Genomic DNA, 492,132 nt, shown 5'->3' with positions numbered 1-492,132 from the left:
CCTAACCCCTAACCCTAACCCTAACCCTAACCCCTAACCCTAACTCCTAACCCTAACCCTAACCCTAACTCCCTAACCCTAACCCTAACCCTAACCTAACCCTAACCCCTAACTTAACCCTAACCCTAACCCTAACTCCTAACCCTAACCCTAACCCTAACTCCCTAACTCCTAACCTAACCCTAACCTAACCCTCAACTCCTAACCCTAACCCCTAACCCCTAACCCCTAACCCTAACCCTAACCCTAACCCTAACCCTAACCCCTAACCTAACCCTAACCCTAACCCTACCCCTAACCCTAACCTCCCTAACCCTAACCCTAACCCTAACCCTACCCCTACTACCCTAACTCCTAACCCTAACCTCAACCCCAACCCTACTCCCTAACCCTAACCCTACCCTAACCCTAACTCCTAACCCTAACCCTAACCCTAACTCCTAACCCCTAACTCCTAACCCTAACCCTAACCCTAACCCCTAACCTCAACCCTAACCCTAACCCTAACCTAACCCTAACCCTAACCCTAACCCCTAACCCCTAACCCTAACTCCACCTAACCCTAACTCCTAATTCCTAACCCTAACCCTAACCCTAAACTCCTAAACCCTAACCCTAACCCTAACCCTAACCTAACTCCTAACCCCTAACCCCTAACCCCTAACCCTAACCCCTAACCCCTAACCCCAACCCTAACTCCTAACCCCTAACCCTAACCCTAACCCCTAACCCTAACCCTAACCTAACTCCTAACCTAACTCCTAACTCCTAACCCTAACTCCTAACCTCTAACCCTAACTCCTAACTCCTAACCCTAACCCTAACCCTCCTAACTCCTAACCCTAACCCCTAACTCCTAACCCCAACCCTAACCCTAACCCTAACCTTTAACTCCCTAACCCTAACCCTAACCTCCTAACTCCTAACCCTCTAACCCTAACCCTAACCCTAACCTAACCCTAACCCCTAACTCCTAACCTCAACCTCTAACCCTAACCCTAACCCCAACCCTAACCCTAACCTCCTAACCCTAACCCTAACCCCTAACCCCTAACCCCTAACCCTAACCCCTAACCCCTAACCCCTAACCCTAACCCTAACCCCTAACCTAACCTTACCCTTACCCTAACCCCTAACCCTAACCCCTAACCCTAACCCTAACCCCTAAACCCTAATTTTAACCCTAACCCCTAACCCTAATCCCTAATTTAATTTAATTTAATTTAATTTTCCTAATTTACCTTAATTTAATTTAATTTAATTTAACCCTAATTTTAATTTTAATTTTAACCTTAACCCTAATAACTAATTTAACCTAACCCCTAACCCTAACCCCTAACCCTAACCCTAACCCTAACCCTAACCCCTAAACCCTAACCCTAACTCCTAACCCTAACCCTAACCCTAACTCCTAACCCTAACTCCTAACCCTAAACCCTAACCCTAACCTCCCTAACCCTAACTCCTAACTCCTAACCTCAACCCTAACTCCTAACTCCTAACCCCTAACCCCTAACCCCTAACCCCTAAACCCTAACCCCTAACTCAACTCCTCCTAACCTCTAACTCCCTAACCCTAACTCCTAACCCCTAACTCCTAACCCTAACCCTAACTCCTAACCCTAACCCCCAACCCTAACCCTAACTCCACCCTAACCCTAACTCCTAACCCCTAACCCTAACCCTAACCCTAACCCCTAACCCTAACCCTAACCCTAACCCCTAACCCCTAACCCCTAACCCCAACTCCTAACCCCTAACCCTAACCTTCTAACCCTAACTCCTAACCCTAACCCTAACTCCTAACCCCTAACCCTAACCCTAACCCTAACCCTAACTCCTAACTCCTAACCCCTAACCCTAACTCCTAACCCTAACCCTAACCCTAACCCTAACCCTAACCCTAACCCCTACCCTAACCCCTAACCTAACCCTAACCCTAACTCCTAACCCTAACTCCTAACCCCTAACCCCTAACCCTAACTCCTAACCCTAACCCTAACCCTAACTCCTAACTCCTAACCCCTAACCTAACCCTAACTCAACTCCTAACTCCCTAACCCTAACTCAACCCTAACCCTAACCCTAACCTCTAACCCTAACTCCTAACCCCACCCAACCCAACCCTACCCTAATTCCCTAACCCTCAAATTCCCAACCCTTGACTCCTAACTTGATCCTGACTTAACTTCCTAACTCCTAATACTCCTAACCCTGACCCCTAACCCTGACCCTGACCCTGACTCCTAACTCCCTAACTCCTAACCCTAATCCCCAACTCCTAACCCTGACCTCTAAACCCTAACCCTAACCTCAACTCCTGACCCTAACCCTAACTCCTAACCCTAACCCTCTAACCCTCTAACCCCTAACCCTAACCCTAACCCCTAACCCCTAACCCCTAACCCTAACCCTAACCCTATCCCTAACCCTAACCCTAACCCTAACCCCTAACCCTAACCCCTAACGCTAACCCTAACTCTAACCCCTAATCCCTACCCTAACCCTAACCCCTAACCCTAACCCCTAACGCTAACCCTAACCCTAACCCTAACCCCTAACCCTAACCCTAACCCTATCCCTAGCCCTAGCCCTAGCCCTAAACCTAACCCTAACCCTAACCCTAAGCCTAACCCCTAACCCTAACCCTAAGCCTAACCCCTAACCCTAATCCTAACCCTAAGAGTCACCTTTTTCACTTGCCTCTTTTACTTTGATCAGGAGGTGTTTTTAGTTCCTCTTTACTTTCTGCGGTAAGGGTGGTGTCCTCTGCGTATCTGAGGTTATTGATATTTCTCCCAGCAATCTTGATTCAGCTTGTGCTTCTTCCAGTCCAGCGTTTCTCATAATGTACTCTGCATAGAAGTTAAATATGCCTGATGACAATATACAGCCCACGCGTTAGGTACCTGGACCTTGGGAGGCGGGCGAGGGGCACCGCCTCTGTGTCAACCACCACTGCGTTCCCGCCCGCGGGCCTTGGTGGCCTGTGACGCTTGGGGGCCCCGCCGAGCGCTGGTCGACCGCCCCCCGGAGGTCCCCGCTGACGCCCGACGACCACCCCCACGTCCCCCGAAGCGAGGCAGAGCCCTCCCCCACCACCTCGCACACCCGTACGGCCGCCCCCCCGACCCCGTCCTCCCCCTTCAACTACCGGGGCCCCCCACCCGCGCCCCAGGCTCCCTTCTCCCCCCACCACCAAGGGCCGAGGGAAGGGGCTCCGACAGGAAGCGTGGCGCCAAGCGGGCAAGGGACACGGCAGAGCTAAGGGGGGCGGGAGAACAGGACAAGACCGCCGCGGGCCGCGTGGGGAAGCGGGCTCGGGAGCAAGCCCCAGGCTCGCGGGGCGTGGGGAGGCGGCTGGCCACCGCGCGGCAGGCCCAGAGCAGCGGACGACCGACGACCGGCCGAGGCCGACCGGTCCAGGGCCAGCGGCGGGAGGCGACGGGCAGGCAAGCGGCCCCGCGGCGGGGAGCCGCCACCCGCCAGCCGCGCAGCCCGCGAGGCGCGCCCGGAGATCTGGCGCCGGCCTCCGCGGCCGGGGGAAGGCAGTCGCGGCCGGCGCCGCGGGCAAAGGCGCGTGGGGTGGGGTGGCGGCGCGCTGAGCACCCCCTCCCCCGCCCCGAACCCTCGGCCCAGCCTCGAAGGAACGTGGCGGGGACGTCGGGCGGAAGAGGGGCACCGGGGAAGACGCCACCAGGTGCGGGGCAAGGGTGGCGCCTGGTCAGATGGAGGTTGAGGCGGGCGGGAAGGCGGAGGCGAGCCGCCTTTCCCCCCGACCCCACTCTGCACGCCGCCCCCCACCTTCTCGCGCGGCCCCTCATCCCCTACCACCCGACAGGCCCCCGGGCCCGGCCGCCCGCTCTGGGAACCGACCACGTTAATGATCCTTCCGCAGGTTCACCTCCGGAAACCTTGTCAGCTGATCTGTCTATAATTCAGAGATAAAACTATGACTACAGAAAAGAAAGATGACCTGACCTAGGATGGACATGATATTCTATAGAACCAGAGAAAATTGGTTAAAATAAAAAACTTTTTTCTTGGAAACTGTACAGCTGGTTCTTTTGCCTATACAATTAAAAACGATTAGCTCGTTTAAAAGGCCTGCCTAGGGCAAAGCTTGAAGTTAACCCTTTCCTTGAAAAACACTGCCCACTTTGCCTGAGACCTTAGCCTTCGGGAAGTGAGAACTTCAAGCACCACCCCTCCCCCAGAAAAAAGGAGGTCAAAGAGATGTTTTAAATCTTAGGCAGAAAACTAGAAGATCTCTATCTGTCTGCCAGTGTGGATTTATGTATGTCTCAGTGTGAGTCTTCTGCTTTTTGATATTGCTGAAGTTGTGTTCTTATTTAAATAATCTAAAGAAAAGGAAACCCTTACAAAACAAACAATTCTAAATACAAGAAAAAATTGACCTAAATGAACTTTAGATTCATGTAAACTGGGAAATAATATTAAATATATACTATTTTTTTTGTAATATAGTCATGTCTAACAGTCATTAACATTAAGCATAAAATTTTCATAGTGCCTAGGTTTACTATAAGTTAAATATTGCTATATTGTTATATCTGTCACAAGCTTTGTTGCAGGAAGAGGGACCCCTTCCAGGGCCCGAAACTAGGCTCTTGTCTAACACTCGGAAATGAACTGTCCGAGGAGACACATGTGCTGACAAAGCAAGAGATTTTATTGGGAAAGGGCACCCGGGTGGGGAGCAGCAGGGTAAGGGAACTCAGGAGAACTACTCTGCCACGTGGCTCGCAGTCTCGGGTTTTATGGTGATGGGATTAGTTTCCGGGTGGCCTTTGGCCAATCATTCTAATTCAGAGTCTTTCCTGGTGGCACACGCATCGCTCAGCCAAGATGGATGCTAGCGAGAGGGATTCTGGGAAGTGGACGGACACGTGGTGTCTCCTTTAGACCTTTCCTGAACTCTTCCGGTTGGTGGTGGCTTATTAGTTCCATATTCCTTATCAGGATCTCCTGTCATAAAACAACTCATGCAAATGGTTACTATGGTGCCTGGCCAGAGTGAGTGGTTTCAATCAGTGTGCTTCCCCTAACAACTCCCCCCTGAGAGACTTCATACTCAAGATACTTCTTGGGAATTGGGGCGGAGGTCTCTTCTGTAACTTCTTGCTGTGCATGGGCGTAAGCCTGCCTAGCAGAACAGAAGTCTCTCTCTACCAGATCTAAGTCAAGGTTTTTGTTTTGTTTGTTTTGTTTTGTTTTTGCCTGAAACCAGCATTCACCCTTGTAATAACAGCAATTTAGTTTGAAACTGTTGGCCCTTTTCAGAGATGAAATAGACAGGGGCCAAACAGGAGACCTAACAGGATGGTCATCTCTGGTCCCTGAAAACAGAAGGCAACATTTGGGGTGAGGGTTGCAGGGTTTGTGACCCTTTTTGATTGGCTGGTGGTGAGGCAACAGAGCTGTGCTCCAGGAATCTTGTGTTCTGTCTGAAGTCACCATCCTCCACCTGGGTGGGGGCTCAAAGACATAGCTATGCATATTTCTTTGAGTAGGAACCAGGACTCTGTCTGGAGGCTGTACCAACCTTTGATTGTTTCTCCTGTTTCTGTTTCCCCTCCCTTCCCTGATTAGCAATTGTTTGAATCCACGCTTTGGAACTCAGAGAAGGTCACGGAGGCTGAAGGAAGCCTATATCCCACATACAGGAAATGGAGAACACAAAACTGATCTCTACTCCAGAGCCCCACAGAGTTCTATTCAGTTTTAATTTAGGGAACTAGGCAACTATGACTGTGATAACTTCCTGTCAAAATGGATCATAGGACTGCCTCAGCTTGGAGTATAGACACTGAATTGGAAGTATTTCTGAGTTTCAAGTTCTAGATCTGAGTCTCGTATGATTAAAATCTCAGTCCCTTGGTCTGCCATTTTGGTGTAACAGACCCAATCAGAAGTAGTTGGAGGAGTGATAACTGGAATTTAGTAGACAAAATAAATCTCATTTCTTTTTTAGAAGAATAGGCCTGAAACCCAGTCTGGACCTGGCACTTCAGGGAGACTTGTAGCCAGGTAGCCAGTTGCCTAGTTTTATAAAAAGTAAGGTTGCAGTTACTAGCTTCCAGCAGATACTGTTTTGAGAATGGTGGCATCCAAGCCTGACACGACTCAGAAAACTCAAGTGTTTAGCAATACAAGGTCTAATCTGAAAGTACACCCATAGCATCACCTAGTTATTTCCCAGGATATCTGAACCATAGCTACTTTATTTTGACTTTTAATTGTAAACTTTTCCTTAATAGCCAAAGCAGATTTCACCGTTAATGACGTCAGTGTTTCTCTAGGTATGAGAAGATGCAAGAATTGGGATTCATAAAATGTTCTCCTGAAAAGATCTAACTATCTGAAGGCCTGTTCTGCCAGTTTTTCTCAGAGCACAGAGTGCCTCATCCTGATTTTCACCCTGAACTCCTTTCAGGGGCGTTGAAAGTCAGCAGTTGCAGCGGCCATGATTCAGTCTTCGTAGATGTAGATGGCAAGTGTCAGTCTTCAGTTGGCAGAGCCCCTTTTTGCTCATAAACTTGACCATGATTTTGAGGGGGGGCATTTCATGACCATTTTATCCCATGGTGCTGAGAGTGTCCATTCTCAGGTTTGGCAAAGATTTTGTTGACAGGCCATTCAATGTGGACTAGGCCGTAAAACAGTATCCAAAATTCTCTGGACCACCTGTCTTACTAGCCTCTTGGTCCAAGAATATATTCCCTCTTGTTGCTTCTTCCCATGTCTAGAGTTACACTGTTACCATCAGTGTTACACTGTTACCAGTGTAACATCAGTGTAACAGTTACACTGTTACATCAGTTACACTGTTACCATCGATCTCATATGGGACTACATATTATTCTATTAGAGGCCTCAGACACACATTTGACAGTGTAAGAAACAGCAATTTTGTAAAGCAGGTGAAATACAAATAACATAGCCAGCAGTATTAGTAAAGTCACAAATACAGTTGTGTTCAACTCTGTAACCCAGACGGCAGCCCACTAGGCTCCTCTGTCTCTGGGATTCTCCAGGCAAGAATACTGGAGGTTGCCATTTCCTCCTCCAATGCATGAAACTAAAGTGAAAGTGAAGTCGCTTAGTCATGCCCAACTCTTACCAACCCCATGGACTGCAGCCTACCAGGCTCTTCTGTCCACGGGATTTTACAGGCAAGAGTACTGGAGTAGGGTGCCATTGCCTTCTCCGAACTTCCATTAGATGTAGCCCAGTATATCTCAGGTCATCTGACTTAGTCTGCTCTGTAGAATCTTTACCTTCCAGGGAAATTATATATTGGCACCATCTATAAGGCACATTGGAGAAGGCAATGGCACCCCACTCCAGTACTCTTGCCTGAAAATCCCATGGACAGAGGAGCCTGGTGGGCTGCAGTCCATGGGGTCTCTAAGAGTCGGACTCGACTGAGCAACTTCACTTTCACTTTTCACTTTCATGCATTGGAGAAGGAAATGGCAACCCACTCCAGTGTTCTTGCCTGGAGAATCCCAGGATGGGGAGCCTGGTGGGCTGCCGTCTATGGGGTTACACAGAGTCGGACACGACCGAAGCGACTTAGCAGCAGCAGCATAAGGCACATAGCCCAGTTTTCTAGTGTTACTAGACTGATTATCTGTAGTATGATTTAATTGTTTACAACACAGAGGAGACTTTAAACCTAAATTACTATAGCCTGGTGTTATCTATATAAATTCATCCCATAATTGTGGGAGATTTTTTCCCTCCTTTGAGAAACTTTTCTTGTTCTGATTGAGCTTGGGTTATTAAAAAAAAAAAAAAAAAAAAAGCTCAAATTTATGGCCAGAGTCAGAGCAGGCATTATTAACTGGCCTGGTGAGGGGATCCTATCTAGTAATATCACAGTGACCTGAATATGACTATAATTTTTTTAAGTAAATTTTTTCAGGGCCAACCAGTTAGAGTCTGGTAGTAGAGAAATTTACCAAGGTAACCCAGAACTAGACACAGGTAATTGGCTACAAACCCAACAATTGGATTGATTTTTAAAACTAGCATAGGATCAGGCCTACGACAGAAAAAGCATTTGATTTATATGCAAAGGTCTAAGAAGTCAAGAAAACATAAATGATCATGCAAATCAGGTCCAGCATCTCGGGGAAGCCGTCTCCCTCTGATGTCATCATCTTCTCCTCATCATTCTTTCTCCTTTATTTATTCCCTTTCAGATTTATTATTTTCTTCCTTTTAGGTTCCCCCCACCATAGAGTTGTTTTTCTAAATATTTTAGGTAAGAGTGTATGTTGCTTTTGAGAGGTTTTTGAATTCTTCAGGTATCTTTCTTCTTTGGATTTCTTTTGCTGCAGTCATTACAAGGATTTTGGAATGATGTGCTTTCATTCTCATCTGCTTTAATATTTTTTTATTTCTTCTTTATTTCCTCATTGATACATTTCTTTTTTAGTAACATCTTCATTATCCAGGTATTTATTTTCTCCCTACTTTTCTTTCTGTATTTGATGTCTGGTTTCATACCATTGCATTTGGAAAACAATCCTTGATATAATTTCTATCTTATTAAATATGTTGAGGCTTGTTTTGTGAACTAGAATAACATCTTGGAGAATATTTCATGTGCAGTTGAAAAGAAAGTGCATTCTATGATTTTGGAGGTAATGTCCTGTAGTTACTGATAAGTTCAAATGATCTAATACATCAGTTAAGATCACCATTGCCTTATTGATTTTCTGCCTGGAGGATCTGTCCATTAATTTTAGATGGGTATTAAAATTCATCTTTATTATTCTATTATTATTAATTTCTTCCCTCATGATCACTAGTATTTGCTTTATATATTTCAGTGCTCCTTATTGGATGCATGTATATTAATAAGGGTTATATCCTATTTTTTACTTATCTTTTTATCATTATATAATGGTTATTTTTGTCTTTTGAGGTAGGCATTTTTTAGTCTGTTTTTTCATATCCCTGTTTTTTCCATTTTCCTTTGCATTTGCTTGTAGCCAGGTAGTGGAAGGAAGGACACAGAGTCCATGTCTCTCCACAGCTGTGACTTTTGCCAGATGCTGGTGGAGGACCACAGCACTCGAGCAGATGGAGGGAAGCCTGAGAAACTGCACAGGGTGAAGAGGGGAGCAAGGGAGGAGGAGTGGAGTTGTGATAAGTCAGCAGCCCTGAGGGGTGGTTAAGGGGGGGTTCTTACCTCAAAAGGACCACTGGTGACAGGAGGAACCTTTGAGGCTTTGGAGGGCAAGAGAGGAACGTGGCTAGCATTTCCCCTGTCCACTCAGCCCCAGGGAGCTTACTGGTGTTCCAAGTCTGACTCTCTCCCTCCAAGGCCCCCTTCACCAATGTGCCTTGGAAGCATGAGGTGGATGAAGGGAGGAAGAGGGGAGTTAATCAAGACGTCAGACAACTCAGCCTCCAAAACAGAAACGACCCCCAAAGAGCGAAGTGGGTGGCGTGTCAGTCAGTAGAGACTGGGAAGGTATGCCCCGAGTGGCGAACACCGTTGCTTTTAGTTGTGGCCGGTTTGCTTGTCTGCACCAAGGGACAGAAGGAAGGCTTCCACCTGCCACAGAGAAAGGTATACCTAGCGTACAGAGAATGTTTGACCACCCCTCACCGCCCCAGGTTGCAGGCGTAACAGGTCAGACTGCAGAAATCTTCCTGTCAAGGGTGTATTGACAACAGGCAGACTCATCTGAAAGGCGCCCTGTCCTGGGAAGGGGGAGGGAGGGGAGGGAGGGGCAGAGGGTCGACGAGAAAGGGAAGGAGAGAGGGGCAGGGGCGCACACAGTTTAGGGGGGAGGTGTGTGGTGCGTCTGTGGCAGGCACCGGTGCTCCGTGGGTAGTGTGTGGGGGCGGGGTGCGTGTGGGTATGCATGTGGTGTGTGGGCAGAGACACAGGCAGAGTCACAGCCAGGCAAAGGCCAACGCAGTGTGTGTGTGTGTGTGTGTGTGTGTGTGTGTGTGGTGTGGGCAGAGTGTGTGGTGTGTAGGGGCGGGGTGCGTGTGGGCTGTGTGTGTGTGTGTGTGTGGTGTGCGCGGGGTGTGTGGTGTGTGGGGGCGGGGTGCGTGTGGGCTGGGTGTGTGTGTGTGTGGGTGGGTGTGTATGTGTGTGGTGTGCGTGAGGTGTGTGGTGTGTGGGGGCGGGGTGCGTGTGGGCTGGGTGTGTGTGTGGGGGGGTGGGTGTGTGTGTGTGTGGTGTGCGCGAGGTGTGTGGTGTGTGGGGGCGGGGTGTGTATGGGCTGGGTGTGTGTGTGTGTGTGTGGTGTGCGTGGGGTGTGTGGTGTGTGGGGGCGGGGTGCGTGTGGGCTGGGTGTGTGTGTGTGTGGTGGGGCGGTGTGGTGGAAGGGTGTGGGTGCGGTGTGTGGGGGCGGGGTGCGGTGGGCTGGGTGTGTGTGTGTGTGGTGTGTAGGGGCGGGGTGTGTGGTGTGTAGGGGCGGGGTGCGTGTGGGCTGGGTGTGTGTGTGTGTGTGTGGTGTGGGCGGGGTGTGTGGTGTGTGGGGGCGGGGTGTGTATGGGCTGGGTGTGTGTGTGGTGTGTGGGGGCGGGGTGTGTATGGGCTGGGGGTGTGTGTGTGTGTGTGTGTATGGTGTGGGCGGGGTGTGTGGTGTGTAGGGGCGGGGTGCGTGTGGGCTGGGTGTGTGTGTATGGTGTGGGCGGGGTGTGTGGTGTGGGCGGGGTGTGTGGTGTGTGGGGGCGGGGTGTGTATGGGCTGGGTGTGTGTGTGTGTGGTGTGCGCGGGGTGTGTGGTGTGTGGGGGCGGGGTGTGTATGGGCTGGGTGTGTGTGTGTGTGTGGTGTGCGCGGGGTGTGTGGTGTGTGGGGGCGGGGTGTGTATGGGCTGGGTGTGTGTGTGTGTGTGTGTGTGTGGTGTGCGCGGGGTGTGTGGTGTGTGGGGGTGGGGTGTGTATGGGCTGGGTGTGTGTGTGTGTGTGTGGTGTGGGCGGGGTGTGTGGTGTGTGGGGGCGGGGTGTGGGCTGTGTGTGTGTGTGTGGTGTGTGTAGGGGCGGGGTGAAGGTGTGTGTGTGTGTGTGTGTGAAGGTGGTGTGTAGGGGGGTGCGTGTGTGTGTGTGGGGGGGGCGGGGTAAAGGGCTGTGTGTGTGTGTGTGTGTGGTGTGCGCGGGGTGTGTGGTGTGTGGGGGCGGGGTGCGTGTGGGCTGGGGGTGTGTGTGTGGAGTCGGGTCGGGATGTGTGTGTGTGCGCTGCGTGCAGGTATGCGTGTGGTGTGTAGGGTGTGCCTGTGGGTGGTGCGGGAAGAGACAGAGGCAGAGAGACACAGCCAGGCAAAGGCCAACGCTGTGTGTGTGTGGTCTGCGCGTGGTGTGTGGGGTGTGCAGGGGAGGTGGGGGGCGGGCAGAGACAGATCCAGTCAGGCAAAGGATCACGCGCCTGGCTGGATATCCCGCAGCATTTGCTTGTGTTTTCTGAGCTCATTCAGCACCTCCGCGATCAAGTCCACTCCCACGAAATGTGAGTCTGCCACCTCACCTCAGCCACCAGCCAGCACTATCTTGGGCAGGCAGACAGGGCAGTGTTCCGAGCTGGCGGGGGCGGGGGGCGCGACTTGCCGTCACCAGGCCAGCTCGGGTCCTCGCGTCCTGCCCCTGAACCTGACTGCAGCAAGTGGATCCGCGTGATCTGTCGTCGCTTTGTTTGACATCCTTTGCAGCGGCATGCCGAGGGACAAGGCCAAAAAGAAGGAAGTCAGCTCCCTTGGGTTCAGATAGCTGTTCCAAATCAATCAAGCTTCCAAAAGGAGATTTCCAATCCAAGCCAAAAAGCCCAGGTGGCTACCCACCCCGCCCCGGTGACCTCTGGCCCAAGGCGGCCCTCCCGCACAGCCTCCTTCCACAGCCCCCGGGCATTCAAGAGATCGCCGGCCCGGCCCGCTCCATCCGTGGTCCCCCGCGCCCCCGCAGGACCGTCTGAAAAAGCGACCGACAGGCAGGTGGCGCCCGACAGCCAACCCGCTGTCCAGAGAGCCGGCCGCAGCACAGACGCTCCGAGGGAGACCGGCAGGGACTCGCTGCCAGACGGGGCCCGGCGCAGTTTCTCCGCTCAGTCACCGACGCGGACAGAACAGCACACACCAACACTTCTCGAGAACGTCCCTGGGCGAGGTACGACGGACGGACGGCTCTTTCATCAAGAACAACGTTCAACAGTGGGACAAATAAACAGACCTTCGTGTTAGAAATAAGCACTCATACTGTGGCAATGAAACAAAAAGCAAAAGCGCACACTCGTCACACACATAACCTCAGCCAACAAGCTCCGCGCATCTGAGAAGAAAACGCAAACGTCAGAGAGCGTTGGAACCTGACCCTAAACCTAACCCTAAACCCTAAACCCTAACCCTGACCCTGATCCTGACGCTGACCCAGACCCCGACCCGGACCCTGACCCTAAACCCTGACCCTGACCCTGAGTGTATCCCTAACCCTAACCCTACCAATCACCAACTCCCAGAACTTACTCAAACTCATGTCCTTTGAGTCAGTGATGCCATCCAACCATCTCATCCTCTGTCGTCCCCTTCTCCTCCTGCCTTCAATCTTTCCCAGCATCAAGGTCTTTCCAAATGAGTCAGCTCTTGACATCAGGTGGCCAAAGTATTGGAATTTCAGCTTCAGCATCAGTCCAATGAATATTCAGGACTGATTTCCTTTAGGATGGACTGGTTGGATCTTCTTGCAGTCCAAGGGACCCTCAAGAGTCTTCTCCAACACCACCCTAACCCTGATCCTGACCTTGACCCTAAACATTGAGTAAGTTCTGGGAGTTGGTGATTGGTAGGTTAGGGTTAGGGTCAGGGTTTAGGGTCAGGGTCAGGGTCAGGGTCAGGGTCATGGTCAAGATCAGGGTTAGGGTGGTGCTGGAGAAGACTCTTGAGAGTCCCTTGGACTGCAAGGAGAATTGATGTTCAAAAGCATCAATTATTCGATGTTCAGCTTTCTTTATACTCCAACTCTCACATCCATACATGACTACTGGAAAAACCGAACCTTTGACTAGGACCTTTGTTGGCAAAGTAATGTCTCTGTTTTTTAATATGCTGTCTAGGTTGGTCATAGCTTTTATTCCAAGGATCAAGCATCTTTTAATTTCATGGCTGCAGTCACCATTGGCAGTGATTTTGGAGCCCAATAAAATAAAGTCTGACACTGTTTCCACTGTTTCCACATCTATTTGCCATGAAGTAATGAGACTGAATGCCATGATCTTAGTTTTTTTAATATTGAGTTTTAAGCCAGCTTTTTCACTCTCCTCTTTCACTTTCATCAAGAGGCTGTTTAGTTCTTCTTTGCTTTCTGCCATGAGGGTGGTGTCATCTGAATATTTGAGGTTATTGATTTTTCTCCCAGCAATTTTGATTCCAGCTTGTGCTTCATCCAGCCCGGCATTTTGCATGATGTATCTACATATAAATTAAATAAGCAGAGTGACATTATATAGCCTTGATGTACTCCATTCCCAGTTTGGAACCAGTCCGTTGTTCCATGTCCAGTTCTACCTGTTGCTTCTTGACCTGCATACAGATTTCTCAGGAGGCAGGTCAGGTGGTCTGGTATTTCAATCTCTTGAAGAATTGTCCACAGTTTGTGTGATCCACACAGTCAAAGGCTTTGGGGTAATCAATAAAGCAAAAGTAGATGTTTTTCTGCCACTCTTGCTTTTTCGATGATCCAACTGATGCTGGCAAATTAGAAAGCATTTATTAATGTTTTATATTAGGCTAAACTAAGGTATTATTCTTTCCCTCTCTGGACTCAAAAGGAGCCAAGTGATCATGTTGGATCACATGAATAGTGGGCCAGAGGGATTTCCCTGGTGGTCCAGTAGTTAAGACTCCAAGCTCTCAGTGCAGGGGGCCCAAGTTCTATCCCTGGCCAAGGAATTAAGAGCCCACATGCCAGGCCTAGAGTTTGCATGTAGCAGCTAAGATCTGGTACAGCCAAATAAATAAAAAGAGATATTTTAAAAAATAAAAAGAAGGTGGGCAAGATCCCCACAATGGATACAGAATGTCAACTGAAGAAAAGATCTGCTCTAGCCTAACATCGACATTACGTGCACAGAAAGCATGCCTTGAGCTTCCTTTAGAAGGGGTAGGGTTAAAGAATATATGTTGGAAGCTGGAGTCAGGAGCACGTATAGTAAAACTGGAACAATATACAGAAGGTTAGCAAAGCCTCTGAGCAAGGTTGACAGGCGCATGTGTGAGGTGCCCCACGTTCGTACAATCTGCAGAAGAACATATACATATATGTGGTGGCTCAGTCCAGTGCAGTCGCTCAGCCGTGTCCGACTCTCTGCAACCCCATGGACTGCAGCACGCCAGGCCTCCCTGTCCACCGCTAACTCCTGGAACCTACTCAAACTCACGTCCATTGAGTCAGTGATGCCATCCAATCATCTCATCTCCTGTCGTCCCCTTCTCTTCCCACCTTCAATCTTTCCTGGCATCAGGGTCTTTTCCAGTGAGTCAGTTCTTGGCAACAGGTGGCCAAAGTATTGGAGTTTCAGCTTCAGCATCAGTCCTTCCAATGAATATTCAGGACTGATTTCCTTCAGGGTTGACTGTTTTGAACTCTTTGCAGTCCAAGGGACTCTCAAGAGTCTTCTCCAGAACCACAGTTCAAAAGCATCAATTCTTCAGTGCTCAGCTTTCTTTATAGTCCAACTCTCACATCCATACATGACTACTGCAGAAAACCATAGCTTTGACTAGACAGACCTTTGTTGGCAAAGTAATGTCTCTGCTTTTTAATATGCTGTCTAGGTTGGTCATAGCTTTTCTTCCAAGGAGCAAACGTCTTTTAATTTCATGGCTGCAGTCACCATCTGCATGGTTGCAGTGATTCTGGAGCCCAAGAAAATAAAGTCTGACACTGTGTGGCTCACCTGGTAAAGAATCCGCCTGCAATGTGGGAGACCTGGGTTTGATCCCTGGGTTGGGAAGATTCCCCTGGAGGAGGGCATGTTAATCCACTCCAGTATTCTTGCCTGGAGAATCCCCATGGACAGAGGTGCCTAGCAGGTTACAGGCCATGGCGTCACAAAGAGTCGGTCACAACTGAGCCACTAAGCACACAAGCGCGCACACACACGCACACATATACATATGAAGTAAAGTGTTAGTCGTCTAGTTCTGTCTGACCCTGCGACCTCATGGACTGTAGCCTGCCAGGCTCCTCCGTCCGTGAAATTCTCCAGGCAAGAATACTGGAGTGAGTTGCCATCCTTCTCCAGTGCTCAGGTAGGGGAAATTAGAATCAGACACCTCTAGTCCAAGTGAGCCCCCCTCCCCAACCCTGGGATGTTCATTATCAGAGTGTTCCTCTCCTTTGTAAAGCACTTCTCTGGCCAGGTTGTTTGTGAGCCGTTCAGGTGCCATTGCTCTTCTGATCTTAACATATCTAACGTGCACCCCAAAGATACTGAGCAAGATAGAGGAAATATTTCCTATTTTTGTAAGCTGTATAACAACAAAACACGAAATACACAGACAAATTCTAACAGAAATGGCACAAACAGATTCCAGCATCGATGCGTCCAAGACAAACCGATTCTCCGATAGGGTAAAAAAGATTAAATAATTCCACCTAGGCTACCGACCCCCACGAGAGCTGGCTCCCTGACCTGAGTCCAGGTCTACCTGTATTCCAGGGAACCGGAACAAAACAAAACAAAGCCCAGATCCTCACTTCACCATGCATTACCACACAGCGCCATTAGATGGCAGCAGTGGAAAAGTAACCATGCAATCCAGGCTGCGTTTTGCTCACAGCGGCACCCCACTCCAGTCCTCCTGCCTGGAAAATCCCGTGGGCCGAGGGGCCTGGGGGCCGCAGTCCCTGGGGTCGCAAAGAGCCGGACACGACTGAGCGGCTTCCTTTTCCCTTTTCACTTTCATGCATTGGAGAAGGAAATGGCACCCAACTCCAGTGTTCTTGTCTGGAGAATCCCAGGGACGGGGGAGCCTGGTGGGCTGCCGTCTACGAGGTGGCACAGAGGCGGACACGACTGAAGCGACTTAGCAGCAGCAGCAGCAGCAGCAAGGCAGAGCAGGGCTGCGCTAGGGAAAGGAAGGCGGTTTACACAGTGGAAGGACGAGTAAGTACCGTGAAAGAGCCTTCCAATAGCTTGAAGGTTCGCTCGCCTCCGTTGTTCCCTATCTGATGGCCACTTGGAGAAACTGCCTTTGCTTGTTCAGCAAGTGGGAACGAAGAGCGACAGAACAATGTCCCCTGAAGGACAGGACACCCTCCTTGCTGTATCGCAAGCCTGTTAAAGTAAGGTTCTGAGTTTACTCACTCAGTCGCGTCCGACGCTTTTCGAACCCCTGGACTGTAGCCTGCCAGGCTCTTTAGTGCATGGGGTTCTCCAGGCAAGAGTACTGGAATGGGTCGCCACTGCCTCTTCCAAGGGGTCTTCTCCACCCAGGGATGGAACCCACGCCTCCTGTGTCTCCTGTATTGGCAGGCAGATTCTTTACCACTGCACCACCTGGGAAGCCCGCAGGTTAAGTGATATCGGAGGCATAAAAACATACTTTAACAACTCTGGTCTTGCAGGTCATCATGACTCTGATTTAAGATGAGGCAAGTATTTTAGGCAAATCAAGGGTACATTTGGTGAACGTTTCACCTGAGTAACACTGAACAGGACTTAAATGCGCTCCCTTTGCGTGGAGCCAAGGGCGATGCCCGAGAGAAGAGAGACATTTTCAGAAGTATAGCACTGAAACTAATGAAGCTCAGGCCCCTTTAGAGAAGTAAAACAGCCAGTGTAAGAAAAGAAAAACGGATTTACCTAAGAGCAAAGCTGGTAACTGCGACTTCACTGAGCCGAGTCTTGGTCGGCGTTCAGCTCTAATCACAATCTTCCTGAGCAAGAAAGGAGCGTGCAGACTGAGCCTCCTCAGGAGCAAGGCCGCATCCCTGGTGCAGAGACCCACGGCATCTGTGGCCTTGGGCTGAGCTCTCGGGCACTGGCTGTGCCGGCCGCTTGAATTACCACCTCACCTGATTCTGCCAAGGACACCATCTTATCACCCTCCTTCCACAGTAGAGGAAGCCAAGGCTCACAGACCCAGGGCACCACAGCTAGTAAGCGGGGAGGTGGAGAAATGCCAGGGCCGAGACCAAGACTCTCTCCCCGGCCAGAGCAGGGTGTGGCCGAGCAGGAGAGACAGCGCCACCTTCTGAGGGCTCTGCACTCAGCCCAGGCACCTGTCCCTCTCCACCAGCGCAGGCCCAGGCAGTTCTCACGTGGGCCCGTGCTGTTCAGTGGCGGGGAGAATCAAAAGAGTGGGAGCTGGGGAGACGTGCATCCTACCTGCCGCCAAACCCCCAAGTCTGCCGCTGTGCTCTGCCTCTGTCCGCAGTCGTGAGCAGCTCACGTCTGTGTTTGCTGGGGAGGCAGCCTCTTCTGTGCTACAGCCTCGCCACTTGCAAAACGCTCCCTGCTGTCTGTTCGTTTGTTTGTTTGGGGGAGTGCGTAGTCGTTTGACAATGTCGTGTTAGTTTCTGCCGTGCAGCAACGTGAATCAGCTGTCGGTGCCCATGTCCTCTCTCGGCCCTCCCTCTCACCCACCCCGCGTCTCACCCATCTAAGGCACCGCGGAGCACCAAGCTGAGTCAGGAGAAAAATGCAAATATTAACGCAGATGTGCGGAATCTGCCGTTTGCTTTGTTTTGAGCATCACACCTACTCCCTTCATAAAATCCCTCAAAGGCCTTCAGTTAATGGTTTTGTCAGATATTGATGACTGGAATAGAGTCACCAGAATGGAGGGAATTTTTTTTATCCAGCTTTATTGAGATTTCATTGACATACAACATTGTGTAAATTTAAGGTGTATCCCTGTTGACTTAACACATTTATATGAACCCCCACCCCCTTGGCAACCACAAGCCTGTTCTCTGTGTCTGTGAGTCTATACGTTTTGTAAAAACATTTATTTGGGTAAGAGATCTTATACTTCTTTTTGTCCTTAGAATATATCTCTCTAGGGATGTACAGTCTAAATATGTGTTTCAAAATCATTTGCTATAGTTCTTGAGACTGATATGCCAGAGAACTGATATAAAGTTAGGTTCACTTTTTCCAGTTTATTTTAAAGTTTTCGGACTTGTGTTTTGGTGTGCTTTTCTCTTTGCTTTTAATTAGGTGAACTATTTACATGATTCCAAAGTCAAAGAACAGATTGTTTCATAAAGAAATCTATATCCCTTTCATATCCTCTACTTCCTTGTTCCCTCCATCCCATCTTTAAATTAAGTTTTGGTTTATCCAGCTACAGAAATTATGCATAAGTGTGCATTTACTGTGTCTTCCCCTTTCTTATCTAAACTACAACATTGTGCGAGTCCCATGATGCGTTTTGTTTCTGCTGCTTCAAAATATGCCCCAGCCCCCTGTGCACTGGGGTGTAGAGGGCTTCCTGGTTCCCTGTCACAGGTGCATAATGCGGCGCTGCGTGGCTGCGCCAAGCTTCGTTTGCCTCCCTTTGACAGACATCCGGGTCATGCCTAGCCTTTTGCTGGCCGGTTCTCTCCGTCTCTCTCATTTCGCCCTTCCAAGGATCCCGCTGCTTTGCCTTCTGAGTGTGCTCAGTCTGTCAGTTTGTGTCCAACTCTTTGTGACCCCATGAACTGAATCCCACCAGGTTCCTCTGCCCATGGGATTTCCCAGGCAAGAATCCTCCTCCAGGGGATCTTCCCAACCCAGGGATCAAACCTGTGTCTCTGGTGCCTCCTGCACTGGCAGGTGGATTCTTTACCACTGTGCCACCTGAGAAGCCCCGTGCTTTGGCTTAGTCTTATTTTATAGAAGAGCAAACGATTGCTTAAGCAGTTAAGGATTTGACCAAAGTCACAAGAGTTACGTGGGGAAGAGCAGACCAAGGATTCTCCTGCTTCGTGATTTCTGCTCTTTGCTCAAATCTGTATAATTCATACTGTGGTGTAAATAGCTATTAACACCTTTATTTTAGAGTTGAGGAGGGTGGAGAGGGGAACACGTGCTTTGCGGTAGATTGTGGAGGAAAATTTAGCCTTAAGTTCAAGGCTGGAATGTCAGGTCTCAGCCAGCCCGTGGGAGGAGTATCTGAGCTAACAGCTGGCCTTTCTGGCATTGTCCCCAGTCAAAGGAATGCCAGACATTCACAAGCAGGTGGGTCTATTTTTGGCAGAAGGACCTTCTCAGTGTGCCTGCTGGAATCACATCATGTCCCCTTCTATCACAGCGCACTTTGCTCTCCGGGTAAATCCACTCAAGACGCCCTTTAAAGGATATAAAACAATCCCTTCTCGACTCTTCCCTCACCCAGTACTGCTCCCTGCCTTTGTCTTCTTTCTTACTCTGCAGACCAGTAGGGGGGAAGCTGCGTGTGCTAAACCACACAGAGCAAGCACAGCTCTGATACGTAAACATCATTTTCCAGTCTTCTTATGGGAGAGATTAAGCTGATATTTACAGGAAGCCTTAAGACTTTGACCAGAATCCTTCACTAATTTTCCCTTTTTCCGTCACTCTTTTTTTTAGGGGCGGTGTCAGTTCTGAAGTAACATGAGTCCCTATCACTATGTGATTTTAAAATGAGCATCTCAAGGTAGCACCTCATCTCAGAGTATGTTTAGCGCAATCTCCTCCACACGCTCCCTCCAAAGTAACCATGTTTAGAGTAAAGCATGGACCCCACTGTAAGATCAGAGGCTCAGCAGCGTTTCAGCTTCAAGACACAAATCGTGTTCGTTGCACAGTCCTGACCAGGGCACAGCAGCCACTGCATTTTACAGAGCTTTTGAAAGGGGTTAATCAAAGGCGCTGCCAGTTCTCCTGGGTAGTCAGAACGCACCATCCCCCGCGTCATCTTGTTGATAAAGGCTGCACTGTGCCACAGCCGCACTTCTGAAACCAAATACGCTGGACGCGCCTCACCACTGCCTTGCAGTGGGCTCGGCAGCCAGGGCTGACCCGTGCGGATCTGATCTCCCTGTGGGTCTCACCAGCCTTCCGAGCTAGTCCGGCTCAGGACTCTCCCAGCTCAACTGGGTGGGCCTACTCCAGTAAAAACAGTGCCCCAGAACTCTGACTTCTGTCTTGTCAAGACCCAGACTTTGAGACGTGACTCAATGCCTGAAAGTTCACCCACACAGTGTACGTGAAATTGCTTTCTGCAATGTGCCAGGGACAGGGAAGAGAGTTCTGAGCAAGACACACATACTCCCTGCTGTCTGAGAAAACCGGGGAGAAAGAGGGACACAGAAGCACAATCTATGCCGGTGCTGCAGTGTGGCCTTGAGTAGGTTTTCAGGCTCTTTGTGCCTGTGTGTGTGTGCCTGCCTAGTGTCTCATGTCCCACTCTTGGAGACCACCGTGGACTGAAGCCTGCCAGGCTCCTCTGTCCCTGGGATTCTCTAGGCAAGAACACGAGAGTGGGTTGCCATGTCCTCCCCCAGGGGATCTTCCTGACCCAGGGATTGAACTTGCGTCTCCTGCATCTCGTGAATTTGCAGGTGGATTCTTTACCACTGAACCACCTGGGAAGCCCTTGCCTGTGTGTATTTACTTGTAAAGGAGGATGATGCAAATAGCTACATCACACAGTTGTTATAACACCCAGTATCAGGCACATGGTGGTGCTCCATAGATGTTAGAATTAACTATTACAGGAATTTAAAGCTAAAGGAAGTCTCAGTCTTCTCCCTAAACTTCCTCATGTATATCTTTCTCTTCGAGGGTTTCATTTAATGAACCCCACAAGCCTGTAACATAGATGCTACCCACCTTTGGAGAAGCTGAGGCCACAGAGACAAATGGGCTTCTCCAACTCTTACGCCTCATATGAGCAGAGGTGGAACCCAAACTAACCCACATCAGTTCAGCCCTCAAAATTCCTTATGTTTTAACCCATACCTGGTGTTGCCTCCCCTATAAGAGCCAAAACCAGGATTGAATACACAGAGGAGAGAGAGACTAACCCATGAGGAGGCATCTGGAGAAGCCTGAGAAGGAAACAGAGCACGCCCTGCCTTGCTGACCCTCCCACGGCCCCCACTGCCTTGTTCAAACCTCTTACCAAAGCCAGAAACCCTCTTTCCCCTTCAGCTCCCGCATCCAAGTCACCAACAAGTCCTGTATGTTAGAATCACAAACTTTATGCCGAAACGTCCTTTTTCTCTGTCTGTCTGCTGCTACTACCCTAAACCAAGGCACCACCATCTCATGTCTGTTTAGGTTTCCCTACTGACCCCTGCACCCCTTCCAGCTGACCTAAAACCCATTCTCTGCATAGCAGCAAGAGTAAGCTTAAAGTCCAAAGCAGGTGCTGGCACTCTCCCACTTCACAGTCTCTCAGTACTTATCTTTGTATTTAGAGCTGGGCTTCCCAGGTAGAGCTAGAGGTGAAGAACCCGCCTGCCAATGCAGGAGACGTGAGACATGGGTTTGCTCCCTGGGTTGGGAAGATCCACTGGAGGAGAAAATGGCAACTACTCCAGCGTTCGTGCCTGGAGAATCCCGTGGACGGAGGAGCTGGTAGACTACAGTCCATAGGATCGCAAAGAATTGGATATGACTGAGTCAACTTAGCATATGTATTTAGAATTAAATCTAAATTCCTTTCCCTGATGCTAAGCATAAATATCTGGTGCCTGCTTAGCTTTCCCACCTCTTTTAGTCAGTGTCTTCTCTCCAGTCATTAGGCAGAAGCCATAAATACCACCTTTATTTTATCCAACAGGAAACATTCTTTATCCCAGCTCATGGCTTTGCACTTACTGTTTTCTCTGCCCAGACTGCCGTGGTCTTTCCTTCTGGACTTCTTTCCTCTTATTGTTCTGATCTCAAATATCTCCTCCCTGAGCCTTCCATCTAAAATAGGGCCTCGTTCCTGCCCCTCCCACCCCCACCATCATTTTCTGTTGCTGCACACTATCTAACTCCTTTAAGACATGAATCGCATGCTATGATTTTTGATTACATATTTATTTATTGACTGGATCCCCCATTGAAATGTAAAGCTCCAAGGGGACGGGGATTCGGTCCATATTGCTCCATATCCTGGGTTTCGAGAAGACATTCATGACATATTTATTAAAAGGATGGAGGAGAGGGAATATAAAAAGGAATATCCAACTGAATTTTTTTCAGAAGTGTAATACTTGAGCAGGTAAATGTAGCAGGAAAGGAGGGAGGCAATTCACAGCAGAAGGAATAGCTTGAACACAAATCCCAAGTCAGATGAGTTCAAGATCTGTTTAAAGAAGAACAAGTGTATTAATGTGCCCAGAAAGCAGCTGTATAAGGAAACTAGAATCATCGGCCAGTTTACAAATACTTGTCAAATGCCTGCGATTTCACAGATACCCTGCGCTGGATGTTCCCATTACATACTGCTGCCTGGCAGATCACCCTAAAACCTAGCGGCTTAAGCAATCACAATCATTTATCTTCTTCACAGAACTGCAGTTTGAGCCAGGCTCAGCAGGGGTGGCTCATCTCTGATCCAGGGGAGGCTGGCTTGGGAAACTCAACTAGGGGCTGGGAGATCGATTTCCAGGATGGTCCGCTCACACGGCTAGTGAGCACTGGCTGTCATCTGGGAGCTGAGCTCCCGCTGTGGGCTGGGGCCCTCGCTTCCTCTCCCCGTGCCGTTTCTGCAGATAGCTTGAGTTTCCCCACAGCACAGTGCCTGGACTCCAAGAACAAGTGTCTGAAGGAAAGAAGCAAACGTGCGTGGTATCAGGATGACCTACCTTTGGAAGTAACAGGGCATCCTTTCAGCTCTATTGTTTGAGAGTCACAAAGTTCCATCCAGGCCCAAAGGGACGAGACAGGGAATCCAGCTCTGGAAGGGGTAAGGTTCTGGAAGAGTGCCTGAAACAGGAGCTATCATTGCAGCCATCTTTGTGAAATACAATCTACTGCTCAGGGATACAGCGGTGTGCTTGGAGTTACAATGCCTGCTCTCAGGAAGCTCAAATTATAATGAGGAAGACAAACCCGTGTGGTGTTGTGATGTGTAACTTCAGTGGTGGAGAAAAAACAAAGTGTTAGGCTGAGAACAAGCACTCTATTGTTACACTCAGAATTTAACAGTTCGGGAAGGAGAGGGTGGGGTGAGCTGAGAGGGTAGTATGGACGTGTGCGCACTGCGTGTGTGCACGCGCGCACTGCGTCACTTCGGTCGCGTCCGACTCTTTGTGACCCCACGGAATGTAGCCTGACAGTCTCCTCTGTCCATGGGGGTCTCCAGGACAGAATACTGGAGTGGCTTGCCATGCCCTCCTCCAGGGGCTCTTCCCAACCCAGGGGTTGAACCCACGTGTCTTATGTCTCCTGCATTGGCAAGAGGGCTCTCTACCACTAGTGCCACGTGAGAAGCCCTTATGTGCCCTGCCGAGTGTGAAACAGATAGCTATTGGGGAGCGGCTATGAAACACGGGGAATCCAGCCTGTCCATGGTTCTGTGACGGCCCAGAAGGGTTAGAGGGTGTGGAGGGGGAGGGACAAGAGGGAGGAGACCCAGCACCCTCACGGCTGGTCTGTGTTATTCTTGGCAGAGACCAACACAGCACTGCCAAGCAATGTCCTCCAATTTAAACAGCAACAACAAAAAAGAATTTAACAAATTAAAATGAAAATCAGTTGCTTTCTCAGAGTTTCAACAGGTTAGGAACTCAGGAGTGACGCGGGTGGTTCTGGTTCAGAATCTCACCTGAGGTTTCAGTCACGACATCAGCCTGGACTCTAGTCACTGAAACTCTCCACTGAGGCTGGAGAATCTGCTTCCAAGACTGTTGCTGGCAGGAGGCTTCAGCTTTTTGCTGCGTGGACCCCACCTTACTGCTACATGAGTGGCCTCACAGGATGAGGGCTGGCTTCTCCTAGAGCGAGGCAGCCAAGACAGAGGGCAAGGAGGAAGCCACAGCTCCTTCCGCGACCTAGCCATAGGCCACACCATCACTTCTCTTACACTCTCTTCTTTGAGCCCATGCTCCAGGCCAGAGAATTAGGCTCTACCTCTTCAAGGAGGAAGAATTTGTGAACGTGTTTAAAGCCATCACAGACCTTATCTATCATGGAATGGAAAGAAATTTAGGAAGAAGCGACAACTGGGTCAGACTTATTTAGATAGATCAGTCTGCTGGCGACATACTGGACGGATCAAGAAAGGTAAGACTGAAGGCAGGCAGACGAGAAGAGCCCTGAAATAGCCCAGAGAGGTCAAAGCAACTCTAGCTGAGAGTAACTGGCAGAAGCAATTGAGGGGGAGATGGGTTTTTTAGACTAAGGAAGCAAAATTCTGTTAAGTGAGAAATACAAGCATTCAAAAATTAAATGTCATGTTTTAATTAGTTAATATGAGTGTCCGATTGGAATGATGGTTACCAGTCAAGATGGAAAATCCATGACACAAAGCAGACTGAGGAACAAGAGTCAATTCAACACTCTATTTCGAGTTTAAGCCTCCAGTTTTAGTGAGTGAAGAGTTGTCCTCCAGTTTTAGTGAGTGAAGAGTTGTTTTTTTCCTTTGCCCCTGCAGTGTTCCTTTTTGCCTTACTTTGATAACAGCCTCCTTTTGGCAAGGTGATGCTACCCTTACCTCCACTGCTTGGGCTGAGCTATCCCTCGTGATGCTGGTAAACGTGCTCTCCAAAATAAACAAACACAGCCCCAATCTGTGCTGTGACTACTCCCATCTTTTCCAATTTTATGGTCACACAGTTTAACAACCAACTCGGAAAACTACTAGACTGTTATAGCCAACTGGCTCCAGCATACTGGGACTATGTTTCTGGCTTAGCAATCACATGACCCAGATCTGAGCCATTTATCACTCTGGATGCCTTCTCATCAGGTGACTGCTTCAGAACTAGACATTTCAGCCAATTGGAGTCGATGAGGTGCAGTGAGGCTTTTGCCATGCACCTGAGAAAACCCTTCTATCTTCCCTTGACAACTGTAACTAAGAGATAGCACAACTGCACTATCGCACCATGTGAAGCTGCAGAACGGAGCCAACTCTGTGCAGAACGGAGCTAGAGATGGAAAGCAAATCCAGATGACATTATTTAAGTCGTGAGTCTAGCTATAGCTGAAACTAATTCTATTCATAGACTTTCCAAGTGAGTGAGCCAAGAAATTCTATTTTCTTTTCTCTTCTTTTCTTTCTTTTTTTCTTCTGTAAGCAAGTTTTATTTTGCCTTTCCTTTACGTTCAGATTTTCTCAGCTGATCTACTGTTGACATCCAGACCTTTGGTTTTACAAATCTGAGTCTCAGTAGACAAGCTCAGGATCAACAGAATTTAGTGAGTTTAATCCACAAGAAGGAACAAATTTAACAAGGGCAAGAACCATCTAGGTAATCATAATTTTCTTCAAATTCTATAGAAGAAGAGATATGGGAGTGACTTTAGAGATTATCCAGTCAAACTCCTTCACTTAACAACTACAAAAACTGTGTCCATAAAACGTTCAATACTTTGTCCACGGTTACTTGGCTCTTCAGTCTTTAGAGCCAAGGCTAAAACCCTGATTTCCTATCTCAGATGCAGCCCTTTTCCAAATCATGGCAAATTCTGAATTAGTAAGATCTAACTTAGTTCAGCAAGTATATGTTGTGTTTATATTACGAATCATGAAATGCGTCATATACCACTTTTCATTTTAATGGATAGCACTTTACTGTTTCAAAGCACTGAAATAATCTAACCTTCTTGCCAACACTGTAAAGTAGGTAGGACAATTATTTTAAACATAAGAAAACCTAGGCCAGGACTACTGGAATGACTTTTCCAAGGTCAAATAGCCAGTGAATACTAAAGCCAGTGATATTAATAGAATCCAGGACACTTGATTCCTTCCTCCAGTGACTTCCTTCTGCCTCTCATTCAACTTAAGGACATTCCATTGCAGCTGGGTAAGGTGTAAATTAGACAACACGGCTTTCTTGGATTGGGGATGGCTTCTCAAGATCTCCATAAACATACGTTTGCGATGTTCATGCTGCGCTGGCTCTATAATTCTCCAGGCTGCTGGGACTCAGTCTGCTCGGCAATCAAGGCGTCAGCACAGATGGTTACAGAGCAAATGCATCCGTTTCCAGGGCCACTGCAACAAATAGTACATAACAAATATGCAACAAATAAGCAAACGGAAATTCATTCTGTCACAATGCTGGAGGCCTGAAGTCCACAGTCAGGATGGTACTCCCTACAAGGACACCAGGGGAGAGTCCAGCCCACGCCTCCTCCAGCGTCCAGTGGCTGCTGGCATTCTTGGCTATGGCCACACCGCCCCAGTCTCCTCCCCCGTCTTCGTATAGACTTCTCTTCATTGTGTCTCTCCTCTGTATGTCTCTTATAAGGATTCTTGGCATTGGATTTAGGGTCCACTCAGACAATCCAGAATGATCTTCTCATCTCAGTGTCTTTTACCTTAGTTACATCTACAAAGACCCTTTTTCCAAATAAGGCAACATGCCCAGGTTCTGAGGATTAAGACACGGATGTATTTGGTGGGGGGGAGGGGGACTACTATTCAGCCCACTATGGTAGGCAAAGGAAAAGGATTTTTATTGATTTATTTTAGGAGAGAGTTATGTATCCAAAGGCCAGACACTTTACAAGTGGAATGAATCAAATATTTGCTTGTACCTCCAGTGATGACAAAACACTCTTTTCTAAAGAACAGTGGCCTTCAACTCATTTTGAAGTAGATCCAAGTAGCCCGTAACACAGTCTCTGAAATGATTCTCTGCCAACAGCTTTGTCGGCTCGCTGTGGGCCGTGGGCTAGAGGGTGAAGACGTGTCCAGCAAGTAGCGACTGGCCTACATGCTTGAGCATGTGGCCTGTTTATGTGATACCCTCTGCCAGAGTTAGCTTCATGCCAACAGGCAAACTTGAAAAGCCACTGTTGAAACAAGAGCTCCTGTTTATATCCGACCAGCGTAACAAGCTCTCTGTATCGTTCACTCTGTTGGAGAATCAGCCGCTAGCCATTTGTGCCCCTCCCATCGCCCTTTAATAAAGATTGACGTGTTTGTTTCCAACTGCAGAGCTGTATCTGTGAAGTGTCATAAACTACAGAACTCACATACAAGGTACAGTCTTTCAGAGACTAGTAATAGCTCTCTGTGTCCTCTTTCTTCCATGGGAAAGATACCTTCTTGTCCGCACTCTCAGAAAGAGGAAAAGAAGTGAAACAACACTTAGGAAGCCTGGTGGGTATATTCAGTTCACCCCCAGATCCTCGCTCCATCCTTCTCACTCTGTTCCCTGGATCGCATCCTGTGACCTTAACAGACTCTCTTACCCGTGGCGTCATTGCCAGCGGTCACCAAGAACTGGCCCATCTCTGTGAAGGTCTCAGCACCCCTCCGGTAGCTCCCTTGACACAACATTCTGTCTCCAGGCCCCAGGAAACTTGCCTTTAACCAAACCTTCAGGCCTGAAGCTGGTTTCCCCAGAGTATTGCACTCTTTTTTTTTTTTGAAGCATAATTGATTTGTGATGTTGTATTAGTTTCAAGCGTGCAGCTATGTGATAGAATTGTATATACATATATAAAACTGAATATATATATATATATTTGTTGTTTTACAGATTCTTTTCCATTATAGATTATTACAAGATATTGAATATAGTCCCCCATGCTATACAGTAGTCCACGTTGTTTATCTGTTTTGTATATGGAAGTGTAGCTATTAATGCCAAACTCCTAATTTATATCCCACCTTTTCCCCTTTGGCAACCAAAAGTTTGCAGTTTGTTTTCTAAATGTGTGTCTTTCTCTGCTTTGTAAATACTTTGGTTTGTATCATGTTTTAAATTCCACATATGAATGATGTCATAAGATATTTGTTCTCCTTAGTATGACAATCTCTAGGTTCATCCATGTCGCTGCAAATGGCATCATTATATTCTTTTTAAAGCTGAGTAATAGTCCTTTGTGTGTGTACACACACACACACACACACACACACACACATGCATATACACACCATGTCTTCTCTACCCATTCATCGGCTGATGGACATCTAGTTTGCTTTCATGTCTTGGCTATTGTAAATAGGGTATTGCGCTGTCTTTTGTGATTTTCCTACACCTTGCCTATACATTTTTAAAACGGTCCTGCTGCTGCACTTTCCTCAAATGTTCATACTTTGAATGGGCCATCTGTTTCCTACAGGAACTCAGGCTGAGGAAACCCAACCCTTTCAAGGTTTTCTTCTAAACATCCCTATATTTCAGTGATTACAACAGTCCTACGGGGTAGGCACTCTTAATCCCATGTTATTGATGAGGAAACTGAAGCTTGTTGAGACAACATAACTTGTCCTTGGAGACAAGCTAGCAAGTAAGGATTCACACCCAGATGAGTCTAACTGTAAAGCCCATGGGTTTTTAGCCATTTCTCCTCAACACTGAAGAAATCTTTTTTATTATTGAATCATACTTGACACATGACATCATATTAGTTTCAGGTGTGCAATGCAGTGATCTGATCGTTCTACACATTACAAAATGGTCATCACGGTGACTGGTTGCCATCTGTCACCATACAGCGTCATGAGAATATTACTGAGTGTATTCTCTACAGTATACAATACATCCCATGACTTATTTATTTTATAGCTGGAAGAAATGTCTTTAAAGGGTGCCTGGAGAAACAAGGAGTTTCAAGGCACAAAAATGCCAGAATGGCCTCAATGTTTCATTCACAATTAAACTTTATAAAGTCATTCTGAGGCCCCATTTCTTCTTAATATTGTATAAGGAAAAAAAAACCTACTTAGCAGTCACAATAATTGGAATATAATTTACATTTCACTGTATTATCCTAAAAGAAGGCCAGGAGTAAATTACATTTATAATGTAGAGCCAAGCTTCTTAAAAGTCTCTTTCCTTCCTGCATTTTTCTTTCTATGTATTTCAGATGCAGCTATCCACAAAATCTTTTTCCAACCCACCCCCAAGCCCCCAAGATCTCTCCCAACAGGCTATCTGCCTCCATCCTTTCTGTATTCTTTTACCCTTTCTGTATTTTCCCCTTTCTGCCAATAACTCTGCCTTTTCCAATAAAAATCCCTCTTGTCTCTTCCAGGCTTTTCCAGATTTCCCTTTGGCTGCTTGTTCCAGTTAACACAACTAAAGGGCTAGATTGATTCACCAGAGCAGTACAAGCATCTTCTGGGGAGAGGGAGAGTTATGTAAATATTTCAACAATATTTTGTTTTCTCTACAACAATATTTTTTCTCTACAAATTATAGATTTACTCAGTTTACAAGGCAAAAAGATTTTGGTATCACATATAAAATCTACACTAAGTATAAACTATAAGTACCTGGAGCAAGAGAAATGAGAGAGGGTAAAGGGAATATTTAATTCACATCTTATTCATTCCATCAGCTTCCCAGTGGGCTGCACAAAGTCCAGATATTTATCTCAATTCAATTGTGTGAAACTCCAGACATATTTTATTTGAGAAACAGCAGTCTGACTACATTTTTTAACCCATCATCAGTTGTGTTTGCACCTAAAATTATAATGACATTTATTTTTTGACAATGATATTTATTTCCCTATCAGTCGATTACCATCTGTTTGTCTAAGTCTCATCTCTAACCAGGTAACCACATAGTCATCCTAACAGCACCCCTAAAACAACCTCTGAGCCTCCTAGAGAGTGATTATAAAATCCACTGCTTTTCAGTTTTCCTTAATCACCTCAATTGACAAAAATTCAGGAAAAGATAAAGTCGAGATGATCTATTTGCAGTAGGCATTTTATTGCTTGTTTTGTTTTTTAAATAGCATTAATTGGTTGAAAGTAGTTCATCTGGAAGTATTTTCTTTGGCAAGACAAAATGAAAAATATGTTGATTAGCTCTGGGACATAAAAGACAGACCCTTACAGGAACATTGGACAATAAACCAACTCATCCTGAATCTACCCTCAGTTCGTAGGATGACAAGGATCTTCATTTTTCTGGCCCCAAGAAAGGCATCAACCAAAGCTGGAAAGCAGTCAGTTTGTCCTTTCTCTGGGGTCCTGTAGTGTAGAGGGTAGAGAAGACTAGAATATTATCACTTGCTGAGCCCTGAGCCTCTTAAATAAGTTAATAACTTACCCTTTGTCTTTGCTGTTTAGTCGTTAAGTCCTGTCCAACTCTTTGCAACCCTGTGGACTGTAGCCCACCAGGCTCCTCTGTCCATGGAATTCTCCAGGCAAAAATAATGGTGAGGGTTGCCATTTCCTTCCCCAGGGATCTTCCCCACCCAGGGGTAGAACCCACGTATCCTGCATTGACAGGCGGATTCTTTACCACTGAGCTACCTGGAAAGCCCCTAATAACTTACCCTGTCCTGTGCTGAGTCGCTTCAGTCATGTCCGACTTGTTGACACTCTATGGACTGTAGACCTCCAGGCTCCTCTGTCCATGGGATTCTCTAGGCAAGAATACTTGAGCGGGTTGCTGTGCCCTTCTCCAAGGGACCTTCCCAACCCAGGGGTTGAATCTGCGTCTCTTACATCTCCTGCAATTGGGAGGTGGGTTCTTTACCACTAGCATCACCTGGGAAGCCCAATAACTTACACTGCTGCTGCTGCTACTGCCGCTACCAAGTCACTTCAGTCGTGTCCAACTCTGTGTGACCCCATAGATGGCAGCCCACCAGGCTTCCCTGTCCCTGGGATTCTCCAGGCAAGAACACTGGAGTGGGTTGCCATTTCCTTCTCCAATGCGTGAAAGTGAAAACTGAAAGGGAAGTCGCTCAGTTGTATCTGACTCTTAGTGACCCCATGGACTGCAACCCACCAGGCTCCTTGGTCCATGGGATTTTCCAGGCAAGAGTACTGGAGTGGGTTGCCATTGCCTTCTCCATAACTTACCCTCAGTTCAGTTCCATTCAGTTCAGTCCCTCAGTCATGTCTGACTCCTTGAGACCCCATGAATTGCAGTACGCCAGGCCTCCTTGTCCATCACCAACTCCCGGAGTTCACTCAGACTCATGTCCATTGAGTCGGTGATGCCATTCAGCCATCTCATCCTCTGTCATCCCCTTCTCCTGCCCCCAATCCCTCCCAGCATCAGAGCCTTTTCCAATAAGTCAACTCTTCACATGAGGTGGCCAAAGTACTGGAGTTTCAGCTTTAGCATCATTCCTTCCAATAAACACCCAGGACTGATCTCCTTCAGAATGGACTGAGTGGATCTCCTTGCAGTCCAAGGGAGTCTCAAAAATCTTGTCCAACACCACAGTTCAAAAGCATCAATTCTTCGGTGCTCAGCCTTCTTCACAGTCCAACTCTCACATCCATACATGACCACAGGAAAACCATAGCCTTGACTAGACGGACCTTTGTTGGCAAAGTAATGTCTCTGCTCTTGAATATGCTGTCTAGATTAGTCCGGAGAAGGCAATGGCACTCCACTCCACTTTCCAGTACTCTTGCCTGGAAAATCCCATGGATGGAGGAGCCTGGGAGGCTGCAGTCCATGGTGTCGCTAAGAGTCGGACACGACTGAGTGGCTTCCCTTTCACTTTTCACTTTCATGCATTGGAGAAGGAAATGGAAACCCACTCCAGTGTTCTTGCCTGGAGAATCCCAGGGATGGGGGAGCCTGATGGGCCACCGGCTATGGCGTCGCACAGAGTCAAACACGACTGAAGTGACTTAGCAGCAGCAGCAGGTTGGTCATAACTTTCCTTCCAAAGAGTAAGTGTCTTTTAATATCATGGCTGCAGTCACCATCTGCAGTGATTTGGGGGCCCCCCAAAATAAAGTCTGACACTGTTTCCACTGTTTCCGTATCTATTTCCCATGAAGTGATGGGACCAGATGCCATGATCTTCATTTTCTGAATGCTGAGCTTTAAGCCAACTTTTTCGCTCTCCTCTTTCATTTTCATCAAGAGGTTTTTCAGGTCCTCTTCACTTTCTGCCTTAAGGGTGGTGTCATCTGCATATCTGAGGTTATTGATATTTCTCCCAGCAATCTTGATTCCAGCTTGTGCTTCTTCTAGCCCAGCGTTTCTCAGGATGTACTCTGCATATAAGTTAAATAATCAGGGTGACAATATACAGCCTTGACATACTCCTTTTCCTATTTGGAACCAGTCTGTTGTTGTTCCATGTCCAGTTCTAACTGTTGCTTCCTGACCTGCATATAGATTTCTCAAGAGGCAGGTCAGGTGGTCTGGTATTCCCATCTCTTGAAGAATTTTCCACAGTTTATTGTGATCCACACAGTTCAAAGGCTTTGGCATAGTCAATAAAGCAGAAATAGATGCTTTTCTGGAACTCTTTTGCTTTTTTGATGACCCAGCGGATGTTGGCAATTTGATCTCTGATTCCTCTGCCTTTTCTAAACCCAGCTTGAACATCTGGAAGTTCACGGTTCACATATTGCTGAAGCCTGTCTTGGAGAATTTTGAGCATTACTTTACTAGCATGTGAGATGAGTGCAATTGTGCGGTAGTTTGAGCATTTTTTGGCATTGCCTTTCTTTGGGATTGGAATGAAAACTGACCTTTTCCAGTCCTGTGGCCACTGCTGAGTTTTCAAATTTGCTGGCATATTGAGTGTAGCACTTTCACAGCATCCTCTTTCAGGATTTGAAAAAGCTCAACTGGAATCCATCACCTCCACTAGCTTTGTTTGTAGTGATGCTTTCTAAGGCCCACTTGACTTCACACTCCAGGATGTCTGGCTCTAGGTGAGTGATCACACCATCGTGATTATCTTGGTCATGAAGATCTTTTTTGTACAGTTCTTCTGTGTATTCTTGCCACCCCTTCTTAATATCTTCTGCTTCTGTTAGGTCCCTACCATTTCTGTCCTTTATCGAGCCCATCTTTGCATGAAATGTTCCCCTGGTATCTCTAATTTTCTTGAAGAGATCTCTAGTCTTTCCCATTCTGTTGTTTTCCTCTACTTACCCTGTGAAGTGAAAAGTAAAGTGAAGTCACTCAGTCGTGTCCGACTCTTTGTGATCCCATGGACTGTAGTCTACCAGGCTTCTCTATCCCTGGGATTTTCCAGGCAAGAGTACTGGAATGGGTTGCCATTTCCTTCTCCAGGGGATCTTCCTGACCCAGGGGTCAAACCCAGGTCTCCTGCATTGCAGGCAGACACTTTACCCTCTGAGCCACCAGGGTAATCATACCAAAAAAAAGAAAATACAGAGGCTCAGCGGTGAGGAATACTGGTATGTTTATCGTTCAGCCCCTCCACCTCCACTGCCCTAGTTGTCATGTCTATGGAACAAGAAGCTTGTCAGCCTGCTGCTGAATCCCCAGACCCACGCTGGGTCAATGAACAAATAAATTAGTTCTCTTTACTTCAAAGACCAGGGTTATTCTACTCCACCTTACTTGTGGCTAGACAGGCAAAACTCAAATGGCAGTTGCTCTTAGATTCTGAGATGTCTCCTCTGTGGTGTCATGATACCAGGATTGAGTTTCTTTCTTTACAAACCCAACGTCTCCATCCATATAAATTATCATTGAAAACTGCACAGTGTCTTCAGATCGGAAGTGAAAACCACAATTCTTATCTGCAAACCCAAAACATCCTTAATGGTGAGGGCCCCCTAACTTCCACTTCATAGTTAATGGTGAGGGCCCCCCTAACTTCCACCTCATAGTTAATAGCGAGGGCCCCCAACTTCCACCCTCACAGTTCATGGTGAGGGGCCCCCTGACTTCCACTTCATAGTTAATGGTGAGGTCCCCCCTAACTTCCACCTCATAGTTAATAGTGAGGGCCCCCAACTTCCACCCTCACAGTTTATGGTGAGGGGCCCCCTAACTTCCACTCTCACAGTTAATACTGAGGACCCCCTAACTTCTACCTCATAGTTAATACTAAGGGCCCCCCTAACTTCCACCCTCACAGTTAACTTGGGAACAAATCAGAAACCAGAAGGAAGGCTAAGCACAAACAATTTTGGTGTAACGGAAATTCACATGAACTCCTATGCTGCCTCAGGGTTGCTTGGCTGTATTTGCAGCCAACCCCTGCCAATCAACCAACTGCTCAGCCTACACTACATCAAGAGTGGTTTGTCTGATATTGGGGTTTTTCTGTGTCATTGAATTGATGAATTGCTTTGGCATCAGGTAGCTGGCTTTTATCTTGGGAAATAATCATCTTCTACTGGGAGAGCTATTCAGCTGTGTGTTAGTACTTTATCACCAGCTGCGCTTAAGTGGTGCTGTTTGCAATTTGATAAACGTGCACAGAGGCTCAGAGGTCCCCAAACACAAGTCTGATATGTAAACATAATCAAATTGCACTATTAACCAGGGAACTGAATTGTGATTGCTCATCCTTCTCTATCTTTTTCAACTTCTCAGTAAATCCCCTCATACCTCATTCTGCACAGGCAAAGGGAGGGACATTTCTCAGCCTTAGGTGCCACTAGAATAAGTGTTAAATATTTTCCACCTGTTCTAAACTGAATCTGTGATTGGAGAAAAACCACATCAAAACAATTTCATAAGAAACGGGAGCCCTTCCAAAGTGTTTTAAGCTCATTTCAAAATACTGAGCAGTACCTAAGGAATGCGTAGAATAGCTTATTCTTTCAGCTTTTCTCTACCAAATACTTTGGAATTATAGAGCTTCAGATTAAGAGGAAACAAAAGTGCCAAACACACACACACACACACTCTCTTTCTCTCTCTCTCTCTCACACACACACACACACACACACACACACACACACTAACACACACTAATTCCCTCTCTAGACAACGAAGTTAATTATTTAAAGCCTTGCCAACAATTATGCCCTTTCTCATTTGAATCATTATGAAACTGAAACAGAAGAATGAAGCAACTTGCTCCATGCCCTGTATTTAGAAAGGGCCAAAGCTGGAGCCCAGTCCCGTCTCTAGGGCCCAACTAACACCCTGCACTGCTTTGCTTCTATGATATTGCTGCCAGCCTATGCTCGGCGTCCTTTTTTGGTCATGAACTCAGTCCATCCAATCCTCAGACGTCGCTATTTGAGTTGCCTGCTCTGTGTCAAAAGTTGCCTTTCTATAACTCCTAACTGCTGAACCCAGATGTGGCCTGGGGCCATACAGAATAAGTGTGATCTCTCTTCCAAGTGACAGGCTTTTGAATATTTGAAGGTGGCAATCGTGACACGTGGAGCTCTCTTTCTTATGGGTAAATATTCCCAGACTTTTCAGCCAACCTTCATATAACATGGTTCACTCTCTTAATTGCTTTTTATTTTAGACATGTTCCTCTTCATCTGTCACCAAGAAGAGCAGAAATCTCACCATCCTCAATTTATTAATGCAGCAAAAATAAAATTAAGATTTCTCCATTCTGTACCAATCCTGTGTTTTGAAACCTCCGCTTTATGGGCACACATCTTTGCCTCAAAGTCACCCAACCCTCATACAGAGTGCCAAATCTCTAAGAATGCTCTCCTAAAAATACAAAGAAAAGCCAATATGAAGTTAATCAGAGTACCCAATGGGACTCTGTATTATGACTCCTCCATTCAGTCCAGTTCATTTCAGTCACTTAGTCGTGTCCGACTGTTTGTGACCCCATGGACTGCAGAACACCAGGCCTCGCCGTCCATCACCAACTCCTGGAGCTTGCTCAAACTCATATCCATCAAATCGATGATGCCATCCAACCATCTCATCCTCTGCCATCCCCTTCTCCTCCTGCCTTCAGTCTTTCCCAGCATCAGGGTCTTTTCCAATGAGTCAGTTCTTCCCATCAGGTGGCCAAAATATTGGAGCTTCAGCATCAGTCCTTCCAATGAATATTCAGGACTGATTTCCTTTAGGATGGACTGGTTAGATCTCCTTGCAGTCCAAGGGACTCTCAAGAGTCTTTTCCAACACCACAGTTCAAATGTATCAGTTCTTTGGCACTCAGCTTTCTTTATAGTCCAACTCTCACATCCATACATGACTACTGGAAAAACCATAGTTTTGGCTAGACAGATCTTTCTCAGAAAAGTAATGTCTCTGCTTTTTAATATGCTGTCTAGGTTGATCATAGCTTTTCTTCTAAGGAGCAAGCATCTTTTAATTTCATGGCTGCAGTCACCATCTGCAGTGATTTGGGAGTGCAAGAAAATAAAGTCTGAAATAAAGTCTGTCACTGTTTCCATTGTTTCCCCTTCTATCTGCCATGAAGAGATGGGATTGGATGCCATGATCTTAGTTTTCTGAATGTTGAGATTTAAGCCAACTTTTTCACTCTCCTCTTTCACTTTTATCAAGAGATTCTTTACTTCTTCTTTACTTTCTGCCATAAGTGTGGTGTCATCTGCATATCTGAGGTTATTGATATTTCTCCTGGCAATCTTGATTTCAGCTTGTGCTTCATCCAGTCCAGCGTTTCTCATGATGTACTCTGCATAGAAGTTAAATAAGCAGGGTGACAGTATACAGCCTTGACATATTCCTTTCTCAACTTGACTCCTAGTCCACTTAAATGTCCTGTCTGTCTCCTCAAAGCCTCATAGCCCAAGGATACCCTGTCTCCAAGTAGTTCATAAATTCTTACGTGTCTGCCACAAACCCAGTTACCCTTCCAGCAAACTGGTCCCAAGCGACCTTCCTTGCCAGAGTTGTCATTAACGTTAATAAGATAGGGCCGCTCATCAACCTTGCCATTGCTGATAAGACTGTCCAGGGACTGATGCTTGAACTCAAGGGGCTGTACAAGGTCTCGCTTCCCTTAGCAACTATCATGAACTATAGAGGAAAAGGTGAGATTATTATCAAATGGTGCCAAAATAGCCTCACTATATGCTCTCCTTAGAAAACATGTCAGAAATGTATTCTCCAACCTGAAATGTATGAGAAATACATATGTTTTAATTTTTGATCTTTATTAGTATTGCAAGTTTCAGTTCAGTTCAGTTTAGTCGCTCAGTCATGTCCGACTCTTTGTGACCCCATGAATCACAGCACGCCAGAGCTCCCTGTCCATCACCACCTCCTGGAGTTCACTCAAACTCACGTCCATTGAGTCTGTGATGCCATCCAGCCATCTTATCCTTGGTCGTCCCCTTCTCCTCCTGCCCCCAATCCTTCCCAGCATCAGAGTCTTTTCCAATGAGTCAACTCTTTGCATGAGGTAACCAAAGTACTGGAGTTTCAGCTTTAGCATCATTCCTTCCAAAGAAATCCCAGGGCTGATCTCCTTCAGAATGGACTGGGTGGATCTCCTTGCAGTCCAAGGGACTCTCAAGAATTTTGTCCAACACCACAATTCAAAAGCATCAATTCTTTGGCTCTCAGCTTTCTTCACAGTCTAGCCCTCACATCCATACATGACCACTGGAAAAACCATAGCCTTGACTAAATGGACCTTTGTTAGCAAAGTAATGTCTCTGCTTTTGGATACGCTATCTAGGTTGCTCATAACTTTTCTTCCAAGGACTAAGCATCTTTTCATTTCATGGCTGCAGTCACCATCTGCAGTGATTTGGGAGCCCCCAAAAATAAAGTCTGACACTGTTTCCACTGTTTCCCTATTTCCCATGAAGTGATGGGACCAGATGCCATGATCTTTGTTTTCTGAATGTTGAGTTTAAGCCAACTTTTTCGCTTTCCTCTTTCACTTTCAAGAGGCTTTTTAGGTCCTCTTCACTTTCTGCCTTAAGGGTGGTGTCATCTGCATATCTGAGGTTATTGATATTTCTCCCAGCAATCTTGATTCCAGCTTGTGCTTCTTCTAGCCCAGCGTATCTCATGACGTACTTTGCATAGAAGTTAAATAATCAGGGTGACAATATACAGCCTTGACGTATTCCTTTTCCTATTTGGAACCAGTCTGTTGTTCCATATCCAGTTCTGACTGTTGCTTCTTGACCTGCATACAGGTTTCTCAAGAGGCAGGTCAGGTGGTCTGGTATTCCCATCTCTTTCAGAATTTTCCAGTTTGTTGTGATCCACACAGTCAAAGGCTTTGGCCTAGTCAATAAAGCAGAAATAGATGTTTTTCCGGAACTCTCTTGCTTTTTCGATGATCCACTGGGTGTTGGCAATTTGATCTCTGGTTCCTCTGCATTTTCTAAACCCAGCTTGAATATCTGGAAGTTCACAGTTCACATATTGCTGAAGCCTGTCTTGGAGAATTTTGAGCATTACTTTACTAGCATGTGAGTTGAGTGCAATTGTGCAGTAGTTTGAGCATTTTTTGGCATTGCCTTTCTTTGGGATTGGAATGAAAACTGACCTTTTCCAGTCCTGTGGCCACTGCTGAGTTTTCAAATTTGCTGGCATATTGAGTCTTGCAATTACTAGATTTATTCCAGATTATTAGAGTATTATTTAATCTTAAGAAACTGAAGAGTCTCCTTCAGAGGGGGCCAACTCTAATTTGAAAGAACTTTATGGGCCCTACTGCCTCCTGCCTCATTGGGGTGAGGGCAGCTTATTTGGTTTGTTGTTTAACCTCACAGATGTCAGCTGAGCTGACTCCCTTTTGAGGTTTTCTTCCCTGTCTTCAATCACTGATTCATTCACGTTTGGAATATGTCATCCCCATTCATTTTAATTTTTTTTTAAATTTGGGTACAGTTGCTTTACAATATTATGTTGTTTCTGCTGTAGAAAGAGGTGAATCAGCTATAAGTATACATATGCTCATAGCTACTTTTGTGACAAGCAAAAGATGCAGGCAGAAAAACCAAAATGGAAGACCATACTAAACTGTTTTTATGAAGAAACAGAAAATGTATACTTCCACAAAAGGGTGTTGTGAGGAATGAAGAGAATAAGGGGAGGTCTAATCTAATCTAATCTAATGGGGGGGGAGTCAAAGCTTAAGAATAGATCTCTGGAAAAGTTCCTTTGGTCTGAGATCTGAAAGGTTGCATAAGAGCTAACTAGTCACCAGGAAGAAAGACTAGCTTGTGCAAAAGCCCTGAGGCAGTATAATCACAACTTTGCACAGACCTGAAAGAAGGCCAGGAGGCCTGGTGCAGAAAGCGTATCAGGGACGCGGGTGAGCGACGCTAGAAAGGGCAGCAGAAGTCACTGCTGGCTGGGCCTTTTAAACTACATGAACGAATTTCACCAGCAATGGCCATCCCATCAGAAGAACCTCAAGTCCTGCATTTATATTGTCTCAAGCATTAATCATGAGTGAACTAACCAGACTTCAACTCACAAGGTATAAAGTCTGATTGTTTCAACTTGGCTGAAGTAGTCCCTGCTTACCCAGTCGGTAGGAGTGGATGGTCATGGAGACCACATGGTCATCAGAACCAATCGTCGTGAGGAGGAATGAGTGTTCTGATACAAATAAATCCATGCAACAGCCCACAGAGAGCTGCACTGACCAGCATCTCTGAAGTTACAAGACCCCCAGACATGCTCAGGTTTACCCTGGGCAGTCAGTTTTACTGTAAAGATAAAACGGAACATTAAGAAAAACCTGATGTTCATTCAGAAAACACCCGTTAGCTCTAGAAGTCCACCAAACATAGGGAAAGCCCCAGTCATTCCATCACATGATCAGACTCTCAGCAGCAAGCCTCCAGCTTGAATGCTCTGCCATCAAGCTTCCTTGGCAAGTCTTGGGCTCTGCTGCTGCTTCTGCTGTTGTGATGTAACTGTCTTCAGGTCCACTTTCCCAAGAGAGAGGATCTAACTGAGCCGATCAGCCGCCTTTACTATTAGGCTTCCCCACTGAGGGGTATGCTTCCCACAGGTCCCTTCTGGGGGGAAGGCTGACGAGAACTCCCCTTGCCCTGTGCCCATCTCTCTGCAGGAAGCCCCCGATGGCACAGGGGCACTGCAGGTGCAGCACAAACCCTTCATGAGGGCGCTGCCTGCAGCAACGAGGCTGGAACCTGCCACAGACAGGTTTGGTTTGATTTGCAGTTTTGGCTCACACAGTATTATTTTTCATTTAATGCTGAACCAACATTGTTTAAAGATTTACTTGTTTATTTAGGGCTCAGAGGCTTCAGTAGTCATGGCTCATGGGCTCCAGAGCACAGGCTCAGAAGTTACAGCTCAGGGGCTTCCTGACCTGCAGATCGAACCTATGTCTCCTGCACTGGCACGCAAGCTCTTTACCACTGAGCCACAAGAGAAGCCCACCTTATCACCTTAAGAAGTTTCTTTTTATCTCTTTCAGGTTACCACTCCTCTCAGGGTTTGCCCTAGTTCAGATATTTAGCCCAGGCTTTGCAGAGAGAAAAGCCGCTCAGTCCGACAGGTGGCTGCATGCTTTCAACGCGACTGCAGCTGCCACTGTTGCAGAGTAAAGCCGTCTGGCCTCCTTGGCTAATTCACCACTGAAGCATCCCACTGTGCTGCCACACGGCCCCAGCCTCTAAGCCTACGAGGCCAAGAAGGAGCCGGGCTCACTGCAGCTGCTGTGATCTGCAGGCTCGCAGCATGGGAGCAGACAGAACCTCTGTGAGCTCAGGAGGGGCCTCTCTCCCCGGGGGTGTATGTTGCTATGGGGAGCTCCGCCCGCCGGTCCCACCTCTTGGGTCGGTTTCCATGTTACTGATGTTTGGGTGCCTGGTTCATGTTTAGGTTGTGCGTGCATGCTTAGTCACTCAGTCATGCCCAGCTCTTTGCAACCCATGGACTGTAGCTCACCAGGCTCCTCTGCCCATGGGATTCTCCAGGCAAGAATCCTGGCCCGGGTTGCCATTCTCTTCTCTAGAGATCTTCCTGATCCAGAGATTGAAGCTGGGTCTCTTAGATCTTCTGCAATGGAGGCTGATTCTTTACCATCTGAGCCACCAGGGAAGCCCATGTTTAGGTTGTAACTAATCTTTTGTCTCTCTTATCCTTGCTTCAATCAAGACTTGATTCACTCAACACTGATTCTCCTTTGTTCTCCCCTAACATAGAGAAGCATCATCTTTCAGGGTTTGAAATAGCTCAACTGGAATCCATCACCTCCACTAGCTTTGTTCGTAGTGATGCTTTCTAAGGCCCACTTGACTTCACATCCCAGGATGTCTGGCTCTAGGTAAGTGATTACACCATCGCAATTATCTGGGTCATGAAGATATTTTTTGTACAGTTCTTCTGTGTATTCTTGCCACCTCTTATTAATATCTTCTGCTTCTGTTAGGTCCAAACCATTTCTGTCCGGTCCATACCATTTCTGTTCTTTCTCGAGCCCATCTTTGCATGAAATGTTCCCTTGGTATCTCTAATTTTCTTGAAGAGATCTCTAGTCTTTCCCATTCTGTTGTTTTCCTCTATTTCTTTGCACTTATCGCTGAGGAAGGCTTTCTTATCTCTTCTTGCTATTCTTTGGAACTCTGCATCCAGATGCTTATATCTTTCCTTATCGCCTTTGCTTTTGGCTTCTTTTCATTTCACAGCTATTTGTAAGGCCTCCCCAGACAGCCATTTTGCTTTTTTGCATTTCTTTTCCATGGGGATGGTCTTGATCCCTATCTCCTGTACAGGGGAAAACTCAGCAGTGGCCGCAGGACTGGAAAAGGTCAGTTTTCATTCCAATCCCAAAGAAAGGCAATGCCAAAAAATGCTCAAACTACTGCACAATTGCACTCATCTCACATGCTAGTAAAGTAATGCTCAAAATTCTCCAAGACAGGCTTCAGCAATATGTGAACCGTGAACTTCCAGATGTTCAAGCTGGGTTTAGAAAATGCAGAGGAACCAGAGATCAAATTGCCAACACCCAGTGGATCATCGAAAAAGCAAGAGAGTTCCGGAAAAACATCTATTTCTGCTTTATTGACTAGGCCAAAGCCTTTGACTGTGTGGATCACAATAAACCATGGAAAATTCTGAAAGAGATGGGAATACCAGACCACCTGACCTGCCTCTTGAGAAACCTGTATGCAGGTCAGGAAGCAATAGTTAGAACTGGATATGGAACAACAGACTGGTTCCAAATAGGAAAAGGAGTACGTCAAGGCCGTATATTGTCACCCTGCTTATTTAACTTATATGCAGAGTACATCCTGAGAAACGCTGGGCTAGAAGAAGCACAAGCTGGAATCAAGATTGCTGGGAGAAATATCAATAACCTCAGATATGCAGATGACACCACTCTTAAGGCAGAAAGTGAAGAGGACCTAAAAAGCCTCTTGATGAAAGTGAAAGAGGAAAGTGAAAAAGTTGGCTTAAAGCTCAACATTCAGAAAACAAAGATCATGGCATCTGGTCCCATCACTTCATGGGAAATAGATAGGGAAACAGTGGAAACACTGTCAGACTTTATTTTGGGGGGCCCCCAAATCATTGCAGATGGTGACTGCAGCCATGAAATTAAAAGATGCTTACTCCTTGGAAGAAAGGTTATGACCAACCTAGATAGCATATTCAAAAGCAGAGACATTACTTTGCCAACTAAGGTCCGTCTAGTCAAGGCTATGGTTTTTCCAGTGGTCATATATGGATGTGAGAGTTGGACTGTGAAGAAAGCTGAGCGCTGAAGAATTGATGCTTTTGAACTGTGGTGTTGGAGAAGACTCTTGAGAGTCCCTTGGACTGCAAGGAGATCCAACCAGTCCATTCTGAAGGAGATCAGCCCTGGGATTTCTTTGGAAGGAATGATGCTAAAGCTGAAGCTCCAGTACTTTGGCCACCTCATGAGAAGAGCTGACTCATTGGAAAAGACTCTGATGCTGGGAGGTATTGGGGGCAGGAGGAGAAGGGGATGACCGAGGATGAGATGGCTGGATGGCATCACCAATTCTATGGACGTGAGTCTGAGTGAACTCCGGGAGGTGGTGATGGACAAGGAGGCCTGGCGTGCTGTGATTCATGGGGTGGCAAAGAGTCGGACACGACAGAGCGACTGAACTGAACTGAACTGAACATAGAGAAGGGAAAGCTAAGTACTCCATTTTCCTAGCTGCATTCTAGCTAGCGATGGGAATGCAACGCAGCTCTGGCCAGTGACAGGTAAGCTCAGTGACACACACTCTCAGCCATGTTCCCAAGGCAGCCCTCCCGCTAAGCGTGGCCGAGGTGGAAAGTGCTTCCAACTCTGCAGCGGTCTGTAACAGAACCATTCTCTCTGCTTCCTTAGTCCCCCAGGTCCCTGGAGGTAGAGAAAAACCCTCTCTCTCTCCTCTCAAGCCTGTCTCCTTCCATTGAATGAGCTTGTTTCATCCATGGGAATGCCACACAAGTGAGTAAAGGGGACCGGACACAGGGTGAATCCTCCTTTTCATCTTTTGACACTCTTTGAAATTTTAGCATGTATCTATATTATTTTCCTGTTTTAAAAAACTACCATCAATGAGACTCCCTGGTGGCCCAATGGTGAAGGGACCATTCCAATGCAAGGGAGGCGAGTTCAGCCCCTGGCTGGATCACACACGCCACACAGCCCAGCAAAACAAACAAAGCAGGTTCTATGGTTAGTGTCTGAGGGTTTCTTCACTAAGTTATTAGACACAAGCAGCAGAGCATGTAAAGGGACACGTATAGCTGCCCTGAGCACTCTGTGTCTGAAACAAGCACTGCAGGGTTAGAGAAGCAGGCGGAAATCTAGATTCTGTGTTCAGTGAGCACAGCGTTTTACTGAGCCACAGACTTGAGGCTGTGAGCTGCCTGGGTTTAGCCCACTCTAACCCCACTTCGGACACATTGCCTGGTGTGTTTTGGGCCTTCAACCTGGGCAAAAGGCAATATCTGTGACCCATTTTTGAGTCACTACAGCTTATTGGCTGATGCTGAAGAGCATCTCTTCTGTTCTTAAAAAGTGGATTAACATGGAATTTGCTGACTCTGCTATGATCCCTTAAAAGGGCCACGATGGCAGAGCCAGGCAAGGCCGCCTGAGGCGGAGGGGGGTTCCTGCTGTGTGTGCAGCTGGCAGTCCTCCCGCGTGGTTCCCCCGTCCCCTCTCCTATGGCCACGAGTGTGTCACCCTGGGGTCCAGCCAGAGAACTCTGGGACATGCCTTCCATCTGTGCAGCCAAGGCCAGCGCCGTGCAGAATCTATCTCAGCTGTCTCCCAGCTCAGTGCTCACTTCTTCAGAGAGAAGATCCCACTAACGGAGACCTTTGGTTTCAATGTCAGTATGAGATTGTGCTGATATAGGAGACTTTTTTAAAGTAGGAATAGAAAGAAACTGTAATTCATCAATCAGCAACTTTTATTTTCTTTAAACGTTTGCTGACTGTGGCATTGGGGCAATACATAAGTGCAGCGATGAAGAACAGGTCCCAGAGTCAGAAAGATCTGGGTCTGAGCACTGCCAGCTATTCAAGGTTGGACCACACAATATTCCTACAAATCCTTTTTCACACATTTCCTTTACTTGCTTACATTTTCTGTCCATTTTACCCTGTCCATTGGCTATAGCTTCATTTACAGCTTACATTTTTTCTCCTTCCATTTCAGAATGTGGTTCTTCTCAAGCGTCTGATACAGCTCTTTCAGTTTCTCACTCCTGTTCTGACTTCTTTCTGTCTTTAAAGTCACTGAAAATGTTGGTGTATTTCTTGTGACACATGCTTGACACGCTCCATCACTGATAGTCTGGATGTTCTGAGGCAGCGTTCTTGGTAAAGGGGCACTTATCTTCTTGGTCTGAGTTGATATGGGAATTTTTGACTGGCTGAGGCATTGTGGAGCTTTCCTGCTGGAGTTTACTGCCTCTGTTTCAGGCTCTGGTTGCTATTTTTGGGGTTCCACACTTGATTACATCGTCCTTTCTTTGCTCTCAGTCCTTGAGTAACCTTTAGCTGCTCATTACTGGTGGAGAAGATGCTGGATTCTGCCTCTTCCTCCATGCAGTCCATCATTCTGAAATGTAACTCAAGGCAAGGAGTAGGCGCATCTCTCAGCACAGCAAAATCAAACAAAATGGGTCTATTTTATTCTAATAGGAAGAAAGGACTTCCCCAGGGGCTCAATGGTTAAGAATCCTGCCAATGCAGGAGACACGGGTTCAATCCCTGGGTTGGGAAGACACCTTGGAGGAAGAAATGGCAACCTACTCCAGAATTCTTGCCTGGAAAATTCCATGGACAAGGGAGCCTGGCGGGCTATAGTCCATGGGGTTGCGGGAGAGTTGGATGCAACTTATGACGAAAAGAACAACAGTAAGAAGAAAACTAATCTCTCAAGAAGGATGATAAAAGCTGTTTTGGTGAATGAAGCTTTTCACTTGCCCAGTAATCTGAACATCCACTCTATGATGTTGTTGGGGACTAGGGCTTCCTACCCCCTGGCCCCACTGTCCTTGTGATGTGACTCTAGTTCTCAGGGTGGAGGGAGACCTGGCACCTCCAGCCATCACACCTGCTCCCCAATCAGGAAGAAGGTGGGAGGGCCCCTGGTCTTCTGCCTAACTGAAGCCCTTTCCATCGAATTAAGCTGGTGCTTCTTTGGTCAGAACTGTGTTGCATCACAGTTCTAGTCGCAAGCTAGATGGCAGCTAGGAAAACTGAATGCTTAGCTTTTCTGTCTCTGTGTTAGAGCAAAGCAAAGGAGAATCAGTGTTGAGTGAACCAAGTCTTGATTAAGGCAAGGATAGGAAACAGAAGACATGAGTTATTCAATGAGTTATTCATTTCTGTTATTTTTATTTCCACAATAGGATGAGAAACTAAGGTTCAGGGAAGTTGCAACAATTACCCCAAATATAGTGGTAAGGAGTCAAGCCCCAGTCAATCCAACCCCAGTGTTTTGCTCTTAAAGGACTCTCCTTGCTTTAGACAAAAATCTAGAGTCTCTTGTTAGGCACCTTAGGCCAGGGCAATGTTCTCTGTTACAACGTGAAGAAGTAGCAGTTGCGTCTGCAGGTGGCAAGATGCCTCTTTCACGGCTCTAGGACACAGTGGGATTGACCATTGACCATCGTTGACCAAGAATTAGCTGATTACTCAAGGTAGGGGCTTGCAAACCCTACTAGGCATCGAAGGTCCTGATCTCTTAGTATAATAGGCAGAAATATATCTATTTTGTGGTCAAAGATTAGGTTGCCAACTTGATTTAAGTACCAGTGATTCTCTCCAATGGGCTCACCTGGTGGCTCAGTGGTGAAGTGTCTGCCTGCCAACACAGGAGACCTGGATTCAATCCCTGGGTCAGAAATCCAGCTCTTGTAATGGTTTAAATAGACGATCTAATATACCTTCTACAGTCATTATCTTTTAAGCCGTAAGCAGAAGGATGTTTAAACCATTTCCTCAAAAAGTGAAAAGCAAAAAGCTATTGTTCTTGAGGCTTCTGCCAAAAGCTGATTGACAAGGCATGTGAACTATGATTGCTGAGAGATTAGTGATAGGCAGGGTGAGAAGGATTTGAGTGGGCTTCTTGATACTGTAAACTGTGAATAAACTGGGCCCAAAGAGTATGTGGAACAGAATTTTAGATTAAAAATAAACCACAAGTGAGACTTCCACAGTGGTCCAGAGGTTCAGAATCCGCCTGCCAACACAGGGACACAGGTTCAATCCCTGATCTGGGAAGTGAGATTCCCACAGGCCATCAGGCAACTAAGCCCACGGGTCCCAGTTACTGAAACCCATGCCACAGAGCCTGTGCTTCACAGGAGAAAGCCCACAAGCTGCAAAAAAGATCCAGCACAGCCCAAAATTTTTAAAAATAAAATAAATAAACCACAAGGGCAAGAGTTTTCATGTCATTCAGGGGACAGGGCCTTCTGCTTACTCCAAGGCCTGGTTATTTAGATGGAAGATTTATCTTCACTCTGTGTTGCCTAATGGTGAGGACTGGGCTTCTTAAAATATAGAGAGGTATCATTTCAAGATAACATTTACCTTCAGAAGGCTCTGCATCACCACACAAAGGTGAGCTATGAACACAAGCATAGTACTCACATCTTTGAAAACAGAAACTAAACCACGGTCCACAGAATAAGATGTGCCTCTGTGATGCTCATCATGTAAGTGACAGAGTCGGAGAACCAGCTTTGGAAATTGGTCCATGAGAAATGACTCACTCGTTCTACAAACCCTCACTGATCACCTACTGAGCTAATTGCTGTGGCCCTATCTGGAATAATCTGATCACAGGCAAAGGGAGACAGAGGCTGCTTTAGCATGTGTCCAGTTAAACCAGGCAGCATCTCACTATCTACAGCTACTTTGTAAGCAAACCTGTCTTATCACCCTTTTCAAGAACAAGGAGGAAATGAGCCCACAACGACTACGAGCATGAAAAACTAAGTCTTACTAGGACTTTGGAAGGTTTTTGAAGTCTTAAGAGGCAAGATTTTTTTGTTAAATAATCAAACAATTAAGAGATTTCTGAGAACCACACAGGGCTTATCCCAAAGTAAGCAAAAAGCTATTAGCCACCTGCTGGGTAGGTCAATTGTTTATTCAATGTGGTCCTTAAAGTAACCAAACACATACAAATTGAACTTTTGGAGATATTCATGGTCATGGGGCATGAGCTGATGACCAACTCCACTCAGCACTTCCCTGAACTGAGCTGTTGAAATAAGCACCAAATTCATGACTTCGTGTACCCCAGCCCTCATCAAAATAGCAAATTTTGTATTACATTTAATCTCCTGCACTATAATGTTCTCTAAAGGCTGGGAAGGTTCCTTATTCATCTCTGTACACTCAGCAGCTAACACAAATCTTGGCATATAGAGATTCTCAATTCATTATTTAATATATGAATATATAAGCTCATTTTTTTTCTTTCAAAGGTAAAATTCACAATTGGGTGGGATATGACTTGTCAGAAGTATAAAAATAACTAGACTTAAATCATTTTAATTAAAAGAAAAGAGGTGGATGAATAATTTTATTTGAGACTGTTACATTCTTCTTTGAGCAAAAACAGCAACAAAATCTCTCCACGTATTTACATGAAAATGAGAAGCCATGTCTCATTCTCAGTTCATGCTGCCAAAACAGAGCACCATTGCTACAGAGCACCGTCACTACAGAGTACCTTTACTACAGAGCACTGTTACTACAGGGCACCATTACTACAGAGCACCGTTACTGAGTGGCTTATTCTCAGCTCATGCTGCCAAAGCAGAGTACCATTACCACAGAGCACAGTTACTATAGAGCACCATTACTACAGAGCACCGTTACTACAGAGCACCATTACTACAGAGCACTGTTACTGAGTGGCTTATTAGCTCATGCTGCCAAAGCAGAGTACCATTACTGCAGCGTACCATTAGTACAGAGTACCGTTACTGAGCAGCTTATTCTCAGTTCATGCTGTCAAAGCAGAGTACCATTATTGACCAGCTTAAATAGCGAATGTTTGCTTCTCACAGTTCAGGAAGCTGGAAAGACCAAGATCAAGGTACCAGCAGATAAGATGTCAGGTGAAGACACTCTTCTTGGTTTGCAGACAGATGTCTTCTCCTTTTATCCTCACGTGGCAGAAAACTGAGAGTATATGCAAGCTCTCTCGTGTCTCTTCTTAAGAGGGCGCTACTCCCACTCATGAGGCTCCGCCCTCATGGCCCAATTACCTTCCAAAGTTCCCATTTCCTAATAACATCGCTTTGGGGGTTAAGATTTCAACACGTGAATTTTGTGGACACAAACACAGTTCATAACAAAGTTTTCTAAGGTGACGTCTTAAGTGGTGTCTTTGTTCCCAAGAACCCTAGGCATAATTTGCAACTCACACAATGCATGGGAACAAGTCCACACAACCTCGTTCCATCATTTCACTGCTTACTTCTTAGATTTTTCTGCAGGTTTCCATGCAGGCAATCTCAGTAGCTAATAATTTGGTATTTCAAACAAATGTTCAATAGCTACTTATTTGGGTAGGAAGAAACAGATTTTTCTCTAAATAAGATTTATACTGAAGTAGATTCACTTACTAATTCAAATTCACTAACCGAAGCAGTGAAATAATTTGGCATAACCTTGTATTCCCTCTGCAGTTCTTGTTTCTCCTGCATTTTCTTGTGGTATTTCAGAAACAAGTCACCTTCTTGGGAGGCATGTTAATGTGTCAAAATTTAGATAATAAAACAAGTTCTGGGACACAGCACTGTATCATGCATTATTTATTTTTAGAATTTCAGCAGACTTTTAGCTATGCCTTGACATGTGAGTCACAACACTCAACACAGATCGGTGGGAGATAACACGGCAGACCTTTCTCTTTTTGACTCGAGAATGCTCTCCATTTTGGCAGGAGCTAAACTAATTAAGCCTCCCAAGTTATATGTGGTAAAAACTAAAGATACCATAATTCTGATTCACCTTAGGGATACTTTACCCTCCCTGACCCTCGGCCTCTGACTGGGCACTAGGGTGCTGCATGTGAGGCTGTATAGTCAAGAGAACTGAGACGTTCAAGTAACTAGAAAGAGAGGGAAACTGTATCGGCCTAATAAAGTGCATCTATGAGAAATCTTCACCAACCATACTCAATGTTAAAGCTTTATGCCTTAGATCAGTAACAAGATAAGTAATTAATATTTTACTGGAAGTTTGAGCCAGGACAATTGTTCAGGGATGGAGAGAAGAAGGAAGAAAGCAAGGAAGGAGAGAGGGAAGAAGGAAATAAAGAGATATACAAATAGAAGAAGTAGTAAAACTATCTCTAGAGGACGTGATATTATATAGAGAAAAACCTAAAGAATTCACAAAGAAAATATTAGGACTAGTAAACTGGTTCAGGAAAGTTTCAGGACACAATATCAACATACAAAAATCAGTTTTATTTCTACACAGTTGAAAGTGAAAAACTCAAAACTGAATTTAAGAAAACAACTATAGGGACTTTCCTGGTGGTCTAGTAGTTAAGAATTTATCTGCTAATGCAGGGGACATGGGTTCAGTCCCTTGTCTGGGAAGATCCCTTACGCCCTGGGGCAAAGGAGCCCAAGCATCACAATTACTAAGCCCTCATCCTCTAGGGCTGTGTGCCACAACTGCTGCGCCCACACGCTGCAGCTACTGATGCCCTCACACCTAAAGCCTGTGCCCCACAACAAGAGTGGCCACTTCAGTGAGCAGCCCCTACGCCACAACAAAGAGCAGCCCCCTGCTCACTGCAGCTCGAGAAAGCCCCATACAGTAATGAAGACTCAGCACAGCTGTAAATAAATAAACAAAAACTGTCAAAAGAACTCTTACAACTCAACAACAAAAAGACAAATAACTTAATTAAAACTTGGACAAAGAAACTAAATGGACATTTCTTCAAGCAGTTCTGCAACTGGCCAAGAAGCACATGGGAAGAAGCCCAGTACCATTATCATTAGGGAAATACAAATCAAAACAGGAATAATACGCACTCCACACCCACGAGCATTCAAAACCAAAATAGGAGACAAAAAGGATTGGTGAGAAATTGTAACTCTGACACATTTTCAAAGGGTTGGAAAATATTGAAGTCACTGTGAAAAACAGTTTGGCAGTTCCTCAGAAAGTAAAGCAGGATGACTATACAATGTAGCAATTTCATTCCTAGGTATACACTCAAGAGAATTGAGAGCATACATTCAAACAAAAACTTGAATATGAATTTTCATAGCATCATCTTTCATAACAGCCAAAAAACTGAATCAGCCCAAATGTTAATCAACTGATGTATAAGCAAAATGTGGTATATCCAATCAGAGGAGTATTATTCATCCATATAAAGAATGAAGTACTAATATATGCTACAACACAGAACCTTGAAAATATTATGCCAAGAGAAGGAAACCAGAAATAAAAGTCTACCTACTAAATGATTCCACTTATTTGGAATGTCCAGAATAGGCAAATCCATGGAGACTGAAAGCAGGTTAGTGTTGCCAGGAGCTGAGGGTCAGAGGGGATGGAGAGTTACTGCTGAGTGGATACAGGGTTTCTGTGCGGTTGATGAAAAATGTTCTACAGTTGAAAGTGATGATGATTATACAACATTGTGAAAGTTCTAAAAGTCACTGGATGGTAAAAGTGGTAAATTTTATGTTATGCGAATTTTAACTCTGTTATTTTTTAAAAAGTTGACAATTACCACAAATGTGACAAAATCTGAAAAATTACACACTATACCTCTATGATGCTCTTTTCCTATACTTTTGTCTGTATACTTTTTATATCATTATCTCTTCACATGATGATAATTTTATACTATTATTTTCTATGGAGAGAAGCAATGCAAATACAATTTAAATAAAATTACATTGCTTTGAGCTGCATAATTATTTAATCAAATTATCGTTATCCTATGCACTAATCTAGAGCCAGACATCTTGGAATGTGAAGTCAAGTGGGCCTTAGAAAGCATCACTATGAACAAAGCTAGTGGAGGTGATGGAATTCCAGTTGAGCTGTTTCAAATCCTGAAAGATGATGCTGTGAAAGTGCTGCACTCAATAAGACAGCAAATTTGGAAGACTCAGCAGTGGCCACAGGACTGGAAAAGGTCAGTTTTCATTCCAATCCCAAAGAAGGGCAATGCCAAAGAATGCTCAAACTACAATTGCACTCATCTCACATGCTAGTAAAGTAATGCCCAAAATTCTCCAAGCCAGGCTTCAGCAATTCGTGAACTGTGAACTCCCTGATGTTCAAGCTGGTTTTAGAAAAGGCAGAGGAACCAGAGATCAAATTGCCAACATCTGCTGGATTATGGACAAAGCAAGAGAGTTCCAGAAAAACATCTATTTCTGCTTTATTGACTAGGACAAAGCCTTTGAACTGTGTGGATCACAATAAACTATGGAAAATTCTGAAAGAGATGGGAATACCAGACCACCTAACCTGCCTCTTGAGAAACCTATATGCAGGTCAGGAAGCAACAGTTAGAACTGGATATGGAACAACAGACTGGTTCCAAATGGGAAAAGGAATACGTCAAGGCTGTATATTGTCACACTGCTTATTTAACTTCTATGCAGAGTACATCATGAGAAACGCTGGACTGAAAGAAACACAAGCTGGAATCAAGATTGCCGGGAGAAATATCAATAACCTCAGATATGCAGACGACACCACCCTTATGGCAGAAAGTGAAGAGGAGCTAAAACGCCTCTTGATGAAAGTGAAAGAGGAGAGTGAAAAAGTTGGCTTAAAGCTCAACATTCAGAAAACAAAGATCATGGTATCTGGTCCCATCACTTCATGGGAAATAGATGGGAAACAGTAGAAACACTGTCAGACTTTATTTTTGGGGGCTCCAAAATCACTGCAGATGGTGACTGCAGCCATGAAATGAAAAGACGCTTACTCCTTGGAAGAAAAGTTATGACCAACCTAGATAGCACATTCAAAAGCAGAGACATTACTTTGCCAACTAAGGTCCGTCTAGTCAAGGCTATGGTTTTTCCTGTGGTCATGTATGGATGTGAGAGTTGGACTGTGAGGAAAGCTGAGTGCTGAAGAATTGATGCTTTTGAACTGTGGTGTTGGAGAAGATTCTTGAGAGTCCCTTGGACTGCAAGGAGATCCAACCAGTCCATTCTGAAGATCAGCCCTGGGATTTCTTTGGAAGGAATGATGCTAAAGCTGAAGCTCCAGTACTTTGGCCACCTGATGCAAAGAGTTGACTCATTGGAAAAGACCCTGATGCTGGGAGGGATTGAGGGCAGGAGGAGAAGGGGACAACAGAGGATGAGATGGCTGGATGGCATCACGGACTCGATGAACATGAGTCTGAGTGAACTCCAGGAGACGGTGATGGACAAGGAGGCCTGGCATGCTGTGATTCATGGGGTCGCAAAGAGTTGGACAGAACTGAGCGAATGAACTGAACTGATGCATGAATACAATAATTTAGAGACATGTGCAGTGCCTATGAGTAACGATACTGTGTTGGGTACTGAAAATAAGGTGGTACAGAAAAACTCGAACAAATTTTTTGGCCAACCAATAAAAAGATGTTGAATAGCTCACAGACTTGATTGAAAAGTAGATAACCAGGTTTGCATCTTGAAAGCAAAGAACAATGCCCAAATTTATGCCACAGAAGTTTCCAAGAGAGGAAATCACTGTTGCTGCCAGTGAGCTCTGCCCACTGTGCTGTGCAGACACCGCTGACCTTGGCGTCAGAACACCCTGCAGTCCCGCTCCCTCTGCTGCTCAGGGTCAGTCTTGCTTTTACCACCACTGCCCCCAAAAGTCTTCCTCGTGGTGCCCATTCCTTCCAGTCACTGCAAGTCTGCAGAACATCCGTATGATGAGAGGAGAGTGAATTTGCGCCCACCCCCATCACAGTTGCATTAGAGGCCAGGGAAACAGTCACCCAGCACCTTTCTGCGTCTCCTGAATGAAAAGCTCTTCACACACAGGATAGACTTCTCAAGCTGGGCAGACCAAAAGGGTGACAACACCCATCAGACATATCAAGCCAATTGATCTGTGATAATACATGTGAAGGGCTTAGCAAGTAGCTGGCTATCATTATAGAGCACCTGCTGTTTGCCTCTCAGAAGGCTAAGGACTGTGTTGGACCCAAAGAAGTCAGGGTTCCTGAGCTCCAAGAAATGACAATACACCCCTAAAGTGGTCCCAGATTTCGGACCTTCCCACAGGGTCTTCCCATGAGGTCAACCCGTTTAGCCTTGTCCTGGGTCCAGGAAGAGCAAACTCTGCCTTTCGGCTTCAGAAGATCTCATTACTGTTATGGGAAAGAACATTTTGGTCAGAGATAAATAATGTTTTCAATTTCCTGTTTGGAAAGCTATTTAGAGAAGGGAGAAGAGAGGGAGCAAGGGTTTCTGGAGATGTGATGGATGACAAAAGGCATTGCTCCAAGGCGCAACGGCCCAGAAAGGGCTGCAGTCACACACGTAAAGCTCGTTACTGCTGATGGGCGTTGGGTCTGGCATCCAGGGAAGAACGTGCCCTTGGAGCTGCGCTTCCCTCTGTGGACAAATTGACATTGAGGGAACCTTTGTCGTAAATAATGCCTGCCACTCAAGAGAACATTTAGCCCATTGCTGCAGAGGGAAGACAAAAGAGACACTGAACTTCACAAATTCTGGGAACTCTCTTTAGAAAGACAAACAAAGACACAGAAGGCCCCAGCACCACAGTGACGGATCAAAGATTGCAGAGGGAGCTCTGAGCTGCCGGACTTAGTGTGCCTCCTATGTACGTATATGTCAAATGCCCAGGTACAAAATGAAAAACTCAGCTCCTGTTCCCAAAAGCTACAGTCCCTGGAAGACTGTTGAAAAGTATTTTGGTGAAGGGCTCATGTTATGTGAGTTAACAAATAAGTGAATGAGTGAAGGATTCTTGTTGTTCAGTTGTTAATTCATGCCTGACACTTTGCAACCCCACGGACCGCAGCATGCCAGGCCTCCCTGTCCTTTGCTATCTCCCGGAGCTTGCTCAAACTCATGTCCATTGAGTCAGTGATGCCATCCAATCATCTCATCCTCTGTCACCCCCTTCTCCTCTAGCTCTTAATCTTTCCAAATTTGCATTTATAAACAAATTTTCCATTAGTAAAGGCATCTGTATTAGGAGAAAAGCTACACCCAGAGACAACTCTTTTTTTGTTTTTACCCCAGAGACTCTTAAGTGCACAGCAAGGCAGCCTTTAACTTACCAGATGTCTCCTTTGCTCCCCTGATTCACTCCCTCAACCAACTGTCAAAACCCTATTCCTTTCCGCAATTCCAGAGAGTATACACGTCTCAGCTGGACCCCTCTTGACTCTCATATTTTTATGGAACTCTCCTGTGTATGTATGGAATTAAAATTAATTTTTTTCTCCTGTTAATCTGTCTTATGCCAATTTAATTCTTAGACCAGCTGTAGAACATAGAAGCAGAGAAGGAAACTTTTTTCTCCTTTATGGCATCCTTATTTGTATATGTTCTTTCTTTTTCTTTTTCCTCACTATAATTCAAGCACCATGACGGCTGACATCAGGTCCACCTGACTCCTTATCTCATATCCTTAGAGCTAGCAGAGTAGTTATCATGTGGCATGAGATAAACAAATGTTAAATAAACAAATGAATGTATTCCCCATTCCTCTCATTGCAAGTTTAGGAAAATGAGAAAACCAAAGAAAACAAGTTCATATTAAGAGATACATTCAAAACAAAAATTTCCAGCATATGCCTTGTGGGCAGCAAACATCCAACCTAAGTATCACTTCTTTCACATTTATAACCAAACACTAAATGGAACTAAATCATTCAGTAAAAAATATCTTGAAAGGCCATAAGGGAACTAGCATTTATTTATCTCTCCCTGTAATAGGATCCATGTCAATTCTTGCAGTTCTCCCAGCAACTCGGGGATAGATAGAATAGGAAACAAACCACAGCGCTGACCGCCTTTCCTCACGCAGATGCCAGACCTGAAAGTAGCAGCGTGAAGGAGCATGTGCAGACCTCACGCTCCAGGGAAACTGGGGTTCACACAGGTTGCAACAGTCAGAAGCAGCGTCACAGAAGATGTGGGGCTCACATTGGGTCTTGAAGAGTGGGGAATCGTCCATGGGGTCCCTGAGAGTCGGACACGACTGAGCGACTTCACTTTCACTTTTCACTTTCATGCACTGGAGAAGGAAATGGCAACCCACTCCAGTGTTCTTGCCTGGAGAGCCCCAGGGACGGGGGAGCCTGATGGGCTGCCGTCTATGGGGTCGCACAGAGTCGGACAGGACTGAAGTGACTTAGCAGCAGCAGCAGCAGAGAAGAAATGGATGCTCAGTCCATGAAGACAGCATAGCTGGAACAAAGTGTAAGTAAATGGTACAGGAGTCAGCTCTGGATGAGGGCACAGCAACCCACTCCCGTGTTCTTGGCTGGAGACTCCCAGGGACAGAGGGGCCTGGCGGCCTGCAGTCCATAGTTGATTGGACAGAGGCAAACACGATTGGAGCAACTTAGCATGCAGCACTCACAGGAGGCACCTCAAGGCACTGAGAAAAGACGAACCGTAGAGAAATCAAGAAGGCAGGTGGACCACGACAGGGAGAAGTTAGAAAGATTAACTTTGTCTGCATTCAAGAGTTCTTCAATTCAGGGCTGAGGAAACTGGCTTTATGCTCCACACAAAAACAAACCACAAGAAGTCTGGTTATGATGAAAATTGCATTAAAAACATGTCACTTGTTTGTGAACAGGTGCTGAGAACACAGCAAGTCTCCCCACCCAGCACGTCCCACGGTTAGCTGCTTAAAAATCTTGACCTTTCCCATTTGACAGAAGCGTGCTTTCCTTTTCATCTCAGGTGCTAGTCCTCACTGTTGTGAATGCAAATAAATCTGTTTGCATTATTTCAAAAAAGAGAAGCTTGGAAAACTTGGGACACAAATAAGTACCAGGAATGCAATATACAACATGGTGATTATAGTTGCTGTGTGGGATAACTGAAAGTTGTTGAGAAAATAAACCCTTAAGTTTCTTATCACAAGGATAAGTTCTTGTGATAGGTTTTGCCTTTTTTTGTAACTGAATGAGAGATGAACATTAACTAAACTTTACGTGAGGGTCAGTTTGCAGTATATGTATCAGGCATCATGAGGTACTCCTTACACTGAGATCTCTATGCCAATTATATCTCAGTAACATGGATAGAAATACTAAGCTTCCAACTCAGAAAAAAGAGAAGCTGGAAAAGGGGAGGCTTCTTTATAACCTAAGTCATGTCCAACTCTTGCAACCCCATGGACTGTAGCCCTCCAGGCTCCTCTGTCCATGGGATTTCCCAGGTGTTTCCTGCACTACAGGCAAATTTTTTACTGCTGAGCCACCAGGGAAGCCCAATAATGTTCATATCTACGTATTTGGCAAAAGTGAAACAAAAATGTTTATCTGTATCAGTCAGGGTCCATTCAGAAAAACTGCAAGTATTTTAAATAGGAGGAATTTAATACAGAGAATTGGCTACATGGATGATATAAGAACTGAGACGTAAAAGAGGGGACAGTGAGGCAAACCAGGAATGCATAGCATCAGGAAGCTGTCCCAACCTCCAGTTCAGTTCAGTTCAGTCGCTCAGTCGTGTCCGACTCTTTGCGACCCCATGAATCGCAGCACGCCAGGCCTCCCTGTCCATCACCATCTCCTGGAGTTCACTCAGACTCACATCCATCGAGTCAGTGATGCCATCCAGCCATCTCATCCTTGGTCGTCCCCTTCTCCTCTTGCCCCCAATCCCTCCCAGCATCAGGGTCTTTTCCAATGAGTCAACTCTTCACATGAGGTGGCCAAAGTACTGGAGTTTCAGCTTTAGCATCATTCCTTCCAAAGAAATCCCAGGGCTGATCTCCTTCAGAATGGACTGGTTGGATCTCCTTGCAGTCCAAGGGACTCTCAAGAGTCTTCTCCAACACCACAGTTCAAAAGTATCAATTCTTCGGTGCTCAGCTTTCTTCACAGTCCAACTCTCACATCCATACATGACCACAGGAAAAACCATAGCCTTGACTAGACAGACTTTAGTCGGCAAAGTAATATCTCTGCTTTTGAATGTGCTATCTAGGTTGGTCATAACCTTTCTTCCAAGGAGTAAGTGTCTTTTAATTTCATGGCTGCAATCACCATCTGCAGTGATTTTTGGAGCCCCCCAAAAAATAAAGTCTGACACTGTTTCCACTGTTTCCCCATCTATTTCCCATGAAGTGATGGGACCAGATGCCATGATCTTTGTTTTCTGAATGTTGAGCTTTAAGCCAACTTTTTCACTCTCTACTTTCACCTTCATCAAGAGGCTTTTTAGTTCCTCTTCACTTTCTGCCATAAGGGTGGTGTCATCTGCCTATCTGAGGTTATTGATACCACCTCCAAGGCTGATGCAAAAATGAGAAGAAGGGTCTTACTGGAGTCAAGGTCTGGGGGCCTCTTAGAAGCTGGAGACAAAGACAGCCTTCCAGGACGTAGAGGCTGTTTGTCAGAACCTGAAGTCATGCAGCAGCCTTGGCCCAAACTGGAGAGGCTGCCAATGAGAGGGGACACAGAGAATATCAGGGCCTCTCCTTCCTTCAGGAGCTCACTAGTGGTCTCTTTGGTGGAACCTAGACAGAAGGCAACTGACAAGGTATTTTGAAAGATATAGTTTCCTGCACATCAAAGTTGAAAAGGAGGTAGGGAATGCATCAGCGAGTTGAAACTGGGACTCTAGGACTAGCAAGCTATTGATATAGAGGCATCCAGTCATACGCTTCAATCATACTCTGAACAGAAGAGAAAGAAACTAGGAGAAAAGGTTTACAAAGAAGATCATCATTTTGCAGATGATGGAGTTAAAGATCAGAAATGTGAAATTATCTGGCTAATGTGATGCAGCTTTTTATTGAATGAATTCTAGGTTGAAATTGAAGTTTTCTTTCAGGTAGTTTGGGGCTTCCCTAGTAGTTCAGCCGACAAAGAATCAGCCTGCAATGCAGGAGACCCGGGTTCCATTCCTAGGTTGGGAAGATCCGCTGGAGAAGGGATAGGTTACCTGCTCCAGTATTCCTGGGCTTCCCCTGGTGGCTCAGCTGGTGAAGAATCTGCCCGCAATGCAAGAGACCCGGGTTAGACCCCTGGGAAGATCCCCTGGAGAAGGGATAGGCTACCCACTCCAGTATTCTTGCCTGGAGAATTCCATGGACTGTATAGTCCGTGAGGTTGCAAAGAGTCAGACACAACAGCGACTTTCACTTCAGGTAGTACAGTGCTTTTTCCATTACACACAACTGTTCAAATTTTGTACGCATTCCTCACACTGTAAGATTTAAAAGAAAAACAAACTGTAGGAACAAATAGACAGTCTTCAACTGAAAAGAGAATGTATCAGACTTGTCGTTCCAGAAAAGGTTTTAACTTTTTATTTTATATTGGAGCAAGTTGATTAACAATACTGTGACAATTTCAAGCAGCAAAGTGATTCAGTTACACATATACATGTGTCCACTCTCTTTCAAATTCTCTTCCCATTTAGGCTGGCGCGAAATGCTGAGCTGAGTTCCCTGTGTCATTGTGGGATTTTTATTTTTAAATTCATTTATTTTTAATTGGAGAATTGCTTTACATTACTGTGGTGATTTCTGCCACATACCAACGTGAGTCAGGCTTAGGTTTACACACGTCCCCTTCCTCTCGAACCTCCCTCCCACATCCCAGCCCAGCCCATCCCTCTGGGTTGTCACAGAGCACCAGATTCGAGCTCCCTGCGGCATGCAGCAGGCTTCTGCTGGCTGTCTAACGTCGCGTGTGGCAGCGCACGTGTTTCAACGCTGCGCAGTCCCTCCCGCCCACCCCTTCCCGCACTGTGTCCAGGAGTCTCTGCTCTGCTCTGCGTCCCCACTGCGCCCTGAACATAGACTCACAGAGCCGTCCTTCTATGTTCCATTAATTGTGTTAATAGACGGTATCTGGCTTTCTGACTTCACTCTGTATAACTGGCTCCAGGTTCATTTACTTTATTAGAACGGAGTCAATTTTTTATGCAACAAGTCTTAATAGAAATTTTCCTTTATCCATATTTTTGAATGCATAATTCTGTCATATGCAGAGAAAATGGTGGCTTCTGTGAACACCAAGGTTCAAACTGTGCACTAAATGCTTGCAAAAACAATTACCACCTGAGTGGCATGCATCGTGACGGATGTCTTTCCAACTTGGCTTCAGATATTTCTTCAAAAAAAATTTATTTCCTGCTGTGTCTTTATGTAATTATACACAGCATGATTAGATGGGAAAAAAAGATTCCCTAAATACCATGTACAACTAGAATGAAGTTCTAATCAACTCACTGATTTCAAATTGTTTCAAAATATTTCCTGGGTACTAAAATGACCATGCTTAACTTCTCTTATTTTAGTAGAAATTAAATTCTATTTTTCTTGACCAATACATTTCTGCTCAAGATACAATACTAAGATGCTTAAAATCTTAATCAGAAAATACAAATTACAGTGAGATATTACATTTTGCCTATCAGGTTGGTAATGACTAAGAATGAAAGTATCTAGTTTAGCTAACATGTGGGGAAGGCAGAAATCTTATATTTTTCCGGGGGAAATCTAATCACTACACTTTTTTAAGGGGGAGGGGGTGTAGAATTTGTATTTCATATCTTTCTCGCAGAAACTTTACAACAGCTTTACGAACAGATCGCACTTGAGTCTATCTTGAGTTTGCACATCAGCATCATTCACTTTTTCTAAAAAATTAATATATTTATTTTAACTGGAGTCTAATTACCTTATAACACTGTAGTGGTTTTTGCCATACATTGACATGAATCAGCCATGGGTGTACCTGAACCCGCCTCCAACCTCCCTCCCCATCCCATCCTTCAGGGTCATCCCAGTGCGCCAGCTTTGAGTGCCTGGTTTCATGCATCGAACCTGGACTAGTGATCTGTTTCACATATGGTGATATACATGTTTAAATGCTATTCTCTCAAATCATCCCACCCCTCACCTTCTCCCACAGAGTCCAAAAGTCTGTTCTTTATATCTGTGTCTCTTTTACTGTCTCGCATATAGGGTCATCATTACCATCTTTTTAAATTCCATATATATGCATTAATATACTATTCTTTCTGACTTATTTTGTTCTGTATAATAGGCTCCAGTTTCATCCACCTCATTAGAATAGATTCAAATGTGTTCTTTTTAATAGCTGAGTAACACTTTAGGGCAAGTGTAGACGCTATAATCTTTTTGCAGACCAGTTTAGCCATATGTATTTAAAGCCATGGGCTTCCCTTGTGGCTCAGCTGGTAAAGAATCTGCCTGCAATGCAGCAGTCTTGCGTTCAATCCCTGGGTTGGGAAGATCCCCTGGAGAAGGGAAAGGCTACCCACTCCAGTATTCTGGCCTGGAGAACTCCATAGACTGTATAGTCCATGGAGTCGCAAAGAGTTGGACATGACTGAGCAATTTTCAATTCACTATTTAGCACCATGAAGAAATATTTATTCCCTGTGACTTCCCTGGTGGCCCAGGGGTTAAGACTTCACCTTCCAATTCAGGGGGTATGAGTACAGTCCCTGGTCAGGAGGATGTCTGATTTTCCCTTTCTGACTTCACTCTGTAATAAACTCTAGGTTCATTCGCCTTTTATATAGATCCCACACGGCTTGAGGCCAAAAAACAGAACATAAAACAGGCAATACTGTAACAATTTCAATAAAGACTTTAAAAAATACTCCACATAAAGAAAATTCTTAGAGAATTTCTCCATCTCTCTTTTTTTTTTGATGTTCTTTCTCAAGCCTTTATCAAGCATAGTAGAAAAGTTTTTGTATATATACATAAATAATATTTGCCTAATTTTTAGTTAGGCAAGCCTAACTAAAACATTTATGACATTTTGAAAAAAATTATGAAGAAGTATTTATGCCCTTTAATCCAGAAATTCCAATTCTAGTAATTTGCCCTAACAAAAATATCGAGCAAATGCAGGAATGTTCATCACAATATTATGTATGGTGGGGGAAAAAGGGGCATAACTAAATATCAAAAAAGGAACAGTGTAGTTAAATAAATCAGTGATGGCATATATGATACAATATTTTCTGACCTCAATGACCAAAAATAAAACACTGGCAAATAAACTTAGGTGTGTTGGTATGGTAAAATACTTAGGGTGCCGTTTTATAAGAGGTAGAAAGATGCTACAGCAGCATATTCTAATCCTCGCAAGCTCTGGATAATACATGTAGCTGTGTGCACACATGCGCACCCACTAACAGAGAACGCACGACCTTTGGAAGCATAGGCACCAGAAATGTTTTTGGAGCCTGGCTCTTCCTGGAGATGATTCGACTTCAAAATGTTGCCGTCAAGGTTCAGTTACAAGTACTTGACCAGTTTCCCAGGTGGTTCACATGGTAAAGAATCTGCCTGTCATGCAGGAGAAGTGAGTTCGAACTCTGGGTTGGGAAGATCCCCTGGAGGAGGGAAAGGCTACCGCCTGCAGTGTCCTTGCCAGAGGAGCCTGCAGGCTCCAGTCCATGGGGTGGCAAAGAATCAGACATGACTGAGCAGCTTTCACTTTCATAAATATATATCTATATTTTAACATGTATATAATTGACATATATAAAAGGTATATTTACTTTATTTTTATATTTTATTATATATTATAGGGCCTCCCTGGTGGTTTAGTGGTAGAGAGTCTGCCTGCCAAGGCAGGGCACATGGGTTCGATGCTTGGGTTGGGAAGATCCCCTGGAGAAGACAATGGCAGCCCACTCCAGTATTCTTGCATAGGAAATCTCATGGACAGAGGAGCTGGCAGGCTACAGTCCATGGGGTCTCAAAGAGTTGGAAAACAATGTTGCCCTCAAGAATGAATTACAAACATAAAAATACATATATATATATATAATTGACATGCAAAATAAAAGATATATTTGTTTATTTTTATATTTATTATATATTCATATGTTGTATATAAACATAATACTATACAATTTTTGTACTACCTATATATATGCATATACTTACGTATATAAAATATATACACACAATCTCCCTATCAGAGGGCCTGGGAAATAGTAGGATTCAAAGAACGCCAGTTACCTTCTTGCCTTTATAATGTTTTCCATATGAAGCACCACCCCACACTATTCCATGTCTAACATGATTTGGCTCCAAGAACGCAATCAGAGATAGAAAAGTACCTTTGGAAGGGAAATAAATCTGACAGAAAACGAATACACTTCTAGAACTCTTTACAGGGTCTGCACATGTCCTGTAAAGCCAAAGCTTGACACTTATTCCAGTTTTCAAATGAGAGCAGGATGCCAGAGCTTCGTCACCCACTCATATTAAGGGCTGCCTTACTGATGAGCATAGACTGGGGATACCCTCTTCTTCAGAAAGGGTTCTCTCACTGCCTTTTAAAAGCATGAATCAGACCCGGGATAAGCTCTGGTTCATTACTTTAAAATAACCACATAAAGGAGCTCATAGCCACATGCCCAGGCCTAATGGATTCTGCCCCGTAAAGAGGCATAATTTTGAATGCTCCTTCTAAATGCCTGTTGAGTTTCCATGGGAACAAATGTCTGGAAGTCAACTCTATTCATCTTGAGGTTGGGGAGCTATATGAATGGGTGAGAGACAAAAATCTGTCCCCTTTGGGAGCTGATTGGGGCTAATGATGGGCATATATTTAGCCATAACAGAGAAATGAAAGGGCTTGATGTGATATGGGATTTTTAAGGCCAGAGCCATGAACACGTCACAGAAATGTGACATGAATTTTAGCTTCTCCAAAGGGCCCCCTGGCAAGCTGTTCCCTGACCACCTTTAGTCTGCTTTCCCTTTTGTTCAAAGAAAGGGTAGATGGTATCTCTTTAGGCTACTGAAAATAAAGGGAAAACGTGCTCTCAGACCCCATCATGCGAGCTGATTTAATGGAAATGAAAGCCGAATGGAACAACACCTGACATATGTCACAGTAAGTGTCTATGCAAATAAACACTTACAGTGCATTATTAAACAAAAATAAAGCTCTTCCCCAGTATGTGTATACACTATTCTAAGATAAATACATATTAACTAAAGTGTAAGTTCTAATTCTTTTGCTTCCTCAGTAACTTAGATCAAATCACTTAATTTCTCTGTAGCTAAATATCTTCATCTTAAAACAGTGGGAAAAATATAGTAACCACACAGGGCATTTTCATGAGAATGAAAGGCGAAAATTCACATAAAGCATTTAGCGTAACCTTTGATATTCAGTAAATACCAGTACAGGTGAGCTTTAAAAATATGCATATAACTGCTATATATTTTTATCTTGCAAACATGGACAAAAAATACATTAAGGATGTATATCAGATTTTAAAAAAGAATTATTTGGTGGATAAGAAAGTAAAGAGAAAAAGGTAACCAAGAAGTCAAAAGCTATACCAGGAAAACAATAGGTACAATATGACATTTATGAATTTTAAAATTATGTCTATATATTTTTTAAAGCATACTTTCAATAAAAATGTCTTATTTTTAAGTTTATCTTCTTTATATGTGCATATTTTAAAATATTTTCTGCAATGAAAATGTTGCCTAAAATAAGAAAAAATAATTTGAAACTATATATTATATTTCACCTCCACAAATATAAAGAGCCCTGACATATCCATTTTGTATTCAGTGATTCTGAAATTTTATTCTCTCAAAACCTATTCTAGCCATTGATTCCATCTTGTTGTTGTAGGTGATTTCCTTTGATCTGAGGGCACTAAAATGCTCCCATAATTTGGCCCTTATTTCTCCTTCAAACATTCAAGAGCTTAAATTCAAAAAGAACCTCAAATGCATCTATGTGTCCAACCATAGTGAAAGAGGTATGGTGGTGGTAGTTTAGTCTCTAAGTCATGTCCGACTCTTAGGACCCCATGGACTGTAGCCCACCAGGCTCCTCTGCCCATGGGATTCTCCAGCAAGAATATAGGAGTGGGTTGCCATTTCCTTCTCCAGAGGCTCTGGAGGAGGAGTCAAAGCGAAGTCTTCTACATTGCAGGCAGATTCTTTACCAGCTGAGCTATGAGGGAAGACCTAAGAGGTATGATGTTATTAAAAACAGTAGCCAAGAAAATTAACAAATAAAGAAGAGCTTTGTATTTAAGCAGTGTAGACTCAGACGCAATGGTAGATATCCCCCAAAGCTAATTTATGTAATTAAATAAGAAAAACCAATCTGTTATAATCCACACAATTGCACTCATCTCACAAACTAGCAATGTTCAAAACTCTTCAAGCCAGGCTTCAACAATATGTGAACCGTGAACTTCCAGATGTTCAAGCTGGATTCAGAAAACGCAGAGGAACCAGAGATCAAATTGCTAACATCCGTTGGATCATTGAAAAAGCAAGACAGTTCCAGAAAAACATCTACTTCTGCTTTATTGATTATTCCAAAGCCTTCGTGTGGATCACAACAAACTGTGGAAAATTCTTAAAGAGATGGAAATACCACACCACCTTACCTGCCTCCTGAGAAATCAGTTTGCAGGTCAAGAAGCAACAGTTAGAGCTGGACATGAACAACAGACTGTTTCCATATTGGGAAAGGAGTACATCGAGGCTGTATATTGTCACCCTGCTTATTTAACTTATATGCAGAGTACATCATGCGAAATGCCGGGCTGGAGGAAGCGCACATTGGAATCAAGATTGCCAGGAGAAATATCAATAACCTCAGAAACACAGATGACACCACCCTTATGGCAGAAAGTGAAGAACTAAAGAGCTTCTTGATGAAGTGAAAGAGAAGAGTGAAAAAGCTGGCTTAAAATTCAACATTCGGAAAACTAAGATCATGGCATCCAGTCCCATCACTTCATGGCAATAGATGGGGAAACAATGGAAACAGTGACAGACTTTATTTCAGAATTTATTTTCTTGGGCTCCAAAATCACTGCAGATGGTGACTGCAGCCATGAAATTAAAAGATGCTTGCTCCTTGGAAGAAAAGCTATGACCAACCTAGACAGCGTATTAAAAAGCAGAGACATTACTTTGCCAACTAAGGTCCGTCTAGTCAAGGCTATGGTTTTTCCTGTGGTCATGTATGGATGTGAGAGTTGGACTGTGAGGAAAGCTGAGTGCTGAAGAACTGATGCTTTTGATCTGTGGTGTTGGAGAAGACTCTTGAGAGTCCCTTGGACTGCAAGGAGATCCAACCAGTCAATCCTAAAGGAAATCAGTCCTGAATACTTCTCAGAAGGACTGAGGCTGAAGCTGAAGCTCCAATACTTTGGCCATTTGATGGGAAGAACTGACTCATTGGAAAAGACCCTGATGCTGGGAAAGATTGAAGGCGGGAGAAGGGGAAGACAGAGGATGAGAGGGTTGGATGGCATTACTGACTCAATGAACATGAGTTTGAGCAAGCTGCATGGTTTGGTGACGGACAGAGAAGCCTGGCGTGCTCCAGTCCCTGCGGTCACAAAGAGTCAGACACAACCAAGGGACTGAACTGAACTGAACTGATGTATGATTTTAAGAGAAATCCCCACTGGTTCCCATGTGTATTCTCACTAATGACGTAAGAGAGCTCTGAGTACTCCATATATTGACAGTGGTATTGTCAATCTTTTTGACTTTAGATTAACAGATATGTGATGGCATCTCATGGTGATTTTAGATTGCATGATGACAAATGATAAGCATATTTTCATGAATTTATTTGGCATCTGCATACCTTGTTTTATGAAGTATAGTTTTTACATATATATTTTTTAATCAAGTTATTTTCCAATTATTGTGTTATCAGAATTCCTTGTGTATTCTGGATGAAAGTACTTTGTCAGATATACATGTGTTGTAAGGATGCTGTTCCAATCTGTGATTGCCTTTAAAAATTCTTAACAGAGTCTTTTGAAGAACAAAAGTTTAAATTTCAATGCAGTGAAATTTGCCAAGTTTTTTTGCATGTGTGATATTTACTTATTTTGGAAGTTTTTATTTACTTACTGGCATTGAATTATAGTTGATTCAAATGATTTAGGTGTATAGCAAAATGATTCAGTCATGAACATATAACTGAATGTTTTTCAGGTTCTTTTTCACAAGACACTGAATACCGTTCCCTGTACTATATGGTAGGTCCTTGTTTGAATAATTTTTCTTTATATTCCATACTTTTGGTGTCATATTATTAAATCTATTTAATGTTTGCTGAATTCAGATGTGCTAAGATTTTTTTCTAACTTTCTTTTTCTCTTTTAGCTAAGCTTTTTATGTAGGTTTTTCAGTAGACATGTTTAATGTGGGCCCAGTAGACATGGTTAATGTGGGCCCAGTAGACATGGTTAATGTGGGCCCAGTAGACATGTTTAATGTGGGCCCAGAAGACATGGTTAATGTGGGTCCAGTAGACATGTTTTTATTAGTTGAGGACAAGTTTGCCTTTACTCTTAGTTAGCTGAGCATTTATTTTAATTTTTAAAAATTATTAATGAGCACTGAATTTTTTCAAATGCTTTCTCTGCATATGTTGTGCATTCTCTGACTGATGTAATCAATATGCTCAAATACCATGAGGGTTCAAGCTTTATTATGCTAACATTATTATCTAAACCTCTTCCTTTAAAAAAAAAAATCCCTCAAAAGTCATCTGGTCTTCAGGGATGGCTGGATACTTCTACATACCACTTTATAATTCTGTCTTTACACCCAAGCATAGATTTTTCTTAGGCAAAACCTGAAATTTTATTCCTCTTCTCCAACTTGCCTACCATGGGAACCATGAGAAAGTTCAAGGAATTGAATTAATTTAACCTTTTTGTCTCTGAATTTCTCTATAATAAAATAGAAAGGGCTGTTTGTGAGAAAACTGAGTAAGATAACATTTGTAATAGACTTAGTACAGTACCTAGAATATAGCTGTTATTTTAAAAATCCTTTTTAGTTCAAAAGCCTGATTTTGTTCTCGTCTACCTTGGCCTTCAGTTAGTTTGGGATGTGGCCTCAACTTTTCTCCTTCCTAATAGTTTCTATACTCAGATTGCTTGCCTGCATTCACAATCTTTAGATACGCCTTCATGACCCTAAGACTTCTCTGCTTTGAGTAACAACTTGAAGAGCTCAATACTGCATGTTTCCTAATTTTCTCTTCCCTCTACTTGTCCCTGTCAGTACATAATGCAGTATTAGAGCAAGCTTCCACTGTGTTTTGCTAGGTATTTTTTGAGCACTTTTGATTTTAAAAAGGGAGTAATTATAACAGATTCAGTTCAGTTCAGTCACTTAGCCGTGTCCAAATCTTCGTGATCCCATAGACTGCAGGACACCAGGCCTCCCTGTCCAACACCAACTCCCAGAGCTTGCTCAAACTCATGTCCATTGAGTCAGCAATGCCATTCAACCATCTCATCCTCTGTCGTCCCCTTTTCCTCCTGCCCTCAATCTTTCCAAGCATCAGGGTCTTTTCCAATCAGTCAGCTCTTCACATCAGGTGGCCAAAGTATTGGAGATTCACCATCAGTCCTTCCAATGAACACCCAGGACTGATCTCCTTTAGGGTCTCCTAAGTTGGACTGGTTGGATCTCCTTGCAGTCCAAGGGACTCTCAAGAGTCTTCTCCAACACCACAGATCAAAAGCATCAATTCTTCGGCGCTCAGCTTTCTTTATAGTCCAACTCTCACATCCATACTGGAAAAACCATAGCTTTGGCTAAACGGACCTTTGCTGGCAAAGCAATGTCTCTGCTTTTAATACGCTGTCTAGGTTGGTCATAGCTTTTCTTCCAAGGAGCAAGCATCTTTTAATTTCATGGCTGCAGTCACCATCTGCAGTGATTTTGGAGCCCAAGAAAATAAATTCTGAAATAAAGTCTGTCACTGTTTCCATTGTTTCCCCATCTATTGCCATGAAGTGATGGGACTGGATGCCATGATCTTAGTTTTCCGAATGTTGAATTTTAAGCCAGCTTTTTCACTCTTCTCTTTCACTTCATCAAGAAGCTCTTTAGTTCTTCACTTTCTGCCATAAGGGTGGTGTCATCTGTGTTTCTGAGGTTATTGATATTTCTCCTGGCAATCTTGATTCCAATGTGCGCTTCCTCCAGCCCGGCATTTCGCATGATGTACTCTGCATATAAGTTAAATAAGCAGGGTGACAATATACAGCCTCGATGTACTCCTTTCCCAATATGGAAACAGTCTGTTGTTCATGTCCAGCTCTAACTGTTGCTTCTTGACCTGCAAACTGATTTCTCAGGAGGCAGGTAAGGTGGTGTGGTATTTCCATCTCTTTAAGAATTTTCCACAGTTTGTTGTGATCCACACGAAGGCTTTGGAATAATCAATAAAGCAGAAGTAGATGTTTTTCTGGAACTGTCTTGCTTTTTCAATGATCCAACGGATGTTAGCAATTTGATCTCTGGTTCCTCTGCGTTTTCTGAATCCAGCTTGAACATCTGGAAGTTCACGGTTCACATACTGCTGAAGCCTGGCTGGAGAGTCTGAGCATGACTCTGCCAGCCTGTGAGATGAGTGCAGGCGTGCAGTAGCCTGAACATATCATGCGTCAGCTTGAAAATGATATGCAGCCTAACAGGTGCACAGAAATTCCAAGAGATGCGGAAACGTTAGTCTACACTCAAAAGGAGATGTGTTCACAATAGCCCCCAAATTGTAAAGAATTCAAATTTCCATTAACACCTATTTAACCTGTATAGATTGTGGTATATGTATATAGAAACAATGAAATGTTAATATCAATATGATTCAGCAGTACAAAGAAATGACCTACAGATAAAAGCAGTAACATAAATAAATGTCCAGAACAGATTTGCTAAGTAAAAGCATCCAGATAGAAAAAATTACACACGTTATGATTTAATTCAAGTAAAATCCTAGAAAAGCCAAAACTATAGTAAAAGAAAGATGACCGATAGTTGCCGAGAACCAGGCATCAGGAAGAGAAAGCTGACTGTACAGGAACATAACGGAACTGCACACAGCAGGATCCCTACCTGACGCACGTGGTGTCCAGGTCTTTTCCTTTAAACGCCTTTTATTCAAGACGTAAATGATAGTAGTATGTGTCCGAGGTGCGCCTGCCGTGTATTAGGCTCTGTTCCAACCACAGGGCACACTGCCATGAACCAGATTATGTCCTTTCTGGTAACAGCTCACAGTTTAGAGACAGAAAATAAGTATGAAGTATATTGTCTTCAGTTGACAATAAATCCTGTTGACCCACGAACAATGCTGAAGTTAGGGATGCTGGGCCTCCGTGCATTTCAAAATCTGAGTGTAACTTTATAGTCAGCCCTCTGTATCTAGCTCTGAATCCTGAGATCAACCAACTGCTGATCCTGCTGTATGGATTTGTTGAAAAAACTCACAAGTGGACTCAAGAAGTTTAAACTCGGTTGTTCAAGGGTCAGCTGTAAATGAGGAAACGAACCAGGCTGATGTGCCAGCGCTGGGCTGCCCACTATAGTACCCGCTCACCACATGTGGCCGTTGAGTACTTAACATGAAGTTAGTCCAAGGCGAAATGTGATGGACTGCAAACACTTAGTGCTAAAGAAAAGAGTGTCGAAATCTCACTAATAATTTTATGCATTTAATACATGTTGGTAAGGAAAAGTCTTTCGTGTGTAAATGAACATATTTACCATTTCCAGTGTTACTTATTTTTTCAAGTTCTGAGTTTTCATCTGGTATTTGCCTTCCATATTAAAACACAAACAAACAAAAACAGTAAAAACTGTAACAATATTTTTATGGTGCAGGTATGCACCCAGGTCTGAACTCTTTCAGATTTCGGCCTCCGAAGAAGTTTTTCTTTCTTTTTTATTTTTAAAGCTAACTGCATTGAATAACGGATTCTAGGGTGATAGCTTTTGTTTTATTTTAAGATTTATTCTTTACCATAGATTTTCAAAAATGCTATTCAATATGACGTTTTCTTTCCTTATCCTTGTTGGGAGTCTGTTGAGTATCTTGAATATGTGTATCAACAGTTTTCATCATGTTTGAAAAACATTTGCTAGTGTTTCTTCAAATAACTGTCTGGGTTTTTCCCTCTACATTGTCTGAAATTCTGGTTACACATCTGCTGACATTCGATCATATCCCCTGGCCAGTAGGTTCTGTTCATGCTGACTTTTTCCCTCTGTGCTTCAGTTTGCATAGTTTCCGTTGTTACACTTCCAAATTCAGTGATTTCTTTTCCTTTTTAGTGTCTAACAGTTACTAATCCATTTCAATGAATCTTTCCATTTCAGATATTGTTTCATTTCTAGAAATTCCACTTTTTAAAGTCCCTCATTCCTCTTCTAATTTGGCTAATTTTCCCTTTAAATTCTCGAAGGTTATTAGCTATTTCAAGATTCTCGTCTGCTAATTCTATTGCCTTTGTCATTTTTGTTTTGTTTACAATCATCGTTGCTTCTTCTTGTAGCAGGTTGTACTTTTTCTGCTTCTTCGCACACCTAGTATTTTGCTTCTGTTAAATCCTGGGCACTGTGCATTTTATAATGTTGAATGCTGGATTTTCTTTTAATATACATTTCTTTAAAAGGCATCAGACTTCATTCACTTAAATTACTTGTTATTCAGTCTGAGATTTGCAAAGTTTTCTTAAAAGCTTTTTAGGGCAAGTTTTGAGTGTCCTTTGCTCTAGAGCTGGTTTGCTCTGTCTCACTAGGCGTGATCCTCCAGCGTCCTCAGGGCCCCAGCACGAACTCTTCACTACAGTTGACCAGAACTCAGACGTCTCCCAGCCCTACACGTGTTCTAGGAACGCTTCAGCTTACAGTTCCTTGGTTGTTTTTCTGCCCAGCCTCATGGAGGCTCACCCTTCACAACTGTAGGTTACTCTTCAACACAATACTCAAGGGGACCTTTATGTAGATTTTGGAGTTTTTTCTCCAGGCAGCTTCCTCCTCCCTGATACTCTGACCCTTAAATTCCAGACACCTCACTTTTCCAAAATCCCACTCTCTCTCTGCTCCTGTGCATCGCTTGAGTTTCGCCTCCCTTCTCTGCAATCTGGGAAGTGCCTCCAGACACACAGCCCAGGTGAACACTAGGCTCACACTGTTTATTTCTTCCTCATGAATCACAGTCCTGCCTATTGTCCAATGTCCAGATACAGCTGTCTCATATATTTTATGCAGTTTCCTCTGTTTACCGTGAAGGGGTATGTCCTATCAAAGTTACTCCATCACAGCAAGAAGCAGAAGTTAACCAGTATGAAATCTGGCCATATATAAAAATTTAAATGTCTCATTTTATCAAAGTGAATGCATTCCAAGGGCATTTCATCATAGGAAGCTTTTAATCTGGTACACTGATATTCAAACTTGGTTGCATTTTGCCATAACCTGGAATATCACTCCAAAAGTTTCTGATTTAAATATTCTGGGATGCCACTTGGGCATTAAAAAAATTTTAAACCCTCTTGGTGATTCTACTACTATGCAGCCAAGCTTGAGGACCACCGATGTGATGCACTGAAGTGTTTAGTTATCAGTTCAGTTCAGTTCAGTTCAGTCGCTCAGTCGTGTCTGACTCTTTGCGACCCCATGAATCGCAGCACACCAGGCCTCCCTGTCCATCACCAACACCTGGAGTTCACTCAGACTCACGTCCATCGAGTCAGTGATGCCATCCAGCCATCTCATCCTCGGTCGTCCCCTTCTCTTCCTGCCCCCAATCCCTCCCAGCGTCAGAGTCTTTTCCAATGAGTCAACTCTTCGCATGAGGTGGCAAAAGTACTGGAGTTTCAGCTTTAGCATCATTCCTTCCAAAGAAATCCCAGGGCTGATCTCCTTCAGAATGGACTGGTTGGATCTCCTTGCAGTCCAAGGGACTCTCAAGAATCTTCTCCAACACCACAGTTCAAAAGCATCAATTCTTTGGCGCTCAGCCTTCTTCACAGTCCAACTCTCACATCCATACATGACCACAGGAAAAACCATAGCCTTGACTAGATGGACCTTAGTCGGCAAAGTAATGTCTCTGCTTTTGAATGTGCCATCTAGGTTGGTCATAACTTTTCTTCCAAGGAGTAAGCATCTTTTAATTTCATGGCTGCAGTCACCATCTGCAGTGATTTGGGAGCCCAAAAAAATAAAGTCTGACACTGTTTCCACTGTTTCCCCATCTATTTCCCATGAAGTGATGTTTAGTTATACTTCATTATATATCATGCTTTGCAGAAGGAAATGGCAACCCACTCCAGTGTTCTTGCCTGGAAAATCCCAGGGACAGAGGAGCCTAGTAGGAGGCCGTCTATGGGGTCGCACAGAGTCAGACACAACTGAAGTGACTTAGCAGCAGCAGCATAATGACTTCACACCACAAAGGAATGGATGCAGTGTGTTAGTGTGTGTTTAGATGTGTGTGTGCTCACACAACTGAGTATACATATATACATGGACTATACCTTCCACCTAACTCTCTAGATCAGCAGTTATAAAACACTGTTGTGGGAAAAACATAGCTCAAGGTAAATGCCTAGCAAATGGTACTTTTCCAGCTCAGATTACCTAGCGAGCCCTAGGAGTAAGCATGATGCTGCTGCTCAGGCAGGTGAAGGCCTCGGGGGCAGCTGTTTGCAGCTGGGTGCGAGCCTGTGTCTCATGGATCAGCCCTTGGGTCATCTGCTCATCAGCATGTGTCAGAGGGACCACACAGCTCTGTCCTAGCAGAGAAGGCATGTTTGGCTCGTCAGAGCTCAGAGAGCACTCATGTCCCTCTCCTCAGCTTTCTAGTTGCTTCAATTTTTCAGACTGTTACCAAACTTCAGTTCAGGTACTTGATGCACAGTGAGACCAAACAAGCAAACAAACAAACAAAAAAATATGTCAAAATTGGGAGCAGGGAAAGTTTCATTGTAGAAGTATTCAAGGAATAGGGTGGCTCATGTTCCCCCAAAAACCCAAACTCCCTGAAGGGTTTCAGCACAGCATTTTTAAAAGCCAAGTGAAGGAGCGAGGTTGCAGGGCATGTGATCAGCTTATGCCCCATTTTCTGATTGGTTGATGGTGAGGTAACAGGACTGTGTCACAGGGGTTAGTTAACATTCTCAATCTTTAGCTACCAGCAGGTCCAGGGGCTACGTGCTTATGGTCACCAAGTAGTTAATTTCTTCCATCTGGTGAGGTTTTTAGCATCTGTAAAACAACTCAGGGAGTGTGCACCATCGATACTGTTATCTAGGCCCTCCAGAGAGGAGCTGCTGCAGAGGGCATGGGGGCAGGTCTGTCCTGGGAAGGCTCCAGAGGGTCCTGCTCAGTTACAAGCCCACAGCCACGCTTAGAGAGCTGCTGATGGTGAGAGATGTAACTGGAAAAAATCAGGGCCTAAACTGAGTTTTATTCTCTGGATATACTCAAGAAGAATGAAAATAAGAAGAAAATATACATGCATTGAGAACCAGGTATTCTATATGTGAGATCTCAATAATAGCACCAACCATCTTAAGGGACAGGACAGTCTCATTTTAAAGAAGAAACCAAGGGAAGCTTTAGAGACTTCTCTCTCATAATTTTATTTGGTTAGTACAGAGAAAAATAATAATGAAGCTGATTAAAGTGTATCTGTCCTCAAGGAAACAGCTGAGAGTGTCTAAGCCTGGCCGGAACCGCTGTGCTCCTCGTGGAGACCCAGATGTTTCTGTGTGGAGCCCCTGGGGCTCCGCTGAACACGGCATGAAGCTCGTTCCAGGCCTGATGCCCTACGGCCCTCCAGTGTCAGCGTCTTGCCCAGATTAGACAGTCAGTTAGCATACATAAATCATAATTTTTTCTTTCTTCATCTCATAGTGGGATCCTTCCCAGCTAAGGATACTGGTCCCCTAGCTTCTCCCATAAATACTCATCCAGCCTGGCATAATGCAAATGACATAGGCATTGGACAGACCTGGCTACAAATCCCAGAGCCAACTATTTCTAGATGTGTGAAATGTGGGCATGTTACATAAAAATCTCTAAAATTCACTCATACCATTTATAACAGAAGAATAAAAGCAGTGCCTGGGTCAATCAAGGTAACAGCAGGATAACAATGACACCATAAAACTGGTAATTGATGAGAATTTAATACAAGGTCTATTGGAAAGACGTGGGCAGGGTCTAAAGGAGCCCCCAGCCTGGACCAGCTATGGCACTAGGCCTAAAGGGGCAGGGAGGCGCTGGGACCACAGTGTTGACGGACGCAGACTTGCAGTGACCCAGAGAAATAAATACCCCGACCTTGTCTCTTTTCACCTTCCATTCCATATCACAGTCTCCCATGGACCAAACCCAATAGGAAGTTAATAGATAAAGGAGAAGGAAAGGGAAGGGTAAAGAGGAAATCTTTTTCAGGGGAGGGGGGGCATATAAATGTGATACACCTACACAACGTGCTCAGAGGATTAAACAAACAGCCAGGCTGTGTAGGAGGCGTGGCATCCATGTGACAGCTCCTTTCCTTTCCCCCTTTTGGCACTTACTCTCATTCCTCTCCAGCTTCATCTCCTGTCTGTCTCCTCTTCTGCGGCTCCCTGACTCCCAGTCCAGTTCTTCCTGGAGAACTGGCTCCAGCTCTGTCTGCCCAACCTTTGCTGGTCTCCATCTGTTCTTGCCACACTTGACTTTCCTGAAGCACTGTCACTACAGTTCTTCACGTTCACGTACCTGGAGGCCAGTGTGCCTCTCACTAAGCCCCCCTTCCCTGGCTTCCCTAAAAACACCCACAACTGAAATAAATGAGAAAACAGAATAAATAGCATCCTTATTAAAACTTGCACTTTGCTCAGTGGACTCGAGACCTTGGCTAGTTTTAACTTGTTCAATCATCTGATTTTTAGGCCAGAAAAACTAGCACCAGCAAACAGAAGAAACCAAGGAAAGGGAAAGAGACCAAAGGGTAAACCAAAGGAAAAGAGAAAGAAAAGATGCGTAAACATGGCAGAAGCGATGGTCAAGATCCCGACTAAGAGGAGAGAGAGGGACGGAGAAACAAACCCCAGATCCCAAGGACATTCACGAGCAAAAGAAGGGGCTGTCCCAGTCCTTGATAAAAGGTAGAATTACATTCAGTGTCGTCTGGTTAAAGATGCAGAAAATGATATATAGCCCTAGCATATGATTTCTCACTGTGAAAGTGATGAAAATCAAAATTGTATTGAACCTTGCAGAAGCATTACCTCAATCACCTGGAAAATTCTCTCATGTGGCCTGCCTTATTCTGATGAGAGGAGATAATTAAAAAGTTAGTGTACTTTCTTAGTACACTGAGTCACTGTCAATATACTGGCTATATATTTATTCTATAAATTCTATAAAAAATATAGAATAAGCAATCTTGAGTTCAAATCCCAGGACTAAATAATATCAGTTAAATCAGAATATGATTGTCTGAAAGTGAAGTTGCTCAGTCGTGTCCACCTCTTTGCAACCCCGTGGACTGTAGCCTACCAGGCTCCTCCGTCCATAGGATTCTCCATTCAAGAGTACTGGAGTGGATTGCCATTTCCTCCTAAGACTGGTCCAAACTGAAGAGCAGGATGAGGAAGTAAAGAAGATAAAATTTATTTTAAAAGGTCCCTTTGAGGCTCCCGGGTGGTACCGAGGTGGAGAAGCCACCTGCTAATGCAGGGAGCACGGGCTCAGTCCCTGGTCTGGGACGATCCTGCGTGCCATGAGCAGCTGAAGCCCACGAGCCACAACCTCAGAGCCTGTGCTGCAGAGCCCATGAGGCTCGATTCCTGGAGCCTGCATGCCTGGAGCCCATGCCCCACCACGACTAGGGAAAGCCCGCATATAGCATCGAAGACCTGGCACAGCCAAAAAAGGTAATGGATTAAAAAAATAAAATAAAGCATCCCTTTTCAACATGCCTAAGTCACCCCCACCATACACTAATTCATTTGAAAACCGATTATTGAAAGTCCCTAGCATCTAGAAGGTTTTCTGGCACATACACTCACTTACTTAGAACTGGGGCACTGGAGGTTCGAAGACAAGAATGGTTGGTCACTGTTATCAAAAGTTCTTTGGAAAACAATGAGAAAGACTTTGAAATACTTCCATCCTTTTTCCCACCCAGAGTCCTGCATATTGTCCCATCTCTGCAAGCCTTGGATGCAAGGCTAACTGCAGGGCCCTTTGTTCCACAATCCCTAGTCTTTAGAAGGCTTAGCTATTTATCAGCATCACCTAAGGGGTTATATCTGATTGTTGCTGACCTGATTTATCCTTCTAATATGTGGTGAGTGCTTTTTATCAGTCACTTCTAAGTTGTATGATCACATTCAAAATTCATGAGATAGTATTATGCTCTAGGAGATAATATTATTCCCATTTTACTGATCAGAAAGCTAAAGTTCAGATACATAACTAGAAATAAATTTTCAAATCACACAAGTAGAAAAAATGCAACAAAGATTCCAATCAAAATACCTGCCTTTCATATATTCTAGTGTTCATATCATGGGCACAACAGAACAAACTAACTTTTGGAATTGGGAGTCAGGCATGGCTCTTGGTGTTTATACCAGACTTCTTAGATCTTTTCAGCTTATTCAAGTTCAGATGCCAAAAAAAATAACTAAGACAATTGTGACCTAAGAAGAGCTTACGAAAGTATTTGCATCCAATCAGATCCCAAAGGTGGGAGCCTGATGCAATGGAAAGAACACTGTGGAGGTCAGACACCTGGTTCTTAGATCTGACTGTATCAGAACATGTTAATGGTGGTACAGCTAGTACTTCTTTTTGAAGTTTTTCTTTTGACATGGATTATTTTAAAAGTATTTCTTTTGTTACAATATAGCTTCTGTTTTATATTTCGGCTTTTTGGCCACAAGGCACATGGGATCTTAGTTCCCCAACCAAGGGTCCAAGCCACCCTACCTGCATGGGAAGGCGACGCCTTGATCGCTGAGCCACCGGGGCCGTCCCATGACTGCCGCGGACTGTGCTCCTTAAGGAGCTCCCAGGAGGTGGTGGTGGGCGAGTCGCCACAACCACAAAATTAGCTACTTTATTTAGAAAAAGAAGAAAAGAAAAGGTGCTCTTTAACATTAAAAAAAAAAAAAAGATTTGATGGAAGAGGAAGTTTAGACCATTGGCTACAGTGAGTTTTCTTCTATTTTCAGTTTTCATTTATCCTGGCCTTTTTTTTCTATTACTCACTAACAAGAATTGATAGAATCTAGTTCAACATTCTGCACCAACATGTATGTTTGGTATGATCACAGTATGTTAAAAACTAAATGATTCATTTAAAAAAAAAAAAACTGGAAGGGAAACACGTGCAAATGTGAACATTGACTCTCACTAAGTGATGAGAACACAGATCACTTTTTTCTTTTCACCGAGCAGTTTTTCATATGAGCACATATTATTTTCTTAGTGAAAAAATAACACGTGCTCATTTTAAATCCTTTTAGTACTCACTCAAACATGTACCTTGAAGCAAACAGCAATGATGTAATTAAACAAGAAAATAGTATTTCAGAAAGTTCTTATCGTTAAATATATGATCCTTTTTTATGTACTTACAGATAAATCAAAAATGAGAGGGAAAATTATGCTGCTAAATGCAGCCATAATTTGTATAGCCACGACTATCATTCTGCAAGCACTATAATGTGGGAGTGACACCAGTCCTTAGCTGTGAAAGCAGAGGCTCCATAGAATACCTCAGCATCATAAAATACCACAAACTCTTCCACCCAGAACTGTGACCGCAGAGCAGAACAATCAGCGTGAGCTATGAGCCACCCAGTGGACACATCTGAACACCTGCTCTAGCCCGGGCTTCCTTCTGCATTTGCTGAGCTGGGCAGCATCAAGTTGGAAGAGCTCATGTTTGAAAGCACCATGTATATTTTTCACTTTCTTGGAATATAGGAAGGTATTCACAATGCAATCATGGGGACCAAGTTCACAGTGTACCCCCACCAAACACACGCACACACACGCACACCATTGCTTTAATACTCAATACTAATTGGTGCCCGTCTTGTCAAAGTATCTGAAGTTCTTCATCACTCACCACTCCTTCACCAACTTCAAATATTTGCTTAGTTTCCAGCTTAAGTCACTTTTCTAGGGGGAAAAAAAGAGTGTTTGGATTTAAACCCAATTGTCAAGTATTCTGGACACTTATAGTGGCCTAAATAAACTCAAAAGATAGGTAGCCACAGGTGACTGTGAGACTTCAGGGAGACTGCTACGTTTGTAGACAATTTACCTTTCTGAAAATTAGTGACGATGCATTAGTAATTCAGTGTTGATTCATCACTGCATCACGAGACATTAGGGGGCTTCATAATCACTTGTCAATTTTCTGTTTGACAATTAGTTTAGTATTTTCCTTCTAACCCTTGTCTTCTTCCTGATTGAGAATATTTTCTCAACAACTGTTTTGAACAAAGCACTGTCATCTGTTGTAATAAAGAGAATTAAGGCTAATCCGCTGGCACTTTTATCTTTGCTCCAGCCTCCTAAGGGAACGTGAGGCATGTGAGGATCCTCTTTCAGAAGGTCTGTTTTCCTTGTTATTGCTACTGTCCACTCCTGTCATTTCCTAATAGAGACAATTAATATTAAAAGACTTTTAAAAATGCATCTTATAATTTTCTCGTGTAATACCCATAAGATTACTACTAGGTATGTTTTATGATATAAAGATATTATAGATGCCTATATTTTTCTTCATTCTACAAACATGTGAAATGGTAGTAAGTTAAAACCCTAGAGGGTAAGGCTTGATCAATGAAAGATGGGAAACAAAAAGGAACCTTGTCTAAATGAATTCCAACTGATACTATGTATAAATATACATGGTCTATACAGGTATATATATATAAATATATGTGGACTATACTGTCCATGGAATTCTCCAGGCCAGAATACTGGAGAGGGTAGCCTTTCCCTTCTCCAAGGGATCTTCCCAAGCCAGGGATCGAACCAGGGTCTCCAGCACTGCAGGTGGATTCTTTACCAGCTGAGCCACAGGGAAGCCTGTATGTGTAAAATGGATAACTAATAAGACCATTTGCCTTTTCATAGGCTGAGTGCCGAAGAATTGATGCTTTTGAACTGTGGTGTTGGAGAAGACTTTTGAGAGTCCCTTGGACTGCAAGGAGATCCAACCAGTCCATTCTGAAGGAGATCAGCCCTGGGATTTCTTTGGAAGGAATGATGCTAAAGCTGAAGCTCCAGTACTTTGGCCACCTCATGCGAAGAGTTGAGTCATTGGAAAAGACTCTGATGCTGGGAGGGATTGAGGGCAGGAGGAGAAGGGGACGACCGAGGATGAGATGGCTGGATGGCATCACTGACTCGATGGACGTAAGTCTGAGTGAACTCTGGGAGCTGGTGAATGGGCAGGGAGGCCTGGCATGCTGCGATTCATGGGGTCGCAGAGAGTCAGACACGACTGAGCGACTGAACTGAACTGAATAAGACCATAGTACAGGGAACTCTCTTCAGTGCCCTGTGGTGACCTCAACGGGAAGGGAGTCCAAAAGGCCTACAGATAGCTGGTTTACTTGCTGTACAGTAGAAACTGGCACAGCATTGTAAAGCAACTAAACTCCATTAAAAATAGTCTTCAAAGTGGAAAATAAATGTATTTCACAAATATGAAGTGAGCACCTAATACACTTCAGGCTTCATACCAGCTTAATGATAATTACATGAACATTTGAAGTAGACCACACCATCTTGTTTCTTTTTATGGCAAAAGGAAAAATTTTCTCCTTCATTCTAAAAGCTACTTAAAAGCTGACATTAGTGGGAATAAAAGAGTTTGCAGGCACTGTGCCTTTCAAAACAGCCATTTCTCTTAATAATAGTAAGTCTTGGACACCTTGCTGGAAGCTACATGACGTGTTTAAAGTAAACCAGATCTCATCTTCCCATGATGATCATTTCAAGTGAGGATGAAATCTTAGAGATCAAGTGAGTTACAAGGGCCAGAGACATTTCTAAAAACAATGAACCAGCGCAGAGATGCAGATTTCCAATGTTTTATTTTCAAGGACAACATTCAAAAGTAAACTCAAAGTACTATTACCATAATTTCATATATAAAAATCTAACACTGGTATAAATTTAATACTGGTAAAAAGGAAATTATCTCAGAATTCTAAAATCTGCTATAAACCTAATATTTTAAAAACCTCATTAAATATTCGTTTTCTCAAAAGTTGGAAGAACTCAGGGTCCCTTCTGTCCTCCTTTAGTACCTCACGTTCTAGTTTATTCTTCACCCATTTATTCAAAAAAACTACGCTGAGTGCCCAGCATAGGCTTGCTCTAGGCATTAATAGCAAAAGATGGAGATCTCTAAATACTGTCAAAGTATGATTTTCAAAAGTTGAAAACATGACTCGAATGATCAATTTATGTTACTAATTTATATAGAAGGATCAACTTATTTGACCAGTTTAAGAGGGAATCAGCAGAATCATAAAATAGTATCAAATACCAACTGAGAATTTACAGGGATTAAAGAACACTGAAGTAAAATTGCTAGGTTAGGTAGAAAGCAAACTGTCCTCTGCAGTGAAATTTTCTATTGGATAGAAATTTGCATTTCTACCAAACAAAAATCTGCTGAAAGGTACTATGACAGAGTTACGGCCCTCACCCATAGAAAATAGAATATCGAGTACAGGCATTTTCTCTTAGAATACCAAGCAGTCGTTGGGGAGGCCTATTACTCCATGTGCCTGGACGACACTGAGAGGACACACAGTCCTCTTTGCCGTATTTCTAAGTATCGGGTAACGTTGACTACTAAAAGCAGATTATATGGGCTGATCCATTACAGCTATCCTTTCCCAGCTTCTGGAAAAGAGAAAGTTTAAAGAGATTACGTCCTCAGAATAAACACACACCTAGAACTCACATATGCCACTTTAATTCTCACACAACTGAGCAAAGCTGTTATCATCAAGCAAATTTTAAAGAACAAGTGTATGGACACCCGGGGGGAGAGGTGGGGCGTGGGGGATGAACTGTGAGGCTGAGGCTGGCGTGTGCACACTGGTGACACCGTGCATAAAATAGGTGAGCAGTGAGGGTTTCCTGTGCGCACAGAACTCTGCTCAGTGCTCCGTGGCGACCGAAAGGGGAAGGGTCCAAAAAAGCGGAGAGCTGTGTGCATGTGCAGCTGAGTCATTGTGCGGCACAGCGGGAACTAACACAGCGCTGCAAAGCAGTACGCTTCCGTGAAAATCAGGAAGATCAAAACCATGAAAACAAAATCAAAAAATCAGGAAGATCAAAACCATGAAAACAAAATCAAAAAATCAGAAAGATCAAAACCATGAAAACAAAATCAAAAAATCAGGAAGATCAAAACCATAAAAACAAAATCAAAAAATCAGGAAGATCAAAACCATGAAAACAAAATCAAAAAATCAGAAAGATCAAAACCATAAAAACAAAATAAAAAATCAGGAAAATCAAAAAAATCAAAATCAAAAAAATAAAACAAATAACCAACAAGGACCGACTATATAGCACAAGAAACTCGACTGAATACTCTGTAAAAATCTAAACAAGTAAGGAATCTGAAAAAAGAATGAAAATATGTATGCGTTAACCATTCAGTCGTGTCTGACTCATTGCAAGTCCACGGACTGTAGCCTGCCAAGCTCCTCTGTCCATGGAATTCTCCAGGCAAGAATACTGGAGTGGGCTGCTATCTCCTTCTCCAGGAGTATGTGTATACGTTTAACTGAATCACTTTGCTGTACACCTGAGACTAATGTAACATTGAAATGAACTATAATCCAGAATTTTAAAGAGATTTATAAAAAAAAAAAAGAAGGAAAAATTGAGCCTGGACGCATTGAGCTCACATAGAAGGAGCCATTATTCCAAATCCATACACGTCTGGTGGAGCCGTCAAGCATTTTCCAGTAGGGCCACAAGGGCACTCAAGAAATTCACAAATGCGCTGAGCCATTCGCTCACTGGTTAATTCCTAGTCATTTATTGATCACCGCCTCCACACTCAGCATCTCAGGCCTGACCCTGAAGCAGGGAACCAACAGGCTCTATCTTCATGCAGTTTCTGCCTCATCATTCAGGGGCTTCCCAGGTGGCGCTAGAGGTCAAGAACCCGCTTGCCAACGCAGGAGACTTAAGAGACACGTATGAAGACCCCTTAGAGGAGGACATGGCAGCCCACTCCAGTATTCTTGCCTGGAAAATCCCAAGGACAGAGGAGCCTGGTGGGCTGCAGTCCATGGGGTTGCAAAGAGCTGGACACGACTGAAGCTACTGAGCAGGCACACACTCATCAGCTCACTTTCTAAGGGGCCCCACGCCTTCATTTCAGCCAGCTGTCACTCAAGCATCCCCCCCCCACCCACACACACACACACACACGCACACACATATGTAAATTAACTGGCAGTCGTCCCTTCTGGAAGTGCGCCCCTCTTTCTGCCACCCCAGCCCACAGACGCCGCCCCTTTCATCCTGCCGCCTGCCCTTTCCTGCTCCAGCTCATCTTTCCCTTCCAAAAGCGACCTCTTTCCCTGAGGTCAGAGCTGCCAGCTTTCCTTGCAAGTCAGACACTTTACACATTCTAGGCAAAGGTTTCAGACGCCTGAACGGCCAGCAGCTGCTCTTCTGAAACCTGAGCCCAGAGCCCTTTCCAGCAGCGGCTCCAGGAATGGCCCTCCCCTCTGGGCTAGGCTGGGGGGCACTTTCACGGAGAGCAGACCTCTGAGGAAGCCTGTCTTCACTATGGTGTGTCACAGCTGCCTGGCCAGTGGGGGCATAATGCAGGCCACTCTCTTGGTGGTTATCCACAACAGATTAGGTCCCTGGTAAAAAAAGAACCAAAAGTCCCCATTGTTGAAGGGCTTCAACAAACTTCCACAAGAATGCAAACAGAAAGAGCATGTAGCTTTACAACTCATGGAGACTGTTCTCTGCTTCCAGGGAAACTGGGGTAAAACTCACTCCCCACCTCTGAGCTGCAGTGATGTGACTGCGCAGCGTTTAAATAGCAGGCTTGTCTGTGTCTGCACTTGCACGCTTAGTCACGTTTGACGCTTTGCGACCCCGTGGACCATAAGCCCGCCAGGCTCCTCTCGCCACAGGATTTCCCAGGCAAGATTGCTGGAGTGGGTTGCCATTTCCTTCTCCAGGGGGTCATCCCGATACAGGGATTGAACTGAGGTCTTACAGTACCTGCATTGGCATGCGGATTCTTTACTACTTGAGCCTCTCGGAAAGCCAAAGCAGCAAGCCACAAAGTCCTAATCTTTTAGACCCGCAAACACTCTACCAAAACGAAGAAAGAAAACAGTAGCTGTTGAGGTGATGGATATGCTAATTAGCTCCATTGCATTGATCTTTTCACAATGTGTATGTATACAAAACATTAAATTGTCCACCTTAAATATTTACATGTTGTCAACTATAATTTAATAAAACTGGAAATAATTCCTATGTCTGCTTTTAGACGTAACTCCTCCAGGTCTGCAACATTCAAGGCAGAGAAATCCAGCCAGAGCCAAGGGAAGGGGGCTTCCTAGCTTCCGTTCAGTCAACCCGTCCATAGTTTGAGGCAGCTCTGCTACCAAACACACTTTTCCTGGGGCACAAGTGAAATCCCTCAAACCAGAACCTATTCGTTTCTTTTTCCTGTTGCTCTGTTTCTGCAGAGGTGGCATAAGACGGTTTGCTATCCACTGAAGTATGCACGCTCAGTTGCTCAGTCATGTCAGACTCTGTGACCCCGTGGACTGTAGCCCACCAGGCCCCTCCGTCCGTGGGATTCTCCAGGCAAGAATACTGGAGCGGGTGGCCATGCCCTCCTCCAGGGGATCTTTACAACCCAGCAATCAAACCCGTGTTTCCTGCGGCTTCTGCACTGCAGGCAGATTCTCTACCGCTGAGCCAACGGGGAAGCCCCCACTGAAGTATGCTGCTGCTGCTAAGTCGCTTCAGTCGTGTCCGACTCTGTGCGACCCCAGAGACAGCAGCCCACCAGGCTCCCCTGTCCCTGGGGTTCTCCAGGCAAGAACACTGGAGTGGGTTGCCATTTCCTTCTCCAATGCATGAAAGTGAAAAGTGGAAGTCAAGTCACTCAGGCGTGTCCAACTCTTCGTGACCACATGGACTGCAGCCTACCAGGCTCCTCCACCCATGGGATTTTCCAGGCAAGAGTACTGGAGTGGGGTGCCATTGCCTTCTCCCCACTGAAGTATAACCCACTGCAAATGTGTAAGCACAATCTTCTCTAAATATTCTCAACCCTCGAGTGTTTGAAATGACGTGACAGTTACAGGTGAACTGTGAAGCTGAACTAGAATCCTGTACTTGTCTCTGTAGGTTCTCTCAGGCTCTGAAACAGGAAGTTCTAACCTGTGGGAAAAGGTATTTTTTACTTCCTCCAGAAGGACTAACGAACAGAGCCAGGCCACTCTTATTATTCCCAGACCAAAGGCCAGGGGACAAATAGAGGCCCACACGCCATATAACAATGTATTTTAAAGGTGCACACCACGCTGACAGACGTTGGTTAAACTCTGTCATATGGGACTTCCCTGGCCATCCCTGGGTAAGACTCTGCACTTTCATTGCAGGGGTTCGGGTTCGATCCTGGTCGAGGAACTAAGATCCCACATGCTGTGCGGCACAGCCAATAAATAAATAAAAATTTTAGACATATGTGTTCTATCCTCCTTCCTTGAAAAGTAAACCTTCATAATGACAAAACTGAAAAATATTTTTAATATCATTAGTTTTAAATGATCAAAAGTAAGTATAATGTCAAAGATAACTGAATTTAATTCAAGTGACAGTTCTGTTGGTACACTGCTCATGTTAAAATGAGTTCTAAAGACACGCCATTCACAAATTATTATATTTTTCATAAAAATATGGCTTGCCTTTATTTCAGCACACTAATTACATTGTTAAAGATTTTTTGTATAATTCGGGTAAATTGACAGCAAAGCCAAATTAGACAAAACATTCTTGAGTCATTGTAGTTCTTAGAATTAAATTCAATGTAGAGAAATTTCCCTCTTCTGAGGAAATAGCAATTAACATTGTCAATGAATTCTTGAAGCAAAAGTTAGCTTCAGAAATTAACTATAATTTTACATATAATTTAAAACATTTTAATGTAATAACATCTAATAAATTATTAACACAAAAGATAGCTCAGTTGGTAAAGAATCCGCCTGCAATGCAGGAGACCCCAGTTCAATTCCTGGGCCAGGAAGACCCACCAGAGAAAGGATAGGCTACCCACTCCAGTATTCTCAGGCTCTCCTGGTGGCTCAGCTGGTGAAGAATCTGCCTGCAATGTGGGAGACCTGGGTTCAATCCCTGGGTTGAGAAGATACCCTGGAGAAGGGAAAGGCTACCCACTCCAGCATTCTGGCCTGGAGAATTCCATGGACTGTATAGTCCATGGGGTCACAAAGAGTTGGACATGACTAAGTGATTTTCACTTCACTTTCAATACAAAGATGTCATAAAATATCCTGATTTTATCACATAAACCACAGTGTGCTGTAAATTTAGCATTTCTGTATGAAACGTTCAAGTTCATAAACCCATGTCTCATTTCTCTCTTCTGGTGAATCTCACATGTTAAACAACATGTAATTTTGTGCTTTAAGAGCATTTAGTCATTATTCTTAGCATGTATCTGAGAATAGTTATGACATCAGATTTGATACGTGTTTCATCAAGATGTCCCTCCACTCACTAGACCCAGAGAACAGTCTCTGAATTGTTCCCAACGTCATTTCTATGAGCATCACTGAGACCATTCTCCTAGTAACAAGTTCAGATGCTGCACCTTACATGGCACACAAAACGCTTCTGTATTTCAGCCAATATTCTCCTTTGCACACCTTTTTACCTTACCTACCATTTGGCACCTTTATTTTAGGCCTTTCTGACTGATCTTTTAATTACTTAAATTACCTGAATGCTTTTTGAGGATTTATTAAATTATATTAGATATTTGTGTAAAAATAAAACTTTCCCAATCCCAGCTTCTGTATCAACCTATCTGCCAATGTAAAAAAATCAATGTCATGCTCCATATTTATCACATCTAGACTGATGCTGTCAAATAGGGCTTTATGCAACGATGAAAGTGTTCTGCATTTGAACTGTGCAATATGGCAACCATGGTCCATACAAGGCTGCCAAACACTTGAATTGTGGTGAATGGGACAGAGAACCTGGATTTTTCATTTTGTTTAATTTCAATTTATTTAAATCTAAATAGCCACCATATTGGATAGCATAGATCTTGGCCAATGTATAAACAAACTAAAAAACAATATGAATTTAGCACATTGCAAAATATTTCTCAGTTGGCACATTGAGCCAATTAATGAATGCCTTCTTGTCCCTTCCTGGAAATTATATCTCCTTAAATCTATTGACTTTATGCTGTCTGAGAAAAGCAATTTGTTATTTAGTTTGTCTTTCTTCTATTTATGAGTTCTGCCACTCAAATTATTTCCATGCCCTGATAGAGTATCTGTCTCCATGATCTTGTCCCACCCAGGACATGGAAGTGGAAAAGGTTTTTTTGCTTTTTTGTTTGTTTGTTTGTTTGTTTGTTTGTTTTGTTAAAGCCTTAGCTGTGTGGGTGTTGCAGAAAAAAAAAATTCTATTTTCTGCAACTTGCCCCCATTGGGTGTGTACTGTTGCTAAGAAATACATGAAACCTGCCTATGAACAAGTGGACCTGATTGGTAAAAAGACGCAGAAAACGGCAGAAACTGTAGAGCATCCGGCCATCAGGTGCCACTGGGCTCAGAGCAACAGTTACTGGAGACATGATGCGAGTGTACAGTGGTTTCCAGGGAGCACTGTCAATTCTGTGAAACGAAGAAAGAAGCCCGGAGTTGTCGCAAAATGTGGCTGTAAGACAGGATGCCCAGTCGTTACACGGAGACATTCCACAGAAGCAAAGGGAAGTCACCCTGAAAGGCTTTAGAAATGGAGATGTTGGGATTTTGCTTGCAACCAATGTTGCTGCACGTGGGTTAGATATCCCCGAGGCTGAGCTTGTTCAACGTTCTCCACGAAAGAATGTGGAACCCTACATTCATCATTCTGGGCAAACAGGTAGAGCGGGGAGGACCGGGGTTAGCATCTGCTTTTCCCAGCACAAAGAATACCAGTTAGCCCAAGTGGAGCAAAAAGTGGGAATCAGATTTAAATGAATAGATGTTCCTTCTGCAACAGAGATAATAAAAGCTTCCAGCAAAATGCCATCAGGCTCTGGGACTCTGTGCCTCCCACTGCACTGGGTCACTTCAAGCAGTCAGCCGAGAAGCTGACTGGGGAGAAGGGCGCCCCGGAGCCCTGGCAGCCCCCCGGCCCCCTCTCCAGGGCCACGTCGGTGGGCCAGCGCTCCTCGAGCAACTCAGAAGCGGGCTTCATGGCCGCGATCTTGCAGTGCTCGATTGAAATGGCAAACAGTGGTCACGCTAGTGGAGGGAATGGTCATTCTCAAAGGAAAGCAGGGTGCTTGCTTCGACATCCTTACTGCATCAGTAACAGAAGTACAGGACAAGCGACGTGATTCTCAGCACTGGCAGCTTTCTGAGGCCACAGAGCAACCAGAGCTAGAAGGTCTACGGGAAGGATATCGCAGCTTCCGAGGACAGCGGGAAGGCAGCCGAGGCTTCAGGGAACGGTGCGAGGGCCACCGAGGTGTCAGGGGACAGCACGAAAGAAGCAGGAGCTTCAGAGGACAGCGATCCGGAGGGGCAGTAAAAGTAACAGATTCCAAAACAAAGGCAGAAGCGGAGTTTCAATAAAGCATTTGAAGTAGACAATTTATTTGGCAAAAACAGAACTATGTTCAGCAATGTGGAACTGAACATTATTTTTCATGCAAAGTTCAAAGCACGTTGTATTTCCTTCCTGCCCACTGGCCCAGCTCCCATCTCTTCGAGAGAGAAAAGCTTCATCTAAATTATTTCATCTGGTTGATGACTGTCATTTATAACTTTATTGCTACTTCTGTCTTGGGTATTCCTTTTGAAAAGGTGTAAGGATTTATTACACCTTTATTGTAATCCAATATTCTAAAGTACCATCTATAGATTATAAGATACAGTCAAGCATGTATCTGCTGATACTTTTTAAGCTGACCTGTCTTAATACTTAGAAATATCTCTTAATAGGAGGCTTCCCTGGTGGCTCAGTTGATAAAGACTCTTCTGCAATGCAGGATCCCTGGGTCGGGGAGATCCCCTGGAGAAGGAAATAGCAACCCACTCCAGTATTCTCACCTGGAGAATTCTAAGGACAGAGGAGCCTGGCAGGCTACAGTCCGTGGGGCTGCAAAGAGTCAGGCATGACTCCCACTGACTCGTGAGGGTGTAGCACATAAGAACTTCTAAATCAGAGTCTTAGGCCAAATGTGGGTAGAAAGGAAAGTCTTGAGCTGGAAAAAGAGGTGGGGAGAAGAGAAAAGAAAGTAGGGCATATAGATTGGTTTCCCTACTCAGGATGCCCAGATGTGGAGAAACATGGTAGCTGGCATCACGGTAGTTAGCTAAATAAAGTTAGCACAACTTTCTTTCCACGAAAATGTTCTGAGGGAGGAGATTAGAACTTGGCACAATCAACATTAAATAAGTAGTAGTTGATTAAATGAATCAATAAAGTCCACGTCCATCTATGACACCCACTATGGTGAAACAAGGAGGGACTTTGAGCCACTCTTTGGGGCCCAATAACTTGGCACATGAAGTTCCAGTCCCGAGAACATCTTGGCAGAACATACCACCTCCCTGGGATTCACTTTCACCTGTAAATCAAGAAGGTTTATCTATACGTCAGAAAACAGACCCCATCTTCTTGGTCTTCACGATGGCATCATGTTCACCGTCTGGACTTCTAATGGAATTGTTGGATCTGTTACATGAGGTGACATTAGGAAGTGGCCCATTCGGATAGCCCCCACTATAGGAACACCATTTCAGGGACACCATAATCGTTTGCTAAGGCTGCGTTAACAAAGCACCACAACCTGAGTGGTTCAAACAGCAGAAATGTTTTGTCTCACGTCTCTGGAGACTGGAGTGCAAGAGCGCCCGTGAGTAGGACATGCCCCCTCTGCAGGCGCTCAGGCAGGATCGGCTGCAGCCTCGCGTAGCTTCTGCGGCTGGCTGGGTCGTGGTGGCACAGCTGTAGTCTCCACGTGGTGCTCTCCCTGCGTGAGTGTGCCTGTCCATGCTTCCCCTTTTTAAAAGGACACCAGTCGTGTCAGCTCAGAGCCCACTCCACCCCAGACGACTGCACCTTAGCTGAGTACAACGGCCACAGCTCCATTGCCAAATAGAGTCCTACTGTGACGCTCTAGGGTTGGGGCTTCCACATATAAACGGGGAGGGACATGAATGAGCCCGCAGCACACACATTCCAGATCCATCTACTCTCAGCTGTTCTCAAACACATTGCTCTGTTGCGTTCACATAGTACTTTTTTTTCTGTCTTCTAAAAACTTTGCATATTTTCCAGGTAGATTTTAGATTACCTCCACTTTATAGGCATGGAGTGCAAGGAGCATAAAGAAGATGACTGGCATTCCTAAATTTACACATTGTTGTCCACACTCGTTCCCAAGCGTCCTGATTTTTGACCAGTGACCCTACTGCACAGTGAGCTTGCGTTCCCTCTCTTCCACACAGGGTTTATCTCTCTAACACCACCTTTATTGCTGTTGCTTTCATTCCTATCCAAACTAAATGCTTAAAAGCCACTTAATCTTGCCTGTTTGCTGTGCCTATAAAAATTTCAGCTTGGGTCTTCGTTATTGTATTTGGTCTCAAGAACAAGATAAATTATTCACAGAGACTGACGTTGGGTTCTGAGTCTTCCTGCAGGCAAACAAAATGATTGAACCACAAGCCTTGGTTCCTTGGAGTAATAGGAGTATACCTGAGCATCTAGCTGATGGATTCTCTATAATTCTCCAGGGGCAAACCATATGGACAGCAGAAAAAGCTAAAAGATTGGAAGTGAGGCAAGATCTGTCTAAAGTCCCACCATGGGCACACAGGAGTTGTAAGTGACGTCTCAGACTTCATAATACAATCTTAGTAGCATGGGAGTCGTCAAAATACATATAAAAGACCCAACAAATTAGAAAGGCTTGCCAATGCAGCAGACGCAGGAGACTCAGGTTTGATCCCTGGGTTGGGAAGATCCCCTAGACGAGGAAAGGGCAACCTACTGCATATCCTTGCTGGGAGAATCCTATGAACAGAGGAGCCTGGCGAGCTACAGTCCATGGGGTTGCAAAGAGTCGGACACGACTGAGCACACACACAAGCATGTCTTGCTTTCTGCTGCAAGCAAGAGGCAGGCAGAGGCACAGTCTATTTAATGCAGGCACCCTTCAGGAATCTCACAAGCCAATAGCACACAGAGGTATTTCTGTTGTTCAGTCACCCAGTCATGTCCGACTCCACGTGACTCCATGGACTGCAGCATGCCAGATCTCTCTGTCCGTCTTCATCTCCCGAAGTTTGCCCAAGTTCATGTCCATTGCACTGGGGATGCCATCCAGCCATCTCATCCATCCTCTGATGTCCTCTTCTCTTTCTGCCCTCAGTCTTTCCCAGCATCAGGGACTTTTCCAGTGAGTTGGCTGCCCACATCAGATGACCAAAATATTGGAGCATCAGCTTCAGCATCAGTCCTTCCAATGAATATTCAGGGCTAATTTCCTTTCAGATTGACTGGTTGGATCTCCCTGCAGGCCAAGGGACTCAGGAGTCTTCTCCACACCACAGCTCAAAAGCACCAACTCTCTGGCACTGCTCCTTCTTTATGGTCCAGCTCTCACAACCGTACATGACCAACAGGAAGACTCTAGCCTTGACTATATGGACCTTTGTTGGTGAGTAATGTCTTCGTTTTTTAATATGCTGTCTAGCTTTGTCAAAAGTTCCCCACTCCCTCCCACAGTGGGCCACGTTTTCTCAGAACTCTGCACCACGACCCGTCCATCTAGGGTGGTCCTGCAAAGCATGGCTCACAGCTTCATTGAGTTACACAAGCCCCTTTGTCTCGACAAGGCTGTGATGCATGAAACGGTTATAAGAGACGGGCAGGGAGTTTCAGACACACAGAGTGGAAGGTAGTGTAAAGGTGAAGCAGAGAGAGGCAGACCTGAAGATGCTATTCTGCTGGCTAGACCAGAGGCGTCCCAGAAACCAAAGACGAGGAAAGCAATTCTCCCCCTGAGCTTCCAGGGAGAACACAGCTCTACCAACATGTTTGGTTTCGGCTTAGTGATACTGACCTTGGGCTTCTGGCCCCAGGGCTCTAAAAGAATATGTCTACGGTTTAAGCCATGAAGTTCATAGTGATTTGTTACAGCAGCCATGGGAAGCTAACACATCTGAGTTCAAGTTCTCACCTGTGGATTTGGGAGTAGAGGCAGGAAGATCATTAGTTCTCGATTCTCGCTCCACAGTAGCATCAGCAGGAGAGCTTTAAAGCTATCCTGCTGTGGATCTGGCTCCAGAGAGTCTAGCTGAGTAGTCTGAGGTGGGCTGTGAGTACCCGTACTTAGAAAAGCTCTCCGAAGAGTTACAGGATGCAAAGAAGCTTAGGAGTCACTAGACTAAATGGCTCTTCCTGAATCTAACATGCTCCCAGTCTGTGTTTTTGTACTTTACCACCATGAATTGTTTGAATGTGGGATAAGAAATCTCCAGAGAGGACAGGAGGAAAGAAAGCCTCCAGGAGAAACCAAAACAAAACTGAGCCATGCGACAGAGACCCAGAAGGATATCACAGTGAATTCCAACGTGTCCCTTTTGTGTTCAACAGCCTTCCCTTCCTGGGTAGGATGAGATCACCCCTAGCAGCAAAGAAACGCTGAAGAAGTAGGTGACTTTCAGAAAAGCTACATCAAATGTCAAGTCAGTTTACTTCCGTGCTCCACCAGAATGAAAATCAAAAGACCAGCGGGAGTTCAAAGGACTCCCTTTCTGAATGATACATTTATCCCTTTAGGAAATATTTATTACAGTACTTTCTCAAATGCCACCCAAGGTTCAAGCATTCAACAGATACATACAGGGCGCATGCTAGCGCTGTTCTAGGCATCGTGTGTGCGTGCTTGCATGCTCAGTTTGGTCCCACTCTTTGCAACCCCATGGACTTCAGCCCACCAGGCTCCTCTGTCCATGGAATTCTTCAGGCAAGAATACTGGAGTGGATTGCCATTTCCTACTCCAGGAGATTTTCGCCCACCCAGGGATTGAACCTGTGTCTCTTACACCTCCAACATTAGCAGGTGGATTCTTCACCATGCGCCACTACGTATTGAGATCCAGAGAATAATCAGAAAGATGCTATCCTTAATGAGACGGTGGGAGGAAAAAATGGTATGAAGAAAAAAATCAGGAATGGGGAACAGGAAATGGGATCAGAAGTAGTGCACGTGTTTGGACAGGGAAAGGCTCGCAGACGGTACGTTTGAGCAAAGCTCTGAAGTGGGTGAGGTAAGAGCCTTGGGCGTTCACTTAAAGAGCTTCCCCCACAAAGGAAGTAGCAAGAACTCATGGCTCTTTGAATAAATCTAGAGAATCATCACTCCTCAGAACTTGAATACTTGATGCAAGAATCACATTTAGTCTCTTCTGCTTTGCCCTATTTCAAAATTATTTGGAAATGGAAAATAGAGGGGCCTCCCTGGTGGTCCAGTGGTTAAGAATTCGCCTTCCAATGCAGAAGACCAGGGTTTGAATCCTGGTCAGGGAACTAAATCCAACATGCCATGGGGCAACGAAGCCCTAGGGCTGCAGTTAGAGAAAGCCCATGAGCAGCGACAAGAGAGAAACCCCAAGCGCTGCAACTAGGGGGAGCCAAGAGCCGTGATGAAGACCCAGTGTGGCCAAAATGTAAAAAATAATAACTAAGAAATAAAAAATAGGGGAAACTGTTTCAGCAAAGCTCAAGTACAAGGGAAGCTGCATTGAAGAACTGGTTCCATGAATAAAACCCTTTTATGCTATTTTTGGGCTTCCCAGTGGCACTAGTGGTAAAGAACCCATCTGCCCGTGCAGGAGATGTAGAGAGATGTGGGTTCAGTCCCTGAGTTGGGATGATCCCCTGGAGGAGAGCATAGCAACCCACTGCAGCATTCTTGTCTGGAGAATCCCCATGAACAGAGGAGCCTCCTGGCAGGCTACAGTCCACAGGATCACAAAGAGTTGGATATGACTGAAGCAACTAGCGTGCATGCATACTATTTTTAGCAATAAAGAGAGCAAAAGGAACTTTTTCGGGCAAATATCCCAACAGCAAAAGTTGAGCCACCATGGGGCTTCAGTCTCCAGAGGGCAAATTCCTTGACAAGAAGCTCAAGGGCTGAACAGTGACTGAAGCGGCGGAAGCCCCTGAGTGCCATGCTCCTTTTCAGCGCTGGGACGCAATTTCCCTTTATCATTTTTGGACCAGTCCCCTTTCCAATTAGGGACCACAGCTGCTAAGAATAAAGTGGTGTCTGTTCTACTGGCAGAAGGCACAATGGCCCACTCATGTCATCAATGAAGTCATTGTTTGGGAAATATTGCCATTGAGATATTTTCAAATGCTAATGAATTAATTTCTGTTTCAATGCTGATTGTCGCTCAGTTCGTTTTGTTTTTAAAGACAGGAGGTCTTCTTTTTTTTAATTGTGTGGATCCAAAACATTTCTCATGAATATATAAATTTAGAATTTCAGGAACCTTTAACATTATTTATGTAACCAACTCACTTATAGAAGCGAATGCAGCCCAGAAAGGCTGAGTAGCTTGGTCACAGCCCTGCTGCTGCTTAATGGCAGACTTGAAATTAGGGACCAGTCTTCACTCTCCATCCAGCATTCTTTCCGTGGTAGCAGCCTCTGTCATCAGAAATATTTTTATTAGAGGGGTCTGCATTTCACCATTAAATCTTCTTGCCAAATAAGTATATTCTCCCAGCAATTTTTTTCTTAGTACTCAAATATGAAGTCCAGTCGGATTTCTCAAGGCCTTCTCATCGAATCAGCGCTCTCCTTTTCACTCAAGGGAAAAAATCCCTTGTACACGGGACAGTCTCGGGGAATTGAAGGAATGTGCATCTTTCAGATGCAGGCGTGTTTCCCAATGCAGCCTGTTCTGCGGCTTGTGTGGATATCAGTTACCAAGAGCCTCTCTCCTTCAGCTGACCTGGTTGATGGTTTGTTGTAAATCATTGGATTACTCTTTCCAGAAGCTGAGGGTACCTCAACCATCTTAATTCAATGCCCTGAAGACCAGATACTCAATGAGACTCACTGGGAAAAAGGGGGATCTCGCCAGCATTCTGGAACTTACAAATGTGACTCAGTTCACACTTTTATTAAACAAGCTGTACTTTATCTGTGTGCATGCCTGCTCAGCCATTAAGTCATGCCTGACTCATTCTGACCCTGTGGACTGAGACCCGCCGAGCTCCACGGGGTTTCCCAGGCAAGAATGCTGGGGTGGGTTGCCATTTCCTTCTCCAGGGCGTCTTCCCAACCAGAGATGAAACTCACGTCCCCTGCATTGGGCGGCAGGTTCTTCACCTCTGAGCCACCAGGGAAGCTCGCACTCCGTCTGCTCACCCATTCTTCTGCTGTCTGTAGAAGACACGACCCTGGCTTAGCTGTGCAGCTTGAGCGCAGTGAAAATAGCGGTGACCCTGGAGGTCAGAGAATTTTTGCCTCCAGTACTTCATTCATTTATCCAACAAAAATGTTCTCAAGGCCTATGAGAAGCCAAGGCCTATTCTAGATGTCGTTAGAAAGAAAAATTATTCATGACATTTGTTAAAGATGAAAGACAGATTTCACCCAAAGTGAGACTGTTGGGATTGGCTGGGGGCCCACTATAATAGGGTCTTGTAGTGGAGAAGAGAAAGGATCTCAGCTTTGAACACAGCCTGGGCTGTGGGAATTTATAGCCAAGAAGCGAGATGGGGGTCAGTAGATAGAAAATTACTAAGAGAAAATATGTGGGGTAAGGGGAGATTCTTGCTTAGCCCAACAAACGAGTCTTGTGGAAGGTAGTCCAGTGTGATCAGACATCACTTGAGGGATGGTGGAAAGTGAGGAACCCAATTAGATGTCAAGAGTGATCAGATATTGAGCCTGGGAAATTCTAGCTAAACTGACATTGCTAAAACTGGAAAATACAGAAACAAATACGGAAATCCAAGAATTGAAGCCTAGTTGAGAAATAGTTCAAGAGAGCTTAGGATTTAATCAAGAAGAGAATCTTTGTTATAGGAAATAAGGGACGATGCTGACCTAAGGCAGTTTTCTTGATTTGCGATGTCATGAACCTTAGAAAATCCATTTTATGTATCTTGTCCTTGGTTTTCCCGTCTTTAAAATGGGAAGTTTGGGGACTTCCCTGGCTGTCCAGCAGTTAAGACTCCACACTTCCAATGCATGGGATGTGGGTCCAAAGCCTGGTTGGGGAACTAACATCCCACATGCTTCAGATTGTATAGTCAGAAGGCAAATAAATAAATAAGGGTGGAAGTATGAGAATTAAAAAATGGGAATTTTTTATACTTGCCTTACTATTTTCACACATCAACAGACCACACAACAGACCAAGAAAAAGCCATAGATGGCTGTAAAACTCTTGGCGTAAACAAACCAGACTGGTTTATAAAGTTTCGTGCACTTACTGTGACCTACCTCTCTTGCCCCCAGCAGTAGAAAATGTCTCCCAGAGCCGAATGTCTTATCTCTAGATACGAAGTCCCGAACCATCAAAAGCAGTAATTGAAATCCTATCTCTGGGTCAATCAGTCGACAAATTTGACAGTTTAATCAAGAGATACGTGGTCACCACTGGCAAAAAAAAATTTTTTTTGTATCTAGGCCCAGGCAATTTTAGTAAGATACACTCAGATAAAGTTTACCTGGAGCTCATACAAAGTTCAGGAATTGACCTTTGCAGGCCTAGACATTTCTTTTCTTTTTTAATCACAAGTGGGGAAAAAAAAAACAGCAAAATCAAAACAAATATAACTGAAAAAATAAGCCTGAAATACTGACAACAAAAATTTCCAATTCAGTAACTATTCTTTAGAAATTTAAACATCTAGGAAGAATTATCTAGAAACAAAATTTTCTGTGGATTTGCTTTCATCTTAAGGCAGTGTCATCACTGATTCTATCTACAAAAGCAGATTGCAACTGTTAGGTAGTGAGAGTAGAAAAAGGGGAGTCCAAAATGGTGGTTAAAAATTGGCAGCTAAAAGGCAAACAAAGAAAGGAAAAAGCCTGAGAAAAAGAGAACAAAGGAAAAATCCAAGGACTGGAGTGGGAAACTCCAGTGGGAAAAAAAAAACACACCACCTTCCTGACGGATGGCCTGTGCAAGCCCCACTTTGCATAGGGCAAAACCAATCAGGCTCTGGGGGAAGGAGACAAAAAAGTATCAACAGGAGGAGCTAAGACAGGTTGAGACCACTTCTTCAGGGTCCGCCTCCCCTCACCTCTCACGGGTGTATGTATGATCTGCTGTCTGCGTAACAAAAGGTTGAGCTGTAACCGAGCTATAACACCGGTCCATTGTTTCATATCTTTGCTGCAGTGAGACAAACCAAGAGAAAGAAATGCACGCACCTGAAAACATCAATTACGTAAGGAACCTTGACTTAGGTCAAGGAAACAGTCCCATCACCGCCTGGCAAATTTGCAGCCACGTTCCTGTCCCACATAATAATCCAAACCCTAACCTGTGGCAGACTTGAAATGTTAGTTACATCTGTTTTAGGCGGACTTTGTTAGGGGAGGAAAACCAGCTCTTCTGCCAAATGGCTTCCTCTAAGTGCCTGAAACCGACATTCTGGCACCTGGCTTCTGGGAGACTGAAATGTCCATCGAGTTAGTGGAAAGTGGAAGTGGAAGTCACTCAGTCACGTCCCGGTCTTTGGGACCCCATGGACTGTAGCCTGTTAGGCGTCTCTGTCTATGGGATTCTCCAGGGAAGAACACTGGTGTGGGTTGCCATTTCCTTCTCCAAGGAACACACCAAGTACAAAGAAAAGAAAAAAGCAAGCGAAGACTAAAGCTGAGGCCAAGGCACCAGAGCAACAGTTAAATTCAATTCCAAATAACTGTCCAGAACCAACGTTAATGTGTAGCTCTTTCTAAACTCTAAAATTGGCTTTTAATTAATTCATTAAAACAATTAAATTACACCATTTTAAAATTCTCATTCTTCAGTTTTTCGTTTTTCTGTTTTGTGTAGTCCATCCGCCAGCCACAGAGAGTGCTCACTTGAGCACAAATCTTCACTTGGCCCACACGTATGTTGCACGCGTGTCATGTTTATGCCTGAAGTTGGAAATGAATGTGTTCATTACCGTGCTGTGAGATGAATAAAGACATCCGTGCTACTTTTCACACACAGCCAGCCCCTTGCATGTCCCTTCTCTCTTTCTGCTTAGCCTTAAAACCATCCTGCAAAGTAACTAAAAAGGTATTACCACTCCCACTGTATAGATTAAGGTAATGAAGACTCCAAGAGGTTAGGCAAGTAGCCTTGTAAAGGCTAATAGACTCAACGCTGTGCTGAGAGTGCCTGGACCCTGGAGCAGAGCAGACCAGTCACTAGTGCTTACCACCTGCTTTCCCTCTCTTCTCCCTCTGTCCGTCCGTTTCTCCTTTATTCCAGAGGCCAGTGACTGTTGGACTCTGAAGTCTGCCAGGCAGACATCTTATTCAGTCACTGACTGGCACATTCATAGCCATGTTCCCATTCCAGTCATCTAAAAGTAATAACCCCAAATCTGACCCAGGACTTGAAATTGTAGCTCCATCATGTCTTCCAAAACCTGACCTTTCCTTCCATCATACCTATCATAGATATTTTTGTTGGCTAGTTTGGATAAATATGTATATTGTTTAACAGTCCTCATAATTTGCACAACTGTGTCCATTGTGATGAACACTCTTTTGTCTCCAAGTATCCTTGGAAACAATGATTTAGGGCAACAAAGACTGAGGTAATGAAACGCTGAGCAGAATTCCATATGTGAGAATGACTCGCCGGAAGCTTAAGGAAGAGAGAGAAGCTTCGCCACCCATCGCCAGCACGATGACGTTTCTTTCAAACACCCTCACAATGCAGCTACTGTTTCTGTTTCCAGCAATAATGCAGGGTCATTACTGCTGTCCTTAATCACGTGACCTCAGCTCCTGACCCCTCATCTTTCATTTATGAAGTGAAGAAACATAGCAATTGCTTCATTGTAAAGTCATGAATGAGATGCCCTGAAGGCAATCAGCAATTTATGATTAATATCATTCGCAGAAGTCAGGGAGCTATGGAAATGGGGACTGACGAGGGAAAGAAAAAAGAGAAAGGAGAAGCAGTCGTATGGGAAACTTCGAAAACTCCTTATAAGTCAATTACCGATTTCCACATTTAGTTCCTCCTTGAAGGGAGAAAAATTAGTCTTTCCGAGAGTATGTGTGAAGGCTTTCCCACACACACAGAAAGGAGGGGTAGGGTAGGACAGGTCTTACAGTCAGTAAGACTAAATAAAACTTGAAATTTTCTGTGTTAGTAGACTTTAATATGTGAATGGTAAGACACCATGAGTGCAGAAAATGTTGGTCTTACCAGATTTATGTGATTATGAAAACACTTTCTCACAGTCTATGTCACAGAATGTTCTATTCTGGGGAACACACTTTGCCCAGTTATGTTTGTTAAAAAACAGAAGAAGAGAGAGAAGAACCCCAGACATGACAGAGCTGAATTTCTCACACTCACATAGTAACTTCCACTTTGGCAAATACTTAACTGACATAATCTCAGCACGGGATGTTTTTTATCTTACTCTGTCTGTTAGTCACTCAGTCGAGTCCGACTCTGCGACCCCATGGACTGCAGCCTGCCAGGCTCCTCCACCCATGGGATTCTCCAGGCAAGAACACTGGAGTAAGGTAGCCATTCGCTTCTCCAGAGGATCTTCCTGACCCGGGGATCAAACCTGGGTCTCCTGCATTGCAGACAGATTGTTCACCCTCTGAGCCACGAGACAAGCCTGCTGCCCCCTTGAATTTTACCTAATTCCATATACCCTCGATGAAAACAGCTTGCGGCCCTTGTAAACACAGAATTCTTTCTCCACCTCCCTCCAATTTCTCCTGTTCTTTTCATCCTGTGTTCTCTCCTTTTTCTCTAGAGACTGGATGCAAGGCTGAGAGAAAATCACTTCCTTCCCCTGAACCCTCAGTTCCACAAGCTCCTGGTGCTCGGAAATACTAGAGGAAAACAGCAACAATCACGGCAGTATATGTATAAAGGCAAATTCCAATTGGATTAACATTCCAGCTTCACTGCTGCTTCTGAACAAGAGAAGGAGACCTAAAAAAAAAAAAAATCTGTCACTTTATCCCATAGACATCAATGGTGACTGCACAAAGCATGTAAAAGTGAGTATCTGGTAGGCTCTGTGTCATTTTACTAACACGGTGTCTACAGGAGACAGCTGGAAGCTATTTGAACATGGCTTCTCTCAACTCTTGGTCTACATGGAAAGAATGAATTTGATCCAGGGGCTGATACATGGCCAGACAACTCCCTCCGTTGGTCAAAGGAATCAACTGAAGGATGTGCTCATGACAGCAGGGGTCAATCAGTGTTGACCCGTGGGACTTTGGCTGAAACTCTCAGGAAAGAGTTCTTTGTTCTCTAGGATCGTTAGCTGTGAGAATGATGTAAGCCTAGAAATTTTGGTGACCACGTTAATGACCACATTAGCTTCATGAGAGTCAGTCCAAAACTGGGTAAGGCAGGGCTAAGACAGAGAACGGGCAATTTCCTGATTACATACTTTAGCTGCTGGACCCAGCCCTTCTGCAGCTACAAACACTTCTAAAGCTCTAGTTTTATGAGCCAATAAATCCTTTCTTGCCTAGAAAAGTTTGATTTGCGATGGTAACTACACAGATTTTGATTAAAGCACTTTCGAATTTTTAACTTCTATAAACAAACTGAAACATATACTTTTGCTCATTTTGCCAAAGATGATCAGAAAGATTTCAAAAACCAAATGCTTGCCTTCTTTAGAAACTTAATATACAGGACATCTTAAAATTTTAATAAAATTGTTAACTTGGAAAAATAATGTGACTGTCATTTTTAGAATGGTCTGTTTTCTCTTATTTTAAAATTGTATTGGCATAAAAATATTTATTGTATCTCTGTCATGTACACTTCAGTTCAGTTCAGTCGCAGCACGCCAGGCCTCCCTGCCCATCACCAGCTCCCGGAGTTCACTCCAACTCATGTCTATCGAGTCAGTGATGCCATCCAGCCATCTCATCCTCTGTCGTCCCCTTCTCCTCCTGCCCCCAGTCCCTCCCAGCATCAGGGTCTTTTCCAATGAGTCAACTCTTCGCATGAGGTGGCCAAAGTACTGGAGCTTCAGCTTTAGCATCATTCCCTCCAAAGAAATCCCAGGGCTGATCTCCTTCAGAATGGACTGGTTGGATCTCCTTGCAGTCCAAGGGACTCTCAAGAGTCTTCTCCAACACCACAGTTCAAAAGCATCAATTCTTCGGCGCTCAGCTTTCTCCACAGTCCAACTCTCACATCCATACATGACCACAGGAAAAACCATAGCCTTGACTAGACGGACCTTACCCCTTTTTGCCAGTCATGTACATTCAGGATTCTCTCTTTTTTTAATCAATTGACTCACGGTTTTGCACACGTTATTATCACTTTTCACACTGAATCAATTTTGGTGTTTTTGATCCTCTCAAGTTTTTGTTTTTTACTTTACTTACTTCTGCTTTTAAATTTATTATTTCTTTTTCCTCTATTTGTTTTATGTTTAAACTGCTGGGTTTTTTCCAAGGGATATAAACTTCCACATAATACTGCTTTTTGATTTTTGATGTGTAAAAAGCTCATGTATTGCAGTTCTAAGTATTTTCTGAGCTACGTAATGACTACTATGTAACCAATGAGTAAGAAGGAAGCTTATTTATTTATCTATCTTTCACTCATTTTGCTTTCCAGTCACATCTGGCAATTGCTTAGTTTATTTTTGTTGCAGTCTTCTAATTGCATTGTGGTTATAGAAGACAGTCGATGTATTACTGCTGCAACCTCGGTTCTGAGACGTGCTTCAGAGGTAGATGCATAATTGATTCTGGCAAGTGATCAATATGTATTCACAGTGTAATTAGCAAGTGTATAGTCGCTAATCGTTAAATCTGGAGTTCAGTGTAAATCCATTAGATAAAGCTCCTTAGTTGAATTTTTTAATTTTTCTAGGGTTCTCCTTGTTTTCGTTTTGGCTTGATTCATACTTTCACTCATCCACTTACTCGACAAAGGTTTGAGTGACTACTGCCTGCCAGGCCACTTCTTTACACCCGTGAGGTACCGTGAAAGCAACAATGAAAACCAGAGCTCCTGTCATCAGAAAGCTTCCTATGGGGGAGAATCTCATCATTTCAGAGGGAGGGAAGGAAGCGGGAAAGAAAGAAAGACAGGAGAGGGATACAGTATTCGAAGCTTCCACTCACCCAGCCACTGACACGGAATCAGCAGATGCAGAGAGGCAACTGTACTGCATTTTTATAAGACTCTTGAGCCCTGGAATGCTCCCCTGTGGCTCAGAGAGTAAAGATCCGCCTGCAGTGAAGGGTTCAAGCTCTGGGTCAGGAAGATCCCCTGGGGAAGGGAAAGGCTGCCCACGCCAGTGTTCTTACCTGGACAATTCAATGTACAGAGCAGCCTGACGGGCTACAGTCCATGGGGTCGCAAAGAGTCAGACACAAATGAGTGGCTCTCACTGTTTTCATTCTCTTTATAAGAAAGCAGTAACACTAACGCTTCCACTTTCGCTTTTCTTTGAGCATTGGCGGATTTCGGTGTTCCAGATGTCCCAAAGCCAGTCCCTCTCAGATGATGAGGATGGCTGCTGAGAATTTCAGATGGTAGTAGGTACAACAGAAAAAATAAAGAAAAAAGATAAAGAGTGCAAGGGTGGGAAAAGGAAGCAGGCTGGACTATAAGTAGGAGTCACAAGAAAGAGCTCGCTGAAAAAGCTGCACTTAGTAAACACCCTAGAAAGTGAGGGTCGGAAAGTGAACGTCGTGACAGTGTTAGTCGTCACTCAGCCGTGTCCGGCTCTTTCAGTCCCACGGACGGCAGCCCACCAGGCCCCTCCATCCATGGGATTCTCCAGGCCAGAATACCGGGGTGGGTTGCCATTCCCCTCTCCAGGGGATCTTCCCGACCCAGGGATCGAACCCTGGTCTCCCGCACTGCAGGCAGATTCTTTACCGTCTGAGCCGCCAGGGAAGCCATTTTCAGAAGAGCCCTACAGTCGGAACATTCCTGATAGAATCAGAGCACAGGGACCCAGGGAGCAAGGACGGAATAGGAGGGAGGGAGGAGGGCACGACGAGCTGGGGAGGAAGAGCGCTGGGTTACAACGGGGAGGAAAGCCATGCGGAGTCTTCTAGCTGTGAATATTTTCAGGGCTTTCACTCTGTTTTTTAATTGGAATATAATTGCTTTACAATGTTATGTTAGTTTCTGTCATAGAACAAAGTGAATTAGGTAGTTCAGTTCAGTTCAGTCGCTCAGTCATGTCCGACTCTCTGCCACCCCATGAGTCGCAGCAGCCAGGCCTCCCTGTCCATCACCAACTCCCGGAGTTCACTCAGACTCACCTCTGTCGAGTCGGTGATGCCATCCAGCTATCTCATCTTCTGTCGTCCCCTTCTCCTCCTGCCCCCAATCCCTCCCAGCATCAGAGTCTTTTCCAATGACTCAACTCTTCGCATGAGGTGGCCAAAGTACTGGAGTTTCAGCTTTAGCATCATTCCTTCCAAAAGAAATCCCAGGGCTGATCTTCAGAATGGACTGGTTGGATCTCCTTGCAGTCCAAGGGACTCTCAGGAGTCTTCTCCAACACCACAGTTCAAAAGCATTTTTGAATTAGGTAATTCAGACTTAGATTGAAGAAAGTAGGGAAAACTACTAGACATTAAAGTATGACCTAAATCAAATCCCTTACAATTATACAGTGGAAGTGAGAAATAGATTCAAGGGACTAGATCTGACAAGAGTGCCTGAAGAACTATGGACAGAAGGTTCATGACATTGTACAGGAGGCAGGGATCAAGGCCATCCCCAAGAAAAAGAAATGCAGAAAAGGCAAAATGGTTGTCTCAGGAGGCCTTACAATTAGCTGAGGAAAGAGGAGATGCTAAAGGCAAAGACGACAAAGAAATATATACCCATCTGAATGCAGGATTCCAAAGAAAGGTAAGGAGAGATAAGAAAGCCTTCCTCAGTGATCAATGCAAATAAATAGAGGAAAAGAACAGAATGGGACAGACTACAGATCTCTTCAAGAAAATCAGAGATACCAAGGGAACATTTCATGCAAAGATGGGCTCGATAAAGGACAGAAATGGTACAGACCTCACAGAAGCAGAAGATATTAAGAAGAGGGGGCAAGAATACACAGAAGAACTGTACAAAAAAGAGCTTCATGACCCAGATAATCACGATGGTGTGATCACTCACCTAGAGCCAGATATCCTGGAGTCAAGTGGGCCTTAGGAAGCATCACTACAAACAAAGCTGGCGGAGGTGATGAAATTTCAGCTGAGCTATTTCAAATCCTGAAAGATGATGCTGTGAAAGTGCTGCACTCAATATGCCAGCAAATTTGGAAAACTCAGCAGTGGCCACAGGACTGGAAAAGGTCAGTTTTCATTCCAATCCCAAAGAAAGGCAATGCGAAAGAATGTTCAGACTACTGCACAATTGTACTCATCTCACATGCTAGCAAAGTAATGCTCAAAATTCTCCAAGCCAGGCTTCAACAGTGTGTGAACTATGAACTTCCAGATGTTTGAGTTGGATTTAGAAAAGGCAGAGGAACCAGAGATGAAATTGCCAACATCAGTTGGATCACAGAAAAAGCAAGAGTTCCAGAAAACCATTGACTTTTGTTTTATTGACTATGCCAAAGCCATTGATTGTGTGGATCACAACAAACTGTGGAAAATTGTGCAAGAAATGGGAATACCAGACCACTTTACCTGCCTCCTGAGGAATCTGTATGCAGGTCAAGAAGCAACAATTAGAACTGGACATGTAACAATAGACTGTTTCCAAATTGGGAAAGGAGTACATCAAGGCTGTATATTGTCACCCTGCTTATTTAACTTTTATGCAGAATACATCATATGAAATGCCAGGCTGGATGAAGCACAAGCTGGAATTGATATTTCCAGGAGAAATATCAATAACCTCAGATACACAGATGATACCACCCTTATGGCAGAAAGTGAAGAAGAACTGAAGAGCCTCTTGATGAAAGTGAAAGAGGAGAGTGAAAAAGCTGGCTTAAAACTAAATATTCAAGAAATGAAGATCATGGCATCTGGTCCCATCCACTTCATGGCAAATAAATGGAGAAACAATGGAAACAGTGAGAGACTTTATTTTCTTGGGCTCCAAAATCACTGCAGATGGTGACTACAGCCATGAAATTAAAAGACACTTGTTCCTTGGAAGGAAAGTTATGACCAACCTAGACAGCATATTAAAAAGCATTACTTTGTCAACAAAGGTCCATCTAGTTAAAGCTATGGTTTTTCCAGTGGTCACGTATGGATGTGAGAGTTGGACTGTGAAGAAAGCTCAGTGCCGAAGAATTGATGCTTTTGGACTGTGGTATTGGAGAAGACTCTTGAGAGTCCCTTGGACTGCAAGGAGACCCAACCAGTCCATCCTTAAGGAGATCAGTCCTGAATATTCATTGGAAGGACTGATGCTGAAACTGAAACTCCAATACTTTGGCCACCTGATGCGAAGAGTTGACTCATTTGAAAAGACCATGATGCTGGGGAAGATTGAGGGCAGGAGGAGAAGGGGACGACAGAGGATGAGTTGGTTGGATGGCATCACCAGCTGGATGGACATGGGTTTGAGTAATCTCTGGGAGTTGGTGATGGACAGGGAGGCCTGGCGTGCTGCGTTTCATGGGGTCGCAAAGAGTCGGACGCGGCTGAGCGCCTGAGCTGACAGATGCTCACATCCCCTCCCTCTTGGCCTCCCTCCCACGCCCCCTCCGGGCCCACCCCTGGGTCGTCACAAAGGTGTGAGGCCCCTGTGGTGCTCAGTGGCTCCCACTCGCTCTCTCACAGGGCGGTGCATATGCGGCAGCCCTGTCTCCCAGCGGCACCCTGCTCTTTCCCCGCAGTGCCCACGTGTCTCTCTGCTCCTGTGTCTCTATCCTTGCCCTGCAGATAGGTTCATCTGTACAAAAGTGAGATGGAAAGCTAGTGGAGATGTGTGAAGTGATCAATAGGAATAGTACGATAAACAGGCTGTTCAGATGCATTTTGGGGAAAGGAGGCAGGAGGAAGGGTGGCCAACGCTAGGAGACAGAGGGCAGAGTCAGGGCGGACGGTTGAAAGGCGACTGAAATGAACGTGTGAAGCACGAGTGCAGCCCAGGCCAGGATGGCGTCAGCGGCGGCAGTAAGATGCATGTATTCAAATGCGGCTTGAAGACATAGCTGCAGGATTTGCTAGCAGATTAGTGAACTCGGAGCATGAAAAAGAGAAAACAGTGAAAAACGACTCCTAGGAAAGTTAATCTCTTCCTTCTTTCTGTAACACTAGAGAGATTTTGAAAACTTTTACTCTTATCATGCCTGTCCTTTTTATTTCTATCAGTTTTCCAGCATTTTACTTCCAGCTTGCTTTATGCCCTCCAACTGTTATCTTTATTGTTTTATATACAGCCGTTGCCATTTAGATTTCCCCACAGTATTATCTGCTGTTTTCTTTGAACACACCTACCTTCTTGGGTCACACTCCTTTGTTCTGTAGTCAACTCCCTTTTATCTAAAGCTTATTATGTCCCCTATCAATTTATTACTTCTCATTTTGAAGTTCACCCTTCACTATGTGCTCTGCAATGGTGGGAGAAATTCCTTTCAACCCTTCTTCTCCACAGTGATTGAGGTTTCTGGACAGAGGGCATGGATGGGGCGTTGAGTAAGGAGGCACTCTCCTGCGATTCCTGGACGCACTGCCAGGAGGGGTACAGCTGTTACAACATCCAACGGCGCTTGGCCTCAGCCGCACGCCCAGCACACTCCTGTTCCTCTGATCTGGTCTGGACTCTGCGAGTTCTGCCCACACTGGCCCCAGCTCCCTCTGCAGCTCTCCCTCTCCCTGGAGGTTTGTCTCCGATGACCCTGCGGCCTGTGCACCAGGCTTCCCACGTGCTCGGGCATCCTGACGCGCACTGCTCGTCTCCACTCTGAGAAGTTTGTCTCTTGCAGATGCTACAAGCCCTCCAAACGCCCACCCTGCAGACCTGTTTGCCGGGCAACTACCTGAAGCAAGCCTGCGGCTGGCCTCTGTACCCTGGAGAGTTTAGAGGACACTTTCTATTTTCACTCCAGCTGCTTTTACAGTCACCTCCTGTCTGGGCCCTTCTGCAGGTTGAGAGTGATGTGTTTAGCCCCTGTGGGGCCTGCCTGGAGACAGACCCCTGTGTCTCCCCCTTCTTGTTTGTAGCATCTTTCCCTGAGTTCCAAAGAGCAAATTTAGGCAGAGAAGTGAGAAAATGCAAAAACAAAAGAAAACAACCAAACAAAACAAGATAACAATAGCTGGCCATCAAACAAATCGAGGACCTTGAGTTCCTCCTCAAGAGCTATAGATAATACCCTGAGTCATATCCTTCAGTTGCAGATACTAAAACCCTCACCAGTGAAAGAAGTTAACTCCCTGCTGATCACCAGCACACAGACCCCAGTCAGTCAGTTCAGTCGCTCGGTCGTGTCTGACTCTTTGTGACCCCATGAATCGCAGCACGCCAGGCCTCCCTATCCATCACCAACTCCTGGAGTTTACTCAAACTCATGTCCATCGAGTCAGTGATGCCATCCAGCCATCTCATCCTCTGTTGTCCCCTTTTCCTCGTGCCCCCAATCCCTCCCAGCATCAGAGTCTTTTCCAATGAGTCAAGTCTTCACATGAGGTGGCGAAAGTACTGGAGGTTCAGCTTTAGCATCATTCCTTCCAAAGAAATCCCAGGGCTGATCTCCTTCAGAATGGACTGGTTGGATCTCCTTGCAGTCCAAGGGACTCTCAAGAATCTTCTCCAACACCACAGTTCAAAAGCATCCATTCTTCTGCACTCAGCTTTCTTCACAGTCCAACTCTCACATCCATACATGACCACTGGAAAAACCGTAGCCTCGACTAGACAGACCTTAGTCAGCAAAGTAATGTCTCTGCTTTTCAATATGCTTATCTAGGTTGGTCATAACTTTCCTTCCAAGGAGTAAATGTCTTTTAATTTCATGGCTGCAGTCACCATCTGCAGTGATTTTGGAGCCCACAAAAATAAAGTCTGACACTGTTTCCACTGTTTCCTCATCTATTTCCCGTGAAGTGATGGGACCAGATGCCATGATCTTCATCTTCTGAATGTTGAGCTTTAAGCCAACTTTTTCACTCTCCTCTTGCACTTTCATCAAGAGGCTTTTAGCTCCTCTTCACTTTCTGCCATAAGGGTGGTATCATCTGCATATCTGAGGTGGTTGATATTTCTCCCGGCAATCTTGATTCCAGCTTGTGTTTCCAGCCCAATGTTTCTCATGATGTACTCTGTATAGAAGTTAAATAAGCAGGGTGACAATATACAGCCTTGACGTACTCCTTTTCCTATTTGGAACCAGTCTGTTGCTCCATGTTCAGTTCTAACTGTTGCTTCCTGGCCTACATGCAGATTTCTCAAGAGGCAGGGAAGGTGGTCTGGTATTCCCATCTCTTCCAGAATTTTCCACAGTTTATTGTGATCCACACAGTTCAAAGGCTTTGGCATAGTCAATAAAGCAGAAATAGATGTTTTTTTTTGGAACTCTCTTGATTTTTCGATGATCCAGCGAATGTTGGCAATTTGATCTCTGGTTCCTCTGCCTTTTCTAAACCCAGTTTGAACATCAGGAAGTTCATGGTTCACGTATTGCTGAAGCCTGGCTTGGAGAATTTTGAGCATTACTTTACTAGCATGTGAGATGAGTGCAATTGTGTGGTAGTTAGAGCATTCTTTGGCATTGCCTTTCTTTGGGATTGGAATGAAAACTGACCTTTTCCAGTCCTATGGCCACTGCTGAGTTTTCCCAATTTGCTGGCATATTGAGTGCAGCACTTTCACAGCATCATCTTTCAGGATTTGAAATAGCTCAACTGGAATTCCATCACTTTTACTAGCTTTGTTCATAGTGATGCTTTCTAAGGCATCCAGGAAGTTGATGGTTGAGATTCTTGAAGCATCAGTCTGTTACCTCACCAACAGCCAATCAGAGAACCAGGCATGAGCTGATCATCCACCCTGAGACCCTCTCCCTCACATTGTCTAAAAAACATCTCTTGGGCCGATTAATACTGATGTATGGCAAAAACCATCACTATATTGTAAAGTAATTATCTCCCAATTAAAATATATAAATAAGTAAATTAAAAACAAAACACTATTTCCCTGAAAGCCATTAAAGGGTTTGCATCTTTTGGACACAAGCTGGGCACTCTGCCATAAATGCTGTATTTCCTTGACTACAACCCAGTGTCAGTAGATCAGCTTTGCTGCATTTGGGGCGAGAGGACCTAAGTCTGGTTCAGTAACACTGTTATGCTCTTCTTGCACTTCCAAGTATGAGAATCCAAGTCTCCCATCAATTCTGGAATATCCTCACCCATTTCCTCTTCCAACATTGCTTCTTTTCCTATTCTCCCCCATCTTTTCCTTCTGTGCTCCTATTCAACATGCGTCAGGCCTCTTTCTCTCTAACTTGCATCTCTTTAATCTCTCTTCATATTATCTGTTTATCCCTCTGTTCTGATAATTTCCTCAGCTGTACCTTCTACTTTTCCCCATTCTCTCTTCCAGTGTATCTAATCTACAATCTAACTTATCCATTGAGTTTCTAATATAAATGACTCCATTTTACATTTATAGAAGTTCTATTTGATTAATTTCCAAATTGGTCTTTTTAAATAGTTTCTTATTCTTTGTTTGCTTTTCTCAAGTTCTTTTTGTAGTTCTTTAATCATCTTACATGCCCTTATTTCATCATTTGAAGCCTTGTTATTTGTTGTATGTGCTGATTCTAAAGGATAATCATTTTAACCAATTTATGATTTATCACTGTTGAGTTTTTCTTCAAAACGAGAATTTCTCAGTAAAAGTTCTATGTATCATAGTTGAGAGTACATCCTTCAGGAGAAAAATTCGACCTTCTGAAAAGTGCTAGAACCATTTTTGTGTTAATTAATCATCATGGAATTTCCAAAAATGCACAGTAAAAAGTAGATCTCTTATCCAAATGGGAACGTGTCAGTGGTTACATTTATCAGAAGAAACTTTGTTCCCACTCAGAATCCAGGATGGCAGTAAGGTTCCTTGTCACCTTGCTGTGACAGTGGCTAATTTGTGTCTAATCTATCCCTTCACTAAAATGGTGGCCCTTGAAGGGTCGGGCTTGATACAGTGGCCTCAGGTATAAACATTTGTCTCCTGTTGGCCCATTGTGTGCTGCCCCAGTGTGTGCACCTAATACCATAGGTTATTAGCACTGGCAACCACCGACTTCAGCACTTCCACAGTTCCATACCAACTCCTTGTAGTTCCATTGCCACCTCATGTCTACCTTACTCACTGATAACTCAAAGGATGAACTCAAAAGGGTACTGTCTGTATTTTAACCGCCGTTTTGAAATGTTTTTGTTAGGAAAGGTTCAGGCTGTTTATTCCACCATGTTCCAAGGTATAAACATACAACAATTATTTTAAAATATGTTTCCCATAGTAAAATGCAGGTTGTCCTCATTCTGACACAAACAACTGCAAAAAAAATTTTTTAAGTTATATTGCAACTGGCAAAGGAGAAATGTAAGTTTCCTATTGATCATTCTTTGCTTCCCAAAGTGCTTTTGCTGAACTAAAAGTCTAAGAGCACAGAATATATTTTTATTTGAGCCTTCTGAGTCTTATTAATTAGGCAATGTTTTCAAAGTGCTTTTTGAGATGAAATCATTATTCATCAGCAAACCCAAGTTTTTGTTAACATAATGATGGCTTCTTTTAAAGATGCTAATTGGCCCACCTGCCATGAAAGAATAATTACACCTTTGCATTAATGATTGGAAACATATGTAGGTATCCTATTTATGAACTCATAAATAAAGGCTGCATAGGCAAATATATATATATATATACTTTTACTGTTAAAATAGCAATGAACAGTCACCGAAATGAAAGTGAACTCTTCGGCAATGCTGTGCACCTCCTGAAAGGAGAAAGTTGCTGGTGTGGGAACCACAGAAGAAAACCCATTATTCTCATTGTTTCCATATCATTGTTTCTATTTACATGAAAAATACTTCCATATTCTCAGCATACTAGAGCTTATTGAAGTGGTCTATTCCCAACACCTGCCCTATGAACACTGTTTTATGCTAGTTCTATTCTATTTCTACAGAGAGGAAATAATTGTTAAATGATTTTTTCAGCATATAAATGAAAATAACAGTAATGGGTAACTAAGCAGTAACAAGAAGCTTTCTCTCATGTTCTTTTCTAAATTGCAAAGAGAATATTATGCTCTCTAAAATGGTATCCAAAATTTCCTTGGCATTTTTTTCAAAATTATACTTTTATCCACATTGTATTTCTTTGGGTATCAAATGTTTGATATGGCATCTGAACTGAGTTAACTTTTTCCCACGGGCTAAGATGATTTTTTTAATAAATCTTCCCTACAGAATCAAAACTATTTGGAAGGCGACATTAATAGCCTTCTCTTCTGAGAAATGTGAGAGGGTTATAAAAATCTAGCATAGAGAGCCGAGTACACTACAGCTCCTATAACCCTTAAACCTAAAAATAAACCTTTTCATGACACTTGTTTGCAAAGAAGAGTCGTTCTAAGAGAATATTCTAGAAATAAATTTAATCCAAATGTCTCTTTTCAGAAAAGTTAGTTTGAAGTCTTTGTTCTGTAGTAAAACAGCCTAGTATATGAGCAGTTAGCTAGTTGTAAAATAAGCAATCGAGGGTGTTGGGTTAACTCTTTTGTGGATCCAGAGGCCTGAGTACCCACTTATTAAATGGAGCTCCAGAGTCAGAAAAGCTAAGAAAGCAATTTAAAAAATACCTAAATTGTCAGCAATTAGATTCTATCCCAGGATAATCCATCTGGTTCAAATATAAGACAAATCTAAATGAAATTTTTAAAAATCATGATATATAATATTAAGAATCTGGTTTCTAAACAGAAGTCTTAGCTGTTCATTCCAAAGGACTTCCCTTGTGGTCCAGTGTTTAAGAATATGCCTGCTAATGCAGGGGACACGGGTTTGATTGCTGGTCCAGGAAGAGTCCACGTGCTGCCAAGCAATCAGGCTTGTGAGCCTCAGCTCCTCAGCCCGAGTACCTGGAGCCCTGCTCCGCAACTGGAGAAGCTGCCACAGTGAGGAGATCGCAGGAAGAGGAGCCCCTGCTGGCTGCAACTGTTGGAAAGCTCGCCTGCAGCAACGGAGACCCAGAGCAGCCAACAATAAGTAGAGACCAGGTCTTAAAGATTGATCAGGTTGGTTTTTGAGTTTTCATACTATAATAAGCTCCATGGTACCTAAATAAGGAATTTTAAATAACTGGGCAAAGAAAATCTCTACCAAGGGAGTTATTTAAATGCATGTTAGGGGGCTGCAGATGGGTCTGTAATTTAAAATGTGGATGTTTACCTTTACGTATTATACTAAGTGTTGGGTACATAAGAGGTGAATCTAATACAATGGCCCCAGCTCCAGACAGGAGGCAGACATATAGAGCTGCTGTTGTGACGGAGGGAAAAAAGGAGCGACCGACTCTACTTGAGAAACTCAGGGAAGACCCCTAAAGGAGGGTCTGCAGCGAGATGGAAGGCCGAGCAGGAGTAGTGTAGGTGGCCAAGCGGAAGAAGGGACATCCCAGCAGAGCCACGGAACAGGATCGCAGATTTGGAGAACTGCGCCAGTTCAGTATGATCGGGGCATTAAATAGACTCAGGGGAACAGTAGGAATTAGAATTCCAGCAATACATACATACATATATTTACACTTTAATATTTCAACCTTTTAAAAAATGTGTCCAAGGATCAAATTATAGGAAGGAGGTTATGAGCCGCGATGGCTGAGAGTAACACGCATTCGCCATCTCACAGTTTAGATGGGTCAGGAGCCCTGCGCAGGCTCGACTGGGGCCTCTGCCCGAGGTCTGACAAGCACACGGGTAAGACCCCCATTGCATGTGTGCACCCGAACTCCCATCTGGGAAGAGCGCACTCCCAAGCGCATTCAGGTAGCCGGCAGAACTGACTCTCCTGTGTCACGTGAGGAAGGCTGGCAGCTGGCTGGCGGGGCCCACAATACGACAAGCTGCTTCTCAGTCAGAAGAGAGTCCCGCTCGCCAGTCTGCTGGCAGCCTCAGCAAAGGACGATACCCCAGCACCTTATCACATTCCACTGATCGTAAGAGATCCACTTGCCCTTCCTGCACTCACGAGGGGGGAATCACGTGTGTGGCTCTGAGTGGTCACCATGGGGTGTGTCCACCTCAGAGGGCTTGACGGAATCTTCAGGTGGAATCAAAGAGAAATGGAATATTTGAAAAGCTTTGGTTATCAAAATTCCTAACTTTTCTATAACTCACATTTGAAAATCAGAGGCGCATTCCTTTGGAAAATGATCGGCCCTAAGATACAACAGCAACACACATAGAAACATAGCAAGCATCCTCAAGATAAAGTAACAGGAAACAAAGCCTTGATGCTTTATTTAGTGCATAAAAATAGCTTACATATAGTGCTCCAATAGCTTAAAAAGTTCAGACACTACAAATAATATTAATCACATGTTTGATGGAATATCAAACTAAATATCTAAAGGAAGGCAAAAATGTGCCCTTAGATTCACAACCCTCCTTCCATGGTCCGCAGTGAAGGGTGCTGAGAGCCATCCAGAGCTCCGCGGAAACTATTTGGCCTCTGGGAACAATCGTGACTGAGTGAGGTGTGAAATAAGACAAGGGAAGTGGCAATGCCAGAGGCAGCAAGTGACTCCATGAAGCGGCTTATTTATTAATACTAAAACCAGACAGAAGAGAAACGTGAAAACTCCACTTATTTATTCAACAAGTATTGACACCTCCTGTGTGCCAGGCATTGTAACAGGCCCTGCAGACGTGATGGCAATCAAGGAAGGCTCAGTTCACGTCCTCAAGGAGTCTTGTGACCTTGTGATGTACAGGTATAAAGGGGCTCCTGCAGTCTTGCCCTGCCTGGCAGGGGACCCACGGACCATACTGAATGCTTACAAGGATTGAGATCATTATAATCCATACTGCGTATTACCATGGGCTGTCCCGGGTGGCTTAGTGGGTAAAGAATTCGCCTGCAACGCAGGAGACACGGGTTCCACCCCCAGGTTGGGAAGATCCCCTGGAGGAGGGCTGGCAACCTACTCCAGTATTCTCGCCTGGGAAATCCTACGGACAGAGGAGTCTGGTGGGCTACAGTCCATGGGGTCACAAACAGTGAGACACGGCTGAAGTAACTGGGCACACAGGCAAACGTGTATAAGGGTGAGACGAGCCCTGGATTTCACAGACTTACTAAGTATATACATATATGAGCTCTCTTACCGGTAATTCTTTCAGTCCCAAGTTGAAATGATAGTTTGTGCATTGAGTTAAAAGTTTACACAAATGAAATACAGCATTAAAGTTAGTTTCATCCGTTTCTTTTCATGTGGCTCATATTTGTGGCTTGCACTGTATTTATATTTATTTATTTTTAATGAATCAATTTTATTTATTTTTGGATGCTCTTTGCTGGGTCTTTGTTGCTGTGAGGGAGCTTTTTATCCAGCTGTGGTGCACCGGCTTCTCAGTGCCGTGGGCTCCCTTGTTGCAGGGCATTTAGGGCAGGGCTCAGGAGCTGAGGCAGGGGTGCTTAGCTGCCCTGCTGCGTGTGCAGTCTTAGCACCCAGACCAGAGATCGAATCTATGACCTCTGCATCGGAAGGCAGATTCCTAACTGCTGGACCACCATGGAAGTCCCTGCTTGTGTTTTTATTGGACAGAGCTCTTGACAAGGGACTTCTCATTTCTGTGTCTTTTGCACCTAACATGGTGCCTGCCACACTCGTCAGGAAGCAATAAGGGCAGACAGAAGGGACCACCTGGGACTGTGCAACAAAGTAAATGAGAGAGTTATCAGGATTTCTCTTTAAACACTGATATTCTTGGAACTAGACAGCAGTGCTCTGCCAATAATGAATCCGCCTGCCAGTTCAGGAGGCTCAAGAGACCAGGTTTGATCCGTGGGTCAGGAAGATCCCCTGGAGTAGGAAATGTCAACTCACTTCGGTACTCTTGCCTGGAAAAGTCCATGGACAGAGGACCTGGTGGGCTATAATCCATGGGCTCACAACGAGTCAGATGGACCGAGCGACTGAGCATGCGTGAGCACATCTGTCTCTTCTCAGTTCTCAGATGGGGAAAGTCAAATAAAAGTATTTTCCGTAACTAGTATTTTTGTTCATGAATTATTCTGAAATCTTCATTGCCAGTTGCTGCTTTTGTGCTGTAAAATAAATAAGCTGTGTAACTGGTGGAAAAACTGAAAAATAGCCTCCATCCAGCAAATACTGAGAGCTTCCCAGGAAAAGTGTTCCAGATTCCTCTGCAGTTTATTTTCAAACCTCTTCCATTTCACGTCCTCTTTGCTTTTGCCTTCTGACCTTTAGCATCATGTCTTGTTTGGGATTCTCTTCTGCCCTTTGGACAGGAGGCAATATTTGTCTTTGCAAGCTTTGTTGTTTGATGCTACTAAAGATATTGGTTCTGTCCTTTTCTGGCCTTGAGCAGGAGGTATAATAGCTCAGGTTTAGCCTCTGAGCCTTGCCACCTAGTTATACATTGTACCCACAGAAAGAAGGTGTTTGACTGAAGAAACATTACTGTCTTGGGCATGATGAACCATTCCTAAGGAAAAGAGCGTCAGCTCCCACAGTCCACTGGGTGCCACAGGTGACACGGCAAGTATGGCAGACTTCTGGAGCACAGTGAGATGACTCAGAGCCCCGCTCCTTGGGAATCGATTTCACGTGACGAGCAGCCACAGGCTAAAGGGAAGCATTTCCCTCCACTACTCCGTGTTTCCAGAAAGGTCGTCCCACCCTAGTACACCCTCGGCCTTCTTCTCTACCCTTTCACGCACTCTTCTCAGCAAAGAAATGATTCTTTAGGAGATTATTTGAGAACCTTGGGAGAAGAGACAGGACAACTCCATCCCTTAAGAACTATTGAGTCAGGGGCTTACCTGGCATTACAGTGGTTAAGATTTCCCGCTTCTAATGCAGGAGACATGGGCTCAGTCCTTGGTCAGGGAATGAAGATGCCACATGCCACCTGGCTTGGCCCAAAAAAAAAAAAATTAAATTAATAAATTTCCTGTCCAAAATTTTGGTTAAAAAAAAAAAACCACAACTGGGTCAGCCCTACTTCTGTGATGAGTGGGGAGGCTGTCTTCGCTCAAAGGCCCTCTGGTTGTGTGAGCAGGCCTCTCTAACCCTAGAGTTCAGTATTATGGAGCAACATCTTCCAGCCTGGTGGCGGGAACCCTTAGAACTCCAGCACTACTGTGTTCCATCACAGTGACAGCCGTTGGGAAGACAGATGCCAAAAGGCCATGATCCCTTCACTCAAGAGGCGTGGGTTCACAAGAGAGACCAAGCGTGCAAGTAGATAATTACAACATAAAGTGGAAAGTTCAGTTCAGTTCAGTCGCTCAGTCGTGTCCGACTCTTTGTGACCCCATGAATCGCAGCACGCCAGGCCTCCCTGTCCATCACCAACTCCGGGAGTTCACCCAAACCCATGTCCATCGAGTCGGTGATGCCATCCAACCATCTCATCCTGTGTCGTCCCCTTCTCCTCCTGCCCCCAATCTTTCCCAGCATCAGGGTCTTTTCCAATGAGTCAGCTCTTCACATCAGGTGGCCAAAGTACTGGAGTTTCAGCTTCAACATCAGTCCTTCCAATGAACACCCAGGGCTGATCTCCTTTAGAATGGACTGGTTGGATCTCCTTGCAGTCCAGGGGACTCACAAGAGTCTTCTCCAACACCACAGTTCAAAAGCATCAATAACACATGGAGAAAAGCACTAGGTTCTGAGTGGGGGGGGACATGAAAGAAAGAGTGCTTTTCTCCATCACTACTCACCACTTGCCAACAAAGGTCTGTGTAATCAAGGCTATGGTTTTTCCAGTAGTCATGTATGGATGTGAGAGTTGGACTATAAAGAAAGCTGAGAGCAGAATTTGGCCCATGAGCAAAGTCCTTCCATTTGCCTCTTGAGCTTTCCTTGAATTCTTTGTGTTGCTCAAGAGGCAAATGGAAGGACTTTGCTCATGGGCCAGTGGCTAGGACTCCTCACTCTCAGTGCAGGGTGCCTGAGTCCAATCCCTGGCTGGGGAACTAAATCCCACTTGCCACGACTAAGAGTTTGCATGCCACAACCAAAAAGGTGCCAAGTACTGTGACCGGGACGCAGCACAGCCAAATCAATAAACAAATATTCAAAAACCAAGAAGCAGTCTGAGCTTCAGTGAAAATTACAATTTAGCTATCAAAGCAATCAGTTCAGCTCAGTTCAGTTCAGTTCAGTCACTCAGTCGTGTCCAACTCTCTGCGACCCCATGAATCACAGCACGCCAGCCCTCCCTGTCCATCACCAACTCCCGGAGTTCACTCAGACTCACGTCCATTGAGTCAGTGATGCCATCCAGCCATCTCATCCTCTGTCGTCCCCTTCTCCTCCTGCCCCCAATCCCTCCCAGCATCAGAGTCTTTTCCAGTGAGTCAACTCTTTGCATGAGGTGGCCAAAGTACTGGAGTTTCAGCTTTAGCATCATTCCTTCCAAAGAAATCCCAGGGCTGATCTCCTTCAGAATGGACTGGTTGGATCAAAGCAATAAATAACAACAAATCCCCTACCATTTATTGACAATGTGCTATATTCCAGGCACATGCTTTATGTCAATTATCTCATTTAATCCTTGTAATAGTCTATAAAGCAGATTATTATTCCCATCTGAACAATGAGGGCGCTGAGATCAAACAGCAGCATTTTTCAGCTCATGCAGCTTGTCAGTGATGAGGCATGCTTTTTGGGGGAGGAGGGGTACTCTAAATAAGGATTTAGCAAACTTTCTTCTGTAAAGGGAACAGTAGGGAATATTTTGGACTTTGCAACTACTCTTGACTCCACTGTTAGGGAGTGAGAACAGCCAGGGAGCCCACATAAGTCAGCAGGCACAGCTGTGCTTCAACTGAACTGTTTATGGACATGGAAATTTGAACTGTATGCAACTTTTCTGTGTCACAAAACATTCTTCTTCTTCTGAATTTTTTCAAGTATTTAAAAATGTAAAACCCATTCGTAGCCATATAAATACAGGCCACGTTTAAACCAGTGTCGGGCCTAAATCAGCCTATGGACCAGTCACTGCTGTTCCCTCTTTAAATGATTTCTTACCCGAATTTCTCTCTGATTATTTCTGCAGGTTTTCTTCTCCTTGGTGTTGGCAGGGACCTTTGTTGGTTTTAGTTTGTTGCTATTAAAGCGCGAGTTACTGGATTTTCTTTGATGTTTTCTAAAGTAGAAAATAACTTCTCACCTTCCCTGCATGCCACTTAGGGGAAGGTAAGAATGCCGAGGCTGCTGCTGGCGCCAATTAGAGCCCATCGCAGTCTCTGCCCTGGTGTGACTCTGGAGCGCTTGGCAGAATCCTCCTTCTTGCTCTTCCAGCCCATTTTGTTTTTACCTCACTAGTCCCAGGCACATTCCTCTGCGTTAATAAGTTCATTCCTTTATAAGTCCAGGTAGGGAGACTGATAATAAGTGGAGCGATGTCCTCATGGAGGTGTTGGGTGACCCCTAAATCATTCCTCCCACTTTCCAAAGAAGGGAGTTGAAAGGTGCTAGGAGACACGGCAGTGTGGATGCCTTCTGTAGGAAAGGCCCAGATGAAGTTGAATTGTCAGAGTTCAAGTCTGACGCTTGTAATAATGGCGAAGGGGTAGAACTCACTTTCTGAGCACTTCTGTTCTCTCTTAAAGTCTATCACACCTGCTCAGCACCCCTTGCCAACCTGCCCCTCTAGCCCCGTGTCCTCAAAACGCCCCTTGTTCAATGGCTCAAAGTCACAGGCAGAATGACGTTTGGTATATTGATGCTATAATGATGAGACTCCAACCTTAACACTCAGAAATGGATTGTTTTGGACAGAACTGCTAGTAACTTATTCTAAAATCCATTCTCTCCTTCTGCCTTACTAATAGAACCCAAAACCGTCCCCCAGGCAGATGACTGTCTAGAAAAAAGATGAATTTTCCTAGCTTTCTTACAGCCAGCTGTGAATAAAAGACTGCATTCTGGACAACCATCTACAAGGAGAACTGTTATTTAGCAGGTTTCAAGAAGCACCCTCAGGTATCCGGCGCCCACCCCCCGCCCCCTTGTCGTCGCCTCCTCCTTGAGATGGAGACACTGCGGCTGGCACTCCAGCAGCCACTGCGATCAGGTCTATGAAGGGATGGTGGGTGGAGAGCTGGGAGGAGTGTCGGTCCCTAACTTCATTTGGCCAACAAATTTTCTCTGGACTGCCTCTGGATTTTTCATACGTGGGGAAAGGGTGAATATTTATCTTGCTTAAGCAACCACATTATTTTGTTACCATCGTACACAACCCCACTCCCCAAATCTGAGACTGTTGTCAAGTTAGCCAAACTCATAGGGGCAGAAATATTGAATCTCTGACTTTCTGAGGCAATTCAACTCATGTACCGCCAAGTACCCAGAGGCTGGTAATGGTGATCAGGGGCGCCTCCGAGACTGTACAGTGACTTCCTGGCTCCCTCTTGTCAGGGCCCCGATCAGCTCTCAGCTCAGCCTTGAACTCTGTGGCCTTCCATCGCACCTAGAGATACAGATTAGAATGGAGGTCAAAGCAGACACTCAGGACTCACCCATTTCTGCTCAGCCTGTTACTCACTGTGCGCCCTAGAGGGGGTTAGCCTCTTTATGCCGCACTTCCTCCTCACTCAAGTGGTGATCTAAATGGGAACTACTTCATCATTCTAGGGCTTAAATGAGTTGCTCAGTGCTAAACAGTGTCTGGAACAAAGAAGAGCTACCTAAGTGTGTGCTGTTAATTTTATTGTAATATTATTATCACTAGCATTTTCCATGCGTTGGGCTTTATGCTGATAGCACTTGATCTTCCTACTATAGAGCTATTGTCTATTTTATCCTTTATACATTTGTTTAGAAATGTTGTTTAATTTTGAGAGAAATAAGCATTCATTAAAAACACTCAAACCATATATAAGTCAGTAAATCAAAATTCAAAATGTCCCTTCACACGTTGGTCTCCCTGTCATTACCAATGGCAGTCGTTAACCATCACACATGCATCTTTCCAGGTATGTTCCATGCATGGAGAAACATACGTAGACATACGTAAAGATATAGACAGACATATGGATACATATGCTCTGCCGCTGTTTCATACAAAAAGGCTCATACTACACTTATTATTCTATTATTTGATTTTTTGATTTAATATTATTATTTTTATTGAGATATAATTTACATATAACATTGTATTCACTTAGGGTATGCAACATACTGATTTGATATGTGAAATGTGTATTATCACAAATTTAGTGAATATTTATCACTACATATAGTTACAGATTTGTTTTTTTATGAGGATAACTTTTAAGGTCTACTCTCTTGGCAACTTTCAAACAAACAACACACTATACTGTATATCCTTAGGATTTATTTATCTTATAACTGGAAGTGTGTCTCTTTTGACTTAATATTATTTTGACAGCCTTAAAAATGTTTGCATGGTATTCCCTATTCATGGCTTTTTAAACTGTCTCCAGCTTTTTACTATTATAAAATATACAGTACCTTTGTACATTTGTGTGAGTATATCTGTCAAAGAAAATCCCAAAAACAAAAGAGCTGGGTCAAAGTCATAGAAAGTGCTGACAAGTTCTGCAAAAAGTTTGTTTCAAGTTATAAACCATGGATAGAGAAAGTGAGTTCTATCCTACGTCTTCTTCAAGATGTACTGTTATCAAATGTCTTAAATCTTTGCCAACCTAAGAGGTAAAAAGACAATGATCTATTGTTCTAATTTTTATTGTGAGTGGAACTGAGAAGATTTGGGAAATATATACTGTGCCTGTTTTGCTTATTTTTCATGTGAAGGCTTCGGTTTATGTCCTGCCAGTATCCGAAACTTATGTCCTTCCAGTATTGGAAACTTCCAGTATCCCAGAACCCCAAGGGGCTTCCCTGGGGGCTCGGTCAGCAGAGAATCTGCCTGCAGTGCAGGAGAGCTGGATTCAGTCCCTGGGTTGGGAAGGGCAACCCACTCCAGTATTCCAGCCTGGAAAACCCATGAACAGAGGAGCCGCGTGAGCCGCAGTCCATGGGGCTGCAAGAGTCGGACACGACTTAGCAACAAAACCACCATTTCCTCAAAGATTCTAGCTCTCCATGCCCTGGGCCACCACACATATGGACTCCTGTTCAACACAATCTCCATCTGATTTCTGACACCAGCCATTCATTCAGTCGCATCTGATTCTGAGAGTCCTGGTTCCAAGTGCCCCTGTAAGTAGATGGGAAGGGGCTCTGGTGGCAGATTTGGACATACTCTTTCTAAAGAGTTAAGCAACAGAATGAAAACTATCACTCTCCTCTCCCTAAGTCCCGTCTCTTCTGTGAGTTGGAGGAACAGGCTGTATTAATATAACCCTGAGCCTCCCCAAGCTGGTGTGAACCCTCAGGCCGAGTCCAGCATCTCCAGCAGCACCGTGTTTCCTCGTGAGAAGCCATGACTCTTAAGGGCAGACTTTGCTAAAAGCCCAGCAAGCTCCACCACCCTACAGTCACCCCATGTCTTAGAGGAATCCTTTGGGAATGGTTGAGGCAGACAGGGTCCTCCAGGCAAATAGGTCCCACACCTTAGGGACATCCATAGCTCACAAGGCTGACTCAGACTAAGTTTTCCCAGAGCTCCTGACAGCACCTCCCAGCAATAACTGAAGCTTCAGAATACAAAGAATAACAGAGAAATTGGAGTCTACCATATGGAGCTCTAGCTTTGCAAAGTACATCTGTGGGCTGTAATTTTGGTAGGTAAACAATTTGAAGAACCTGTTTGTGAGAACCTATGCAAAGCCTGGTTTTGTATGCATGCAAAGCATGCCTAAGACCTTCCAGAGGCTTCTTACATGCTCCTTCACTGTCCCCCAAGCAACGGCATGGCTCAACCCACTCTTCACTCTTCTTTCACAGATATTGCAAAATCTAGCTTTTCATCCACTTCAGGGAGTACCTGAACTCAGGAAGCCAAAGCACTTGGCAAAAGCCACAAATTCCCCTTTAGAACAAAGAGGCACAGTTGTAAATCCAGCTCTGAGAACAGGCTGTGCTAAGCCACAGCTCTCCAGCAGGGTAGGCCATCTGACCTCTGAGGGAGACGGTGCCATGGTTCTGACCGATCGCCCACCCGCTGCGCACGCTTTCCCAACCCACCTGGGCCCTCCTCACTGCCGCTGGGTCTGCACCAACCTGCCCTCCACTTTCAAGTTCCAACTCAGCACTCACTTCCCTGGCCTTGCCCTTCTCTTCTGGTTGCTCATCTTTCACATTTTCCTGGACAATGAAGTGTTCAGTCCTCATGAAGATGGGCTCCTGTGTGTTTGGGAAGTCAGGATGGCACAGGACTTTGGCATCTGGCAGGAATACAGCTAACACCAGCTCTGACATCTGCCAGCTGTGACCTTGGGCAAGTTACGTAATAGCTTCCTCGGTTGTCGGGTGGATAATCACAGTCGCCTTGGAAAGTTGTTCCGATGAGTAAATCAGATAATACATGTAAAGTGCTTAGCTCCGGGTCGATTCGTGCTATGAGACCTATTCTTAGCTTGGCCTCTCTTTTTGGGTAGCTTCACGTAATCCTTTTCCTTCAAATCCAAATCACCCATTCCTTGAAATTGGAAACCAGGTCCTATGAAATTTTTTCAATTCCATAAAAGTGTCTAACACAGGTTATTTATGGATTAGTCAATAGTTGTTCCTGAAATTATTGGAATATTGACATAATATTATGGTGAAAGGTGAGAGAGTCATGTGAATCAGGTTTAAAAGCTGATGGCCTCAACAGACTGTTGACAGAGTTTTGTATAGAGTATGATTCTCCAGAGACTCAAGAAAAATGCTGAAATTTGACTCAGAAAACCTGAGTTATAATAACCTTGAAAGTGAAAGTGAAGTCGTGAAGATGAGACTGACTCTTTTGCCACCCCATGGACTATAGCCTGCCAGGCTCCTCTGTCCATGGATTCTCCAGGCAAGAGTACTAGAGTGGGTTGCCATTCCCTTCTCCAGGGGATCTTCCCAACCAAGGGATCGAACCCGGGTCTCCTGCATTGCAGGCGGATTCTTTACCTTCTGAGCCACCAGGAAAGCCCATAATAACCCTGGAAACCTTGATAAAGTCAGACAACCTTGTGTTCTTATCAATAAATAATGCTTAGCAATATCTGACCTGCCTGCCTTTCTGGGATATTTTGAGGATCAGTTGCCACCATCTGTATGAAAACATTTTCAAACCATAATGCAGTCTAAAAATGAAAGATCTGAGAATGGCTGGGTCCATTAGACTTCTTATGCTGACCTAGGGAGGGAAGAATAGGCACACTGTTTCTCCGGGACACCATCCCGTGGCTGAACTGCGTCAGGATCCGTAGCCTTGAACTGTGTGCGTAATGCGACCCTCTCCTGGATGACCGAGCGTCAGGCTGTACTTCCCAAGACTGCTCAGAACCAAATCTGCTAGCTCCCGCGCCCCACCTAAGCCTGCAGCGGTCAGAGTGAATTTCTAAAATATTAGGAGCCTTTATGGGGATCAAAGTGCAGGCACTTACCCAGAAATGTTCTCTAAATTGCCTACATTACCAGAAAAGGTAAAGTGCAGAGAATCCTGGGATGGCCTATAGATTCAAATGAACCCAAATTTATCTCTATTCAAGTTCCATTGTTAGCACTTTTTGGATCAAGTAGGATTTTTTTTTTTCATTTGTTTTTGCTGCAAGCTTGTGGAAGTGTTTGGCTTGACAATTAGGAGTTGGGAAAGAGGTGGAAAATTACAATCTGAGAGCTGCCCTGTGCCTTTTTTTCAAGAACCTAACAGGAAAACATTGAGTCTGGTGTTGAAGCATTATAGCAGGAAACAGACGAAGTAGAAAGCATTCTACTTCTGCCGCGAGTCCGGACAGCGGTGCAGGCTGAAGGTGCTCCGTGCAGCAGAAGGAAGGCCAGCTGGGCTGCGGCCACGAGACCTACCTGTGGCGCCACATTCACTGTACGGACAGGGGTGGGGACTTCTCGGGGCTCAGAGTTTTCCTTCAACGCTATAAGAGCGTGAGATCGTATCAGATTATGTACTGAAGACAGACCAACCATATGCAGACTTCCCAGAGACTGAGATAGAAACCCAGACCTCCAGTTCAGTTACTTACAGTGGGAGACACAAGGTCATGACCGGAAGGCCGAACTCCACCTGTGTGAGTCTCTGTTTCGCTTGTCATTTATTTTATTTCTGGAGCTAAATAATATTTTATGCAAATCTGAGTCTAAAATTTTTTCCGCTTTTATTATGATGCCACTGACTTATAACATGAGGCAAGTTTAAGATGTCCAACAGGGTGATCGGATAAACGTACTGTGAAGCGTCTACCACAGCTAGGCCAGTTAGCATATCCGTCACTTCGCAGCTAACTCTGTTTTAATCATAAGGGCTTTAGAGACCGTCTCTCTCAGCAGCTCTCAAGCAAACAGTGCCTGCACGTGTGCTCGATCTTGCCTGACTCTTTCCGACCCCAGGGACTGTAGCCCACCAGGCCCCTCTGTCCATGGGACTCTCTAGGCAAAAATATCGGGGTGGGTTGCCGTGCCCTCCTCCAGGGGCTCCTCCCCACCCAGGAGTTGAATCTGGGCCTCGAGTATCTCCTACGTTGGCAAGTACGTTTTTTACCACCAGCACCACCTGGGAAGCCTGGTTTCCATAGTGACTGCACCAACTTCTATTTCCACCAACAGTGTGCAAGGTTCCCTTTTATCCACATCCTCACCAGCCCTTGTTAGTTCTTGACTTTTTAGTAATAGGCTGAGCCACATTTTAAAATCAGCTAGAAGTGTATCTCTTGATTATCTTAGAAAGTCAGAGGACTTGGTCCCTGCGCTTTTCCCACCTGGCCAGAGTCACTGCCTGCTGCTGAGCGGGGCTGGCCCTTTCAGCAAGCTCGCGCTCCCCAGGTGTGTGCACCTCTCGCCTCTGATTATCACCCAACGCTGGACTCATTTACTGTGCTCTTTGTGGAGAAATAGCTAATCTATACTCGTGTCTCTATCAAAACCTGGAAAACTTAATAGAAAACTGGAGGGCAGAGCATTTTAAGAAAAGAAAAAGGACATATTTCCTCTAGAGGGTGAAAAATAAACATTCTCATTTTATATGTATATATAAAATCATCAAAATCGTAAGCTCCTTTGTTCCCCAAAGCAAAATCACAATAACCTTAGCCATGAAAAAATTTCAAAAGGCACTGATTATAATGGATGTTTTGTGACAGCATCTAAGTTCATTCTAAACAGATTTTATTGGGGAAAAACAAAATTCTGTCTCAAAAAAAAAAAAAAAAAAGAACAAAGAAAGAAGTCTCCAAACAGCCCCAAACAAAATTTGCAGTTGCTTGACTTTCTGGAAAGAAAATAAATGGCAATAAAGTATCTTTGCATCCATGAAAAATGTAAGACTCCCTTGCTCTGAATGTAACCTAAAGCTGCTTTTTGTTGGGGGCATTGGTGCTGGGACATTGAGAGAGAGAGCCACAGGTTTTTTTCACCTTTCAGAAAGCCTGTGAGACAGAGCTTAAAACACAGCAGTGGTAGGGCCGCCAAAGACCCAGTCTTTGGAAGAGAGGTTGGTCCCCTTGCGGGTTTCCCTTTCAAAATGACTGTAAAAGCCCTCACTCAGACACCTTCAGACGTAAAGGCTGAGTTTCAATCAAGTGAAGCTTAAAATGTAGTGAAGGTGGCAGTGACTCAGTGGTGAAGGGATATTTGGTGGAGTTTGTCACACCGAAGTCTGAATTTCAGCTCTTCCCCCTAGATTTATGTGACCTTGAGTGGGCTTCTGTCTTTGTACTCCATGTACTGTTTTATGAAACTTAGATGATTTCTACGTCACAGAGCCGATGCGACTACTGCATGAGAACAGGTAAACTGGCCCACAGTGGGCGTGCTCAGCTGTCGATCGCGATTCTTTGCTGTTTGTTTCCTTCATATAGAATCATGTTAGCTACCATGGACTCGAATGCTTGCGATTTGCCTGACCAGTGCCCCTTCACCCAAATCCCAGGTTCCCCTGCTTTTAAAGTTGCTCTAGACCTTTTCTTATATTTGACTACACTAGAGCAGGGGTCATTCTTTTATTTTTTAAGTCTTTATTGAATTTGTTACAGTTTTGCTCCTGTTTTATGCTTTGGTTTTTTAGTCATGTGGGATCTCAGCTCCCTGACCAGGGATCACACCGAAGCGCGGCGCAGGAGGCGGCGTCTGGACCCCTGGATGGCTGGGAGGCCCAAGGTGGCCCGGGGACAGGGGAAGGGGGGGATCCTTTTTCTGTAAAGGGCTGGGTTGGAATATTTTCATATTTCTGACCATCTCTACTGTCACAGGGTTCAAAGGTCAGCGGGCTCTATTATGTGTCAGACTATTCAACCCTGCGTGCCACTGCAGTACAATAACAGTCACAGATAATTTATAGACTAATGTCTGTGTTCCAGTAAAACTTCATTTACAAAACAAAAGCTGGACCAGAGACCATAGTCCCTGCTTCAGAATCTCCTTGATAAAATGTATATTTCCAGACCCTACCCAAGATCAGAATCATCAGAATCTTTTGGAGCGGGGCTTTAAGTTTCTGCACTATTACTCCCAACTCTATTTTTTTTTTTTAAGTATGAAGCCTACCAATTATTTGAAACAATCGTACAATGAATCCCCATTTACCTCTCACTGGATTCACTCACCACAAATTCTGCCACGTTTGCATCACGGATCTCCTTCCCTTTCTCCTCTCTGTCTGTCTCTGTATTTGACAGTTGGGTGACACTCTGCCGCATTTTCTCGGTAACTCCTCTCTTACTCTATTTGAGACTCAGTTACAGACATCATTACAGTGAGAGACTTATATTCTTTTGGGGGCTCCAAAAATCACTGCAGATGGTGACTGCAGCCATGAAATTAAAAGATGCTTGCCCCTTGGAAGAAAAGCTATGACCAACCTAGACAGCATATTAAAAAGCAGAGACAACACTTAACCGACAAAATCTGTATAGTCAAAGCTATGGTTTTTCCAGTGGTTATGTACTGATGTTAGAATTGGACCATAAAGAAGGCTGAGCACCTAAGAACCGATGCTTTTGAACTGTAGTGTTGGAGAAGACTCTTGAGAGTCCCTTGGACTGCAAGGAGATCCAACCAGTCCATCCTAAAGGAGATCAGTCCTGGGTGTTCATTGGAAGGACTGATGTTGAAGCTGAAACTCCAATACTTTGGCCATCTGATACGAAGAACTGATTCACTGGAAAAGACCCTGATGCCGGGAAAGATCAAAGGCGGGAGGAGAAGGGGATGACAGAGGATGACATGGCTGGATGGCATCACCGACTCGATGGACATGGGTTTGAACTCTGGGAGTTGGTGAGGGACAGGGAGGCCTGGCGTGCTGCATTTCATGGGGTCACAAAGAGTCGGACACTGAACTGAACTACAGACACCATTTCACCCATAAACAAATCAGCACATACCTTCTAAGAAGAAAAACTTTCTATGATTATTGCCCCCAAGAAACTTAACTACCGTGGATGCAATTACCTGATCAAATATGCAGTCTGTATTTAAATGTCTTTAACTGCCACACACACAAAGTCCCTGCAGTTTTCCTCTGATGACTGGATCTACGGCCCTATAATTTATCTGGGTTTCACGCCCCTTTAGCTTCCTTTTAAAAAATTCCACCCTGTGTTTTGTCTTCCAAGGCTTAACACTTTTGAGACAACCAGGCCACTTGTGTTATAGAGCCCGGGCCACCTGGGTCTGCTATTGGCCATGTTCATGTCCTTAGGGGGCGGGCTGGATCTAGCGTCTGTGCAGGGCTGTGTGTGCCTTTCCTGGGGCGTGTTCTAGGAATGGAGGAGCTGTGGAGATTCTGAACCCACCATGTAGGTTTGCTCCTGGGGCTGCTATCAGAATACTAATCGTGCTTTCTGAATAATTTCTTTCTGTATCGTAGGGCACACCAAAATGAATAACTCTATTGACGTGTGTGAAAATCAGATTTCTCACATATCGGGAGACACAAATATGGAATAAAGAAAAGTAAGAAAGCAGCTTATGGCGTAGGGCTTGAAATGAGAATATGAATGTACACTGTCTGCATGCTGTCATAATATAAATAAGTACACCTAGTCTCCAGATCTTGGTTTTTAAATAATTTTCCCACTAAAAGGGACCAGGGCTCCTTAAAGAATGACTGATCCCAGGGCTAGGCATATAAAATACAAATTAATCCTGAAAGAGCATGTAATGCCAGAAAGCAAAAAGCAGAAACTTGTGAAAAGTGCTTAAAGACAATGAAGACCCATCAAAAGAACATAAAAGCGTCGGCTTAAAGAGGCTCATACTGGCCAAATTTGATATATTTAAGCAGAAAACAGGATAATGATAATAATGAATTAGAGCACGTTAGATAAGAATCTAGATCATAGTGAAATTAAGAATCAACAACAGAAACAGCTGTATCTAGGGGAATCCCCTCGGGGTCCAGAGGTTAGGGCTCTGTGCTTCCACCACAGGGGCACAGGCTCGATCCCTGGTCGGGAAACTGAGATCCCACACGCTGTGAGGCACGCCAAGCAAACAAACAGCCTAGAAACTGTGCAGAAGAAAGCGCCTCCTTGCAGAGGTGTGTCTGCCAATGGGTGTGGAAGGGATTGCTGGACCCAATACCTGCCTCTCTCACATGGCCCCCAGGGGGTTCTATTTCCCTCCCACCACTGAGAACAGCTGCCAGGTGTTTCCTTGAAACTGCAGTTTTATAAAAGCCATGGAATCCCCAGTGCTGGAGCAACGAACACAGAACAGAAACATGGAAAACAGAAATTCTAGTCAGTCTAGGACAATTTGTTTCCCCCTTTAAGATCCCTCTGGAAGTATGTTTCCACGCTGTTTGGCCGAGCCGTCATTCGGGCTGCTCCTGAGACCTGCCTTTCTGTTCTCGCGTGGTCCTGAGAACTTCTCGGCTCGCTTCGCCACAGCCCCCTCCCCTGCAGTGCAGTCTTATCACCCACGGAGACGATAAACGGAGGCCGCTGCCTGGGACTGCCTCCAGGCTCAGCCTCTTGCTTGCTCTAGTTGTTTTTTTTTGTTTTTGTTTTTTTGTCCCTTCACCAAGCAGAGATTTCAAGCATCGACTGCCAACTTGGAGTTTAGTCCAGTGGCTACTTCAAGTAAATACAGTATCTTATGACGCCTCAGATGGCTTGAATTTTCATTTCAGAAGTAGGGCAGTAGCCCTTTGCCTTTAAATATGTCTTCTGTCTCTGGGTGTCCAAGTTTTCCAGTTAATTGGAGCTATTTTCGTGTGGCTCTGGTTCAGTTATGAAGAGGAGCAATTCAAAAGTTGGCATAATAATTATGAATTTCTCTCCCCATAAACACTTTCCCTTTGCTCCCATATTCAAATACATTGCCAGACCAAATCAATTCTGCTTTCAGCATTTTCCTTTGACTTTCATTTTCTTTTCAACATTCATCCTTTGACTTTTCACTTCCTTGCTATTTAAAGATGTGTATGAAAGAAACCTTTGATTTCTTATTCCTCTTCACCTGTTTACTGGGACATCTTCAATGCCTCCTCAGGCCAACTTGCTAAGGCTCCTAGTATTTGGTGGGAATGCATCTTGCCTACCAGAGTTTTAGAGTCATTTTATTCAATGTCTTTAATGTGACATCTCACCTATCCTTCTACAGTTTTCAAAAAGAATCAAATTTAAGATCCTTTAGGAAAAGTGACTTAAATCTAGAGCACAGATATTAAAAGACTGGATATGGTTTGTCTCAGCAGAAGTAGTTACGGAAGAGAACCAGAGAGAATGGAACGCAATGAGAGGAGAGAGAGGATAAGCATCTAACTACATTACAATTCTGCCCTGGGCCAGCTCTGCTCCCAAAAAAGTCACCACTACAACACTCTCAACACAACGAGCAATCAAATAATTCACCTGACCAACCGGCTGGCTGGGAGTCTGGGTGGTGGTCTATCCACCCAGCTGAATACCAGCCTCTGCAACAGAGGGTGTCGGCCAGCCCGCTTACAGCGGGTGATGCGCCTGCAGGCCTCCTGGGGCGCGCCCGTGCTCTGCACAGGTCTCACCCCTCAGTCCCAGTACTGCATCTTGAAAGTAAGTCACTCCTCACGTGCTTTGAGGAAGGTTAGAGAGCCAGGGTGGAGTCTTCGACGGGAATCTTCTTCTTACAGAAAGTAACTAGCTTTGTGGGTCCTCTTGGGCCAAGAACGGCACCAGAGCAACGTCTGGCTTCTCAAAGAGGTCTCTGTTAGCTGTTAAGACTCCAGAATAGGTCTCCGTGAGGCTTCAGCGGCCTCGCAGCAGAGGGTCAGATCAGGGCATGACTGGGCCCCTTGCCGTCAGCTTCAGCCTTGTTCTGGCTCAGCCAGTGATGACGAGCAGCTTTGCTTCCTCACAGTGCCAGCACACGAATCTTGTGAAAGACGCCCTGTTGTTACTCGTGAAAAACCTTGTCCCGAGTCACTCTAGACCCTCTGCCCTGCTGTAGTTTCTTCCCGGCACTCACTTCTCCGTGAAAGCTTCTTACCTCTCAGCCTTTCTCCACCTCCACCCTGTGGCCTGCTACGATGGGTGCCTCCGAGGGCACGTCCTACCATCTGTCTGCTCCCCTAGAACAGCGCCTGGGACAGGGCAGAGGACAAACCCCTTTGGGAAAGAGAGCGGACATGGCCCCTTGCCCATGGGCTGCTCCCGCTGTCCCAGGCATCCTCGCCCCGCGGCCGAGGACTTCTGCAGGCCGAGGTCCACCCCTCTCGCAGGAAAATGCAACCCCACAGCAAAGACGCACCCGCAGAAGATCCCACTTTGGGCTGGGTGGAGATGGAAGTCAAAAGCGGAGGACCAAAGAAGGAAATAGAACCAGGGACAGAGCTGAGTAAAAGAAATTTGGTTAAAAAGGAGGAGGGGACTTGAGGTGTCACTTTTGGAATGCTCAAGATGGACGGGCAGTCACACCAACCCAGCTGTGGCTTGTCACAAACCGATCACCGGGCCTTAACACCGTCACTGCTCTGGTCAGCTTCAAACGCCGCACTCGTAAAGTCAGGACGCCGGGAGTCTTTTCAACCTGTTCAGGGGCCATTCTTCACAAGGAGAGATCGAGGAGAGCGTAATCTGTCCTGATTAAATGCACTACAGGGCTACTGCGTGGCAGTCCTGCCTAGCACCAAGAGATTAATTCAAGCTTACTTTTGAGAGCCAGCAGCTTTCCTAATCGGGCCAGGTGTGCAGAGGTGTCTGAGGGATCAGACAGGGCTTCTAAGCCAGCAAGACCACAGCCATCATCAGCTCTAACCTATTAACACGTCTGAAGAAAAGAATGTGCTAACTCTAGGGGAGTGGGTGTCCTCTGAGCCTGGGGAGCGGGAGAGTCCAGAGACAAAGCTGGCTGCACCTCACTAGTTGTTGAGATGCCACGTCCGGTCTGGCCCATTCTACCCTCTGGGCTATAGCCCACCAGGCTCCTCTATCCGCGAGGTGAGGATACTGGAGTGGGTTGCCACTTCCTTCTCCAGGGGGATCTTTCCCACCCAGGAATCGAACCTGTGTCTCCTGCATCGGCAGGCGGACCCTTTACCACTGAGCCGTCTGGGCAGTCCGCACCTTTCCAGGAGAAGGGGCCTGACCCTCAGGGCCTCCCTCCCAGTGGACATGCTGTCCTCAGTGCAAGCTGAGCACTGGGGCCGACAGGGTCTGAGCATTTTTCAGGAGAGCGGAGGACGATGGTGAGGAGTCCAAGCTCTTCACACCTGGGTTCGTACCCTGACTCTGCCATCTATCAGCTACAGGACCAGGGCTAGTTTCAAAACTCTGCACCTCCACTCTCCCACCTGTGACATAGGAGTCATGATGATAGGAAGCGGTGTCAACCCAAGAATTCCCAGGAGGACTAAGCTGACATGTGTAAAGCGTTTAGAATAGGGCTGTTATTCCAATTCCACTGGCAAAGCCGTCTCTGGCTGACAACGCACGCCTTAGGCCTAATGATAATGAATATTTGCTCTGCTTCTGATGCCACTTTCAACAAGCAACCTACTCCTTCCCACGTAGGTTTGCTTACCCGGAAAAAATGTGCTTATTGCGGGGATTCTGAGAAATTGCCATCCCAGAGCTCGCAATTTCTGATGACAAATCAATACATTACTTCTAGTTATGCCTGGGCCTCTGACATCGCTCGACCACGGAGGCAAGATCCAGGTGCAACGTGAATGGAGATGTCAGTCTCAGGGCAGAGCTGGTTTGATTGCTAAATCATCACACTGGCCTTCTGGCCCCGACCTCCATCTCAGCGCACCTGGCAGACGCTCCGGACCTGCATCCTCAGCCTCTAAACAGAGGGCGGGACCATGGGGCTTCCCACCCAGCAGGGCGCTGCCCGTGCTGTCGGGCCTGAGGGCCGCTAATGAGAGGATAAACAGCCTCTAGAGCACTGGTGGGTTGGCAGTACTGGAAATGAGGGCGCTGCAGACCGAAGTATAAATCTGAGCCTTCCCCTTGACCCACCTGCAGTGACTGCAAAAAAAGAGAAGAAATCCAGTGAAGTACAAATCTGAGCCTTCCTCTTGACCTGCAGTGACTTCAAAAAAAAAAAAAAAAAGAGAGAGAGAGAGAAAAAAAAATCCAGTGAAGTATAAATCTGAGCCTTCCCCTTGACCCACCTGCAGTGACCGCAAGAAAAAGAAGAAGAAATCCAGTGTTTCCATTTTATTCTGGGTCCCATCCTGGAATACCAACCACCCAATCTTTGGGGATTGGTCTGGGTTTTTAAACATTCTTACTTAAAACCGTGAGTCATGCTGGAAGGGTTAGAAGTTTCAGTGATGATATGCACCAGTGGAAATGTGTTCCTGAGACTTCTTTCCTGACGCTTTGCTGGGTCGGGTGTACTTTTAGGAATTCTGGGATTGGTGAGCTTTTTGTTTGGCTTTGGAGAGAGGGCACAGGGAAGTGGGAAAAGGAGGTATTAATAACTGGGAAAGGCGAAGCGCTTCCAGAGCTCCCTGAGGCCTGCTGTGGGTGGAGGAGAACTGGAGGAGGACTAGGCTGGTTCCGGAAGATTCATCTAAGGGTTAGGTCGGCATTTCCAGTGCTTACCTTACCACTGGGGAGGTGACCAGGGACTATAATGTCTCATCCCAGGAAAACCGCAGCTTAAGCTGCAAATAAGTCACCCATAAAGAAAGTTTGGAGACACAATCCATTACAACTGTGTTCTTTAAGATGGACTTTCTCTGCTGGATCTTCGGAATAAAGAGAGTCACAGGAAGCAGTTGGGGTGGCCTGGCGCGTAGGGAGATAGGTCAGAAGCAGAGAGCATATATTCTGCTAGGGCTGGAAGAGCATCTGTCCCTGGGGCCTGGGGCAGGTGGAGACACGTCTCCCAAGACCCGGCACAAAGATGTCCTGCCTTTAAAGACGGTGTCCCGCAATCGGGTTATGCTGACGTTTCACTTGGGATTCATAGGCCAGCCTTTCCCTCGTGACTCTAGGGGAACCTGGGGGCTCTGAGTCCACCTGGGCGTCCCGGCAGAGAGGAGAGACAGGTAAGACCTGGGCAAGACGAGGAAGCGAGGAGGCTTGAATCTAGATTCGGCTGGAGTTCGGACGGAGGGGCGATCCGGCAGAGGGTGTGAGGGGGGCGGGGGCTTGGGAACGTCCGGGGGGAAGTCGCCAGACACCCAGACCGCGTGAGGCGGCGAGCGCCCGGGGTAGGGCGGTCCTCCGGGCGGCGTGGGGTCCACGGGGCAGGGCGGGGAGAGGAGAGGGCCGGGGCTGCGTGGGGTCCCGGGGTCGGCGTGGGGGCCCCCGGGGCGGCTCGCGCGCGCGGGGGGCGGCGGCGGGACAGGTGAGCGGCCGCGGCCCCGCCCGGCCCCGCCCGGCGCGCAGCCGTCCCGCCCCCTCGGTCGCGGTTTCGCCGCTGGCTCTTTCCTCCCCTCCCGCTCCTCTCTCCTTTTAGGTCGCTCCACCCCGCCCAGAGCAGGCCGGGGGCCGGCCCGAGCGTCAGCTCGCGCGGGGCGGCTCGGCGAGTCCGGAGCGGAGCCGCGTCCTCCCCGCAGGCGCGCTCGTCGCTCCCCGCGCGGCCCTCGCGGCTTTCCCCCCGCGCGCTCGTCGCTCCCCGCGCGGCCCCCCGCACTTTGCCCCGCGGGCGCGCGTTGGAGAATGCCGGAAAGATGGCGGTAGCGGCGGGGCCGGCCGGCGGGGGCGGCCGCGCGCCGCGCAGCGGGCTGCTGGAAGTTCTGGTGCGGGACCGCTGGCACAAAGTTCTGGTGAACTTGGGCGAGGACGCCCTGCTGCTGAGCTGCGAGGACGGCGCGGCCAACGGCCTCGGGGCGGCCGCCGGAGCCTCGTCCCGCCGGGGCGCGGGGCCCGCGGAGGCGGCCGCCGGGGTGCGCACCGCCTTCACCGACCCGCCCGAGCGGGTGCCCGAGGCCGTGTGCAGCCAGAAGCGCGGCGTGAAGGTGCTGAAGCAGGAGCTGGGCGGGCTGGGCATCAGCATCAAGGGCGGCAAGGAGAACAAGATGCCCATTCTCATCAGCAAGATCTTCAAGGGGCTGGCGGCCGACCAGACCCAGGCGCTCTACGTGGGCGACGCCATCCTCTCGGTGAACGGCGCCGACCTGCGCGACGCCACCCACGACGAGGCGGTGCAGGCGCTGAAGCGCGCGGGCCGCGAGGTGCTGCTGGAAGGTGAGGGCCCATCGCGGGGCGCGCGGCTCGGGGCGCGCGCCTCCACCTGCCTCCCCCCACCCCCGCCCGGTGCGCGCGCCCCCCCACCCGCGCCCCCCCACCCCCGCCCCCGCCTGCAGCCCCTCTCCCGAGGCCGCAGCGCGCGGAGTTGTGACAACTTCTACCCTCCTGGGGGCAACTCGCCTCCACCCCAGGGTCGTGCCAGGTGTCGACCTGGCAGGGCTGGAGGGAAGGGCCGGGCGAGCGAGCTTTCGTGAGCCCCTACCCATTGCCCGGCAGAGGACGGGGGGCGGCCTGCACTTTGCCTCGATTTTATCCGCGCGAAATCCCGGTGTCGTGTAGGGGCTGCAGGTGAAGCTGGCGGTGAGGGGTTCACGGCCACGTTACGGAGCCGGCTCACCGGATCAGAGCCGGATCGCGACTCTGCTCGGGCACGATTTTCTCTCAGAAGCCTGGGCAGCCCGGCGTAAAAAAGGCGGTGGGGGTTGGAGTCTCACAGGGGCCCGAGAGAGGCGGCCACGTGTGAATGCCGACACTCGCGCCACCCTTCCCGGCTTCCCTCCTTCCAAATCGGAAGCGGGGCTCTGGCGAGTCGCGCCGAGGGCCGGGAGGGGTGCTGCAGCTTTCCGCACAGGTTTGCTTCTGCCGCCAGGAGCCTGGCCGGTCGGTCTGGATTCCAGGTCGCTCTGGGTGGAGGGCTGCTGGAGTGTTTTTCCTGCCTGAGTTTTCCCCGTGTTTTCCCTGCACCCCCTCGCAGTGCTGTGGAATCAACTTTACGTTTGTAAACAGTTTCCCCTGCTCCGTGAAGTGTCTTAGCACCTCCTCTCTTGAGACCTGAAGGCCCCGTTCCCGCTGTTACAGAGTGTGAGTAGGATGGTCTGCGGCGTGTGTCCTGGTGTGGCTGTGTGTCCGTCTGTGCACAGAGGGGCGGTGGGGGCGCTGAGGGGGTGGACGTCTTTCCTGCCACAGCTGTGCTCCCGTCTCTCCCTCTGTGTCCCTGTCTGCCGCTCAGCTGCGGAGTACACACCTCGCGTGGCATGTAAGTGTCTGTTTAGCCAGCTGCCCCCACACTGTAGACGGAGCTGTCTGGGGGCTTTTATTTGATTATGGGTCCTCTCCCTTGAGCTCCATGTCATGCCCGCTGAGTAAATGAATAAATGAAACCATGGCCATTGAAACGGAGTGTTTCAGCTGAGACCTTGTAAACTGGTGGTTGATTTAAGTCCTAATTTAAGACCTTGAGTCGATTTCCTGCTCAGTTGCAGTGCGGCCTGTGAAACCGAGAAAGTTTGAAGTTTGGAAACCAACTGCTCTTCCCTGTAACAGCTGATGCAGCTCTGGTCCACGGTGGCCCACTTCCTGGCCTAGAATACAGAAGGTTCCCCGCAACCCTTGTTTGTCTAGAGTATTTGTGATGTCTTCATATCCAATTGCTGCCGGGGATCCAGAAAGTAGAAGGCTATTTGCCTTGGCTTGATGATTAACATAAGTAAACAGAAAAAAGTTTCTTGATTCAAGTGTGTGTTGGCTTGTGTGACAAGGGGCAGGTGGAATCTGGAGCAAGTGTAGTTTGGACTATAAACGGCTGGACACCTGCTCGGCTTGCAGTATTACCGCAGAATATCAGGGGGCACAAAGGCAGGTCGTTTCTGTTTCAGGCACTGCCCTTGATTATGTCTTTTGTTTTATTCCCCCTCTGTTTCGATTTAGTGAATAGTGACTTAGCAAAGAAATAAATTAAAAAATCTACCTCTCCCCTGAAGAAGAAGAAAATATGATTCCGGGAGTTAAAAATAAATTTAGTCAAGAAAATAATTCAAGCAGTTGTCTGAATTTTTTTGGTGCTGCAACTGAAAAGTGAGTTTTGTAAAAACCTCTAAATATAACAGTCTTACAACAGATCGTTGTGTGTTCCAGGCAGGAGCTTTAGGGGAAGACTTGTGGGCTTCCTGGACAAGACCCACGTGGGCTTTGTTTGGGCAGCAGTCTTATTCTAAGCCTGAGTGTTCAGAAATCAACTGCTATTAAGATAAACCAGAAACCCCCTCCCCACCAAAACAGTATCTGTTCTTCTGAGAGTATTGATCCTAAATGAGGTGGGCGTGGCCGTATATCATCAGATCAAACAGCACACCACTTCTCTGGTAGCTTGCCTAGTACTAGCACAGGCTCCCAGCTGAAGGGGCTTACCAGAACCACCAGAAGGGCTTTTAAAGCTCGCCTGTCCACTGCTCCTGCACGGAAATGCCATCTTGATTCCAGAATTTCTACACAGGAAAAACTGTGCCGATGGAATCTAGTTGGATGAGAGGGCTAAGGGGCTGCATTAAATATATATTTATATGGCAAAGACTTTTTTTTTAAACTTAGATTGCTTTTTCTGGCTTTTTCAGGGAGCAGATGGAGACTAGTTGAGTTCTTCAACCAATGCTGATGCCGAGCTCATTTCATGACATGTGCCCCCTGGTGGAGACTCACTGCCTGTACTAATGGTGTGCGTGTGCCTCTATCAGTCACGTTGACTCTTTGCAACCCTGTGGACTGTAGCCCCCCAGCTCCTCTGTCCATCTACTGATGGTACGGAGGGCTGTACCATTAGTAATGTAATCAAGGGCTACATTTCTTCTGAAATGAAGCCCAGAAAATTTCAGTGCCTGCATTCTAGTCTTAGACTCTGTCGTAGAAGGATCTTAACATCCCCGAGCCTCAGTGTCTTCTGAAAAATGAGAGTAAGTAAATGTTTATTTACTGGGCTGCTATAGGAAGAGCTCTCTGAGCATTTTCTTAAAGGAAGCAGGGGTTGTATATCAGGTGCCTGATGTGCTTAATTATTTTTATGGTTCAAATGAAGACGAACTTGTTCCTTCTAAGGAGCAGGCTTTCCCTATTCCCCTACTGGAGTTTATAGCTTAAAATTTTTATTTTATGTTTCATTTTTCTTGTGCTATAGAACTGTGACCTTAGGAGACCATTGCTCTGGGCGCAAGGAATCACAGCAACACCTCGCAGCTCTTGAGGACTTAATATATTCCGGCTGCATTTGTTACATTTGTTGCTGTTACACTTGGAGTAACTCTTAGAGGCTAGTGCTACTGTTGCTAATTTTACTGAATGGAAACTGAAGTTGATAGACAGCAGGTTATTTGCTTCAACTAACAAGATATCCAGGTCTGTCAGGCTTAAAAGCTCAAGGTGAGACTGATACTGACTTCTGCCTCAGCTGTCTGCTTGAGTCAGTGGAAGCGCCATCAGTTACTGGACTCAAGATGCTCTTCGCGCTCCTCGTGTGCTGACATCAGGCGGCAGCCACGAACTGGAAACGGTCACTGTGCGGCCCCCCAGAGGGGAGGCAGGAATGGACAGTGAGCCCCAACCTAATCCCCAAGTGTCTGGCTGTCCAGAGGGCCCTGCCGCGATATGGCCCACACCTGCAGTGTGATGGAGCCTCCGTTGTTGGACACACGGCGAGCAAAGAGACTAAACTGCAATTCAGCCTTTAAATAGTGGATAAACTATGCCGGTTATGTCAGTGTCAAACCAGATGTGCATCAAAGTTAAGATCAGAAATCTTCACACTACAGACTCATTTCCCATCTTAGGGAGTGGAGAACATGGACTCTGCGTCCAGCCGTGCAGACGTTGTGCCCCATGACCCCAGGGGCGCACCCTCTGGTGTAGGGCAGGGCCCACCATTGCCTTTGGAAGCTTTGGGTGGAGGAGGGGGAGTGGGGGAGGGTTTTCGCCCTTATATTAATAGTAAAATCATAATTCAAACTGTATCAACCTTTTTGTAGCTGAAGCAACAATAAAGTCAGTTTCTTCAGAATTTGTTGAGATCAGGGAGTGTAGGATGTTCTGAGAGTGGAGGTGAGGGGTGAGCAGAATCATCCTTGCATACGAAAGTCTCCTGTGGAGCCGGACTCGGGAAATGGGGACTCAGGTGTGACGGTTGTTGACATTCGCCCTGTCGCTCAAAGCTGCTTCCTCAGCGCCTCCCCGGGGCGCTTGGTGTGGGGAGTCGCTGAAGTGTCTCTTCCACCACTTTCTGCAGTGCTGGAGGCGGGGGGCAGGGAGGGGGGGTGCAGGCGAAGGGTAGTGAGTTTGCTGGCATATGGCCTCAGAGCTGGACCCAAATTTGAACTTCAGAGGGCTTTATGGGCTGCAGTGCTTGCCCGTGGGAAGGGAAGCTGAGCCCCTCTTGGGCTAGCGGAAGGCCAGGGCCTCAGCCCAAAAGAGAGCTTGGCCATCAGCTGTAGCTGAGTGTGAGTGGGAAGAATGTACCCTTTAGACCTTGCTGAGGGGCAGGAGTGAGAGAAGACGAGAGGATCGAGCCGGGTCGAGGCTGGTAGGGCTTCTTAGAGTCGGATTTCATTCTGAGGGTGAGGTGTTCGAGGCAGGAAAATGTCATGCTTGGTTTCATATTTCCAGAAGCTCACTCCCTCAAGCATGCTTCTGGCATGGAGTTGGCAAGACTAGTGAGGTGGGTGGCCCCCTGCGCCCGCCCAGCCGCCTGGGGTGTGGGCACCTGATCCCGAACTATACCTGGGGGCGCCTCCCTGAGCAGGACTTAGGTTTGTGGAGGGGCTTCACTGCATTACGATTCTGTCTCCAGGTCACCCCTTTGCGGATGAGTGGACAGCTGTTATAATTCCCCTTTTGTACAGGAGGAAGTGGAAATGCCAGGGTTGTGTGACTGGTCCCAGGTACCTTGTCAGTGATGGAGATGGAAATCAGGTTATCTAACACTCCGTCCGCTTTTCTGCTGCACACTGACACCGGCCCAAGGCTTCATGCAGGGGCTAGGAGAAGCCTCAAAGGAATGAGACGCGGCTTCTCCTTGCAGTAAGCAGGGAGGCAGGGCATTTAAGACTGATCGTGCAGTACTTGGAGGGCTTCCAAGGTGGAGCTAGTGGTAAAGATTCCCCCTGTCAGTGCAAGAGACACAAGAGACCCAAGTTTGATCTCTGAGTCGGGAGGATTCCCTGGAGGAGGGCATGGCAGCCCACTCCAGCATTCTTGCCTTGAGAAGCGCATGGACAGGGAAGCCTGGTGGGCTACCATCCATAGGGTTGCAGAGTCAGACACAACTGAAGCAACGCAACATACATGCATGTGGAGTAGTGGAGATTAGTAAGACAAAGGGTGGTTTTTACTCCAGCATATAAAGCAATAGTACCTGGCATACATTGGGCTTCCCAGGTGGCACAGTAGTAAAGAATTCGCCTGCCAGTGCAGAAGGTGGAAGAGACTCAGGTTCAGCCTCTGGGCCAGGAAGATGCCCTGGAGGAGGAGCCAGCAACCCACTCCAGTATTCTTGCCTGGAGAATCCCATGGACAGAGGAGCCTGGCGGGCAAAGAATTGGACATGACTGAGTGACTGAGTGACTTCCCTGGTGGCTCAGACGGTAAAGCGTCTGTCTACACTGCAGACCTGGGTTCGATCCCTGGGTCGGGAAGTTCCCTGGAGCAGGAAAAGGCGACCCACTCCAGTGCTCTTGCCTGGAGGAGCCCATGGACGGAGGAGAGTGGCTGAGCATTCATGCATGCACCTGGTGCACGTTCAGCTGTTAAAATGTGTCAGGGAGGGGAAATTGGCAGGACAGGCAGAAGGAAGGAGGGAGAGAGAGAAAGAATTTGGGGACGTCACAATGACCCTTTTTCACGACTCCCATCCTCCAGCACTCATGCTGTTAGACTATGGCAGTAAACATTTGGCGTCTGATAAGGAAACCGTACCTTTCCCTGTAGAGAAGAGAAGTGAAGAAAGGGCTTTATAAACCCAGGAAGCACTCGCTTAACATAGGCCAGTCTTGGAAGACAGTTAACAAAGAGTAGCCAGACGTGATTTTACAAGTGATGGGAAAGGGTAGTTATCCTTTTCATGCTATATTTAGAACCGTTTTGCCTTTGCCCCACTGTGGCTCAGGGACCTCCATGTCCAAATAAGTAAGAACACTTTCTACTGGAGGAGATGAAAACTGTCTGCTTAGATATTTTAATTGTTTCTTTTTTCAGCTTCTGTATCAGTCTGAGAATTCAGACCATATTCCGTAAGTGAAGCTGATCTTTTGGTTCCTTCTCTCTGCGGGGCGAGGGGTTGCTCCTCTCGTTCAGTGGTGCATTTTAACACATGCCGTGGAGCATGTGTTAGAAATAGCTCATTGCACAGGGTCTGCATTTGTGAAACACATCTAACCAAGGCTCCCGGTGGTCTGTGTGGAGGGGAAGTTCCTCTCTGGCAGCCTGTGGCCTACTGAGAATTCTACTTCAGATGATGCATTTCAAAGCAGTTAATGGTAAAGAAAAGCCAGAATTTTCCCCCACGTTTATGACGTGTTTTACATACTAACCCTCATTACACACTTCACTGGCTTTGATCTGTAATAGCACTTGCCTTTAGCTCTGGCCTGCAGAGTGAGGCCTCTGAGAAAATATGTGATGTGCACCAGGAAAGAAATGTCCTAACAGACCCACGCAAGTGAGCCCCATCCCCAGCGTGAAGTAGACAAGACAGAAAAGTTCATGGTTAATAGTGGTTATCATGGAAATTAAAAGGATGACCCAGACTTCAGCTCAGTACTTTTCGAAACTGCTTCTCCTCGCTGTGGACTGAAGGGTCAGCATGTGCATAAATGCAAGCAGCTGTGACTGAAATTTAGCAGTTGCTGAGGATGCCTGCAGTTGGCATGTCCAGTTTGCACTGCTGTTCAGACTGCCCTTGTTTCTTCCTGTTGCAATTTTTTTTTTTTTCTCAAAGAGGTAAAAAGCAGTGGTTTAGAGAGTTGGCTTAAATTTGCATGCGGCCACTTTCTAGCTTGTGGTCTTGTGCGAGGTATTTAACGACAAGCCTCAGTTTCTTAACCAGCAGGTTCATCGTGAGGAGGAGAGTGACTGCGTGTGTGAAGTGGTCAGCTCAGTGCCGAGAACGCGGTCTGCACTAAGTGATGACTGGCCGTGCAGCGTGTCAGACCTCATGCTTAGCCAAGTCTCATTTCTGGATAGAGGGCTCAATCGCAGGTTCTGTAATGCAGGCACACGGCACAGTTTGGGGTTCACCGTGCCAGGAGACTGGCTGATGTAAGAGGTGGCCTAGCGGAGCTCATTTGCCACGTGGGGTTATGATTTTTAGTCGCATCAGATACTTTCCTTCAACCGAATGGCAGCGTACGCTGCTGTGGTTTTTAGAGGGAAAATGTGAACTGTGTCTTAAAATGCTGATATGCAGGAACATGGAGAAAAGTGTTTTGTGAAGGGATAGTGGGCAAATAAGGATTTAACCAACAAAGCAAAATTCAAAACTCTTTGAAAATTTTTCTAGTAATTATAGGAATGCCAAGATCTTATTAGCCCAAAGAAACCCAAGTGTTTTTATTTAAAAATGTAAAGTATATAACTGTTACTAAATAAAAATATACTTTAGTGTTTTTTTTGTTTGTTTTTTTTTTTACTTCTGTTATTTAGTACTGTATTTTGTGGAATCCAAGAGACCATCCAGTGGAAGATAAATTTATGTATCCTTAGGAAAGAAAAAACTAAGATGGGGAGTCTTACAGGACACCTGTTTAAAATTGGGACACCAGAGTGTTATGCCTTCAGTTCAGGGTTAGATGGAAATTAAGCATCACAGATAGGGGCGACAGAGGGGCTCATCAAACTTGGTGCTGGAGGAAAGGGAAAACACATCCCCTGTGATGCTGATTGCAAGGTCACTAAGTCACGTCCAGTTCTTTGTGGCTCCATGGACTGTAGCCCACCAGGCTCCTCTGTCCATGGAATTTCCCAGGCAAGAACTGCAGTGAGCTGCCAAGCCCTCCTCCGGGGGGTCTTCCCAACCCCAGAACTGAGCCTGCCTCTCTGGCATTGGCAGGTGGATTGTCTGCTGCTGAACCACGAGGGAAGCCCTGAGTTGCAAGCTGGTTCTAATAAATATTTAGATCTAAATTTAGAATGTCAGTGTGAATGTTAACAAGTACTTAGGCAGTGTCCTCAGATTGGGATGGCCCTCGGTGAATGAGAGGAAAAATTATAAACACGCTATGCAAGAACTTGGTTTCCATCCGGGCCTTCAGAAACTTTAAGGCCATTCCCCAATTCAGAGATGATAAAATATGAAGAAGAAGGAAAAAAAGAGGGCGGGGCAGTTTGAATTATGAGTTATGGTGTTAAACTGTTATACAACTAGTTATTAACAGAACTTTTCGGTACTTTCCTGGTGGCCCAGTGGCTAAGAATCCACTTTCTGGCGCACGGGGCGTGGGCCTGTTTGATCCCTGGTCGGGAACCAAGCCCCTCCGCGCAGCCAGCGCTGCAGCTAAAGAGACCCCGTGGAGCCCCGGCCACCGGAGGGGCCCAGTGCTGCCCCCAGAGAGAGCTTGCGTGCTGCCGCAGAGACCCGGTGTAACCAAAGCAAAAACAGGGAGAAAACCGTTTGTCTTAGGGTGGTTAGTAAGGTGGGACCTTGTTGGTAGATTGAAGCAAAAATCTATAGAGGAATGAAACGAAATTCCTGCTCTTCTAAAATGGAGCAGCCTGGAGGGGGAGACAGGTGCAGAGTAATAAACTGCGTTTATATAAATTACAGGTAAGTTCTAGAATCATATAAATCATAAAGGAGGAAATCTTGTAACAGAGCTTATGGAATATCTGAAGGTACTAAGTCTACGTGGAGTGGAAAGGAGTGCTTCCCAGAAGAGGTGGCTGGCCCGGTAGGACCGCACAAGGAGAGAGGAACGTAAAATACAGGGTCACGGGGTTCTCTGGGGCCCTGCACCGCGTGCACTTCCGTCTGAAACGCCCTTTCGTCTGCACGGAAGATCTCGCTAGTGGCTTTCCTTTTCTGCTTGTGATATCCACATGTCATCCTCTGTTCTCGACTTCATTTTTAGAATTTTTCTAAATCAAAACAATCCATGTTTATAGCATCCCTTCACCTACCCTCCCTCATATCTTCTCTCCTGTTCCCCAGAATATTAGAATATATCGCAGTATAGGCATATTATTTAGAATATTCTAACAGCAGTATGGGCAGATTATTTAAAATACTGGAATACATATTTTTACATACTAGAATATGTGCTCTAATATTCTGAATAATATGCCTATACTGCTGTTTCTTGATATATCAAATTTAGCCATTACTGACTAAATTGCTTTATGTATATAAAATTAGAATGATGTCAGTATTGCTCCATTTTCCAGCTAAGTAGTATTCTATGATGAGGATTCTTGCAGTTATTAATACTAACAGTTTTTCTCTTTTTCTTTTTCTATTTGCTTTGTTTTCTTATGCCTAGCTCAATTTTTTTTCCAAATGCAGCACTAACGTGTCAAATTTCTAGCAATAATTTTTTCAGATGTTCACACATATCAAATAATCCATCCGTTCTGCTTGTTTTTCTCCTGGAGCCCTGCCGCTCTGGACCGGCTCTGTCTCGGCCTGGTGTGTGGCCATCCTGCTCGGGCTGTCCTCGGCTTTCTCCTGTGTCTGCTGTCCTGATCAGGCACCTTCACTGTTTGTTTACTCCCCAGCTTTGCTGGAGCGCATTCTTCAGTGGCTCTCTGAGAAAGAGCGTCTGGGAAGCAGATATGTGATAATGTCTTTGATCTCTGTTCTCACTGGTCTTATGCCACTCTCGTGCTCTTTTTTTCATGTGTGAACTATTTCTTTTCTCTGTTAAGTCTTAATGCTTCTTTTTTTATCTCTGATAGTCTCAGTCGTGTAGAGTGACTTGACATGTGCGAGGCTTTTGGTAATCATTCTTCTAAGCACTTAATGGGCACCAGCGACCGGAGTGGTAGTTCCCAAACTGCACCAAGGTTCCATAGGTGCCCCGGTGAACTCACCAGGACACCGTGCGCTGCTGCTGCTGCTGCTGCTGCTGCTGCTCAGCCGCTTCTGTCGCGTCCGACTGTGCGACCCCATAGACGGCAGCCCACCGGGCTCCCCCATCCCTGGGATCGTCCAGGCAAGAACACTGGAGTGGGTTGCCATTTCCTTCTCCAATGCATGAAAGTGAAAAGTGAAAGTGAAGTCACTCAGTCCTGTCCGACTCTTAGTGACCCCATGGACTGCAGCCCACCAGTCTCCTCTGGACGCCATGTGGAACATTTTAAAGTCTCAAGGAAAGCAGCAGCGTCTGTTGTACACCAGGCAGACCACTAAAGGGAGCTTCAACGTTGAATTGCTACATTCCTTCAGTGATGTCAATATCTTTGCAAAGATGGATTTTCTGCAATTACTATGATAAGAAATTAAATTTAAATTAAAATAAGTGCTAAGTGAGAAGTAGTGTGGAACAGAAAATGGAGGCAGCAGTATGCAATACGATTTCAAGGCTTAAGAAGTTTTATGGTGCCCAACAAACGCTAATTTTTAAGGACATAAAGATGCACTAGGGGCTTCCCTGATGGTTCAGATGGTAAAGAATCTACCTGCAATGCAGGAGATCTGGGTTCAATCCCTGGGTCGGGAAGATCTCTTGGAGAAGGAAATGAATGACTCCAGTGTTCTTGCCTGGAGTATCCCATGGACAGAGGAGCCTGGCGGGCCTATAGTCCATGGGGTCACAAACAGTCAGACATGACTAGACGACTCACCCTTTCATTTTTCTCAAAGATGTACTATGTTGTTAGGACTTAGCTACTTAATAAATCGAATTGTTAGGTATTTCTTTGTGCCTGGGAATGTCATGAAGGAAAAATAACTAAGACATTTAGGGGGCCGTTTACTGAGTAGGTTGGGACCTGCGGTCTGAAGGCTCCCTTGCTCCGGCTCTGGAACGCGCTCTCGTGTTGTGTCTGGAGTTCCTCTCCTCTGTTGTCCCTGCCCTCAGGGTGCAAATCCTGGCGGCTGGATACAGGGCCCTCCGTACGGACCCAGTAAGAAGCTAACCTTTGCTGTCACCTTTCCCTCTGATGGCCGTTCTCTGCTGTGCTGGTTCATTTTCAGGGTCAGTCACTAGGCTGGTACCGGCAGCGCTTGTATTGAATCTTCAGGAAGTTTATCTGTTCTGTTGCTAAGTCCAGCACGTTTTCTTGGTCTCATTGTTCATTCTTATATATATAGCATCCTCTTGTTTTGTGGCTGCAGTGACTTGGCTGCTCTCTATGAATCTGTGAATAGTGGCTCTTTGAAGATACATTTTTGCACCATTGTTGACTCTGATCTATGTACCTTTCTGTCCACTTCATTTTCCAGCGTGTCTTCCGTATCTGACAGTGTCACGTATTTCAAGATTTGTTTCATTTCTGTGTTCCCTAGAAGCAGAACCTCAGATGAGCATCTCAGTATAAGAGTCTTATTTGGGATGGAACCCCAGGAGACACTGGTGGTAGGGCAGGAGTGTAAGACGGTGATGGACATGAACCCAGAAAGACCCCGCTGTGAGCACTTAGCCACTCTGGAATGTACCAGGTCCCATGAGAGGTGAGGAAGAGAGTAAAACTTATTTCACCAACTCATCTTTTCATCAAGGTTGACTGCTAGGGGTATCACCTCTCGGATACTCTTGCTGCTGCCTCTGTGAGGGTCACCAGCACACGCATGCTAAGCTGCTTCAGTTCTGTCCGACTCCTTGAGACCCATGGACTGCAGCCTGCCAGGCTCCTCTGTCCACACGGTTCTCCAGGCAAGAATGCTGGAGAGGATAGCCATTCCCTATTCCAGGGGGAGGGTCACCAGTACCCACTGCCCAAAAGATGCCCTCCAGGCAGAGAAATGCAAATATTCACTCAGGTGCCATTCACTGCATGGTATATCAACTTGGGCTTCATTGGAGTCTCATTTCCTGACTTGAAGTGTTCAGAAGAAAGCATGATGGAAGATTTCCATCCCAGATCTCTCGGAAGGGCTGTTCAGACACAGTCAAGTTGAGCACATCACCCCCGGGAACCCCTGTGAGGCAGCCTGGGCCACCTTCACCTGGCCCTTCATTTCTGCATGTGTGAGGTTAGCGGAGAGATGTGCGGTTCTATGTAGCTGACTGCACAGCCCCTTTGGGCACAATTCAGAGCAAGTGAACCAAAGGGGAGTGTTGCGTTTCTCACCCTCATGCCACGGACGTCGTGGATGGGGTCAGTCCTTCGTAACGTAGGATGCTTGGCAGCATCTCTGGCCTCTACCCACTGGCTGCAAGTGGCATCCTCCGTCCCTGCTTGTAATGACAAACTGCCCCCATACATCGCCTGGTGTCCCCTGGAGGGCAAAATCACCACTGGTATATAGCCTAACGCTGGTTCTCAAACTTTTCCATGTGCAGCAGACGTCTGCTTGCAGACTGAGTCGGTCATTCCGGCTCTTTGTGCAGGGAGTGTAGCTCCCCCAGGCTCCTCTGTTCGTGGGATTTTTTTTCCCAGGCAAGAATTCTGGAGCAGGGTGCCATGTCCCCCTCCAGGGGGTCTTCCCAACCCAGGGATTGAACTCATGTCCCCTGCGTCTCTTGCATTGGCAGGGTTTTTTTGTTTTTGTTTTTTTAATGTGGAGCCACATGGGAAGCCCAGTGTTAGAGACACTTGCTGCTACTGCTAAGTTGCTCCAGTTGTGTCTGACTCTGTGCGACCCCATAGACGGCAGCCCGCCAGGCTCCTCCGTCCCTGGGATTCTCCAGGCAAGAACATTGGAGTGGGTTGCCATCACCTTCTCCTAAGTGTAGAGACACTTCAGTTCAGTTCAGTTCAGTTGCTCAGTCGTGTCCGACTCTTTACGACCCCATGAATCACAGCACACCAGGCCTCCCTGTCCATCACCAACTCCCAGAGTCCACCCAGATTCATGTGCATCGAGTCAGTGATGCCATCCAGCCATCTCATCCTCTGTCATCCCCTTCTCCTGCCCGCAATCCCTCCCAGCATCAGTCTTTTCCAGTGAGTCAGCTCTTCACATGAGGGGCCCAAAGTATTGGAGTTTCAGCCTCAGCATCAATCCTTCCAATGAACACCAGGACTTGTTTCCTTTAGGTTGGACTGGTTGGATCTCCTTGCAGTCCAAGGAACTCTCAAGAGTCTTCTCCAACACCACAGTTCAAAAGCATCAATTCTTCGGTGCTCAGCTTTCTTCACAGTCCAACTCTCACATCTATACATGACCACTGGAAAAACCATAGCCTTGACTAGACGGACCTTTGTTGGCAAAGTAATGTCTCTGCTTTTCAATATGCTATCTAGGTTGGTAATAACTTTTCTTCCAAGGAGTAAATGTCTTTTAATTTCATGGCTGCAGTCACCATCTGCAGTGATTTTGGAGCCCCCCAAAATAAAGTCTGACACTGTTTCCCCATCTATTTGCCATGAAGTGATGGGACCAGATGCCATGATCTTCGTTTTCTGAATGTTGAGCTTTAAGCCAACTTTTTCACTCTCCTCTTTCACTTTCATCAAGAGGCTTTTGAGTTCCTCTTCACTTTCTGCCATAAGGGTGGTGTCATCTGCATATCTGAGGTTATTGATATTTCTCCCAGCAATCTTGATTCCAGCTTGTGCTTCTTCTAGCCCAGCATTTCTCAGGATGTACTCTGCATATAAGTTAAATAAGCAGGGTGACAATATACAGCCTTGATGTATTCCTTTTCCTATTTGGAACCAGTCTGTTGTTTCATATCCAGTTCTAACTGTTGCTTCCTGACCTGCATATAGGTTTCTCAAGAGGCAAGTCAGGTGGTCTGGTATTCCCATCTCTTTCAGAATTTTCCATGGTTTATTGTGATCCACACAGTCAAAGGCTTTGGCATAGTCAGTAAAGCAGAAATAGATGTTTTCTGGAACTCTCTTGCTTTTTCCATGATCTAGTGGATGTTGGCAATTTGATCTCTGGTTCCTCTGCCTTTTCTAAACCCAGCTTGAACATCTGGAAGTTCACGGTTCACTTCTGACTTGGAGAATTTTGAGCATTACTAGTGTGTGAGATGAGTGCAATTGTGCAGTAGTCTGAGCATTCTTTGGCATTGCCTTTCTTTGGGATTGGAATGAAAACTGACCCTTTTGAGTCCTGTGGCCCCTGCTGAGTTTTCCAAATTTGCTGGCATATTGAGTGCAGCACTTTCACAGCATCATCTTTCAGGATTTGAAATAGCTCAACTGGAATTCCATCACCTCCACTAGCTTTGTTCATAATAATGCTTTCTAAGGCCCACTTGACTTCACATTCCAGGATGTCTGGCTCTAGGTGAGTGATCACACCATCGTGATTGTCTGGGTTGTGAAGCTCTTTTTTGTACAGTTCTTCTGTGTATTCTTGCCACCTCTTCTTAATATCTTCTGCTTCTGTTAGGTCCATACCATTTCTGTCCTTTATTGAGCTCATCTTTGCATGAAATGTTCCCTTGGTATCTCTGATTTTCTTGACAAGATCTCTAGTCTTTCCCATTCTGTTGTTTTCCTCTATTTCTTTCCATTGATCACTGAGGAAGGCTTTCTTATCTCTCCTTGCTATTCTCTGGAACTCTGCATTCAGATGCTTATATCTTTCCTTTTCTCCTGTGCTTTTTGCTTCTCTTCTTTTCACAGCTATTTGTAAGGCCTCCCCAGACAGCCATTTCTTTTCTATGGGGATGGTCTTGATCCCTGTCTTCTGTACAATGTCACCAACCTCCGTCCATAGTTCATCAGGCACTCTATCTATCAGATCTAGTCTCTTAAATCTATTTATGACTTCCACTGTATAATATAATCTGAGCCATCAGAGAAGTCCAAATAATGTACATGTGTTGGGTGAACAACTGTTCAACAATGTCTCCATGTCTTCATTGTATCAGTCCCTGCTCTATCCTAATCCATCTAACACTTGGGAAACAAAATTTTGAAAATGGATTTAGTGGTTTTCAAGTTTTTGAACACTACAATTTTTATGTGAGTACATTCCGTTTTCAATTATAGGTGTCCCAGAATCATTATTTCTCATTCTGCCAGAAAATGTACTCTCCAGAAACTTATCTTTGTCTCAGTGATTATGAAATGACAGAGACTGTCTCCCCCGTATGCTTATCAGTCTGTATTTGTTAGAGGAGACAATGAATATAACTTTATAACTGTTTCAAGTCCTGAATTAAGTCATATTTTCTTTGAAAATGTCCATAAGGCCTGGAAAGATGATCTGAAACAATTTAAAAGGATGAATCTCAGGCACTGATGTATAAAATACATTCTCAGCTACCTAATGTTTTAAGATATAGTCATATTTGTATACGTGTGGGCATACTTTTGGAAAATGGAAGGTTTCGCTGGTATAGTTGTAGGGAAGGAATGTACCTAGCTTTGCTGAGTGAGTGTCACGGATAGTACATGCTGCACGCGTGATGGGGAGGAGTCCTGAAAGCTGGGGATGGCACGGAATGCTCTTGCAGAGCCAAGGCCTGAGCTGGACACAGCAGAGTTCGTTCTTGCCCAGCGCTGCCCCCTTCCAGCCTCACGGAGCCACGTGCCCACTGCAGGCCAGGTCCCCTGCCTCCGAGGCCCCTGCGGCCCAGGCGGGAATCGTGAGACCCCGGGGCCGGCCCCAGGCCCGGGCAGCCTCCTGCCCCCGCTTCACAAGTTCCTTCCGTCAGGTTTTGTATCCACACTGGTCTCCTCCACTTTTGGCTCTCCTCGCCTCTCCTTTCTAACACATTTACAGATTCTACTCTTTGTTATGAGTTAAGTATGTCCCCTCCCAACTCGCGCGTTGAGGTCCTTTCCCCCAGTGTTTTGGAAATAGGATCCTTGCCAGTGTAGTTAGTTAAGACGAGGTCCTGCTGGAGTAGGGTGGGCCCCTGGCTGTATCCTCACGCGGGGGGGAGTTTGGACACACACACAAGCACACATCCACAATGCCGTGTGGCCAGTCCGTGACCAAACCGTGAGTCGCTAGAGTGAACCAGTCAGGGGAGGGTCATTTAAAGATGGCTTTGTGAAGACGCGCGAGCACCAGGAAGCTGCCCAGAACGTGTGACTGCGGCCCTTCCCAGGCCTTTCTCAGGAGACGAGCATACGCCTTGGAAGATGCGACTCCTTCCCTGAAACCTTTGCTCTTTATCTGCAGTGTCCCAGGGACTGGGATTAAGATCCTTCACTGAGACGTGGGGGTGAGGGGCAAGCTCTGAGAGCCCACAGTCTAGAATCATCCCTGAATTACAAGTAAAACCAGCACTGCCAGACGTGAACAGAAGTAGCCATCATATGAAAACTGAAGAACTGGCGTCTTGAGGCCGTAGTGGTAAAATTCATAAGCTTCTTATCAATAACAACCTCCTTTCTGTCTTTACTCTGATTTCTTTCTACAGCGTCATAGTATTGGGTTACCCAAAAAGTTTGTTTGGATTTTTTGTAAGATATGGAAAAGGGTGAGCAATCTTTTTGGCCAATCCAATACTTACTTATTATATTCTTCAGTACAGTCACTCCTCAGTATCCTTGGAAGATGGGTTCCAAAACCCCTGTGGACTCCGAAATCCACTGATGCTCACATCTGTTACGTAAAGTGGGGTCGTGCAGTCAGCCCTTGGTAACCGCAGGTCCTGCCTCTGTAGATACGGAGGGCAAACGCGTGCATGTCTGTGGGCTGCACAGGTGGTGCTGCTGATAGAGAACCTGCCTGCCGCTGCAGGAGACGGAACAGATACGTGTTCCATCCCTGGGTTGGGAAGAGCCCCTGGAGGAGGGCATGGCAACCCACTGCAGGGTTCTTGCCTGGAGAACCCCATGAGCAGAGGAGCCTGGCGGGCCACAGTCCATGGGGTCGACACGACTGAAGCAGCTTAATGCGCGTGCACCTGTGTGTGGGTGTGACTATGTGTAAATAGTGCGTGCACCACTGTGCGTTGCCTCTTGGCTTCTTATCTGATCCCCCTGTTGGAAGCTATATTCCAATGTTTCGAGGATTACTGGGAATTCAGTGGGCACTCAGTGACTACAACTTGAGTGAATGAATGAGCAAATTGCTCTCTTTAAGTAACCTTTAGGTTAGTCAACTTGAAAGAAAGGCCTGACCCTCTAAGCTTTTTATGCGAAGGTCTGAAAAATTCATGCTGTTGCAAATTATTCTGGGCTGTTCGGGGCTGAGAGCAGAGTTGGGAGGAATTCAGAGAGGGAAGGATCCTTTTTTCCAAGACTTTGCAGCATTCCATTCCAAGTTACTGAGTTGTGTCAGGCTTCAAGACGTTGTATGGTCTAACGAATTTCTCAGAGCCTCTCCAGCTTCCTGCTAAACGGTAGTGAAGTTAATCTTCTTAATATTGGATTCACCAACCATTTCCTGCTCCCTCCAGTTGGTTTCATGAAGGGGAACAGAGGCACATGGGAAGAGACGTCTCGTTGCCTGGGTCATACCCTATTATTGCCATAACTCAACCAGTTGCAGGATATTTTCCCTTTCTGTGGCATTAAGGAAAACATGATCATGCTCGGCCTATATTAAACATAAGTTGAAGCATATATTTGTCTTTGAGAAAGACACTGTCAGCTAGTCACACTTAGGAAAGTTCTTTCATGTGCTTCAAATAAATATATAATGGTGGGGAAAAAAAGCCTAATAATTTTTTTCATTTCTTGGCAGCAGCATTAAAATTCAGATTAAATGTTTGATTGCTAATGTGTTCTAGAATCTTGTAAATAGGATTTTTTTTAATCACCTTAGAAAATCTGTATTTGACTAGTTAGAACAATGCAGGGTCAGGGGTTAAATAGGCTGGTTTGCGGCTGTACAACTCCCTCGACCGTCACTGCCTACATCTTCATGATTTCAGTTGCTAGAATCCAAGGACTTGGGAAGAAAAAAAATTTTTTTTTGAACCAGAGGTGGCCCCTTGAGTGGAACGCACGCTGATGGATCACCCTCAGGAACAGCGCTTCTCCTGGGCAGCTGCTGTCCTCTTCCTTAGATGCCAGCTTGCCTTATCTTTTCAGCTGCACAATCAGAAGCAGCTACCGCAGTTGCTGTGGAAAACTCCAGCAGGAGGCTGTCATAGTTACTGTTCCAGAAAGCTTCCTTTTGAAGGCGATAACAGTATTTCCTAATTGCTGTGCCGTTGGGCAGGCACAGGTGTGTTGCAGACCGTTAAGTCACTCTCTCCTTAGGACAGAAGTTGTTCTTTGAAAGTATTTGGCTCTCCTTCCGCTTCTTTTTTTCCCACCCCTTCTTCATGCCAGAGAAGGCACCTTTCCCAGACTTACTCTCCACACCCAGTGAGGTGTTCTTTCAGAAATCCTGGGTGATTTTTTTTTAACTCTTTCCATTCCAGTCTCATCCTCAAGCTCATGAGGCATGTTTCTTATTTGGTTCCAGTCCTCAGGTACTGCCTGAGCATCTCCTAAGTCCTGAGCATTATCGCAGCTTCCAGAGGGGCTTACAGTTCCCAGGGGGAGATACCTACAGAGCAGCCACGTTCTTCTCTCTTTTCCATTCGAGTTGATCTTGCGCTGAATCAGGGAGAACCATGATGTAAACAGGTAGCTCAAGTCCACTAATAAAAAGAGTGTGTTGCAGTTATAAAAAATTCCAGCACACAAGATTCTATCAATTTTGGTTGCATTCCAGTCATGAGTATTGAAGACGAGTGAGGGGGAGCCGAGGTTCTTTTTTATTGGAGTGGAGTTGCTCATGCTGCTGTGTTAGTGATACTGTTCTGCAGGGTGAATCAGCCATCTGTGTGCAGATGTCCCCTCTGTTTTGGATCTCCTTCCCATTTAGTCACCATAGAGCGGAGCCCCCTGTGCTGGCGGGAGCTCCCCTGCAGTTGTCTGTTCCACGCACAGCAGCTGTCTGTTCCGTGCAGAGCAGCTGTCTGTTCCGTGCAGAGCAGCTGTCTGTTCCACGCACAGCAGCTGTCTGTTCCACACACAGCAGTTGTCTGTTCCACGCACAGCAGTTGTCTGTTCTGTGCACAGCAGCTGTCTGTTCCACGCACAGCAGCTGTCTGTTCCACGCACAGCAGTTGTCTGTTCCGTGCACAGCAGCTGTCTGTTCCACGCACAGCAGCTGTCTGTTCCACGCACAGCAGCTGTCTGTTCCACGCACAGCAGCTGTCTGTTCCACGCACAGCAGCTGTCTGTTCCACGCACAGCAGCTGTCTGTTCCACGCACAGCAGCTGTCTGTTCCACGCACAGCAGCTGTCTGTTCCACGCACAGCAGCGTGCATGTCAGCCCCAGTCTGTCAGTCCACCCACTTCCCCCTTGGTATCCCTGAAGCAGAGGACTTCTTGACATGAGCTCACTTTTTGTAAAACAAGCTAGCTTTTCCTTTTAACTGCAAAATGCAACCCTCACCCTTGCTCTGTCCTCAGAATCTGCTACAGTTTTAGCCTCGTCCTAGTTCCATCTTCCCTCATGAACATGAGGCTTTAGCTCACTCTTGTTCTCGCCTCCTGAAAACACAGTGTCGTATAAGCTCTGCCACAGGCCTTGACAGCAGCAGGCGATTCATCAGTATTTGGAGTATGAAGAAAAAATCAACGCAAATGTAGATAATTTCCTCTTCCATTTCAACTTCAGACTTTTGAGAGAGAGGAAATGTGACTGGGATGGCTCGGGTCAGGTGTCTCCCCTTTGTCCAGATAGCTGTGTCCAGGAAATCTGGCTATAAGGCCAGGTTCGCAGTGGGCAGGAGTTTGGAGGGTCTGCTCTGGGAAAGGGGTCATGAGAATCACTTGCCACACATCTGAATGCCTTAAGGAGCAGAGTTCCTCAGGAGATTGTGGAAGGTCAAGTGTCTGCATTGAGAGATTGTGGGAGGTCAAGTGTCTGCGTCGAGAGATTGTTGGAAGGTCAGGTGTCTACATCGAGAGATTGTGGAAGGTCACGTGTCTGCATTGGGAGATTGTGGGAGGTCACGTGTCTGCGTCATGCGCCCCAATGTTTACTGCAGCACTGTTTGCAATAGCCAGGACACGGAGCACCTAGATGTCTGTCGGCAGACGAGTGGATGAGAAAGCTGTGGTACATATACACAGTGGAATATTACTCAGCCATTAAAAAGAATGCATTTCAATCAGTTCTAATGAGGTGGATGAAACTGGTGCCTATTATACAGAGTGAAGTAAGTCAGAAAGAAAAACACCAATACTATATTAATGCATGTATGTGGAGTTTAGAAAGATGGTAACGATGACCCTATATGCGAGACAGCAAAAGAGACACAGATATAAAGAACAGACTTTTGGACTCTGCTGGAGAAGGCATGGGGTATGATGATTTGAGAGAAAACAATTGAAACATGTATATTACCATATGTGAAATAGATCACCAGTCCAGGTTCGATGCATGAGACAGGGTGCTCAGAGCTGGTGCACTGGGATGACCCTGAGGGATGGGATGGGGAGGGAGGTGGGAGGGGGGTTCAGGATGGGGAATGCATGTACACCCATGGCTGATTCGTGCCAATGTATGGCAAAAACCACGACAATATTGTAAAGTAGTTAGCCTGCAATTAAAATAAATTTTAAAAATTTATATCAAAAGATGCTACATTCAAAAAAAAAGAAGATCAAGTGTCTGGCAGGGACAGTAGGGAACAAGGAGCCTGCCGACTTCTCCTCTTTGCCCTTGAAGTTGAAGGAGAGATCAGAATTGGACTTAAAAAGAAAGTGGTATTTTCAGGGGAAAGCCTTCTGTCAGGGCAAGTAGGAGGAAGAGGAAATGTTTAAGATGAAAGATAAGGAGAAAGGTTCTCTTTTTCATCAGTAAACATAATTCATTTTAGTTTAAGCTTTGTTATGGGTATTGACATCATTTTTTTTTTCATTATCTCATTATGATATTGATTTATGGAATACACAAGACCAAGTCTGCATGGGTAACATTGCCCGTCTTTTAAACGATGCATTCCAGTTCCAAACAATGGTGTTATAAATTGAAGGAAAGTAACCCACTTTGGGGTTGGGATTCACCTGTAATTGTTGAATGAGTCTGTGAAAAGTGAGTGAACGAGTGAGTTAGTATAAAACAGGTAAACTGAGAGTCAGAGTGGGGATATTTGGAAAACCATCAGCTTTTTATAATTTACTCTTGTAAGAAATATTTGCCATGCTCGATCAGTTTGCTGCCAGAGCATGTTTTTAAGATTAACCTAGAATAGCTGTCCCAAGTTAGACAGATTTGCAAAAGCTTTTTAGGCAAATTGCATATTATGGCCGAACTATTGATCAGATAAACCCAGTAAAAGGGAAAGTGTCCCCTTGTGAACTTCCTGTGAAGTGTCCTTGCTGTGAAGACCTGTCCAAGAAGAGCAGAGTAGAAATCAAAGGGAAACTTGTCATCCTTGGTTTCCTTTCTGAGTGGAAAGCAAAAGGTAAGTATCATGGTCAAATGGAAAAGTAAATCGGGTCTTAAATTTTCATATGTTTCTGCAGTCTGAGGTGCTCAGGCTTCATTCGGCTGCACAGTTAGAATTGACAAGACCCCTCGAAATGTGGCACAGCCACTTGAGGGGTGAGCCTTTCAGTAGAGCTATTGAGCGGAAGAGTCTCCATGGTTAGATAGAATTTATTTATAATTTAAGTTCTTCTTACTTCCTTCAATCCTAAATAACCATAGAGAAAGTATGTGGTTAGTATTTTCCATTGTGTTTGGTAGAGGATTTAACAATAAATGGCAACCCACTCCAATATTCTTGCCTGGACAATCCTATGGACAGAGGAGCCTGACAGGCTAGTCCATGGGGTTGCAGAGTCAGACACGACTGAACGCCTAACACTTTCAGTAAAGTGAATTTCTTCTTTCAAATCTCTTTCCAGTTAATTGTCATTTTTAAAAATTGTTAACTTATTTGTCCTCTCTGGGTCTTGGTTGAGGCATGCGGGGTCTTTTATTTTCCTTGCAGCGTACCAGCTCTTTCTTCAGTTGCGGAATGGGGGGTCTTCAGTTGTGACTTGAGAACGCTTAGTTGTGGCAGGCAGGATCTAGTTCCCTGACCAGGGATCGAACCTGAGCTCCTGAGTTGGGAGCTCAGAGTCCTTAGCCAGTGCACCACTGGGGAGTCCCAGTTTTAGCTTTCAATGGGACATATTCCTAGATGAAGAAAATCTTCAGTAAACTCTGTACATGTTTGGAGGAAGGCTTCCAGGATCTGGTCATTTTCTGGTTTTATAGGTTAAATTGTGTTCCCCCATTTTCATATGTTGGAGTCCCGGTCCCTAGTGTCTCCAAAGGGGCCCTTGTTGGAAACTGAGTTGTTGCAGGTGTAATTGGGCTTGCCTGGTGGCTCAGTAGTAAAGAATCCACCTGCCAAGCAGGAGACATAGGAGACCTGGGTTCGAGCCCTGGGTTGGGAAGATCCCCTGGAGAGGGAAATGGTGACTCACTCCAGTATTCTTGTCAGGAAAAATCCCGGACAGGGGAGCTTGGCGGCTGCAGTCCGTGGGGTTGCGAGAGAGTCTGACATGACTCAGTGAGTAAATAGCAACAACAGACAGTGTGACCACTTAGGGTGAGGTCGTCCTGGAGGAGGGCAAACCCACCCAGCGTCCCTGGTACCACTGTGAGCAAGGGAATTGGGACGCGCAGGCATGTGTAGAAGGAAGGCCTTGGAGGAGACCCAGGAAAAGGGCAGGTATCTCCAAGCCACGGTGAGAAACCCAGAACAGACCCTCCTTCTCAGCCCACAGAGAGAGCCAACCCTGCCGTCTCCATGGTTGTAGACTCTTTTGTTCCCTAGAACTGAGAGACCGGGAGTTTTTGTTGCGTAAGCCACTCTGTTTGTGGTGCTTTGTGATGGCAGCTTTGACAAACGAATCCACCTGGCCATGTAATCAGCTGAGTAGGGGTGGCTGTACAGGTGCCAGGGTCCCCCTCCCTAAACACTGACTTCATCTGGAAATTCCAGCTCCATACCCCACCTCTTCGTATTTTCCTTTTTCTCTGTAATGTCAGAGAGTTATAATGTCTGATGAGGCTGAGCTCTGTTATAATAATTTTCCAGGGAAGTCTGTGGTGTAGTCTGACATGTCATAAAAGAGAATGAATCCATTCCCTGCTTCGTGAGATTCGTGAGCAGCAGCTTGAGAGCGTGTGGATAAGGTACAGGCCTCGTGGAAGGGCTGGACTCTGGCCTTGCCTCCAGCTGTGTGACCTTGGACAGCTCACTTATCTGAGTCTCACTCAGCCTTTTTCTTTGCAAAATAGACGGTCTCCTCTTTTTGTGACTCTGTGAACGTAAGTTCAAGAACCTGGACTACATAAGACAAAGCAAGCATTGTTGCTGCTGTTTAGGCTCTAAGTCATGTCTGACTCTTTTGCAACCCCATAGACTATAGCCAAGCCAGGCTCTTCTGTCCATAGGATTTCCCAGGCAAGGATACTGGAGTGGGTTGCCATTCCCTTCTCCAAGGGATTTTTCCAGTCCAGGGATCAAACCCTCGTCTCCTGCTTCTCAGGCAGATTCTTTACCACTGAGCCACCAGGAAGCCCACAAAGCAAGCATACATGCAGTCATAACATGTGACACTCGCTTCCGCTTTCGTATTCTCCAAATAAAAATGCTCTTGGTTGCAGAAGATTGGAAGTACAGAATATCTTATGATGAATATCTCAGGCTCCTGCTTCAGCCTAGTTCTAACTGGTTCTAAAGTGGAGAATCCCCGCCCTCCTTGGCTGCTCGCTGACTTCGCTGAGGAGGCCACTTGGAGCAGTTTCCGCATTCAGTCCCTTTAGGGGCCCCTGCCCTCGCTTTAACGACATCCTTGTGCTACGCTTCCTTGATGACCAGCTCCAGACATGAGCTCTGTACTCCCCACCACTTACTAGTTTTCAAGTGAAGAATCACTGATTCAGCAGACAGTCCTCATAGCCTGTGGGTCAGCAGGCCCCTTCAGGAGTCTCCCTCTCTGCGGATCTAATTTGAGAACAGAACTTCAGCTTCTGTCAAAGGGAAACCAGGGATTAGCTGATTTCCACAGGGCGTAACACAAGATGTCAGGGAGGAGTTTGGTTTAATTACCCAGCCTCAGACCAGGCCCGGGTCGCTATGTTTTTACTCCTTTCTGCTTTTCTGTCTGCACATGTTTATTTTCAATGAAATAAAGTAAAACAAACTATTATATGTTCTTTTTATAAAAAGAAAAAATATCTACCCTGATAGCTCATCTTTCATAAAAAAATTTTGCGATGCTCAACAGGTAAGGGTTGATTCTTAAATACTGACGCAACTGCTCTGAAAGTGTCGGTTGGTACTCACTTGTAGTACTAGTTTGATTAAGCTGACACACGTCTGCTGTTCACGTCTAGCTCTTGATCATGTTAGGTGTCCCACCAGTGTGGGGACAGGAAACACTGACGTTAGTGGCGTTTTCAGTGTAACTGTCCTGCATACCATAGCCGCACATTAAGATCCATATTAACTGACAGCTTAATGGGAGATGCTAAAGGGTGTGTCTACAGATGGGACGGTCGGATGTGGTGGTGGAGTGAAAAGAGGCGCACGCACGCTGCTTCACTTGGAATGGGACCCACCAGGACCTACTGTGCAGCACGGGGGCTCTGCTCGACATTACGTAGCAGCAGAGACGGGAGAGAGTTGAAAAAGAACAGGTCCGGGTGTGTGTGCACCTGGAACTAGCGTAGAATTGTGAGGCAGCTGATCTCTGGGACTCCGACATAAAAAGAAGTGTACAAGGAAGAGCTGGGTTGTCGGCACTTTCTGCTATCTTCCAGCCCCCTTTCTAGGCCTTCTGCGGCTCAGATGGTAGAGTCTGCCTGCAATGCAGGAGACCCAGGTTCCATCCCCGAGTCAGGAAGATCCCCTAGAGGAGGGCATGGCAGCCCACTCCAGTATTCCTGCCTGGAGAATCCCACGGACAGAGGAGCCTGGGGGGCTACAGTCCATGGGCCTGCAAAGAGTCAGACACGACTGGGCAACTAACACAAACACAGCCCTCTTCCTGGAAATTCTCTCTTAGTTCCCTAATCAGGGCTCAAACCCCCGCCTACGGCAGTGAAAGCTTGGAGTTCCCACCAGTGGGCTGCAGGGAAGGCCGCTCCCCTCTCACCTGTTGGCTTCGTAACAGCACCCTGTCCTCCTTTCCTGCTCTGCCATCTGTCTTTCTTCCCAGTAGATCACGATCCCCATGTGTCCCTAATAGGCTTCGGCAAAGGTCTGTATGTAAAATATTTTCTACTTCCAGTTTCAGCTGTTATCTACTTGCACACAATTATCAGATCCCCTTCTCTAGCTCCCTTTCCTGAATGAATGGCATGCCAAGCGGACATCCCTGCCTGAGTGAGCCAGCGATTGCTCAGATGAGGCATGCCACAAACAAAACCGTCATCTTTGACACCGTTGTTCAGACTCGCCTCCTCCTAGGGCCCCTCAGCCGGGTTGCAGTCTCACGCTTTGCCCGATCACCTGCCCCCGGAAACGGGCTGGCCCGCTGTACCCACTCGCCGCTGAGTGCAGTTCGATCTGCTCACACTGCGTGCACCCCAGTCCTCCCCCGCTCACACTGCGTGCACCCCGGTCCTCCTTGCTCACACATGGTGTGAACCCCGGTCCTCCCCTGCTCACACTGTGTGCACCCCGGTCCTCCCCTGCTCACACTGCGTGCACCCCGGTCCTCCCCCGCTCACACTGCGTGCACCCCGGTCCTCCTTGCTCACACATGGTGTGAACCCCGGTCCTCCCCTGCTCACACTGTGTGACCCCCGGTCCTCCCCTGCTCACACTGCGTGCACCCCGGTCCTCCTTGCTCACACATGGTGTGAACCCCAGTCCTGCCCTGCTCACACTGTGTGACCCCAAGTCCTCCCCTGCTCACACTGTGTGCACCCCGGTCCTCCCCTGCTCACACATGGTGTGAACCCCGGTCCTCCCCTGCTCACACTGTGTGCACCCTGGTCCTCCTCTGCTCACACATGGTGTGAACCCCGGTCCTCCCCTGCTCACACTGTGTGAACCCCGGTCCTCCTCTGCTCACACTGTGTGACCCCCAGTCCTCCCCTGCTCACACTGTGTGAACCCCAGTCCTCCTCTGCTCACACTGTGTGACCCCCAGTCCTCCCCTGCTCACACTGTGTGACCCCCAGTCCTCCCCTGCTCACACTGCGTGCACCCGGGTCTTCCTCTGCTCACACATGGTGTGAAACCCAGTCCTCCCCTGCTCACACTGTGTGACCCCCGGTCCTCCCCTGCTCACACTGCGTGCACCCTGGTCCTCCTCTGCTCACACATGGTGTGAACCGCAGTCCTCCTCTGCTCACACTGTGTGCACCCCGATCCTCCCCTGCTCACGCTGCGTGCTCCCCAGTCCTCCTTGCTCACACTGTGTGCATCCTGGTCCTCCTTGCTCACACTGCATGCACCCTGGTCCTCCCCTGCTCACACTGTGTGCACCTTGGTCCTCCTTGGTCACACTGCATGCACCCCGGTCCTCTGCTTACACCGTTTGAACCCCAGTCCTCCCCCGCTCACACTGTGTGACCCCCGATCCTCCCCTGCTCACACTGGATGCACCCGGTCCTCCTTGCTCACACATGGTGTGAACCCCAGTCATCCCCTGCTCACACTGTGTGACCCCAAGTCCTCCCTTGCTCACACTGCGTGCACCCCGGTCCTCCTTGCTCACACATGGTGTGAACCCCGGTCCTCCTTGCTCACACATGGTGTGAACCCCGGTTCTCCCCTGCTCACACTGCGTGCAACCTGGTCCTCCCCTGCTCACACATGGTGTGAACCCCAGTCCTCCCCTGCTCACACTGCGTGCAACCTGGTCCTCCCCTGCTCACACATGGTGTGAACCCCGGTCCTCCCCTGCTCACACTGTGTGCACCCTGGTCCTCCTCTGCTCACACACTGTGTGAACCCCATTCCTCCCCTGCTCACACTGTGTGACCCCCAGTCCTCCCCTGCTCACACTGCGTGCACCCGGGTCTTCCTCTGCTCACACATGGTGTGAAACCCAGTCCTCCCCTGCTCACACTGTGTGACCCCCGATCCTCCCCTGCTCACACTGCGTGCTCCCCAGTCCTCCTTGGTCACACTGCATGCACCCTGGTCCTCTGCTCACACCGTTTGAACCCCAGTCCTCCCCTGCTCACACTGCGTGCTCCCTGGTCCTCCCCTGCTCACACTGTGTGCACCACGATCCTCCCCTGCTCACACTGCATGCTCCCCGGTCCTCCTTGCTCACACTGTGTGCACCCCAGTCCTCCTCTGCTCGCCCTTCCTGTCCCACCTGGGGCTTCTCATCCTGTTCCTCGTCTGCAGTGGTGTCTTGAGAGCTGGGCTGTCAGCCATCAGCCCCCCCACCCTCCACTGTGATCTTCCCCTAGAGCTGTTTCACTTAGTAGAAGTTGTGATCATCACATTTGCCTGATCCCTAGCGACTGTCAGGATGCCACCGAAACGTCACAGCCTGACGTCTGCCGCTTCCTCTTCCGTCCCCACTGGGCCTGGCACCCAGCAGAGGCCTGAAGAGCAAATGAATAATGAGCGTAAAAAAGACCGAATGAGTAAGTGGATGAATGATTCGGCAGGTATTGAGCCTGCCAAAGATATTCTTATCTCCTCCTGCCAGGAAGGCTGTTTTCCTCCTTCTAGAATGGGTGAAACCCTATCCGTAAATGTGGCATCTTTGTGAAGTCTTTCATGATGACCCAGACTCAGGTTTCTCTCAATTTGTGATTTGAAGACATGTTATTCTTACTATAGTCATAGTGTTAATAAACGTCATGGTTATTTATGTGTATGCTGGGTGTTTAGGGACACTTGGATGCTTTAAGGCAATTAAGGTTAGGATTAGCACGAAGCCTGGCACATCAATCCATGTGTGAATGCCCACCAGCACTCATTTCTTTCAGAATCTCATTGTATCTCTCCTGAAGCTCTGTGATGCCGTCACGAGAGTTCACCCCATCTTCACACTCCTATCCTGAAATCTACTGCCAGGGATTTCCCTAGTGGTCCAGGCTTTGAGAATCTGCTTTCCGGTGCAAGGGCTAGGGTTAGATCCCACATGTTCTGCAACAAAAACCCAGCACAGCCAAAATAAGAAAGAAAGAAAAGGGAAGAGAAACCTCTACAGAAAGCCTTCTCTTCACAGCCCTGTTCACTTAATTTTGTCCTAAAAATGAAAAGTTTGCAAAAACGCAAGCACACTGATGAAATCAGGGGTCAGGACTCTTGGTTCAGAGATTCTTGCCTTTTTGAAAGCATCTAAGTTTCCTTCTTTTGGAACTCTGATGGTTTTAGAGCAGTAGGTGTCAGGTTGCTAAATGGATAGACTGTCATTTTGTGGGGCACAGGAGGCCTTTCAATGCATCTGTGCTGCCTCTCCATTTTGCGGTATTTGTACTCTGAGAGTGAATATAGAGTTAGGAGGAAATGTTCTTGGGAACAGGAAGGAGACACATCTCAGGCTAAAGTGAGCTTCATCACTCTGCACTTTCCCTCCTAAGAAGTCTTGGAAGCCACCTAAGTTGTAGCAGATAAATACAGTTATTGCAGTTTGGGGCTCCCACTGTGGTTCCGCGATAAAGAACCCGCCTGCCAGTGCAGGAGACATAAGAGATGTGGGTGCGATCCCGGAGTCGGGGAGACCCCTGGAGGAGGGAATGGCAGCCCACTCCAGTGCTCTTGCCTGGAGAATCCTGTGGACAGAGGAGCCTGGCAGGCTACAGTCCATGGGATCAAAGAATTAGACGTGACTGAGCAGCTTCACATGCAGACACTGCGGTTTGAGGAGGCTGTGCTCGTGTGCACACAGTCTCGATGTGGCTGAAGCAAATGGCTGGATGTTGCTAACAGAGCTGAAGTTGGAAGAACAGCCAAATAAGTTGGAGACTGAGAAAGGGAGAGTTCAGAGAACCATCCTCTCCCCAGAGCGCTTCTGCTGCTACTGCAGATGCCACTGCTAACCGGAGTTGCTTATTACTTCAGTTGCTTTCGATGTCAGGGGATGTCATTACCCTTGTATTATCTAAATTTGTCCCTGCCACCAGTGACTGGATGCCTGGGGCATTTTCCCAGGCAGCCTGTTACTTGAGAGTCGGCATCAAGTTCCTTGTATTAGAAGTAGATATTTCTCCAGGTATTGAGCCTCCTGTGCAAAGTCTGAACCACTTTGGTGGGAAGAACGTGTTCCTAATCGTGTTTGCCCCTCACCTGTGGCTTGCAGCGTGCTTAATGCCTATTAACTCATTCATCCTCTCCATGAACCCTGTGAGGACAGCGGGCCTCGACTCATGCTTTCTTCCTTCCAAGGGCTGTGAACTGGAAACTCAGATTTGCACAGGCTGGATAAGTACAGGCGTGGCCAATCTTGGGAAATGATACCATTTTGAAGTGTGTGGAACTGACATATTTTAGTGTCTGAGTCCTTTTTTTCCTATAACACCTAGATGGCTCTTTACAGCCACCAAGCAGAAGTCCTCATTCTGTAGATCTATCAGGGAGAAAGGGCTTTCCAGCTGGCTCAGTGATAAAGAATCCACCCGCCCATGCAGGAGACGTGAGTTCGGTCTGGGTCAGGAAGATCCCCTGGAGGAGGGCATGGCAGCCCATTCCAGTGTTCTTGCCTGGAGAATCCCATGGACAGAGGGGCCTGGTGGGCTACCGTCCATGGGGCTGCAAAGAACTGGACACGGCTGAGCGCACGCACGTGTAACCAAAACTGGCATATTAATTATTTCCACTTCTAGGAACAGTTTCATTTTTGTCCCTTAGATCTGAAAGTTGAAGGTGATTCCTGAGGGTCTGCTTGGTCACAGGGCCTGACTTGAGTCAACATGCTTCTCAGATAACTATATTGCCTTCTTATCGCTTTCCTAGTGGAGTGTGCAGAGCCCAAGGGCATGCAGACCGTTGATGCATCCGTGCGTGCTTGACTCATTTTTCATGTACTTCGTTATCACCCACATGTGGCAGCAACATGCTAAGCTCCTGGGACGCGGAAACGGCCAGGCTTAGGGGGAAGAGCAGGTGGGCTGTTTAGCTCCAGGCCTCGTGTTCATAAAAGGCCTCACATTGAGTCTCCTGACATTGTCCCCAAATGAGGTTTTATTTTGGTAGTAAATAAGGGTAATTGTGAAGTATGTGCGTTTTAGACTATTTAGGAGTTTTGGTTATCCTGCTTTGGCATGTCTTAACTCCATAGCATGTTGAGAGTTTTGAAAGCGGAAGTGAGCAGGGCCAGGTACCACCCCGGGGAGATTTAAGGGCTGGCTCAGACACTCTCCCTCTGTCTCATTGCCACACAGGATATCAGAGATCCTCTCCTCCAAGAAAGAAGGTGGCTTGCCAGGAAGAAGCAGCATCTCCTGTCGGCAGCCACGGACTCTAAATGTTAGACGGCTGGAAAGGGCTGGAGTTGGCCTCTGGGGAGTAGACTTAGAAGGTGTGCGACGCGGTAAAGCCAGCTCGGTGGCTAATGGCAGAGTGAGCCTGGGATGAAGGCTTGCTCATCTGATTGCTCGGACCAGTCCTCCATAGAAAGGACCCTCGGCAAGCGATACAGTGCTTTCCCTTGCTGGCAGTCCCTGGCTGCTCCTGGGATCCTGGCTGACTTCGATCACTTCCCTTCTTCCCCCTCCCTTCCCGCCTCTTCTATCCTCCTCTCCTTCTGTCTCCCTCCCTTTCTCTCGTTTTGTTTGATGCGTCTTGCTTTATGCTTGCTGCCAAAGTCCTCTGGCCACCCTGCTCCATTGTCCTGAGCCACAGTAGAGGCTGGGCCACCTCAGACGCCGGAAGCTGGGTCTTGACCGGAGCAGCATTTGTGCTGCGTGCTTTGATCTTGGCTCTCGCGCCTGGGGCTGGAGGAGGGCTTCTCCACAACGCCGCACTGGCTGGGGCCCGGGTGCCACTAGCCTGAGCAGAACGGGTGCCTCTTGGATGAAAAGCCTGCAGCCAGGTTTCCTCAGGGAGTCCCAGCTGCGTGAGGAGGAGGGAGGGGGAAAAAACAAATAACACAAGCCACCCACTAGTGTCCTCAAAACACACCAGAGAGCCGAGGCCGAGTGACTTACGTGCCTTCCTGTCCCACATTTATTTCTCTCTTTGGGTTTTAGACAAGTGCAGAATGACAAAAGTTTAACCCTGTGTCTTCCCTGGGGTTCTGGAATTATCTTTAAGCCGCCTGGTGGGTAGCGTCACCCAGTGTGCCAGAGGCTTTTCAGGCTCAGCGTGCAGACGGCCCGCAGCTGCCCCCCTTGGGGACCTGCTCCCCTTGGGGACCTGCTCCTGCTCTTCCGTTTCAGACTCTGCACCAGGCTCCCGCTGGAACCCCTGCTCTCGGCCTGCGCTGCGCGCTCACCGGCTGTCGACTCTGCCCCTGAGTCTGCGAGCCGCTTCTAGTGAAAGGTGCCACCTCTTAGGCCGCTTCGTGTAACGGCTTTTCTTCCCCCACCTTCCTTCTCGCCGTGCTCCCTCCAAGGGTGTTTTTTTTAGCCTTGAATGAGTTTGTTGATCCCTGCTTTCGACTAAAGAGCTTCCATTCCCGTGCTGGACCTAGAATCTATTCAAGGTCTTTCTCTCCTCTGCCCTGTCTGAGGCAGGCACACACAACGTTGAGTTTTCCCCTCTTCTCGTTTTAGCTTAGTTGACCCCAGAGGTACCGGATGCCAGGAGGCATTTATCTGCCTCCTTTGTTATACTTTGTATTAAAAAAAAAAAAAAAAGTATGTCCCTAACCTTTATATCTGAAAAGCAATCCCAATGATTCTGGACAGGACAGATATAGGACAGAGATGAAATATGGGTTGTAACATCATTCCCAGACAGAACTCCTCAGAGCAGCTTATTCTGGAAAATTTCTGTTCAGTCCCGTCGCTCAGTCGTGTCTGACTCCTTGAGACCCCGTGAATCGCAGCACGCCAGGCCTCCCTGTCCACCACCAACTCCCAGAGTTCACTCAGACTCACGTCCATCAAGTCAGTGATGCCATCCAGCCATCTCATCCTCAGTCGTCCCCTTCTCCTCCTGCCCCCAGTCCCTCCCAGCATCAGAGTCTTTTCCAGTGAGTCAACTCTTCGCATGAGGTGGCCAAAGTACTGGAGCTTCAGCTTTAGCATCATTCCTTCCAAAGAAATCCCAGGACTGATCTCTTTCAGAATGGACTGGTTGGATCTCCTTGTAGTCCAAGGGACTCTCAAGAGTCTTCTCCAACACCGCAGTTCAAAACCATCAATTCTTCAGCGCTCAGCCTTCTTCACAGTCCAACTCTCACATCCATACATGACCACTGGAAAACCATAGCCTTCACTAGACGGACCTTTGTTGGCAAAGTAATGTCTCTGCTTTCAAATATGCTATCTAGGTTGGTCATAACTTTTCTTCCAAGGAGTAAGCGTCTTTTCATTTCATGGCTGCAGTCACCATCTGCAGTGATTTTGGAGGCCCAAAAAATAAAGTCTGATGCTGTTTTCACTGTTTCCCCATCTATTTCCAGTGAAGTGATGGGACCAGATGCCATGATCTTCATTTTCTGAATGTTGAGCTTTAAGCCAACTTTTTCACTCTCCTCTTTCACTTTCATCAAGAGGCTTTTGAGTTCCTCTTCACTTTCTGCCACAAGGGTGGTATCATCTGCATATCTGAGATTATTGATATTTCTCCCAGCAATCTTGATTCCAGCTAGTGCTTCTTCCAGCCCAGCGTTTCTCATGATGTACTCTGCATATAAGTTAAATAAGCAGGGTGACAATATACAGCCTTGACGTACTACTTTTCCTATTTGGAACCAGTCTGTTGTTCCATGTCCAGTTCTAACTGTTGCTTCCTGACCTGCATATAGGTTTCTCAAGAGGCAGGTTAGGTGGTCTGGTATTCCCATCTCTTTCAGAATTTTCCATGGTTTATTGTGATCCACACAGTCAAAGGCTTTGGCATAGTCAGTAAAGCAGAAATAGATGTTTTCTGGAACTCTCTTGCTTTTTCGATGATCCAGCGGATGTTGGCAAAATTTCTGTTAGTAGTGCTCTGTTCTGTTCTAGAGATGCTTGGAGAGCTTGATGTAAATTAAAGCTGTATGACTTGGGTTAAGTCTCAAGGGAAAAGGCATGATTTTGCTTTGTCTTAAGCATATTTTTCCCGTTGTTTTCAAATCAGACCCTCGAGTTGAAAATGGTCCTTGATTGGGAAGAAGACAGAAGCCCATCAGGGGCTTCTCCGGTTCAGACCAGGTGGCTGCTTCAGAGAAGTGCATTCGGTCCTTGGGTTTGCAGTGTCTTCATTGGATTCCCCGTCTTAGGAAAGAAACGAAAATGCTTGTGATCCAATGGAACAGAAACTGCCTATGCATTTTCCCCTGAATCTGTAGTTTTTTTCTTTAGTTTTGTACAGAAATAACATTTTCAGGTGCATTTTCTGAAGAGTAATTGTTCCTCCACTCTGCACATAAGAGAAATAATAGAGACTAAAAGAAAACACCAGTCAAAGTTTCCTTTAATTCGTAAATTCTGACCTCCTTTGACCTCATTCTCTGGGTTCTGAGATTCTGATTTCTGACTGAGTCCCAGATCTCTGTCTTGCCTCAAAACCCTCTTCACCTCCCTCTGGGACGAGCAGTTTCCTTTCTGGGGGACGTTGGGCCGCAAACCCGATCCCACAGCAGCTGCCAGGTCTTCCGGATCTGCCCAGTGATGCTCCTGGCACCCTTCCACTGAGGCAGTCATCTGGAAGTGCGTGGGCCTGGGACCTTCACGGCAGCGCTGCAGTGCACACACTGAGACACACGTCTCCTCGAGCAGCAAAAGACAGAGAAATTCATAACTGCATGCATGAGCAGCTGGGGCAAATCCAGGACCCAAAGTACAACGAGACTAAAACCAGCTGCCGTGTTTGAAGAGCCTGGAGTGAAAACGGGGCCCTGCACGCGCTCTGCTCTCAGGACCACCTCAGGGGCAGGCAGTGCGCCTAAGCCCCCCCGACACTCCCCCTCATATAAGGAGCAGGGTTGTTCCCACCTTGAGGGGTGAGTGGACAAGGGAGCCTGTTTTTCTTTCTTGCTCCCCTGACCGCAGCAGAGACAAAACCTTGCCAACACTTGCCAACCCAATAGAACCTTGCCTGAACTTCTTATCTGGGCTCTAGTCAACTTCTAGTGGTTGGAGAAGGGCAAGAACCCTGGTCAGCAATACTGTTAGGATTCTGAGGTCGTCCCTCCATACCTCTGCCTGTTTTCCCCATAACCCAGCTTAATTTACATGTAGGTAAAGATTGATACCAGAAATAAATGGCTGTGAAATGAGCACAGTCCATTTACATTAGAGGACTCCATGGTGAAGAGACGCATTTTAAGAATCACATCCTGCACACAGGATTTACAGTCTCCCTTTTAACACTGAAGGTAGACTGTTTTAAGGTCCGTATTTTCAGTAAGCCCTTGAAATCAGGCAGAGGAATGGTGGACATTAGGCATGCTTCCTATCCATCCTTGATAGGATAGGGGTGGTTATAAGAAATGAAGGGAAGCGGGGAGAACCCACACTGACTTTACTTTCCGCAAAGTTAGCGGTGATTGTTTTTCTTACCCTTTTATGTCAGCGCCTTCCCTGGGATCAATGTCTGTTGGGAGGAAAAGCCGCTTGGCAATGTAGGATTACTAGAGGACAGTATCACAAGACGATTACTGTAGTCAGATGCTGAAACAGTTACAGACGTTGACTGTACATTTCGTGATCACAGAACACAGTGGCTGATTTTAACCAACTGCCTGGTGAGTAGCAAGAACAGCTGTGTGGAGCGGTAAGAGCCCTAGTCTGGGGCGGGCAGGGGGCATCTGGCTGTGTTCTCGTCCGTGCCCAGCAGCAGATTTGTGAGTCTGGGTTCATCACATAATGATGTCATGTATGTAGGAACATACTGAGCATCCTAAAAGCATTTTATGTGTGCTGGTTATCTGCTGTGTAACAAACCATCCAAGGCTTGTGCTGTGCTAGGTCGCTCAGTCGTGTCCGACTCTTTGCAACCCCTTGGACTATAGCCCGCCAGGCTCCTCTGTCCATAGGAACCTCCAGGCAGGGATACTGGAGTGGGTTGCCATGCCCTCCTCCGGGGGATCTTCCCAACCCAGGGATCAAACCCGCGTCTCCTGCATTGCAGGCAGATTCTTGAACACTAAGCCACTGGGGATGCTTAGTAACTTAAAACAATTTTGTCATTCTCTCCTACATTGTGCTCAACTGGGTGGTTCTTGTTTGGGTCCGTCCATGCAGTTGCAAAGGGCTTCCCTAGTGGCTCAGATGGTAAAGCGTCTGTCTGAAATGCAGGAGACGCGGCTTCGATCCCTGGGTTGGGAAGATCCCCTGGAGAAGGAAATGGCAGCCCTCTCCAGTATTCTTGCCTGAAAAATCCCATGGATCATGGAGCCTGGTAAGCTACCGTCCATGGGGTCGCAAAGAGTCGGACATGACTGAGCGACTTCACTTTCATGCAGTTGCAAGGACGTCCCTGGTGGGCGCTCAGCGTGAAGGATCTGCCTGCTAGTGCAGGAGATTCGGGTTCGGAACAGCCCTGGGTCAAGAGGTTCCCTTGGAGAAGGAAAAGGCAACCCACTCCAGTATTCTTGCCTGGGAAATCCCTTGGGCAGAGGAGCCTGGCGGGCTACAGTCCACGGGCTCACAAAGAGGCTGGCACAACTGAGCAGCTAAACAAGAAGAAGAGTTGGTGAAAATGGTTTGGGGACAAAGCCGCAGTGGGCAGTGTGGTCGCGAGACGGGACACGATGCGCATAGAGCCGCAGATCGTGAAGCGTGTGAAGGCTTCAGTCACGCGTCTGCACCCGGGCTGGGATGGCCGGATCCACTGTGGACTCTGAGCAGCCTTGTCCATCCAGTCTCTCCTGTGCCCAGTCTGGGCTTCCTCACGGCATGGAGGACTCAGACAGTCAGACTGCACATGGCTGCTGGCATCCCCGAAAGCAATATTCCAAGAAGCAGGCAGTGGAAGCACCTCTTAGAACACTGGCGCCTGCCTTTAAATCTGGGGCCAGAAACTCTCCCAGCATCATTTCTGTCAGTCCCTAGATCAGAGCATTCCCAGAGCTCACCCAGGTTAAAGGGGAAGAGAGACTGACCCCATCTCTCAGTAAAAAGTGTCAAAGACAGTATGGTCATCTTTACCTCAAGGCATTATTGAATACTCCTGTTAAAAGTTTCAGCTAGGGTCCTCTTCCAGAAATATGTTTGTAAAAAGATGGTTGTAAAGGATAATTTCAAATGAGGATCAAAATAGCACCTTTACTGTTACTAAAATTGTGTCACAAGCCACAACCTGCTCTAGCTGAAATAAGGGCTTTCTACCCCTTTCCCCCCTGAATTGAAAGTGGTTGGGGGGTGAGGCACAGCTAGGGTCTAAATGGGTGACCCTCCAAATCCCATGTCTTGCCCAGAACCAGGAAAGTAGACTCCTGGCTGGACCTGCCAGGTGAAGCAAACAAGTCAAGACCCAGAGATCCAGAGAGAGGAGCTTCTGAGATGCTCACAGGAAGCTTTGAAGTGCTCAGCCTGTCCTCCTCATGGTGGGGTGCCGCCGAGGTGGACCAGAAGTGTCCTCTTGGTCCTGCTCTTTCTCGAGAAGTAAAGCAAAAAACTCCATCTTTTGTCAAGCTGTTGGGGATCACAGGAGGTTTCAGGCATTCTTCCTTCCTGTAACATTTCACAAGTCCATGCACGAGACTTTTGCAGAGTATTCAGTTCAGTTCAGTCACTCACTCAGTCATGTCCGACTCTTTGCGACCCCATGGACTGCAGCACGCCAGGCCTCCCTGTCCATCACCAACTCCCGGAGTTGACTCAAACTCATGTCCATTGAGTCGGTGATGCCATCCAGCCATCTCATCCTCTGTTGGCCCTTTCTCCTCCTGCCTTCAATCTTGCCCAGCATCAGGGTCTTTTCAAATGAGTCAGCTCTTTGCATCAGGTGGTCAAAGTATTGGAGTTTCAGCTTCAGCATCAGTCCTTCCAATGAATGTTCAGGACTAATTTCCTTTAGGATGGACTGGTTGGATCTCCTTGCAGGCCAAGGGACTCTCAAGAGTCTTCTCCAACACCACAGTTCAAAAGCATCAATTCTTCGGCACTCAGCTTTCTTTATAGTCCAACTCTCACATCCATACATGACCACTGGAAAACCATAGCCTTGACTAGATGGACCTTTGTTGGCACAGTAATGGCAGAGTATTATTGGCCCTCTTTCGCACTGGAGGAAAACTGAGGCTCAGAATAGATTTGCTGCCTGGCCAGGTCCATTGGCTGACAAGGCGGAGAGCCTCGTGCGCTCTCTTTCAGCGTGTTAGGTGGAGCGCCGCTGTGTCTGGTGGGCCTTGCCCCTCCCCCAACACACACCACTCCCTGAGGCCCTCCCCGGCTTACTTCTCTCCATCACCCCTGGTACCATGCCACACGGTCCAGTGTGCTTGTCCGTGTGTGTATTGTCTGCCCTCTCACTCGAATGTGATCAAAGGTAAAGGGTGTGGTTGGAGTGTAGCAGAGGTGCAAGCACAAGCTCCTATCGTTTGCACACAGGGAGTTACTCCCGACGGTATTCAGTGAGTACCTTCTGCCTGTCAGGCGCCCCCACAGTGAGGCTCTGAGGGTGTGGGCTGCCAGCGTCCGGCAGTCCTGGCTTCAGGGTACCGGCGCCCAGCCATGGGGGCTCGTGATGGGTGCTGGTCCCCTGGAGCATGAGCAGCGTGGGGCCAGCATGGCCCCTGGGACACTGGTGCAATCTTGTACGGTGGGTTAGGCTCCGTTTCAGGTTAGTTGTTCCCGGCTCTGCTGCTGTTTTCTGTGATGAGTTTCACAGCCAGAAACAACTGCCTCTTTCTAGCCGAGTGCTCAGAATATCAAAACCATTGTCTGGCTCCTCCGCAGAGCGGCAGACCAATTGAAAGCAGATAAAATAATCCAGACCCCAGAAGGGTCCTGCAGTTTGACAAGGTTGTGACCATTTTCCCGAGGGATCCCTGCAAGTCTTTTGTAGGAAGTAAAGAAGTAGCATCTCTTTTTTCATTAATCAGAGTCATTAATTACAGTTTATTAAGGAGAGAGTTGAGTGTTAAAAAGTGCAGGATATAAACAGCAGTTACTAGCATATTTATACTACTACCCCTGTGCTCCGGAGTCTGATAAAAGCCAAGTAATAGGAGAAACATTTTACTGAAACATTAGGGGCTCCGAAGAACCCTCTGAGAAACGAGCCCTTCCATTCAATGGTGAGCAGCCTAGGCAGAGACACTCGGGGATGGGCCCAGGGTCACAGAGCCCAGGTTTGAGCCAAGATAGTCTAGCTATAGAGCCTGAGTTCTAAAGAACTGTATCACCAGATCCTTTTCCTGTCTTTTCTTTCTTTTTTTGTTGATAACATTTTCAAGGTCTAAAGAGTGTATAAGCAAGCCAATTAATACATCTAGCAAGTGAGCTGTTTGTATTCTTGAACCATGTAAGCTCGGTGTGTGTGAACAGCCTGCGGACACTGCAGTAGGCTGTCAAGTGTGCTGGGGTGGGAAGGGAGCTTAGAAGCAGGGTGTTCCAGCTTCCTGCCCAGCTCAGGAATCCCCGGAGACTCATCGTTCAGCTTGGCTTGAACTTTAAGGTCAGGTGAGTAAAAATACTAACAACCAGCATAAGAACGATGCTAATAATTGCTGTAACCATGGAAACAAACTGGAATACAAATGACCAAAAAAAAAAAAAAAAGGTTCTTAAAAGAGAATAAAACACACACAGTAATGGCTAGATTTGGGAACTCAGATAAATTAATAAAGACTGGATAATGGAGGACAGTGGTGCTGAGAGACGTGCAGGGACTGAACATCCAGGCGTCTATTAAAAACTATCAAACGCTTCTGTTTGTTCCTTTGTTTTGGTTAGATAAATAAGATGTTTTGTGTGTTTGTGAAAAAAACCCTAAGGGAACCCTTCGTGTAATTAAAGATAAGATGCCTGTCTCCCGAGTGGGTATGGGAAATAAAGGATGTGCTACAGAAAGCAAACGGTGGAGAAGAAAACGCACGGGGGACTTCGGTGGCGGTCCAGGGGCCACGACTTTGCCTTCCGACTCACAGGGGTACTTTGGTGGCGGCCCAGGGGCCACGACTTTGCCTTCCAACTCACGAGGGGTACTTCGGTGGCGGTCCAGGGGCCACGCCTTTGCCTTCCGACGCAGAAGGGGAAGCTTAGTACCTGGGTGGGCAGCTAACATCCCACATACCTTGTAGCCAAAACATGAAAGCATAGCCTAAAACAGAAGCAATATTGTAACAGATTCAATAAGGACTTTAGCCCACATCAAAAAAAAAAGAATTTAAAAAGCAAGGAAACAAGAAACAACAATAAACCCCCAAGTGTGTGCATTAGTATTAAATTCTGTTAAAACATAAAATGACTTGAAGCGAACTAAAAAGCAGTATTCAGTTATTTGCATTATTGCCCAGTGAGTAAAGTGGCTGAGTCAGGGGTCACTCTGCACAGTATGCTGCTGGTTAGCATTGCCTCTAACTACCCTGAAGACAGACCTCATGTCTCACTTTGGTATTGCCAGTGTACAGCTGGTATATGGTTGTCAAATATGCATTGAATGATTTCGTTATAAAAAGATAATAAGTGAGTAAAAATATGAGGAAACTAATATTTAATCAAAAAGTATTATACACAAGAGAGTGAGTGGTTTCACATTGACAAATGGTATAATCAGTAGTGAAGACAAAATAGATTCAAAAGTTTATGTGCCAAATAGCTTCACTGTGTAATATATGGGGCAAAAGCTGTTAGAAATGCAAAGATAAATTGGTGGTGAGAGTAGGGGCTTTGTCAGCAGTCATACCTGGCTCTGAACCCTGGCTTCGCTGCTTGTTAACTTGGAGCGATTGTTTACCCTTTACGAGCCTTGTTCTCATCGCCTGCAAACGTGGAAACAGCCTCACTGTGGCGAGGGTTAGACGAGGGAGCGCAGGTAAAATACTGGCCGCCAGCAGTCGGCCTTCCTCCCACCGGTTCCCTTACTTTTCCAGATAAAATGGGAAGGAAGGCGAAAGGCAGGGAGGAAGGGAGGCCTGGGGCCGGGGCGGGGGGACCCTGTTCTGCGTGATGTGTGTCCCTGCCTGGGTGTCCGGTTGTTTATTTTCTTGATGACATCTTTTTGGATAGTCATTAGGTTTTGCTAATATTTTGCTATCATAAATAAGACTGTAATAAGTATTCTTAGAAGTATGTCACTTTGCAGATGTGTCAAGGTACCCCGGGCATTAACTTTCATGCTGGAGCGAAAGCTGTGGGCCTCACGGCTTAGGCTGTTGCAGGTTGCTCTCCAGAGCTGTCGGCCGTCCGCGCTCCACAGCCAAGCACCGAGAGGGCGTTTTCTCACTCTCTCGCCCATTGCATTGTGTTATCAACTTTTGAACTTTGCTCATCTAACCAGTGGGGGAAAAAAAGCACTGAAGCTTTGATTTGCATTCCACTTATTTTAAATGAGGTTAAGCCTCATCCTGGAGACTTGAGGCTTTTAATATTTTTTCCATTTATATTCTTCACCCATTTTTTGTTAGTGTTCTTTATAGTTTAAGGAAACTGACCTTAAATATAAACATATAAATATGTTTCCCATTTGTCTTTTGACTTTGTTTTATGGTATATTTTTCATGCAGACATTTTTAAATGCTTATATAGTCAAATTTATGAATCTTTTAAAAAATGTTATTCAGGATATATGTCCCAGGTAAAAGGACTTACCTTCCCTTAGATTATTTTAAAAGGTCATTTTTTCTTCTAATATTTATTGGTTCCATTGTTTATGTCTTAATCCATCTGTAATTTATTTTGTTGAAGGTGTATTGTTTTAAAATGACCTCTACATTTTATGTGCTAAAAAAACCAGTTATGCTAATAATTCAATGCCTGTTGATGTTTAACACAAAGATATAGAGACCAGCCAACCAGTTCCAGATACTAGCCAGGTGGTTGTTGAAAAGAAGTATGTCCAAAGATCTATACAACTACCAGTTATGAGAAAACAGATTTCTGCTCTTCCAAGAAGAAAGAACATTATAACAATAAGGCCTGCAATGGAATTGGCTTTATTGCAGATTTCTTTGTGGCTGAGTGAGCTAACTTTTTCAGAGTATTCCAGGAAGCCTCCATTCCTCTGCCTGCTTTTTCAGAAGAGCTTTGCATTTCCCAGTGGGCATCATTAGCAAGCAGCTCCTGGGAAATAAGCACCTATAGCAGTGGGATGTGCAGGGCTCTTGCTGTCTAAACTGCAGAATGAATTTCCTGGTGATCACGAACCTCGTGCTAGAGGCAGAAGTCCCTGGGATAGTCCACTGTGGCCATCACAGACTGCGCTCCGGAGGGCCGGTCTCGGTCCCAGCTGTGTGCCCGCTGCACACACCCTGAGCCCCGGCTTTGTTCTTTCTTGCGACACTCATTTGCTGCGTCAGGTCTTACTTGCAGCGTGGGCTTCTCCCTAGCGGAGGTGTGTCCACTCAGTAGCTGAGCTCAAAGGCTTAGTTGCTCCGTGCCGTGTGAGATCTTAGTTCCTCGACAAGGACTGAACCCTGCGTTGGAAGGCGGACTCTTAACCACTGGGCCGTGAGGGAAGTCCCTGAGCCTCAGTTCCTTCATCTACAAAATGGGGATATAGTACTACCAACTATAAGGGATTATTGTCAGGCACTCTTGAAAGTTCAAATGCTCAATAAAATAGCACTATTTTTATTATTACCCTGTTTTGGTAAAATTCCTTTGCTAGCATTTTTTTTCTTTCAGCAAGTATATTTAATGAGTGCCCACTGGGTACTAAACCCTGTACTGGATTCTGGGGCATAAAAAAGATTAAACCAAATACCTGTTATCAAAGACCAGAGTTCTAGGTTGTACAGAAGTATGGAAGCAAGATGCTAATAAAAATCTACTGTTAGATCAATAAAGGCAAAGGCACTGTACAAACTGGAAGAGGAAGGGCACACAGAGCCAAGTCGCTTATGTTGGCAGCCAGCCTGTGAGTGAGCACCAGCTGGTAGGAAAATCAAGTGGGGGTTTCCTTCCCACCCTCCAAACCCAGCAGCCCTTCTTTCATGCAGGTAACGAGAGGCGACAGTGCCGGATCAGGCCCTAATGCACAGACGTTCATGAACCCGGCTCCTCTTTTCATCCTGATTAGAGGATAAAGGAAACGGTTTCCTGGCTGGGCTCATCCTGGGAAACATTTTGCCTGCTTTGCAGAACCGCCACCCTGGTGAAGTGCAATTTGCTGGACCTGCAGTTGGAAAACAGCAGGGCCTTTGTCAGAGAACGGAGCTGTGGTGACTGGGAGGACATTCACGCAGACGCCGGTGCGCCTCTCGCCTCACGCCAGCTGCGGCTGCCAGTGCTCTTCCATGTAACCCTTGCAGTTCACTCTGATCAACTCTGAGAGCAAAGCCAGGGCACAGTGAGTCATCAAATTCAGTTCTGTGGAATCCAGAGTAGAGGCGGTTTTGAATGTGGGTGTTGTCTCATTGGAAGAGGAAAACCTCTGAGAAGCTGAGAAAAAGAGGTCGATATATTTATAAAGCATCACATGGGTTCCTTTCCAGTGGTTTTATTTTGAAAGAACCAGCAGGCCGTGAGCTGAGGCACATAGGTGTTATTAGTCTCTGCCAGGTGCTGGAATACTATAGACTGGGCACCTTGGGAAAAACAGAGATTTCTTTCTCGCAGACCTGGGGGCTAGAAATTCAAAATCGAGGTGTCAGTGTGGAGGGGGAAGGGCCCTCTTCTGGGGCGCAGACTTCTCACTGACCCTCACCTAAGGAAGGGGGCTTGAGGGATTTCTCTGGGGTCTTTTGTAAGAGTGTTAATCCCACTCATGAGGTCACCGCCTCACTTCCTAAGCACCTTCCGAAGACCCTGCCTGTTCGTCACACTGGGCATCAGGGTGTCAGCATGTGAGAGGGCCGGGGAGACGCGTTCAGGCCGCGGAGACGCAGGTAACTGGGGCCCGCGAGTCTGTGCGAACCCCGCAGAATGGCCGAGGCGCCATTTTGATAAAAGAAACACTCATCTGAAGAGCTTCCAGTGGCTGCGCAGGGTGTCTCCGTCGAGCACAGTGCTTGAACCGTGGCCCGCGGGCGCGCGCCTTTTTAGCGGGCGGTTTGCCTGCCAGGAATCAGGCTGCGCGTGCGGCTTCCTGGCGCTGTGGGCGTCAGAGGCTCAGGTCTCCCGCCGTCTCTGTGTCTGTGCCTCGGTGGCCTCAGGCTTCCCGGGAGGCTCTAGAACCAGGCTCTGAGCCTTGGGTTGGCGGCGTCACCTGCCGCAGGCAGCCGAATCGATGCCGCGCGGAACGCGTGGGCGGGAACGCGCTCTTTTTTTTTACATATTACACTCTTACTTTTATTTAATGATACCTGCTTCAGGTTTTCAATTATTTCCTTCTTCCTCCAGCTTTATTGAGGTATCATTGACATGAAACATAATTATTTCCCTATCGTTTTATCACAAGCTTTCTGGGCTTCCCTTGTGGCTCAGAGAGTAAAGAATTCGCCTGCAGTACGAGGGACCCAGGTTCAATCCATGGATTGGGAAGATCCTCTGGAGAAGGGAATACCCGGTATTCCTGCTTGGAGAATCCACGGACAGAGGAGCCTGGCTGGCTACAGTCCACGGGGTCAAAGAGTCAGACACGATCAAGTGACTAACACACACACTCTTCTCACAATACCCTTCCGTTTAATTTTTTAAACTTCCTTTTTCTACTGGAGTGTAACCAGTTACCACTGAAATGATAGTTGCGGGTGGACGGTCTATTCCCATGTATACACGTGTGCCCCTTCTCCCCCAGACTCCCCTCCCGTCCAGGCCGCCACGTGACACTGAGCAGAGCTCCCTGTTCAGCAGAGCCTGTTGGTTTCCACTCTAGACACAGCCCTGTGTGCGTGTGGACCCCAGACCTCCCTGACTGCCCTGGGGAGCACTCTTACCCATGGCGTGCTGTGCTTTCTGACTTGGGACCCATCGCCGACAGCTGTGGACACCCGTGACCACCTTCGTTTTGTAATGCCACTTTCACATGGGCATGGTGTGAAAGGGTTAAGTTGCTCAGTCGTGCCGGACTCTTTGCAACCCCATGGACTATAGCCCAGCAGGCTCCTCTGTCCATGGAATTCCTCAGGCAAGAATAAATGTGTTCAAAATGTGGTTTTCAATTCTTAAGTTACCAAGAAGTACACTGCTTTTTGGAGGGAGTGTGCTCATTTATCAAAAAAGTATTGGAAGCAGACCACCACTGTAGTCTCAGAAAGTAGTAACCAGAGAATGGGGAGAAGCTCCTGGATGTCCATGAATGGGTGGGAATACGTGAGCGTTCCAGGCTGATCTTGGCTCTGTTGCTCGTGCTTGCTGCTTTCCTGGTCCTCTGGAGGGGGCTACTTTGTGTTTCATGCAGAGAAGCAGCTGAACCTGGCTGTTGAGCTTCTGTGTATCCTCTGATACAGAGCGAGTTTACGATGATCTCCGTAGAGAACAGGGGCTTCAGAACTCGTGGCCACAACCTGCTTTTAACCCTTTCAGTCCTTACAGTCACGTGTGCTGAACCTGGCTGTTGAGCTTCTGTGTATCCTCTGATACAGAGCAAGTTTACGATGATCTCTGTAGAGAAAAGGGACCTCAGAAGTCGTCGCCACGACCTGCTTTTAACTCTTTCAGTCCTTAGAGTCACGTGTGCTGTTGCTGTCCAGTCGCCCAGTCGCGCCCGACTCTCCGTGACTCCATGGGCTGCAGCACACCAGGCCTTCCTGTCCCTCACCCTCTCCCGAAGTTTGCCCAAGTTTATGTCCACCGCATCCGTGATGCCATCCAGCCATCTCATCCTCTGACCCCCTCTTCTCCTTCTGCCCTCAGTCTTTCCCAGCAACAGGGACTTTTCCAATGAGTCAGCTGTTCACATCAGATGACAGAAATACTGGAGTCTCAGCATCTGTCCTTCCAACAAATATTCAGGGTTGATTTCCCTTAAGATTGACTGGTTTAATCTCCTTGCTGTCCAAGGGACTCTCAGGAATTAGGGTTGTGTGTAACTAACATAACACGTAGCTGTGTGTATTATAGCTGTGAGATATCAGAAATACTTCTTGATCTTAAGTGGGTTGATGCAGGGGAAGGTCTGTGATGGGCTCATATAATAGGGTGCGTGTAGGCAGCAAGTAATATACAATCTGGATTTCCTTATTCATTGAAGATAACTTCCACGAGGTTCAGAGTCTTGAGGAAAGTGAGATGACCACAGTAGCCTCCCAGGTCCTCTTTGGAGGCTGTAGAGTCAAGGTCAGCCTAGTTCATGATTCAATAGCAGCTTTGAGTCTTCTGGCTGTGTCCCCAAATTGCAGCCTTGATTGCACAGTATGCTGTGGTTTGGCACAGAAACAAAGGTGTATTTCTTTGCCTTCTCTTAGATTCCTTATCAGAGTGATTGTGAAATCCCCCCAGGAGGTCTTGTAAGTGAGCCGTCAACAGATGACAGTATGTAAGTGGGGCTGGAGAAAGAGTGAAGCCAAGGACCCACGCAGGAGTGGCTGAGGCGCCAATGAGGAGCGTGTGCTTGGCTGTCTTGCAGCTCTCATAGAGTTTAGGCTGGATCAAGACTGCACCTCAGCGCAAAAGTCCCCTGCTTGGAGCCCGGGTCTCATGACCACCCTTGAGGCGCTTTTCGGATGTGTCCAGAGGTGGAGAGCTCAGCCCTCATCTCAGCCCATGAGCAGGAGGGCTCCCTCCGATTACGTTAGCCAGGGAGCTCGTGGTTGCAAGCGACTCCACACCTGAACTCATTTTAGGAAAAAGCAACCTTTTTCAGCTCTCTTGACAAAACTTGGGAAGCGCAGGTTTCAAGGATGAGTAGCAGCCAAGTTTGAAGCCCAGAAATCCATCCATTTTCCCTCCTGCTCCCTGTCTCCCTCACCCCCTCCTTTCCTCTTTCCACCTTTGATTCGTGCTGTTCTCCTCCTCCATTCTGAGCAGGGGCTGGCTTTCCCTGCTAGTGGAAAGCACGGCCGCCTGCAGCTTCCTCAGTTCCTGTGTCCGTGCTTCACAGTTGGGAAGGGTTTCGTGTTTTTTCTCTCTGGTTCTCACACTCCCTGTTGAGGGGGACGATCTTGTCAGCTTACCTCCCATCTGGTCTCTGTACTCATTCAGCCAAAGTAGCCGGGAAGGAAGGACACCCCCGCTGGAAGCTGTGGTTGGAATAAAAAGAAGTCTTTCACAGAAAAAGGAGGAATGTCAGACTGATGAGTCTAGGGGTGGACATTAGAGACATCTAGGGTGCTTGAGAATGCTTTCCTAAATAAAACTGAATGTTTGTGCTTCTGAGTTTTGTCTCCTCCTGAGACAGAATGCGTTCGTCCCTCCTTGTCTGTGACCTTTCAGATCTGTGAGCACAGGTTCCTCGTCTGACCGTCTGGACTGCTGCAGAGTCCCCTGGCCTTGGGTCCCGTCTCCGGGTGACCTTCCCTTTCCCTCCAACGCCTCAGGAGCTTTGTGGACATCGCCCCCCTCACCCTCTTCTCGTAGCGTCCCCGTCACTGTGCCCAGCCGGCCTTGGCAGCTGTGGGCCTGTTACCCAGTGTCCTGTAGGAATGCAGTTCTTTCAGTAGAAAACAGGTTTGGGAACCTGATAGATCTGTTTTGATTCCATCTCTCCCACTGAGTAAGACTGTGACCTTGAGAAAGGGACTCAGCCTTTTGCAGTGTTCTCATGAGGACTTTGGACTAATACCTAATAGCCCCAGGTCTGGCATTTCAGTAGGCACCCAAATAAATGCCCACCAGGCTCCTCTGTCCACAGGATTTGCCAGGCCACAATACTGGAATGGGTTGCCATCCCCTTCTCCAGGGGATCTTCCAACTAGGGATCGAATCCCACTCTCCCACGTTGCAGGAGGATTCTTCACCATCTGAACCACCAGGGAAGCAAGGCCCCCTCCCCCCAAATAAATGATAGCTGCTGTTATTGCCATCATGACTGTTACCTTAATTCCTGACATCCCACAGGTAAGGGACACCCAGTCCTCTATGGTTTGTCTATGGAGAAAGAGACAAGACTTTTTCTAACCTGAAAAAGGAAAAAATAATTGGCAGGCACAGATTGGACCTTGGGGCTTCAATTTCTCTTTCCTGCAGGCTTCAGATTTCAGTCTCTGTGTTTAGGCCTCTGGGAATGTACCAGGAGGTTTTCTCTTGTTCTACCTGAGGCCTTAGGCCAGTTGTCTTGAGGGAAATAAAAGCTCTATTATCCCAAGCTAGGGAATTGGACGGAACTTGAATTCCATCCAGGTCAGCTATTAGAGACCCTAAAGGTAGAGATGATTCTTTTCTGGGGCTTTCCTGGGAGTGCCAGCCCAACTTGTTCAGCTCAACTGAAGGAAGATGGTTCTTGTATCGCTACTCTGGGTTAATGTCTTGGCATTTGAATCTCTCCAGATTTTGGCTCTAGCTTAATTTTCCAGATTTAATTCCCTTTACTTTCTAATACTTACCTTCTGCCATTCAGAAAAGGGCAATTCAGTGTCCCCGAAGCTTGCTCTGTAAATGAATACCTCTGAAGTTTCCCTACATCATTACCCAAGTGGATGTCCTGCGCCAAACTGAATCCACCTTTACCACCTTATCCATCCATCCGTATCCATCTGTCCATCCATTGAATAAAGTAATATTTGTTCTTTTCTGTGATTAGTGTTCATTTCCAAGTACTGGCTGTGACCGACATCAAGTTCTTGGCCTTGTGGAGTTTACATCCTAGTGAAGGAAGCAGAAAGCAAGTACATGAATAGATGCGTTCGTGTCAGGAGTGTTGAGTGTTGCGATGAAAATGAGACCAAAGTGAGGAAATGGAAATGATGCTGAGGCTGCGGGGGGCAGGGGGTAATTATTAGATGCGCGCGTTAGGAGCCCTAGACTCTTACTGACTTGGAGGACTGAAAATGGAAGGCCAGCCAGTCCAGAATGCCACCTCATTCTCCGAAAGCAGCTAACCGTGGAGGCAGTGCATCACGCTCTCCAGAGCAGGCGTGGGGCCTTGCTTGGTGGTCCTGAGGTTGTCTTCACCTTCTGTGCGAGAGGTGTGGGTTCCATCCCTGGCCGGGGAGCTTAGATCCCTCAGGCCTCGTGGCCAAAAGACCAAACCATGAAGTAGAAGCAATATTGTAACAAATTCAATAAAGACTTTAAAAATGGTCCACATTAAAAAAATCTTAAAAAAATAAAAGATCAAACTGTGGATTTGCCTGGGCTTGAATTCCAGCTCGACCGCTTGTCGCTTACCTGCCCGTGTCTCAGATGAGATTTAAAAAAGATATATATTCAATATTAATTACATATTAACACTGTCTCAGATGAGATTTAAAAAGGATATATACTTAATATTAATTACATATTAACACTGTCTCAGATGAGATTTTAAAAAGATATGTTTAATATTAATCACATATGGATTTATTTTGCATTTGATTGTGTGTGTGTGTGTGTGTGTGTGTGTGTTGCTAAACCCTGTGTTTCTGGGAACTTTAGCTTCTCCAAGTTCCCTGACCTGAGGTCAGATTGGATCTTTCTTTACCGGTTTGTCTAATGAACAGAGTAAACGTGCCCTTCTGTTAGACTTGGCTCTCCCTAACTATCTCTTCAAATTTGATATCCTTTTCTGATGCTGTATGTTGTTTCTAATGAGACATATACATCACATAGTGTTTTGAGGAAGTTTACAGGCAAGAAAAATACAAGACCATCACTGACAATGAATCACAGGTTATAATGTCAAAATTTCCCAAAACATCCCAGATGAGCCACGTGTTGGGCAGCGCCATTTGTGTCTGACTGCTTTAAGCCAGTGCAAGGTGAGATCGTAACGGCTGGCACTCATTGGGCACCCACTGTGTGCAGACACCGGACTCGACCCATGCAGGATGTTTCTCTTTTAAGCCTCATACTGTTATCATCCCCAACTTCCAGAAAAAACAAATGGAAGCTTACAGAGTAAAAGCCAGTACCTTAAGAGGTTATAACAAATAAGTGATGGAGCTGCTGGTTTAAGAACTTATGTTTTAATGTAAAATTGTTCACTGGCCCACGAGGGAAGAACACTTTAATCACGAGCCAAATGCAGGAGGGAGAAGAAAAACCAGGACCAGATGTAAAGGCAGGCATCGCTTCCAGGGCCAATAACAATATTGCCGCCACTGCAGGTAGAGACGTGACTGATGAGGCTAGGCTTCTTGCACGTGAGACCTAACCTTTACCACAGAGAGCAGCCTCGGGGGCAAGAGTGAGGGAAGTGGCATCTGGGACGTTTGGGATGGACAGGTAAACGCTGGCATACATAACGTGGACGACCAGCAGGACCCACTGGAAGCACAGGGTCACTGGCAGCCGGGTGGGAGGGGAGACTGGGGGAGAGGGATACAGGTCTGTGTATGGCTGAGGCCCTGTGCTGTCTGCCTGAAACTGTCTCAACATTGTTAATCAGCTATACTCCAATATAAAATCTAAAGTTTACCAAAAAATCTAGGCTTTGAGAATGAATTTGTATGGATATCTGGAGGAACCGGGCAAAAAGAAGTGGAAATAGCACAGATAAAGAGTGGCTCTGCTGAGCTCTTCTGCCCCAGACCCTCTCCTCCACCCGCTGTCGTGTCTGCAATTCCTCGTTAGAGCCGAGCGTCCTGGCATGGGTTTCCTGGGTGTCGTGGTAACGCGGGCCACACAGTCATAGCTGTCGGGTTTCATCAGAACTCGGAGCTTCCCTTTCCACACCGGCTGCCCCTGTCGCCTGCCTGAGATGACTCAGTGTCCTCTCCTGGCCTCGCGCCTCCACACAAGCCTCCCTCCATCAGCACTCCTGCGCCCGGCGAGTCTGCCCCACTCCTTTGCTCTCTGGAGCGGACAGCACGTGATGGCAGGTGAGTTATTAGTTGGGATCCCTCAGCTGTAGATAATATGGTTCCTCTCCTTAGCACACAGGATCGCCATGTTTAAGCAGCAGGCTAATTCTCTGAGTCTTCAGCATCTGTATCATAGTAGCTTAGGTTGAGGGGATGTCTCGAGGAAGCAGACAGGGCTCTTTTAAATTCTCCAGGACCCTGTCTGCATCCTTAAGTCACAGTCCCCTTTGCTGTGCATAAAAGCTGGTTCTGCTTATAGAGTGGAAGCCAGCCCTTCGTTTTCCACCTGACACCTCATGACAGATGGAAACATCTCTTCTGCTTCTCCTTATCGCTCAGCATCCTCCTCTGAACAAATGAGCATCCGTGACCCTTAGTGAGTCAGTTCCATTTAAACAGAAGGCGAGATACACCCTGGTGTATTCAATTATTTTATAATCAGTTCCCTTCCTGCAGCATCTTTCTTCCAGGGGTCAGAGGGCACTTTACACACTGTATTGGCAGCATTATCATGAGTCGGAGCGCAGTGACCAGCATCTGAGGACAGTGATTTAGGAGAGAGTGAATATAAACAGACGAATTCGATTTCGATCAACAAAGGATAAGCACTCCTCGTGTTACCTCCGTAAGGTGACACCTTGAGAAACCAGCTCAATAGATTCATCCCTGGTGAAGGAATTTCAAGCAAGCCTGTTGGTACTGGGGAAGTTCGGAACACAGCAAGTCATTTCACACTGTGGATACTTAGTAAATCTCTGTAGAATGATTAGCCATAGAAATGCATTAGTTCAGAATATTTGTTGAGTTCCTGCTGTGTGACAGACACAAGCTCAGCCCTGGGGATTATAGACGCCTGGGGACACCGCTGTGGGAGGCAGGAGTGAATGAATGCACCGTGGTGCTGGGCTTCAGGGAACTCGGATGCAGACTCATGAGACATGTCCACATAACCGAGATGATCAGAAGACACTCTCAACAAACAGTGAAGATGAAATGTGTAGAGCAGAGGCTACAAAACTGGCATGTTTACAACGACCTGCTCAGAGTATAACAAGTCGTTTTGTGAGAAATCGGGAGATCATACACACCGGCCCACCCACCCAAGTCTCATAGACACATGCACCCTCCACAGCTTCTGAGCTGCTTATGAGTTTCTCAGAGCTGGGAACATGAGCCCCTGATTCCACGTCGGACCTCTCGCTTAGAGACGGCCGGCACCCAGAGCCACAGCTCCCCAAACCTGTCCACAGGGCAGGCGCGGGCAGAGACCCAAGTAGCCTTTCGCATGTATGCGCCTGGCTGCCTCCCCAGTTTGAAAATGCTGCTGTAGGGTGCGGTGGGGAATGAAGAAGGAAGGTGTCAACCCTATTTTGAGAAGTGTCAGAGAGGAAGTGACTTGAGTGTTGTTAAAAGCTGAAGTGTTAATTAGGTGGCAAGCAGTGGAGACTAGAGGGGACCAGAAAAGGGAAGTCAAGCAAATGCATGAACTGTCAGGGGAGCTGTGAGGTTTTCCTAAAGTAAGAAAATGTCGTTTCCTGGACAGAAAGAGAAAGGCCAGATCATGGGGGACTTTGCTGGGTCAGCTGAGAACTGTGGGCCTGTTGACAGCCTCCTTCTCTCAGCAACACCTTCTCCTCGAAGGTGACAGTTGTTGTTCAGTCGGTAAGTCGTGTCCAACTCTGCGATCCCGTGGACTGCAGCAGGGCAGGCTCCTCTCTCCTCTACTGTCTCCCAGAGTTTGTTTAAATTCATGTCTGCTGAGTAGGTGATGCTAACCATCTCATCCTCCATCGTCCCCGTCTCCTTTTTCCTTCAATCTTTCCCAGCATCAGGGTCTTTTCCAATGAGTCAACTCTTCACATCAGGTGGCCAAAGTATTGGAGTTGCAGCTTCAACATCGCTCTTCCAATGAACACCCAGGACTGATCTCCTCTAGGATGGACTGGTTGGATCTCCTTGCAGTCCAAGGGACTCTCAAGAGTCTTCTCCAACACCACAGTTCAAAAGCATCAATTCTTCGCAGCTCAGCTTTCTTCACAGTCCAACTCTCACATCCATGCATGACCACTGGAAAAACCATAGCCTTGACTATATGGACCCTTGTCAGCAAAGTCATGCTTTTAATAGTGAATTCAGCTTCTAAAATAAATGAGTTAAAGATAAAGCCACTCAGTTACTAAGGCCAGAATCCTGAGCCCATTCTTAATTCTTCCTTCTCTACCCTTTCATGCACTTTTATTATCGGGTCCTGCTAACGCCACCTGTTTACAGCATTCCTTCCAAGGCCTTGCACACTTCCCACATGTGTGTTTTTTGTTTTTTTTTTTGGTCACCTCGGGGCTTCCTACATGCCATCTCTCTGCCTAGGTCTTAATTTCCCTGTAACAAGCTCTCGGTCACCACCCTTCAAGTCCCAGCTTAACTAACTCAAGGTACCTAGCTCTGAACTGGCCCAGCTCCCTGCTTCTTTTTGTACAAGATATGGTTTCCCACTGCATGTTCTCAAACATCCTTATGCTTCTCCACCACAGAACATGTGAAGATTTTATAGCTTGTGTGATTATCTGTGAGGTGGCCCTCGCCGTCATTCAGCTGTAAAGTCCAAGAGAACCAGGGTAGGTTGCTATCTGTCTTTCCTACTCCATCAGCAGTCCCATCCCCAAGTTGATGCCACCCTATCGTATGATATTATGGGTCATAATATCTTTGTGAAGTAAAACTCATAAAAATAATGGTAATAAATAATGAAAACAGTGCTTTGCGTCACTGACGAATCTGCGGGGTGTAGTCACTGCCATGGTATTGCGGAGGGCGATGACAGAGCAGCTGGCTGTGTGAGCAGAAGAGTCTATTTATCCGTGTTCCATCCGTTCTAACTGAACGCACTGGAGGCTCGTGGTGGGTCTGGCCCTGTTTTAGGAGCTAGAGAGCGCGCCGTCTGTGTGTGCCCCTCGATGAGTGCAGAAATGAAGGAGGCGGGAAAGGATGAACAGAAAAGGAAGAAGGAAGGAAGGTAGAATTATTAGCCTAAGTGATGCAATAATTTGTCCCTAGTAGAGAGGCCCGGCCTTGAAAGATAACATGAGCTTTCTTAACACTTTTTTTTTAAGATAGTTTATTTATTTGGCTTTGCTGGATCTTGGTTGCGACACGAGGGAACTTTGATCTTTGTTGCAGCATATGGGATCCTTATTTGTGGCAGGCGAACCCACTTGCTGCATGTGGGGTCTAGTTCCCTGACCAGGGATGGAACCCAGGTCCCCTGCATTGGGAGCACGGATTCCTAGCCAGTGGACCACCAGGGATAAGACTTTTAATATGAAATAATCATTGTTACGGTTATTCTGTTGAAAAATTGAAAGTGGAAATCTCTAGCCACATGGCATGAGTGTTAGAAATTAACAAAGTAAAGTCTTTAAAGCTTGGGAAGAATCAGGTAACATCTTTAATGCAAAGATTTGAGTGGTCTGTTCACCCAAAGAAGAAACAGAATGGACTCCTAGGGAGTTAGGTTAGCTCACAGATGGGTGCTTTAGCAGACAGGGACTCCTAGACCAGCACAGACTGTCCCATACTAATGTGTGTGTTGTATGTTAGTCGCTCCGTTGTGTCCAACTCTCTGTGACCCCGTGAACTGTAGCCCACCAGGCTCCTCTGTCCCTGGGACTCTCTAGGCAAGAATACTGCGGTGGGTGGCCATTCCCTTCTCCAGGGGCGTCTTCCCACCCTGGGACTGAACCCGGGTCTCCCACATTGCAGGCAGATTATGTACAATCTGAGCCCCCAGGGAGGTATGTCAAGCCAATCCGAGTGTTACAGGTGCTAGACCCCAGCTAGCTGGGCTTTCAGGGGCGAGGTAAAGATGAGAAAGACAGCTAGCTCCTAACTTCCAAGTCTGTTTCACTTTTCTTCACTGCAAACCTTTATCAACATTTTCCACAAGACTTTCCTAGTAACCAAGAGACTCACAGGCAAACCACAAGACAGGGGCCTCTTCATAACGTACACACAACCAACCACAAGCTACTACCAGAGAAGCAGAATGAAAGAGAAACGGCAGGCACACACAAAGACAGACTGTACTAGTTTATACACAGTATGCATGGAAGGGAGTTTTCCTGGTGGCTTAGATGGTAAGGAATCTGCCTGCAATGTGGAAGGCCTCAGTTCAGCCCCAGGGTCAGGAAGATCCCCTGGAGAAACGCATGGCTTCACTCCAGTATTCTTGCCTGGAGAATTCTGCAGGCAGGGGCGCCCGGTGGGCTATAGTCCATAGGATTGCCAAGAGTCAGACAAGACTGAGTGACAAATACTTGCACGAATTTTTGGCTTTCACATACATGGAATACATGCACTCAGCACACTGAATAAGCGAACAACTCCTATGCGTAGAAAAGCCCATAGATTCAAACAGTCTCAGAAAAGAGACAGAGTGCTTTGGCTCCTTGGTAAGCAGTCTGGTCAGCTGTTAGCATATGATACAGGGAATTCTTCACGACAGCCTTGGTCATGTCAGGATTCTACAGATGTTTAAAGAGGAAAGAGATGGCTTTTCCTTTCTCTTTTATTTTCATCTTTAGCCCTTGAACTGTTGGAAGGTTTGCCCTGGCAGTTATTTTTTAAAGTTGAGAAAAGCAGGTTGGAAAAACTAGCTAGAAATAGGATCTGACCCAGACCTCCTAAGGAACCCCCGAGAGGCTGTCTTCTAAAGGTTTTCAGACTGTCCTCTGATTCAGAGCTTGAAAAAGCAGGCAAACTAGAAGATTATTATGAATATGACCAGTGTTTGAAATCATGTCTGTATTACTTACATTCAACTGTTGGTGAAGTAGCCACCCTTTACCATTTCCTTTCTGGGTGCCAGGCACTGGACTGCCCTTTACACATATAATTACTAACAATGATGAAATCGCTGCAGGGTTGGTAGTATTATTTCTTTTATTTTTAGAAGAGGGAAATGAGGCCCAGAGGGATGCAAACGGCTTACTCAAAGGCCCACAGCTGTGAAGTCACAGGGCTGAGGCCTCCCAGCGCTTGGGTCTGTCTGCCTCCAAAGCCTGGGCTGTTTCCACTGCACTGGGCTTAATGAAACCGGCGCACTGCCGTTAGTGAACAAGCACATGACCTTAGCACCACGCTGGCCTTTTGCTGGGCACTTAAGTAGTGATGACATTTCTCGGAAGAAATTTTTGTGTTTTATTTTCCTTTGGAATTCTCTGTCTTGACAAGCACTAAGCTGCCTCCCCTTCTCTGGGCAACTCCAGAGTGGTCCTGTGGCCCCTGATGCAGAAATCTGACTTTCCCAGACACCGTATCACTTGACCATCCTTCCTCTCTCATCTTTGCAGTTCCTGTATGTGCCAGATGCTTCAGAAAACAGATCCTTTGTACTGAATTTCCAGACCACGGTTCCCAGACCGCGGAAGGATGAGGAGCAAAATATTTTTTTTATTCCATCAGCTCTATTTTTTGTGGATGGATATATTTTTAGAGCCAGTTGAAAAGGAGGGGGGAGAAAAACCCACTCCCAAACAAACAACTCTCTGATCTAAAACAGAGAATGCAGGAGTCTTCACATCCATTAGAATGGACAGGATGTCAACTGTTGCTACAACAGAGCTTGTTTGAATAGAGTCAGAATGTAACTTATCTGAGAGAAGGCCTGTGTGCAGAGCAGGAAGCAGGGTGAGAGGTTCGGGTTGATTACAGAAGTCACAGGGTACTCTTCAGCAGGCATCAGACAGTTAAACTCTGGCGAAGAAGTCTATTTAAGATCTCATCAAGGAGATGATCAATGCCTAGTAATGTGTAAAACATATTTGGGGGGAAAAATAGAGAAAATGGAAAAAATAATCACTTTTTTCCTCTCCACTCGGAGAAAAACATGTTGAAAAATTGGTACATTATTCTGCCATTTTTACTTGAAAATACAACATGGATCTCACTGGTTGAAAGACAATTTCCTTTCCTTTTTCCTTTGCTTTGCTGATGACTCGAGGCTTATGGGAACTTGGTTCCCTGACCAGGACTGAACCTGGGTCACAGCAGCCGGAAACCCCAACCACTGGGACACTAGGGTACTCCTGAAAGCAAACATTTGGCATGATTGTTTTTCATTGCTTCAGACAATTCCTTGAGTGAATATACTAGGCTTGTTGTCTTTTTATGTTGCTTTCTACCTACCTTTTATAAACTATCCATGTTGATACTCTTGTAGGCTGAATCCTTATCCAATACTGATTTCCTTAGGATGAATTAATAAAAGTAAAAGGCATTTTATTGGGCTAAAAGCTCTGCATATATTCAAGATTAAACTGTCCTCAGAAAGGTCTACAGTCTGAATATAAGAAATGCCATTTCTCTAATATTCAGTAGCACTGAATATCCATGATACTGAGTAATAAAAAGAAAATCATCTTTTTAAAAGCCGGCTACTTATTTTGGTTGGCAACCCGACAGATGGCAAAATTAATCTTAAGACTGCAACTTTTATTTAGGAAAATACCTCCTTGACCTTTTTAGATGAGAAAGGCTAGACCCAGGGGGTGGAAACCTTTTTCTGTAAAGGGTCAGATAGTGAATATTTTAGGCTTTGCGGGCTGGAAAGTCTCTGTTGCAACTGCTGAAGGCCACAGTGAAGGCCTGTGGCCGCGTTCTAGCAAAACATTCACAAACACGGCTTGATTTGACTCCTGGGGCCATAGCTTGCCACCCCTTGGGCTCGGCCCTCAGAAGGGTTGTTAAGGATAAGACCGACCCAAAGAGCAGACAGCAGAGCCGGGAGGAAGGAGGCGCTGGTTCCTGGGAGCCTCCTGTAGGAGGGGCGGGAATGAGAGGGGGGGAGGATTGGGGAGCGGGAGAGAACTCCAGCCCGGTGCCGGGCAGTTAGGAGGCTTCCGAAGCCTGCGGAGAGCGATTCTAGCTGGGGTGGCAGCTGAGGAATCTCGCCCGTCTAAGGTTAACTTTACCGTGTTTCCTGCTATGCTCTCCGCAGGAGGCCGCCTCCATGGCTCTCAAGCCTCCCTTTCGCTCCATTCGTGCGTCAGGGCGTGTGCTTTGGAGAAACGGGTGACGGGACGGTTCCCAGGGGGAGAGGAGACGTTGGCGGGGCGCTGTGATGGGCGAGTGCCTGAGCGTGAAGCCCGAGAAGGGATCCAGGCGGATGGTGGCGGGAAGGCGTGACCCTGCTTCTGCCGAGTCTCAGAAGGTCCGGGAGGCTGCACCTCCGCGTGATCCTGGGCCGGGCTGTGCTGGGCAGTCCTGGCGGGCGCGGAGGACCCGGAGGCGGTGGGAGGATGCAGAGGACACAGAAGCGGGGCCGGCTCCGAAAAGCTGGGCTGAGGGGCCCGGGGCCACAGGCGTGGGGCTCAGACCCCGCGTTGGGGGCGGGGGGCGCGAGGGCCTGCAGCTGCTGCCGCCAAGGTCGGGGCTGAATGCAGGTGGAGGGCTCTTAAAGTGACCGCTCAGATCCCTTCTTCCGCCTTCATCCTCCTGCCTTGCCCTCAGACCGAAGCAACACAGGTCGCAGGGCAAGGTCGCAGGGCAAGGGGACTCACAGGGTCAGTCTCCCAGGACACCTAGAGGCGCAGAGCGGACTTGGGCGCAAGGAGTTGTAACCGGAATACTACTGCATTTTATTTGGATAATTTTTAAAAAGGGTATATCAGAAAACTGAAGGCCTTGGAATAAATGGGTTTAAAACAATGATATTTTAGTATTTTAATTCTTTGTTTTAAACATGGCACTAATGCTAGATGCTTTAGACAGAGAGAAAAAGGGGACAGCACATGTGTTTAAGATTTCTACTGACTGCTTGCCCTTGTTTTGGTTTTAGAAGACTAAAATATGCCCCCAGTTAATCGATGTATGGCATCTATTCAGAGTTTCTTTTGTTCTGGAAAGACTTTACCAACACTAAAATCTAATAGTAGAACATTAAAATAAAAGGAAAATGTTATGCCCAGTTACATCAGTTCTAACAATATGTTATATTTACTGGTAAAACGCTGCATCAACTATGTTAAGAACTTGTGCTCCATCAAATATGTTAAGAGCCACTGAGAAGCTTAGCTGAGGGCAGGGGTGGTGTGAAGGATCCGTTCCTCCAAGGCTGGCAGAGCGGCCCAGACAGACAACAGTTCCTGGTCACCTTCTCACACAGCTCAGAGTCTGTATAAATAGGATCAACAGAGCCCTTCTATCCCATAGAGTTGTGGTGTTAGTATTCATCTTGGCATATATGAATTTGTTGGCTTTTAGAAGGAAGTAGGGGGTACCAGTTAATTTTTAGTAGACTCACCTTCTTCCAAAGGTTAATCAAATTCTCTTCCTAATGAAATCAGAAATAAATGGAGGTGAAGACATGTTCTCCAGCACATTAGTTTCTTAGGAGGGATTTCAGGACCAAAATGAAAAAGCGCAGCATTTTCTTTTCTTGGCCCAGTGGCATGATGGCATTGTGCCCTGTGCTTTAACCTGAGACAGGCAGTCAAGCAGCAGATCGAGGCTGTCTTGGCACCGTCTGCCGATCCAGTAACAATGACATCCGCAACATCCCACCCTTCCCATAGTCCCTCAGTTGCTAGACTACCTGCTGTGATTGAATGTTTTATTCATGGGTTGCAAGAGGGTCTTACTTTATCAGAAGATAGAGAATTAACACTTGGACCATTGCTGCAAATCAAACTACGTGAGATTTTCAACTTCCTTCACGGACACAGACCTTTGCGGGAGCCTTCCCTCAGCATTCTGTCAACATGGTCTGATTACCCCCGCTCGCACTACAGACCTCAGTTAACTAGAGTGATACCAGCCAGGTATTAGGAGCATCGATCAAGAAGCCAAGGAAAAGGTGTCCAGCGCTTGTTTGTCGTTACCTCTGTGTTCCATGCGATTTCTGGACCCCAAGTGACAATGAAACACAGACCCTCAGTGTCATTTTAAGATATGTGTCCTTTGAAGATTAAGCTTCATTGGACTGATCCTCACATACTTTGTCCCTGCTATTCAGAGGTTTCTTTGTAAGACGATTGAGCAGAAAGACCAACAAAGAAGAATCTCTGTTTCCATAGTACGGTCACTGACTTAGAACCCAAAGGTGCCAGGGCAAATTGCTAACTCCAAACCCTTTTTAATACTCACAAGAGAAAAACAAGGGTTATATTAATGTAATGGCCAGCAACCCAGCAAGTAAGAACATGTCCGACGTTAGCTGTCTTCTGAGAACGACTGAAGTTCTGATAGTTACCCCAAGAGAATGCTTGTTCTGTTCTCAGCACCTGACTGTAGAACTTTTGACCTTTCCTTTAGGAGTTCTGTGGGTTTGAGGTTTTGACCGTGGGCAGGAATTACTTTAAAAGTTTGTATACATAATACCATGTTAGGTACCTTGAGAAATTTCTCATCAGTAATTTTGGCCCTTCATGGTTTTGACCTTACGTTTAAGAACCCAAAGCTTCCTCTACTGTCTACATAAAATGAGTTGTCACCCTTGTTCAGCAGAGTAAGTCTGTAACCTGGTTGTGCATATACTCAAGGGTCTTCAGCCTCTGATAAGTAACTTTTGATCATTTTCTTAGTCTATTCAAAAGCATGTATACACGCTGCTATATTTTAAATGGATCGCCAACAAGGACCTACCATGAGCGCAGGGAACTCTGCTCAATATTATGTGGCAGCCGGGCTGGGAGGGGAGTTTGGGGGATACATGTTTATGTGGCTGAGTTCCCCTGATGTTCACCTGAAACTGTCACAACATTGTTAATCGGCTATACCCCAATACAAAATAAAACATTTTTTTTAAAAAAAGGAGGAAAGAAAAGATGATAAAAAGAAATAAAGGAATTGCTGTGTTTAAAAAAAAGCAAGAATAAACACATGTACTACTATAACAACAAAACCAAAAAAAAAACCCATAGACCAAGTGGCTTATAAGCTTCTCACAGTTCTGGAGGCCGGAAAGTCCGAGTTACAAGTGTGGTACTTTCTGTGCCGGGTGAGCGCCCACTTCCTGTTCACAGTCGGTTGTCTTCACAGCGTCCTCACGTTGTCAAGGAGCTTTCCTGGGCCTCTTTTGTAAGAACACTAAAAGCCTCTTGATGAAAGTGAACGAGGAGAGTGAAAAAGTTGGCTTAAAGCTCAACTTTCAGAAAACTAGGATCGTGGCATCCGGTCCCATCACTTCAGGGGAAAGAAATGGGGAAACAGTGGAAACAGTGTCAGACTTTATTTTGGGGGGCTCCAAAATCACTGCAGATGGTGACTGCAGCCATGAAATTAAAAGACATTTACTCCTTGGAAGAAAAGTTATTACCAACCTAGATAGCATATTGAAAAGCAGAGACATTACTTTGCCAACAAAGGTCCGTCTAGTCAAGGCTATGGTTTTCCAGTGGTCATGTATAGATGTGAGAGTTGGACTGTGAAGAAAGCTGAGCACCGAAGAATTGATGCTTTTGAACTGTGGTGTTGGAGAAGACTCTTGAGAGTTCCTTGGACTGCAAGGAGATCCAACCAGTCCAACCTAAAGGAAACAAGTCCTGGTGTTCATTGGAAGGATTGATGCTGAGGCTGAAACTCCAATACTTTGGCCACCTGATGCGAAGAGTTGACTCATTGGAAAAGACTCTGATGCTGAGAGGGATTGGGGGCAGGAGAAGGGGACGACAGAGGATGAGATGGCTGGATGGCATCACCGACTCAATGGACGTGAGTTTGAGTGAACTCCAGGAGTTGGTGATGGACAGGGAGGCCTGGCGTGCTGTGATTCATGGGGTCTCAAAGAGTTGGACACAACTGAGCGACTGAACTGAACTGAACTGAATGTCCTTCTTGAGGGTGGGGCAGCTTCCAAAGGCCCCGCCTCCTAAATCCTCACCCTAGCAATTAGCATCTCAACATGAATTTCAAGGTGGGGAGGGGACCCAAATACTCAGTCCACAGCAGTAGTAAAAACAAATAGAAAAGGCTTTTTAACCATTATTTTAAACCATTTTAGCAATAACATTTTTTTTAATTAATTCATTTCTATTTTTTATTTTTGGCTGTGCTGGGTCTTCCTTGCTGTACATGGGCCTTCTCTTGCACAGCAGCCTGAGGAATCTTTCCAGACCAGGGATCAAACCACTGTCGTCTGCTTTGCAGGGTGGATTTTTAACCACTGGACTACTGAACCACCGAACCACCGGGGAAGCCTGCCCCGCATTTTCTGATGGTAACACGTAACAGGTGTAGTGTCTGTGGCAGGGCAAGAAGAACTGAACAGATGAGCTGCTGTGCTCAGCCTGGTGTGGAGGCGTTAGGGTGCACCCTCCTTGCTTCCTCCATGCTCTTCTGTGACCACAGAGGCTGGTTCAGCATCCTTTATGGGTGGCTGTCATCTTTTCCCCAAATGCATTGTTTTGCATTTGCCTTCAGGGAAGGCAATTCCCATCCATATGATCACTTCCCGAAAGAAAAAGGATTTTTTTTTTCCTCTGAAAGGCAGATCCATGCTTCCAGTCTGTCTGGGGATCTTTTAAAGCTCTCTGAAAGAGACAGCTGAATGAAATGCCACCTGTGTGGCCTGAATAGCTAACAGATGTTGGAAAGAAGATGCGAGGGGAAGCTGGGCTAGGAGCCACCCTGCCGGGCAGGGTGCTTGGGGCACCTGTCCATCAGTGCTTCTGCTCTGCAGGAACATAAATGGCCTCAGACGGATGCGATGCTTTCAGCTGGAGACATCCTCCAGAGCAGGCGAGCTGGTCGCCTCTCTCAGTAACATATCCATTGCCTGGTAATCCTGAGTCGGTATACTTTTCCTTATATCTCATGAAAGTCCTTTTTACTGCTTTTTAAACCAACATAATGCAGTGCCTAAGAGACGGAGGAGAGGGGTTTTAAAGGCGCAGTTTATGCCTCAAAGTGCTCTCCCTTAAGCCAGTGGCCGTAAATCGGCAGGCAGTGTTCTGCTTGGCTGTAGGAGGGGCCGTAAATCGGCAGGCGGTGCTCTGCTTGGCTGGAGGAGGCTTGACTTTTTTTAATCAAGTGCCTTTGATTTTGTTTCCTTGCTTCCATAGGCCCTGCCATTTCTTCCTGTTCTTCTTTTCTTTCTTTCTCTTTCTCTCTCTCTTTTTTGGCCAAACGACGTGGCATGTGGGATCTTAGTTCCCTGACCAGGGGTCGAACCTGCAGCCCCTGCGGTGGAAATTCAGAGTCTGAACTGCTGGGCTGCCAGGGAGCCCCATTCCTGCCGCTTTCCACGCAGCCCGCTCACCTGTGTCCACCTCGCCAGGCCCTGTGGATCCTTGGGTTTGTGACTCTTATGGCCTCGAGTGTATAAAAGAAAACATAACTATGGTCGCCTCTGCATCTCCTGTGCAAACTAAACTTCAGTCCTGACTCCACGATACTTCTAGAGAATGCAGAGTTACTTCATGTATTTTCATGTATTTTGTCCCATGTGGTTTGGTAAAACTGACAGTGTTTGCCAGTTTCCATGGTGTAAACATCCTCACCATGGCTGAGTCCATCCAGTGCTGACCCAGGAAAAGGTGCTCATAGTCACTTGTGCAAGCCAGCTCCAGAACCATTCATGTTGCTGCCGTCAAGCCTGTGACCTCTTTTGATCTCTTTCCTCAGAATGAGCTAATCAGATGAAGAGGACTTAACTTTAATCGTGGACAAAGCAAAAGGCTCAAAGGAAAATATAAAACATTTTTCTCTGATAAACTTTAGACATTATGTAACATATGGAGTCAGCAAACTTTTTTCCCTATAAATGGCCAAGTAGTAAACACCGTAGGGCTTGTTGGTCATATACAGTCTTTACCACATACCCCTTCTTAGCGTGGCAGCCATACAAACAGAGCCAGTCAGACTGGCCTGTGAGCTATAGCTTGTAGACCCCTGATACGATAGCGTAGAGATGAGAAGATGCTTAGTTTATTTTTTGTAATTTGAGGTGGTAAAATGCCACACTTCCAATATTTATCTGAATATCAATGCGCAGAACATGAAGCAAGGTTACCTAGAGATTTTTAATACGGGAATAAAATTTATGAGTAGCTGCCACGAAGACTAGGTAGACTTGGGCATATGTCTGGCATATAGTCTCTTTAGGGTAATGCTTCATCCGAAAGGAAAAGAGCTATAAGACGTGGATATGGATGCAGTGAACACCAAGAACCTGCATCCTTGGGCCTAGAGAATGTCATACCAAGTGAAGTAAACAGAGAAAGACACACACCTGTGATATCGCTCACACATGGATCTAAGCAGCGATGCAGATAAGGCGCTTCTCTGGCGGCTAGTGGCTAAGACTCTGTTCCCACCGCAGGGGCCCTGGGTTCCATCCCTGGTCAGGAAACTGGATCCCACGTGCAGGTCCTTACACTGTCGCAAAGACCTGGCGCAGCCTAATAAGTGTGTATTTTTTAAAATGATGCAAATGAATTTATTTACATAACAGAAACAGAGCTTCAGGCATAGAAAACAAGCCTGCGGTTACCAAAGGGGACGTGGAGTGGGGCGGGGGGCGGCTTAGGAGTTTGGAATTAGCACATGTACACTGCTGCTGCTGCTGCTTAGGCACCCAGTCGTGTCCCCTCTCTGTGACCCTGACTCTCTGTGACGTGGAGTGGGGGGCGGTTTAGGAGTTTGGAATTAGCACGTGTACACTGCTGCTGCTGCTGCTTAGGCACCCAGTCGTGTCCCAATCTGTGACCCTGTGGACTGTAGCTGCCAGGCTCCTCTGTCCGTGGGATTTCCCAGGTAAGAATCCTGGAGTGAGCCGCCATGTCCTTCCCTGGGTGAGCTTCCCAACCCAGAGATGGAACTCAAGTTTCCTGTCTGGCAGGCAGTTCTTTACCACTGAACCACCGTGTACACACATATAAAATAGATTTACAAAACAAGGCCCTACTATATACCACAGGGAGCCATGCTTAATATCTTGTAATAGCCTGTAATAGAAAAGAATCTGGGAAAGAATATATATGCATATAAAGCTGAATCACTTTGCTGCACACTAGAAACTAACAGAACATTATAGATCAACCATATGTCAACTTTTAAAGGAAGAAGATGATGCGTCCTTGTGTGCAAACTCACGACCCAGTGTTTGGTGTGGACAGAAGACTGATGTGCTACTGCTGTGCCTAGCGGTTAAGAGCATGAGCTGTGGGTTCAGATCTGTGCTCTGCCACTGACGAGCTGTGATATATCAGTCTTAAACCCTCTGGGTCTCAGTTTCCACATCTGCAAAATGCAGTAATAAGTGTAACCACCCCCTAGTCCTGCTGGGAAATGGAGTCAGTAGATTGAAACCGTGTAAAGTGTTTTTGGCACATGGAAAATGCTGTATTAATATGTTATTATTATTGTAAATATTATTATTGTTTGCCTGCAAAATCCAATAAAGGGAATAGGCGATGCCTCCTTAAGACATCATTCTCGAGAAGAAAGATGTGGAAGTGATGGGGGAACCTGAACTCGAGTGCTCTTTTCTTTCTAAAATATGAAATAGAGCCTGTGCCAAGCTCTTGGCCATGACAGTGTCCTGACTCAGGAGGCCGTGCAAGGGACCAGGCGCTAGCCTCCTTCTTGATCTCGTCTTCAGCCCTGTTTATAAGTGGTCTGTCCCTTGCCTTTCTCTCCAGCTTTCTTCATGTCACTGGAATTAAAGAATCTGTTATATTATTCTGTCCGTGGCAAACAGAGATCATAAATCTTTTTATGGAAAGGATACAGACAACTCCTTTCCTGTTAAACTTCCTTTAGGACCGTTGACTGATTCCTCCTTGATCTGGATCGGTTACTCCAGGAACATGGATTCACGCGTGATAGTGTTACTTTCACTCAGGCCAACCCCCAACGTTTCCACTAATTTGCAGTTTTGAGTAAGTCACTCAGCATTTATGATCCTGTACTTCCTCACCAATAAAATGGGAGTAATAGCAACACTTACCTGTCTGAGCAGAAGGCAGAACTGTGAGGAAGAATTAAAACGCACTTCACAAGCCCAAGTGCTTTGTAAATATTTCATACTTAGCTGAGGTAAATGTGGGGAGAGTATGGAAGCCAACGTTGCTCTTTTTGTTGTGACACCTCTCTAGATGTGCCTAATTTCCCAGTCCAAACAACGAGGACCCTGAGATTTGCTGACCCTTTCTCCTTTTCTTATTTTTCTTCTTCTGTTGGGTTGGCCCAAGCTAAACGAACTTTTTGGGCCAACCCATTTTAATCCCTTTACAAAGAGTTGCTTTAGCTCATTAGGAAGCCCAGAGCCCCGCCGCCTGTGCTGAGTTCCTCAGTGCTGGCACGGGAACACTTGGGCCTCACGGGGAAATTCCGTCTTGACGGGGGCGTTTCCTTGTGTTGGGCTGGACTGCATGTCGTTGCTGTGCAGCGGCCCCGCTGGGGGGCCCTTGCTCTCATAGGATCGCTGTGTCGGCAGACAGGCTCCCTCCAGCCACCGCCCCGCGGGGTCCTTGTCACCGTGGCAGCACGGTTTCCCGACTGAGGGTGGGGCTGTGTGGTGAGTGGAGGCGTGGAGGCGGCAGAGGCTGAGGGTCCGATCCTTGGTGGGGGACTGTAGCCTCACATGCCAGCTGGTGCAGCGACAAATAAATAATAGTTCTTTAAAATCCAAAAGCATTTAATAATGCATGGAGATTTTCCCAGATTACCTCTGCTGTTTCTCTTGAAATGACGAGAGCTTTTCTGCAAACACTTGTCTGGACACTTTGTCACAAGGGAGGTTTGTGCACTCAGAGAAGAGCTCTGGCTCCTCCTGGTCAGTTGCTAAGCCCGGGTCACCCCCACCTCAGCTCCCTGACGGAACAATTCCTATGAAAAGTGATTTGCTTTGCGGTTTTAGTTTATTTCTAAATTGGTGGATGCGTGAAGTCTTCTGTAGCTTTTATTGGAACACAGAGCATAGATTTGGGATTTCTTGAGGCTGATGTTTAGTGAAACAAAGGAAAAAATTAAAACCCTGTGCTTTCTTTTTTCTGAATAGTGATGCCTGTACATGATCTCAGCTCTAAAGTACTGTTATTGAAATCTTTGATGGATGATGTTCAGTGACTGCTTTAGAAAACAGAGTCATGATAAATGATTTCGGGGTGTTGATGGGGGTAATTCTTTTTCATGCAAGAAGGAAGGGAAAAGACATAGGGAGGCAGGGAATGAGAGAAGAAATCACTTAGCCTCATCAAGACTTATTTTCCTTACATGAAAAATGAAGATAACTGTAATCTTTACCCTACCTGTCTTGGATTCCCTACAGTTAGACTCTGTGTGAAAGCCTGACTCCATCCAGAAAGCGCTTTAGAAGTCCTAATAGATGCTGCTGCTCATGTGATGGCGACGCATGGAGAGCTGGCCTCCCAGGCTGCACTAGTGGCAACAACTCACCTGCCAGTGCAGGAGACGCAACAGACGCAGGTTCGGTCCCGGGGTCGGGAAGATCCCCTGGAGAAGGAAATGGAGACCCACTCCACTATTCTTGCCTGGAGAATCCCATGGACGGAGGAGTCTGGTGAGCCACAGTTCATGGGGTATCAAGAGTTGGTCGTGACTTAGTGACTAAACCACCACCACCATCTTCAACCTTGTTGTTATTTAGTTGCTAAGTCGTGCCTGACTCTTTTGTGACCCCATGGGCTGTAGCCGACCAGGCTCCTCTATCCATGGAATTTTCCAACGTTTAAAGTCAACAGTTGGTCTGACTCCCTAAGCAACTTCAGAATGCTCATGTCCCCCCAGTCTCTGGATATTCCTTGTGGTTAGGTCTTTGTCAGCTTGTTTTGGTTTTCATTTCTTCTATCAAAACTCATTGGTTTACAGGAGATAATGTCAGCTTTAGACCCAAATTGCCTTTCATTCCCCACTTAGAAAGCATCATTAGAAGGATTATATGCTATAAGTCGAGATTTGTTTAGGCAAAATCATAGCTAACATTTTTTGATGCTTCATAGTTGACAAAGTATTTTTCAAATATTATGTAATTTATTTAGAGCACTAACTCTTTGGGGTAAGAATCTTAAGTTTGTGGGGAGAAATGAAGGTAATAATACATACCTGTCTCCCAGGATTGATAGGATTAAAAAAGATGATGTTTATTAAGAGCTCTGCCTAGCCCCCTAGCATACAGAAAACACATATTTCTAATACCTCTCATTCATGGGTGAAGATAGAAACTCAGAGAGGTTATGTGATATGTTTAAGGTTACAGGACAAGTCAAAGGTGGATCCATCAGTCAGACTGCCCCTTCACCACGCTAACATGTCATGAGGAATGGTCAAAATATTTGAAAGCGTAAGTTTGGATTCCATGTTACAAACTATTGAGAAAGAGAGAGACAAAGGGAGGAAGAGGAAGCGAGACAAAGAGAAGGAAGAGGGAGGGAACGCAAGCGCGTGCCGCGGTCTGAGTGTGTCCCCGGCACATTCGTGTGTGTGCGCGCGAGTGCTCAGTCGTGTCCGACTCTTTGCAACCCCATGGACTGTGGCCCACCAGGCTCCTGTCCATGGGAGTCTCCAAGCCAGAATACCCGAGTGGGTTGCTGTTTCCTCCTCCGGGGATCTTCCTGACCCAGGGGTCAAGCCCACGTCTCCCGAGTCTCTGCACCGCAGGCAGATTCTTTACCGCTGAGCCCCCAGGGAAGCCCAGACTCGCGTGCTGAAACCCTGATGCCCAGAGGGATGGCTTTAGGAGGCAGGCCCTCTGGAAGTGCTTGGGTGATCGGGGTGGGCCTCCTCTGAAGGGGATTAGCCCGCGTATAACACAGACGCCCCCCGCGTTCTGCGGGCCCTCGTCACGAGGACACGACACGGTGAGAAGCCCGCCGCCCGGAAGAGGCCGTCACCCTGCCCGCTGACGCGCCGTCTCAGACGTCCAGGCTCCAGGACCGGGAGGCAGGCGTTTCTGCGGGCATCACCTACCAGTCTATGGTATTTTGTTGTAACAGCGCAGGAGAACTCAGAGAGGCTTTAAATGTTGACTCGCCAGGACGGGTGAGAGATAATGAACACCCCCCGGGCACTGGCAGGGGTCCTCCAAACAGGGTCGGGGAGGGGGTCCTCGGACGGTGACGTAACCGAAGGGCTGGCGGCAGTGACGTGGCTGCGTTTCCCTCCGCTTCCGGCTTCCGGCTCCTCAGGCGCCGTGTTCCGGCCCGGCCGCCGCGGCGCTCTCTGTTAACAGCTGGTTCCATGGCAGTCGCCGGGGCGCGCAGGGGAGGCAGAGGCCCCTCAGAAACTCCGACCTGGTTCCGCTGAAAATATCTGTAATCCTTCTTATATCTGCTTTGTATCTTGACCTCTCAACAAACATCGTGGAAATGCTGTTCACAACCGCAGAAGTTTTGGTCCCTTGACAGAATTCTGAGGGAAGCGGACTCATGCCCAGGGCTCCCAGCTCTTCTTCGGACCCTCCCGACCGCACATTCAGCATCTCTGACTTCTGCCTGCTGCGAAGTCTCACGCTCACCTGAGGTCTCTTTGGGTTTCCCTGGTGGTGCGGTGGTAGAGAACCTGCCTGCCAGTGCAGGGAATGCAGGAGACACAGGTTTGATCCCTGGGTCAGGAAGACCGCCTGGAGGAGGGCACAGCAACCCACTCCAGTGTTCTCACCTGGAGAATCCCCATGGGCAGAGGAGCCTGGCGGGCTACAGTGCAAGGTGTTGCAAAGACTTGGACACGACTGAAGTGACTTAGCACACACACCCTAGAATGGCACCTCATCTAAGGAGTATTACCAACATTTTCCAAAGGTCTCAAGCTTCTTCGTAGTGATATGAGTATATATTTCTTTGCATTGCTGTCAGTCATTAGATACTGGACCATAAAGTCTGGCACATAGTAAGCACTCAATAAATATCAGCTTTCATGGCTGCTATGCAAATAAAATGTGACAGTCTTGACCTTATTTTAGAAGCTTCTTTCTTTCTCTTTGTGCTCCTCTATTAACTTTTATTCAACAAAATATTTGCTAAATACTGGTATGTTCTAAGCACTGTGCTAAGATCTTTGCATTCACTGATCTTACTTGATTCCTCACAGTAAGCCTTGAGCTGGATATTATTACAAAAATAACTTCACCATCCTGGGGATATAGCCTTGAACAAGACAAATGTTATACCCACCTCCCGGAGCTTGCAGTATAGTGGGGAAATCAGATGTTCAGCTAGTAATTACAGTACAGTCATCACACCAGCCTGCTCTCCCAGCCTGCTCTCCTGGAGTTGTTGGCTACTTCTTCACATTGGTTACTGGATCCGGGATTTAAAATACAATTGGCCTTCCTATTGCTAAGGGCTCCACACTGTGAGATTATATCCCCAATCTCTTAGGGCTCTTATCAATGAAGATTCTGAAAGCTTAGAGATGGAAGAGAATGGAGAATACGTGGCTATTTGTATTTTTTAGATTAGAGCTTATTATTTGTTATTACCTGGTAAATAAGGCACACAGACCCAAGCTTCTTTCTTTCTTTCTTTCGAGAGGGATCAAAGAGCTTGGAATTCCCAGCCAACATCCTCACAGAAGGCAGTTAGTTGGTTGGTGGAAGAGGAGTTTAGAACAGACTTACTGCTTGGAGATCCGACTCACTGAGTCTGCCTGGACCATGCGGCTCCAGAGAGCAATACACCAGACACAGAAGTGATGCTTTAGAGAGAAGAATGATACAGACATCTACACGTACACCACCATTGCCAGCCACACTCCCTTTCTTAGCCCTCAGTTAAAACCACAGCCAGATCGTCAACATGCGTGGGCGTTCTTGTCGGTACACAGTGAACCCTCAGGTAGGAAGACTCACTCCAGAAGAGGAAAGAGCGGGCCACGAATGACTCTGAGATAAACTAGCATACTTTTAAAAAAACACTTTGGGAGTACTTCTCAGAGATCATATTTATCTACTTCATGCTTGCATACATATAGTTGTATTCCCTGTTAGGGTCTCTTGAATGAAATTAGTTTCCTTGTTACCTCCCTGATGTTTGTCACATGAATTAGCTACAGTTCAGATTGTCCCTTGCAAGCAATGTGTTTTACACCAAAATATAAATTCCTGAAGGCATAGGCAAACTAGAGTTGGTGTTTTCCCCATTGCATAAACTTCCATGCCCTTTTTGCTTGTCAGCCTGCTAGAGTCTCGGAGACACAGTGTACATGCTCCCTACCCATCGAATATTCCTTTACTTGAAATAGAAATGATCAGCTCTTCACTGAGGGAAATGACATACTGATGTGAAAGCAAAAGGAAAACTTTTCATGCTCAGGAACCCAGAACCCACATCCCCCCAGCGAGGCTTCCGCTTTTCTGGTTAATTGTGAGGAATAACCAAAAGAGTCTACTTTAAAGTATAAATTCTGCTAGAGATAACAAACATCATTTTGAATGTCCTTGCCTTTTATAAAAAATCATAAACTATAATTCTGTTTTCCTCTCGGTAGCCCAAGGTTGCAGATATGAGAGTTAAGGTATTTGATAACCAAAAGTTATAGGAAGCTATTTAATAACCAAGGGAAAGTTGAAGAAAAAAGTAGTCATAGCCGTGCTTTGAAGAAAAGAACACAGCCATTGTATCCTGTGAAAAGTGTCGGTAATAAACTCTTTTAATGCCCTCATGGAAAGATAAGCATCTTAAGAAGAGCCAAATTGTTTCATTCAGCTATCTAAAGAAGCTCCAGTTTTGAGACACTGCTTACTGCTTATACAGTCCTCCCATTTCCATGAAATAAAATTTTCATATTAGTTGCCTTTGCAGAAATTATACAGCACTTGGGAGTGCTGAGTGTTTTCCATTGGGGTTCACTTTAGGGGAAGTTAAAACTTGAACAAGTCATACCCATTACCCAGAATTGTACCCACGGTCTCCAGGAATGGCTGGGGTGCTGAAGGACAGGCAGGCCTGCCGTGGGCATCTGCAGGCTTGGCTCCTGGTTCTGGGTTTGGTCCTCGCTCACTGAGTGGCTCAAGACAAGTCTGCCCTCAGTGGACCCCGGCTTCCTCCCTTGCGACATGACATGGTTTTGCATAGTCCTTTCCTCCGCGGATGTTCTGTGACTCTTGGCAAGACCAGGGAGCTGAACTTCTCTAAGGAAGTATTAAGCAATCAGGATTTTAAGTCTCAGAAGTCACGTCTTCCAAACCCCGTCCACCCAGGATTTCATAACTGTCCCAGAAAGACAATGTTGTCCTCCTGGTCCATTTCTAATGCTCTGTCATAGACTCCCCACCTCACACTCTCTGGGTCTGAAACTAAGAAGCTACTGCTGCCTGACTTTATAGAACATGTATGGTTTCTTAATGCTGGGGTTGTGTAGATTTTTTTAAAGAGGAAAAAAAGGAGAGCTAAGCAGTCTATTTCTTTTTCTTGAGCAAACTAAAATAATGGTATAATTTGACCTGGATTTATAAAACTGCAATTTATTCATTGAACTGGAAACAACTACACTCTATCTTCTTAGCTGTTATTTATTAAGCCACCCCATGGCAGGCATTGGGCTAAGCTTTCTTTCTAGACATACTGTCTAAAATCTAAATAAATCACCATGAAAGATAGGTGTCATTATGTCCACGTTACAGAAGATGAAATTGAAGTGCAAAGATATTAAGTTGCCTAGAGGCCACCTCATGCAAAGAGTTGATTCACTGGAAAAGACTCTGATGCTGGGAGGGATTGGGGGTAGGAGAAGAAGGGGGCGACAGAGGATGAGATGGTTGGATGGCATCACTGACTCGATGGACATGAGTTTGAGTGAACTCTGGGAGTCGGTGATGGACAGGGGGGCCTGGCGTGCTTCGATTCATGGGGTCTCAAAGAGTCGGACACAACTGAACTGAACTGAACTGAACTGAGAGTCACTCAATTTGTGGTGGAACTGAGATTCCAATTCATCCCAGTAATCCTAACCACAATATACTATATATAATACAGATATATATCATATACATATATATCAATATGTATAAAACATATTGAAAGATATATGTAGGGCTAATGTTTCCACTTCCATTTCTAAAACAATTTGTTGCAAAATGAAACATTTTAAGTTCATCACTTGATGATTTAGAATTCATTTACAACATCTCCTAGCATAGAGTGGGTTCTCAGTTTGGTTGAACAGACGTGTGTGTTTGCTCAGACTTTTTGAGACACATGGACTGTAGCTACCAGTCTCCTCTGTTTGTGAGATTTCCCAGGCAAGAATGCTTGAGTGGGTTGACATTTCCTCCTTCAGGGAATCTTCCCCACCCAGGGATCAAACCCACATCTCCTACATTGGCAGACAGATTCTCACCACTGCGCCATCTGGGTAGCTTTGCTTGAACAGATTCTTGGATTTATAAACATGGGGCTTATGAATGGAACGCCACCGTGGGTCAGTGACACACTCGGCAGTGGGCTTGTTGAGTTGCGATGATGGCTTTTGTAGCCTCCGTGTTTGCAGCCTCCACTTTGACCTGATGCCATAGTCGCTGGCATGGTGGCTGTCGGGACTCCAGGACATAAACCTGCACTCTTTGTTTAAAATATGTTGGTGGAAAGATTGGGTCTAACAAACAGCTTTCAACTCAGACACATTTAGCAGTAGCTCTGCTCTTGCAGGAGGTTGATGATGTTAGGTGTGGCCCTTGCCCTATCCCTTCAGCCTGTTCCAAAAGGGACACAACTTTCCCTTTGGGGACCTTTGGTAAGCCTAGAACATGTGGGCAAAGTGTGGCGCTTTTAGCTATAGTTGATAATGATTATAATTATAGCTACATAGGAAAATCATATTTTTCAAAATAATTTTCAAGAATTCATGCATGCATGGGATACATAATCCAACAGCTACTGAAGTCCTACCTCCAGCCTTCCCTCTCATTCACCCAGTTCCCTTGCCAGAGGCAACTGGTGTGTTCCAGAATATTCCAGAGATACTCTAGACATCAGTTCAGTTCAGTTGCTCAGTCATGTCCAGCTCTTTGTGACCACGTGGACTGCAGCATGCCAGGCCTCCCTGTCCATCACCAAGGAGTCCATCATCCGAGAGTTTACTCAAACTCATGTCCGTCACATCGGTGATGCCATCCAACCATCTCATCCTCTGTTGTCCCCTTCTCTAGACATGTATAAGCACTTAAGTATTGGTGTATTTTTTTCCCACAAAGAGTAATGCATTTTACATAATTTTATACCTTGCTTGGAAAACAGAACTATAAAACAGTGTCCTTCATGTAAGGGTCAGTTAATACATATTTTGTTTAATAAATTAATCCACAAAGGCAATGAGCAAGAGGCAGGGAGAATATTTTCCTGGGAGGTAGTAATACCATTCTGCAGTAAAGCTCAGAAAGATTTGCCTGGCTTCTAATCTCTATTTGTTCCTCTGTTCTATGGTAGGGGCTAAAAGACCGCAGGGCTTGGAATCAAACTCACACAGACTTTGTTAGCCATTGATTTTCCCAGTGATCAGCAGACAGATTCTCATAAGCAGCTACCCAGCCCAGTGCTAGGGACACGGTGGATTTGATACAGGAATGGCAGAAACTTCTGCTTTGTCCTGACTCTCCTCTGTAGTGTGTTGGTTCTACCTGGGTCTCTTTGCCACGTAATGTGAAAATAAGTGGCAGTGGTTTTTCTGGTCTCTGAAAGCAGTGGGCAGCATTTACTGAGTGCCAGGCGTTGTACAAAGCACTTTGCATGCATGATCACATTTAAGGCTTTTAGCAACCCTATGAGATCATTACTAGTACTTTTCAGACCAGAAACTGAACAGAAAAGTAAGTTTCACACAGTCACCCCTTGGGTGAGTGACGCCTCATGACTTGAACTCTGGGTTGCCTGAAACCAACATGCCGATTCCTCCCTCGCCCGGCTGCTTCTTGTCTGAGTCTGATGGCTTCACACCTATGGACACGGCCTGTGGACATCACAGGGGAAAATGAACTTGTTATATCTCAACCCAGTTCTCCGCTCACATCCCTCGCGTTTTATGTAGCTTTACATCCCTCGTTAAATGGTTGCAGAAAGCAGTAACAAGATGAGGCACACCCTGAGCCCACATGTCAGAAGTGCGGTGTTCCTCTTTACTTCCCTGGTCAGCAGGTAAGGGCTTGTACAGAGGTGCCTTTTCTGATCTCTGCCGCTCTCATCTTCCAGCCCTCCATTCGGGAGAACCTTCATGCCCTTCATCTCTTGATCACGGCAGGCGCCACGCAGTGCCTGCAGCGTAATGCAAAAAGAAAGGGAGAAAAGTATTGCCTGAGAATTCTGGAAAGCATTACTTAAGCTGAAGAGAAGTGCTGCAGATTGGCTAGTAGACTCTTAGTGCCAGGGATGCCTGGACGCTGTTTTGTCAGCCTTCCAGTTTCAGGTTTTTATGACTGTTTAATTACCACCACTGTTCCACGTTGCCAGGATTCCTCTTCCAGACACTGTGGAAGTTCATTGTCAATTACAACCAGCTCCATGCAAGCTGTACATTGTGGGTCTTTAATAGCTTTCTTTACTCCACAGCACTTTTCATAAATAGTCCAGATAATGGCTCTAATTTTCCCTCTTAGAACACATATTTTTCTCCCTTATGTACCATGAAAAAAAAAAGATCAGATGAAACTATTATCTTTCTGCTTAAGAGTGATTTTCTCTGTAATGACTGTTTAGATACGAGTCTGTTTCAAAATGTCCACCCTCATCTTGCATGGTATCAGAAATCTATTCAGAAATGTATTTAGCCATTCGAATAATCTGGGAATTACATGTTGATATCGATGTTGAAAGAGGAGTTTAATCCACAAAGGGTGATTTAATGGAGAAAATAGCTTTGCTGTTGGAATATATGGTTCTTTACAGAGCAACAAATCGAATCCTTATCCAATAAAATTTACACTTATTGGTCAACGGTATCTCCAAGGACATCTAAACTAGAGAAGAGAGCATCTGAGGGCTAAAATAATATTCAGCTTATTTAGTGATAGCTGATGATTTTTAAAGAAATGTAAGTTTTTAGCATAATAACCTAAATGGGAAAAGAATTTGAAAAAAAAAAAGAAAGTGCATATACATGTGTAACTGAGTCACTTTGCTGTACACCTGAAGCTAAGACAACACTGTTAATAAAGTGTGCTCCAATAGAAAATAGGAATTAAAAGAAGAAATGTAAGTGCTAAAAAATAGATTTTCAGAACTAAATGAACACAGAACATACAAGTAAGGATGAGCCTAATAGCGCTGGCGAAGCCGCACCAGTGAGCAGGGAAGACTTTGGTTCAGGTTAAATATGCGGTGGACACAGCAGCCTTCTTGGGGCAGGAAGGGAGAGGCCGTAGTGCGCAGTTTTAGGGCAATGAGATGCTGACCGCCCCTAGCAGGTTGGGCAGGTCGATTGGCTTGGTTTGTAACAAGTCAACAGTCACACCTTTTTTTTTTTTTTTTTAGCGCTTTTGGTACTAGTGGTCTAATTCATTATCAGTGTTGATAATAATGATTAACTTAATAGATTTGGTTAATGATATTGCAGGATTTCACATAGCAACTCCTAAGAAAGTCTCACCTGCCTGAGATTGATGAGGCACCTGTCTTGAGGTAAAAAGGTGGACTAGACACGTCTTTCGTTTCCTTCCAGCCTGTTCACTGTGACTGACACGTGTGTCATCGCCCACTTCCCGGGCATGACAGCAGCTCTTTCTCTGCTGCAGCTCCCGCCACCAACTTCCTTCCTTCAGCCCTCTTTCCGATTGGGGGCCCCCGAAAGCAGAGTCTGAGGCAAGGACTTCGGTGCAGGGCGTTGCTTGGGAGGTGATCTCAAGAAGCTGGGCTGAGGGCAGAGAGGCTGATACAGGAAAGAATGGAAGTCCCTGGAGAGCACAGATTGAAATAGTGAGCTCGGCACGCTTTGGACAGCTGGGGGCGCGTGCAGGGACTGTTCCCAAAGCACCCGGGATAAGCCCCGCAGAGGTCTGCAGGCTGCAGCCTCGCCCTCCAGTTCCTCCCGCCCCTCGCCTTCCCTCTCGCTTCCCCGCCTCATCCCCTCTTCCTTCTGCATCTTTGGAGAAAGTTCTGAGGCAGAGGAGTTGAAAAGCCTTCAGATGAAAGGCTCTCGGTGTCTAAAGAACCACCCACCTCGGAGTGAAGTCAGCTGTGGTACCAGGGAGAGAGGCCACGCGGAGAGGCGTGGAGCCCCCGTCAGCAGCTGCCGTGGAGTCAGACCCCTCACTCACCGGACCGCCTGTCCGCCACGGCCGCTCCACGACGGTCCACGTGCTCCCTGCCAGGCAGCCTCCTCTCCCGGCTCTGCCAGCGGCGCCGGCCTCCTGGCGCTTCTCCTCTCCGCGGGTCTGTCTGCCCACTGTCTTCCTCACTCAGCTGTGCGGGTCTCCCATCCCTGCCTTTCTCGCTCTCTAGCTGATACCATCTCATTTGGGGGCCTTACCTTTTTAAATCTGTTTTCCATTTCCTAAAAACAGAAAAAGACCAAGAAGAATGGTTTCCAAAGTTCAAACCTTGTATCAGGTTCGAGATCATAAAAGATCCTGTGACCTAATTTACAGCCATAGCTCTAAAATCTAGTGCTTTCTTTCCATCAAGTGACTCTTTTCCCTATTCCAAGTTCCCTAGAAGGGAATCGCTCCTGAAAATAGGGCTCGGTGTTTGGAAGCTGGAGTGTGGTGTATGTTGAGAGTTCAGCTTGCTGGTGAGAGCTCTAATCAGAGTTGCGGAGCACTCACTGGACTGAGCAGGGGACTCCACGGTTCCTAGCGGCGGGGCAGGAATGTAGCGATGTGTGCCAACCAGAACCCAACGAAGTAGGCAGGCCCAGGCGCATGGCTGTCACTCAGCCTACCCTGTGTCCAGGAGCTCACATGCGTGTTGTCTGGTGCCCTGCCACAGGGGGGGTTTGCAAGGGACCCAGGCTGAAGCTGCAGTAGAAAGGCTGATGAATGTCCAAAGCCTCTTTTCTCTCTGCTGTTCTCTGTTGGTTTCTTTTCCAGCTTCAGGGGCCCAAAAGTTCTTGGCAGAGCCTGAACTAGTCTTCTTCCTGCCCAGTGAGTGAGCACGAGTTGGAGACTCCCCGACTCATGCTCCATCACACATGCTGCCCCTGCGTTCCCAAGACACACTCGTCACGCCTCTCCAGCAGTGATGACGGGGTGTGGCATCCTTTGCTGTCGCTGAGTCGCTAAGTCATGTCGAACTCTTTGCAGTCCCATGAACTGTAGCCTGCCAGGCTCCTCTGTCCATGGGATTTCCCAGGCAAGAATACTGGAGTGGGTTGCTGTTTCCTCCCTAGGGGATCTTCCCAACCCAGGGATCAAACCCGTGTTTCCTGCGTTAGCAGAAGAACTCTTGACCACCGAGCCACCTGGGAAGCCCAAGCATCGTTGTCTGTTTCATGTCTGCTGTCTTTCTGCGAGACTGGAAGCACCTCGTGGCGGGAAACATACCTTAGGAAGAATAGTAGCTACCATGTACTACTGGACGTTCAGTATGAGCTGGACACGGTTCTACAGCTGTACGCCTATTTCATTTCCTTTATGGTAGTCCTGCTGGGAAGTTATTGTCTTTATTGTGTTGATGGGAAATTTTGAAGTTGAGAGAGGTCAAAGATATACAGAGGGAGGCCAGAGAGGAAGATGTACCGAGAGAGGCCAAAGATATACAGCTTTTGAGGGGGCAGAATTGGAACTTGGACCCAGAGGCCTCTGTGTCTAAGCTCGAGCATATGACCTGAGCTGTGTGGTGCCTCTTGCCTAATCAACCAACTAGGAGTGAATGAAGGGATTCACAGAGCAGGCTTAGCAAATTCCAGACTCGTCTCACACGTTTATTTACTCTCTGCATTTGGAAGTAATGCCAGTCACATCCATCCTTCTAACACTGAGGAAATGCCTTTGCTTTGCATTCTAAAAATAATTTCAGTGGCCTTCTGTATAGTTTTGTAACAATGGCATATACAATTTAAGTCTTCTATAAGCATGTATAACATGTAATGTGTATGTGTGTGTGTATATATATAAAATATTGTGCTGTATGGAGCTCATTTGAACCATCTTTGTGTAACAACATAACGATACAAATATTGTTCCATACAAAATATTTCTTTGATATAGATGGAACAAGTGTGTTATAAAAGAACCATATTGGACGGGACTTTTTGAAGTCACTCCCACATTTATCTAAAGCAGTGTTTTCAAGCTTTTTTAAAATAAAAAAAAATTTTTTCTGGCTTACTTCCCTGACCAGGGATCAAACCTGCACCCCCACATTGGAACTGCAGAGTTTTAACGACTGCACCACCAGAGAAGTCCCTCTAACTTTTTTTTAACCATGACATTATTTTTTATCAATAAATCTATATAGAATATCAACAGGGACTCCCTAGTGACACAGATGGTAAAGAATCCACCTGCAATGTGGGAGACCTGGGTGTGATCCCCAGGTCAGGAAGATCCCCTGGAGAAGGAAATGGCAACCCACTCCAGTATTCTTGCCTGGAGAACCCCATGCACAGAGGAGCCTGGTGGGCTACAGTCCATGGGGTCACGAAGAGTCAGACACGACTGACCAACTGAGCACACAGAATATCAACAAGTGCCAGTAGGTTATATTTGCATACATTTATTTTATAAGTGTAGCTTTGCATATTTACTTATTAAGAAGGCAACCAATTAAAGCAATAAGGCTGCTTTGGCTAGACAACCCTTTTTAATTGGAAGTTACAAGTGGCACTGGCAGCTTCCTGTACACCTCAGCATCTCATTTTGGCTGTGTGATGATGGGCAGAGCATGGCCCACACAGATAAGTGTCTGTGGCCCGCCGTCAGTGTCTAACACACGGCGCTGCAGTTGGCTGAGGGCACGCTGCGGAAGGCCCTTAGAAGCGTGACTTAGCCTCGCAGCAGAAGCCCAGACCTTGGTGTGCGCCCACCTGTCAAAGTTTCATGCAAGACACATTGAAATCCATGAGAACCCCTATTTATTGCTGTTCAAAAAATAATCAAAGGTAAGTTTTCACTGAAAAATGAAATCTTAACCAAATATTTGTGTAGCCCTTTAAAGCATACTTTATAGAAGTCTGAGATTCCATGACACTCTAGAGTTTTCTGGAACTTAGCTAGGAAACTATTGATATATTAATAGCATCCCCTGCAAAGTCTAATCAGTTTATAAAAACTGAAAAACAGGGAAGCTACCCAAAAATACCTCGGGAATATACTCAAGTATTTAAATCCCCTCATAATGTCAGAAATTTTTCCTCATGTCTGAATCAAGTCTCTGAAGTTCTGGCCTGGATTTAGTGCAGTAAATAGAGGTTCTCGGAAGATCCTTGATGACTGATAGCTTGAGGCTTCTACGGGAGGAAGGAAGTTGGTCACTCTCCTTCTCAGTAAATATGATATATTCTCTCACCCAGTCCTGACGTAGCATCATGGGTACCTGTGGTTGCCTGCTCGTGTGCTCACTCATGGTGGACTCTTTGCCACCCCGTGGACTGTAGCCCACCAGGCTCCTCTGTCCATAGGATTTTCCTGGCAAGAACACTGGAGTGGGGTGCCATTTCCTCCTCCAGGGAATCGTTCCAACCCAGGGCTGGGACTCGTGTCTCCTGCATGGGCGGGTGCTTTACGGCTGAGTCCCCTGGGAACCCTCCCAGGACTAGGCAGCATCACCCTCTGATTACCCCCAGCTCAGTTCAGTTGCTCAGTCATGTCCAACTCTTTGCGACCCCATGAATCGCAGCACCCCAGGCTTCCCTGTCCATCATCAACTCCCAGAGTTCACTCAAACTCACATCCGTCTAGTCGGTGATGCCATCCAGCGATCTCATCCTCTGTTGTCCCCTTCTCCTGGCCCTAATCCCTCCCAGCATCAGGGTCTTTTCCAATGAGTCAACTCTTTGCATCAGGTGGCCAAAGTGTTGGGGTTTCAGCTTTAGCATCAGTCCTTCCAAAGAACACCCAGGGCTGATCTTTAGAATGGACTGGTTGGATCTCCTTGAAGTCCAAGGGACTCTCAAGAGTCTTCTCCAACCCCACAGTTCAGAAGCATCAATTCTTTGGCACTCAGCTTTCTTCACAGTCCAACTCTCACATCCATACATGACCACTGGAAAACCATAGCCTTGACTAGACGGACCTTTGTTGGCAGAGTAATGTCTCTGCTTTTGAATATGCTATCTAGGTTGGTCATGACTTTCCTTCCAAGGAGTAAGCGTCTTTTAATTTCATGGCTGCAGTCACCATCTGCAGTGATTTTGGAGCCCCCCAAAATAAAGTCTGACACTGTTTCCACTGTTCCCCATTTCTTTCCCATGAAGTGATGGGACCAGATGCCACGATCTTAGTTTTCTGAATGTTGAGCTTTAAGTCAACTTTTTTACTCTCCTCTTTCACTGTCATCAAGAGGCTTTTTAGTTCCTCTTCACTTTTACCCCCAATGTCCTGCCAAAGCGGTAGGGACTTCTTTACCTTGCCTTGGCAGAGAAAACATCACCTTGGTGTATTTTCAGAGTTTGGGTTTGGAAAAGCTGCCAGTGATGCCTTTCAAAGCACTTGCGTGTATCTCTCACCCTTGTTGTCCTAACCCCGTTCAGAATGGCTGGGGGTGGCAATGGGCGGGCAGGCAGGAAAGCTTGTTGAGTGACCTGACCCGAGGAGTCTCTGTGAAGTTGGATTCACTTGCAGCAGACAGGAGCAGGAGACGCATGCAGATCAGAAGTGTAAGGAAGAGAAAGTTGTGAGAATGAGGTCACAGGGACACGGAGTCAAGAGGGTTTGATGCTGATTGGCCGTGTCTTATGCTGAGAAAGACTCGGTCTGTCCCGACCGGCTTATGTCAGGCTGTTACCAGAACCAGGATGCTGGGCCCTGGAACAGGGGCCATATAGGGAGCGGGGAAGACAGGAAAAGCTTCGCGTTTCCTCTGGGTGCTTTGAAGGAAAACTTCAAAGTTTTCTCTTTCTCTGGGTGCTAGGCAAGCCTAGTAGGCTTAGCACTGGGCACCCCAAAGGGCACACGGGGATTTGTCCACAGCCTTATGACACATCTGGGGCTCTCCTGGGCACGGCACACTAGGGGGAACTGAAATTGCTCAGCTGGTGCGGCCTTAATTCCCAGGTGGCTCAGAGGGTGACGTGTCTGTCTGCAACGCGGGAGGCCCGGGTTCCCCTGAGCGACTCCGCCGTCACTTAGCGCGCGCGGCCTGGTGTGCTGCCGGCCCCTCCACCCCTGTCTGTGTATCTACCACGTCCGCCCTCTCCAGACGGTGTGGTGGCCCAGACTTCTCGGAGAATTTGTGGCTGCATTCTTTTCTCTAATTTTTCTGTCTTTGAGGACAATTGCTCTAGGGTGTTGTGTTGGTTTCTGCTGTACGCGTGCATCAGCCGCAGATACGCATGTGCCCCCTCGCGCTCGGCCTCGCCCCCCCCCCCCCCCCCCCGGGTCCGCGCCGAGCGCCCAGGGAGCTCCCTGCGTTGCACGGCTGCGTCCTGCTCGCTGTCGGTGTTACACACGCAGTGTGTGTGTGTTGGTGCCACTCTCTCAACTCGTCTCACCCCCTCCTTCCCCCGTATGACTGTGTTCTGATCCTGACAGTGAGCATACAATTTTTATTGAAATAAATGGATAGTTTGAAGTTGTTTCACAAACAGGAGAATGAGAACCTTTGGTTTTCTGAAACTTTCTAAAGTCTTTTTTGGATTTGCTACGATATTGCTTCTGTTTTACTTTTGGTTCTTTTGGCTGAGAGGCAGGTGGCATCCTCCCCTACCCGGGCTGGGACCCACCTCCGCGCTGGAAAGTGAAGTCTTCGGTGGGTGCCAGGAGCATCCTGGACAAGACTTTCTTACACCCAGGCGTTTTGCTCTGAGATGGGGCGGAGGTCAGGGCTCGAAGCGGACGCTGATGGACGCCTCCGCTGCCCTTTCCTGCTCGTGGTTTCAAAAGACTTCGGAATCACAGAGGCAGAGGCAGGAGAAAGGACTCTTCCTCCTTTCTAGTGAAGATTGACACTCTTCTGCCGGAGTGAGTGTAATATTTGGAGCTTGGGGGGGGGGGGGAATGTGCTCTATTCTTGCTTGTGGCTTTAATTTCCCTCAGCCTCTCCCTGTTTTAGCAGCTCCTGGTACCTCATACTCAGCCTCCCAGAAGCCTCACTGCCCACCTCCCAAATAATGCTTAGTTTTTCTTTCCTTTTCCCTCCCAAGAAGCAGTTAGTGAGTGAGGGATGTGTCAGAAGCAGGCCTGCTCCTAATAGTAAGATTTTCAGAGCCCTGGGCATGAATACAAGTGGAGATCCACATGCTACAAGTCTAAATACTTTAACATTTTAAAACAGATTTTTAAAATCAAATAAAATCAGTGTGGCCATCTCCTTTGCTGGATCATATTTAAAATTCTCAGGGACTGCCCTGGTGGTCCAGCGGTGAAGAGTCCCCCTTCTAATGCAGGGGATGCGGGATCAGTCCCTGGGGAACTAGGATCCATGTGCCACGGGGCCGCTAAGCTCGAACGCTGCAGTGAGAAGCCCGTGGGCTACAACCAAGGAAAAGCCTGCTCTCCGAAATGGAAAACCTGCACGTCTTAATGAAGACCCGACACAGCCAATATAAAAAAATTATAAATAAAATTCTCAGATTCCTTGGAGTTCCACTGCAGAAAGTGGTGAGGGAAACTGGTGGGAGAGCAGGCAGCAAAGTGCCCTGGGGACCCCGTGCCCTCCCGAGCCCCACCCTGGGCCCTACAGACGCCATCACATGCTTTATGCTCGTGTGAGCAGGCGCTTCAGCCCGCACAGCTCTGTCCAAGCCCTGCCTCGACGAACGTGCGCTGCTTTTGCTTCTCTTGAGCCTGAGGTTGCTGTCTTCTGGCTCAATGGTCCTCAGGACGAAAGACAAGGAAGAGAGATGCCTGCATACCCTGGAACCACGCTTGGGGCCAATTAGGAAATTCCAGGGAATCGAAAGGGAGGCAGCGACAGGCTCCAATTGGGCGCATTTTCTTGGTCTGAAGGTCTCCTCACTCCACGGGAGGCGTGTGGCCAGGGGCGGACAGGAGCTGAGTCCTTTGAGAGGAGCTCAGGGGTGGCCTCTCTCGTCTGGTTCAGGCAGGACTCAGCTGATCCGTGGCACGCCTGACACCTTGCTTCTTCCACCTTCAGCCTGTCCCCAGGAACCACGGAAGTCCTCCCTTGTTTGAGCTACTTGAGGAAAGAGGGCTCTGTTTTTCATTTCGTTTTCGTTTTCTCTGAAAGTATCCTGACGCTCCTCTCTCTAAAAGTGTGGGGATCGAATAAGCAGCTTCTAACTCTGCCCCTGTTTCTGTGTCTGAAGCACACAACAGGAAAGTTCATCTTGACCCTCCCTGGCCCCCTCCCCCCTGCACACTGTTCTTGGCCATTTACCATCAGTACCTCGGGAAGGGCTCACGATGCATGCTCATGGCTAGACCCCTGTCCAGCCTCTGTAGCAAGGCCGGGAGCTTCTCCCAGTGGAGAAGGCAGACCTCAGTGCTCTGGAGGCTCCACGGTATTTGCTAACTGAGAATCTCCATCAGTGAAAATGAAATCAGAGAGAGAGAGTGTTATGGTGAAGCTGAAACAAAGAAACAGCTGATGAGCAGCGTTTTTTGGTCATATTCCCTGGGCCCCTGGAGCCACCCAAGCACCCCTTTGGCTAGGGCCGCCGTCATGCGAGGGCTCAGGGTCTTCACCCTGACCTCACAGTGAGGGAGCAGCCTTCATATGGAGCGGGCCGTTTGAGTGGGGTTGGGTGGGCCGCGTCCCGGGCTCTTTGACAGCAGCCGGTGTTTCCTGTCGTCCAGGCAGGACTGAAAGGAACATTGAGCTGCACGTGCAGTATCCGCGAGGTCCCCAGTGGCCTGAGGGTCAGGGTCAGAGCGTTCTCGAGTCAGTCTGCCCGGTGTCTTCCTGGGCGGTCTCTCACCGGCCTGCGGTTAGTTGACCCCGGTAGGCTGAACCCCCTTTCATGGGGGGAAAGGTCATCCAGGAGAAAGCCTGAAGCATGTTGAGCCCGGGGAACACTAGTGACAAGTTATTAATGAAAGGGCCACTTCTGGGGAACCTAAGGATTTCTGCAGAGAGCTACGGCTCTCTTGGCTAGGATATTAAAACCTGTGAAAACTCCTGTGAGGGGATCAGTAAGAAAATTGCTGTTCGGAGAAGCCCAGGCTCTAGACCTCTTCTTTGCCCTTGTGTGAATTATTTAGCAGTCCCCAAACTACTTCACAGGGCTAGCAACAACTTCTCTTTCCAACGGGAAATCACGAAGTTGTAGAATTTCAGGTGCAGGAGAAGGTAAGCACATTTGAACTGTCATGCTGGGACGTCCCTGGGGGTTCAGTGGGGAAGATTCTGCGTCCAACGCAGGGACGAGAGTTTGATCCCTGGTCAGGGAAGTAAGATCCCACATGCTGCGTGGTGCCGCCAAACACACACACACACACACACACACACACACACACACGAAACTGTGATGTTCACTGTCTTGCCAAGGTCCTGCCTCCAGAGCAGCCACTCGTGACAGGGAGCCCACAGTGAGCTGTGGGCACTTCTGATTCCTAAAAGTTCTTATTCCCTAAAGTCAGGATCACCAGCTGTCCCAAGACAGAGACCTTTAACCTCTAGCGTCCTCCCCGAGGGAGCAAGGACACGTGTTTGCAAAGTTAGCTCCTGGGAAAGATGGTTAACTACAAGCATTGGCTTTCATAAAATAGAGTGCAGAACGTTGCCCAAGAAACCAGTTTCTTTCTGTGTGATTGTGAAGAAAATAACAGAATATGGTGTGAATAGCTTAAATAGGGCTTAAAAAATTTAAGGTTTTTGCTATGTGACACCACATTGGAGTGTATTTTGAGGGAATTGTCAATAATAGTAATAATAATAATAATAGTAATAACAATAATACTGGCATTATTACTATTATTATTATGCAGAGAGTGTTTACTTACTTTACCCTCAAGCAGTTAGCCTGTAGCAGATGTGTTTAAGGTAGGAAAATGTAATTTTTATTCACTCATTATTTAATTTGCTGTTTACTTTTTGATTGAAGTGCACAGTGGATCTACAATGCTGTGTTACTTTCAGGTGTCAGCAAAGAGGTTTAGTAATATGTGTGTTAATATATATTTACATAGTCACCAAACATTTACTAGGTACGAACTCAGCCCTAAAATAGCAGGGAAGAAAGACTTGAGTTTTTCCTTCTGTGAAGGATTCCAGGATCTGGTTGAAGAGAAGATGATTGAAATCATCCATTGTGACTCACTGAGACCAAGATTCCCGGGGTTCCACCAGGAACTGAAGAAACGTGCCTGGATTAGATCAGAAGGAATTTGCCAAGGTGACTGGGGCCGTCACAGCCGGAGTCAGCGAGCTGTCTTCATTGCATTCTCTGGAAACCCTAGTCCCTTGATGAGTTGGAGATCTGGCTCTTTGATTAGTCCAGACTCTTGATCAAATATTTCCCCCACTGCCTTGCAAGCCAGACAGTATCGTGAACACAGAGTGCTTAATAAATAAGGAGCGAGGAGGAGGAGAAAAAAGGGAGGAGAATGCCACCCCTCCTCGCATGTCAGTTCAGCCCCTGGAGACGGGACCCTCTGCTCTCTGCCAAGTGGCTACTCTCAGTACTTGACTTCACTTGAAATCTTGCCTAGACATTGATTCAAGTCCTTCCCATCTTCTTTGCTTACAATGTTTCTAGGCATCTTCTGTTTATCACTCCTTTGAAGGAGACATCTTTAATCATAAAAACCAAACCTCCCTTTTTCTCTCTTAACTGCTTTTCTTTCCCAGACACCCAGCTCGTGTGAAGCAAGCTTGCTCACCGTTGTCTTCTGGTTTCTGCTGAGTAACTGCCAGCCTCGCATTTCAGTGAGAATCAAGCAGCTTGCGCACTGGATAAAAATAAACTGTAGATCTCACTTAATTGCAAGCAATGCATCCTTCATTACCAGCTGGATAATAAACCAAATTCTCTGTTCCTCTCCTAAGGATATTGTGAGCTTAATGAGACCAAACACATGCTTTGACTTTCATGCATTTAAACTTGTTTTGGAGAAGTGACTGGCTTAAGTCCAGACTGAATGACCTTGAATGTACTTTACTTATTTAAAGAAATGGAGCTATGCATGTTGAGGAAGAATGAGAAGAAAATTACAAGATAAAGGTTGGATCTATTTTTACAACTTCCAGAGTTGTGTATTGAAAAAGAATTCCACTATGATTGGGGATTTATGTCTTTTGGGTACATGATATTTCTCCAGTTTGTCCTATTATGTAGCTCATCTTTTCACAGAAATCCCAGAGTGCCAACAGATCAAGAGGTTTAACATTTCAGATCCTTTCAGCATTCAGCAAATGCAATAAATATCAGAGGTGGCTTGGGTTGAATGTAAGAGCAGATGTTGTTTCCACAGGAAGCAGGAGAGAAACTTACACTCACAGACTGGCAGTGACGTTGAGGAAATGTACTTCTATACCTCTCTCCAAATGTGACTTGATATTTTAATAAATTTTGTATACCTTTGCTTCCCAGGAGGGCATTATTCCTGCCCAAGTTGCCACCTGAACAAGGGGTCATTTCCAAAGCTCTTCTGTTAGTTCGGTTAACAGAGACTTCTGAAATTTTTGTATGAGGGTTTGGAATTTACTAATATATTGACACCTCATCCTCTAAGACTAATTCTTGAGAAAACTCTTTGGCAATAATATGTGCTTCCTATTTAGATTTGAAGACAATGATTTTAGTGAAGAAAATCTCTGCCAGAAAGGACTTAAAATGTCCATCTCAAAATTCTGTTTTTTTCCTAGTGTGGGTTTATTTACTGTGGCAAATCACCTTCTGTGAAATGCAGGATTCATGTCATACTTGTACGGGCCAGGCTCCAGTTCCCTTGGAAAAAATTGAATTACACAGCTGGCCAGAACTGCCAGCACAAGCTCTGGCCTCGCTGAGGGCGAGCGTGACAGATGACGTTTTGCACACTGATCTTTCAGATGCCATCTCCTGGTAGATGCAGGCCCCCATCTCTGTGACGGGCAAAAAGGGATGTTTCAGAACTACCCTGGGAAGGCACTCTTGGCATATCCACTTACCCTGGCTAAAGGCTAAATTCAATCCAGTTCCACCCCATGCTCCAGATATGTGTGCTTCTGACATGGGGTGTCCTTAAACATAGAGAGAATGGGATATGAGAGACGCTAATAATGGACTCCTTTCTCCAAATATACTCCAGCCTCTGATAGGTTTAGATATTGTCCTCTTGGCTCTAACAGTCTAGTGGTCCTGGGCTTCCTCTTTTGAATAATAATAACTATAATAGGTAATAATGTACATTATTTATTTTAATGCTTCTATCAAATTATTATTGGGCATTGAATATTATTACACACTGTAACATGGGTTGGAGAAGGGAATGGCAACCCACTCCAATATTCTTGCCTGGGAAAATCCCATGGACAGAGAAACCTGGCAGGCTTTACATGCAGGGGCCACAAAGAGTCCAACAGAGCTTAGTGACTCACCCGTAACATGGGCAGATCTCAAGGGCACTACCCTAAGGCAAAGGAGCCAGAGACACGCCTGTACGTATTGCGCGGTTCCATTTATAGACAGTTCTGTAATAGAACAAGCAAATCAGGTTGCTTGGTGGGAGCGGTTGGTGGGGAGGGTTGATTAAAAAGGAGCATGAGGGAAATTTCTAGGTGGATGGCACGTTCTATCTTCGTATGCATTCATCTGCGATCACTGAACGATGTGTAATACTTAAGATCTGAGCCCTTCACTCTATGTGAATTACACCTAGGTTTAAAAATTACGGTTTCTGTCAGTATATACAGATGAGGAGGCTGAGCTTTAGGACAATCAAGTGAGCTCTCTGCTGTCGCGCAGCTGAAGGGGAGCGGTGCCTCCACCACGTGGTCCTAACTCTTATGTCCAGGTTTTTCTAAAACAGTTTCTAAGAGCTATAATATCCACATTACTCCGCTTTGAGGCCAAGGAGTTTTCAGATGCGTGTCTTTCTGGGAATATGCTGGATTTCTGAGAGCGCGTCACTGAGTACAAGAAAGAGCAAAGAGAGGGGCCCATGTCGCTGACCTGCTCATGTGTGACGGCTGAGGGCTGGAGAATCGGCTCTGGGCTCCAACTCTCACCCCGCAGCTGACTCTGCGCGTGACGTGGGAGCACGTCTGCGTGTGTCGGAGCTTCGTCTTCACGGGTAGAGTGGGTTGTCGTGAGGCATCACTGTACTCATTCACAGAGAGTGCGTAGGTGTCTATGAATCACCAATAAATGTATGCTATTATTAGTCCCCATTTTGGTTAAAGGACAAATAAATGCCCTTGTAACCACAGGTTTACTGTGTCATTATATTTATTATGGTGTGAAATTTTTGTTTCTACTGTGCCTGTCCAAGTAGATACATCATTAACTTATGCTAAAAAAATGCATAAGTAAAGCTAAGATTCAGTGGCTCCAGCGCTTCCCTCCTCGACAGCCTTGTTTTGGCAACAGGCATTGTCCAACAGTTTATTACTGTACATTTTTCATTCTCCATGTGGATAATGTCATGCATTTTTCTAAATTCTGGGAGAAAACTCATTCCAACTATAATTCACTTACAAATCTATGATCCCATAAACTCTAGGAATGATTCACTGAACTATGTATTAATGTTTGTAAATGAATGTAGAATTTGAAGGAACCATTTCTTGGAAGTAATTAGTATATTATATAGTTTAATGTACATGGGTTTTCTTAAAGCACAATATTCCTTTAAAAAAATGTTTGAGTGTTATTCACAGACTTAAAAAAAAAGGAGTCTTTTCTTTTTGAAACATGATAAACAGACTCTACAGGTTGGATGGCAACATTTGTTTTTCCACTTCTGATTCTATTATTATAGATAGCATATTAAACTGTAAATGTCTGATTGTTATTAATCAGAGCCCTCTTGAGCAGGCTCAGGTCACAATTCCTGCTTGACTTGTAGGCTTATATTTTAGATAAGCCTTATCTGTTGAACAAAAAAGAAAAAGGGGTAAAAATTTGGAGCCTGACAGTAAATAAAGCAGAAATGCTTTAAACTTTCTGGTTCAAGATGTCTGATAATATGCGCAGCTTCTGTTTCTCTGGCATGTTTGCATGGAGGGAAGCCTGGATACCTTGGACAACAGACCAAAATAATGGTCAGTCTATAATTCGCTGCCAGGATTTCCCACTTTGCAGCCCTTTAACTAGCATGGGGAAGCGGTAGGACCTTGCCTCAGAGGGGCTTGAGGCAATTTTGCCTCCCTGGTGGCTTAGACAATAAGGAATCTGCCTGTAATGCAGGAGACCCGGGGTTCACTCCCTGGGTCAGGAAGATCCCCTGGAGGAGGAAGTGGCAACCCGCCCCAGTGATCTTGCCTGGAGAATCCCGAGGACCGAGGAGCCTGGCGGGCTGCAGTCCGTGGGGTCACAAAGAGTCGGACACCGCTGACTGACTAAGCACAAGCCACAAGGGGTTTTGCTTTGGATTCTTCTCTCAGTACAGGAGACACGCCTTCCAGGGCAACCAGTGGTCTCTTTAGGGTGCTCTGCACATGTGCTCAACATGATCTAACTGAATATTTATAGTAAATATGTGTGTTAGCCTAATTTAAGGGTTGCAGATACTGAGGTTTAGGGAAGTCAGGAAATGTTCCGCGTAGCCATTTGTGGAGGAGTCAGGAGCATAAGCCAGACTGGCCTGACTCGAGGTCTGTGGTCTTTTAGCTAAGCTGTTATTGGGTCTTGAATAACCCAATCATCTTCCTGTTGCTGAGTTTGAGCTTTCCCTTCATAAAACTCACAGTCTCCTTTCTCTTCTTTCCTGCTCCCAGATTAGATCACGGAACGTAGATTGTGCAGAACAGGAAATGGTTTAAGTCATCTGTTCAGTTTGCCAGTCACTTCCCTTAAGTTTTGGCCGTTACCTTTTGCCCTTTGCTTGGCCCTGAGCTGTCTGCAAAGATGTGGATGACTTGGAGCAGAAGAAGGGATCACCGCGGCTGTCATCCCTGAAATGACTCTAGGGTGTTAGTTGCCCGCCAGCTCCCTCCGCCCCAGCGTCCTAGTCCTCTGTGTCTGTTTCTGGGAGTTTGCCTTGGTTGGAAAGAATAACGGGAGATACCGTTTCTGGGGCACCTTTTTAGTACCAGACTTTGTGTATATAGCATCTGGTTTAATACAACAGGCCCGTGTGATTAGCGTTACTTCATTTTTATGAGAGGAAATCTCAGCCTTAGAGAGTCTTAGCAATTTGCTCAAGCTCTCAGAGAGAATGAGAGAAGATTCTACATCAGATCTGGTTCCAAAAGGCAGCTTAGCACAGCATGGTGGGGAAGAAGGGCTTTGCAGTTGGATCCAGGCTTGAGGGGATCAGAGTCATGAAACACCATGATGATGAGGCTGTAAGGTCTTACAGTAATTTTTTTGACGTCTGTGTCCTGATCAGTAAACTGTGAAAAGCAGGAGTACCTATTTTACAGGGTTGTTGTGAGAATTAAAAGACATAAGCTATGTAAAATTCTGGACCTTTAGTTAGCATTCAGTAAGTGTTTAGCTCCTTCTTGAGGTAAAGCTCTCACCACTTCCCAAAGCTTCAGACTCAGAATTCTGCTGCCGTTTAGCCTGTTTATGGATGGTCTGTCTACATCTCAAGCCTTATATCTTCAAAACTTAAGTAGTTTACCCTCATGTCTCAAATATGCAGTTCTTAACATATATTCTGTTCTTTATAATGGCATCATTGTCCACCTAATTAACCAAGATATTTGATAGCTCTGATTTTATAGATAAGGAAGCTTACAAACATTAGAGGCTACATGATTTTTAATGACCACACAGAAAATTAGGGCCCCAACCAGAATGGAAACCCAGGTACCATGAGCTCTAAGTACTTCACATTATATCTTTTCTTTTCTTCCTCTCTTTCTTCACTTTCTCACTCACTCCCTGTTTTAAACCTCTCAATCCTCTACTTTAATTGCTTCTTGTCTTCTAACATTGCCTGGGGCCTCTGAATAGTGTATTCATAGTGGGTGTCAGTTTTTTGGTCCTGATTTTCAGGGAGATGCTTTCAGCATTTCCTCATTTATGATGTTTGATGTCGAGCGTTTTTCCCCCCTTTTGTTCTGTGTATGTGTGTGTTTTGCTTTTTGTTTTAGTAGATACTTTTGTCAAGTTAAGGAGGTTGCCTTCCAAATTTGGTTTAAAAGGCTTTCTTATCTCATCATAACTGCTTGCTGGCCTGTACATTCTCACTGAAATTCTCACTGAAGTCATCTCATGTTTTCTCCTTTTTTTCTGCTGACACACTGAAGGCCGTTTCCACATTTTCTGACACATGACTGATCCCGCGTTATTCAAATGACCCAAACTTGGCCGTGCTGTACTGTCTTCTAATATACTATTTGGCTTAATTTGCCAATATTTTGTTTATAATTTTTGCTATTAATTTATGAATGAAATGGCTTGGCAGTTTTCCTTTTTGAAATATTTCTTGTCTGATTTTGTTTTTTTAATCTTCATGAAATGAACTGGGGAGTCTCTTTCTCTGTCTGTTTCCTGAAATAATTTGTATGTTCTATTCTTTGTAAAGTTGACAGAATTCACTAATAAGCTCTGTTTTCTTTGTGGGAAGAATATTGACCAGAGCTTCCATTCCTTAGGAGTTATAGCAGCAGCCATGCTTCCTATTTGTACTTGGGTGAATTTTTGTAAGGTTCCCCCCACCAGAAATTTGTGCATTTCATCTAAGACTTCAAATTCATTATCATAAATCTGTCCAAAATTCTATTTTTTAGATCTTTTTAATCTCTGTTGTGACTAGTTGTTTTCCCTTCTAGGTGTAATACTGACGTTCTGTTACCTCCTTCTATTTAATCAAACATGTCAGGAGGCTCTTTATTTTTTTAGTCTTTCCTATGCCAGACATCCTGGGATGTAAAGTCAAGTGGGCCTTAGAAAGCATCACTATGAACAAAGCTAGTGGAGGTGATGGATTCCAGTTGAGCTTTTTCAAATCCTGAAAGAGGATGCTGTGACAGTGCTACACTCAATGTGCCAGGAAATTTGAAAACTCAGCAGTGGCCACAGGACTGGAAAACGTCAGTTTTCATTCCAATCCCAAAGAAAGGCAATGCGAAAGAATGCTCAAACTACTGCACAATTGCACTCATCTCACACGCTAGTAAAGTAATGCTCAAAATTCTCCAAGCCAGATGTGAACTGTGAACTTCCAGATGTTCAAGCTGGTTTTAGAAAAGGTAGAGGAACCAGAGATCAAATTGCCAACATCCACTGGATCATCGAAAAAGCAAGAGAGTTCCAGAAAAACATCTATTTCTGCTTTATTGACTAGGACAAAGCCTTTGAACTGTGTGGATCACAATAAACTGTGGAAAATTCTGAAAGAGATGGGAATATCAGAACACCTGACCTGCCTATTGAGAAACCTGTATGCAGGCCAGGAAGCAACAGTTAGAACTGGACATGGAACAACAGACTGGTTCCAAATAGGAAAAGGAGTCCGTCAAGGCTGTATATTGTCACCCCACTTATTTTACTTCTATGCAGAGTACATCATGAGAAATGCTGGGCTGGAAGAAACACAAGCTGGAATCAAGATTGCTGGGAGAAATATCAATAACCTCAGATATGCAGATGACACCACCCTTATGGCAGAAAGTGAAGAGGAACTAAAAAGCCTCTTGATGAAAGTGAAAGAGGAGAGTGAAAAAGTTGGCTTAAAGCTCAACATTCAGAAAACGAAGATCATGGCATCCGGTCCCATCACTTCATGGGAAATAGATGGGAAACAATGGAAACAATGTCAGACTTTATTTTGGGGGGTTCCAAAACACTGCAGATGGTGACTGCAGCAATGAAATTAAAAGACGCTTACTCCTTGGAAGAAAAGTTATGACCAACCTAGATAGCATATTGAAAAGCAGAGACATTACTTTGCCAACAAAGGTCCTGCTAGTCCAGGCTATGGTTTTTCCTGTGGTCATGTATGGATATGAGAGTTGGACTGTGAAGAAGGCTGAGCACCAAAGAATTGATGCGTTTGAACTGTGGTGTTGGAGAAGACTCTTGAGAGTCCCTTGGACTGCAAGGAGATCCAACCAGTCCATTCTGAAGGAGATCAGCCCTGGGATTTCTTTGGAAGGAATGATGCTAAAACTGAAACTCCAATATTTTGGCCACCTCATGCGAAGAGTTGACTCATTGGAAAAGACTCTGATGCTGGGAGGGATTGGGGGCAGGAGGAGAAGGGGACGACAGAGGATGAGATGGCTGGATGGCATCACTGACTCGATGGACATGAGTTTGAGTGAACTCCAGGAGTTGGTGATGGACAGGGAGGCCTGGCATGCTGTGACTCATGGGGTCGCAAAGAGTCAGACACGACTGACCAACTGAACTGAACTGATACCACCTTTAGATTTTTCCCTTATCATGTAGAATCTTTTGATAATTTGAATTCCGATATAATCATGCCGAATATGCTTATTAATTTGGCTCCTTGCAATACCTGTACAGTTTTGCAGCACCAATTGCAACTCAGTTATTAAGTCGCAATCATCCAGGCAATGCCTCCATGTCACTTGGACTATTTGTGTTACTGAAGCTGAGGGTATTAGATTTATTAGATTAGATATTAGATTTAGAACATGAGAGAACAGATTCCAGGTCTGCTTCTTACTTGAGGTGATATATTTAAGCCCTCTGAACTGCAATTTGCCCACCTTTTTGTTGCTAAAGTTTCCCATAAGTCTGTTTATTATAAAAAGTTGTATCTATTTGTGGATGCTCACCATCACTCCTTCCTGAAAAGTGAAAGTCACTCAGTTGTGTCCAGCTCTTTGTGACCCCACAGACTATACAGTCCATGGAATTCTCCAGGCCAGAATACTGGAGTGGGTAGCCTTTCCCTTCTGCAGGGGATCTTCCCAACCCAGGGATCAAACCCAGGTCTCCCACATTGCAGGCAGATTCTTTACCAGCTGAACCACAAGGGAAACCCAAGAATACTGGAGTGGGTAGCCTACCCCTTCTCCAAGGGATCTTCCCAACCTAGGAATTGAACCAGGTCTCCTGCACTGCAGGTGGATTCTTTACCAACTGAGCTATGAGGGAAGCCCATTTTAAACATATCAAGCAACAAAGCAAGCCCTTCTATCTTGACTGCTCAGAATCAAGGGGAGCTTCTAGAGGCTTCTAGGAGAGCTTGTGAGGAGAGACTCCTGGATCTGGCAGTCAGATCCAAGAAGCTTGCTTATGCCTCTCCTCTGACACGCTGATCAGTTCCTGTAGTTCTTGGTGATTCCTCTCCCAAAAGACCCGTAAGCAGAGGCAAGCTACGTTTGGCTTGCAGAAGAAAATCCAGTGCAGCAAATGTGGCCAAGAGGCATTAATTCTGCTGAACAGAATGTGTTTGTGTACATGCATGTGTACATGGGAGGCTTCCCAGGTGGCTCAGTGTTTGAGAAGTCCCCTGCCAATGCAGGAGACACAGGAGACACGGGTTCGATCCCTGGGTTGGGAAGATCCCCTGGAGAAGGAAACGGCAATCCACTCCGGTATTCTTGCCTGGAGAATCCCGTGGATAGAGGAGCCTGGTGGGCTACAGTCCATGAGGGCCCTAAGAGTCAGACGCAGCTGAGCAGACATACATGCACATGTGTGCTTGGGAGCGGGTGGGGTTTGGTGGGAAAGTCAAGCTCTTACCCCCTGGGCCATGGGCATCCCAGGATAATAGATGCACAGCCGGCTTCTTACAGGGCTTAGAGGTCACGCGTCATTCGGCGGGGCTGACGAAACGTGTAGTGAGATGATGCACAGAGTGTTGTGAACGGCGGGCACTTTGAAAACGGCAGGATTTTGTGACACTGTCCAGCCTGATGGACACTGATGCCCCACACCCGTCTCCTTTGCTCCAGATGCTTCTGTAGTTTAGGTCTGCAGCACATCCAGGCGAGGGTGAAAAAGAAATTCAGACCTGGCCTGAGTCTGCCCTTGGTCATGATATTTTGTTTACTTAACGTGTTTCCTTTGGAAAAGCTTGATGACTCTGGGCTTCTGCCACTGAAAAGTAACTGCGAGGTTACCAAGCCCCAAGTCTGACTTGCAGGATGTTGTTACCAAGCTACACCTGGAATAATAGGAGTTTGTTTTCCAGAGATACCTGTCAGGAGGAAGTGAGCGCAGCCCTTCCTGCCTCTTGACGCAAAGTCCTGTTCACACATGGTCTTCTGTCTGGAAAAGACTGAAAACAACATTAGGGCCTGAGCATTCACACGTCCTTGCTGCCCATTACTCACTTCCTGTCTTCAGATGTTAGGGTATAGCTGTTAAAACAGTTACCGTATTTTCCCAAGGAAGAAAAACTATGATTATCGGTGATGGTGAGGAGCCGACTAGCGAACTGTTGGAGGACCAGGTCTGTAGACATCATTAGTCCATATTCTCTCACGTACTTATTAATAGCTAATGAATGCACTTTAGTCCAGTTGTGAGTCTGTATTGAATTGTATGTTGTAGCGATCCCCAGATTTAATTGATGTGCAGTAAATGAATGAATGAAATGATACTTTATGGACTAAGTACTGATGATTTTGATGGTTCCTAGGAGAAGGCAATGGCACCCCACTCCAGTACTCTTGCCTGGAAAATCCCAAGGATGGAGGAGCCTGGTGGGCTGCAGTCCATGGGGTTGCAAAGAGTCGGACACGACTGAGCGACTTCTCTCACTTTTCACTTTCCTGCACTGGAGTAGGAAATGCCAACCCACTCCAGTGTTCTTGCCTAGAGAATCCCAGGGATGCGGAGCCTGGTGGCTGCCATCTCTGGGGTCGCACAGGGTCGGACACGACTGAAGCGACTTAGCAGCAGCAGCTGAGTTAAAAAGTAGATAGGTGTTCTTGCAATACATGTCCTCATTTAAATTTCATAATAATAATAGCAACAACATAGCAGTAACAGTTATATGTGATTGACAAGTATGTGCCAGACACTGTTCCAACGGCTTTGCATACATTTAAAAAAATTATTTAATCCTCATGACAATTCTGTGAGATAGGTCTTGTTATAATCAGGTGAGGAGGTGAGGTTCAGAGAGATTACATACCTGTTCAAAGAAGCCCAGCTTGTAAAGTAGAAAGAAAAGGGAAGATAGATTTAAGATTTGAACTGAGATCCTCTGACTCTGGGGCTTCCCTAGTAGCTTAGTTGGTAAAGAATCTGCCTGCATTGCAGGAGACCCAGGTTCGATCCCTAGGTCTGGAAGATTCCCTTGAGGAGGGCATGGCAACCCATTCCAGCATTCTTGCCTGGAGAATCCCACGGACAAAGGACCTGGCTGGCTCCAGCCCATGGGATCGCAAACAGTCGGAGACGACTGCGACTAACTTTCCTTTCCTCTGGCTCTGGAGCCCTTATTAAACTGGTGCATTTCATTGCCTCTCTGAAGAAGGCACGTGTCCCTCATTTTACAAAGGGGGCTCCTAAGAGTTAGAGAGCCCCTGTCACCCGATGTGGCCACTATGCAGCTAACAAGCATCTAGTCATCAGGAAGTGGGCAGCATGGTCTTACGTGGGGTGCAGCCATGGCCCGCCCTCACTGTATCAGAGTCATTCGATTCTGCATCTCCACGAACTGCATTCCAGAAGGAACCCAGAACCTGACGGTTGGAAGGGATTTTAGAAGCAGCTGTTCCTCTGCAGAGTAAAAGAATCTTTGCTGCCACGTGGGAGATAGCTCATCCAGTTTCTGCTCGAATGTCACTCACAATAAGGAACTCACGACTTCACAGCGTTTTCTCACGTTGAACCCAAATATAATCTCATCATTTGTGCTGACTGATTGCGACTCCACCCTGCAGAGATACACGTAGTGAGTTTGGTACAACTCTCAGTTATTTAGGCGCCATAAATATTCACTTTTGGGTTAACTTCTTTTTAAGTTTTTTTATTTATCTACTTGGCAGCTCTGGGTCTTTGCAGCGTGTCGAATCTCATTCTCTGAGCAGGGCTGGAACCCAGGCCCCCTGCTTTGGGAGCACAGAGTCTTAGCCCCTGGACACCAGGGAAGCCCCTTGGTTGATTTCTGATGATGGTGACTGGCCATTATGGTGTTCCCTATGCCAAATTCTGTAGCGGTCTTTACTTATATTAACTCATTTAATCCTCAGGACAATCCTATGAGATAGGTGAAAAGTAACACATTAGGAAACTGCCCTTTGCTCAAGAGCTAGCGGATAGAAAAGACGGGAATTGGGCTCCTCAGACTCCGGACTTTTTGTCTTCACTGCTGTGTTCTAATGTCTCTCATTTAACCCGAGTTTTCTTTATGTCCTGAACCTTTAGCACCCCGATTCCCCGGTGTGCGAGCGTGCGTGCTTAGTCGCTCAGTCGTGTCTGACTCTTTCCAACCTCGTGGACTGTAGCCCGCCAGGCTCCTCTGTCTATGGGATTTTTCCAGGCATGAATACTGGAGTGGGTTGCCATTTCTTCTCCAGGGCATCTTCCCAACCCAAGGATCAAACTCTCATCTCCTATGTCTCCTGCATTGGCAGGCGGATTCTTTACCCGCGGAGGCAGCGTGGAAGCCCCTCAGCCGCCGTAGGATTTTGTAAAACGTCAGAAGGCGCATCCGCCTAAGGCAAAGGGTTTTGCGCACAGAGTCACGGGGCTGTCTGTCAGTGATGACACAGAGAGCAGGATGAGGACTGTTCTCCTAAAAACCAAACAAGAATGCCGGAAGAGGCAGTTTCCCAAGGAATCACAGGGTATTTGAAGGACAGGAACCGTACTTCCCAGTCCTCGCAGGTGAGGAGGAGACCCGGGAGGTGAAATGACTTGCCCAGGGCTGGAGAGCTGGTGAGCACAGGGTCGGAACTGCAACCCGGTCCCGACGCCCAGGACCAATTCTCTTTCCAGCTTACCACTTGGCCTCCTGAGAGGTTAGCTGTAGTTCCTGAGAAGTCTGATTTACCTCTTTCATCATTTTTTGGTCCCCTTGGAAATATTGATGAGCTCCCGCTGCATCTTCCCTAAGATGACCCAAGGAATGGCCTTAAGAGAAGCCTCACGTGTGTTGCGTTTTTGTCAGCAAACCCCACTGTCACCAACCTGTCCCCCATTTGCAAATTGCCCTGGTGGTCTGAAAACTGAGGTTTCTTGCCTCCAGCTGATCCCTTTCCCCCTTAATCACATTGGAAAATGTACATTTCATGTTCCCATCCCTTAGAGTCATGAAATATTTCTTTTCCTTCCTGTAACCTGGAAATCCCTTTTTTGTTGTTTTGTTGTTATTTTTAAGAGGAAAACTTGCTCGTAACAGAGGGACTTGCTGATTCTTCAGAAACCAGCCTGGTAGGCGAGTTGCTTGGATCTGCCTGAAGCATTTCCTCGTTAGTAGCCCCTGTCTGTGTTTCCTTTCAAATGTCAGCTGGCCTCCTCAACAAAGATTTAATTGTGGCAACTCGGGGCCTTTGCAAACATGGGCTTTACTGTTTTTTTTAAATCTTCACATCTGTCCACCTTGCAGATGAAAAACTGGAAACATACTGAAAGCGACTTGGTGCATTATTGGTTTGGGGACCACTTCTTACTTCTCTTCTCCCCCTCTTCTGTGAGAGAAGACTGAAATTTTAATTGCTCAACCACGTTTTTTACTTCATGATGCCCAGGAAGGCATGGTTTATTAATTAGTCCCGAGTAGGAGGCGCCTAGCCCGGCCTGGCTGCTTCTTGGATCAGTTTCAACAGTTCTTTGCCCGAAATTACTGTCTGTGAGCACAGGGAGGTATAATTATGAAGACACTAGCTGCTCAGTTCTGCCGGGTTAAACCCTCCATTACAAATACATATTACGGTGCCTTCAAAGGCACTTACTGAAGTGCTGCAGTTTAACAGGTCAGGCTTACAAAATCTCTTGTGTTACCGGCAGCAGCCTCTTAATTGGATGTTTTCTCCCAGTACAGAAAAATGTTGGCTTAAATACACAGACATACACACACACGCTCACACACTCACACTCACCCAATTAATTTTTTTTTAAGTGTGAGAAACAGTGTCACTTCGTGGTTAAAAGGAAGGGCTCTGGAGCCAGGCTGCCTGGGTTTGACTCGTGTGTCTGCCACTCCCTGCCTTCTAACCTGGGCGTGTGATTTGCTCTCTCGCTCTCTTGCAGACTCTTTGGTTAAATGGGAATGCTTGCAATGTCTGTATCCCAGGATTGCTGTGAGGTTCAAGTAAGTACACAGCAAACACTTAGAGGGTTCAAGGAACCTCGTCGTCCTGTCCTTCACTGATTGCTCCAGTACGTTTACTCGTGTTCATGTTGTATGTGAAGTTGCTCAGTCGTGTCCGACTCTTCGCGACCGCGTGGACTGCAGCCCACCAGGCTCCTCCGTCCATGGGATTCTCCAGGCACGAGTGCTGGAGCGGGGTGCCACTGCCTCTCCAGATGTCCGCATAAAGAGACGTAGCGCTCCCCAGGGGCCGCTAGTGGCACAGAACCGCCTGCCGGCGCCGGAAACCCGAGAGACGCACGTTCGATCCCCGGCTCAGGAGGATCCTCCGGAGGAGGCAGGGCACCCCACTTCAGTGTTCCTGCCTGGAGAATCCCATGGACAGAGGAGCCTGGGCCGCAGTCCACGGGGCTGCAGGGAGCCGGACATGACTGAAGCGACTTGGCACATGTCTTGTAAAGTCTAGTTGCATTAAGCTGGCGTGGTCAGGGCTGTCTCCCTGCGGCAAAAGCTAAGTATTGTCCCCTTGTTTTATTCCACAGTAGTAGCTTCCCTTCTCACTAACTTTCAGCTGGGTTGGCATAGAGCTGTCCAGAGTTAAGAGTAAATTTCTATCTAGAAGTGACCATGTGACTAAATGCTGGCTGATGGGTTGTAAGCAGATACTGTGTCGGCTTCTTAAAACTGACCCTGAAGGAAGAAGGGTAGTGTGTCTTTTACTTTTTCCTTCTTCCTACTAATGGGAATTTGGTCATGATGGCTGGAACCCAAGCAGCGCTGTTGGGTCATTAGATGGCAGGTTGATGATGTACAGCAGGAAGCCTGAGGACCTGAAAACTTCAAGGAGCTGAGAGTTGCCCTGGCAACCCTTTTGTTTCACCCTAGACTTTCGGTAAAAGAAAAACAAATCTCTGAATTATTTAATACACTTATTACTGTCAAATCTCGTCTTAGTACATGTACGCCGATGCTCACTGCAGCTCTGTTTACAATAGCCAGGAGGCAGCCTAGACGCCCGCTGACAGACGAATGGATGAGAAGCTGTGGTGCACACACACGGTGGGATATCACTCAGCCATAGAAAAGGACTGCACCTCAGTCAGTCCTGCTGAGGTGGATGAACCTAGAGCCTATTATACTGAGTGAAGAAAGTCAGAAAGAGAAAAGCAAATACTGTATACTAATGTGTATGTGTGGAATCTACAAGGATAGTACTGATGAGCCAGTTTGCAGCAATGGAGATGCGGACATTGAGAACAGACTCTCGGACACGGCTTGGGGGAGGAAGGAGAGGGCGGGACATGTGGAGAAAGTAACATGGAAACTTACATCACCGTAGGTAAAATAAAATAGACCGCCAACGGGAATTTGCTGTATGACTCGGGAACTCACACGGGCTCGGTAACAACCTCGAGGGGTGGGATGGGGAGGGGGTGGGAGGGAGGTTCAAGTGGGAGGGGACACGGGTAAGCCTACGGCTGACTCATGCTGATGTTTGATAGAAACCAATGCAATACTGTAAAGCAGTTATCCTTTTCATTAAAAATAAATAAATTAAGAAAAAACCTAGTCTTAGGTAACCCTTTACCCTCCTTGAATTAGACCACACTGCTTGATAAATCTTTGCTTCTAGACTAAGCTTTGCTATCCTTCCCCATCCTCTACTCATGATGGACCAAACCACACATTTCTGTACTGACTCACACCTTCTATGAATATTCCGTGTCCACGGTGTCTCTGGAGGGAAGCCCTGATGGTCGTGTAGCTGGTAGGTCAGCATCTAGCATCTTCCCCCTCTGCTATGCGCAGTCTCTCTTTCCTGGTGCATCCTTGCTTGCTGAGTCGCTTCAGTCGTGTCCAACCCTGCAACCCTCTGGACCGTAGCTTGCCAGGCTCCTCTGACCATGGGATTCTTCAGGCAAGAGTACTGCAACGGGCTGCCGTGCCCTCCTCCAGGGGATCTTCCCGCCGCAGGGATCGAACCTGTGTCTCTTGGGTCTCCTGCGTTGGCAGATCGGCTCTTCACCACCGGCGGCACCCAGCAGCCCCTCTCCTCTGGAGTTCGCTCTGAATCTGACCTTCAGTTCTGCCATTCTCTTGCCCCTAGATCACCAGGGCTGTAGCTATTGCCTACTGAATAAAGAGTAACTAACCCTGTTAGACCCTCGTTTTGAAAACTTCATCTTGGTGGGCTAGCCAGATTTCATGAAAGAATATGATCTCTGGGAAATCAAACCCCAGCTTCACCAGCCACCAACCCCTTAAGTTAAATTTCTGAGCATTGGTGTGTGCTAATGTGTAAAATAATACATTCGTCTTGCCAAGAATAACCTATGTAAAGCTCCTAGTGGCCCCGGAATTAGAATAGCCGTATGTTTCTTTCCAACAGGCTCTGAAAGTGTTAGCACTGTAGTGTCTTCCTCTTTTAAAATGTTTCCTTTTACTGTTTCTGGACACAGAGATACTTGACGGCTCAGATGGTAAAGAATCCGCCTGCGATGCGAGAGACCTGGGTTCGATCCCTGGGTCGGGAAAATCCCCTGGAGAAGGGCACGGCAACCCACTCCAGTACTCTTACCTGGAGAATTCCCATGGACAGAGGAGCCTGGTGGGCTACAGTCCATGGGGTCACAAAGAGTTGCACATGACTGAGCATGCACGCATGCATATGGACACTTGATAAATGAAAGATCCCTTATCCATTTCTTCTCCAGACCTGGTTTTTTTTGTATATAAAGTGAGGCTCTAAATGGTCATTTTCAAGCTTACATGCAGGAAGCTATGGAGGCCTCTGATTCCAGACTTGGCACTAAGTGTATAATGGATGTTCCTTCTTTATCCCCCTTCCAGACTGAGGTCTGATTTTCCTTTCCTATGGAGTTGTGATAAAAATTGTAAATCAGAGTACATTATGTAAAAGGGTTTCCCTGGTGGGTGACTCAAGAGACTCAGGTTCAGTCCTTGGGTTGTGAAGATCCCCTGGGGGAGGATATGGCACCCCACTCCAGTGTTCTTGTCTGGAGAATCCCATGGACAGAGGAGCCTGGCGGGCTACAGTCCCCGGGGTCACACAGATGGACGCAACTGAAGCGACTGAGCATGCAGCATGCACATTATATGAGACGACTTTTATTCTTACCCCTACTGAGCTACCCTTTAAAGTCAAGTTCAAATGCCACCTACTCCAAGAAGCATCCCTGGATTGTCGCATCTGCAACACTCACCCCTCCTCCAGCCAGAAGGATAATAACGCAATCAATGGAGAATTGTCAAACGACCTTGGGTGTGGTACTTGAGTTTCCCACTATCAATAAGTATAATTCAACAATATACAAAGCTAAGCAGAGTTCTAGCTTCTACAAAAACATACTCGGAGATAAAAAAAAAATTCAGCAACATCAGAAGAGGTCTATTTATTCCAGTTTTTAGACAGCTTAAACCTGTCCCACTGAATTTTCTGCCTTTGTTCATAGTCATGTCTGTGCTCCTTTTTAAATGGTTTTCCTTAAAATGCACTGTTCGTGAATAATCTTTCTATCTGCAACCTGTGCTAACAGGTTTGCAGCAACCAGGGAGCTGTTTTCTCCCAATTGCATTTATATTCAGTGAAAATCTTGAAATATTTTCAAATATATATTGGTGCTAAATGACATCTCCTCTGTCTTAAATTAATAATGGCTGGTTTTAATATCTACGATTGGATCTCCCAATATAAACCCATATTGCATGCATCTGGGCATGTTTGGTCTGCTTATTGAATTGTTGTGACCCTAACCTGCCACTCAGACTCCTAGGTGCATTTTTCTGATGAGTTCTTCCAGTGCCCTTTCTTCTTGTTACAGCGCATTCTGCTTCATGCCACCGCTTATGGACTTGTTCATGCCGCAGTGTTCGGTGGGGTTAGGTTTATGCCGCAGTGTTCGGTGGGGTTAGGTTTATGCCACAGTGTTCGGTGGGGTTAGGTTTATGCCTTCGCTTATGTACTTGTTTTATGCCGCAGTGTTTGGTGGGGTTAGGTTTATGCCGCAGTGTTAGGCTCCGGAGAAGCAGATCCTCTGTCTGGGGGATGGAGCAGTGGGCCGGTAGTCTCTCGGGCTCGATGACTTCTGATATCCAAGAACAGTGTTCCAGAGCAGGAGAGCAGCTCAGAGTGTTCTCAGCAACACATGGCAGCTAGGATACAGGTCCTGCAGAAAAGGGTCTGCTGGCCCACGACAGCATCCACTATAGCGGCCTGAGACTTTGTTGCTCTTCAGCATGGAAACCGCGTTCTGTTTGTCCCTGCAGTCTCCAGCAGCCTGACTCCGTGTGTCCTAGAGGGAAGCCACTAGTTTGTGCAACTGAATTGCCCAAGATCTGGAGGAACTGCCCCTTGGGTTTGCCACCCATTTTAATCCACTGCCATTTGTAACAGCAGATGCCATTAAGGGCCCCGAGCAGCAGAGAGCCAGGCTGTGTGAACTGTAGGAAACGGACGTGGAGCTTACGTTGCGCGTTCCAGGATCCAGGTGCCTTGTCAGTGTGAATGCTCTCTAAGAACCAAGTGCTTAAGTTCAGAATCAGCAAATAACACCTTAATGTGTGCTTAGTCCTCGGTCGGGTCCCACTCTTTGCGACCCTTTGGATTGTAGCCCGCCAGGCTCCTCTGTCCATGAAATCTTCCAGGCAAGAATACGAGTGGGTTGCCATTTCCTTCTTCAGGGGATCTTCCTGGTCCAGAGATGGAACCCAGGTCTCCTACATTGCAGGCAGATTCTTTATCATCTGAGCCACCAGGAAAGCCCCAACTAACACCTTAAGATCAAGTAAACATATCAGAGAGCAGAATTTCAGTCTGCTCCACTCAGCTCTTGAATGATTGTTTCTTTAAATTTTAAAACACAATGTATAACACAATGGCTAAACATGAGAAATTATATAAAAGAGCAATAAATGAATAATAAAGGTCTATTTCTCCATCATCTTGAGTTTCATATCCACTCCCAGAGCTAACTACCATTAACATTTTCTTGGACTTCTGTCCATGAACTGTAGTAGCTACACAGGCATATATATCTATGATTGTAACCACAATCACAAGTAACCACAGTATATGCGCTGTTCTCTAGTGCTTTTTAAAAATAGATAGTAGATCTTACAGGCCTCTCTACATCAAGACATCTGCATCTATCCATTTTTAAATGAACGTAAAGGTGCCTTACGATTTCTTTAATCCGTTCTCTTTTATTGAACCTTTAGGTTGTTCCTAGTTTTCAGCTCTTACAAGTAATATTTTTGCCATCATAGATGTCTACCGTTACATAGATGTTTTTCTGTGTATTTCTTTACATACATGTTCTCAGCACTGTTTTTTGAAAAGATTGTCCTTGCTTCTGAACAGAATGGTAATGTGGACGGTCAATGTGGGTACCAGATACCCTACATCTATACTGAATAATTGCGTTTCTTTTGACTAAGATATGCTTTCGCAGTCTCTGTTCGTTTCCCAGCCTCTTCCCCAGAATGCACCTTATAATCAGAAAAGATAGACGTTGTCATAATCGGAAAACCTGAGAGTCATTCTGAAGTTCAGGCCATCTTAATGGCAGACTGTAAAAACCACGCTGGCACCTAAGGAACAGACAACTATTATCCGGGGAATGTAAGAGGGTCCTGTGCTGCTGGTCCAGCGCGCTCTCGGAAAGCCGCAGCCCGCCGGGACCCTCAGCGCTGACCGAGGCTCTCTGTCCCCTCTCTGCTTGCAGTGAAGTACATGCGCGAGGCCACCCCCTACGTGACCAAGGGCTCGCCGGTGTCCGAGATCGGCTGGGAGACCCCGCCGCCCGAGTCCCCGCGGCTCGGGGCCGGCGCCCCGGACCCGCTGGCGTCGCAGCCGCCGTCCTTCCACCGAGACCGGAAGAGCATCCCGCTCAGGATGTGCTTCGTGACCCGCAGCCTGGCGCTGGCCGACCCCGAGAGCAGGTACGAGTGGGCAGGCCCCTCCGAGCTGCGGTCCTCGGGCGCAGCTCCGCGAGCAGCCTGTGTGTCAAGCGCGCCCCCCTCCTCTCTTCTTCCCTCCTCCTCTCTCCTTCTTCCTTTATCCTCATGAGGAATCTATGTGTTAAGCTCTCCTTCCGGAAAATGTTGAATCCATGGAGTCAGGATCTTTTGTCTCCTCGCGGGTCTGCCTCTGCCGGAAGCTGGGCCAGTTTCTCAAGCGCTGAGCCTCAGTTTTGGCTTCTGTAAAATGGAGATAATTGAAATCCATACTTCCCTGAGTTATGAAGACTGAATGAGGAAATCCACGTGAAGTAGCTAGCCCAGAGCAGCCATCCATGAACACAGGCCGTGATACTGTGTACTACTGATGTCGGGTGGCAATAAGCATGGGCTTCCCCAGTGCTCAGTGGTAAAGAATCTGCCTGCCGTGCAGGAGCTGCGGGACTGTTCAGTCCCTGGGTGAGGAAGACCCGCTGAAGGAGGGAATGGCAGCCCATGCCAGTATTCTTGCCTGGAGAACTCCATGGACATGTAGCTTGGTGGGCTACAGGCTGTGGGGTTGCAGAGAGTCAGACACGACAGAAGGGAGTGAGCACCCGTGCACAGGGATAAGCGTATCAGCCTCCCTGGGGCCCTCATCTGTGCCCTTGGAAGGTTCAGGGAGAGGATCTTCAATGCTGTTTTCTGCTCTGAACCTCTCTTTATTCTCAAGAGAGGAAACAGAGAGGTTTGGATCCAAGTCTAGGATGCTGTTTCCCAAAGTCTGTGCGTGACTTCTTTGTCACAGCCTAGATGCATAAACCAATCCATGGCAATCAGGAGTCCAGGCAAGATGAGCAAATATTTGGGGTCTCTCTTCCCCCCAGAGTCTTCATCTCCTCCGCACAGAAAATGTACATCTGGAATGAAAAGAAAAGATGTGTAGAAAGGAAAGAGGGAAACGGAGCCGGCGAAGGGGGAATCTTGGTGACCTTTGCATCCACATTTAGATGCTAAAAATAGACAGCTCTCCTGGCCCTTATTTATAACAAGTGTGGGACAGCTGTGACCCTCCCAAGGAGGAAGTACTTGGCTAGGTTCAGGGCTGCTGGTGGGGAAAACCCAAAGGAAATAGAAACAAGGAGAAAGTGGCCTCCTTGGCTCCCAGCTCGGTGCTGTTTGGTTCTCTTCCCTGTGAACTTAGGCTGAAGAAGCTGCTGGCCCTTCTGACCCCAGCCGGCTGCCCTCTCCTCGGTCAGGGATCAGAGATGGGCCTTTGTATGAGACAGCCCGCCTCTGCAGAAGAGAGCAGAGGAGGCGGGGAGGGCGGTTCCGAGCGGGCCCCGCCTGCCCGGTCCGCCCGCCTGCTGCGTTCCTGCTGCCTCGGGGCCACAGAGCGGCCTCCGCACTGACTTTCCTCTTCCCTGACTTTTCTTACCCACCTAGTCAGAACAAGTCCTTTCTCCCAAGAGTCTGAGGTCTGAGATTTCAGATCTGATGAATTCATAACTTACCCACTGCCGGTCTTGTGCCGGGCAGCATGCTAATTACTTTAGCCCTGACACTGCAAAGTGCCCACGCCTTCGGGTGTGCCTAGCCCACAGTTTTTTTTTTGTTTTTTTGTTTTTTGTTTTAATGGTCTATCTAGGGTTGCAAAGATATCTGTGAATTAGTTGCCACATTGACTAGCTGGGAAATTTCACGTTAAAAAGCCAGATTTCTGCTTTTTTAGAAAAATCAGAAGATCTAATGATATCCTTAGGCCTACATTGCTGCAGGCAGGGCTCCAATCTGTAAAGATCCCAGAAAAGACCTCTCCTTCCAAAAGAGAAGAAGCTCTTCTCATCAGTCCTAATGCCTTACGCTTAAGGGATTCAGTGTAACACCTGCCTGCCTGTTCCGTTTCCGCCTAGTCCTTGAATTTGTAACCATGCTTAGACCTCTGCGTCTCAGTCATCATCCCCATTCCACAAAGATAACTGAGGCTCAGGGCTCATATAAGTCCCTGTCTTCATAACTAGTATGTGATACAACTGGGATTTCATCTTGTTCCCATAGAGTGGGTGACAGTGTTAGCTTACCGTTACCAGAAAAATACAGAGACTAGGAAACTTGGGCTGTCTTGGAAGTGGTTAATGCATTGGGGAGAGGGTTTGAGACAATGTCTAGGGTTCCTTTCATCTGTGGACTTTTATGCTATCACGTTTCTCCCAAGCGTTTAATTACCTTTTAAAGGCTCTTTGGCGAGATATCAGGCTTTAGTTCAAAAAGCTTATTTTATTGAAGTACAGTAGATTTACAATGTTGTGTTAATTTCTACTATATAGCAGTTATTCAGTTATATTATACATATATACATTCTCTTTAGTATGTTTTCCATTATGGCTTATCCAAGGATATTGAATGTAGTTCCCATTTTTTAAACTTTCATGTTGGTGCTCTTCAGGTTGGTCTCTGGTGAGTGTATGTAGGGCCTCCTACATGGTGAGGGAAAGTTTGTCCTCTGGGATGTGAGGGTGTGACTGCAAACGAGAATCCAGCTAAGCCAGAGGGTCCAGGAAGGGACTTTGGTCCAAACAGATCCAAAACTGTTGACGGTAAATTAACCGTTCACAGCAAATCTGTGTATCATGTCACCATGATGCAAACTTTACATGTCTTATAATTTTTTCAATTATACCTCATTAAAACTGAAAAAAAAAAAAAAGACTAGGTGACACTGGTTGAATAAGAGAAGAAAAGAAAAAAGCAACAAATACTCTGTGGAACTCCAGTCACATGCTAGGCAGAGTCTATTACACCATTCAAAAATATGGATTTTGCAAGACTTTCTTGGTGATTCAGTGGTTAAGGCTTCCAGCTTCCCAGGCATGAAATGCAGGTTCAATCCTGGTCTGGGAACTAAGATCGTGCATGCTGTGTGGCACAGTCAAAAAATTTTTTAAAAAGAAATATGGTATAGGGCTGGGCAGATTATACAAGGCAAATGCAAGCTAGCAATGAAAACAAACAAAAAAGCATCAATTTCTCTTGATATATGGCGGGGTAAAGTCCAGACTGAAAAAGTGCAGAACAGGACAAAGAAGGACTGACTTATGCTTAAGGTCAGAGTTCACAAGAAACAGATCTTTCAGCAGTTATGAACGCACATCAGGTGACAGAGCAGCCTCTGCAGCAGAACCTGCATAGAGTGCAAGGAGAGACAGAAGCTCACTAACATTAAGTGGGTCAGCCCACTGCTCTCAGCCCAAGACAGGGCAGTTGGGCAGAAGATAAACAGAGGCACAAAAGACCCAACCAGCATAACTAAGGGAGGTCTGGGTACATCACAGTGTTTGTACCCTGATAATAAAGAATACAGTTTTCTTTTCAAAGCTTATAGAACATTCCCCAGATTAACCACAGATTAAGTCCCCCCAAATTCTGTAAGTTCCATAAGGCAGAAATAATGCAGACAACATCCCCTAATGATTGTGGAATGAAACTAGAAAGTCAGTAACAAAACCAAAGCCCAGAAAGCCTTTCTTCATGGATTTTTAGAAAGCTCTCTCTGAGATAAACAGCTCTTGGGTTAACAGGGACATAGAAACTGAAAGTGAGGCTTTTTAAAAAGTAATAAAAATAATGCATATATTAAATATGAAAGGGAAAGAAGGAGAAAGAGAGGGTCTTGACTTGTATCAGCTAACTCTGTGGTGGAATCTTAGCTCCATAACTTATGTGTGAATTTAAGTATCTCATTTGATCCAAATTCCCTTATGTCACAGGTGCTCTAATCTCTGGTTCAGATGCCTGTGCGCGCTCAGTCGTGTCCGACTCTTTGCGACCCCATGGACTGTAGCCTGCCAGGCTCCATGGGATTCTCCAGGCAAGAATCCTGGAGTGGGTTCCCATTTTCTTCTCCAGGGGACCTTCCTGACCCAGGAGTCAAACCTGCAGCTCCTGCGTTGGCAGGCGGATTCTTTACCACTGAGTCACCTGAGAGGCCAATCTCTATTTCATAGACAGTGAAATTTAGTTCAGAAACAAGAACTGAAGCCAACAAGAAATCTGGGACTCAGACCCAGGCCTGGCTGACACCAAGCTCAACCTCTTAATCAAGATACCCCGTTGCTTCCAGTTTTTAGCACGTGACCCGTAAGCACCATGACCAGGAATTAACGGTCTCCTGGCTGCTGAAGCCTCAGCTTCTCAGGGCTAATCCCCTCGGCTGGTGAGAGTTTGTATTAAAAGCTCTAATGTTCAATTTCTCAAATCAAAACAGCCTTAGAACAGCAGGTAGCATTGCTGCTCTTTCCGTGAAAAAGGCCTCCCAGCAGGCACTGAACCCACGAGAGCACGTCACTGCCAGCGCTGCTTGTCGAGGATTGCAGTAGTTTTTTCTCTTTGGATCCGCCTCTTAAATGCCTCTCGTGTTTCCTGGCCCCCGCTTTGCCGTCATGGCCACTGCCCTCGTCCAGGCCCAGACTGTTCCACACCCTGGAGACCGCGATCTCCAGCCTCCGGGCTGAGGATCTGAGGATCCATGGCAGTGTCAGATTGGAAACAAAGTGCACAGCAAATGTCACACGCTTGACTCGTCCTGGAACCACCCTGCCACCACCCCTGGCCCATGGAGAATTGTCTCCCATGAAACCGGTCCCTGGTGCCAAGAGTGGGCACCACTGGTCTGCGCTATTTGGGCAGATTTCTACTGGATGCTTCCCTGGGGGCTTGGATGGTAAGGAATCTGCCTGCAGTGCAGGAGACCTGGTTTCAGTCCATGGGTCAGGAAGATCCCCTGGAGGAGGGAATGATTACTCACTCCAGTATTCCTGCCTGGAGAATCCAATGGACAGAGGAGCCTTGGTGGGCTACAGTCCACAGGGTCACAAGAGTTGGACGTACCAGCAACTAACACTCTGACTACTTTCTGAGTTTCTAGTTTGCCCTCTGTCATGCCCGATGTCTGCCCTACTCGAAACGTACAGAATCTGTCCATTTGGTCAAAACGGCTTCCTGTCGCCTTCACTAGTATTGAAGCTCCTCGGCACCGTGATTCTGCATCTCTCCTGACTGTCCAGCCCTGCTGCCCCTGTAGTTTATGCCCAGGAGTGCTTAAACACCCATGCCTGCCCTGCACTCGCCTCCCTGACAGCTTCCGAGTACCCGTCGGCCTCAGCACATAAGCCTTGTGTGTAGATCCGTTCCTGACAGTGTCCTTTATAATGATTTACGATTGTTTCTCACGTGATTACCCAGTTCTGAAAGCCAGAAGACCCTTGAGGTCTGGGATGCCCCAGCTTCAATATCCCAGCTTTCTAAAAATTGTTATGAGGAGAGATAAGCAGCCAGTGGTAGAGGACATGGAGGGAAATATTGAGAGTAGGTTCACCTGAACCCTCACATACTCTTGGCACCATTGCTCATTCTCCATGTTTTCTGTACATTTGAAATTACTTCTTAAAAAAAAAGTTAAAGACCTGCACACTGCCAGAAAATCTCAGCTTTCTAGAACATTGCTTGATCCAAGAAGGCCTTCAAAAATACATGCCATGTTAATAACTGATAAATGGCATATTTATCTGCCCATTCTTACCTTTCCAGAAAGTTCTTTTTAAACAATCTTTCACTAAATAGTCTTGGGAATAAGAGGGAAAACACCATTCTATCCTGCCAGGCTCAGCAAACTTAAATCAAGAGAGTTAATTACCCGAGACTATTACTGGTTAAAAGCAGGTGAGCCAGTAGGGAGGGTGGGGTGTAGAACTTTGTTCATGACTCTGTGCAATACTAACAGTAACCGACCCCGCAGTAGGCCTTCACGGGTAAACTGCGGAGCAAGGGCCCAGCGTTCTTGTTCAAAGGTTTCCTTACGTGTGCGCCTCTGCTGGCTCTTCCTGGCCGCGCGTGCTTTCTCCAGTTGCAGTGGGCGGGGCTCTTCTCGCCCGTGGGGCGGGGGCTCCTCGCGCGGCGCCCCTCCCGTGGGGCGGGGGCTCTCGGTGAACGGCCTTCAATAGCTGCTCATCGGCTTAGTCTTATGTGGGATCTTCCCGGACCAGGGATCCAGCCGCATTGCAAGGCAGACTCTGACCCGCTGGACTGCCAGGGAGGCCCGCAGCACACGCTCTTTTTGTGTACATCTCTGTCTACTGCGTACAAGTGAAAACTTCACAGGAAGCGTTGCTGTGGTCCCAAATGGAAGAGCTCCACTCAGCACGCCGTGGTTCCGAGGGTACGGCCTGACAAATCCTATAGTGTGCACAGGTTCGTTCCCTCAAAGTTCCCTCAGTGATGTCACCACAATTCAGCACCCAGACTTCAGTCGCTCTGTCGTGTCCGGCTCTTTGCAACCCCATGAACCGCAGCACGCCAGGCCTCCCTGTCCATCACCAACTCCCGGAGTTTACCCAAACTCATGTCCACTGAGTCGGTGATGCCATCCAACCATCTCATCCTCTGTCGTCCCCTTATCCTCCTGCCCTCAATCTTTCCCAGCATCAGGGTCTTTTCAAATGAGTCAACTCTTCGCATCAGGTGGCCAAAGTATTGGAGCTTCAGCTTCAGCATCCCAGACTTCAGCCGCAGAGAATCAGAAACCTCCTTAGAGACACGGTGCATCCATCTCCAATGCCAAGGGGTGGGCACATGTTAACCAAACAAGTCAGGATTCATTTGTAACAGGCAGTACGATTGTCAAGCAGATGGAAACACTCATATGGGAGGATCCTCAGGTCCCCATTAGCAGCAGGCCATATTGGGAGACCAGTGTAAATAATAAGCAGAATACCAGAACTCCAAGTAACAAAAACACTGCAGATTTTCGAGGCAACCTAAGCAACGCATTCTTTCCGCACAGGCCAGCTCTGTGAGAAATTCAACTGTCACCAAGGTTATCAAGACGAGACATGCCAGTCGACCCTAAGAAATGTATTTTAGATGAGGAGCTGGAAGCCATGCCTTCCCAGGTCCAGAGGTCTTTGCCAAGTGTCTCCTGCCCAGTCGTGCCTGTCTCTCTGCGACCACATGGACTGTAGCCCGCCAGGCTTCTCGTTCATGGGATTCTCCGGGCAAGAGCATTGGAGTGGGCTGCCCTTTCCTCCTCCGGGTGCTCAACTGGGACTCCCGTCCCCTGGGTCTGTGTGTAGACGGGCCGGGGTTCCCCAGGCGGCTCTCCATTGCTGTCTTAGATTCACATGGTCTTATTCCTGATGGGATCAGAACAGCGGACTGAGTTTTTCCCACATGCCACACCAAGGTGAAAGGTCCCACATGCCACAGCTGAGGAGGGTTTACACGCCACACCAAGGTGAAAGGTCCCATGTGCCACAGCTGAGGAGGGTTTACACGCCACACCAAGGTGAAAGGTCCCACATGCCACAGCTGAGGATGGGTTACACGCCACACCAAGGTGAAAGGTCCCATGTGCCACAGCTGAGGAGGGTTTACACTCCACACCAAGGTGAAAGGTCCCACGTGCCACAGCTGAGATTCTTCACAGCCAATAAATACATTGATTAAATATTTTCTTCAGAAAAGACTATTGAAGAATTCCTGCCAGAGTACACGGTAGTACATCCAGAGTAGCATTCATGAGGTTTTATAACCATGCTCACTCCACAATGAGTCCTTGTTTGTGAACCATGTTTTTCCTGGTAAGAGGCTCTAAAGCACGTATTTTCTTGATTCTGTTTTCCTCACTCTTGGTTGGACACATCGTGGTGGCCTCATAACTGAAAATATCACCAGCAGATCATGATTGATGTTAACATTTTGGAAACAAAGAGAAAATGTAAAATCAAGTTATAATGGTGCCATCGTAAGTGGACATAGTTTAAGTATCTGAAACAGAGGCCCAGATTAAAACCATTATCAATGAATAAAACTGTGGTGTCAAAGTTAGAAAATATGGGTTTGAATCCCAATTCTGTCACTTATTGCCTTCAGCTTTAGGCAAAGTATCTAATCTCTCTGGTTCCCAGGTTCCTTATCTATAAGATGTGTTTTATTTTAAAATACTGACCACATAAGAGTGCTGTGATGGTTAGATGACTTAATGTAGATATCCTGGCCGCATAACCACGGCCTAAACACAGCTTTCAACCAAAACATCCTCATCCCTGGGTACAGGAGGGGTGGGGGGAGAGGGTGGGGGATCTTTCCAGCAGAGAGGAGATTCTGGGTCATCTCGCCAAGCTGCTGAGCAGAAGTTATTTGTGAGACATCCTTTCACAGAGGGTTTTAGCCTGTTGAAACGAATGGCCTTCTGCAGAAAGGTCAATTCCAGTTTCCTATCTCCTGGGCTCACCAAATCTTAGCTCTCATCTGTGTATCTAGAAAGACTTCCACCCACCCAGCATTCCCGGGCACCACCCCACCCACAGCCTGGTTCCAGGAGTGCTCATGGTCCGCTTGAATGCTCACCCCTTAGTTTTCAAGGCTCAATACCTAGGAGGCCTTGTCTTTCTTGCCAGCTTAGCATTACATTAGAACCTAAAAAAGCCAGCTTGTCCTATCACCCTGTACCCCCGTGTCCAGGTGTTCACCACAGAGGGTCTCTGAGTTGGCGCTGACCACCTTTGTGCTGGAGCTGGAAGCCTCCTCGCAGGGCTACGGAAGTGCGTGTGGTCGGTCGTGTGTGTCCTGAACAGAAGTCAGTGTTCTAGTTTTCATCCTGTTTAAAAGAACAAGCTTTACTGTCATGTGGAAAACTGAAGACAAACGAAGCGAGCACCAACCTCTGGACGGCCCACCACCCCCCCCTGCCCGTGTGGGCTCCCCCACTGCCTAGAGCACCAGTTGGGCCTCGCTTACTGTCCGTCTGCACCTGTCCATTGATCTCCCTGTCTCTCCGCTCTTGTTTCTTGCTCTGGTTTGGCTGCGCTGGGTCTTCCTTGCAGTGTGCAGGCTTCTGGGCTGCACAGCGTGGGGCCTGCAGTGACTGGGCCCAGTGTCTGAGGCAGGAGGGCTGAGGCGCCCTGCAGCACGTGGGATCTTAGTTCCTGACCAGGGGTCGAACCCACATCCCCTGCATTGGGAGGCGGATTCTTAACCACCTGGACCACCAGGGAAGCCTCTGGTCTTGTTTCTTACTTAGACAAGTCCAGTGAAATATTTTGTTACTGTAGGGAAAATGTGCATAAAGCAAGAGATGGCCTTGGTGTTTGTTTTGACTGTGCTCACATCCTGCATTTGGGAAACAGAGAGAATTGAATGTAAAGTGTATTTCAGCAAAAGATGGTTGGGAAGAGGGCATTCAGGGGGCTGGGCTGAACCAGTCAGAGGTCTGACACAGGAAGCCCTAATCAGTTATGCATGTGTGTGCGTGGTCGCTCAGCGTGTCTGACTCTCTGCGACCCCATGGACTGTAGCGCACCAGGCTCCTCTGTCCATGGGATTCTCCAGGTAGAATACCGGAGTGGGTTACCACGCCCTACTCCAGGGGGTCTTCCCAGCCCAGGAATCAAACCCAGGTCTCCGCATTGCAGGGGATTCTTTACTGTCTGAGCCTCCAGGGAGTTTTCTGTATAATTTTATTTGTGTGTCTCTTGTTGGCTGGGCCTTCGCTGCTGCGGGGTCTGCTCTCCAGGCGCCGTGTGTGGGCTTCTCGTCGCAGCGGCGTCTCTTGCTGCGGCCTTGTGTGGGCTCCAGGGTGCGTGGTTTCAGCAGATGCGCCCCTGTACACAGGCTCAATAGCTGTGGCACTCCAGCTCAGTCGCTCTGCAGCCTGTGGGGTCTTCCCAGATCAAGGATTGAACCCATGTCTCCTGCATTGGCAGGTGGAGTCTTTACCACTGAGTCCCCAGGGAGGCCCAGTGATATTGTTTTTTTCTCACATGCTAGTAAAGTAATGCTCAACATTCTCCAAGCCAGGCTTCAGCAATACGTGAACTGTGAACTTCCTGATGTTCAAGCTGGTTTTAGAAAAGGCAGAGGAACCAGAGATCAAATTGCCAACATCAGCTGGATCATGGAGAAAGCAAGAGAGTTCCAGAAAAACATCTATTTCTGCTTGATTGACTATGCCAAAGCCTTTGACTGTGTGGATCACAATAAACTGTGGAAAATTCTGAGAGAGTTGGGAATACCAGACCACCTGACCTGCCTCTTGAGAAATCTGTATGCAGGTCAGGAAGCAACAGTTAGAACTGGACATGGAACAACAGACTGGTTCCAAACAGGAAAAGGAGTACGTCAAGGCTGTTTATTGTCACCCTGCTTATTTAACTTCTGTGCAGAGTACATCATGAGAAACGCTGGGCTGGAAGAAACACAAGCTGGAATCAAGATTGCTGGGAGAAATATCAATACTCTCAGATATGCAGATGACACCACCCTTATGGCAGAAAGTGAAGAGGAACTAAAAAGCCTCTTGATGAAAGTGAAAGAGGAGAGTGAGAAAAAGTTGGCTTAAAGCTCAACATTCAGAAAATGAAGATCATGGCATCCAGTCCCATCACTTCATGGGAAATAGATGGGGAAACAGTGGAAACAGTGTCAGACTTTATTTTGGGGGGCTCCAAAATCACTGCAGATGGTGACTGCAGCCATGAAATTAAAAGACGCTTACTCCTTGGAAGAAAAGTGTATGACCAACCTAGATAGTATATTGAAAAGCAGAGACATTACTTTGCTGACTAAGGTCCGTCTAGTGAAGGCTATGGTTTTTCCTGTGGTCATGTATGGATGTGAGAGTTGGGCTGTGAAGAAGGCTGAGCGCCGAAGAATTGATGCGTTTGAACTGTGGTGTTGGAGAAGACTCTTGCGAGTCCCTTGGACTGCAAGGAGATCCACCCAGTCCATTCTGAAGGAGATCAGCCCTGGGGTTTCTTTGGAAGGAATGATGCTAAAGCTGAAACTCCAGTACTTTGGCCACCTCATGTGAAGAGTTGACTCATTGGAAAAGACTCTGATGCTGGGAGGGATTGGGGGCAGGAGGAGAAGGGGATGACAGAGGATGAGATGGCTGGATGACGTCACTGACTCGATGGACGTGAGTCTGAGTGAACTCCGGGAGTTGGTGATGGACAGGGAGGCCTGGCGTGCTGCGATTCATGGGGTCGCGAAGAGTTGGGCATGACTGAGCAACTGGACTGAACTGAACTGAAGAGTACACAGTGAGACAAAGCCAGGCGGTATGCCTCCTCGCATTCATAACAGACCTAAGAAAATTTGTAAGGCACTTCCTTTTTAAAGTAATTTTAAATGAAAGTTTAAATATTAACAAAATAATAAACGCAGATTGTTTAAAAATCAAGTAAACCTATTTTATAAAAATGCAATATGTTTTATCATTAATCTACAGCCCCTTTGTAAACTAATGCAGAGTCTCATGTCTGAGATCTGGGAAATTTTCTTTTATTATTTACTGGATAAAATTCTCCTCTGTTTCTTTTGCTCTCTCTCTCTGTTTCTGCTGTTGGAGGAGTATTGGGCCTCCTGGATTAATTTTCTAAGCCTATTTCCTTCTCTTTGCCATGTTTTTTTGCTCTATTTTTTGACCTTTCTCATGACTGTGTCCTGTTTGCATTTCAGCTATTGTATTTTAGCTCTTTTTGTTCTTTGAATGTTCCTTTTATTAAGAGAATTTTGTTCTTGTTTGGTGGGTGCCAAATTTTCTCTTACTTCTTGTAGAGTATCAATTCATTTAGTTTCTTTGCACTTTTTCCTTCTCCAGTTACCTTGTTCTGTCTGTTCCGACTTCATCTTCCTTGCTGGAGGTTCTGCTCAAATGTCTGGTGATCATTGCTATCAGTTCCTTTTTTACACAAAGAGACTAAGAAGCCTGTTGAAACCTATGTGCGTCGGGTGTGGGGCTTAATCATTGGTGAGAATTCATGTACAGTTGTTGCTTGGTGAGTCAGCGGTTCTGAGACACCTTCCGATCCTGCGCATCTTGGCGTTTGGAAGTTTGAGTTACTTAAGGGAGAACCGTCCCTCCTCTTTCCTTGGCCCTGGGTGATGGGGAAACCAGGGAATATCTCTCCACGAGTCCTCTGAGCATCCCACCACTCAGCTTGCAGAGCTCGTGCAGGGTGCTTGTTTCCAGCCCCGCGCCAACCCCGGCCCTCTCCCTGGAGGTTCCGAGCCCTGCATGTTTGCAGAGTCAGGGGGCTCACACGTCACTGAAATCCTGTCTTCAGCTCTCTAAGCTATATCATTAAATTCCTTGCCTCTTGCTCTACTCCATATCAGTTACCTGGCTCCACTGCTGTCTGTATTTCAAACACATACTGAACTCTTGCCTGTCTTATTTTCTTGTGGGTTTTGTACCTATTTTGTTATCTTTTTACCGAGTTCTTTGAAGGGAGAAGATATGAACAGGGGTGGCCAAGCCACTGTTTTTTCCCTAATAAGAGCCCGTGCATAATTTTCATCTTTGTATACAACAGAATGTACTAAAGGCTCATTTTAATGAGCTCAAACAACATTTTCATAGTCTTGTTATTTTTAAGAAAATCAGTTTCCTTCATAGATACACTTCAGTACTGTATTCATCCTAATTATCATACATTTTTAATCAGTGGGAGATGAACTAGTAAGGCAAAAGGGAATTTAAGTATCTTTAGTTAGCCTTGAGAAAAAGAGTTGAGGAGAGGGCTCTCCAGGCATGATTCTGTGATTTCGTCAACACACGGTAAAGTGAGTTCATTTGAGTCCATTCCTGTTCCTCTAAACACTGTTCCAGGAAAATCTGTTTCCCCTTTCCTAAGAGCACTTTGAGACATTGAACTTGACCTTCTGGGTACTGAGAGATTTCTGCTGATGCTGACTCTCAATATTTAGGTCTCGATCCTTTGTTCTTGACATATTAATTGAACTCCATTTGGTTTGCAAAAAGCTGCCCCAGGATTTTCCAGCTGAGATAATGAAGCCTCTGAAAATAACCCCAATGCTGTCATGCAGGCATTCTCTGTTCAAGCAGGCATCTCCTACCAGGGTGTGGGGACAGGGAGAGAGGGGAAGTTTCAAGAGCAGTCCCTGCCTTCCTCCCTTCAACGCACACATGGAATTTTATTTTCCTTAGTAGAGGATGGGCTTGGGGCACAGAGAGCTGCAGACACCTTCAGAAAAACACCCACTTGGGCATACGGGGCCTGTGTCTGTCGGCAGACACTCCCTCTGTTTCTAAACAACACTCGAATGAGAGTTTTGACATTGCCAGTCCATTAGTACCTGGCTGAGATTGCTTTCCACTTTCACTTTTTAGAATGTTATTTATTTATTTGACTGTGCCGGGCCTTAGCTGTGGCCCACGGGATCTTCAGTCTTCATGGCAGCATGTGAGATCTGGCTCTTGTTTTTGCTTATTTTTAAGTTGTGGAGGCAAACTCTTCACTGTAGCGTTTGGACCTAGTTCCCTGGCCAGGGATTGCCCGGCATTTTGGCCACTGGACCCCCAGGGAAGTCTCTGTTCCCTTTTCTTAATTTCAACTTTTAAATGAGTAGTTTGGGGTTCTTCTTTGCTAGATACTGAAGCTACAGCAGTAATAGATAGAGTTCTTCCCCAGCACAGCTCACCATCAGGCGGGGAACAGGGACAAGGACACTGGACCTCCGAGCAGTTCCATGGAAAGACACTGGGGAGATGAAGAGGGCTGTGGAAGCTGCCTCTCAGGACAGCTGCCTAATCCAGAGTCCAGGTTTTGGAAGCGGGTAGGCGGGGACAACGGGGAATGATTGTCAGAGAGGGTGATGTCTGTGCGGAGACCTGACTCATAAATCAGAAGTTAGTTAGGCCAATGGTTAAGGGTAGAGAGGCAGAGAAGGGATTCTTGGCAAAGGAAATAGTACGAGTCTAGGCACCAAGGCAAGAAAAGAGTTAGTTCTGTTGCAGAACTGGGAGAAGTCAGTCCTTTCTGGAGCTGTTGATGGGAAAACCATGTCAGGAGTCTGGAAAGGCTAGCACAATCGGGGTGAGCCAATTTATGGTTGGGCTTTATCCTGGAGGGTCTGGAGCCATGGAACAACATAACAAAGACCTCTCAGGCCTCACAGTGAAGTGTGGATGGAAGCGGGCCAGGACTGGAGGCCAGAGAGCCGCGAGGGGTTCTTGCAGAAACGGAGACAAGAAGCAATCCGGGTGGCTACTAGAGTAGGACAGAGGCACTGAACGGAAGCTGGGTGAAGCTGAGAGATTTTAAGAGAGAGAATCTGCAGGAGGTCACAATCCAGCGGGCCCGGAGGCATGAGGTGGAAGAAGGCGTCCAGAGCGCACCAGGACATGGACGCGGCGCCACGTGCTGTTTCCCCAGTTCCTGCCCCAGCCATCGGTGCATGGCACTGCGGATGGGTGGGTTTTGGTGCAGGGTTGGGGGTAGGCAGAGGCAAAGAACAAGTGTAGGTCTTTGGAGATACTCCCTCGTTTGAGAGTCCAAGTATGAGAGTACAAGAAGGGACCATTTCTCAGAGAGTGGACTGGGCTCAAGGAACCCACGATGGATGAAAAAGGACCCAGGGCTTAGGAACAGCGGGAAGCTGGTCCCGTCTCCGGGACTGAGGGGCAGAGGGAACTGCCGAGGCCCAGCGTCCTGGAGAAACGCGGTGGTCCAGGGAGGGGTGGGCAGGGCAGCAGCCTCAGCCTTTCTCCTCTTCTGTCCTTGAATCATCAGACGATGCTTCTGATCAGCTGCACCAGACTGGGGGCCAAGGCTGGGGAGCCTGAGCAATAGTTAGAGTTGACCTCTTGAAACACAGAGCAGAGCAAAGAAGGGAGAGAACGAATCTGGAGGCAAATACGGAAACAAAAATCACAGAAGTGTGTTTACACTCTGCCTTTTGAACATCGGTCTCATGTGTATGTGACAAGTGGTAACTAGTCATGAGAACAGTGTGCTTGACGTCAGCAGTTCATTCCCTGACCGTGTTGGATAGAATCATCTTGGACAGGCCCTAACTGATATTCGTCGATTCCTCCTCATCAGTGGAGCTATGCCCTGTCTGAGGAGCTTCCCTGGTGGCTCAGAGAGCAGACTCCGCCTGCAGGTCAGGAGACCTGGAGAAGGGAATGGCTGCCCACTCTGGTCTTCTTGCCTGGAGAATTCTAAGAACAGAGGAGCCTGGTGGGCTGCAGTCCATGGGGTTGCCAAGAGTCAGACACGACTGGGTGACTAACACAATTCAGAGGTTTGGTTAAGATTTCTTTTCACCACGGTGATGTGACCTGGATAAAGAGATGACAATTGAGAGGTTTAGAGAAAAAGACAGTTGATTTTATTCAGGCTGGAAGCTGCCAGAAGGGAGGCAGCTGCGTCCAGAGACACAGGGAGCAGGCAGGGCAGCGAACTTGAGAAGTGGCCTTGATGATGACTGTCGTCTCCTCAGAGAGTGCAGGGGTCTGCAGGCCCCCTCCTCAGAGAGTGCGGGGCCTCTTCCGCTTGACAGAGCTGGGGCTGGAGGGGCAGGTGAGCCCTGCTGTCCCCCTGCCAGGCTGCTCTCGAGGGTGAAATCGCCCCTGAAAAGGCGGCAGACGGAGCAGGGGGCGGGCGGTGCATTTGAGCAGCAGCCGTTGGTCAGAGGGAATCTTTGTAATGTTCATTTGCTCTCATCGAACGGGCCTTGTCATTCACCCTCTATGGACACACTCTGACTTGGAATTCGGCATGCTTTTTTCCCTAGAATAAAACCCTCTCCTCCGCTTCTGTTATGAAACACACAGCGAAGGCCAAGTAGTGTAATTTGTCTTCGTTTCCTGTGTTATTAAATATTCAGGCAAGTGGAAAATATTCCCTCGTGTTACCTGGAAACGAAACACTAGGCCCAGAAGTTAGAATTCTTGGAGCTGTTTTTCTCAAGCTCTCTGGTAATATATATATATTTTTTACTGGATGCGTCGTGTTGTCTTGAAGACGATTGACTTTGGCCAAGCCAAGCTGAGTTTCATTGCTAACATTTCTTCTTCCTCTCTGCATGATTTTGGCCAATTTACTTAGCTGCTTTAATTTTTTTTTCGACATATAAACTGAGGGTGACAGTGTCTCTATGTTTGTGCTGTTTTAGGAATGAAGCAACTTTAAAGTTCACGTGTTAGTTGCTCAGTCGGTCCGACTCCTTGTGACCCTGTGAACTGTAGCCCACTAGGCTCCTCTGTCCATGGAATTCTCCAGGCAAGAATACTGGAGCAGGTTGCCATTTGTGTGCCTAATTGCCTGGCGCATAGTGGTTACTTAATCTCTTCTAATTCCCTTTTTTCTTATCCAGAGATAACCACCCCTAACAAGATTATCAAGAGATTCTTTCAGTGTCATGAAGATATGTTAAGAATTTTTTATGTAGTTTTATTAAGTGCTGGGAAAGCCCTGGGTGAAATGTTTATTATATTGGAAAGTGTAAAATAGCTGTTTGGTAGATGCAAACCCTATCCTGATTTTATATGCTCCTGTCCGATACCACATCTATAGTAGCTGACAGTTTGAAGAAGTAGGTCAAATTGCAAATAGTATCTTTAGATTAATTTCTCCAGGAAGGAGTCAGGACTTGAATCACTAAGAAGGGGAGACTCCCACCGAGGCCACTTGCATTTTTATAAACATTTTCCAATAAGTCCTGATGGGAGAATGCTCTCGCTCGCTGTCAGGCATGCAGAGAAGGACAGTGATAAACAAAGCACATGCTCGTGCCAGAGTAGGAATTCAAGCCGAAGTGGCGCTGTGGCCGCCGCGGTCACCTCAGGGCCCTGTTGGCTTCAGGCTGCACCCGGTCTCCATGCGTCACAAATCTGTCGTCGTGTCTGTGCACAGAATTCTAATAGCGCTGCTCACGGTGACCAGCAATGGAGAATGTGTATTTTAGTCATTTTTTTTCCGGATCTGCAGGTGTTTTTCTTATGTTCCATCCATCTTTTCTTTTCGAATTCTTTATAAGATGGGAAATGCACCATTTTGAGGCAGATACTTAGAGCTTTTGGTGTCTGTGGAGGAGGGAAGAACTAACTAGTTTATACCAGTGTGGAGCCGAATGAACTAACCAAACCTCCTTTACAAACCAGTGTTCAGAGCAGCTAAGAACTGAGTTGCTGCTTCCTAGAAGTCTCTGTGTTTCAGTGGAAAGAGCTTGTGCCTTTGACAACAGAACCACTGAGTTTACACTCTGGCTCTTAAATCTTGGACACCTCATGTCACCTCTCTAAGCCCCAGTTATCCACCTGTAAAATGGGCATAATGAGACCTACTTTTCAGAACAGTTACACAAATTAAATGCCTCTCAAAATGAGATAGGCATAGCCTCTTAGATAAAGTAGGCTTTAGCAGGGAATACGTAAGACAACTGAATGAAAGTGTGTACCTTCTAGGAACATGAAGTGTTCTCTTGATTTTGGGAGAGTAGAATTTATTATAGAGTTCATTCACTTGAATTGCAAAGCTCAAATGTGAGACTTCAAACGAATTTATGCCTGGAGTTATTTTAGCTAAACCCTAAATTTCCTGAAAGTACATGTTTGCTCATTTCAGCAGTGAATAGTTCTTAGAAAGTTGTTAGAGGAGCCTGTGCATATAACAGTATTTAGCAAATGTTGTCAGTCACATCGCAGTGAAGAAAGAAAGCCAGTCTGTGTGCTGTGTGCTAAGTCGCTTCAGTCATGTCCATCTCTTGCGACCCATGGACAGTAGCCTTCCAGGCTCCTCTGTCCATGGGATTCTCCAGGCAAGAATCCTGGAGTGGGTTGCCATTTCCTTCAGGTAACTTAAACAGAGAAGGATTTAATATAAGGAATTCATTGTTTACCAGAAAATGGGAAGACAATAGATTGGGTCTCCCTCACTGACCCTCGGAACTCTATAGAACTGGTATAATCAGGAAAGTGGGGGAACCAGAAGGTTGCCCCTGAAACTGTTGAAGTTACGTAGTACCAGAGCAGTGATCAGGAATCAGGAAATTGAGCTCAGGGTGTGGAACTTTGCACCTGCCTCTGACACACAGGAAACTGGCGATTAGACACTGCAGCTGCAAGCCAGTTGCCTTTGCCCCTTCCTTTCTCTGGTGCCAGCCTGGCTTGCCAGCAATGGCAGTTAGAACATCAGAAGTATGTCCTTCTCTTCCAAATCTCGTGGGAATAGATAAACACTATATCTGAGATAACCTTATGTCTCTGGAACCCTAGCTGCAAGGGCCTCTGGGAAGATGGATGCGTTTTTTAAGCAGTCTACTTCATAAAGAGAGTGAGTGAGTCTGAATGAGCCAGGTCGCAGTCTCCAACCCCTGAAGTTTTGGGTGCATGGCAGGAGCTCAGACAGAGCTCATTCTGCTCTCTTCTTCTGTAGAAGGCTCAGAAAAAAAGAGAGGGGGGTGGGGGAGAGAGCTTAAAGGAAGTTCTGAGCCGTTATATGGCTTGTGGAATTATTGCAGCGGTAGTCCCTCGCTCTGGCTCAGCTCTGTCTTCTTTTATTTTTAGTGTTTACACATTCACTTGTTTGGCTGCCCCGGATCTAGTCTCAGCCCACGAGGCGGGATCTGCTGTCTCACTGTGCTGTGTGGGATCCTCAGCTGTAGAATGCAGACTTTTAGTTGAGGCAGGTGGGATCCAGTTCCCTGACCAGGGATCGAACCCAGGCCCCTTTGGGAGCACGGAGTCTTAGCCACTGTTTCACCAGGGAGGTTCTTTGGGATCAGTTTTGTAGAGTTCTGGAAATAGGTTATGGTGGCAGAGAGACTAGTGCTCACCGAAGAGGCCATTTGTTCCTCTGAATTTCCAGGGCTTCTTATCGTTTTGTGACTAATTCTAGCTAACGAAATATGAGCAGAAATGATGGGCACACGTGTTCTTGGAGGCACAGCTACAAAATGGAGGCTTCCTGAGCAGATCCCCACCCCACCCACCTCAGACCCTTGTTGAGCGTAGATCATGTTGTTTTCGTGGCGTCCGGTTATGTTGGATAACTGAAATTTCAGGATGACTTAATACTGCCTTAAACCTCTCTCATCATTACTGGTGCGATCATCATATAATTGCACTAACCATTCGGTCAAGCTGATTGATACTAGGTGAAAGTGTTGGTCGCTCAGTTCTGTCTGACTCTTTGCTACCCCATGGACTAGAGCCCTCCAGGCTCCTCTGTCCATGGGGATTCTTCAGCAAGAATACTAGAGTGGTTGCCATCCTCCAGGGGATCTTCCGCACCCAGGGATGAAACTCAGGTGTTCCTCATGGCAGGAAGGTTCTTTACCTTCTGGGCCACCAGGGAAGCCCGTTTACTGGGAGACATCCACTCCCATCACTTCATGACGAGTAGATGGGAAACATTGGAAACAGTGGCAGACTTTATTTTCTTGGACTCCCGAATCACTGCAGATGGTGACTGCAGCCACAAAATTGAGACGCTTGCTCCTTGGAAGAAAAGGTGGGACAAATCTAGACAGTGTATTAAAAAGCAGAGATATTACTTTGCGACAAAGATCCGTCTAGTCAAGGCTATGGTTTTTCCTGTGGTCATGTATGGATGTGAGAGTTGAACTATAAAGAAAGCTGAGCGCCAAAGAATTGATGCTTTTGAAACTGTGGTGTTGGAGAAGACACTTGAGAGTCCCTTGGACTGCAAGGAGATCCAGCCAGTCCATTCTGAAGATCAGTCCTGAATATTCATTGGAAGGACTGATACTGAAGCTGAAACTCCAGTACTTTGGCCACCTAATGTGAAGAGCTGACTCATTTAAAAGACCCCGATACTGGGAAAGATTGAGGGCGGGAGGAGAAGGGGACGACAGAGGATGAGGTGGCTGGATGGCATCACCGACTCTACAGACATGAGTTTGAGCAAGCTCCGTGAGATGGTGAAGGACAGGGAAGCCTGGTGTGCTGCAGTCCATGGGGTCACAAAGAGTCGGACACAACTGAGTGACTGAACAAACCAGTAAATATTCTTTTTTCAACTAAAAATACCTTCAGTGAAAAAAAGGGAAAAAAGTAAATGGAATTTTCCCTTTCCCACTTTATATAGTTTTCAATTTAGAGCCTAAAAAAATTGCTTTTTTGTTTTCCCTATTTTTAGTCATAGGCATCCAAGTGAATGAGCATGACTTAGGTGCCAGAGGCAGGACTGTGGGGCCTTTTCACACTTAGAACATGTGAAAAGCCCTTTTGTTAAAGCGACTAGAGCTGTTGCTTTTGGGAACTGCTATTGCTGGTGGCCAGCGCACTTTCCCTCTGGGCCTAGAGGTCACCCTTGTTCAAGAGGAAGCACTGTCTCTGCCTGGCTCAGCAAAACTAGGTGTGACTGCAGCATAACCAAGTTCTGCCGCAGTTCAGACGTCGGGATGTGTGTGTGTTTGTGGCACTTCTGCCTTTTTAGATTATAATTGCACACTTGCACTTGAAGACAAGACCAACAATTTCTTTTTTCAGTCGTGACTTGAGGCTTGTGGGGGTCGTAGTTCCCAACCAGGACTGAGCCTGGGCTACCACCATGGAAGCACTAAGGCCTAACCACTGGGCCGCCAGGGAATTCCCATGACCACCAATGTTTCTTTTAATGTTTTTTGGTCTGTTATTTTTTTTTTTCAAACTTTAAACTTGTTGCTTTGTATTGGAGCATAGCTAATTAACAATTTTCTGGCAGTTTCAGGCAAACAGCTGAGGGCCTCAGCCGTGCACATCCATGCACCCTCTCCCCCAGCCCCTCCCGTCCAGGCTGCCACGTGACACTGAGCAGAGCTCGCTGTGCTTACAGCAGGTCCTGCCGGTTGTCCCTTTTGAGCACAGCAGTGGGAACAGGACTTTCCCGGGCTGACTGTCCCTTCCCCCCAGCAGCCTTAGGTTCATTTTCCAAGTCTGCGAGTCTCTTTCTGTTCTGTAAGTCCAGCTGTATCATTCCTTTTTAGATTCCACACGTAAGGGATGTCATGCGATATTTCTCCTTCTCTGTCTGACTTACTGCACTCAGTATGACACTCTCTAGCGACCACCAGATTTTGAAGAACAAACTTGAATCCTCTTCCTCTGTAATGTGCCTTTCCCGTTCCCTCAGGCTTTCATCTATATCAGATTCCTCTACAGTGATCCTCAGGCTTCTTTTCAATCCTGTCATTGAAGAACTGATGTGGAAAAGAAAGTGAGGTGACGTATGTTAAAGCGGCTCAGAATGTATGAAGCTGTAAGAATGTGAGAGAATGGATTTTCCTGGTGGCCCAGTGGTTAAGAATCCACCAGCCAACACAGAGGACCCAGGTTCAATCCCTGGTCAGGGAACTAGCATCCCACATGCGTCAGGCAGCTAAGCCTGTGAGCCGCAATTACTGAGCCTCTGTGCTCTAGAGGAAAGAAAGAATGTAAGAGAGAAACGTACCTCACTGAAGATGTCCACACCTCTTTGCCCCTTTGTTGGGGCCCAGAGACACTCAAGGCTTCCCCAGTCTGAGGCCCACGTACCGCCCTTCCGTGGCTCTTGCCACGTGGTGGTTTCGCGTTTATTTGCGTCTTTATCTGACTCGCATCTGACTCCCACCAGCGGCCTGTCTGCCGCGGCCACGTTTGCTTTTGCTCATCAGAGACTGGCTCCGGGCAGGTCGTGAATGAATAGTCGCTGGATGTAAGTACTGCAATGATAGCTGCTGCTCTGGGGGACTGCTCTCATTTGTGGACGAATGGAGGAGGGGAAAAGAAAACCAGAAGGACTCACGAGCTGGGAGAGCATTTCTCAAACCTTCCTTATCCAGTGTTCCGATAGCCTGCAGGTGACCACTGCTGGGCCAAACATGTTTTTAGAATTTCCTCCACTCTGACCTCTGTGGTGCCTTGGAAGTTCCTCAAGGTGCTCCTGGCCCCAGATGGAAAAATTCTCTACAGTGACTGCCTCAGTCAGTGCATTGGATTGCAGAAGCCCCGAGGCACCACTTACGAGAGGAGAAACACCCTCGAACCATGACCAGGGGGCACACCCATTTTATTCAAGGAGCCTCTGCTGGCTTCTCCAAGAGTGAAATAGCTTTTACACACACACACACAGAAGCACAGACACAGAGACACAGACACACAGACACACACAGACACACACGCACATGCACACACACACAGACACACATACCACACACACACACACAGACACACACACACAGAGACACAGACACACAGACACACACAGACACACACACACATGCACACACACACAGACACACACAGACACACACACACCCCACACGCACATGCACACACACACAGACACACATACCACACACAGACACACAGAGACACACACACAGAGACACACACACAGAGACACACAGACACAGAGACACACATACCACACACAGACACACACACACCCCACACGCACATGCACACACACACAGACACACATACCACACACAGACACACACACACAGAGACACACACAGACACAGAGACACACAGACACAGAGACACACAGACACAGAGACACACATACCACACACAGACACACACACACCCCACACGCACATGCACACACACACAGACACACATACCACACACACACACACAGAGACACACACAGACACAGAGACACACAGACACACACACACACACACATAGACACACATACACAGAGACACACATACAGACACACACACACCACACACACATGTGCACACAGACACACATACCACACAGACACACACACACACAGACATAGACACACACAGACACACACACACCACACACACATGCACACATGCACATACAGACACACACACCACACACAGACACACGCAAACACAGACACACACAGACACAGAGACACACACACACACACACAGACACACACAGACACACATACACAGAGACACACACACAGACACACACAGACACACACACACAGAGACACACACACACCCCACACGCACATGCACACACACACAGACACACATACCACACACACACACACAGAGACACACACAGACACAGAGACACACAGACACAGAGACACACAGACACAGAGACACACATACCACACACAGACACACACACACACACAGACGCACAGAGACACACACAGACACAGAGACACACAGACACAGACACACACACACATAGACACACAGACACAGAGACACACATACCACACACAGACACACACACACCCCACACGCACATGCACACACACACAGACACACATACCACACACACACACAGACACACACACACCCCACACGCACATGCACACACACACACATACCACACACAGACACACACAGAGACACACACAGAGACACACACATACCACACAGACACACACACACACAGACACACACACACCACGCACACATGCACACATGCACATGCACATACAGACACACATACCACACACACACACACAGAGACACACACACAGAGACACACAGACAGAGACACACAGACACAGACACTCACACACATAGACACACATACACAGAGACACACATACAGACACACACACACCACACACACATGTGCACACAGACACACATACCACACAGACACACACACACACAGACATAGACACACACAGACACACACACACCACACACACATGCACACATGCACATACAGACACACACACCACACACAGACACACACAGACACAGAGACACACACACACACACAGACACACACAGACACACATACACAGAGACACACACACAGACACACACAGACACACACACACACAGACACACACACACCCCACACGCACATGCACACACACACAGACACACATACCACACACACACACACAGACACACACACACAGAGACACACACAGACACAGAGACACACAGGCACAGACACACACACACAGAGACACACATACACAGAGACACACATACCACACACAGACACACACACACACAGACGCACAGAGACACACACAGACACAGAGACACACAGACACAGACACACACATAGACACACATACACAGAGACACACATACAGACACACACACACCCCTCCACATGTGCACACAGACACACATACCACACAGACACACACACACACAGACATAGACACACACAGACACACACACACCACACACACATGCACACATGCACATACAGACACACACACCACACACAGAAACACAGACACAGAGACACAGACACACAGACACACACACACACACACACACCCCACACGCACATGCACACACACACATACCACACACAGACACACACAGAGACACACACAGAGACACATACCACACAGACACACACACACACAGACATAGACACACACAGACACACACACACCACGCACACATGCACACATGCACACACACACAGACACACATACCACACACACACACAGACACAGAGACACACAGACACAGACACACACACACAGAGACACACACAGACACAGAGACACACAGGCACAGACACACACACACAGAGACACACACAGACACAGAGACACACAGACACAGAGACACACAGACACAGAGACACACATACCACACACAGACACACACACACCCCACACGCACATGCACACACACACAGACACACATACCACACACACACACACAGACACAGAGACACACAGACACAGACACACACACACAGAGACACACACAGACACAGAGACACACAGGCACAGACACACACACACAGAGACACACACAGACACAGAGACACACAGGCACAGACACACACACACATAGACACACATACACAGAGACACACATACAGACACACACACACCACACACACATGTGCACACAGACACACACACACAGACATAGACACACACAGACACACACACACCACACACACATGCACACATGCACATACAGACACACACACCACACACAGAGACACACACGCAACACAGACACACACAGACACAGAGACACACACAGACACAGACACACACACACACATACACACAGAAACACACAGACACACAGACACAGACACACAGAAACACACACAGACACACACAGACACAGACACACACCACACAGAGACACACACACCACACACACAGAGACACACAGGGACACACACACACACCACACACATGCACACACAGACAGACACACACCACACACACGTACACATACCACACACAGAGACACACACACAACACACACATGCACACACGCGCGTGCACGCACAGACACACACCCCACACGCAAACACACACACACACAGAGACACACACCACACACACACAGACACACAGACACACACAGTCACACACACACCACACACATACACACACACCACACACACAGAGACACACAGGGACACACAGACACACACCACACACACGCATGCACGCACACACAGACAACACACACAGAGACACACACAGACACACACACACCACACACACACATACACACGTGCACACAGACACACACACCACACACAGACACACACATGCAAACACACACACACACACACACGGCGTGTGGGATCTGGTTTCCTGACCAGGCCTCCAACGCAGGTCCCCTATGTTGGGATCATGGAGTCTTAGCCACCAGACGACCAAGGAAGGCCCTGAAACAGCTTTAATACTGTGAGCAGCCTCGCTGTTTCCATGTGGTCATTGTTCTAATTGCACGCCCTAGTCCTGCGCTTAGAATCCCTCGTCCCTGAAGAGCCATGAGCTTGAGCCCAGGGGGCCTGGCTGGGCAGCGGACTGCCCGGGGATTGGCCTGGGGAAGCAGCGTCCCTCCCTCCAGGAGGCCCTGGAGCTCGGGGCACCCCCGCCTCCCGGCACTTGGAGTCGGATGGAGTTCGCTCCGCTCCAGGGTGTGGAGCTCCACTGCCCTACATAGTCCAAGCAAGGAGGACGGCTTCCACACAGGAAATCAAAATCCAGCTTGCGAGCGGGTGTCATGCAAGGTCCAGCCAGGAACACAGGCTCCTCTGGGCATTGTAAACAGGGGATTAAAGGCAGGGAACAGGTTATACTGGTGAGGGAAGAACTGAGATGCCAGCAGGGGTGATGAGACCTCCCAGAGGGGAGCAAGCTCTCTTAGGCTCAAGGGACAAAGAAGGGAATATACACAGATATATTTGTGTGTCAAATAGCTAGTTGGGAGGAAGCTGCTGAATAGCGCAGGGAGCCCAGCTTGGTGGGCTTGGCGGTGGCGGGAGGCAGGCTCAGGAGAGAGCAGAGGCCCATGTGCACACAGCAGAAACCAGCAGCAAGTGCTCCGATAACAGACGGCCAAGACAGTAAGGGACAGACCTGGGTTCGAGCCCCTCCCTTTGACTGTTCAGATGGCACAGAGCCATTACCTCACACTCTCTCTCTCTCTCCCCAGCCCGCTTCCAAAGTTGCCCTAACCATTCTGAGTGGGGCAAAGGGGGAAAGCCTATGTCTCCCGTTGAGCTATGACTCCTGTAGGCATCCATTCCAGAGCAAACCCCATGCTCTGTTCATTTCTGTGTCCTAAAATCTAGCACACGGCATGATTCATAACAGAACAGGTCAAGGTATGGTCCCAGATCAGCACCATCAGCATCACGCAGAGACATGCAGATTCTTAGAAGTCCAAGGGTGGGATCCAGCAGCCTCTGTTTAACAAGCCCCCCACATGACTTAGACACACATCACGTCTGAGACCCACGATAGGATGGCGCTCCCGTCCTGCCTGGTATCCAAATACAGTTCGACCTTAGCCCTCTGTGTGCTCCTAATGACCGCTGGCTTAAGCAGCTTTGTAGCATGTGTGACATCTTGCTATCATTGCCCAGGTCTCTCTCTGAATTGATTTCTTGGCGCCAGAGGTCGACCTCGTGCGTACTTAGCTGGTCACTGTCTTATTCAGTGCCCGGCCCATAGTGGGTGCTCAGCACATGTCTGCCAACAGTATGGGCAGACTCGTCGGAACAGTGAAGCTAGACCTACACTCTCAAAAACACGAACCATTTCTTTAAAATTTATTTTTCATTTTTTAAAATATATATTTTTATTTTATTTGGCTGCACCAAGGCTTAGTTGTGGCACACGGGATTTTCGATCTTCACTGAGGCATGTGAGATATCCCAGTCGTGGCATGCAGACTCTTCTTTGCAGCGTGTGGGATCTAGTTCCCCGATCAGGCATCAAACCCCAGGCCCCCTGCATTTGGAGCTCGGAATCTTAGCCACTTGAATACCATGAAAGTCCTGAACTAGACACATTTTTAAGAGCTGGAAGGACTTTGGAGAAAAATTAGTATCGATGCTAAACTGAAGTCCAGCTGAGAAGGGCTCCCAGGATAGGACAGTGCCTTAGTGGTGAGATGAGCCCTGAACGGTGTCTTAGGGTGCTGTCTTGATGTCTCAGTACAGTGGAGAGATGCCAGCAACAGCGCACCCCTGGGGGTCTGTGAGAGGCTGAATCTTAGCCCCCTCCCCGCACCTGTTACACCAGAATCTGCATGTTAATAGATTCATCTCATTATAGTTTGAGAGGCTTTTTCATTTTGACTCTGTCACTGGGCTTTCACCAAACTAATCTCTCATCCTTTAGCTGACTGTCCTTTTTTGCTGTTGTTTTGTTTTCTAAAGATGACATTCAATTTCCTAGTGAATCCACACGTGTGAGGAATTTATTAAGGAGGGGAAGGTAGTGGCGAAATTAATTAAATTCACTCAGTGCCTTGGAAACAAAGCTTTAACAAATGATCAGAAAAAGTTCCTTCAGTGCACTTGGGAAAACTGATTTCTCACTTAGAATAGCACCCAGGCTGGCTCAGATTCAGGCAAATGTCAGCTGCTCCAGCTCATGAAAGGTCAACACATTATTTCAAACACCTTTTACGCTCATCTCAAAATGGAAGCATCACGAAGATGTGAGCTCATACTCAGTGTCATCAACCTCGGACCCTTGGTCCAGCCAGCTTTGTTCCCTCGTGTCTAAGGTGGGACCGTTTGAGGCTCTGTTTTCACCTGTCTGAAGCAGAGCCAGCTTTCTGTCTTGGTTATGGGAATAGAGGAATAGCATGAATCGGGGACGTTGACAGGCCATCAGCATGAAACAGTCCCTCTAGAGTTTCCCCTCCCGCCCTAAGTCTAAGGCTAAGGGCTGCCTACAGTCAGTAAAACCCTGTGACTTGGGTCTCTTATTTCAGAGATAAACTATCCTTGATGCAGAGCTAGATGGCGTTTGGCAGGTACAAGAAAAAAGGAGGGAAATTAAAAGCATGGGTTAGACGCAAATCCTGTAATTAGTTTCTTCCAAAGGTATTTGCTGTGTCTGTAAACTGATAATAGGAAGGCAGAGGCTCTTTGGGTTTGGTTCAGGAAAATCCCCTGGAGAAGGAAATGGTAACTCGCCCCAGTATTCTTGCCGGGAGAATTCCACGGACAGAGGAGCCTGGCGGGCTACAGTCTATGAGTTGCAAAGAGTCGAACCAGTAGTGACTATCACTTTTGCATCTTTATAAACTCAATGCCAAGCACACAGAAACTGTCCATTAAATGCCTTTGAACTGATCTGAATGGAGTACAGTCTAATCTGTCACTTACATACATCAAAGACAACAAACGCTCTAATGCCTTCAGAATGAACACTACCATGCTGGAAACAGTGTATCTTAGAGACTTGCCTTGAAAGGCAAGGTACAAGGCTTTCATTCTGACCGTGACAGTTACAGGAGCTGGGTTTAAGCTCCCAGCTGAAATACTCAAAGAGCAGGGAAAATACGGCTGAGGACCTTGGGTATCAGACAGTGATTCCTGAGAACCAGAAAACACAGGCACTCCCTAAGGCTGTCCACACTCTGTCTTGAGAGAGTTTTCAGCCGTGGCGGGAAAGAAGACAGAGCAGGGAGAAGGGATCTCAGTGGAGCCTGAAAGTTTCCCTGAGTTGGGAACACAGAGCTGAGAGTCCAGGGAACCAAAACAGCTTAGTATCCACAGGGCAGAGAGCAGGAAGAAAGAGAAGCACAGAAAGAATTCTGGAGACCCGAAGAGTCCTTAGCTGACTAGGGATCAGCACACGTGCATGAGGAAACGACAAAAGCCCAAATAGGAAACTACCCCAGAGGATTAGCAGTCACGCTGCTGAGCACTCACGCGAGGCCAGGAATTACACTTATTCTACCAGAGGGACTGGAAAGTGTCCTGACTGAAGGACCTTGGGTGGACGGCACAGGAGGCCTCCCATCAGCAGAAGGACAGAGCTCGCGCTGGACGGAACAGCCCCCAGTCCTTAAACACACACCTGAAAAGATCAAACGGTTTCCAAACAACTGTGTCCCAGAAAAAATGTTAAAGAATATTTTTAGCAATATAAAAATGCATGGAACTCAACAAGGTAAACTTCACGATGTCTGCTGCTGCTGCTGCTGCTGCTGCTGCTGCTGCTGCTAAGTCACTTCAGTCGAGTCCGACTCTGTGCGACCCCAGAGACAGCAGCCCATTACAGATTAGACTGTACTCCATTCAGATCAGTTCAAAGGCATTGAATGGGCAGGCTCCCCCGTCCCTGGGATCCTCCAAGCAAGAACACTGGAGTGGGTTGCCATTTCCTTCTCCAATGTCTGGCATCTACTAAAAAATTACCAGGCATGCAAAGAAGTAGGAGAAAGGATAGTCTTTTTAGTGAAAAAGAAATGTGAAAAAGAAACCTCCTTGAATTCATATCTTACGCTGTATATAAAAATTAGTTCAAATGTATCATCAACTTAAATGTAAAACTTAAAAACATAAGAGGAAACTTTTGTGAACTTGGGTTAGGCAGAGGTTTCTGTATATGCCTACCAAGAACACAATCCATAAAGAAAAAAATGATAAACGGAATTCCATTAAAATTAAAAGCCTATCCTTCAGAGAATGAAAACACAAGGAAATATTTGCAGACTCCATATCTGATAAAGGACTTGTATCCAGAATAATCTATTAAAACCTCTCTAAATTTAATAATAAAAAAGGAATAATGCAATTTTTAAGAGCAAAAATTTATGGACACTTCACCATAGAAGATGGATGGATAGGAAGTAAGCACATAAAAAGACATTCTGCATCATTAGTCATTACAGACATGCAAATTAAAACCACAGTGAGATAACACTACACACATTAATCTGGCTAAAATTGAAAAGACTGATCATATCAAGTGTTGACAAGGGTTTGAAAGAATCGTAACCTCCATACAATGCTGATCCGAAATGAAAAACCGTTAGAACCATTTTGGCATGCAGTCTGTCGATTCCGTAAAATGTTGAACACACATCTATCATATGAATCAGCAGTACACTCCTAGCTGTTTCCCCAAGAGAAATGAAAGCATGTGTCCGTAAAAAAAGGTGCAGTTGTTCACAGCAGTATTATTCGCAATAGCCCGAAACTACAAGTGACTCAGGCACCTGTCAGAGGGCAGATGGACAGCAGTGTGTCCGCACAGTGGCTGCTGCTTGGCGATAAAGGGGTGCAGTCCTGACACGTGCTGTAACACGGGCGGGCCTCAGAGCAGCTGTGCTCTGCGGGGGAGCCGGACAAAAAGGGACAAACACTGCCTGAGTCCATTGATCAAAACGCTCACTAATGCAGACCAGGCTGTCGTAAGAGACAGGAAGGCGGAAGGGCCCTTGGGGAGAGGGTATACGTAGGCCTCAGTCTTACGCACTTAAAATTAGGCACAGTTCATATAACTCAATAGCACTATTTAAAAATGAACGCAGTTCTAGGAAGACTTCCCAGTGGACTGGGCTGTTTCGGTGTGCGCACATCCTCAGCTCTGATGCCTCTGTGTCCCTGGTCATGGTCCCCCCATCCCCAGACTGGAATGCCCTTCCTCCACCTGCCAAAATCCTCTTGCTCCCTTAGTCCCATCTCAAACGCCTTTGTCTTCCAGAAGTATTTCCTGATGCTTGCACTCTAGCAGCCTTCCTTGGATAATCTGCACTTCTTTAATGGCACACCTGTTCTGCCATGCATTATCATTATTTTGGTTCTGTCCCCCTCACTAGACTGTAAATGGTTTGGACGACATCCAGCTTCTGTTTGTATCCCACCCCACATCATGCCTAGAAGGCTCCTGTATCCATGTATGAGTATTTAACTATTTCTTTTTCAAAAAATTATTTTATTATTCTTATTGCTATTTTATTTATTTTTAATTTTTGGCCATGCTGTGTGGCATGAAGGATGCTAGTTACCCAACGAGGGATTGAACCCACACCCCTGCATTGGAAGTGTTGAGTCTTCCCCACTGGACTGCCAGGGAAGTCCCATGTATGGCTATTGTGGAGTTCACTATCTGGAGGACCCACTTCTCCAAAGATACACATATCACTTCATAAATCCAGTGGTCCTAGAAGAATGCACTTTCCTCTGCTGAAGTGCAACCTTCCTTAGTTCCAAGGTGTTCTCTCCTTGCTCTTCCATCGCACGCGCCCCTGGACCCACAGACATGTCCTAGCCGGCCTCTCTCCCTCCCGCCCCCTCCCGCCCCACTCTCATGCCAGGAGCAGAAAGCTGTAATCCCTTCATTTGTAACAATTCCCCAGTTCCACTATTTTAACATCTATTTTCTTTAAAAGCAAAAGAACTAATGAAGTCAAAACAAAATCAAGCAAATCTAACCCACAGCTTTGCTGCTGCACAGAGAGCCGGAGTCTCTTCCCTGCTTGCTCTGCACCTTGGCATTTACTGTGAGAATGAGGAAGACTGAATCTCTCGCAGTGTGACCTTTTCACATGAGGGGTGATCATTTGCATTCTTCTGATTTTCACCCTCTCTTGCAACCAGTGCAGAATTGCATGACAATTTAAAACTTGTCTAGATAGTTCAGATATACATTTTTTTTTACATAGCAATTTTGTGGGTAGCTGATTTATTTGTTTCTGCTTGTTTAAATCCTTCACATAATGAAAATGATTATTGCTATCTATATAAGAGGTGAAAGTGTCTTTGAGCAGAGGCTTCACGGAGAAAATAATTATGAAGCTGTCATTTTCATAAATACTTTGACAGTGAAATATCTACAGAATACTCTGGGCTTCCCTGCTGTCTAGTAGTGAAGAGTCTGCCCCTGATTCAGGGGCCACAGACTCGGTGCCTGGCCCGGGGACACCCAACACGCCCCAGAGCAGCTCAGCCCGCGCGCTGTGATCCTGAGCCGGCGCTGGAAGCCCCAGTCGTGACTGCTGACCCGGCTGCCCAGCTGCCCAGAGCCCGTGCTCGGCATCGAGAGAAACCGACGCGCTGAGAAGCCCGCTCGCTGCAACTGGAGAAAGCTTGCGCGCAGCGAGTGCCCAGTGCAGGCAATAAATAAATAATCACATAAATTTATTTTTTTTAACTACGAGGTTATTATTATTATTAAAAACACTATAGTGAATGTTTCAAATACAGAAAAAGCTACTGGCCTCAAATTCAGGACAAACCCTCGGGAAAATGGTAAGGGAAGTCACATTTGCCTCTGGCGCAGCCTGCGTTCTCCGTTCTTTCCCTGTTCTCTGAACGTGGATAAACATGGCTGTTGGGAAGTTCGGTTCTAGGCTCAGTAACACTACTACCTGGGTGACCTTGACTGAGCCACTTCTCTTTTTCCAGGAGTTAGGTTTTCGGTTTTTTTATGTTTAAAGTGAGTGGTTGGATTAAATGAGCTCTAACTTCCTTCAAGATTGCTAACTCTTCAATCACTCGTTGTTTCATGGTTCCCTGCTGGCCCGTGGCTGTTAATGCCCTTTGTGGAAGGCTACATGGGTATTAGTGGGTTAGGTGCCATCCTCCACAGCTGACACACCTTTATTTATATGGGGGGATAGACATACAGTTGGTAACCCACTCTAGTATTTTCGTCTGGAAAATTCCGTGGACTGAGAAGCCTAGCGGTCTACAGTCCACACGGTAGCAAGAGTCCTCGACACAACGGAGCCACCGACGCACAGAGACATGCACCGCTTCTGCCCTTTTCTTCCCCTCCCTCTTTGAGAAGAAAGACTTAGTTGAAGTTCAGTTCAGTTCAGTCGCTCAGTTGTGTCCGACTCCTTGTGACCCCATGAATCACAGCACGCCAGGCCTGGCTGTCCATCAGCAACTCCCGGAGTTCACTCAGACTCACGTCCATTGAGTCAGTGATGCCATCCAGCCATCTCATCCTCGGTCGTCCCCTTCTCCTCCTGCCCTCAATCCCTCCCAGCATCAGTCTTTTCCAATGAGTCAACTTGTCACATGAGGTGGCCAAAGTACTGGAGCTTCAGCTTTAGCATCATTCCTTCCAAAGAAACCCCAGGGCTGATCTCTTTCAGAATGGACTGGTTGGATCTCCTTGCAGTCCAAGGGACTCTCAAGAGTCTTCTCCAACACCACAGTTCAAAAGCATCAATTCTTTGGAGCTCAGCCTTCTTCACAGTCCAGCTCTCACATCCATACATGACCACTGGAAAAACCATAGCCTAGACTAGACGGACCTTAATCAGCAAAGTAATGTCTCTGCTTTTGAATATGCTACCTAGGTTGGTCATAACTTTCCTTCCAAGGAGTAAGCGTCTTTTAATTTCATGGCTGCAGTCACCATCTGCAGTGATTTTGGAGCCCAAAAAAATAAAGTCTGACACTGTTTCCACTGTTTCCCATCTATTTCCCATGAAGTGATGGGACCAGATGCCATGATCTTCGTTTTCTGAATGTTGAGCTTTAAGCCAACTTTTTCACTCTCCTCTTTCACTTTCATCAAGAGGCTTTTAGGTCCTCTTCACTTTCTGCCATAAGGGTGGTGTCATCTGCATATCTGAGCTTATTGATATTTCTCCCGGCAATCTTGATTCCAGCTTGTGTTTCTTCTAGTCCAGCGTTTCTCATGATGTACTCTGCATAGAAGTTAAATAAGCAGGGTGACAATATACATCCTTGACAGACTCCTTTTCTTATTTGGAACCAGTCTGCTGCTCCATGTTCAGTTCTAACTGTTGCTTCCTGACCTGCATACAGATTTCTCAAGAGGCAGGTCAGGTGGTCTGGTACTCCCATCTCTTTCAGAATTTTCCACAGTTTGCAATTTGATCTCTGGTTCCTCTGCCTCTTCTAAAACCAGCTTGAACATCTGGAAGTTCACGGTTCACATATTGCTGAAGCCAGGCTTGGAGAATTTTGAGCATTACTTTACTAGCATGTGAGATGAGTGCAATTGTGTGATAGTATGAGCATTCTTTGGCATTGCCTTTCTTTGGGATTGGAATGAAAACTGACCTTTTCCAGTCCTGTGGCCACTGCTGAGTTTTCCAAATTTGCTGGCATATTGAGTGCAGCACTTTCACAGCAGCATCTTTCAGGATTTGAAATAGCTCTACCGGAATTCTATCACCTCCACTAGCTTTGTTCGTAGTGATGCTTTCTAAGGTCCACTTGACTTCCCATTCCAGGATGTCTGGCTCTAGATGAGTGATCACACCATCATGATTATCCGGGTTCTGAAGATCCTTTTTGTACAGTTCTTCTGTGTATTCTTGCCATCCCTTCTTAATATCTTCTGATTCTGTTTGGCCCATACCATTTCTGTCCTTTATGGAGCCCATCTTTGCATGACATGTTCCCTTTGTATCTCTGATTTTCTTGAAGTGATCTCTAGTCTTTCCCATTCTGTTCTTTTCCTCTAGTTCTTTGCATTGATCACTGAAGAAGGCTTTCTTATCTCTTCTTGCTTTTCTTTGGAACTCTACATTCAGATGCTTGTATCTTTCCTTTCTCCTTGGCTTTTTGCTTCTCTTCTTTTCACAGCTATTTATAAGGCCTCCCCAGACCCCCATTTTGTTTTTGTGCATTTCTTTTCCATGGGGATGGTCTTGATCCCTGTCTCCTGTATAATGTCATGGACCTCATTCCATAGTTCATCAGGCACTCTATCTATCAGATCTAGGCCCTTAAATCTATTTCTCACTTCCACTGTATAATCATAAGGGATTTGATTTAGGTCATACCTGATTGGTCTAGCGGTTTTCCCTGCTTTCTTCAATTTGAGTCTGAATCTGGTAATAAGGAGTTCATGATCTGAGCCACAGTCAGCTCCTGGTCTTGTTTTTGTTGACTGTATAGAGCTTCTCCATCTTTTGCTGCAGAGAATATAATCAATCTGATTTTGGTGTTGACCATCTGATGATGTCCATGTGTAGAGTCTTCTCTTGTGTTGTTGGAAGAGGGTGTTTGCTATGACCAGTGCATTTTCTTGGCAAATCTCTATTAGTCTTTGCCCTGCTTCATTCCACATTCCAAGGCCAAATTTGCCTGTTACTCCAGGTGTTTCTGGACTTCCTACTTTTGCATTCCAGGCCCCTATCATGAAAAGGACATCTTTTTTGGGTGTTAGTTCTAAAAGGTCTTGTAGGTCTTCATAAAACAGTTCAACTTCAGCTTCTTCAGCTTTACTAGTTGGGGCATAGACTTGGAGAACTGTGATATTGAATGGTTTGCCTTGGAAACAAAGAGAGATCATTCTGTCATTTTTGAGATTGCATCCAAGTACTGCATTTCGGACTCTTCTGTTGACCGTGATGGCTACTCCATTTCTTCTGAGGGATTCCTGCCTGCAGTAGTAGATATAATGGTCATCTGAGTTAAATTCACCCATTCCAGTCCATTTTAGTTCACTGATTCCTAGAATGTCAATGTTCACTCTTGCCACCTCTTGTTTGACCACTTCCAATTTGCTTTGATTCATGGACCTGACATTCCAGGTTCCTATGCAATATTGCTCTTTACAGCATTGGACCTTGCTTCTATCACCAGTCACATCCACAGCAGGGTATTGTTTTTGCTTTGGCTCCATCCCTTCATTCTTTCTGGAGTTATTTCTCCACTGATCTCCAGTAGCATATTGGGCACCTACTGACCTGGGGAGTTCCTCTTTCAGTATCCTATCATTTTGCCTTTTCATACTGTACATGGGGTTCTCAAGGCAAGAATACTGCAGTGGTTTGCCATTCCCCTCTCCAGTGGACCACATTCTGTCAGGCCTCCACCATGACCCACCCATCTTGGGTTGCCCGCGGGCATGGCTTAGTGTCATTGAGTTAGACAAGGCTGTGGTCCTAGTGTGATTAGATTGACTAGTTTTCTGTGAGTATGGTTTCTGTGTGTCTGCCCTCTGATGCCCTCTTGCAACACCTACCATCTTACTTGGGTTTCTCTTACCTTGGGCGTGGGGTATCTTCTTCACAGCTGCTCCAGCAAAGCACAGCCGCTGCTCCTTACCTTGGATGAGGGGTATCTCCTGCCGCAGCACTTTCTGACCTTCAATGTGGGATGGCTCCTCTAGGCCCTCCTGTGCCCGCACAACCACCACTCCTTGGACATGGGGTTGCTCCTCCCGGCCGCCGCCGCTGGCCTTGGGTGTGGGATTGCTCCTTCCTGCCGCCACCCCTGGCCTCGGGCACCAACCCTGACCTCTGTCGCGGGGTAGCTCTCGGCCGCGCTTAGTGTGCCAGCCGCCGCCACCGCAGTGGCTGAGCGATATTTTGGTGCTATTACTGTCTGTAAGCAGCTGCCAACTTCACATGGTTAATTACTGCTTAAATAATTTATTGAGAATTTAGCAAAAGATTCTCTGCTCCTCAAATGAATACAGATTCTTCTCCTGTGTTGGGAATTTCTCGTGTTTTTTGAAAGCGTATGAAAGTGTGTGTGCTTGTCCAAGATTGCCAGGCTGTAATCTCAGTGATTATAGGGCCCCAAACCGTGTCAAGTCAGCCCTCCCCTCCTGTGCCTAACGCCGTATGTGGTAGACCCCAGGCACTCAGTAAATAACCGATAAGGTAACTGGATGAAAGGGCCTCTCACAACTTTGTAAATATGTCAGATCAATAAATCTGGCTGTTTTACATAAAGCTCTGACATAAATGAGTTAGACAGCATCCACTTCTTACCCCTCAGAGATAAGCACTTTGAATTAATATTCCTGGCCGCTTCAGTTCTGTGTCATCGTTTCACCCTGTTTTACGCATTTGCAAGGCTGCCTTTTATATCTAATCCGGGTAAAAAGGCTCACAAGATCACACATTGATTATTTTAGCCCAAGAAAATTATGTATGGCAAGTTGTGTGATAAACATGATAATATGAAATAGAATGTGATAAATATTTCTGAGCTGATTGCTGTTGCACAATACCCATGTAAACCAGCCTTCTGCTGGGACCTTAAAACATGTTTGACTTATTTAGTATACTAAGCTTATGACTTAGAATTGAAGACACTTTGTGCCATAGGATGAAATTCCATTCTTCAAGACTAAAAAGGCTGGGGACTTCCCTTGAAGCCTGGTGTTAGGGCTCTGCCCTTCCTATGCTGGGGGCATGGGTTCTATCCCTGGTCAGGGAATTAAGACCCCACACAATGCACAGCCTGCCCAAACAAATATACATTAAAAATAAAAAATAAATGTAATCCACCACCACCCCCCACCCCCCAAGAAAAAGACTGGAAAGGTTAGTTTCTAGTAAGGGAAAACACAAAACAAGGATCAGCCAGTGGAGGCAGTTTCAGAACTTCGACTAGAAGGGAAGTTACCGCAGAGATGAGGCAGCCTTTCACAGTAGCCAGAGCCTCCCATTCAGTTAGCCAGCACTCACAGAACACTCCCTGCGCCAATAGTGTGGGCCAGCACGTGTGGAATATACCTGCCTGCATGTGTTAGGCAGTGGGGATGGACTGAAGATAATGCTGCTCTAGGTCATGTCCTCCAGAATTTATAATCTGGTGAGGGACGTAAACGATAAAAGGGTGAATCTTGAAAGAAATGATCAGCTGACCAGCAATGGACAGTAGGGTAGGACAACAAGGAAGTACGCGCCAGAGCTACATGTCAAACGCTCTCTGGACATTTCTAGAAGTGTGAACATGAGTGCCGCTGACGCTACCGCCACGCCCGTGGCAGACAGCGGTGTGCGACTCTGCCACTTCACTTCCATGAGCGAAGCACTTCTTTCTCAAGTACTTCACTTCTGTGTTCCTTCCTTCCTTGCCAGATCTGGACCTTCTTCGTTTCTGATTGTCTTGGTGATGGGCGCTGCCGTTCGTCCAGTTGTACAAGCCAGACAGCTAGGCCGCCTCCTCACTCTTCCCCGCTTCCTCTCTGCTCACAGCTGACCCGTCATGAAGTCCCATCAGTTTTATTTTCTATACATTTCTAATCCATGTGTGTCATCCTGTTTCCACCACTGGATATTGCACGTGGCATACACTAAAAAATTATTCATTGTTTATCTGGAATTCAGATTTAACCGGGCATCTTATATTGTTATATGTGAAACCTGGCAACCCTAGCCCAATTACCCTCATTCAAAAGAAGCAAAAATTGGTCCTTAGACTTCAAATGCTGTGCTCTGGATTGAACCATGGAGTGGATTGTTTATTTTGTCAGTATATGGTGCTAATATTCTAGAGACAAATGTATATTTATTTAACCTGCAGAACACCTGTGTATTTAGACACCTTAAAAAAAAAAAAAAAAACTCCAGTTGAGTAAGGTCAGACCACAGAATATTTTGTGAGGTACAGATGAAGTGTGGAGCAGAAAAGCAAAATGTTTTCTCTAGTATGACATTAGCCAACTCCTCTTCTAAAACTTTGATAATGGTCTTGTTTCCCTAGGAGAGGCCAAAGTGCTGAAATTCTTCACGTATTTTGTAAATTTATGTGTTACTGAAACACTGAAACCTAGCCAACGCAAGAGATTTCGTCAGGTTCCCTCAGAGCTGAGCAGAACGCTATATCACGCATGCCCTATTTTTGAAATGGGATTTTGAGAAAAAACAGCAGAACACCTTCAGGCTTCTTTCCCATTGACTGCTCACACTTGGCATGCCCCATGGATGACCTCATGGGCTCCCTCATGGCAGCCAGATTCCTCCATCTGCATTCTTCGCTGGGCAGTGTCATTTTAAGCAGTAGGATTTACTCCGGCTAGAGGGTGTTTGCATATCTCAAAGCTATGGTTTTTCCATTAGTCATGTATGGATGTGAGAGCTGGACCATAAAGAAAGCTGAGCACCAAAGAATTGATGCTTTTGAACTGTGGTGTTGGAGAAGACTCTTGAGAGTCCGTTGTACTGCAAGGAGATCGAGCCAGTCAATCCTGAAAGAAATCAACCCTGAATATTCACTGGAAGAACTGATGCTGAAGCTGAAACTCCAATATTTTGGCCACCTGATGTGAAGAGCCAACTCATTGGAAAAGACACTGATGCTGGGAAAGATTGAGGACAGGAGAAGGGAGCAACAGAGGATGCGATGGTTGGATGGCATCACCGACTCAATGGATGTGCATTTGAGTAAACTCCAGGAGATGGTGAAGGACAGGGAGGCCTGGCATGCTGCAGCCCATGGGGTTGCAGAGACGCCACTTAGCAACCAAACAACAGCAGTGTTCTCATAGAGTTCATGTAGCCAGACTAAGAAGTTCAACACCAACCACATGATGAAAGCTATTCTAGAAAAAGTGCCTTTGTTGCCCCCGCTGACCAGCCACCCCCAGCCTACGCGGCTGCCTCGGCTTGCACCTGTGACACCCCGGCACTGGCCAGGCTCTACCATTGCTGCTAGTACGAGCTGGGCAACCCCGCCACCCTGTGTCCAAAGGGTAGGTCCCGTTGGCAGCTGCCTTCTCACATGGCTTGCTTCAGAACTGCCATTTTGAGTGAGTGGCTCGGTGCCCTAGCAGCAACGGAGGCTGAGAACTGGAGTTCTGGCCTCTACCCTGGGGAAGCTCAACTTAAGGTGGGAAAACTTTCCGAATAGGTAGGAAGGGAGTTCAAAAGGTACTGAGCAACCACCAGCATAAAAAACGTTCACTTCTCTTTCACGCAACCGACCAGGCTTTACAAACATAATGATTAAGGTACAAGCTTTGCATTTAGGTGGACTTCGGTTCCACTTCTAGCTTCGCCTTTTGGGAGACCAAAGAAACTAGCCCCTCCAAGGTGCCATCTCTTATCCATGATGTACACACATGACTACTGTTCCTCTCGTAGGAGGGTGGTAAGGGTAAAATGAGAGAAATATACTTGTTTGGGGGTGGAGTTTACCTCCCCACAGGACAGACACTCATCCCCATTTTGAATATTGTTACTAGCATATTTTATCTCTTTCTTTTAAAATCTTTTAGCTACAAAGATTTGGGGATTTTATTAACGAATCTGTTTTTTCTATGCTGTCGCCTTTTTCACGTTACAACACCAATGTGATTTAGTGATTTAAAACAGATTTCTTTTCTTTCGTGTTGTCTTTTTCTCATGGGCTTCCCTGTGGCTCATATGGTAAAGAACTCGCCTGCAATTTGGGAGACCTGGGTTCAACCCCTGGGTTGGGAAGATCCTGTGGAGAAGGGCATGGCTCTTCTGGCCTGGAGAAGTCCATGGACTGTACAGTCCATGGGGTTGCAAAGAGTCCGACACGACTGAACAACTTTCACTTTCTTTTTTTCACTTAAGACTGATTTTCCTGATGAATCATTTCGCTAACAACATTATGGCCAAAGGCAGGCAAGCCCTCATTTTCTTAAACTTTTTTTCTGGTATTTTTTTATGATTACATTGTGAAAAATTTTTTAGAGATTGCATAAAAACAGAAGAGTGGAAATAAAAATACATTATAATTCCACCATCTAGCAGTAGCCACTGTTAAAGGTGTGCTGTGGATTTGTCTCTTGGGGAGCTTTTTATCAACCACCAGCTTCACAGCTTTGTGAAACAGGAAACAAACATGTGGGCTGAGCTCCCCTCGACTCCCAGTGATCGCTGCAAATCCACAGGCCACGTCTTCCTGACCCCCTTGGTCTGTTTTCTCCAACTTCCCATTGGATGGGAGAGGTGACCTGAAACCTCCGTTGCCAGGTAGAAAGTTATGTTTCATTTATGAGTATTGTGTTAGGAGCCTTCAAGCTTTGTGTGTCCTTCCCCATGGTTCTAAACAGGGGAAGCAAAGGATGCTGGGAAACATTGTTTGGCTTCGTGAGAGCCTTTGAGAGAGTGAGAGGGGAAGAAAATTACTCTTTTATTGTGAGGTTTGCCAAGTGATCTCTGAGAAGCTGTGATATCACTCACAGGCCGCGCCAAGCTGCATGGAAACGGCACGTCTTCGCAGACGTCTCGACAGCGCCTGATTCCTCGGGGCTGGTGTGCGCCTCTATCAGAAATGGTTCCATAGGCAGTATTTACATAACCGTGGTGGAGTGTGAGAAAAAAACACAGCTGTGGCACGGCCCTAAATATCTCTATTCAGCAGGGAATTAAAGGAGAACTTTATCGCTGAACTATAGATAAACACAATTCATCAAGCGGTGGTCAGTTCAGCTGGGGAACAAGACCGCCTTTAGGAAGGCCCGGCCTTCTGAAAATAGCCCCATCCGCGGCCTGGCTGGCTGCTCCTCCCCGCGCCCCGTCCTCCCAGCTCCAGAGATGCCGGGCTCATCTGCTCCCAAGACGTTGTCTAGATTGCTTTTCCTCACTAAGCGCTCAGTCCACTCACTGAGTGTAGACCTACTGTGAGCCAGCATGCCTCTGGATGCCCCTCCCTTCAGCAGGGTTCTCTTTTTCTTTCTGGGCTATAGAATTGCGTGTGGGTAGGAGTAAGATTATGTTGCCAAGGAGATTTTTTAATACCAGCGTGCCCTGAAATGGAAGCAGGGTTGACTCGGTCCTGAGTGCAGCCCACACGTGCCTTTAGCACCCGTGTGTGTGTGTGTCGGTCACTCAGGCATGTCTGACTGTTGTCGTTCACCAGGCAAGAATACTGGAGTGGGTAGCCATGCCCTTCTCCAGGGGATCTTCCTGGCCCAGGAATCAGACCTCGGTCTCCCCCACTGCAGGCAGATTTTATATATATGCAAATACTTCCCAGTGGTAAGGAATCCACCTGCCAATCCTGGACACAGATGAGAGTTTGATCCCTGGCTTGGGAAGATCCCCTGGAGGAGGAAATGGCAACTCCCCTCCAGTACTCTTGCCTGGAAAATCCCATGGACAGAGGAGCCTGGCGGGCTACAGTCCATGGGGTCACAAAGAGTCAGACACGACTGAGTGACTGAGTACGCACACACACACACACATAACTATGTATACAACTCCACTCTCTAGAGGCGGCCACTGACACGACTGAGTGGCTGAGTGCACACACACACACACACACACACATATAACTGTGCACATAGCTCCACTCTCTAGAGGCGGCCACTGGTAAACGTGGCCATGGGTTTGTCTGTTGGGAAGATTTTCATCAACCACCACAGATTTGTGAAACAGTTACCATGTGGCTTGAATTCTACTGGATTCCCAGTGGTTGCTACGAGTCCACAGGCCACGACTTCCTAAACACCTTCATCTGTGTTTTCTCCAGCCTCACACTGGAGGGGAAAGGGCACTTGAAATCTTAGTTGCCAGGTTACAAGTTATGTTTTATTTATTATATTATTTATAATATATCATATATTTAATATATTTATTTATTATCTATTCATTTTGTGTGTCAGCCTTGCATTTCATGTATATAACTAAGAGAGAGAGACTTACAGACACATTTGTCATCAGAGCAGAGTGGTGGTTATATCTGTGTGGAGGGTGGAAATAGTGACCCAGAGGCTGCATGAGTGAGCTGGGATGCTGGCAATGTTGTTTCTTGTTCTTGTTCTTGTTAAATGGGTGTTTGCTTTGTAATAAAGCACTGAGTTATACAAAAATAAAACCAGGATAAAATACCATGTTTTAACTAAGCAGAGGATAGAAACTGATTTTTTTCGAAGTTTCTCTATAATAATTTCATTTTCAGTTAGTAAAATTGCAAAATATTAGTTGTTCCCAAGAAGATGTGCATGTATTTTGCTGGCCAGAAAGTTCTTTAGGGCTTTTCAGCAGATCTTGTTGAAAAACCCGAACGAGCCTTTTGGCCAACCCCATATGTAAATATGAGTAATAAGTAGCAAGTAAATAGCATAAACAAAAATAGTAATTGAAACCCAGGAAAAATCAACTTTAACAGTATTATGAAGACCACCCTGAAGACAGGAAGGAGAAGTGGCTTCGGTCTCTTTCTGTTGAAAGTGACAGATATGCCACTCAAACTACTTGGATGACAAAAGGGGCGTCTTCTGTCACTTAACCAGGAAGCTCGAGTGGGCGGCTCCAGCTACGGGCCTGGTGGGTGCAGTGATTCAGACGATGTCGTCATGAAGCGTCTGTCTTGACTCTAAGCATCCGTGTATTTTAAACATTAATGCAGCCCCCGTTCAACTCTGCACAGGAAGACAGCTCCATTTTGTATCAGTTTTCTAGGATGGCTGTAACAAAATGGGCCCAGACCGGAAAGCTTAAAACAAAGCTTCCGTTCTGGAAGCCTGAGTGTGGAGTCAGAGAATGGGCAGGGTTGGTCCCTTCCGCGGCTGTGAGGGAGAAACTCTCCCAAGTAATCCTTGGACTTGATGCATCTCTCCAGTGTATTCCTGCGTTGTTACCAGGCCTTCTCTGTGTCTCTCGGCATCTCTGACATTCTTATTGGATTCAAGACCCATCCTCACCCAGTGGGTAGATTAATAAGATAAGGATCTGACCATCGCCCTTACTTTCATTACTTCGGCACAGATTCTTTCGAATCAGTCACGTTCTGAGTTTCTGGGTAGACATGGACTGGAGGAGATGTTATTCAGCCTTCTGCACATGGTGAGCCTCTTAGGGGCAGGGAGCCATGCATTCTACTTGCCTCTTCAGTGCCCGACACACCTGTGTGTGTCTGGAAGACTCAGATACTCCCAGCATATTTGTGCATCTGTAAAGAAATCACTGCATGTTCCCGACTCTGTTGTGTAACCCAAGAGATTTACTGGGACTGTCTGTGTTAATAGGCATGACTGTCTGTTTACTCCTAGTGTAGCTAAGAGAGAGTTAACTTGTGTATAGGTGCCCATGTGTCCAGATGTATGAAAACATTGCATCCACTAATAAGAGTTTCTTTTCCCAGTAACTGAGCCAACAGTAGCCTTAAAATGCCAAAAGCTTAAATGACAACTAGCATCATCAGGATTTACAAGTCACAGAGCATATTCACAGGTATCTCATTTGATGCATCTCTTGCACTGGCGGGAGGATTCTTTACCAGGGCGCCACCCGGGACGTCCAGTCATCTCATTTGGTTCGCTAGTAATCCCGTGAAGGTTATTACTGTCACCTTCATTCTAATCATTATCACTTTCATCGTCATTGTCATCATCCCTGTTTTATAGGGATAAAGAAACTTGAAGCATCAGGACCTTTAGTTGTATTTGAAAATTACCCAACTCAAATTGGCTTCTACGAAAGGGGAACATGGAAGCAAATACAGGGATCTACTGAGCGTCAGGTGCGGCTGGATCAGGCGTCTTATCTCTCAGCTCTGCTTTCCTCTGCGTTGGCTTCGTCTGTCGGCAGCCCTCCCCTCTCGATGGCCAGATGGCCATCTGCAGACCCATGATTGTAACTGTTGTCTCTGTACACGTGCTGAGAGAAAAGCATCACCCCAACAGAGACTCCTGAAGAAACCCCGGGCCTGGATCTCCTTGGACAAATGGCATCACACCTACAACCTCTAGCCCATCGATGCCCCAGATCACGCAGACTGAGGATGGGGGTGAAGCCTGCCATCAAGAGGCGGGGGTGTAGGACAGGCCCGCAGAGCCACAGGTGTCCGTGAGGAAGCGTAGGTTATAAATGCCAGAGCCTGCGCTTTGGAACAAGGTTGCTTCAACCAACAGGCCAGTCCTGTTGCTTTTTCTCCCCTCTTTCTCCTCCTCTTCTCCTTTTCAAATACAGTGACTACACAGCGCATGCACATGGAACAAAATTCAGAAAACACAGCGTCATCCCCGAAAGTCTCTCTTCTTAAGTGAGTAGGTTTGCTGATTTGTTTTTGTTCTAATGGTCTGCAAAGATTGATTGTGTTCTCAGGTTCCTTGCTGGCATTTGTATTCAGGCAGAATAAGACAATTTTTGTAACGTGGCTGTGTTTTTATGTGGCTTGCAAACATACTTTGGTACTATCCATATAGTAAAGATACGGCTTCAGTTATAGAAACTGACTTTGGGGGACCACTGTAGCTCTTCTAACACTGCGTGTCAGTGTGTTTACGTGTTTCTCCATATATAAAATCTAGCAGAGAACTATTTTTGGAAATAAAATATTTTATGTTTTGAAAATTATAAAGAAAATTTCCCCTCTTGCCTCGTCCAGCCACTCAGTTTCCCTCCCAGCCGAGCTTACCTGTGAGCCACTCCAGCCATAGTCTCCACACATACAAGCATTTGTTTTAGCAGCTAAGTCATGTCCGACACTTTGGCAACCCCATGGACTGTGGCCCACCAGGTTCCTCTGCCCGTGGGATTCTGCAGGAAGGGATACTGGAGAGGGTTGCCGTTTCCTTCTCCAGGGCTTACAGGCGTTTGTATGGGTCAGTTTTACATCAGTGATACGATACCGCTCTCACTTCCGCTGTGGCAGGCCTTTTTGGTTCTCGGCCTCTAATGACCTCAGCCACCCAACCTTGGGGCCATTTTCACACCCCTTGGTTATTTTTCCACCTTAAGTCTTCATGTTCCTTTTCTTTCTCGTGCCCCTCCCCCCTCCTCCCTCTCCTCTTTCTACTTTATTTCCTCATCTTTATCTCCTTCCATCTTTATCTTTTACAAATGGATGAAGGATTATTGGAGTTGACAGTGCCCTTTTAAAAAATGAGTTACATGACCCTACAGAATGGTTCTTTGAGGGTATGTTGTCAGAAAAATACTTTGGGAAGATGAAACCATGCCCAATCTCTTTTCACCCCCAGAGGCACTGGTTAGCTCAGGCAGTTCAGAGAGCAAGGGTACTTCAACAGACACTTGTCACTCACATGAACCTGTGCCCCTGAACGTGAACCTCACAAAATCCTTTTAGGTGGAATAAATATGCAGATAGAAGGGAGAACGCAGAGTCAGGTTTGCCCCAGATCTTCCAGGGTCTCTCAAGAAACCCATGCATCTCTCCCAAAGTTATCTTTTCCATTCCAAGATGCTGGAAATAGCCCTTGCTTAACTGTTTAGCTTCTTCTGAGCCTTGCCTTTTTCAAGCGCAGGTGCTCTGAAAAGGACCTGAACCAGAGCCCACCCTGGAGGATTCTCCTCCTTGCCTCATTGGACCTCTACCATTTGCTTGTACCCAAATTGGGAAGACTCTCCATTGTGAACTAGAATGTAAACTAGAACTGATCGAGATTAGCTTTCACTATGACATCTCCTGCATACTTCATCTCACTTTTGTCTTTTCATTAATTGTAAGAGGCAAGGTTGAGACATTTTACAGATAAGAACGTTGACGCTTAGGAAGATCATGGAACATGGCTCACAGCCAGCAAGTTTAAAGTCAGCCTTGAACCCCCACATCTGCATGCTTGACAACTACCCCCTGATTCTTGTGCTTTTAAATTGTTATAAATTGTTTCTTAAAAAAAAAAAAAAAAAAGCTGCTGAAAAAACCACTGCATGGCCAGCCCAGGAATGGAATTTCTTTCTCTGTCTCTCCTTTCACTCCAAGACAGGCATTGCACAGAGTACATTTACATTTTGACAAAATGAGTTTAAGTGAAAAATTAAGTCAAAGGGATGTATGTTTAAGACCTGTACTAGGTAATGTAATAAGAAATAAATATATATACTGGGTTAGCCAGAAAGTTATAGAAGTTTTTCCATAAGATGTTTAGGAAAAACCCAAATGCACTTTTCGGCTAACCCAGCGCATAACCCTCCATGACCTTGACCAGAATCTTGTGTTGTCCCTCGGAGCTCCTGGGGCTTTCATGCTACCAGATGCTTGTTGTTTGTGTAGAGTTTATAGGACTAAAATTAAATGTTTGCGCTTTTCTTCCTTTTTCCCCTTTGAGTTCTGTTGAGCTGATGGAGAGGTGAATACAGATCACTGTACTCCTCTGTGTTTGTTACACAAACAGTTGACGCCTGTTCTGTGTCAGACAAGCCGACGGGTCTTCATCCACCGTCGCTCTGGCGGCTCTGCACAGCCCCCGTGTGCCGTCAGCGGAAGGCTCCTTCTCCTCCCTCTGGTGACTCTGACCCCCTCTTGATCCACAGCCCGTCTCTTTTTGGAGCTGGAAGCTGCAGCTTTGTCAGAAACAAGTCTTTTTCCTCCTTACTCACATGTGTAAGCATTTTCTTTCTAGTCTGCTGGCTCACAGTCCCAAACACTCACCCTTTACACTCAGGATCGACTCTTCCAGGGCTTTGCTTCATCCAGAGCTGCTCCATGGTGGTTTAATATGTCCCCAAAGTCTTTGATTCTATTCCCTTCAACAAGTGAAGCTTAGCTCTTCCTCACGAGCGTACATGGGTCTTAGTGACTCACTTGCAGCACAAAGAACATACCAGAGGTGATGCGGTGTGACTTTGGAGACCAGGTCATAAAAGCAGTTGTAGTCTCTTCTTGCTCTCTGGGGAATCCAGCTTCCATGTCATAGACACTCAAGCAGCTTTTGTGAGGTAACAAGAGTTTGGCATCTCAAACCGCCTAATTCTGGGGGAGTGTGTAACTGAGCAGTGGGTTGCTGACACGCCCCCAGGAGCTCTGTGATGCGTTGTCCTTCTGGTGATGATCCCCTCCAGGCCAGCTCCTTGGGAGGTGTGAGCTTGGGCTCGGAGAGGCCCGCCATGATCCTTAATCCATATACTCTGTGGACCATGTAAAGCATTTACCCAGGCCTCAACCTCTAGAAATTCTTAATAGTTCTGTGGTGAAGTCCAAACATCTGTGTTTAATTAGATGTTTAAAAATAATAATAAACTACTCCCAGGTTCCTGAAGAATACTTTCAGTGCTGAACTGCTACTGCTGCTGTGTTTGACTGTAAAAAGTCACAGGCCCCCCTTTTCTACGTCCTCTCTGCTTCTCCTTTGACACTGATTGGGGGAAGGTCAGATCACCTTTCAGCATGTTCACCTCAGCCACTGGGAACCCTGGCAAACAACCAAGATCAGGGCTTTTTTCTTGTGAGTCTATAGAGCACCCTTCTCAAACTTAAATTGCATCATATTTGTCTGGAGGTGGCGACTCGTTTGGTAAAAAATCTGCCTGCAATGCAGGAGACCTGGGTTGGATCCCTGGGTCGGGAAGATTCCTTAGAGAAGGAAATGACAACCCACTCCTGTGTTCTTGCCTGGAGAATCCTGTGGACAGAGGAGCCTGGCAGGATACACTCCACGGGGACCCAGAGAGTCGGACACGGCTAGCGACTGACACTACGTGCAGGAATCTTGCTGTCTTCACTCCCAGAGCCCCTAATTCAGAGGCCCAGGGATGCATGGAGAGTCCGCACCTCCAACACGCTCTCAGAGCCCCTAATTCAGAGGCCCAGGGATGCACGGAGAGTCCGCACCTCTAGCGCGCTCCCAGAGTCCCTAATTCAGAGGGCCCAGGGATGCACCAGGAGTCCGCACCTCCAGCGCGCTCCCAGAAGATTCTGCTCTGCTGGTCAGTGGTCACACTTTGGGAACCACCACGGGAGGGCACAGGGCTTGGTGTTTAAGCGTGGCCTCTCTGAGATCCTCTGACAGTGCAGGCAAGAATAACAGCGAATGAAAGCAAGTAGAACCTCATCCATTTTGCCTGAGACGAAGTTATCTGTGGCGACAGAAATCCTCATAGGGGTTATTTGAAGGGACGTAATGGGAAGGGGAGAGTGTCTGGGACACTTGGAATGTTCTGTTTCTTGGTCTGACTGGTGGTTGACTCGAATGTGTTCCCTTTGTGAAAATACATTTAAGCTACACAGTATAATCTGTGCACTTTTCTATCTATAAGCTGTACTTTAAAAGCTGACTTAAAAGTTAACAGTAAGGATAAATGCTGTCAAAATCTGGGAGAAATGGGCCCCCTCCTCACTAGCCTGTACCTCTGTTTTTATAAACCAACTCTCCTCTGGGTACGCTGGCAACTCAACAAAGAAATATTCTCTTTTTTGCTGGCATCATTTTTGCACATATGTGTGATTCCTGATGAGTGACTGCTTCCCAAGCTGTCATAAAAAAAAAAAAAATCCAGGTCTTCAAAGGAAAATATTCTAAGAGAAATATTTGTGTGTTTTAAATTCCTAGAATAGTGGATATTGATAGAATAATTTGAAAAGCCAGTTGAGCTCTCATTGATACTTTCGGAGAACCCTAGTTTGTGCTTGGCTAGTCAGCTTCACTGAAGAGTAAGACCTTTGGCGGTGGTTGCGGTTTAGTCGCTCAGTCATGTCCGACTCTGGCGACCCCGTGGACTGTAGCCTGCCAGGCTCCTCTCTCCATGGGATTTCCCAGGCAAGAACACTGGAGTGGGTTGTCATTTCCTTCTCCAAAAACTTTGGGAAGGAATGAAAACTCTCCATAGATTGACCAACCATTTCTCTGAAAAATGCCTGAGAGACTTGAGAGTATTTTTCTTCTTGGTAAAGACAAATGTCATTTTAAAAACACCCTGTTTCATCACAGGAAACCTTTGGATTTTTAGTGAGGAGACTTGAAGATTTCTTACTGAAAAAAAAAAAAAAAAGCTAATTATTGCTAAAACTCCCCTAGAGATATTTTACTTTTTAAATCCTCCTTTTTCTGTAATTAAAGTTTATGAGTAAAAAGGGTTACTCACTCTAAAAGGCTGGTTTCAAATGTAAATGAGGCCAGGTTACATTGGGACTTCTGATTTTCAGGTGATCTGCAGAATTGTTGCTTTAAACTCAGGAGCTAAAGAGGACACTGTTGGGCATATTTATTGGTGACGACCCCCCTGGTGGAGTAAATGGCGTCCCACTCTAGCATTCGTGCCTGAAAAATCTCAAGGACCAGGAGCCTGGTGGACTACAGTCCTCGGGGTCGCAGAGAGTCGGACACAGTTGCGAAGCTGAGCACGCACGCATGTTGGTGGTGATGCCTTGGGACAGCTGTGGAACACAACAGATGCACCTTTACTGGGCGCCATCCTGTCTGAAGGAGAGACATCATAATGCAGTGTTTAAGGGCATGGCCTTTTGAGCCTGATTGGCATGGCTTGAATCCCGACGTCACCAGCTTTCTGGCCTTGGGTCGCTCTCTGTCCCACCCAGCTTTGTGGCTGTTCTTCCGTTGCTCGGTTGTGTCCAGCTCTTTGGAACCCTATCGACTGTAGCCTACCAGGCTCTGCTGTCCATGGGTCTCACCAGGCAAGACCACTGTAGTGGCTTGCTATTTGTTCTTCCAGGGGATCTTCCTGACTCAGGGATCGAACCCATATCTTTTGCATCTCCTGCATTAGCAGGCAGATTCTTTATTCCTGGGCCACCTAGGAAGCCCCTTTAATTCTATTATATAAGATGTGAGAGTGAAAGTCGTTCAGTTGTGTCTGACTCTTTGCGACCCCACGGATTATAGAGTCCACGGAATTCTCCAGGCCAGAATACTGGAGTGGGTAGCCTTTCCCTTCTCCAGGGGATATTCCCAACCCAGGGATCGAACCCAGGTCTCCCGCATTGTAGGCAGATTGTTTACCAGCTGAGCCACAAGGGAAGCCCAAGAATACTGGAGTGGGCAGCCGTTCCCTTCTCCAGCGGATCTTCCCGACCCAGAAATTGAACTGGGGTCAGGCTTTCCTGGTGGCTCAGATGGTAAAGTGTCTGACCTCTAGGGGCTGCCGGGGGGAACGCGGGCCTCACTTGTGACCCCTAGGGGCTGCCGGGGGGAACGCGGGCCTCACTTGTGACCCCTAGGGGCAGCTCAGGGGAATGCGGGTGCACTTGTGAGCGCCCCCCAGGGGTGGCTGGGGGAACGCGTAGGGTAATGGAGTGGTTCTGTTCTGTCCCTTGCTTGCAGTGGTGTTTACAGGGATCTACACGTGGTAAACGGGTCCAGCTACACACTTCCACTGTGCCAGGGCCCCGGTTTTGATACCGTATTGTTGTCATTTAGTCACTAAGTTGGGTCTGACTTCTTTGACCCCATGGACTGTAGCCCACCAGGCTGCTCCATGGGATTTCCCAGGCAAGAACACTGGAGTGGATTGCCCTTTCCTCCTCCAGAGGATCTTTCCCACCCAGGAATCGAACCCGCATCTCTTGTTGGCAGGTGGATTCTTTGCCACTGAGACATCTAGGAAGCCCTGACATTATAATATATTACAGCTAAATAAAGTAGAACTATCAGAGTAAACCGAGTGAATAGAATGAGTGAATGGAATGAGTGAGTGAGTGGGTGAGTGGAACTATCAGAGTAAACACAGTGGGTGGTGTCCTGGACGTCTTTGTCCAGATTTTGCAATACTGTGTAAATCTGTAAGTGCTTCACAATAAAAAAATTTAAAAACCAAGAGCATCTGTCAAGAACTTCTGCCTTTTACCATATAATTACAGTATGCAAATCTCATGCTGAATCTCAGGTGATCCCGTTGGAGTTCTTGCATAAACTTTGAAGTTTGACTTTAAATATAACTCTTTGGGAATTTCCTGGTGGTCCAGTGGTTAGGACTCCAAGCTTTCACCACCAGGGGGCTCAGGTTCAATCACTGGTCCAGGAACTAAAATCCCAAAAGCCTCCCAGTGCAGGTTTAAAAAACCAAACCAAACAAAACAACAACAACAAAAAACACATTTTAGTGCATCTCTTTCCCCACTGTTACCTCATCCCCGGCCAGTTCTCTCCTTCATCGCTTGCAGGTTCAGTCGCTCAGCTGTGTCTCTTTGCGACCGCGTGGACTGTAGCCCACCAGCCTCCTCTGTTCATGGGATTCTCCAGGCAAAGATACTGGAGGGGGTTGCCATGCCCTCCTCCAGGGGCTCTTCCTGATCCAGGCATCGAACCTGCATGCCCTCTTAGCAGGTGAATTCGTTACCACTGAGCCAACTGGGAAGCCTTGCGTTACACGTGCACAAAGATGAAGAGGTAGAGAAATGTGCCACAGACAGGATTCCTGAGGAATGCAAAACTCTGGCCGTCTCTGATACTAAAATATTCACAATTAATAATGAACAGTAGAATTAAGCAGGAGGATAGGTATTTCAGTCTACATCCCACCAGCATCTGCTAGGACGCGAGCATATTGTTAAAGTCCTCTGGGGATGGAGAAGTAAGGCAGATTAATATCAGCTCACAGCTTGAAAGTCTTAATATGATGCTGCTAATAAGACACAGCTGAATAACAGGAAGGCCAGGCATCCTTAGTTCAGGTGACTAGATAGCTATGCCCTCAGTAGCTCAGCCAATGCCTCGGCACAGTGTTTGTGGATGAATGAGTGAATGGATGGATGGATGATGAGGCCATTAAGATAAGCCATTCAAAGGAAGCTTAAAGTAAGAATGAAGAATTAGTTCACTTTAGTGGGGAGAGGCGATGTAGGGATAGGAGGGAGGGAAAGGGTTATCATAGGATGATATGAACTCACCTATGTGAAACTTTTGAAAATTGTAAATCACTCTAGAGTTTAAAGACTCTCTTATTCGATTAAAAAATAAATTTAAAAATCTCAGTTGGGGGCTTCCCTGCAGCCCAGTGGTTAGGACTCTGTGCTTCCACTGCTGGGAGTGCCCACTCAATCCCTGGTCAGGGAGCTAAGATTCTGCATGCTTCATGGAGAGGCCAAAAGGGGAAAAGAAACAAGACCCACTGCAAAAAAAAAAAAAAAAAAAAAAACCCTTAATTAAAAAGCTAAAAAAATTAAAAGTAAAATATATGATAGAAAAAAACAAATTAATTCACTTTTGTAGCTCAGGGCTTGAGGAGACAAAATCTGCCAGGGAACCTCCTAACCCTTCTCTCTCTGCTCCTCTAGGCAGCTTGAAATCCACTCTCCAGATGCTAAGCACAGTGTGGTCCTGAGGGCCAAGGACTCCGCCACGGCCCAGGCCTGGTTCAGCGCCATCCACACAACCGTCAGTGACCTGCTGACCCACGTGATCGCCGAGGCCCGCGAGCAGCTGGGCCCGATGGGCCTTGCTGGGGGCCGGGAAATCAGGCACCTTGGCTGGCTCGCAGAAAAGGTAAGGAAACATCCCCCACCCAGGCTTCTTCCCAGCACAAGCTGCAGCCCCTGAAATCAGATGCCTCGTTCCACAGGCTGAGTCTCTCCCTGGGATTTCTTGTCCGTCTCCAGCGGGTCTGCATTATGCAGGAGCTCTGTGTCTTTGGCAACTTTGTTTCCCCACAGACAGTCCAGCATGTGGCAAAATGCAGGTGGTCACTCATTGCCTACTGTCTGGATGCATGAGTGAGCAAGCGGCCGGACAGTTTGGTTCTCATATGTGCATGGGAAGGGGAAGGGCAGGGGAAATAACTCAGACGCGCAATAGAACGGTCTTCTTGGCAGGTAAGGAAGTAGGAATCATTGCTTTAAAAAGAGATTTCTGTGGGTTTTGATGGACCTAACTGTTAACACAGATACTTGGCAAATAAAGCAACTGTAATCTTGCCGGTAAGATCCTACGGACAAAGGAGCTGGGTGGGCTCCAGTCCATAGGGTTGCAGAGTCAGACACGACTGAGCGGTTAACTGCACATACCCATACAATGATGATAATAACAGCGAAGATGTCTTAAGCAACTACTCTGTGCGTGTTCTTCTCAGATATCATCTTTTACTTGTACTCTTAAGCCAGCAGGCTCTCAACGTCATCACTTCTGAGCGCCTGTTTTGTGCAAGGCACAGTGCTAGGCAGGAGGGGACAGGCGTGTAGGCATGAGTACAGGGAGGGCAGCTGCCCTGGAAAGGGCCTGGGGTCATGGTGACACTGTCGCTCTGGTTTCTTTCCCCAAGTGCTGTGATGTGTTGAAGAAGGTAGGGAAACTCACTCTGCAGCAGTCTCCTGGGAGTTAACCATCCTCTTGATTTCAAAGCGTTGAGCCTTTGCCATTGTCCTTACACCTGATCGCTGCTCCTTGAACTTGACCATGAGTGCTCAGGAACAGTGTGCTTTGGGGACAGTCTGACCTCCCAGTGACTCACATTCTAATAGGCGGTAAATTGGAATAATGATTGTTGCAATAACAGCTTTCCTGCCAACGAGCCTGTCATCTGAGAAGGCGCTTGAACAGGGCATTTGGCTGTTTTCCACCATTGTTCTTTGCTTGCTTCATTTCGTGCGTGGGTCCCAGCCACCAACTTCAACACAAAGTGCGTCGTTTGCTGTGGTATTGTCCCATCTCTTGCAGATTGCAGAGGACTAAAGGGCCAGTGCAGGTGGTGGTGACACCAGGATCAGAATGGACAGCAGCCACAGGTGGTGTCTCGTGACCTGACGTGTGAGGCTGCTTGCTGAGAACAGCACTGCAGGTCTGGACGGCAGTGTGTTGGAAGCCACAGCCTCTCACCCTCTGCTCTTCACTCTCTCCAGTCACATGTGTTTGCTTCAGGAGCAGTCCTGTTAGTCTGGGATCTTTCAGTTGCAAGTGACAGAAAGCTCAGATCAGCTTGAGCACAGAAAAGGGGACTAGCACTTCCGATAATGACAGTGTCCAGGGTGAGCGTCAGGCGCCGCAGGATCCAGGGCTCACAGAGGGCCAGCGGGGTCCAGGGGGAGCTTCAGGCACGGCAGGGTCTGGGGGAGCATCAGGCACGGCGGGGTCCAGGGCTCACAGGGGGCCAGCGGGCCTGCCTCCGCATGGCTTGCACTCTCTCCGCTTGCCTGGTTTATACCCTAGCAAGCGTCCCAGGAGTTCCAGGTTTGTCTGGGTGGTTTTTTTGTTTTGTTTTTATAGCTGGCTGCCTCAGTGAAGAGAAGGCTCTTTGCTCCCATATTTCCAACAAAAGTTCTAAGGTCAGCCTTATCCAAACTGTGCCCTGATGGATGAGGAGAGGCAGTTCTGAAATGGAAAATCGGCTACAAGAGCAACCGACAGTTGCTGTAGAAGGGAATGGGGAGGGGTTGATCGGGATGACAAACGTCTTTACTGGGTTAGGTCCAGAGTGGATGCAGGGATGTGCTGTGTGTGTTAGTGTCTGGCAGGAAATGATGGCAAATTCAGAAGGGGTGACTGGACGGGATTTAACATAGCGACAGTTTGTGAGTGTGGCCGAGACAGAGGAAACCAGGAGCTGAATGGTGAGAGGTCACTGCCATCCTTTACCTGGAAGTAGCCAGGAAGAGGAGCTGCTACCTGAAGCTAGCAAGACTTGCAGCTCTGGAAAAGGGCCATTCACTGAGAGCTGTGGTCTCTTAGGAGAGAGACAATCCCCGTGAATCCCTGCCTGCTGATCTCCTACCAGTGTCTGCCCTGGGTTGAGGCTGCCTGGAAGCCAGAGGCAGGAACCACAGGTGCTCAGTTAAGGTCAGCCTCCCTGGGCTCCGAGCAGTGCAGCAGATGGTGGGGCCTGGCTCTGGAGGCAAGGGGAGGCTGTCTAGCACACACATCCCTCCAGCTCGCAAGTAACCGAGATGCTGTCAACTCTAGAAGGTACTGTTCTTTCATCTCTTTTAGCACCAACTACAATTAAAACCATTACCATTTGGATAGTTGAGAAATGGTTATTACATCATCATTAGTAGTGATATTAGCATTTTTTCCAAAGGTTCCATTTTCTTACTTATAAACTGTCTGCTTATGACTTTTGTTTATCCAAAACTATCCGTAGAAACATTAAGCATTCCAATGGAGCAGTCATAAAGGTGCATAAAAAGCTTTCTGTTTTTAGAATATGATTGTTCTTTTGATGTACTTTCAGATCATCAGATGTTTCTTTAAATTGTATCATGCATTATGCTGGTAAGAGCAATCAGTAATGACTTAGCATGGATAATTATCAGAAGGGAGAATGTCTTTTATTGCCTTCATCTTCAAAACTTCTTAAAAGATTACTCTAGATCAAGTCCAAGGGAGCAAATCCAAACTGGAATTTTTTTGAATAAATATTTGATACTGAATCCTGATGTGGAGACATAAGAATGGTTTTTAGCAAAATGTTACAACAAATGGCAAATCCTTAATACTGTGGCTTTCTTGTATTACCACAAATATCAGAGAATTCACTTGGTATTTGTAAAGATATAACAGGTGATCCTATATATATTCAGCTGTAATTTATCTTAAATTGATATCCTTTGTCTTTTCCTATACTGTTAATCTTTGATTTATTTTTTTTTTACTAATAACAGTAGCTCTGGGACAAAGTTTGTACATATTATATTCAATTTCAAGTTTTTAGAACTGGCAATTACTGAACTAAAACAATAGAAAGCAACCAGAGTTTCCCTTCTAAGATTCTTTTCAGTGCAGATCCTCAAGCCTCCTCTTCACCACACAGAAAGAGAACTCTATATTAACATTATTCTTTACAGTGAGATGATCCAGGGACTAGAAGAATGGCTCTCAAGAAATGACCCTGAGTCAGTGGGGAGAACTCAGTCACTCCCCAAGGAGAACGAGCCTGAGAGAAAGGGAGGCGATGGCGCTTGGGGTAAAGGACCCGCCTGCCAGTGCAGGAGATGGAAGAGACGCGGGTTCCGTCCCTGGGTCGGGAAGATCCCCTGGAGGAGGGCACGGCAACCCACTCCAGTATTTTGCCTGGAGAATCCCATGGACAGAGGAGCCTGGCGGGCTATGGTCCATAGGGTCGCAAAGAGTAGGACACGACTGAAGCAACTTACCATGCGGTGGCTCACACTTTGTAGGGAAAGCAGAGCAGAGACTGGCCTAAAGGGGAGTGGGGTTATCCTGAAGGAAAGTGATGAGAAAATCCGGTACCTTGGGTGGCTCCCAATTATGGAAGATCTTGAAAGCGGGACAGACGGTTTAAATCTGATTTGTTGGCCATAGGAAATCTTCGTATATGTAGTCAGAGAGAAGGGAACTTAGAGGTGACTTCTCTGGACTGAATGTTTGTCTCCCCCCAGAATCTGTAGACTGAAGCCCCAATCCCTAAAGCGGTGGATTTGGAGGTGGGGGCGTTGGGAGGTCATGAGGCTTAGATGAAGTCATGGAGATGCGTGGAGCTCCGTGACAGGGTTGGTGTCCTTCTAAGGAGTGAGGACCCAGAGCAATGTCTCCGCCTCACGAAGATGCGTCAGGCAGGGAGGCTTCTCCCAGCCAGGGAGAGGACCCTCACCAGGACCCCGTGCTGGCACCCTGGTCTTGAAGTTGCAGCCTCCACAACTGTGAGCAATGAGGGTTTGTTCTTTCAACCATCCAGTGTGTGATAATGCATTGTAGCAGCCTGAACCGAGAGAGTGATCAGACACGCCTCTTCTTTCTAAAGACGAGGAATCTGGGGCCTGGAAGATGGAAGGCCTCTTATTCACGGTCACACTCTAAATCAGGGCGCAGGACTCAGGAGTGAATGGGATGACGCCATGGTGTCCTTCTCGCCTTTATTTAATTTGTAGAGTCTGGTGCCGCTCTCATCACGGCCCCTTTGTCTCTCCCCTTGGACTCTGGCGGCCATTCTCTGAGCCTGCTGCAGCCAAGGTCAGGCACACCACCCCTCCGAACGGGGCTGCCACCGCGTCCCCTTGATGTTCGTGGGCCTGTGAGCTGTGGGCCGTGTTGACGGGGCCACTGCTCTCCCCGTGGGTGCTCTCATCTGCAGGCGGGCCGGGCGCACCAACAGAAAAGCCTTTCCGCCATCAAGTTAGTCTCAAACCATTTTAACCCCTTGCAAGCCCTGCTTGCCCCCTGAGTGCTCATCTCCACCCTGGACTATAAAACGCATTATGCCCCAGACAAATTTTTTGAATCATCATTCTTTAGGTAGTCTTTTTACAGTTATTATTGAGGTGTCTTTAATGGTCCTATTTCGGACAAAAGAAAAATAAAAGAGAAAATAAAACAATGATTAATAAATAAAGGAAAGATAAACAGAAAAAAATAGAGTTCTGAATATGATTTGTGTTTACACACACACACTCCAACTTGAAAGAACGGAATAAGCGAGTGCGCAGGGGAATCGTTGGTTCTGTTTTTGCTCCGTTAGTCGGGTGTTGTCTTTACTCTCACCTGTTATCTCAGTTTGCAAACTATTTCTTGTCAGGTTTCAAACACAACATGGTTTTTTAAAATTTAAAAAAAAAAAAAACCAGTTGGGAGCTCTGCGATGCAGTTCGGTTCTCAACTTCCCCTCATTGCCATAAAAGTTCCTTTCAAATGGGAATGTTTAGAGGGCTGTGCCTCCCCAGGGTGGTAATGGAGGAGAGGAAGTAAGTTGGTAATTAGTATTTATTATGTGCTTAAGTCTTTCTCAGCCAGAGTGCTTTAAATAATCCCTCTTTCTCAGCCAGAGTGCTTTAAATAATACCTAATCTGCCTGCAAGGCAAGAGACAGGGATTCAGTCCCTGGGTGGGGAAGATCCCCTGGAGAAGGAAATGGCAACCCTGCCAGTATTCTTGCCTGGAGAATCCCCTGGACAGAGGAGCCTGCAGGTTACGGTCCATGGGGTCACGAGAGCTGGACACGACTCAGCCTAGGAGGCAAGCTTGGAGAAGTTAAGGAACTTTCCTAAGATGACTCCTCTAGTAAGAGGCAGGGCCAGAGTTTGAACCCCTCTTTCTAACTCTATGGCAACCCATTCCAGTACTCTTGCCTGGAAAATTCCATGGACGGAGGAGCCTGGTAGGCTACAGTCCATGGGGTCGCAAAGAGTTGGACATGACTGAGTGACTTCACTTCACTTTCTCTTAGGCCAGAACTTTCCACTAAGCTGAGCTAAAGGGACCCAGGGAGCAAGCGTTCACATGAGTGAGACCCCCAGAACCCCAGAACCCATACCAAACGCAAAGTTTCAGAACTAAGAGCCATATCAAAATACTCAGACCCTTTGTTCGCCTCTGTGGAAATAAAGGATGGCTGTCGGTTCAGGCTGCTGCCACAGAATGCCTTTGACTGTCTGGCTTATAAACAGGGGAAACTTCTGTCTCGTGGTTCTGGAGGCTAGAAGTCTAAGATCAGGGTTCCAGCATGGAGCCTGTTACCAACAGCCCTCTTCTATGTCCTCATGTGGCAGAGAGGGAGGACTAGCCGCTTTTCCTCTTATAAGGACACTAATTCTATCGTGGAAGCTCCAGTCTCCTGACCTAACCACCTCACAAAGGCCCCACCTCCTAAAACCAGCACATCAGGGCTTCAGCATGTAAACTTGAGGGGAAGGGAAGCATTCAGTCCACAGCAGAGGGGGTGGACACACCACCACCGGGCAGCGCTTCCTGAAATCTCTCCTCTCCTGCCCTGCGAAGACGGAAATTATGTTTGGTAGGAGAGGTTAAGAGGAACACTGGAACACACACACACACACACACACACACACACACACATAGGACATGAATATGATTTGTGTTTACACACACACTCCAATACTTTGGCCACCTGACATGAACAGCAGACTCATTGGAAAAGACCCTTGATGCTGGCAGGGATTGGGGGCAGGAGGAGAAGGGGACGACAGAGCATGAGATGGCTGGACTGCATCACCGACTCGATGGACATGGGTTTGGGTGGACCCCGGGAGTGGGTGATGGACAGGGAGGCCTGGCAGGCTGCAGTCCATGGCTGCAGAGAGTCGGACACGACTGAGCGGCTGAGCAGCAGCAGCAGATGCGCACAGAGGGCGCTGGCCCTGCTTTGCATGTTCTCCAGTGTCTGTGACTTTCCAGTATCATGGTTTAAGTAACCATTAACAACATGGTTCAGATTTCAGTTGCTGTAGGTAACTTCGTCTTATTAACTGTAAGTAATTTTAACTGTGTTTTGACTGCATATTCACGGTGAGTAATCTTGTAAGTAATCTTTCTGAAGGAGATCAGCCCTGGGCTTTCTTTGGAAGGAATGATGCTAAAGCTGAAACTCCAGTACTTTGGCCACCTCATGCGAAGAGTTAACTCATTGGAAAAGACTCTGATGCTGGGAGGGATTGGGGGCAGGAGGAGAAGGGGACGACCAAGGATGAGATGGCTGGATGGCATCACGGACTCGATGGACGTGAGTCTGAGTGAACTCCGGGAGATGGTGATGGACAGGGAGGCCTGGCGTGCTGCGGTTCATGGGGTCGCAAAGAGTCGGACACGACTGAGCGGCTGAACTAACTGGACTGAACTGAACCGAATCTTGTGAAGCGCACGTTTTGCTGCTGGTTTTTCCCACAGGTCGCTGCGTGCACGCGGCTGCTGAACATCATGCTGACGACCGGTCACGGCGTCACTTCGGTCTGCGGTGGTCAGTCACAGCGCACTTGTTCGTTCACACACGACAGCGAGGGGGTTAGGGTTTGCTTCCTTCTTGTCTCCAGAGATCAATCAACATGACCTTTACAGGAATGGATATTAGAAAGAGAGAGTGAAGGTAAGCTTCCCTTGATCTTAGCCAAAAGGCCGAGAAGCGATTAAAGGTAAGCTTATGAGAGCGGCTGTGAAGAAAGGCTGAAGGCAGGGTGGCGCCAGTGGAAGACTTCACGTCCGTGGGGCTCTCAGAGAAGTTCCACATCCCTGGAAGCTCCAGGTGCAGTGTAGGAAGCCGCTAGCCGGTCCAGGCCTGGAGAGGCGGGTGATGACTTGTCAAGGCATGGGCAGGATGCTCACGCCTCACGAGCGACGTGACGAGAAGGCGGCGAGCGCGCTCAAGCTGCTCTCAGCAAGTTTTTGACAAAGGAATAAAAGCACTGAATCCCCAATCTTTCTAATGTTTTAAATTATGTTATTTAGTAAATATTAATTTTATTATTTTTTATAGCTGACAGTAAGACAATTTTAATGTCTTAATAACAGTTTTGAAAATCCATAGTACAATGCCAGTTTTTCCAGCTGATTGTTGCGCTCGCTTTGTATGATTTCAGCTTGCACAGCCATTTTTATTTGTCCACCACTGCTGTGCAAAGGCAGGCCTCTGCCTCTCTGTCTTTTTCTCTCTCCATTTATCCATCTCTCCCTCCCTTTATCCACTCATTCATCTACCTACCTTATCTCTTTCTCTCTACCCTTATTCATCTCTATGCATCCTTATCTGTCTCTGCCTCCCTGCCCACTTATCCAGATCTCGCTGTTGCTGTCTGTCTGTCTGTCCATCCATCAGTTTATCACATCTTTGTATTATTACTTACTTTACTAGACCACCATCAATGTTCAGTTCCAACAATAGCAATCTATTAATTCCCCCAAAATTCCAGGTGAATTATAACCAAGTAGCTTTATTCTCCAGCTACTTTGCCCAGCTATGTCAGAAGAGTCTCAAATGTAAATACAACAGCTCTGGCCTGGGTCAGACAGGCTGCTGGTCATCAGGGTCTTGACAGTGTGATCAACGGAACGATATTTCTGGAGCCTCTAAATATATCAGCTCCACCATCTGCCCTAAAAATCACCTAAGTGAGAACTTCCTACCCCTTCTTCCAGGGAGAAAGTGGTCTCTGGCCTTAGAGGACTCCCGTCTGATAAATGGAAATAGAGCTACTGCCCAGGCCGCCCATGACTGCATCATCCGTAAATCAAGACTGTCTGCTGGGCTGGAAGACACAGTTGATGCAGTTAAGGGGTAACGGGCCTGATGTGTGGCTGTGAAATGCAGTCAGCAAGCTCCTGCCTGAAGCACCTCTGAGATGGAGCAGGACGGGAAAATCTGGGGACAGCCTGGTTACGTTCTCGTCGGTCTCTTACTGGAAGTGTTTACAGCAAATGTGCCGGAATGATCACTGACTTGATGGACTTGAGTTTGAGCAAACTCCAGGAGTTGGTGATGGGCAGGGAGGCCTGGCGTGCTGCAGTCCATGGGGTCTCAAAGAGTCGGACACGACTGAGCGACTGAACTGAACTGAACTGATGAGTTCAAACTGCCCCCATCTAACATTCACGCTAATAAAAATCAAAGACTTAAAATTAGGATGGATGTTGGCATGGAGACAGAGGCAACCATAATGAAAGCCTGAAAATCTGCCCACTTTTATACATGACTTCACAGTGCAGTTTAGTCCTGAGTCATTCTCCCTGGGGTGGAAACCTCAGAGCTGCCCACATAAGAGAGATGGGGGCGTGTATGTTTAGTTCTCATAGGTTGATTTGCACAAATTCACCTGATTCCATCTCTTTGGAAATGATCATGAGACTCCAGATAGAAAGCTTCCTGTGCCTGGTTGTGTGGCTAGCAGACTAAACTTTGTTTTATCTCATTAGGCTTTGAAAATTGCTCTTCCTTTATGAAATAGATCATACATTGATGACAGTCTTAGGTAGAATTCTTTGGAAGCTGAGTCTGAAATGGAGATTTTCTAGGAGCGATTGCTAAGGGAGGACTCTGTTATATGATAAACTGAGGCATGTTAGACATTTTCAGAATTTAAGCAAAAATCAGTTCAAATTGGAAGTGGTTAGGAGCTCAGGGAAAGGCTTATATAGAAAAACTGTGGAAACAAAGGAAAGAAATGTTCTATCATTTCTAGCTTAAAACCCTCATTGGCTGTGATTGATTATCCTTAAGTTTGATTTCATAACCTCAAGGCATTTCAGGGCTTGGATTTTGGTTTGCTCACACAGACCTCCTAAGCATAGATCCATCTCAGTCTAATGGCCTCCTTGTTTACTTAATTTAACAGCTCTTAGGTAAGGAAATGAATGAAGCAGTGTAGCTGGGAGGAAGCAAAGCATGGATGATGTGGTGATGCTGCAGGAAAAAGTGGGCTGTGAGAGGGTGATCACATCCTGGGTCTCAGGCGAGTTCCTAGGACGGGCCGCCAAGCGAGGGCCTTTGGCTTTGCATGTGAAGAAATTCAAGAGCAAGCCAAAGTACAGTGAAAGCAGATTTATTCAGGGAGATCCACAGTCCGAAGTCAGAGTGTGGGTCATCTCAGAAGGCAAGAGGGTGTGGGTTTTGCGGGCTGGGTAATTTCATAGGCTGGAATTCTCTGGTAGCACAGTGTTAAAGAGTCCGCCTGCTAATGCAGGAGATGTGGGTTCGATCCCTGGGTCAAGAGGATCCTCTGGAGAAGGAAAAGGCAGCCCACTCCAGTATTCTTACCTGGGAAATCCTATGGACACAGGAGCCTGGCGGGCTACAGTCCATGGGGTCGCAAAGAGTTGGACGCGACTCAGCAGCTAAACACCACAACAGCAACTCAGCAATTTCATGGGCTGATGAGTGGGAAGATCATTCCAGCTATCTGGGGAAAGGGCGGGAGGTTCCAGGCAGTGGGTCACCTCCTACTTCTTGGCCTTTTATGGTCGGCCTTGGAACTGGCACGGCGCCCATGGGTGTGTCATTTAGCATATGCCCACGTACTACAATGAGTGTGCACTGAGGCTTGTGGTCTGCTGGAACGCACATTGCCTGCCACCTCGGACTTGGTTGCTTCTAACCAGTTTATGTCATGCCCATCTGCAGGGGCCGCGTCATTCTTTTCAAGGTTGTGCCCGGCCCCTTCCCTTCTCAGAATCAGCCCATCCCCGGGAGTCTGCGGCCTGAACAGCAGCACAGAACTTTCCCGCCCGGAGCCACAAGCTAGGGCTGACCCCCTGACATAAGTCGGCCGCGGCTGTGACTCCGCTGGAGGTCGCAGGAGGCCCGCCTGTCGGCCACAGGCAGTTCTCTAAAGAAGGCAAAGTGTCCACTGAGCAGTCGGTGTTCACATCAGGGAATTTTGTCTTCAGACCAACGGTACCTGCTATAACCACTGGTGTGTCTACATAGGGGGAGAAAATTCCAACAGAGGTACATGGCACCTTTAAGTAGCAGAGAGAAAAAGATACTTAATGCTTTGAAATTCCCAAATGTGATTTCAGCCTCCCTTTGCATCCTTACATTTTTGGCTTGCGCTTATTACTTCTAATATGAGTAGACCGCCACTTTACAAATTCAGTGTAAATTAACACATTTCATTTTTCATCCTGAAACTCCTTCAAGTTGGTATTTTCAGGTTTTTTCAGCTGAATCGGTTCCTGGGTTTATCAAGTGCATAAACTAGAAGTTCTTTATATTGATTTTATTTAGGATTAGGGCTCGAATTAAAGGTGTATCTAGAGTTTGGAGAAGTTGATGGCACCTCACTCCAGTACCCTTGCCTGGAAAATCCCATGGACGGAGGAGCCTGGTAGGCTGCAGTCCACAGGAACGCGAAGTCAGACACGACTGAGTGACTTCACTTTCCACTTTCATGCATTGGAGAAGGAAATGGCATCCCACTCCAGTGTTCTTGCCTGGAGAATCCCAGGGACAGGGGAGCCTAGTGGGCTGCCGTCTATGGGGTCAGACAGAGTCGGACACGACTGAAGCAACTTAGCAGCAGCAGCAACAGCAGAAGAGTTCTAGAACCTGATTTAAGAACATCCCTATTTACACATTTACACTTCCCTATTTACATATGGGCTTCCCAGGTGACTCATGCGGTGAAGAATCCACCTGCCGATGCAGGAGCTGCAGGAGACACAGGTTCAATCCCTGGGCCAGTAAGATCCCCTGGAGGAAGAAATGGCAACGCACTACAGGATTCTTGCCTGCCAAATCCCATGAACTTCCCAATGCCATGGGCCAGGGATCACAAAGAGTAGGTGTCCGACTCTTTGTGACCCCAGAGACTGCAGTCCACCAGGCTCCTCTGCCCATGGGATTCTCTAGGCAAGAATACTGGAGTGGGTTGCCATTTCCTTCCCCTTCTCAGAGTGGCCACAATTTATTTTCGTGAACTTATCATCTTTCTTAATGAAAAGAACACTAGATCAGAACTCAGAATTGGAGAACTCTAGAAGAGAAGCAAAATGCAAAGGAGAAAAGGAAAGATATAAGCATCAGAATGCAGAGTTCCAAAGAATAGAAAGAAGAGATAAGAAAACCTTCTTCAGTGATCAATGCAAAGAAATAGAGGAAAAGAACAGAATGGGAAAGACTAGAGATCTCTTCAAGAAAATTAGAGATACCAAGGGAACATTTCACGCAAAGATGGGCTCGATAAAGGACAGAAATGGTATGGACCTAACAGAAGCAGAAGATATTAAGAAGAGGTGGCAAGAATACACAGAAGAACTGTACAAAAGAGATCTTCACGACCCAGATAATCACGATGGTGTGATCACTCATCTAGAGCCACACATCCTGGAATGGGAAGTCAAGTGGGCCTTAGAAAGCATCACTATGAACAAAACTAGTGGCTGTGATGGAATTCCAGTTGAGATATTTCAAATCCTGAAAGACGATGCTGTGAAAGTGCTGCACTCAATATGCCAGCAAATTTGGAAAACTCAGCAGTGGCCACAGGACTGGAAAAGGTCAGTTTTCATTCCAATCCCCAAAAAAGGCAATGTCAAAGAATGCTCAACCTACCACACAATTGCACTCATCTCACATGCTAGTAAAGTAATGCTCAAAATTCTCCAAGCCAGGCTTCAGCAATACATGAACCATGAACTTCCATATGTTCAAGCTGGTTTTAGAAAAGGCAGAGGAACCAGAGATCAAATTGCCAACATCAGCTGGATCATGGAGAAAGCAAGAGAGTTCCAGAAAAACATCTATTTCTGCTTGATTGACTATGCCAAAGCCTTTGACTGTGTGGATCACAATAAACTGTGGAAAATTCTGAGAGAGTTGGGAATACCAGACCACCTGACCTGCCTCTTGAGAAATCTGTATGCAGGTCAGGAAGCAACAGTTAGAACTGGACATGGAACAACAGACTGGTTCCAAATAAGAAAAGGAGTGCATCAAGGCTGTATATTGTCACCCTGCTTATTTAACTTCTATGCAGAGTACATCATGAGAAACACTGGGCTGAAAAAAACACAAGCTGGACTCAAGATTGCCGGGAGAAATATCAATAACCTCAGATATGCAGATGACACCACCCTTATGGCAGAAAGTGAAGAAGAACTAAAAAGCCTCTTGATGAAAGTGAACGAGGAGAGTGAAAAAGTTGGCTTAAAGCTCAACATTCAGAAAACAAAGATCATGGCATCCGGTCCCATCACTTCATGGGAAATAGATGGGAAACAGTGGAAACAGTGTCAGACTTTATTTTGGGGGGCTCCAAAATCACTGCAGATGGTGACTGCAGCCATGAAATTAAAAGACGCTTACTCCTTGGAAGAAAAGTTATGACCAACCTAGATAGCATATTCAAAAGCAGAGACATTACTTTGCCGACTAAGGTCCGTCTAGTCAAGGCTATGGTTTTTCCTGTGTTCATGTATGGATGTGAGAGTTGCACTGTGAAGAAGGCTGAGTGCCGAAGAATTGATGCTTTTGAACTGTGGTGTTGGAGAAGACTCTTGAGAGTCCCTTGGACTGCAAGGACATCCAACCAGTCCATTCTGAAGGAGATCAACCCTGGGATTTCTTTGGAAGGAATGATGCTAAAGCCGAAGCTCCAGTACTTTGGCCACCTCATGCAAAGAGTTGACTCATTGGAAAAGACTCTGGTGCTGGGAGGGATTGGGGGCAGGAGAAGAAGGGGACGACTGAGGATGAGATGGCTGTATGGCATCACTGATTCGATGGACGTGAGTCTGAGTGAATTCCAGGAGATGGTGATGGACAGGGAGGCCTGGCGTGCTGCAATTCATGGGGTCACAAAGAGTCGGACACAACAGAGCGACTGAACTGAACTGAACTGAAACTGAGATTGCTGATTGCTCTGGGGGGAAATGTCAGGTTTTTATTGAGATTTAGAGCTAGGAGGTACAAAAACTAATCAAATAAGAATTGACAGTTTTATGTTATTTGGTCCTAATCGTGCAGCTAGTCAGCATTGGGTGTGAATCTAGAACTCACTCTGATTTCCAGTCTAAGGCATTCCACCTGGTACACCTCACTGTCATGTAAAGCGTTGTAAGAACTCTTCAGAATCATGCAGATGTATGACCCTCTCAGCTGTTTCTCCTTTGGTGAGGATGGGGCTGCTGGCTGAGGAGGACTGTGCTGAGATCAAAGGTAGGGACGCACAAGAGATGGGGTACCTCCTAGAGCACAAGAGGTCCGAGAGAGTGAACGTGAAACCTGGGGAGCATCGGTGGAGGAAGACGGTAGGGGAGAGGATTTCTGGTCACAGTGACGCAGTGGCCTCAGCCTCTCTTGCCTTAAGTAGAGCTGACTCTCTGCTCTCGTCCTGAAAGTCTTTAAAACACTGCTGGCAACGTGTATGGGGCTTCCCTGGTGGCTCGGATGGTAAAGAATTGATAGCTTATGGTGAACGGTCTCGGATTTGTGATCTCCAAAGAAAAAGAAGTAGCTTCAGGACCAGGGACCAGGCTTGATCACTCCAGAGTTTTTGTGTGGCAGAGTTTATTAAAGTGAAAGAAGGCAGAGAAAGCCTCTGACAGAGACCTCTGAAGGGGGCAGAGAGTGCCCCCTGCTAGTCTAAGCAAGGCAGCTGTATACGTTTTCACTTGGTTATTGTTCAGTTCAGTTCAGTCGCTCAGTCATGTCCGACTCTCTGCAACCCCATGAATCGCAGCACGCCAGACCTCCCTGTCCATCACCATCTCCTGGAATTCACTCCGACTCACGTCTGTCAAGTCAGTGATGCCATCCAGCTATCTCATCCTCAGTCGTCCCCTTCTCCTCCTGCCCCCAATCCCTCCCAGCACCAGAGTCTTTTCCAGTGAGTCAACTCTTTGCATGAGGTGGCCAAAGTACTGGAGTTTCAGCTTTAGCATCATTCCTTCCAAAGAAATCCCAGGGCTGATCTCCTTTAGGATGGACTGGTTGGATCTCCTTGCAGTCCAAGGGACTCTCAAGAGTCTTCTCCAATACCACAGTTCAAAAGCATCAATTCTTCGGCACTCAGCCTTCTTCACAGTCCAACTCTCACATCCATATATGACCACTGGAAAAACCATAGCCTTGACTAGACAGACCTTAGTCGGCAAAGTAATGTCTCTGCTTTTGAATATGCTATCTAGGTTGGTCATAACTTTTCTTCCAAGGAGTAAGCGTCTTTTAATTTCATGGCTGCAGTCACAATCTGCAGTGATTTTGGAGCCCCCCAAAATAAAGTCTGACACTGTTTCCACTGTTTCCCCATCTATTTCCCATGAAGTGATGGGACCAGATGCCATGATCTTCGTTTTCTGAATGTTGAGCTTTAAGCCAACTTTTTCGCTCTCTTCTTTCACTTTCATCAAGGGGCTTTTAGTTCCTCTTCACTTTCTGCCATAAGGGTGGTGTCATCTGCATATCTGAGGTTACTGATATTTCTCCCGGCAATCTTAAGTCCAGCTTGTGTTTCTTCCAGTCCAGCGTTTCTCATGATGTACTCTGCATAGAAGTTAAATAAGCAGGGTGACAATATACAGCCTTGACGCACTCCTTTTCCTATTTGGAACCAGTCTGTTGTTCCATGTCCAGTTCTAACTGTTGCTTCCTGACCTGCATATAGGTTTCTCAAGAGGCAAGTCAGGTGGTCTGGTATTCCCATCTCTTTCAGAATTTTCCACAGTTTATTGTGATCCATACAGTCAAAGGCTTTGACATAGTCAATCAAGCAGAAATAGATGTTTTTCTGGAACTCTCTTGCTTTTTCCATGATCCAGCGGATGTTGGCAATTTGATCTCTGGTTCCTCTGCCTTTTCTAAAACCAGCTTGAATATCTGGAAGTTCATAGTTCACGTATTGCTGAAGTCTGGCTTGGAGATTTTTGAGAGTTTTGAGAATTTGTATATTCTCCAAGAATACATAGAAGAACTATACAAAAAGATCTTCATGACCAAGATAATCACAACAGTGTGATCACTCACCTAGAGCCAAACATCCTGGAATGTGAAGTCAAGTGGGCCTTAGAAAGCATCGCTACAAACAAAGCTAGTGGAGGTGATGGCATTCCATTTGAGCTATTTCAAATCCTGAAAGATGATGCTGTGAAAGTGCTGCACTCAATATTCCAGCAAATTTGGAAAACTCAGCCGTGGCCACAGGACTGGAAAAGTTCAGTTTTCATTCCAATCAGAAAGAAAGGCAATGCCAAAGAATGCTCAACTGGTTATAACAGTAAATCTCAAGGTTGTTAGGGGCTTCCCTGGTGGCTCAGAGGTTAAAGCCTCTGCCTACAATGTGGGAGACCTGGGTTCGATCCCTGGGTTGGGAAGATCCCCTGGAAAAGGAAGTGGCAACCCACTCCAGTACTCCTGCCTGGAGAATCCCATGGACGGAGGAGCCTCGTGGGCTGCAGTCCATGGGTTGGAAAGAGTCGGACAGGACTGAGCGACTTTTGGTATTGGTATTGGTAAAGATCTTATTAGACCCACTCCCATGATTTACATTTTAAGATGACAGGATTAGAACTAACAGTAGAAAGATCCTACCATTCCCATAATATACATTCTAAGATATCAGGATTAGTCAGAAGATTTTCAGGAAAGAGAAACTGTCCTCAAGCAGGACACACTGTTGTTGTATAATCCTCAGCACAGAGTTTAAACTGGGTTGTTTGTTGTGTATCATCAGTTCTGGGCTTAAAGAAGAAAACATTTTATGTGACCAAGAATTAGGAATGTAGAGAAGAAAGGACGTTTGTCCTTTCCTCCTCCTTGAGAATTCTAGACCCCTATCTCCTCCTCATGGGGACCTTGGACTTCTTATCAACTGCCTACAAATTGACTCTCTCAGAATCTGCCTGCAATTCAAGAGACTTAGGTTCGATCCCTGGGTGAGGAAGATGTGCTGGAGAGGGGAATGGCAACCCACTCCAGTATTCTTGCCTGGAGAATTCCGTGGGTAGAGGAGCCTGGCAGGCTACAGTTCATGGGTTTGCAAAGAGTTGGACATGACTGAGCGACTTTCACACACGTAATGCTTATCATTGCCAAACAGTGGTTTGCCCGGCAGCTCTGTTTTGGCTCGGAGAACATCTGGCCGCGTGGTTCCCCTGCCTCCTCATTCCGGACTCACTGCTCTTTACGCTCTGCTCTGCGTGCGGATGGACTGAGCCTTGTGTGGACTGTAGTCTGTCTGACCCTTCTCAGCTGCGGGTGTCCTGGGCTCTCCACTGCACACCCTGTTCTCTCGTTTCTTTGTCTACCTGTAGGGCTGCTTTCTGCTTGTTAGCACCTCCAGTAAGGGGTGTGAAAGAGGGCGAGATGCAATTTTACTGAGCTGGATTCTTTCCAGAAGCCTTGGTGGGGAGATGTGTTGGTGGAGGGGCAGGGGAGGGACTCCACCAGTGAAGCTGGAGCTTGTGAGCATGGCTGTTTCGCAAAAGCTTCAGATGGACATTTATCTTATGGACCCAGGTCTCCCAACACGGACACACTAAGACACCCTGAAGTCAGTGCTGCCAGTGCAAAATCACTCCGTGTGTGTGTGCGTGTGTGCGTGTGTGCAATGCACAGTTTAATTGCACGTGTCTTATTAGATTAAAATGCTTCAGCGTAGCAAGCATTGTAGCTAAGGTGAATTTGGGAAACCTAGAAATGAGATTGGAGTCAATAAATCCAATAAGAATCAACTGAACGAATATGCCAGAAGCAGGGAGGCGGGTGGAGATAACGCAGAGGCTGGAGCATAGGCGCTGGACGAGGCCTCCCCCCAGCCCCCTCCAGTGCTCTTGCCTGGAGAATCCCAGGGACAGAGGAGGCTGGCGGCCTGCGTCCGTGGGGTCGCAAAGAGTCGGACATAACTGAACGACTGTCACTTGTTGCTTGTTGATTGGGTGACTTTAGGCAAGCTTCTTAAAGTCTTTGAACCTCAGCTTTTGTGTCTCTAGAAAAAGAGACATTAATACCTACCTCAAAGGAGAATTTATATGGTTTAAGTGAGAAGTTTTATAGACAGGGTCTGGCACAGGGTCTGGCACATAGCGTCTGCTAAATTTAATGTGGCATATGAAGGCAGCTCTCTCACTGCACATCTTATTTTTGAAGTGGGTGTGTGTAGAGGCTTTTATAAACTCCCAGATTTGTGAATGCTGCTCGCACACAGTGCGTACTTCCTTCTACCACATGAGTGGGAAGGACTTCACCCAGCTCTTGATCGGTCAGTGACTCAGAGGGCCAGCTGAGTGTTCTTTTCTTTCACTTATCCCCAACTTGTTTTCTGCAAAGAACTGCCACTTTCATAGAGTTCCACCCTTGATACCGAGTTTGGCTTTTCCAAGGAGCAGCTGAGCAGGGTGGACATGTGTGGGTGTGTGTCTCCACTGGCTTCTCTTGAGGGGAGAGCTGCTCTGTCTGCGGAGGGCGGTGGGCTGGCTTCCCCTGGGGCTGTGGCAGCCCAGACTTTCAGATCTGACCTTAGCAAAATGACAAGAAACGACAAGCCATCAGCATTTACAGTCATGCTCAGTAACAACTCTGTTAAATCCACAAGAGCCAGAGAGCTACTGTTTGCGGTAGAGGATAAGCTGAATCAAATGTGTAGCCCCCAAGAAAGCCGCCAGATCCAGGGAGGAGGAAGGAGCAGGGTGAGTGGGATTTCTAGGGGAAGCTTGAAGGGAGCATATGTGTGATGCCTGGAAAAGATGTCGTAAAGTCACAGTTATGTAATCTCAATTTCCATCTAAAAAGAATGTGAAATTCATTTGTATGGACAGTCATTCCCTTCTCCAGCGGATCTTCCGGACCCAGGGATTGAACCTGGGTCTCCTGCACTGCAGGTGGATTTTTTACAGCCTGAGCCACCAGGGAAGCTCAGATTATATATAATTGTGACCAAAACTGTATTATGAAGCTTTAGAAGTAATTTCGTATTTAATCAACTATTAATTATAAAAACACTCTTCTAACGTTTGTATAAACTTGATTAAATAAAGAAATGGTATCTGCCTGTGATCCAGAAGACGCAGGAGACACGGGTTTGATTCCTGGGTGGGAAAGATCCCCTGGAGGAGGGCCTAGCAACCCACTCCAGGATTCTTGCCTGAAGAATCCCATGGACAGAGGAACCTGGCAGCTACGGTCCAGGGGGTCACAGAGAGTTGGACTGAAGCAACTGAGCCAGCACGCATTCAGTACCTATAACCCCTTCATTCAGTAAACAACTGCTGAGCACACACCCCATGCCAGGAGGTTGGAGTACTGGGAATATGACCGTAAACACAGCAGGCAAGGTCCTTGCTGTACCGAGCTTACACTTCAGCAGGGGAGATGGATGATACACAAGCAAGCAAGGAAGCAGTTCAGATAGCGATGAGTGCTGTAAAGGGGATGAGCGTTTTGCATGTAAGGAGTAGGGAAGTGATCTTAGGTAACTGTTCACGATGGGCAAGGCAGTGGGTTGGAAATTCAGAGGTTCTTGAGAAACTCACCAACAAATGGGAAGGACAGACATGCAATCTTAGAATCTCAAATATAGAACTGTGTGTGTTAATTTGGTGTTAAATCCTGTGAGAGTTCATAGGAAGAAATCATCTAACTTAGCCTGAGAAGGTAGGAAAGGGGTGAAGGGGAATCTGGAAAATCAGGCATAGAAAGGCTTTTTCGGTTGCAAGAATGGCATGTACAGAGATTTACTGGAGCAAAACGCACGGCCATTCTTTTACACCCAGCCGTTCGTCCTGGGTGACTGGAGCGCTGACTGTGTCCCTTCAGGTCACTCTGTCTCTCGCAGCAACGCCCTGAGGCAGTTGCCCCTCACTCATGCTGCTGTGCTGTGCTCTTAGAATTCTTTGGAATTGCCTTCAAAGACAGTCTCTAAGCGGTGTGTGAATATCTGCTGTGGAGGCACAGAGGCCTCCTCTCTTGGTCCAGATATGTCCTTACCCTATCTCTCTTTCACCTTCGGCCTGTTTGGCTCAGTCCCAGCGCCCTCTGCCCCTTTAGACAATAACTCCAGCCTCGCGGAGCTGAGGACCTGAAGCTGCCTTTTGCCCGGGACTACAGTAGGGCAGGCTGTCATGGACTGAAGCCTCGTCCTGGCGAAGAGGCCTGCATAACTCACTGAAGCTATGAGCCAAGCTCTGCAGGGCCACCCAGGACAGACAGGTCATGGTGCAGACTTCTGACAAAATGTGGCCCCCTGGAGGAGGGAATGGCAACCCACTCCAGTATTCTTGCCTGGAGAACCCCGTAGACAGCATGAAAAGGCAAAAAGGTATGACACCAGTAAATGAGCCCCCCAGATCAGAAGGTGTCCAAATATGCTACTGGGGAAGTATGTTAATCGCTCAGTCGTGTCCAACTCTTTGCGACCCCATGGGCTGTAGCCCACCAGGCTCCTCTGTCCATGGAATTCTCCAGGCCAGAATACCTTCTCCAGGGGATCTTCTCAGCTCAAGGATGGGACCTCGGTCTCCTGCATTACAGGCAAATTATTTACCGTCTGAGCCCCCAAGGAAACCCACTGAGGAAGAGCATAGGGCAATTACTAATAGCGTCAGGAAGAAGCGAAAATGGTGCTCAGTCGTAGAGGTGTCTGGTGGTAAAAGTAAAGCCCGATGCTGTAAAGAGCAGTATTGCACAGGAACCTGGAATGGTAGGTCCTTGAATCAAGGTACTCAGTCGCCATAAATGTGAGCAAATGCCAAGAGGTAGTGAAGGTCAGAGGAGCCTGGCGCGCTTCAGTCCATGAGGACAGCACTTGGCGATGGGCCGTGTTGTTGTGCCGGTTAAGCCTGACCACTAGGGGCGCCACATCCAAAATGCCTGAGGAAGCTGAATGCTATAAGTTCCCACGGAAAGTAACTCAGCAGTGTTGCTAGAGAGCCTGCCGGCCCTCGCTGGGCCAGGGGCTCTGTCCCACCCAACCACCAGGCTTAGGGAGTTTTCCATGTCAGTTCCATCTTCACCCAGGATATAGAGATCTGTAAGCTCAGGACTACCTTTTTTTTAAGTTTGAGAACAGTGACAATACTGCTTTTTGTCTGGGGCTTTAGGCATTGCACCAAAATAGATTTAGAAGTGAGCACTCCAGCGTTGTCTCCCACAGAAAAGCCCTCCTTCAGGTTCCCGACTCCAAGAACCCCTGAGTTATATGTAACCGACAGTCGCCGTGGCTTCTTTGGGCTGCTGTGACAACGCGCCAGAGCCTGGGTTTCCCAGCTGGCGCGGCGGGAAAGAGTGCGCCTGCCCGTGCAGGGGCTGCGGGAGGTGCGGGTCTGATACGCGGGTTGGGCAGGGCCCCTGGAGTGGAAAATGGCAGCCCACCCCAGCATCCTATCTGGAAAATTCCACGAACAGAGGCGCCTAGCGGGCTGCAGTCCACGGGCTTGCCGAGAGTCGGACAGGACTGAACACACAATATAGGCTGGGTAGCTTATGCGCAACAGAAATGTGCTTCTCACAGGTCTGGAGGCTGGACGCTCAGACCCAGGTGCCGGCACGGGCAGGCCAGGACCCCTTCTGGACTGCAGTCTTCTTGTCTTCAGACGGGGGAGGGCCAAGAAGGCAGGGTCCCTCTGGAAGATCTTTTGTTGGGCACTGATCCCATTCATGTGGGTCCCATGTGCTCACGACCTGATCACTTCCCAGAAGCCGCACCTCGTAATACCATCGCCTTGTCCGTTAGTTTTCAACAAAGGAGCTTTGGGGAGATGCGAACATTCAGACCACACCTGCATTGCTTCCTAGCGGTTCCGTCTTCATTTCCTTTGACGCTCCCAGGAACTGGCTGGTTCTAGTCCGTCTAACGCTAGAGCAGAGCTGAGGGCCGTCCTCCTGACGAGTGAGCACCAGCCCGTGCGCCCGGTCAGAGGCGGCCGCCTCCTCGGTCTGCAGGAACCGCGGCCGTTTTCAGGAAGCACACGGGCGCCGCGGGGATGCTGTGTGCCTCGCGGCGGTCGTGGCGCAAAGTGCTCACGCGGATGCCGCCCAGAACAGGTGCGATCGCTGAAAGCAAGGGCCGCTTTTTGAATCGTGCTGATGAGAAAGCTGAGTCTCGGGGTTGGGATGATTCATTTGACCTTTCATTTCTAAGTGGTTTTATGAAAATGTGAGCGTTGCATGCTCTGTAATCTTAAACATGAAGTGTTGAATTTGTTTCCTTTTTTTTTTTTTCTCTTTTCAAACCAGACCTACAAAAATCAAGCTAGCTTGAAATACCCATATAGGGTCAGGTAATCATCTCTAAAATGCCAGTTGCTGGGAGCCTGTATTTCCTTGTTCCACTCTTAAAGAAAGGAAAACTGTTGGTAAGAGCAAGGCAGCCCTACCCAGAATGTCCTAGTCAGTAATTACTGTGGGCCATGACGGATTTGGAGACCTGAGGAAGCCTTTCTTTTCGGAAGTAATTTCTCTGCCCTGCTGGGGTTTGTCGTCCTCCGGGAGAAGGTGATAGGAGGTGTGTGAGCAGTGTTTTGTGCCAAATGGTATTATGAGGGACGACTTGAGAGGCCCCGACCTGGGAAGGAGAGCTTTAAAGGGCTCTTTATTACTGCGTCCGTTTAAGGAAGAAGTTGGTGGGAAGGAAGGAAGGAGTCAGGAAGCAGGGAGGGGAGATGGAGGGAAGGAGGGGAGGGGAGAGAATGGCTGCTTCAGTCATGTTACCTCCCTGGATTTAAACCAGCAAATGTTACAGAAATAACATCCACATTTAAAGAGACAGGCTTCAGACTTTCTCTCAGACCCCTAATGCGTGGTGTCTGACTCCCGGAAATATGAGACTAGCCCTTGGCCGTTCAGGGCTCTCTTATTTTGGAGATAAACGCGGCAGACGTTTCACGTGAGTGGAGGGGCAGATCAGTAACCGTGAAGCCTCGTGGGTCCTGCAAGGCGAAGTTTCTCCTCCCGTCAGGTTTTAACTAGGCCCACGTCTGCCGTCCTCCCCGGTGGCCATGTGGAGCGTGACGTGCTGGGTGTGGGCTGTGGGGTCAACACCGAGCTGCTGACCTCCGCGTCGAGGAGCCCTCGGCTGAGACGCTGACCCGGGTTCCAGCACGGTGCTGGATCCATCGCGCTGATTCTTGGCTCCGATACGAATGTGCAGCTCATGAGTTGTGTGGGGTGCGTGTTAGCCCAGGCTCTGGCTCTGGCCGTGCTAACACCAGACTCCCCATGGGATGGAGCTGGAAGGGGGGCAGCAAGATGCCCAGGGCACTGACATCATAACAGACGTGAGCAATTAGCAAAGCTGTGTTGCAGAAGCACTGATTCTTAGCTTCTGGGAAGTAATAAGCCATCAAGAGGTGGAAAGGCATGCTATCTTAATCTCCTTTTAAGTAAAAAATCTTTCCACATCAGAGAGGTGCTTTATAAACTGTGAAATAGGGAGGAAAGTTGAAATGTTTAAAGAGTCGGGTAATAGCTTTTATTACCAAAGGGAAGCTGACTTCCAACCCTGCTGTTGAGTAAGAGCGGATTTAAGACCTTCGGGCATGGTCACGAGGCACAGGCCACAAGGACACTGTGACATTTCGGGGCAGTGCTGTGTTATCTGGCTTTTGTGTGTTTTTTCAGGAGACGACAGGTCAGAGGTACAAAAGGGCATGGTGCTCTGGCCTTAGAGCACAGTTGCACACAAACATTTCCACCAGCGCATTCTGGGAGACGGAATATGCTGGAAGAGGAATCACGCCTAAGTTTTTATTGCAGGCGGAGTGCCCACCACTGTCACTGGCTCCTAGTTCACGGCACACAGGTTGAACTGGTTAAGGTGCTGATAAAATCAATTACAAAGCCAGCCACGCTACGGAAGGCAGTGTCTGACTTTGGCCACGGCACCTCTCTTAAGTTTGTTCCAACTGCCTCACTTTACAGATGAGGAAACTGAGGCAAAGAAAGGTGAACGACCTTTCACTTAAGGCCCTGCTGCCCCTGAGCAGTAAGGTTCTGTAGGAAAGGAGACTGCCTGCTATGATGGCACGGGTCAGCAGTGGACACCGAGCCCTGGAGGCCTTCTCCCCTCCTGCTCAGTCCATGCACCCTGCCCTGTCCGCACACCCACTCACCCGGCTCCGTCCGCGCACCCGGCTCCGTCCGCGCACCCGGCTCCGCCCAGTTCTTGCTTCCTGGGGAAACCTCTGATGGCCTCTCTCAACTCTCGCATGCAGCCCTGCAAACGGTGATGGTGGTGCCTGTGAGTGTGCTTTGTAAACCACAGAGCTCCATACATGTGCCAGCTATTATTATGAATTTTTTTTTCATGACATTGCTTTCCAAACTGTTAATACAGTTTAAAAGAGGTAATGTAACAGATAAAGAAGAAGTAATGGGATCCATGACCAAACAACTTTGAAAACAAGGCTGTGTGTGTGTGTGTGTGTGTGTGTGTGTGTGAAGTCGCTTCAGTCCAACTCTTTGAGACCCCATGGACCGTAGCCCACCAGGCCCCTCTGTCCATGGGATTCTCCAGGCAAGAACCCTGGAGTGGGCTGCCACACCTTCCTCCAGGGGAGCTTCTCGACCCAGGGATCAGACCTGTGTCTCTTGCGTCTCCTGCACTGGCGGGCAGGTTCTTTACCACTAGTGCCACCTGGGAAGCCCCAGAAGGCTGTATTTTACCTATGTTGGAAGCTCTGCGAGGCCTTGATGTAAAGAAGCCCTGTGACTGTGTTGACATAGAGGTCGCTAAATCTGTCTCACCATTGTAACGCTCCATCTTTACAGACCCAGACACAAAGAATGTCACGTGCCTGTCTTGTGTCAGTGTCGATAAGTGTTGCATTCGCTTACTGGCCGTCACTGGGTGTCTGGTGTGCAAGCAGCAGTGGTGCAGTGTTTCAAGTTTCGTAAGGAGACTCATCTGGTGGACTCTGGGGTAGGACTTCCCGCTGTGCTGACCTTCCAGCTGCGTGACCTGGACAAGCCCACTCCCACGTTTCTAAGCCCCAGTCTTGTCTGTGAAAGGGGTATAATAACAACCTTGCAAAGGCTTTGTGGACATGAAATGATATCACGTAAGCACAACGCTTGCCACAGCATCTGTCCTAGTCCATCCAAGCAGCTAAACTGAATACCACTCACAGGCTGCCTGTGAGCAACAGACATTCTTCTCACGTCTGGAGGCTGTAAGTCCAAGATGAGGGTGCCAGTTTGAGGCCCTCTTTCAGATCCAAACTTCTTGTATTTTCACTCGACAGAAGTGGGGAGGGATCTCCGAGGAGTCACTTTCATAGGAGGTAAAAGCCCATTTAGGAGGCCTCTGCCCTGCTCATGGAATCACCTGCCAAAGTCTCGGATGTCCTAATTCCATCACCTCGGGGATCGGTAGGGCTTCCCAGTGGCAAAGTGGTAAAGAACCTACCTGCCAAGGCAGGAGACACAGGTTCAATCTCTGGGTCGGGAAGATCCTCTGGAGAAGGGAATGGCTACCAGTTCCAATATTCTTGCCTGCAGAATCTCATGGACCTGGAATTCCATGGTGGGCTGTAATCTTCAGTGTCACAAAGAGTCAGACACGGCTGAGCGACTAACACTTTAACACACTATTATTAGTAGGATTAATTTTACTTTGTGATGGCTATACAAGATGGAAACATGACATAGACGTAGCCTGATCACTTTCCTTCAGTGCATTCTGCCCAGTGCTAGAGTTAAATTTTATCAGTTAACTACAGACACCATGATATGGAAATCTGGTGATTCACTGTTTGGAAGGACACCTGGAAGGCTCTACAAAGATGATATGTGAGCTAATCTTAAAGTAGATGTCTTCCAGGTAAGAACAAAACAACCCCACTAATAAATAGGAAAACAAACAAACAACACGAGAATTCAGGGAAGTTAATTGCCTGTCTGGCACTGCCTCCCTGGTGGCTCTGCAATTCAGCACCCTATCCCCTTAGGTCCAAAGGTGGCTCATCTTTCTCTGATTTGATTTTCTGCAGAGACTGTGACATGTGCATGCTCAGTCATGTCCGACTCTTTGCGACCCCACAGATGCAGCCCGACAGGCTCCTCTGACCACGGGATTTCCCAGGCAAGGACACTGGAGTGGGTTGCCGTTTCCTCCTCCAGGGGATCTTCCTGACCCAGGGATGTATCTCCTGCTTCTCCTGCATTGCAGGCAGATTCTTAGCCCATTGAGTCATCAGGGAAGGTCCAGAGACTGTAATAGGAAGTGTTAAAAAAAAAAAAAAGAAAGACTCTACAAATATTCAGAAATAATCTAAAACAATAGCTCCAGTTTCCTGTTTGACTTTCCCCCACAGCTTCTAGTTGCTATTTGATGGCTTCTGATTTTTCTGCCTCTCTTGTTCCCGCTCTCTGGTAACTGATCAACGAGGGGCTCAGAGTGTCTGTGAACCAAGGTTTAATTACTTCCAAGCTTAGTGATGGATAAAACTAATAACATCCAGCATTAATTTCTTCAGTGCACTGGTTAGCATTATCAAGAAAATTCAGCAAACTTAGGTTAATTGCCTGCGGGAGGTTCGGCCCCGTTCAAGGGCACACGTGGGCTACAGATGCAAAAAATAGTCCTTGTCCTCAAGCAGTTTATAAGCTAATCAAGGAAGGAAACAGCAAAGTGAGAAGTTTCAAGAGCAAATAGTGATCCACAGAGAAAGCGGGTAAGGGAAAACCACAGTCTGATTGGGCTAAATAAAAGTCCTCCTGTGATTGAGTAGATACACATGTGATCAGGTGGGCTGAGACCATTGCTCCAGCCTCCTGGAGAGCCCCAAAGGGAAGACTTGGGTGGAAAATATGAATTTAGTTAAGTCTCATCTCCGGTACCCTTCGGAACAGCATATTTTCACATGAGGCATCAGGTCTGCGTGTATCAAGCCAACTTTTCAAGTGTTTCCTACAAGCCTAGAAAACAGACAGAGCGTCTCTGCACAGACACATGAAACATTAGATGAAGTGACACGCGCTTCTCTTCTCTCCCTCCCAAGCAGAAAAGGAGGGTGACGTGATTGGTTTCCACTCAGTTTGGCTTTTTAAAAACACAGTTTCCTTGTTGAAAGTCAGCGGGTGCTTATTGTCCATTCCCTTTTGTTTTGACCATGCAGCATGGCGTGCAGAATGTTAGTTCCCAGTCCAGGGATCAAACCCATTCCCGCTGCGGGGAGAGCTTGGAGTTGTAACTTCCAGGGAGGTCCCGACCTCTTGTTGAATGTGGTCATGAATTTCACAAGGATGGCTCTGCAGGACCCCAGCTCTCCCGAGAGAGACCCTTGGCGACGGGAGGCAGGCTGGGCTGGAACGTCGCACCTTAGCGGCCAGAGTGTTTTCTGATGACTCAGGATGGCTTGATGCCTGGTCACTGGGCTGTTGCTGTTGGGTCACCCACAGGGATCACTGGTGAGAGAACGCTCTGGCCTGGAGCTGTTCGGGGTCTACACCGTCACTTCCCTCCGTGGAGGCACCGGGCTGTGAACTGCACAACAGGAAGTGGGAAGTCGCACCCCGGGATCTCCCTGTTAGAATCTTTGCTTTTTCTGTTCCCTGTTTCTGTTTTTTCTTGCCTGCTACCAGATTTAATGCTTTTTTTCTTTCTTTTATTTTCCCTCTATACTTATTTTGGAAATTATATATGGTCTGTTCTTGCAGTCGTTTCCGTTTAATTTTAATGCACGTATGTGACTTTACAAAGTCTAAACAAAGTGAAGGCCTCTGACCATGTGTGCTTGTGTGCGTGCTGAGTCGCTCAGTCGTGTCCGACTCTGCGGCCTCGTGGACTGCAGCCCGCCAGGCTCCTCTGTCCACGGGGTTCTCCAGGCAGGAGCGCTGGAGAGGGCTGCCGCGCCCTCCCCCAGGGCACCCTCCCGCCCCGGGGTGGAGCCCGCGCCTCTTCCGCCCCCTGTGTTGGCAGGCGGCTCTTCACCACTGATGCCGCCTGGGAAGCGCGTCTCTGGCCCATCTCACCCCCGCCCTCTAGCCCCGGGACGTCTCTAACCCATTTCACCCCAAACACAAGGATTCCGGAAGCGCTCGCTCCGCTCCTGGCTTACCTGTTATTTTCTTCGGCGCCGTACTGGCCATCTTGCTTCCTATCCCCAAACCAGCTGTCACCTTTTCAATCCAACAGCAGATGCTTGCTTAGATTTAGACGCGAGAGGCCTGCTTCCTTTGCTCGTCATTGCTTTCTACACCGCGCTCTTCCTTTGGGATCCGCCTCCGTCGTCATGAAACACTTCTTTAATGTTTTTTAGGCTTTTTAGCTTGTGTTTTCAGCAGGAGCGCTCTTCTTACCTTCGGTGTCTTGCTCTGTGCTTGCGGTTCCCAGTGTTTCTAACAGACGGCTGTGTTCCTGTCTGTTGTTTACTATCTGCCGCCCCGGTAGTCGGCAAGAGTGCCGCAGGCTCAGCGGCTTGAACAGCACGAGGTTTGCCTTCCCGCTCTTCCGGAGGTGGGAAGTTCGGGACCGCGGTGCTGAGAGCGTTAGTTTCTGCGGAAGGCCCTCCTCGGCGCGTAGACGGCCGTCCTCTCCTTGAGCATCACATGCTCTTCCCTCTGTTTATACAGCTCCCAGTCTCTTCTTGTTGTGAGAGCAACCATCTTCCTGAATTAACCCCCCACCTCCCCCGCCTTATGTGTCTCCAAATACAATCACCTTCCTAGGTTCTGGGGGTTAGGACATCAACTATGCCCCTGGGGACAAAGGGAGACGAATCAGGCTAAGCGCAAGTGCTCAGTGCTCTAATAACCCAACTCCATACGTCTGGTCGCTCGGTCTCGTGGAGAGTCTTTATCACATGTGTTCTGAAATTGCGCACTGTGGGCTCATTCCACCCAGGGCCTAATTGTGGGAAGACTGTGTGCCCGAGTCAGAGTTGCATCCGTACAGAGCCGCTTTATCCTGAAGGATCTGCCAGGAACCGCCAGAGTTTCCGTGGCTGAGGTCAATGTCTGTGATGATTGCCCAGCTTGGGGTTTCCTGGATTGTGTAGACAGTATAGGCACTGACCCCAGAGCCATAGCCTGTGGTTCCACACGATCGAAAGAGACCTTGCATCTTACTCAGATCACCAGGTGTTGTCAAGAAGATTGCTTTCTGTCTCCTCTTTCACTCACTGTGAATTCCTTAAAGGGTTCAGATTTATGCATGGATGTCAGTTACAGCTTCTCCTCTTGCAGGCCTGGCCATCTATGGCGCTGGCTGGCACCCAGCTTCTCCCAAGCTGGAGCCAGGCGTTGGTCTGGAGACCAACAAACTCTCCTTCACTCTGCCCCAGCCTTTCTACCCCAGCCTGGCCACAGCAGTAACTTTGCTTTATGGTCCCCTCTTTTTCTCTTGCACCTGAGACTTTAAGGTATTCGTTTAGGACATAAGCTGGAATTTATCCAGCATTTTTAAGTGTTTTAAGCATTTTCAAGATAACTAGTCTCCCACTGCCAGGATGCAAATGCAAATGTTCACTGAGATTGCTTTAAGCTTCGGGGTAATGCAGGGAGGCGTGAGATCTTAATAATGATGAACAGTTCCATCTAAAAATGGGGTATTTGTTTAGATTTTCTTTGAATCTCTCTGTTTGATTCTTTTTCATTTTCTTTAGATGGATTTGTACTTCTTATTTTTTAATTTACTTTTAATTATAATACATAGGAGCTGTTAAGTTTTTACTTTCACTGACTATATATGAAGCTTGTGATTTCTGTGTGTGTATATGTGTATACATATATATATATGTATATATATATATATAAAATTCGGTGCCTAGCCAACTTGTTGAATTCTTCTGTCATTTATGTTTTCCCATTGCTTCTCCTGGGTTTTCCATCATACAGTCATCTCAGTCCCCAACTATGGTAAATTTACCTCTGTCTTCCAGTTACTTATGACCCTATTTTATTTCATTTTGCTGGGTTGATAGTACTTTCCTAGCAGTGTTTTGTAATAACAAGGATAGAAAGCATTCTGATATTTTCTTTTCCCTGACTTAAACAGGAGTGGTTCTCATGGTTTCTTCTTAAGTTTGACACCGGGCAGCTCGCAGATTAAAGTGACTGACATTTCTGTAGGTGCTTAGAATTTACAAGCACTTTTCTGCACATCATTGTGCTGAGTTCTTGCCACCGCCTGGTTTTGTGAGACACAGGAAATGCGCTGTTTGCTCAATTTTCTTTTAAAGACAATTCACTGAAACTTGGACCTGAGTGGGCAGTGACCTTCACGGAACATTCCAGCAGACGTTTCATCCACTTTGGGTTAGCAGATGAAGTTGTAAGACTTGCCTGTTCAGACTATTGTCGATTTCTTATTGAAAATCTAAATCGGGTTTTCTTCTCTTTAAAAAGCAAGTGAGGAAAATAAAAAAGCAGTGTAGTGTTTGGAACTGAAACACGTGTGTCTCTGTGTAAACGTTGAAAGGAGCAGCTGTTGTTTTGAGATGCACAAGCTGCTAAACCTGGTCTGTTCTGTGTGTACTTGTAGGTTGACGGTATCCTCTACGGCTGCTCTGTCGGTGGCACACTTCGCACATTCCGCAGAGGTGCCCAGCAGTGAGAACTAATGGGGGCAAAACCCAGATGACATGCCTCTTGCCAGGCTCCGGCCCTGGTGGTCCTGGTGCAGGAGGAGCTTGACCCACAGGAAGAAAGGGCCCGCCCTCGGGTGCCGCCCAACAGGGCACCTGCAGGGCCGCTTCCTTCCAGGAGAGGGCGCCTTTCCCCCAGCCTCTCAAGGGTCCGCAGGCTGGTGGGTTAACCGCCCTCGTCTGAAGCAGATTTCCATACATACCTCATCAGAGCCGCAGGGAAATTCATGCCGGTGTTTTACAGGGGCTTTGCCTGATCTGGGCCTTAACAAGTCAAGGTAATTTTTGCAGAAGTTTCCCATTTATGGCTCTCAGTTTTGAAACACGAGGCCACCTTCATCACTGTCAAGAACAAACGTCTGCTGAGCGTTTGCTAAGCAGGGGTCAGGGATACGGTAGAGAAAGGGTTGACCTCAGCATGGCTACTTATCAAGCACTAGCCAGAGTTACGTGTCGCGAACTGTCTCGTGGGCGTACATTACTTTTGTTTGAAGAGAAATTTCTAGAGGCACAAGCAGAAACCACGTTAGTGTTGTAGCTGTCTCCTAGGGGGCTGGCAGTGTTTTTTGGGGGAGGAAGCAGGCACAGGCTTCCTCCTGAGTGAGCTAGAAAGAGCGGGGCGGGGCACACAAGCCTCCTGCGAGCAGTCGGAGGTCTGTGCGCGTCCACAGCAGAGCACTCAGCCTCCACGCTGCTCCTCCAAGCCTCGGAGAGACGGGACTGCTGCGTCAGCACTGGTGGCGCACGTGCTCAGCCGTGTTCACCCCTTGGCAATCTCATCTACTGTAGCCTGCCGGGCTCCTCTGCCCATGGGATTCTCCAGGCAAGGACCCTGGAATGAGTTGCCGTTTCCTCCTCAGGAGGATCTTCCCAACACGGGATCAGACCCCCGTCTCCTGCATTGGCAGGTGGATTCTGGACCTCTGAGCCATCAGAGAAGCCTGGCTGAATTGTTGATCCCATCTAGAGACATGCTTTCATGGCAGCACCTAGGCTGTTTAACCACTGTGCTCCATAGCCTAGCCCAGCATATAGAACTGATGTAGAAAATTCAAATGTCACACACAGTGAAAGCATCACTTTGTGAAGCTGTCGTTTCCACTTGCACACACACGTGCTTGCACACGGCTGAACTGGCTTGTGATTTACAGTGTCTTCATAAGTGCAATCCGCAGGTTTAAACATGTGAAGGCCTCACCTTTAGAAAACTTGTTCATAAAATCAAGAGAACAGACCAAAGCCTGCTTTCATACTTTTGGAGAAAACACATTAAAGGGAATGCAAGGAAATCTTCCCAGTTGGCTCAAGTGCCAAACAGGAGATATGAGTTCGATCCCTGGTTAGGGAAGATCCCCTGGAGAAGAAAATGGCAACCCACTCCAGTGTTCTTGCTTGAGAAATTCTCATGGACAGAGGACCCTGGTGGGCTGCAGTCCCAAAAGAGTCCAACACAGCTTAGCAGCTCAACAACAAGGAAAGCCTCACTTGCTTCCAACACAGAGGCCGCGTGGCGGGAACACAGTCTCCAGCCACCGGGAGCCCCTAGCTGCCACTTTATCACCTAGACAGCCCCATGCCTGTGATCGTCTGAGGGCTTGCAGTGCCGAGCCTGGGATGACTGAACCCAGTGGAAAACTCGAGTAGGCTGGCAGGCGCGTCTCGCAGGCTGATCCAGGTGGTTAAGCAGAGGCTCCCCTTCTCGTTAACACGCAGCCAGAGCAGTTCTTGTGGAGGAGGCTGTTTTGATGAGGCCGCTTCCAAACATGAAAGCACTGTGGCTTCATTCAGGTCACCATGGGATACTGGGTAGGGTTCCCTGTGCTCCCTGGACGGCTCAGGCAGTAAAGAATCCGCCTGCAATGCAGGAGACCTGGGTTTGATCCCTGAGTTGGGAAGATGCCCCGGAGAAGGGCATGGCAACCCCCTCCAGTATTCTTGTCTGGAGAATCCCGTGGACAGAGGAGTCTGGTGGCTACAGTCCATCGGGGTCACAAAGAGTCAGACACAACAGAGCAAGTAACACTTTCACCCCCCAGGGAAGTCCCTGCGGTAGGCTGTTGCCTGTTACAGAAACTGATGCGAGTGGGACGTCCCTGGAGGTCCAGAGGCTAAGACTGTGCCTCCCCATGCTGGGGGTGTGGGTTTGATCCCCAGTCAGGGAATTAAGATCGCACCTGCCTCATGACCAAAAAACCAAAACATAAATCAGAGCAGTGTTGTAACAAAGTCAGTAAAGGCTTTAAAAAATGGTCCCGCATCAAAAAAATTTTTAATCTTATGAGAAAAGAATCTTAAAAAAATGTATGTACATGTATAAACTGGCAGCCCCTGCTCCCTGCCAGGTTCACAGCGTGAGTCCTGGGTGGAGGCAGACGTAGAGAGTGGTGAAGTTGTCTGGCCGCACATGACTGCTTTGTTGGTTTTTATATAAGGGGCTTTAAAATGAAGGGTCATGTTTTAAGTGTGAAGGAAGTGGGGTTGGAGCTGGGGTCCGGTTCAGCGCGAGCTAAGGCTTGCCCATGACTTGTTTCTGATAACACGTTTACACTTTAAGGGTTCTGTTCTTAAGGTCATTTCACACTGGGTCATCCAGGTGAGCGGTCTCGGAATCTCGGGTGTTTTCGTCCTCACGAGACCGGTGGAGCCTGCCCTGACACTGAGGTCGCACCCTCAGCTGTAGAGGCCCGCCTCGGCCGGCCACGGCCCGGGGACCGTCTGACAGCGTGGCGGGTGGGTCCACCTTTGCCAAGGCTGCGGGTCTTCTCCAAGCGCCCCGGCGGCGCCCCCACAGGGCTGGGAGACGCCCCGACGTGGCCCTGCGGGAGGAGCCGGACGCCAGTCCCCCGGTGCGGCCCGCGGGCACCAGGCTCTCACCCCTCGCGTGCCCTCTGTGCCCTGGCGCTCCCCGCCAGCTTCCGTCTGACCGGTCGCCAGGCTGGCAGGCTGCGTCGGGCACTCCTTCTGGCCTGGGGTGGACCAGCCCTCATGGTCCTGCCCTGCCTTGTCCCTCCGCAGCCTCGCAGCAGCGGCCCATCCGTTTCCCAGTGACCAGGCCCAGTTTGCCCAGTTCTACCCCATCTCATGGCCAGACGGATTCCAACACCATGCCGTCTGGCTGGGGAGACACTGCTATGCTGACCAAGACACTTTGTAGGTAAATTAAGTAATAAATGGATAGAAGCAATAGTTGACCATCCCAGCTATCTATTGTTCAGTAATATCTATGCCAGTTAAATAGCTTTTGAATTGAGGTGTGGCTTCCCAGGTGGCGCTTGTGGTAGAGAACCTGCCTGCCAGCCCAGGACACATAAGAGACGTGGGTTCAATCCCTGGGTTTAGAAGATCCCTGGAGACAGGCATGACAACACACTCCAGTATTGTTGCCTGGAGCATTTCGTGGACAGAGGAGCTTGGCAGGCTCAGTCCGGGGGTCAGAAAGAGTTGGACATGACTGAAGTAATGCAGTGGCTTCAAAACAGTACTTGTTGTATCCTCTCGAAACTCTGTGGGCTGATGGATCAGTCTGGAAAGCGCTTCACTCCATGTGCTCTTAGCTGCAGATGCGGTCATCTGCAGGCTTGACCTGGCGCCCCATCCAAAGCAGCGCGCAGGTATGCTGTCCGTTGGCGCTGGGGGTCAGCTGGGAGCTTGGCGTGGACTGTCAGCTGGAGCACCTCGGTCCTGTGGGTGCCTTCGTTGTAGGCCTTGGGCTTCCTGAAGCCTGGCTTCTGGACCCCAGGAGTTCACACCACACAAAAGCAGGAATTGCGCATCTTTTAACATCTACTCTCAGGAGCTGCGGCAGCGAGGCTTGTGCCGCACCCCATTGGTCAGCACTGCCACGGGGCAGCCGCAGAAAGGGGAGACCCCACTTCCTGACAGATGTCTGCCCACCTGTGGCCTACCACATCGAGACAAAACAGCAGGTGAGCACGGAAGAGCTGGGCTGGCACGCTCCCGCTAGCGTTTTGAGGAGGCGATGGTGGTTTCTATGTACTTCTTGTAGCTTCACTGTATTTTCTGATTTTTTTTCTTGCAATACTAAATTGCTTTTTTTTTAACTTTAAGTACAATAAATTCTTATCTTAATGACAGATAAGAAAGCCTTTTTAAGTGAACAATGCAAAGAAATAGAGGAAAACAATAGAATGGGAAAGACTAGAGATCTCTTCAAGAAAATCAGAGATACCAAGGGAGCATTTCATGCAAAGATGGGGTCAATAAAGGACAGAATTGGTATGGACCTAACAGAAGCAGAGATATTAAGAAGAGGTGGCAAGAATACACAGAAGAACTGTACAAAAAAGATCTTCATAACCAAGATAATCACGATGGTGTGATCACTCACCTAGAGCCAGACATCCTGGAATGTGAAGTCAAGTGGGCCTTAGGAAGCATCACTATGAACAAAGCTAGTGGAGGTGATGGGATTCCAGTTGAGCTGTTTCAAATCCTGAAAGATGATGCTGTGAAAGTGCTGCACTCAATATGCCAGCAAATTTGAAAGCTCAGCAGTGGCCACAGGACTGGAAAAGGTCAGTTTTCATTCCAATCCCAAAGAAAGGCAATGCCAAAGAATGTTCTAACTACCACACAATTGCACTCATTTCACATGCTAGCAAGGTAATGCTCAAAATCCTTCAAGCTAGGCTTCAACAGTATGTGAACTGAGAACTTTCAGATGTACAAGCTGGATTTAGAAAAGGCAGAGGAACCAGAGACCAAATTGCCAACATCCTTTGGATCATAGAAAAAGCAAGAGTTCCAGAAAAACATCTGCTTTATTAATTACGTCAGAGCCTTTGATTGTGTAGATCAGAACTAACTGTGGAAAATTCTTCAAGAGATGCTGAGAGGTTCACAGGCAGGAAGGCCAGGGGTCTCCAAATGGAGGAAATAGGCTGCAAGGGTCAGAAGGAAACAACCTTTCATTGGCAATACCAGACCACCTGACCTGCCTCCTGGGAAACCTGTATGCAGGTCAGGAAGCAGCAGTTAGAACTGGACATGGAACAATGGACTGTTTCCAAATTGGGAAGGGAGTACGTCAAGGCTGTATATTGTCACCCTGCTTATTTAACTTATATGCAGAGAGTACATCATGAGAAATGCCAGGATGGAGGAAGCACAAGCTGGAATCAAGATTGCCAGGATAAATATCAATAACCTCAGATATGCAGATAACCCCATCCTTATGGCAGAAAGCAAAGAGAAAGTAAAGAGCCTCTTGATGAAAGTGAAAGAGGAGAGTGAAAAAGCTGGCTTAAAATTCAACATTCAAAAAACAAAGATCATGGCATCCGGTCCCATCACTTCATGGGAAATAGATGGGGAAACAGTGGAAACAGCGTCAGACTTTATTTTGGGGGGCTCCAAAATCACTGTAAATGGTGACTGCAGCCACAAAATTAAAAAAACAAAACAAAAAAACAAAAAAAAAACCACTTGCTCCTTGGAAGAAAAGCTATGACCAACCTAGACAGCATATTAAAAAGCAGAGACATTACTTTGCCGACAAAGGTCCATCTAGTGAAAGCTATGGTTTTTCCAGCAGTCATGTATGGATGTGAGAGCTGGACAATAAAAAAGGCTGAGTGCTGAAGAATTGATGCCTTCAAACTGTGGTGATGGAGAAGACTCTTGAGAGTTGCCTGGACAGCAAGGAGATCCAGCCAGTCCATCCTAAAGGAGATCAGTCCTGGGTGTTCATTGGAAGACGGATGCTCAAGCTGAAGCTCCAATACTTTGGCCACCTGATTCGAAGTGCTGAATCATTGGAAAAAAAACCCCTGATCCTGGGAAAGCTTGAGTAGGGGACGACAGACGATAAGATGGTGGGCGGGCATCACTGATTCAGGGGACATGAGTTTGAGCAGACTCCGGGAATTAGAGGACAGGGAAGCCTGGCTCGTTTCAGTCCATGGGGTCGCGAAGAGTCGGCCACGCCTGAGCAACTGAACAACAGCAGCAGCAAAGCCTCCACAGAGGTACATGTGTTGCTAGTGGTGCTCGACGAATTCCAACAAACTGAACACACCTTGCAAGTCAGTGGCTATTGGTTTTGCTAAGACAAAAACAGATTGAATTTTTAAAAAGAAAGATCTGTTATAAAATACGACGATGCTTACTAATCTTCTATCCTGTACAAGTGATGTGTGTCTTTGACTTTTACAAAATAACCACTAAGCCTTCATCACTCTCTATAGATTTCGGGGCCCAGCTGACTCATACCCATCCATCTATAATGAGTGGAAGTACATTATTCTGACGGCAGAATGGCCAGTCTGTATGTTTACTGAATGGACCAATGGCCTGTATCTTTCAGCAAAGTTTTGTATCATTGTCGGAATGGCATTTAATTCTCCAAACCTGTTTTGAAATTAGGCATAAATAGATAGAAAATGAGAGTTTTTAGGAAAAGCGTCATCCAGCAGTTAGTTTCAGAAATTTACCAAAAAAATCTATATGGGCACATAGTGTCGCGTTGCCCATTTTCCTGTTTGTGAGCCAATAGCTAGATTCTCATGAGCTAGAAATCACACGGTTATACAGCCAACTGTTACTACAAATTACTTACATAGAATTTTGTTAACTTTAATTTAAATTTTTGTAATGTATTTTTTTGGGGCTGTGCTGGGCCTTCTTTGCTGCCCAGAGTTTCCCTGCTTGCGGCGTTTGGGGACTGCCGTCTGCTGCAGTGTGCTGGCCTCCCCTGTCAGGATCACGGGCGCTGGAGCGTGAGCTCAGTGGAGCTTAGCTGCCCTGTGGCATGTGCGCTCCTCCTGGACCAGGGATCAAACCCACGTCCCCTGCACGGGTGGGCGGATTCCTAACCACTGAACCATCTGGGAAGTCTGAGAAAAGTTTATCTTTGAAGAGTTAATGACGAGTTTGCAACTGGAAAATCTACTGAGAGACTCTTAATTTCAGCAGACAGTGCGTAATCTGCTTTAATATTAAACCTTTGTTTCATTTTGAATTATATGTATAAGTAAACCCACAACCTGTTAAGGACATTAAGCGTGTACAGAACTTAAGTTATTGAAGCTGCAAGATGGCTGGAAGCACACGTTCGTCTCTGGCCAAGGCTGCGTCCTGCTGCGGCCCTGCGTGGGTCAGACCGTGGACCGTTCCCAGTCTGCAGAGGTCAGCTGGCTCTGCCTTGTCCAGTCGATCGAGGTGCTCCCAAGCTGTTGCCTTGTATTAACGGTGACCTACGTCCTCGTTAAGAACTTACCAGTCAAGATGGTGATCAATTAGCAAGCTCACTGACTGGGATCCTTCCTTGTGGTTCTGTTGTAAAGGATACTCATTTTTCCACTGGTTCTTCTAAAAACTGCCATCCTGTAAAAATGCCAGTTTAGCAAGAACCCTGGCTGTGAAACAGGCGTGTGCAAATCTCGCAGGTGATGAAAATCCGCCAGGCCCCCGGTGGGTGGCGGATTAGTGCCCCGGGCCCCCAGGCCAGGGGTTGTGTTACTTTTCTGTAGCTGCCGTAAACAGAGGACCACAAACTTCAAAGTTTGAAATGATCCAGAAATTTCAAAATCATCGGAGGTTTATACATGAAGGCATGAGCTCTTCAGAAGAGACAACCCTCCCACTTGGTAACCGACCAAGGTAATGAAGTCATAAAAAGCTCAAACATTAGAGAATGGGGTAAAATAAACAAAGTCCTTCCTCTTTCTGCTTGATCTCATCCTTGAACAGTTCAGTATTTCCCTTCTTCAAGACAAGGACTTTTTTGTGTTTGTGGATTTGAGCCAGCTTTAAAAATAGACTCCCCAGATGCTTTCTAGATGAGGTGATTTATGGGATTAGGAAAAAGCCCTGCCCAACACGCCATCCCCCCAAATAGTGTTCTCATTATACCTCTTTGTGGCTGAAAGTCTGTTATTAGGGATTCGTTTACTGGGCTTAGTGCTTTGTCCCTTCTTAAGAGGCAGGGACCTTGCACAAGGCTAACCCTTTAAGCACTAGTGTGTGTCAGTCGCTCAGTGGTGTCCGACTCTTTGTGGCCTGGTGGACTGTAACCCACCAGGCTCCTCTGTCCATAGGGATTCTCCAGGCAAGAATACTGGAGTGGGTTGCCATGCCCTCCTCCAGGGGATCTTCCCAACCCAGGGATCGAACCTGGATCTCTGGCATTGCAGGCAGATTCTTTACCGTCTGAGCCCCAAGGGAAGCCCCTTTAAGCCCTAAGGATCCTTAGAAGAATGAGTTTATTTAAGCTGAGTCTTTCCCTCGCTTTTCTCATCACCTGCTTTGTTTTTGTTACAGTTTGGAATCATTTCGTGTTTCCTTGCCTTTTTGTCTGTCACTACCGTAGACTCTTGCGTCTCATGAAGGCAGGGACTACTTACATCTTCATCACCATTTAGTTCCTGGGATGCAATGACAACGGATGTACCCTATAAAGATATGATTGGACAGGAGACCTTGAAGCAATGGAATCAGACGTGAGACTGAAAGGTCCTGGCGCGTCATGGAAGGCAGGAGAAACGTGGGCTGGGGGTGGGGCCGCCTCCCAAGCCTGCTCCCTGGGCCTTGCTTCCTCTTGGCTCCCACGCCCGCTGGTGGGGCTGTGCTGGCTGGTAATAGCTTCACTCTCACACCCGGTGCCATAATCAAACTTCACTGTGGCCTCACAGTTCTCTTAATGATCTGCCCTGTGAATCGAAACTCCCAGGAACGGAGTTTATTAAAATCTGAGAAAATGGAAAATCAAAGCAAGAGAAGAGTATCTGTTTTGGTTGGCTTTTTTTCTTTTTTTCAGTCCCAAAAGTTGTTTTTCCTGGTTTTTCTTTTTAACAGCTGTATAAACATTTGCCAAAAAAAAAAAGGCCTGTGAACATGGTGTGGGTGAAGGATCATTTGCAAAGGAATCTGCTGTTTGCAGAAATATTTACAGGAAGCCAGCAGCCTCCATGCACCTGTTATTCCAGGTGTGCGTTTTGACTTCACTGACCCACGTGAGCACTTGCCTTGAATGGCATTTAGTGCGAAGGGAATTTCAAAGTTAAGATGAGCAAAGCTCCCTGAGTCAGAGCAAGCAGACTTGACTCAGTAGAACTCTGCTGTAAGCCTCAGGGTGAGTGGCAGCACCACCAGCGTTTAAAATTGATATTTATTGCTTGGTTGGTGACTCCCACGGCATCTGTCTCCTCTCGAAGCCTATAAGCTCCATCTGGGAAGTCCCGTGTGGTTCTGCTTGTCGTAACATGCCCACTCACCTCCTGGCATACTGTTGGTGTACAGCATGTGATCAGAAATGTTTGTCCCAGGAATGGATACTTCTCACCGCGTTTGGTTAGGAGGCCTGTTCTGATGCTGTGAATGGCTTTTATCCATCGTTCAGATCCTTGGTTTGCTGTAGGACTGTTCATTTATCATTTCTGTCTGAGTAGCTTTCTAGCAAAGCTTTCCGACTTTTTTCACACTTAAAAAAATGGATGCTCATAGATGACTTAACTTTTCTCATGAATGGGGTCAACTGTAGGTCATTAGTGACTTACAATAGAAACAGTGGGAAGAGATTCATCCCAGTTTGGTTCAGACAGTAAAGAATCCGCCTGCAGTTCAGGAGACCTGGGCTTGATCCCGGGGTTGAGAAGATCCCCTGGAGAAGGGAACGGCCACCCACTCCAGTATTCTGTCTGGCCTGGAGATTTCCATGGACAGAGGAGCCTGGTGGGCTACAGTCCAAGGAGTCACAAAGAGTTGGACATGACTGAATGACTAACACTTTCACTTTTTCATTCTCTTTATATGAGAAAGTGGTAAAATTAAACTCAAGTGGTCTATTTTTTTTTTTGCTTGTTTTCATCATCACCATCTTCTCTGTTTTTCAACTGAAGGATCCCTTTTTCAGTTTAATTTAATGAGAATGGCTCTTTGCAGCCACGGAGACCAAATGCTTGCATATTATGGAAATCGCTTTCTTTCACCTAACCCATATTCCTTTGCACACAGTGAAGATGAAAGAACACTTTTTATGGGAGTGGGAGAGAAAAGTGTGCAGACTGGACTGGTGGTCTTCATCCTTGGGGGACAAGGCTGGAAAGGACTTCAAAATCTGTTGGAGGTGAGGTTAGTATGAGGCAAGAGACCGGAATAAGTGCCTTTACAGACTCACAAAACAGGGCCATTGTTGACCCCAGCTGTAGCCCATCTGTAACTGAGCAGGTTATTGTGGGTGATACGTTTCTTTCCCAGACCTTACACTCCCCACATGGTGAGTTTAAAGCCAGAGTTCTTCTCAGACAGTCCTTCTTGGCAGAGAGTGAAGAGGTCCCAGAGTTATGTGTCTCTGGCAAATCTCATCTAGAATAGCATGTAAGCCTTTTGATCCTCAGGCCTTAAGATGGATGGAGGGAAAACAGTGGCTCTAATGAAAAAGGTCACCGATTATCTAAGGGTCAAAAGGTGGAGAAGAAGTTGAATAAATCTAACAGTGTTTGGTGCATGAAAAGCACATAAGAAGCTGCTACAGGAAGGAGTAAGTGTTGGAAACAAAAGGGCAGAAGACAAGGGGCTTCCCTGGCGATCCAGTGCTTAGGGCTCTGTATGTCCACTGCTGGGGTGCAAATCCTGCTCAGGGAACTAAGATCCTGCGTGTCTTATGATGTAGACAAAAAAAAAAAAAAAACAAAAAGGAAAGATGGGAAGTATGTTCTTGTGCAGTTCAGTTCAGTCACTCAGCCGTGTCCAGCTCCCTGCGACCCCATGGACTGCTGCACGCCAGGCCTCCCTGTGCGTTACCAACTCTCGGAGTTCACTCAAACTCATGTCCACTATGTCGATGATGCCATCCAACCATCTCATCCTCTGTTGTCCCCTTCTCTCTCCTTCAATCTTCCCAGCATCAGGGTCTTTTCAAATGAGTCAGCTCTTTGCATCAGGTGGCCAAAGTATTGGAGCTTCAGCTTCAGCATCAGTCCTCCCAATGAATGTTAAGGGCTGATTCCCTTTAGGATGGACTGGTTGGATCTCCTTGAAGTCCAAGGGACTCTCAAGAGTTTTCCCTAGCACCACAGTTCAAAAGCATCAATTCTTCAGTGTTCAGCTTTCTTTATAGTCCAGCTCTCACATCCATATATGACCACTGGTACTGGGGTCCAGCCCCGGTTGGATCCAGGGAATTTGAAGTGGGGACGGAGTCGGCATCTGGGAAAGGACTATTTAATTAGAAATATAAAGAGATTAGGAAAGAATAGTGTAGTAGGAAAATTAGTGGAGAAAAAATGCTGAATAACTTGGTTTACATGGAAAGCTAATAAAGTCTCAAGACAAGAAACTTGCACCACCTACATAGGCCACCAGCGCGCGCTTGAATAGCAGAGGGTGCCCCGCTTGGGCTCCCTCTCGCGTGGGTCTTAGAAGCCAGGGCAAGTAAGTATACATGGCGAGCCTCCACGCTCCAGATGGGAATTCAGCCAGAAAACAAGAAAAGGAGAAAAGACCACATGGGGGAAACCAGTCTTTCCAGTGACTGCCCCCCCCCCCTTTATTGTCCAGAAAAGCTTTTTATACTTTTGGTTGTACATAGAGATCAATGGATAATACAAAGTTATGCAGCGTCAGCAGCCCTGACTCTTATTGAGACCAGGCTTTCTCTCTGCATACCTAGCTGTATACACAGGTCTTAGGTGATTTACATCATCTTTTGGCCAGGAGGCCTTTTAGCATTTTACGGCCCTTTTCTGATAAGGGTCTGTCAACCAGAAAACTTATTTGCCTTAAAAGTGTTGTTCTTACTAGTCTGGTGCCACTCTCAGAAAGCACTAATTAAGGTTACATTCTTACCTAGCAAGAACACAACAATTATAACAAGGAAAGAGGAGTACAGTGATTTATAACAAAAAGAAAGTTCATTAACTCAAAAGTCTAGTGTTGCTAACATCAAAACTACTATATTCCTTTTTCTATATCCCAGTTACATTGATTAATATCCTCCAGGTGCCTAAATGATAAAGAATGTGGAGGCCTGGCAGCAGTCATTGACTCAACAATGAAAACCCATCACCAATATAATTCTTAGCTCTTTAGAAAAGGCTCTATATCTTTAAGATGCTTTAAGCTGCATGCCTTTCGTGGCTGGGGGGCTGTAAACAATTCACAAGTAGTAAAAGTCCGGGGGAACCTGTCAGGCAATGTAGAGAGCCATCAGAGGGATTTGAGCTGAGACACTCCTTTCATACGCAGGAGACCAGTTGGAGCTCTAAGTTAACTTTTTCCAGAGAAAGGTGGTCGGGGATAGCCCCCTGTAATGTCAGAAGAGTATAGAATAGTGGACAGTAAACAGACAGATTTTGGTTTCGGGGCAGATGCTCAGGCAGAGGACCCCTTGAGACCTGACTCACCTTGTCCACCAGGCCTCTCCGCATGTCCTTGTCATGGGTGGGATCTCCTGTGCTGGCTCCCGGCACACTGGAAAAACCATAGCCTTGACTAGATGGACCTTTGTTGGTGGAGTAATATCTCTGCTTTTTAATATGCTGTCTAGGTTGATCATAACTTTTCTTCCAAGGAGCAAGCATCTTTTAATTTCATGGCTGCAGTCACCATCTGCAGTGATTTTGTGGAGTTGGGGTTGGCAAATTTTAAGAACTTCAAGATTTCCTTCCTTTCAGAACTTCAGATGATCCAAGGACCAAGGAAAATCTAGGAGCCGGGTGTCCAGGCGTCCATGGCTCTGAGCATCAGAATAGCACACGTGTGCTTTGTGTCCCCACTTCTGCAGACGCTTTATTCAGGGGAAGAGCCGGCAGCTCTCCCAGCCTGTGTGCTCTGCGTCGGTGGATATGGAGGGCCAACTGCGCTCCCAGTAAGGGCCTTGAGCATCTGTGGGCCTTGGTACCCATGAAAGGTCAGGGAACCAGTCCCTGGGATGACTATGTAATGCCTCGAGGACAGCACGTTCCAGAGAATCAAAAGTGCTGTTGTTTGTGTTCAGTTGAGACCTTATGATTAGCACAGGGGTAGCCAGGATCAGACTTGTTAAGGATGTGCTGCTATAACAGTGGACATCACTCCGTAAGTGACAAGCCCTGCAGACTGCGGCGGGAAGCACTATTAGTGACTGTGTACTTTTAAGCGTGTACTCCTATTGGTATTCATATAATGCTTCCAATACTCCCACTTTTCCTGTGTTACTTCATTTGGCTCTCAGTTACCCTGTGAAGTAGATACTGTTATGTTCTTAAACTAGATCAATGGGAGGTGCTAGAGAAACCAGGAGCAAGGAGCAGGAGGTTGCACTCAGGGCATCCGCTAAATAACATGGAGGCCAAAATTTAGATTTAAAAATATCCTTCACAGAGTTAGAACATGGCACTGTCCCTGGAAAGTAATGAAAACTATTTGCCAGTGGAAATTTCAGCCATATTTTGTATCTAAGTCATTTGACATGACTTTAATTAAATTCAGCCTGTTCTGTCCCCTTGTAACACTGGCCAGGTTAACATTTTTATCCTGGTTGCTGGTTTACTCTCTTTTCCGCCTTGTCTACCTTCCACCACCGTTAAGTGACCAAGACGCTGAGCAGGGGGCCTAGCGCACACCTTATGCCAAATAAAGGCTCTGTGAGTGGATGGATGAGTTCTGAAAGCAGGACAGAGAAAACGAAAAGAAAGACATTTTTACAGAAAGCCACATTCTCAGTAGTTGGTGTGCCACATTATCACTTGTACATTGAAGTTAGATCTCAGATTTAATTAGTATGAGGGTAATTTTATATGAAATCTGTCATTAAAAGCCCTCCCAAGAGGTACAGGAACATCCACAAAATGTCCACCTTTGGAAAGATTTCAGCCCTGACGTGCAACTGCATTTGAAACATGCCTCCCTAGTTCTCACTTAACTCTGCTTAGGCTGGAAAGAAAAGCCAAGTCACCCTACGCTTTCATAGTTACTTTTCCATCTGGAAATAACATTTATATTGGTCCCTGTTTGGTTACTACAAAGAGTGCGCTGTAGACATGAAGGAGACTTCTTTTCAGAGAAGGAGGTGCCTGGATGTGTGATTAAATGAATGTATATGAACTCGGATGTTTAAGCAATCCTCATAGAATAGAGGTGGAGGTCACCCCTGCGTTGGAATTGTCAGAGGAGGGTGAATATTAAGGCCTATGAAAGCTGGAGCTAGGAGTAAGAATGTTTTAACTCCACATATAGTCACTCCTAATAATTTTGGTTAATTCTAATTCCTTTAATAAAAAAAGACAGAATAGATTTTGGGTGGGCAGCTAGCAGTTGTTCTCATAATAAGTAAATACAAAGAAGATCTTGAAAATGGTGCAGTAATGACTAGAGTCTGGAGAAGCTACCGTGCAGAAATGAAATGTCCGTGGACGTTGTATCAGGCAGGAGTGAAGGGGAGAGCTCACCAAGCAGAGCAGGTCACAGATGAGAGGCTTGCTCCGGCCAGCACGCCATTATTCCGGTCAGCTCATTTCAGCAACAAACATTTATCATAGCATCATAGACACTGACTAAATGGTTAAAAAAGAAAGGGCCATGACCCAGTGTCAGAATGAGTTATGTGGGCCAGGGAATCTCAAAGCAGGTTGAGCATCAGACTCTCCAGAAGAAGATCGGAAAGGAGAGATGTGTGGTGTCCGCCCCAGGTGCACTGTTAGGCTTCTCTGGATTGGGGAGTTAAGAATCTATACGCTTAAGGAGCCCCCTCGTGATACCAAGGCGGAGAGTCCAGGGGAACCGGTCTTTGGAAACTACAGATGGAAAGTGAGTGCTCTGCTCATGATGACGGTGGTTGTGGTCATTGACACCTACTGGTGATGTTCTCAAAGAATCGTGGGCACACGACTTCCCAGGCCCCCTCCCAGTGCCACCCCCAGCATTTTTGAAGAACTGGATCTTAGAACAGCAGACATCTGAATTTGTAACTAGCAGCCCAGCTGGTTTGAAAGCAGGTGGTCCGCACACCAAACGTTGAGAAACAATGGTTTTTGAGGACTTAGTGTTTGCCAGGCAGTTTGCTATAAAACATGTACACACATTATCGGATTCCATCCTTCAAGTAATCTCATAGGAGAGGGACTTTAATCACCCCCATTTTACAGATGTGGAAACGGAAGCATGGGGAAAACTGGGTCAAGATCACAGTGTAAATAGCTGAGCTGACTCAAAGACTGGAACTGTCTGACAACAAGATTTATGATCCTAATACAGACTGCCTCCTTGCTTCCAGGAGGTCAGAGAGAGGGAAAAAAAAAAAAGACTCTGCAGTTGGGACAGGCTTTATGAAGGCACTGAAACAGAAGTAGAAGGGGACTTTGGAATTTGTCGTTGTCCTTGGACACACGAAGTTTGAGATGTCTGTAAAATGAATCCTTTATTTTTTTGTTTAGTTATAAAACTTTGAAATATGCAACTCAAAGCAAACATGTTATTTTTTCACACAGTAAATAGTGGAATGGTATCTGGCACTATTGCATACCCGTTGGACCAGGCCATGGCTTTAGAAACTGCTGATGCGCCCCAAGTCTCTGGTGTCATTAAGAAGCTGAAACCTTCAGGGACTTCCCTGGTGGCCCAGCGGTTAGGGCCCCACGCCTCCAGGGCAGCAGCTCAGACCCCAGCCAGGGAAACAAGACCTCACGTGCCACGGGGCAAGGTCAGAAAGTGGAAAAAAAAAAAAGTTGAAAACTTCAGAGGGCATATTGGCTGCTGAGATGCGTAATACAGAATGTTTTGTGAAAAAAATGCCAATGTGTTTTTAGGGCCAACACTCCCTACATTCTTTTGCCTTTGATAGTCTCTTTAATTGAAATATAGCTGATGCATGGTATTATTTTAATTTCAGACATATGGCATAATAATTTCACATTTGCATGCGGTATAAAGTGACCACCGTGATAAATGTAGTGACCATCTGTCACCACACGTGGTGATCACAGTGTCGTTGGCCGTCTTCTTTATGCTGTGTGTTACATCCTTGTGACTTATTCCTTCAAAGAACTTTTGGTTTTCTCCTTTGAAGAATTAATAAAATGAGGAAATAGATAAGGAAGCCCAAAGATACAGTGAAGACGAAACAGGATGCTAAAGCATAGACTAGGTTTTAAAATAATTTGCTCTTTTGGATTTAGTAATGTCAACTGTCTTTCAAAAGATAACTTTTTAAAAAATTACAAATCTCTGCTGCCTATTAGGGTCCCTTTAAAGGGCAAATTTCCTGGGCATTAGAGAAGGAAAGGCTGTAAGTGAAAGATAACTTGTTTACCAAACAGGGACTAGAATTGAAATAGCCCTTTGGAGTTAATGAAAGTATAAAATAGCTTTTCCCCAGCAGAGAGAAGCCTAATTTAATTATCTGTGAGCATTACAGATTAGAAGCAGCCTTTCCTTCATCTCTGGAAGCTGAGAGTGGACAGCTCATACCTAGTGAAAAAGTGACTCACTCATTCATGTCTGACTCTTTGCAACCCCATGGACTGTAGCCCACCAGGCTCCTCTGTCCACGGGAATCTCTAGGCAGGAACACTGGAGTGGGTTGCCATGCCCTCCTCCAGGGGCTCCTCCTGACCCAGGGATCAAAGCTGGGTCTCCTGCACTGCAGGCGGGTTCCTTACAGCCTGAGCCCCCAGGGAGGTGGCGGGCACGGGGCACTGGAGCCGGGGGACGTGAGGAACACCCATGGAGAGCACAGCGGCCACGGGGCCCAGGGCCCCAGCCGCAGCCATGGCATAGTCCCGCGCTCTGTCTTCCACACTTACTGGGCTTCCCTGGTGGCTCAGGTGGGAAAGAATCCGCCTGCAATGCGGGAGACCTGGGTTCTATGGGTTAGGATTCCCTGGGGAGGGCATGGCAACCCACTCCAGTATTCTCACCTGGAGAGTCCCATGGGCAGAGAAGCCTGGTGGGCTACAGTCCACAGAGTCGCACAGAGTCAGACACGGCTGAAGCAGCTTAACATGCATATTTTATAGAGTATTTATTTATTCATTTTTTTGGCCACACGATGCAGGATGTGGGGTATTAGTTCCCCAACCAGGGATCAAACCTGTGCCCCCTGCAGAGGGAACACAGAGTCTTCCCCACTAGACCAGTGAAGTCCTGATCTGAGTGTTACTTTAAGCCGTGAACCGTAAGGGTCAGAATCCGCTGAACTTCCTGGCGGTTCTAACGTCTAGAGAAGTTCGGTAGTTTACAATGTTCAAACACTATTACACAGCCTACTGCATTTATCTGTTACTTGTCCCTTAACATATGATGTTTGGTTGATTTAAAACTACACAGCATATTAAACTGGACTTTGCTTTCTTAGAATTTGCTAACATTTGTAGTGGGGCGAGCCGCACCCACAAGGAAATGGATTTACTAAAATTACAAAAACATGCAAATTAAGTTTATAGTATAGTGTAATGTTTCATCCCCTTTAGAAAGCAAACTGTTTCATTGACCAGCCCCTTGGTTGTGTGATGAAGACTAGACACGAGATACCAACTTCGTCCCAGCTGCTTGCTGAAAACAGAAACGCCCCTTTATGGAACAGCGTCCATGGGTTATGAGTCCCTTACGTCTTAGTCTTGAATTACTTTAATCAGATGTGAGGCCTGGGGAGTCAGGAGCTTTGATTAAGCCGGTGTCTGGCCTGATGCAGCCGCCGGCGCCAGGAGATGGGAAGGGCGCACAGGAGGAGCCTGCGGGGGAGCCTGCTGCCTGGCAGAGCGCCTGGCCCTCCGGCAGGGGAGGCGGTGCCGCGGGGTCCCTGCCAGCCCCTCCTGCCTTTCCCCCTTTGCCCACAGCCTGCCCTTTCCTCCCGGGGGTGGGCAGCTTGGCGACCATCACAGCGCCGAAGACTGGAACTGATGTGACCTTGGCTTATCCTCGACCGCCCTGAACCACGTTTCTTCTTCTGTAAGACAGGGCTATAATAAGTGCCAGAAAATGCTGAAAGGGTTCCAGAAAGTGAAACAGCACGGTGCTCATCTTATTTCCTAGGGCTGCCATAACAACAGCCACAAACAGGGTGGATTGAACAGCAGAACGTACCGCCTTCGCCGCTCCAGACAGACTGACGCGACTGAGCCGCGCGTTCTCTCCAGCCCTCTCTCGACTGCCTCTGCTAACTTGCCACTGTTTCCGAGAGACTTGATGATAAGCTAACCCCAAACAACACTCACGTTCGTCAGTCATAGCATTCTATAATTCAGGCCGCTGGAATTTACTTCTGGACTTTGCTCAGAAAGGAATGACCTGAGCACATAAGTAAACAGGATGAAAAGGGACTGTTTACAGGTTTCAAAGAATCACTGATTCTGAAGCGCGCCACAGAATGCAGTTTCATGCAAACTGCAGGTCTCCGTTGCACACAGCCAGTGTTCTGAGTGGCCCGCAGGGAGCGGCCGCGTCCTGGGGGAGAGCCCAGAGTGTTCCCAGTCACATGATCTTTATCCGCCTCTCTGAGACTTGGTGCAGGGATTAATTATCTAATGTTTGTAAAGCATCTGGAAGTTGATAACTGCTAATTATTTTACCCTGGTATCTTGCCCTTTGTTCTAAATACTTAGCAATCTGAAGTGAAGAGACGTTAAAGTCGAGGGCTTGCCTGGCGGTCCAGTGGTTAAGACTTTGCCTTCCACTGCTGGGGGTGGAGGTTCCATTCCTGGTCAGGAAGCTAGGATCCCACAGGCCTTGAGGCCAAAGAAAGCCCAAACACAAAACAGCAACAGAAGCAGCACTGCAGCGAACCCAGTGAAGACTTTGAAGATGGCCCACATCAGAGGAAAATAAGAATTATGAAAAAGGTTGTCGAGATAGCCACAGTCTCCAAAACGAGGTCGTGGTCGACCTTCCCTTACGAACGTTTCCACGCCGCTGCTGGCCACTGCCTGCTCTAGACCTTCCTCCCTGAGCAGCGCGGCTGGAGGAAGAGTGCTTGAGGTGTGAAGCAGACAGTCACGCCGCTAGTACCGACCACGTAAAAGAGCGAAGGTCAAAGCCGCTCAGTCCTTGTCTGACTCTTTGGGACCCCGTGGACTATAGCCCACCCAGCTCCTCTGTCCTTGGAATTCTCCCAACCGAGGGATCAAATCTGGATCTCCTGCTTTGCAGGCAGATTCGTTACTGTCTGAGCCACCAGGGAAGCCCACCCACCTTATGGGAAGTGCTTTATATACATTATCACATTTAATCCTCACAAAATATGCACAGGAGGGCATTGGTGGCTCAGTGGTAAGGAATCTGCTCACAGTGCCACAGACGCAGTTTCGATCCCTGGGTCAGGAAGATCCCCTGGAGGAGAGAATGGCAACCCCCTCCAGTGTTCTTGCCTGGAGAGCCCCATGGACAGAGGAGCCTGGCGGGCTGCAGTCCATGGGGTCGCAAAGAGGCGGACATGACTGAGCGACTAAACCACCACCACCGCCACGTCGTGAGCAAGGGCTCAGAGCAGTTCCAGCTGAGAACTGGTAAAGCTTGGTTTTGAAGATGTTATCTGATTCCAAAGACTCTGAGCTCTTCGTGCCTCCTTCCCCCTTCACCCTGTGCTCAAGTAGAAGGCAGAAGATAAGCAGCTTGGGCAGAGTGAGCTGGTATGAGGAGGGAAGGAGAAACCCACACTTGTCTTTTTCCCGGTGCACAAAGTCTGCTGAACACAGAAGAGGTTTAAAGCGAGAGTCTAGGAGCTAAAGCAGCCCCAGCCTATAAGCAGGGAACTTTATACTGAAAAAAAAAAAAAAAAAAAGATCTGATTTTGCATTTGGAGAGGCTGTTAGTAATAATTTAGACTTGCCTCACTCTTTGGCAGAGGAGAACATTAGGGTTAGGGTTAGGGGTTGGGGTTGGGGTTAGGGTTTCTTTATATTAAATTTTTCTTATTTATTTTTCTTCCAGTTTTATTGGATATAATTGGAATACAGCTCTGTATGAGTTTAAGGTGTACAACATAATGATTTTACCTACCATACCTCATGGACTGATTACCACAATAAGTTTAGTGAATATCTACTATCTCATAAAAAACACAAAATAAAAGAAAAAGAAAAAAAATTTTTTTCCTTGTGATGAGAGCTCTTAGTATTTGGTCTCTTAAAAGCTTTCATATATACACACAGCAATGTTAATTATATTAATCATATTCATCACTAATACTTACTTACCTTATAACTGGAAGTTTGTACCTTTTGACCGTCTTCCTCCAATTCCTCTTCCTTTCCTCCCACCTCTGAATCACAAATCTGATCTTTCTGTGAGTTTGTCTGTTTCTCTGAAGTATACTTGACCTACAGCACGCTATTGGTTCCAAGTGCAGAACATAGTGATTCAGTGTTTCTAGACGTTGCAAAACGTTCACAAGGAACACTAACACACTTAAGGCTTGCCTGCTTACTGTATGCAGGACACTGTTCTAAGCTCTCTGTGGATATGAATTCATTTTATCTGTATAACTCTAAGAGGCAACAGTATCATTCTTCTCTTTGAAATACCTACAGAAAGGGCACAGAAAGACTTTGGTAAAACCATCTCTTTGAAAGTAATCTTCAGATTTCAAATACTGTAGAGGAAATGAGGTCAGCAGTTTTCAAACCGTATTTCAGGGTTTGTTAGGAACCCTGCTCAGAGGTGTGAATTGTCAGAAGATAAAGGCATAAAATCTGGGATCAACCAGGCTGCAACCCTGTACACACTCTCTTTCGATTGTTCCACATTTTGTTTTATGACTAGATGACTTATGAGTCGTGTCTCCGGTTGAGGAGTCAATGACTGCCGCCTTCAGCGGCTTTTAAATTGAGGAGTAAGTGACACAGAACGTTGTGTAAAGTCTCACGTGTGCAGCCCGCTGACTCCGTACATCGATGTCTATGTGTCCCCTCAATTTCCTTAGTGTTTTATAGTGTTTATTTGGCCGCATCGGGTCTCAGTCTCTGCACCCAGGATCCTCTGCAACACGTGGACTCATTAGCTGTGCTGCGCGGGTTCAGCGTGTGTGGCTCGCTGGCCCTCAAGTGCCCAGACCCAGTGGTCAGCGTGGCGGCGCTCCAGTCTCGTGCTTGGCTTCAGTTGCACCGTGGCTCATGGGATCTTAGTACCCCCGCCGGGATCGAGCCCACGTGCCCTGCGTTGCAAAGCAGAGTCTTATCCACCAGACCAGCAGGAAAGTCCCTGTTCCCTCAACGCTTAGCAATGACTTCTTTGTGCTCTTAGACCCTTCTTGCCATTTTGTAACCCTTGTCTCTCCTGCTCTGCAGAGGGGGCTGTGGGATGGCTCTTTATGGGGTTTAGCTCAGCTGTGTGTCAGAATAATCTCCGAATTGCAGGTCTGTTTCCGTTTCTTTCCTTTCACCGTCTTCATTAGAAACACGGTCAGTTCTTGAGACTCTGCTCGATGCAGACCTGGTGGCGGGAAGCCGGGATCACAGTGGAAGTTACCACATCTGTCGCAGGAGTTGTGCTTCAGTAAAACGCAGACGCAACCCGGGAACTGTTACATTAACATCGGAGAGTCTTTGGATGCCAGGAAATTTGGATTTGTAATAGAAGTTAGCACCAAACAACAGCCTAAATATCCAAGCCTGAATAAGTGTCCTTGAAAGACTTTACGGTATGAGCTCATGTGACCCAAAGTATGGTTTTAAAATCTGCTCATCAACATGAATTTTCTCTCCCTATAAAGTCAACGGCCCTCACGGGCAGCCTTCTGTTGCCTTTGAGCAGCCACCGTAGTATCAAACTGAACCTTCTGCACACAGAGTTGGCGGGGTCGCCCTCTCTGAGTCTTCTAGTAGCAGAGTTAACCTATCAGCAGAGGATTCTAATGAGCCACAGACTGTGGCTAGGGCTTTGGAATTGTTCATGCCTGTATATACCGCCTGACATGTGGGCTAGTTCATGATTCCACCGTTAGAAAGATGTGCATGGCACTGAGGGTATTTGCTGCTGAGGGTTATTTTGCAAACTTCATATTGTGTTTGAAGAAGGATGCTTGGCTGTGTTCGCACTGAGATGACTGGTTCCAGGCACAGTCAACGGCTCAGATCTGAGTAGGTAAGACGGGCACTTCGGGAGAGTTGTCTGTAGCTTCTGCAGTCCTGTGTGATGAGCTGGAAAAGCAGCTGCGAAGTGTAATGTTGTTCAGTCGCTCAGTTGTGTCTGACTCTACGCCCCCTGGACTGCAGCACTCCAGGCCTCCCTGTCCTTCACTGTCTCCCAGAGTCTGCTGAAACCCATGTCCATTGAGTCAGTGATGCCATCCAAATATTTCATCACTCCCTTCTCCTCCTGCCTTCAGTCTTTCCCAACATCAGGTTCTTTTCCAATGAGTTGGCTCTTTGCCTCAGGTGGCCAAAGTATTGGAGCTTCAGTTTCAACCTCAGTCCTTCCAGTGAATATTCAGGACTGATTGCGTTTAGGACTTCTTGCATTCCAAGGGACTCTCAAGAGTCTTCTCCAACACCACAGTTCAAAAGCATCAATTCGGTGGCTCAGCTTTCTTTATAGTCCAACTCTCACATCTGTGTATGACTAGTGGAAAAAGCATGGCTTTGACTATACGCACCTCTGTCGGCAAGTGATGTCTCTGCTTTTTAATATGCTGTCTGGCTTGTCATAGCTTTTCTTCCAAGGAGCAAGTATGTTTTAATTTCATGGTTAATGTAGAGGCTGGAAAAAACTTATTCCGACCCCTGAACACTTTATGCCTTGAGACCATAGCTTATTCATCTTGTACTGTCAGGTACTTTCCTTTCTCTATCAATTCATTTTGATCTCTTGAAGATGCTATTGTTTTTCTGGAAAAAGCAATAAGCTAGAGCTCAATCTTTTGCGTGCATAAGATGCATAAAGCCAGACAGTCATTCACATTCTAGTATTAATAACTTTACAGGGCATTTCTTCATTCTAAAAAGGAAATTCTTATTTGGAATTGTTGGAAGAAGGGCATTAAAGAAGAAAAGTGATCATTGTGCAATGAACTCTTCCTCGAAGGAGGATGAATTGAAATCATCAGCACCGAAGATATTCTTGGCTTGCCTTATCATTTTCCCAAGGAAAGTCAGTACTTTGTCATACTGTTGCCATTTCCAAAGAATACCTGTTTTTTGAGAAGTTTAAACATCAGTGAGTCTCCCACCATTTTCTCACCCTGAGTTTTACCATCTGCCAGCTACCGTGTGCGGGACGTAACGTGCACTGCCTCACTTGATCTGCACGCCAGTCTTGAGGGCCATGCTGCTCAACAGGCTCTTGCTGTTGTTGTTCAGCCGCTCAGCCGTGTCTGACTCTTTGCGACCCCATGGACTGCAGCACGCCAGGCCTCCCTGTCCATCACCAACTCCTGGAATTCACTCAGACTCATGTCCATTGAGTCGATGAAGCCATCCAGCCATCTCATCCTCTGTCGTCCCCTTCTCCTCCTGCCCTCAATCTTTCCCAGTATCAGGGTCTTTCCCAATGAGTCAGTTCTTTGCATCATGTGGCCAAAGTATTGGAGTTCCAGCTTCAGCATGAGACCTTCCAGTGAATATTCAGGACCGATTTCCTTCAGGATGGACTGGTTGGCTCTCACGTCCATAAACAAGCTCTAAATGGTGTTCATTCTACATTTTAGACATTCTAACTCAGTCTTCACACCGACCCTCTACAGGTCCTATTATCTCCCCATTTCACAGATACAGAAACGGAGATACAAAGAGATTAGCTGACTGGCTCAATATCGCGTGATCTCGTGGGATCTTGTGGCACACTGTGGAGCTGTGCTTTATGTCCAGGGCTTCTAGTTCCAGAATACACTGTTGTATATTGATGTTATCATGATCAGGGAGGAAATAGAAGCACAGAGAATAACAACTTGCCCCAAGTCACAGGCAGTGAATAATGGAGCAGGGTCTCAGACTCAGGCAGCCTGCAAGCTACAGCCCTCGAATCATCCTGCACACCGTCTCTTTTGATCAGTCGTTTCTAAAGCCGCACACACTTGCTTCCACTCAATACAGATCTCACTGAAGCACTTAAGAAAAGATAATGATATGAACAGGAAGGGGAGACATTAGCTTTATCATTTATTGAGCTTCCTGATTAGTTTGCTTACTTAGTTCAGTGTTTCCTTTCATTCTGAGTCGATGTGGGATAGTGGTTCATTATGAGAGAGTTGAATCCTCACTGGATTAGTTGCCAGAGTCAAAGACAGCCCTAACCTCATCTAGAGCAGCATTTCTTATCTTTAATGAGCATATGAACCCCTGAAGATCTGGTGAAAATGCAGAGGCTGATTCAATAAGTCTGGGATGAGCCAAGATTCTGCATTCCTCACAAGCGTCCAGGTGATGCCGACGCTGCTAGAACACGATCCGTGCTTTGAGTAGCAAGGCTGGAGGATTGAGCTTTTCCAAACTGATCAGAGATTTACTCCCAGAGTTCAAATGGGAAGGAAGGCATTTTCATAGATGGAAGAACACTTAGGGAGTTTGGGCAACAACACTGGGCAGAGGAGGGATGACCTGTGAAATAAGATCTGAGCTCCACAGGCTCAGCCTTAGGATTGAAAGGAGCCTTAAAGGTCATCTGGTCCAAACATCCAGCCAATGTTTGAATCCTCTTGAATCCCTGCCAGGTCATCCCAGCCCTTGAGTTAAAGAAGTATTTGCCATGAATGGAAATAAACATTCAACAGAACAAGAGAATTTCAGAATGGTGCCTGAAGCACAGAAAGACTCAAAGAGCGAGTGGCTTTTGGAAGAGCTGTGATGCCTCACGCCGGCGCAGACAGACGTTGGCCTCTGTGCTATGTTTTTAGTCTCTGGATATTGATTCAGATGGAGAAGGCAATGGCACCCCACTCCAGTACTCTTGCCTGGAAAATCCCATGGACGGAGGAGCCTGGGAGGCTGCAGTCCATGGGGTCGCTAAGAGTCGGACATGACTGAGCGACTTCACTTTCACTTTTCACTTTCCTGCACTGGAGAAGGAAATGGCACCCCACTCCAGTGTCCTTGCCTGGAGAATCCCAGGGATGGGGGAGCCTGGTGGGCTGCTGTTTATGGGGTCGCACAGAGTCGGACAGGACTGAAGTGACTTAGCAGCATTGATTCAGAAGTTTTCAGAGCCACCATTTCATCATGAAAGCAGTGCACTCTATCAGAGGGCCACTTGGGAATGTTTCTTCCCCCACACGTGTGGCCCCGCTATGAATAGAGGTGTCCGTGCTGACCAGCAGGTGAGAATCAGCAGCAGGTCCTGGCTGCCAGCTACTTCTTGGCGGCACTGACTGTAAACCAGGGCCCTTGAGAAACCATATTTTCAAGGATCCAGAATCCTGCAACCATGAATGGCTTACTCTCACTTTGATTTTCCGTGTGTGCATCGTGTCCGGCTGTCTGCGATCCCATGGACTGGGGCCGCCAGGCCCCTCTGTCCCTGGGATTCTCCAGGCGAGAATACTGGAGCAGGTTGCCATTTCCTCCTCCAGGGGATCTTCCGACCCAGGGATGGACCAGCGTCTCCTGTGCTTCCTGCATGGGCGGCGGATGCACTGAGCCACCTGGGGACGCGGCCTGAACCAAAAGATGCTTGTGCTGTGGGGCCTTCTGACGGGGAGCTGCCAGCTTCTCCTTTTCTCTCATCTCAGGCTGTTGCTCGACGGTTCTCTGCTTTCTGTTTCAGGTGCCCGGGGGCAGCGAGAAGCGGTGGAGGCCAGCCCTGGTTGTACTGACGGAGAAGGACCTTCTTATTTATGACAGCATGCCACGGAGAAAGGAAGCCTGGTTCAGCCCCATTCACACGTACCCACTGCTTGCCACCAGGTAGCCATGGTCTTGTGTCTGGGTGTGAGGAGTTTGCTGTTTGAATCTTTTAATCAATGATAATTATTTCAGCATGCGATATTACTGCTTCCTCTTACAGCAGGAGCTGAGAGTTCCTCTAGAATGTAGGCACACATTTTTAGCCACGTAGATTAATTATCATTTCTGACCATACACAGGGCAACACAAAGCCCTTGCTTCCTAATGGAGAGGCAGCAACACCAGTGACATGGGCCCGGCCTAGTCGCCTTCCTGGGCCTCCAGCCACTTTGGGATGAACTCCACACATGTGCCTACTCTTGACGTTCAGGTAGAATCAAGTAAGGGTCTTCACTTGGTGGCACAAAGAATGTCACGTGGGGCTGTCCCACTGTGCCTTCTGAAGCTCGGTCAGCAGGAGACCCCGCAGCAAGTTCTCCTGCAGTTGCGGGGCGCCAGCCCTGGAAGCAGGGCTGCGGGGGTCTGTCTGCTGCTCAGCACCTTTAGTGTTGAGACTTTGGACCCTAACGCACTGTGTGCTTCAGTCCCTTCTCCAAAGTCCCGTGCCCTGAGCACCAGAGCACCTCAGAACAGACTCCTGCTTTCAGCCCTGGCTCCTGCTGCTGGCTTTCTGTATATGCTTTCTGATAATGGGTTTAGTTTTCATTATTCCTGCTATGTCTCTTCCCCTACCTAAAAGCTTTGTGTCCATAATGTTTGTGGCCCCAGCTGGCATAGTTGCTGGCAACTTGGGGCCCTTAAAAACATCCGTAGAATGAATTATTGAACAATGTGGGCAGGCTCTGAAAGGAGTTTGGTCCGACGGACAGAGTGTAGTGAACTGAGGTTTGGGGGCATCTGTTCTGGGTGAGAGACAGTCGAGATGGCTTCTCCTATCTGAATGGACTGAGATGCCAAACAGGTTATATTCAAAGCTCACGTGCAAGGAGAGAACGAGACCCAGTAGCAGAGCAGAAGTGCCACAAAAGTCAAAGCGACAATAGTGAGCTGAGCTGAAGCTCCCTGAACTCTCTCCTACTTACATCATGGTTGGTGATGGGGAACAGCAAGGGTATCCTGAGAGTACCCATTGTTGGCCTCAGAGGTAAGTAGAGGAAGCCTTCAGGGGCTGGGAACCAGGCCTAGATCACTTAGACATTAATCAAGTAAATAAAATGAAATAAAACAGTAATTTAATTTTTTAGTTTCTTAAGCCTCAAAAATCTTGGCAGGGTAACTATTAAAATACTGTTCGTGTTTCAATAAAACCTCAATAATCAGAATACAAGTATCCTACGATGTTGCTGCAAAGATCCGGGCTTCTCCTTGGGCTTCCTTCAAATTCAGCCCGATCCCTGTCACTTTCCACAGTTAATATCCATGCTCTGAGACATTCCTGTAATGAAATCAAAGAAAGATTAGACCACAGTCACTGTCTTCCAGTTACTAAGAAGATATATTGGACTCATGCCTCTTGGAACAGTTTTTAGGAACAAAAGTTTAAAGAACGTAAAGTTTCTAGGTACTTTTCAGGCAACTTGAAAATAAAACTTACCTGAACACAGAGCTTCTGCCTCTCAGTTTCTGAGCATTCTGACTAGTGGAGGCTGCTGTTTCATTCCTGTGTGCGTGTACGTACTGATTCAGGATTTTAGATATTAGCTCCTGGACCACACTGGCCGCATTTCGAGGGTCAGTGGTTGGGGCCGGTGGCTGCCGTTTGCATGGCATGGATCTAGAACAGCTCTGCCGTCACAGAATGCTCTGTTGGACAGCAGCGCCCTGGAGCGCACAGGACTCCCTCAGAATCTGTCCCAAGCAGCCCGCCAACAGCTCAGGCCACCGGGGGGTTATCCTCGAGGCTCTGCAGGCTGCCGGCACAAGCTAGGATCCTGTGGCTCTTTGTGACCCCATGGACTGCAGCACGCCAGGCCTCCCTGTCCATCACCAACACCCAGAGCTTGCTCCAACTCACGTCCATGGCGTCAGTGATGCCATCCAACCATCTCATCCTCTGTCGTCCCTTTCTCCTCCTGGCCTCAATCTTTCCCAGCATCAGGGTCTTTTGCAATGAGTCAGGTCTTCGCATCAGGTGGCCAAAGTATTGGAGCTTCAGCATATGAACTCATACAAAAGCAAAGTCCCCCAAAGGAGGGACGGGCGCACAGACACAGCAGTTGGTGGCTGAGTAGCTTTCGGCGGGCACCAGAAGCACCTATCTTAGACTCACCAGCCATGCGATGCCAGGTCTGCATTATGAGCAAATCACACGAATCACCTAAAACCAAAAGCCTGTGCCCAATATGGAGACAGAAGGTGGAATTCCCATTCGGTGCAAACTGTGCTCATTTAGAACAGAAGATGCAACGTTTAAAAAGACCAGAGTCCAGGGGCTTCCCTGGGGCTCCCCTGGGGCTCCAGTGGTTAAGGTCTTGCCTTCCGATGCTGGTGGTAGGGGATGCGGGTTGGATCCTGGTTGGGGAGCTAAGACCCCACCTGCCTCGCGGCCAAAAAAACAAAACATAAAATGGGAGCGATGTTGTAACGAGTTCACTAAAGGCTTTAAAAACAAGGGAAAAACCAGGGTCTGCCACCTAAATATAAAGGAGACGTGCCGGGGATGCTTGACTGCCCACCTTGCCTCCCTCTCCCAGATTACCAACCTCTGAACTGCAGAACAGCTCATCACAGTGTGTCTGAATTAGCCCCATGAGCAATGATAAAAGTAGGCCCGAAATCGTGCCCCTGACCTCTGCTGGAAGCCCGGGAGGCAGTTAAGATGTGGAGGCCACACTGGGAGCCTCTCCTTCCTTCAGCGCCGCCTGGAAACCTGGAAAAGGAGGAGCTGGACTCCCATCCTCGCTTTCTCTCCCAGGACAGGGCTTAGCCCGGGGTCACTGCACCTCCCTCCTTCCCAGTCCCATCTGTTTACGCACTTGGTCGAAACCTGCCCTCTGCCCAGCCCAGCTGAGGGATGCACTTTAGGGAAATGGGCTTTTAACGGACCTTTCACTTGCTCATCAGCTCCCGTGGTTTGCCTGCATCGGTCCTGGCTAGCTTCCCTCCTGGACCCTGTGCGTGTGTCTAGAAAAAGACTTTTGGGAAACGGCGAGGAAAATGACCCCTCCATCTTCCCGAGTAATCACAGCGGAGATGGAGCCCCTTTGTGGCTCCAGGCTGGGAGCAGCGTTCCTGCCCTGAAGGTTGACACTCTCCCTGCGCTGCAGGCCAGTTCTCCTGTTATTAGAGGGTGTGTGGTGGGTCCAGCTGCTTGCCGCTCAAAACCCGATAAACAGGCCAGGTTGGTGGAAAGCTTGCTTTATGTCAGATGCCGGCACTGGGGGTGGGTGTGTGGACGTCTGTGCGAAGGCCCAGTCCTCCCCTGACAAGCAGTGAGCACTCTCATAGCCAGACTGGGCGGGGGGCCTGCAGAAACAGCGCCTGCAGTGCTGGCCGCTCTTCAGGTTGGCCCTCAGTGGTCTGACGGGCACTGTCTTGGTGGCTTCCGGGACAGCTCATCTTCCATTCCGGGGCCATTCGTTCTCATTTCTCTGGGGCCAGTTCTCAGAGCTGTGGCAGCTCGTGTCCTGGGTAGCATCTGGTCATCGTGCAGCTAACTTCTCCCCGCTGGTGTTCTAGAATCGATAAGACTGCTCGCAGGATGTATTAGCAGCCCTCGAGAAAGAACCGAAGGCCCTTGGCCAGGCCTCATGACTACACTGTTAATATTTAGTCTCATGGACTGTTTTCCATTATTTCCTCATTTCACACTTCTCTGATCAAACCTCTACTTTGACCAGAGTTTTCCACACACAAGAGGCAGGCAGGGGACATGGGTTGGGGCAAGGACCACAGGGCCCCGCTCCGTTTCGTCTAAGCTGGGGGGCCAGGCGTGGCAGATGCCCAGAGAAACCCTGATCCTCCCACTACAGCAGTCACCCAGCACTTCCTCTGGGAAGGAGGGCTGCTCCCCAGCCTCATGTTGAAGCTCATTGAGTGACTCTCTCACTTACTTCTCGTGTGTTCCACGCATGCACCTGTGGCTCTGTGCGTTTGGTATATGAACATTCAGGCACACAGCCTGTCTAGTAGCGTTATTTTTCCAAAGAAGGGGAGTCCTGTTTCTTTTGAAGACCTTCTCTTAAGGTATTATTTATAAGCAGTGCTATGCATGAATCTGAAATGTGTAGTTCACTTCACTTTTCTTTGTAGATACAGAGCCACATCGTCTGAAGTTTTATTATAGGTTAGGGTGTCTGCTAATTAATCATCCTGGGTAACTTTATCAGGAAGGCCATTATGTACCATCTGCAAATAGCTAGACCCAGCCGCTAATACACCCGTGGCTGACCTTTGTGGAAGGAGCGTAGAAAAGGCCAACAGCTTTACATGGATTCTACCTGACTTTGCAAAACTTGCTCAATTTAAGAATCACCTAGCTGTCCATTAGTGATTCTGGCCCCAAGCACCCTGCCCTGGAGATCCTGGCTCAGCAGGCCCGGGTTATGAGTCAGGAGTCTGTGCTTAACAAGCTTCAGATGTAGTGTTCAGGCACCACGTTTAACCCTTGCAGCCCCACGAGATTTAGGTTTTCTTCCTGTGTCACAGAGAAGTAAACTGAGGCACTAAGGGATTATGTAACTTACCTACAGTTGTACAGCTGGTGAGAAACACACCCAGAATTCTGATTCTGAATCCACTTTCTGTTTTTTTAAAAGATTTATTTAGTTCCAGCTGCTCTAGGTCTTTGTTGCTGTGTGCTGTAAGCGGGAGCTACTCTTCCGTTGCCGTGTGAGGGCTTCTCTTGTGGAGCACAGGCTCTAGGCGCTCAGGCCTCAGTAGTTGGGCACACAGGCTTAGTTGCCCTGTGACATGTGGAATCTTCCCAGACCAGGTATCGAACCCATATCCCCTGCACTGGCAGGCAGATTCTTCACCACTAGACCGCCAGGGGAGCCCTGAATCCACCTTCTTAACCACCATTCAGTAAAGCCAGAATGGTGGCTCAGATGGTTAAGAATGTGCCTGCAACGCAGGAGACTAGAGATCCAACCAGTCCATCCTGAAGGAAATCGGTCCTGGGTGTTCATTGGAAGGACTGATGCTGAGGCTGAAACTCCAACACTTTGGCCACCTGATGCAAAGATCATTTGAAAAGATCCTGATGCTGGGAAAGATTGAGGGCAGGAGCAGAAGGGGACAACAGAGGATGAGATGGTTGGATGGCATCACCAACTCAATGGACATGGGTTTGAGTAAACTCCAGGAGCGGGTGATAGACAGGGAGGCCTGGCAGGCTGCAGTCCATGGGGTCACAAAGAGTCAGACACAATGGAGTGACTGAAAAACAACAACCACACCACTCTCTGCAGCCTCCCAGGAGCATATTTCCTATTCCCTGAAGATCAGATGGCTCTTCGAATTTGCTGAGTGGATCATATAAATCTTTCCTTAGCGCTCCTGACAACTCAGTCATGAACAGAGAGCCGTTCAGATCCTACAGCAGAGTGAGCACAGAGCTGGGGACTCTGAGACCTGGAGTTTATGCCCAGGGATTTGACCAGGGGCTCTCAATGTGTCATCGCCAGCCGGGAACGTGAGCACCACCTGGGAACTTGGGGCACGTTGCAGATGCTCCATCCCACTTCAGAGGAATTAAATCAGAAACTCCAGGACTGGGGCCCGGCCCACATGTGAGGGCACAAGCCCTCCAGGTGCTTCTGATGTGGGCAGATGGGAGCCCCTGGTTCAGAAGACTCTACTGGCTCCCAGGGTTCCTGGCGGGAAGGAAACGCCATAGCCAGGACCGGGGCCTTTGTCCTCCGTGTTCTTCAGAAGCACCGTTTTGCTTCAAGCAGTGGTGACCACTGATGAGTTAGTTTGAAGGTTGTCCTGGATCCAGGTGCCCACAGAGTCATCAGCAGCCCCCGGGATGTGTATACGGCTGCCCTGCTCTTCCGTCCTATAGGCTTTTTCCACCGGTCCTTTGCCCTCTACCTCAGCTTCCTCCGAATGACTGCAGTGCCCCATCAGTGGATCCTCCAGGACACAGGATGCTGCTACACAGCAGTGACTCAAGTACAGACTTGTTCAGCATAACCCCTGACACACAGCCACCACAAAATACCATAGATCGGTAATCAGTTCTCACAATTCTGGCAGCTGGAGGTCTAAGATCAGGGTAGCAGTGTGGTTTGTTTCTGGTGAGAACTCTGTTTTGTGTGTATGTGTGTACTGCATCAGGATCTTAGTTCCCTGGCCAGGGATCAGACCCATGCCCCTGCGTTGGGAACAGAGTCCTAATCACTAGGCCACCAGGCAAGTCCTCAGAGCTCTCTTGATTTGTAGACGCTGTCATCTTGCTGTGCATGGCTGCATGACTTCCTTGTGTCCCTGAGGAGAGAAAACGCGAGCTCTATGGGGTCTCTTCTTACAAGGGCACTAATCCCATCAGAGCAGGGCCCCACCCTTGTGACCTCATTTAACCTTAATGACCTCGGTTCTATCTCTAAATACAATTATACTGTAGATCGGAGCCTCCCTGTATGAACTGACAGCTGGGGCAGAACTCAGCCCATTGCACTGACTCCAGGATGGCCTTATTTAACATGATGCACACAGCAAGACTGGCTGCTGTTGGTCCTTGAGCCTTCATCTTAGCAGTCCCGGAAAGCGTTGGTCAGAACGTCAGAGGCTCTTTTTTCTTGCAGAACTGTCTGGGAGTGTAGCCAGTAGGAAACAGGTTTCTTCTAAAATCATTCCTCAGCTCAGACATTTCACAGTTGACTTGCTGATTTGTTTGTGGTTCTTTTTTTTTTTTTTTTTGAGGGGGGGTGCAGGTTCCAGGCATATCAAATTTATATTTTTCTGGAAGATGAAAATGTGATTGTGTCAAGGCAGAGGCACTAGAAATGCTCACAGTGGTCTTGGTGTCAGCTGCCACAGAGAAGTTTCCAGGCAGTCAGTTCTTCCACTGACAGCATTCCGTGGTTTCTCTGTGCCCTGATGGTGCTGCTCATAGCAGCTACTCTCATCCCTCGGCTTTTTATGAGGCGGGAAAGCATTTTCTTTTTTTTTGCTTAGCCAAAGCTTATTTGATGTTGCTGAACATTAAAAAAAGAAAGGTATCCTTGCGCACTCAGAGTGTGTTAGTCTTTTGCCACTGTCGTCATCTTTGGCAAGTGAGATAGGTCTACAGAGAACAAGGATTAAGGTTGCAGTATTTCTGGAATTCTAGAAGAAGTATAACCCCAAAATTCTGCCCACCCAGCCCCAGGGGTTGGGGAAAAGTTCGGAAGCACAGAGCTTGTAGAAAGAATGACGCTGTTCTCAACCCAGTTTCCTGACCTGTCGCTCTGCTCCCCTCTGACGTCACTTGGGAGCCAGAGACTCGCAGCGCTGGTACTAAACGTGTCGGGAAATCTTTCGTGCTTTAGGCGCTAACCTGTTTCTCAGTGCAAAGCAGCTGCCGCCTCAGGCGGGCGCAGACGTTTTAGGAATGCTTTCCACTGGGAAAGGCTGGCCAGTTGCATCTGTCAGACTTTAAAGTATAGTCAGCCTGCGGTTTTCACTCGAAGCCTGGGAGGCCCCTCTCTCGTGGAGGGCGCGGGCATGTTCCACGGGCTGCCCCTCGGGCGGCGCAGAAGCTGCCACGTGCCCGCGAACCCCTGTTGTGTCAGACCGAGAAGTGTGCGGTTGGCCCTCACTCCGTCCGCCGCGTGTGTCTCCGCGTGTCTGGGGCTGCCCCTGCCCTCACTCGAGCCGGTGCGGGAGCCCTTCAGACGTGGCTGGGGATTAGCTGAGCGAGGAGATTCATGGACTTTGGAATCAGACAAACCAGCAGTCAGATTCTGAGACTTCTGCTTGCAATGAGGCAAAGCATTAATATCAGTTTCTCCGGATCCAAGTCTCCTCACCTACGGGAAGCAGTAACTTCTGCTCTTCCAGTTATTGAGAAGATGGACTTCTCAACTGCTCTTACAGCGCGTGTAAGCATTCAGCGTGTAACAGACATAGTAAGTGATGGATAAATGCCAGCAGTTGTTGCTATTGGATAAAGTAATTGGCATTAATGCATGAATGGCTGAAAAGGAATCGGACCTGTCTGACCCCACACGTGATACTGCATTTACCAAAGACTTGTAGCCACTGAGCTGTAAGGACGGGGCTAAGGAGGAGGTTTGGGTTTGTTTGTAGAGATGAGGAAGTGTGAGATGGAAATAGGGGCCTGGAACACCTTGCTTCACAGCACGAAGCTGGTCCTGAGTGCTGCTGCGGGGAATGCGTGGCAGATGGTCACGTGGCTCTGAGAGTGTAGCTGGATGAGCCTTGGTCGGAACTGGGCTCCAGTCTGCTTCGCTGCTTACTCCCCTTTGTTTAACGGGCCTCGGCTTACTCTCAGTATCCCTAATGATGTCCCCTTCCGAGAGATGGGACCGGGCCTGATTCCTTTGCCACCATATTCAGATGGAAGAAGTTTAGAAGGTGCAGTGAGGCAGGAGTTCAGTGACTCTTGGCCGAGGGACAGCAGGCTTGTTCTTGGGCGGCCCCTCCTGTCTGATGGTTCGGGGCTTGTTAGGGATTCTGCCCCTTCACGTCTTCCCAGGAGACTGTTGCCTGTTGGGCCCCAAGTAAGGGTAGCCAGCTGACATAACAAAGAATTCAAGAGGAGCCCCAGAACCACTGAAGGGGTCTGACCAGTTGCTCTTCCTTCCTCCTCCTTTTTTCTTCCTTTTCTTCCTTTTTCTGTGGCTTGCACTGGGGCATATGCATGGAGATACTAATTACAGCAATTAAGGAAAATGAGGGTGTAATATTGCTTAGCAACCCAGTTACCTAACCTGTAATTTTACTAATTTGGCTGAATCTGTGTGCTGCAACTGTTTTGGATTTAATTAAGGATATTAATAAAAACATTTTTAATGAAATATTTTATGCGACACTCTCTAACGCCTTACCGGAATTAAACTAGTGCATAAGCATCCCTTGTGAAGTAGGGTTTTCTGTTTTTCTTGAAACTAATCAGACAAAAGGGGCCTGAGGATCAAGAAACGATAAGCAGCCTCACATCGCCTCAGTTGCTGGCTGGCCCCCACAGGGACGGCTACTTCTACTGCCAAGCTCCCAAAATCTCAGACAGAGAATTTGACTTGAAACGGGGCTTATCACACAGCCTCTTTGAGCCTCCTGGTATCCAGTGCTTTGGGCATAGGACATAATTTTAAAACATTCCATCCTCTTTTTGTCTTATAAGAAGCCAGATGGGTTAGACACCCCTTTACTTTGATAGTACTGCGTGTGTGCTCAGGTGTGTCCGACTCTGCAACCCCAGGGATTGTAGCCCACCAGACTCCTCTGTCCGTGGAATTTTCCAAGCAAGAATAGTGGCGTGGGTTGCCATTTCCTCCCCCAGGGGATCTTCCCAACCCAGGGATTGAACCTGCATCTCCTATGTCAGCAGGTAGAGTCTTTATCCGTGAGCCACCAGTGAAAGCACTAGTTGCTAAAGATGGATTTGGAAGCAGAAACAGGAAATGGATGTTAGGCTAATCGCATACAACATTCGATCCCAGTTAACTTTCAAGATCATTTTTTTTCAGGATGAATTAATCTGGAAATTAGAATTTAGTGGATGCAAATCCAAGTTCTCTGGATTGAACTATAACTACTCTTTGGTACGGTTGAGGGACAGAAAGTGGAAGACAAGTCATAATATCTCAGTTCAGTTCAGTCACTCAGTCGTATCCAACTCTTTGTGACCCTGTGGACTGCAGCATGCCAGGCCTCCCTGTCCATCACCAACTCCCAGAGCTTACCCAAACCCATGTCCGTTGAGTTGGTGATGCCATCCAACCATCTCATCCTCTGTCGTCCCCTTCTCCTCCTGCCCCCAATCCCTCCTAGCATCAGGGTCTTTCTAATGAGTCAGCTCTTCACATTAGGTGCTCAAAGTATTGGAGTTTCAGCCTCAGCATCAGTCCTTCCAATGAGCACCTAGGACTGATCTCCTTTAGGATGGACTGGTTGGATTTCCTTGCAATCCAAGGGACTCTCAAGAGTCTTCTCCAACACAACAGTTCAAAAGCATAAATTCTTCAGCTTTCTTCACAGTCCAACTCTCACATCCATACATGACCACTGGAAAACCATAGCCTTCACTAGAAGGCTTCACCTTAGTTGGCAAAGTAATGTCTCTGCTTTTGAATATATTATCTAGGTTGGTCATAACTTTTCTTCCAAGGAGTAAGCATCTTTTAATTTCATGGCTGCAGTCACCATCTGCAGTGATTTTGGAGCCCCCTAAAATAAAGTCTGACACTGTTTCCACTGTTTCCCCATCTATTTCCCATGAAGTGATGGGACTGGATGCCATGATCTTCGTTTTCTGAATGTTGAGCTTTAAGCCAACTTTTTCACTCTCCTCTTTCACTTTCATCAAGAGGCTCTTTAGTTCCTCTTCACTTTCTGCCATAAGGGTGGTGTCATCTGCACATCTGAGGTTATTGATATTTCTCCTGGCAAACTTGATTCCAGCTTGTGCTTCTTCCAGCCCAGGGTTTCTCATGATGTACTCTGCACATAAGTTAAATAAGCAGGGTGACAATATACAGTCTTGATATACTCCTTTTCCTGTTTGGAACCAGTCTGTTGTTCCATGTCCTGTTCTAACTGTTGCTTCCTGACCTGCATACAGGTTTCTCAAGAGGCAGGTCAGGTGGTCCGATATTCCCATCTCTCTCAGAATTTTCCACAGTTTATTGTGATCTACACAGTCAAAGTCTTTGGCACAGTCAAGCAGAAATAGATGTTTTCTGGAACTCTCTTGCTTTTCCGATGATCCAGCGGTGTTAGCAATTTGATCTGTGGTTCCTCTGGCAGTAATTAATCAAACCTCTTAGAAAAGAGTCCTCTTCATGTTCCAGTTGTTCATTCAGTCATTCATTTAACAAATCCTTACTGAGTGTCTTCCATGTGCCTGGAATTGTTCTAGGTGCTAAATGTGCAACAGGGGATAATCAAATAAAAAGTCCTACCCAGCTCATATTAATTACAATAACGACTCTTACAGTATATTCTGTGCCAGATACTGTTTCATTCAGTATTCCTGAAACTCAGTTCATCCTAACATACTGCTGATCCATCCCAGATTGCATTTGAAGATCCTGAGGCATGGAGAGTTTAAGAAACTTTTCAAGGGACCTTCCTGGTGGTCCAGTGGTTAAGAATCCACCTTGCAATGCAGGGGACATGGATGGGTTCGATCCCTGGTCCAGGAACTAACATCCTACATGCTGGGGAGCAGCTGAGTCCGTGAGCTGCAGGAAAAGATTTTACATGCCACAGCTCAGACCAGAGGCAGCCAAGTTTTTTTGTTTTTTTAAGGAAATTTGTCAAGGTCATGCAGTTGGCTGAGAGCCAAGATTGTGTCTGCTTCTCTGCTCTGATGGCTTTATTCTGTTGCCCTGCTGTTTCACATTATACGGTCCTATTCATTTCTTCACTTACCTGCACTTTTACACTCACTCCTAGGGAGTGTGAACTCTTGCTGGAGTTGGTGGCTTTGCTTCCAGCCATGGGAATGTGTATCTGAATTTTGTAACCAGGAACAAAACATGTCCTTGGGCTTCTCAAGCCGTTTCAGAGAAAACTTAGAAATTGAGTGTAAACTGCAGCTTGAAAACTTGTCCCAGGGTACCAGTATTTTTTTTTTCCATTGGGTAAGAAAGTTATCTTCTCTAGGGAGACAGCATTTTCTAGGTTGCTATAGTTTAGTCCCAGCTGCAGATAAGAAAAACATGGTCATATTTTTAAGGATACACAAATAACTTAAAATGTAAAATAATTGAAAGATAAATAATAGCTATTTCAGAGTCTTCCCCCGGGACTACAGATCAGGAAAGATGTTTGGAAAGAATCTTGGGAGGGATATAAAAAGACCATTCCTAGCAGGATGGCGAAAGTCAGGCCAACAGATTCTATCCTTAGCCCTACCTTTTCCATTGTCCAAGTGATGACTTTTAAAAAGTTAATGTCCAGCTGACATTTACTCGGTACATAGTATCCCGAATCTGGTTACTGTAATGTGTTCCCAAATGCAGTCAGCAAGCGAAGAGCCCATTAAAAACTTTTCAGTGGCCCCACATTTCAAAGGAGTTCAAAATAGGGCAAGTGTGTGTGTGCCTGCGTAGTTTTCATTGTCCACTTGAATTCACGTTTCAGAAACATCTTGAAGACCTTGCGTCCATGCAGTTACTCAGCCAGTAGGTGCTGAACTCTGACGGTAAGTCAGGTGGGATACTAGACACTAGGGAAACCACGAGAGATGGGCCAAGCCTGCTACCTTGAAGGACATCAGAGGTGAGGTGGTCATCTGGAAGCCGTAGGGTGGGGGCAGTCCAGTGGTTAAGGCTCTGCATGTTCAACGCAGGGACCTCAGGTTCAATCCCTGGTCTGAGGACTAAGATCCCACCCACCATGCAGCAAAAAAAAAAAAAAAAAAAAAAGTCCCTGCTCTGAGGCAGCGGATTGGTGATATGCGTGGAGCCCAGAGACGGGCACCCACCTTGCTCTGGAGCCAGCAGGTCGCTGAGCTGCCAGTGGTAAGCTGCTCCCCCCAGCACCCTCCTTTACCCGGGCCTGTCAGCGTGAACACCTGAGCAGTGAACCCCCACACAGAGAAGCCCAGGAGGCCCCGCGGGCTCCAGCCCCTGCAGGCTCAGCTCACCTTCGATCCCGGGAAGAAAGTCATCTGCTCCAGGCGTGGCTCTCACACGACGGCCGAGGTCCGCGGAGGTCCGAGACCTCAAGGCTAGAGCGCCTCCGTCCCCTTGAGCCGCTGGCCGCCCGAGGGAGAGCGCGCCCATGCCGCGAGAGCGCGCCCATCCCGCGAGAGCGCGCCCATCCCGCGAGAGCGCGCCATCCCCGCAGGCCGCTGGCCGCTGCACAGACGCTGCGGATGCGTGTGGCTGCCTCCTCCCTCCTTCCCGTTCCTCAGTCTGTCTTCTCCAGACTCTGCTCTCAGTGGTTTCTGATGCTCAGTTGGAAGGAGAGGGAGAGGGCTCCTTGAAGGCCCCTCAGGGCACCCCGGGACCCAGAAGGACCCTGAAACCTCCGCCCGCAGGTCTCAGCTCTCTCCCGTCTCATCTGCCGGCGGCCAGTAGGTGCACGTTAATGAGGTCACAGTGCAGGTGTCACCCCACCTGGACCGGTTAGCTTCATCCCGAGTAAGGCCATTTCTCGGCCTGCCGATGTCAGGTAACAGGAGCCAGACATGACAGCTTAGACGAGCAAGACAGGAACCACGCAAGGCCGCGCAGATGACTTCATTCCGACGCGGGATTGCCACCAACATTAAACAATCAAAACATGTATTCTGCACTGAGTCAGAATTATATATTTTTCAGTGCCGTGGAAGTCCTGATTCTAAACATTAAAGTGAAAGATTTGGGTTCGTTTTAGTCCCATCGCCTTGTAAAACTAATCTTTACATTTTTTGCTATATATTGCTTAGAGAAATTTTTAAGAACTTTTAAAAAGTAAGTAGAAATAAAACCACCCACAAAATTGCTTGACATTGTAATGGCTTTGTTTGCAAGCTTCTATTTTATATCATTGAATTGCGTAGTAAGTAAGTAAGTTAGAATCGCTCAGTCCTGTCCGACTCTTTGCCACCCCATGGACTGTACAGTCCCTGGAATTCTCCAGGTCAGAACATTGGAGTGGGTTGCCATTTCCTCCTCCAGGGGCTCTTCCCGACCCAGGGATGGGACCCAGGTCTCCTGCACGGCAGGCGGGTTCCTTACCAGCTGAGCCACCAGGGAGGCCCATTGAATGGCATACCTAGGCTCAGTCACTCAGTCCTGTCCGACTCTGCGACCCCATGGACTGCAGCCCGCCAGGCTCCTCTGTCCATGGGATTTTCCAGGCAGAAAGGCAGGAGTGGGCTGCCATTTCCTCCTCCAGGGGCTCTTCCTGACCCAGCGGTCAGATCCAGGTCTCCTGTGCTTCCTGCGTTGGCAGGTGGGTTCTTTGCCACTGAGCCAGCCGGGAAGCCCTGCTGGGAGTCTCAGGGAGTACAGGCGCATTTCCCCACATTCACACACATTTACAAGTAACTTGTTAGGTCTGTGCTGTTCCCCATCCTCAGGATGTGTTCCCACGCACCTTGCGTCCATACCTGACGCAGCTCATTCGATTTTCATCTGGAAGGAGTGTCCTTTTGTTACCAGCATGCACGCTAGGCAGGAACTACGTTTTTTAAATGAGGAGACTGAGGCCAGCGGCAAGGGATGGAAGGATTTATTGAGCACAAACCAGAGCTAGGTTTTGTAGTGGGTGTCACACACAGACCCTTCATTCCACCTTTACAGCCCTGCTTGAGGAAGTGCTGACTCTTAGAACGTTTACCTTAAGTGGCAGAAGAGGGTCCCGATGCAGGTGATCATTCCTCCCAAACCTGCGTCCCTGTTCAGCTTACCAGGCAGCCTGCCAGCCACGCCCAACTGACACAGATTTTAAGATTTTAAAAAGGAAGCACTAGATATATTTCTCTTTATTTCATTCATTTTCCTTCCATCTTTAGGTGGTGGTGGTGTTTTTTAACTTTATTTTTTTGACCTCGCTGCACAGCAGGTGGGGTCTTAGTTCTCTGACCAGGGGACCTGCACCCCTTGCTTTAGAAGCGCAGAGTCTTTCTTCACCACTGGATGGCCAGGGAGGTCCCGGATAGATTTCTTGAAATGACTGAAATGTAAGCACCTTTGAGTAGAAAAACACTGCGGAGCAACTAAGAAAGCAGCGTGAACTTGTGTTTTCTCTACATGCTGCTTCTTCATGAATTTTTACCGGATCCTCAGGCCCTTTAAATTCTCTATTAGACTTTTGAGAAATGCTCTCATTTTATTTACTCTCCCCCAGACGATGAAGCCTCGAGCCGCTTCTCGGTCACTCTCGGTCACGGCGCTCTCCTTCCTCCGATTTGCTGGACTCTCGTCTCTACACGGGAAATCCCTGAGGCTGGTGGGGAGGAGCCGTGTCAGCAGAGCCCCCGTCACAGCATCCCGGACTCCTCTCAGCGAGCTGCAGGGAGATTCTCTTATAGTCCTTGTTGAGGCAAAACTGGCAAATAAATGTATACCGTGATGATTTCCTGTCCGTACCCATTATGAAATGATTACCGCAATCAAGTTAATACATCCATCACCTCACAGCATTACCTTTTTTTTTTTTTTTTTGCAAATTGTATTTTTTAGCAAATTTCAGGTCTACAGTATTATCCCCATGCTATTCATAGATCCTCAGAACAAATTCACCTCACAACTAAAAATCCGCAGCCTTTGACCAGCGTGACCCCGTTTCTCCCCGCCTCAGCAGCCGTGTTCAAAGGCGGGCGGGGACCTGGGCGCTTCGCGGCGGGAGCGGCGGCGGGAGCTTCCGGACAAAATTCTCCCCGAGTGACAAAATGCAGAGAGACTGCGGGACTGAAAACAGCGGTGTGCGCGCTCAGCTGGGCCAAATTCTGGACCCCCATGCAAAGAGGTCAGAAACCCAACGGCCACCGTTGGGAGCCTGGCTGAAAGCCAGGCCACTGAGCGCGCGGCTGCTCACGGCGCCACCGAGGCGGGCGGAGCCGGCCCACGAGCGCGCAGCCTCGGCCGCAGCGTCCCCTCTCCCAGCCAGGCTCTACCTGCTGGGGAGCGAGGGAGCGAGGGGACCTCCTCCCTCTCGCTCCCCGCGACTGCAGCGAGGACCCCAGGAAAGCCGTGCCTGAATCCTTGCCAACTGAATTTCTCCCGGCTGGCGAAGGCGGAGAGCCCTCGTCAGTAACAATGCTGCTCTCTGCTTCAGTAAGCTTGACTGGTTTTTTTGTTTGTTTGTTTTTTGTTTTTTGTTTTTTGTTTTTTGTTTTCAAGATTTCGCATAAGTGATGTCGTACAGCATCTCTTTCTCTGTCTGGCTTACTTCAGTTGGCATAATGCTTTCAGATTCACCCATAAGGTTGCAGATGGCAGAGCTTCCTTTTTTGTTTGAGGCAGAGTAACACTGCGTTGTGAACATAGGCATCATGTCTTCCTCATTGATTTGTCCGCAGACGGGCACTCAGGTCGCTCCGGTGGCTTGGTGATCATAAATAGTGCTGGGGTGAACTTGGGGGCGCAGTATTTCTTTCAGATACTGATTTTGCTTCCTTCAGATATATTCTCAGACGTGGCATTGCTGGACCCTTTGGTAGTGCTAAGTTTAATATTCTGAGGGACCTCCGTGCTCTTTTCCGTAGTGGCTGCGCGAATTCACATAAACACAGACAGTGTGCAAGGACTCCCCTCTCTCCACTTTCTTGCCAACACTTGTTATCCTCTGTTTCTCTATCTTCAAAGAACTGTATAACCAAAAGCCTTTTTCAATTAACCTTTTTCTTCCAGTCAGCGTTGCAAACCACCCCTCCCACCGAATTTCAACTTTGTAAGTAAAAGAGAGCTCCTCAGAGTTATAGGAGCTTGTCACTAGGAATTCAGTGGGCTACAGTAGGTTTCATTTCACTGATAATTTTGCTCTATAGTATCTAAACTTGCAAGAGAAAATAAGCTTTTGGATTTCTTCTGTACAACTTTTAACCTAGAGGCAGCAAGCCCTTTGCCTAAGTAAATAACTCTCCCATCCACCAAGTGAATAACACCTGGAATTCCACTAGCAACCAATGAGCTGTTTCTTTCTGTATTGAAAGAAAAGGCTGAAGATGCCAATATCCTGGAGACGAGGAACATTTCCCACATTGTACTCATGCTCTCCTGCAAATCAATGACACGAGAGTCTCTCCCAAAAGGCGGTTGGACATGGAGGAGAAGGAGCAAAGCATAAGAGATCCGAGTGCTTAACCGGGCGAGTGAAGAGGAGGGGCCAGCCCTGCTCAGAAGGCGGCACCCAAGCTTCCTTGTTTGCCCTGGCCTGTTAGAAAGCATGGACCGTGGGAGTCACGTTTTATGCTGGATGTGTGTTCCAGAGTCAGTGTGTCCAGTGAAAATCATTCTTGAAAATCACTTTAATCTCCCATTAAGTGCACTTCTGTTCCATCTTTGAAGAAGTTCAGCATCACTGTGCTGCTTCAAGCTTTTCAAAAATTTTTATTCAATGACTCATTTTTAGTTTGGCTGTGCTGGGGCTCCGCTGCTACTCTGGGGCGCTCTCTAGTTGCAGCGAGTGGGAGCTGCTCTCTCCTTACTGCGCTCACGCTCCTGCTGTGGGGCTTCTCTTATGGAGGACAGGCTCTAGGCCTCCATGACTGTGGTCCACAGGCTCAGTGCCCCGAGGCATATGGGATCTTCCTGAACTACGGATCGAATTGGTGTCCCGTGCACTGCAAGGTGGATTCTTAACCGCTGGACCACCAGGAAGCCCTCTTTTTCAAGCTTTACACAGACACACAGATTGCTGCTTCTTTAGCTGGGTCCCATGGTTGTCAGCTTGCATTTGGAGGCTGAGTGCATGAGACGTGCACATCCAGAAGTGCATTCTCTGCAGCCAGATGCTCCAGAGCGCAAGGAGAGTGGTATGTGGGGTGGGGGTGGGGGATGGGCGCTAAATGCAGCTCAGAAAGCAACGGATTTCCTTTCTCGGCTGTGCTTGCCCTGGGTCACATGTATGCAATGGCTGTGGCGGGGCGGGGGCGGGAGGTTGCACACTATTTAAAACTGCTCTCAGTCCTTTCCGCACCTTCCTTTCCTGCCTCAGTGTCTGCGTAGCCCAGTGGATGCCCAGTTCCCGTTCCCTCTACCGCTGGTGAGGAGCTGCGTGAGAAGGGGCAGAAAGCCATCGTGACACGAGGGCGCCCTGGGTCTGCGGGTTCCAGACCAGAAGAGTGAGAGCGATTCACGCAAATCGCCAGCTGGAGCTGTTTCTCCAGTGCCGTATCAGGTGGATACAGTGGCTTCCGTTTTGATCATTTCTCTCTTCTTCCCAACAGGCTGGTCCATTCCGGTCCAGGAAAAGGATCACCCCAGGCCGGTGTGGATCTGTCTTTTGCAACGCGAACTGGCACCCAGCAGGGGATCGAAACGCACCTCTTCAGGGCCGAGGTCAGCAGGGACCTCTCACACTGGACGCGGAGCATAGTGCAGGGGTGCCACGACTCGGCGGAGCTCACTGCGGAGATCAGCACAGGTGCGCGCCTGGGCTGGGGCCGCCACAGCCTTCTGGGGAGGGGCGCCCTCCCCGGCATCGCAGCCTTAGCACAGGTTCCATTACGGGCTCCTTCTGGGGTACTTACTTAAATTCCAGAGGAGATAAACTTCAAATTCTTCTGAATTGAGGCACTCGTAACGTCCTACTAAAATGGGTCCTAGAGAGTAGTCCCTCTCGCCACAGCTAGAGAAAGTCCAAGAGTAGCAATGAACACCCAGCTCAGCCATTAAAAAAACTAATTAATTAAACACTTTTTTAAAAGCCTAAAAAAGGACAGTGATGCCAGACTTCTCGGGACATGGGAGAGAACTGCACATTATGGGAGATTAAAGGGACCTTCATGAGTGATTTTCACTGGACGTTACTAGTACATTTAGTAATGCTCTGCTGAAATGCAGCCTAGAGGTTTGACTATGAAAACTCTTATTTCATCTTCCTGCAGAAAGTGCGTAACTTGGCTAGTCAGCTGTCATTTCTGCCATGCTGGACAGTGCATGTCCAGAGCATTTCCAGCACGGTCAAAAGCCCTATGGTGTAGCTCTGCCCTACAGGACTAGGATTTTCCCACAAGACCTCTTATGTATAGTGCTTCCAGACTTCAGTCACACTGAAACGACAGCAGAGTTTATAGTTTTACCCCCAGAAGACTCAGATGCTCATCCCTGGAGATTCTGGCTCAGAGTTCTGGGCTGGGGCCTGAGAATTTGCATTTAGTGAGGTTGCAGGCGGTCCTGATGCTGCCGGTCCGTGGCCCACTCTGTGAGCAGCGCTTCCTCCGCACCCAAGAGTATTCTAGAAGATGGGCCACGTGGTGGGCTTTCCTGGTGGTACAGGGGTGAGAACCCTCCTGCCAATGAGACACGGGTTTGAACCCTGTGCTGGGAAGATCCCACATGCTGTCAAGCAGCTAAGCCGGAGTGCCACAGCTACTGAACCCACATGCTCCAGGGCCCGTGAGCTGCAACTTCAGAAGCCTGCGAGCCCTGGAGCCTGCGCCCCACAAGAGCAGCCCTGCAGGGAACGCCCGTCACCCAAGCTGGAGAGCAGCCCCCACTCTCACGACTGGAGAAGGCCTGCACGCAGCAAAGAGGGTCCAGTGAAGCCAAAGACACACAGCTGAATAAGCAAGACGTCCAGTCCAGTCCAGTCGCTCGACTCTGTGCAACCCAGTGGGCCACAGCACGCCAGGCCTCCCTGTCCATCACCAACTCCCAGAGTTCACCCAAACTCATGACCATTGAGTCGGTGATGCCATCCAACCATCTCATCCTCTGTCGTCCCCTTCTCCTCCTGCCCTCAATCTTTACCAGCATCAGGGTCTTTTCAAATGATCTTTGCATCAGGTGGCCAAAGTATTGAAGTTTCAGCCTCAGCATCAGTCCTTCCAATGAACACCCAGGACTGGTCTCCTTTAGGATGGACTGGCTGGATCTCCTTGCAATCCAAGGGACTCACAAGAGTCTTCTCCAGCACCACAGTTCAAAAGCATCAATTCTTCAGTGCTCAGCTTTCTTAATAGTCCAACTCTTACATCCATACATGACCACAGGAAAAACCATAGCCTTGACTAGACGGACCTTAGTCGGCAAAGTAATGTCTCTGCTTTTGAATATACTATCTAGGTTGGTCATAACTTTCCTTCCAAGGAGTAAGCGTCTTTTAATTTCATGGCTGCAGTCACCATCTGCAGTGATTTTGGAGCCCAAAAAATAAAGTCTGACACTGTTTCCATTGTTTCCCCATCTATTTCCCATGAAGTGATGGGACCAGATGCCATGATCTTCGTTTTCTGAATGTTGAGCTTTAAGCCAACTATTTGACTCTTTTCTTTCACTTTCATCAAGAGGCTTTTTAGCTCCTTTTCACTTTCTGCCATAAGGGTGATGTCATCTGCATATCTGAGGTTATTGAGATTTCTCCCGGCAATCTTGATTCCAGCTTGTGCTTCTTCCAGCCCAGCGTTTCTCATGATGTACTCTGCGTAGAAGTTAAATAAGCAGGGTGACAATATACAGCCTTGATGTACTCCTTTTCCTATTTGGAACCAGTCTGTTGTTCCATGTCTGGTTCTAACTGTTGCTTCTTGACCTGCATACAGATTTCTCAAGAGGCAGGTCAAGTGGTCTGGTATTCCCATCTCTTTCATAATTTTCACAGTTTATTGTGATCCACACAGTCAAAGGCTTTGGCATAGTCAATAAAGCAGAAATAGATGTTTTTCTGGAACTCTCTTGCTTTTTCCATGATCCAGGGGATGTTGGCAATTTGATCTCTGGTTCTTCTGCCTTTTCTAAAACCAGCTTGAACATCTGGAAGTTCACAGTTCACGTATTGTTGAAGCCTGGCTTGGAGACTTTTGAGCGTTACTTTAGTAGCGTGTGAGAGGAACTTAAAAGGAAATAAAGCTGGGACACACATCGCCCTGTAGCGGGTCCCCACGTCCCCTCGTCTGTGAAACAGGAAACCAGACGTTTTGTAGAATTCCTACTGCAGCAGCTCTGCGATGATCATGCCTTTTAAAGCCTGTCCTGGGGCCTCCCTGGCGGCTCAGTGGTGAAGAATCGACCTGCTGGTACAGGAGACACGAGTTCGATCCCTGGTCCCGGAAGAGTCCATATGCCAAGGAGCAACTGGGCCCATCCACTGCAGCTCCCCAGCCGCGCCCTGGAGTCCAGGGGCCACAGTCCTGAGCCCTGGGCTGCACCCGCCGAGGCCCAGGTGCCCTCGAGCCTGTGCTCGGCAACAAGAGACGCCCCGCGGTGAGAAGCCCCCACGAGGCCAGGGGGAGAAGCAACTGGAGAAAAGCCTGCAGGGCAGCGAAGACTCAGCACAGCCAGAAATAAGTGAATAAAGTTGCTTTAAAAAGTTACCCTGAAGATGGTTAGCACTCCCGATATTTTCCAGCATTTCTGAAAATGTTTCTTGATGTGTCACTGAAGGTTTCATTCTTGACACATATTCTGTATGGCGAGCAAAACGAGAGTTTTGAACCTGAGAGTTGGTAAAGGCTCAAGTCACCTGAAAACGAAATTTCCCGAAGTTGTATGAATGATAGCAGAGCAGTCCAGACTCCTAGCAACAATCAGGAGTGTTCTAGGAAAGAATAAAGTGGCCAGAGGGGGTTGGTTTAGTTTACAGTACACATGTTTCATGAAATTCTTCTCTCTATAAGCCGAAATCTGCTTTGACAGAAAAACAATGAGCCTGTTGATCGACCAGCCCAAGGAAAACGACAAAGAATTGTGCTGAGTGAGCTAGACGGCCAAGTGGTGGGAGAGAAGAATCATAGAAATGGCTGCAGCCCAGTTTCAGATGCAAAGACGCCTGCAGGGAGCTGGGAGGGGGGCTGGCGTTTTCATCAGGGCGTCAGCTAGCTTGATAATGCGTTCAATTTATCCTGTGTAGATTAAGAGCGCCTTCAGATAACCGATTCCATTACCTAAAGGCCACAAATACCACGTTAGGTCAATTTGAATGAAAAGGAATCACGATCAGTTAATTAGACCATCCAGTGGCGTAGCTTCAAAGTTCAAAGATAGAGGAAAAGGGAAAACCATGTTTAGAGCCCAGTTGCCCACATTCTGCAGCGTTAAACAGTGTCAGAAATGAAGATTCAAGGCAGGAAGCCGTGTATAGATGAACCCGCGCGCAGGGCAGGGACGGACACGCACGTGGGGAAAGTCCGTGTGGACACAGCCCGGGGCGGGGGGCGCGGACACGACCCGGGAGAGCGGCTCTGACGCACGCACGGCCGCGTGCACCGCGCAGCCGCCGAGAGCCCGCTGTGCCGCGCAGGGAGCTCAGCTCCGTGCCCCGCAGTGACCTGGGGGGGTGGGATGCGGTTTGGGGGCCGGAGGAAGGCCTAAGAGGGAGGGGGCATGTGTATGTATAACTGATTCACTTCACTGCGCAGCAGAAATAATGCAAGGTAAGCAGTTACCCTCCGTTAAGACAGACAGAAAGCTGCGGAGCCAGCGCTTCCGCTGCGCCGCCCGCGCGGCGGCCGGGCCGTCCGTGAACCGGGCGGGCGGGGGAGGGCCAGGCCCCCGGAGGATGACGCGGGAGTCGCCGAGGGCCTCTGCCCAGGACTCCCGGCCGCTGGAGAAGGCGTCTTCGGGAAATGCCAGCCCGCGGGTACACGGTGAAAGATGGCTGCGGCCCTTGGAAGGAAAGAGCATGTCGTTCAGCCGGTTAAAAGCCTCCTCACTCTGAGAGCAGAGACAGCCTGCGCGTCCCTCCCCACTGTGACCGGAGCGGCTCTCCGCCGGGCCCCCGTCCCGCCCCTCCGCATCGCGCCCGGCGGAGCGGGAGGACCCGGGAGGGGAGGGCTGGATCCTGCCTCGGAGCCGCCGGGCGGGACGTGCGCACCTCTCTGAGCTCTGCTCTTCTCTCTTCTCGTGCTAGCTTCCCAAGTGCGGCAGGGTGAAACTCCGGCTTGTAAAGCTGAGTTAGTGAGGGTGTAATCAATACTGCCTTATCTTTACGCCTCCCTCAGAAAGAAGGTGTCTTGGTTTCCCTAAAGAGCTTTCAGATGTATATAAAGGCCAGAGCCAGTTGAGTTACCAGGGGCTGCTAAATGTGGTGTTACGTGAGGCAAAAAAAAAAAAAAAAATCCAATCTGCTCCTCGATCACCTTCCCCAGAACTCGCTCCTTTACTTTTGGGGGCTGTGCCTTTTGAGGGATCTTAGTTCCCCAATCAAGAATCGAACCCTGGGCCTGACTGGAGTGCTAACCATCAGACTGCCAGGGAATTCCCTCCAGAACTCTTTGGTGAAGGGTTTTTAACACTCACAGGTCTTCTGAACAGAAACTTGGAATCCGGAGGCAGGCCTGCTGCTCGTAATCGGAAAGGGCTGGTCTCTTTTCCTAAACGCAGCGCGGACCACAGATAAGTGCTGGCGCCTCACCTGACGGAGGGGTTTCCTTTTGTTCTCTGGAATCGGGGGCACCTGCGGACCGCCACCCAGGCTGACTGCACCGTGGGCGGCGGGGGCGCGGCTCCTTCGTAGAAGCTGCCCCATCGCACCGCGATCTGCAGCAGCCGCTTCTCCAGGACCCGCGATGATCAGATCATCAGGAAATTCAAAAAGCTCGCCTTTGTTTATAAAAGGAGCTTTGACTTTTTAAAATTAAATCGCGGGTTGTTTTAACAGCTCACTCCTGGCTTCTTACATGTGTTTTTGTTGACGTGGGTAACGTCATTGGGGGAGTGATTGCTTCTTTCATCAGGTGAGAGGTGCTTCAGTAATTGATGATTGATTCATTTATGGATTGTGTGTGTGTGTGATGAAGACAATGGTCAGAGGTAGCTTACTCTAAATCGAAAATGTCAGGGACTTCTCTGGTGGTTCGGTGGCTAAGAACCTGCCTTCCAACGCAGGGGACTCGGGTTCCATCCCTGGTTGGGGAACTAGGACCCCACATCCCTGGGGGCAACTGAGTCCACATGCCAGAACAGAGAGAAGTCCTCCGGCTACAGAGACGATCCCTTGTGCCACAGCTAAGACCCAGTGCAGCCAAATAAATGGTTTTTTCAGTGCCAGGTTTTTTCCAGCTTGAGACAAGGTCATTGGAACACCTGTCTCCCTAGACATATATCACATGGTTACATTAGGGCTAGAGCCCAGATAAAACGTAGTGAGTCTCAGCAAAAGGAATTTCTTTCTGTTTATTTCCCTTCATTTCATGGGACAAGTTAAGTGACAATGTCATAATCAGTCTAAGGAGAATACTTCATGCACATTATTAATTTTGACCTTTAGGAAGCAGCTTTGTGGCTGGGCCTGAGGGTGGGGAGACTAGGTTAGAGCCGGGGAGAAGGGACGGACTCCACTGCTCATCACTCACCCTTCCTCTCTGCCTCTCCCAGCTTGCACCTACAGAAACCAGGAGTGCCGACTGACCATACATTACGAGAATGGATTTTCGATTACCACTGAACCACAGGAGGGTGCCTTCAAGACCATCATGCAGGCTCCTTATGAAAAGCTGAAAATGTCTTCAGATGATGGAATCAGGATGCTGTATTTAGATTTTGGAGGCAAAGATGGAGAGCTTGTAAGTGCACTTTGCTTTGGACAGTGTGATTTCATGTATTTCCTTACGCAACTCACCCATACTGGCTTGCAAACATAATACTGCTTTATACTTATCTAGTATTTGATTATTAACAAAATACTTACAGGTTCGTGTCTTAATGGATCCTTGAAAAATAGTGATGGCATCCAATTTTTTAAGTCCTTTCCTTTGGTGTCATTTGAATATAACAGAAATATTTGAATCAAAGGAAAGGATTGTTTATATAGTCAGCATTAAATTCCTCTCAGAGAGGCCCCACCACCATCAAAATGTACCATTCATTGTTTAAAAGCATCTGATCTAAACTGGGCATTGTGCAAGGTGTCAGGGATACACGGATGTAAAATACCAGTCCTGCCCGTGGTCTCTGAGGTCTCAGGAGTGGAGAAGATAAAGAGCCCAGAGGGGAAGGGTCAGCCAGGAAACCCAGCAATGCTGGTCAGCTCCCCCACGCGGAGAGAGGACCAGACAAGGACCTAGAACTGTGAGCTCCTGTCAGGGGGCATCCAGCAAAGGCAGCGAATTGTCAGTCCGGGCGACATTTATACTTCTTCTATCATTGCAGATGGCCCATGTGCTTAAACTCATGATTTCCTGTGATCGCTACCGACTACCATATTGAGACAATACAGTGCTCCAGTTCCTCTGGAGGGCGGAGGTCACACATTCTTCCCCTTTCTAGCACGGGTGTTCTCAGGAAGACATAGCATCTCATTTAAGCTGTGGAATGTAGAGCTGCAAAAAAGGACTTTGATTTGGAAAAGCCGGTCTCTGTCTAGGTCCTTCCTAGTCACTGGCTTAGTCAACAAATATTTGTTGACTCATTCTTGATAACCTGGATTGGGGTGGGGGGGAGTATATGAAATGCAGGGATAAATCTCTAAAAATAAGATCCAGTCACTGTCACTCAGCTACTAGGCCTGCATAACCCTCCCCTCCCCCAGGGCTGCCCTGGTGGCTCAGGGGTAAAGAATCTGCCAGAAGTGCAAGAGCTGCAGGAGACTCCTGCTTTTTATCCATGGCTGGAAAATTCAAGGCTTTTTGCCAGTGAGGAAGAATGTCTAAATTTTGGCCTTTCTGCCTGTAATTGAAGCCTGACTTGAAAAGACTTAGGAAGGACTAATTTTTCTGCTGTCGCTATGTTAGTCTGAGAATCAGTTTCAGACACACCGTCCCCAGGATCTAGCTGAGCAACCCCCAGAGGCAGGTGCTAGGGAAGGGAGCAGAGACAAGTAGAAGCAGCAATAACCCTAGGGTCAAGAGGCCCCTGCTGTCTTCCTGAGTCTGGAACTAACTCCTCACGTGTCCTGGGCAAGTCCCTTCATTTCTTTGGCTCTGAGTCTCCCCGTCCATAAAACACAGGGACTGCAGGCAGTCATCTTTAAGGTCAGTTTGAAAGGTTAGTTCTGTGTTAGTAAAAGCAAATATGCTGGTGCAGTGGATTTCCCTGGCGGCCCAGTGGCTAAGAATCCGCCTGCAATGCAGAGGACACCGGTTCGATCCCTGGTCTGGAAACTGAGATCCCCCATGCCCCGTGGTGACTAAGCCCACTTGCTCCAGAGCCCGTGCTCTGAAAAAAGAGGAGCCCCCGCTCACTGCAAACTAGAGGAGAGCTGAGCGCACAAACGCAGGGCTGCAGGACCCCCAGTGCCACCAAAAAGCAAGAGGGCCCAGGGCCTGGCATCAGACAGGCCTGCATCGGAGCTCATGCTTTCTCTTTACTGTGAGCTGTATGGTCTTACAAGTTATAGCTTCACCAAATCTTAGTTTTGCACTTAAGACATAGAGATAGTAACAGTAGCTATCCCAGAGGGATTCTGTGAGATTTAACTAAGATAGCGTATGGAAAGTATTCACACAGTCAGTGCCTGGTTCATGCTAAGTACAACTTGACTTTGCCGGATGTTACTGTGGTCACGTTGTTATTCTCCAGCACCAGAATAGAGCTGGGGGTAAGGGGGATGAACGGAGAGAGTCGCTGGAAGGAGCAGGCCCAGCCAGCTGCAGTGGGGAGGGGCTGTCGGTGTGCTCACGGCTGATTCACACTGAGGCCCAGCAGACACCCACACAGCACTGTAAACAGTTATCCCCCAGTTACAGACATCCTGTGATAAGCCGTCTTAGAAAAGAACATCAGTAAAAGAATCTATGCACATGCATAGCTGAATCACTTTGCTGTCAGCAGGAATTAACAACAGGGTAGTCAACTATACTTCAATAAAAAGGAAAATCAAAAACGAGATTTAAAAAGAGAAAGAATCAGGAGCAACACAGCGCTCTTGAACTAGGTCAGGCGGTGAAAACTCAGCCTGTTCGGCTCTGTAGGGACGCGCGGAAAACCAGCCTTCAGAAGGAGCCTCCGCAGACGGTGCTCTAGGTGCGTTCACGCCGCGAGCTGCGAGGATGCGGCTGCTCATGATACAGCTTCTGTACTTTCCGGCTTCCGAGGGACTTTCACCTGCAGTATCTCATTTTAATAGTCTACCCTTAAGTTAGGTTGGACTGAGAATATTTCAAATGACTTGTCCGAGCTTATGTACACACCTGAAGTGTTAGAACCGGGACTCAAATCTGCTGGGACACGTAGCACCGCCTCGTGCTGCACCTAATCCAACACGAATAATCGCGCCGCCAAAGCTAAGCGGCTCGACAGCCAAGAAGGGCAGCACTGACATGCGCGCTGTTGGTATGTATAAATTTCACAGAACTTATTTTGGGAAATAAGGTAGATGAGATGTAAGGAGTAAGTTCAAAGAGTTGTTTTTTTTCTAATCTCATTGGGGGGCAAGGATTTAAAAACACAGTTGCTCCAGTTAACACTTAAAAGCAGGAAGTGCTTGGATCTGTTTGGTGTGTAAATCACTGCTTTGTGTCAAGCATTCATTTACAATTTTCCATGTTCTCTCCTTTTTAAATTCCAGCAACTGGACCTGCACGCCTGCCCCAAGCCGATTGTTTTCATCATCCATTCCTTCCTGTCAGCTAAGATTACAAGACTGGGGTTGGTGGCCTGAGCAGAGGGGCGGATTACCTCTGAGCAAAGGAGGCTTCGCTGCCCCCAGAACAGCGTCGCATCAGACTACCCGATGCAGCGTGTCAGCTGCAGACCCGAGTCCCACGCAGCAGGGCCCGGCTTGTCAGTTTCCGCACTATGGAGGGAACCCTCAGAAAACCCCGCAAGGACTGTCAGAATGGAACTGGTCTTCTAGCACAGTAAAAGGGCAGAGAGGTGAGGCTGATTGGAAGTGCGCAGCACAGCTCTTAGATAATGACAATCGAGGACACGCTGAGACAGCACGCGCAGCTCTTAGCCATCGCTTCTAGGCAGCTGGCTCACCTGCTAAGCCGGGGCTGAACAGATGAGGAAAGGACGCTTTCCACCTCCCCCTCCCCACCCCAGGAGTAAGGACCCCTCGCTTTACTGCGCCCCGTTTCCTGCTTCTGAGTTGACTTCCACTGGTAAGGAAAGGACTCAAATGGAAACCCACCTTTCATTTAAGGATGAAACGGCTTACTTTTTCTTAATGAGTTACCTTTCAATGATGTAGGAGGATTCTGCAGTGTTCTCATGAGCATATGAGTGGGGATTAACACATCAGATACTTATCTGAGCTGTAAGCCAGTAGATTCTGAGCCAGAGTAGACTGCTTAAATTGCAAAGCTTTGCTGAAGAGTGGTTTGCGTGAAAGAATTAACTCTGGGACTGCACTCATACCAAGGCCTGCTATTTTAGAGCCATGACTTAGAGCTTTATTTATAGAAAGCAAGTTATGGATTTTTTAAGAAAGATTGCCATTTGAGATATCTACATAATAATTCATGGGGGTGACTAATTATGCCCACTTTGTGGTTTTCGGTGGAAGTGCTGAGCAGTGTATGGGCCCTTATTTCTGCCTGTGCCATATGCGCGCATTTTCAAGCAAGTAATACAGCCTGATATGATTCTGTTTAATACTGGGTTTTACATAGAGAGCTAGTGTTATAACCAAACCCATGAATAGCACTCGTAGCTCTTTTGGAATTCCAGGGAAATAATATAATGACCTGATATTCTTCTACGAGAATATTTTCAGATAGCATCGTGAAGTCGCTCAGTCGTGTCCGACTCTTTGCGACCCCGTGGACTGTAGCCTACCAGGCTCCTCCGTCCATGGGATTTTCCAGACAAGAGTACTGGAGTGGGGTGCCATCTCCTTCTCTAGAGGAGCTTCCCGATCCAGGGATCGAACCCAGGTCTCCAGCACTGTAGGCAGGCGCTTTACCGTCTGAGCCACCAGGGAGGTCCCAGACAGCACAGTCAATATATCAACACTTTTGCTTTTATCTTTCAGAACACATTCACTGAAAACAACCTATTATTTGATTTTAAGGTCATTTGCCTCAAATCTTGAAAATTAGCTCTAGAATTTCTGTATCTGCAACACTTCTCTCCTCTGTAGTTTAGAGAGACAAATGTTCCAGGTTAGATATGCGTGTCTTTTCCGAGAGCTATGCAGGAAGATTTAACAGTGATTTCATTCACTCAGATACATGTGTTTATGGAGTTTTACTGTAGATCAGCATTTTATTTTAGATAGGTGTTTCCCCAGGGTAATACAAGTAACATTAATTCAAGCTCCAAAGGGTATTGACTGAATGGTATTTTGTGTAGAGGGAAATAAAAGGGTTAGTAATGAAAAGCTGCTTGTTACTTACTGCATTAAAAAATGTCAGAGTTCATGGTTGCAGCCAGCCCTCTTCAAAGACTTCACTGCACACTGCAGTTCTGCAGGGGAAATGCTCCCAACACATAGGGAGCTCCTGGCATCCCTTACACACCTACAGAGCCACTTCCTGAGACACCTTATGGAACCAGTGTTCAGACACACACACACAGCAAAACAGTCACTTTGGAAACAGCTTTAACACTGATTTTGTTTCCTATTTTAAAATGCTGAAGACTGAAGTCCCAGCCTCAATGTTGTAGGAAAGCTTTGATGCATATGTAAATTGTAATGCACTCTTCATGGTATATTTTCAAAATCACTGGAAAGTTGTTTTACAAGAGAACTATACTTGTGTATTGTAAATAACATGAACATACAGAAATCAGTGCCAATAGTTCAATGATATGTGATCTAAGGTGCTCCATACTACATGCAGTGAGTTACTCATGATTAAGTTGCAAAGATCCTATTATATATTTATAGACACATTAAAATGATCATAATTACAAATACTATTTCTTCATCACTTGAGTTTTAGACTGATTAATATCTGGGTGGGGTGCAAAAGAAACTACATTCTCTGCATTTATGAAAGTTTAAATATTTATATTTTAGAAAAATATATTTGAATAAAATCAATGCATTTTCTGAATTAAAATATTGGCAAGAAATAGAAAATTTTACCAAGAACTGTGTATATAAATCATTTTTCTTCCTCAAAATTAAATTGTATCACATCAGAGTGGCTATGATGAATTAATTCAAATATTCATTTTTTTCTCCTTCAATCTGAATTCAACAAGTTCTTACTCCACACTGTAGATTTTAATCGTCTCGATGTGCGTTATGAATGACGTGAATAACACAAACTCACATCTGGATCATACCTGGGTGCGGAGAGCAAATCAACTGAGTCATTTTGGGGGATTTGTTTTTGTCCAGTTCCCTCTGTGATCAACTGTCTCGTATTTGAATTGATGAATTATTAAATTCACAATGTCTGTTCTCTTAGGTGCAAACCAACTCCAACGAATGATGTCTTAAACTAGACTTTGAGGGAAGCTGCCCAGTTGTTAGAGTAATTAGGTGAGCCCTTTGGTGTGGTGACGTATCTCTAAACCATCCCATGGGAATTTAAAGAAAACCAACAGGAATACAGACATCGTTTCTTTTTCTGCCTTGACTAAGTAGGAGAAACGAAACTATAAATCTATTTTAGAAACCATTCAGCCAGAGGCATTTAACTATCAACTGATGCACTGAAATGCTGAAAAAACGCACGTTGCTTTATCCAAAAGCTCGCTGACCCTGCTTGGCTGGAGTCAGAAGGAACAGTCTTAATGGGCAGGGGTCCTCTACAATTAATGAGTGGGGCCTTTCTGGCCCGTTTTACAGATATTATTCTATCTTGAGTGGACTGGGGTGAGGACGTACTTTGTGAATGTGCCATGAGTTTATAAAATGTGCCTATGTTTATAGCACTGTGGCTACCCTGTAAACTTTACATACGAATTAAATAAATACTCACCTCTGCAGGTGGCAGGCTGGCCGGTGCTTTCCTTAATAGCCACAGAGGGACACGGGCGCATACACGCCTTGCGCGCCTCTTCCTCCAAGACTGGCCTGGAAAGGTGCCACGGTGGGCGGCGGGGTGCCCCCTGCTGTTTCTGTGTGTACAGTTTCCTTTTGGGTCTTCACCTGGGGCCCGGCTTTCAACGCCCATTTTAACCACATTCTCAAGGGATTTTATCTATACACCAAGCTCCAAATGCTCAAATTCTCTTTAGTACCAGAACCTGGTTTGTGTTCAAGTTACTTGTAATAAAAACAGCAGGCTGGGGTTCAGAAGTCTTTTACTATTTGAAAACCGGAGGAAATATGTGTAAATCATAGATAAAGGATTAGGATCCAGAAACTATAAGGAACTCTTACAATTCAACAATAAAAAGGGAAATAATCCCACTGAAAAGTCCTTAAGAAAGCATTTGGTAGACACTTCCCCGAAAGACAATATCCAACTGGCCAATAAGTGCATGAAAAGATTACTTATCAACATTACTCAACATTACTTATCAGGGAAATGCAAGTCAAAGCCACTATGAGATATTACCTCACATTTCCTATCATCTGTCAAAAGATAAATGCTGACAAGAATTAGCAAGGAGGTGGAGAAATTGGAGCTGCTGATGGAAAAGGCAAATGGTATAGCTGCTGTGGAAACCAGTCTGCCATTTTCTCGAAAGGTAAACAGAGTTAGTATACAGTCCAGCAGTTCCACCCCTAGGCGTATACCCAAGATAATGGGAAATATTTGTGCCAAAACTTGCGCACAAATGCCCACAGTAGCATTATTCACGACAGCCAAGACGGGGATCAGCCCAGCGCCCATCGACAGATGAACGGGTAAAGTGACAGGCTCATACAGTTGACATGCTGATCACACTACAACACGGTGAGCCCGGAGCACCTCCTGCAGAGAATCCGCCTGCCAGTGACGAGATGTGGGTTCCATCCCTGGGTCAGGAAGACCCCCTGGAGGAGGGAATGGCAACCCACTCGAGTGTCCTTGCCTGGAAAACGCCATGGACAGAGGAGCCTGGTGGGCTGCAGTCCAGAGTCTGAGCCTAAACAAGCAGAAGCCGGATACAGAAGACCACACACTGTACTAGTCCCTGGCCGTCCAACGTCCAGCACAGGCAAATCCAGAGAACAGAGAGGAGACGGGCGCTGCCTGGGATGACAGAAATGACTGCTCGTAGACACGGGATTTCTACTGCGGTGACGGAAATGTGAGGGAATCAGACGGTGATAACGATGACACAACTTTGCGGATATACTGAAACCTACTAGATTATGTAACAGAAGCGGCGAATTTCATAATATGTGAAGCCAATAAAGTAAGACTTGTGGGCTTTCTGTGTACCCAAAGTCACAGTCCAGTCTGTCAGATGAAAACCACTCCCACCAGACAGGGCCTCTTCGGCCGTCAGAGTGCTGTGGGGCAACACCCTAAGATTCATAGAAGTCCTTTTGTCTTGCTGAAACGGTTTAAGTATTTCTAAGATTTTAATGAAGCGCTTATCACTGCACCTTTGGTTTGATCTTGAGGCTGTTACTTACTTGGACAACCTTTTGCCACTGGAGATGAAGTGGGAAAACATTTTATTTTCCAATCCAGAATGTTCCAAGTCTTCTGTATCTCTGCAAAGTCCTGCTAGGAAGCTGAACATTCCCTCCGGTAGTTGATGTATCTTGTCCTGCGCCTTTACTGTTTTCAGCCAAACGAGCAAACAAACGGCTCACTGACGCTTCTAACATTCTGTTGGAACTAACCTTAATTAGGTCCCTGACTTCACTTGGCACAACCTCTCTTTTCCAGGTTGTGTGTGTGTGCTTAGTCACTCAGCCATGTCTGACTCTTTGCGACCCCGTGGGCTGTAGCCCGCCAGGCTCCTCTGTCCATGGATTCTCCAGGCAGGAACGCTGGAGTGGGTCGCCACACCCTCCTCTAGGGAATCTTGCCCACCCAGGAACTGAACCCGGGTCTCCTGCACTGCAAGCAGATTCTTTACCGTCTGAGCCACAAGGAAGCCAGCTTCTCTTTTCCAGGTGATGTGCGCAACAGTTTTCCCAGCGTCCCGTCACTGTGGAACAGGCTGAGCTAGTCCAATCCTGGCTCCCTTTTTCCACTCACAGGGAGTGGGAGTTTTCGGCATTATCCCCAGCACGGGAATTAGCGTCAGAACAGCCGAGGCCTGCGCTCTGCTCTATTCTCCCTCGGGTCTGCCTTTTGAGGTCCCATGCACAGGTGTCCTACAGACAGGCCGGCCCAGCCGGCAGGGTCCTGTCCTGGACACTGGCACACGGCTCGCGCTACTGGACTTCGGCCCGGCCTGCAGGTTCTCCCGTGAGTTCAGTCTGTGCCAGAAATGGACCTGAGGTCTCTGGGCCTCTTAGACCGCTCCTGTTACCTGCTTTCACATTTATCTCAAGCATCTTAAGTCACTTTTTACTCTGAAGCATTTTTATGGTGGTGGTGGTGGTCTGGTCGCCAACTCGTGTCCGACTCTTGCGACCCCGTAGACTGCAGCCCGCCAGGCTCCTCTGTCCCTGGGATTCTCCAGGCAAGAACACTGGAGTGGGTTGCCATTTCCAGTATTTTTATGGGACATTCACAAAAGTGATTAAGTGTGAGCACAGCACTGAAGTTAAGTTAAAGCAGTACACTCAGACACCCACAGATTCCACTCTGAAAAAGCTATACTAAGGAATAATCAGTGATGTACCAGAAATATTCATTTAAGTTTCATTTACAATAAGGAAATACTGAACTCTTATGTCCAACGATGCAGGACTGGTTAAATAAACTGATCCATTTGAATCATGCAGCTATTACTGACATGATATAGAAATCATTTTAATCATATTGTCACACCACATTAAGTGAAAAGCAGGCTATAAGTTAATATGCATGCATACCGCACATGCAAATACACATACACATGCACATGACTGCAATTTTGAAAACAAATATGATGTTTAAAAATATTAAATACCTGTAGACAGAACAGTATTGGAATTTTTTCCATTCTCCTTAGTATTTTCCACATTTTCCAAATTTACTGTCATGGGAAAATTTTTTTTTCTGGGAGTAGGTACTTAAGTCATTTTCACTATGTCTTATTTTCACAATTTTTGCTCTTTTTTTCATCCCAAATAAATATAAATAGCTCCAACAGTGGTGGCTCCAGGCCAGGGGTAAGGGAACATGACTAAGTATATGAGTTTTTTGCCAATATTTTCTAAGACAAGGGTTGTCCAATAAATCACGCTGTTGTAACACACAAGAAAAGCCACTGGCAATGTCCTACTCGAGACTCAGCAGTTTAAACACACCTAACAACAGAGACACTTACCAAGAAGTAAAGAAATATCTTTTTCTATTTATTGAAAGAATTTAATAACCAAGAGTAAAATTTTTAAACATACATAAAATATTAATGTTAAAAATTAAAATATAGTAAAACTATAAGTATACAAACTAAAATTACATTAACTGAGCAACTTCAAAACTATATAAATACAGGGTATTTATGAAATTCCTTAGAAATGGAACATTAATTCTTTGAATAAAGTTTGAAATGTGTAATTTTCAAACTAAAGAAGGAAGCGGTATATAATAGATCCATCCAATCTACAATCATCCAAAGGGAGTGATTCTGCGTTATTTCTTGCTTGCTTTTTCTAACACCCACTCAATCACCTACGGGGAGAAAAAACATGATTATGGCCCATTCTTTTGAAAACAAAGGTGATAGAAAAATGCATTGTTCAAAAGAGCATGGTAGAAAATTTAAGACAAAAAATAACACATCAGACTCTTAAAAAATACATTTTATCTTAAAAATACCCTTTCCTCGTGGGGAGGGGGAAGGGGGAGAGGCCACCATGAGGAGAGCAGAGCACAGACTGTGGCGCATAAAACCAGCCACAGGGGCGCGCTTCACACACAGGGGACCCAGCCAGCATTTCAGAGTGGCCGAGCGCGGAGCACAGCCTCCGAGGCCTGGGAGCCGCTGCACTGCACACCTGCGGCCCATATAACACTGCACATCAACTGCAGTTTAGAAAACTGAATTATCACACACAAAAAGTCAAGACAGCATCCACCCCCAGAGGCGACAGAGCAGGACACGGTGGGGAAGAGACTCCGGGGCTCCCAGAGCTCCTGAAATGGTTACTTCTCAGCCTGAATAAAGGTCCCAAGGATTTTCTCTTTTAAAATTCTTTTTTTTTTAATTTTATGTGTTTCTTTGCATATGTATTTATTTACATATTATATCATGAACTTTTAAACAGAAAAAAAAATCCCACATTTTATTTTCTTGCTGAAGAACACTTTTTGGTTAACTTTTTTATGTTGCAGAATACAATGGTGGTGTTCTCACTGGGCAAAATGAAGAGACTGCTCTATTTTCTCACTTTTATTTGAAAGTATGTTTTTAAAGGATCACTAAAAATAGAATTAAACCAAGCTTTGAAAACAGCTAATCAAAATGGATTAGTTTTTCCAGCCCTTTGGATTATTCTCTTTTTTTCTTTCTGAACATTAATTTAGAAGCTCTTGTTAACAGAGAAATCTCTTAAATACTACTAAAGACCCTACTTACGTAGTCCGTTACTGACTATTTTAATGAGTGGTCACAGGGACACAGCTGAAAGACCACTGCCTAGTTCTCACTGCTTACACTACAGCCTTCTAGCTGCCCTGACGCACAGCAGCGGCGTCACTGGATGTGCTTTCAGGGGACACTTACCTGTACGACATTGTTGTTTGTGGTTTTCTTCATTTCTTCAAATAGACCTCTGGAAGTTTTAAGATCCTAAACATAGCAAAACAGAGCATTCCAAATCTGTACGTTAAATTACAAAGAACAAGCCATTACTGAATAAATTTGACAGGATCCTAAATCATTCTATAATCATCACTGTGAAGAGGGAGAAATCACAGTAACAGATTATCGTGTAGTTCCATCCTCGAAGGTCCAAGTTCTCTAACCAGAAAACACCCGTCTGCACGAAGTCCACGCTGCTTTGAGCTCCTAAACCCAAGAGCACCGGCCAGGCCCACGCCCACCCTCAGCCATGCACACGTGCTCAGGCGCGCAGTCAAGTCAGACTCTGCAACCCGCGACTGCGGCCCAGCAGACCTCACTGTCCCTGGGCTCTCCCGGCTGGCACACTGGAGGGGCTGCTGCTTCCTGCTCCACCATCGGCCATGCACGCCCACTAATCCATTCCTCAGGAGAGGGGCACACGGTTCGTGCTTATCTTCAGATAAAACACCTTTCACCTCTCTTCTTACCGGCTATTTCACTCCAGACACAGAGGGGATGGCGCCAGACAGAAACCTGAAATCTCTGACTTTTAAAAAGGTGATAACAAACTAAATCATGAAATTCAAAAAATTCACTTGTCTTACAAAAAAAGCTGTCCTCTGCTGCGCTTCCAAGTTATGCTCCATCGAAGCGGTCACTTTCACTTCTTTCTTCCGTTTCTCTCCTTATCTTCGCGTTTCTACACAATACGCTCACTCCTGCTACTGTGTGATTTCACAGTTTCAGTGACTGCTGTTACCCTGGATTCAGGTCTCTGAATCCTCCCACCTCCCTTCGCTTCCTCTCAGGAACAGCTGCACCACAATTTTTTCTTAAATTAGTAAACAGTCGATGGTTTGCATTTCACACTTAAGCGAATGAAGTTTACTCCCAAGCTAAGTAACACGCTGCAGTTGTAGCCTCTCTCTCATCTAATGTTTTATCCTGTGGTGAACTCTATTTGCGCAGCTTTCCATGTACATAATTCTGCCCCCACCCCGCAACTCTGACTAAAAAGACTGATTAAATGTACAGCAAAGTTCTTCAAACACTCTCGGATACCGGATAACCTCCCCTCTTCAGCTTTTCGTCTCTGCGTTGGTTTTCTTAACTGCATCCTTTAAACATCGGAGCCCCTTCTCCCGCAGCCTGCGGCAGTTTGGTCCAGCTGCTTCCTGGACCTGGTCCCACTGGAACATATCTTTCCCTGTCTTTTTCTTTTTTTTAAATTTTTTTCTTTTATTTCTTGGTTCAGTCCCTTGTTCTACTGAATTTCATCTTCTCACAAATTCATCAAAAGGATACACAAGTCACAAAGTTTCTTAGACCTCTCGTGCGTGAAAGCATCTTCACACTTGACTGACTTCTGTGTTGGTCTCTCCGTCGTGTCCGACTCTGTGCGACCCCATGGACTGTAGCCCTCCAGGCTCCTCTGTCCATGGGATTTTCCAGGCAAGGACACTGGAGTGTAGCCATTCCCGTCTCCAGGGGATGTTCCCAACCCAGGGACTGGAACTGGGTCTCTTGCACTGCAGGTGGATTCCTCACTGTCTGAGCCGCCCGGGAAGCCCAGTGACTGGCTTCTGAGCCAGATATAAACGTGCCAGGTAAACCACTTTCCTCCAGAACGTGAGGAAGACGTCCACCATCTGGCATACGAGGCTGCCAGCAAAGTCCAATGCCAACCTTACTCTTGAATCTTCATGTCAACTACTTCTCTCCCGGAAAACTTTTACGGAATGCTCTCTCCCTCCAGGAGATGTGACCTTCCACAGTGACGGGGCTTGCAGAACTGCTGCCCGCCAGGCAGGACGAGCTGTGTGCCCTTTCCAGCAGGAGGCTTGCACCCTTCGGTTCTGGAACGCCTTGCATATTTCTGAAGGCTTTCTCTCCTCTCATCTTTATTATGAGCATAATGGATCTTTCAGATTAATTCCCCCATTTTCTTATCTCACGTTTAATGTTTTTGTCCTCAATTTTGTCAGTAATACTAACTTCCGGCAAATTTCCTACTCTCACTGTTGACTGTTACAGTGATTTTACTGTATTTTTTATTTTAAGGAGATTTCACGTTCTATAGTTTTTGGAAACAGCATCACATTCCGGTTTTGTACATGTGACCGTCTCCTTCCTGAGATACCCAGTTTCCGTGGCGTTCCCTTCAGGCTTCTGCTCCTCCCGCATGCCCTCTGCTTTTTATGTTCTGACACCTGCTGTGTTAGACGCTTTCCTCAGAACTCTGCCGAGTCTCAGCGGTCTGGTCACACAGACATTTAAAAAGTGTTTCCGCTGTAGCACACAGCACGTGGGTTCCCAGTCCAGGGATTGAACCCATGCTCCCTGGAGCAGAAGCACAGAGTCTTAGCCACTGGGCTTCCAGGGTGTCCCTGTCGAGTCTTATTTTAAAATGAGACAATAAAAATCTTACTAGAAGTTCTGTGTGTGCAGAGCTTATTCACTGGCACCTTTATAAGGTAGGGAAATAAGAGGCCGCTGGCCTTTTCACTGCGGCCTCCCATGCGTTTCTCCTCCAGGGACTATTTCCCACACGGCCACAGGGTGGGGGAGAGCAAAGCCACGGGTAATACAGCCATCCACAGCAAACGCTGTGGGAAAGGTGTGCAGAACAGGTTGAAGGCTCCCTGCTCACTCTGCGGACCTCTCTCTTTCTCCCGCTTTTCACGGCACTCTGCCCCCGCCTTCCACAACACCTGGGATCCCCAGGCTCCGAGCAGGCCCGAGACCATGCTGGGTCTGGACTCTCAGCCCCAGGCAGCCATCGAGGCTGTCACTGCTGCTCAGCCACACCACGCGTCCACGTGCTTCCTGCTCCAACAACGTGTGAAAGCGCCACTATGTTCTTCCTGTCTTCTTTGCTTAGCTTTTGTACTTTCAATACTGTCTTTCTTGAGAGAGACTACAAGGGAATGGAAAGTGTTCCATCTATGGTCCGTCTGCAGTTTTAATCAAAAACCCACGTAAAATTGTGATTCAAGTCAGAAACTGAAAACTGGACCTAATCTAAGTTTCACCAAACGGCTTCTGAATGGCCAGTTCACCCGTGCTCAGTTCAGTTCAGTTCAGTTCAGCCGCTCAGTCGTGTTCGACTCTTTGAGACCCCATGAATCGCAGCACACCAGGCCTCCCTGTCCATCACCAACTCCCGGAGTTCACTCAGACTCACGTCCATCAAATCAGTGACGCTATCCAGCCATCTCATCCTTGGTCGTCCCCTTCTCCTCCTGCCCCCAATCCCTCCCAGCATCAGTCTTTTCCAATGAGTCAACTCTTCGCATGAGGTGGCCAAAGTCCTGGAGTTTCAGCTTCAGCATCATTCCTTCCAAAGAAATCCCAGGGCTGATCTCCTTCAGAATGGACTGGGTGGATCTCCTTGCAGTCCAAGGGACTCTCAAGAGTCTTCTCCAACACCACAGTTCAAACGCATCAACTCTTCAGCGCTCAGCCTTCTTCACAGTCCAACTCTCACATCCATACATGACCACTGGAAAAACCATAGCCTTGACTAGACGGACCTTAGTTGGCAAAGTAATGTCTCTGCTTTTGAATGTGCTATCTACGTTGGTCATAACTTTTCTTCCAAGGAGTAAGTGTCTTTTAATTTCATGGCTGCAGTCACCATCTGCAGTGATTTTGGAGCCCCAAAAAATAAAGTCTGACACTGTTTCCACTGTTTCTCCATCTATTTCCCATGAAGCGATGGGACCAGATGCTATGATCTTCATTTTCTGAATGTTGAGGTTTAAGCCAACTTTTTCGCTCTCCTCTTTCACTTTCATCAAGAGGCCTTTTAGTTCCTCTTCACTTTCTGCCATAAGGGTGGTGTCATCTGCATATCTGAGGTTATTGATATTTCTCCCGGCAATCTTGATTCCAGCTTGTGTTTCTTCCAGTCCAGCGTTTCTCATGATGTACTCTGCATAGAAGTTAAATAAGCAGGGTGACAATATACAGCCTTGATGTCCTCCTTTTCCGATTTGGAACCAGTCTGTTGTTCCATGTCCAGTTCTAACTGTTGCTTCCTGACCTGCATACAGGTTTCTCAAGAGGCAGGTCAGATGGTCTGGTATTCCCATCTCTTTCAAATTTTCCAGTTTATTATGATCCACACAGTCAAAGGCTCTGGCATAGTCAATAAAGCAGAAATAGATGTTTTTCTGGAACTCTCTTGCTTTTTCGATGATCCAGCAGATGTTGGCAAGTTGATCTCTGACTCCTCTGCCTTTTCTAAAACCAGTTTGAACATCTGGCAGTTCAGGGTTCACGTGTTGCTGAAGCCTGGCCTGGAGAACGTTGAGCAAGGCTGGACTAGCGGGAAAGATGAGCTGCTAGTGGATCCAGAACTAGAGATTGCGTGCTGTGACTCCGTCAGGCAGCTTCACTATGTACTAAATTACCTGAGTATATTACATAAAATAAGCTGAAGCTTATTATCAACTTAAGTCAATGACCTGTTAGGGAAACACTGAGAATGTCAGTTAAGGTACAGTTTTCTGTATCTGAGAACTAAAATCAACCATAACATATTCTGACTCCAGTTTTTCTGCCTCTAGTAAAAAATGTGGCAATAAGTTGTCAGTGTAGAAAATACTCAATTACTATTACCTTGAGTCAAATAGTAACAACAGAACTTGACTTCGATTTGCCATCGGCAGAGAAGACACTGTACCTTTAGGTAGAACTTGGAGATCTCAAAGAGGCGCTGGCTGCAAGCAGGGAAACATTCGTGAGCCTCCGTGATCCTGTGCTTCTTCAGGGCTTCAGCAACTACTTCTTTCAGTATCTTGAACAGAACATAACAGATGACTAGTACTTCTTCCCTTTAGAGCTGAGGCTCTGCAAACCACACCGCCAGGTAGCTGTGCTAGACCCAGGTAAGCTCATTAAGACCAACCCACTGAGAAGAGGAGGTCTGAAGCAGCGACACACTCACATGCCACCGGGCCTCTGCCAGGCAGAGAGGCCGGAGCAGCCGAAGAGCGGCACTCACGTGCCGGGCTCTGGGTCGCCGTCAGAGTGGGGCGGTACACACGGCAGGGACATGTATACACAGGTGTGTCCTTATTTTTTATTATGGAAAATTTCAAACACTATAAAGAGAATATCTTTTGTAACAAATCCTCATCTCTCTCTCTCTCTCTCTCTATATATATATATATATATATATATCAGGACTACATATAAGAGCTGGTTATATATATATAAATCACTACATATTCATATATATAAAGAAATATAATTATGTGATTGTAATTATATATATTTTATATGTAGTTATACATAATATATAAATATATATAAATTATAAATATATATATGAATTATATATAAGAGCTGGCTATATACATATAGAAATATATGTACATATGAGGATTATATATAAGACCTGGCTATATAAATACATATATATGAGGACTATATATAAGAGGTGTTTTTTATATATATATAGACTATATATAAGACCTGGCTATATATAAAAAAATATATATATATGAGGACTATATATTAGAGCTGGTTTTGTATATATATGCCGACTAAGGTCCGTCTAGTCAAGGCTATGGTTTTTCCTGTGGTCATGTATGGATGTGAGAGTTGAACTGTGAAGAAGGCTGAGCGCAGAAGAATTGATGCTTTTGAACTGTGTGTGGTGTTGGAGAAGACTCTTGAGGGTCCCTTGGACTGCAAGGAGATCCAACCAGTCCATTCTAAAGGAGATTAGTCCTGGGTGTTCATTGGAAAGACTGATGTTGAAGCTGAAACTCCAGTACTTTGGCCACCTCATGTGAAGAGTTGACTCATTGGAAAAGGCTCTGATGCTGGGAGGGACTGGGGGTAGGAGAAGGGGATGACAGAGGATGAGATGGCTGGACGGCATGAACTCCGGGAGTTGGTGATGGACAGGGAGGCCTGGTGTGCTGCGATTCATGGGGTCACAAAGAGTCAGACATGACTGAACAAGTGAACTGAACTGACAGACTCTATATAAGACCTGGCTATATAAATAAAGAAATATATATATATATAAGGACTATATATAAGAGCTGGTTTTTATATATATAGACTATATATAAGACCTGACTATATATATAAATATATATATGAGGACTATATATAAGAGCTGGTTATATACATATATAAATATATATACATATGAGGACAATATGTAAGACCTGGCTATATATATATGAGGACTATGCATAAGAGGTGGTTATATATATGAGGATTATATATAAGACCTGGCTATATATATAAATATATATATGAGGACTATATGTAAGAGCTGGTTATATATACATAAATATACATAAGGAGGATCCCTCTGGGGCTCCTTCTGCCCCTTCACACCCCCACTTGCACTTTCCCATTACCCTTCTTTCACTGAACTATTATTATTACTATTCGTGGCTCCACCACGGGGCAGGATCTCAGCTCCCAACCAGGGACTGAATCTGGGCCACAGCAGTGAAAGCCTGGAATCCTCACCAAGAGGCCACCAGGGAACTCCGCGGTCTTATTTTAAAGTAAATTACAGACCACTCCATTTCACTGATAAACTTTTTTGACAAGCATCTGAAGCGAATCAGATCAGGCCGTTTCCTCCCGTGCAGACTGAGAGTCGGGAAGCGGATCTTTACCCGAGTGTGCTTCTGCGATCGGGACTCCTTTGCGGGCCGTGCTGTTTCTGATTCGTGCGCAGCTTTGGGACCTGAGCTGGCCTTGGCGGTGGCTCCGGGAGCGTCACTGCTCAGCGCAGAGGGACACGGCACAGGGAACGGCTGCTCTGCCCGCGGCTTTCTGGAGGGGACCGCGTGGCGATGGCGGGCGCTGCCACTTTTCTGAGAAAGAAGAGAATCGGAACTTCCAGACCTCACAAGTCTGCTGCGGGGAAAGACCAGAACTCAGACTAAGGGCATCTCCAATCACGCTCATTTTCTTTCCTCAACACTACAGCTACAGTCATCGCCATATAAAGCCCAGGAGAGCAAACGCATCTCTTGCTGCCACTGCCTTAAATGAGCAACCAACATCGCATTACGCAGCTGCTCCTTTAGTTCTTCAAGCGAGAAGAGAGGACACAGAAGGCAATGAATGACAGTCTAGGATTTCAGCTCAGAGGAAAGGCAACAAGCGATGTTACTGTCTCCCTTCCTGTCAATTCACAATTTCTCACACAAACCAGAGATGGCACTCCAGGCAGCACTGTTTATAGACCTAGTACTCATCAGGTAAGTAATTATACTTTCTATTAATTTTGATAAAGAAACCCTAATAATCATGCTTGTTGTCGCCATGCAACTACCTGTACAAGATAAGCTGTTCAAACAGAAATAAAACTATAAAAGTGACTTTAGTTTAGATTTTTCTAAGATGTTTACATTTCTTTTTCCAAGAAAGGGTCTCAGACTCTTCAATCCTGCTAATCTATAGGACACAGTGTTACTTTCTTTTCTAGAACACACAGACATCAATCAAAGTCAGAAATAAAAAAATTACTAAAAAACACAGTATCCTAAATGTTAGTGGATTTGCTTTTTACCTTTATCAGGTGAAAAAAGTATCATGAATTTGCAAAGTCCTTATAACAATAATTTACTTATTTCATATCAGGGAAACAGTATTCTAATAGACATATATTTTTTGCTACACTGCACCACATGCTATGCTGAGATCAGGGCAGGATGAAACCTGCGCTCCCTGCACAGGAGGCATGGAACCCTAACCCCTGGACCACTGGGGAGGGAAGTCCTTAGTACTGGTAACTGTTTAAAAGAAGACTGGACAGTTTCACTTTAAGATATTAGATACTTTTTGAAAGGCTTACATAGGGTAAGAATTTTAGGTTTGTTTTAGGTGCCAAAGACCTAAATTTGACAAAAGTTCCAAAGATATATAAATTCAATAGAAATTAGACTGTTTATTTCATAAGCTTACTTTTGTTCAAGTATTTGGACATTTTATTTAGCTAGCAAATAAAGTAGCTAGAATAATCTCATTTTTATAGTATTATTATGTAGGCTTTAAAGCTATTTTTACATGAAACAAGTTATTTTAAAATGGTGCCAGTGGTTAGGACTCCGTGCTTTCACTGCCAAGGCCCGGATTCCATCATAAACCGCGTTCCTGAGACCCCTTGCTCACGGGGCCAGGGCAGGTAGCAGACAGCGGGGGAAGGCAGAGAAACTGCTCTCTCAATATCCTCCTCATCAGAGCGTCTCCTCTGCTTTATATACAGAGAAGACCGCCAGTGCTCCACGGTTTAAAAACCTGACAATCGCCGGTGCCAATGGACTGAATATCAGCATTATAAAGCCAGAAAGAATGTGTTTTTCCCCAAGTCATTTCTTTTTATAACTTATAAGTATAATCATCAACTGCTCACAACGGAAACAAACTCCTGGTACAAAAGTCACTCTGAAATCTGCACAGAAAGCAGCTTAAAAACTGTGAACGATCAATATGCAAAAACAGCCTAAGACTAAACACCTTCCATCAAGACACTATTTGCGTGCGCTTCATACATCACCTTTTGGGGGGATAAAGGCAGTTCACATCTTTTGATCTCCTTTTCACTCGGGAGACGTCAGTCCGGAGCTCGCTTTGCAGAGCTTCTCCGTCAGGGACACTCGTGGGCTCTGACGAAACCGCAGGAGAGGGAAGCGGGCTGAGCACGGCGGGCCCCGGAGAACTCCCCCTGGTGCAGGTGGTCTGGGTTTCGTAACGAATAAGCCGAGACTGCAGCTCTAAAAATCCCCCATCTCTCTCTAACGCTTTCCGGTCATCCAAGCAGTACCTGAGCAAGAGAAAGATCTTTTAACGTCAAAGACTCTGCTGCAGCAACGGGCTACTTCCTGCCGCCTGCAAAGAGCAAAACATTTACTTAGAAAGTTCTTACAAAACTTCCTAATAATTGTTGGGAGCATGAGTGAATAACCAATTTCCCTCACAAGTTCAGTTTTTCCCAGCCTGCTACATGACATGGCAAAAGATTTAAAAAAAAAAAAAAAAAGTGAGGTACAATCTGATTCCTCTTTGACTGTTTCTGGGCAACAGATTAAGTTAATCCTCTGGTTTATTTTCAAAATAATACAGTTGCTGTTTTGATACTCTCTAAATCTCTACCAACCTCTGATTCCTCAGCACGGCTGATAAGTAATGGTGTGAAATGCTGACTTCTGTTAGAATAGGCAAGTTTGTTTTCAACACAAAGATTAGGAGGGTATATAGGCGTTCTAAACTGGGCTTCCCTGGTGGCTCAGTGGGTAAAGCGTCTGCCTGCAATGCTGGAGACCTGGGTTCGATCCCTGGGTCGGGAAGATCCCCTGGAGAAGGCAATGGCAACCCACTCCAGTATTCTTGCCTGGAAAACCCCATGGACTGAGAAGCCTGGTAGGCTACAGTCCATGGGGTCGCAAAGAGTCGGACACGACTGAGTGACTTTCCCTTCCCTTCCTTCCCTACAGGCATTCTAAACTGGCTCACCAAACACAGCTCAGAACACTCTGGCATTCCCCTTTGAAACTCACTTCCACCGTAGACTGACGACAAATTCTTCTTCAAAGTCTGGCTGACTATAGATCTGGTTTCTAGCAAAATCTGATCTAAGACCTCAGGGAGCCGTCTGTTCAGTGAATGCTTCTGGACTTAAAGAGTCCCCATGTTGTTAAGGACAACAAATAAGTTTATCAGGAAAGTCACCTTTGAGACACATGATGTTGGAAAACCCTTCACTTTCTCCCTCTGTGCAATGTGTCAAGGAAACTCAGCGTCCCATATACAATGACGGGACTGCAGACATCAAAGACTTTTTCTGTTATCTGTCCTCTTGTAGATTCTAAGAAGTTCCTTAAATCAGAACTTTGGGTCTGTAAGCTTTCAGTTCAATGTTTAAGGAGTGTATCATGACCCCAGTGTCTGATTGCCTGGAGGAGGCTTTAAGGGCTTTCTCTTTCCCTTGTGACGTGTCTTTTGATTTCTAAGAGCATATACTGGAGAACCAGACTCCCCGGATTTAAACCTGCCTCTATCGTCATGTGAACATGGCCAAACTGCTTACTTTTATCTGCACTCTTGCTGCCTCCTCTGCAAGATGAGATTTACAGCACTTGCCTCAGAGAGCTAGTGTGAAGATTCCACGAGTGGACAGACAAGCACTCAGAATCAGTGCCTGGAGCCCGCCAGCAGAGCACTCAAGAGATGCACGCTGCTGCCATCATCCCCGTCACGGTGGTTTTGCACTTGACCATGGCAAATCTCACGGCGCGCTGACGAGGCGAGCAGAGCCAGGACTCAGACCCCGGGTGGGGACCTCAGAGTCTGACCTGAACCGATTTAGTATGTTAGCTTTCGTGTAAGGGATAAGGATCACCCTACTCAGGAGTCAACTCACAGGTGCACACTGGAATCACCTAAGAGTCTTCACGAGCTGCTAGTGCCCAGAGCTCCTGACTCAGCTGGTCTGGGGTTGGCGTTTAGGACTGTTTTTTTTAAAGCTACCTAGGTGATTCTAAATTGTAGCTAGGACTGAAATAGCTCTGATATAACCCAACAATTTAATAGGGGAGAAAACTGAGATTGTTAACTCGTGGCAGAAAAGTGACTAGAACCTAGATCTCTCAACTCCAACATTCTTTCTCCAGTGCGTTATTAAAACATATTCCATTAAAAACCAGCAGCAACTCTAAGGATTACTGATGAGTCCTATTTCTATCCTGGGCAACTGACAGAATCTAGAAGGCAACTGAGAACCATGACTGCTAAGGACAAGCTGTCGGCAAGAGGAAGTGTGATCCCTGATTAGCCGGCAGGGAATTCTGAGAGGGAGAAAACGTGGAGTTTGACTCCACATACAGCTTTTCCTGCCCTAAGGTTCTGATTCTGAGACGAAGATTTTTCTCCCCGTTTTTCCATCTCTTGCTCACAGCATCATGCCTGTAGCTGTATGACGGCGCCGCCGTGTTGCCTCTGTTACCATCTGAGATGTCTTCAGCGTGATGTTCCTATGGTTTGGCACTGAAACAAGACGTGGCGCTGTCAGCCAGAAAGGGGCAGAGACGGAGCAGCAGGGGAGCCAATACCCACTCCTGGATGAAGGAGGGCACGCTCTATTTTCTCGCAAAACAACACCCAAGCGCTTCTGTATCCAGAGAAAGAGAAGTACCTAACAGAAGATGAAGCTGCCGCTGCACTGACCTATCAACACAAGACAGACAGGACACCGCCTAGCACACACCAAGCGATGCCAGTGAGTGCTGGAAAAGCTCCCAAACACCCTGGACTAGATGAACACAGGTTCAGTGCAACAGGGGCTGGTGTGGCCACCTGCCACTCAAAGGGTGACAGCGGAAGTTCAATCTGCTGTCAAGAAGACGCTGCATCTTACAATCAACGGGGTCTTACACCCCAGCATGAGAGGAATAAGTGGAAAACGAGCCAACCGCAGACAGACTCCATCTTGCCTTTGGAAAACACTGACCTGCACTCAAACAGTTCACATATTTCTTTCAAATATTCCTTAAGCCTGAATAGAGGAAGAGCTCAAGGACTCCAAGGTCACAGCAACATAAGAAGAGAAGAGAGAGCATTCTCTGCAGTTTCTTATTTCCTTTAAAATTACTTGAGCATTGTTTAGCGTAGAAACATAGTCTATGTTTAACGGAACAGGCCTGCACAGTTTGCACCCAGAACCAGAAAAAAATCGTGTTTCTGGACTCACTGTGCTCCCCTGCATATCCCTTGGTTTGATTTCAACGGCCCAGGCTTAAAGAAACAGAGTCACATCTAGCTATGTTCATTTGCTTAAAGGGGTTTCATTTTATAAACTCCTCAAACTCGTATTTCAACTGTTCTTATTTTTCCCCACAGACAAAAGCTAGATATTGTTCCATGTACACGTGTTGCTCCTGGTTACTGTTTAGCAGTACTATGTTACATACACACATCAACTTGTTTATTGATCTATTCTCCTACTGATGGAAATGAGGCTATTTCCAGTTTGGGTTCTTATGAATACAACTGCTCTGTGGGTTCCTTCACAAGAACCCTGTTTCTGTGGTGGTACATTTTCACTTCTTTTAGGAAAATGACTATTAGAAATGCTGAGCCACGGGGTTTGAGCTATGTTCAGTTTCCTAAGAGTCTGTCAATCCTTTTCTGAACTAAATATACCGTTGTGTACTTCCACTAAGAATGTCGGAGAGTTCTGATTGTTCTATACACTTGTCAAGACTTACCAGTTATAATTTTAGCTATTCTGGTGGCTACATGGAATTTTATTTATGGATGCACTACAATTTATTGAACCAAGCTCCTACAGTTAGACATTATTTCCAATGTGTATTTGAAATAACACTGTAAAAAGTACCCTTACAAAATTACTTTCAGTATCTATGCTAATTTTATCATTAAGCAAAGGTAATCAATCTGATATTATAAAAAACTGCATGGCTTTTGGTAAATTACTGATCACTCTCTCTAAGTAAATAATACTTATTTAACTTAAATGCAGAGTACATCATGAGAAATGCCGGGCTGCAGGAAGCACAAGCTGGAATCAAGATTGCCGGGAGAAATATCAATAACCTCAGATATGCAGATGACATCACCCTTACGGCAGAAAGTGAAGAGGAACTAAAAAGCCTCTTGATGAAAGTGAAAGAGGACAGTGAAAAAGTTGGCTTAAAGCTCAACATTCAGAAAACGAAGATCATGGCATCTGGTCCCATCACTTCATGGGAAATAGATGGGAAACAGTGGAAACAGTGTCAGACCTTATTTTGGGGGGCTCCAAAATCACTGCAGATGGTGACTGCAGCCATGAAATTAAAAGACGCTTACTCCTTGGAAGAAAAGTTATGACCAACCTAGACAGCATATTAAAAAGCAGAGATATTACTTTGCCAACAAAGGTCTGACTAGTCAAGGCTATGGTTTTTCCAGTAGTCATGTATGGATGTGAGAGTTGGACTATAAAGAAAGCTGAGCACAGAAGAATTGATGCTTTTGAACTGTGGTGTTGGAGAAGACTCTTGAGAGTCGCTTGGACTCCAAGGAGATCCAGCCAGTCCATCCTAAAGGGAATCAGTCCTGGGTCTTCATTGGAAGGACTGATGTTGAAGCTGAAGCTCCAATACTTTGGCCACCTGATGCAAAGAGCTGACTCATTTGAAAAGACCCTGATGCTGGGAAACATTGAGGGCAGGAGGAGAAGGGGACGGCAGAGGATGAGATGGTTGGATGGCTTCACTGACTCAATGGACATGGGTTTGGGTGGACTCCAGGAGTTGGTGATGGGACAGGGAGGCCTGGCGTGCTGCGGTTCACGGGGTCGCAAAGTCAGACACGACTGAGCAACTGAACTGAACTGATCACTCTCCCAGACAGGCAGCCAACCAAGCTGGCTGGCTCATGTCCCTTCACTACCAATATGATTTTACGGGTATTGGAAAGGGTTCTCACTGCTGTTTCAGTTTACGTTCTTAATGTCAGCTTAAAAGGCTGACAGGTAAAGAAAACCCCTTCCGCTGTATACTGGTCCTATGTGTCCCTGTGTCGTGCACGAATGGTCTTAGATGCGGCCAGCTCCCCCACTCTTTATTCACACGGTGTTGGCAGTATTTCAGTCCTTTCACATCTCTTCCTTGAAATACTCCACCTCAGTTTATCAACGGACAATGAGATTTCTTTCAGTGGCACAAAGCAAGCATATGAATTCAGGCATTAAAAATGAAGGTCCCTCCACGACCACAGTAACAGGGAACAGTCTCCCTCCCACGGCAACGATGATCTTCGTAATTCGGTCTCAATACAGTGCAGTGCACGTCTGGAGTCTCATTCGGAAACACAAATGCCGTTTCCTCTTCCAGAATCTGTACCACTGCACTTCATTCCACGCAGTGGTTCAGCCGCTCAGTCGTGACCCACTCTTTGGGACCCCATGGACTGCAGCACGCCAGGCCTCCCTGTCCATCACCACCTTCCAGAGTTTACTCAAACTCATGTCCACTGAGCTGGTGATGCCATCCAACCACCTCATTCTGTGTGGTCCCTTCTCCTCCTGCCCTCAATCCTTCCCAGCATCAGGGTCTTTTCCAATGAGTCAGCTCTTTGCATCAGGTGGCCAAAGTACTGGAGCTTCAGCTTCAATATCAGTCCTTCCAATGAATATTCAGGACTGATCTCCTTTAGGATGGACTGGTTGGATCTTTTTGCAGTCCAAGGGACTCTCAAAAGTCTTCTCCAGCACCACAGTTCAAAAGCATCAATTCTTCTGTACTCAGCTTTCTTTATGGTCCAACTCTCACATCCATACATGACTACTGGAAAAACCATAGCCTTGACTAGATATACCTTTGTTGGCAAAGTAATATCTCTGATTTTTAATATGCTATCTAGGTTGGTCATAGCTTTTCTTCCAAAGAGCAAGTGTCTTTTAATTTCATGGCTGCAGTCACCATCTGCAGTGATTTTGGAGCACAAAAAATTAAAGTCTGTCACTGCTTCCACTGTTTCCCCATCTATTTGCCATGAAGCGATGGGACCGGATGCCATGATCTTAGTTTTCTGAACGTGCAGTTTTAAGCCAACTTTTTGACTCTCCTCTCTCACCTTCATCAAGAGGCTCTTCAGTTACTTTTTGCTTTCTGCCATAAGGGTGGTGTCATCTGCATATCTGAGGTTATTATTTCTCCTGCAATCTTGAGTCCAGCTTGTGCTTCTTCCAGCCCAGCATTTCTCATGATGTACTCTGCATGGAAGTTAAATAACCAGGGTGATAATATACAGCCTTGACGTACTCCTTTCCCTATTTGGAACCACTCTGTTGTTCCATGTCTGGTCGTAACTATTGCTTCCTGACCTACATACAGATTTCTCAGGAGGCAGGTCAGGTGGTCTGATATTCCCATCTCTTCAAGAATTTTCTAGTTGTTGTGATCCACACAAAGGCCTAGGCATAGTCAATAAAGCAGAAATAGATGTTTTTCTGGAACTCTTGCTTTTACGATGATCAGCAGATGTTCGCCATTTGATCTCTGGTTCCTCTGCCTTTTCTAAAATCAGCTTGAACATCTGGAAGTTCATGGTTCGTGCATTGTTGAAGCGTGGCTTGGAGAATTTTGAGCATTACTTTGCTAGCGTGTGAAATGAGTGCAATTGTGCGGTAGTTTGAGCATTCTTTGGCATTGCCTTTCTTTGGGATGGGAATGAAAACTGACCTTTTCCAGTCCTGTGGCCACTGCTGAGGTTTCCAAATTCGCTGTCCTATTGAGTGCAGCACTTTCACAGCATCACCTTTCAGGATTTGAAATAAATCCATTGGATTGATTTATTTCAATCCATTTGATTTAAATCCATCACCTCCACTAGCTTTGTTCATAGTGAGGGTTCCTAAGGCCCACTTGAGTTCGCATCCAGGATGTCTGGCTCTAGGTGAGTGATCACACCATCGTGATTATCTGGGTCATGAAAATCTATTTTATACAGTTCTTCTGTGTATTGTTGCCACCTCTTCTTAATATCTTCTGCTTCTGTTAGGTCCATAATGTTTCCATCCTTTATTGTGCCTATCTTTGCATGAAATGTTCCCTTGGTATCTCTAATTTTCTTGAAAAGATCACTAGTCTTTCCCATTCTGTTGTTGTCCTCTATTTCTTTGAGGAAGGCTCTCTTATCTCTCCTTACCTTTCTTTGGAATCCTGCATTCAGATGCTTTTATCTTTCCTTTTCTCCTTTGCCTTTGGCTTCTCTTCTTTTCTCAGCTATTTGTAAGGCCTCCTCTACAATGCCACGAACCTCTGTCCATATTGTTCAGGCACTCTATCAGGCCAAACCCTTGAATCTATTTCTCACTTCCACTGTATAATCGTAAGGGATTTTATTTAGGTCATACCTGAATGGTCCAGTGGTTTTCCCTACTTTCTTCCATTTAAGTCTGAATTTGGTAATAAGGAGTTCATGATCTGAGTCACAGTCAGCTCCTGGTCTTGTTTTTGCTGACTGTATAAGAGCTTCTCTTTCTTTGGCTGCAAAGAATATAATCAATCTGATTTCGGTGTCAACCATCTGGTGATGTCCATGTGTAGAGTCTTCTCTTGTGTTGTTGGAAGAGGGTGTTTGCTATGACCAGTGCGTTCTCTTGGCAAATCTCTATTAGCCTTTGCCCTGCTTCATTCTGTACTTCAAGGCCAAATTTGCCTGTTACTCAGGTGTTTCTTGACTTCCTGCTTTTGCATTCCAGCCCCCTATAATGAAAAGGGCATCTTTTTTGGGTGTTAGATCCAGAAGGTCTTGGAGGTCTTCATAGAACTGTTCAACTTCAGATTCTTCAGCATTACTGGTTGGGGCATAGACTTGGATTACTGTGATACTGAATGGTTTGCCTAGAGATCTTCTGTCATTTTTGAGATTGCACCCAAGGACTGCATTTCAGACTCTTTTGTTGACTGTGGGGGCTACTCCATTCTTCTAAGGGATTCTTGCCGACAGTAGTAGATACAATGGTCATCTGAATTAAATTCACTCATTCTAGTCCATCTTAGTTCACTGATTCCTAAAATGTTGATGTTTAGTCTTGCCATCTCCTGTTTGACCACTTCCAATTTGCCTTGAATCATGGACCAAATATTCCAGGTTCCTGGGCAACACTGCTCTTTACAGCACCGGACCTTGCTTCTATCAGCAGGCACATCCACAACTGCATGTTGACTCTGCTTTGGCTCAGCCTCTTCATGCTCTGGAGTTATTTCTCCACTGATCTCCAGAAGCACCTCCAACAGGCCACCTACTGACCCGGGGAGTTCATCTCTCAGGGTCATTATCTTTTTGCTTTTTCATACTGTTCATGGGGTTCTCAAGGCAAGAATACTGAAATGGTCGGGCACTCCCTTCTCCAGTGGACCACATTTTGTCAGACCTCTCCACCATGACCCGTCCATCTTAGGTAGCCCCACACAGGATGGTTCATAGTTTCACTGAGTTAGACAAGGCTGTGGTCAATGTGATCAGTTTGGTTAGTTTTCTGTGATTGTGGTTTTCCTTCCTCCCACAGATACTGCCTTTTCGGTCAGATAAATCCCTCTTCATTCCTTCAAACTTAGTTCAGATGTCCTCATTGAAATTCTCAATTTGTGGTGTTTACTTGTTTCACACACTGGGCAGTGTTACATACTGGTATTTTTAACACTGCTTACATCCTGAAACTCCAGTACTTTGGCCACCTCACGTGAAGAGTTGACTCACTGGAAAAGACTCTGATGCTGGGAGGGATTGGGGGCAGGAGGAGAAGGGGATGACAGAGGATGAGATGGCTGGATGGCATCACTGACTCAACAGACGTGAGTTTGAGTGAACTCCGGGAGTTGGTGATGGATAGGGAGGCCTGGTGTGCTGCGGTTCATGGGGTCACAAAGAGTCGGACACAACTCAGCAGCTGAACTGAACTGAACTGAACTGACATCCTGCTAAACTCATGTCTTTCTCCCTCGCCTACTAGAGTACACGTTTCTTAAGGGCAGAAACAGTTGTCTTGCAGTCTTTTGTATCTTTAGCCCCTGAGTGAATAACTGTCAGTAAAGTAGGTTTAAAGTCGTGTGACATAAAGATAAAGTTTACAAGACAACCAAAGTAGTCTATCTCTTTTGCTCACTGATAAAGGTGCTTCTAAGAGATCAAGGTAAAATCAAGTCCTTTTCTATTTTCATTTACGGAAAATCAATATAAAGTAATGCTTTGCCTTAGCAATGTGAAATAGTTTGCAGAATGAATCACTTGGGCCTTGCAAATTTAACCTAAAATATATTATTTCCATCATTTCCTTTCTTATCCCGGTGAAAATGGTAGAGGCACACACGGCCTCAGGAGCTGCTGACGCTTCTAATTCTAAGTAAGAGAACCCTGTGAAACTTTATTCAAACAGGTCAACTAAAATTCCGTAAGAATGTACACACAGTTAGCATCCTGCAAATAAGAATGCATTTCCTCTAATGGTTTCTGAGCAGTTACAACGGCCAGAGACCATCACCAGCAGTGTGAACATGCATTCACATGCAAGGTACAGGCCAGTTCAGCTCAGCCGCTCAGTCGTGTCCGACTCCTTGCGACCCCATGAATCGCAGCACACCAGGCCTCCCTGTCCATCACCAACTCCCAGAGTTCACTCAGACTCACGTCCGTCGAGTCAGTGATGCCATCCAGCCATCTCATCCTGGGTCGTCCCCTTCTCCTCCTGCCCCCAAGCCCTCCCAGCATCTGTTTCCAATGAGTCAACTCTTCGCATGAGGTGGCCAAAGTACTGGACTCTCAGCCTTAGCATCATTCCTTCCAAAGAAATCCGAGGGCTGATCTCCTTCAGAATGGACTGGGTGGATCTCCTTGCAGTCCAAGGGACTCTCAAGAGTCTTCTCCAACACCACAGTCCTAAAGCATCAATTCTTCAGTGCTCAGCCTTCTTCACAGTCCAACTCTCACATCCATACATGACCACAGGAAAAACCATAGCCTTGACTAGACGGACCTTAGTTGGCAAACTAATATCTCTGCTTTTGAATATGCCATCTAGGTTGGTCATAACTTTTCTTCCAAGGAGTAAGTGTCTTTTAATTTCATGGCTGCAGTCACCATCTGCAGTGATTTTGGAGCCCCCCAAAATAAAGTCTGACACTGTTTCCACTGTTTCTCCATCTATTTCCCATGAAGTGATGGGACCAGATGCCATGATCTTCGTTTTCTGAATGTTGAGCTTTAAGCCAACTTTTTCACTCTCCTCATTCACTTTCATCAAGAGGCTTTTTAGTTCCTCTTCACTTTCTGCCGTAAGGGTGGTGTCATCTGCATATCTGAGGTTATTGATATTTCTCCCGGCAATCCTGATTCCACCTTGTGTTTCTTCCAGTCCAGTGTTTCTCATGATGTACTCTGCATAGAAGTTAAATAAGCAGGGTGACAATATACAGCCTTGACGTACTCCTTTTCCTATTTGGAACCACTCTGTTGTTCCTTGTCCAGTTCTAACTCTTGCTTCCTGACCTGCATACAGATTTCTCAAGAGGCAGGTTAGGTGGTCTAATATTCCCATCTCTTTAAGAATTTTCCACAGTTTATTGTGATCCACACAGTCAAAGGCTTTGGCATAGTCAATCAAGCAGAAATAGATGTTTTTCTGGAACTCTCTTGCTTTTTCCATGATCCAGCGGATGTTGGCAATTTGATCTCTGGTTCCTCTGCCTTTTCTAAAACCAGCTTGAACATCAGGGAGTTCACGGTTCACATATTGCTGAGGCCTGGCTTGGAGAATTTTGAGCATTACTTTCCTAGTGTGTGAGATGAGTGCCATTGTGCAGTAGTTTGAGCATTCTTTGGCATTGCCTTTCTTTGGAATTGGAATGAAAACTGACCTTTTCCAGTCCTGTGGCCACTGCTGAGTTTTCCAAATTTGCTGTCCTATTGAGTGCAGCACTTTCACAGCATCATCCTTCAGGATTTGGAACAGCTCAACTGGAATTCCATCACCTCCACTAGCTTTATTCGTAGTGATGCTTTCTAAGGCCCACTTGACTTCACTTTCCAAGATGTCTGGCTCTAGATGAGTGATCACATCATCATGATTATCTGGGTCTTGAAGATCTTTTTTGTACAGTTCTTCCATGTATTCTTGCCACCTCTTCTTAATATCTTCAGCTTCTATTAGGTCCAGACCATTTCTGTCCTTTATCGAGCCCATCTTTGCATGAAATGTTCCCTTGGTATCTCTAATTTTCTTGAAGAGATCTCTAGTCTTTCCCATTCTGTTCTTTTCCTCTATTTCTTTGCATTGATCGCTGAAGAAGGCTTTCTTATCTCTTCTTGCTATTCTTTGGAACTCTGCATTCAGATGCTTATATCTTTCCTTTTCTCCTTTGGTTTTCACTTCTCTTCTTTTCACAGCTATTTGTAAGGCCTCCCCAGACAGCCATTTTCCTTTTTTGCATTTCTTTTCCATGGGGATGGTCTTGATCCCTGTCTCCTGTACAATGTCACAAACCTCATTCCATAGTTCATCAGGCACTCTATCTATCAGATCTAGGCCCTTAAATCTATTTCTCACTTCCACTGTATAATCATAAGGGATTTGATTTAGGTCATACCTGAATGGTCTAGTGGTTTTCCCTACTTTCTTCAATTTAAGCCTGAATTTGGTAATAAGGAGTTCACACAGTCAGCTCCTGGTCTTGTTTTTCTTGACTGTATAGAGCTTCTCCATCTTTGGCTGCAAAGAATATAATCAATCTGATTTCGGTATTGACCATCTGGTGATGTCCACGTGTAGAGTCTTCTCTTGTGTTGTTGGAAGAGGGTGTTTGCTATGACCAGTGCATTTTCTTGGCAAAACTCTATTAGTCTTTGCCCTGCTTCATTCCACATTCCAAGGCCAAATTTGCCTGTTACTCCAGGTGTTTCTTGACTTCCTACTTTTGCATTCCAGTCCACTATATTGAAAAGGATATCTTTTTTGGGTGTTAGTTCTAAAAGGTCTTGTAGGTCTTCATAAAACAGTTCAACTTCAGCTTCTTCAGCGTTACTGGTTGGGGCATAGACTTGGATAACTGTGATATTGAATGGTTTGCCTTGGAGACGAACAGAGATCATTCTGTCATTTTTGAGATTGCATCCAAGTACTGCATTTTGGACTCTTGTTGACCATGATGGCTACTCCGTTTCTTCTGAGGGATTCCTGCCCGAAGTAGTAGATATAATGGTCATCTGAGTTAAATTCACCCATTCCAGTCCATTTTAGTTCGCTGATTCCTAGAATGTCGACGTTCACTCTTGCCATCTCTTGTTTGACCACTTCCAATTTGCTTTGATTCATGGACCTGACATTCCAGGTTCCTATGCAATATTGCTCTTTACAGCATCAGACCTTGCTTCTATCACCAGTCACATCCACAGCAGGGTATTGTTTTTGCTTTGGCTCCATCCCTTCATTCTTTCTGGAGTTATCTCTCCACCGATCTCCAGTAGCATATTGGGCACCTAATGACCTGGGGAGTTCCTCTTTCGGTATCCTATCATTTTGCCTTTTCATACTGTTCATGGGGTTCTCAAGGCAAGAATACTGAAGTGGCTTGCCATTCCCTTCTTCAGTGGACCACGCTCTGTACATTGTACCACAATATACAGAGCAGGGGCCAAAATAATTCTGACCAAAATATCCAGTAACTAGTAACAGGACATTTAAATGTAAAACTGACTAATCAACAAATGTCTTTTTTATCAACAAAAGACAAATTAAGTGAGTATGTAATACTTGTTTTTTTAGGTTTTTTTTGACATACTGTCTCTTGGGTTCTCTATCTCAACCTCCATCAGCTTGTTAGTCATTCTTCACAGTCACAGAAGTTAACCCACATTAAGCACACACAGGAGAATAAAATGAAAATTAAAAACTCACTCAATTCCATGATAATGACATACTGAAGCTTCTTCAAAAGGTAAACCACGAAGTTTCCGAGGACTAAGTTCTGGTGTCAGGACAAAAGTCTTCTCCCTGAAACAAAAAGCTTTCATTTGCATTTATTTGGTGAGAATGTTCAAGAAACTGTCTAAAGAACAAAGTCTGATTTCCTTCTCTATAACTAGATATTACATGGGATTAAAAACTGAATCACATCAGGAAGCCAAAGAAGAAAACGAAGTGAGGTTAAGCCTAGGGGTTTCGTCTCGTATATTTTCTCTGTCCCAAGCTTCTAAATATGATAATATTACTTATTTTACAAAACTGTTCTGCTGCTGCTGCTGCTGCTGAATCACTTCAGTCGTGTTCGACTCTGTGCGACCCCACAGACGGCAGGCAGCCCACCAGGCTCCCCCGTCCCTGGGACTCTCCAGGCAAGAACACTAACAGTGGGTTGTCATTTCCTTCTCCAATGCATGAAAAATGGTTGAATCAAGAATAGAACATGATCTGTAGGGAAATTCAAGAAGGAGCATTATTCCTGAAGCATATGTTTTTCCTAGTGTAGTAAACTGATTATGCATTTATTAACAGTTAAATTGTTTCCTTGCAGTGGAATAATTAAAGTCAAACTTGAATCTTCAGTAACAAAAGAGGTATTTAGTTCCAATTATACCACATGGGGAATCCAGATTTTTCTATGCCTGGGAACATAGTCATGTTGACACCTATTTTAAGAATCAGTGACCTTTTAAATATCAGTGGATATGAAGACTAACTGGTGGTTTCAGCTCTTCTAAAGCTGGTTCCAATCAGCAGGTGTGGCAGAACTAGTCCTGCGGTGAACTTACATAAAACACTCATTCTCAGCCCCTGCACGTCGGGACCTGCAGTCAGGTTAAGCTTTCTGAGTTATTCTAGTAAGAGGCCTCCTCCTCTGCCTGGGTTGGGAGCCACCGTTCTGATGAGCTGCATCATGATTCCTGGACCTCAGAACAGGTTAGAGGTGAGGATGGGAGAATTATGCAAGTTTCTTTACACTGGTAACAGGCAGAAGGAGACACCAGGGGCTTGACTTCAGAAGACTTACAAACGGTAGACAGAAAAACAAGCAGGCAGTGGAGTATCAAGAATAATTCACTATCACACTTCCCCGCTTGGCTTTAGTAATGAAAACTGCCCATGTGACACTGAATATTATCTACAGAGTGTAAGATAAGCATTTGAAATTATTACATTAAAATTTAAGACATATGCAAGTTAATGAATCCTGAAAACCAGGATTTATATTCTAATGCATTCATTTAAAGTGTTTTTCATAAAGTAGCACTAATAAATGGCAATGATCCCAGTATTTTATGACTATTCAAGGGAATAATTCTGTAATATGAAACTATTTAGGTGCCCAGCATTTCACTCCCTTCCTTTACCACGCTGTCTTGTTTAATCTCTCCCAGCAACTTTATCTATCTGTGTTTAATTTTGCTCACACCTTGTTCTTTCTGAAGGAAATGCTTTACAGGTGTGTGCTTTGTCTAATACCTCCTCTATATACGCAGGTGTCACTCCGGTACTTTGCTTAATACCGCTTTTCAGGTGGTTCCTCGATAGTTACTTAAGGGCCTTGAGTCATTACCAAGAAAGCTCACCTTTCAGCTTTAACACAAGACATAGCTGATAATGACACAGTTCTTTACTAACATCCAGGAATTATATCAAACTTCCCTGGATAAATCACTGGCAAGCTACAGGAAGAATTAACAGTATCCCGCCTTGACACTGCAGCTACAAGACATTCTGGTCAAAAAGAGTACAACCTACATAATTCAGTTTCGGCAATCCCATCTGACTCTGCCAGTTCACGCTTAATAATTTGGAAGGACAGGAATCCAACAACTAAATAGATGAAAACGCATATATAATTCTTCCCTTTCTTGATTCCCACAGAAAGGATTATCAATCTCTCAAAGCTATAAGAAAATTACTCTAAAATTACACTGTTTTTATGTCATTAAAATCATTAAGTCACTAAAACTCAGAACTAATAAGGCCATCGTATCTCCTAAGTTGCTCCCCATCTCTCTCTGTCTTTAGTGACCACGCACATGATGAATTCTTTCCAAAATCAACCCTTAAATTTGGGCTTCCCTAGTGGCCTAGACGGTAAAGCATCTGCCTGTAACGCGGGAGACCTGGGTTCGATTCCTGGGTCGGGAAGATCCCCTGGAGAAGGAAATGACTCCAGCATTCTTGCCTGGAAAATCCCATGGACGGAGAAGCCTGATAGGCTACAGTCCATGGAGTTGCAAAGAGTCCTACTTGCTAAAACAAGCTTTGTAAAAGTAATCAAAAATGTTCTATAGTTTTTAAGGTCCTTTGGCAAATTCTCAGAAAAATGGATTAACAAGAAGAAACTGGGGCAGTGAACAAAGTATTCAAATATCACAAGTATTTGATGTCACAATTTTGCAACACCCAGAATTTATTAATTAGCAACTTGGTGGAAGCTGTCTTGGAAGTCAAATTAGTTGTAAATTATTCAAGTTGACAGTGAGTTTTACTTGGTATAGTTTCAAAAGCACTTTCCCATTCTTCTCAGTTGAAAGGCTATCCTTTTTGCTACTATTAGGCATAACTGACAATGTCATGATTAAGTAGTAGTAAAATCAAAACTAGAAAGTGATAGAAAAGAGAATTTAAAAAAATTTTTGCAAGTCAAATTATAATTTTTCTGAAAAAGTATTGCCATCTGTCTACAAAATAGAAGCTCACTTCTATCAGAAATATGTTAAGGTGGTTTTTATTATTCCCGTTTCCTTTATACTCAACACTACAAACCGTAGAACATTAGGCTACGGTAAAATGTGAGAATTAAGGCCAAGTGATAAACAGTGGGCTCAAACTTGCAGATTTTGTCAAAGTGGCACAGAACATCTAACTGGATGTTAGAGCTAAACACGTAACTGGAGAAGTGAGAGGCAATGTGCTTTTAAAAAGATTCCTCAAAAAATTAGTTGGAAGTTATAAGTTTATAACTTACCCTTTTTGAATCTGTAAAGGCTGAAGATCTCCAATTGGTAATCCGTCTGAGGTAAAGAATTTAAGCAATTCTTTAGCATCCAATAATGTGACTGAATCCCGTGGGCCCTCTTTGTGGCCCAGCAATTGTTCAGATGAGCGAGGTAATGAACCAGTTCTGAGAAGAAAAAAAAAATTATGTAGATTTATTGAAAGCAGATTAGAATTCTCCATGGTCAGGAAAAGCTGCTATGAACAGAAACCAGAAAAATACACACACACATTTAAAACTGAAGATCTACACATTTAAGAAAGAAAAAAAGTAAAATCGTTGCAAATCATCTAGAATCAAAGCATATTTTCAAAACCCTGTATGTAGGTTACAGGCAAACTTGCAGTTATCATGTCAAAACAACGTTAGTACTTAAATAAACATAATTATACTCTTTATACTTGGCCTGATTGATTGCATTCACGCTATCATTATCAGGCCATCCCACTATCAGTATCAGTGTGAAGTCATCAATTCTACAAAGTTCAAATCTAAACTCTCTTGTATGTTCCAAAGCCCCGCAATGTTCTAAATTCTGAAGGCAGAGACCAAATGCTCCAATGTTCCATAAACTTGAAAGGCTGTGTAAAGCGCAGCCATGAAATGAGATGGTCATCAGGTATTTCCCCAAGGTCTCTCCTAGCCGTGATTACGACATTATGAATAAACACTAAATTATTCTTATACCTGAAATATATGCAGGACTTCATACTTTCCAAACTGCATACAATATATTCTTAATCCTCACAAATTCCCTTGAAAAAGACAGGACAGGTCTTTTCTCAAAATGAAATTAACAACTGAAAATAAGAACTTTGTAAAGTTCGTATCACACCAAGCCTAAAAAACGATCACTATTCTTGCCACACAACAGTGCCTTACACACCCACAGTGCCAAGAGTTTCAAAATGGCAGAATCAGAACCAGCCTGACTCTGAATCAGGTACCAATTCTACTCTATCAGTCTATGAACCCAAAGAGCTCACAGGTTTTAAAAACTGGAAAGAAAACAGCTGCAGAGAACGCTACAGGTTTTCTCAAGCACCGAGCTACAAATCACACTATTACTCTGTCATCAGAGCAAAAATAAAGCCTTTCAATACCTGCACAGAACAGTCATTTCCTGACTTTATATTAATTCAACTATTTCCTGATTAATCACTCAAGCATTTTTATTGATAACTGTGTGATTAAAATGTTGACATTATGGCCTTAAGACATATTTCTATACAAGACAACAGTGTCTCTTTTTTCTTCTCATTCCCTTTATTTTTAAATTGAAAATATAAATCTAATGAAAACAGTCAAATAAGAAAACACTCAAAACACTATACCCCAGGAGGGCAAGAACTACATGATGAGGTGAATTTAACTTCTATACAGCCATTCGCTAACAGTGACTAACAAAACCTTAATCAGTATTGCTCTCAATCATCTGATAGGCGAGTTGCAATGGGGAATTGCATACTCTGCATTTACATAGAACCCAGGACACAGAAGTATCAGAAAAATTTCAAAGCCCAGTTTGTGATCAAGTATACCAGCAAGATACCTCTTGAGGAAAAAACAAGACACGCTAACAACACATTTTTGGTGTTTCCAAGCTTACAAAGTGTTTTTTCATACATTATCTCATTAGATTTTCACAACTTTGAAGTAGAACTGGGCCTGTTATCTCCATCTGACAGATAAGTCAACAACGTCTCGTAACAGGTGACTGAGTTTGTCTGAAACCAAATTCCTGGTTCGTCCTTGCTGGTCCAGTCATTGAGAATCGGCCTTCCAATACAGGGCACAGAAGTCCGATCCCTGGTCAGGGAAGGAAGATCGCACTGCCACGGGGCAGCGAGCCTCGCCTGCGTGACAAACCTTGAGAAGCCCGCACGCCCGACGAGGAGCCGGCACACCGCCACCAAGACCCGACACGGCCAACAAGGGCCGCCCTGCGGCTCAGCGGCGAAGAGCCCGCCTGCAGCGCGGGACAGCTGGGTTTGACCCCTGGGCTGGGAAGAGCCCCTGGAGAAGGGAAAGGCTACCCACTCCAGGATTCTCGCCTGGAGAAGTCCAGGGACTGTACAGTCCATGGGGTCACAGAGTCAGACACAACTGAGCGACTTTCACTCACAGCCAAATAAATAAACAAAACCAAATCCTTACGATGTCTGAATGTCACTCCGTGACGGTCCTTTATTCTCCCGCTGAGTCTAACGTGGAACAAATTATGAAGCGACACAACTCTGGTTCCCAGCCAAGCGCCAGACGGCGTGCGCCCGCATTCCGGAGTGCCCACAAGCACGCAGTCAGTGCTCACTCTGCAGTTATCACCGTGAGGCGCTAAAAACAAGTTCATCGGTCGTGAATTTATAGGCCCCTAACCACTGTTCAGGGCTGGTTCAGGTATGACTCCAAGGAGGAGAGTGGAGGGAGAGAGCGAAAGGGGATAATCACATCAGTGTAAACGAGGCAGGAACGGCACGATAAAGCAATTTCAAGAAAGCAGCAATAGCGCAGTCTTTTAACCGCAGCGTTTGTAGAAGTCTCAAGAGAAAGGTGGTATTTGTGCTACACCCGAACTCCAGACAAGCTTCTTCTGGTTCAAGATGACGCATCACACATACACATCAACCTCTCCACTCAAAAAAAGAAAAATCACAGCGCTGAAGTACTGAGCCCCAAGTTTATAATAGGGCTCAGAAAGGAAGAAGGAAGAGGAGTGGACCAAAGGTTCAGTGACTTTCAGGAATGACTAGAATACTCCTCGGCAGGAATTAAAAGGAACCTACAGAGAAGGCGGACTGCGTCCTTGTCTCCCAGGAAACCACGGGCAGGCTCTGCACTGGAGCTCAGAGCGGCAGCAGGCAGCCATCAGCTGACACGGTTTCAGAACTCCACAGAATACCCTCCCGCACCACATCTGAGACTCCTGCTTTTACCTCCAAGAGAAAAACTGCTCTCTGAAGATCGAGAACCAGGTGCTGCCCTACCGTCAGCGGCGAAGCCCCCAGAATACACCCTAATTTAAGCAATGGGTAAAGCACCCAAGCTGCCTCCCCCCAGGGGCCCTTCATCTGCCTTCTCCCAGGATAAATCCTGGTGACAGCAGGCAGGGAACAGAGGCGCACGTACAGAGAGGATGATGCAACTACAGACATCCAACAGTCCAGGACTGAGTTCTCAGCTGTGAGCAGCCAAGGGCCAGCAGATACTGAAGGACCACACAGAAGAGAAGGGCGGCAGAGGGGCAGGCGAAGCAGGCTCAAGGGTAACGGGGCCACTTAAAGAGCAGGTGAGACAGGCTAAGAGGGAGTCCCAGCTGACAAGCCAGCATCCGTAGGGCACCTTCCCAGTGCTTCTCACTAATAAGCATCGGTCGCTGTGAAAAAAGGGTAGATAACAAAAAGGATTATTAGGAATTTCTTTAATAGCTGCCAAAAGCTTATTGGAAAGATGAAAGGAAAGGTCAGGGAAACACACCAGAATGCAGAGCAGCAGAGATGAGGAGATGGGCTATCCCTGTTTTCTGTGGACTCACCCTTCACACCTTTTGTTTTTCTCACTGTGCTGGGTCCGTGCTGCTGCGTGGACTTTTTCTACAGCTGCAGAGGACGGGGGCTGTTTCCTAGCTGCAAGGTGCCCGCTTCTCGCTGTGGTGTCTCTCCTTGTGTGGAGCACAGACGCCAGGGCTCCCAGGCCTCAGCAGCAGTGGCGTGCAGGCTCAGCAGCTGCCGCTCGCAGGCTCTAAAGCACAGGCTCAGCAGCTGCGGCACAGAGTGCCCCGAGCACATGGGATCGTCCCACACTAGGCACTGAATCGGTGTCTCCAGCACTGGCTGGCCGACTCTCTCCCACCGAGCCACCCAGAAAGTCCGAAGACATGGATTATCGAAAGAAGAATCAAACGTACTGAAAAATCAATCTGAGGCATCTAAAGTAAAAGAGGTAATTACAAATAAGGAAGAAAGAAAGCAGAAGGACAAGCACTACCAGAGAAACAGCAGCAGAATATTCCCAAGAGCTAAAGGGGAGCAGCCCTGGGTGCTCACTGGAAGGACTGGTGCTGAAGCTGAAGCGCCAATCCTTTGGCCACCTGCTGTGAAGAGCTGACTCATCTGAAAGGACCCTGATGCTGGGAAAGATTGAGGGCAGGAGGAGAAGGGGACGACAGAGGATGAGATGGCTGGATGGCATCACCGACTCGATCGACATGGGTTTAGGTGAACTCCGGGAGTTGGTGATGGACAGGGAGGCCTGGCGTGCTGCGGTTCATGGGGTCGCAAAGAGTCAGACATGACTGAGCGACTGAACCGATATCCAAGAGCTAATAAAAAGGCAAAAGCCTCAAGACCAAACATTGCACACCATGAGGGCATCATGTAATTTCAGAACATTAAGGAAAACAGAAAATGCTAAAAGCCTCAGAGACAGAATAAAATACCTATTAAGGGACAAAATTCCACGTCACATCAGACTTCGCATTAAGGTATGAGATCCAAGAAAACACAGGTCCAATCTAACCTGGAAATGTAACCAAAAGACAGACCAGGACAACAGCTGTGCAGGCAGGCAGGGTCAGTCCAAACGAGAGCATCATGTCGGAGAAGTGGGAGGAAAGTGACTCCAGGGGGAAAGAGACAGCCTACTGCCAAGCGACACGAGCCGCAGGGGAAGGCGGAGGATGAAAGGGGAAGAGGAGCAGGGCTTCCACCCTCGCCCTTCACAACGGGAAGTGGGAACACACAGTCTGAAATCGACGGGCAGGAAATCCACGGTCTCTGGGCAACCTGTCCTTTCCTCCACCTTCTTTCCAGACTGGCCTTTCCTCCTGACCTGTGAATGTTACAGACCCCCAGGGAACGGCCTTACGCCCTCCTCTCTTTCTATACAGCCTCACCATGTCATCTCACCCACTAGCATATATTAAAGAAACCCTTTTAGTGATAACTCCAAACAAACTCCCAGATTTCTCCACCTAATACGCCCACATGCATAATCCATAGGTTAAATAAACCATCCCTAAAGCAGAATTCTTGATCTTTCTCCCCAACTCACCCTTGTTTCAACCTATCCATCTTTCCCAAACCATGAGGACACCACCCACCTGCTGTTCAAGCCGGAAACCTAAACTGTCTCGGATGCCTCTCTCTCTCTCTCTTAGAGAAGACGGGCAGGAAAAAACAGGAAGTTTCTTTTTTCCTAGCTTAGCACCAAAATATTCTGCAAACTTGTCTCCACTACTACTCTAGTTAGAAGTCAAAGCTACCTCTCAGCCTACAGAAAAGCCACCTAAGTGATCTGTCCATTCCTAATATCTTCCTCCCACAATCCATTTACCACAAAAAAGTTACTTTTCAAAATCAGATCACATCACTGACAGAAAATCCATGGAAAGCTTACCAAGGCACTTACGATCCAAAGACCGCGTGAACACTGCTAAGGGCCTGCGAGCCTGCAGGTGCTTCTCGCATTCACCCACGAGGCCTCAGCTCCAGCGTAACTCCTCAGGGCGCCTGCCCCAGCCCCCCCACATGCCAACAAGGAGACCCCTCTCCTTCAGTCCCACAGCCCCATTCGCTGCACTCAGGTCGGTTTCCAAGTCTTGTATCTACTTGTCTGCTTTTTGTGTTCTGTTGACTGTCTCTCCCCCTTAAAAGGCAAGCTCTAACAGCAGAGCCTAACACACAGTGGGTACTCAGTTAATATTCGTTGATACCTGTGAATAAAATGTTATCAGTTCAGTTCAGTCGCTCAGATGTGTCCAACTCTTTGCGACCCCGTGGACTGCAGCATGCCAGGCTTCCCTGTCCATCACCAACTCCCGGAGTTTACCTAAACACATGTCCATCGCGTCGGTGATGCCATCCAACCATCTCATCCTCAGTCGTCCCCTTCTCCTCCTGCCCCCAATCCCTCCCAGCATCTGAGTGTTTTCAATGAGTCAACTCTTTGCTCAGGTGGCCAAAGTATTGGAGTTTCAGCTTCAGCATCAGTCCTTCCAATGAATATTCAGAACTGATTTCCTTTAGGATGGACTGGTTGGATCTCCTTGCAGTCCAAGGGACTCTCAAGAGTCTTCTCCAACACCACAGTTCAAAAGCATCAATTCTTCAGCACTCAGCTTTCTTTATAGTCCGACTCTCACATGCACACATGACTACTGGAAAAATCATACCTCTGACTAGGCAGATCTGAAGTGATAAGTGTTCTCAGCAGAGGGGCTAAAAGTAAGGATGTGACTTGCAATATTTGGGAGGGCAATGCAGCAGAGTCAAATCCCTGTCTTCCTCCCATCCCTGCACCACTCAGCAATGACGTGCTGAGCGCCCGCTACACACCAAGCCAAAACAAGCAGACACAAACTCTGGCTCCTAGAGACGGCCATATATACAAACATAAAAATATAAAACAGGAACATTTCTAAATGGCTTGAAGGAAAAGAGTACTTTTACTTCATTTTACACATTCCTGAGAAGGAAATGGCAGCCCACTCCAGTATTCTTGCCTGGAGAATCCAGGGACAGAGGAGCCCGGTGGGCCCCAGTCCGTGGGGTCACAAAGAGTCGGACACGAGTGAGTGGCCACACACACACACTCCTGCATTTTTAAACTTTCTCTTTCACAGTCATGTTTCTGTGCGTCTATGGAGGATGGTCTGGCGGTCACACACTGACATGCTGCCTGTGACTGGTGCACCCAGAAAGCGCAAGCGGCATACGGCAGGGAAAGAGCGCTTCCCGGACACCTTGCTCTGCAGCAGTCCATCTCGGTCTGTCTGTCTACAGTAAGCACACATATCCTTTACAATAAATCCATAAACTACTATCTCATAAACACAATTTAAGGAGTAAGAAAAAATAAAGGTCATACAAAATAATAAGCTATTTAAACGTTACCTCATTTTCTGTTTAGCTTTTTCACAAGTTTCCAAATTTTGAAGGACATGCCTTTCTGGCCACTCCAGAGGATTGGTCTCCACTAGGCGGGAAGAAGTAAGCTCCAGTGAACTGCTATCTGAAGAGAAAGAAGCACGTGTGAGCACTGAACCGCATTAACATACTGAATTCTGCTACATAAAAATGTGTACATGTAGACACACACAAGCCAGCCGGGTTAGCTGTACAATGCTCGCCTCAGGCACTCGCTAAGGGGGTCTCCGATGGCCCGAACTATGCAAAATGGCACAGAGAAGTTTTTTGGAAATGATAAAGAAAAGTAGTATTGAGCTTTATTTTACGTTCTCCTCATAATAAAAGTTATGGGCCGGAATTCAAAAGAGGAGTGAGCACTGCAGGGACTCACAGGGAACGAAAGCATAGCTTTGTTACTTTTGTGAAATTCTAAATGAAAAAGAGACAACTCTGGGGAGAACATATGGGATATAACATGTGGTCTCCACATCAGAAGAGGAATTAGCACCAATACCCTGAAAAATTATATTTTTAAAAGATTACTTCATTCTCAACAGTACAATCATACAATAACTTAAGACGTTTGAGGGTAAAGATCACTTTAGAAGTAACTCTCACATATATTAATGTAAGATGCTTTAACATATTCATTTTCAAGTAAATCACTAACATTAAATGCTATTTTACTACTAGTAAAGTGTTGTATGTAAGAGTGTCTTCTCTTTTTGGTCGGTGTGGTGCAATGAACAAACACTGAGGTTGCTGATAATCCACAATCCTCATTAAAGACTGAGGGCCATCTTCCATTCTCATTATTAATTATGAGGACATCACGACTGTTTTAAGACTGATAAAATCACTAACTGTACTACTGGATCCAAAACCATCTGATGTTTTACACTGCTGTGTACTATTACACACTACTCTAATAAACTGACTGAAAATTACTGGACATTAGCTGTTTGACTAACTGTCAACCCTGACAAAAATACCCATTTTATACTTTAGGCTCTTACAAAGTGATAATGATTTGGGAAGAAATTTTTGAACTAAAAAGAAAAAAATCACAGATGAAAACACAAGCCAACTGCACCATTTTTCCTTTACTTTCAAACTATTTAGTCTTCAATAGTTAAAACCATTTTTAGTGTCTACGCTGGATTGCCCCAACCAAACACCATCCAAGTATAGTAGTTCCTGCTTCTTAATAAAGGTGGTGAAATAGTGACTATTTCGTCGAAGAATAAGCTTCAGGATGAAATAATCTGCTTTATAATGCTGGCATGGCTTTTCAAAAAATGGATAAAGAAACAACCATTAGTAGTTCTGAACAATTACAGGCTATGTTCACAGAAGAATACAAGCCATGTTAAATAAAAGTAAACATTAATTACTCCCCTAAATATTACAATATAAATTATTAAATTAGCGTATACAATCTACATCAATGTACATGCCACAGGCTAAATACCAGGTGCAGACACACGTCCGTGTGTCGCAGGGGAGCGGCCTGGTGACTGGGCGTGCGCGCCGACCCCAGCGGTGGCTATGGCGGCAGTGTAAGTGGCCGCAACTGTCTGGAGAGGATTACAGGCCAGGTGTTTTATGGCGATTACCTCAGTTAGCCCTCATAATGACCCTAGTCACTGGGTAGAATTATCCCCATTTGAAACATGAGAAAGCAGGCACGGAGAGGAAGAAGAACCTGCCCAGACGTCCAGCTGAGGTCTGCGCCCCGGCTGTCTCGCCCAAAGGCCTGGGCCTCGAAACAGGGCACGAGGCGCCGTGCTTCCGTTTTCTTTCCCAACTAGATCGTAAGCCTGCTCAAAGCCAAGGGCCCCCCGAATTTCTGCTTCTTTGTGCGCCTTCCGGGCATCACACAGAGACAAGGCACACAACGAACATTATTACTGACTTGATTCTGTGGCCATTTTCTTATTAATGTGTGGGATAAAAATGATTCTCGCAGAATAACGACAGAAAATTATCCTATACATTTACAATGCCAGGCAATCGTCAAACGCTTCCTTTTTAAATCCTGAAGAGCTTCACTCTATGCAAATTCATCACCAGAACAGAAAGCAGCAAAATAGAAAGAAATGCAAGTTAATACAGAAAAGACCTCCTGCTCCTTCAGTGAGTCTGGTGACTTCCTACTATAACAAATGGCAAGTGTGGAGCATCTTATTATATGTAGTTTTAAATACATTAAGTTTACTAAGCTCTACTTTCCTCACCTTATGAAAATATAGCTTAATAGAAACCCACCCATTCCGGCAGCTTAGTAACAGTTTTAAGAGGAATCACCTTGAAGTGCTTTTCCTTCGCTCAAAAATAATTATACTGAACATGGTTAACAAAAAAAGTCAGAAAATTTCTAATGTCTAAATGATGAAAAATACAACATACCGATATTTACACACATACTTGTACACACAAATATATCACTACTACAACTTGATAGATTTTGATTTGATCAAAACATAAGTTTTAATAATAACTCTCATAAATGCTACACACAAAAAAAGGACTACTATTTAAAGAAACAAAAAACTTACCATGTAACATACTGGAGGTTTCGTCTGTCTTTATTAGACTTGTTTTAGGAATAAGAGCATCAAAATGACCTAAAAAGCGTTCCCTTGTGCATGTTAGCAGACTTTTGAGTTCATCCACAGAAATTACCTCACGCTGCTGTGCCAACTTTCTCCTTTCTATAAGACAACAAATCAGTACGATTAAAAATAAAACTGTTATTTTAAACCCTTTGAGCTACTATATTTTAGGGGAAATTCTTTCAAAAGTAAAACAAATGAATTTGTCAAGCAAGTCGGCATTCCCGTGTAAGGCCTATTTTCCTTTCAGTCCCATATGAAGGTAATAGAAGAATTTTCAGTTATGTGAAACAAACAGAGTAATTTGTCAACACTAAAAGGTGAGCACCAGTCAAAGCAAGTTTACAGAAGTTTTCAGAAATACAGAGGCTGCAGAGGATGAAGAATGGCCTTGTGTTGGTGCTTCTGTGAAAATAAAACCTGTGACACTTTCGGTTAAACGTGGTGGTTGGGTCATGTCCGTCTATTCCCTCTCTAGTCAAAACTCAGAATCACAACCAAGGAATAAAAAAAGGACAACACAAGAATACACACTAAACGATGGCAGTTTTCAGCGAATTCTGGAGGATGAGATGATGGTGGACTGGTAACCAAGTCAGCAGAGCAGAGAAAGGGTCGACCCAAACAGGAAGGTCCTGAGCCAAAGCAAGACCGATAATGGATGCGCCTGAACTCCAGCCCTCAAGCCAGACGACCCTGCTCTCCTTCTGGGGTAGAAACAGAGGAGGAGCCTCAGATCACAGCCTACAGGAACGGGAACGGGAGGTGGTGAAGGACAAGGACGCCTGCCGTGCCACAGGTCACGGCGTGCAGAGTCGGACACAGCTTAGTGACCCAACAGCAAGAGGTGGTGCTGGTGCTGCCAGGCTAGACCGTGAGCTTGAGGGAGAGCCTGCACACGGACAGGCCAGACTCCCAACCCCGCCAGCCAGAGAGACAGCCGCTGCACACACCCACCGCAAGGATGAGGGGCACTCCCTGTGAAAACGCGGATGCCCCAGGGGAAAAGAGTTAGACACTGACCCTACGGCGGGAGTAAGGACAGGGCCTCAGAAACAGTGTCGAACAGTCACTCCGCCACTCTTGAAGCTTGCTGAATAGGACAGTAGAGCGACGCATAAAATCTCCCAGTTAGAACAGGACGGGGAAAAAAATCACCCGACAGGTAATGAAAGGGGTGGAGGGAACAGGGAACTCTGCTTTCACGGTCTCACGTTCAGACAACTAAGGAGCTGAATTCAGCAATGCTTCCAGCTCCCTCCCATCACCCACTGAGCTGGTCTGGAAAAGAAACCAGGCACGTTCTGATCAGAACTCCCCTTTCCAACTTCCGCTGAGTGAGCAAGTCCTCAGGAGGCTCGCCCTCTGTGTGGTGGGGAGAGCCCTGCCGCAGCACGCCTCACCTGTGGTTGCCCAGCTCTGTCTGTCGTTCAGGGAGTAAGTTCAATTCTGGGTATATACAGCAGAAAAGACGCTATAGCTCTAAAAAGTCATATCCTTCAATCCAGGAAGTTATCTCCATCAGTGTGTTTCTTAAGTTTGTTTCTCAGTCGGTTCCAAATTTGGGAAACAAGTATTGTTCACTAGGCCCCTCCAAACTGAAAACCAAGTCTGGGATGAGACAGAAAGACTAAGGCAAGCAAAAGGGAAAAGGAGCCCAGCAGAAGCAAAAGCGTTCCAGGCAACAAAGGAAGTCTGCTGGGGTCAATACTCATAAGGGCTTCTCTGGGGCGGAGAAGGCCTGCAATGCAGGAGGCCCGAATTCGATCCCTGGGTGGGGAAGATCCTTTGCAGAAGGAAATGGCAACCCACTCCAGTACTCTTGCCTGAAAACTTCTATGGACGCAGGAGCCTGGCGGGCTAGTCCACGGGGTCACAAGATTCAGATATGACTTGACGGCTAAATCACCACAGCACCAATTAATATTCTCACAGAAATAAGAAAAGATACTATACCCGTGAAACAAGTACGGGATGATCTGATAAAGGAACAGGCAATGAACATGAAAATATTTTTTAAAATTAAGCACAGGAGAGATCAGAATTTTGAACAACTTCTTGTTTTCCAGCAGAGACTACAATCTATATTGATACTGAAACATTAATTTTTACCCAAAGAAAGCTTTCCTCTTCATTTTCATCAGGTATAAATTAACTACATCGATTTAAATGCTTTTATATTTACATTCACTCCTCTGAAAATCTCTGAAAGAAACGCTAAGACTCTCTCACACTGGAAACGTGGTTTGCTGTCATCCTCCTCTGCCTCCAGGGATACATGAAATCTGAACCTTTGTGCCCAGATCCCAACTCCGTACTCACTCTCTGGTAAGGAGAGACTGGCTCAGCAGATAATTCCACCATAATGGATTAAGTGGGTCACTCACCTTAACCAAGCTTAAACGCTTCAGACTGCACTTGGCCAGTGCGTGGATATCCCCAGAGCTGACGTCTCGAGCAGCTACTAGCTCTGAGGCTTCCTTCAACCTCCACCCCCCTACGTGTCCTGGCCCAGTGCTGAGGCCATCCACCCAGCTCCTGCCTGGGTTATAACTCGGCTGCTGGCGCTTCCACATGCTCAGCATTTATTCAGCACTTCCTCCTCCCTCCTCCCTGAAGCAGAGCTTCTAGTCACACCTATAGGCAACAACTTGATTATATTCCCTTCCCAACCAAGCAGGAGGGATGGCCTTACCCAAAGGAGAGAGGGACCAGCTTCAGGAAGCTGCATGCTCTTCCGCTCTCAGTCTTTCTCGTTGGGAGGGTCAGGAAGAGTGAAGGTGAGAGAGGGAAGATGCTAAAGGAACCTAGTTTTAAGGAGCTGCCAGAGGCTTATGGCAAAGAGTCAAAGCCTAAAGAGAGGTTTGGCAGGGCTAGAACAAAGTCAGAAGTAAATAATACCAAGCAAGTAGATGTTTGCAATATACAGGTTTTATCCACAAAAATACTAGTACTTCCCTAGTATTTCAGCTTTCCTTCCCTTTGACTTGAGGTATAGTTGGTTTACACGGTGTGTTACTTGTAGGTGTGAAGCAAAACAATTCAGAGACACACACACTCTCTTTTCCTGACTCTTTCCTGTTGCAGGCTATTGCAAGGTACTCAGTGCACCAGGCGCTTGTGTGTGTGTGTGCATCTATATAGCAGTCTGCATTTGCTGATTCCAAATCCCGCACTTATCCGCCCTTCTCCCTGCTCTGCGTTCTCCTCTCCTCCTTTGGTAGCCATAAGTCTGTTTTCTATGCCTGTACGTCTACTTCTGTTTTATAAATAAGATTATTTGTATCATTCTTTCAGATTTCACATGTAAGTGATATATGATGTTCATCTTCTGTCTGACTTCACTTAGCGTAAGAATCTCTAGGTTTATCCATGTTGCTGCAGACGGTATTACTTCCTTCTTTTTTACTGTTGAGTAATATTCCACGCCCTCTTTACCCATTCATCTGTTGGACACCTAGGTTGCTTCCACGTCTTGGCTATTGTAGACAGTGCTGCTACGAACACTGGGGCACACACATCCTTTTGAACGACAGTTCCCATCTTTTACAGATATATGCTCAGGAGTCGGAGATGCTGGATCACGTGTAAGTCTATTTTCAGGTTTTTTCCTCTTTTTCTCCCCCTTGGGTTAATACATACTACCTTCTATTGAAACTAATTTGCCTTCCCAATTATGCTGCATTATTTTCACAGTCAAAAAAGAGCAAAAGCAGTTTGAGGAGCTCAAGGCTGCACAATCACTCCGGCTTTGTACAAATAAAGTGTAATTCTTACACAAATTACTAAGACCAGGTATTCTAAAATTATTCTCCATTGAATAAAATGAACTGCCAAATCCAAAATATTTTTAAATGCTTTTACAGAGTGATATTTTTCATTTTATAGTGTATGTACTTAATAATCATTTTTCCTATATGCAACTAATGAAGCCTCACAAGTTGAATCAAGTTTTTAGAAATTCTATATTAATTAGCTTACATCCCTGTCAGGTCTTAATGAATGATTATTTATGAAAACAATGTTAAGACTGATAACCAAGTTCACATTTAGAAACAGGAAAAAGTGTTAAGTAACAACCCTTAAAAAAGTGTCAATTTCTTGAATAAAGAAAAACCCACGATCCAGCCTCACTCAATACGTGCAATGTGCTTAGTTATGGTTAAAGTCTAAGAAGCAATGCTCAAGCTAACACATTAACTTCTCTGGACTCGTATTTCATTCTGCTTGCAATCTCTACCTTCCTCTCCTCTAGCTAAATGGTATGAAGAGAAATTTTGTAAAGATGACTACATTAACCAGGAAGTATTCTTTCTGGCATACAATTAAAAATAATGAGAAACTAAATTTTCCTGGATAATTATTATAATAAATGGTGACCACAATATACAAGTAAATAGGAATATTCTGAATCTGGTGGGAAAAAAATTACAGACTGTTTCTACCCTACATTACCTCTATTAAGAATGTAGTTGGTGCCACTGAACTGCACAGTTAAACAGGAAAAAATATAGTATGTTTTAGATTATGTGACTTTGACTACAAAAAAAAAATTTTTTTAATTAAAAAAAAAAAAAAGATTAGTAGGAGACCGACCACCTAAGACCTTGCACACACAGTAACTGTGCCCGCAACGCCACCCTGAGCTGCCGCCACAGCGCTCCTCACCACGCGCCCCAACGCCACCCTGAGCCGCTGCCATAGAACTCCTCGCCAAGGGCCCTGGGCTGGGACGGAGCTTTCGAGGGCAGGAGTCCACTGTGGCCCCTTTGCCTGGCAAAGCAAGGAAGCTATTCTTTCTGCTTCACCTCCCGCAAAAAAAAAAAGAAGAGTTCTACAAGTATCCTATCTAAAAGAAAGCGTGTGAGAAAAAAGTATTAAGATAAAGCGTCAGGCCTGCACAGGTCACCGTCCTTACACCAGAATGAAACGCACGCTTGGTGACTCACGCAGACACTCCTTCAAAGCCGAAGCCTGAGCGCTGGCTAACTGTCTCTCTCTCTGTATAAGCTGCTCCTTGGAGAACCTTGGGAGTGACGAGAGGTCAAGAGGAGAGCCTGAGAAACAGGAAAAACCAGTATTAAAGACGGTTTATAACAACAATTAATATTTAGTTCTCAAGGAATGTGTTAAAACGTAATTAAGTCAATTATTTATCTTTCTTCATCTTGCATATTTCAAAGTAAACAGTAATAAATGAACAGCAGAAAATAAACACACTGAACTATTTTGCATCTTAAACTTTGACCTGCTCCTTAAATTCAGAGACTTTAGGCAGCAGAGCAGAAGTCCCTCCACGGCATCTTCTCCTTCAGCTGCTGAAACCACTGCACCAAGCACTGATGGACCGCAGGAGCGGTCTTCAAGGACGGCCTCCCCGTGAATCTGTTTCTGCTGCTCGCCTGCTGTGTAGACCTTCCACAATCAATCCAGGCTACCCCAGGAGACCAACAGGCATGGTGAGAGTGACAATGAAAGACGTAGGTCGCAGAAAGCCTCACAGCCTCTCAGAACACTCGCTCTAAGAGAAGGTGGCAACCGCACAAGACCCAGACTTCCCGGAGACGACGCCGTCGCGAGGAAGCCCAGGCTGGCTGGAGGACGGGCGTGTGAAGAGGAAAGCAGCCCAATCTGCTCCAGCCTCCTCAGCCCAGGCACCAAACACGTGGGGCAAGAGCCAGCCTACACGCCCGCCCCGTTAAGTCTTCAGATGAAAGAAGCCCCAGCCGTGTGTGCCGGCGATCACTCGTGGACCTTCGAAGCAGCGCCCAGTCGCAGCCCTGAGAGGCTTTAATAAGCAGTCATGGCCAGCTAGACTTGGGGCAGTGTGCCACACCGTGACGGACGACCCAGGCATGGAGCCTGGACAGTAAGAAAGGATGAGCAGTAAAGATGCTTGGGAGAAAGCAAATAACAATGGGAAGTAAATTCTAGAAAGATAAATTGTTTAAAGTAGAAAACACTGCAAATTTTCCTGTTTGGAACTGAAGGGATGACCTGTTACATTTTAAGAAGTATGATACGTAAGGGATTAATTCTCTGCATTCTAAATTGTTCAAATGTGTTACAAAATATTTAAAGTAAAAGCAAATTTACTGCCAGTGAAATGCAGTCTGAAGACAGTAAGTTCACTAAAAACCACGTAGTTGACTATTTACACAGACAAATGTAAAAATGCTTTGCTTGCCCTCTAAAGTTAACACTCACTCAATCTGGTTTCTTCTGTTGCTGCTTTCAGCTTTCCGTGAATTAAACTGAGCGCAAACAAGCCATTGATCTGGTTGGCTGAGTGAATCAACGTGGCTTTACACTTTCCATTGCCATTACCTCGTAACAGGAGATAATAGCTAGAACTCTCTCCTTTCACTTCAACATCTGGAACTAAACAAAAACAACTGTCTTGTTAAGCATGTGAAAATTCAGCAGACAACACAGCAGAATCATACATTTGATCCATAGGATATAACTACATCTCTGTTATTTTAAAACAAGGTGTCACTCAATATATTTGGGACAGCAGTTGTTCATTTAACTGAAAGTGAAAGTTGCTCAGTCGTGTCTGACTCTTTGCAACCCCATGGCCGATACAGTCCATCGAATTCTCCAGGTCAGAATACTGGAGTGGGTAGCCTTTCCCTTCTCCACGGGATCTTCCCGACCCAGGGATCAAACCCAGGTTTCCCATACTGTAGGCGGATTCTTTACCAGCTGAGCCACAGGGGAAGCCCTACTTATTTAACTTTTTAAAATTTAATTTATGCATTTAACTGAGGAAGCTGTTTAAAGCAGAGACGCATAACAAAAATGGTACTCATTAAGCATGTACATCTTACTTTAAATTAAAACTACGCAGACTCATCAATCGGAGAAGGGAGCGGCAACCCACTCCAGTGCTCTCGCCAGGAGAATCCCAGGGACGGAGGAGCCTGGTGGGCTGCAGTCCACGGGGTCGCGAAGAGGTGGACACAACTGAGCGACTTCACTTTCACTTTTCCCCTTCATGCATTTGAGAAGGAAATGACGACCCACTCCAGTGTTCTTGCCTGGAGAATCCCAGGACGAAGGAGCCTGGTGGGCTGCCGTCTATGGGGTCACACAGTCGGACTGACATGACTTAGCAGCAGCAGCAGCAGCATACTCACTGGTTATCTTCTGATGTGGCTCTTTAGAGTTCTAGTACATCTTTTCTATATATTCACACCCATAATGTATCAACTGCTATTTCCAGCTTCCGCTTCTTAAAAAGTGGAATAAGCTGAGCCCTGCACGCACACGCAGCTCCTCTGGTGGGAAAGGAGTGTGCACGTGCTCACGGGCGGCTTCTGGCTCCTGCACGGCACATCCACAACGGCCTTCACAGTGGGGTGTACAGCACTCACTACTGTGGCACGCCAGCGCTGCGAAGGTCGGCTGAGACAGCAAAAAGCAAACCAAGGCTACAGTGAAGTCAAGGAGAAACCGTGGAGCCTTGGCGAGTAAAAATAGAAACAGAAGCCTTTTTGTGAAGATGGTGAATTGGACATAAGCATTTATTTTCACTATCTCCTGAAATTCCATGAAATGAGAATAAATTAAAAACAGCAGAGAACTACAGGAACCAATATCTGAGAGAAGAGACAGCAGCAACTGAACTTTGAAAGCAGGAAAGATGAATGATTGGAAACAGACTTCAGACTCCCAGCTGCTAAGCTGAGAAAAACCAGGGAGAGTTTGGAAGCAACAAAATTTATATTACAACGCCCGACAGGGGACTCTGGGATGGCACCGGAAACAAAATACGGTGGAACAGTAAAACAGGCTGAGTCTGTCTCAAAGCTGTTCGGTGTCCAGATCCCTCCACATTCTGTCAGGCAAACGACCGTCCTTTCCCCAACCCAGGGGACTCGAGGTGGTTATTCTCTGGAGAAAGTAAAACAGAATGTCTCTGGCCTGGGAGATACAAGACAGAGCTCAGGGCTGAAGTTGATTATTCATGTATTAAGCGAATGCCGGTCTAAATACTGAGGCCCTTCACCCTTCTTCGCCCACGTAATTCCCAGGATTTTGGAAGCCAGAGAGCAGCTTTCGTTTGCAAATGTAGTCAGTACTAGTGTGCTGCGTGCCTAGTCGCTCAGTCGTGTCCGACTCTTTGCCACCCCATGGGCTGCAGCCCGCCAGGCTCCCCCATCCCTGGGGTCCTCCAGGCAAGCACACCGGCGTGGGCTGCCCTGCCCTCCTGCACGGGATCTTCCAGACCAGGGATCAAACCTGCATCTCTCATGCCTCTTGCACTGGGAGTCGGGCTGTTTACCACTGGTACCACCTTAAGTCTCTACTGCTGCTCCTACTGCTGAGTCGCTTCAGTCGTGTCCGACTCTGTGCGACCCCATGGGCTGCAGCCCACCAGGCTCCCCCGTCCCTGGGATTCTCCAGGCAAGAACACTGGAGTGGGCTGCCATTTCCTTCTCCAAAGTCTCTAAGCCACTTATTAATTGGGTTGTCTCCATACTATTGAGTTGTAAGAATTTTTTTTTTAATATCTGTCCATTTTAAGATAATATGATTGAAACTATTTCCTCTTAGTAGATTTTTAAATTGTTCCTTAGCAGAGTCTTTCAAAAAGAGGACAGGTGAATTTATTCAAAGCATTTAAATTCTGGTGAATTTTTAGGTTTCTTTTAATAGAGCACCCTTTTGGTATATGCTTTCTTACAGAGGTTTTATCCTTTTAGTGCTTGCATTTAGGCATATGTAACTTTACATATATACGTAATTGCATATATGTGTGTAATTTCTGAGTCTCTATAAGTGAACATTCAATTATCCCGGTGTATGTTAAAAAGACCATCCTTTTCTCACTGGCATGCCTGTCTGTTCTGCTCCACTGACACACTTGAGCTCTGTCTTGATTCTTACAGCTTTAGAGTGCACTGCAAATCAGGCAGTATAAATTCTCATAAGCTGCTCTTCCTTTTCAAAATTGTTTTGGCCATTCTAGATCTTTGTAATTTCCTGTAAATCTAGTATCAGAAACTGTCAAACTGATTTGACAATTTCTATGAAAAGGCCTCCTACAATTTCATTAGAGATTAGACTGAATCTATTCCCTGTAACTCAGATGGTAAAGAATCCGCCTGTAACACAGGAGGCCTGGGTTTGATCCCGGGGTCGGGAAGATCCCCTGGAGAAAGGAACAGCTGCCCACTCCAGTATTCTGGCCTGGAGAATTCCATGGACAGAGGAGTCTGGCGGGCTCCAGTCCAGGGGGTGGCACAGAGTCGGGCGCGACTGAGGGACTCACGCTCCTACCGCACCGCTATACGCCAGTGTGGAGAAAAGGGCCAGCGTGATAATGCTGAGTTTCCAAACCGTGACCACGCCGCACCCCTCCACTCACTGTTCTCTTCTTTCAATGCCCTCAGTGATGTTTGGCGGTTGGCAGGGTACAGGTCTTGGACTTTCTGTTAGATCGAGCCCCCTGTGTTTCATTCATTGATTTCTGGTCTAATTTCCTTCCTCTCCTTAACTCAGATTTACTATTCTTGCTTCCTGAGGTTAATGTCGACTTTAGGCCTTCCTTCCATTCTAAGATAAGCATTCAGAGCCTCTCAGAACTGCAATGAGGGGCTTTTCCTATGTTTGTTTCCACTTTCATTAGGTTAAAAGCGTGTTTTTAATTTGACCTGTGGGCCATTTAGAAGTGTGCTTAAATTTTAGTTTCCAAATATTTAAAGTATTTCTCAGATTTCTTTCTGCTGTTGCTTTCTAATTTAATTCCATTATAACTGGAGAAAACGTTGTGTATTTTTATCCTTTCAAATTTACTGAGCCTTGTTTAATGGCCTAACAAACATATAGTCTATCCTGAAGAAAGTCCCATCTGTGCTTGAAGAGAACAAGTATGCTGTTCCACAGTATGTTTAATAAAAGTTAATACAGTAAAGTTGGTTGATTGTTTTTACTACTGATTTCTAGCATCTAGAATAATGCCCTGAATACAGGGAGCATACAATAAATTTAAGTTTTGCTGACTGAAAGAATGCTTTGTCTTTGCCATGGAAATCTCTTTAAAAATCTTTATCCAAGTCCTTTACTTCTTCTCAAGGGCAAAAATATTAATAAAATAAATTACACTGAGTCACCTTAACCTTGTCAGTTTCAGCTCACTATTTTGAAACACTTTTACCCCACTGATTGGAGTATGAAGAAGGCACAAGCTTCCTCGATGCAAAGTACTTTATTAGTCCTAACTAACAAATTTTTTCTTTTGGCCGAGTATCTTCAAAATGTTTCCTTTCAAAAGAATTCCAATTTTTAAAGGATGTGGCAAAAGTAGAACTCAGGGTGGGGAAATGGTCACAGACGGCCAGTAGAAAGACTCGGGTGGAGATTCCGGCTTCATCCTGCGACCTCAGGCAAGTTTCCTGATTTCTCTGTACCTTAGCTTTTTCATTCTTTATATAAAATTAGGCAGTGATCAACATCCAATTTTTTGACAACTTCATAGAACATCTCCGTGAACATATGGTGTACCAGGTTCTTTTCATTAAACAACTGGATTTTTAGTACAAGTTCAAATATCGAGGGCTTTCTTCAGAAACGCAGCAGGGTTTGGTGACTCGCGTTTGTTTCCATAGCTCTTTCACATTTGTCCCAGGACCATAACACTCGGATACTTCAGCAAAGATCACTTTTAAAAACCATTCTTTTGCCATTCAATTTAAGCATATTTCAAATTGGGCACTGTTCTATTTTAGGTCAAATTATATGAATTGCTGCTATTTAACAATTTTCGACATACCGCAGTTCAAACTAATACACATATGTATTATATACATCCCTTGATTTCTCACATTAAACCTGAAGAACTGATAAAAACTGGAACACTGCAGTCTATTCAAAGTCTTTCTTCACTTTTCCAGAAAGCAGTTACTACTAACTGGAAATACAATCTACATTTCACTGATTATTTCACAATTATCTTTGAGCACCTATTCAGTGTCCGGACTTCCCTGGTAGCTCAGAGGGTGAAAAAAATCTGTCTGCAGTGCAAGAGACCTGGGTTTCGATCCCTGGGTGGGCCAGCTCCCCTGGGGAAGAGAGCAGCTAGCCCCTCCAGCATCCCTGCCTGCAGAATCCCATGGACAGAGGAGCCTGGTGGCCGCAGTCCATGGGGTCCCTCAAGGGTCAGGCACTGTTCAGGGCACTGAGAGCGAAGCAACAAGTGAAAGTAAAACGCTCAGCCTGTCTCCTCTCCTGCCCAGCGAGAGAAATGGACACGCAGCAGGCGCACTAGAGGCGGGAGGCCCTACGGAGAGAGCTGGAGCTGGGACGATGAGAGGGCGGCAGGAGCGCAGTCCGAGAGCAAACGGCTGCGGGGGAGCGGTTCCCCAAAGCCGAGACCCGGCCACTCCGGGTGAGAGCTAAACCTGCGACCCCAGCACCGTGGAAGCTCCCCAAGGGCAAGCTCTTTGTTCAACTTACTGCCGGTCCAGCGTGAAAGACACACCTAGTATGTCTCAGCTGCTCACTACAAGTCTGTTGAAGGACTTTAGTATTTCACACCTAGGCTAATACAAACAAACGCCTACATGCACCCCCCTGAGCAGACATTCGCACCACAAATGGCAGCAGTCGTAGCCTTCGCACATGTTCCATTCATGTATCAGCTCCGGGGGTCATTTCTAGTCGGTCACCGCCAAAGGCACTGTTCTGTACTCAGTGTTTGTATGACTCGGTGTTTCGCGTGAGCGTCTGTGTGCGTCGTGCTTTGCGTTTGCACACATGAGACTTACAGCTCCTTCTCCATACCTGTTTCCTAAGCTATAGCGTAAATTCTAGAGGAGAAGCCCCGTCTGCCTTGCTCACCACCAATCCCCACACTGCAGCACCCTCCCTAACTCAGAGCACCTACAAAGCGTGAACAGAAGGGTATGACTGAATGAATAATTAGCAAGATCATAAAAGTACAAAATCAGGAGGAGTTTCAGCAAAGACTATAAAGTGTAGTTTGGAGGAAAGGGAACATGGAAGGCACCATCAAAGAACAGCTGGGCAGGATTCATAGGCTGTGGGGAAACAGAGTTTTGATTTAGAAGTTCCTATCTTATCTGGCAGCGAGAGGCTACCGGTAGGGGCACCACAAAAGGGCTATGATGTTTCCCATGAAAGAGGCGTCAAACATACACTAGCTAAAACTTGGCTACTCTTCGCAATAGAACTTTTGCCAGGGGGATAATTTCCCCTACAGGAAGGGTTATGAGTAACACAGAACTTAATAATCAACTGTCCAATTTGATTGCTTCTACTTCCAACATTTAAAAAAAAAAAAGTACTGTGAAGTGTCAGCTTAATCAGCCCTTAATGATACAGCCTAATCAGTAATCAACAATCTGGCTTCAAAGACGGTCATGTGATAGATTTTCAATTATTTTTCAGAAGTTACCAATATAAATCCCCGAATTTAAAGAGGAGATTAAAAAAAATCAAATCAAGCCAACTGATAAGGTATTTTCTTAGACCTGCAATAAAAACTATTAAGGAAAAAAAAAAAAAACTAAGTAAATTCTAAATCAAAAAAATTTATCTTATTTATTTTATCTTGGAAAAAATTACAAGAGGAAAAACAAATAAAGGGCTGTCCAGAATACACTCAAGTTTAGTTAAGAGACGTTAGTGTTCAATCCATGTTAATAGCTTTCAGTTCAGTTCAGTCGCTCAGTCGTGTCCGACTCTTTGCGACCCCATGAATTGCAGCACGCCAGGCCTCTCTGTCCATCACCAACTCCCAGAGTTCACTCAGACTCACGTCCATCGAGTCAGTGATGCCATCCAGCCATCTCATCCTGGGTCGTCCCCTTCTCCTCCTGCCCCCAATCCCTCCCAGCATCAGAGACTTTTCCAATGAGTCAACTCCTCGCATGAGGTGGTCAAAGTATTGGAGCTTCAGCTTTAGCATCATTCCTTCCAAAGAAATCCCAGGGCTGATCCCCTTTAGAATGGACTGGTTGGATCTCCTTGCAGTCCAAGGGACTCTCAAGAGTCTTCTCCAACCCCACAGTTCAAAAGCATCAATTCTTCTGATAGACAGAGTGCCTGAAGAGCTATGGACGGAGGTTTGTGACATTGTACATGAGACAGGGATCAAGACCATCCCCAAGAAAAAGAAATGGAAAAAGGCAAAATGGTAGCCTAGGAAGCCTTACAAATAGCTGAGAAAAAAAGGGAAGTTAAAGGCAAAGGACAAAAGGAAAGATATACTCATTTGAATGCAGAATTCCAAAAACTAGCAAGGAGAGATAAGAAAGCCTTCCTCAGTGATCAAGGCAAAGAAATAGAGGAAAACAACAGAATGGGAAAGACTAGAGATCTCTTCAAGAAAATTCAACATACCAAGGGAACATTTCATGCAAAGATGGGCTCAATAAAGGATGAAAATGGTATGGACCTCTAGTGGAGGTGATGGAATTCCAGTCGGGCTGTTTCAAATCCTAACAGATGAAGTTGTGAAAGTGCTGCACTCAATATGCCAGCAGATCTGGAAAACTCAGCAGTGGTCACAGGACTGGAAAAGGTCAGTTTTCATTCCAATCCCAAAGAAAGGCAATGCCCAAAGAATGCTCAAACTATGCATAATTGCACTCATCTCACACGCCAGCAAAGTAATGCTAAAATTCTCCAAGCCAGGCTTCAACAGTACATGAAATTCCAGGTATTCAAGCTGGATTTAGAAAAGGCAGAGGAACCAGAGATCAAACTGCCAACATTCACTGAATCATCGAAAAAGCAAGAGAGTTCCAGAAAAACATCTACTTCTGCTTTATTGACTACACCGAAATCTTTGACTGTGTGGATCACAACAAACTGTGGAAAATTCTTGAACAGATGAGAATACCACACCACCTGACCTGCCTCCTGAGAAACTGTATGCAGGTCAAGAAGCAACAGTTAGAACTGGACATGGAACAACAACAGACTGGTCCCAAATCCTGAAAAGAGCACGTCAAGGCTGTATATCGTCACCCTGCTTATTTCACTTCTATGCGAAATACCAGGCTGGGTGAAGCACAAGCTTGAATCAAGAATGCCAAGAGAAATATCAATCACCTCAGATATGCAGATGACACCACCCTTATGGCAGAAAGTGAAGAACTAAAGAGCCTCTTGATGAAAGTGAAAGAGGAGAGTGAAAAAGTTGGCTTAAAACTCAACATTCAGAAAACTAAGATCATGGCATCCGGTCCCATCACTCCATGGGAAATAGATGGGGAAATGGTGGAAACAGTGGCTGACTTTATTTTTTGAGCTCCAGAATCACTGCAGATGGTGACGGCAGCCATGAAATTAAAAGACACTTACTCCTTGGAAGAAAAGTTATGACCAACCTAGACAGCATATTCAAAAGCAGAGACATTACTTTCCCGGCAAAGGTCTGTCTATTCGAAGCTATGGTTTTTCCAGTAGTCATGTATGGTTTTAAGAGTTGGACTATAAAGAAGGCTGAGCACCAAAGAATTTATGCTTTTTAACTGTGGTGTTGGAGAAGACTCTTTAGAGTCCCTTGGACTGCAAGCAGATCCAACCATTTCACCCTAAAGGAGATCAGTCCTGAATATCCACTGGAAGGACTGACTGAGGCTGAAGCTGAAGCTCCAATACTTTGGCCACCTGATGGGAAGAAGTGACTCACTGGAAAAGACCCTGATGCTGGGAAAGATTGAGGGCAGGAGGAGAAGGAGACAACAGAGGATTAGATGGCTGGATGGCATCACTGACTCAAGGGACATGAGTTTGAGCAAGCTCCGGGTGTTGGTGATGGACAGGGAAGCCTGGCACGCTGCAGTCCATGGGGTCACAAAGAGTCGGACACGACCGAGCAACCGAACTCAACTGAACTAGGGTGACTTGTAAAATAGGTAAACAAAACAGCCGGTAAACTAAAACTCTAAATCTCCTGCCCTGATGACTCAGTGAGATATACATCTAAAACTTTAAACTCTAGCTTTAACTTTCCACATAAATGCTACCTGCATTTCAGATTCAACATTTGTTAACACTGATTTCAATATCTCACCTATTTCCTACAAAGTACTGGGAAAGCCACTGATTGTAAAACTGTATTCCCTGGCACTCTAGGGCTCTAGAGTGTCTCTGCAGCTTTCCCAGTAAATAACCTGCCCACAATATGGGAGAGGCAGAAGACGCAGGCTCAATCCCTGGGTCGGGAAGATCCCCTGGAGAAGGAAATGGCAAGCCATCCAGTACTCTTGCCTGGAGAATTCCAAGGACAGGGGAGCCTAGCAGGCTACCATCCATGGGGCACAGAGTTGGACACGGCTGAGCATGAGCACTTGACTTGAGAGCATCTCCAGAGATCACAGCAGGGCAGACACGCATCTGCAGTCCCACCACAGCGTGGAGCACAACAGCTAACCATAAGCTCACAGTTAAACTAAACGAAAGAAGCGTCCGACTCTCAGCGACCCCATGGACTATATGGTCCATGGAAATCTCCAGGCCAGAATCCTGGAGTGGGCAGCCTTTCCCTCCTCCAGGGGATCTTCCGACTCCAGGGACTGAACCCAGGGCTCCCACACTGCAGGCGGGTTCTTCACCAGCTGAGCCCCCAGGCACAGGCCACAAGCGCTGTCCAACTGGAACGAACACTGGCGGAGAATACAAAGGAACGCCCTTTGGCGATGTGACTTCGGACAAGCGGACAAGCGACTTTAACATCTGACCCACCATTACTTCAGGAAATACTAGTTTTGATTTAAATAATCTGAATTTATAGTAGAAATTAATGACATCTTGAATGTAATAGATTATTAGAGGCCTGGGTTCAAATCCTTGGAGAAGTTAACAGAGCTATTAACTGGAAGAGACAGGATTTGCAACAAGATTCTGCCAATTAATAGCTCTGTAATTTCTCGAAGCCCCAATTTTCCACATCTGTTGAATGGGTATAAACGTAATTTCATAAGGTTATTATAAAATTTTAATGAATCAAGATTTCTAAAGTACTCAGAATAGTGCACAGCATATAAAAAGTTGTTAAATTCTATTAATCGCATCAGAAAATTGTAACAAGTTTATTTTTTAATATATCATGTAATAATCACTTTATTTCCATCAATTTTATTCCCAAAATGGCTCTAAGAAACCCAGGTTCAATATAATTAGCTATCTAATTAACCAAGATTTCTGTCTTTTGAACACTGATATTTTACGAATGAATTAAGGTGGTTGTATATATGTTGCAGTAGGTTATTAGATTAAAAAAATCTTAATATGATACAGGTCTTTCTCAGTTAGTAGTAATAAGTAGCATATTTTCTCATGAAGAAGTGTTATCTCTGTTTCAGATTCTGTATGTGCGTTATCTACGTTACACCACGGACACTGGACTGCTTACCACTGACTGTCCTAGGTTTTCTCGCCATGTACTCCTTCCACCTTCGTGAACTGAGCTGGCTGGGAGGAGGAGCAGGTATGCGACCAGTGGTACACGGCAACACAAAAAGAGCTCCAGCCTGGATAAAACAGAACGCACTTTAGTGACTGCGCACAGAAAGCAACTTCAAAACAGCATCACCTGACAATTCTCTACTCACATTTCACCTACATACCACACCTTTAATAACGCTCTCTCCCAAAAATTTCACTATAAAAGCTAAAAAAACAAAAACCCAAAACACAGCCTCACCTCTACCAAAAAAGAAAAAGCCAAAAAACGTAGAAAGGTTAGAGTTAGCTATAAGCGTTCCTTTTCCTTCCACGGAGTCACATATCTGAAAACCATATTTACAATATTTAAGTTCAGGTTGTGAGTATAATTTCTTAGTTTATCTGCAAATCAATGAGAGGCCACAAATTTATCTGTCCTCAAAAGATTCTGGTCACACTAAGCCATAATTTTATAACTTTGGGTCTAAATGGATTATTGTTCTGGCTTCAAAATTAGAATCAAAAGGCAATTTCATAACTTCTGTTCCTAGATATCAGAGACTTAATGCTAATAGGTATAAAATTCAGAGAAACCATGAACTGCATGCCAGAAAACATATAGCAGCGTCCAAGTGATTTATGACCAAGCTCAACTTAGTCATCCTCATATTCCCATGGCTGGGTGCACAGATGCTCATTAAATATTTGTTCCCCCAAACAGAACAGAACATATTTAGGTGATTTCTCAGTTTGATTAGGCACTGAACAATACAGATTGCAACCCTGAACGCTGTACTTTGCTTGTTATTTTAGAAATGTGAGCTACAAAACCAGCACATCTCGATAAACACATTTTTTAAATTTGGGTGAAATTTAGGCACAAAGCATCTCAAATCTAAAGCAAAGTCACTTTTAATTGTCTTTTGTAGACAGATGGGTTCTATGAGGTATGTGACACAAAGTTAATTAACTTTTTGCTGCTATTTATTATTTTTGCTTACGTATTCTTAACAGTTATAAAAATAAGTCTACCGGGGCAAAAAAAGGAAGGTAAAATTAAATATGTTTACTTTCCTTTATTATTACAGCCATAATCTTTTTAAGTCAAATATATTCTACATACTCAAGATTAGACATTAAAATAAAAATATTTAGGAAAATAATCATTAATTCTAAAAGATATCTGTTTAATTTTCTAAACATTAAGTCCTAATTCTTCCTCCTTGCATAAATAAGACTTCTTAGCCCAAAATGCACGACAAGACCATCTGGCCCAAAGGGCAAATGAAGCTGTAATGTCAGTATGCCAGACCAGAGTCCAGTTATAGTTTAACAATTACATGACCGTTAAAATCATAGTTACAGCTTAACAATGCAGAGATGCTAAACACAGTTCAAAGCATAACTTATACCCTGGTATAAACATCCCGATCCACCATCCAGATAAATAACCACATTTCTGAGACAGCCTGTTTTTGATTAAACATTTACTACAAAAATGAAAACAGACATTTCTAAATCACATCTGCTCTAATTTCCTACAAAATAAACTTACGTCAGTAGTTTACACGACACTGACAACAAACTTGGATTCTGACGAGCTGTGCTCACTCCTACACGAACCCTTAGGCAGACTCTGAGAGACTTGAGAAGGAGGCTTCTGGCCTCACCTTCTGTTTCAAAATTTAAGACGACATTCCAAACCCCGTTCAGAGGGCAAACACCGAACAAGCAGGCACTAGCATGGCAGTCGTTATCCTAGCCTTATAGATTCTCGTCTTCAACAAAGATGTTCCTGCCCACACGATGAATAGAGATTACGACTCCCCCACAATTTTATCTTGCCTTTTTCTAATCTAATAGGCATTCTTCTAAAAGGTCTTTACTTTTATTCTGGGGATAATCAAACATTCTTTTTAAGCTCAGACGTCGACCTAGGATCACATAAATCACTGGAATTTAAGCACTGCGGTAGCCTCCCACGGAGGGACCTTGCCCACTTTATTCTCTCCAGTACCTGCAACAAGCAAATGGCAGGCAGTCCAAAAAACAGAATAAATAAATGAAAACCATGGTATAGAGCACTGGGATTATTTCAAGCAATGAGCATGCAATTTAAAATTTTCTTTCAAAAAACGTAAGAGACTAATTTTAACCCAATGTAAAAGGACAATGAACTGTTTCACATTTACAGATCTATCAGCCAAATTACATAATCTATGTTTTCAAAAATTATCCCTTTTGCTGCGTTAAAGTAGGAACATGTATTTAAAGATCCAATATTTGTCCCTGACTGATAAAGTACAGTCCAATACTCTATAGTCACTGCCCAAGAAACGGTAAGAATGACAGTCTAACACAACGACTTAACTAGAACAGCTGAAAACATGACATGGATACCGACAGTTCAGCGTCTCCTGGGTTGGCCTTGCCCATCTTCAATAGATGGATTAGTAATTATTTTGTACCTGTGCCGAATTACAGGTATATGCCTGATTTTGACCTGAAACATTATCTATAAAACTAAGGACTAAAGATTTCATTGTAACTTCAAAAACAGGGTACCTAGAGCTTTATACATTTCGAGAAACTGTTTCACTTAAGTGTGTCTATCATCTGGGCCATATAAATATTTTGCCACAGAACTGAAATCAAATGTGAAAGGAGTAGGTTAACTATAATCTAACATAGCCTGAAACCTTAAAGCAATTACCAATCATGAAGCTTATTTTTGAAAATCTCTTCTAAAAAAACAAAAATCACTTCCTGTCTGGAGTGGACTCTGGAGTTCTAAAAAGTCAAAAATATTTTCATATGAATTAGGACCAAAACAATGTGTTATGTGAAAGAAACCAAATCATCACACAAAGACAGATTAAACAAATATATATTCCCTTTTCTCACACATCTGTAAACACTGAGTTAAAAACAAAACAAAACCCCCCTTTCTGTACCTCGCCACACAGGGAAGAAATCTGCTCCACCAGCAACCTGGAGCTCTGCTTGGTGCTGTTTCTTGTCAGTCCCCTGTACTGAGGAGTTAAAGGAATGAGGAATGGTTGGCTGTCAAATAACTTAACTTCCTAAAATAAGTCTGATCCTCCAACTCACAGGATATTTAAAATCATTTATCAAAAATTTTAAACTAGGAACTCACAATTACTCCTCTCCTTAAGGACAATTATTTTTCTGATTCTGAAGATCCACCAAGAAGCAGGGATACTGCAAACTATTAGAACCAGAGATTTTAAAAACTGGAGCTTCTGAATAAAAATTCAAGAACACCGTATGTACTAGTGTTTCATTTCCAATCAACAACAAATTCTTTTTATACAAAACACTGTTATTAGGCATATTCTTAAAACGTCTTAGATATATTTTCTTTAAAAAGATTCTAAAATACGCTGAATATTTGCAGACAGTGTGATGGCATTCATATTGACTTAGGTATTTAAAGCAATACAGTAGAATGGCACTTTTATCTATCCTGTCAATGTCAAGAGAAACATCTGAACCTTCCAAAAGTATCTAAATAATTTTGTTTTTCTTCACAGACTCCTAACATTTTTCCCTCTTCCCTACCCCACAAACGCGTGACAATTTCAGGAAGCCTCCCGCCTATCCTAAAGGCGTAAGCGCACTACCTGAAGGAGGGTTCTTTTCTGCAAGTTGTAGCCCTTCTCTTAAAACAACGGCAATGAAAGGTAACTGATATTATTAAAAAATGAAAAGCAACAAAAGTACAGCCGCATATTTAAGTGTGGTGGTGCCAGGAAAAAACTCTATTTGACACAGAAACTGTGGTCTATGATGAACAGGTAAATGAAAAGGATACAACTCAAATTCAATGTCTGACATATAGCAGGAGGGCAGATCTGATAATTTTATCATCTGCACAAACTCTAAAGCAGGGCCATAATAATGAAAAACCTAAAAAAGAAAATAAAATTATGTAAGGGTTTAAATACCAGAAATAAAATGAAAGTGAACAAATTAGTGATCAGGTTTTAAACCTTTAAAATTGGTCTTAAAAAGACAGTATTTATATATTATGCAAGCCAAACACTTCATTCTCTATAACAGACAAGAATTTCTTCCATTCCAATTCTAGCTTTCCGAGTGGAGAGATAGACATGGAGATTTCCTAGAAAGGAAAGTTTCCAGAAAGAGTTTACAGGAAGAAAGTAAGTCTAAAAAGAGGTAAGCAACAGAGCACAAGAGTTCTCAACTTATCCTGTTTATCTCTAGCTAGACAGACAGACACGCCAGGAGGCTAGGTTACTGCAGTGGGTCTGAAAAACTGAAAAAGAGAAAGAAAGGATGCACCAGAATGGACTCTGACTGGTATGCTGAGATGAAAAAAAAAAAAAAAAATCCTTGGAGAAAATACCAAAGTAATTAAAGAAAGAACTAGTGAAATCAAGAGCGCTAATTAACGAAGCAAGCTCCACTTGAAGAAATGAGATTAAGGATTTCTTTGGATAGAGTCTAAAACTAAACTAAGACTGAGCTAGTGAAGAAGGTATTTCCAACGTTGGGGTTAGAGTACTTAATAGGAAGGGCAAAGAAAAGCTAACCCATCTTCAAGCAACACAAAATCTTAAACTTGCAGGAATCTGACAAACTTTAGCAGATACGATTATGTGTGTGTATGTGTGTGTAAACACAAAAATACAAGACACACACAGTGTGTATTTACACAAAGATTCGTATACTCAAGGGTATGGTTTTTTCAGTATTCACACGTGGATGTGAGAGCTGGCTCATAAAGAAAGCTGAGCGCCCAAGTATTGATGCTTTTGAACTGTGGTGTTGGAGAAGACTCTTGAGAGTCCCTTGGACTGCAAAAAGATCAAACCAGTCACTGCTAAAGGAAATCAATCCGAAATATTCATCAGAAGGACTGATGCTGAAGCTTCAATACTTTGGCCACCTGATGTAAAGAGCTGACTCGTTAGAAAAGGCCCTGATGCTGGGAGAGACTGAAGGCAGAGGGGACGACGGAGGATGAGATGGTTGGATGGCATCACCAACCCAACTGACATAAGTTCGAGCAAGCTCTGGGACTGGTGACAGACAGGGAAGCCTGGTGTGCTGCAACCCACAGGGTCGCAGTCGGACATGACTGAGCGCCTGAACTGAAGCATGCGTTTGTGTGTGTGAACACAGAGACGGAGAGATCAAAGCCTGTCCTCTTTCCGCTGTGTCATGCTCCCTTCAAACTGAATCCTAGAAAGCTCAAAAGTTAAGTTCAAACCTAAAGTGGCTTCAGGCCTATAGTGACCTAACATTAGGATCATTCCATTTTGAAAAGAATCTAAAACAGTGATAGTTTTCCCAACATTCAATGCTGATAACACACTGTAATTTAAGAACAATTATAATAAAAGTTGTATGAATCAGCACACTTAAGCACATGCATTAGCTAAGTTAACTGAAGATTCAAATGTATCTTATAATGATATTTATGAATGGATGATTGCAAAAACAAACACAGATTACCTTTGGCAAAATATCTTTATCCTTTGATGGTATTAACTTTTTGTTAAGAAAGCAAGTTTTTAAATTAGATGTACTAAAATTCTTCTGTGTGACTCCCTTTAAACAAAATTCAGGAAAACTTACTTCACTTCCAAACTGAAAAGAAACAAAGAGAGCTCAGTTACAGACATCATGAATTAAGTTATGAAGATTAAGACATCTTATTGCAACATAAAAGTTGAGGGGAAAACCATATATAAATTCATTTCTGATTCCTCGGATCAAAATGCATTTCTTCCATTTACGTACACATCATTCATGTTTCAACTTACACATGAATTTTCCATGAAACGCTCTCCTTGGCCTTTCACTAGCCCACAAGAGTATGTTAAGCCCACTTTCTGGAACCACAGGGGCTTCCCTGATGAATCAAATGGTTAAGAATCTGCCTGCAGTGCAGAAGACTGGGGTTCAATCCCCAGGTTATTAGGAAGATCCCCTGGAGAAGGGAATGGCAACCCACTCCAGTATTCTTGCCTGGAGAATCCCATGGACGGAGGTGCCTGGTGGGCTACAGTACATGGGGTCCCAAAGAACTGGACACAACTGAGCGACTAAGCCTAACAGACTGAAATACATCAAATACCAGAAATACTTATTTCAACGTGGATACAACTTACATGCAATGAAATAAAGCAGCTTGGACAAACATGAACTCAACTAATGTTAAAAGCCATGTTTTAAAATAATGTTACATTCTAGAACTGCAGTGCCCCAAACAATCATAGTGCCTATTTAAATTTAAATAAAGTGAAAAATTCAGTTCTGTGTTTGAAGTAGTCACATAGAAAGTTCTAGTAGCAACATGAAGCCAGTGGGCTATTGTATAAGCATAAATTCAGAACATTTCTATTAATGAAGAAGTTCTACTTAGATAAGTGTTTTTCCAGAACACCTTCAAATTGTACATTTTCACTAGGATTCATTTATATTATCTGTGTTGTAAATAAAGTTGAAAGGCCTGCCTTGTAAACTGTGGTAACAGAAATCCACTTACCTTCCTCTCCCATATCTGAATCTTTCCCCTCCATAGCTCCTTTGAATCAATAGCATTTCTGAGATCCTCAAAAGATACAATATTAGCAGAAAGGTATTCTGCAATTTTCTGATAATTTCTATAAATAAAAAGTTCATGACAATTCAATACAGGCTTTTAAATTTGACTTAGATTTGATGGTTATAGTTAACTACGAGCAAAACAAGCAAAATGTAAAGTTTACATTTCTGCTTTTATCTACTAATATTATAGAACAGTCATTAAACCAGCCTCTGGAGACGTTTCCAGCATATGTTCAGTCAATCGCAGCATCACCATGGACTGTGAACACTCAGCCTTAACGCTACAGATGACTAGGTTCTCCTACTGCTATTTACCGGCTTTAGCGTGTCAGACACACACATATGTACACACACACAGACAGAAAGAACGGAGTCCACAGCTTCAGAAGAGCTGCTTTCCCGAACTGTCCCCACAGCAGTTCTGCGTGAAACGCCTCAACAGCTCTGACAGACTACCCTGACTCCATGCGCCCAGCTCCTCCCGGAACGTCAGTGAACAAGGTCGGATCTCACTTTCGTAATTCCCCAGCAAATACCACTGTGCTTGGCATAGTGACAGCGGTCAATAAACAGTTGCTGAATGAAGAAAATCATGAAGTGAACAAATCCAACACCTATTTAAGGATCAAAACTAACGCACAGTTGATCCTTACTCAAGTGTCATAAAACACAACAGTATTTCTCTATTTCTACATTGCACATAAAACAAAAAGCACATGACATCATCAGCCCCGCGTATCCACACACCCGCGGCATCATCACAGTGCCCACTGGATGATACAGGCCTATCTAAAACCACGCAGTGTGTCTGGAGAAGAATGCTCAATGATGGTTCAAAAACAGTGTCCGTAATATTTACTAAAAACTTAAAACTTCTGAGAAATATAAAGATGAAATAAGGGAAATCCAAGTTCTTCTCAATGAAAAAATTCTCTAACTGCAGTAGGACATATTGGGTTGGTCAAAAAGTTTTAGTTTTCCCATAAAATGTTGGTTTCTTGGCCATCCCATAAAATTGTCACATTTTTAAAAATCTTCAAATGCTGGGTCTATTAAAAGCAGGGAAGCAAGTTAACTGTAAAAACAAACAGCACAGATAGCTTACATTTCACAATGATCTCCTGCGATAGTGACTTTTGCTGAATACCATTCCTTCAAATGTTTTAATGCTCCTACAGCAGGCAAACAGTCTCTCAGTTTCGGAGGATCTTTGTCAGAAGGCAACAGTATTATATCTATCATTGCTCTACCTAGAAAGAAATAAAAGCATTTTTATAAGTTTTTTACATTTTTGTTTTGGAGCACAGTTGATTAAATGTAACTTTTTAAAGACGTTAGACCCTAAATGCCTCAAAACAGTATTCTGGACAATTGAATTTTATGTTTATTTAGAAGATGAAGGAGGATTTTAACTTTAATTTCTGAAATTCTTCAAAACAATACACATCTTCAGGAGTCTGAAATTTTTAAGTGTTCATCACTTGATTTAAAGCCATCTTATCTTGAAACAGCTAGCATATGCCACAAAAACAATGGACTATGCCATAATCACTTGCCAATTATGTGCCAGTGGTTAATAACACATCGCTGTGAGCCCATCAATGCTACTGCTGCTCTGAACAGAGGGGAAAAAAACGTGCAATTCATTATGCTCCTCTATGCTTAATCTTCTTACACAAAAGGGAATGAGCTAGTGTAGAACTGTGACGCTCAAATAAATTATTTCTCTTTTTAAAGAACAGTAAGACACTCAGAAAATTCAATTATACTGACAATATCACTGGTTCCTAAGAAAGAAGGTTAACTTCATGAAACTTTAAATTTTCTAAAATGATAAATTTTACTGAAGGATAAGAAAAATCAAAATCAAACAGAAACCAAACAAAAGTATGACAATGAAAGCATTTCAATTTGCCAAAATAGCAACTCTACATTTCATATTTTGAACTTCATAGAAAAAAACTGATGCTTATCTGTCAATGTACTCAGCTGTTTTCCATAGAAGATCTTTTATGCTAAAATACAGTCCTGAATATAAGGACTAGATTGTGAGCTGAAGTCCTTTATGATAACCACAGACTTTACTTACCACTCTATACTCAGCTCCGCGTACAACGCCTGACACGTAACAGACACAACAGATATCTGCTTAATAACTGACCTCCGATAACGAAAATACTCAGAAAACTCTTTAAAAGTATTTGTGGATGCCAAAGTATATCAAATTTTTGATGAATCAAGTAATTGATTCACCTTAAGAAAGATTTAAGATAAAATACAGTCTTAAGAATAAACAATACAGTATTTCATAAAATACGCTTCCCATTACGGAAAAAAAAAAATGAACTGCATAAAAAAAATTGAGTCAAGGGCTCCTTTTCCTGTATGACTTTCTATGTGACAATATATATGGCTGACTTTACACCAGGAAAGAATGCTACCCAAATGATTGACGTTGAAGAATTTCTTTTTCCAGGAGTTGTCATGGGACAAGTGTTCTAAAGACCACTGTGGAAAACAATGGTAGACAGCAGAAAGATTCTTCTTCAGTAAAAACTGAGGAAGGAGACAGACGAGTATTTTATTTTGTAAGTTCTAATTTTTGTCTAAGTAAATAAAAACAATTTAAAAAGCTAATATCTCAACAATGTATTTTATGTAAGTAGTGGAGCGTTTTTTTTCACGACTTCAAATAAAAATCATTCTTCATTTTGGATTTAAAAATCAGAAGGGAGAGCACAAGCATGAAGACTCAGTTTATCATTGCTTCACACACAGTGTGAGGTAAGTTACAAATACTGAAGGCAGCCACAAGGTATTACCAGGAGCAGGAAGCTTGTCTGATAACTGATGCAAACTTTCTGCAGATTCTTCATAAAGGCTAAAACAAAAGAGAAAGTAGGGGAAAAAGTCACATATAACCATGATTGGGTCATATTAAGCAAATGGATCTCTGTGCCAGACGCTATCAGGCACGTCAGCATTATCTCATTTGATCTTCATCACAATCCCACGAAGCAACGCTCTTAATACTGTTTTCTCTTCACTTTAAATAACACAATTAGAGTTCACATCAGTCGTAGGTATGAAAGCTAGGATTCAACCCTGAATCCAAGTTCTAAGCTACACTCCCCAAACAAACAACAGTGACAAACAAGGGGGGGGAAACCCTCCCTAAACTATATCTAGTACATTAGATATAAACCATAACTAGTAGACCAAACATTTTTCTGAACCCTACAAAGTAAGGTATTCCTAAGTGGTGAATAAAGACGGCTACTGCTTTTCTCTGAATGACATAAAACAGATGACAGGAAAACATGACACTCTCCTTCGATTCTTTAAAATCTATTAAAAATCTATTAGTTTTATCCAAATAATGAATTTTTCTCAAAATAGCCTATTATACAGCATAAAGGTACGTGAATCCTTTATTATAAACTCACCATTGTCTAAAAAACTTAAGGCCTCTTATGGTAAAGTGCAGTTTTCAAGCTCCCTCTTGTGGAAACAGTTATTAAGTCACTTAATGGAAACGACTGTTTTTGCACTCACCATCTTCGACAGTGGTGAGAAAACATGGAATGGTTAAGGGCCCTACGGCTAGAAGGCAGCTTAGAAACCATCTCGAAGGCCTTCAGCACTTTACAGATGAGACAGGAAACCCCAGACAAGTTCAGTCACTGGCCCAAGGTCAGGGCCACTTCCACCAGCCTCCGTTTCAATGCCCTTTCTGGCCCAAGGTCAGGACCACTTCCACCAGCCTCCGCTTCAATGCCCTTTCTAAACTTCTACGTCTCCCCTCATTAATCAGCATAAACAAATACGATTTGAGAGCAGGAAAACTCGAAGTCTGCAGTAATTTATAGAAATATAATACTTGAATATTAAAATAAGCAAAAGCAATTTTTGTAATGAAGTATTACACAAGACCAAAATGCCTAGTGGGCTTCCCTGTAACTCAGTTGGGAAAGAATCTGCCTGCAAAGCAGGAGACCTGGGTTTGATTCCTGGGTCGGGAAGATCCCCTGGAGAAGGAAATGGCAACCCACTCCAGTACTCTTGCCTGGAGAATCCTAGGGACAGAGGAGCCTGTCCAGCTACAGTCCATGGGGTCGCAAGAGTCGGACACCACTCAGCGACTAAACCACCATAGAGAGAGTGTACTTCATGAAGAAAAAATAGTGACCAAAACTCACATCACCTGAGTCGCCATGTACGTCAAACTACAGTTCAGAAAACCCAAAAGTGCATCCGATCACCCATACAACTCTCAGCAGCTCTGGGTCTCAAGGTGCCCGAGACGCTGAGGACACACAAACTGAAGAGACACACTTCAGCTTCAAAAGCAAAATGAAAGCCACACTGTGGTGCGAACGCTGGCTACTCCCCTCAAACAGAGTTTCTATCCAAGCGCCTGGAATTTACCATCAAGCAGACTTTTTCTTCAAGCAAGTGACACATTAATTACCACCTTTCACGACTCCTACAAATAAGTAAGCTTAAGAAGCTAAACATTTTCAGATACAAATTTGTGCATTTTAAAGAATTTTAAAATTAAAGGCCCAAACTACCCATCTTCCAAAATAAGAGTTGAAATTTTTAATTACGTAAAATTCCCTCACTGTAACCGCTAACATATCAAATCCTCACCCTCATGGCTAAAATACAATCTAATGTCGAATATTGTAAAGACGTTAAAGGACGCATGTAAGCATACTCAGCCAAGGATAATGATTCCCTGCTATTGCTATCTTCTTCCTCAAAGCACTCAACAGCACTCAAGCATTCTTCCATATTGGTCTGAAGAACATCTTCGATGTCATCTTTCTCTGCACCAAAATGTATCTCTTCCCAGTGTGAACTACAAAACTAACATACCGAAAGACTGCATTAAGTAATGGGTTCGCGAGTTTATCTGTATTAACAAAGACATTGACCAGGTACCATTTTCTTATTTATATTACCTGATAAAATCCACATATTGCCTGAACTGCAAAGAACCACTTCCTGGAACCAGGTATGCCGCCCACTGAACAGGCTTGAAAGCAAAATCATACTGATTAGAAGCAAAGAATACCACAGATAAGCAGATGTCACAGCATGTATACTGAGAGCTATGCAGCTTTGATGCACATTATACAGTTCTCCAAGTTATATATACATATGTGTGTGTGTGTGTATATACATATAGATAGAAAATACGGAAATTCAAACAGGAAAAGCTGCCTAAAGAGCGAAATGGTTCGCTCTCTATGAAGACTCTGCTTTAGTTCATCGCAGCTCAAAGTCTACATCGCTATTTTTAACCTTCATTTAAAATCTAAAGATGCTGGAAAATACACCCACTCAATTACTACTGAATAAGACCAAGAAATGCAAAGCATTTTAGGGAAAACGGTTCCCTCCTGAAGATCATGAAGGTTTGGTTCAGCCTTACTAAGGAGAGAGAAGATAAAGAATAACCATAGCTTTGAAACGGGAGATGGTCTCCTTGGAGACTGGAATGTTACATGACGATACGAAATTAAGGGTCACCACAGGGTACGAGTCAGAAGATCAGTGAAAACTTCAGAGCAACGTACAGAAATCGGATTCAAAGGAGGGGGAAGGAGATATATGGTAACTGCGGTTTACCTCGTAGAAGTTAGGAAAGATGCTAAGTGCATCTTATTACCAACTTCTTACCAAATTGGTATCTTATGACCAATTTCTGCCAAAATTCCAGAAGACTTTACCTCCTAATTCCTTAAGAAAATAGAAGCCATTAGGTAATAAACAGGCCACCCTTCCTGCATCTCCATTAGGCCTTTCCTCATTCTTCCCTGTTGACACGTAAGAGGCACCACCCTTCCGACCAAGGCTACCCCGCAACTTCCACTGGGACACCAGGCTGCTGACTTCCCTGCATCTTTGATCTCTCCTTCTCCACCATTTCCTTCCCATTAACATCTAAATATGCACAAGTATTTCTCAAATTATTTTTTTGAATCACCTTTAAATTCATCTCCCCTTTTTAGTTAACCACTATGTCTCTCTTTACTTTCCAGGAAGATGGACTTTCTGAAAGCACTGTCTACTCCTGGCCGTCTCTATTTCCTACGTACCTTTTCTATTCCCTTCGAATCCAGTGTAACCTGTTCTCTTGTCCCAGCATGCCACTGAACTACACCCACCAAGGTCACCAACGGCTGACATGTTTCAAAATCTAGGTTTTTAGTCCTATTGGTACTTGACTTCTCAACATTAAGACTAAGAAAGGAATAAAAAAATGACACCTTTGACTATTTTCTCCGGAAAACACTTGCTTTCTGTGGGAAACCTATCTTTCTCTAAAAGCTGGTGCTCAGATCCTTTCAAAAATGAATTCCTTGGAATTCATTTCAAGATTTTCTGCTCTTCTCACTCTCCAAAACAATCCCATCGTTCTGCATGGCTGAAACTGACATCTATATATTGATGAATCCATCATCTTTCTCCAGCTCCATTCTCCTTTGGAGTTCCAGACACATGTATCCAATTCTTTTTTTAGTCTTTATTGAACTTAAAATTACAACACTGCATCTGTTTTATGTCTTGGCTTTTTTATCTTAGCTTCCTGACCAGGGACTGAACCCACACCCCTTGCTCCGGAAGGCGAAGCCTAAACCCCTGGACCACCAGGGAAGCCCCACGTGTCCACCTTTCACAAAATATTCTCACTTTGCAAAATCTTTCAGGCAACTAACCACATGTCCTTCACTGACCATGTCATTTTCCACCAAAATCCTGTTGTAATAACGGTAGTACTAACTTAGACTATACCAACTTGCAAAATTAATGAGCACTATCAGGATTTGGCAAACAGGACAGGGAAGCACATAGACATTAGAACTAACTCCCCAAAGATGGCAGCTGAAACTCAAGAGAGGTTCTCTGATGAAAGAAACAGAAAGGAACAGAGCATTCAGTCATGAGAACAGGCACACTCTCCCTGGCGCCTCCAGAAACTCCCTTCAGCTTCCAGACCTGTTCTGGCATCTCTACTCTCAGACAGAGGCCAAGCAAGGGAAGGAAAAAAGAGGGTAAAGACCAAAGAAGCAGTAACTGGATCTATATAATGCCAATAGAAACCAAGGAGAGAAAATATTTCCAAAGTAAAGGGTGATCAAAAACGTCACAGATTATGAGGAAGTTCAAGCAGATAAGAATGGAGAAAGGATGACAATTATGAAGTGCTTTTAAGAGAATTAGTAAGAATTGAGAATTTAAAAAAAAAAAAGTTAAGGAGATGGCTATAAGAACATTAATAACGTATTTGTACTCAGAACACAATCATACATCCTCCTTATAAAGCCATGTTACTCTATTTTACACAAAGCTAAAGATGGCACGCAAACCTCATAAAGGGAACAAAGCTCAAGATGAGAATATAAAATAATTTTCATAACAACTTTATGACTTCCAAGCATCAGTAAATGAAGGAAGGCAATTTTCCCGTTGCTTTTCCTGTGTTTCTTTTCTAGCTCCCTATCGCCAGGACTTGCACCCAGTCAACAAGTGCTTCTTGTTGAGCTTAAAGACAGAGAAGATAATACAGCAGTGGGCAAATGATGTGTATTTATATTTTTTTTAATCTTGTAACAGTAAGTAAAGGAGTGTGCCAAAAGAGACTGGAGTTTTAAATTAGTCTAATATTTGTATTATTTCTGCTATATGAAATTTTTATATAACACAGAAATCCTGTGTTATATAAAATTTGTTACAGAAATATTTATATATTCTGTGTTAATTGGTAATGCATTATAGCTTTGCACTAATATCTTCCTATAAATACATTTAGCTAAAATATTAAATGACATTATTAATACCCCCCCCAGAAGCAAACAAAGAAAAAAAACAAATGTTTTTTGGACTCTCACGTTAGCAAACTAATTAAATTTATTTCCAATACAAATGCTACGCCAGTGAAAAGAACGGTTTATGTTGTACTTACCAGGGAAAGTACTATCTTCTGGACTAATTGAAGCACTAATGCTTCTTTTCAGGAGATGATAAACATTTGCTGCTCTTAAGTCTGAGAAAGAAAAATCAAACTCAGCTGGGCTCAAGAATTACACAACGTAAACCAATTCCAATTTCACCATCAGAGCCTCTCCAGAACAACATAGGATACATAAAAGGTCTACACTCTGTTCGAATTTTCACATAATAAATCCAAAGCAAGCAGAGAGAATAGGTAAGTTCCCGGCTTGCACATGCTTGCCAGTTAACACAAATCCAAAATCTCCCTCCACCAAATAAATTTTAAACCAATGGGTGGGAAATCCTGTTACAATACTCTGTACACAGCCACATATACTTCCTCCTCAAAAGACCTCGCCATCAAAACAAACTAAATAAAATACAACAGATTCCAGATAGGGGCATCAAAAAGGGTGCAAAAACGGTCAGAATCGTCTTAAATCTGTCGCTTGTATTTTAACTTATTCTGCGTGCGGAATGCCTCCTCCTGCGACGATGTACACTCCGGGAGAGTAAGAGCCCTTTCCGTCTCGCTGCTTTCCGTCTGACTCGCACTCGGCACACAGGAGGCAGAACTGCCTACTGAATGCATACACGTCTCAAGAGCAGAAATTCCATTTCCAAGGCCCCGAGAACTTTCTAACTGTGTCAGCAAGTTCCGAGCGCGGGCGGGCGGCACCCGGAACCTTGGCCCTGTCCTGCGCGCGGGCGGCACCTTCCTCGGGCCCGACAGGCCGACGCTCCGCGCGCGGGCGGCACCTTCCGCGGCCCGACAGGCCGACGCTCCGCGCGCGGGCGGCACCTTCCTCGGCCCGACAGGCCGATGCTCTGCGCGCGGGCGGCACCTTCCGCGGCCCGACACCCGACGGCGCCCGGCTCCCCGCGGCCCCTCCGCCCCGCCCTCCCCAGGAAAACCCGGTCCCCAGAGTGCTCTCCGCCCCGCGAGCCGCTCCCGCGCTTTCTCCGCTCGGCGCCTACCCGGCGGCCTCCCGGGGCCCTCGACGCGCGAGGCCTCGGGCCCACGGCCCGGGCTCGCCGCCGCCGCGGCCCTGCCCTCGCCCCAGACCGCGAGGAGCAGGTACCGATCCATCCCTCCGCGCGAGCGGCCGCCACAGGCGCCCGCGTCCGTCCAAACCGCCCGCGCGCCTGAAGCACTTCCGGCGCGCTCTCTTCGGCTCGGCGGGAAACGGCCCGCCCCCCGTCGGTTTCCGCGCCCTTTCCAGCAGGCGAGTGACTGGCGGGGGCTATTCTCTCAATTACCGCATCGTGTGCTGGCTTCCTGACGGAATGGTTGTGGTGGGAAGCCGGGAAGAGACGTGGGAAACGCGGAGAAGCAGACGAAGGCATGCTGGCCTAGGAACCGTCCCCCGCAGCTCCGCGCGTTTCCCGCCGGGCCGTGATGCGCGGCGGCCCCAGGCCCTGGCGGAAGCGCGGGGCCGCCGCTCGGGAGCATGGCGAGTCTGTCCAGGGCGCCGCAGGTGAGGCTGCGCCCCCGGCGTGGCGGGCTTCCTCACTGTGGCGGGAGGCGGCCGGACTTGGCGACGCCGAGGCGGATGGGGAGCCAGGCGCCTAGGCCCGGAGATGCGGCGATAAAGCGCAGGCGAGGGTCGCAGCTGACCACTTCGTGAGGCGCTCTCGGTGCCCCTACTTCGGCGCTTTCAGTCAGCCCCCTGCTCTGGTCTCCCCGCACCCCGGAGCGGTGTTAGGGCGACAGTCAGGGAGCTAATCAGGTGGATCTCCGAGGGCACTGTGGACCACTGGAAGAGTTTGTGCAAAATAAGGGCCGCCGTGGGGTGGCGGAAGGTGAGGTTTGGGCTTCCCGGGTGGCTCAGCTGGTGAGGAGCCAGCCTGCCAATGCAAGGAGACGCGAGACGTAGGTGCGGTCCCTGGGTGGGGAAGATCCCCTGGAGGAGGAGATGGCAGCCACTCCAGCGTTCTTGCCTGGAGAATCCCACGGACAGAGGAGCCTGGTGGGCTGCCGTCCGTGGGGTCGCAGAGAAGACGCACACGACTGAGCGATTCAGCGCAGGTATGCAGTTCAATGGGCTTCCTTGGCTCAGATGGTGGAGTGCTGGAGACCTGGGTTTGATCCCTGGCTTGGGAAGATCCCCAGGAAAGTATTCCGGCCTGGAGAATCCCATGGACCGTATAGTCTATGGGGTCGCAGAGTCAGACACGACTGAGCGACTTTCACTTTGGAGGGTTTTGAGCCAAGTAGTAACCTGATCTGTCTTAAGTGTTACAAGGAGTATCCGACTGCTGAGTTAAGACCGAATTGTTCAGAAATGGGAATTGGTGGACGGCAGAAGCAAAGAATCTGTTTGGAGGCTGCCGCAATAATCCAGACTAGACATGCCGGGGGCGCGAGCCAGGCTCAGTTGCTGTGTAGCGGTGAAAACTGGTCACGTTCCGTGTGAAGGTGGGACCGGTAAGATTTCTGGAAGGACTGTGTGGCCGACAGCAGCAGAAAAAACCAAGGACTAATCCAAGGTTTTTTTGTTTCAACAATCTAAGGGAGCGTCCATCAGCTGAGACAGGGAAGGCTGGGACTGAAGCAGGTTTCAGAGGAAGAGCAGGGTTGGGTTTTGGATATGTTGCTTTAAGATGCCTCTTAGCCTGGTCCTGCCCCAGGTGAGATTCCGTCCTTGAACTCTTTGTTACCTGCCCCTGATGAAAGAGATACAGGAATTAAAGTTAACCATTAAAAAGAACTGGAGCAGTTTGACGTTGGGGCAGCATTTTAATTGCCTTATCAAGGTTTTGTTGGTTTTTTTTTTTTTTTTTCCTATCAGAGTATTGGTCTGTAATGCCTTGGGGAAAAACTGGTCTTCTGCTACATACAATTTTAAAAACACTATAGTGTGTACACCAGGTGGGCTGTTGAATACAAGTGTATAGTTCAGGGGGCTTCCCAGGTGGCTCAGTGGTAAAGGAATCAGCCTCCCGGTTCAGGAGATGCAGGGATTGTGGGTTTGATCCCTGGGTGGGGAAGATCCCCTGGAAATGGCAACCCACTCCAGTATACTTGCCTGGAGAATCCCATGGCCAGAGGAGCCTGGCAGGATGCAGTCCATAGGGTCTCAAAGAGGTCAGGAGTCAGGAAAAGAGGTCCAAGCTGGAGATTAAGTCATAAGCATACAAATGGCCTGGATGAAGTCTTTGAGGAAGTAAATAAAGAGAAGAGAGGAGGACCAAGAACAGTTGTGGAACATACCAGCCTTTCAGAGGCAAGAGACAGAATCAGCATGATGGGTGAATGGGGGTGGACAGTGGTGTTGCAGAGATTAAGTGAAGAAAGAACACCCAGGAGAGGGGAATGATCAACTGTGTCACAGACTTAGAATTGACCGAGGGATTTCGTGATGTGATGCTGGCAACAGTGTGCGGCTGGGATATGGGAAGCCCGGCTGGGGTAGGTTGAAGAAAGCGTTGTTTCGGTTGCTGTTTAGTCCCTAAGCTGTGCCGCCTCCTTTGCGACCCCACAGCCTGCATCCTGCCAGGCTCCTCTGGCCATGAGATTCTCCAGGCAAGGACACTGGAGTGAATTGCTCTCTCCTTCGCCAGGGGGTCTTCCCAACCCGGGGATCGAGCCCTACCTCCTGCGTTGGCAGGCGCTCTCTTTACTGCTGAGCTACCAGGGAAGCCCTGGAGGAGGAATGAGGAGAGAGATTTGGAGCAAAGACAATGCTCTGCAAGAGTTTACTGCCAGGAAAAGGGAAGAGATGAGGCAGCCATTGGTAAGGAATGGAGGTCAGGAGTAGCTGTTTGTTTTTAACTTTATCGTGGATACTCTCAGTCAGATACTAAAGCAGAGCATCACCCAGTTTCCGAGGCTCACAGTCGGTGCCATTTCATCTGCGCCTCATTTACCTATGTCGTCAGTAAATGCTTCAATACGTCCTTTATAAGATAAAGAGGTTTTTAATCCCATTACAGTTTATCAAAGCTAAGTGAAAATTTCATATCCATTCCTTAATATGAATTATTCAGTATATTTCCAATTTTCTCACATATATATTATATAAATATTAATACAGAATATTTTTATGGTTTTTTCTTTGGAATGGGATCCAAAGTACAGTAAGTTGCTGAGGTGTTTTTTTTTTAAGTCTCTTAATAATGGGTTCCTGTCCTATCTTTTTTTATTTGCAATTTATTGAAGAAACAAGATTTCCTGCAGACAATTGAATTTTTTTTTTTTTTAGTTCATATGCTGAGAGAGAGATGGAAAGTATGTGGGCTAGAAGCTCTCCTTATTTGCAAAGAAAAGGATCATCTGTGGAAAAAAAGGGAACTTACAAAAAGTTACTAGAGCTGATAAATGACTTTAGCAAGGTTGCAGTGTATGAGACCAAAATATAAAAATGAAGTGTATTTCTGTATGTTAGCAACAATCAGAAATTTAAATTAAAAATGCAATACCCTTTACAAGGGCATCAGAACCTATGAAATAGAGATAGACCTGACGAAAGATACACAAGGGGAGTGGGGTGGAGACTAGAGAAATGAGAGCAGGGAAACACAGATGGGAAAGCAGGGTCACCGATTAGAGGCTCGTGGTGGTTCAACTTAAGATGAAGCCAGCCAGCCTAGCTGCACCAATACTTTCTCCAGCATTGTTTGGCAGCTTGTGTGTATCCACAGAGAAAGGATCTGATCAAGATCTTCCTGGCCTGTGATTGTCTTAGCGTTTGAAGGCAGTGTTAGACACTGCAGAAACCCTGCGGCAGCCTTAGGTGTCAGTCTAAGGCAGGTTTTTGAAATGTAAGTTTATTCAGTATCATCCATCTGTGCTTCTCCAGCTTCATTTCTGCTAGTTCCCTGGTGGCTCAAATGGTAAAGAATGGGCCTGCAATTCAGGAGACCTGGCTTCAACCCCTGGGTCAGAAACATGCTCTGGAGAAGGGAATGGCTGCCCACTCCAGCATTCCTGCCTGGAGAATCCCATGGACAGAGGAGCCTGGCAGGCTACAGCCCGTGGGGTTGCAAAGAGTCAGACACGACTGAGCGACTAACCCTTTTTCACACTTTGTTTCACTAGAGTTAAACTCCTAAATACCGGCCACTCTTCTTTCAATGTAACGCATCTTCTGATCTCAAAGTATTTTTGAAGACCTTCAGAAACAATTTCTGCTTTCTCATTAACCCTCCATTCTATTGTACATGGTACAAAAAATACAAACTGTAAAAGGAAATAATATCTTTGGAATGTTTTTAATAAAGCATAATCCATACTGCTAATAGAAAAGCAGGCAGGAAGAATGACTGCATTAATCTCTGCAGAAGAATGAGGAAAGATCCCCTTTCTCCAGAAATAGAAATGAAAAAAGTTATCTAACGATGGGATCCTTTTCGTCGTAATTGTTGACATTAACTGTAGATTATGTGCAGTGGTATATAATAACAAACTCAGGTGTTCCCATTTAATGAGACTTTCCCTTGTTTCCTCTTCCATCTCTTAAGCAATGGGCCACTTTTGCCCGAGTTTGGTATCTCCTAGATGGGAAGATGCAGCCCCCTGGCAAGCTTGCTGCCCTGGCATCAGTTAGACTTCAAGGACTGCATAAGCCTGTCTACCATCAACTGAGTGAGTATCATTTCAGACCTGTCGGTAGATGCAGTTTTCATGTGAGGACAGAATTTTGAAGATGTTTGGACTGCTGCAAGGATCTGGGTATTTTTGCCTTGAAGATCCCTTATTCCATCTTCGCCGAGATCCTGTTGGGGCACTAAAATGAATCTTGCTTCTTCATAGGAAAACCACACAGACCATTTCTCCTGAAACAGTCCCATTTTATGCCATTGTCCCGGAAAAACTATCAGTAGCTCTTCCTTTCACTCTCAGAAATGTCCTGACTTGGACTTTAAACGCTCACTCTTCGGCACGTCTCCACATGTCAATGTGCGTTTCAATAGAGAGCTTTTGAAAATACACAGATAAGCTTGCTCTCTCTTCTAAAGACTTTCCTTCAGAGAGAGAGATATATATATAGCTAGTTAGGTATGGAAAGTTATTTTTCACTATTTTGAGTTAACAAATTTGCTTTTCCATATCCTTTTTCCAAAACAAAAAACAGTTGCTTTCGTACTGAAAGCCTTCTGCTTAGCCCAGGCAGTTTTGATTGACTTCACTTTCCTAGGCACTCCCTGTCCACCCTGCAAGGCCTGGGTGTCAGTTCTTACTCTTCATCTTGCTTGGCCTGTCAACAGTGCTTTTTGCGACTGAGTTTTAACTTTGTTTTGAAATATGAAATATACAAAGATGTGTATAGATGGATAGGGATGTATTCATCTATCTATATAAATATAGATAATACCTTTAAGAAAATTAATAATAGTAATGATGAAATAAATATCCATCCACTCAGCATTTGGGTGGTTTACCTCCTTTTTTGTTTCTTACGCACAACATTGCTATCAATATTCTTGTACTGTTTTCCCAGGACACATGTGGAAGAGTTTCTCTGAGGTCTGTCTGTAGGACAGAAATTACTGGGTTCAGAGATGCACAGGAGCCTGGTCAGTCTTCATATGCAGAGGTTTTCATTGTTCCTCATCTGAGTAACGTTCTGCTTTGGTAGCTGGGACGTGCTCTGGTTTTAATTTGCATTTTCCTAATTGCACATGGAGGTCAGTATCTTCATGCATATGTTGGCCTGTTTGCCGTTTCCCATTCTGTGAAATGTCTGCCTTTTCTTCTTCCCTTTTTTCCACTGCTTAGTCTTTTACTTTTTCTCTCACTTGTCTTATAAAAATTTTCACAGTTTCAGAAAAGGTCAGAATAGTACAGTGAATTTCTCTGTATCCACCTAGATTACACAGTATTTTACCATGTTATTTTTACTCAATCATTTGAAAATAAAAGATGATCAGTATATCTCCCCCTAAATACTTTAGCATCTGTCTCCTAAGAATATTCTCCAGTGTAACCTGAATGTCATTATCACACCTGAATACTAACCTTTGTAGCTCTCCCTGTGTGTGTGGCCATCATTTGCAATATTGTTTTTCGGGGAAACTGTGTGTCAGTTTTCAAGTAAACGTGTATAATATTTATAAGCACAGAAAACGTACATAATAAACGCTGATTAAACCAATAAATGTTAGAAAAACACCTCAAACAACATATTTGTAAATTTAAAACTGCTTGCAGTTTAAGTTTTGGGGTTTGTTTTTTTTTTTGCAGTTTAAGTTCTGATTTTAGTGACATCTTAGGGACATGGGTTTGATCCCTGGGTCGGGAAAATCCCCTGGAGAAGGAAATGGCAACCCACTCCAGTATTGCCTGGAGAATCCCGTGGACGGAGGAGCCTGGTGGGCTACAGTCCATGGGGTCGAAAAGAGTCGGACACGACTGAGTGACTTCACTTCACTTCACTTCGGGACGGGAAAAGTCCAAACTTCTGCTGATAAAAGTCGAATATTACATACAGTGAAACAAAAATACAATTTAGTCTTTAAAAAGTAAATTTCTGATTTCCTAGAAAAGCTGTCCTCCATTCCTAGGAAAGAACGGCCTGGCATCGAGGCTTGTCTGCGTTCTGGCCGAGTGTACGCTCTGCAGTGCGCGAGGAGAGCTTTTGCAGTGATGACTTACTTGTGAGGAAAGTGAAGCTGCTCAGTCGTGTCCAACTCTTTGCGACCCCGTGGACTGTAGCCTATCAGGCTCCTCCATCCATGGGGTTTTCCAGGCAAGAGTGCTGGAGTGGATTGCCATTTCCTTCTCCAGGGGATCTTCCCGATCCAGGAATCGAACCCAGGTGTCCCCAGGCAGACGCTTTACCGTCTGAGCCGCCAGGGAAGCCAGCAGAACTTTAATTCAGTGGGTGGATAAGTGCTGTACTTGAAAAAGAGTTATGTGGCTACTGCTGACTCCATCTTCTCCCCAATTTTGTGAAAGGAGCACGTTCTTCTAATTCCATGGCATTTCCATCTTGACCCAAACCACAGTTTCCGTAAGAAAAAAACAGCCATGTGAAGGGAAGGTTGGTTTGCCACAGCATCTCACCGAGCCCGGCGGGCCCCTGTGTGCGTGCAGATGCGGGAGTACACGGTCTTTGAGCCACTTTGCACGCACTCCCTTCTAACTGGAGCTGCCCTCCTGAGCTGGGCATGCGAGTGCTTTGTGAACATGCTCATCTCTCGCTGATGAATGGAAAGGCAGGGCCCTTGGTGATTTCTACATTATGACTTACTCTTCGTGAGAACGCCATTCTTTTCTTGTCCACAGGTTAATCAGTTGAGGAAGACTCTATGATGATTTAAAAGAAGCAGAGGGAAACCATTCTTTAGGATGATCTGAAATTATCAGATCATCCTAAAATATTTCTGCTGCACATAGAATAAAATCAAATAAAAGCTTCACACAGTTCTTAAAGCTAATATTGTGAATGTTCGCAATTCAAACATAATTCAAGCAATTCAACTAATCTGATCTCTAGTGTTCTGTTTTGCATTGTTTATTTAAATCTTTTAAGAATTTGTTAGGGGAAAAAAGTTTAAAATGCTCTTAAAGTTACCCAGCTAAAGTATTTTTCCTTCTTACTATTCAGTTGCGTCAGTCTATTTCAGATGTTAGCAATGTCATTTAAATTTCACAGTGTTAATCGCACATTTGTTCTTCAGCTCGCTCCTAGAACATCGTCATACAAAGCACTGAAGGTTTTTGCTCCTAGTTATATCTAGAATGAGCAGGGTGACAATATACAGCCTTGACGCACTCCTTTTCCTATTTGGAACCAGTCCGTTGTTCCATATCCAGTTCTAACTGTTGCTTTCTGGCCTGCATATAGGTTTCTCAAGAGGCAGGTCAGGTGGTCTGGTATTGCCATCTCTTTCAGAATTTTCCACAGTTTATTGTGATCCACACAGTCAAAGGCTTTGGCATAGTCAGTAAAGCAGAAGTAGATGTTTTTCTGGAACTCTCTTGCTTTTTCGATGATCTGTCAGATGTTGGCAATTTGATCTCTGGTTCCTCTGCCTTTTCTAAAACCAGCTTGAACATCTGGAAGTTCACGGTTCACATATTGCTGAAGCCTGGCTTGGAGAATTTTGAGCATTACTTTACTAGTGTGTGAGATGAGTGCAATTGTGTGGTAGTTTTAGCATTCTTTGGCATTGCCTTTCTTTGGGGTTGGAATAAAAACTGACCTTTTCCAGTCCTGTGGCCACTGCTGAGTTTTCCAAATTTGTTGGCATATTGAGTGCAGCACTTTCACAGCATCATCTTTCAGGATTTGAAACAGCTCAACTGAAATTTCATCACCTCCACTAGCTTTGTTCGTAGTGATGCTTTCTAAGGCCCACTTGACTTCCCATTCCAGGATGTCTGGCTCTAGGTGAGTGATCACACCATTGTGATCTGGACATGGAATGACAGACTGGTTCCAAATAGGAAAAGAAGTACATCAGGGCTGTATATTGTCACCCTGCTTATTTAACTTCTATGCAGAGTACATCATGAGAAATGCTGGGCTAGAGGAAGCACAAGATTGCCTGGAGAAATATCCATAACCTCAGATATGCAGATGATACCACCCTTATGGCAGAAAGTGAAGAGGAACTAAAAAGCTTCTTGATGAAAGTGAAAGTGGAGAGTGAAAAAGTTGGCTTAAAGGTCAACATTCAGAAAAGGAAGATCATGGCATCTGGTCCCATCACTTCATGGGAAATAGATGGAGAAACAGTGGAAACAGTGTCAGACTTTATTTGGGGGGGCTCCAAAATCACTGCAGATGGTGACTGCAGCCATGAAATTAAAAGACGCTTACTCCTTGGAAGAAAAGTTATGACCAACCTAGATAGCATATTCAAAAGCAGAGACATTACTTTGCCGACTAAGGTCCATTTAGTCAAGGCTATGGTTTTTCCAGTGGTCATGTATGGATGTGAGAGTTGGACTGTGAAGAAAGCTGAGCACCGAAGAATTGATGCTTTTGAACTGTGGTGTTGGAGAAGACTCTTGAGAGTCCCTTGGACTGCAAGGAGATCCACCCAGTCCATTCTGAAGGAGATCAGCCCTGGGATTTCTTTGGAAGGAATGATGCTAAAGCTGAAACTCCAGTACTTTGGCCACCTCATGGGAAGAGTTGACTCACTGGAAAAGACTCTGATGCTGAGAGGGATTGGGGGCAGGAGGAGAAGGGGATGACCGAGGATGAGATGGCTGGATGGCATCACTGACTCAATGGACATGAGTCTGAGTGAACTCCGGGAGTTGGTGACGGACAGGGAGGCCTGGCGTGCTGCGATTCATGGGGTCACAAAGAGCCGGACACGACTGAGCGACTGAACTGAACTGGACTGATCTCTAGAATACTTACCTCTTTTAGGAGTTAATGTTTACGTACCAGCAGTAAATTGGAACAACACCCCTGTTCCTATCACAGTGTCTTTCTACTCCGTGGGTTTTGCGGTGACTTCCGTGATCATCTGTCACATCAGCTATGCAGGAGTTCAGGGATACTAAAAGAAGAAAAGAAACTGAAGTAGGCATTTGGATATCTGTGCATCACGGCTGGAAACAAGCATAAGAGCCAAAGCCAAACTTCTGTTATCTATCAGTCAATTGGAACAGCTGTTTTTCAGACATTTCTCCAACCAAACCCTACAAGGTCAGTCCATAAAAGCAGCGCTGCACGTCGTGAAGGGGGAAGGATGCCGTGGATCCACGATGAGACCGCAGATCTCCTCACGGGAATCTTCGAGTTTCCCCTTGATTTGATTAGTTTGAATTTTATTTGGCCATTTAGCCCGATATTATAAAGAGAAATCAAATAAAGTTAGAAATCTAAGGTCATAAATTCTTGTAAATAAACTCAATTCCTATTTCTGAAAACTGTTTACCAAACTTTAATTTTTTTTCCAGTTTGAAAGACATTTAACTAGTTAAATGTGGTTGGAAAAAGCCTTGGGTTAGTAGTTAAGCGTGAGAGCATAATACTGTCTTCTCTGAATTTGAAATGAATAACAATTGAGATGTTCTACATGTGTTTCCAATTTACCTACTGGTAAAATATACCTTTTTTCATCTATATGCATATTGTTCTCATTTTTCTTTTATTTTTAAGGGGAAGTTTATATTAGATAGTTAAAAGTGGTGATGTGTAATTATTATTAAAGTGTAATTATCACATTTTAACGAAGTATACTCATTAGTGGCCAAAGATAATAAGAGTAGCAGTAGTTGGGCTTTCAGAGACCTTGGTTGCTATGGGCTCTTTCCCAGGTTCTCTTTCACCTTCCAGCGCTGCGATTTTCCGAGTGTCTAGCCAGCTCCTCTGCACTCAGCTGTTCTGTAAAAGAAAACCCCCGTCTGTCCAAGGACTGTGATGCTGCAGACATGCTTCGTAGTCGCTGGTGTGTTCTTTGGACTTTGGGAAGCTTTGTAAATAACCAAGTGCGATTTTTCTTAAAGTCAGGATTTTTCAACCAGAATCCTTTATTCTTTCTTTGTTCTTTTAAACCCAGGTGACTGTGGGGATCATGTTGTCATCATGAACACAAGGCACATTGCCTTTTCTGGAAACAAGTGGGAGCAAAAAGTGTACTCCTCACATACTGGGTAAGATGATGCTTCTGTCCGGGAAGATAGGCAGTGGAAATGTATCACTTTAATATTGTTGACGATATTTAAAGGAGTTCAAGGGAGTTCCCGGGTGGTCCAATGGTTAAGACTCTGCACTTCCGCTGCAGGGGCAGAGGTTCAAACGCGGTCGGGGAACTAAGATCCCGCATGGCACAGCCAAAACACAAAAATAAGAAAACAATTGTGAAAGAAAAAGAAATTTAAGGAAACACTGATTCTGTTCGTGATGTGTGTACGATTTACTCAATCGGAACACCACACAACTGTTCCAGATCCTTGTAACTGCCCGAGGCTGTTGGTTTTCCTGAGCGTATCTGTCACGCTGACCTCTCTGATGTAGATTTCTCTCCTTTAGTCAGTCTTCTCATTTCTTTCTGCTGCTTCTGATTTGTCTTACTGCTGTTTCCAGAAGCGTCTTGAACTTCTAAAAGTGCATGACAGGTTGAAAGAACGGTGAGGAGAGTCCCCAGTTGGAAAGACACCGTTACACCTTCCCACAGCATCCCTGTCAGATTGCAGGTCTGCCTGTCTTTGAATAGTCGCAGTCTCCTAGCTCCTGAGGCAGCCCGTCATTCTGCCTTTGACATGGTCTGGATTTTGGGAAGATCGCAGTGCTGTTAAGTCATCACCTGTCTCTTCAGCTTTCATAGTGGCCTTTTGTTGCTGGTGTTCAGCCGCTCAGTCGTGTCTGACTCTCTACGACCCCATGGACTGCAGCACGCCAGGCCTCCCTGTCCTTCACCATCTCCTGGAGCTTGCTCAAGCTCATGTCCATCGAGCTGGTGATGCCACCGGCCATCTAGTCCTCTGTCCTCCTTTTTTGGACGGTGTGAAACTGTGTCTTCCGCGTGGCCTCCTTCAGGTGACTGGGACAGTGGTCAGCACGCACTACTGATCTGTCTTTTCTCTAAACACGGGTAGTTCGTGCAGCGTCCTTTATGTGGCTTCCCTTCGAAGGTCTCCGTCATACCTCGCTCACTGCTCTCTGGGTGCAGTCATCACTGGCCAGTGCCCTAACTGAGTGACACTCCCCCGGCTGTGTCCTGACGGCTTTCTGGTGCAGGGCGGCCCCTCCCTCTTTCCGGTATGCCGTCTTCTGCTGCGGCCGAAGGCTTCTTCAGGGCTGTGTCGCCGTGTGCTGCGCTGAGTGTGCTGTCGGCTAAAGCTCGCTGGGCCTCTCCACCCCCCCACCTGCCTTCCTGTGTTTCCGCTGCACTTTAATCTGGCTGTAGCACCCTGAGTTTACTCCACGCTGAGTCTCGTCTCCAGCCTTTGAAGATCCTTTGAGACCTGGATTGTTTCAGGAAATGCGTTAGCTAGCCCTCAGTTTCTGGTCGTGCACAAACTTTATTAAGCATAGTTTCTTCAGTATCATGCAAGATACAGTTAGACATTGACCTTTCATTCTTGATCAAAATTATTTTATTTCCAAGTGCACCTTCATCTTAGACAAGCCAGCTTTGAGGTTCCCATCTGTTTCTTTTCGTCTTTTGCCCAAGTAGGTCTTAAATGCTTGGAAAAACACTTTGGCTTCTTGGCCAACCTTTGCCCATTCCTATACTTATACACTTTCATGAAATCTTTAACAAAAATTAATTCACATTCATTTTTAGTCATTTTTACTTTTGGCAAAGTAAAATATGTAAAACAAGTTTTATAAAGTTTAGAGGCAATTGGGAAAGAAATATGAAAATGCAAGATAACCATGTGATAAGGATGGGGAACACATGTACACCCATGGCTGATTCATGTCAATGTATGGGAAAACCACTACCATATTGTAAAGTAAGTAGCCTCCAGTTAAATAAAAGAAAAAAAAATAAACGTTAACTCCTTCACACACACACACAAAATAACCATGTGATAAAAGCATAAAGTATTTTCTTCCCAGAGAGAAAGAATGCTGCTACTAAGTCGCTTCAGTCGTGTCCAACTCTGTGCAACCCCAGAGACGGGAGCCTACCAGGCTGCCCCATCCCTGGGATTCTCCAGGCAAGAACACTGGAGTGGGTTGCCATTTCCTTCTCCGAGAGAAAGAATAGAGGACAATTATTTCTTGTTCTGAGGGTGAAACTCCATGAAACAAATGAAAGAGTATCATTTTGAAAATTACCCATTTTTCTCAGCATACTTCTAAATTTGCTTTCTTAAATTTTATTCCTAAAACGTGGTTCTCTAAATCCTCTGCAAAATGTTTTTAAGTGTTGAAAGAAACCTGTAAAAGGAATCATATTTAGATAACTTTACGTTTCCCTTGCAGAGTCTGCTGTCTTCATGTTTTCTTTTTCGCTTCCTTGAAAATCATCCAGGCTTTTACTCATCCATTCAGTGTGATAAAGTCTTACATCTGCACATTGGTTTTGCTTTAAATCTCTTAAGCACTGTCACAAACACTTTCCTGCTCGACTCTCATAAAATCTTGAGAAGTAGATGGGGCAGATGCTAGCATTTTTCTTATCTGAGCAAACCCATAAATAAAGAGATGAAATGAGTTGCTTCATATTACACTGGTTGCTGTTGGCCAAACCTTGATCCCAGACCTGGGCCTGGGGTGTTCAGGTTACTAAGATCTCTATCCCAAATTTTCTTTAAATCTCCATGTATGATTTTGATCTGAACACAATGAAATATTTTGTTACTTAGAAGCGGCATATGACTCGCTGGTAATAGGAAATAGGAGCACGACCCGTTTGGAGTATTAACTTGCCTTCAGAACCAAGTAGTCTATGCCTGTTTTCCCTAGACCCGACCCCTAGCTTGTTCACTTTGCCCGATTTTTTCAGGGAACGTTAAACACATTTTGGCACTGTTTTGTTTTCCCTTCATTCAAGCAGAAATAAGCAATTGTGAATGTTTGAATGATGAATGAATGAACTTAAATTCCAATAGAAACGTAGTTAGCCAGGGGCCTCCGCGGTGATGCAGTGGATAAGAATCCGCCCTCCAGTGCGAGGGACACGGGCCTCGCCGTTGATCAGGAAGATCCCACACGCCTGGGGCGGCTGCTGAGCCCACGCCGTAGAGCCTGCTGCTGCACGGAAGCCTGCGCGCCGGGGTCCGCGCTCCGCGGCAAGCGCAGCCGCCGCCGTGAGAGCCCGCGCGCCGGAGCAGCGCCGCCGCGCGTGCCGCCACCGGAGCACCCGCCTGGAGCAGGGAGGACCGAGCGGGCAGCCTTTGCCTCCAGGGCACCGCCCCAGCCCAGCGGTCGAGCCCGGTCTCCTGCATTACCGGCGGAGTCTCCACCAGCCAGGCCCCCAGGGAAGCCCAGTGACGACCCAGCACAGCCAACAGATTGATTATTTTAAAAATGGTTAGCAAGGAATTTCTAAGATGTGGAACTTTTTATGAATTTCAGTTCAGTCGCTCAGTCGTGTCCGATTTTTTGTGACCGCATTGACCGCAGCCCGCCAGGCCTCCCTGTCCATCACCAACCCGCAGAGTATACTCAGACTCATGCCCATTGAGTCAGTGATGCCATCCAACCATCTCATCCTCTGTCGTCCCCTTCTCCCGTGTTCAGTCTTTCCCAGCATCGGGGTCTTTTCCAAGGAGTCATTTCTTCGCATCAGGTGGCCAAAGTATAGGAGTTTTAGCTTCGCATCAATCCTTCCAGTGAATATTCAGGACTGGTTTCCTTTATGATTGACTGGTTTTATAAAATAATGATTCCTAAATTTGACCACTTAATAGCATTTCATATAGCATGGTTACGGCTTAATTTTTAAGACATGATGCGTAGTGTAGTTCCCAGAAGCAAGTGTGTGTGTGAGTCGCTCAGTCGTGTCTGACTCTGCGACCCCATGGACTGTATCCCGCCAGGCTCCTCTGTCCATGGGATCCTCCAGGCAAGAACACTGGAGTGGGTTGCTGTTTCCTCCTCCAGGAGAAGCAAATGTACTTTCATAATAAAAAGGTTTCATATTATAAGAGAATATTCATTTCAAGGATACTGTCCATCGCCTGCTCCCAGTTTTAATGTGTTCGTTTCTTTCAATAGCTACCCAGGTGGATTTAAACAAGTGACAGCTGCTCAGCTTCACCGGAAGGATCCAGTAGCAGTGAGTGCATTGCATTTTTTATTATTATTTATCATTTGTGGCAAGACTGGTTCAGAACCTGGGTTTCCAGTCTTCCTTCTCTTCTAACAGAGCTAGCATTCAGGGCTGAGTTCTTCACTGTATCATACAAGTTTTGATAAGTATCAGTAATATTTCATCATCATTCAGTTCTCTATCTTTTCTAATTTAATATACTTTGCATTTAGTCATAGAATTTTGATGCTTTTCTTTTTAATTTCCTGACATCTGCATGATCACCTAGAATATATGATTGCTGAAAATGTTTTGGGGAGACAGATGCATGTGTGCGTATATGTTTATATTTTAATTATATCAAACATGCTAGATATGTTCTTCCAGTCTTACACTCTATTTTTGTTATTCACTTTATTATCTTGAAGAGCTATGTTTAAATCTCAGTTATGGATTTATTGATGTTTCCTTATAGTTCTGTCAGTTTTTTCCCTTGTATGTTTTGAAGATTTAGGGTTAGATAAATTTAAGTTTGGAATTGTAATCTTCCTGAAGAATCGATCGGGGTATGTACTGACTTTATCTCCAATAGTGCTTTTTAACTTATAGTGTATTCTTTTTATACATTGATATAGCTGAATCAACCTGTTCTATTTCGATGCCTCATATGTCATTTTATAGTTTATTTCTAACTTTACTGAGCTAGATTTTATCTTCTTAATTGGAGGATGCCTGCGAGCTAGATCCCACCTTCCTAATTGGAGGATGACTGTGAGCTCGCTCCCACCTCCCTAATTGGAGGATGCCTGCTTCTCAGCACTGTGGTGGCTTCTGCCACGCGTCTCCGTGAGTCAGTCGTAGCTGCCTGTATCCCCTGCTTGAGCCCCGTCAGCCCCACCCTGCCCCCTCGGCCATCACCGAGCCCTGAGCTGGGCTCCCTGTGTTGACAGCAGGTTCCCCCCAGCTGTCTGATCACACACGCCTGCCAGTGCAGGAGGCGCAGGTTTGGCCCCGGGGTGGGGAAGAGCCCCTGGAGAACCAAACGGCAACCCACTCCAGTGTTCTTACCCAAGGCATCCCATGGACAGGGGGGCCTGGCGGGCAGCCGTTCACGGGGTCACAGAGAGTCGGGCTTGACTCAGCGACTGAGGAGCGGGCTGCATGCGTCGGTGCCCCTTTCTGAGTCCGTCCCTCTCTGCTTCCCCCGCTGTGTCCACAAGTTGAGCTGGTATTATTTCCCTTCTCCTCCCCTTCTTGCTTGCTCTTGGATTGATTTGAGTTCATTTATTAGAAAGTGAAAGTGTTAATATGGACTGCATATAATACTAGTAAAAAGTCGTTGTTAGGGCCACTGCTAATATATACCATAACTTTTACAACAAATTATAGTTTTAATACTTTATGAATGTTTTTAAATGTCTTTAAAACTAGTTTCTAGTTTGTTCAGGTATGCTAAATATACACCAGAGGGCAGTATAATCCAACTTTTGATGTTAAGAATTTGGCTTTGGATAGCATTTGTAGAAATTGTTTCAGACTATTTTTTATAAACAGATTGAAATGCATTATGAAATATTTGATGATAGCTTTAAGTCTTGATTTTGACTGTGTTTTTAAAAAAATGGTTTCCTTAGGAAGAGGTCAGTTACTTTACCACCAATTCAAACGCTCAGTGTTTTTCGGGAATAAAGTACATTGATTAATACGTTTAAATAGTAGGTTTTAAAATACTTTTCAATATCTTTTTGAAATTACATGGCAGATCTTTATTTCTAAACTCAAATAAGTGTATTGATTCAGCCCTTTCTTTATACCCTTTCTTCACCTGTCCTACATTTTAGTTTCCTTAAGAGTGTCTTGTGTTCTCGCATTTTTCCTCTAATACGGTTCCTTTCTCATATGCATTCCCTCTCCTACAGCTTATAAAGGTATCTTTTGTGAAGCAGCCGTCACATGCCCTGGGTCCAGATTCAGTTAGGAGGGTCTTTACATTCATTAGCCCCGCCTCGCTCTGTCTCTCTCTCTCTCTCTCTCTGAGCCCATTAGCCCCGCCTCGCTCTGTCTCTCTCTCTCTCTCTCTCTGAGCCCATTAGCCCTGCCTCGTTCTCTCTTTCTCTCTCTGAGCCCATTAGCCCCGCCTCGCTCTGTCTCTCTCTCTCTCTCTCTGAGCCCATTAGCCCCGCCTCGTTCTGTCTCTCTGAGCTCCTCTGAGCCCATTAGCCCCGCCTCGCTCTGTCTCTCTCTCTCTCTCTCTCTGAGCCCATTAGCCCTGCCTCGTTCTCTCTCTCTCTCTCTGAGCCCATTAGCCCCGCCTCGCTCTGTCTCTCTCTCTCTCTCTCTCTGAGCCCATTAGCCCTGCCTCGTTCTCTCTCTCTCTCTCAGAGCCCGCGCTCCCGTCGGTGTGGCTGAAATCGCTCCACCGCGTGTTCGCGTCGCGCCACGCCTATGTTTCGGCCCGTGTGTTTGTGCGTCTGTCGTCTTTTTTTCTCACCTGGCAGCTGGTAGCCTTTTCATACTTTACAGCTTTCTCTAGTTTGTTATGTTTGCATTTTTCAAATAAGGGATATTTTTAAGATACCAATTTGTTAATTCAAGTAAATGAAACTAATTGTTTTAAGAACATGAAAACCAAATGCCAAGAAGCTGTGCTAGTGTAGTAAACCGGCTGTTAGGACGGTGCTCACAAGATGCAGTGACTTGCTAGTCCAGACAGGTTGCTTAGTCTTAACATTGTCACTTTCTACTAAAGACTTTTAAAACATTGAAAATCTTAAAGACTGATATCAGTGCTGCAGCACTGACAGAAGTTTCTGCTCTGGTGAAAGCGTGGTCTGCACTGTTGAATACAGTGACCACGAGTCACCTGCGGCAGGTTGGCCACTTGAAATGCAGCTCATGTAATTCAGGCACTGAATTTCTAATTGCTTTTAGTTTTAACAGTATAAAGTCTCTAGGATATAAAGCCTTAGCAGCACTAACATAGAAAACAGATGGGAAATATACGTGGGGTGGCGTTAGCATTTGTACATATTGAGGCTTTGTAGTCTGATTTGATGAGAAAATAAAAGGATAAGGGAACCCTCTGCAGTGCAGTCCCATTGTAACACGTACTGTGTCAATGGGATTAGTTTAATACATGCCGGATTATGTCCTTGAAATATGAGTGCAGAGGAAGAAAGTCAGCTTGCCTCTCCGGATGTCTCTCAGTCGTTTCATGCAGCTCATGCAGTGTGTCTGCGCACACTACATACACGCCAGGAGGCCCACGGGAGGTTACAGAGCACAGGCTGACACGCACGCAGAGCCGCACCCAGGGCAGCGCTGAGGACGCCTCGGACTCCCCTGGTGGGCTCGTGTGTACGAACCCGGATGCCAGCGCAGGGGCCTTGGGTTCCATCCCTGGGCAGGGAGACCCCACGTGCCATGGGGCAGCTCAGCCCGTGCGCCACGGCTGCAGAGCCCACAGGCCCTGGAGCCTGCTCTCTGCACCAGGAGGAGCCAGTGCCGCAGGCCCAGAAGCCGCTGCTCGTCTCAGCTGGAGCGAGCGCGAGCGCCGCGGCGGAGACCTGGCACAGCCTGAAAGAGGGCTTAAGCAGCAGGCAAACCGTGATGGTGACCCAGCAGGCAGGAAAGCGAGTCACAGGGAGCGTAGTGTGCCCTCTTGGGAGCGGGTATGACAAGGGTGAGGGGGCCTGGTCTTCCTGATAAGTGACAGAGAGAAACACATTGTTAAGTGTGTGCGTGTGTGATGTGTCTGTCCTGGGAGTAGGCCTCCCTGGTTTGAATTCCAGTAGGGTGGGTTCTGTACCCTCACTGAGTCTGTTTCCTCCTCTGTGAAGTGGCACTTAGTAACATAAACAAGGTAACAGATCTAATGCAGTGGCCCCTGGACACGTGTGAGTTCTCAGTGAACTCCCACCGTTCCCTTTGTTCTGGATTTGTGACTTAGAGTCCGCCTCATGATGGTGCGGTCCGGCTGAGTTCATTCACTGGCAGTCTCCTGATCACGCACCTCGGGAAATGGGATTAAACCTCCCTAGGATCTGCTGTGGGAGAAGGCAGTGGCACCCCACTCCAGTACTCTTGCCTGGAAAATCCCATGGACAGAGGAGCCTGGTGGGCTGCAGTCCATGGGGTTGCTAAGAGTCAGACACGACTGAGCAACTTCCCTTTCACTTTTCACTTTCATGCACTGGAGAAGGAGATGGCAACCCACTCCAGTGCTCTTGCCTGGAAAATCCCATGGACTGAGGAGCCTGGTGGGCTGCAGTCCATGGGGTTGCGAAGAGTCGGACAGACTGAGCGACTTCACTTTGACTTTTCACTTTCATGCATTGGAGAAGGAAATGGCAACCCACTCCAGTGTTCTTGCCTGGAGAATCCCAGGGACGGGGGAGCCTGATGGGCTGCCGTCTATGGGGTCACACAGAGTCAGACACGACTGAAGCGACTTAGCAGGATCTGCTGTAACCTGGATGTAATAGATTATTTGGGCCACAAGCTCTTGTATAAGCTCAGAGAATTTCTTATTCCATCTAAAATCAACGCATACACAGGTTTTCTTAATGTCTTCCTTTTTTTCCCCCTTTTTCTAAATACAGATAAACAGATTTAAAAGAAGATGGTAATGTACAAAATAACAGAAGTTCTTTTTTATTGTGGCCACGTATTGCTTGGGTTTCAGTTTTGTTCCTTTCATATTCACAGAGTCTTAGCCCGCTGCTCTTCCTCACATCTCTTACTGTGTTTATATTCCCATCGCGTGGTTCTTACTGAGTGCTCCGTGTATCCGTTTTTCAGATTGTAAAGCTAGCTATTTATGGCATGCTGCCAAAAAACCTTCACAGAAGAACTCTGATGAAGAGGTTGCACCTTTTCCCAGATGAAGTAAGTCCTCGAAGATCCTTTATTAAATTTTTAATTAAATATTTTCTCATTTTAAAATAATTGTTTTGTTTTCAGTAATTTTATGTCGACTTTTGAAGTATTTTTTTGCCTTTTATAGTAACTACACTACAAAAACAATTGCTTCTGTTTTAAATCATAAAGTGAACCATCATCAAACTAAAAATCAAAAGTCTAAGATCCATATTTTCATTTTAATAGCTACTTTTTTAGAACAAGGAGCTATACTCAGAGCCCCGTTTAACTGAGGGTTCTCATAGGGAATTTCATGAACTACAGAGAAGTATGAATTCAGTGTGCTCTTTTGTGACCTGTCTAGCTTCTATGAATCATAGACAAATAGCTTGGCTTTGATTGCTAATTATTTCCCATGATATAACTTCAGAGTCCTTGTTCCTACTCAGAACTTGTTCAGCTAAAAAGAACTTGAAAATAGACAGTTTTATTCCTGACTATTATACTGGTATGAGTACTTAGCTCTTCTCTCCAGTATAATATAAACACTAGAAGTTCTATAGAAAATCGTTGAGTCCAGGCTCTAGACTCAGACTGTCTGGGTTTGAATACATGTCCCTCCATTTACTGACTTCGTGGCCATTATTATCTGTTTTCTCGTCGGTGAAATGGGTGTAGTAATTGCACCTGCGTCATAAGATTGTGTAAGAATTAGATGAAACAACACTGTTTAGGTACTTAGACCAGGCCCTGGAATAGTAAGTACTAGTCGGTATCAATATTACGGGTTATAATTGTCCTTATAGTTCCTAGTAAAAGAATAATATAGAATTCATTCCAGAATATCAAGTTCTATCAGCTATTCAAGGCACTTGTAGGTTCTATTGTTAGCTTAAATAATGCATAAGTAAATTATTCAGACTTTTACCGAAGTGGTAATTGGTAGCTTTGCTTTGCATGAATGAGTAGAATAATTTCCCCCGCTCGTTTTACCTGTGAGGTAACAAGCGTGGGAGTAGTATCATCATGTAAGGATAAATGACCTTGGGCATGCAATTGAAAGAACTTTAAACCTGTTTCTGACTGTACTTTCACTTATTTTTAGCAACCATGATTTCTAAAAGGGACAAAGAAAACAATAATGTCATTTTTCCCAGTTATCAAGGTAGATGGGTTTTGGTGTAAATTACTCAAATGAATAAATGAGCCCATTTCCCCAAAAATGGATTTTGCTAAATTTTCAAAAGCTTGAAACACACTTTACCGTCGTGGCCACGAGGAAACGGGCGCTCAGACACTGTGGGCAGCAGTGCGAAGCGGCGCAGCCCACGAGGACTCCAGGGGCAAGGCGGCAGGTAACACAGACATACGTGAGGAGGTTCCTGCTTGGTCCAGCAGCCTCGTTCTACAGCAGGCTGCCCCGAAGAGGCACATAGACAAGATTACTGTTTCCATACTATCCGTAATAGTAATGGACATAAACAAACGCTTGTGCATAGGAAATTGGCTAAGTTATGCTACATCTGTTTGGTTGAGTCGCGCAATTATACAAAAAGGAATGCCAGATACCATTGTGACTTGGTAAGTAATGCTTTCCAAGATACATTATTAAGTGAGAAAGAGCAAGGTGGAAAAGGATATAGGTAGCATACTACCTTTTGCAGGCCCTTATACATGCGTATGTTCACACACACGTATATCTTTTTGCATAAAGAATCAAGATTTTATATATTAAAAAAATAAATGCCAGTACCAATAGAAGTAAGTAGAACTAGTTCTCAGACTGTGTTTTCTAAGTGCTATTCCATATTAAAAGCAATGTGATTCTTAGAGAAGTGGTTGATGCTAGGTCTGGAACAAAAAAATTTATTTTGGAGTACACACATGTACAAGGTTATTATTTCTGCATTATTCATAATAGCAAAATAATAAGTAACAGAAAGTAAGTCAGTGCTCAAAGAGGGAGAAATATCAGCACACAGAAGGCAACTTGAAGTGGTGCCCACTGAACAAATGCGGGACTGTGAGCCTTGAAATGAATGGGCGTAATGATGGATTACTTTGAGTAGAAAACAGAAATCTATGAGCCCACAATGATAGTCCAAAAATTATTTTTAACTTATTGTAATTTCCCTTCTTTTTCGAGAAGGAAGAGCTCTTCTTTAGAGAAGAATGTCGTCTAAACCATGTAGGAAATAATACTGATTAGAAAACCCACCATCGTCAGAGTGTCGTATACCCACTGAGTTAAACGCCGCAGAACAGGATATTCACAGAGTTTCAAAACACTTCCAACACATGCCACAGAGAACTATTTAAAAAGGGAAAAGATTCTTCTACGTTAAAGCCCTCTGGTCAACCACCACCCGTAACCAAGACATTACATTTATCATCAGTGTGGGATAAACTGATGTTGTACGCCTCCTGCTTCGAATGAGGCACTGAAGACCCAACATAAACTATATAGGGTCCTGCCAGAAATGTTTATCCTGAATCTGATCATGAGGAAACAGCTCAAAAATCCAAAGGAAAGAGGATATTCTGCAACACAGTTGGACTGGCCGCTTCGAAATTAATTTCCTAAGAGACAGATAAACCAGGGAAAGTCTTCCAGTCAAAGGAAACTAGACTAAAGAATGCATCATGCATGTTAAACAGCATAGTAACATAATAGCTGTAGCCTGTGACACTTGACCTTGGGGCAGAAAAAGAAAGCTACATAGGACTTCATTAGACCACTCTGGGGAATTAGAATATGTACTCTGTGTGTGTGTGTGTGTGTGTGTGTGTGTGTGTGTGTGTGTACACACTCACTGTTCAGTTCAGTTCAGTCTCTCAGTCGTGTCCGACTCTTTGTGACCCCATGAATCGCAGCACTCCAGGCCTCCCTGTCCATCACCATCTTCCGGAGTTCACTCAGACTCACATCCATCGAGTCCGTGATGCCATCCAGCCATCTCATCCTCGGTCGCCCCCTTCTCCTCCTGCCCCCAATCCCTCCCAGCATCAGAGTCTTTTCCAATGAGTCAACTCTTCACATTTGGTGGCCAAAGTACTGGAGTTTCAGCTTTAGCATCATTCCTTCCGAAGAAATCCCAGGGTTGATCTCCTTGCATTCCAAGGGACTCTCAAGAGTCTTCTCCAACACCACAGTTCAAACGCATCAATTCTTGGGCGCTCAGCTTTCTTCACAGTCCAACTCTCACATCCATACATGACCACAGGAAAAACCATAGCCTTGACTAGACGGACCTTAGTCGGCAAAGTAATGTCTCTGCTTTTGAATATGCTGTCTAGGTTGGTCATAACTTTTCTTCCAAGGAGTAAGCGTCTTTTAATTCCATGGCTGCAGTCACCATCTGCAGTGATTTTGGAGCCCCCGAAAATAAAGTCTGACACTATTTCCACTGTTTCCCATCTATTTCCCATGAAGTGATGGGACCGGATGCCATGATCTTCGTTTTCTGAATGTTGAGCTTTAAGCCAACTTTTTCACTCTCCACTTTCACTTTCATCAAGAGGCTTTTAGCTCCTCTTCACTTTCTGCCATAAGGGTGGTATCATCTGCATATCTGAGGTGATTGATATTTCTCCCGGCAATCTTGAGTCCAGCTTGTGTTTCTTCCAGTCCAGCGTTTCTCATGATGTACTCTGCATATAAGTTAAATAAGCAGGGTGACAATATACAGCCTTGACGTACTCCTTTTCCTATTTGGAACCAGTCTGTTGTTCCATGGCCAGTTCTAACTTGCTTCCTGACCTGCATACAGATTTCTCAAGAGGCAGGTCAGGTGGTCTGTATTCCCATCTCTTTCAGAATTTTCCACAATTTATTGTGATCCACACAGTCAAAGGCTTTGGCATAGTCAATCAAGCAGAAATAGATGTTTTTCTTGAACTCTTGCTTTTTCAGTGATCCAGCGGATGTTGGCAATTTGATCTCTGGTTCCTTTGCCTTTTCTAAAACCAGCTGGAAAATCAGGGAGTTCTCGTTTCACATATTGTTGAAGCCTGGCTTGGAGAATGTTGAGCATTACTTTCCTAGTGTGTGAGATAAGTGCAGTTGTGCAGTAGTTTGAGCATTCTTTGGCATTGCCTTTCTTTGGGATTGGAATGAAAACTGACCTTTTCCAGTCCTGTGGCCACTGCTGAGTTTTCCAAATTTGCTGGCATATTGAGTGCAGCACTTTCACAGCATCATCTTTCAGGATTTGAAATAGCTCCACTGGAATTCCGTCACCTCCACTAGCTTTGTTAGTAGTGATGCTTTCTAAGGCCCACTTGACTTCCCATTCCAGGATGTCTGGCTCTAGATGAGTGATCACACCATCGTGATTATCTGGGTCATGAAGATCCTTTTTGTATAGTTCTTCTGTGTATTCTTGCCACCTCTTCTTAATATCTTCTGCTTCTGTTAGGTCCAGACCATTTCTGTCCTTTATCGAGCCCATCTTTGCATGAGATGTTCTCTTGGTATCTCTAATTTTCTTGAAGAGCTCTCTAGTCTTTCCCATTCTGTTGTTTTCCTCTATTTCTTTGCATTGATCGCTGAGGAAGGCTTTCTTAGCTCTTCTTGCTATTCTTTGGAACTCTGCATTCAGATGCTTATATCTTTCCTTTCTCCTTTGCTAAGTTGTTTCATCAGTGTTAGTTTTCCTGAACATGAATATGTAATGTGATTACGTCAGAAACAGTTCTTATATTTAGAAGATATATATGCTGAAATATTTAGGGATGAAATATTGGCAGACAACTCTCAAATGGTACAGTCAAAAAGAGTGTTTGGTGTATATGTGCTTATGAATAGATAGAAAGCAATCATGTATTTTAACAATTAGTGAATTTAGGTGAAGGCTAGATGAGTTCACTCATTTTCACAACTTTTCTGTAGATTAGAAATTCTCTTAAAAATTGCATAAACTGGGACTCCCCTGGCAGCCCGGAGGTTAGGACTCTGCCTCCAGAGCCCAGAGCCCGGGATGGATCCCTGGTTGGGGAACTGAGATCCTGCTGGCTGTGAGGCGCGGCCAGGAAACAGGAAAGCATGAAGAGGGAAACCTGTGAATGATCGCCTTCCCCTAGTCCGCCCCCCGCCCCTGGCCCGTGCTTCTGTTTTCTGCTTTTATTCTTTTCCTCATTTCCCTCTTCAGCTAACCACCGGCTCTGCAGAAGGCATCATCACAGAGAGGGAAACTCTGATAACACCCTCAGTTGGCCCGTGAGGGCGCCCTTCCCTGCGTGTGTTAAAGGAGCGCTTCCCCACCTTTCTGCTTCTGCTTCACTCAGCATCTCCATCCCTAACTGCACGCTGGTTTTGGTCCATTCTTTCAGTGGATTCCTTAATAGTGGTGAAATTTGGTAAGCTCATTTCAGTCAAAATTCTGTTCAGTTCAGCAAGCACTTCGCAGAACCCCACTAGGTTCTAAATTCTCTATGCTGAATGAGCAGTTGGCAGTGTTAAAATTGTCTTTGCAAATGTGATCTAAGAATTTTTTTAGTAGTTTTCCAAAGAAGTGTGAAATATTCATACATTTTCATGAATACCAAACTGGCAGGTAGACTTCCTTAGTAAAGATGCAGGAGTAATTAACATCTGATGTGTCTGGGCACCCTTTGCTCATTCTGGTTCTGTGCGCTTACACTTGTGTATTTGAATATGCTGGGCAAGGAGAGGTAAATGGTTTTCAAATGCTTTTCAGTGAAGAAACAATTGTGAGTAATGTTTATTGTGGCTTTATGTATGTTGAGAGTGACCCAGCCTACCCAAACCATAACTTTAAAGTCATTTTAAGTTTAAAAAAAAAAATCTTTAAATTTTTGGCATATTGGGTTTTAGAATCAGCTTACAGTGTAAGAGGTCTGTGATCCTTTGAAACTATTTTTAAATTGTATTTTGATTCTTAAGACGAACTTGAGTAGCGTGTTTGATGCCGTGTGCTTGCCTAGACATTTGACTCCCAATTATGCTATCGCTCTCTGCAGACAAATATATAATTATCCTGTTTTTTGAGAACGGTTAGAAGCACACTAAAACTGAAAAGAGGTAATTATATCTGCAGTCCCTGTGGAAATGCCCATAGGACACTTCTGTATTGGTATCTTGCTGTTCCTTCGATAGCCTCTCCTGAATTAACCTATCATTCAGATCCACAGTGTGATTCCTTTGCCTTACTTCTGTTCCAGGAGCACAATACAAAGGCCAGTTCTTTTGGTTATCCCCGCTCTTCGTCTTAGCATCCCCTGTTTGGTGCAGTTCTCTCAAGATGCCTCTCAAATACATGCTTTACTCTGTGGTCTGCTCTCCGTTTACTCGGGTTCACACTTTTTCACGCTTACCTTTCTTTCCTTTTGTTTTTCTGAACACTCTGGAAGGCACCATGAGTAGAGGCACAGGGTTTCAGCATAGACCAGTGCATGAGTGGCTGGAGGGGGCTTGCTCAGAGCCGCGGGCACTTGTGGAGAAGGGAAGTTGGAGGGGGGAGTGAGCACACTAGTGTGGCTCAGGAGTTAGAGCTGCATCCGGAGAGATTCTTAGCCAAGGAGTAACTTCTTAAAAATCGGAAGCCTTTAGAAGCCATAATCTTTTGATTTTTCTTTCTATATGAGCCCCTAGCACAATTTCTGGTTCACAGAAGGAGTTCAGTAAATGCTTGCTGGCTAAATAACTCGAGGATCCAGCAGATTTTCATTTTTGAAAGGTTTTTTTGGCAAAAACATGAAGCATAAATTGAAAAAGGTTGTGGCACTGGAAGCAATAGGCCTTGTGCAAACAGTCATCAGATGAGACGTTATGGGGGTGACCCAAGGCAGTGCTGCTTTGCTGTTGGAAGGAGGAGGAAAGAATTAAACAATATTCAGAAAAAGTAGAATTTAGTGGCGAGATACTTGTCAAAACTGAAGATGTCTGACTTATCATTAGAAATGTTTGTCAAGATTAAAATATAAAATGTGTTATTGTAAACAGTCTTCTGTTTATTATTTCTTAATACTCACTAAGAATTACTAAGGGCTTCCCTGGTGGCTCAGAGGGTAAAGCATCTGCCTGCAATACAGGGGACTTAGATTTGACCCCTGGGTCAGGAAGATCCCCTTGAGAAGAGAATGGCTACCCGCTCCAGTGTTCTTGCCTGGAGAATTCCATGGACAGAGGCCCCTGACAGGCTACAGTCTGTGGGATTGCAGAGTCAGACGCAACTAAGTGGCTAACACACTTACACAAGAATTACTAATTAATGACGAAGAGTAGATTTTAAGAAAATTAAGCCTAAATTTTCGTTTTATCTAGGATATACCAGAAGATATTCTTAAGAATTTAACAGAAGAGCTTCCTCAACCACGAAAAGTGCCCAGACGTCTAGATGAGTACACGCAAGAAGAAATAGAGGCTTTTCCGAGAGTTTGGTCTCCGTGAGTCTTTCTTTTCCTTCCCATCTTTGTTTTTATTGTCTTTTTAACCTGAGTTTAGTGTTTCCGATTTCCTTATCCAAATGGTAAGGTCCTTGAAGGTGGGAAGTACAAACTTTTTTCACTCCCTTGGATACTTTTTGCAGCTTTCCCCTACAAATAAACTCTAGCTGTAGATGGTAGAACCAAAAGTCTCAAAGTCTTAAGACTTTGCTAGGTAAGTGCAAGGATGTTCATAGGGGCCTATAAATTATCAGATATTTTGTTTGGGACAGCATAACTTGGATTGATTATAGTCTCTTGAAATGAAACTGAATTGTCTTTACCTAAAACCGAGTAATTCTCCATTTCCGGGGTTGCTTCACTAAGCCAAGAGTGCGATCCAATGAGAGTCATCCGTTCTGGATGCTTTCCAGCCTGCCCAAGTAGAGGACTAAGAGAAGAAACAATGCTCTCCTCCCCCGTGCAGTGTCTCCCGCCTGTGGCCGGAAGCCTGCTCAGGTCTCACACACAACTCCCGTCTCGCCGTCTCTAGGCAGCTTTGCCTGGCTCTTCGTCACCTCCTCAGCTCACGTTCTCCTCCCTTCACAGTGCTGGGCCCTCAGTAGCAGCCTGTGCAGAACTGGCGCCCCTTGTGTGCCGGTTAGCTCTTCCAGGACTTCCTGCTGTCACCTCTGCCTAAACCAGCGTGCCCCTCACCTCCTCCGCGGGGTGACTCTCACCCATTCTTTAGGCATTAGCTCAGACATCTGTCTCCTCGGAGGGGCCTCACCTGAACTGCAGGAGCAGACTGTGCCCCGCCGTCTTTGGCCGCGGCACCTGCCGGGCAGCTCTGTCACTGCGCTTACCTCCTTGAGAGCAAGGGCCGCATCTGCTCATCACTGCAGCCGCAGCAGCCCGAACGGTCCCTCCCATGGCAGGGCTCAGAAAGGCTCACAGGATTTGCACAGGTCTAGAGAGAGCCACACGTTTCCCCCAGGATACTTAACCCGGTGCACTCTGAAGACCTGTGTCTCTCGATTGGCCCTTTGGCCAGGTAGGTTTGTGAAAATTTGTTTTCCCAGAATTAATAGTGTGCCCAGGAATCTAATCCTTGATCTAATCATTGTGTGTGTGTATAATTTCACTCTTGGCACACACAAGTCTTTATTCTGTTTTAAATGTTTTTGACTTTGCTGACTTATTTCAAGGTTCACCTTTATTTATTAAGTATGCAAATAATGAGCAAAATAGTATTATTAGTGATCAGTTATATTAATACTTTCAAATCGCCCTGCACGCTGCTAGATGGCCTGCGTGCGTCGTATGTAATTCTCGCGCCAGTCAGAGAGATGTGCCATTCCTGTGTAAGACTGAGTCGGAGGCCTGGCTAATTGTAGTACAGCCTGAATGTGGAACTAATTCCAATCCTGTGTTCTTTCCACAAAAGCAAACTTTCATTGTGGTTTTCAACAAATATTATTAGCACTCTCTGTTGTGCAAGAGACTGCAGTGAGCAGTAGGACACGCGTGGGATGGATCACCATTGAAGCAGTTACAGACTGCTGCTGAGTTTATACCACGTACTGTATGGCTGATAGACGCCACAGGGGATACAGACGGTGAAACCTCTTAAATGCACCTTCTTTCACCTGCATTGGGTCTTGTTATAAAAGAATGAGTTATTTTACTATATTTAACCTCATGCATTAAACACGCACGTGATTGTGTTTGCTGTCATCCCTCACTAGACTCCATGGGGACCTGTATGTTGTCTGGTTAGCATCGATCACGGTGACTGACTCATCAAGTAGGCACTCAGCAAACACTTACTGAATGAATAAATGAAGAAATAGAGTGTCTTTTTTATCAGGTTTTATAAATGAGGTTAGAAATAATCTTGAGAAGATATGAAGCTATTGATACTTTCATGAAATTTATATTTTAGGAAAAATCATTTTAAGTTGTTCTTAGAGATTTGCATGGTCATTTACTAAAGACATATCCAATCTGCCTTTTCCTAAACTACGTAGAAGTTATATTATTTATCCTTAAAACTCAGCCCACATAAACATAGAACATTTTTCTAGGAAGATGTTAACATTTGTAAAAGTTCTTTAAAGGAGATGTGGAATTTGCCACAATTTAATCCTTAACTTCTAGAAATCATTTATTAGCTTAAATTTACCAGTCTGAAACCTTTTCTTTACTAAAAATTCACAATAAAATAGACTACATGTAACATGGACAACATTTGCTTCAAACGTAATAACTCTGGAAAAAGCAGACTCAGGCACTCGGTTGAAAAAAATGTTTTAATTTGGGGGCCTTACTAAATGTTCATTGCAGAAAATAAAAATACCGTATAAACATAAGCAAGTCACAGCGCCACACTCAGCGTTCCGGTGTGCTTGCCCCCTGGTTCTCCGTGTTAGTTTCTGTGCTGCGTGTGTGTGTTTGAATGTTTTACAAACTTGGGGAATCATGACTTTGTGCGAAATAAGGTGTCACTGCATGTTTTCCCAATTACAAGATTTTTTCCCCACAAGCCATGATCTTCAGTGGCTGTAAGATACGATACCAGTTTTATTCTGTAGATCTAAATAGCTTGCACCTGGTCTTCTCACAGAAACCCTGTCATAATTCTTGCCAAGATGGGAAGGTCTTTTTAGAGACTGAGACACCGAAGGCACTCTTCAGCCGCGTGACCACACACGCGTCACGCCTGTGGCCACGCATGTCGTGCGCGCTCCACAGTGTGCCCTCAGGGAGCCACACCAGCGTGGCGCCGTGACAACCACCCACAGCGAACGGCACGCAGTCAAAGGGCACTGACCCGACTGCTGTTTTCATCGCTAATGTCCTGGCTCATTTAGAACAAGCTAGAAGGTGACCGAGTGCCTTCTTTACCTTAAGGGAAGTAGAAAGGGCTTTTCTAGAATTATTTTAAGGAGACTTTTGGTGAAACTGGGAGCCGCCTGACCCATGTTTCAGTTGTTGTTCTGGGATGGACTTTCCTGCCCCTTCTTCCCATCCAGGCGTCCCTGTGAGCTTTGGTCGGGCGTGGCCTCCCCGCCACTGCCACACGCTGTCTGTTAGCTCTGAAGTGTGCACTCCCTGCAGCTACAGCATCCAGCTGTTAGCCTGTCCAGCAGTTATTCTCCTCAGCATTAGAGCTGACACCAAGTCTGATTTTTTTCTTTAAGTCACGGAATGCTTATGACCAGGAAAAATATATATATATACATTTTTGTATCAACCAAAAACGTATTGCCTACGAAACAGGTGCTCTTAGGTCAGGGCCGTCTGATGGACTTTCCACGTTGATGCGTGGCTGAGCTAGTGCAGTAGCTGCTGGCTTCTGTGACTGGAGTGCTTACACTGTGGCTAGTGTGTCTCAGAACTGAATTTTTGAGTTTATGTAACTTAAGTTTTAGTGGCCTCATGTGGCTTCTTGTTGTTCGGTTGCTAAGTCGTGTCTCTTTTGCGACCCCGTGGAGTGTAGCCCACCAGGCTCCTCTGTCCATGGGATTTCCCGGGCGAGAACACTGGAGGGGGTTGCCACCTCCTTCTCCAGGGGACCTTCCCCACGCCCGTGTCCTGCATTGCAGGCGGGTTCTTGACCACCGAGCCAGCAGGGAGGCCCCTCTTGTGGCTAGTGACTGCTTTAATGGACTGTTTTAGTTGTTTACTACTTAATAAAGTTCAAGTATAAAATAGGATATATGTTAGGATCACGATTAAAATATTTGACACACCATGCAATCCTTCAAAATGGGATTCCCCATTACTAAGGGATTGGCTTTCATGAGAAGAAAATTTTTTCTCCTTTTAGAGAAGGAACCAACTTAAAATATGCTTTTGTTCCACCCCAAATAGCTAAGGCAAGAATATAATCTTCCTTTAGAGTATAGTAATTGGAAATTATTCAAGATAGATATGACAGGTAACCTGCAGAGACTTCACTGGAACGAATGTCCCTAGATTGCACCATAAATAAATAGACATGACAATAGCTAGCTCTGGTTTCTGTTTCCCTAGCAATAAAACCTAACACATTTATAGTATAAGAATGCACACTTTGTAATTGCAACTATCATGAGCTTTTGGTTCAGTGTGAGCTCTTCAGCTTTTCTGTTAGAGATGGAAATCTTCTGAGCAGCAATAACAGTTGTCAGACTAAGCTTTGGATGACCTTGAAACCAAGTCACCCGGTAGGTGACTAACAAAATTGTATTAATTGAATAGCTAATCATTTTAAATCACTTAAAAAGTTACATTCCCTCAGGGCTAACTTCAGCATACTCTAGATTTTCTTATGCTGGTTGTTTATTTTTAAAACAATGGTATACAAGATGGAAAGAAACTGATATTTATGAGGAAACTCTAAATGTGTCGCATGACCAAAGCCATTTTCCCAGAGAAGCGTCGTCCATGCACCCCAGTTAGGTCAGTGTATACCCTGGGGTATTAGTGTCTTTACATCTCACGGGTATAGAGACTTCCTGGGTGTATTAGTATCTTACATCTCATGGACATAGGAACTTCCTGGGTGTATTAGTATCTTACATCTCATGGGTATAGAAACTTCCTGGGTGTATTAGTATCTTACATCTCATGGACATAGGAACTTCCTGGGTGTATTAGTATCTTACATCTCACGGGTATAGAAACTTCCTGGGTGTATTAGTATCTTTACACCTCATGGACATAGAAACTTCCTGGGTGTATTAGTATCTTACATCTCATGGGTATAGAAACTGTGTCAGAGAATGTTATGTCAGAGCTCGCTATAGAGATACATTTTGCGTCTCCTTACGCATTCGCCGTATGAACATGGTGATTGTAGGGCGTGCACTTAGAACTTATTTCTCAGGAAAAAATAGCACTGTCTCCTCTCACAGTTCAGTTGCCTGAGACTGTAGCTTTCAAACGGTCAGCTTATTTTAATTGTCAATAATTATTTCCAGGATCATTGAGGTTTTGCCAACATGTTACAAAACCACAACAATCATGGAAATTATAATGCTGTCACTGTAATGGAAATTTTTCATTATGCAGGGTAAAAATAAAACTTGTTTCATTTGAAACTTTTTTAATTTTCAGTTTTTTAAAATTCTGTAGGAGAGCTTTTCTTTGGAAGAAACTAGCTGTAAGGAAAATTTCAGCTTGAATTGCTTCACAGTATCCACAGAATGATGAAACAAAACCAGAAAAGAAATGTGTTTTTTTACTCCTCACCCGTTAAATCCGTCATGCTTTATTTTAAGCATAGCCCCCACCTTTGCAGAGAAGCTAACTGTGGAAAGTCTCAGCCTCTGTGAATGCTTAAAGACAGACTGTGGGATGAGAACCCAGCCCCTGGTCTGACACTGCCCACAGAGCGCCCTCAGAAGCGAGCCTGGGCCGGGGGAGGCTGCCAGGGTGACGGGCCCTGCAGTCGTCTTTGCTGGAAGCAGGGTTAGACTAAGGCAGTTAAACGGTTCGTCCATCCAGCTCTGTAGAAAGGAAGACAGAGCCAGGAGTGAAAGCGCGGCAGAGGGGCCTAGTAAGCATCCCGTCCAGGCAGTAGGCAGTCCTGGAGGAGGCAGGGATGTGAGCTTTCTGCTCGCCCTCCGTGTGAAAGCTGTTCATCCCCCAAATCTGCCCATTAAAAAATAATAATTCCACCTATGGCTTTATGAACATGTGCTTCAGATCAGAGACTTACTTAAGACAGTGGAGAGGAGTTTTACCTTTTCAGAACCCATGAGGAGCTGGTATCTGGGCATCTTCAAGATTTTCCATAACTATGTGCTAGTTCAGTCATGTGGCGTTTTCCTGCAAGATTTAACTTTGCTCCTCTCCACAGTCAGAAGCTATTGGCTGGGCTCAGGGAGCAAGTTCACGTTCCAGCTTTTCCATCATTTCAACCAGCTCAGCATTGGCTCAAACCATAGACCTCAACATTTCCAGTCCTGAATTTTGCTCAAATCAAGCCTTCTAAACTATACTGTTCTTTTGGATAGGAACACATTAGGACTGGTTGCTAAAATAAAAAGCAGTCTCTGTGTAAGAAACCAAAACCAAATCATTTATATTCCCTAGCCAAGAGAGCTGTGTCCTAAAAGTGACAGTTGAGTGCAACAATAATTCCTATTCATTTTGATTGGAAAAAAAATTGATTTTTAAAGAACTCAAACAATCTTTTTTTGTATTGGAGCATAGTTCATAGCTCAGAGGTTAAAGCCTCTGCTTGCAATGCAGGAGACCTGGGTCGGGAAGATCCCCTGGAGGAGGGCATGGCGCCCACTCCAGGGTTCTTGCCTGGAGAATCCACTGGACAAGGAGCCTGGCGGGCTGCAGTCCGCGGGTTGCGGCGTCGGGCACACCTGGGTGAGCACACGCAGCGCAGCGTGTGTGTCAACCCTGGCCTCCTAATTCGCACCCCCTTTCCCCTTTGGTTACCTTAAGTTTGCTTTCCGTGTCTCTTTCCATTTGCAGACAAGTTCATGTGTATCATTTTTAGATTCCAGACGCAAGTGACGCCACGTGACATTTGTCTTTGCTTCGTGTAATAATCTCTAGGTCCGCCCGTGTTGCTGCAGATGGCAGGGTTTCATCCTTTTTACAGCTGAGCAGTGTTCCATTGTGCCTAAAAGTGAGTCTAGTTGCAGAAGCATTCCCATTGGACACCTTCTGCTCAGGCTGGTGGTGCAGTGTCGGTGAGTGAGTCTGGCGCACCGCTGCTCTGCCTGTTGCCTGGACAGCTGGCATCTGCAGTTCAAGGAGTGTGGACTGGGGTCCCAGACTTCCTGGGATGGTTTATTCTAAATAACTCCGTTCTTCCAGTGAAAGTGACTTAAAACTCTGTCAACTTGACCATTTATATCTCTTAGGATTTTCCACTGTCCAGATTTTATCCTAGTCTTTTAACTTTTCTTGGAGTAGGCATTTTACTTATTATTTAGAAGTGAAGAGATATAAAGCCTAAAGGAGAGTAAAATATTTTTGAAATTTATTACACTTAAGTTATACTCAGTTTCATGAATTTACAACAGAAATTTGAATGCTATTTTTCCTTTGGAAAATAAATCCATCATAATGGGATGAATACTATTGTCTCTCTATTTGAACTACAGTATAAACCATGTGTTTTATAGCTTTTTCAATGTATTAAAAAACCAAATGCATTTTTTTCTGCCATTTTACAATGAAAGCTAAAATTTCCAAAAAGACTTCTCCTGAACTCAGAAGATTCCTCCATAGCAGCGTCCCCAGTTTCAGGCGGTGCAGACGTGTCGGTCTCTTCGCGTCCTGTGTTCTGGACGTGAGTGTCCGCGTCTGTGAGAGCATCTGCTCCACTGTAACGAGCGACGGTGTCGTGCTTGTGTAATTTGACACGCGGCAGCTGGTGTTTCCCATAAGGATACGTGTGGTAAGGGATTTGCTAGAGCAAATGGGGAACCATGTGAGCTGTGGTATGAGTTCAGATGCCCAAGCAGTCACAAGCACCATAGGATACTTTCTACAGCTCCCACAGGCCTTTGTGTCTTCATTCGAAAAAAATAATACTATTGTGCAAAGCTGCACTGCTTTTAAAGTCAGTTTTCTGCTGGTGACAGGTATTAAGTTCTAAGTGAGTTGTTGCTGTGAAGCACTGAATACCTATGAATGTTCAGCACACTTTAGAAAATGAATTAAAGAAAGTCTTGCGTAGGCAAATTCTTTGAAGATTCATCAATCTCCCAAGTAAACCCTAAGTGCGTACATGAGAACACCAGACTTTCCGCCTTCTCTTCGGAGTTCAGTGTGTGTCTCCCTCTGTTAAACTCTCTCTAAAGACGGGCTGCGTCTCGCTCTCTGCCGTTTCCAGCGCCCACCGTGGACCTGATGCTCAGGCATCTTGGTTGAAGGAGACTGAATGAGTGGACTCTTACCTCCCTTAAAGAGGAATTGACTTTTAATTCATTGTGTGATGAATTCATATGTTGGTCTTTGTTGTTTATTTAAATATTGCTTAATGCCTCTAGTAAACTAAATTTTCTCTCAACAGTCTGCTTCGGTGCAACTCTGGTGTCCCCAGTTTTGGATACTTTGTATTACATGTATAAAGGAAAGAGCCTGCTAAGTTAAGTTTTATTTCTGTCAATAACTTTCTATTAAGAATTAATAGGTATTAGCTTTTTATAACCAGAGAAGGCAATGGCACCACACTCCAGTACTCTTGCCTGGAAAATCCCATGAGCGGAGGAGCCTTGAAGGCTGCAGTCCATGGGGTCGCTGAGGGTCAGACATGACTGAGCGACTTCACTTTCACTTTTCACTTTCAGGCATTCAGTTCAGTTCAGTTCAGTCGCTCAGTCGTGTCTAACTCTCTGCGACCCCATGAATTGCAGCACGCCAGGCCTCCCTGTCCATCACCATCTCCCGGAGTTCACTCAGACTCACGTCCATCACGTCCATCAAGTCCGTGATGCCATCCAGCCATCTCATCCTCGGTCGTCCCCTTCTCCTCCTGCCCCCAATCCCTCCCAGCATCAGAGTCTTTCCCAATGAGTCAACTCTTCGCATGAGGTGGCCAAAGTACTGGAGTTTCAGCTTTAGCATCATTCCTTCCAAAGAAATCCCAGGGCTGATCTCCTTCAGAATGGACTGGGTGGATCTCCTTGCAGTCCAAAGGACTCTCAAGAGTCTTCTCCAACACCACAGTTTAAAAGCATCAATTCTTCGGTGCTCAGCCTTCTTCACAGTCCAACTCTCACATCCATACATGACCACAGGAAACACCATAGCCTTGACTATACGGACCTTAGTCGGCAAAGTAATGTCTCTGCTTTTGAATATGCTGTCTAGGTTGGTCATAACTTTTCTTCCAAGGAGTAAGCGTCTTTTAATTTCATGGCTGCAGTCACCATCTGCAGTGATTTTGGAGCCCCCAAAAATAAAGTCTGACACTGTTTCCACTGTTTCCCCATCTATTTCCCATGAAGTGATGGGACCAGATGCCATGATCTTTGTTTTCTGAATGTTGAGCTTTAAGCCAACTTTTTCACTGTCCTCTTTCACTTTCATCAAGAGGCTTTTTAGCTTCTCTTCACTTTCTGCCATACGGGTGATGCAATCTGCATATCTGAGCTTATTGATATTTCTCCTGGCAATCTTGATTCCAGCTTGTGCTTCTTCCAGTCCAGCATTTCTCAAGATGTACTCTGCATAGAAGTTAAATAAGCAGGGTGACAATATACAGCCTTGACGTACTCCTTTTCCTTTTTGGAACCAGTCTGTTGTTCCATGTCCACTTCTAACTATTGCTTCCTGACCTGCACACAGATTTCTCAAGAGGCAGGTCAGGTGGTCTGTATTCCCATCTTTTTCAGAATTTTCCACAGTTTATTGTGATCCACACAGTCAAAGGCTTTGGCATAGTCAGTAAAGCAGAAGTAGATGTTTTTCTGGAACTCTCTTGCTTTTTCCATGATCCAGCGGATGTTGGCAGTTTGATCTCTGGTTCCTCTGCCTTTTCTAAAACCAGCTGGAAAATCAGGGAGTTCTCGTTTCACATATTGTTGAAGCCTGGCTTGGAGAATGTTGAGCATTACTTTCCTAGTGTGTGAGATGAGTGCCATTGTGCAGTAGTTTGAGCATTCTTTGGCATTGCCTTTCTTTGGGATTGGAATGAAAACTGACCTTTTCCAGTCCTGTGGCCACTGCTGAGTTTTCCAAATTTGCTGGCATATTGAGTGCAGCACTTTCACAGCATCATCTTTCAGGATTTGAAATAGCTCAACTGGAATTCCATCACCTCCACTAGCTTTGTTCATAGTGATGCTTTCTAAGGCCGACTTGACTTCACTTTCCAAGATGTCTGGCTCTAGATGAGTGATCACACCATCGTGATTATCCGCGTCGTGAAGATCTTTTTTGTATAGTTCTTCCGTGTATTCTTGCCACCTCTTAATATCTTCTGCTTCTGTTAGGTCCAGACCATTTCTGTCCTTTATCGAGCCCATCTTTGCATGAGATGTTTCCTTGGTATCTCTAATTTTCTTGAAGAGATCTCTAGTCTTTCCCATTCTGTTCTTTTCCTCTATTTCTTTGCATTGATCGCTGAAGAAGGCTTTCTTATCTCTTCTTGCTATTCTTTGGAACTCTGCATTCAGAGGCTTATATCTTTCCTTTTCTCCTTTGCTTTTCACCTCTCTTCTTTTCACAGCTATTTGTAAGGCCTCCCCAGACAGCCATTTTGCTTTTTTGCATTTCTTTTCCATGGGGATGGTCTTGATCCCTGTCTCCTGTACAACGTCACAAACCTCATTCCATAGTTCATCAGGCACTCTATCTGTCAGATCTAGGCCCTTAAATCTGTTTCTCACTTCCACTATATAATCATAAGGGATTTGATTTAGGTCATACCTGAATGGTCTAGCGGTTTTCCCTACTTTCTTCAATTTAAGTCTGAATTTGGCAATAAGGAGCTCATGAAGGAAATGGCAACCCACTCCAGTGTTCTTGCCTGGAGAATCCCAGGGATTGGGGGAGCCTGGTGGGCTGCCGTCTATGGGGTCGCACAGAGTCAGACACGACTGAAGTGACTTAGCAGCAGCAGCAGCAGCTTTTTATAACAGCATTTGAAATGTCTCCCAAAGTTTTCCTGAGGTTCTCAACTGTTGTAAAATGAAAGCTGTTATCATTTACAAATTGTTGTTCAGTCCCTAAGTCCTGTCTGACTCTTTGCCACTCCATGGACTGAAATCCTGCAGGCTTCTCTGTCCATGGGCTTCTTCAGGCAAGAGTACTGCAGTGAGTTGCCGTTTCCTCTCCAGGGGATCTTTCTGGACCAGAGATCGAGCCCACGTCTCCTGCATTGGCAGGCGGATTCTGCAGCACCGAGCCACCTGGGAAGCCTTATTTCCAAACGTGTTACCAGTGTGTAATACCAGTTGCTAGTTCAAAACTCCGTGCTTTGTGTTTGCAGTGAAACGGAGAACTATGGCTAATACAGGCTAAATCACCTGCCATCCATTTGGCACAAGGCCAAGCCATTTCATTACAGTTCATTAAGGCTTCAGACAGCATTTAAGTATCTGTAGGCTGAAAAGGAGTATACCAGTTGCCAGACTTCTCGCTTTTAAAAACTACTTAATCTAGTGAGGAGAGCATGCAGACCTAAACGTAAAATAGGGTAAGTATGTGAGCAGCACCTGAGGATTCAGTTCTGATTAGCGTCATGCTGCTGTACATACATTAGCTTTCAAACTGATACAGTTTTAAGAATTTAAAGAACCTTAATACAGTGACATTCACTCAGTTAAAGCTACAGTCAATCTTTCTTTGATGATAGATGTCAAAGGAATTTTAGTATCTAGTCTCTGTAGATGTTACCATAATTTATAGTTAGCCACTGTTGTGTCAGAAAAGCATAAAACTGCCTATTAATAGAGTCCTCTGGTGGGTAAAGAGCCAGAAGGATGCTGTATATCCACTGGGATCACCTCTTGCTCATAAGGAATTGTGTTGTTTTCTGTTGGGCACAGCTTAGCTTTAGAAATTTCTACCGAAAGTGCTTCTTCCGCACCTTTAGTCACATCGTCTGTCTTAGGAATAGCTCTGTGGGAGGTCTGAGGTCCATGGACCAGAACTGCCTCACAGGGGAGCTTGTTAGGAATGCAGAGCCACGACCTTTTACAGACTTAACTGGATCAAAATCTGCGTTTTCACAAGAACCCAAGCGATTCGCATGCCCGCTGAAGTTGGAGGTGCACTCAGGCACATGGCCCTCCCCTCCCATCCTTGTACTGGGCGGCCTGCTTTTGGTGGAAGGGAGTGAGCAGGCCGAGCGTGTTGTATGTGTCCCTGCTTTCCTTTGTGTGGGTGGAGAGAAAGACAGAGCCACACTTAACGCAAACACATCCTTCTTCCCACGGGGGTACCCCCTGAAGCCATGTAGCATTTTTAATTGCCTCCCACATAAGTTGACTTTTCTAGCTCTGCTAACATCTAGACTATCTAGTCCCTTGGCCGTGATGCTGTTCTCCACACCACCCCCACCTCTGAAGCAAATTAACCACCTGCCAAAGATTCTGAAAGAGGAAAGGGCGACTCATGAGCGCAGGGACGTTTTCAAGGCGGTCACTACAGTGACGAGTATCTTAACGCCTTCACAGCACACAGGATGCTGTCCTAATTGCTGGACTTGTAAAATGGATTATATCGGGACCATGCCTTCCGTGATGGGCACACACGAATAGAATGGGGTCCTCTGAGGGACCGCCTTGTCAGCTGTGTGGGGTTGACGACAGTCTTTCTCACTGTGTGGCTAGGAGGGTAACACCAGACCATGCTTGTGGGGGAGTTAGTGTACTTCATGGCCTCTAAGCACCGGCACTGTCATCTACAGAGACACCAAATATTGTTTACGTTCAGAGCAGTGTTGCCTCGTTTACGTAGGGCAAGCGCAGTTTGAGAAACTAATAGAAGCAAGCATGGAGTTCCCTGGCAGTCTCAGGGAAAAGAGCCCTTTCTCAGAAAGGAAGAGTTGTGTAGCGTTTCCCAGAACATGTGATTTTGTGGGTGGGTTTTGCAGGGTTAGTCAAGTCTACCAGGCAGGGAAATGTCAGAGATATTTCAAAGGCAGAAAATACCAAGCGCCCAAGTCCAGTGGAGTGAAAGTTCTTGTCTGGGCAGCAGCAGGGAGGGTCGTGGGGCCAGGACAGACGGGGTGTGAAAGAATGACTCGGAGCAGTTGCCTGGGGCCGTTACAGATGCTCGTTGTGTGTGGACTTCTGAGACCTTTGAATCTGACCGTGGAGAGCTGGTGAAAAGGCTTCCGCTGGGGAGTGGGATAGCAGTCTGTTAGAGGCTTGGGCGCGGCCAGCTGCTGTGGCTGTAGAACTGCAGTCTGGGTTAGAGACGCGGGAGGTCAGGCCTTCAGGCGCTGTGGCCTAGACTGTTAGAGACTCAGATGTCTTTCCCTCTCCCGTTCCTCCTAAACTCCAAATCCTGCTTACTGGCTGCCTGCCGTGTCCAGACAGCATGCGCAAGACCAGGCTCCTTCCCTTCAAACTCTGTTCTGCCCGTATTCCCCTCCTGAAAAAACAGGTAGCACTGCCGTTTCCCGAGTTCCTCCAGCTGAAGACTTACAGTGACCCCTGGAGGGCCTTCTGCAGCAGCCCCTTCCTCTGCGGTCCCTCCGCCCCCTCCTTCCCTCTCTTAAGTCTCACCTGACGGGCCTCGTCTCCATCCTCCGCCCTGTCTCCGCAGGGTCACAGAATCGAGCTTCGTTAGCCCCTTTCCTTCAGGTCACAGTCAAGCACGTTCACCTTACCCGACAGGTCACAGCCTTCGCACATGCTTAGTACTCCACTGAAAGGTACTTTCGTCATCTCGTTGCGAATGAATTGGCTTTTGGTGCGGAAACAACCAGATGGTGGCTGAGCACACTTAATTTTGGGTGGAGCTGTAGAAACTCCTTGTCAGGACGCCTTGTTAGTGTCTTAGGCTTCCTTCCCTTTTTTGATTATGTGAACCAGCTGGATGCGAGAAGAAATTGTTTCTTAAAAGACACTGGTGTCTCTTGACTGGGAGCTTGGACTGTATTGAGTCACGCATGCAAGACTAGAAGGGCACATTTTGGAGCCTCTTCCAGCTGTTGTTTATCAAGTTGTCATTTCCCAGACTTTGGATTCGGTTTTTACATTTGAAAAGAAATTTCAAAAACAGCCACAAAATGCTGCGGTTTCTCTTCTTGTTACAGGACGATGACGGTGAAGCATGTTTGGATAGTTTTAAAGTGTAACGGCGTTCGTTCACTTAGGTACCAGAATCTGCTCTTCCTGTCCGGGCTCTCTGGTCTTCTTTTTTTTTTTTTTTTAATACGCTATAAATGTAGAAAGGGTGAGATAAGTTGTTTCAGGGCAAACAGAGTTCACTTTTTAAAGGAACTCAAACTATCGAATATTTTTACAGCTGTTTCAGAAATATCTATTTAGTTTACTTACTACTAAATTCATTCTGAAAATTCTGCAAGCGTCCAACACCCACAAATACACTACACTACACTACACTACACTACACTATAAAAAATAATGAGACACAAACAGTTCTTACATTTTGTAAGTTCCTTTCCCTCATTTTCTCCATTTTTGAAATTTAACATCTCTCTGAAAATGTTCTTTGTTTTAATTTACTACTAGAAGGAACTGTCAGGTAAGATTAATCCTATAAATACATAAATGAAGGAAAGACCTTATGTATGTATATAGTAAAAGACCATATATATACATATACATACATATATGTAATAAATGTATGTGTAATTAAAGTACCAAAGGACTGGTGTTTATACAATTGTTTTGTATGCTATTATATTAAAATTAAATTTAGTGTAGGATATAATATAAATAGGGAAATTATTTGCTCATTCAGAATATACTGTTATTAGTTAAATCCATATCTTTTTATATAATCCTTTCTATTAAAAGGGCTTTGGGGAAATTGAATTCAGGCTTATTTGTACATACATTCATGTATAGGCACGTAGGAGCTTTTATTTATACTCTCAAAAGAACTTGGAAATGGCCACATAACTATTCTACTTTGCAGTAATTTGGCCTTAATGTTTTTCACCAAAAATTCAGACATAATATTTGGAGATATCTCTTGGTGAACAGTTACTTTCATTTTAAATTGGAAGAATGATCTTCCTGCATCGGGCAGGGGAAAGTGAAATAACGCATCGTTAAGGAAATAAACCCTGGTTTTGTCTTTCAGACCTGAAGACTATCGGCTGTAGGAGAAAGAAAATTCCAGAACATAACGGTGGTGCTTGAAACTCCTTCCTCAGGGCAAGATGGAGCAACAGCTGCCTTCCGACAGGACGCCTGCTCTGGGGGCTGAAAGTTTGTCGGGGAGGGTCGGGCAGGGATATCCCTTCCTTAGGAGATTACAGTAAAATGTCACTTGATAGAATCGTTTGATTCTATAGTGCTATCTGAATGTTGGAAGTAAGAATAAAACTGCCCCTTGCTTAGTTCAGTGTCTCATTCAATGGGGAAAGCAGACCCCAGGTCGCGGCCAGCTGTGATCGCCAAGCGCCGGCAGCGCCGTCCCCTCAGCTCAGCTCCCGGTTCTGGGCGCCCGGGGAGGAGGCCCTCCGCACGTCTCCTTTCAGGGACTGCTGCGTGTGGCCTACCAGCTCAGCAAGGCAGGGCTTGCCTGAGCTCCGCTCACACTGCTTCCCCTTCTGTGTCCCACAGAGCTTGCTGCTCTCCGTGTCTGCTCCCCGAAACCTCACTGCCCCACCTGCGACGCTGTGTGTCCACGAAGCTCCTGCTGGCCCCTCTTCT

At 46.0% G+C, this 492,132-nt stretch overlaps 3 protein-coding genes, 5 long non-coding RNA genes, 1 other non-coding gene and 1 pseudogene across 15 annotated transcripts; 5 read left to right on the top strand and 5 right to left on the bottom strand.

Moving 5' to 3' along the window:
• Positions 1 to 14,164: 14,164 nt before the first annotated feature.
• LOC114116528 (U6 spliceosomal RNA) lies at positions 14,165 to 14,271 on the top strand. Its single transcript, XR_003590429.1, has one exon. It is a non-coding gene; the product is annotated as a U6 spliceosomal RNA (small nuclear RNA).
• A 7,738-nt stretch (positions 14,272 to 22,009) lies between these two features.
• LOC114116477 (uncharacterized) lies at positions 22,010 to 22,960 on the bottom strand. Its single transcript, XR_003590391.2, has 2 exons — positions 22,799 to 22,960; positions 22,010 to 22,296 (listed from the first exon to the last, which is right to left on the bottom strand). It is a non-coding gene; the product is annotated as an uncharacterized LOC114116477 (long non-coding RNA).
• Positions 22,961 to 72,917: 49,957 nt separating this feature from the next.
• On the top strand, positions 72,918 to 88,336 carry LOC101117427 (nucleolar RNA helicase 2-like; annotated as a pseudogene).
• Positions 88,337 to 133,999: 45,663 nt separating this feature from the next.
• On the top strand, positions 134,000 to 379,039 carry SNTB1 (syntrophin beta 1). Of its 2 annotated transcripts, XM_027973276.2 has the most exons (7): positions 134,000 to 134,732; positions 239,542 to 239,758; positions 292,395 to 292,602; positions 348,424 to 348,563; positions 366,502 to 366,698; positions 372,590 to 372,777; positions 375,720 to 379,039. In XM_027973276.2, the coding sequence occupies exons 1-7, from the start codon at positions 134,216 to 134,218 to the stop codon at positions 375,810 to 375,812; spliced, it is 1,560 nt and encodes a 519-aa protein (XP_027829077.2). In that variant the 5' UTR covers positions 134,000 to 134,215; the 3' UTR covers positions 375,813 to 379,039. The 2 variants fall into 2 exon arrangements, with proteins under 2 accessions (XP_027829077.2, XP_042110487.1); XM_042254553.1 differs by lacking the exons at positions 372,590 to 372,777; positions 375,720 to 379,039 and adding an exon at positions 371,515 to 371,877.
• Positions 135,300 to 142,156, top strand: LOC132657236 (uncharacterized). Its single transcript, XR_009595101.1, has 2 exons — positions 135,300 to 135,596; positions 135,992 to 142,156. It is a non-coding gene; the product is annotated as an uncharacterized LOC132657236 (long non-coding RNA).
• Positions 166,283 to 211,203, bottom strand: LOC121820373 (uncharacterized). Its single transcript, XR_006060895.2, has 4 exons — positions 210,716 to 211,203; positions 210,049 to 210,352; positions 191,487 to 208,718; positions 166,283 to 190,316 (listed from the first exon to the last, which is right to left on the bottom strand). It is a non-coding gene; the product is annotated as an uncharacterized LOC121820373 (long non-coding RNA).
• LOC132657237 (uncharacterized) lies at positions 327,567 to 330,335 on the bottom strand. The gene is made up of 2 exons (XR_009595103.1): positions 330,038 to 330,335; positions 327,567 to 328,864 (listed from the first exon to the last, which is right to left on the bottom strand). It is a non-coding gene; the product is annotated as an uncharacterized LOC132657237 (long non-coding RNA).
• LOC114116412 (uncharacterized) lies at positions 349,719 to 361,427 on the bottom strand. Its single transcript, XR_009595102.1, has 2 exons — positions 361,267 to 361,427; positions 349,719 to 360,320 (listed from the first exon to the last, which is right to left on the bottom strand). It is a non-coding gene; the product is annotated as an uncharacterized LOC114116412 (long non-coding RNA).
• Positions 379,040 to 382,427: 3,388 nt separating the features above from the next.
• Positions 382,428 to 450,093, bottom strand: MTBP (MDM2 binding protein). Its single transcript, XM_027973275.3, has 22 exons — positions 449,924 to 450,093; positions 448,917 to 448,997; positions 445,909 to 445,982; positions 445,662 to 445,813; positions 443,764 to 443,822; positions 442,047 to 442,191; positions 440,880 to 440,997; positions 439,844 to 439,978; positions 438,177 to 438,271; positions 437,296 to 437,368; positions 434,310 to 434,427; positions 424,124 to 424,297; positions 422,866 to 422,973; positions 417,860 to 418,015; positions 415,287 to 415,404; positions 408,367 to 408,522; positions 405,324 to 405,419; positions 392,424 to 392,690; positions 390,535 to 390,775; positions 388,569 to 388,682; positions 383,822 to 383,887; positions 382,428 to 382,767 (listed from the first exon to the last, which is right to left on the bottom strand). Exons 1-22 carry the CDS (start codon positions 450,033 to 450,035, stop codon positions 382,729 to 382,731), a joined length of 2,697 nt encoding a protein of 898 aa, XP_027829076.1. The 5' UTR covers positions 450,036 to 450,093; the 3' UTR covers positions 382,428 to 382,728.
• Positions 450,094 to 450,369: 276 nt separating this feature from the next.
• Positions 450,370 to 491,816, top strand: MRPL13 (mitochondrial ribosomal protein L13). Of its 6 annotated transcripts, none has more exons than XM_012184220.4 (8): positions 450,370 to 450,423; positions 454,409 to 454,532; positions 460,415 to 460,508; positions 464,530 to 464,590; positions 469,364 to 469,450; positions 476,709 to 476,830; positions 490,542 to 490,601; positions 491,558 to 491,816. In XM_012184220.4, the coding sequence occupies exons 1-8, from the start codon at positions 450,397 to 450,399 to the stop codon at positions 491,577 to 491,579; spliced, it is 597 nt and encodes a 198-aa protein (XP_012039610.2). In that variant the 5' UTR covers positions 450,370 to 450,396; the 3' UTR covers positions 491,580 to 491,816. The 6 variants fall into 6 exon arrangements, with proteins under 6 accessions (XP_012039610.2, XP_060249987.1, XP_012039612.2 ...); XM_060394004.1 differs by having other exon boundaries at positions 450,370 to 450,748; XM_012184222.4 differs by lacking the exon at positions 469,364 to 469,450.
• Positions 491,817 to 492,132: the final 316 nt, after the last annotated feature.

The sequence above is a fragment of the Ovis aries genome, chromosome 9, assembly GCF_016772045.2.
Source record: "Ovis aries strain OAR_USU_Benz2616 breed Rambouillet chromosome 9, ARS-UI_Ramb_v3.0, whole genome shotgun sequence".
NCBI lineage: Eukaryota > Metazoa > Chordata > Mammalia > Artiodactyla > Bovidae > Ovis > Ovis aries.
The sequence above is the reverse complement of the archived record's forward strand: the minus strand, read 5'-3'. Positions and strand labels throughout refer to the sequence as shown.

Excerpts from the sequence above, each read along its gene's own strand:
- SNTB1 (XM_027973276.2), top strand. The coding sequence starts at position 134,216 with ATGGCGGTAGCGGCGGGGCCGGCCGGCGGGGGCGGCCGCGCGCCGCGC. Across the intron at positions 239,759-292,394 it reads CTGGCCGACCCCGAGAGCAG|GCAGCTTGAAATCCACTCTC; the intron begins GTACGAGTGGGC and ends CTGCTCCTCTAG. Across the intron at positions 366,699-372,589 it reads CACTGCGGAGATCAGCACAG|CTTGCACCTACAGAAACCAG; the intron begins GTGCGCGCCTGG and ends TGCCTCTCCCAG.
- MTBP (XM_027973275.3), bottom strand. The coding sequence starts at position 450,035 with ATGGATCGGTACCTGCTCCTCGCGGTCTGGGGCGAGGGCAGGGCCGCG. Across the intron at positions 439,979-440,879 it reads TTCAGATATGGGAGAGGAAG|TTTGGAAGTGAAGTAAGTTT; the intron begins GTAAGTGGATTT and ends GTTTCTTTTCAG. Across the intron at positions 392,691-405,323 it reads TGTCATTATCATGGAATTGA|GTACTGCTTGGATGACCGGA; the intron begins GTGAGTTTTTAA and ends TCTCTTGCTCAG.
- MRPL13 (XM_012184220.4), top strand. The coding sequence starts at position 450,397 with ATGGCGAGTCTGTCCAGGGCGCCGCAG. Across the intron at positions 460,509-464,529 it reads GTGTACTCCTCACATACTGG|CTACCCAGGTGGATTTAAAC; the intron begins GTAAGATGATGC and ends TTCTTTCAATAG. Across the intron at positions 469,451-476,708 it reads TGCACCTTTTCCCAGATGAA|GATATACCAGAAGATATTCT; the intron begins GTAAGTCCTCGA and ends CGTTTTATCTAG.